A 576,716-nucleotide genomic window follows, 5' to 3' on the forward strand; every position below is an offset into this window, starting at 1 on the left:
CGTTAGATGGACAATTTTTATGGTACTCCCAAAAAACAGTCTCCGAAAAGTGTCACGAATAATAATCACGAATAACTCAAAAAGTATTGAGTTTTCAAAAAAATTTATAAAACAGTTTTTGCTTAGAATTAGGTTCTCTGGTCACTTCCGGGGTTCCCTCAATACATCAATCAACGCTTAAAGGATCATTTGGATACCACAATAAAATCTAACAATGAAACACTGAAAACGTTTGTTTCCTATACTTCCACAAAATTTATTACAACTATGTGACTACAGCTGTTTCGGCAGAGTGCCTTTCTCAAGTGATATAGTTTACAATGTGTTTGCCTTTTTAAGTCTTCAACTGAAGAGGTTGAGGAGTGGGGAGCTGTTTGTCTCGAGTTGGTCATTCAGAATTATATCTGTATTTTTCACTTTATTAATTTCCATAGATTCTAAAAAAGATAGCTTAAGGCCTTTATTTTGAATATGCAGAATTTGAAACTTCTTCATTGAAAGAATGATTATAATCTAGAAGGTGAAGTGCGTATGTAGAAGTGTCTGTTTTTCTATTGTTGAATGCCCTTTTGTGTTCTGCTATCCGTTTGTCAAAAGTTCTGCAAGTTTGACCGATGTACGTTTTCGGACAGTCACCACAAGTTAGTTTGTACACACCACTCTGTAGTTGCTTTCTCTTAAGGCTTTTATTGTTCTTAATATATTTGCTTAAGTTGTTTTAGTTCTGAAAGCTGGTGTTATTCCATTCTTTTTTATGTATCTGGCTATTTTTGTTGTTATCTTGACAGTATATGTGAGAGAGCAGAAGGTACTGGGTTCTTTCTGTGGTGGTGGATACACTAATTTCAGGGCTTTCTTATGGAGTTTTTGGTTTAAAATTTTGTTAACTGTTTGTTCGTTATAGCCGTTGTTTACTGCTATTTGTTTAATGATGTTTAGTTCTATCTCGAAGTTATTTTTTGTCATGGGATTTTTTGTCATGGGAAAATACCGAAAACAAATTAAACAAAGACCCCACAGAAAAATACCGAAAACAAATTAAACTAGTCATTGAAAATTCAAAATCAATACTAAATCCAACAGAACAGAAATACCTTAACATTATGAACCCACAACCTCCTAAATTATACTATTTTATTAAACTACACAAACCTGACCACCCAATAAGACCTGTAGTTTCTTTTTATACTGCTCCGTCATATAAACTTTCAAAAAAACTGTCAAATATTATTACAGAATACACTAAATTTTCACCTAAATTCACCGTAAAAAATACACTAGAACTAGTTAATAAAATACAACATTTTCAATTGCCCAACAACTCCAGACTAATTTCATTTGAGGTAAAAAATCTTTTTCCTAGTGTTCCTCCTACAGAAACTTTTGTTTTAGTTAAGAATCTTTTAGACCATAATAGTACTTTTGAATTCAATAATCAAATATACACAAACAACAGTGCAGAACTTATTATGGGTAATCCTCTAAGCCCATTGCTATCAGATATATTTATGAACCAACTTGAAACAACAATTTCTAAACATCCCGTATTTAAACAGTTCTTATATTGGTGGAGATACGTGGATGATATACTAGTATGCTTTACAGGAACTAACAGACAACTTGACCAATTTCTATCATATATTAATTCACTTCATAATAATATTGAGTTTACAATAGAAACAGAACAGAATAACTCCATAAACTTTCTAGATGTAACGATTTCCAGAATACACAACAAACATGAGTTCTCCGTATATCATAAACCTACCCATACTGACACAACTATACACAATTCATCATCCCATCCTACACAACACAAATTAGCAGCCTACCATAGCATGATACATAGACTGACAGAAATTCCCATGACAAAAAATAACTTCGAGATAGAACTAAACATCATTAAACAAATAGCAGTAAACAACGACTATAACGAACAAACAGTTAAAAAAATTTTAAACCAAAAACTCCATAAGAAAGCCCTGAAATTAGTGTATCCACCACCACAGAAAGAACCCAGTACCTTCTGCTCTCTCACATATACTGGCAAGATAACAAAAAAATAGCCAGATACATAAAAAAGAATGGAATAACACCAGCTTTCAGAACTAACAACAACTTAAGCAAATATATTAAGAACAATAAAAGCCGAAAGAGAAAGCAACTACAGAGTGGTGTGTACAAACTAACTTGTGGTGACTGTCCGAAAACGTACATCGGTCAAACTGGCAGAACTTTTGACAAACGGATAGCAGAACACAAAAGGGCATTCAACAATAGAAAAACAGACACTTCTACATACGCACTTCACCTTCTAGATCATAATCATTCTTTCAATGAAGAGTTTCAAATTCTGCATATTCAAAATAAAGGCCTTAAGCTATCTTTTTTAGAATCTATGGAAATTAATAAAGTGAAAAATACAGATATAATTCTGAATGACCAACTCGAGACAAACAGCTCCCCACTCCCCAACATCTTCAGTTGAAGACTTAAAAAGGCAAACACTTTGTAAACTATATCACTTGAGAAATGCACTCTGCCGAAACAGCTGTAGTCACTTAGTCATAATAAATTTTGTGGAAGTATAGAAAACAAACGTTTTCAGTGTTTTATTGTTAGATAAAATGAACTTCCATCAAGTAACGGTCGAATCCATCAATTATTCACAATAAAATCACCAATCACCAATAATTGATATATCTAAATATTTAAAGAAGAGTAAATCGAAAGATATTTTCCCTAATTTTGATATTGATTTGCGCATTTATTTGTGCTTCCCAGTTATCAACCAACGTGTCCGCTGAAAGGTCATTTTCGAAAATGTCAAGAATTGAAAATAGTCATGAAAAGAAATTCCGATCAAGTACGACACAAGAACTTCTAAACAATTTGTCGATTTTGTCCATAGAAAGTGACGTAACAAAGGCTATAAATTATGATGGCATTATAGATGATTTTTCCAAAGAAAAATTAAGAAAGAAATCTGATGTGATCGAACTGGAATGACAATTTTGATGTATTCTTATTTAAATGAAGAAATCTGTTTGCAATTTTTTTTCGCAAAAATGGTACATGCTTGAAGGGTGGCTACTAGAGAATTGCCTAGGGCGTCAATTGACCTAAACGCGGCCCTGGTATAGCTGTACCCCTAATTATGTTCCATAGTGTCTTACCGTTAATTTTCTAACCCTCCAACTTCTCCCCCAACATTTCTTTGCTCTGTTCCACTAACACGATATCATACGCAAAGAGAATTGAACAAGGTGTCCCTCTCTTGGGTACTTTAATGACTTCTCCCTTTCTTTAGCAATGCTATATAACAGGGGTGGCCAAACTCCTTGATAGTCTGAGCCATTATTAAAAATTTGAAATTTTTCACGAGCTGCAATTAACATTTATTTAAAAAGTGTAAAAAACATATTAGATGTTTCTCTGTGTTTGTATTTACGAATTTTAAAGTGAAATAAAATGGTTCACATCGTTGTTTCAAATATGCAAATAATTCTACAAGCAGCGAAGCAGCCTTTACTAATTCAGGATACTTAGATTCTTCGTCATCCTTCCATCTTTTTCTGGGACGGCCTACTGATTTTCTACCGTCTCTCAAAAAACACTGTCTCTAACACTATGTCCTCCTCTGATCTTATCATATGACCTGCCCATCTTATCATAGCTTTTATACATCTGATGATGTTTTCAGTACCATACACAGTCACCAATTCAGCTTTGCGACGCCTTCTCCAGTCTCCTGTCAATTCCAAATATCATTCTGAGAACTTTTCTTTCAAGTACCAGAACCAGCAGCTTATTTATTTCCCGCAGATGTAGAGTCCATGTTTCAATTCCATATGTAACAATTGGGCGAATAATTGGCATGCACATACAGTCTTAATTTAGATTGTCCTTCTAGCAGCTTAGATCTTAATAATGATGATATGGAGTATAATGCTCTATTACACGCAGCTATCTTTGCTGAGACCTCTTTTTATAAATATGTGGCTGTCATCTATGATTACCACTCCTAGATATTTAAACTCTTTTACTACTTCAAAGTTATGGTCATTAGTAGTTATGTTCTGACTAACTCTTGGTCTTGGATTTTTGGTAACTAGCATGTATTTCGTCTTCTCTTTATTTATTCAAAGGCCCAGACTACCTGTTTCTTCCTAGAGTTGTGAAAACACCTCTATCACATCTCTTATAGAATGAGCGACTGCAACTAGATCATCAGCAAAGGCCGACAATAGTTTTGATCCTCGATTCGCAAATCCCCTTGTCAGGTCAGACGATATTTTACTTATTACATATTCTAAAGCCAAATGAATTAGCAAGGGTAATAAGGGGTCTCCTTAGTCCAGAGGTTATGGTCCCAACAGTGATAAGGGGTCCATCAGGACCTAAGTTCTGATGTTATACACTCAGTCTTTTATATTTGCTGTCAATAATTTAAGACATTTTTAAACACAGAATTAAAAGCAATTGAGGTACATTTATTGAGAGCCACAAATAATCCTTCAAAGAGCCACATGTGGCTCGCGAGCCACAGTTTGGCCAACCCTGTTATATAACCTTTTCATCTCCTCGGGTGTTGCTAACTCTTCATACAGCTTTGCAGATGATATTTCCTTAGCGGTAGCTACAGCACGCTTTGATTCCTTCTTTGCTACCTTATATGTATCCTTATCTTTCTCTCTATGAAAACTATCAGACTTCTTTCTAGCTTATTTCTTCTGTTGCACTTTATTGTTCCACCACCAAGTTCTTATTCCTAGGTGGCCTCTTCCTCTTCCACTCCTACACCACAACTTCACTGTTGGCTTACCACATCATTTACCGTACTCCTTTCCACAAAACACTTCCAGCACTCTACTATGTAGATTTTTGCCAAATCGTTATCCTTGGACTTCATCCGCTTTACCTTCTGATGTCTTACTTGCTTTCCTTTTCGGTTCACCTTTATTTTCTTATCCACTATTACCGGTCGTTGTTGTTTATTATTTATTATTTTCATTTATTACTAATCTAAAGAAAGCCACCAGAAAGCCAGAAAGTGTTATTTAGAAAGTCACCAGAAAAAAACGGAATAACCAACGAGCTTCTAAAATACGGAGGAGGAAATATAACCCTAGAGATGACAAAACTTATACAAAAATTAATATTGCAATGCAAGATACCAGACGCATGGAGAAACAGCATAATGATACACCAATATTCAAAAAAGGAGACAAAGAAGACCATAACAATTATAGAGGTATAAATCTACTGGACACCGCACTTAAGCTAACCACAAAATCCTACCAACAAAATCAATAAACTAACAACTTTATCAGATGAACAACAAGGATTCAGATCCGGAAGATCCTGCCTAGACGCCGTATTTGTACGTAGACAAATCACAGAAAATTCCATCGAGTACAATAAACCAGCATATCTATGTTTTATAGACCTGATAAAGGCTTTCGATCGCATCCAAGTCAAAGACGTCTTACACTTACTGTATAGAAGAAACATACCAATCAATATTACACAAACCATCGAAAACATCTACTTCCATAATCGAATACACGCAAAGATAAATGAAAAACTAATATAGTTTATATCAGTACAAAGCGGAGTCAGACAAGGTAACTCATTAAGCCCACTTCTCTTTAATATAATAATGGACGAAATAATAGAAGCAGTACGTAAAGGTCATGGTTACAGAATGGGGAACAAAGAAATCCAAATATTATATTAAACAGACGACGTCGCAATAATCGCCGAGACAGAAGACGAACTCCAACAATTAACACACATATTCAATACAACAGCTAAGAAATCCAATATGATAATATTAGCAGAAAAAACCAAATGTATGACAACATCTAAATACCCACTACGATTTAAAATCGAAATGGATGGGAAAATAATAAAGCAGGAAGCAAGGTTTAGATATCTGGGAATAGATATAACCAGTTACGGAGGTGTTGAAGAGGAAGTACGACAACAAAGCTTAAAAGCAAGTAAAGCGGCAGGATCTCTTAATGACACAATCTGGAAGAACAAACACCTAAAACAAGACACAAGAGCAAGAATCTATAAAACAACAATTAGACCTATATTGACATATACGGCGGAGACAAGACCTGACACATCTAAAACGAGACGACTACTAGAAACAACAGAGATGAAAATATTTCGACGAATATCAGGGAAAAGTCTTTTGGATAGGGAGAGAAGCGAAAACATAAGAAGATCATGCAATGTAGAAGACATAAATGGATGGGTGACAAAACGGAAACAGGAGCGAAATGAACACATTAGTAGAATGGCAGAGGATAGGATAGTACGAATGGCACGAGATAAGTCACCAAATGGACAAAGAAGTATTGGCAGACCAAGAAAAAGATATATATAATGGATTTCTATGGCTGTCGCCGCCTCTCCATACCCAGCTTCCAACTTTTTCTATCGTAACACATATCTTCATCTAATTGCCTCGAATCCATTGCCTCCTGAATATCGTCGCTCCGGCTTCTCCGTGGTCGTCCTCTTTTTCTTCTTTCCGGTGGGACCCACTTTAATATTTTTCTCGGCCAGCGAGTCTCATTTATTCTTTTAACGTGACCGAACCATGTCAGCTGTCTCCTTTCAATATCGTCTATTATAGTTTTTTTCCACCTTCATATGTTCTCTAATTGTTTCATTTCTTACATGTTCTAATTTTGAGACCTGACAACTTCTCCTCAAAAAGTCCATTTCTGTACTAAGTAGATTCTTTTTATTTCTTGCACTTATGTCCCAAACTTTTGCACCGTAGATTGTAGCGCTCTTCATTATACTTTAACATATTCTTCTCTTTGTTTCCTTCCTGATGTCTTTGTCCCATAAAATTGAATTGAGGGATTTAGTGATGCTTCTACCTTTATTGATTCTGTGTTGTATTTCATCTTCACTATTTTCTCGTTTTGTTAAATATAGCTCCCAAATATTTGCATTGTTTCATACCAACAATATGTCCGTGTTCCAATGGTAGGTTTTCAATGTCTTCGTTTCCCACTATGAAGTATTCTGACTTGTCCATATTTATTACTAATCCTGCCTGTTGGTAATGTTCATTTAGCTTCCGTATCATATAACTTAAGTCATCTTGATATTGGGCTATAACAACTTGGTCGTCCGCAAAGTATAATGTAAAGAGGTCTGTCTCCCACTTTCATTCCCATCGGTTTTACTGCTTTTGTCCACCTCTGTAAGGATTGGTCCAGATATATTTTAAAGATAGTGGGAGATAGACAACATCCTTGTCGGAGGCCTTTTGAAGTATTAAATGCCTCAGTAAATGCCCAAGAAAAACATGGTGCGATATTTTGAACAATTTAGGAGACGAATATTGAAGAAGAAACAAGCTTTAAAGCCTACATACAATGAGGAAGAAGAAGAAAGAATTTATTACTAATGGATTGCAAAGCTCGAATCCAAAATTTCTTCTGAAAACACCTAAAAACGTAAAAAATCAATTAACAGGGACATATTTCGGGAGTAGCAACTGTTGTGTTTTATATTGAATTACAGACCTCCCAAGATTATCAAAGTATTTAAAGCATCTACTTTTTATAATGAGGTTTAAAGTGTAGAATCCCACGAGAGAGATTTAGTGCATTTTCTAACATAAAACCAACTTTTATATACAACTTTCTTTCACCGACGGTCTCACAGTAAAGCTGTTTAGAACAAACCTACAGATATCATCACCAGAAGGCAAAAGTGCACTCAAGGGGCCAGTATATGCTTCCACACTTTAGGAATTTCAAGAAAATTTTAATATTTTCCATTTGGCGATAAAACTTTTTATTACCGAAGTTCTAATTTTATTTAAGCGACGTGAAGGGCGCCATTGTTACGACGATTCAAGAACGAAGAAGTTAAATTGTTATATAACTAGTCTTATTTCTGAAATGTCTTTATATCTCTTGTATAATCCATTACTCTTGGGACCGGAAGTGGATTTATGGTTGAAAGTAAGAAAGAGAAATGGAAAATTATTGTGTCCGTATGAAGTAATGTTGTCATTAACTATGAAATTACTTTAATTTTTATTATTAAACGCTTTTCTTTACTTCAATAGCTTGCATCAAATCTTTAGACGTTAATTTGACTGACTTTTCTTCAATGCAAATGAATGAAAATTTGCAGACATATGAATTTGCAGTCAATAAAAGCAAATTTTTTATGTTTATTAATTGTTTAAATAAAAAATACTATTTTAATGGAAAATGCTGCAATTCTCTTGTTTTTTTACAATGTAGAAACTTGAAACTTTTAAGGATTGTAGCTAATGATATTAACTATACATAATTTCACTTTTTACGTTAATTGTTGACGTTATGCTTCATAAATAAACAATAAAGTTTCAAATTTTGAACGCTCATATATTTGTTTATACAGGGTGTTTCATTGGGAAAGTAACATACGTTAACTGCAGAAAGAGGACACTTGGGCGGTGTCAAAAATACCTACTTAATGGGTCTTACTCCATTAATAACAAAGATACTGGGTGTTTTATCTATTTTGCCATTTTTTTAATTGGTTCATAACTTTTTAACTACACTGTATATTTATTTTATATTTGGCACGCAAATATCATTTAAGGCGTACAATAAACTAATTTATTTAAAATTGTAAAAAATCCAGGTCCGGATTAAAAAATATTGGAAAAATATTCCGACCCCAAAAAAACACCCTGTACATTAAATTTTTTTAAATGGATTTCTCAGTTGAAAAGATGATAAAAAACTAAATTCAGTGGTATACTTTGAATTTTCGGCAAAATGATTTTTCTGGTGAAATTTTGAATTTGAATTCTGAAATTAAGTGAAATGCGAGAGCTCTAGGTAGAAAAAAATTGAAATACAGCTTACAACTTTTCAACCACACTGTATATTGATTTTATTTTTAAAACACGAATATTCTTTTGGGTGACCAGTCAATTAATTTATTTACAATTATACAAAATCCAGGTCCGGATTAAAAAATATTGTGTAAATGTTCCGACCCAAAAAAAACCTTGTATATTAAATTCTTTATAGTGGATTTTGCATTTGAAAAGAGGATGAAAAACAAAATTAGTGGTATACTTTGAATTTTCGGCAAAATAATTTTTCTGGTAAAATTTTTAATTTGAATTCTGAAATTATGTTAATTGCGAAGCTCAAAGTAAAATAAATTAAAATATGACTTAATTTTAATTAATACCATTATTTAATCTAAATTGGTAAAATATTAACATTTGCACACATAACAATAATTTTTGATGACCCCTCTGTGGCTCAGTGATAAGAGCGCCTACCTTTGGATCGAAAGGTCCGAATGGTCGTGAGTTCGAATCTCACCAGGGTCAGAAATTTTTCGTTTATTATAAATTAATAAATGAAAATAGTTTCTGTCCTTGTGAGATCGGTACTCACCGGAGGGACCGCAGACGTTCGGATACAATTAGCGTCTCTTTGCAAAGACAATGACGTTGCCTTTGCAAAGTAACAAGACACTTATTCACCACACAGTACACATGACACTAGGTATCTAACTACAAAAATTTACCGTACCTACGTATAAAAAAAATAATTTTTGATGGTGGTAATTTTGAATAAGTAGTTTAGTTTTGAATAGTTATTATGCTGCAAATTTTCGCTCTTTTGTTATAATTTTTAGCTATTTTGTTGATTAAAGTGATGTATTATTCTTTATTATGACCCTTTATTATTTATTCATTATTTAAAGATGCATATTCGCCAAAAACTATTTTTCGCACATAATAAAAAGCACTAAAATATTAACATTTTACCCATTTAGATTAAATAATGGTATTAATTAAAATTAAGTCGCATTTTAATTTTTTCTACTTAGAGCTCTCGCAATTGACATAATTTCAGAATTCAAATTCAAAATTTTACCAGAAAAATAATTTTGCCGAAAATTCAAAGTATACCACTAATTTTGTTTTTCATCCTCTTTTCAAATGCAAAATCCATTTTAAAAAAAATTAATATACAAGGTGTTTTTTGGGTCGGAACATTTACACAATATTTTTTAATCCGGACCTGCATTTTTTATAATTGTAAATAAATTAATTTATTGGACACCTAAAAGAATATTCGAGTGTTAAATATAAAATCAATATACAGAGTGTGTGACAAGTTGTAAGTTGTATTTCAATTTTTTTCTACTTAGAGCTCTCGCAATTCACTTGATTTCAGAATTCAAATTCAAAATTTCACCAGAAAAATCATTTTGCCGAAAATTCAAAGTACACCACTGAATTTAGTTTTTTATCATCTTTTCAACTGAAAAATTCATTTTAAAAAAATTTAATGTACAGGGTGTTGTTTTGGGGTCGAAATATTTTTCCAATATTTTTTAATCCGGGCCTAGATTTTTTACAATTGTAAATAAATTATTTTATTGTACACCTTAAATGATATTTTCATGCCAAATATAAACTGCATATACAGTCTGGTTAAAAAGTTATGAACCAATTAAGAAAATGGCAAAATAGATAAAACACCCAGTATCTATGTTATTAATGAAGTAAGACCCATTAAGTATGGTATTTTTGAGACCGCCTAAGTGTCCTCTTTCTACAGTTAACGTATGTTACTTTCCCAATGAAACACCCTGTATATAATTCGACGTTTATTCGTGTCAAATTTCAATAAAATACGAAACAAAACTTCAACCAAAACTTGAATTCAAAAAATTCGTGTTTTTATCGTAGTCTTAGAAAAACCACCGGTAGAGACGTTTTGTGCTACAATTAACATTAGAATTCGTTTTGTCATATTAATTAATTAAACTCTATTCTTTAGTTAAATCGTTTGAGCCAAATCTTTGGACGTTAATTTGACTGCATTTTCTTCAAGCAAGCAAGCAAGCAATTTGATTTAACCCGACCTGTGGGAATGTCCACCCTCTCGAAAGAGTACATTCGGGTGTAACAATTCATTGGGGCGAGGTGTTTTGACCCGAGTGTAAACAGGGATCACCCCACCTCGCCCCAATGCCCCAGGCCATCCCTTTCCCCCCCATAGCACGCTGATGCGCGATGAGGGCACAACTATCGTAGCCAAATGCTCTTCACAATGGAATCCTGGGTAATAAGATTCCATGTGGTACCCTAATCGAATGCAAAAAATCTTAGGCTCAGCGTGATGCGCTCTATGCCTTTATCGTCTTACTTACTTAACCGCGGTACTAAAAATTGCTTGCTTGGGCCCCAAGTCATCGTGCTGAGCCCTATTGGGCTCCGCCCAATGACTTTTTGCTCGAGTTTTTATGTGTTTTTTATGGTTTTTTATATTTTTTTGGGGGCTTACGCCTTTTTATTTTTTTTATATATATTTTTTTGGGGGCCTGCGCCCTTCTATAATTTTCTAAAATTGTCTTACCTTGGAGGTGATCGTGGTGTTGGACCTCCGTATGTAACGCTATCTTCGGCACTTGTTTTGAGCTACGAACAGACTACTATCACTTTTCACTTTTGATCACTTTATTCCACTATTTGCTGTTTCGGTCTTCTATGCTTCCATCGGTGGAACTCGTCATACCTTAGCATCTCTCGCAGTATATGACTTGGGTGGTGCTCCAGTTCCGCGAATTTGACCCTTGCTTTGTCTGTCATGATTTCGGTGACTCTCACCTGTTGGAGTTCTCTGAACAGGAATCTTTCTGCGACGTATCTTGGGACTCTAGCGGCTTCTCTCAAGCTGCTGTTGTGGACCGCTTGGATCTTCTTTTTGTGGGTGTTACATGCTTGTCCCCATGCGAGAGATGCGTATGTTAATACCGGTAGTATAATACTGTTTATCAATCTTAACCTTGTTTTTAGTCTTAATTTGCTTTTTCTGCCTGTAAGTCCTCTTAGTGTTGCTTTTGCTATGTTGGCCTTGTGGACTGTGGCTTCTACATGTTTTTGGAAGGTTAATCCTTTGTCCATGATGACTCCTAGGTATTTAGCTTCGTTTTTCCACTCGATGGGGGTGTTCTGTACCGTCAGCTGTTCCTCTGGTTGTTGTCTTCCTTTCTTGTATAGAACCGCTTGTGTCTTTTCCGAGTTGATGGCTATCTTCCATTTTATACTCCATTCCTCTACTTCTTGTAGTGCTGTTTGCAGGTTGTTCACTGCTATATCTACATTTCTGTGTTTGGCCGCTATCGCTGTATCGTCGGCGTATAGGCTCATAAGGGTACCTGGTGTTCTAGGTACGTCAGCGGTGTATATCGTGTACAGCATGGGTGACAGGACCGCTCCCTGGGGTACTCCAGCCTCCGGGTTCCCGAGTTCGGACAGGACTTGTCCTATCCGAACCCTGAAACTCCGGCCGCCCAAGTACGATAAGATTAGCCTTGTCATAGCCCCGCTGTACCCGTAGCCCCTCATTTTGTATAGAAGCCCCTTATGCCATACTCTGTCGAAAGCTTTGCTTACGTCCAGGAACGCTGCTCCAGTGTACTGCCTGTCGTTGAATCCAGCTGCTATGTACTCGTTTAGTCTGAGTACTTGTAGCTCACTGGAGTGCTCTACTCTGAATCCGAATTGAGCTTCTGGGATAATGTTTAGTCTATTTGTTTCCGCTTGCAGTCTGCTTAGAATGATTCTTTCCACTATCTTGCTGATCGCTGGAAGTAAGCTGATTGGCCTGTAGTTCTGCGGGAATGTGTGGTTCTTTACAGGTTTTGGGATCATAATGACGTGGGCCATTTTCCACCTGTTCGGGAATATCTTAAATCTTAGTATCGCGTTCACTATGTTTGTGAAGTACACTATTGCTTTTCTGGGCAAATACTTTAGGGCTCTGTTTGTTATTTCGTCTGGGCCAGGTGCTTTCCTCGGTGAACTGTTTCGGATGTGTTCGTTGATTTCTTCCGGTGATGTTGGGGGAATGATGTCCTCTGGGTCTTCTGGTCCTTCTTCTTGTTCTTCGACTTCTTCCAGGAAGTCGTCGTCTTCGTCTTGGTGGTAGTTTAGGTCGCATTCTCTTTCGAGTGTAGCCCTCATCGCCTCTACTTTATCCTATTGACTCTTTGAATTGACGCATTTTCTTCAATGTAAATGACTAAAAATTTGCAGATATATGCATTCGCGAGAACAATACACAAATAGTCAATAGACAATTTTTTGTTTATTAATTGTTTAAATAAAAAACTATTTTAACGGAAAATGCTTAAATTCTCTTGTCAATGAAGAAACTTGAAACTTTTACAGAATGTAGCTAATTATATAACTATACATAATTTCACTTTTTACGTTAATTGTTTACGTTATGCTTCATAAATAAATAATAAAATTTCAAATTTTTTGCCGATTCCGACTACTTTTCATGTTTGTACATCATATGTTTTATTCTTCTTCTTCTTATGCAATCCACTAACGGATGTTCGCGATCACGTTTGACCATTTTTCTCTATCCCTTATATGTTTTATACATATTTTAATAAACATGACGATATACTTTAATGTTTGAAAAGTGTAAGAATAAAAAGTAAAAAAAAAATAAAAAATTATGAAAAATAGTTATTTATGATATAAGTGTTAAAAGTACACGTTTAAGGCACGCATGTGAAAGTTTGCAGAATAAGCGAAGCGAGTTCTGCAATTCACATAAGTGCCTTAAAAATGTACTTTTTAACACGCATATCATACAATATTTTTTCTACAATGTGTAATTACAGGACAATATCTACAATAACTTTTATTTGAACTTGACTGACATTCCATTTTTATATTTTTTTGTCATTACATCAAAATTGCCTATACGGTAAAATTTTTAAAGCACTAGTGCCTTAAAGTAGCATTTTTAACGCTCGTATGGAGTGCTAAAAATGGCATTTTTAACACGGTTGTAGAAAAAATATTTTTAAGAAACGCTTTTCTTTAGTTACGAGTGACTAAAATTAAACCTATAAAAAAAATCAACTAAAAAGCAAAAAATAAAAAATTGAAAATATCTAACACATTCGTTAAACAAAAGTGTGGTGCGAAAACCGTTTATTAGATGAAGAAGCGCCACGCTTTTCTTTGATGAATGTGTTAGATTTTTAAAAAATTTTTTATTTGGTGCTTTTTAGTTGATTTTTTTATATGTTTAATTTTAGTCACTCGTAACTAAAGAAAAGCGTTTCTTAAAAATATTTTTTTCATATTTTTTTATTTGTTCTGTCAAAATTACGGTTATTGTTAATCTGAATATGATTATAAATATGAGAATTATTTTACACAATTATCCTTGCAATGTCTTTAAACCGTAAATAAAAAACAACAATCATTATCCTCACGATCATTCAGTTTGAAAATTTGTCCTGTTGAACTGGAGCCTCCCAGAATGCTTCCTTAGCTATTTATCTCGTACATTCGTAAACATAGCTTTAAAAGTTATACATCACCTAAAATGGTGCTCATTTTCATAGTTGATTTTTTCATGAACAGATTGAAAGATTCCGCTATTTTTTATTATTAAAGCTCTATTAAGCGTCTAAAGCTATATAAAGGATTATTTTCTTTCTTTCTAATAATATTAGGTACAGTTTCGATCACTGAATAGTTTACATCTTAATTTTTATATTGTAATACTGTAAAATTGCAGTGTCGTACGGATTTCATAAATGTCAAAGTCAAAAATTCAATGCTTGTCAAAAATTTCGCGAGTGTTAAAAAGATAAAATAACGATATCAAACTCCTCCAAAATGGTTATAATGAATTTGAATGATGCACAAAAGCAGGAGCAATTGCCAAACTCGAAGAAGGTTGGTTTTTAATATAAGTTGCTGCAGATTTGGACGTGAGTCATATATGTGCATATGGAAAATCAAAGAAAGATTGGATAATTTTTAATAGATATAAAATAAAATCGGTATTTTCAAACCAGACTTCTTTGTTTTCATTATTAAGACCATAATCCATTCCATTCAAAAAAAACTTCTTTTTATACTTTCCATTTTGTTAGACTTTGTAAAATATATTTTTATATTATTTTTATTTTTTAATTTTAAATGTCCTGGTGCGGGAGCACGCCAAATAGAATTCTATTTTAGTGACGTCACGTTGCCTAGCAACCGTCGATTCTCCCATTATGAAATTCTATTTTGTGACGTCAGCAAAATAGAATTTTATTTGGCGTGCTCTGGGCCCCTGTTCTAGATACACCACTGTTAACGTCACTTTGACGTAAAAGGTGAGTTTAAACGAGGTAATAATTTAAAAAATCGGCTCCTAGATACGTAAGCCTGTAAACTATTCAATGACCGTAACTGTACATTCAAAAAACAAAATGTTCACAATACATACGTACATGTTCACAAGACTACAGTACGATTTTGATGTATAGCCACACTTATACCTTGTCTTCCCTACAGGGTGTCTCAAACTTACCATCAGAAAAACATATCTTTTCTTCCCCCCGGTATAAATTCAAAAAGAAGTTTGAGTAAACCTTTTCCCAATTCTCGAAATACCCAAAAAAATCTAAAACCTAAAAAAAAATTAGCGGAATCCGTTAATCTTTTCACGAAAAAATCAACTATGAAAATGAACATAATAGGGAACTTGCACATTCTTTTTTATTACATAATAATGTTCAGTTTTGTATAAAAATGAGATTTCCAAAATTTCACGCTTCAAAAACTCATAATAACTTAGAAGTACAAATTTAAAATCTTCTGTATCTTAAAATAGTTCAAACGACCCGTGACGTCACAGAGTTTAACTATATGGTTCCGTTTATGGTTATATTTAGGTATATTCTTCTTCTTTAATCTATTGGCCTCCACTTACTTGGGTATTTGGCCAGCTCGTCGTCGCGTAATAAAGGAAAATTATTTATACTCGAATGACATTTATCGTATATTATTGTAATAATGTATACCAGTTTGTTGAGATTGTAGTTTGATACAGTTTTTGAAGGAAAGGAAAGAAGGTTTACTATAAAAAATAAAACCATTTTGTAAAAGTACAAGTTTTCTATGAATAGTTCAAACGATCAAAAACACTTGTAACGTCACATAACTGTATTTTCTACTGACGATTATAATGTCTAATTTAAAATTATATACAATTTTGTTTACGAATGTAAACATATAACCCCGTGACGTCACGATGCGTTTTGGGCTGGCTGGTATAAGTTGAATTTTTAATCGTCTTTAGGGGCCAAGCGAAAGACAAACAAAACTTTTTTATCTTTGATACATGTTTTAAATTATGTTCTGTTGTGATTTATAACATTTTTTTTCGAATTTAAAATGTTATGAAAGTTCAATATTTTAGGTGATGCATAACTTTTGAAACTATGTGTATTTAGTTTGTGTGTATACATCACTAATCGTCAGTTCATCTTATTATATTATAGTCCCACTGGATTCTATATTCATTCATTCCTTCGTCATTTTCTGAACAGTTCCACTTTCCCTGATCTGATGTAAAAGATTCACGCGTTTTTTTATAACAGGAACAGGAATAGTTTTTAAACAAGTTCCTAAAAAATAATCTAAAATCCACAAGAAAAGAATGTTGTTGTAGCTGGCTGTATACCATCAATCACAAAAAAGAATGTGTGTGTACTTTGTACGCACGTAAGATGTTATACTTCTATTATAATATAATCTAACTTCATATTATGATTTCAACGAAATCAGTATACCTATTTACTTTAAACAGTTTTTTGTATTGTATTTAAATATTCAACTAATTTTAGAAAAAACAAAAGAATACCAAAAATTAAAAAAAAAAAGATATTACTTTGTCCGGATTTGAACAGGGGACCTCTCGATCCCTAGGCGAATGCTCTACCGATCAGCTACCACCACTTTTGTATTCAGTCGATCATTTCTCGGACATAATTACAATCACGGTGACAGATGCATTAACTGAAAATAAACATTTTCAATACTTATTAGGGGGAAGACAAATCCACAGACATAAAAATTATAATAAATATATTTACTAAAAACACTAATAATATATTCTTTTCAGGCACACCTTATTTGCGCTACATAACTTAAAAGATGTAGCGACTAATACCATACTGTTGATGTGCGCATGCGCCAGGGAATGTAAAAATTCACCCTCGTTGCCTAAAGAAGTATAACTTCAAAAATTTTAATTGAGATAATCCTTTATAAAAGGTATAAAATTTATTAAAATCCCCTTAAGGGCTACATTAGTCACAGAACGTTTTCAACTTAGAAGAAAAACTGGAGCAGTGGAGGCAAGCTCTGGAGGAAAAAAGTTTAAAACTTAGTAGCACAAAAACAGAGTATTTGGAATGTTCATTTAAAGATGGAGTTACTACAAATAAAATGGTATCTTTGGATGGTGAACTGATTGTAAAAAGCAATAGTTTTAAGTACCCGGGATCGGTATTACAGAGTAATGGAGAAATAGATGGAGATGCATGCAGTAGAATTAGGGCTGGATGGATGAAGTGGAAAGAAGCGAGTGGTGTGTTGTGTGACAGAAAAGTTCCAATGAAGCTGAAGGGAAAATTCTATAATACAGCCATAAGACCGGCTATGATGTACGGAACTGAATGTTGGGCAGTGAAGAAGAAAGAGGAACAACGAATGCATGTGGCGGAAATGAGAATGCTTAGGTGGATGAGTGGGGTGACAAAGAAGGATAAAATTAGAAATGAGTATATTAGGGGAAATCTAGGTGTGGCACCAATTGATGCCAAAATGAGAGAGCACAGGTTAAGATGGTTTGGTCATGTTCAACGTCGAGACGTTAATCACCCAATACGAAGAATAGTTGAAGTGCAGATTCCTGGGAGGAGTAGGAGAGGGAGACCAAAGAAGACGTGGGTGGAGACGATAAGGCAGGACATGTTGGTAAGGGGGATTGACATTGATATGACCCAAGATAGAATTGTGTGGAGAAATGCAATTAGGGAAGCCGACCCCGCATGGGGATAAAGCAAAGAGAATGATGATGAATTGTGTTTGATTCATATTAAACTAAAACCGGTTTTTTTACTTCGCAATAACTGTTTTACCCGTTGTTTTTTTGTCCCGGTTATAACCGTTTTTTTCTTTTTTAAAGTAAAAACCGGTTATTAGGTTTTTACGGTGATTAGGATTAGGTTAGGTATTATTTTGGATAATTCAAATTTTATTTTATAAATACAGAAGCAAACTGAAAGTGCAAACTCACATCAGCCAGAAACAATTAAGTTTTATTATAATATTTCGTTAAAACGGTATTTGTAATCATAATATTTACATAAAAAGTGATCTGGTTGAAGTAGACGCAAACATCATCTATTTTTCACACTTGACTCTTGACATTGAAAGTGGGTGAATTACTTTTTCTGATTACCAAAAATAATGTTCTGACTATGAATATCGAATTACCGATTACGAATACGAATCTCCAAGGATTTCCCTACGTTTTCAAAACTATACACCCATACAGGAAGTATTAAATGAGTTAAAATGTACCTATTATACAAAAATACAAACGTGTTAAAAGAAATACATGATAATTTTTTTTTTGATGGTAGTAAAAATAAAAGATAAATTATATTATCCAATTTATTTTTAAGTAAAATATTTATGTTGATATTATTTTTTTTAAATCCCATTTGAAACAGTCTGGGAAATTTTTTATAAGTTGAAATGGTTGGGTTAAATTGTATATTATTGCAATATGTATATATTAATATTACGCTATATTATATTTAATAATAATCAATAAATATATATTAATAATAAAATAATAAATAAATATAAGCTGGGTATAGCATAAAAAAGCTGGGTCTGAATGAACATCTTTATAAGACCATGCAGAAAGCTGTACTACTTGCGACGGCCAGAAGTGTACGAAAATTTTTGGGAGATACACCTGCATTCCAAGTCACCTAGGGCTTGATAACACGGAAAGAGTCCCACCAGAGCTCAATCCTTTTGATACCGTAGGTATCTGGGATGAGTCAATTTTTCCCTTAGAGGGAGTGTGAGCCGTGTGGCTAAATCTGAATATAATAATTAATAGAATAAAATGGTTTTATTAAAAATTGTGTTTTATTTATATTGATATTGATGTTCTTTCGATAGTACTAATCTTGATCATATTGATATCGAGTATAGAGTCTAGTGGAGTATCGCAAACTAAAGTGCATTGTAAATCTAACATTGTAACCTATTGGATAAAAAAAACCGAAAACCGGTGTTTTGTCAAAAACCGCCATATCTATATTAAACTATTATTTAATTTTGAATTATGCTGTGTAAGTTTCGTGCTTTATTAACAGTTATACGTAATAATTGAAACGTTTATACATATGTTTTTCAATTTGAATGAACAGTGTAAATGAATCATCCACATTATTTAATCGAATTGAATGGTGTATTCTCTCCTTTAGATAGTTTTAGGTTGTAGGTTACACAATTCATCATCCCATCCTACACAGCATAAATAAGCAACATACCATTGCATGTTACATAGATTGGCAGAAATTCCCATGTCAAAAAATAACATAGAATTGAACATCATTAAGCAAATAGCAGTAAACAATGGGTACAACGAACAACAATTACCAAAATTTCAAACCAAAAACTGAATAAGAATGCCCTAGGACTAGTCTTTCCATCACCACAGAAAAACCCAGTACCTTCTGCTCTATCACATATACAGCAAAAATCAACAAAAATAACCAAACACATAAAACCAGAACAATAAGAACCAAAATAAATAACAATTACAGAGTGGTGTATACAAACTGAAATGTGGCTGTCCAAAAAATTACATCGGTCAAACTGGTAGAATCTTTGACAAACGCATAGGAGACCACAAAAGGGCTTTCACTTATAGAAAAACAGATTCTACATACACACTAAAAAAACTAGACAGCGTTACCTCGATAAACACATAAGCTAATAAAATATTTTTGAATTTTTTGTTTCATATGATTCAATGACGAGTTCTGATGTCTACTGCAAAATCCATTTTTTTGAGGTGTCTGTAAAAATTTGCTACCAATTATTATTTTTCAATATTTGGTAGAAATTTTTTTGAACATTTTTTGAATTGTACCGAATATGTTTATTTAATTTAAAAATAAAATAATTCTACTACAGTTTCAAACAAAATTCACAAAAATGTTCTTGAAATGTTGGTTTCAAAACATACCCTCCCTCACCCCTTTAAAGAAGATTAGTCAAGAGTTAAAAATTCTAACATGTAGTTAAGGTAACAAATATTGCGGCCCTCGGTAATAGTTAGATCAAAAACATTTTGTGGCCCTTACTAAAAAAAGTTTGCCCACCCCTGTTCTAGATCATAATAATTCTTTTAAATAATTGATGAATAAGCAATGGCTATAAGGAACAAACAATTAACAAAATTTTAAAACAAAAACTCCATAAGAAAGCCCTGAAATTAGTCTATCCACCACCACAGAAAGAACCCAGTACCTTCTGCTCTATCACATATAATGGCAAGATAACAACAAAAATAGCCAGATACATAAAAAAGAAAGGAATAACACCAGCTTTCAGAACTAACAACAACTTAAGCAAATATATTAAGAACAATAAGAGCCGAAAGAGAAAACAACTACAGAGTGGTGTTTACAAACTAACTTGTGGTGACTGTCCGAAAACGTACATCGCTCAAACTGGCAGAACCTTTGACAAACGGATAGCAGAACACAAAAGGGCTTTCAACAATAGAAAAACAGACACTTCTACATACGCACTTCACCTTCTAGATCATAATCATTCTTTTGATGAACAGTTTCAAATTCTGCGTATTCAAAATAAAGGCTTTAAGCTATCTTTATTAGAATCTATGGAAATTAATAAATTGAAAAATACAGATATAATTCTGAATGACCAACTCGAGATAAACAGCTCCCCACTCCTCAACCTCTTCAGTTAAAGACTTTAAAAATGCAAACCCATAGTAATCTAAATCACTTGAGAAAGGCACTCTGCCGAAACAACTGTAGTCACATAGTTGTAATAAATTTTGTGAAAGTATAGAAAACAAACGTTTTCAGTGTTTTACTGTTAGATAATTCTTTTAATGACCAATTTCAAATTCTCTATATTCCAAATAAAGGCCTTAAGCTTTATTAGAATCTATGGAAATTAACAAATTAAAAAAGACAGATATAATTCTGAATGACCAGCTTGAGACACATAGCTCTCCACTCCTCAACCTATCCAGTTAGAGACTTTAAAGTGTCGACGCATATTAAAAACACATTACTTGTGAAAGGCACTCGGTCGAAACAGCTGTAGTGGCATTAATTGATAATAAATTTTATGGAATAGTCCAATCGGGTTAGACGAATAACAGGCCTAACCTTGCATTAGGAGCTGCCCCAAATTTTATTTTTCTAATCTTTAGGGAGGGTCAATAGTAAAGTAAATTTAAAATCTCGACTGAATTGCGCTGTTGCGTTAGCCGCCATCTTGATTTTAAACGAGAACGGTTTTTGCTCAATAGCTCCGCCATTTTCAACTTTTCGACAAAAAGTATAACAACCAAAAGTGTTTAAAATGTAATTTTCTATCATTTTTATTACAAATTTTTCATGCCGTCGATATTTTGTGAGTTATGGCAGAAAATAGTGACAGCTAGAGCATAATTATTGAAGTATCTCGTTTATTATTAGTTTTACGACAAAAATGTACCTATACAAAAATAGAGAGAATTAAATTCTACACAATTTTGATCTTATTCATTTTTTTGCTAAAATTAATATTTAAGGTAGTACTTATGCGGTAATTGCGTGTGCGTAAGACCAGATTGATTTTATAGCAATTGTTTTTGTTAAATATCTACGTCATTTTTAACTAAAATTGTTCCAAATATGATTTCCTACAATTTCTTTTTAACAAGTTTTTTCATGGGGTTGATATTTTCCGAGATAAGTGGGAAAATAGTAAAAAGTGGTGGGGGGAGCATAATTATTGAATTGAATCTTGTTCCCGAACTATCCCAAATTTTATAATTATATCCTTTAGGGGAGCGTAAATTTAAAATCGCGACTGAATTCCGCGATTGCAGTAGGCGCCATATTGATTTTAAAGGAGAACCGGTATTGCTTAATATCTCCGCCATTTTCAACTTTTCGACAAAAACGGTAGGAAATAAAATTGTTGGAAATGCAATTTCCTACAATTTATATTGCAACACTTTTTTATCTGATCAATATTTTTCGAATTAAGGGGGAAAATAGTGGAAGCAGAGGGGAAGCATAATTATTGAATTGTCTCATGTATTATTAACTTCACGGCATAATTGTACCGGGTGTCCCAATAAGAATGGCTCTCGGCCATATCTCAGGAACGGTTTATAGTAGAGCTTTGAAATAAAAAATTTTATAACAAAAGTTGCCTCAGGAAAAGCCTGGAAAATATTTTCATAATTGTGGGTCCACCGCTAGAGGGCGTAATTGAATATCAAAAATAAAAAAAATCTAAATTTTACAAAATTTTCCTAATGAAGGGGCACTGGAAATCCGATTATTGTATTCTTCATCAAATTCTGCGCAAATTTGATTTAACAAGTTTAACTCTACCTTTGCAAATAAGAGGTGGGGGTGAGTGGGAACCTTGTTATGAAAAAATGGCTGTAAGTCCGGTTCTGCTAAACAAATTTTGAAAACTGGGTCTTGTTGAAGACAGATCTTTTTCTTCAATGTAAGAGTGATAATTATGAACCATCCTAATAAGTAATAAGCCAGCTGGGAGGCGTTATTTAATTTTTTTTAGCAATCTAGTTTTCTTTGGAAAATATTAAATACAAGTATGCATTTTTACTCATACTTTATAAAATTAGATTAAATTAGCAATAGAATAGCGAAAACCGCATGTCGATACCTTTTGTCTATCTCAAGATATCTCGAGAAACGTGTAAATTTTATACATAACTGTTACTATCACCGGTAAACTAAGTTAATGAAAAGTAGTGTGCTGTGGAAAAAAACAAAATAACATTTTCCAGATGTCAACGTATAAAAATATAATTAATTAAAACAACAATATAAAGAGAAACAATACTATTAAAATTAAATATAACACAGAACAAAAAGAACTACTTAGTGACGACCTAAATATTCAAATTGTTGCCCATCATACACTACTCTAGAATACATTATCCAGAGAATACTAAACGCCATTCAAAGCATATCGAGAGCAGAAATTGAGACTGCTGTTCAATCTAACTCTTGAAAGAGTAAATGTTTGCAACGAAAATGATGGGCAAAAATTTGAACGTTTATGTCATCACTAAATAGTTGTTTTTATTTCTTTGTAATAGGGCTTTTCAACGCTTCTTATTTGTTTTGAGCCTCTGTCATATGCCGTATAATCCGTGTATAATATTAATATACGAGATATGAACGAGGCTCGAAACAAATGAGAAGCGTTGAAAAGACCTAATATACGTTGACAGCTGGAAAATGTTTCTTTGTTGTTTCCATAGCACACTACTTTTAATGAATTATTTCGTTTACCGTTGACAGTAACAGTTATGTTTTTAAATTTACACGTTTTGTAAGATATCTCGAGATAGAAAAAAGGTATTAACATGCGGTTTTCGCTATTCTGTTGCTAATTTTGTCTAATTTTGTAATATGGTATTAAAAATGCATGTTTGTATTTAATATTTTCCGAGGAACACTAGATTTATGAAAAAAATTAAATAACGCCTTCTAGCTGGCATATTACTCAGTAAGTTGGTTCGAAATCATAACTTTTACATTGACAAAAAAGATCTGTCTTCAACAAGACCAAGTTTGCAAAATTTGATTAAGCAGAACCATACTCACAGCCAGTTTTTCATAACAAGGTTCCCACTCACCCCCACCTCTTATTTCCAAAGGTAGACCTAAACTTGTCAAATCAAATATGCGTAGAATTTTATGAAGAATACGACGATCGGATTTCCAGTGCCCATTCATTAGGAAAATTTTGTAAAATTTAGATTTTTTAATTTTTGATATTCAATTACGCCCTCTAGCGGTGGTCCCACGATTATGAAAATAATTTCCAGGCTTTTCCTGAGGCAACTTTTGTTATAAAAGTTTTTATTTCAAAGCTCTACTATAAACGGTTCCTGAGATATGGCCGAGAGCCATTCTTATTGGGACACCCGGTACATAAACAAAAATAAAGAGAATAATTTTTTATACAATTTTTGAAACTTCCGATGAAACACCAACCAAACTAAGTACATAAAAGATATAAATGATAACTTATAATATGCATATGCATTAAGTTCACTTCATTTTAATAAATAGCGGGTTTTATTGGTTGAATTTGTCTGTCGACATTTTAAGTTTCATGTCAGCTAATATATTTTTATATTTCAACAATTTTTTTAAATTTTGGACCCTGTTGGGGGAAATTTCGCCATCCCCCCTCGTAGACCCGCCACTGGTTTTCTCGAAAAATTGTAGTAAATCGTAATTGCAACTATTTCAGTCCTTACATTTTTGTCGAAAATTTAAAAATGGCGGAGATTTTGAACAAAAACAATTGCTATAAAATCAATCAGGTCTTACCCTCGCACCTTTACCGCATACGTACTACCTTAATTACAGACTTTATCAAAAAAATTAATAAGATCAAAATTATACAAAATTTAATTCTCTTCATTTTTGTATATGTACATGTATGTTGTAAAATTATATAAACGAGATAATTCAATAATTGAATAATTATGCTCTGACTGTCACTATTTTCCCCCCATAACTTGGAAAATATCGACCGCACGAAAAAAATTATAATAAACGAAATTATAGAAAATTGTATTTTCAACAATTTCGGTGTCTACACTTTTTATCGAAAAGTCGAAAATGGCGGAGATATTGAGCAAAAACGATTCTCGTTTAAAATGAAGATGGCGGCTAACGCAACAGTGTAATTCAGTCGAGATTTTAAATTTACAATACTATTGACCCCCTATATAGATTAGAAAAATAAAATTTGGGGCAGCTCCTAATGCAAGGTCAAATGCTATCCCGACTGGGCTAGAAGTATTGAAAAGCGTTTTATTATTACATAAAATGAATTTCCATCAAATAACAATTAAATTCATCAATTAGAAAAATATTTAAAAAACCGTTTAAAATTTTTTGTGCTATACTTGTGCCCATTGAGCTGTAACTATGTATTATATTCCCAAGAAAAGAAATTAACTGTAGGTCTGAAATGTAACACTCTTAAATTTTTCATATAAGGGAAGTTTGTATCCAACTAGTCGCTAACCTCACAATGACGGAGACTTTTTATTAAGTTTTTCAGTCAACCTAATCCCTAAAGTCTAAGTAAATAACTCCGAGGGGCATTGTGACGGACTTAGTTCCAACTTTGGACTTGATAATGCACCGATGGCCGGCAAACTAAGCCACTTCTCCAACTTTTTAAGTCTTTACTTCGTGTTAGTTCATTTTGTTGGAGCCAATACAAAAGTGAAGGGACATATCCTTGGATAAGGCACGAAAGCCTTGCTGGAAATAAAATAAGGTGTACCTGGACGAGAAAAGAACATATTCTTAGTAGTGCAAAGAAAAATATTTAGTTTTATACCGAATCATAAATTTTAACTTTTTTAATAAATATACAAGATGCTTCACATATAGCGTATATTAGACCTATCTTTGAAATTAATCGATTTCCAAATTTGAAAATTTGCAATTTCGCTATTGATCTGTTGATCTCCACGTCTAAATTATTTTTAATTTCATCATCATCCAGTCTCAAATTTAAACTACTGAACATAGATCTCGTCCTCGTGTTTCCAGCCCCGTCTATCTTACGCCACTCTCATCCAGTTTTTATTTCATCATCATCATCATCAACCCGTACTCGTCCACTGCTGGACATCGTTCTCTGTTTTGTGCGGCTTGCATCCAGTTGCCGACAATACGCTTCAAATCGTCAGCCCATCTGGTTGGTGGTCGTCCTCTGCTCCGTAGTGCTTCTTCTCGTGGCCTCCACTCGACAATACGTTTTGTCCATCGGTTCAATCGGTTGTCTGACAATCTGGCGACGTGTCCTGCCCAATTCCACTTGAGCGACGCGATTCTTTTGACGACGTCCGTTGTTTTTGTTCTACGAGGTATTTCTTCGTTTGGGATTCAGTCCCTCAGGGAGACACCCAACATCTGGCGCTCCATAGCCCTCTGAGTTATGCGAATCTTGTTCACTACCTTTTTTGTAAGTGTTAATGTTTCCGCCCCATAAGTGAGTACAGGCAACACACACTGGTCAAAGATTTTCCTTTTCAGGCATATGGGTAATTCCGATTTAAATACATAGCTCAGTTTACCAAACGCTGCCCAGGCTAATCCTATGCGACGTGTGAGTTCACACGTCTGGTTATCTCTTCCCAACCGAATTTCATGTCCTAAGTACTTATAAGATGCAGTCTGCTCAATATCCATTCCATCAACAACAATATTACTATTTAGCACCAGATTAGTCATTATTTGCGTCTTGTTGATATTAATCTTTAGTCCGACCTCTAAGGAAGCTTGATATAAATGATTCAACATTATTATTGCATCATCCATACGATCGGCTATAAGGACGATGTCATCTGCGAATCTTAAATGACTGAGCTTCTCTCCATTTATATTGATACCATATTCGTTCAGATCTGCCTTCTTAAAAGTGTGTTCTCAAAGGGTTGTGAACAGCTTTGGTGAGATGGTGTCTCCTTGTCGTACTCCTCGCTGCATACAGAATTTATTAGTTTGTTGATCAGAGAGTCTTACGCTAGCCGTTGCATTGTGGTAGATATATTTTATCATGTTTGTATAGCGATGGTCTATTCGGAATTCTGTCAATGTTTCCAAAATTTTCTGCTGGTTTATGGTATCGAACGCTTTCTCGTAGTCCACCAATATCAGTGCCAATGGTTTGTTGTATTCCACCGACTTCTCTATCAAGTTTTTTATTACCAGTGCTACAGTGCTTATCCTTTAGTGCTATATCCGGATCTAAACCCAGCTTGTTCTGTAGGCTGATAGAAGTCTAACGTAGCCTCCAGTCTTTTTTTGATAATTTTTGTGAAAATTTATATATGTGTGATAGTAGACTGATAGGACGGTAGTTTTTTAGATCTGTTATGTCACCTTTCTTGTGCAATAAAACAATGATTGCATTGTCCCATTGAGAAGGGGTTTTTCCTTCTCGAAATGCATTCTATGAAAAGTTTGGCCAAAGCCTGGATAATTTTATTTCCACCTTATTTGATTGCCTCGATCACTACTCCGTCATCGCCAGGGAATTTATTATTTTTCATTTCTGAAAGTGTCTTTTTAACTTCGTATGGTGTTACTTCTGGCATTAATTCTGATCCCTGGTTTGTGATTTTGGGCAGTAGCTGATCTTGCCTTGCGTTGGTGCTCTCATACATTTCGCGATAAAACGATTCGACAACCTTAAGGATTTCGGCTCTAGACGTAGCAATGTTGTTGTCTTTGTTTCTTATTGTGCATATTTTTGTTGCCAATGTTATTCGTATTTCGCCGCAAAACTTTTAAACTTTTGGTTTCTTGAATTATTTGAATTATTTCTCTTGAATTGTTTTCTCTTATGTCTTTTCGGATTGATCGGTGAATATCTTTATTTAATTTCTTCAGTGTTGTGTAGTTAGAGTCGTATTTTTCCGTCAGTTGTCTTCTTTTACTTATTAACTCTTTGGTGTTTTGGCTTAATTTTTCTTTATGGGTCACGACCGTCGGGCAGCACTCCCTTTCGGTTTCTTTTAGAGCCTTAATTATGAGATTATTTTCTAGTTCGATGTCTTCTATTTCGTTTTCTAAGTCTTGTTTACTCTGGTTAGTATATATCTTCATACAGGTCGTTGTTTTCTGGGGGAATCCATTTCTTCTTTCGTGTTTTGAAGATCATCTTTGTTCTTTCCAAGTTGACATTTAGTTGTATCTTTGCTCGGATTAATCTGTGGTCGCTTCCTATCGAAAATTTGTTAAGTACTTCAACATCTTTAATTATTTCTTTTCTATTCGTTATGATAAAATGATAAAATTACATTTTGTGTGCCATTTGGGCTTATCCATGTCCATTTACGCTGAGGTTTTTTATCGAAAAAAGAGTTCCAAGTGGATAAATTTTCCTGGTGTAAGAAGTTGAGCAGTCTTTGCCCTCGTTCATTTCTTTCGCCAGTTTTTATTTAGTCATCTTAAATTGTCAGTCCATCTTGTAGGTAGACGCTTCTCTTGTTTTCCCTAGGTCTCTATTATAATAACCTCTTTGTCCATCGCCTATCTGTCATTCTGGCTATATGTCATACCATATCTGCTGGTCTGTCTATCAACAATACTGGGAAGACACACTTACCAAATACCTTTCTTTTCAGGCATGTGCATGTGGGCAGCCCACTTTTTTTATTTTCAATTTAACTTCCAGTAAATCTGGAAATTGCATTAACTTGACTGCTTTCAATAAAATATTTTGCATATTATTTTATTATTAGATTTTACATAAAACTTTAGAAAGATATAATAAAGAGGACAGACAAAGAATGGACAAGATTCAGTTTATTATAGAGTGTATGCCGAAGAGCAGTGTGATACAATGTGTTAAAACCTAAAACACTCAAAGCTCGAATGTCGTGTCTTATTCCTTTTTTGGCAATTTTTAAACAGCACATATCTTAGAAGGTTTACACTTAGAATAACATCGGGAAAATAACGAACGGATAACCTTACAAGATTCTCGTCTTTCTGCTTCCTCAAAATAACATTTATTTTTAAATTTACTATATTTAACTTGGTTAGAAGTAACCTCCAGATCTCCAGATCTCCCACTTTGAATGCTATTCTTATGGTAGTTTTCTACAAGCTATCTAATGAGTTCCAGTTGGAAATCTGCAAGCTGAACTGTTTGTTGTGTGGCCTCTTTATATAAAACTTCATTCAGAATACACATATTATATCAAGAGCAGAAAAAAACACTTTCGGTACTATTTTGATATTTTTCGTACTATTTCCAGAGAACTTTTGTACACTGACCCCATTTCTTTTTTTAACCTAGCTACATGTGCTGACACTGTATCACCAGCAAGGTCGCATATATTATACGGTTCTTCAGCATGCAGTCTATCCATCTGCAGCTTGTTTCGTCTATTCCTCTAAGAGTAATCACCCTTGTAATTGCTTTGTAAGTATTGGCAAATGCTCCCCCTGTATCAGGAACCCTCTGTAGAGGTGATTCAGTGCCATTTCCGTGGAGACTCCTGCTCGATACGTTTATTGTACCTGATGTAACGGACATTTAACCAATACCTCATCCCTATAATATGCCCATCGAACAGTGTTTTTAGTCTTCAGTACGAATGACATGATCTTTCATTTTTGTTCAACAATCAGTCTTTCATCTTAAGGTCTTTATTTTGTCCTCTAGACATGCCCTGATTGTTGCTTCTTTAGACTATTTTTTGGAGACGCAGGTGAGGATATTGGGGTATTTGGACATGTTGTTGGAATCGACTAAATTGAAGTCTGCTCCCTCCCACAGGCCTTCCATAATCTTCGTTGCATCAGTAGTTATTTGTTTTGTGTATAGCAGAGTTTACCCACGACCCACAGGGTCCCAGCGCTAAACTATGTTATATTGAACTGTAGTTGATTTTAATTCCAATAGAAGCCTCATCCACTTGTTGTTCCAGTATGTTGGTGATCAGTCCTTCTTGATCTAGTTGCGTATTAGGATGGTATCTATATGTCACCGCCATCCTGAATACTTTTGTGGTATTGCTGTATGACCTAGTTCCTTAGTCTTTTAGCAACACTCTGTTGCGGAGGGTGTAATGGAAATCTTTTGAGGTCTATTCTTAACTTCAGCTTTAGTTTTATGAGAATTTGCTGTGGTCCATATCCCAGCAGCCTTGTTTTGCCTCTCTCGTCATCTTTTGAGCTCCAGAAGGCGTTTTTGCTATTTGTGCAGTGTGTGTTCCTCTTGGAACACTATCTGGCAGAGTATATGGGCAGGTACAAAATTTACGACTGGATTTGTCTGCTTACCTGTTCCCGTTGTTTAGTTGGGTTAAGTCTATAATATAACCAGAGTTCACCAGCTCTCTGAGGCAACGCTAAAGGTAACACTTTACCCCCTGTGCCATGCATCTCCTGGGCATGATGGTGTTACACCTCGGGATTAGAGAGCGCCATAGTTGCCTAACAACCATTCTTACCTTATAACGAGTCAGTTGTGATACAGCTATCTGTGATTTACCAATTCATGGTAGATTGACAAAAAGTTTACAGTATTTTTCTCCAAGCCATTTTCTCTTTTGAGTCATGGATGTTTATTTGGTTGTACTTTATTCACGCCTGTGGGGCCGTCCATTAATTACGTGATATTTTATTTTGGCAATTTTAACCCCCCCCCCCCCCTTGATGATACACTGAGGTTCAAGACCCCCTATATCTCGTGTATTATGTCATTTCGTGATTTTTTATAGAACCCTCCCCCCCTTTCGAACCTCACGTGATTAATGGACGGCCCCTGTCTTATTTTGTACATAAGACGTCTCCTCTCAATCAGTAGGGTATCAGTGTTGAGAACATTTCCATGTATCCGTACATATGCAAATGCATAAAACATACATACTTACATGGTAACCCTTGCTAGAAGATTTTTAACTGTGAGGGCTAAAAATACTTACAAAAATAATAAAAACAAAATTGACTACTCTTTCCAATTTTTCATATTCTTACGTCTCAAACAATTAATATGTATATATTGTATAATTGAATAAAAGTGATTTCACGGCCTACCTACCGTTTTCCATGCAGTTATTAAAAGCTTTAAGATTTTTAAACATTTCGAAGCGAAAATCTATTCTTAGACCCATCCTAGAAACTTGGCTCTAATACTTACACACGTTTAGACGTTTTTACAAAATATGCTGGCAGTTCGGTGAGGTCTGGGTTAGAATAAATAAGTAGTATTTATATACTTTTTATAACTACTTACTTATTTGGTAGAAATGGGTTTGATTGAGTAATTAATCGGAAAAATGGTGAGGAAACCGAGGAAATCGTTCTGGCGCGTGACCAGGAAAACTTTAAAGCATTTGGGGATATTGGGATTCAGGTTAGTAGGTGTTAGTGATTGTTTTATTTTTGGCGTGTGACACTAAGCTCAATATTTATAGAAAAAAATTGCTTCTTGATTATCTGCCTTTAATAGAAACGCTGGGAGTACATATATTTAAAATGACTAACACATTACTGTAAAAATATAGAATGGTATTAATACACCATGTAAAGTATGTTGAAACAACAAATAATGACAATGGCAGTTTTAAACAAGTGTATTAAAAATGTTTATTGTGCCATTCTACTGAATAAAACACATATAATCGTTAATTAAAGTGACACTTTACCGCCTACAAATGTCACCATATTATATATTGTCAATAAAACGCTGATTATATTGTTAACAAAATATTCTATTTATCTATAGCCTATTTCGCCCATTCTTGAACGTAGGCCTTCCCTTTTTCTCTCCAGGATTCTCTGTCTTGGGCTATACTCATCCATTTAGAACTAGCGTGTTTTTATGTCGTCGATCCATCTCATTTGAGGTCTTCCTCTTCATCTTCAGTATTCCCAGGGTCCTCAGTGTAGTATTTGGTTATTCTATCTGTCGTTCTTTTGCCTTGCATTGTGCGCAGCGAATTTACATTACAGTTCTGCTATTTTTTCATTTACATCTTTGACCTTATTGATTTTTCTTATCCATTCGTTTCTTTTCTTCTCCTTCACATTTAGTTGTAGCATTTTTCTTTCCATGGCCCTTTATATTTTTAATACCTTATCCATTTATCCATGTTATTTCTTGTCAGTGTCTATGTTAAGGCTCCATATGTCAATAAAGGCAGTACACATTGGTTTTAGACTTTCGTTTTTAGGTATTGCGGGTATCTCTTATTTTTGAGAATGTGTGAATATTTGATCCAGATTTGTTTACTGTTGCACTTGTTAGATTTCTTCATTTTGAATAGTTTTTGTACAGTTTTCATTAGTATTAGTCATTGTTTTTGTTTTTTAAAATCATTTTTAACCCTATATTTCTCGCTTCTATCCCTATCTTTCAGCATTTTTTGAGTTCATTTTTGTCTTCAGGTATTAGGACAATGTCATCTGCGTAGTGAAGGTGATTCACGAATTGACCATTGACGTTAGTTCCTGTTTTTTGCCAATTTCAACTTCTTAAACACGTATTCAAGCGTTTGATTGAACAGTTTTGGCAAGATGGTATCGTCCTGTTTGATTCCTCTCTCAATTGGTATTTTTTCTGTGTTCTGTTGTAATTTTATTATAGTTTGAGCTTTCCCGCATATGTTTCTTATCAAATCAATATATCTTTGGTCAATCCTACTTTTCTACAATGAGGTTTTTATCGCCCACTGCTCAACGCTATCAAACGCCTTCTCAAAGTCAATAAGGCCACAAAAAGGGCTATAATATATTCGTTTGATTTCTCTATTAACGGTCTGAAAATAAAAACAGTTGAGACTATTAACAAAATATTAGTCCATAGAAATAGGGTCAAAAAGTACCCTCTTGATCCGGCCAAGTATCTGGCAAGCTTTTTGAGTTTTATGGACCTCAATAACAAAAAGCATTTTTAACGAAATTGGAGCTAATTATTTGATAAAACACGTTTAAATCTTTAAAATGGCGATTTCTGAATGTTAGTTTACTAATTTTTTGCTTAGATAACTTCTAAAGACCATATATTAAAATCACAATAAAGATGCACTAGAAATAAACAAACCAAGACACGTGAATGCTACGAGGAGCATTCCAGAATCATGATTTACAATGTATAAACTTTGTAAATCATGATTTGGGTTTTACAATGTATATGTTACAGTTCAAGTTGATTATCCAGTTGGAGTTGACTTTTCCTAGTTCGAGTCGACTCAAACGGCTGGTTTTAGAAAAAGTTGATTACAAATATAAAATGAAGATTTTTATTCAACATTTACTAGTAAAAGTAGACTCCAACTAGTTAAAGTATACTCTTCCCAATGCAATTTAGTAAAAGTTGATTCACACAAACAACCGATTCTAGAAATTAAATGTTACTGTATATTATATTCAAATCTTGATATTTATAGTCCAGGCTGTATCGTCGCCCCCGTTAGGTAAATTATTCCAGTTCGATTTTTTTCCACAAACTTACTCAAAAAGCGGTCCTTATAACGAATCCACAGGGTGTCAGGTGGTACCGTAATCGAAAAATTGTTTAAACAATTTTTTTTAACAAATTCACGAAAAAAAAATTCACTTCGGACATTTTTTTACATCATTAATTTGGGTCATTCGGAGCAAAAGAGGTCTTTTGTGATTTTTCTGTAAAATTTATTGTTCTCGAATTATACGCGATTTAAAATTTGAAAGTTATTAAATTATTATGAAAGTCAGAAAGTCACCAAATCAAATTTTAGCGACCCCCTTACAAGGTACTGAAGAAATATTTGTCATTATTGTATTACTAAGCTGTTATTTTTAATTATTAACAATGAGCGCTAGGAGCGTATTGAGGCGGCTGTCAATGAGAGTGCGACTGAGATGAACCATTGGACGGTCGGAATGGAGGATCTTACTCGCACTCACATTGACGGCCGCTCAATACGCTTTTAGCGCTCATTGTTGATAATTAAAATAACAGCTTAGTAATAAAATAATGACAAAAATTTCTTCAGGATCTTTCGCACTCACATTGACGGCCGCTCAATACGCTTTTAGCGCTCATTGTTGATAATTAAAATAAAAGCTTAGTAATAAAATAATGACAAAAATTTCTTCAGGATCTTGTAGGGGGGGCTTTAAGCTTTGATTAGGTGACTTTCCGACTTTCATAATAATAGTTTTTAATCGAGTTATTAAGCCTTCGAAATGGACATTTTGCATTTTTCAAATTTTAAATCGCGTATAACTCGAAAACTATCAATTTTAGAGAAAAATCACAAGAGACCTTTTTTGCTCCGAATGACCAAAATAATGTAAAAAAATTTGTCCGGAGTAAAATACTTAGTTATTTATAAAACAGTTCGTGAAGTATGCTTTTTGCGCACGCACGCGATGTTTAGAGCACGAGCGGGCCGAATGCTATACATCGCCTAAGTGCGCAAAAAGTACTTCACGCACAGTTTCATACAATATTTATCTACCAAAAAACAAATAAAAAAACTGCAACTCTTCGTTACTGGAATATATTCCTATTTTACAATTTCTTAGAACTTTGACATTTAAAAATTCAAACTTCTGTCAAACCACAAAAACTGTCAAAACTTTTTTTATAATTTATTGCTCACATGCCATCACCATGACAAGGCGAAAGTTAAGGATATTTTATTATATGAAAGTGTGCTAAAAAACAGTGCTAAAAAGTAAATCCCATTTAAAATATATTATTACTTCAGGCACACTTTAAGCCCTTCATGTACTGCTATCTATATTTACAATTTTCACACAATAGAAACTTATACATAGGTAGAGTAGATAAGAATTATTTTTGTGAATTTGGTTAACAAAAATTGGTTAAACAATTTTTCTACCGTGGTACCGCCTGACACTGTGTATTTGTTATAAGGATATATTTGTTTGAGTAAGTTTGTGCAAAAAAATCGAATCAGAATAATTTACCTAACGGGGGCGACGTTACAGCCTGGACTAATAAGTAGTTAAAACGGTCAAAACAAAGAGACGCACACTCATCAAAAATGCACATGAGATTATACTCGTATAAATTGTATAATCTACTTTTACTAACAAGAGTTAGGAAGAGTCAACTTCAACTAGTAAAAGTTGAATTAAATTTTTCAAATCAACTTTTACTGCTCGTTTCAGTTGAAGTTGACTCGAACTAGGAAAAGTCAACTTGAACTGTAACATATATATATTAAAGTTCAAGTTGAATCTCAGTTAGAGTTGACTATTCCTAGTTCGAGTCAACTCCAACTAAAACGAGCAGTAAAAGTTGATTTGAAAAATTTAATTCAACTTTTACGTCTCTTACTCGCAATTTTTCCGTCCAGCATCGATTTGTACAAAAAATTTGGGATTAGGCTCATTTTACTATCTAATACATTTTCTATATTGAGACGTTGTACGCTTTTGGTTTTTTAAGGGTGATAACTACTCCTAATTATTGTAAAAAATTATAAAATAACATTTTACATAAACTTCAATATGGTCTACATTTAGTTTTTATTAGTTAAATCATCATTGTTTTATGCTTTAGGATATAATATTATAATATTTCAACTCTTAAAACCACCCTTGTTGGAGATATATATGTGGATTCCTTTAAAGACAATCGTAATAAAAGTCCGTTTGATGTTTAACAGTTTTAATTAATAAAATAGATGACTAAATTTTTGATACCATTAAATTGACAAAATGTAAAAGTATAAGAGTGTGTAATTGCGACCAAAATCTTACGTGTTCTTATTCCTACAAAAAAGAAATGTATTTATAGATAATTTGCGTCTAATCAATATAATACCCGTCTTAATTCGTCTTTTTCTAAGTATTATCCCTAAGACCGCGTCTGTCGTCGCTGTGATGTTATAATCGACTGCCCGTATTCGTTCTAGTTCCCTACGCTAAAACCAACCCTCTTAGGCTAATCTCTTTTTTCCTGTGAAAGAACCCAATTAAAATTGGTTCAAAGTATGTACCGACCCGCCGCCGTCTTTTTTCCAATAAACTAAAACTATAAAGTTAAAAGTAGTTCGTTACCGTCGCCGTAATCCCCAATTCGTTCTGCACATCTGTGCCAACGTCCATATGTGAGACCCTTATCCCGTTCTCGTACTAATAATTAAGAAAAAATGATATACAGGGAAATTTAAAATATAAGGGAAACTATTTACAATCCTACATTTGGCCATCCTGTTCGAATTCGACCCGAATTCCGTTTAGTTACCTATCCGCGACTTCATGTACTCTGCACACGTTGAAGTGCTTTGAAGTCCACCATAGTATCCAGATTTCTTTACCTCGTAACTGTCATTTGGATTCACTTGTACTACCACGTACGGTCCTAAATATTTCTTCTGCAGTTTGAGTCGTCCACCAAACTGTGTTCCCTTGATTGCCACTAAGTTCTCCTTTTTGTACATTCTCGGCCTTTTTTTTCGTAGATCATATCTGCGTCTATTTTCCTCTTGAATTTTGACTAACTGACGTCGACTCTCGTTTCTCAGCATCTCTCTATCTTCATCAAATTGTTTAATTATCTCCTGTTCTATGATCTCCTTCATCCTCAGATCTTCTTTATTCTTCATCTTCGTTCCGAACAGTACTTCAAACGGCGTCGACTTTATGCTTCTTTGGTCGCAATAGTCTTCGAATTCCTTCGCCGTAAACACGGTACCTCTGTCAGATATTATACGGAGCGGATTTCCGAAATCCTTTTGATGTCTCTTCACGCATTCTATAACTTCTTTTTTTAGCAAAATGTCTTACCTCGTGTAAGTTTCTAATTACTTCTGTTTGCATTCTTTTCGGAATGACTAACACTTCCTTGACGTCTTCGTATTTAAACAGAATATTGTTTTTTATAAAGAAGTCCTCGTAAAGTTTAATCTTCTCTCTAAAGTCATTGAAATTTTTGGCACCATAAAGTATTACTTTATTAGCCGGGTCTTCCATAATTCCCTGAATTATATAATGCATTATGGCTTCATTTTCGATGTTTCCTCCGCTACAGATTTCTCTCATTTTTAGTACATACTCCTGTACGCTTTCACCTTGTTTCTTCTTTCTATTCATCAGCATTTTGTGTATTTCGGCACTACTTATTTTGTTCTCAAACTCTGTTGTCAGTCTCTTCTTCAAGAGCTTCCAGCTATTAACTCCTTTCTCTGACTGTATATACAGTTTAGCTATTCCTTTTAGAGATCGTTTAGCAAAAATTAGCATTTGCAAATCATTCCATCCCATCAGATTGGAAATTTCTTCAAAATCAGTGATCCATTTTCCTATGGGATAATCGTCTTTTCCGTCGAAATTTCTTATACTGTCCTCTACGTCTCTAAAAGTTAAGGCAAATGAATCATTCAGTCTACCTCTCGTCATTTTGTTTGATTTTGATCTATTCCTCGTAAATAAATCCGTCGTCCTTTCATAATCCATATCGTCATTATTATTATCGTCGTCGGTAACGTCTTTACCTTCTTCCTCGTGATAAGCGTCTTTATCACTATTTGCGTCGTTATCTTCATTATAGCGATCGTCTTCGATAACGTCTTTACCGTTTTCCTTGTGATAAACGTCTTTATCACCCTCATCATCGCTAGCGTCTTCGTCTTCATCGTCATTCTCGTCTTCAAGATTGAAGTCGTTCAAAAATGAACAAATACGTTCAATCACGTCGTCTTCTGAACCAGTGTAGTTCAGATCTAAAACACTGCAAACTGCTACTAAGTCCGGCATACTTAGTTTGTTTTTAATGTCGTCTATTTTTGTGGAATATTCCTGGGATTCTTTATCCCACGCAAAATTTGTAAAATTCCGCAAATTCTTCCTAGTTTGTCGGGGCAACACTTTATCCCCGTACGCGATAACATGCAACGCCTTAACAGCACTTAATGCCGAATTTTTAAGGTTTAAACTAATTTTTGGAAAATCGTTAAGAGTTTGTTTAGACTGCATTTTAAAAAGGTATATAATAATAATACATAAAAAAAAACAAAAATAAAAAGATAAATTATCTTTTAACTAAAAAGTTAGATTATTTTTTCCCGTGTGCAAATTGTACTTGTGAACTGTAGAATTGTAGTCGCTTTTACTTCAAAATTATCAATATTTACTACAAATACTAACAAAGTTATGATTTATTAAAATAAATGAACAAAAAAAAAATGAAAAACAAAAAAAGTTAATCGTTAAATGATTTATGATAGTTCTTTCGCAACATTCACTGTTTATCGTCAAAGTTCCAGTTCACAGCTCCTCGAAAAAAAATAATCTTTGGTCAGATTTCTAATTTCCACACACAAGACCAAAGTGTCTTGACTACTTCTAAAATATTGAAACAAACACACCTGATTTCTCCTTGGTAATACTGCTTGCTATGATTGCGTCTCGTCGTCGTCGTCGTCACTGTCCAAACAGCCGTCGTATTTGCCTAACAGCGTCGTCTACACTGTACTAGGCTGCTACTCCACCAACACAACCATTCACCAACAGTTCACAAAGTCCGGAAGTCACCAATAGTTTAAAAAAGTTCGAAAATCACCAACAGTTTCCACGTTTCCCGAACAGTCATAAACAGTTTCCAAAAATTACGTCACGTCACCTGAGCCGATTTTTTAATTACACGTCACTTTACGGTATTTCGCGAACTTTACGACGAAATTGTCTTTCTTAGATCCCGGACGAGCCCCCAAGATGTAGGATTCCTTTAAAGACAATCGTAATAAAAGTCCGTTTGATGTTTAACAGTTTTAATTAATAAAATACATGACTAAATTATTGATACCATTAAATTGACAAAATGTAAAAGTATAAGAGTGTGTAATTGCGACCAAAATCTTACGTGTTCTTATTCCTACAAAAAAGAAATGTATTTATAGATAATTTGCGTCTAATCAATATAATACCCGTCTTAATTCGTCTTTTTCTAAGTATTATCCCTAAGACCGCGTCTGTCGTCGCTGTGATGTTATAATCGACTGCCCGTATTCGTTCTAGTTCCCTACGCTAAAACCAACCCTCTTAGGCTAATCTCTTTTTTCCTGTGAAAGAACCCAATTAAAATTGGTTCAAAGTATGTACCGACCCGCCGCCGTCTTTTTTCCAATAAACTAAAACTATAAAGTTAAAAGTAGTTCGTTACCGTCGCCGTAATCCCCAATTCGTTCTGCACATCTGTGCCAACGTCCATATGTGAGACCCTTATCCCGTTCTCGTACTAATAATTAAGAAAAAATGATATACAGGGAAATTTAAAATATAAGGGAAACTATTTACAATCCTACATTTGGCCATCCTGTTCGAATTCGACCCGAATTCCGTTTAGTTACCTATCCGCGACTTCATGTACTCTGCACACGTTGAAGTGCTTTGAAGTCCACCATAGTATCCAGATTTCTTTACCTCGTAACTGTCATTTGGATTCACTTGTACTACCACGTACGGTCCTAAATATTTCTTCTGCAGTTTGAGTCGTCCACCAAACTGTGTTCCCTTGATTGCCACTAAGTTCTCCTTTTTGTACATTCTCGGCCTTTTTTTTCGTAGATCATATCTGCGTCTATTTTCCTCTTGAATTTTGACTAACTGACGTCGACTCTCGTTTCTCAGCATCTCTCTATCTTCATCAAATTGTTTAATTATCTCCTGTTCTATGATCTCCTTCATCCTCAGATCTTCTTTATTCTTCATCTTCGTTCCGAACAGTACTTCAAACGGCGTCGACTTTATGCTTCTTTGGTCGCAATAGTCTTCGAATTCCTTCGCCGTAAACACGGTACCTCTGTCAGATATTATACGGAGCGGATTTCCGAAATCCTTTTGATGTCTCTTCACGCATTCTATAACTTCTTTTTTTAGCAAAATGTCTTACCTCGTGTAAGTTTCTAATTACTTCTGTTTGCATTCTTTTCGGAATGACTAACACTTCCTTGACGTCTTCGTATTTAAACAGAATATTGTTTTTTATAAAGAAGTCCTCGTAAAGTTTAATCTTCTCTCTAAAGTCATTGAAATTTTTGGCACCATAAAGTATTACTTTATTAGCCGGGTCTTCCATAATTCCCTGAATTATATAATGCATTATGGCTTCATTTTCGATGTTTCCTCCGCTACAGATTTCTCTCATTTTTAGTACATACTCCTGTACGCTTTCACCTTGTTTCTTCTTTCTATTCATCAGCATTTTGTGTATTTCGGCACTACTTATTTTGTTCTCAAACTCTGTTGTCAGTCTCTTCTTCAAGAGCTTCCAGCTATTAACTCCTTTCTCTGACTGTATATACAGTTTAGCTATTCCTTTTAGAGATCGTTTAGCAAAAATTAGCATTTGCAAATCATTCCATCCCATCAGATTGGAAATTTCTTCAAAATCAGTGATCCATTTTCCTATGGGATAATCGTCTTTTCCGTCGAAATTTCTTATACTGTCCTCTACGTCTCTAAAAGTTAAGGCAAATGAATCATTCAGTCTACCTCTCGTCATTTTGTTTGATTTTGATCTATTCCTCGTAAATAAATCCGTCGTCCTTTCATAATCCATATCGTCATTATTATTATCGTCGTCGGTAACGTCTTTACCTTCTTCCTCGTGATAAGCGTCTTTATCACTATTTGCGTCGTTATCTTCATTATAGCGATCGTCTTCGATAACGTCTTTACCGTTTTCCTTGTGATAAACGTCTTTATCACCCTCATCATCGCTAGCGTCTTCGTCTTCATCGTCATTCTCGTCTTCAAGATTGAAGTCGTTCAAAAATGAACAAATACGTTCAATCACGTCGTCTTCTGAACCAGTGTAGTTCAGATCTAAAACACTGCAAACTGCTACTAAGTCCGGCATACTTAGTTTGTTTTTAATGTCGTCTATTTTTGTGGAATATTCCTGGGATTCTTTATCCCACGCAAAATTTGTAAAATTCCGCAAATTCTTCCTAGTTTGTCGGGGCAACACTTTATCCCCGTACGCGATAACATGCAACGCCTTAACAGCACTTAATGCCGAATTTTTAAGGTTTAAACTAATTTTTGGAAAATCGTTAAGAGTTTGTTTAGACTGCATTTTAAAAAGGTATATAATAATAATACATAAAAAAAAACAAAAATAAAAAGATAAATTATCTTTTAACTAAAAAGTTAGATTATTTTTTCCCGTGTGCAAATTGTACTTGTGAACTGTAGAATTGTAGTCGCTTTTACTTCAAAATTATCAATATTTACTACAAATACTAACAAAGTTATGATTTATTAAAATAAATGAACAAAAAAAAAATGAAAAACAAAAAAAGTTAATCGTTAAATGATTTATGATAGTTCTTTCGCAACATTCACTGTTTATCGTCAAAGTTCCAGTTCACAGCTCCTCGAAAAAAAATAATCTTTGGTCAGATTTCTAATTTCCACACACAAGACCAAAGTGTCTTGACTACTTCTAAAATATTGAAACAAACACACCTGATTTCTCCTTGGTAATACTGCTTGCTATGATTGCGTCTCGTCGTCGTCGTCGTCACTGTCCAAACAGCCGTCGTATTTGCCTAACAGCGTCGTCTACACTGTACTAGGCTGCTACTCCACCAACACAACCATTCACCAACAGTTCACAAAGTCCGGAAGTCACCAATAGTTTAAAAAAGTTCGAAAATCACCAACAGTTTCCACGTTTCCCGAACAGTCATAAACAGTTTCCAAAAATTACGTCACGTCACCTGAGCCGATTTTTTAATTACACGTCACTTTACGGTATTTCGCGAACTTTACGACGAAATTGTCTTTCTTAGATCCCGGACGAGCCCCCAAGATGTAGGATTCCTTTAAAGACAATCGTAATAAAAGTCCGTTTGATGTTTAACAGTTTTAATTAATAAAATACATGACTAAATTATTGATACCATTAAATTGACGAAATGTAAAAGTGTAAAAGTGTGTAATTGCGACCAAAATCTTACGTGTTCTTATTCTTACAAAAAAGAGATGTATTTATAGATAATTTGCGTCTAATCAATATAATACCAATGTGTAGTTTCCATTGGATATTGAATGAATAAACTAGCTTGATGTACGTGATTTCCTTTTGATACAAAAACTTAGTAATTAATTATACGGAGTCTAAAGTTGGGTAGATTTTCTACCTGCTTCTGGATTAAAAATGGTGGATTGTAGGGCTCGAAAGGTTTAAAAGTGTTTTGTTTTCATCAGTAAACACGATTACTGTACGTGATTTTATTTTAATATTATGCAATAAGCAAGAATTCGTCACTCAAGAAATCAAGGGATAAGAGGACAGACCTCTTCAAGCAACTACACACATTCTCAGAAAATTAACGTGCGAACAACGTGAAACAATATTTTTTCCCATAATCATCACTACGATGATGATTATTACAATTACAATCTGTTCATACTTGACCAATGAGCAATTTTAATCTAACCTAAATTATTACTGTTCCTTAAAATTAAGAGCTTACCCCATAGCGTCTCTTATCTAACCTAACAAGATAGTGCACTATTCTAGCACACACACTAACGCGCACAAGCACTATGCTTTGCTTTTCACTATCACCTATCAATTAAACTAGTTCATAAGATTTTGTCCTCTTCAGTCTTCTAACTTGCCCAGTGGTATCGAGGAGCTGGATTGCCTCAATATTCTCGTGCATGTGAAGTCGTTGCTCGTGACTTCCTGCCATCTTCTTGATGATTATATCCACAGTTTCCATTCCTAGGTCCTTATGAAGATCACTGTTTGTAACATACCAAGGAGCATCTACAATATTTCTTAGTATTTTGTTCTGGAATCTTTGTAATACTGTTATATTACTTGGTCAGTACACCCCCATAGTGGGCATCCATAAGTCCATACAGGTCTCAATATTTGTTTGTAAATTAGTAACTTATTATGCATCGAGAATGTGGAGTTTCTTCCAATTAGCCAATACATTTTTTTATATCTTATATTTAGTTCTTCCCTTTTTTTCTTAACGTGCACCTTCCAGCGTAGTTTTGCATCAATGTTATACCCAAATACTTAGCAGTATCTGCATATGGTACTTGGATATTGTTGATTATAACTGGTATATATTGTATTTTTTTGTTGGTGAAATTAACATGGACAGATTTAGCTTCATTTAGCCTGATTCTCCATTTTTGTGTCCACTTATAGATTTGGTTAACTGCTATTTGGACCTTGTTGGTCGCCTCTTCACTTGTCGTCCCTACTGCTTGAATAGCTGTATCATCAGCAAAGGTGGCAACTGTGTTGTCTTCCAGTACAGGTATATCACACGTGTATATTTTGGACGTGAAACAATATGGAGAATATTTTATATGTGTGATATTAGTTACATCCTGTTGTAGATTTGTATTATTATGTATTAAAAATAAAGCACTTTCAGCTTATTTTGATGAAAACCTGGTTAAAAGTAATGTGCAACTTCCAGTAAACATAACTCACGTAAAATGTCACTCAATGAGAAATCAATATAGATACATACTCGTTTCTAATCACTTACATACAACTGAATATATAATACAAACTTACAATCAAGTTTCGTTTCATAAAGATATCATAAATCATTCAAAAATCAGTTGCAAATGGACTAGTTTCCATGCCAAACATACCTACTATCATCATCATCATCATCATCATCATCAATAAACAATTCAAAGCATTAGATAAGTGACTGGAAAAATTATGGTTCTGAGTGTAATAGACTATAAAAAGCTAAACTTATTCTGATTTTAAATTGTATATTCTCTAGTCAGATTTATAAGACGTATTGCTTACTGTTCATTTGAAAAGACTTTAAATATGAAATTTCGATATTTTTTAATATCTAGCTTATTGTGTCTAAACTACAAGGTTATTGACAATAGGCCAATTTTGTTACTAAAGATCTTACATTATATTATAATGTACAATAATGAAAACGTAAAGTTTATAATAGAAATTCGTTTTTCGAAAGAAATCTAGTACGCTAGAAATCTAGAAAACGTTAAGTTTATAATAGAAATTCGTTTTTCGAAAGAAATCTAGTACACTCTGAAGACGTTCTATTTATAATAAATAATCATTTCAATAATCATTAGTTCAGAGAGCCCCAAAACCACTCTAACTAGTTTCTACCCTTATTGGGGTTTCCTCAGAGAGCGCATATTTAATTCTGTCTGAACAACTAAAATTCAAGCCGCCACCCTCGATCCACAAACGAAAGATCATAATGACATGGATGCCGTGGCGGCATCTGCTAAATACGAACGAAAGTTTTACTTTTAACATTAACAATATTGAAAATAAAACTTTATTAGAACTAATCTATTGGTTACATCATTTGTGGCTTCTAAAATTTGCAAGCCAACGAATCGCCGGAGCAAAGAAGGCCGAGGGAGATCTATCAACAGGGCCGCGTTTAGGTAAATTGACGCCCTAGGCAATTCTCTAGTAGCCGCCCTTCAGGCATGTACCATTTTTGCGAAAAAAAACTGCAGAAATTTTTATTTAAAGAAGAATATGTACATTAAAAATGGATTTAAACTACGATGTTTATATATCTATAACAGAAAAAATTGTCATTCCAGTTCGATCACATCAGAGACCTATTTTCAAAAAAACACTTTTCAAAAAAAAAATTTTTTCTTGACAAAATCGACAAATTGTTAACACGTTCTTGCGTCATACTTAATGGGAAATTATTTTTAATTACAAAAATTGAAGAAAAATCTTCTGCGTAAAAGGTATATTTATAAAAAAAATAAATATACCTTTTACGCAGAAGATTTTTCTTCAATTTTTGTAATTAATGGTATACAGCCGGCTACAGTAAATTTTTCCTTGTGGATTTTATTTTTAATTCTTGATACTTTCGAAAATGGCCTTTCAGCAGACACGCTGGCAACTGAGGTGCACAAATAAATGCGCAAATAAATGTCAAAATTAGGTAAAATATCTTTCAATCTACTTAGTGCAGTCACTGAAGATTTTCACCTCCGATTTCGTTGAACCTCCATCAATTTTCATGAAAATTGGTGAGTAGTTAGAGGATACCTCAAGGAACAAAGGTGACATAATACCAACTTGCGCTTTTACCGTGGTGGTGGATGCCACCCCTTCTCGAGGGTGAAAATTATTTTTTTTAATAATACCGTAAATCGATATAGAGACAAATTCTAAGCAAAATTTGTTATATGTATAAAGTTATTAATATAAATCAATACTTTTTGAGTTATTAAAGGTCAAAGATTTTATTTTTTCGTAAAAAATGCATGTTTTAAAGATCTTTTCCACGTATAAATCAAAAACTATAAGCTTTTACCAAAAAGTTATTATTACCAAAATTGAAGATAATAAAAAGCTGAATACACTCCTCACTTAAAGAACTGAACTAATGTTAATTCAAAGTGAGTTTAGTAAGTTATGAGTAATTGAATGTATATTTTATTCAACGAGTACTCAAATCGTAAGTTTTCAAGCTTAATTAACGGGAAAACGATGCATTTTATAAAATATACCTACTAAGTACTTGTCAAATTACTTCGAAGTACCTATCAAACGAGTTCCAGTAGAAGTTAATAGCATCACATTTAAGCAACCCTTTAGAACTTTTTAGGAAAAAATGAAAAATAAAACATACCTACGCCATTTCCACAAAAATTAAAATTTATAGTACTTAATCCTTAGAAGAATTTCTTTATATTAGCATAAGTAATGATTTTAACAATTTTGACAGGTTTAGAATGCATATTTTTAAAAAAAGATATGATTTAAAAAAATCAGAGGTTTTAAAATTATCGTAATTTTCATTTTCTTTTGATAATAACTTCAAAAATACTCAATATACGTCAAAAGTGATATATGCATAACCAAATTTTAGTTTTTTCTGTATCAAATTTTTTACCTTTTTACTACTTCTGTAGGGTAAAAAATAACCGAAAACGTTTAAATCTTAAATTTTGCTGCGAGAAGCATGTAACCGGGGGCATTTAACCTTTTATTTTTAAAAAAGTAACACGTTTAAGAGATTAAATTTAACGTGTTTTACAAGCCATTAAAATTAACTTTTAAATGGTTTTTAGATAAACCTGATATTGTAAAAATTAACGGAGTTATTTAAAAAAAAACAATAACTTTTTTGGAAAAATTTTTAAAAGATAAATTTTGAAAAATATTTGGTGCATAAATTTTAATGCTATCAACTTGTTCCGGGGCTCATTTGATAAATATTTCGAAGTACTTTAAGAAATGTTTAATATTATGTTACAAAATGTTACTTAAGCTTGATATTTAAGATGTTATTTAAGCTTAAATACTTAGATTTGGGTACTCGCCGAAAAAATATATAATCAATTACCTATAATACACTTTTAGTTAACATTAAAAGGTTTTTCCAATAAGTGAGTTTATTTCATTTTTTATTAGCTTTAATTTTGGTAATAATAACTTTTTTGTAAAAGCTTATAATTTTTGAGTTATTTATGAAAAACCGGTTAAAAACATGCATTTTTCTCACGAAACATTAAAATCTTTGATCTTTAATAACTCAAAATTTTTTATTTATTTTAATAATTTTATGTAACAAATTTTGCTTAGAATTTGTCCCTCTATCGAATTCTGGGGATATATTTAATAAAATAATTTTCACCCCTGAGAGCTAGCTGAAAAGTTTAGTTCTTCATCGACCCCCTCGTCAAATTGAATTTTTCTTTTTGTCTTTCTTATTTCTTTATATGTTTTATTTGGGCACAATTTTTTGGCTTCCTTGCGGTAAAGTAATTTGAAAGAGCTTCATACTCTTTAATGACAGAAGCCAGATCCATAATTTTTATATACAAATATTTTTGTACAGTATTTTTGCCGCCCTCTCATAATGTGCCGCCCTAGGCAACTGCCTATATTGCCTAATGGATAAAGTGGCCCTGTCTATCAAGTTGCATCTCACTGCCCGCCTGTCTAGCGCAGCAAAATTCCAACAAAGATTAGTTCCCAATAGTACTCAGAATAGGAGTAGAACTAATAAGAATAATAAATAATCGCGATCTTTCGTTTGTGGACGGAGGCTGGCAGCCTGCATTTTGTTCAGAGAGAATCAAACTTATCAACTAGTTAGAGGGCTTTTGGTGCTTTCTGAACTAACTAAAGTTACGGTTCACAACGAGCTCTTGTTTCGGTTCACAACGAAATGATTATTTATTATTTTTATTAGTTCTACTCCTATTCTGAGTATTGGGAACTAATCTTTGTTGGAATTTTGCTGCGCTGGACAGGCGGGCAGTGAGATGCAACCTGATAGATCAGCGGTTCCCAACCTGAAGTACGCGTACCCCATGGGGTACGCAACGACCTGGTTGGGGGTACGCCGAAAATATTTGGTAATGGCGGACTTTATGTGTTTGTCGTACGTTACGTACGTGGTGGTTGAAAAGTACAGTACAGTACTGGTGCGCCGAATGGTCCGATGGTCTGACTCACGCTCGCTCGTCAAGGTCAGTTCGCCCTCTGCCGCTCCCCCTCCCCCACTCACTTGCCACTATCACAATGCAGCTACCGTACCGTCGTCAGTCAGTGCTCGAATAGTTCGCTTGCATAGTATTTGATTGTCGTCTGTCGCTCTTCATTACGTGATTTTATGTTCAGTTTACTTTTTACTTGCTTATTGTGCGTGTTAGTTTTTGACTGATTTGTAAACGATTTAACTGTAATCAAGAAGATGGAAAAGTGGTTAAAAACTGGATCGGTTAAAACAAATCAGACTGATACGGCAAGTCAGGTGCTTAGCAAGCCTAGTACGTCCCGGGACTTAGCAGCAGAACATTCTTCTTGTGTGAGTACCAGTGATAGTAAACCTCAGAAATCTAGTACTAGTACTGGAACTTCCTCAAAGAAACAAAAATATTCAAATGAGTATTTGAAATATGGCTTTTCGTTTACTGGAGAGGAGGAAAGTCCAAACCCACTATGTGTTGTTTGTGGAGAGGTTTTAAGTAATGGTAGCATGAAACCTTCCTTACTTTTGCGCCACCTTGAATCCAAACACGCCCAGCACAAAAATAAAGAAATTACCTATTTTGAACGACTTTCAAAAAATTATGGGAAAGATGGCGTGGTTTCTTCTTATTTCGCATCAGTTAATAGAGATAATGAAAATTCTGTGGAAGCCTCTTTCAAAATTAGCGACCATATTGTAAAAAGTGGTAAAAACCATACAATAGGTGAGGATTTGATAGCCTCTTGTATAAAAGATGCTGTTCAGTGTATGTTTGGTCAGAACTTTGTTCGTAAGGTGAACTCCATCCCGCTGTCAAACAACACAGTTTCACGGCGAATTCAAGACATTTCTAAGTACATTGAAGAAAAAGTGGTTCAGTAATTAAAAGACAGTGATTTTTTTCCATCGAAGTTAAAGAAAGTACGGACATTGCTGCCCTAGCAATCTTACTTGTTACTGCAAGATATGTAAATCCCAACAAGGAGTTTGAAGAAAATCTGTTGCTGTGCCATGCATTAACTGAGCGTACTACAGGGGAAGATGTGGTCAATGTGATTTATAGCTACTTATAGATTTATAGACTGGGGTAAATTGTGTGGTATATGCGCTGACGGAGCAAAATGAATGTCTGGCAAATATATCGGTTTTCGGGGGCGCGTAAAAGAAGTGGCCTCCCACGTAGCATGGGGCCATTGTTGCATCCACAGACAGAGTCTTGCAGCCAAAAAGTTGCCGTCTTCTTTGAATGATGTTCTCAATGAAGCAGTTAAAATAGTCATCTTTGTTAAAGCCAATGCAACAAACTCCAGACTGTTCAAAGTGCTTTGTGAAGGTATGGGTGGCATTCAATCCACGTTGCTTTTGCACACGGAAGTAAGGTGGCTATCTCGCGGGAAGTTTCTTACAAGACTTTTTGAGCTCAGACATGAACTGCAAGTATTTTTTGAAGAGCATGCTTTTTATTTAGCCTCCAAGTTTCATGATAGTGACTGGCTTCAAAAGCTTGCTTATTTAGCTGATATTTTTTCTCAGATCAATAAACTCAGTTTAGAGTTACAGAACAGCTCAATTACAGTATTAAAAGTTGCTGACAAAATTGAATCCATGCTGAAGAAAATTAATTTTTGGAAAACCTGTATTCAAAACAATCAAGCTGAAGTTTTTGGCACGCTTCATGATTTCTTGAGTGACAATAATCTGCCCATATCTGACAAAGTAAAACATCAAATAGTGACACATTTGACAAACCTGAAGGACTCTTTTAGAAAGTATTTTCCTAAACGAGGTGACGGAGAGAACTGGATTGCAGATCCTTTCAATGAAGAAAACGTCAAGACTGCTACATTGACCGTTCATGAGATGGAAAAGCTCCTAAAACTTTCAAGTGACTCCTCCTTGAAGTCCGAGTTCAAGAAGAAACCCCTTGGACAATTCTGGGTGAGCATTAGGGATGATTATGGACCTTAACAACAAAAGCCCTTCTGGTTTTACTTCCTTTTACAAACACAGAACTAGTTGGGAGATCGTTCTCTTCCTATGCTTTCATTAAGAATAAGTATAGGAATAAGCTAAATGCAAGTCCTGATTTAAGAGTGTATTTATTAACCTTTGATATTGATTGCAAAATATTATGTGCAACAAAACAGGCCCAAAGGTCACACTAAAACAGTTTTGACTTGTTTTAAGGATAATTTTGATTTCTTTTTTTTTTCAATAAACTTATTTGCTAATTCTAGTATGTGTTTGTGATAAGAAACATTGTATTTACTTTGTTATTATTTTTTACAGTTGGTATTTAGAATTTACTAAGTTTATTAGAAACATATATAGTCCTCATTTTGGAACAATAACTTATTTTCAAATAAAAGATAAAAAAAAACTCTTGCGTTAATATTTACTTTCCATGATTAATGTCCTTGCAACTTTTTTTTCTTGGGGGTACAATTTGAAATAAATTTATCTCAAGGGGTACGGCAGTGAAAAAAGGTTGGGAACCGCTGTGATAGATCTCCGTCGGCCTTCTTAGTCCCTTCAATTCGTTGGCTTGCAAATTTTAGAAGCCACAAATGATGTAACCAATAGATTAGTTCTAATAAAGTTTTATTTTCAATATTGTTAATATTGAAAGTAAATCTTTCGTACGTTCTAATTAGTTGAGGATCATATTCGTAAAACCTTGTATAAAGTATTTTTTAATTTCGATATTTATATATTCAAAAAACAACTAATATTTGTATATAAACTTATCCTGTTTTTATTATTAAAAAAACTCTTATATTAGAGCTGCTGACTTAAATTCATCTTTTTGTTTCAGCAAAAATGAAAACATCCTCGGTATCAACCCCATTATCGTTTCCACTACCTACATACTTCTCACTTTGTTCCTCGCATCTGTATTAAGAAAAATAGTAAAATTAATTTACGGAGACAGCGAAAAGTTCAGCAAACAGTTACTATTAGAATTTATTGCCACTTTGGAATTGTGTGCCTGTTGTTATGAACTCATTATAAGTAAGTACAAACAAATCGCAAATTGGTAAATTCAAATAGATTGCGTTGTCATAACTTTACTATCTTTCAGAGTTCAGGCTTTGAGATTACAATAATATAATAAGATAACACTAATAGGATAACAACTTTGAAATCTTTAAAGGAAACCCCAATTTTTTATTGCAGATTCTCAGATATATCTCAGATTATCGCAGAGTCGACAAAACATTCCTAAACAACTGTATTGAGTAGGTACCATAAAAAATTATTTTGCAGACTTGGGATCTGTATATGTTTTTCTGTGATTACAGCGCCATCTACCACGATTAAAAAAAGTTCAGATTAAACTTGTTTACTTTTTCACGTAGAAAAGTAATCTGCAATGAAAAATGTGGATTTCCATATACAATTTCAAAGTTGTCCCCCGCTCCACCCCCAGCTAGTATTTGGTACCATACGATAAAAAAAATATGAAACACGTGTTTTTTCGTTTGTTATTTCAAAATGTATTTCTCGAGATATTAGACCGTTTCTATAATAATTTACCGTTGATAAACCAGGCTATAAAAGCCTGGAAATTATTTTCATAATTGTAGGTCCACCGCTAGAGGGCGTAATTGAATATCAAAATTTAAAAAATGAAAGTTTTACAAAATTTGTCTAATGAAAGGGCACTGGAAATCCAATTATCGTATTCTTCATAAAATTCTGCGCATATTTGATTTCACAAGTTTAAGTCTACCTTTGCAAATAAGAGGTGGGGGTGAGTGGGAACCTTCTTATGAAAAAATGGCTGTAAGTCCGGTTCTGCTATGTCGAATTTTGCATACTTGGTCTTGTTGAAAACTTGGTATTTTTCGTCAATGTAAGTGTCTTATTTTCGAAATAACGTAATAAGTAATATGCAAGCTAGGAGGCGTTATTTAATCATTTTCAGAAATCTAGTTTTCTTTGGAAAATATTAAATACAAGTATGCATTTTTAATCCTGTATTACAAAATTAGACCATATTAGCAACATAATACCGAAAACCGTATGTCGATACTTTTTTCTATCTCGAGATATCTTAAGAAATATGTAAATTTTAAACATGACTGTTACTGTTAGCGGTAAACGAGGTTAAGAAAAAGTAGTGTGCTATGGAAAAAACAAAGAAACGTTTTCCAGATGGTATAAACGGTTCCTGATATATGGCCGAGAGCCATTCTTATTGGGACACCCGGTACATTAGAGACCACCCGAACACAGTCGAAGTATAGGAAGACCACAAAAACGATGACTAGATGACATCAAAACCTAGACTAGACAAAGTGGGGAGAAACTGGCACCATATAGCACAAAACAGAGAAGAGTGGAGAGGTCATGGGGACTATGGGGAGGCCTTTGTCCAGGAGTGGATGCAAACAGTCTGAAGAAGATGATAAATAAATCATTTTTTCCGATTATAGCGCCATCTATCAACAATGAGAAAGAATGTTCCTGATAAAAGTTACTTATTTTTGAAGTTATACTTCTTTACGATCGAGAGTGAAATTTTATAATCCTCGGCGCATGCGCACACAGACAGTATGTTGTTAGTTGCTAAATCATCCAAGTTATGTATATATCAGACCGACTAAGGTTTAAAAAGAATATATTAGTGTTTTTAGTACATATATTTATTATAATTTTTGTGTCTTTGGATTTATCTTCCTTGGAATAAGATAATAGGTATTAAACATTTTTATATAACTATACTTCACTTGATTTATTTGTCACCGTCTTTTGTAATTACGTCCGAGCAGCCGTCAAAACAAAACACTGATGGGTTTTTGGTAGAGCATTCGACTACGAATCCGGACACGGACGGACGATTATTATTCCTTTTTTTATTAATACAAATAAACTGTTGTAAGTACCTATATGTATTTCGTTGAAATCATATAATAGAAGTATAACTTCTTACGTGCGTACAAAGTACACCCACATTCTTTTTTTATGATGAATCCAAATCTGCAATAAAAAAAGAGTTAGATTTCAAAGTTGCCCACACACCCCTCTCTAGGAGATGTGGTAGGGGGGGGGCGTGCTGGGATAGATTTTTGAAAAGTATTGAATACGTCTTTTTCATTTTTTCGATCCGAATTTCATTTCGCGAAATATTCCACCGCCCCACTTATTTCATACACCCTGCATAATATCATTTATTTAGATGGAAATATTTGGACTCTGATAAGGTTCGCTAGACGGAGTTTTGCAGCTGTCTAAAGTACACTCAAGATGTGAAACTTTCTTAGATAAATAACTATGCTAATAATTCCAATTACTGCAGTTTGTTGTTTCTATCAATATCAGATTAATTTGTGTTTGTGTTTGTGTCTTGAAAGTATATTTGTAATTAAGATTCTCGTGAATGGATCTTATTATTCTTGTTTATGGACCAGTAAAAAACATAAGAGTTCTTAAGGTTCAATAAATAATAACAAATTATTATTATTATTTATTATTTTAAAAAATGAACCTACAACATTGATAATGCTGGCAAAGTTGGATCTTGTAATGCTAAAAATATTCTTAGAACTTCATAGTGATTAATACATTCAGCGGCACAAAATTCCGCCACTAAAAATTTTTGATTAAGTTTGACAATTTATAACTTTATTATTTTGTACTCCGATTTTATAGATACTTTGAAAAATTTAAGGGCTGATTTTGTTTCATACTCCTTTTGCATTATCTCGGAGGTATGCATAAGCTTTTGTTTTTTGAATTATCCGAATATCTCTTTTTTATAAAAGCTCTGACTTGAAGGTTTATTTAATTAAAATTATCGAACGCAGTAAAATTAACAATACAAAACAAAATTAACAACAAAACAATTATAGCGGGTATGTCGTCCACCTCTCACAGCAACGACTGCTTGTAATCTGTTTGACATCGAATAAATAAGATGTGTTATCGTTGCCTGGGGAATAGCCCGATATTCCTCTGCCAATAACTGTATTTACCAAATTTGCTGGAGGCCTAGTATGATGGCGAATAGCTATTTTTAATTCATCCCATAAATAATGCTCGATACGATTGAGATCTGGGCTGCATGCGGGCCATTCTAATATTATTAATCCAACCTCTATTGAAGATATTTATGTTTATGCGTCAATATGTGTCTTTATTTACATAAAATTGCACAGCTCTTACAAGAGAAGAGATATTTGGATAATTCCAAAAACAAAATCTTGGTGACGCCTCCGGGATAATACGAGAAAGGACTACAAAAGAAAATCAGTTCTTCAACTTTTCCACAGAATTTTTAAAGTTAGGAGAAAATACAACACTTCCATTCAGCCCCGTATAATGCCATATAAGCATTTTTTGTTAGCGGAATAATAGCAAACGATGTCAATACATGTACCTACAAACTGATGTAAGAATCTTGAAAATCGTAGTACAAAAAATATTCTTCTTTCTTCTTCTTCTTGTAATAGGACTATGTCCTGTTTCTTCTGTTACAGTCTTTGCTGCGATCCGGAGCTCCAACTCTCGTACCATCGTTTTTTGGGTCTTCCTATGGGTCGCTTGGTGTTGGGCTTCTGTGTTTTCGCCCAATGCGCCATACGTTCAGGGTCCATCCGATCTACGTGGTCTCTCCACATGCGTCGTCGCGCTCTTGTCCATCTCACTACGTCTTGAACGCCTAGCTCTCTCAATGTGTCTTCGTTTCGTATTCTATCTCTGAGTGTGATACCTCTTATGGATCTTAGGGTTTTCATCTCTGTTGTTCTCATTATTTGTTTGGTCTTTGTTGTTTCGGCCCTTGTCTCAGCTGCGTATGTCAGTACGGGTCTAACACATGTCTTATAAATGCGGACTTTGCTTTCGGTGCTCATATATTTATTCCGCCAGATTATATCCCTCAGGAAACCAGATATTCTCGCTGCTTTCGTTGCCTGCTGTTTTGATTCTTGCCACAGATGCCTGTCACTAGATATTTCCACACCTAAGTATCTGCAATCCATTACCTGTTCGATTATATGGTCGTCCACTACTAATTTACATCTAATTGGTTTCCTGGATATTACCATCGATTGGGTTTTCTCTTTGGATAGTGTCAGGTTATATTTCGGCGGTTATTTTGAATTTTTGTAGTAGGCGTTGTAAGTCATCTTCGTTTTCGTCTATTAAGATTGCATCATCTGCGTAGCAAAGTATTCTCATGGTTCGGTTACCCATTTTGTATCCCTGATTCATTATGTTAACACTACCTATAACTTCATTCATTATTAAATTAAATAGGCATGGACTGAGGCTGTCCCCTTGTCTAATGCCTACATTGATTTTGATTTCTTCCGTGAGCCCGTGTGTGGTTTTAATTCGTGTTTTGTTGGATCTATTGAGCTCTTTGATTATGTTTCTATACCTCTGACCTATTTTTTTTCTTTTCAAAGATAGTGAGCACGTCCTTTAATCGTACTCTGTCGAATGCTTGTTTCAGATCTACAAAGCATGTGAACATGGGCTTGTCGAATTCTATTGATTTCTCAACTAATTGTCGCATTATGGAAATAGCGTCTATTGTAGATCTGTTTGGGCGAAAACCCTGTTGTTCTTCCGATATACCGGCTTTCTTATATATTTTTTGGGATAGAATTTTTGTCAATAGTTTTGATGTAGAATTGAGTGTAATTCCTCGGTAGTTGGTAGGATCTGTCTTTACGCCTTTGTTGTAGATTGGTATTGTTATACTCTCTCTCCATTCCTCTGGTACTGTCATGTTGTTTACAATTTTTTGGAATAATGTTGTTATCTCTTCTATTATTTTTAAAATTATTACATTACAAGAAATAATGAAGTTATAATTTGTCTAAACAACTTTTTTTTAAAATAATATAAAAGAGAAAAAATGAACTTACAATTAAATGATTCTACGAGTATAATAAGTAAGAGGAAAAATTAATATATAAACTAAATTTAAAAAAAAAAGTGAAAAAAAATTCAACAATGCAAAATTTGATTGCAATTTTTTGCTTATGAACAGTTTTGATAACTTTTCACCAATTGCCCGGGAAAAAATTATGTTTTCATATTTAAAAAGTACATTTTTTGCAAATTAAAAAAGTTTTCCTACAATGACCAGAGACGAATTCAGTTACTTTTTTTTAATTCATGGCTCGTTTGTTTATAACAATGGAGAAATCAAACATTTAAAAGATCAAGACTGATGTTTTAATGTAGCAAGTTTAAAAATGATTGTGTTTTAACGGATTAGTTTACAAAGCTTCACAATGTGGACCTCCAATAGGGAACAATAGCATAAAATTTTAAATTCGAAAAAAATTTTATGAATCACAACAGAACATAATAGAGAGATATCGCAATCGCAAATGCATTTTTATCGCACGCTAATAGCGCAATACGCTATTTTGACATGTAAGCAAGCGCAGAGTGAATATTACGCTAATACCGGATAACGTGTCCCGCTATTTAGGTTAAAATAAGGGACGGTAATAACGTTAACGCTAATTTGACATTTGGGATGAAACATAAAAATAATTTATAGAATACAAATTTTATAAACTAAAAACTGTCAATCATCTTGTTTCTTGTGTTAAGAAACACGTTGCGTTCTTATTTTGTCTACAACAGACTACTTTTTGTGGTTAGGATATTAGTTATTCAGATCTTTTATATTATTTTGATACTGATTATTTATATTTATTGTTGGCTAAATCATTAAAATTGAAATGCATGTCAACCTGCTCAATATCCAAATTCATTTTTCACTAAAAAAATAACAGTATTCCTCAACATTAATATCTAGGTTGGTTACATTTTAATCCCAAAAGTCGGTTGTCATAATAACGTTAAGCCCCGACCCCAGAACATTTGCGATAACTCTCTTGATACCTGTGTTGGAATAGACAGTTATCCCTTATTTACGTCTTGGCACGCTAATAACGTTTGCCTTTGCGATATCTCTCTAATGTAAAACATGTATCAAAGATAAAAAAGTTTTGTTTGTCTTTCGTTTGGCCCCTAAAGACGATTAAACATTCAAATTATAGCAGCGAGCCCAAAACGCGTCGTGACGTCATCGGGTTATATGTTTACATTTTGCACCAACAAAGTAAACAAAATTGTATATAATTTTAAATTAGACATTATAAACGTCAGTAGAAAATGAAGTTATATGACGTCACAAGTGTTTTTGATCCTTTGAACTATTCATAGAAAACTTGTACTTTTACAAAATGGTTCCATTTTCCATAGTAAACCTTCTTTCTTTCCTTCAAAAACTGTATCAAACTCCAATCTCAACAAACTGGTATATTATATTATTACAATGACATACGATAAATGTCATTAGAATATAAATATTTTTCACTTATACGGTGACGATGAGCTGGCCAAATACCCAAGTAGGTGAAGGCCAATAAACTAAAGAAGGAGAAGAGGAATATACCTAAATATAACGCTGTGTCTAGGTACACGCTAATGTGTACGCAAATAAAAAAGTTAGAGTGTCAGAGTGTTGGAATTTGTTTAATCGCGTTGTGTTTACACTTTAATTTTAATATTGATGAGTAAAAAGATTTCTCATTTTTTATTTGTTTAGTGTTTGTTTTTAAATTAACTATGAAGTGTGGACAATTATTTAGTTGTTTTAATGAGTTTAACAACATTTTAAAACAGTATGAAAAAGTTAAGAGACTATAAATTAATACATATTTTTTTAGTTGTAAGTGAAATAGTATTACCGTCCAAAATTAAAATAAAAGGAAGACCTAAAGCTTTCACAATAATAATATAATTAACTTGTTCTGAAGCTATTTCCTTGTGGCATTTTTGTAATCAACTATTCTAAATGGGAACTAAGCCACAATTTAACTAAACAAATGATTTTATTAACGTTTCGACGTCTAAATCGAAAGTCGTTGTCAAAATACAAAATATTATTAAATTAAACAAAAATGTTGTTGCTTAGTAAAAAATTTTTCTAATAATTTATTTAATCTGACTAATTTTTGTATTTTGACAATGACATCCGATTTGGACGTCGAAACGATAATAAAATCATTTTTTTAGTTAAATTGTGGCTTATTTCCCATTTAGAAGAGTTGATTATAATAATTAACTTACGTATAAAAATTATTTTAACAAGAAAAACTGTAACGCACTGAAAGATCCTCATGAGAAAAAGCATATATACATTGATTTATTACAATTAAGTTTGAAACATCTGAATAGTTCTGCTTCACTTACCTTAACAATAATTTTTCTATCAAACAAACAATAAACATATCAAAATAGCATGTACCAAAATATACAGTCACTGCGCACGCTAAATAATGACGTCACTTTCTTGATGAAGTTTAATTCGCGTGTACCTAACTTTTTTTATTTACGTACACGTTAGCGTGTACCTAGACACAGCGAAATATAACCATAATAATAACTATTGTAAAGCTATGTGACGTCACGAGTCGTTTTAACTATTTTATACCGCAGAAGGCTTTAAATATGTATTTCTAAGTTATTACGAGTTGTTGAAGCGTGAAATTTTGGAAATTTCAATTTTAAACAAAACTGAACACTATTATGTAATAAAAAACATGTGCAAGTTCCCTATTCGGTCAGCCTGGAATAGTGGAGGGGAAATTTAAAATCCGCGCTATAAAAAAATCAAATATCAACGTCTAACTCTCTAGGGCTTCTCATCGTTTGTCATTTGTTTCGAGCTTCTGTCATGTGTCACATAATTTTAATATATCTACGTCATACGTCTTTAGTTTGTATCATTGGTTATACCAATAACGTATGACGCAGATATATTAATAATATGTGACACATGACAGAAGCTCGAAACAATTGGGTGCGTTCGGACGACCACAGCGGCTGGACAGCTGAGCCAGCAGTAGCTGTTAGACGTCACCGCTGGAAGTCAGCCGCTGAGAGATTTACTAAGCTTTCCCTATCACGGCTGGATACAACCACTCAGCCGATTTCTGCTGACAGTCAGCCGCTATGGTCATCCGAACGCACCCAATGACTGTGAATAAAAAGCCTATACGATCTATATGCGACCTATATGCGACCTATACGATCGTGCGCGAATAGCGGAGAAAAATTGCAACTTTCTTAAATAATTCATATTGTCAATTGAAATTGTCAAATTGACGTACATTTCATACCTATTATCATTTAAGAAGAAAAATTATATATTGCTCCACAATATTGCACTGCACAGTATTGCATTTTAATAACTAATTTTATTTACTACATACAATTACTTAGGTTTTAATAAACATAACCTCAATCTTATTTTTTCTTCTTATTATTTTTTTTATTATGGCCTTGACAATTATCCAGTAACCAGGACCATATGATTGGCCAATATAATTAAAAGTGCGAATAAAAGTGCAGAGCGTAGAAACCAGGTGTCGCTTTTCCGAACTTGCACGGTCCCATAATGTCAGTTTCTAGCAACAGTATTGTTTTAAGTGAATTAATCCTTACGGTCCCTATAACTGTCCACCCCGTTTCGACGAATTAACTTTCAAAAAGGGAGATAATCGCGACTTATTTTCAAATAGAGAGATATAAAAACATAATGCTCCAGTTCCCACAACAAAAAAACATGACAAAATCTTCTACAAGCTGCTTTTCAGCTTTAAGCGCAAAGGACATCATTCAGGTGTATCTTGATCGGCAAATCTTTGGGAAAATGGTAGGGTGGTTTGGAATATGTTTTTGTTGCACTAGTTATAAGTAAATAATATTTTATCTAAATTCATGTGATTGGAATAAAATCGAGTATTAGCCGACCAAATAAAATGATATTTTTAAAATATCCCCTAGGCGACTGAACTTGAAAAATATGAGTATTTTGGCTAAAACAAGAGGAAATGATAGGCTGCTGAAACGTGGTACTAGCCCTGATATTTCCCAGAGAACAATAGTTCTCGCCAGTGGCGCACACCCCTCTAAAGGCGACACTATATACAGTGAGGACGTTTGAGTTTGCATAAATTCATTATCTCGAGAATGGGCAAATTTGAACAGAAATTCGATTTTTATTTTTAAATTAGAACTTTTTGGCATATTATATAATACTAGTGACGTTATCCATCTGTGCGTGATTACGTAATCGATTATTTTTTTAAATGAGAGTAGGGGTTGTGTGATAGCTCATTTGAAAGGTAATTTAGCAATATAACATACATACATAATCGGTTGCCTCTTTTACCATTAGGTGTCGAGGAGATTAGCAATATAAACAAAAACCTAATTATTTATACAGGGGGGCAAAAAAAATTTTTGAATTAAATTAATTGAATTAATTGAGAATTAATTGTGAAATAAATAGAGATGAAATTAGTATAGGTGAAAATTATCAGTAGTAATTGCACAAGAGCTTTAAAATTATCGAATTTTTCCCGAGTGACACTTTGACAGTTTTAATTTCACGACCCGAAGGGGAATGAAATTATGTCAAAGTGTCACGAGGGCAAAAATTCGATAATAATTTTAGAGCTCGAGTGCAATTTGTTGCGATTATTTCATGAATAAAACTGTTCAAAACTAAAATTTTATTGTAAATTATTTATGTAAGTACAAATTAGTACAATTAAACACACAGTTATAAATATTTGACGGTTGAAAGTAACTTTTATAATTTTTAAAACATTAATTATCATTAATGTCACCGAATGTATTTTTTAGTAGGGGCCGTCCATTAATCACGTGATGTTTTTTTGGCATTTTTTAACCACCCACCCCCTTGGTAATACATGGTGAGGTTTAAGGCGAACCACACCTTATATCACGTGTATTTTTTAGTATCTACAAAAAATCTATTTTTAGGTATTTATAAAATACACGTATCTATAAGTATCATCTAATTTTATTATACAAAATTAAAACTACCGAAGAATTAAAACTGACCTAAGAATAACTGACAAGACTACCAAATTCATGTACAGACTAAAACCTCCTAAATAAAATAGGAGACGACGACAGGATCAGTATTCCTAGTGGAAACACATGGTAAGAAACAAAACACTTCGCAAGTGTCCCTTCTTATCTTTAAGATAATTTACCGTGAAGAGTAGGTGGTATCCTATGTCGCTTTTAACATTAACATCCAATATTTATAAAACTTTTTATAGAAATTTGGGTGAAAGGAAAGAAAATTAATGTGTTGTTGTATTGTAGAATATTATGAATGAAAAATTATTTTTTTATCAGTCTCACAAATGCCGCTTTCGATTTTTGAACAGGGGTGACGAAAAAATAAATACACGTGATGTATTACTACACTCCCCTCCCCCTTGTGATGTTTCGTGATTTTTTATGGACCCCACCCTCCCCCTTTGGAGACTCATGTGATTAATGGACAGTCCCTGTTGCTAAGCAACGAAGGGCATCTGACGTAATATACTTGACGACGGGATATTATCAAAAATTATCAGTTTAACTTTTATTTCTGTAGCTTTCTATTGGTCAGAATCTCCAATGAATGAAATAATCGATATAAACGTATAAATTAACATTACATTGTCCACTTATACCTTTAGACGTCGGTACAAGAGTATTTTATAAAATTCTCCTGACACAGTGACAGTTGTCATACTCCTACGATAGGTTTAAAGGTAAGGTAAACTATTAGTCTAAGATCCGAATATAGGTCGATCTGTGCCCATCTGCTTGCCGGATGAAACATCGTTTTTATTAAATTTCATACATAGACAATTGTCTATCAAAATCGTGTCATAGCTATCCTTAGGGTAGGAGTTGAAATCAACATTTCAAGCACATTTTTTTAAAGTATGGTAGAATTATTTTATTTTTAAATTAAATAGGCATATTCAGTACAATTCATAGATTATCCAAGAAAAATTCAAGGAAAATTTTGGAAAATAAGCCAACGGTGGCAAATTTTTGAGGTGACACCTCAAAATATAATGAATTTTGCGGTGAACATCATTGATCATAGCAAACAAAAAAATCAAAAAGATTTTATTAACTTATAAGTTTTTACAGGTAACGCTGTCCAGTATTATTAGTTTTATGGACTTTTGACTTTTTGATATCACTCGGAAGTCAAAACAACGATTTTTTTTGCAAAAAGGGTGAAAATCAACATATTTATTATTGGTTAACAAGAAATAAGCATAACACAAAAAATATCTCGACAACGTTACCTCAAGGAATGTCTAAAGAAAATATGTACAAAATTCCAGGTGGGCCGGTCAAGTAGTTTTTGAGTTACAATGTCTACAGCCTTTGAAAAAAGCAGTTTTGAGAAAAACGCGTTTAAAGTATTGCCAACTTTTATTTTCAATTTATTTTTTGTCTGTCAAATCGTGGAGTGATGCACACCGGAATATGTTTTTGAATCGCGGAGCAATTTATAAAAGCATATGAGAACAGCGGTTGACCGTTTCTCACTACGCACAAGCACGTTGGCGCTAACTTGCTGCAGGGATATAGTGTTGAATATAGTGTTGAATGATAAACATTGTTGAAGACATTGTGACTCAAAATCTACTTGACCGACCTACCTGGAATTTTGTATATATTTTTTTAGACATTCCTTGAAGTAACGCTGTCGAGATAGTTTTGTTTTATGCTTATTTTTTGTTTAACAATAATAAATATGTTGATTTTCACCCATTTCGCGAAAAAATTCGTTGTTTTGACTTCTGAGTGATATCAAAAAGTCAAAAGTCGATAAAACTAAAAAACTGGACAGCGTTACCTGGAAAAACTCATAAGTTAATAAAATCTTTTAGAATTTTTTGTTTACTATGATCCAATGATGAGTTGTGTTGTCCACCGCAAAATTCATTATATTTTGATGTGTCACCTCGGAATCGTACTTTTAATTTATACGTTAATATTGATAATTTCCACCTCTACTCGGTCCATCTCTTTTTCTGATAGTGTGACGTCAAAACGTCAAAAAGGTTTCCAAACAAAGAGAAAGTTTGACGTCTGTCAATTGATTATACACGTGATTTGTGTAATCATTTTTAATTTTATTTTGTTTTAACAATTATCTGCACATTTTTTCTAAAGACACAATCCTTGTTAGTCATATCAATCATATTGCTTTTAATTCTATAAATGTCCTTACACAAAATCAAGAATTTATAAATAAATAAATAGTTTATTTACGGTTATACCAATTACAATAATTACAATCATTAAATAATTCATATCATATTAACAGTTTTAGAACTCAATAATAATTACATACAATTTACACAAGACAAATGAATAAAATAAATACCTAAATGACAGTTTACAGTGACAGCCTACATTGTATTTTAAAATGATTTTTTCAGCTTTTTTCGAAAACTATTCAGAGAGCTAGAAAAAAAGTATACATCTAAACCATTTCCAGATTGACACATTCGTGTTATAGATCTATTTAGACAACAGTTTGTTTGTTGGAATTCTAAGTGAAAAACGTCCTTAGATCATGTGCACCTTTGGGGAACCCTAAGACCCATTATCTGCAAAATTTTAGGCGAAAGGATCATTCCGTTTACAATCTTGAAAAGAAAAACCAAATCTAGCATTAAACGACGATTTTCTAATTTTGGTATATTAAGCAATTTTAAAATGTTACAATACACTAGGGGAGACCGGGGTTAGTAGGCCCACTTTTTGGATTTTGATTTTTTACAATTACATGAAACCAGATTACTTTTTCTGAACTATTATAAAATATAATACAAGGTGTGAACACTATATTACAGTAGAAATAAATACTCAAAACAAATTTTTAAAGGGATTATACATATTTTTGTTCGGCTGGTCCAGTGGGCGAACTAACCCCTGAAGCGGGGCAAGTGAGCCACATCATTGGGGTAAGTATGCCCATGCTTTTAAATGAATATACAAAACGATAATATCAATTAAAATATATTTGTAAAAATATACAATCACTAATCCGCATCGGACAAACAGTTATCGCACACAAAAAAAGGATATCTCCAGCTGTGCAAGCTTCATGAGCCCATTCTTTACATTTAGTGCACTGTACCCATTTCTCCTTACTAACACTATTAGAGAATAATTCGAGACATATTAGACAGAAGCATTCGTCCTCTTCTGAAGATGAATCTATCTCTTTAGCTTTTGTTTTTTTAGAACATATGTCTCTTTTTACATTCTTTAACCCTTAAACGCCCAACCATTTTTAGGTTCCATGTACGCCCAAGGGTGGGTAAAAAATGTCCACCTCGAAAATAGCTAATATATTTATCGAGAGTTGTTGAAAATGGATTAAACTTAAGAATCTTATGCTTAAAAAACACAGCATCTTCTAAAATATTAATATAAACAATTTACAAACCTTACAACAAAATTACAATGTACATCAAAATTAACATACCAGTAAAAGCCAGTAATTCAGATTTGTCGATTTTCTCCATATTCTTTCTTTCAGCCTCCTCATTGGGGGATAATTATGTAGATTATGTAATTATACATCGATAATTATATGGATTATCTTCCTACCAACGAGAAATTATATAGAAACCTTTAGTAACAAGTTTTGCCAAGGGTGTACTTTTTATGCCCATCCATATTTAACTCAAGATGCTGCTTTTATTTTCAAAAATATTGGTAGAACCAAATTAACATTCGATAATGGGCTGTCTTTTTAAAAATAAATAATTTTTAAAAAAAATTTAAACACGTAATAAATATGTTACAAGGGAATACGCATTAGGTGGACATTTTTTACCCACCCTTGGGCGTTTAAGGGTTAAACCTGCTTTACTTTGCTTTGTCTTCTTCTTTTTTCTCTGCTGCTTCTCTAACTCAAGCTCATCTTTTATTGGTGTATAAATTCTTCTTATCTTCAAGATGATTGTTTATTTTTTTTTGAGTAGTTAATTTGGCTATTTGGTAGTTAATTTCTAATGTGCTATTATTCATCTAATTTGGTGCAATCACTGTATTTGGAGGCCCATCGGTTGTATACCTACGCAGGTAAGAAATCTTGCTCCCCAAAAATATTTCTATTAAAGGGACATCCAGTACAAACAAATCTCGATTTTATATTTTGGGGGGTTTCTTGGAAGTTCTTCCTGTTCAGTAGAAAACACCTACAAATTTTAATCGGCTGAAGAAAAAGAAAATAAAATTAAGTTAAAGATTACCTGTCGGCTTTTAGCGTAACCTATTTGAATATTTATCAAATTTCCATTTTGTTCCTGAACTGCCATACATTTTTTGCAATATTTTTCTAAGGTTTTTCTTGGTATCTCAAAATTTGTTGCAGCTTTTCTGACCGAAAAATTTTCTTCAAGGACAACCTTCACTGCTCGCTTCATAATATCGTACGGGGTTTTACCCTTCTCACTTTTCCTTTTGTATGTTCTCATTTTTTTTTCTAAAAAGTAAAAGATTTCGTTTTGTATGTAAGTACAATAAAAGACCAGGGTTTAGTTCGCCATATGGCTAACTAACCCCAGCTAATATGGGCCAACTAGCCCCGACTAGAATATTTTACAAAAATGGTAGCCAGTTAACAAAATAAGCGATATTTTAAAACTACAATTCTACCAATATATTACAATAGTAGCATGTATTTGCAGATTTAAAAATAAAAACTTGTAGATTATCTATATACCTACACAAACATTAAAAATGTAACAGAGGTAAAATTTACTCACCAATTCGAAAAACACTTAAACAGCGGTATGCACGCAACGAAGTCTTATAGATAACTAAAACGGAACTCGCAGTTGCCGGGCGAGGTAACAAAGGAGTGGTCAGGCCATTGGCGCACTATCGTGATTTACATAGGAAATACGGCATGTGGGCGAACTTGCCCCTATGGCACACTAACCCCGGTCTCCCCTATATCTTCTGAAGAAATCCCTAATTTATAGCCTACAAAGCGTAGAAATTTTTTCTGAACTTTCTCAATGCTTTCAATATGACATTTATATAAATACGTGCATTTATCTACATACTACATAGTACTTACTGCGTTTCTTCAGGTTCTTAACCAGTCCTATTTGGAAATATGGTGGGAAATATGTATTTGGAAATGTACTATGAACATTGAATACAATCACGGGTACCCAACACATTACCATTTTGTAAAAATTAAACATCCTACAAGCAATATATTCCAATTATAAAAACGAAAACAAACACCACGTGGGAATTTTTGCTTTGTTTGGAAACCTTTCCAGAGTAGCCATAGAAATTTCTTTTGAAATATTTTAAGTATTTAAATTTATAAGGCGACGCCTAGGGAGTCTTAAAAAATTCATCTCTTTCGCACATATAACTGTAAATATTATGTCCTGATATTCGGTCACTTTCCAGTTAGATCTGAGCTAGGTCGACTCTCACAGTTCCCATTTTTGTTTGTAGAATTATAACCCCTTCAATTGGGGTTGTTTACGACGGGCTTGCAAATCCTTTGCTGACCGCTTGAGTAACTATAATAGCCAAAATCCCTATAGAGACCACTGCAGTGCCAAATTACTTATCAAGCCGTAATTTGATTCCCCAGCAATAAATCAGTCGCAAATACCTTCCATTCATTCATCTAAGAAAATCAGGTCATAATTTTTTTCTTGTTTTTTGGTTTGTTTATGTCTTGCGCATGTTTTCAATCTCTTTTGCAAACTCCAACGATTAATTTTGCTGGAAAACCATAGAAAGCAGTAGAAATGAATGGAACATTGATTTGCAACATCGTTTTTGAACTATCGGTAAGGAGCACTGATTGAATGTTGCTGCCATGTGGTCACAAGTCGCTGTGACATCAATATTTTTTTGTAGCTTAATATGCCGCCATCTAAAGAATTAATTTCAAAAAAGTGTTACTTATAACGTATACTACATACTACTCTTAACTTATAACGAAAACTTTTTCCATGATTGATAATATAGTCCAGGAGGTATCTGTTCTAAAACACCCTCATTTGGGTAAATTTTATATGACACTATTTTTTTGCTGTAATGGCTTCTAAATATTATTAGAAATCATAAATTTTACTATGAGGATACTTCAAAAGGTGGGCTAAATTTTGTATTAAACAATTTGTGAAAAAATTGGAAAAATTCAATTTTTTGTCCAGTTCGTTGCTATATCTCGTTAACTATGCATTTTAGAAAAATTTTGAGCAGACAAAAATGTTTTGTAATTAAATTTTCACTAGTAATACCACTAGAGGTCAAATTATTTCCGGAAATTTTTTTGAGATCATGAATATTTTGAAAATTTTATAAAAATATTCATGATCAAAAAAAAATTTCCGGATATTAATTTGACTTCGCGTGGTATTCGGTAAGAAAATTCCACTTTGCATTTGAAAATCCAAAGCTGCATGAACAGATTAATAGCGCGCCATAGCTTTGTCAGCAATTATTTAGGCTTTCAAATTCGTAATTTCTACTCATTGTAGTTGCATGGGAATACCATTTCAAGATAGAAAATAGTATATTCTTCAATTTTACATAAGTCTTGAGTAACTACAAGTGATAGAAAATGAATCAAAACTAAATTATGTAAACAAATAAAAACCAGTCTGTCAAAAATGTTCTGTTATTGTAAACGTCAAAAAATTTCCACTATAATTCGCTGTTGGGTACCCCACGAGCAAAAAATTTCCGATAAAATACCTCCGTTGCCATGGTGACCAGTCAAAATAACGTATTTTGATTGGTTCAAAATTACAGGTGTGGAATTTTCACTAGTAATACCACTAGAGGTCAAATTATTTCCGGAAATTTTTTTGAGATCATGAATATTTTGAAAATTTCCCGAGTCGCAGACGAGGGAAATTTTCTAAAAATATTCATGATCAAAAAAAAATTTCCGGATATTAATTTGACTTCGCGTGGTATTCGGTAAGAAAATTCCACACCAAATTTGCATTTGAAAATCCAAAGCTGCATGAACAGATTAATAAATAGCGCACCATAGCTTTGTCAGCAATTATTTAGGCTTTCAAATTCGTAATTTCTACTCATTGTAGTTGCATGGGAATACCATTTCAAGATATAAAATAGTATATTCTTCAATTTTACATAAGTTTTGAGTAACTACAAGTGATAGAAAATTATTTTTTGGCGTTTTATTTTAAATTATGTAAACAAATAAAAATCAGTCTGTCAAAAATGTTCTGTTATTGTAAACGTCAAAAAATTTCCACTATAATTCGCTGTTGGGTACCCCACGAGCAAAAAATTTCCGATAAAATACCTCCGTTGCCATGGTGATCTGTCAAAATAACGTATTTTGATTGATTCAAAATTACAGGTGTGGAATTTTCTATAAAATAGAGTGATTACAAATTCATAAAATAGTTATTATATTGCAAAATTAGCAAAACCATTAAAAAAGGCTCAAAATTCAATGTTCATCCAATAATACCTTTCAGGTATTTAAAAGAAGGTATTTACCACATAGAAGCTCTAAAAGTTACTCAGAAAATATTTGAGATATAGAAAAACACTACACAGAATTTCAGAAGAATCCGTTTAGTAGTTTTTGCAAAACTTCTAATCTAGGAAGTAGTTGAATGCTCGAATATGAATTTTACGGAAATAAAAGGCAAATGTCGAGCACTGAATTTTATTAAATCTTGCCAAGTAAACTTTCGCTCCTAGAGCATCTTCAGGGGTATTTCGTAAAAAAAGGAAGATATCCTCAAATGTCATTAACATTTCTCTAAATAGTTTTATGAATTACAACAATATTATTAAGACATATTCTTCATTTGTTTATTTTAATACTTTTTTTAGTTGCTGATAACTGGGGTATATCAGCTTACGCATTCTACCTATTTTTGCTGACCGTTTGGTGGGGGTCGAACTGGGGAAGTGCAAGTGCATGCCCATACTCTCCTATAGAAGAAGTTATTGAAGGTAACCAAGATATCAAAACGGCCTTTTGGTTGATTGGTGCACAATTAGCAGGGGCCCTTCTAACATTCAGGTCAGTATTTTGATAATTTGTCTTGAATATATTAAATTAAAATTGGATGGCATAAAAAGGAGGCCCGGAATTTAAGTACTATATTGGGTAACGTAAGAATTAACCAATGACTATGGGAATCCGACTAATCCGATACTATGGGAAGTACTGCAAAACTCCAACATTAACTTTACTCTCATAAAAGCTTTGCAAAATTTATACAGTGATATGAAATCTGCAGTAAAATTAGGAAACTAAATAACATAATTTTTTACAGTCAACAAAGATCTACGACAAGGATGTTGCATATCACTGAGTCTGTTTAAGATTTATGTCACCAAAGCCCTTACAATATGGAAAAGAAAATGCAGTGGAATGGGCATCCAAATCTACGACAACACCTGTCTGTACACCCTTCAATTTGCAGACGATCAGATATGTGCAAACGATAAAGAAGATTTGGAATATATGACTCGCAAATTGAAGGAAGAATACGAAAAATGGGGACTGCAGATGATTGTAGAAAAAAACACAATATTTATGCCTAGCTGAGGATTCAACTGATATGATATTGGACAATAATCAGAAAATAACTAGCTGTGATAAATATAAGTATTTGAGAATTAGTTTCAACAAGAAAGGTACGGACGATGCAGATATTAAGAGCAGAGTAAATAAAACAAGAACGATAATTAAATCATTGAACGGAGTTTTGTGGAGTACCGAGATAGGGAAATAAAGAAAAATGAGAATATACAACACCATGATTAAGATCACATTGGTATACGGATCCGAAACATGGAGAATAAAGGAACACCAAAAAGAAAATAGAAGCTACCGAGATGGACGCCCTAAGAAGAGCAAGTAGAACATCGAGATTGGACCGGGTTGGAAATGAGGAAGTAAAGCGAAGAATGAATTTACAGGAAACGGTCGTAGAATGCATTGAGAAGGAACAATTAACGTGGTACGGACATATTCAGAGAATGGGGAAGGAGAGACTGACAGAGAAAATTATGAAATGGATACCTACAGACAACAGAAAACAGTAAGGCCAAGAACGACGTGAATACAAGCAGCAAGACGATTAATGAGTGTACAAGGAATAGAAGATGAAAACTGCAATGATAGAAGATATTGGCAAAAAGGCATCGGACAACGTCGGAGGACGTTTTGAACCCTAATTTATTTATAGAAAAATTAATGAAAAAAAACTCTTGTCTGGGAATATAAGTTATGTACAGAATTCCAGCTCTAGTGACGTTAACAATGCAAGTTGGTAAGAAAAAGAAAGAGAAGAAAAAAGAGAGTAAAGAATGAATCATACTAACGAAAGGAAAGTAGATGAAAACTGAAACTAAACAAAAAAAGGAAAAAGGCGCCACCTTATCTTTTCGGTGAGTGACAAGAAAAACTCGAAATTCTATATGCTCAAGGATTCATACACAAATAAAAAATATATAAATTTAATAGAACAAATATTTTCCTGAGATAACAATACACGATACAATAACTGGAAGAATTAACAAGTTGATGAATTACGGACATGGTCCTCAAGGATTCAGATCCGGGGTGTTACTTATAACGTGCGTATAACCTGCGATTCAGAAAAGGCCATCGAGTACAATAAATCAGCATATCAATGTTTTATAGACCTGACTAAGGCTTTCGATCGTATCCAAGGCGAAGACATCTTACTCCTAGTGTAGAGAAGGAACATACCAATCAATATTATACAAACCATCGAAAAAATCTACTTCCATAATCGAATACACGCAAAGATTAATGGAAAAGTAACACAGTTTATACCAGTACAAAGTGGAGTCAGACAAGGTGACTTGTTAAGCCCATTGCTCTTTAACATAATGGACGAAATAATACAAGCAGTAGGTACGTAAAGGTTTGTAAACTAACTAAAAGTTACGAACTAATCAGGGTGTTTTGATGACACTTTTCAACTACTACTAGAAAAAAAAAACAGCCAAAATCGAATACCTCGGACACATCATGAGGAACAGTGAAAGATATAGACTGCTGCAACTTATCTTGCAAGGAAAAGTAAAAGAAAAGCGAGGACCAGGAAGGCGAAGGATTTCCTGGCTGAAAAATCATCGTACGTGGTGCAACGCAACAACCACAAATCTTTTTAGAGCGGCAGTGTGCAAAGTACAGATTGCCGTGATGGTCGCCAACACCCGAAACGGATAGACACTACAAGAAAAAGAAGAAGAAAAAGAAGTACGTAAAGGTCATAATTGCAGCATGGGGAACAAAGAAGTCCAAATATTATGTTATGCAGACGGCGCTGGTGACGTTGCATTAATCGCCGAGACAGAAGACGATCTCAAAAGATTAACACACATCTTCAATACAACAGCCAAGAAATACAATATGATAATATCATCAGAAAAACTAAATGTATGACAACATCTAAATACCCACTACGATGTAAAATCTAAATTGATGGGAAAATAATAAAGCAGGAAGCAAGGTTTAGATATCTGATTAGATAAGTACGACAACAAATCTTAAAAGCACGTAAAGCGGGGGGATCTCTTAATGACAATCTGGAAGAACAAACACCTAAGACAAGACACAAAAGCAACAATCTATAAAGCAGCAATTAGACCTATATTGACATACACGGCGGAGACACGACCTGACACATCTAAAACGAGACGACTACTAGAAACAACAGAGATGAAAATACTCCGACGAATATCAGGGAAAAGTCTGTTGGATAGGGAGACAAGAGAAAACATAAGAAGACCATGCAATGTAGAAGACATGACTGGATGGGTGACAAAACGGAAACAGGAGTGGAACGAGAACATTAGTAGAATGGCAGAGGATAGGATAGTACGAATAGCAGGAGATAAGTCACCAAATGGACGAAAAAGTATTGACAGATCAAGAAAAAGATGGTGCGATAATTTAGGAGGCTAATATTGAAGAAGAAGCCGGTTTTAAAGCCTACACACAAGAAAGAAGAAGAAGAAGAAGTCCACTTAGCGACTTTTGAGTATGTAAATACACAATTGGATTATGTTTATTACACTCGGCGATTTTTAGATGCAAATTAAAAGTATTTGATAGGAATTTATGAGATTTACCGAGAAATACGAACTAAAAAGAAAGATAGTGTTATGTAAATAAACATTTAGAGTATGCTTTCTCGTTGGAAATTCTCTTTTTCTTTCGAAGAAAACTGTTTCGAAGATTTGTAAAACGCAAATTAAAACATAAACAAATTTTTCATGGTAGGTATACAGAGTAGGTAGAAGACAAAAAATGATACAATGCATATAAGTAAACTTTTAAAGTACAGGTATTTGAGATACATACCAGGACTTACTTTTTGTTGTGCAAAATATCAAAAAAAAATTGTTAGTATAGTGTATAGTATAGTTGTTCCAAAAGATGGCATAACCCAGACATCCAAAGTGAAAGTTATCCTTCAACACCAAATTGTTCTATATGGTCCACACAATGTCCAGAAAAAAGTCACACCATTTTGAGCGTCGGGTTTGGGGGGGAGAGGGGGAGAAATCGGTAAATTCGTAGTTTTTTAAGTTTTTCGCCAATATTCTAAAACTATGCGGTTTAGCATGAACAACCCTCTATACAAAATTGTTCTACATTAAATTTGAAATAAAAAGGCCCTATGCATAATCTTTCTAAAACGAATGGTTCCAAAGTTACGGAGGTAGTATAGTATAACTGGTCCAAAAAAAGGCCTAACCCAAACATCCAAAGTAAAAGTTTTCCTCCAACACCAAAATGTTCTATATGGTCCACATATTGTTCAATAAAAAGTTACACCATTTTGAGCGTCCGGTTTGGGAGGGAGATGGGAGAGAAGCCGGTAAATTAGTAGTTTTTTTAAGTTTTTGTCAATATTTCTAAAACTATGCTTTAGCGTAAACAATATTATATATAAAAATGTTCTACATGAAATTTAAAACAAAAAATGATGTATACATAATTGTTATAAAATCAACGGTTCCAGAGTTACGGAGGGTGAAATGTCGAGGTTTTCGAAACATTTTATATTTTTTGGGCAATATTTATGATATAACTATACCAACAACCCAGACATCCAAAGTGAAAGTTATCCTCCAACACCAAATTGTTCTATATGGTCCACATAATGTTCAGAAAAAAGTCACACTATTTTGAGCGTCGGGTTTGGGGAAGAGAGGAGGAGAAATCGGTAAATATAAAAAGTACCGAAAACCTCCACTTTTCACCCTCCGTAACTCTGGAACCGTTGATTTTATAACAATTATGTATACAACCTTTTTTGTTTTAAATTTCATGTAAAACATTTTTCTATAATGCATTCCTTACGCTAAAGCATAGTTTTAGAAATATTGACGAAAAACCTAAAAAAAACTACTAATTTACCGACTTCTCCCCTATCTCCCCCCCCCCCCCAAACCGGACGCTCAAAATGGTGTAACTTTTTACTGAACAATATGTGGACCATATAGAACAATTTATTGTTGAAGGACAACTTTTACTTTGGATGTCTGAGTTAGGCCCTTTTTGGACCAATTATACTATACTACCTCCGTATCTTTGGAACCGTTCATTTTAGAAGGGTTAAGCATAGGGCCTTTTTTATTTCAAATTTGATGTAGAACAATTTTGTGTAGAAGGTTGTTCATGCTAAACCGCTTAGTTTTAGAAATATTGACGAAAAACGTAAAAAACTACGAATTTGCAGATTTCTCCCCCCTCTTCCCCCCAAACCCGACGCTCAAAATGGTGTGACTTTTTTCTGAACATTATGTGGACCATATAGAACAATTTGGTGTTGGAGGATAACTTTCACTTTGGATGTCTGGGTTTGGGTCTAACTATACCATACTATAAGAAAAATTGAAAGCTTTTTTGCTTTTACTAAGTGTAACATGTGTGTATTTATTTTATTAATATATACTTTGTTCTTAATATTCTTTAGATACGTTCAAGTCCTTTGGTCACTAGAGTTAGTAGAAACCCACTTAGACAAAGCCTATGAAGACTGCACCACAGATCTGCAAGTAGACACGGGTCTTGGAACGATAATCGAAGCTGGAGCTACATGTCTGTGTAGAATCGTTTCGAGAATTTTAAGCGAATCCGACGCCAAACTGGGCAATTATTTCGACGCGTTTTTTGGGACCATGATGGTGGTTGCAGGTATACATTATTTTTATCTAAAGAGTAATTTATGTATATTTAAACAAGCACGTAGATTTGATTTGTTTTCTTTTATTATATTTAAACTTTTGCTTTCTCCCTTTGTATTTCATTCGATTTAGGCTACTGAGATTTTATAATATGCTGCTTCAGCTTAGACTTTGCTGTTTCAGTGGCGGATCCAAGGGGACGAGAGGGGCAATCACCCCCCTCTCAAACCAAGTGATATTTTTTTAATTATATATACAGACTATAATCTGCAAACAAACGAGGAAACTGGAATATCTAGGCCACATCATGAGAGGGGAAAAGTACTCCCTGCTAAGACTCATAATCCAAAGAAAAATCTCGGAAAAGAGAAATGTGGAACGTTGGAGGATTTCCTGGTTGCGAAATTTAAGGGAGTGGTACGGGTGCAGTTCATTACAATAATTGTTCAGAGCTGCAGCCAACAAAGTTAAGATTGCTGTGATGGTAGCCAACCTTCGATAGGAAACGGTATTGCAAGAAGAAGAAAAAAGATTATAAAAACATTCACTTGTTTTTATGGAAATTTAGACAATCGGGCCTCCCTCCTAACTATGCTGGATCCGCCGCTGTGCTGTTTACTATGATTTGACTATTTTCCTTCTGTAAGTATTAGTGTTTGTGTGTCATTTACTTTTATTTCTGGTCGGATTTCTGTAGCCTCTCTATTAAGTCATGTATTAGATTCATGGTCAAAATAATCAATTAAAATGGGCCTCAGGTATATTTCTTGTCATATTGTATATAACAAATCAACACAACAGTTTTTTTTTGTTTTATAAAGTTTACTCTAGTCTCTACTAAAATTTCTTTGAAATACTGTTCCCATTTTTTATTTTCTAAAACTTTCTATCAATTTCCAGCTTTCTGTAATTCAGGCTTCTCCTAGATAATTATTTATTGGCAGTTTCTTAACCCGACTCGTTCTTTTTCTTAAAATTTTGTCTTTGTACGTCTGCTTGGTTTTTTTTTTATTTTAATTTATCTTCTATTAATTATTTGCAACTTAAATATAGGGCTTTTCAACAACAGTCATTTGTTTCGAGCTTCTGTCATATGTTGTATAAGCTGTATACAATATTCGTATACCTACACAGATTATACAACATATGACAGAAGCTCGAAACAAATGACAATCGATGAAAAGCCCTATTGTTGGTATAACAGTGATCGCGACCGCATGTTGCGCTTCTCTGAACTCATACTTTCAGTCGGGTTTTCTGTTTTATTATCATGTAGGTACTCTGTAGTCGATCATTTATTTAATGGTAGGGGAGCAAAGTATGCTAAATTTGCAGTCACTCGAGCGTTATGGGGACCTATTGGGTTGTGATTATTAGGTCCTAAAACCAAATACAGTTAAGAAAAATTTTCCATTTTAGTGGGAACTTTCCACTTTTTAATTAAATTTTCCATTTCCAACAATCGTTTTTTCCGATTATAGCGCCATCTATCCATAATTCGAAAAAGTGTCTCGAATAAAAGTTGCTTATTTTTACGTAAAGAATCCAAATCTGCAATAAAAATTGGGGGGTCCCATTTAAGATTTTAAAGTAACCCCAACCCCACTTCAGTAGGGTGTCGTGTTTGGTACCATTCGATATATTCTTCAAAAACATTTTGAAAGTGTATTTTGCAATTTTTCGATCTGATGTTCATTTTGCGAAATATCGCAGGGTTTGTATTTAAAATTTTAAATTTACCCCTCCCCCTCTCCGTGGGGGTCATGTTTAGTACCATTCGATAGACTTTTGAAAAGTATTGAAGACGTATTTTTTAGTTTTTCGATCTGACGTTCATTTCGCGAAACATTCTCTTTTTTTGTGAAACTTTTTGACTCACCCATTTCCTTACGCTCCGCTCAAATCATCAAATTTTTGAAATATACACTCTTTCGCACGTACTTAACTTACCTTATCTTATTCTGACAATTTCGAGTATTTTTAAGGATAGATTTTTTTCGTTCCCTCCTGAACGAACTCCCCTGTGTTAACAGCCAATATATGGTAGAGGTACATCTGCAGGGTACCAGGTTTCTCCCTATATGATAATCTGACGCGCTCGAGTAGCTGCAAAAATCCCCGTTTGGGCTCCCCTACCATAATGTTCCTTGTTTTATGAATCCACTTATAGCTGTATATCAATTAATAGGGGAAATATTCATTTAAGGTTCCGAGTTGATTCTGGTTGCATAAATCTATGACTCTTTCACCATTTGTTTCAACATTGTTGTTCGCGATAACTTCTCCATATTTTCCTAATATTTAATCCCCATTTTTTCTTCCTACTCTACCGCCAATATCTTCTATTAATATTATTTCCCGAGATTGACTTATTTTTGATCATTCTTCGTGTAGCTGTTCAAAAAAATATGTCTTTTACGTTGACTAAATACCTTGACTTAAATTATTACGTATATGCACATACCTGTTAGTTTATATCCATGAAGGAAAACATTTCTTTTAAATAATCTTTCACTTATAGCTTCCCACGCTATTATGAACTTTCTTAGCCTTCCCCAGCATCCGCCTCCAAGTATCTCTGTCCCTGGTTGCTCTCCTCCAGTTATTCAATCTCAATATCTCTTTAGTGTCGGTTCTCATGCAGCACGTCTATCCACCTCTTCCTTGAGCCCACGTCCCATAACAGTTCCGTTAAGCTTTCTACTAGATGTTCTATCATTATCTACTAGGTATTTGTATAGAGGGTTCTTTGTAATATTGGTATAACTCATGGTGAACCTTATTCTGCATATAACATTATTCCAAATGGGTCCCAATATCCTCCTTAATATCTTTGTTTAATGTTTAAGGTTTATTTTCTTCTCTCTCATTATCCATATTTCTACGCCGTATGTTGCTATAGGGATTTTCATCGATTGTCATTTGTTTCAAGCTTCTGTCATGTGTAATTAATACAAGAATAAAAAACCGCTAAACGCCGTAAAAATGAGTGGAGCATACAATATTCCAGCTACAAAAGTGCAGCATATGAGTATTACGTGGCGCGAAAATGTATTTTCATTTTGATGGAAAATAAAATTCTAGTTTCATTTTGAAAGATTTTTTCCATAATATTTGCCCAATTTGAAGTAAAACGCGCTACAAAAGAGAACTTTGATAAAGTTTGAATTTTGAAAACCTTTTGTGGCGGGTTTACTTCAAATTTAGCAAATATTATGAAAAAATATTTTAAAATAAAACTAGAATTCTGCTTTGCATCAAATTAAAATAATAATTGCGTAATATTCATATCAGACCTTTTGTAGCTGGAATATTGTATGCGCCACTCATTTTTACGGCGTTTAGCGGTTTTTTATTCTTGTATCAGGAGTTTTTCAAAGTTATTTATAAATTAAATGTATAAAGTTGAATGCAATGTTTCTCGATTACACGTTTAAGCTTTATAAATGGTCGCCTTTGTGACCTTTGTCGCATTATCTCCCAAATGATCTAGTGTCCATCGAATGTACACTAGATTGCTTTTCTATTCGAAATAGATTCAAAAAAATATTGGGATGGCCGGTAAATGAACTCGGATTGCCCGTTGCCAGATCAAATTAGCGTCGCAACCACTACAACTACATAAACCATCTAGGGAATAATCGTTAATTGGATTATACTTTTGTAGCTTAATAACTTCTAAACGGCTTAACGATTTTGTTCACTAAACATGAGTTTGAAACGTATTGACAAGTAGTATCTTATGCATCTAAGGCCAAGTATGATAACTGAAGCTACTACAGGAATTATTGAGCTTGAAAAACCGTTTTTTCCATAAGAAATAGATTTGATCATACTTTTAAAGCCAATAACTTAAAAATTCGAATTTTCCCGAATATAAGGTATACACCGTTAGATTCGTATGATGGGTTTATATATTTTAAACTTTGCTTCCCTATGGATATCTTTGCATACAAACACCTGCAACAAAGAGAAGTATGCTTTGTTAGCAAGTATTATCCGTTTCCGTAGTTCCTTCTCCTCGCTGACGTCATCAGTTATCTGTACACCTAGGTATCTGAACTGTTTTACTATTTCAAGATAAGCGTCGATTATTGTCAAATTCTTCAAGTTTCGTTGTTTCCTTGCTTGTATTAGGGTTTTAGTTTTATCTACGTTAAGGGCTAGCCCTATTTCTTTCGTATTTTTTCGAGCTCCACATTAAGTTATGTGATGTCTCTTGTGGAACTTCCCATTCAAGTTTACATCATCTGCGTACATTAAAAGCTGCTTAGACTTATTAAACAATAATTTGTTGAGGTTTACGGACAGTTTTCTTATAATATATTATATAAATATATTTATTAAACAGAGTCGGAACCAGCCCATCTCTCTGTTTTAGTCCTTTATTTATCTGGAAGGGATCTGTTAATTGATTTTGAACTCGTACTTGCGCTACTAATTTCCTTGGTATACCAAATTCTTGCATATAATTTGTTTACAAAATGCAGCACAACAAAACCATCACCAAGTGACTTTGTTTTAAAAAGATCAAATGCCGCATTTGTGAGTTTACCCTCAGATTGTTTCTTATTGTGCAGTTATACTAGTGTTCTTGATATAATGATTTATTTTTTTAGCATTCAATTTCTCCGGAGGATACTTCAACCCAGCGTTGGCGACATCTTTGAAGCTTGGTTGTGATGGAAATACCTTTGTGGAACATGTGATAGTCTACTGGTTTGGTGCCATCGCCGGCGCCATCCTATCTATTTTCCTATATAAATCAGTGTTCATCCAAAACATAATAGCTTCAGTGAAGCCAAAAACCGAATAAGTATAATATGATGCATTTATCTCGAATGTTGTTAAGTTAATAAATTGAATGGTAATGGATGTGTGTTCAAGATGTTTTATACCACTGGAAGTGTTGAATTCGATAGTAAACAGTTAATTTACATAGAATCTTATAAACAAGAAATCCTGACTGTTCACACACCTATTACCCACTAAAATGTGTTCATAACCATAACGCTCGAAACACACACTAAGAATTTTGACCGTGCGATGGTTAAAAGGCGCTAAAAAGCGGCTAGAGCCGCTTTTAGAAGTATGTCCAAGGTGTTATGTAACAGAGACCTAAAATTGGCATTGAGGATCCGCCTACTTCGCTGCTACGTGTTCTCGGTCTTACTTTACGGTGTCGAGTCCTGGACTGTGAAAAAAATTGATCAAAATCGCCTTGAGACTTTCGAAATGTGGTGCTATAGACGAATTTTAAAAGTTTCCTGGGTGGAGAAGATTCGAAACTCCACAATACTAGAACGTCTCAGCAAAACTACTGAGATCATAAAAAGCATCAAGCAGAGAAAGTTGGTATTTCGGACATGTAATGAGAGGTCCCAAACATAGGTTGCTACAAAATATCATGCAAGGAAAAATAGCAGGCAAACGCAGTCCAGGACGAAGAAGAACCTCATGGTTGAAGAACTTGCGAGATTGGTATGGTGTTGATACAAACATGCTATTTAGGGTGGCAGTGAATAAAATTAAGATAGCTATGATGGTAACCAACGTTCTGAAAGGACATGGTACATGAAGAAGAAGAAGAATATAGTTAAAATGTACATAGTGGCTCGAGCAATCATAAGGAATCGTTCTCCCTTCACCAAAGCGGTGAAGGGAGAAAGATTCCATATGATTGCCCGAGCCACTATGTAGATTTCAAACGGTCAAAATTCTTGTTGTGTGAAACAAGCGTAACCTTTGATGTTATCGAAATAAATGCAATGCAAAACGAAATCTGTAACCATCTTGTTATTTAATACAAAATAAAAATCTGTTTTCAAGTAGTCTTTATTATAGTGATCCACCCAATCAATCATCCACCAATACTCTCCATCAACATTGTGACCGGCTGTTCAATAAGTTTTGCGACTCAATAGGAGCGGGCCTAAGAGAGGACTTCGGCTACTAGCCTAATTTTTTTTGGAACGTTCGTAATGTTAGAATGTGAATAGCAGAAATTGTCGTAGAAAAAATAAAAGATATTGTATTGGGCATCTCATTGGGCAGTGTAAGCAATATTTTGACTGAAGTATTGGGTTTCAAAGAGCTGTATTCACAATGAGTGCTGCATCCTGAAGAGGATAAAGAGTGGTGTGCACATGGTTCTTCGGCTCCGAAATGAGTTCGTTTCCAGAAATCCGCGAAGAAGGAGTTAGCATCAGTTTTTTGGAATGCGAAAGGAATTTTGTTTGTGGATTACTTGTAACCTGGTAAAAGAATAAATTCTGACTAATCGCCAGGTTTCTTTATTCTCAAACTTCTTTTCTGTGGTTTTTCCAGCTATGTTCTGTGACACTCACCGGCACAAAATTCCGCCACTAAAAATTTTTTATTAAATGTGACAACTTATAACCAGTGGCGGCTCGCGACCTCAGTATGCGGGTAGGCTACACATATACTTTGGGTAGGCGACAAAAATATCCTACAATTTGTAATACATTTTGAGCCGTCTTGCAATACTAAATGTAATCTATGAACGCAACAATGTGTAAAAATTGCTTTTGGAGCATCTACTTTAATTTTTTGATTGTAATCCGTTTAAAGAGCCAGCCATTACACTTGTTCCATCGTAAAATTGAGCTATTTATTTATTTTTGTAATCATATGGCTCAAGCACGTTTGAAATTAAACTATATAGAGCGTCTGCAGATCTATTCTCGCTAACATAAAAAAACCCTAAAAATCTTTCTGTTACCTGACCAACTTTTTTAACAAAACGGATTGTTAAAGTACACTGTGATTTTTCGGTTATATCAGTAGTATCGTCCGCTAGTATAGAAAAAAATTGACTTTCATTAATTTCTGTTGAAATTTCATTTTTTACGTAATCGGCAAGGCAATCTATTAAATCATTTTGTATTGTTTTTGACAAACCCGTGAACACCCCTTCTATTTTTTAACATGATCCTGGATTTCCTGATCGCGTTTAACTACTAAATTAAAAATTTCTTTAAAATTACCCATGTTTGAAGAATTATGGCTCTCATCACGACCGCGAAATGCAGGTTCTTGTTTTACTAACAGAATTGTAACATCAATTTCTTCAACTTCTTCAATCTTTTTCAACTTCTTCATTATATATCTTATTAGATAGAGAAATTTGTCCAGCTAAAGCACTGTCAATAGTTTGTTTATTTTTTTCTAACCGTTTTAAACCTAAGCAATTGTTTAAATGTTCTTTCGAAGAATTATGTTTTTTTACACTAGCTGATAAATTTTTCAAATCTGAATATCCCTGACTCACCCAAACATTTTGCTTCAAATTTGAGAGCAACATTCCGCTTAGCCATTTATGATTTTCATACCATATTGTTTTAAACGATCTCGAAAATGGTCGATTGTCTTTTGTCTTATCTGTGGATAAAATCGTTAAATTTGGTAAAGGCCGGCCCATTGAAATAATTTCTGACCTTTCTTGATTTTGGCACCTTGAATAAGGCGTCTCGATCAAACTGCATATTACATCGTTTAAAATATTCATATTCGATGACTAAAGTTTTTCCACCAATAAAACTAACACACCTACGTTTCAACAACGTCAAATATTACTTATTTTATTTTTGTATCAAATAATAATTTACTCTTCGAATAAATTGATAAGTTAACAATTAACCTCGCTTTAAATTTTTAATTATCTATAAATTCTAATAACACTTCTATCTATATCTATAAAATATAATGGACGACTGACAAATAACTATTCACAGATTTATTTGTCGTTAGTGAATTATTACTAAATTAATATAAAATTAAAATGCCCTTCAATAGACCGATCTCAAATTTACCTGTTTATTATTCAGTTTTCATAAACAAATTTAATTTGTCCTACCTAGTTTTATTCAATACTTAACCTACTAATAACAGCCAAAATCAAAAAACAAAATTATTTAAAACAGTTTCACAAGACACAAGAGAAGCAACTGATAAAATTTTGGAGGTGCGGCTATAAGACTCTGTGCCTATGCGCCCTTTCAAAATCGTAGAATACGCGAGACCTGCAGCAGGCCTGCTCGCGTAAACAGAGAGAGATCGCAGGTCAATTCGGTGTTGGCGTCGTTCTCTATTTCAGGCTACGTTTTCAAGTGCCTGACCCAGGAAGAATATAGAATCTTATACAGTACTACTGATACTACAAGGAGCGTACAATAATTATAACTACGGAGAAAATTTTTTGGATATTTTTACAAATAATTTGGATAATTTTTGCTATTTTATTGTAGGTATTGTGTCAAAATTTATAAATTACAATTTTGAAATAAGTAATTTATATTAATAATTTATATTATTGTACTACATTTGAAGAGGGTAGGCGGCGCCTACCTTGCCTACCCCGACGGGCCGCCCCTGCTTATAACTTTATTATTTATACTTCGATTTTCAAAATGCTTGCATCAGTTTGTAGGTACATGTATTGATATCGTTTGTTATTATTCCTGGAACAAAAAATTTTGCTTAGATAGTATTATACGGGGCTGAATGAAAGCGTTGTATTTTGTCCTAACTTTAAAAAATTCTGTGGAAAAATTGAAGAACCGATTTTGTTTCATAATTATTTCATATTGTCCCGGAGGGATCACTAATATTTTATTTCTGGAATTATCCAAATATCTCTTTTCTTGTAAAAGCTGAGCAATTTTTTGTAAATAAAAACAATGATTGACTCATAAAAATATATATCTTAAATAGAGGTTGGATTGATAAGATTAGAATGACCCGCATGTAGCCCAGATCTCAATCCTATCGAGCGTTTATGGGATTAATTGAAAATAGCTATTCGCCATCATCCTAGGGTTCCAGAACATTTGGTACAGTTATGACTCTGGTAAAGGAATATCGGGCTATTCCCCAGGCAAGGATAACACATCTTTATTCGATGCTAAACAGATCGCCCGCAGTCGTTGCTGTAAGAGGTGGGCATACCCGCTATTTAATTGTTTTGTTGTTAATTTTGTTTCGTTTTGCTAATTTTAGGGCGTTTGATATTTTTAATTAAATAAACCTTCAAAGCAGTGTTTTTACTTACAACTTTTACAAGAAGAGATATTCGGATAATTCAAAAAAAATCTTAGGGATGCCTCCGAGATAATACGAAACAAAATCGGCCCTTCAATTTTTCCAAGAATTTTTTAAATTTTGGAGAAAAACAACGCTTCCATTCGCCCCCGTATAATGCCACATAAGCAAAAAATTTTTGTTACCGGGATAATAACAAACGGTATCAATACATGTACCTACAAAACTGATGCAAGAATCTTGAAAATCGGAGTACCAATAATAAAGTTATAAATTGTCAATCTTTATTAAAAATTTTTAGTGGCGGAATGTTTTGCCGGCGATTGTATAAATTACGAGCGTTTCTCTATGTGCAGCTCTTTATAAATAGTCTTCCCATCTTCTTTCCTTGATAGTGCTTTTTAAAAATATTATAATTTTCCAGGATTTACATTTTCTTATTTGTTCTATTTATAGTTCAGTGCTGTTTACAATTGTCTGTTATTGTATTTTGCTCTCCTTCGTTTTACTTCTCTCTTTTTCCTTTGTACATTTTATATCATATCTTCTGGGGCTTCCGATACTCATCCTACTTCTGTAGCAGATTTTCTTCTCAAAAATAAAAACAAAGTTTCAAATAAGTCTTTATTATAAAGGTTACTTAGTAACTTAAGAAATGTATAAAACAATACTTTCCAAATATCCGATACACATATAAAATAAAAGAACTTCATAAATAATACCGATTTGTAAATAAACACAGAGATAAATCCTTAACACAAAATATATATTCTTCTAATCTAGGGTCATTAATATCTCTGCTAGTATGTAAAACATAATTTTTTAGACACAACGGTTATTGTAGAATGATTGATCTGAAGACACAAGAAGTAATAAGAAAGTACCTACTTAACATGAATGTCCGAGTTATAAAATATGCAAGCAATAATGCACACCATAATTGAATACTACTGATTAATATCATATGAAATTTAAACAAAAATTACAGCATGCTCAATAGCACAGTAAGAGTAATAAAGGACTGCTCTCTTTAGCTCTATAACCTCTTGATTTTGTGCTGCCCAATCCAATGAAAGGGTAGTATCATTGACATCGCAGGGAGAATATCGAGTGACAACAGAAACAATAAAGAATGGAGACAAGGAATTAATAAATAACATACAGATCCTATGTAATCTATGAGTAGTGTAAATAAACAAGAAATACCTGAAAATTAACTGACATTGATAACTACCAGACTACAGACCCATTAACAGAATGCAAAGAAAACTAGATTTCTATCAACCTTGAGAAGAGGCTGAATTTCACTCAGGGTTTAGTACAATTGACCACCGGCAATGTCTCAAGATCTTAATTGAAAAAATGATTGAATATAACAGACCCTTGGTGTCCAGACCCTTGGTGTCGGTCATTAGCACATGGGTTCTCTTCGGCACTCTCATCTCTGCCGTTTCCAGTAGTCTTTGTGTTGTATCTGTGTCGGATCTAGTTTCTGATGCATAGTTATGTCATTATTGGTCTTACACTGGCTTTATAAATTCTTGTCTTCATCTCAGTGTTAATACGTCAGTTTTGCCATATAGTGATATTAAGGAATCCTACCAGTCTATTTGCTTTTTGGACTTGATCTCTTACTTCTTTGTCAACATCTCCATAGCTGGACAGTTTAAAGGTATTTTATTTTCATTACTTGTTCAATACTGATGCAATCAAATTCTATTTTACATCTGATTGGTTCTTAGCTGAATACTAATATTTTAGTTTTCTGAGTGATGAGATTGTCATATTAAATTCTTTTGCGCTTATGTTAGATCTGTGGACTAATCTTTGCATACTATCTTCATCTTGTTCTCTCAACATTGCATCGTCTGAAAATTTTTACTTCCTTGTTTCCTATTCTGTATCCTCCCCATTTGTTGACACTTTTTGTGATTCCATCCATGCTTAAATTAAAGAGCATAGTCCCCTGTCTCATTCCGCTGTCTATGTCTATAGGTTGTGTAACTAGTATTTTGAATATTTCAGTACTCCACCTGCAGTTTTGTCAATTGGATCGAGTAGCTTGACATAAATGTTACCAGTCCCAAGCCCGAATAAAGGAGGAGGGATCTACTGCCAGGTTAGCACCATATTGATATATTTAAAACCACACAGTTCATAGAAACAGAATTAGGCCTCGGAACAGGAATGATTTCTTACATTAGGAGTAGAAAAACTCGTTAATGCATTACGCATACCACAAATATAACTGACGATATCATAATACATACCTATATTATTAAAAATGAAACAAATTTAAGTACATTTTCGAACATTCTTAGAATCGTTACGCCTTTTCTACATGTTTATGTACACTTCAAACAATTCTACAATAGCCGTTCGGACTAATACCTCAATAATTGATTAAATAGATTGTTTTCAACAATTGTTACAACTTTTTTTAGTTTATGTGCAGATATATTCTAATTTTTTTTACAAGTTTTTGCCTGAAGAACTAGAAATTATCGATTATTGTAGGACGTTTATATAGCAACGTCTTAACAAGATAGCTCATACTTTATTTGTAAGTTCAGTATTTGGATTACCATCGAAATATTTATATCTGGTGTATCAGTAGTAAATAATTGATTTCAATAAATTAATTTTAAGTAAAAGAAGTATGTGGTACAAAAAATTGATTGGTGACGATTTTCGGGTTATGATGGCTATCAGCAAAGACAATTTTTCAATTTAATATCGCTGTATGGCCAAATTTCAGAAAAAAACATAAATGCGCACAAATATATAGCAAAATATTCCAAATATAAAGAAGGATTCTACACAAATTCTGAAACATAATAAGTTTATTTCTTGTTGTTGTTATATACATCCAATTACTAGAAGAAAAATACATCGATCCTACACAAAACCTGCCAGACACTGTTTACCAGATACGAGACTTTCCACACTGTTACCTTTATATCTACATCATTACTGAAGCATCTCCTGAACAATGCCCCATAAGTTGATGAATTTCAGTTGGAATATAGAAATAGTTATGAAAATATACAAGTACTATTCAGTATTCCATTGTAAATTTAGAGAACTAAGAATGTAAATATGGAATATTTATCTGCTTTCCAGATGACCAAAATGCCTTCGACAAAAAAACACCACAAACTGATTGATATTCTCACAAAAGTGATTTAAAAATGGTCATGGAATTCTTGAAACTCTATTCAGTGTCCAAATGTTAATAATTCAGGGAGCTTTGCCGTCTTTGTCTGCTTTCTAGATTACGAAAATGCCTTCAACAAACAAACCACGCAAATACAATACATAAGCAAATACCTACATTAAGAACAATAAGAGTCAAAAGAAAAAGCAAGTACAGAGTGGTGTATACAAATGGACATGTGGTAACTGTCCAAAAACTAACATCGGTCAAACTGGCAGAACCTTTACAAACGTATAGCAGAACACAGAAGGGCTTTCAACGATAGAAAAACAGATTCTATGTACGCATTTCACCTTCTAGATTATAATCATTATTTTAATAAATAGTTTCAAATTTTTCAAAGGCACTCTACCGAAACAGCTGTATTGAAAACAAAAGTTTTTCAATGTTTTGTTATTAGAAATAATATTTTCATTACAATTTCTCTTAATTTCTAAACAAGATATACCATTATCTTTTTACTCAGCTAAATACTTGTATGGTATTCCAAATATGAGATGTTATTCCATTATTTAAACGCTGGATTAATTCCAGTAACTCTTTGTAACTAGGCCAGTGCATTTACAAAAATCAAACAAAAAAAAAGTTTAAAAAATAATGAAATATTTGACAAATGGTTAGAATTTGGTATATAACGTACTTTCCTACCTTATTCTTATGGGATCCTATTATTTTTTGTCTGTTTATTTATCTCAAGTTAAAGTTGTAATGTAATCAAATGAACTTGCAATAAAGTCGTCCCAGGAACGCAACTCAAAACTATCGACAATATGATTTTAAAGTCTAGTACATACCTTTAAAATGTGTATTATGGGTCTGAATGTCATTATCGATGAGACAGATAAATAAACAAACGTATTTTCAACTGAAAGTGAGGCAAATTTCCATTAAAAATAGTAAATAAGACAAAAACGCTACAAGAAAATAACATCGGAACCATATCAATGTTTCATGCTCAAATGTTTCCAAAAAAATGTAAAAAATGCTTAAAAGCGAGCTAAGGTGCTTAAATGAAGCTGAGACTGACTTAGGGATATCAAAATCAGAAGACGGCAACAGGTCGCCAAAACCCGAACAAAATGGCGACGAATCTTAAGAGCACGAGGATCAACAAAATATTGTTAAGCCAAAGATGATGATGAAAAAGAGCTACTGAAATAAAGAGGTTCTAAGAAAATATAAGAAACTTAATGATTAGAGAAGAAGTTGAAGAAGTAACGTATGCCATCAAAAGTACCAAAGATGGTAAAACAGTAGGCCCTGATCATTTTCATTCCGAATTCTTAAAACTTATGGACTATGACGGCATAAAATGGTTGACAAATGTATTTAACAGTATATATGACACAGGCATAATTCCCCAAAAATGGCTAGAATCAACTTTTATAAATCTTCCAAAAAAACCCAATGCGAGAGTGCGAAGACTATAGAATTATAGCCATTTATTTATAACATTTCTAAAGGTCATTCACAAACGAATATATACGAAGTGCAAGGAACAACTAACAAGAAAACAATTCGGATTTCGTGATGCTCTGGGAACACGGGAGGCCCTTTTTGATGTGCAAGTGCTATTTCAGCGATGCAGGTATGTAAATTGTGATATATACGTATGCTTTATAGATTACCAGAAAGCATTTAACAGAGCAAAACATGACAAATTAATAACTCTAATGCAAGAAATATGAAATGACAACAAAGATCTAAGAATTATCAGAAACATTTATTACAATAAAACGGCCAAAATCAAAATAGGAGACCAGTTAACTGATAAAATTGCAATATAACGAGGAGTACGACAGGGCTGTATTTTACCTCCATTACTAGTCAATATTTACTCTGAATGGGTATTTAAGGAAGGTTTAGACGGTTGTGCGAAAGGAGTATTAATAAACGGTAAATGGTTGAATAACATTAAATATCCAGATGACACCATAGTTTTTGCCGATAACCTGAATGATTTACAGATATTAACAAATCGTATAACAGAAGTCAGCAACAGATACGGACTAGCTCTTAACATAAAAAAGACCAAATTTATGACAATTAGTAAAAAACCAATACTAAACGCTCAACTTACAATCAACCAACAGAATATCGAAAGAGTTGAGCAATATACATATCTGGGTACGAATTTAAATAGCCAATGGGACCAACCAACAGAAATTAAACAGCGAATAATAAAAGCGAAAGCAGCATACGTTAGAATAAGACCCATTTTCAACAGTCGAGACATATCACTAAAAACAAAATACCGTCTGTTGAAATGCTACATATTCACAGTTCTGCTCTACGGAATGGAAGCGTGAACACTAACGGTTGCATCTATGAGTCGACTCGAAGCTTTCGAAATGTGGTGTTATAGGCGCTTACGTATATCCTGGGTTGACCGAATTACTAATGTGAAAGTCCTGCGTAGAATGGGGAAAGAGTGTGAAATTCTCATAACCATCAAAACAAAAAAATTTGAATATCTAGGACATGTAATGAGACATCAAGAACGTTACGGCCTTCTCAAACTGATTCTCCAAGGGAAGGTAAATGGTAAAAGAGGACCGGGAAGACGACGCATTTCCTGGCTTCAAAATTTACGAAAGTGGTATAACACGACTACCACTGAACTGTTCCGCGCTTCGGTAAACAAAGTCAAGATAGCCATGATGATCGCCAACATCCGGAACGGATAGGCACTTTAAGAAGAAGAAGAATGATTAGAGAGACGTATCTAGATCAATCTGGCCCAAAACCAAGGTGCGAAATTCTTTATGTAACGAAAATAGCTGAAAGATCTATTCAGGTGGCATGCAAGAACATTAGTACTAACTTTCAGAGTTCCAGTCTCACATACATCGACAGTAAATTAGTTGGCAACCTTTGTAGAACAGACGTAAAAAGAAGAAAGGAGATAAAAGTAGTAATGTCAATATACCTACACTTTTGACTCCTTAATCACTCCTACTGATGACGATGGTCATGCTTAGAAAACACTTTCTTTGGTGCTTCTCACCGCTTTTTCGACTATTTCTTGTTATTGTATAGATCCTTTGGAGGCTTTGGTGATGCTTTCCAAACGCTTTTGTCGTTTTTTCAACGCAGATGTGCCTCCAATAAGTTAGTCACAAGTCAAGTAACGAAAAAGTCTCAAAAGCGTAGTAAAAATATTTAAAAGGCATCAAAACGTGAAGCTATGAATCTTCACAGTCCTGAAAATTGCGTCAAGAGTGTCAAAAATGTTCAAATGCGTCATTTTGAGGCTTTTTGAGGATTTTGCAAAGCTTTTATCGTTTTTTCAACCGCAGATGTATCTTCACCAAGTTAGTGGCATGTCAAGTATCTCAAACGCTTTAAAAGGGTTGTAAAATGTTTACAAAGCGTAAAAACATTTAAGAAGCTTTAAAAGCGTCAAAAGCACCAAGAAAGTATCTGTTGTAGCTGCCATTTCGTGGGATTAGTCATCAAGGTTAGTAGGAATGGTCTACTGATTAAAGTGTGCTGAAGTCTATCTACTAACAAATCAAATACAACTCAGTCAAAGATTTGTTGCCAATAACAGTAGTAGAAAGTATTAAACTCTTCATAATATTTCCTAAACTTTTTTCAGTTTTGATATCACATTGCACTGATAAATTTCGCTATTTGAACGGTATGTGCCTAAGCAATTTATAAAAATTATCTAATAAATCTCTTCTATCTTCTTTTTTACAAAATAAACATGCTAGTCGTAACTTTCCACATTCAAATTTACTCAACGAAATTAACTTTATGTTTTTTACGAAAATCGTTCCGGGCGAATATATTATATTAAGCTAAATAGAAATACTCAACATCATCAGATACATCAACCATATACACAGGAATATAAAATATTATATCAAAAACATTTATATTCGGCAAAAAATGTTTAATGGCAAACAATATCCTTAACTGAGTGCTACTATGTTTAACCAAGGAGTATAAGACACACTTACACCGTTCACTACGCATGACGCCATTTAGCGTCTGTTACAAGGTGCGCAGACCGCCATTTTGCGTAAGAGCTCCGTTTTAATTTACTTAACCAGTATTCAGTACGTATTGAGTGTGAATTTAGGTGGTGTTATACGCAGAAAATAGGTTATTCCTTAATAAAAAAGTGTCCCTCGATTCAGATGATGTCGAAATATAAACAAGAAAAAAAGACAATTTATGTTTTATTTCGATTCAGAGGCAAGGCATAATCTGCAGACAGCGCTGTTTCTTGTATCACCGTCGTCAGTACAGATGCCTACCCGCCTCTGAATCAACACAAAACAGAATTACCTATTTAAGGGGAATTTCAAAGATAAATCGAAACCTCCTTTGAAGACACTCCAACGACATCTATTAAAGAAAATAGAAAGTGGGAAGGTCTCAGATACAGAATACAGTATTATTAAAAATAATATACTGGGTGTCCCCGAAAATAGTGAGTTCCTTAAAGGTATAGGTAGAAGGCGCAATGTAGAGCAAAAAAGTCTTATAACATTTTTTTCTAAATTGATCCGTTTGACCAAAAAACGAAAATACATTTTGATATGCAAATTGAAGTCTGGCAACAACGCGCAACTCAAAAATTTAAAGATTAAAAAAGTAGGTTTGTAGGTCAGTTGCATCTGGTAGGTAAAATAATGTAAATATCAACCAAACCCATATCCATTATTTTGCAGGTAGGTACCTACGGTGTCAACAACCCCAAAAATCACACCTCAAAGTAAATAAACAAGGGGTTATTAGGTTAAATTTCCACAGTCACAGCAATTTCTTCTAGGCTACGTTGCTATGTCATTCAAATTTATGAAAATAAAAATTCACTTATATGGAGAACAATGTAATTTTTTTCTCGGAAACGGTTAACTTAGAAAAAAAATGTTATAGGACTTTTTTGTTCTAAATTGTGTATTATATCCATACCTTAAAGGAACGCACTATTTTCGGGGACACCCTGTATACTAATTTAAATCTAGAATCCTTCCTTAATTAGAACCATTCTTTGTTAACATCCTGCATCTCTGCCTTCTACAATTTACCAGGCAAAGAGTCGACGAAATAAAAAACGAAAAGGAATAAACAAAAAAGGTTTGCAACCCGGACGGGCGACAGAGGCGCCGATAATCAAATTGTCTGGGCAAATCAAGCATTTTTTTTTTATTTCTTTAGTAAGTAGTTTTTGGAATCACTTGAAATCTGTACAGAATGGATCCAGATAAATTATGAACAAATAAACATAACATTCGTTATGCTGACGATACAGTCATTATCGCTGAAAGTGAAAAAGACCTGCAGACGCTTCTAAACACAATTTGTGATACTGGGGAACAGTTTGGTTTAACAATAAACATAAAGTAAACAAAAACCATGATTATCAGTAAGAGGGGTAAAGTCATAACAAGGATCGAAATAAAAAACGAAGATCTTGAACGAGTGGACAAAATAAAATACTCAGGAGTCTGGATTACGGAGGGGTCCGGACAAAAATTCCCCAGAAACTATCCCTGGACAAATAATCCCCGGACAAAAAATCCCCACAAAATATACCGGACGAATAATCCCCGCAAATTTTTTTGGACAAAATATCCCCACAAAAAATCCCCAAGAAATATTTGTGACGAATAGTTCTGTAAGTTTTCCCGTGAATGCATTGACTCAAATGTTTTTCAAGCTCAGTGCATGACAGTTATAAACTGAGGGATATTAGACAGAAGTTCAGCCACAATTTTCTGAGTTCTTCCCTTTGCAATACTGGAAGGTTAGAGGAGGTACTTACAATTTGTGAAAAAATCCACGGGTTTCCTGTGAAATTTTCCTCTGAAAATTAGATTTGAAATAGTGAAAACGTTGAATTATCCACGTCCGTCTGTCTGTCCGTCTGTCCGCACATTTGCGTCGATTGCATTCACGGGAAAACTTAGATAACTATTCGGCACAAATATTTCTTGGAGATTTTTTGTGGGGATATTTTGTCCAAAAAAACTTGTGGGGATTATTTGTCCGGGATTTTGGTCCTAGGATTATTTGTGGGGATTTGTCTGTGGATTTTTTGTCCAGGGATAATTTGTGGGGATTTTTGTCCGGGGATTATTTGTCCTAGCTTCGGGGTAAAGTCGTAATAAGGATTAAAATAAAAAATGAAGATATTGAACGAGAGGACAAAATAAAATACTCAGGAGTCTGGATTAGGGAAGATCTAAAACCGAAATCAGAAATTCGATCAAGAATAGAGCAATCAAGAGCAGCGTTTTTGAAAATGAGGATAAAATCTGAGTAACCAAAGACTTAATCTGCAAATCCAATATGGGATGGTAAAATGTTATATCCGCTCTATTTTTCTTTATGGTGCCGAAGATTGAACTATTAATGTTGACTTAATGAGAAAGCTGGAAGCTTTTAAGATGTGGCATTTTGGGAGAATTTTGAAAATACCATGGACCGAAATTACGAACGAAATGTTGTTGCACAGAATGGGAAGAGACAGAGAACGGTTGGCCACCCTTAAAAGGAGAAAAACAGAGTTGTTCCAGCTGTTCATGAAGGGTAAAATAGAAGGAAAGGGGGGTCATTGTAGACGACAAATATCCTGAGTGAAAAACATTCGCGACTGGACCGGGTTAAACACACAGACGATTTTAAGAAAAACAGAAGATAAAGACGAATTTGCAAAGATTATAGCCAACCTTCATTAGTGGAGTCTTAGGTCTCTTCAGTATGTACTGATATTTCATATGTAATTAATTGGCTTAAATATACAATAAAAATACTAAACTTGTAACGGTCCGAAAGTCATTATTATTTTTGCTTCACCCTGTATACTTAAGATCATGTTTGTGTTTCAGTGTATTACGTAATTCGTTTCTCACAATATTGGATTGATCTTGTGTTCTCATGGATATTCATATCTCTTTTATCTGAGGGACCTCGATATGTTTCGTACCGCCAAAAGAATCGGGACTCGTAAATCTTTTACTAATGTATTTTTGGCGACTGTGAAACTGGAAAATGTTTATCTTATAGAGATTAAGTGGCTCTGAGTTGTTTATATAATATATTTGTTGGTATCTAGTGGGCCAACTGTGCGAAAAGCTAAATCAGCGAAAAACGTGAGAAGGTATTTAGCTGAGATATAGTTATCAGGATTTCGTTTGGTTTAATCCTATTTGCGAGAGAAAGAGTTACTGCCTTTGAAGGCGTGGTTGAAATTTGCTTATATCTTTTCTATTCGTTTACCGAATGACATTAGTTTTCTTTTGTCGAAAAGTTCTTCGTTTTTTTTAATAAGTTTAATCAATAATAATAGTATACAAGTATTGCATACAATACACAAAAAATGGAATTTCATCTCTAATATTATGAATAGCTGTACTTTATCTGTCAAAATAAGTGTCGTTATGTGCCGTGACAACAAATGTGCCGTAACATCAGGACAATGTTTAACACCTTAACTGCCGCATGGATGGACTATGGATCACCCACAGATAAAGAACACAACAAGGTACTTGCGCTATTTTTAATTGTTGAACTCTTACGTTTTCTCGCCAATTAGTAAAATGATTAAAGACTTTTTTTAACAACTTTGCTAAATATTTGTTTCAATAAAGTAAGAATTGTGTTTAATTATTAGATTTTCTTTACCAATCTATATCCTTCTTATAAAGTAACCACGCATGAAAGTAGCCTACGGTAAGTACAGATATTTCAAGTAACCGGCATTCTTAGTTTTATATTTTTTTTACAAGTAAGCATATATTATATCTTTTTTTTTAATTGTGGCGGCCCTCGAGCATTTGATTTTCAATTTTATTTAACATCTATTAAGAATCCACACCCCTTGGTCTCTGGAGACTTATGAGCTATCGAGGTACATCAAAAAGTTAAGTAGCACCAAGTATATTTTTATATTTTGTTTAATTTGGCATTTAACGTGTTAATAATATGGTGTTATACAAATAGAGCTCATTCTTGTGACTGCTACAAAATGGCGCCCTGGTGCCCATTCGCTAGTACTACAAACTCCACTATAGGATTGAATAAAATGCAATAACGACTTAAAACTCATAAAATGTTTATGTCTGTGTCATATAGCCAATTTTTAAGGATATTGTTTGTGATAAAGTACATATTTAAAAATGCTGCCGACTAAAGCGTAATACATAAATCCAACAATACTAAACAATTTAGCTTTTTTTAAACAATACAATTAACAATCAGTAATTTTCTAATCCACCATTTCCCTAGTAAATAGAAAAAGTTATCCATACGCATATACATATCAAAACACATATACAGATATAAATTCAAACGAGACAAAAAATTATTTTCATTCCAATCCAAAGCATTTTTTTTACTTCTCAGTCTTTATTAAGTTAAATCTATTTTCTATTTATAAAGTGTTACGAATCAGTATCTCTAAGGCCTTTCAATTTCCCAGATATTGTTAATTGTATATTTTTAAACTCAGTGTATTTGACAGTACATTTAGAATAGTTCCATAAAATCACATTTAGTAAATCGTTATATGATTTAACTCTTGATATAATCCGCATATTAACCATGTGATAAAGGAAATCTATGGTACCTACTTACAATTTGGGTAACGATGAACAATATCAACTGGATCAGACTCATTACCCAATTAACAAAGGAAATAATAATTTTCACATATCAGTAAAAAGAAGGCGCCAAAATGTGTCTTTAAAATACATCTTATGGAAAATAAATACAAAATTTACATGAACAGATTTGTCTCCAAATTACAATCATTTCATATCGTTGGGCCAACTTTGAATTTTCATTAATAACGGCGTAAATTGTGATTAACGTTTATGGAAATCACATTTTTAAAGTCTATAAAAGTGTCATTCATAAATGAAGGGTTAGGGGGAAGAATGATGAATGTCTATCTGCAAATATCTGTAAAATGAGAAACAAAGTTACATATTAATTGTTTTTACCCCTTGCGTCCAATCTTGTGACGTGATTTTAAGACGATCATCATCTTTATTTCCCCTTGTCCATTCACAGGTTGATAGTACTGTTTCTAAGCTAACATATTGCACAAAAATCTCAAAATAACCAAAAATTTACATTCATCGTTTTTCCCTCTGAACTCTGACCCATCAAATACTATTTGTTTATAGTCGTTACTGAAAACAACTTAACCCAGCGTGAGCTAAGCTGATTAGAGGAACTATATAATTTGGTGCGACTGACCAAATTATACCTACTTTATTATCTATAAGATAAGAGTAAGGCTCTGCCTTAATAACAACAGAAAGATTTAGGAACTGTTGATTCACAAAATCTCTTTTCTCTCTAACTCACGTACATACCCTTTTGGCGCAATTATATGAAATGATTGTAATTTCTAGACGAATCTACTCGTATAAATTTTATTGCATTTGAGTGACATTATATTTTCCATAAGATGTGTGCGGTGTCCGACAAACATGAAAGGGAATAATAAACGCGGCAAAGACTCACGAAGAGTTGCAGCGCTATTGATGATGTGTGCGGTCTCCTTTGAATAGAGCTCCGCGCAAGACAGGTTGGTTGGAGTTCTTATCTTTGACACGAAATGTCCCAATGGCTTGTACGAAAGGTTTTATGAATACAGGATGTAACAAAAATACAGGTCATAAATTAAATCTCATATTCTGGGACCAAAAATAGTTCGATTGAACCTAATTTACCTTAGTACAAATGTGCACACAAAAAAAGTTACAGCCCTTTGAAGTTACAAAAGGAAAATCGATTTTTTCCAATATATCGAAAACTATTAGAGATTTTGTATTGAAAATGAACATGTGGCATTCTTATGGCAGTACTATCTTAAGAAAACATAGTGAAATCTGGACACCCCTTAAAAATTTTATGGTGGGTTTTGTTCCTTTAAGCCCCCCCAAACTTTTGTGTACGTTCCAATGTAATTATTATTGTAGTACCATTAGTTAAACATAATGTTTTAAAAACTTTTTTGCCTCTTAGTATTTTTTCGAAAAGTCAGTTTTTATCGAGATATTTTGAATATTTGTCAAATCCACCACATATTTGTATATGGTTAAGTACGATTATGGAGACTATGATTTACATTTTTAGGTATATTTTGAACCATATTAAAAAAAAACACATCTCGATAAAAGGTGCCTTATCGAAAAAATACAAACAGGCAAAATTTTTGAAGATATTCTTCTTTAGGCGCGATTCGATTGAGGGTAAAATTGTACATAAATCTGCGCGCCTGTGCACACAGACAGTATGTAGTTCCTTGCTAATCTTTCAATATAGGTATTTATGTATCTGTATCCGTGCAAATAAGTCATTAAAACAATATTTTAGTGTTTTTAGTAAATGTATTATTTATTATAATTCTTGTGTTTTTGGATTCGTGTTTCTCTGTAGTAAAATAATAAAATATTATGTATTTGTCGCCGTGTTGTGTAATTATATCCGAAGCTTACATGTCAACTAGAAGGACCTCGCTGGTGTAGTTGGTAGGGCGTTAGCTCCGAGATTGGAATGACGCGGGTTCAAATCCTGGGCGATTCATATTTTTTTTTATTTTTGGTTGTTTTAATAAAAAATTTTTGAAAGTGGTAGATAAGAAAGTTAGTTTAATTTTTAAATAAAATACAAATAACCTGTTAAGTATATTTACTTCGTTGAAATTACCTATATAATAGAAGAATATCTTCTTACGTGCGTACAAAGTACACACACACATTCTTTTTTTTTTTTTAAACACTGTGGTTAACTAATGGTACCGCAGTAATAGTTTAATTGGAACGTACACAAACATTTGGGGGTTTAAAGGCACAAAACCCCCATAAATTTTTTATGTAAACATTAAAAAAGAAGCCGCATCTGGATAAAAACTGACATACCGAAGAAATACTAAGAGGCAAAAAAGTTTTGAAAATATTGACTAATGGTACCACAATAATAATTTAATTGGCACGTACACAAAAGTTTGAGGAGGTTTAAGTGAACAAAGCCCCATAACATTTTTAGGGGGTGCACAAATTTCACTATGATTTTTCTTTATGATGCTCCTGCCATAAGAATGCCACATGTTTATTTTCAGTAAAAAATCTCTAATAGTTTTCGATATATTCGAGAAAATCAATTTTCATTTTTTAACTTCAAAGGGCAGTGACTTTTTTTATGTGCTTGTACTAAGGTAAGTTAGGTTCATTCGAACTATTTTTGGTCCCAAAATAGGTAGTTTAATTTATGACCTGTATTATTGTTACGCCCTGTATATCGCACAATAGAGTATTTATTTGGCACCATTCATAGGAGAATAACTGTATATATGAACAGTGAATACCATGTTAAAAGATATCCTAAGTATTCAAATCTTACGACGTATCAATACCCATAGAAATACCCATATCATACTGTTGTATGGTGTTAAGTCGTGGACTCTTACAGACACTACCAGACTCTTACACGTTACTATTCAGGACGTCTTATTAAAAACACAAAAAGAAAAAGAGCTGTTAAAAATCGAATACCTCGGTCACATCATGAGAAACAGCGAAAAATATGGATTGCTGCAACTAATTTCATAGGGAAAAGTAGAACGAAAACGAGTACGACGGCGAAGGATTTCGTGGTTGAATAATCTATGTACATGGTTCAACACAACAACCACAAACTTTTTGAGAGCAGAAGTGTGCAAAGGACATATTGCCATGAATATCGCTAACATCCGAAACAGAAAGGGACTACAAGAAAAATACCAATAGTTTGTAGAATCCCTTAACATAGTACAACGCATATACAGGGTGTTTCATTATTAATTGTCCATATAGTAACTGGAGAAACCTTAGCACGAAATACGAAGATTTAACCTAAAACACTTTAATAAAATGTGGTTCCTTACTGAGTTACAGGGTGTTTTATCTAAAAATTTAAAAATTATTTTTGCTCAGCATTTTAAAACTATTTAACGTATACTTTTCATACTTGGCAGAAAGTGCGACTACTATACATCCTACTAAATTATGATAAACGAACGTTTCTAGCTACTACCAGAGGCGTACGACAGGGGATAGTGAATGGTTGACCCTTCTCAAATTCTACGCCACTGGAAGAATTACTATTTTAGTGCCATTTTTAGATTCTACAATACTTTCTACGTAAATAATATACTCTTCATTGGTAATGATTAAGTCATTAGTTTTTGAGATATTTAAAGTTAAATATGAAACGGCACAGTTATTTTGATTAATTTATGATATGATTCATATGATTAAAATTTAAAAATTATTTGTACCCAGTACTTTAAAACTACTTGGCGTATTCTTATCATACTTGAAAGAAAGTGTAGGTACGGTACACCCTACGAAATTAAGATAAATAAACGTTTCTAGCTACCACCAGAGGCGTACGATAGGGAATAGTAATTAGTTTACCCTTCCCAAATTCTACGCCACTGACTAAATTGCTATTTTAGTGTAATTTTTTGATTTTCCAATACTTTTTACGTAAATAATGTACTGTTCATTCGTAACGATAAAATGATTAGTTCTCAAGATATTTGAAATTGAAAATGAAGCGACACAATACATTATTCAAAATAACCGTGCCGTTTCATTTTTAACTTCAAATATCTCGAAAACTAATTACTTTATCGTTACGAATGAACAGTATATTATTTTCATAGAAGATATTGGAGAATTCAAAAATTGAACTAAAATAGCAATTTCACCAGACGCGTAGAATTTGGAAAGGGTCAACCATTCACTTTCCCCCGTCGTACGCCTCTGGTAACAGCCAGAAACGTTTGTTTAACATAATTTAGTAGTTTGTATAGTACCTATAGTTTCTGCCAAGTATGAAAAGGATATGCCGAATAGTTTTAAAATGCTGAGCAAAAATAGTTTTTAAATTTTTAGATAAAACACCCTGTATCTCAGTAAGGAACCACATTTTATTTAAGTGTTTTAAGTTAAATCTTCGTATTTTGTGCTAAGGTTTCTCCAGTTAGTATATGGACAATTATTAATGAAACACCCTGTATAAGTCAATGATGATTCAAAGAAACAAAATTAAACTTTGTTTATTGTATTCAAGAGATTTGAAAAATTCTGACTGAAATATGAAAAATTAGCAGAAACAAACAATATGAAGACGCTGCAAATGAGGCTTAATCCACTTTGAAAGACTACAATTCGTGCATAACACTTAATAATTAGTGAAAAAAATACATTATGTATGATACATTATCATTGTAGGTATCAACACAATAATAATAATTAATAACAAAATTTAGAAAAATTCTGAAACTATTCTAAACGTAAGCTTTTGTAATTTTTTATCAAAATTGCTAAATAGCTTGTGTTAAATCGTAAATTCATCAAAAACGGTATTGCTGAAGTTTCATTAATCGATAGGACTTAGTTTCGTCAATTCCTTTCCCTTTCGAGTTTTCTGGTATACAATGAATAGGCCAAATGTAGCAAAATATCAAACAGGGTGGATGAAAAATGTGTATCTTGTAAACATTTAAAAGTTGTATAATTTAGAAATTATGCAATTTTGATGATCTTAAAACATTTAGATGCAACTGTAGTATATATCTTCAAACACTAGCTCCAGTTATATACAGTCGGAAAAATGAAAGAATACCCATGAACGATCACATCAATGACTTATTTTGTATTTGCTATCTTTGTCTATAACAAAAGTTTGTTATTGATAGAAAAAGACAGCAAATACAAAATAAGTGATTGATGTGATCGTAATGAGGTACTTACCAATAGTTATTAGGTTAGGTTAATCAAATCTGTAGTGATATTAAAAAAATTACCGTTGCACGTTACATACAGTGAATGAAGATATGAATGTAGACCTTATGACGTCTTTCAAAGCCCTAATAGTTTGCATGCAAATATTGTTGACAATTATTTATATGGGAAATAGGCCACAATTAAAATGAAAAATATAATTTTATTAACGTTTCGACGCCCAAATCGGGTGCCGTTGTCAAAATACAAAATATTACTAAAATAAACAAAAGTGTTGTTGCTAAGCAAAAAAATTCTTCTAATAATTTATTTAATCTCACTCATTTATATTGGCAATTCAGACATATATTATACATTTTAAAGTAGAAGACTTTAAAATGATATTGCCAATATTTATGAGTTGCGTCCCTGGGACGACTTACTGAAAGATAGTTCATTCGATTACATGAAATCAATCCCAACTCAAGAATATCCGTCACAAAAAAATTATAGTCTTGACTTGGGGTTGATTTCATGTAATCGAATGAACTATCTTTCAGTAAGTCGTCCCAGGAACGCAACTCATAAATATTGGCAATATCATTTTAAAGTTTTCTACTTTAAAATGTATAATATATGTCTGAATTGCCAATATAAATGAGTGAGATTAAATAAATTATTAGAAGAATTTTTTGTTTAGCAACAACACTTTTGTTTATTTTAGTAATATTTTGTATTTTGACAACGGCACCCGATTTGGGCGTCGAAACGTTAATAAAATTATTTTTTTCATTTTAATTGTGGCTTATTTCCCATATAAATAATTAATCATAAAAATGCCACAAGGAAATAGCTTCAAAACAACATTGTTGACAAACTAAAAATTTTTACGTTTTTGAAAAAAGAATTATTTTTAACTACAAAAAGGTAGGTAGTTGCAGAATGGTATCAATGGATTGGTAATTTATCTTTGGGTACGTCGAATCATCAGATTCTTAAGTGTTTCTGGGTCAATTCACTGGAAAATTGTTTTGCCTTCATATAAACTGAGTTAAAAACCTCGACCAACAGAAAGAAAGAAGAATAGTTAATGATTCTGACATAGTTCACACACTACCTTTTAATTCAATATTTCGCAGGAAAAATAAATAGTATCACCAAGTATCTCAATAACTAATAACTCCTAGAGAGAAAATGAAACATATTTTTTAATAAACATGCCGAATACTGTTTCGTAAATCCTGTAAAATGAGATAACACATTTCTTGCCCACCCTGTATGTGCGCCTGATTTTAACGATATTTAGGACAATACATATAAATCTGACAATTTTATCTATTTCTTGAAGTGCCCTCTCAATGAACGTTGGCTACTATTTTATCAGCTGGATTACTAATAATTAAAACAGACTTGAACAAAAGTTCGATTTTTCAAAACGCTTAGGAAAAACCCATTTTTTCTTTACGGGGAAACTTTTTTAACTTTCTTTGGTTAAATTTGTTGTGTTAGTTTTCTTTTGAGTGGTGTTTAGAAGCCATAATTAATATAATTAAGTCTCTAAAAACTAAAGCACCGTCAAAATTGAAATCAAAAGCTATTAAATTGACTTCTGAAATCGGCATTCTAGAACCAAAGAAAAAACCACTGAGAATGTAAGTCTGCCAATATCTGCCTACGAATATGTTGGAAAAGAAGGACTTTTAGCTGATAAACTATCTTTTTTTTGAAAAATGTTGAAGGATATACTGACAAGGGCCAAAATAAAACTCAAAAACACAAATCTGGAAGTCAGTTATTTATTTTTAAGAAATAACTATATACTTATACTTTTCATGTTGTTGTCAGTTTTATATGTAAATCCCCGATTGCTTTTCTAAATAGGAGAAATATTTAATTTTTATAACTCTCCCGGAACTGAATCTATGAGTAACGTGTTGTAAAGTTTGCATTTAAAGTGCTCAATATAGAATCATTCATTGTTTAATTAAACCATACACTCTAAGTCCATTCAATACTGAGTATTCTCTTATTTTATGGATTTTAAACAAGTTTTTCACAAAATTCAAATAACAAATATATATAAAACATATTTAACAGGTTGACTGCCGGCATCTTTGCATTGCCAAAGAGTTATTTGAGTACCATCGATGGTACTCAGTCCAGAAGATAAATTTAAATATTGAAGGCTAAATTTGGTACTCGGTATAAATTACAAAACTTCATTCCTTGTACCCCAGCAGTCACTCGGCTTGTATATTTGGGCATACCATACCAACATAGGTACTCAGGTTAAAAATGGTGTGAAATACATACTTAAAAAGAGATTAACTAACCCCCAAAAGTTTCTTACAAAAGCCAACATTAAAATAATAAATAAAAATAGTCATAGCCTCAGGGGTCAACACGCTCTGGAGGAGCTAGAGTATAAATTGCACGTAACTGTGTAAAGTTTGTTTAGCAGTAAATGGTTGACTTCAATGGTCAATTCTTGTACGGGTACTTCAATAGTATAAAAGGCCCGGTTTCAGGTAAAATTTAAATATGTTTGAATGTTTGTTTTTCTATAAACTTGGCATTTAAAATAGATTTAATTTATTTTAAAACTCATTTGAAAACATTAAGTTCGGGTATATAAGGCAAAGCAATATATTTTACATCCGTTTTCTTTTGTTTTTGTCGTCGTAATTATTGTAAATTTTGTGGATCCTTTGCTTTATTATAGGAGTACCGTCTAGTCAGTGTTAATTGTCAGGAGACCAACTCTGTCTAGCTCGTTTGCTAAGCGCTCCGGACCGGTCTTAACAATGGGCCAAGTCAGATAAATTTAATATTTACGACCGCACTAATTGAAGTCAACCATTTACTGCTAAACAAACTATACCATATTTGGTACTCATGGCAGTCAATATGTTTTAAGGTAAACTGACTTCAAGCTTAAATAAACGGGTAACTTGTTGTGGAAGAGGCCAATATCAGTGGGAGATACAGAACATCCAACAGGGCGAAGCAATCAATCAGTTTAATTTTTTTCTGTCACAATGGATGAGTAACTAAAAACTTTCGGAAACCCAAGAAATATAAAATTAGCGGTAAAAATATAACCATTTTTTATTATGTAACAAGGGATAATAAACTAAAAGGGCTAGTATGGAATATTGTATCTTGTTTAATAACCCTTCATTGCGTTTTTGTCTACAAAGTTTTTAGTTGCCGCTCTCCCAATCGAAGATTGGATATCATCATCACTATCTTTACTCTATCTACCGCTGCTCTAAAGAGTCTATGAAACTGCATTTAAACTAGTCCCTTATATTTTTCAACCATGACAGTCTCCTCCTTCCTATACTCTGTTCTTCTCTATCTTTCCCTGTAGTATCAGTCTCAGGATTTCATATCGCTGTCCCCTCATTACGTGTCCCTAATATTGTAACTTTCTTATTTTTACTGCGTTTATTATTTCGTATTCTTTGCCCATTTCTCGCAATACTTCCGTGTTCATTTTCTTCAATGTCCATGCTATTCTAAGCATCCTTCTGTAACATCATATTTCAAATGACTAGATTATTTATGTGTTCTTGCTTCAATGTCCAGCTTTAAAGTCCATATTGCAGTGTAACGTTACAAACGTCACATCTTTGCTATTTTATTTTGAAATAATTATTTTATTCTATCTTCTTTATTAATTATTTAATAATAATATTCTTCTATTTGTTTTACCTGTTTTCCCCGTTAAAAATTGGTTGACGCCCTGCTTCTTTATTTATAGGCATAACTCAACATTCTTGTTCTATCTCAGCATAGAACATTCTTATTCAATCGTTCTGTGGTTCATGACAGTGATGTCGCACTGTCGTTTCTCGTTTCAAATTTTAAGCCCCCACTTACGAAGTCTGTCATTGTCAAGTGAAACCCTTCCTCTTTGTCAAAATGAAGAATATTTTTTCTTTTAATTTTAAAATCTACCTAAGGCAATTGTCTGGCCTCATAGCGACATTTTCAAACAGACGTTCTTATTTGGGTTTTCTGGACAAATTACAAACCAACTGATCAACACTTCACCTCGTGGGAAGACTCCCTGAAACTGGAGCCCCCAATGTCGTCGGCGATGCTGCAGTAACAAGACACCGAACAACCAACCAACACCTTTGGGCCTGGTGGCCACAACATCCACGTCGCCAGAGCCCGTTGCAGAACCAACAGCAAGACACCAAGAACCCGCAGACAGATACCAAGTGCCATCGATAAGTATAATCTGTGATCTGTTAACTTTCAGCAAGGTCTTGTACATATATTTTTTTAATACATTACTTAATTATGTCTTTATAAAAAATAAACATGATTAGTAAAATATTATTGTTTTATTTGCTCCATTCTGGATTTTCATTGTTCATGTTTTTGATTAGGACAAGGTTGACTCACAACTTGGGAGATTGAGCTAGTCTAGGGTAGACGATAACTATCTATTAGTTGATTGAAATATTATTCTTGAATAGTATTTCAATTATCTGGGATAGTTTATTGCATCACTTTGGCGCCCAACGTGGTCGCGTGGGTATCGAGAAATCGTAGCATCCCAGAACCTCGGTTTTTGACACTTCGCTTCGTTATCGAACGTATTCGCTTCGTATCTGTTTAGTTTACAGATAGCGAATGATCGATAACGAAGCGAAGGGTCAAAAATCGGGGTCCAGAGCTCTTACTCTCAGTTCTAATCTAAGGTCTTTCGTAGTATGAGAGTTAAAACAAACGTCAAAAATACAATCAGCATAGCAATATCTGTCAAAGTATGTGAAGTTTGCGTACAATAAAGTGATTTTTTTTTATATGCAAAACACAAAGTCACACGACAATTCATAAAAGACATGGAAAATCATAAATTTGTTCTATAAAATAGGAATCAATCTAGTAATGGTTCGTATACGAGGAATGACTAGAAAGTAAAAATATAATAGCTGCCTGAGACATTGGAATGTTTTTCAAAGTTAACGACTATTTTAGACATATGCCTAAAAGGCCTGGGCCTCGATTTTTGACCATTCGCTTCGTTATCCAACGTATTCGTTTCGTATCTGTTTAGTATACGAAGCGAATACGTTCGATAACGAAGCAAAGGGTCAAAAATCGAGGCCCTGTTGAACATATTAAATAAATAAACGCCTGTCGTATATAGGAGGTGCCTAAATGTCAAAATTTGCATTCTCTTGTCATAATTCGTTACAAAATGTCTTCATGGCAGCCTGAAATTCAAACTATAACACACTCTATCTGCTCTAATTACCGCTCAGATGTCAGATTCCTTTAGCCAATTGTATTTAGACTGAAAAAAAGGTGACTTATTACATGTCTGAGTAAAACAGACGGCGTACACCTTCCGCTACTAAAAAAATATATATGATATTGATCCCTAGGGGTTAGAAACTTTTGACAAAAAACAAAAAATATTCATTTTGTGCACTTTATTTTATAATTTTATATTTTTTAATACCATGAAATTACGTTCATTGATTAACCTTATAACAATGACTAAAAAAACGTATCTAAAAAATAAAACATAAATACCAACGTTAATACTTATAAAGTTCTCAATAAACAAAATTTGGAAGTGGTACCAAAGTTAATTATATATATTTTAACGGTTTTATTGGGCTAATCCGTATTCATACCCCCTCCATATTGCTAACGTGTCATGTCAACAGTCGACTCCTACTCTGTTGCAATTTACCGACTCCTACTCTGTTGCAGTTTACCTTGTATTATGTAGAAAAGTTCAGTTTTCTGTCAAGAATGTCGTTTTCTAATGAAATACTACATAATATCATTGAAAAAATCAACTTGCTAAAAAATTTAAATATTTTAAATGTGCTGTAATTCGATGCAACAGTAAGAGTCGTATAAAAAAAGTGTGTGTGCTTTGTACGCACGTAAGAAGTTATACTTCTATTATAATGACTTCAACGAAATAAATATATTTTAAACAGTTTAATTGTATTTTTATTTAAATATTAAACTAATTTTAATACTTAAAAATAATACCAAAAATAAAAAAAGTAAGGCATGTGGTTTTCCCAAGCGGTCGGTCACCCTTTTTTAACACTGTATCATAATTCCCAAAAACGTAAATATTCTGCATCGGTACATATAGAGAAACCTAGAACAAAAATTGGCAACCTCGCACTACCCACACAGCCGCTGTCATATGTCGATCTTTTCGTAAGCAAAGGACAACAGAAAATTTAGAATTTTGCTGAATTTTAGGAATATTTCATTATAATCCAGTATTCTAATATAAATTATGAAATATTTCGACCTAATATAAAATAAATAAAAGGTTATTAGTAATATATACTTCTATTTCAAAAACATATGTCTCAAATTAGCATGACAGTTAGTTCGTCTGGTACCATGAATTATTTTGACAGATTGTACAAATTAATATTATTAACATTGTTTTCTAATCTAATTTTCATCATACTTTAATATTTATGATCCTATTCCCGACGAAGACAAATCCAAAGACCCACAAATTATAATAAAATATATTTACTAGAAACACCAATATACTTTTTTCACACTTTACTTTTGTACTGATACATATGGCTTAGTGTGAAAACCTCGTATCTCATTTTTTTTTTCGAAAATGACATTTTCGTGGTTTTAGTTTGAAAACCTTGTATCTCACGATTTACAACTGTTAGAAAAATTCCAAATACACTAGACTATTTTCTATAGCCGAAAAAAGAAACCACGTATATCAATTGCTCTCTTGATTTAGTGTGAATACCACGTATATTTATAACCAAGAATTTGGTACTTAATTTGGAGTGTTTGTTTGAGAGATACGACTTGCAGAAATGTTTTTTGTGAACAACAAAAGGTAGTCCGGCATATAGGAACATTTTATGAACCTTAAATCAAAAGATTTGTATTGTATCTACCTACTATTTGGAGGTGTGCAATAAGCTATGAAAAATGAAAACCTCGTAAATAATAATAAACACAACCTCATTTGAGATGAAAAACACGTATATCAAGATATACGAGGTTATCATAGTTACTTGGGCAAAGGCTTTATATACTGCAAGGATATTTACGTGTTTTTCATAGTTAATATTTGTATTTCCAATTTAATAGCCACATTTAACACTTTTAGCTCTGTGCCAATATCAGATATTTGTCTCAATGTGCTCGAATTAAAAATACGTAACGTAATTTTTGTTTTTAGGTTATATTATGCAGAAAATCATTTTTTGCCTCTCCTGTAAAATTGTAATTTTATGAGATACGAGGTTTTCACACTAAGCCATCGATATGTAACTTGAAATATTTAGCAACTAACTTCATACTGTCTGTATGTGCGCGTAGTTCATACTGTCGTTTTTATAAAAATTCACCCTCAACAATTTTCCCAAGCGCGCCTAACGAAGTAGCACTTCAAAAAAAAAATTGGGAAGTTAATTTTTTTCATTGACATTACGTACTATTTTATTAGAAAACGGCATTCTTGGCAAAAAACCGAATTTCTCTATACAATACAATAAAAACTGCAGCAGACTAAGACTAGACGGCAGACATGACAATTTGGCAATATGGAGGGTACAAGTACGGGTTAGCCCAATACTGAACTCGGATAGATAATACATTCTATATTTGAGCACCCTAATAAACTAAAGAAGAAATAATAAACGATTAAGTACTAAATAAATACATAAATACTTTTCGATTTGAAATAGACACTAAAGCACTAGTTGAGAGGAAGGCAAAAGATATTTTGAAGTAAAGATTTGGCGGGCTGCGGTCTCACGTCCACCTGCAGGTAGTGTCCCCCGTTGCCGATGTCCACGGCGGAGTCCCCCAGGTCCGGAGGCGGCGGTGGCGGGAACAACGGAGGAGGATAACGGTGCGCCGCCGCCGGTGGTGGCGGTGGAGGCAGGTTGGAGGGATGCAATGCACAGAGGACGTTATGTCACACGCAATCTTCTAACGACATGAGTAGCGGGTTCACGTACTCGAACCCTTCGAATTCTGATTGATCGATCTTCTCGATTACCCGTCTAAAACATAGAAAAGAATATTAGTAAAACTATTTTATTGGTTATTCTTCAAATAATCTATAACTTATTAGCAATGGTTCTCGATAAAAGAGTGTAGCCATCATAAGATCAAATTCCCATCGATACATGAATTTCGCCCAATCAATATAGTATTCAGCCCTATTCTGTAACTTTTAACAAATCGAATAGAAATGACCAATTCGAATCGTAATTACCCGAAATCGGAATGTTTGATATCTATCGCGTCATTTTCGTGTTTGGATTGGCATTATGTAATTCACATCGTAAGCAAGTTAAATCGAAATCGGCAATTTCTATTTCACGCGGTCAACAGGGGGTGGCAACCCCGCATTGTCAAGCGATTAGTGTTCTGTGACCTGTTTGTTACTGGTTCTAAATTTGAAATACGACACCGTTGCCCTATCTTCAATTTTTCATACTATCACATTACATACAGTTACATTTTAAAAAATAGTTTTGAAATAACAAAAAGAAACGTTTTAAAAAGTCAACAATAAAATATTCGTGTAAATATTGGACACAAAAACCTCAAAAGATGATAAATGGTTTTAAATCAAAGTCAATTAAAATTGTTATAAAAAAGAAGATAAACTGATAAATAAAAAAGATAAATGAGGATAAGATGTATGATGTAAGATATTACCAATAATTATACAAGATTTTATTCCAGCTAAAATAACTTATAAACAACTATTCCCAAAACAGCGTTTTTTCTATAAGCGTTGATTGATACAAATACAAGTAAACTGGTATAATCTATTTATCAATCAACGCTATAAGTCTCTCTTGATGTTTTAAACGTTCTTGTACAATCTATTCTTGTACATTATGCCATTGATTGAAAATGTACAAGATATAAACAAAAAAAGTTTGGCAACACTGTGACTGGCAAACATTCAGCATTCAGAAGCTGAATTTCGGATGCCAAATCAATTTTAAGGTTAGGTTTGATGCATACTTGTACATGTCTAAATTAAATATACAATTCCCTAAGTAAACACCACCACAGACTAAAAATTAAGCAGATACAAAAGGTAAAAATACTATAAATAATGATAAATAAGTAGTAATAAATTATTTTTAGTAGAAGACTAAGTCTTCAATCTAATAGCACATAAAACAACACCAATAAATGTTGTTCCACATCCTACCAGACTGAAAACAATGTGCCTGCTGCACTCTCTGGTTGAACTGGAATAATGATGCGGCTGTAGTTTCGTGTTGCAACGAAATTGAAAATGGTCATTCATTTTTTTTTTATTTTTAGAAGATATAAAATATAAACGTCAAAACAAAATACAATGTCAATGAGTTATGGAATGCCGATTTTGACTATTTCTATTCGACTTGACCACTTCTATTCGATTTTCCTGACTTCTATCATCGAAATGAATTACAGAATAGGCATGATTAAGTACCATTCCTGTAGATTTCTTCTCTTCATTGCTTCGTCCACTTCATCTCTGAAGGATCTTCAGGGTCAACATTTTATTTAATAGCGGTATACAACCATTATGTCAATATGGCCCAACGAAAAGTTGTAAAAAAAATGGAGGAAAAGAAGAGTGGTGTTTGACAACTACCTTTAAGACAGGCTTGTTCGAGATAAAATCAAATGAGTTTAGATACATCAAACTTTGCAATTCGATAAACATATTTTTCACTCATCGCTGTGCACTTACATACACTTTTTTCCAAAAAAAATATGGAGAATCTGCTTGCTGAATTATTGGTTAAACCTTCTTGAGAATTCGAAAACTTTATACGTATGTCACCGAGCGATTCCAATTAGGTATTTGGTACGAAAAATATCCCCATTAGTTGAAAAAAGTGTATCTAAGTGCACAGCAATAAGTGAAAAATATGTTTATCGAATTGTGAAGTTTGATGTATCTAAACCTCATTTGATTTTATCTCGAACAAGCCTGTCTTAAAGGTAGTTGTCAAACACCACTCTTCTTTTCCTCCATTTTTTTTATAACTTTTCGTTGGGCCATATTGACATAATGGTTGTATACCGCTATTAAATAAATTGTTGCAGCAGCTACACACTGCACGTCCATCTTGATGGTTGTCGTTCAACATGCTACGGACGATTATGTGGACACTTGCACGATGATTGTGCCGATCATAGACAATCACATGATCGGCCATCATCGGCGATAATGGACATCCTAAGTCTTGACGTCACAGAATTGGGAGGAGCTTATATTTGACTCCAAACAATTTTGTTTATAATGTTAAACACTCATTAGGAATTTTTAATTTATTGTTTACGTGGTTTGTGTGACAAAATAAGACTTTTCATTTAGGTATTTAATTAAAGAAACGTGTCAGTTAAGAGATTTTTATTCGTTTTTGCCCAGGTGAGCTAATTTAATGCAATGATTAGAAAGTAATGTTGTTCTGAAGCTATTTCCTTGTGGCATTTTTATAATTACGTATTTTTTATGGGAAATAAGCCACAATTTTACTAAAAAATGAATTTATTAACGTTTCGAAGCCCAAATCGGGTTTCGTTGTCAAAATACAAAATACTATTAAAATAAAACAAACATGTTGTTGCTAAGTAAAAAAATTCTTCTAATAATTTATTTAATCTGACTCATTTATATTGGCAATTCAGACGTATATTATACATTTTAAAGTAGAAGACTTTAAAATGATATCGCCAATATTTATGAGTTGCGTTCCTGGGACGACTTTACTAAAAGATAGTTCATTCGATTACATGAAATCAATCCCAACTCAAGAATATCCGTCGCAAAAAAATCATAGTATGTGATCTGTCTTTAAAAAGACAACCAAATGCAACGATGACAGTAAAATTCTCGCGTTAGAGATTCTATAGTAAATCACGAGGGAAAACCATGAAAAAACCTCGTGATACTATCCCGACATCGTAAGTATTTGGTCTTACATTTAATCTACCTTCAAAAAACTAATACCAAATTCTGACTTTAATATGTTTAAATTATAAATAATATTAATATTACATAGATATACAATAAGTAATACTAAAATATAAAATTTGTACTAACTCGATATGTTATTGACTTACTAATCGTGGTATTTTCTTTCTATTGACTTCCTCTTTCAGTATGGGTAACCACATCCTACTGCATTCTACCGAGGAATTTGCGACACAATTGGTTTCATTTAGCATAATTAGAGCCGCTTCTTTGATTTTTTTTTTACTATCTGATTCTTTCAGGACTATACTTGAATCTCTCCACTGAACTCTATGTTCATTATCCCATGCGTGTTGACATATCTGAGATCTATCAAATTCTCTGTTTTTAATATAAGACTGATGTTCACTTATTCTAACGTTTAATGGTCTTGATGTTTCACCTAAATAAAATTGTTCGCATTCACAAGGTATTCTATAAATGCAATTCTTTGTTCTTTCTTGTTCATTGTTAGGTTTAGTTTTAGATAGAATAGATCTCAATGTGTTTGTTGTTTTGAATGTTGTTGAAATGTTGAATTTATTTCCTATCGTTTTAAGTTTCTCGGATAGTCCTTTTATATATGGTATTGTTATTTTCCTCGTATTATTTCTTGTGAATGTTGTAGGATCCCGTTCTAAGTTGTTCTGTTCCATTCGATCTAATCTTGTCAATTCCTTATTTATAAACGATAAAGGATAATCATTTTTTAATAAAACAGATGTTAACAATTGTTTTTCTTCTAAAAATGAATTTTCAAGTATAGTCCTGAAAGAATCAGATAGTAAAAAGAGAAAAATCAAAGAAGCGGCTCTAATTATGCTAAATGAAACCAATTGTGTCGCAAATTCCTCGGTAGAATGCAGTAGGATGTGGTTACCCATACTGAAAGAGGAAGTCAATAGAAAGAAAATACCACGATTAGTAAGTAAATAACATATCGAGTTAGTACAAATTTTATATTTTAGTATTACTTATTGTATATCTATGTAATATTAATATTATTTATAATTTAAACATATTTAAGTCAGAATTTGGTATTAGTTTTTTGAAGGTAGATTAAATGTAAGACCAAATACTTACGATGTCGGGATAGTATCACGAGGTTTTTTCCTGGTTTTCCCTCGTGATTTACTATGGAATCTCTAACGCGAGAATTTTACTGTCATCGTTGCATTTGGTTGTCTTTTTAAGGACAGATCACATGCTATGATTTTTTTGCGACGGATATTCTTGAGTTGGGATTGATTTCATGTAATCGAATGAACTATCTTTTAGTAAAGTCGTCCCAGGAACGCAACTCATAAATATTGGCGATATCATTTTAAAGTCTTCTACTTTAAAATGTATAATATACGTCTGAATTGCCAATATAAATGAGTCAGATTAAATAAATTATTAGAAGAATTTTTTTACTTAGCAACAACATGTTTGTTTTATTTTAATAGTATTTTGTATTTTGACAACGAAACCCGATTTGGGCTTCGAAACGTTAATAAATTCATTTTTTAGTAAAATTGTGGCTTATTTCCCATAAAAAATACGTGATTAGAAAGTAAACAGTTTTGAGGTTATGTTTATTTTCAACTATTAAGAAATAAAAACCATCTGAGCAAAAACGAATAAAAATCTCTTAATTAACACGTTTCTTTAACGAAATACCTAAATGAAGTCTTATTTTGCCACACAAAGGACATAAATGAAAAATTCCTTATGACCATTTAACGTTACAAAAAAAAAATGTTTGGAGTCAATATAAGCTCCTCCCACTTTTGTGACATTTGTGACGTCAGACTTAGGGCGTCCATGAAGAGCAGGCATTACAATATCACATGCCTGCTCTTCATTATCGCCGATGATGGCCGATCATGTGATTGTCTATGATCGACACAATCATCGTGCAAGTGTCCACATAATCGTCCGTAGCATGTTGAACGACAACCATCAAGATGGACGTGCAGTGTGTAGCTGCTGCAACAATTTATTTAATAGCGGTATACAACCATTATGTCAATATGGCCCAACGAAAAGTTGTAAAAAAATGGAGGAAAAGAAGAGTGGTCTTTGACAACTACCTTTAGGACAGGCTTTGTCGAGATAAAATCAAATGAGTTTAGATACATCAAACTTCGCAATTCGATAAACATATTTTTCACTCATCGCTGTGCACTTAGATATACTTTTTTCTTTTTCAAAAAAATTATGGAGAATCTGCTTGCTGAATTATTGGTTAAACCTTCTGCAGAATTCGAAAACTTTATAAGTATGTCACCGAGCGATTTCAATTAGGTATTTGGTACGAAAAATATCCCCATTAGTAGCAAAACAAGACATTCCTTTCAGAGAGTCCATACCAGGAGTTCGGTACAGGGGATAGGTAAGCTTGCATCAACTTTTTAGTATAAAAAATTACACCTTTTTAACCTAAGCATAATATATTCCAACGGGACATGAATGATCGGCGATCGCGTGGGCATGTCAATGCAACTATTACTTATTACTCATTAACTTATTATTTATTACTCGACGATTCCCTTTGAAGCGTCTCCAAAAAAACGCAAAATCACGGATCGTCTACAGCCTACAGCCATGGGCGATCAGAGACGATCATGGGCAACTATAGCCGAGTATGCCCTCTACACAATCGTGCTCGTGCTTGGTCATCTGTAATCGCCGATTATGTAGAGGAGCCATCACCTTTCATTCAATCACCTCGTCGTTTCTCCTAACTCTCCATGTGCCATCTTCCTCTTGCAGCTGGCCTTATACTTTCCTCAGTATCTTCCTCTCGAATACCCTGAGTTGGGCTTAATCTTTTTTTCGTCATTACCCAGGTTTCACAACCATAGGTTACCTACTACAGGTCTAATAAATGTTTTGTAGATATTCATTTTGGCTCTTTTTGTATATTACATTTAGCAATTAAATAGGCCTATAATTCTGGCATTTCCTCTTATCTTCTTTTTTGTATATTGGCTGTATAAGGCCAAATGCCCATTCCTCCGGCACTTGCTCCTTGATCCATATTAATCTAATAATTAGTTAATGTATTCTTCCCCACAGTTCGGATCCTCCATGTTTTAATAATTCTTCAATAACTAATTCTTCATATAATCTTAGTTTAACTTTAAATGTCTTAGATTTTACAATGATATAAAATTATTTCAATTTGATAAAGAAATGCAACTTACGGATCATCTGGTGTAAGGTGTACAGGTTCATCGGTAAATTCTGGTGGGAAATTGGCTAAATCTCTTTCTGAGTCCAATCGTGGTTTATAGGGAGGGGGTACTTGCTTCTGTTCCAACTACAAAAAAATATTTTATTAATTTAACTTGAGCAGAAACTATGAGATAAAAATAATAGTGACCATAATATAGGCTAGTATTAGCAATACTAAGTGTATTTAAGCATATTTACAAATAGTATCCTAACGTTTACTGGTAGCGGGTAGATACTCTTTTATATTCCCAGTAGAAGATAGGAAGATATATCTACATCAGGGATGCGACTTACTCACGTGAGAAATAATTATCTCCCCATATTTTGGTACCCACAATGCTGACTCAATAGAGTCACACGCAGAGAAGATAGGATTAAAAATGAACATGAGTAAAACAAAAATCATGACAAATAAAAATGACAGAATAAATATAAATATAAATATAAATATAAATATAAATATAAATATAAATATAAATATAAATATAAATATAAATATAAATATAAATATAAATATAAATATAAATATAAATATAAATATAAATATAAATATAAATATAAATATAAATATAAATATAAATATAAATATAAATATAAATATAAATATAAATATAAATATAAATATAAATATAAATATAAATATAAATATAAATATAAATATAAATATAAATATAAATATAAATATAAATATAAATATAAATATAAATATAAATATAAATATAAATATAAATATAAATATAAATATAAATATAAATATAAATATAAATATAAATATAAATATAAATATAAATATAAATATAAATATAAATATAAATATAAATATAAATATAAATATAAATATATTTAATGTCAATATTGAGGTTGTTGACGAATATAATATATACTTGGGTTAAATAATCAAAGCTAATAAAGAGAACCAAACAATTGAAGTACAGAGAAGAATCCGATTGGCGTGGCAGAGTTTGGAAAGTTAAGATGGATACTAAAAAGCACAAAGATACAACAGTACCTAAAAACCCGTGTATTTGACCAGTGCATCCTTCCTGTTCTGACTTATGGCTCAGAAACATGGACATTAACAAAGGCGAACATAAACAAAAAATAGAAATAACTCAGAGAAAAATGGAAAGATCCACGTTGGGAATAAAACTACAAGACAGAAAATCAAACAAAAGGATAAGAGAGAAAACAGAAGTAAAAAATGTAACTGAACATATAACAGGGTTAAAATGGAGATTTGCAAAGATTTGGGGAAGGCCTATGTCCAAAGTTGGATAGAAATGGGCTAAAGAAGATCCTGGTACCCGGGAGAAATTATGTCTTACACCCATTTTGGACCGATCCTGGATCGATCTATTATTGGATACTAATGAATATTAATGACTTTTAAACTGCGATGGAGAAAGCAACGGGAAACTACTCTTTCCTAGTATAATCACCATGACAACTGAACTACAAGATAAGACCCTGAGTCTCTGATAGACTTTTGATAGAAGAATGCCCAGGAGGAATTTAAAAATTGGAACGTGGAACGTAAGAAGTCTTTTAAAAAACGCATACATTACATAATTTGAAAAAAGAAACAGACAGACTGAAAATCGATTTTTTTAGATCTTACACATATTTAGTATTCTCCTATATGGTATAGAGGTACCCATTCTGACTAAACGGATGAGAAAAGCGGAAGTTTTCGAAATTTGGTTTTACTGAAGAATCCTGAGACTATCTCACGTAGACAGAGTCACGAATGAAGAAGTTTTGCGAAGGCTCAAATAAAGGACTGTGTTCAATTTTCACATGCAAAATTATTCTTATATTTTTACTGCATTAAATCTGCAATTACAACCCGTAACTTTAAATAATTACAGAGCCAACCCCGTTCAATAGTACCATTTCATCCCCTCCTAATTTTACCCTAACCCCTACAGACAGACAATTATACTTAGATTCGCGACAAAAGAAATCTTTCTCTTTTTTATCAGTCGGTCGAACGGTCAACATGTACCACTCGCCACGAGGGTGCAACCTCTTTTCTCTACTACCTCTCGAAGGGTCAACTTGGGTACCGCTCATCTCTTAACGGTACAGCCTTTCTTTTGGGATGAAACGAACAATCAAAAGTCGTTCACGAACAGTTAATTCGGGAGTGACACCATACACGATTTCGAAGCAGTAAAAATGCGAGAAAAAACTGCACAAAAAAGGAGAAAAAACTGATCTGGAAAATTACCGACCAATCAGTCTGTTAAACAATCTTTATAAACTTTTCACGAGAGTAATCACCACAAGATTAGACAAGAAATTAGACCTGTATCAAAGTAGAGCACAAGCTGGATTCAGAGCAAACTTTGGAACCAACGATCACCTCCAAACAATAAAACAACTCATCGAAAAATCCATAGAATATAACAAGCCCTTAGTTTTAGCATTCGTAGATTTCCACAAAGGATTCGACTCAGTAGAACTCGACAGTGTTATAGAAGCACTAAACGAGAGCCGCATTGATAGCCGATATTCGAGGCTAATATGTAATATATATAAAAATGCGACAAGCTCGATACAACTACACGCTAACAGCAAACAAATAAAAATCCAAAGAGGTATCCGTCAAGGGGATACGTTGTGACCTAAACTTTTCATATCGGCTCTAGAAAAAGCGATCAAAACCCTCGAATGAGGTGATAAAGGAATAAATGTGGACGGAGAGATGCTACTCCACCTAAGCTACGCAGACGATATAGTCCTGATTGCAGACGATTTGGGACAAATAAAGAAAATGTTGGAAGAACTTGGTACGGCATGTCATAAAATAGGCTTAAAAATGAATATAACAAAAACAAAATATATGACGAACTTAGTACCAAGTAAACACCTTGAAATACAAAATGAACAAATAGAACTGGTAGACAAATATATATATATATATATATATATATATATATATATATATATATATATATATATATATAAAAACATAAGATGTAGATCTTTGAAACACACTCAGTGAACCAAAGATCCAAGGTTATTGGTTTAACGACCACTCGTACGAAATCAAATAGATGAAATAGAGAATGTGGATTTTTCCACATTCTCTATTTCATCTATTTTATTTATATATATATATATATATATATATATATATATATATATATATATATATATATATATATATATTTACTCCCAGCGTATGAAGTGAGCCACATATTAAAAGAAACTGCGGTTGAAGTGAGGTCCTGTACAAAGTGAGGTCCAGTATACGGACCTCACTTAGTCAATCAATGTAAGACTTTTTCGTAGACATGTACTGATAGCAAACACTGTTTTTTTACAAAAAAAAGTGGGACCTCACTTTGTATGGTCCACATCAATTTTTAGTTCAGAGATTTTCCGCATAGAGGCGCTGACTTTGGCGTATATTTTCTAACCATGTATATTCTATGCCCTGTTGAATAACTTACGATACACATAGTGAGGACCATACAACTGGCAACATCTGTCAACCAATCTTTAAAACAGTGGATCGTCAATCGTCGCATAAATTCAAACAGTACAAAAATGTTTAATACTTTAATCCTTTTTGAGAGCGTAGGCGCAAAATTTCGGTCGAGTTCTTTTTAAACGCATTTATTTTTTTCGAATCCTGAGATAACTAATAGGTATTTTTAAAATATTTAAACGCAAAATAGAAGACTACATTATTCCCGAGGGCAGAAAGTCCCTTATAATGAACAAAAAGTTTCTTTTGTAATATATATTTAAAATTAAAAATCAGACTATTTTTTTTCACCCCTGTGACTTATTAAAATAAATATTATAGAAGTTCTCAAGGACTTTCGACCATGGATTATACAGTAATATTTCTTTCTGCGTTTAAAAAAATGAACGCATTTAAAAATAATTCGAGCGAAATTTTTGCGCATATGCTCTCAGAAAGGCTTAAAATACTATAAATTTTTGTAATCAGTATTTCAATAGTTATTTATGATATAAGTGTTAAAAGTACACGTTTAAGGCACGCATGTGAAAGTTTGCAGAATGAGCGACAGCGAGTTCTGCAATTCACATGAGTGCCTTAAAAATGCACTTTTTCACACGCATATCATGCAATATTTTTTCTACAAACGTAATTACAGGACAATATCTACAAAAACTTTTACTTGAACTTGACTGACATTCCATTTTTATATTTTTTTGACATTACATCAAAATTGCCTATACGATCAATACGAATTGCAGTGCCATAAAAATTTTAAAGCACTAGTGCCTTAAAGCAGCGCCGGATAAAGGGGCGGGCGAGCCGGGCGACCGCCCGGGGCGCCAGAATTTGGGGGCGCCAAATTTTGAGAGACGCTGATATATAAATATAATATTTACCCCCCTCCGTGGCTCAGTGGTAAGAGCGCCTGCCTTTGGATCGAAAAAATCCGAAAGGTTGTGGGTTCGAATCTCACCAGGGTCGGAAATTTTTCATTTATTATAAATTAATAAATGAATATAGTTTCTGTCCTCGTGGGATCGGTTCTCACCGGAGGGACCGCAGACGTTCGGATACAATTAGCGTCTCTTTGCAAAGACAATGACGTCGACATTGCAAAGTAACAAGCCACTTACTCAACACCCACACTACTTACACATGACACTAGGTACCTAACTGTTCAAAATTACCGTACCTACCATGCCAATGGCCATTAGTTGTCGAGGCATTAGCTAAACAAAAAAAAAATATAATATTTTTTACATTCACTATTTTTTTGGACTTTATAGATTATCTTTGGGCTAAGATTACTCCTAAGACAATTAATATTAAATAATTGTAACAATAAGAAAACTATTTCTAGCTCACAAAAATTCTCTAATAAAAATAATGCAACCTAAAAACTGTTATGGCTTTTAAAGGTCATTTTTGTCAGGTAATACCTATCACTTTTATGGTATTACAATGTTATACATACATACTTAAAATACACGAAGATCAGATTTACGAAGTATCAACAAATTTATGAATAGTCAGTCAGTGATATTATTATACTGCTACTTGTCATTATAGCCTCAATGGTTAGATAGTTTTGTCTTCCTGTTCTGTAAACTTTGCTTTATCAACATTGTCGTGTGTCCGTGGGTGTGTAATTTGAAATAAAAAAAAAACAAACCAGGTATATCTATATGAATTAGAATTGACAAGTTCTTTTTCATAATATGAATATATAGAAATTTATTTCGAATACTTTGTACGCGTTAAGATGTTTCACTTTTTGCATAAAAACGGCACGAACGACGTATGAAAAAAAGGAATAATAGATTTTTGTATATATCATAAATTGAACGAGTAATTCCAAAATGATTTGTTATTTGAAATATCTCAGTGGCGTACTATGTTTTTCTTTAAAAAAATTCACATCATTTCAACAGTAGATATAAAATTATTAATTTTATGTCAAAAAATGCGCAATAATTACCTCTTAAAACACATCAAATTTCATTTGCATATCTGAACCGGTTTTAGAACAATAAAGAAATCGTCAGTTTGTAAGAAAAATGTCAACACCCCATATCTCGGAAACGAAGTATTTGCTGACATACGCTTATAGAGCAAACTGTCATTATTTTTTCATATAGAATTACCCTTTAAAGTTTGTTGCATTTATTTAGAAACATCCTGTTTTTTCTTGACCACCCTGGATTTCCATAGTTTTTCCTGTATTATTTCACTTGACCGTTATTTTCAGTTCTTTCTGTTTTTCCAGTCCTGCAGGTTTCTTTTCTAATATTGCTTCGTCCATTTTATCTCTAAAAGATTTTCGGGGTCTGTCTCTCTTCCTTCTTCCTATCGGGCTCCAATCTGTTATTCTGTTTATCAACGATTTTGGTCTGCTCTTCTGCCATGTCCGTACCAGGTTAATCTCTTTTGTTCTATGTTGTCTATTATCCCTTGAATTCATTACCATTATTTTCTTAATCTCTATGTTATTTATTCTATCCCTTCTACAGCTTCTACTTAGGTATTCGATCTCTGTTGCTCTTATTTTGCATTTGGTTTTCGTATTTTTTATTCAATTTTCACACCCATTATTCAGAATACTTTTTGTCATGGTGTTATATTATATTCTTCTTTTTGTTTTTATACTGATGTTCTTATCCCACAGTACCGGGTTTAATTTTAGTATGCAGCATATTGTTTGTCCTAGTAACTCGATACCTAAAACCATAGCTTGGTTCTATAGGTATCGAGTCATAGAGATAATAAAAAGCTCATGAGATAATAAAAAAAAATAATGAATGATTTTATTTGAATTTGCATAGATGATTGTAAGGCCAAGGATATCACAACGGCTCTAAAAGGAAGAGAAAAATAAAGATGTACAAGCTCGCGTTTGCAAAGAATATCCGCATGTTATTTTATGCTAAGTGGATGCCACTCCCTCAATTTAGTTATTGGGGATGCAGCTATATCTTGCGCACAATCAACATGTTTTTTGGTCTTGTAGAAGATTTATACACACTAAATGATATAAATGAGTCAGATTAAATAAATTATTAGACGAATTTTTTACTAAGCAACAACATTTTTGTTTAATTTAGTAGTATTTTGACAACGACACCCGATTTGGGCGTCGAAACGATAATAAAATTATTTTTTTCAATTTAATTGTGGCTTATTTTCCATCTAAATAGTTATTTATACACATTTTTTACTGGTTGTTGATAATGTGCATTTATCTTTTACCTCGCTTCTTCGTCGCTTGAACTTAAAATGTGCTCGCTATGCTATGCCCTATGTTGGATAAGTTGTAAGTAATAACTATCCTACTATTTTTTAAATAAATATATTTTTACATAGTTCTTTATGGTAAAATTTTGATTTTTTCCTATTTTTTTTATATTTGCAGTAAATTTGTATATTCTTATATGAAGGGGCGCCAAATTTTATTTTGCCAGGGGCGCTCAGAACGCTAAAACCGGCCCTGCCTTAAAGTAGCATTTTTAACGCACGTATGGAGTTCTAAAAATTGCATTTTTAACACGGTTGTAGAAAAAAGCCTTTAAATGAGGTGTCACATGATGTACTTACTTTCCTATTTAAAAAAATCAACGTTGTGCCTGTCACCTGAAGAAGAGGGATCGCGTAAAGTTCGAAACATTTACGCTATAATATACTATGATTATTTTAAAAATCGACCTATCCGAGCGTTTTTCTTATGTGCTAAAAATAAATAAGTTAATAAGGGGTGTAAAACTTATTCCAGCGAACTGTATTTGTAACAACCAAGGTAGGGATGGCGGTTGTTGAACAAAAAACCGGTTTTCGGTTATACCGGTTTTTTACTTACGGTTTAACCTGGCGGTTATAACTGGTCAAAAAAAGCGGTTGTTCCAAAAACCATTTTTCGGTTTTTTTAATCAGAAGCAAATACTCGATAGGTTATAATGTTAATATAATGTTATGTGTTACATAATATTGTGTTTTAAATTTTATCAATCAAAGGCAAAATAAAAATTAAATTAATTTTTTTTTTAATAACGCGGGCACATAAATTTGATACATCCTGTATATTGATCTGTAAATATTTATTAGAATTTAGTTTGGATGTAAGTGGATTTCTTTTTTTAATGAGCTTTCCGATGAACCATTAAAGACTTTTGTGAATAATTAAAGTGAAAATAACGATGTATTTTGATTTAAAATGGGAAAAGATTGTTTAGGGTAGAGGTAATTATCAATTTCTAGAAAAGTGGTTTTAGGAGAAAGTTTGGAATTTTAGTATCTTTGTTTCAACACGAGTAAATGTTGTATAGTTCTCAGAAGGTAATTAGGATGGTCGGAATGGTTTTGAGGGTGACTGTTTTGTTTGTCGAATGGAAAAGTCGATGTTTCAGATTCTTGGCAACGTGGAAGGGGAAAAGTAGTTTGAATGATTAAGAGAGTTTGAAGGGGAAGTCATTATGTTTTTGGCATCGCTGAGGACCGGTTCGACGTTTTAGTGGATAGATAGTTAGCAGATACCAGTGGCTGTTTGATAGTGGAGAATAGTGTTGAAAAGTGGAACGAGAGACAGATCAAATTGAGACGAAATACCTCTTTGATTCTGTATTATTGTGAGAAGGAGAGCAGAGAATTTTTGGAGTTTTGTTTGAATCGAGTACGTGTCAAAAGAGGCCCGGCTTGTTGGAGAATTGGTGCTGGTATGCTGATAGTTTTGAAGCTGGAGAACGGAGAGGGCTTCGATGAGTAGCCTTTAACATAGTCAACGAGGGAGAGCTGTTTTGGGTCACGAGAAGACATCAGAGTGAGTGAAGCAAAAGGTCAGTCAACTTATGTGAAAGATATTTTTATGTTCGGAAACTAAAATTTTGAGTAAAAGGCATATGAATTAAAATTCCAATATTTCTAAAAGTAAATAGGAAGTATAGCTAATCTTGCGAATACATAAATTTGTTTTGTTTAGTTTGTTTTACCAAAGTCATCGGGAACAAACCGATAAATTGTTTTTTTTTAACTATAATAAATTTAAGTGGTAAAGATTTCATTCAGACATCTGTGTCCACAGGTTTTAGATTTGATAGAGTTTAGAGTATTGATTTTGACAAATAAAAGACAATTCTGTATGTTTATTTTAATATTTTGCTTTATTTCTTTTCCCTATTTTATCCCGATTAGGATCAATTAAGAGATACTGAACCCACGAGAGAAGATAAGTATAACGTGAGATAATTTAGATTTTTTTTATAGTATAAAAAGGCACCCTGAGATTTTTTATTCATTTTTATGTATGATTTGCGACAATTAAATAATTAATCAGATAAATAATAATTAATATATAATTAATAAAAAGCAGATCATAACAATACATTTATATTGCAATTCAGTTTGCTCAATTTTCCTCCCGAAAAATTCCCCAACCAATTCAACCTATAAAAATTTTCCCATGTGCTTTCAAATTACCCTAAAAATGGGCGAAAGTACCCCAATCTGGCATCTCTGATTCGTCGCTCGTTGTAGACGGCGTCGGTGTATATTGCGTTGTCAATTGGGATATTCCCAAAACTCCCAAAAGTGATGATCCTACCGATCTACCGACATGTCCCTAGGATCTATCGAGTTTAAAAAAATATCCAAATGACATATTTTACTTAAGAGGAAACAGTAGCGATCAACAGGTAGCGAAAACGCGTTCCAAGATTGCGGCTGTAATTTTGAATATTTTTTCGAGATATGTGGCACACGTATTCGTAATATAATAAAGAATGGCGGTACAGAGCCCAATTTAAAAAATATATTAATATGTGGAAATTACTCTGTAATTAAATACAATATTAAAAAAACGAGCCTGTACCGCCACTAAGAAGAACAAAAAAATACATTTTCTTCAAATAAACTTTTTTATCCGATGCCTAGATTTTGTGTCATTTTGGAACTACTAAAATTTTTTATTTCATTAGTAGTTCCAAAATGACACAAAATCTAGGCATCTGATAAAAAAGTTTATTTGAAGAAAGTGTATTTTTTTGTTCTTCTTAATGGCGGTACAGACTCGTTTTTTTAATATTGTATTTATTTACAGAGTAATTTCCACATATTAATATATTTTTCAAATTGGGCTCTGTACCGCCATTCTTTATTATATTACAAATACGTGTGCCAAATATCTCGAAAAAATATTCAAAATTACAGCCTCAATCTTGGAACGCGTTTTGGCTACCTGTTGATCGCTACTGTATCACCTTAAAAATAAATTCGATAAACCAATTCATCATTTATTGCCATCAAAAAATTTCAGTAGGTAGTATTTTTTAACACATTTGTATAATACCTTTCATTTCTTAAGAATTATGTATTATTTAAAAATTACATAATGGAGATTCCTAATCGTATTTCGGTATTCACATTTCATACAAGAGTCTCAAAGTACTCAAGTATAAACAATTTTTAGATGATTTTGGGAATATCGATTTCAAGCAGATCACTTACCTTTTTATGTAAATATTCATGTGTTTCATAAAAGCTGATGTGACACTTTCGTCCAGTTCTTTATTAGTAAATAAAAGTTGAATTATGGTTGTTTGAGTTAATAATTACTTCGCATATTATTTATAATACATATATAGTAGGGGAGCAAAGTATGCTAAATGTGCAGTCACTCGAGCGCTTTGGGGACCTATTGGGTTGTGATTATTAGGTTCTAAAACCAAAAAAGTTAAGTAAAATTTTCCATTTTAGTGGGGACTTTCCATATTTTAATTTAATTTTCCATTTCCAACACCCGTTTTCTCCGATTATAGCGCCACCTATCCGTAATTAGAAAAAACGTTTCGAATAAAAGTTGCTTATTTTTACGCAAAGAATCCAAATCTGAAATAAAAAAAAAGTTTAAGATTTTAAAGTAACCCCACCTCCGTGGGGTCGTGTTTGGTACCATTCGATAGATTTCAGAAAAAATATTCAGAAATTGTAGTGTATTACCTATAAGAAGTTACCGTTAAGCCGGGTCCAGACTATGTAACAAAACATGTTAAATAACAAAGTTTTGTAACTTGTTACAAAATTTTAAATAAACAAGTTTTAAAACACAGTGTTGTATAACATTTTTCTGGTTATATAGCATGTTTTATGTTATCCAACAGATGTCGGTAAACATCAAAGAAAGTTATAAAACCGCACCGCGACTGATCTACACCTAAAAACATGTTATTGAAACATTTCTCTGGCATAGTACCTACGCGAGCAGCAACCGTTGGAGTCATATCGCCTTGTTCATTCTGGAGTGATTGTGCTAGATTTTTCTTTGCTCTGTTCACGTAGGGTTATTTACGCGATGAAATTGTCGAAAGAACTGACTACTCATTTAATTGAGCTATTTCGTAAGTAACGAGTATTATGGGATTGCTATGGGATGAGCTACATTTATTGATTTAAAAAACAAATAAAAAACACGATGAATAGACTGAAATAGAAGTGAAAATAGATACAGAAACTGTAGTTAAAACTAATGCAATGCACGTACGCCTATAACTCAAGCCAACAAAAGAAAAGCAGTACGCGGAACCTTAACAGCAAATCGGTGCAAATCAACTCTAAATTTGACATAAATACTATTCTCTACAGAGCAGAGTGTTCAGACATAAAACCTGTAACATTCACTTCATTCGCTACACAGATGCAGACTGCTTCATCAGCTACTCAAACAGGCACTCAATCATACAATATATCTGAGCCTTTCTATTCCGTCCACTACACCTACATCCGCTACTTCTCCAGCTACACCAATTCAAACAGACAGTGACACTCAATCATGAACATGTGAAGACGATAATACTGAGGAATTAAATTCTACAGAAATGTTATACTTCCTCTCTGAAACAATGAGTAAAAAGTTTAAAAAATATGAGGCGTTCTTCGCAAAAACCCCATATGTCACTTTTTACAACATCGGAGATATTTAAAAAAAAGTTATTTAATTGAACCCTATTAAGTTTACGGAAATTCTCAAATTAGTGATTTATTATTTTGATGATTACACACAGTCTACAATATAAATAACATTATTTTTTTCTTTTGTTTATTTATGAAGGACATTTATTCATTTGACATATGGGGTTTTTGCAGGAATTTTTCATTAATTTATAGGAAAAACGATATTTATAGTAAGAAACCAAAATAAAAAATGAACGAAAAATGGTGTTTACTTATAATATCACGCAACACAACTATTCGAAGGATATTTAACCTATAAAAACCTACTGACAGCCCACGGTTCTGACAGCCAAGCGATAAAGTTTCCCGCAAAAACACCAATAACAACTATGGTTTTGAAGGGAATTGCGCTTGACATATGGGGTTTAGGCGGAATCGCCTATATTTTTGTCGCTTATATTTTGAACTACTGTAATTTTAATGCAAGTTTCTTACGCAAGGAACGTAGGTAATTAGTCCTTCAATCCATAGAAGCCATAAGTCCATTTCCGAAAAAAAAGGACAACTGGGGTTTTTGCAAAGAACGCCTCATATACTTTGCTAATAATATAACTGTTAATCTTTCTCTTACTGGAATTGCATCTCGAAATGTCTTTCCTGCCTATTTTATGGCCGATTTCATTTATAAGAAATTCAAAATCAGAACTTTCTATTCTTAAGAAGTTTTTAAAACTGCCATCACATTTAATGTCTCCTGTCGATGGGTCTATGTTATCTCTTTCCAGATCAGCTAAAAGAGCTGTACCACTACCTATATTTTGCTCGAGCTGCTAATGAAGGACACATCCAAAATATTAATTTAACACGCCGGTGTCGCCTCCACAATATTACACAAGCTGCTGTTGCTATGAAGAGATCCTCCATACTTATATGACGCAATTTTATATACTACGTAACCCACCAGCTATCCATCTAAAATGCTGCAAACTTTATGCTCATGTTGTTGTTTTGTTTTTTGTTATATAGTCTGGATACTCATGCTATTAACAAGTTACATAACAAAGTTGTACAACAAATTTGTTGTACAACTTTGTTATTACCCTAATAGCACAAGGACGTCCAATGGACGTCCATTGGACGTCCTTCACGGACTTTAGGGACGTAAGATAACCTAAAAATTTAGTAAAAATTTTGATTGGAAAAAAATGCATGGATAAGGGGGTGAAAAATGGAAATTAGTGGCTTTTTTTGCTGTACTCAACTGTACTGTTTAGTATGGTAGTTTTGGCTCTGGCTGGATCTCTTAAACAATTATGTAAGTATTATAAAATCCGTTTTCAATTTTCTTTATGAAACGAATCATTTATGCATGTATTACCTGTAAATAGTACCTATATCTTTTGATTTTTAATTGTAAAGAATAGAAAAATTACCGTTCATTTTAATTTTTTTTAGAATCGGCTGAAAGTGGTCTACAAAAAAACAAGATATAACCAAAATAAAGATATAAAAAGTGTATTGGCTAATTGGAAGAAACTCCACATTGTCCATGCATAATAAGTTATTACTTTATAAACAAATATTAAGACCTAGGAATGGAACCTGGATATAATCATCAAGAAGATAGCAGGAATCCCGACAAACAACTTAAATAAGTACAAGAATATTGAGGAAATCCAGCTCCTCGATACTACTGGGCAAACTAGAAGATTGAAGAGGACAAAGCCTTTTGAACTAGTTTGAGTGATAGGTGATAGTGAAAAGCAGAGCATAGTGCGTGATGTGGCTGTGTATGTTAGAATAGTGCACGATCTTGTTAGATTAGAGACGCTATGGGGTAAGCTCTTCATTTTAAGAAACAGTAGTAATTTAGGTTAAATTAAAATTGCTCATTGGTCAGTTATGACCAGATTGTTTTTTTTATGTTTGGCAAAAAGGGCTTAAGTCAGAATTGCACATTGCTAATGTTTTGATGATTTCTGGACCAGCAAAAAACTGTTGTAGACGTAAACTGTATGTACCAATAAAAAGAGCCGATTTTTCTGGTCCAGCAATCATCAAAACATTATCGATGTGCATTTCTGACTCAAGCCCTTTTTCCCAAACATCAGAGAATTGTAATGTACAAATTCTCCTATCTGATTTTTCATGAATTTTGTAGGAGACGAAAAACCATTTTTAGGATCATCTCCTGCTTTCACATGTAAATTTTGACATGTCTTGTAGTAAATAGATAGTTGAATTTACTACAAAACATGTCAAAAAATATATGAAAACAGGAGGTGACCATAAAAAAAGTTTTTAGTCTCTCTTACACAACTCATGAAAAAACAAATCGGAGGTATGTCACATCAGTGACTATATCCAGGGAATCTCTAAAAAATATACTTGGATGTCCCAAGAACCAAATATAACCTTTATATATATATACAGGGTGTAACAAAAATACAGGTCATAAATTTAATCACATATCCTGGGACCAAAAATAGTTTGATTGGACCTAACTTACCTTAGTACAAATGTGCACAAAAGAAAAGTTACAGCCCTTTGAAGTTATATATTAATAGCACCAAGGGCCTTAGAGGCCCATGGCTTGAAAAGTTTGTTTTTTTCTTCATTTTCACGTTTCTTTATGTACTGAGATCTTCTCTGGCTTGATATGTGATTTTTCTCCATTCCTTCCTCTTATTCATTTTTCTTTTCTGACCCTGTAGCACCATTCTTTCCAAATCTTTTTCGACCTCTTGCTTCCATCTATTTTCCGGTCTTCCTCTTCTCTTTCTTGAAGCTATAGTGTAGTTTAGTACCCTTTTCGGAGTCTTCGTTTTTGGCATCCTTTCAATGTGACCTCATGATCTAAGTCTGTGCCTTTATCACTCATTTGAAGTTACAAAATGAAAAGTGATTTTTTCCAATATATCGAAAACAATGTGTTTTTGTGCACGTTTCAATTTAATTATTATTGTAGTACCTACCATTTAAACAACGTTTTAAAAACTTTTTTGCCTCTTATTGCTTTTTCAAAAAGTCAATTTTTATCGAAATATTTTGAATATTTGTCAAATCCACCACATATTTGTATATGGTTAAGTACGATTATTGAGACTTGGTAATAATATGCAAACTTATTTATGCTTTACATTTTTAGGTATATTTTGAACCATATTAACCCGGCACCTGCCACGTGGCTTTGCAAGGCGCCAACTGCCACGTGGGGTGCTCACAGCACCCCTTAAAAATTTTCTGTGATCTACTTGTTTAAAAAAACAAAATAATGTGTTGAGTAACACAAGAATATAAAAAGCATGTTTTATTAACTTATTAGCCACTAATATGTTATAAAAGTTAAAAAATAAAATGAAAAAGGTGTTATAAGTAAATTAGCAAGTACCAAGCCACAATAAATGAAGTTAAGTAAAATATCTAAAAAATTAAGATTTAGTGAGTATAGGGTCTATATTAATAATTTAAATCAGTTATTTCAATAAAAAATGTAAATTTGACCTGTTTATCAAAAATACAAAAAAAATTTAAAACTTAAAGTGCCAGATGATGATACCCCAATTTGATTTTAGTGCTATAAGTTCAGAATAACACTAAACAACCACTTTAAACACTAACACATCTATGCTATATAATATTATAGAAAGCTACTATGACGCACAGCTCCGTTACCAAACTTGAAATACCAAATATTTGATAAAAATGTGTTATGGGGTGCTGGTAGCACCCCACGTGTCAGGTGCCGGGTTAAAAAAGAAGCCAGACTCGATAAAACGTGCCTTATCGAAAAAATATAAAGAGGCAAAAAAGTTTTGAAAACACTCTGTTTAACTAATGGTACCTCAGTAATAGTTTAATTGGAACATACACAAACATTGGGGGGGTTTAAAGGAACAAAACCCCCATAAAATTTTTATGTGGACATATTAAAAAAGAAGTCGCAACTCGATAAAAACTGCCTTATCTGAAAAATACTAAGAAACAAAAATATTGAATTTAACTAATGGTACCACAATAATAAAATTGAATTGGAACATACACAAAAGTTTGGGAGGATTTAAGGGATCAAAACCCCCATAAAATTTTTATGGGGTGCACAAATTTCACCATAATTTTTCTTTAAGATATTCCTGCCATAATAACGCCACATGTCACATGTCCATTTTCAATAAAAAATCGCTAATAGTTTTTGATATAATCGAAAAAATCGATTTTCATTTTGTAATTTCAAAGGGCTGTAACTTTTTTTTATGTGCATATTTGTACAAGGTAAGTTAGGTTCATTTGAACTATTTTTGGTCCCAGAATACGTGATTTAATTTATGACCTGTATTTTTGTTACACCCTGTATATACAGCCCATTACGCACCACCTTAAAAATTGGGCATTTTTGATGTCTCGAATTTCCTAAACCTGTTGTTGCATCTAAGTGATTTTTTTTATAATATTCTAGCCTAGGCCCTAGAATATGTTACCTCCTTATGCTTGTCATGCACAGCGAGCTATACTGTAATATATATTATATCACATTACTATAGAGAGCGATATGATATAATATACATATATTACAGCATAGCTCCCTGTGCATGACATTAAGGAGGTAACCTATAGCCTAGGCTATAATATTATAAAAACATCACTTAGATGGGACAACAGGTTTAGGAAATACGAGACATCAAATATACCCCATATTTAAGGTGGTGCGTTAATTTCTTGGAGAAGTGTATTGTAATTTAATGTAAATAATGTAATATCCAATAATTGTAATTTGATATAAGATGAAATATAAGTTCCTTAAAAAATATATTTTTTATTTCCCACAATACATTCTCCACAGGTCTAAATATCGTCGCTAGACGTCCACCGAATGTCCTTCCAGGACGTTAGATGGATGTTCAGCAGCAAGACATTGGACCAAACTGGGACATCCTATGAAGGCCCAAATGACGTCCATCGAACGTCCCCTCCGACGTTAGGTGGACCTCCATTGGACGTTTGGCAACTTGGCCTTTGGACCAAAATTGGACGTCCTGTTAAGGTCCAATTCACGTCCCCTAGGACGTCCGATTAAGGTCCAATTTACGTCCGATTAAGGTACAATTTACGTCCGCTTAAGGTCCCATTTACGTCCGATTAAGGTCCAATTTACGTCCGATTAAGGTCCAATTTACGTCCGATTAAGGTCCAATTTACGTCCGATTAAGGTCCAATTTACGTCCGATTAAGGTCCAATTTACGTCCTATTAAGGTCCAATTTATGTCCGATTAAGGTCCAATTTACGTCCGATTAAGGTCCAATTTACGTCCGATTAAGGTCCAATTTACGTCCGATTAAGGTCCAATTTACGTCCCCTAGGACGTCCGATTAAGGTCCAATTTACGTCCGATTAAGGTCCAATTTATGTCCGATTAAGGTCCAATTTACGTCCGATTAAGGTCCAATTTACGTCCGATTAAGGTCCAATTTACGTCCCCTAGGACGTCCGATTAAGGTCCAATTTACGTCCGATTAAGTTCCAATATACGTCCCCTCGGACCTTAGATGGACGTCCAATGGACGTTCGGTAGCGCGACATTTGGACCAAAATAGGACGTATAAAGAACGTTCCTCGGACGAAAACGGACGTCCATTGGACGTCCTTCACGGACTTTAGGGACGTCCCTTGGACGTCCGTTTTCGTCCGAGGAACGTTCTTTATACGTCCTATTTTGGTCCAAATGTCGCGCTACCGAACGTCCATTGGACGTCCATCTAAGGTCCGAGGGGACGTATATTGGAACTTAATCGGACGTAAATTGGACCTTAATCGGACGTCCTAGGGGACGTAAATTGGACCTTAATCGGACGTAAATTGGACCTTAATCGGACGTAAATTGGACCTTAATCGGACATAAATTGGACCTTAATCGGACGTAAATTGGACCTTAATCGGACGTCCTAGGGGACGTAAATTGGACCTTAATCGGACGTAAATTGGACCTTAATCGGACGTAAATTGGACCTTAATCGGACGTAAATTGGACCTTAATCGGACATAAATTGGACCTTAATAGGACGTAAATTGGACCTTAATCGGACGTAAATTGGACCTTAATCGGACGTAAATTGGACCTTAATCGGACGTAAATTGGACCTTAATCGGACGTAAATTGGACCTTAATCGGACGTAAATGGGACCTTAAGCGGACGTAAATTGTACCTTAATCGGACGTAAATTGGACCTTAATCGGACGTCCTAGGGGACGTGAATTGGACCTTAACAGGACGTCCAATTTTGGTCCAAAGGCCAAGTTGCCAAACGTCCAATGGAGGTCCACCTAACGTCGGAGGGGACGTTCGATGGACGTCATTTGGGCCTTCATAGGATGTCCCAGTTTGGTCCAATGTCTTGCTGCTGAACATCCATCTAACGTCCTGGAAGGACATTCGGTGGACGTCTAGCGACGATATTTAGACCTGTGGAGAATGTATTGTGGGAAATAAAAAATATATTTTTTAAGGAACTTATATTTCATCTTATATCAAATTACAATTATTGGATATTACATTATTTACATTAAATTACAATACACTTCTCCAAGAAATTAACGCACCACCTTAAATATGGGGTATATTTGATGTCTCGTATTTCCTAAACCTGTTGTCCCATCTAAGTGATGTTTTTATAATATTATAGCCTAGGCTATAGGTTACCTCCTTAATGTCATGCACAGGGAGCTATGCTGTAATATATGTATATTATATCATATCGCTCTCTATAGTAATGTGATATAATATATATTACAGTATAGCTCGCTGTGCATGACAAGCATAAGGAGGTAACATATTCTAGGGCCTAGGCTAGAATATTATAAAAAAAATCACTTAGATGCAACAACAGGTTTAGGAAATTCGAGACATCAAAAATGCCCAATTTTTAAGGTGGTGCGTAATGGGCTGTATATACAGGGTGTAACAAAAATACAGGTCATAAATTAAATCACGTATTCTGGGACCAAAAATAGTTCAAATGAACCTAACTTACCTTGTACAAATATGCACATAAAAAAAAGTTACAGCCCTTTGAAATTACAAAATGAAAATCGATTTTTTCGATTATATCAAAAACTATTAGCGATTTTTTATTGAAAATGGACATGTGACATGTGGCGTTATTATGGCAGGAATATCTTAAAGAAAAATTATGGTGAAATTTGTGCACCCCATAAAAATTTTATGGGGGTTTTGATCCCTTAAATCCTCCCAAACTTTTGTGTATGTTCCAATTCAATTTTATTATTGTGGTACCATTAGTTAAATTCAATATTTTTGTTTCTTAGTATTTTTCAGATAAGGCAGTTTTTATCGAGTTGCGACTTCTTTTTTAATATGTCCACATAAAAATTTTATGGGGGTTTTGTTCCTTTAAACCCCCCCAATGTTTGTGTATGTTCCAATTAAACTATTACTGAGGTACCATTAGTTAAACAGAGTGTTTTCAAAACTTTTTTGCCTCTTTATATTTTTTCGATAAGGCACGTTTTATCGAGTCTGGCTTCTTTTTTAACCCGGCACCTGACACGTGGGGTGCTACCAGCACCCCATAACACATTTTTATCAAATATTTGGTATTTCAAGTTTGGTAACGGAGCTGTGCGTCATAGTAGCTTTCTATAATATTATATAGCATAGATGTGTTAGTGTTTAAAGTGGTTGTTTAGTGTTATTCTGAACTTATAGCACTAAAATCAAATTGGGGTATCATCATCTGGCACTTTAAGTTTTAAATTTTTTTTGTATTTTTGATAAACAGGTCAAATTTACATTTTTTATTGAAATAACTGATTTAAATTATTAATATAGACCCTATACTCACTAAATCTTAATTTTTTAGATATTTTACTTAACTTCATTTATTGTGGCTTGGTACTTGCTAATTTACTTATAACACCTTTTTCATTTTATTTTTTAACTTTTATAACATATTAGTGGCTAATAAGTTAATAAAACATGCTTTTTATATTCTTGTGTTACTCAACACATTATTTTGTTTTTTTAAACAAGTAGATCACAGAAAATTTTTAAGGGGTGCTGTGAGCACCCCACGTGGCAGTTGGCGCCTTGCAAAGCCACGTGGCAGGTGCCGGGTTAATATGGTTCAAAATATACCTAAAAATGTAAAGCATAAATAAGTTTGCATATTATTACCAAGTCTCAATAATCGTACTTAACCATATACAAATATGTGGTGGATTTGACAAATATTCAAAATATTTCGATAAAAATTGACTTTTCGAAAAAGCAATAAGAGGCAAAAAAGTTTTTAAAACGTTGTTTAAATGGTAGGTACTACAATAATAATTAAATTGAAACGTGCACAAAAACACATTGTTTTCGATATATTGGAAAAAATCACTTTTCATTTTGTAACTTCAAATGAGTGATAAAGGCACAGACTTAGATCATGAGGTCACATTGAAAGGATGCCAAAAACGAAGACTCCGAAAAGGGTACTAAACTACACTATAGCTTCAAGAAAGAGAAGAGGAAGACCGGAAAATAGATGGAAGCAAGAGGTCGAAAAAGATTTGGAAAGAATGGTGCTACAGGGTCAGAAAAGAAAAATGAATAAGAGGAAGGAATGGAGAAAAATCACATATCAAGCCAGAGAAGATCTCAGTACATAAAGAAACGTGAAAATGAAGAAAAAAACAAACTTTCAAGCCATGGGCCTCTAAGGCCCTTGGTGCTATTAATATATAACTTCAAAGGGCTGTAACTTTTCTTTTGTGCACATTTGTACTAAGGTAAGTTAGGTCCAATCAAACTATTTTTGGTCCCAGGATATGTGATTAAATTTATGACCTGTATTTTTGTTACACCCTGTATATATATATAAAGGTTATATTTGGTTCTTGGGACATCCAAGTATATTTTTTAGAGATTCCCTGGATATAGTCACTGATGTGACATACCTCCGATTTGTTTTTTCATGAGTTGTGTAAGAGAGACTAAAAACTTTTTTTATGGTCACCTCCTGTTTTCATATATTTTTTGACATGTTTTGTAGTAAATTCAACTATCTATTTACTACAAGACATGTCAAAATTTACATGTGAAAGCAGGAGATGATCCTAAAAATGGTTTTTCGTCTCCTACAAAATTCATGAAAAATCAGATAGGAGAATTTGTACATTACAATTCTCTGATGTTTGGGAAAAAGGGCTTGAGTCAGAAATGCACATCGATAATGTTTTGATGATTGCTGGACCAGAAAAATCGGCTCTTTTTATTGGTACATACAGTTTACGTCTACAACAGTTTTTTGCTGGTCCAGAAATCATCAAAACATTAGCAATGTGCAATTCTGACTTAAGCCCTTTTTGCCAAACATAAAAAAAAACAATCTGGTCATAACTGACCAATGAGCAATTTTAATTTAACCTAAATTACTACTGTTTCTTAAAATGAAGAGCTTACCCCATAGCGTCTCTAATCTAACAAGATCGTGCACTATTCTAACATACACAGCCACATCACGCACTATGCTCTGCTTTTCACTATCACCTATCACTCAAACTAGTTCAAAAGGCTTTGTCCTCTTCAATCTTCTAGTTTGCCCAGTAGTATCGAGGAGCTGGATTTCCTCAATATTCTTGTACTTATTTAAGTTGTTTGTCGGGATTCCTGCTATCTTCTTGATGATTATATCCAGGTTCCATTCCTAGGTCTTAATATTTGTTTATAAAGTAATAACTTATTATGCATGGACAATGTGGAGTTTCTTCCAATTAGCCAATACACTTTTTATATCTTTATTTTGGTTATATCTTGTTTTTTTGTAGACCACTTTCAGCCGATTCTGAAAAAAATTAAAATGAACGGTAATTTTTCTATTCTTTACAATTAAAAATCAAAAGATATAGGTACTATTTACAGGTAATACATGCATAAATGATTCGTTTCATAAAGAAAATTGAAAACGGATTTTATAATACTTACATAATTGTTTAAGAGATCCAGCCAGAGCCAAAACTACCATACTAAACAGTACAGTTGAGTACAGCAAAAAAAGCCACTAATTTCCATTTTTCACCCCCTTATCCATGCATTTTTTTCCAATCAAAATTTTTACTAAATTTTTAGGTTATCTTATGATGAAAATGAAATGATTGATGACTTGAATGAAGACCAATGACCACGCGACGCTACATAGATACTCGCGCGGCAAATTTGAAAATGAACGCAAACGGCCTCTCTTTAGAGTATGGAAAATTTTACCCCTCCAGGAGGACATTGTACTCTTTTCATAGAATATCTTGTGGTTACTTTCCAGCCAGTGCCGGTTTAACCTAACTTCGGGCCCTGGGCGCTGACTATTTAGGGGCCCCCTTAATTGCTATTCGTTGACAGTTTTTTAACAAGAAAACACATGTATTTATTATAAAATTCATCCTTTTTTTTAACCAAACAAGAAGAATAGCAAGCTTAAAAAATATTCAAAAAAATACATTTAAAAATATAAAAAAAAACAGAAATTTACACAAAACAACACATGACGAACAAAAAAATATATTCTAAAAATACATACTTATGACAAAAATTAGATCACCTTTTTTCTTGACTAGGCATTAGCAATCTGTCCTATAATACTATCACAATTCAGTTGCTCCAGGTCTTCATTTTCTATAATACAATGGTGATATGCATCTAGATTTTCTTGACCCTAATCTGGCGTTAAATATATTATTATTCTTTTTAAAGCCGAAAAAGACCGCTTGCCTGACGCATTAGAAGCTGGTATCGTGAAATAAACTTTCAGTAAAGGTAAAATATTGGGAATTGTTGCCTTTACAATCTTTACATCCTGGATGACACCAAATTTTATAAATGTTTATTTAACTTTCTCCAAGGTATCCGTTTTATTCTGTAATGTCTTGGCTTCATTTTAATTGCTAATTTTTCGTCTCTGTTATTGCTTAACTGGAAAACATAGGTTTGATGGATCCCTTGTTTTTAACTAAAGCATTTACAGCGTCAAAAGTTTCTAAGTTTTGATTTTAATACTTCCAAGAACTCATTTCAAATTTGGTGAGACACATAGCTAACTGAACCCTTTCATTTATTCGCATTCTGTTGTAAATGTTCATCTAACAAGTAGTCAAATTTAGCCTAATATACAATTTCCTTTATGACGAATCGTTAAATCGTCATTGGATCAACGGAACGCTAGTCCTTCTACTCTTCTTAGGATGTTTATCCAATACTCAGCTTCGCGTTCTACTTGCTCTTTCAAAGCAGAACTCCAATTATTGATGATCTTGTTATTAATGTAACCATAGAGTTCAGATGAAATTTACTTTCTTCGTGATATTTGAGAAAATTATTCAAATGTTTCCAGTGGGTCCATTCAAAATCAGTTAAACTATTTTTTCAATTGAAAATAATTTGCACGGGTAACAATAAACAGCTTTAGCACTTGCGTCGTATATTAGCCAATCTCTCTTTTCTTTGCCTCCATTGAGTTTTCCTCTATAAAAGTTGCTTCCATTTAATCTTCTACAATAAGCTTTGTCTCCATCTTGATACATTCTTTTACAATTTTCTAAGGAATCAATGTTTAAAAGTTCATAGTTTTTATAAAGTCGTCAGTCTTAAAATCAGACCATTTCGAAATCGCAGGTATTTCGTCGTCATTTTTTCTATTTTGTTAAATATGTAGATTTTAGCGGACTTTACTTTTTTATTAATAAAAGGAACGGGCACTACGGGCCCCTCCGGGGCCCGGGCCCCTGGGCGCCCGCCCCAAGCGCCCAGTGCATAAACCGGCACTGTTTCCAGCAATAATTTAATCAGATCTTCACGGAATAGAACTTTGATAGTAATACCTACATTCCTGGAATGTTTTGTGTTGTTAGGGTAAACTTTTATTTTATTTATTCTTGAATATTTCCTATTGTTAAACATTGTAACCAATAATTTACAAATAAGATTTTCATTACATTACATAAAAGCAAAAACATGTTTTGGATATTAAACTATATATGTAGTTTATAATTGTAATAATTTAATATACAATTTTGAATTAAGATTTAATCTTTTCGATTTAAACTACAGTAAAACTTGTGTTACCGGCCCCCTGCCAACACCGGCCACCTGTACTAACGGCCAGTTTAAAAATTCCCCACACTAATTACAGTAAAACCTGTCATTAACGGCCGCTAAAAATGAAAAAGCTATTGGCCGATATAGAAAGGTGACCGGTATTGCCAGTTTTTGTAGTCTAGATATAATTGGTTTGGGGAATTTTTAAACTGGCCGTTAGTACAGGTGGCCAGTAACACAGGTTTTACTGTATATCTAGGCTACAAAAACTGGCAATAACGACCACTTTTCTATATCGGCCAATAGTTCTTTCATTTTAGTGGCCGTTAGTGACAGGTTTGACTGTATTTCATTAACGTAAAGTTAACGCAAGTTAATATTTTATTGAATTATTTTGCTATTTGATCCCGTAATTGGTATAATGTGTCCAATATAAGCGTTCATAAAACGTCCGTATTTCGTCCAGTATGGACGTCCAAAGGACGTTCAATGTCGGACGTCCAAAGGACGTCCATATTTATTCCGTCCGAAGGACGTCCAACGTCGGACGTCCAAAGGACGTCCATATTTATTTCTTCCGAAGGACGTCCAACATGGGACGTCCAAAGGACGTCCGTTTATAGTCCATGGACGTTAGGACCAAAAATGGACCTATTTTGGACGTCCAAAGGACGTCGTGTGCTATTAGGGCAGCATGTTTTGTTACATAGTCTAGACCCGGCTTTAAAAGTTCCCCGTTTCAGGAAAAAATATTGTCTAAGAGCGATAGCCTAGTGACCTAGTGGGTAGACCTCGGATCTCGGATTCGTAAAGCAGAGGTTTCGATTTCAAATCCGGGGTGTGGATCTCCGATTTTTTTATTTATTGTTACTGCATTCATGTCTGTAGACAATGTTGCAATCTATTATGAGCACAATAAAAAAATATAGTAATAAAATAATAAATAAATATTTCAAAAAAAAAACAAGAAAAAAATACAATCACTGGAAGCGAAACTAAACAATACGGAAGAAATATAACCACTGGATTCGGAACTGGATATGGAACTGGATAATATTAGAAAACTGATATTATAATATGTAAGCACTACGAGCCTAGTAGGCCCATGGCTTGATGTACTATTCTTTTCCACTCCCTTTTGTCAGTCGCTTTTGTTTCCCAGTTCCTTAAGTTAATTCTTCTCATATCTTCTCTAACTCCATTAGTCCATCGTGACCTCGGTCTTCCTCTTCGTCTTTTCTCTGCCAATGCACTAGATAGTACCATTCTGGGAATTCTAGATGGAATCATCCTCTGCACATGGCCCAACCATCTAAGTCTTTGCGCCTTAATTACTGCTAGTATGTTAGGATCTTGATAGAGCTCAGTTAGTTCCTTATTTGTTCTTCTTACCCATTGTCCATTTAAGTTTTTCCCACCGAAGATTTTGCGCAGCATTTTCCTCTCCCAAACTAATAACAACTCTTGATGTTTTTTGTTGTGACCCATGTTTCAGAAGCATACGTTACTATCGGCCTTATTACGGTCTTGTAAGTTCTTAGTTTTGCTCTTCGTGATATATGTTTACTTCTTAACAACCCATTAAAAGCAAATATAGCGCGGTTGTCCGACATAATTCTCTTTTGTATTTTTTCTTCACAGTTAGGATCTCTTGTGAAGACAGTTCTTAAGTACTCAAATCTCTCAACTTCTTCGAATTTATACTGTGTTCCCTTCGCTGTTGTCATTGTTATGTATTACCCCCGAACGAATTGCTTATTTGTCCATTCCATATACTTTGTTTTTGCTTCATTTATATACAATCCTTTGGTTGCTGCCCTCTCCTCGAGTTTCATGAGTGTTTCTATAAGTTCTATTTTGCTCCTAGCCAAGATTACCAAATCGTCTGCGAATGCCAAGCACTGATGTTTTTTGTGGTAGATCAGACCTGTTCTATTAATGTTTGATTCCTGTATAACCTTTTCTAGTAATATGCTAAAGATTATAGGCGATAATGGATCACCCTGTCGCAGTCCTTGTTTGACCTCAAAGCTTTCTGTTATAGTATTGTTTATCTTGACTTTATCATACTGATATATCATACTGATATTGTTTAAAAACACTAATAATATTGATATAAAATGTTAATCAATTTTATTTATTGTTATAAGAATCAAAGGTAAATATGATTAGGCGAATGAAGCCTTAGGTTTCGCAGTCAATATCCCAACCACGCACACATGTTGCAATCTATTTCAATACGGTTTATAGTACAAAATATACATTTAATATCAAAATAGTGGGATATATTTTTTTAGTTGAGGACACTTGGTCACATTGCATTGTTTCAGGATAAGGTGAAATATCTTCAATAAATGGAAAAAAGCATGTATGTCATATATTATAATACTTTCTATACTCTTAATATGTAGTCTCGTATAAATTTGTAGTGACATGATTTTAAGTATAAGAACAAGAAGCTTGCAACAATTTTCAGAGAAAATAGAAAACTAAAACTATTTTAAAATGATTATTCGAAATAAAACATATGCAAATATTCACTGTATTTGTCATCTAGTGGAATAACTGTAAAATTAAGTCAGTAAAAAAGGTACATTAAGTTTAATTAAATTAAGTAAATCATCTTGTATACTAAAATTAAGGTTCTAAAATTTTCATTTCAAAATGAAAATCGACAGGGGCAACAGTACCTATACTAAAATACACTCTGTATAGATAATTATGTCAATGTTAATAATACTGGATAGAGAATTGAATATCCTTTCAAATGAGCTAGCACACGCCCCTCTTCCCTATTTAAAAATAAGGGGTGGGGGAAATGGAAGGGAGGGGGTTGACAAATGACAGATATGTATGTACCGTAAAAACTGTGTTTCCCTTAGATCAAAAGTCGGGCTTTTATATTTATATGTTAAGTTCAATATAAATTTCACATAACTGAACTATCACTGTGTCCTCCATTTTGATTATTATTGTTCTCAACTAACGCTATTTTCAAAATTCTTGCTTTCCTATCCATCTTTAACGTAAATTATTAAAAAATATAAAACTATTTCTTTATTAACGCTAGTCTCCGATAAGGCTACCGTGATTTAATGCTGAGGTACTAAAATGTTATAAAATTAACAAACAGTACGAGCAAGAACAAAGAGTCCACATCTTCTTATAACTACAAGTGACTGAAACATCGAAACAATAATAATTCTTACTGTGTTATACAGAAAAAGCAGTAGAAACGATTAATCTCATATTTATCGACAACACTGTATGGTCCTCACTTGATGAGCTGTAAGGAAATATACACGTAAAGTTGTCCTCACTTTGTGCGCATAACGAAAAAGTATATACAGTATCACTTTAATAGCTGCGTATAATGGCCTCACTTGGGTGGCAATATACTTGAACAATACGGGGCACATATACGTAATTTTTTTTGTGTATACTCGTCATTTTTTAATTGCTATTTACTTGTCAAGGTCACTATGAAGAGTTGAAACGATTATGTCTACGTTTTCTACCGGTCCTCACTAAGTGCGCGTAATGTCAGGACCTCACTTTGATATCTGTGCATAAATATATATATATATATATATATATATATATATATATATATATATATATATATATATATATAATCTTGTTAATTTTGAGGTTGCAGTCATAAATTTCAGGGGGCAGGATAAGTAAAACTTATATAAAAATAATATAAGTGTCAGTCAATATTACCTAACTGCTTATATATATATATATATATATATATATATATATATATCTGGGTCACGAAATTAAGATAGGTAAGGACAATCAAACAACAGAAGTATCCAGAAGAATAATACAAGGATGGGCAGCATACGGAGCTCTTAGGGACATTTTTTAGAGTGACATTCCAACTAACATGAAGAAAAAAGTTTTCGACCAATGCGTGCTACCGGTGATAACCTATGGTGCAGAAACATTATCGCTCACAAAGAAAAACGCACAAAAACTAAGAGTAGCGCAGAGAAGAATGGAGCGATCAATGATAGGGGCCACTCTGCGAGACAGGATTAGAAACGAAGATCTACGAGCTAAGACCAAAGTCATAGACGTCGTTGAAAGAAGCTGTAATTTAAAATGGAAATGGGCTGGACACGTTGCCAGAATGAAGGACGGAAGATGGACTCGCAAACTAGTTGAATGGAGAACAAGAGCCGATAAACGTAGCAGAGGAAGACCACCAACATGATGGCAAGACGACTTACGAAAGACAACAAAAAACTGGATACAGAAAGCACAAGATAGAACACTTTGGAGACAAACAGGGGAGGCCTATGTCCAGCAGTGGATTTAGAGAGGCTGATGATGATGAAAAACGCGAGGTACGTGGAACGAGAACAGTCAACTCGTGTGTAACCGGCTCTAGTGTTCAAGAAGGCTTCACAACTTGGTAAGACTCTTTATCTACATATCAGTATTGTCTGTATAAAACATTTATACTCCCACTTGAACCAGTAAACTAGCAATCCTAACTACAGTCCACAATCATATCTTCTGGGAGTATATTCATACTCTGACATATGTATAAGTTATCGTACAGACTGAATAATGAAGTGAAGATGCGAAAACTACCATACTTTGGCCACATGATGACAGGAACAAAATATCAGCTTCTGCAGAATACCGTGCAGGTATATGTATAATATATGCATGACTCATCTCAGAGAGGGGTTTAATTGCTCGTTAACCAGCTTCTAGAGCCGTAGTGAAAACAGTTCAAAACTCTGATGATTGCCAACTTTTGAAAGAAATATTCTTCCGAATCGCATCTTAAGAAGAAAGAAGAACATCCTAAGGTTTATAAAGAAATATGTTATTATAGCTGATAATAACAGTTGAAGCTTGATCAAATGTATTATTATAAAGGTGTATTTGTTAGTTTATCAAAATATATTTTATCAAAATAATAGTTTTAAATTGAGTCTATATTTGAGTTAATAAACAATTCAATATGAGACAAAATGTCTTCCACTTTCCAAACAAAATCATTTTTATATCAAGGACCAAACTGCACAAAAGATTTACTTATATGAACTTACCATATCCCAGTCAATACTTTTGAAAAACTGATGACCCGTAATCTCAACGAAAGCTTCAGGGCTGTGACATCCTAGCCTGTCAGCCGGGTTTTTGTTCAAGAATCCTTTCAAAACGTTCGCAGCTTTCACACTAAGCGATCGAGGTATACGAATAGTTTTCTCGAGAATCACTTGGAATAGATAGTCTTCAGTGTTCTGGTCTGGATTTTCAGACGCTCCCGCTATATCGAATGGCGAGCGGCCGGCCAACATCTCGTACAACAAGACACCTGCAACATACAAAGGAATGTCAAATGGACTGTATAGAGAAGTAAATTCTTATGTATGAAAAATATTTTAACAATGGAATGTATTATTCAGCTTCAACGCTTTTCAATAAACACTTTTCCATACAATTTACTATTTTAAAACTTTAGCCATGTCGTACACTGTTGTCAGTTAAAACTAAAATGTATACAAGACAAGGGAAATATTTCTTAAACATATGCAATTGAACTTCGTAAGTCCTATCACTCAACGCGATCGAAGTGGAACGGAAAGTCGATAGGAGGGTACTTTTAACTAGCACTGTATATCATTTAAAAAACAAGTTTAAGAAATGGCCCATAAGGCTTATCATTCGATAGCCTTCACATTTTTTAGCATTAGGTTTTTTAGGAATTGTGATAAAAGTTGAAAAAGCTAGCTGGGGTATGTATTTGTAATATATTATATTTGGTATTAGACCTGGATCCCGCGTACCAAAAAAAAGTTGATTAATAGCAAGCTGAAAATTTGTTAATAGCTTAACGGTGTCTAGTCGGACAAACTTTGATATATGGGAACACTGGAACAGGGGAAGTTTTAATTGTGGAACAGTTTTAAAAATTTGGAACGTCAGACTACGAAAACGTTCCATGTATTTTGTCGGACAGAACTTCCAATTGCTTTGTTACCATTTCATTAAACTCTCATGCAAAAATCAGATTGTTGTTTATCACCAACTGGGCATTTTAATGAGTGGAACACGAATAACATGTCAAATGACAGGAATAATGTTGGTTAGTAATAGCAGTCAAATTTGTGCACGAGAAATTTAATGAAAGGGTATCAAATCAATTAGATGTTCTGTCCGACAAAATACATGGGACGTTTTCGTAATCTGGAGTTCCAAATTTTTAAATTGTTCCACAATTAAAACTTCTTCTGTTCCAGTGTAACCGTACACCAAAGTTTGTCCGACTAGACACCGTTAAGCTATTAAACAATTTTCAGCTTGCTATTAATAAACTTTTTTTGATACGCGGGATCCAGGCCTAAGTACAGGGTGTCCCAGACCAGTTTATCCAGACTATATCTATTAAACGAATAGAGATTTTCGAATAGGACAAAAACTGGTCTATTCCATTTGTAGTATACTTTAATATGGCGTAGAAAAAATCATCCCCTAAACATTCATCCCTTAGTTATAACCCCTAACTTTAATTTTTTTAATAGCATCCTGTATATTTTTTTATAGTTTTGGATGTGGTCTTCTATCGTCTATTCAACAGATTTTTTTAAAATAAAATCGGTTTGTAAATAATCAAGAAAATATCAGTTTATTTTTTATTTTTTTTTATGTGTCCCAGATTAATTTATCCAGGCTATATCTCTTAAACGAATAGAGATTTTCGAATGGGACAAAATTCCAATTGTAATACACTTTAATATGGCGTAGAAAAAATCATCCCCTAAATATTCATCCCTTAGTTACAATCCCTAACTTTAATTTTTAATAACTATACCATAATTAACAGAAATTAAAAATAAACTGATATTTTCTTAATTATTTACAAACCGATTTTATTTTTAAAAAATCTGTTGAATAGACGATAGAAGACGTGGATGCGCCTTTATATTATACTATGGTCTGCTTTTAAACCAAGAGGAGTTATTTAAATTTACCGCGGTATAATGCTTGTTTGTAATTGGTCCAACTGCAACAAGTTTACTCCACTGTTGTGAAATTTGACACTAATGACATTTATGAAATTTTGACACTGACATTTCATAGGTTAATTAAGTTACATCGGCGTTTTTGTGTTTTCTGCGTTATTCCTTTAATTTTTAGATTTTTAGTCTACTTTTATATAAAAAAATCAGTTGTTTTTAGAACTCTTTAGCGACATATTAGTATAATATAATATGTCGTATGGATTACCGTAGAAGACTGATATGATCAACAAAAAAAATGTATTTAGTGATATTTCTAGTTAGTCCAGAAAGCCACTGCGCATCCGCTAGGGAAAATATTCCGATTCGGATTTTTTGCACAATCTTACTCAGAAAGGACCCCTTTTAACAAATTTGCATGTTGCCAGGACCAAAAGTTGGTCAAAATTTTTTTAAACGTTTTTTTTTGTTTTTTTACTAAAATATTTTTTTTTGCATGGAACAAAATTTTTTTAGGTTTTTTGGATCATTCCAAACAGAAAAGGTCTTTAGTAACTTTTCTCTAAAGTTTTTGACATATAAGCGAATAAAAATTGAAAAATTGCCAAATCGGCCATTTTTAACGCTCAAAAACTATGTGAAAAACTGAAAATTTGAATGTTGCCAAGGTAGATAGATATTCTTTGAACATCAATTGATGAAATTCCGAAGAGTTTTTTGCAATGCAATATTCAAAACTCCTTTGTTTTTTAATTGCTAATCAAGCGTGCGCGACACTATTTTCCACCGTTGCATGTGTATACAGTATGGTACAAATGAAAGGAATAAATTAGTTATTTCGTAAACCGACACCTTTAAGGAAAAATCCCGAAACAGGTCGATTTTTATTTTTAAGTTATGATATTTTGGCATCTATGGGATTTTTGGGATCGGTATTACAGAGTAATGGAGAAATAGATGGAGATGCATGCAGTAGAATTAGGACTGGATGGATGAAGTGGAAAGAAGCGAGTGGTGTGTTGTGTGACAGAAAAACTCCAATGAAGCTGAAGGGAAAATTCTATAAAACAGCCATAAGACCGGCTATGATGTACGGAACTGAATGTTGGGCAGTGAAAAAGAAAGAGGAACAACGAATGCATGTGGCGGAAATGAGAATGCTTAGATGGATGAGTGGAGTGACAAAGAAAGATAAAATTAGAAATGAATATATTAGGGGAAGTCTAGGTGTGGCACCAATTGATGCCAAAATGAGAGAGCATAGGTTAAGATGGTTTCGTCATGTTCAACGTCGAGACGTTAATCACCCAATACGAAGAATAGCTGAGGTGCAGATTCCTGGGAGGAGTAGGAGAGGAAGACCAAAGAAGACCTGGGGGAGACGATAAGGCAGGACATGTTGGTAAAGGGGATTAACATTGATATGACCCAAGATAGAATTGTGTGGAGAAATGCAATTAGGGAAGCCGACCCCGCATAGGGATAAGGCAAAGAGAATGATAAATGATATTTTGGCATCTATGGTATACTAGTGACGTCATCCATCTGGGCGTGATAACGTAATCGATGATTTTTTAAATGAGAATAGGGGTCGTATGCTAGCTTATTTGAAAGGTTTTTCAATTCTCTATTCAGTATTATAAATATTTACATAATTATTTGTACAAGGTGTCCAATAATTTAATTTTTGGTCAATTTGTCAAATAATTTAATTTAATAAAAATTTTTTGGACACCCTGTATAAATAATTATGTAAATGTTTATATTACTTAATAGAGAATTGAAGAACCTTTCAAATGAGCTAGCACACGACCCGTATTCTCATTTAAAAAAATCATCGATTACGTCATCACGCCCAGATGGATGACGTCACTAGTATACCATATAGGCCACAATATCATAACTTAAAAATAAAAATCGATCTGTTTCGGGATTTTTCCTTAAAGTCGCCGGTTTACGAAGTAACGAATTTATTCCTTTCATTTGCACCATACTGTATACACATGCAACGCAACGGTGGAAAATAGTGTCGCGCACGCTTGATTAGCAATTAAAAAACAAAGGAGTTTTGAATATTGTATTGCAAAAAACTCTTCAGCATTTCATCAATCGATGTTTAAAGAATATCTACCTACTTTGGCAACATTCAAATTTTCAGTTTTCACATAGTTTTTGAGGGTTAAAAATGGCCGATTTGGCAATTTTTCAATTTTTAATCGGTTATATGTCAAAAACTATCAACTTTAGAGAAAAGTCACTAAAGACCTTTTCTGTTTGGAAAGATCCAAAAAACCTAAAAAACTTTGTTCTATGGAAAAAAAATAATTTTAGGAAAAAACAAAAAAAAAACGTTTTTTTTTACCCACTTTTGGTCCTGGCAACATGCAAATTTGTTAAAAGGAGTCCTTTTTGAGTAAGATTGGGCAAAAAATCCGGATCGGAATATTTTTCCTAGCGGATGCGCAGTGGCTTTCTGGACTAAGTGACTTTCTTGGGTGTGAATCTGTATTTTTAGTTTACTCCTCTTGGTTTAAAAATAAACCATAATACGTCACTAAAGAGTTCTAAAAACAATTGTTTTTTATATAAAAACAGACTAAAAATCTAAAAATTAAAGGAATAACGCAGAAAATACAAAAAAATCGCTGATATAATATAATTAACCTATGAAATTCCAATAGTGTCCAAATTTTATAAATGTTATTAGTGTCAAAATTTGATAACAGTGGAGTAAACTTGCCTGAGGTTGGACCAATAATTACAAACAAGCTTTACTTTAATTATCGATATTTATTTTAGCACCTACGTAACTTTTCGTTGTATTTTGATTCGACCACTAATAAAAATACTGGGTACATGTTAATCATACTACATTCTTCTAAAGTATTCTCAAAACAAATTTAAATTTAAACACCTCAGCGTGTATTTTCAGTCAGTCAAGATCAAGAATTCTCAGACGATCGACGATAGTGCATGTAGAAATAAACCAAAATGAAAACTATTTTGAGTTTGTTTTTGTGCGTCATTTTGGTTAGTGTAAACGCGTGGGTGGCTATTATACCAGCTGATCCGGCAACCGGTGAGTAATTATTAATTACATAGGTCTTAACTCTAAATAAATATAGTTAAATTAATTATTATCTGCCGTGAGTCCCTGTTCGGACTTGGCCATATATGGAAAATCAAGTTGCCCGCGAGAATTGGTACTATCCGTTTACAGAAGCGGATGAAGGTTACTGTGTTGTGTTGAAACAAATACGAGTTGAATACAGATATTGTGTATGTAAATACACACGTCAAAATAATCTAGGGGACACCATATTATTATGACTACCTGTGAATTTTTATAAAAAGCAACTATTCCACTAGGCACATTTTGTTTAAAAATTACTTTTAAATTTAATATTGTTATGTAATGTTACTGTTATACGTTAACTATAATATATTTAATAATAAACAGCAATAAAATATTGGAACATATTACATAATATTTATATGTTTTTTAATATTTTGTTGAATTCCTGACCTTAATCACATAAAAAATAGTTGGGAGCTTTTAAAACCAGAAATTTCCAGTGAAAAGGTCACAAACAAAACTGTTTTGATTAAAGTACTAATATATCATTAGAACCACAATGACAAATTAAAGCAAAGTGAATTTAGCTGCATTCAAAGTATGCCAGACTGGTACTAGCGGTAATGAAAGTTAAAGGGGGCTCAACAAAATATTAGAAAACATAAATATGGGATATTTTCAAATATTTTATTGTTATATATAATATATTTAATAATAAACAGCAATAAAACATTTGAAAATATCACATATTTATAGTTTTTTAATATTTTGTTGAGCCCCCTTTAACTTTGATTACCGCTAGTACCAGTCTGGCATACTTTGAATGCACTTAAATTCACTTCTTCTTTCCTCAATTTGTTATTGTGGTTTGAATGATTATTAGTTCTATAATCAAAACAAATTTGCTGGTAACCTTTTCACTGAAAATTTCTCATTTTAAAAGCTCCCAAATATTTTTTATGGGATTAAGGTCAGGAGTTCAATTAAATATTAAAAAATATATAAATATGTAATATTTTCAAATATTTTATTGCTATTTATTATTAAATATATTATAGTTAATGTATAACATTAACATTACATAACAATTTTACTAAAAAATGAATTTATTAACGTTTCGAAGCCCAAATCGGGTTTCGTTGTCAAAATACAAAATACTACTAATATTGTAGTATTTTGTATTTTGACTACGAAACCCGATTTGGGCTTCGAAACGTTAATAAATTCATTTTTTAGTAAAATTGTGGCTTATTTCCCATAGAAAATACTTAATTATAAAAATGCCACAAGGTAATAGCTTCAGAACAACATTACATAACAAATTTAAAAATAATTTTTAATCAAAATCTACTTAGTGGAATTGTTGATTTTTATACAAATTCATAGGTGGTCGTAATAATATGGCCAGGGACTGGCGTAACAGCTTTACATTAATGTTAGCTGCAAATACAAAAATAAATCCATGATTTTAATATTTTTTGTTGTTTTTTTCGATAATTGTACTAACTTGGACGGTAATGGTATAAGATAAGATAACAAGTTATATTTCTTTATCGGTAATTAATTTTGGATTTCTGTGTGGATTTTTATTAAGTTTTGCAATTGCCAATCATGGAGAGACATCATTTAAATCGCGAAATACAGTGGCGTGCTATCGGGATGCTTAGACCTGGCAGAAGTCAAAGAGACGTTGCTGAGGTCCTCCATCCGAACAGAAATGTCATTATTTGTGGTTAAGATTTCATGAAACTACTGACGTTGCTAAACGTCATACAGGTCGTACAAGAATAACCAACCAGATTAAAGACCGTTTTCTTAGGTTGCAGGCTTTGCGAGATCTCACTACAACTGCATCACGATTACAAATGAGGCTGCAAGAGACCTATCAGGTGTTTGAAAGTTGCCAAACCGTTAGAAATAAACTGCATGAAGTAGCTTTAAATGCTCGTAGTCCTGTTAAAGTGCCTGTGTTTTCCAGAGGAAATCGCGCTCATTGACTTCAGTGAGCACAAAAACACGCAAATTGGGTTAGACGTGAGTGAGCCTCTACTTTGTTCACAGATTAGTCCCGATTTGGATTTTCACCAGAAACGAGACAGACAAGAATTTGGAGACGATCTGGCAACGCTGAACGACTGACCACCGTGCAGAAGGTTCATAGACAGCAAGACGTCACTTTAATGGTATTGGGTGACATCCAAGGTTAATAGATTGGGCGTAGGTTGTCTCGTAACTATAGACCAATCAAGTGCTCGCTTTTTAAAGGCGGGAATACGTCACCCGTACGACACTTTTGAAATTGTCATAATTTTCAATGCTAATAAAAGGTTCAAAAACTTTGGTTTTGCAATATATTTTGGGATTTTTTTGGGTATAGATATATTAAGTGGTTCTTATATTGATAATTATATCAATTTTTCCCTTAAAAATCAATAGTCTTCTGACAAAAAAATAGAATTGATTTGAAGAGGATTTAACATTTATTGTGTGTTTTAAATGGAGATAACAGTTCAATTCGCACAAAAACCCAAAACAAAAAGTAGAAAAAGTTTAGCAAAATTAAATACTTATTATGGTTTTTCTGGAATGTGCAGCATTTTTATCATGTAGTCATAGGAAAAAAAACTAATAATATAAATAATTTATTTTTAGATAAAAATACAAAAAATTATTTGTCCTTCAAGCACTAATCCATTAAAAATGTACCATGTATACGTATTAATTAAAAATTAAACAATATTAAAGAAAATTATATAGAAATATGTATTCGGAAACGCAACCACAACATAAAAAAGAGGGTTAGGTTTGAACCACAAACAAAAACTGTCAAGTGTCAACCTTGACTTTGTCGTACGAGTGACGTAGTCCTTTTCTTCCCCCTCACTTCCGCCCACATAGTTACGAGACAACCTACCTCCTATCTATGAACCTTGGGTGACATCCCTCTTGGTGGAAGAACCAATCTCGTTTGCCTGGAACGGTTTCTAATTGCAACAGACTACCGCGATATTATTCTAGAATCTATTGTTGTATCCGCCTTTATATAAAAAGCTGGTTCCCAATTTCAATTAATAATGCGCGTCCACATACTGCCAGGGTTCTTCAAACATTCCTCGAAAATAATGAAATTGAGGTTTTATCATGGCCTGCACAATCGCCAGATTTAAACCCAAATAAGCATGTATGGGACATATTGGACAGACGCAGTACAAGTGAACAAGTGTTTGACGGCCTTTCAATGGAGTGGAGCAGAATACCGCAGCAATAAGATACTGACCATCTGATCATGAGTTAGCCTAACTAACAGATGTAGGGCAGTAATCAACAACCTTGGAGGTAGAGTTTGTTCAACAGTAAATGGTTGAATTCAATTAGTGCGGTCGTAAATATTATTAAATTTATCTGACCTGGCCCATTGTTAAGACCCACCCGGAGCGATAAGCCACCGAGGTAGACAGAGTTGGTCTTTTGCAATTAACACTGACTAGACGGTACTCCCATAATAAAGCCTGAAATAGATTTTACCTGAAACCGGGCCTTTTATACTATTATCGGTTAATCCAGGATGTTTATAGTGGTAACTAATTGAACTCAACCATTTACTGTAAAACATACCATAATACACTAGACTAATTTAACCTAAAGACAACTTTGTTGGGATTTGAGGGACAACAATTACAACCAATAACCAAAGTTCTTTATTGTAAAAACAAAAGTTTTTTTGGCAATTCAAGATGAAGTCCCACTTTCTTTTAGTGGTACTTTAAACTTTTACAATGGGAACCTTCTCTGGTTACACCTCCGAGGCTTCTACAATTTGCAAGCCATACGGATGCTGAGACTAAGGAAGATGAGGGAATTCTACAATTTACAATTCACGTCCCATCTGCTCAGCGCGGTAAAGTTCCAACGAGAATGGTTCCCTTCATACTCCACACAGAGTAAATGTAAATAAAAAATGAATAACCATTTTCAATTTCCTTGCAAAACGAAAACACAGCCGAACCATATTCTAGTCCAATCAGAGAGTGCTGGAAGCACCCCTACCGGTTTCGAAACTTATAAGTCTCTCATCAGGAGGCACATATGCTGCTCTCACTGATCCAACCAAAACAAAACCCCAGCGTGCAGTCCCGGATTGCAACGAACGAAATGGCATAGATGCCCTAGCGGCAACTGCTAGCAAAAAAACCAAGCTTTCACTCTAATGGCATATAAAACAACATAATGCTATTCTACATCCCACCAGAATGAAAACAATGGGAACCTTCTCTGGTTACACCTCCGAGGCTTCTACAATTTGCAAGCCATACGGATGCTGAGACTAAGGAAGATGAGGGAATTCTACAATTTACAATTCAGGTCCCATCTGCTCAGCGCGGTAAAGTTCCAACGAGAATGGTTCCCTTCATACTCCAGACAGAGTAAATGTAAATAAAAAATGAATAACCATTTTCAATTTCGTTGCAAAACGAAAACACAGCCGAACCATATTCTAGTCCAATCAGAGAGTACTGCAAGCACCCCTACCGGTTTCGAAACTTATTAGTCTCTCATCAGGAGGCACATATGCTGCTCTCACTGATCCAACCAAAACAAAACCCCAGCGTGCAGTCCCGGATTGCAACGAACGAAATGGCATAGATGCCCTAGCGGCAACTGCTAGCAAAAAGACCAAGCTTTCACTCTAATGGCATATAAAGCAACATAATGCTATTCTACATCCCACCAGAATGAAAACAATGGGAACCTTCTCTGGTTACACCTCCGAGGCTTCTACAATTTGCAAGCCATACGGATGCTGAGACTAAGGAAGATGAGGGAATTCTACAATTTACAATTCACGTCCCATCTGCTCAGCTGTACAAAACTTATCAGTCTTTTCAAATACGAATTAGTTGCTATTCTTTCAATATATTTACTGTCGATATTAAAATTTTTATAATTTTTTTCAAACGAATAACAGCAATAGATGCTCTTTATCTCTGCAATTGATTCACTTGGACAATGACTACATCGAAAAAGTTAAAAAGAGCTGTCAACAAAAAACTGGTTTTGACATAGCAGACAATGATCTCCAACTTTTTTTTATTTTACATAAAAAATACTTTCAATATGACAAAACAGTCAAATATTTATTTTATCTTTATCTGTTTGTTCCCGTTATTGTTCAAAGTTGCGCTGGATTATTTTTGGATGTATGGATCCCTTGTTGATATTTATGCCGTAACTTACTTATTCGTTTTAGCTTACATGAAAACACTTTCAATGGGTAAAAACCGTAAAATAACTTTCCGCACATCTTATATACGTTTTTGTTGTGCGTTGTTGTCCCTGTGAATTGTCTGTTTTCTTTTTGTTTTTGACCTTGTTCTCCAGCAGAAATAATGATTTTTTACTACTGTATCATGTTATTTAGGGGAAATCTTTAGGCTTCCGCTATTTTTGTACTTTTCAATTGTTGCTATTACTACAAACTAGTCATTTTACAATTTTACAATTTACAATAGTCATTACAAATACATACAATTTTTGGAATCTAATTACTTTTATTTCCTCACCTACCTTGTATACAACAATTGTACATATAATTTGGTATGGATCTACATCCACTAGTTGTCTATGTATATTTGTGAATATCTCGTTTTCTGAAAAACCTGGTTGTGATATTGATGTTATTAGAAGATATAGAATTCTTTAGTTACCTATTTTCATTGCAGACTTCAACCAATGAAGTTTGAAATGAAGATATAGCCAATTTTGGCGTTAAAGTTTTCTATTACATCTTGTGGTGGATAAATGTCTAGACAACTATATTATTTTTGAAAGTGTTGAATAAAATAGGTTGGCTAATAACGATTTCATTGAGAACATTAGGGATGGGAAAAACCTACCGGTTTAAACCTAAAACCGGTTTTTTTACTTCGCAATAACCGGCTTTACCGGTTGTTTTTTTGTCCCGGTTATAACCGGTTTTTTCTTTTTAAAGTAAAAACCGGTTATTAGGTTTTTACGGTGATTAGGATTAGGTTAGGTATTATTTTGGATCCCAATCATAATTATTATTCTCAAATAATTATTCCAAACAAAACCGTAATTCAAATTTTATTTTATTTTATAAAATACAGAAGCAAACTGAAAGTGCAATCTCACATCAGCCAGAAACAATTATTAAGTTTTATTATAATATTTTCTTAAAAAGGTATTTGTAATCATAATATTTACATAAGAAATGATCTGGTTGAATTAGACGCAAACATCATCTATTTTTCACACTTAACTCTTGACATTGAAAGTCAGTGAATGACTTTTTCTGATTACCAAAAATAATGCTCTGACTGTGAATATCGAATTACTGATTACGAATACGAATCTCCAAGAATTTCGCTACGTTTTCAAAACGATACTCTCATACAGGAGGTATTAAATGAGTTAAAATGTACCTATTCTACAAATATACAAACGTGTTAAAAGTAATACATGTTCTTTCGATAGTACTAATCTTGATCATATTGATATCGAGTCGAATGGAGTATCGCAAACTAAAGTGTATTGCAAATGTAACTTTGTAACCTATTGGATTAAAAAAACCGAAAACCGGTTTTTCCAAAAACCGTTTTTTTTTGGCCGGTTATATCCACCAGGTTAAACCTTAAGCAAAAAAACCGGTATAACCGAAAACCGTTTTTTTTTGGCCGGTTATATCCGCCAGGTTAAACCTTAAGCAAAAAAAACCGGTATAACCGAAAACCGGTGTTTTGTCAAAAACCGCCATCCCTAGAACACATCGAAAATATGTCTTAAAATTGTTCATAATAGAATCTATAATAAATCAGAGTCTTCACTACATTTATGCAGTCGTCGATTTCACTACGTATTTTTTATATCTAATTTTCGCCTGAAAGTTGTAAATACAAACTATAAGTTTGTAACTCTAAGTTAGTTCTGTCATTAAAAACTTCTTCTTTCTCATAATCCTTAGTGCCCTTCAGGGCGTCGTATGTCGGGTTCCGCCTTTTATCCATTTCTTCCAAGCGCTTCTATTGGTAGCCAGATGCGACTGGAAGAAATGGATAAAAGGCGGAACCCGTCATTAAAAACTTAAAAAGTATTTAAAGTAAAAAGATGAAGTTTTCGATCCTAATAGCATTATTAATAATATTTAAAAAATATTAAAATATTACTAAAAGATTTTTAAATTGAAAACTTATTGGTCCATTTCCTTGGTAACACCTCCAAGGCTTCTAAAATTTGCAAGCCAAATGGATGCTGAATCGAAGAAGACAAGAGGGAATTCAAAAAACTTACAATTCACGACCCCGTCTGTTCAGCTGGTAAATTCCAACAGAAAATGGACCTAGTTACTCGAGGGAGTAAAGACCAATATAAAAATAAAATAAAAATTTTATTTTTAATTTAGTTGCAATGCGAAGGCAAAACAATCTTATTTTTCAATTAGAATACAGAGCACAGTCCAGTCCTCTGAATCGCGATTTTCGGCTCTCATTGGAGCCTCATCGGAGAGAACGTAGGCTTGTTCTCCATACTCCAATTGATCAGCACCGAGAGCTTTTCCCACCCATTGCAACTGAAGTGAAAATATTAGGTGACTAGCGTCATCTGGCAATTAAAAGATGAAGATGAAGGTGCAATGGGTGGGAAAAGCACTCGGTGCTGATCAATTGGAGTATGGAGAACAAGCCTACGTTCTCTCCGATGAGGCTCCAATGAGAGCCGAAAATCGCGATTCAGAGGACTGGACTGTGCTCTGTATTCTAATTGAAAAATAAGATTGTTTTGCCTTCGCATTGCAACTGAATTAAAAATAAAATTTTTATTTTATTTTTATATTGGTCTTTACTCCCTCGAGTAACTAGGTCCATTTTCTGTTGGAATTTACCAGCTGAACAGACGGGGTCGTGAATTGTAAGTTTTTTGAATTCCCTCTTGTCTTCTTCGATTCAGCATCCATTTGGCTTGCAAATTTTAGAAGCCTTGGAGGTGTTACCAAGGAAATGGACCAATAAGTTTTCAATTTAAAAATCTTTTAGTAATATTTTAATATTTTTTAAATATTATTAATAATGCTATTAGGATCGAAAACTTCATCTTTTAATTGCCAGATGACGCTAGTCACCTAATATTTTCACTTCAGTTGCAATGGGTGGGAAAAGCTCTCGGTGCTGATCAATTGGAGTATGGAGAACAAGCCTACGTTCTCTCCGATGAGGCCCCAATAAGAGCCGAAAATCGCGATTCAGAGGACTGGACTGTGCTCCGTATTCTAATTGAAAAGTACGATTGTTTTGCCTTCGCATTGCAACTGAATTAAAAATAAAATTTTTATTTTATTTTTGTATTTAAAGTGTTTCATTTACCAGCACATCTTGGAGATTGCTACACAAACGAAAATAATCTCGGGGCCTTCACAGCAGGAGAGGAAAAAAGAATTGAAGGACAGTGTGCCATAGCAACTTGTTATGACGGAGGTGAAATTGGATTGACTGGGTAAGATTATTTGTTATTATTATTTAATTTACCTCTACATAATCTGTAGGACTGTAAGACTGGCATTTGAAGTCTTACCGTCGTTCTAAAGAAAACAGTAAAGAGACAAATTGCACTATTAATTAAACAATAAAGCAAAAGAGGTTCAAAGAAAAGAGAAAAGCACTCAAAATAAAATAGGACAACAAATGTAATTTATTTAACTTTCACTCATATCCCTAATTTGATTCATCTACATCTTTCCTTCTCATTGCTAGACATGTATGGTAGAAACAATGTATGGTAACCCTACACCAGAGTATGGTAGAAGGGATATGATTATATAATGCTAGACATGTGCAACTTTTTAAAATAGTGGAACCGACCAAATTTATCATATTCAGACCTATTCTGTAACTTTTAACAAATCGAAAAGAAATGGCAAAGTCGAATCGTGACTACCCGAAATCGTAATGTTGGATATCTATCGCGTCGTTTTCGTGTTTGGATTGACATTCCGTAACTCACATCGTAATCAGTGTAAATCGAAAACGTCAACTTCTATTTGATGCAGGAGGAGGTGGCAACACCACACTGCAAAATGAAATAAGTGTTCTGTGCGAAGAATTCATTAAAAAGAAATAGAAAGTTTGGTTAAGTTTGACAAATTTAACACAAGAATAAAAAATGGCAAGTGGAACACTGATTGGGAACACGAACACCGAAGAAAAAAACATCTGGTGAGCATTTATATTACATAGTCGACTTTACCTCTGAACCAGAATAACAAACGAGGAAGTGGCTCAAGCGTTCCAAAAAATAAAGAAAGGAAACGCAGTCGGATGATATTCCTGGGGAAGTATGGAGAGCATTGGGAGAGACAGGAATAAGTTGGTTAGCAGGTATATTTAATATAATTATGGAAGTTGGACAAATGCCAGGCGAATGGAGAAGCAGTATATTAGTACCTGTCTACAAAACAAGGGAGACATACAACAATATACAAACTACAGGGCTATAAAACTACTTAGCCACACCATGAAAATATGGGAGAGAGTAATTGATAGACGGATACGTGAAGAAACCGAAATATCCGATAATCAATTTGGCCCTGCGCAGGGCAGATCAACAACAGATGCAATTTTCATTGTAAGGCAACTGATGGAAAAATACAGGAATAAAGAGACCAACGCTCATATGGTATTCATTGATCTTGAGAAAGCATATGATAGAGTTCCTCGAGAGATTCTGTGGTGGGTACTCAATAAGAAAGGAGTCCCTGGCGAATATGTAAAGATTGTGAAATATATGTATGAGGGAGTAACGACTAGTGTTAGGACAGGTGTGGGAAAGACTGATAAATTTCAGGTGAAAGTAGGATTGCACCAAGGCTCGGTGCTTAGTCCTTATTTATTCTCATTAGTTTTGGACCAGATAACAGCGAAACTACAGGGTAGCATTCCATGCTGATGATGGAGTGTTAATAGGAAATAGTGAAAGACTTAGAACAAAAACTGGAACAGTGGAGACAAGCTCTGGAGGAAAAAGGTTTAAAATTTAGTAGGACAAAAACAGAGTATTTGGAATGTTCATTTAAAGATGGAGTTACTACAAATAAAATGGTATCTTTGGATGGTGAAATGATTGTGAAAAGCAATAGTTTTAAGTACCTAGGATCGGTATTACAGAGTAATGGAGAAATAGATGGAGATGCATGCAGTAGAATTAGGGCTGGATGGATGAAGTGGAAAGAAGCGAGTGGTGTGTTGTGTGACAGAAAAATTCCAATGAAGTTGAAGGGAAAATTCTATAAAACAGCCATAAGACCGGCTATGATGTACGGAACTGAGTGTTAAAAAAGGATAAAATTAGAAATGAGTATATTAGGGGAAGTCTAGGTGTGGCACCAATTGATGCCAAAATGAGAGAGCATAGGTAAGATGGTACGAAGAATAGCTGAAGTGCAGATTCCTGGAAGGAGTAGGAGACGAAGACCAAAGAAGACCTGGGGGGAGACGATAAGACACGACATGTTGGTAAAGGGGATTAACATTGATATGACCCCAGATAGAATTGTGTAGAGAAATGAAATTAGGGAAGCCGACCCCGCATAGGGATAAGGCAAAGAGAATGATGATCATGACTTTACCTCTGAACATAAAATATTACCGCACGGTAAAAACCTTTTTCCCTGCAAAAAATTTTGCTTTTTCATTTGAAACACACTAGATACGTTCAAATCTACACATTCAACTAGTAAATTAATTAGAGTAGCAATTCTTACAATGTTTAATGATTTCTATTAACTGATGCTGTATAATAATTATTGATATATAAAATTAAATATACAATTACCTAAATAAATGACAACACAGACTAAAATCGCTAATTAATTTAACAAATAAACGTCAAAACAACAATAATAATGCCAATGCGCAAGCGTCAAGACCGATTACGATGTCGAAATGTGATCTCGACAGAGCTTGTCTAGTCGAAATCAATTTCTACTCAAGTAGAGGTCGAGATGAGTTACAAAATACCAATTTCTACAAATTCCGATCCGACTTGCTGACCTCTATCCGATTTGTAGTTACAGAATTGGCCTGATTATTTGTATTACTAACTTTGCTTCAAGGCTATATGATATTATACAAGTACATCATATTTTTTTTTCAGATGTGGAACTGTACATGTAGAACCTCCGTTGAGAGTAATCCCTGGAGACTTGTCAAAACCATTTCCAGATTGTTGTTATGAAATAGTTGGCCCTGCTAATCACACCGAAGTAAATCCAGAAGACTGCGATCCTGACATTCGCAATTCCATTTTTGCAACTATAGACCTGCCAAGTACACAATCGATTGCAAAATGAACTACTTATAACGGAATATGCATTAAATAATCATGCGCTGAATGAAATTAACTGCTAAAATTAAAACTGTTACCAAAAGAGTCGAAGCACAAGAATGAAAAAAATATGGAAGATCCTGCTTATGATAACAAAATTTTTCTAATTCAATGTAAGCAAGTTTGAAAAAAGAAAATTTGTTAAACAATTGGTTTGTGTTTCATTTTAGATTTTTGACAGTCCCAATTAGATAATAGATATAGTTCTTCCATTCTATCTTTTCCCATGCATGCAATTATTCACCAATTACTTTTTATACTAGGTCTCTTTTTTACTCACAGAAACTAGTATTGCAAAAATTAAGCCGCTTGCCCATAGAAACCACAATAAGTTAATAATCAATGTCATTGATACCTTGTTTACTATGAATTTTGACGTTTATCATTTTCAGTGACAGAGACATTAGCACATTTGTTGTGTTTATTGGAATTTATAACTTATATTGTGTTTATTTTATAAAGCTATATTGTGTTACATATACATAGGAACATTGAGCTATTACAGTCCTGGAACCTTCACTTGTTGCAATGTTTATTATGTCAAGTGACGTTTAGAACGTCAGAAAATGTATAGAAACTGAACATTACCATAGAAAGTTGACAAATAATAGATCAGCTGTATTAAATCCAGCTCATCTAATTTTGATGTTTATAGTTGTCATTTTGTTAGTTGTAAAAGTTTTAATGTAATGTTTTAACTATTCTTGGTCTTTAAATAAAGTTATTTTAAAACAGAGTAATAATACTATTAACTAATGTATTTTTTGTACCTATCGAAATACAATTATTTTGAATAGTTTCTTGACAGTAACAACATGACAGGGATGAAAGTCACATCTGAGAACGGACCGAATTAGCCCAGAAGCATAGCAATTAGGTACCTACCCATGTGTCTAGTACGGTGGCTCTTACTGTATATTATACAGGGTGTTTCATTGGGAAACGGAAATACTTCAATGGTAAATAGAGGTCACCGAGCCGGTTCTAGATATACTGCATTTTTTGCCCTACCGACTTTTATAACCGAGTTACAGGGTATTTTATCGATTTTGCCCATTTCTTTCCTAAGCCATAACTTTAGAACCACTCTGTATATTTTTTTGATATTTGGTACACATATGTCTCATTCAAAACCCAAACGGCCGACATACCAACCATAAGAAATATCCAGGTCCGGATTAACAAAAAATGATAAAGTAATTGTGACCTTAAAACAACACCCTGTATATTGAAATTTTGAAAATCTGTTTGCATATTTGAAAAGAGCACAAAAAAGTAAGCTTAATGGTTCGCTTCAATTTTTCGGCAAGATAATTTTATGACTTTATATTTGAAATTATATTGAATTTTTTAAGAACTCTAAAGCTGGTATTATTAACTTTTAGTTATAAATTATTAAAATTAATGAATAAATACTCATTTTAAAAATAATCAATACTTATTTACCACATTGGAACGACCCAATCACTAATCACAAGAAAAATCCAGGTCCGGATTAGCAAAAAAATATAAAGTAATTGTGACCTTGAAACAACGCCCTGTATATTGAAATTTTGAAAATTTGTTTGCGTATTTTAAAAGAGCATAAAAAACTGCGTTAAAAGGTGCATGTCAAATTTTTGCGCAGATAATTTAATTAAGACAATTTTGAAATCATATTGATTAATTCTGTCAAGGTGACAAGAAGCTGCCAGAAAAATTAAGAACAATCCCAATAAAATTAGAAAATCTATTCAAAATCATTTAAAAAGAGCAAGGAAATGGATCGAACAAAATGGCGGACATTTTGAGCAACTGTTATAGTTCAAATATTTTTAATTTATGTTAAACTGTTGAATTGTTTCAACGATTTTTTTTATTAGATATAGCTGTTTTTTTTTAATTATTTACTAAATAATAAAAATATCCCAATTCTCGCAATTCTAATTTTTAATGATGTGCGTACAGCTACAAATCCAGAGAATCCATGAAGCCAGCGTAGTAAATAAGTATTAAGTATTTTTAAAATAAGTATTGATTCATTAACATTAAATTATTAAAAGTTAATAACACCTGGTTTTTAATTTCAGACTTGTTTAAAATTTCAATGTAATTTCAAAATTGATGTAATTAAAGTACTAGTACACTTTACAGGACCAAAAATAATCATTTTTTTCAAGAATTTTTTTCTCGGAAACAGTATTACAAATGAACATAAAACTTTTTACATATTAATCTCTAACTCTTAGAGAGTACAAAAAATATATCTTTTTTTTATTTATGCACGTACACTAATATTGTAGAGGGCGCAAAAGTCGAGGCCTAGAAAAATGATGGCGGACAGTTAATCTCAGGATTGGGATATCTGAACCAAAAAAATCGTACGGCATTTGAAAAAGGAAGGTTTCTTACGTGAAAATTTACCACAATTTAACCAAAAAATAAAAGATAAATATTTTTTAACCATGAAAAACTGAAGAAAAACGGGCGATTTTTTCACAAAATTTTTTCAAATTTCCGTAAAATATTTCTTTTGTGGAATTTTTCACTAACGGTGGTAAATTGTCACGTAAGAAACCTTCCCTTTTCAAATGCCGTACGATTTTTTTTGTTTCGGAGATCCCAATCCTGAGATTAACTGTCCGCCATCGGAGCTACTTTTTTTCGAGGCCTCAACTTTGGGGCCCTCTACAATATTAGTGTAAGTACACAAATAAAAAAGATATATTTTTTGTATTCTTTAAGAAATAGATATTAACATGTAAAAAGTTTTATGTTCATTTTTAATAAAGGTTCTGAGAAAAAAAATCTTGAAAAAATGCTAATTTTTGGTCTTCTAAAGTGTACTAGTACCTTAAATCAACGGCGCAAAAAATTAAAATAAACCTGTAATCACAGTTTTTTATGCTCTTTTAAAATGCGCAGACAAAATTTCAATATACAGGGTCTTGGGTGAAGGTCACAATTACTTTATATTTTTTTGTTAATCCGGACCTGGATTTTTCTTGTTATTAGTAATTGGGTCGTTCCAATGTGGTATTGATTATTTTTAAAATGAGTATTTATTCATTATGGTAGGGGGGCCCAAACGGGGATTTTGCAGTTACTCGAGCGAGTCAGATTATTACATGGGCAGAAACCTTGTAACCTGAAAATGTACCTCTACCATATATGGTCTCTTAATGCATTGGAGTTCGTTAAGGGGGGCCGAAAAAAAATTTATCCTTAGAAAAACTCCAGATCGTCAGATTAAGATATGGTAAGTTAAGTACATGCAAAACAGTGTATATTTCAAAAATCTGACGATTTGTGCGGTGCGTAAGGAAATGGGTGAGTCCCAAAATTTCACAAGAAAAAAGTGAATATTTCGCGAAATGAATGACAGATCGAAAAACTAGAAAATACGTACTCAATATTTTTCAAAATCTATCGAATGATACCAAACACGACTTCCCACGGAAAGGGGTGGGTGGTAAATTTAATATGTATTATAAATACGAATCCCGGGATATTTCGCGAAATGAACATCAGATCGGAAAACTGAAAAATACACTTATTCAATATTTTTAAAAAATCTATCGAATGGCACTAAACATGACCCCCACGTGGGTGGGGGGTTACTTTAAAATCTTAAATAGGAGCCTCCATTTTTTATTCCAGATTTGGATTCCTTACGTAAAAATAAGTAACTTTTATTCGAGACATTTTTTAGAATTATGGATAGATGGCGCTATAATCTAAAGAAACGATTGTTGAAAATGGAAAATTAAATTAAAAATGGACAAGTCCCCACTAAAATCAAAAACTTGAACTTTTTTTGGTTTTAGGACCTACTCTTCACAACCCAATAATAGGTCCCCAAAGCGCTCGAGTGACTGCACGTTTAGAATACTTTGCTCCCCTACCATTAACTTTCATAATTATTTATAACTAAAAGTTAATAATACCTGCTTTTTAATGTCATAGTTCTTAAAAAATTCAATATAATCTCAAAATTAAGTCATAAAACTGTCTGGCCGAAAAATTGAAGCGAACCATTAAACTTATTTTTTTGTGCTCTTTTCAAATATGCAAACATATTTTCAAAATTTGAATATACAGGGTGTTGTTTTAAGGTCACAATTACTTTATAATTTTTTGTTAATCCGGGCCTGGATTTGCTTATGGTTAGTATGTCGGTCGTTTGGGTTTTGAATGAGACATATGGATACCAAATATCAAAAAAATATACAGGGTGGTTCTAAAGTTATGGCTTAGGAAAGAAATGGGCACAATCGATAAAACACCCTGTAACTCGGTTATAAAAGTCGGTAGGGCAAAACATGTAGTATATCTAGAACCGGTTCGGTGACCTCTATTCACCGTTAAAGTATTTCCGTCTCCCAATGAAACACCCTGTATATATAGTAATATTAGGTATTATGTATGTATTCTACATGTTAAATATAAATGTACAATATAACTTTATGACATACGTCCACCGATAATAGCCATTTCCTAATTGACAGTACATATCAATGATTGTACATATCGACGTACGTTTCACTTAATGTTTTGATTTAACTTGTTTGAAAACGAATCATGACGTTTGTGCAAGCATATAATGGGACAACTATAGAAATATAGATTTCATATTGTAGTACCAAAGTTGCGGTGAAAAGAAATATTCTCTATAGATTCAACTGACTACTCATGAAAAAATATTTTAAATATTGTCCTTATAAATCAATAATCTAAGCATATATTTTCTTGTAAGACCAAACAGAACAGCACAAATAAAAGATAACCAAACAAAAAGAACAAAAAATATCCAATTGTCCAAAAATTAATATGAGACAGACAAGTAGACATTTAAAACGGGTAAATGAGAGCATAAAATACCTTTCCACAAAAATATCGACTACTTAAATGCGTTCTAAATTCCAGAAAACAAGCATTCACTCAAGGATAAGACAAGCAATAATATTTTTCCCTTTCACTCCTTATTCATAAATCAAAATGATCAATTATTGTTTTGATTCTGATTTTACAACTTAAGAACGCCAGAATTTAAAAATAAACGACGATGTAAAATTGTGTGGAGTTCAGTTATTTTAAAAGCAAAACAGCATACCAAAATACAAAATTGAAATTTTTAATATGCCTTCTATTTTGGTACAAGTTCATAGTTGCAGAAAAATAATCTCGGCGAGACTTTCAAAGAAATAAATATAATGTATGAAGATTATAAATGTCAAAATAAACGTATTTCAAACTGAAAATTTATGTTAATTCCCAATAAAAAATAGTAAATCGTATTAAAATGCTACAAGAAAATTGTTTCTAACCAATATTAAGAATATTTTTGAAGATATTAGAAGAAATATCAGCTATATATAAACTATTTGTTCCAAAACAAGACAAAAAATATTTTCCAAAGAATGGAATAAAATGAATAAAAGATGAATAAAAATCTATTTACTGTTTTTTACTGCCATTTGTATTGAAAATAACCAACCTTTTTTATGGCACGTATTTTATTTGAATACTGGCCTTATTTTTTTAAATCGTTAATTTAAGTATGTTCGCTATCAATTAAGATACAAATAATTTGCATACATTATTAGTATGTCTTAAAATAGAATTGCAGTGTTCATTCATATTTACATAGTGGTTTGAACGATCGTCCACAATTATTTCCTTTTATCTGCGAATCCGCGACACCTACTTACATAAAATAAATCTAGCATACACTGACGCATGCCATCACAAGCATTAAATTTAAAAATCAGTTCCTAATAATAAATGATTAGCAGAAATACTGATTCTACGAAAAATGTGTCAACTTCTAAAGACAGCAAATTCTTATATTTGCTTCGAAATTTCTTGTAGTCTCCGGTAGTATTTCATCGAATGAAGTTATAAAAAATTTGAATGAATATTTATATTTTGTTATTGTGTACTGTTTGCGTACGAGTGAAGGCATGGGTGGCAATTATTAAGGCTGATCCAAAAACAAGTATGTAAATATGTTTTTTTATTTGATTTCTATAAATTTATTATTTTATTTAAAGATCGCATTAAAATAGAGCCATAGGATGAAATCTATGATAACACATTGCAAAATGGTTAGGCATCAGGATCTCTACGAGTATCGTATGTTCGACATCAGAAACATGTAAAACTACTACTAAAAGAAAATAATGTGGACAGTCGAGATATGCGTATTATAATCAATCCGTACTAAAATAAATCAGAAAGCAACTGTTAGGATTAAAAACGAAAATATAGATATCAAAAAAGAGGAGTTAGACAAGAGTCCATATTGGCTGGATTGTTATTCAACCTTTACAGTGAAGTTATCTTCAAAGAAGCATTATCGGATGAAGGATCAACAAGCGGGAAAATCTTTAACAATAGGGCTTTTCATCGATTGTCATTTGTTTCGAGCTTCTGTCATGTGTCACATAATATTAATATATCTACGTCATACGTCTTTGGTTTGTATCATTGGTATATACCAATAACGTATGTCGTAGATATATTAATATTATGTGACACATGACAGAAGCTCGAAACAAATGACTGTGAATGAAAAGCCCTATATAAGATTGCCAGTTCATGACGGTATTTTAGCTGTCAGTCAGCTGTCAAATAGAGCAAATTCGATATGGGAAGCAATGGCAAGAATAAGTTTCCTTGTTGTAATATGAGATATTTGACAAGTTTGTCAACATTTGTTTCTCTTCTTTTTCTAAGGCACTACAGACCAAATTGAGCCTTGGCCTCCTTTATTTGATGCCTACATCCTTCTTTGTCTGTGGCTGCTCTTCTCCATACACGGACTCCTAAAAATGCTTGTGCATCGCTGCTTACTGTGCCTTCCCAGCGCTTTCTAGGCTTTTCAAATGGTCTCTTTCCCTGCATTCTAGCGCTCAGTGCTCTTTTTGGTAGCCTATCCTCTACCATTCTTATCACATGTCCGGCCCATTGCAATCTTTGTATTCTAATGAAGTCTGACAGGTGTGTTTCCTTATAAAGTTGATAAAGCTCGTTGTTGTATCGACTTCTGAAGATTCCGTTTTCCCTCATAGGTCCTAGTATTCTTCTCAGTACTTTCCTTTCGAATGTGTCGAGTTTGTTTTTGGATGATTCTTTCAGGACCCGTGCTTCTTGTTTCTTTTCTGGACATAATGATTTTGAAAGAGTGGCAAAACAGGGAGAACTATTTGTAGCTGTTAGGTTCCTTTGGATCCTTCTCTGGTTTTAGCAAGACGTTTCCCATGATCTTGGAATTTTGAAGGCTCCACATAATGCGGTGTAGGCTTTCAAGATCCATTCTTTCCCCATGTACGTAGTGAATATCTGATGCAATCTCGTCGCATGTTTGGCGCTCATTGTCAAAAAATTTTAATGGTTAAACAACCGGACATATTAAAAACATCTTCGTTCATCTGTGGCAGTAACAGATTATATGTTTTGTGTGATGGTTTCACAGACAGAAATAATGTTCTTATTTAACTCTATATTTCCGGATGTTTATCCGTTCAAAAGTTGTTCAAGAACCGTAGACATTTTAGATGATACATAATAATATATCATTACTGATCTATAAGTTGTGTTTGAGCTTTATGTAAATATTCTTATTTTATTTTTCAGCTCATCTTGGAGACTGTTATACAACGAGTCATAATCTTGGAGCTTTCACAGCAGGCGAGGAGAAAAGAATTGAAGGAAGATGTGCTGTGGCAGTATGTAGTGCTAGTGGGGATATTAGCCTAAGAGGGTAAGTGTACAACGGCAAATAATAATGGTTGTATAATCTACAGTATTCTGTTTTAAAATATTTTATGCATTGGTTAAATAACAAATAGATTCTACTTTCCGTTTATCTACTAGTTCTTCTTACTTCTAGTTCTTCGTTCTTAGTTCTCTGTTTTCCCCATTCTTCTTCTTTTGGTGCCTATTCGTTTCGAATATTGGCGATCATTCTGGCTATAATTATTTTATTAACATGCTTTAAATATACTAGTTGTTGTTGGAGAACCATTTCCTCAGGTTCTTTAACCATGATATTCTTCTTTTCCCAATTCCTCGCTTTCCGAATACTTTTCTTTGAAGGATTACCTTCAAGGTTTACTTTAAGATGAATGCATTTAGATTAATCTGTATTTAGTGCCGTTTCTCATTATATGTCCGAGATATTTTAACTTTCTCCTTTTAATGGTATACGTATACATCACCTCTCTTTCTTTGCCCACTCTTCGTAATACGGTCTCGTTGGTTATCTTGTCCGTCCATGATATCCTTAGGATTCGGCTGTATAGCCACATCTCGCCACTAATCCCCAGCATTACCGATTTAATTCCTTTTATCGAGATTTTTCTTGGTCTATCCATTTTTTATATCTTATATTAGTATTGCAGAATTTGTAGTATTTAAGTGTTCTTTCTTCCGCCATTTTCTGCCATTCTATCACCATCTTATCAAGATGTATCGCCTTAATGTCTTCTATTATTGTATTTGACTAACATCTTAACACTAACTTATCCCCTAATTTCTTAACCTCTCACTTCGAGCTTCAAGAAAATCTTTCCAAAATCCATTTATAGAATACATTTTAGGGATGCTTTTAGAACCCATGTCTCACTGTTCTTTGTTACGATCTTCTTCTTCTTCTTAGCCTTCTATCGTCCACGTTTGGACATAGGCCTCTCCCAACTCCTTCCATCGGTCTCTATCCTGAGCAACATATTTCCAATTCGTTCCGGCTACTCTTTTAATATCATCAACCCATCTCATCTGTGGTCTTCCTCTCGGTCGTTTACTTTGGTAAGGTCTCCAATGTTGTATCGTGGCATTCCAACGTTGGTCTTTTTGTCTAACAGTGTGGCCTGCAAAGCTCCATTTAAGTTTGGCAACTTTTGTTGTTATGTCCTCGACTTTTGTTTTTGATCTTACCCAGTCGCTCCTCTTTTTATCTGACAGTCGTATACCTAACATTGCTCTTTCCATAGCTCTTTCTGTTGTAGCTAGTTTATTCATATTTGCCTTGGTTAGGGTCCAGGTTTGACACCCATTTGGGTGTCAAACCTGGGTGTCAAACCTTTGTTACGATACTCTTAATCATTGTGTTTGTTTTCTTTTGAATTTGGGTTTGTTCTGATAATCCGATTTTTTCTTTTCCTGGTGATATTTCCGTCTTATGAAATGTTTTTGTCTTTTATGTCTTCTATTACTGCATGCTATACTCGCACTAGTTTATCCTCTTCCTCGTCTTTCTTAATCTCTTTCTCGTCTCCAGCTTTAAGCAAATTTTTTCAAAGTCGTTTTTAGACTATCTTTTAGGGATGTTAAAAATCACAGACTGCCATGGCTGGGACATGTTCACAAGAAGATACAAAATCAACAAAGAAAATATTGCAATGGAAACCGATAGACAGACGAATAAAGGGAGACTCAGAACGATATGGTTAGATAACGTAGAAGACGACCTGAAAACTATCAATGTAAGACAATGGATAAGAAGGACATAAAGGAGGTCTAAATGGAAGGACATAGCCAGGCGGGTTATGACGCCAAAAGAAGATGGCATTCCTTGCTTAATAACATTATGAACCCCCAAATTATCCATCTGAAACCAGATGAAGTTGCACAGTCTGAGCCATTAGAAACTTTTAGCTGTTTTTGGAGTCGATCTTCTTCTTTCAATTATTTCGTCTTGCAAACATTTTTTCACCTTGAAGGCTTTTGTTAATCTGTAATAGGTTGTTGCTCGTCTGATGAATAAAACCCTTCAATATCTTCCAGCTTTGAAAGGATGAGCACCTTGAAAGGCAAATCTAATACATATACCGAAAAATAGGTATACAAGAATTTTATGAACCACGATACCTTTTATTTTATCGAGTTACTAATTTCGCAATATTTTTATTGTAGTTGTGGAGTTAGAAGAGCAGCCTATCCTATAAGAGTACTACCTGGAGATTTATCCAAACCGTATCCAAGATGTTGTCACAGGATAGTGGGACCTAACAATGACACCGACAGTGACAACGAACGACCTCGGAATACCGGAAATGTAGTCCTGGCGGGTGCTTTTTTGAATCCTATGCTCTCAAGATAACATTTCCGAAGTTGATGTAAAAAACAAATCTGGTTCTAGAGATACTAAGCGTTTTATAGAAGCTGTTGTTAACGACTAAGTCCTATTTTTATGGCTGTGCTTTATAACTAGTAATTGTAAGTAATTTAACTCTAAAATGTACTATTTATTTATAAAAGTTGTACTTAAAAAAGTCAAATAAGTATTGAAGAAATAAAATTAAAAAAAAAATAAAAATGTAGTTCATTCTGTCTATTCACATTGAAACCCATCACCTAATTGTGGACTCCAAGGCCACAGTGGCATACGGCATACGAGAGTGTTAAGAGAACAGTACATACTATACCCATCAATGTGTGAGTTTGGTTTATCAGAATTTATCAGAAAAACTTATCCAATTAACGAGAATGACAATGTCTAATTTAAACGTCAGTGTTAGGATGCACGGAGAGAATTCTAGAACTTTTCGCATAAAGTATTGACTCACACAAGGGGATGGCCTGACTTACCTCCTATTTAGCACATTCACAGACACGACTGCATATGAAGTCACTTACTTCATACGAAGACGTATCTACATCTGAAGCGTGTCCGCGAATGTGTTAATAATGGGTGCGTTCGGACGACCACAGCGGCTGACTGTCAGCACAAATCGCCTGAGTTGTTGTGTCCAGCACTGATAGGGAAAGCTTAGTAAATCTCTCAGCGGCTGACCTCCAGCGGTGTCGTCTGAACGCTACCGCTTACTCAGCTGTCCAGCCGCTCCGAACACACCCGTTGCCTTGGAGAAGAATGTCCGAGATCCACGAATTAGAGGCGGCAGTACTATTTACAATAGATCAATAAAAATCTTAGCATATGCTGATGGCATTGACAAAATAGGGCGTAGCGTCATCAACGAAGACAAAACCAAGAACATGTTGGTTACTAAAGATCCTGCAGCAAATGGGGAACGGGAAATAGTCTTTGGAATCATATCTTTAAAGGTTTTGATAGCTTCACATTCCTTCGCTCGCTAGTGACTACTAACAACAAAACAAGCGAGGAATTTAAAACAAGAATGAACCTTACAAATAGGACATACTATGGACTCCAAATTCCAAAAACAATTCCACTCAAGAAACATCCAAAGAAAAACTAAAATTATTATATACAAAAATCTGCTGACAGGTCCTCAGATAGGGGGCAGAAACATGGACCCTTAACACAGAAATATGAAAGACTTTTGGGAATATTCGAGCGTAAAATACGCTCCAAACTATTTGGAGCTATAAACGGCCAAAGGCAGTGGCGCAAAAGATATAATTTCAGAGATATAACAACTCTTTAATGAATCAGACGTCGTAACGTTCGTTAAATCTCAGCGACTTAGATGAACTCACTGGCGAAGCGTCCATGTAACCATGTAACCCCCATTGGGATCTACTTTGAGCTCTATACCCTTAACACCATAATGTGTTGTTGAAAAATCAAGCCATTTTAAAGTTGTAACCCCCTCCTTAGGATCATTCTGGTTACGCCGTTGCATGTAACCACTGATACCATTGGTAACAGTTAAAAATCTTGCAAATAAATATTTTATGACTAATGTGAAATAATTCCATTCACCTATATTTTACCAATAGAAATATATTATTATATTATGTGTTAATAGTACCTAATTCAGTAAATAGTTAACTACTCGTAGACACACGAAAATATTGGCGAGTTTATGTGACTCAGTTGCACTTTATTATACTTTGTTACCAGTTTCATTTGTGGTTACAATGGTTACATCCTCGCTGTCGCTCGGGACCGGCTAGTGTCTGAAAATTTTGAAGGAGCGCGCTATGTATATCAGTAGCCATGTTGCCCGATTTGGATTTGGTTACAGTACCTACCTATAAAAAGTGTTCGTGCAATTAACCATGGATGAGTGTCGCTGCATAATCGATCAACTACTTGAAAAGTAATTCTCCTTGTATAATTTTGAAGAAAAAATGAGATTATTGAAAACAGAAGATATATTTTAAACAATTTAAAAAATGAATAAAAATTGTAGTTTGATATTTTAAATTTAGCTGGTATAGTGAAAATCCATGGTTATGTGGTTACACGAAAAATAGACTGTATTGTTGGCCATGTCTTCTGGTTTCTACAGAAATAATGGGTGGACCAGGTTCACGATTAAATAGTTTTAGAGTTTTAAAAAGGAGACATGAAATTTCTCCGTTACCTACATGTAAGATGTATACCCAATGTGATTCAGTTTGGCAAAACAAGAATCGAAAGTTCTCTTAACCAAGCTTTTAAAGCAAATATTGCTAAGCATAATGAGTTTATTAAAAAATAGATAGGTATATCCTTAGACACTTACCTATAAAGATACCGTATGTTTTTTTGCCAAACAAGAATTAGCGTTTCGTGGTCATTTTGAGGGCGACGACTCTGATAATCAAGGCAATTACACGGAATTGTTAACATTAATTGCCAAAAAAATCAAAAATTTTGCCAACATCTAGAAACATAACTGTTTTTTCGAGAGTTTCAAGTGATATACAAAATGATATTATTGAAGCTATATATACATTTAGCCATATTTTTTTAAATAAGATTTTTTGCATCTGGTTTTGTTAACACTTTAGAAAAAGTCACGCGTCGCCACTGGATGGACTGGACACATAATACGAATGTCACACAGTATGATTGCTCAAAAGCTAATCACAGAAACCCCTGTAGGAAGAAGCCGAGGCCGATTGCGAATTAGGTGGTTCGCTGCAGTTGAGACCAACGTAGGGATCAAAAATCACAAGCTGGCAACAGGTCGCCAGAAACCGAACAAAATGGCGACGAATCATATAGCTAGCCAGGATCTACAAAATATTGTCGAACCTAAACATGATTATGATGATTTGATTTTACCTGGAAGAGTTACGACTAATTCTGTTTCTTCTTAAAGTAATTTCTCCTAGACTGTCTAGAGGTTAGCTACTACAAATTGCAAACTATTTTCTGTCTTCAGCTGTTCTTATTAGCTGTTCAAAATTTAGCCCTGTCAATTGTCAGATGTTTCTTAGTCACGATAGTCTTTTCTTCCTAGGCCTCTCTTTTCCTCGATCTTTCATTTCGCTATGAGTTGAGCCCGGGCCTCTATTTTTGACCCTTCGCTTCGTTATCGAACGTATTCGCTTCGTATCTGTTTAGTATACGTAGCGAATACGTTCGATAACGAAGCGAAGGGTCAAAAATCGAGGTCCAGGCGCGGATACATAGGGGGGGTCAACGGGTCCATGGACCCCCCTATTCTATTGGACACCCACCCATGACCCCACGGACTATTTCCGTGTTTCATCCGTAACACGGAAAGAGTCCCACCAGAGCTCAATCCTTTTGATACCGTAGATATCTGGGATGAGTGAATTTTATCCTTAGAGTAAGTGTGAGTCGTATGGCTAAATCTGGATAATATATTTGCGGTAAGTCTGCCCCCCCCCCCTATTATGGATTTCTAGATCCGCGCCTGAGTTGAGCATATTGGTACTTATTATTTCCCAGTATGTGGCCCAGGTATGATGTTTTTTTAACTTTCACTGTGTTGGAAAGTTCTCTTTGCTTGCCTATTCTATGCAGCACTTCTTCGTTTGAGGTATGCGATGTCCATGAAATTTTGAGAATTCTCCGATAGATCCACATTTCAAAGGCATTTGAAATGTGGATCAGCAGTGGATCAGCGTTTAACGTAGATAAAACAGTAGCATTGTCTTATAAAGGAGTCCTTCAACCCTTACCTCTTAATAACAGCCAGATCAGTACCGTTGATTCTGTAAAATTTCTTGGTATTTTTTTAGACAGCAACCTTAAATGGTACCACCATATCGATTTGTTAAGGAAGATACTATCCTCAGCTTGCCATGCTATAAGATCTGTTTCGAATGAACTCAATTTAGCATCTTCCAAAATAACATATTTTTCTTTGTTCGAGTCACATCTTCGTTATGGTCTTCCTTTTTGGGGTTCTGATACAGCTGCCCAATTCGATGTTATTTTCAAATTACAAAAAAGAGCAATTACATCTGTTTGGCCTCAGAAGAACAACACATTGCAGAAGTTACTTCAAAGATCACAGAATTTTAACCCTTCCATCTTTGTATATTTTAGAAACTGTTTGCTTAATTCGTAAACATCTACATGTCTTTCCACCAAGACCTAATCATGACTACTTCACGAGAAATTCTACGTTTGACGTCTATATGCCGACCCCGTCCTCTGAGTTAGTAAAGAAATCTATATTATATTCCGCAATAAAAACTTTACAACCATCTCCCTCTACAACTTAAATCTGCAGCATCTTTCCCCAAATTCCGTAAACTGACAAAAGCCTACCTATCTGAAAGACCATATTATTCAGTAGAAGATTTTCTTAATCAATAACTAAGAAATTACAGTACCCTTTGCACAAGTAGTATTTTTATTATCATTTTTTTGTCTATATTTGGGTGTTATATGCAGCAGCTTAACTTTTAAACTTATTAATTACTAGGTAGACTATGCATTTGCAATTTACTTAAATTTTGCACTTGATTACTTCTGTTTAACTTCATTATTATTGTTATTATTGTAAATATATTGACGATTTATCTAATTTTAGTGAATTGGATTGTTATTGTTTTGTTTTCTTGACTTTTTATAAGCTTTGTCGATAAAATTGTACAATTTTTCATGACAATAAAGCATATTTCTATTCTATTCTATTCTATTGATCTATGCAGTCTCAGCTGTATAGATAAAAGTCGACCAGACAGCATTTTGATAAACATAGTCGAAATTTCACAGTTTTACTCGAGAATCACAAAGGGATAAGGCAGAGAGAATGATGACTCGAGAATCACAAAGCTTTTTTAATTTTTTAGTTTTTGAAGTTATACTTCTTTAGGCGCGATTTCATTGAGGGTGAAATTTTCTTAATCTGGCGCATGCGCACACAGGCAGTATGGAGTTAGTTACTAAATGTTTTAAATTATGTATATATCAGTCCAGAAAAGGTGTGGAAAGAATATATTAGTGTTTTTAAATATATTTTTCTACAAACGTGTTAAAAATCCAATTTTTAGCACTCCATAAGAGCGTTAAAAATGCTACTTTAAGGCACTAGTGCTTTAAAATTTTTAAGACACAGCAGTTAAATGTGAATTGTCAAATTGTGAAACATCAAAATATTTATATTTCATTTATTAACATTAATATTAATAACACAACTTGCGCAATTTGAAAAAGGTCGTTTAAAAGGTTTTTTATTATAATTCTGTGTCTTTGGATTTGTCTTCCTTGGGCGTAAAATAATAAAACATCTATTGTTATATTTCACTTGTCACCGTGATGTGTAATTAATTTGAAAAAGGTCGTTTAAAAGGTTTTTTATTATAATTCTGTGTCTTTGGATTTGTCTTCCTTGGGCGTAAAATAATAAAACATCTATTTTTATATTTCACTTGTCACCGTGATGTGTAATTATGTATATCTGAAACGTCAGTAGCATACGTCTTGATGGCCTTGTTGGTAGAGCATTGGACCAGAGATCGAGAAATAGCGAGATTGCGGGTTCAAATCCCGGACGATTCATACATTTTTCTTTTTTTTTAATATTTGGCATTGTTAAGTTTTGGTTAATTTTTGGTAATTATTGTTAATTTTTTGTATTGTAACTGTTAAGTAGGTATATTTATTTCGTTGAAATTATATTATAATAGAAGTATAACTTCTTACGTGCGTACAAAGTACACACACATTCTTTTTTATTTTTTTCGGAAGATTTGCTGGCCTGTTCTATTCTCGATCTTATTTCTAGATCAGGATTTAGGTTGCCATCGATCCAACATCCCAGGTATTTAAATCTATTGACCACCTGTTCTAAAATGTGCCAGTTTATTGTGCGAGGTTGAGGTACATTTTGGTTTTTTCGGATTGGCATCACTTTGGTTTTCTTAATGTTCTTCGGATATTGGCACCTTATTTTAAATTCTATTATCTATGACGTTGGTTAAAAAGTTTAAGAACTGAAGTCAATTGCTACTAACTTCGTTTATTACAAACGAATAAATAAAAAAAAGGAAAACTCACCTAAAGCCCACCAATCAACGGAAAATCCATAGTCTTCGCCCCTTAAAATTTCGGGAGCTATGTAATTGGGCGTACCGCAGAACGTGGATGTAGTATCGCCTGGCCTAATACCTTCTTTACACATACCATAATCAGTCAACTTGATATGACCCTCGTGATCCAATAGTACGTTATCTAGTTTCAGATCCCTATAGATGATTCCCTTGCAGTGGAGGAAGTTTAAGGCGAGGGAGATTTCCGCAGCATAGAATCTAAAAATATAACAATATTGTCATTTAAGGTATAAAACAAGATAACCTAATTATTATTGATTAACCAAGGATTCACTGGTTAAATTATTTACATAAACTCACAGGTACAATTCCACCAACCTGTTATGTCTTTCAATTTGCAGAAATTGTCAATCTTGGACCACATTTGATGAAAGATACTGTGAAAACTACATTGGAGGAAAAGAAAACAATAAAATTCTTGAAAAAAAAAGTCGTTTATAAAGGGATGCTTAGCAAAAATCCAATTTGTAAAAATCTTAAAAGAAAATTCAAACAAAGATAATTTTGAAAATCATAGACTAATTTAAATAAAAAAATATAAAAAAAATTTTTAGGAAACGCTTTTCTTTAGTTACGAGTGACTAAAATTAAAAATATTATAAAAAAATCAACTAAAAAGCAAAAAATAACAAAAATTCAAACACATTCGTTAAAGACAAGCGTGGGGCGTAAACCGTTTATTCGATGAAGATGCGCCCCACGCTTTTCTTTAACGAATGTGTTTGAATTTTTGTTATTTTTTGCTTTTTAGTTGATTTTTTTAAAATATTTTTAATTTTAGTCACTCGTAACTAAAGAAAAGCGTTTCCTAAAAATGTTTTTTTATATTTTTTTATTTTTTACTTTTTAGTCTAACAGTTTTCAAACATTAAAATATATCATGTTTATTAAAATAATATGTATAAAACATAACATGATTAACAAACATGAAAATTAGTCGGAATCGGCAAAAAAATTTAATCTCTATTGTTTATTTATGAAGCATAATGTAAACAATTAACGTAAAAAGTGAAATTATGTATAGTTCATATAACTAGCTACAATCTCTAAAACTTTCAAGTTTCTTCATTGTAAAAAACAAGGGAATTTAAGCATTTTCCATTAAAATCGTGTTTTTTTATTTAAACAATTAATAAACATAAAAAATTATTATTGACTATTCTTGTATTGTTCCTGTGAATGCATATATCTGCAAATTTTCATTCATTTTCATTGAAGAAAAGGCAGTCAAATTAACGTCTAAATATTTGACACAAACGATTGAACTAAAGAAAATGGTTTAATAATAAATTACATACATTCTTCTTTTTTGTCAAATAATTGAATTAAAAAATTATTTTTGGACATCCTGTACAAATAATTATATAAATTTTTATATTACTGAATAAAGAATTGAATGACCTTTCAAATGAGCTATCGCATGTCCCCTATTCTCATTTAAAAAAAAAATCATCGATTACGTCATCGCGCCCAGATGGATGATCACTAGTATGACATATATGCCAAAATATCGTAATTTAAAAATAAAAATCGACCTCTTTCGGGATTTTTCCTTAAAGTCGCCTTTTTACGAAATAACGAATTTATTCCTTTCATTTGCATCGTACTGTATAAACAAATATATAAGTGTTCAAAATTTAAAACTTTATTGTTTATTTATGACGCATAACGTAAACAATTAACGTAAAAAGTGAAATTATGTATAGGTTATATCAGTAGCTACAATCCGTAGAAGTTTCAAGTTTCTGCATTGTAAAAAACAAGTGAATTTAGGCCTTTTTCCATTAAAATCGTTTTTTTTTTATTTAAACAATTAATAAACATAAACAAAAATTTTTTGTTGTCTATTCGTGTATTGTCCCCGCGAATGCATATGTCTGCAAATTTTCATTCATTTGCATGGAAGAAAAGGTAGTCAAATTAACATCCAAAAATTTGACGAAATCTATTGAACTAAATAAAAGCGTTTAAAAATATATGAGGATTAATAATAGGTTTTAAGCATCTGTCCCTTAGGACTTCTTGGATATCCGATTAGGGATATTGTGCCACTCCTCTACCGAAACCGTCTTGAGCTCTTCGAAGGATGTAGGAGCTAGTACTCTTGCTCTTACCCATTTTTTAAGGTTGGCCCAAATGTGTTCAATTATGATAAAATCGGGATTGTATGCTGGCTATGGTAAAACTTGAATCCCGACCTCATTAAGGTAGGGTGAATCTTGCGGTATTGCAACGTGCATTGTCATGCATTAATCTAAAGTTTTCATCAGTGAACGGTGCGAAAGGCATGACATGGTCTTGGATAACTTCTTCCACGTATCTTTGAGCGTTCACGCTGCCTCTATCGAATACAACAAGATCACTATGAGCTTCGTAAGAGATACCTCCCCAAATCATTATTAACCTTCCTCGGTAAACCACTGTTCCGGTTATAGTGCGTGGAGCAAACCTCTCATTTTGATGCCTGTAGACACGCTCTCGTCCATCTGGACCTCTTAGGGCTATTCTGCTCTCATCTGAGAACAGTATGTTCTTCCATTCTGCCACAGTCCAGTCAGCATATTCTTGCAAAAAGCAGCTCCAGCTCTACCGTGTTGTGGAACACCTGTTAGGAGCGAGCTTGACGGAAAGCCCTCAAATATTTTTCTGCCAGTCTTCTTCAATGGTACGTTTACTAACACTACTGACTGCCTGACATTTCTCACCTGAAAAAGACGTGTAAAAGTTTCAGGAGCAGTGCAAAAGCGATTTCTCAACACGTTGCTGACAATGAAGCGGTCATCTCGAATTGTAGTGCATCGATGTCGGCTTTGACCTGGCCTGCGGATGTATGAACCTGTCTCCCGTCTGAATAGCATCCCGTACCATAGTTCAGCTCATAGATCCTTCGGAGAGCTCAAGACGGCTACAGTAGAGGAGTGGTACAATATCATGAATGAATTGCCGAACCGGCTCCAAGAAGTCTTAAATCCAAGAGGAGGCAATACCCATTATGATTACTTATTTTTTAAATTAGACTATAATTTTTAAAAAATATGTTTGTTTCAATTTTTTTCGAAGATTGGATTTTGGCTAAGCATCCCTTGCCAAACGACTTTTTTTTTCAATAATTTTATTATTTTATTTTCCTCAAAAGGTAGTTTTTACCGCATCTTTTATAAAATGTGGTCCAAGATTGACAATTTCTGCAAATTGAAAGAAATACAAGGTGGGCGGTTAATTGTGCCGCTAAGTGTATAAAGTGGAATGTGATAATAGTCTAAGAGCTAGAGCCGAAAAATCATCGTCATAAGTAATATGTAGTTTGGCATGTGAAATGTGTCTATTGTATATTGATAATTATGCCCCTTTCAGGCTGACACCTCAGTGGATACAGGAAGTAGCAATAAGGAATGAAAGGGGAAAGTTAGTGTAGTCTTTAAAGGTTTTCACCTCCTATTTTGTTAAACCTCCATCGATTTGCATGAAAATTGGTGACTAGTTAGAGCATACCCCAAGAAATAAAAATGGTTTGGTGCAAACTTGCAGTTTTACCCTGGGGATGGATACCACCCCTTCTCGGGGGTGAAAACTATTTCATTAAAAATAATCCCACAAATCGATAGAGGGGCAAATTATAAATAAAATTTGTTATATCATGTTATTAAAATAAATCAATACTTTTGGAGTTATTAAAGATCAAAGATTTGTCTGTTTAAGAGCACATGCGTGAAGTTACGGATGATAAAAAGAACATATTAATTAATTGTATGTTACTAAAATATTATTTTTATATTATTTCGATATTATAAATTTAGCAAAAGTGTATTCGAATATGTCAAATGTATTGTACCCTCGGAGATCCGTGGAAAAAATTTACACCCAAAATAACAAAATTCAGTTTGGCAACACTGTGAATGTTGATAGTAACATATCCTTTTTAAGATAAACACAACTGTAATTTAGTCCAAACAAATTAATATATTTTTTTGCCAACCAAAATGAGATTGTTCAACCAAATAATGTTTCAAATATGATGTGCAAAATAATTTTTAATTGGATTCTGCTAGTGGGCTTGCTTTTTTTGTTATTAAAGTAAAAAAAAATTAAATTTCACTCATTAAATAATTATTGTCCGGTTATCGTCTTCATTATTTTAACTGTACTAATATCCGTCGAGTAATTATGAATGATTAATAGGTTTTTAAAACATTTTATCTATAGCGGCTTCTGGAATACCTTAAAAATATCGAATTTCATTGATAAAATGCACATATCCCACCGATCTTCGCTTCGACCATACCCACTATTGGACACCCCCATTTTCTGGACATATTCAGTTTATATTGATAGAAAAAATTCAATTAAATATCGAAATAATATAAAAATTATATTTTACTAACATACAATTAATTAATATGTTCTTTTTATCATCCGTAACTTCACGCATATGCTCTTAAATAGACAAATCTTTGTTACATGATATAACAAATTTTATTTAAGGCTATGGGTACATAATTCGCAAATATTTTACGTGTATCCCTACTTTTTCTGTCTTTACACGGCAAATTGCGTGTAGTAAAATGCACACTGGTATGGATATGTAAACATTACTAGAATGTCATTCTACTTGAAAATGTCATCATTAATTTAAAGAGATGGCTTTTGAATGTTCTTGGATAACTGTTATTTTTATAATTGCAAATTATTAATTCAGTTAATAAATGTGATAATTTTTTCACTAACTATGTATTCAGTGATTGTAATAATTTATTTGTACAACAAAAACTAATACTCAATCGAGAAAAGAGGAAAAGTGTTAAAGTGATTTTTTAATAATATATTGTTATGGAACGCTTACAATTTTGAACATCTTTAACAACAAAATACTTGGATCACAGAATATATTATCCTGATGTATTCTCTGCTTGGATCTTCCACAAATAATACACAATAAATAACTTTTTATTAAGTTCACGTCTTAAATCAATTATTTATTAAATACACATATATCAATAATATTTACAGTTGAGTCCGCGAGTCTTTACCCGTGCGTCATCATTTAAAGCATACGAAATAAGTCGGAAATTTACTAAACGCAACGGCACGTGGATATTATTCCGATCACGGGTTATAGTATAAAATTTGACGTTATCAAATAAATAGAATGTCAAATTTAAATTTTGCTTTAAAATTTTTGTGCAGAATTACAGCTACATTTGAAGTAGCTTAATAAATTATTTTATTATCATTGATTAAAAAATAAATAAACAATTTATAAAAAATTCGATAACATATTTTCTTTTTGTTATTTTATTCACTTTGGCGGAACCTTAAACACAAGCATTCAACTCTGTCAACAATGAGGTTAGCTTTGTACGTTGTCAAAATGTATCGTAAAATAAAATAAACTTATTACAAAATTTCTAACTCCAATATAAAATTAGTTGTGAAAGCAACTGTTTGTATACTATAAAAAACTTCAAAATGCAAAAATTCGACAAAATAACAGCAAAAAATTCAACAAACTGACAGCCACAAAAGTAAACAAACCAAAAAGTCAGAAATTGTACTTAAAATATGTGAAGACATCCCCAATCGTCTTTCTTTGTACCTATCTCTTTTCATTGCACTGAGTCTAAATCGTTCATAAAAATAACATGTGTCTTTACTTAATAACAGGCGGCGGCTGGTTTGTCATTAATTTCATGCGTGGAAGAGAATGATGCTAAATAAAAAGTATGTGTTTTATCTCGCCAGGTATTAATGACGCACGGGTAAAGACTCGCGGACTCAACTGTAATCAATACCTCAAAATATTCCCTATGCAATGTCAAATATTTAAAATTGTCACTGATTGTCAGTTTCTGACTGACAATATATGCTGACAATATTATATTCGGCTGAGTGCGTTGTAAGACAAAGATAGATTTGGAAAATATTACCACTGCATTGTGTTCATTTTTTTCGAATCCTGAAAAAACCAATAAATATTTTTGAAAAATTTAAACGCAGAATGAAAGATTAAATTATTACCGAGGGCCGAAAGTCCCTTAGAATAAATAAAAAGTTTATTTTGAATGAGATATTTGAAATTAAAAATCACACTAAATTTTCTCTTACTTTTTCACCCCTGTAACTTATTTAAATAAACATTATAGAAGTTCTCAGGGACTTTCGGCCCTCGCTAATAACGTAATCTTTCATTCTGCGTCTAAACTTTTCCAAAATACTTATTAGTTTTCTCAGGATTCGAAAAAAATGAATCCCCTTTTGAATAGCATTGCAGCCGAAAATACGTACCGATCCTCTTAAAATTTGTCCCTCTATCGATTTGTGGGGTTATTTTTAATAAAATTGTTTTCACCCGTAGGAAGGGGTGGTATTCAGCACCAGGGTAAAAGTGCAAGTTGGCACCAAATCAGTTTTATTTCTTGAGGTATGCTCTAACTAGTCACCAATTTTCATGTAAATCGATGGAGGTTTAACAAAATAGGAGGTGAAAACCTTTAATAACTGCACTAGTTTTCTCCTTTCATCCCTTATTGCTACTTCCTGTATCCACTGAGGTGTCAGCCTGAAAGGGGTCATAATTGTCAATATACAATGGACACATTTCACAGGAAAAACTCCATATTACTTATGACGATGATTTTTCGGCTCTAGCTCTCCGTCTATAATGCGAATGTTTGTAAAGCTAATTCGTCGATATGTTGAAATATCATTTATAATTCGATATTGTTTTAAATAATTCGAAACTAAGTTAATTTCCGCGCATCTGTTTTGAAATGTAGAACAATTGAAAATGCTCGAACCATTCCCCACCGAGCAAGAAATAAGAGACGCTATTTCAAAACTATAAAATACCAGAGCTCTGGAACAAATAATCCCTGTCCCGAAGTCTTTAAAAACTGAGGCGACACACTGTTATAGTTATTTATTGAGTTTGATTTATATAAGTCCCGGACGAAAGACTCAGTGGCATTTTGTGTGTTTAATTTTCGAGAATGTAGTGTTTGATTTTCGAGAATGTAGTCTTTGTGTAAGTCCAAATAGATTCTTTAGCATCACTGCATTGTAAATTTCGATAATTATTTGGTAAATCGTGGATGAAAGACTCAATGGCACCATTGTATATAGTTGATTTGATCAGAGTTTGAGTTACTTTGTTAATGGTGGAAACACTTTTGGAAAACACCAAAAAGACAAATTTTTTTGCATAAAATTTGCTTTTGTTGAATTTGCTTCGGTTTGCTTTGAGTTGATAGTTAAGTCGATATTATAGTAGTTGTTTATAACATCCGTCTTGCTACCCTATAATAGTACTGTCTTGCTACCCTATAATAGTACTGGCGTTTGTTACAAAAGCTAAAAAAATGCTACTGTTGTAACCTGAAGTTTTGCTTTATCCTTTTCGTTTATTGGACCACGTTTATCTGTTAGCTTCGTGTTATAAGACTGCAACGAACCAGCCCTCTTCCTCTTCTTTTTTGCATAGTTTTTTTTTCGATTTCAAACTGTGGTTTAGACCAAGTTAAAATCGTGGAGGGAGGCTGTGTAACGATTCAAAAATCTTTTATTTTGAAAGTAAAGATGATTCAGATTTGATTACAAAATAGGGCATCTACTATGTGCTTAAACGTATTTCGGGTTTACCCTACCCTCATCTGAGCACCTCTTTAGTTCCTGACTCTTTGAGCTAACTATCTTTTATTTTGTTTTAAATTCCATCCAATTAAGAAAGCAGTAGCTTTTAGTCAACTCTGTATACATGTTCCTAATGTTTGATATTGTTGTTGCTTGTTTTAAATTTATATTTTAGAACGGTAGTTTGTTATTAATATTCCAATTATATCTAGAAATGCGGCGCAAAACAGTTATTGGGCAAATCACAGAGTTGTTTTGAATTATTTTTTTAAAATATCAGCATAAATTTCCAATTGGTGATGTAGGGTATCAGATACATTCTTTTTCTGTTTGATGATGTTGATGATAGTTTTTTTATATCTTTGGCAGTTAGTAGGTAGTTTGGCGATGTATGAAGTCAATGGCCCCTGTTCATTTTGTTTACAGATTACTATCTTTAATAAGCGTCCTTATCGTCGAATCCTGAAGGTATCTTATACCGACCACGTTACTAATGAGGGTGTTTTGCTGAGAATGCAAAAAGAAAAAGAGCTGTTAACCATAATAAAAGCAGCCAAAATCGAATACCTCGGTCACATCATGAGAAACAGTGAAAGATATGGACTACTGCAACTAATCTTGCAAGAAAAAGTGGAGGGAAAACGAGGACCAGGAAGGCGAAGGATTTCCTGGCTGAAGAATCTACGCACATGGTTCAACACAACAACCACAAGTTTTTTTAGAGCAGCAGTGTGCAAAGTACAGATTGCCATGATGGTCGCCAACATCCGAAACGGATAGGCACTACAAGAAGAAGAATAAGCGCCCTAGTTATGCTACATAGGACCTTTCTACGCTGTACAAATACTGTGTAGAAGGTCCTCTAGACTTTTTGATATTTACTTTAAGTATCTTTAATTTGTTTGTTTTGCTTATTTGTCCCTCCAAACTCTAATTATCTACATTCCACTGTACAACTGAAATACCCTGTATGAGCTAGACCGTGTATTTCTACCGAATCGGCTACATATATACTAAAATCACGTGTACGAACATATAAAATAAACGATACTAACCTCGCATGTTCTTCGGGCAACCTCCTCTGCCTCTGCATATGAAACATCAAATCACCACCCCTAACGAACTCAATAACGAAGAACAATCTCGAAGGCGTTTGAAAGCACGAATGCAATCCGACCAGAAACGGATGATTGGAAGCAGTTTCGAAAACGTGTTTCTCGGTTTGCACCCAATCGATATCCTCGTCGTCGGTAACAAGAGCCTTCTTAATCACCTTCATGGCGTATATGCGTTTTGTCTTTTTCAATTCTACCATCAGGACTTTGGCGTAGGAGCCGCGGCCGATTACGCGGATCAGTTCGAAATCGTTCAGGGAATATTGGCGTTGAGAGCCGGGTTCTAAATCGTCGACAGGCTTGTTGGGGTCTTCTACGGGAACAGATTCGCCTAAAAAACATACAGTCGATTAAAATACATCAATTAACAACATTTATCATTATTTTATTTAATACATTTCAATTTTAAGATCTACTCAGAATGGTTGTAAGTAAATATTTGACAGTAGCATACAGAAGAAGAGAGAAGTTATTAAACAATCTTTTACGTTACAAGAATTTATAGTTTTTTTAATTTAACATATCGTTTAGAGGAAGCTCCTTCGATATTTTCTCAAATGTGGTGTAACTGTATTTACGTAGTTTCTTGTAGCTCTACATGTCCTTCAACAGAGACTGCCGAACGTTGACAGTTGGTGCGGCCTTTTCATTAAAACGTTGGCCTTTTTGTGGTCTGCAAAGCTACATTTCAGTTTGGCAATTTTTGTTGTGATATTATCGACTTGTTGTTTTTGATCTTACCCAGCCGTTCCCCTTTCTATCTAATAATTGCTCCTAACTAGTACCTTAAATTGCTCCTTCCATTACACTTTCTATTGTGGAAATTGATCTGACCTGATTAATACGATGATTGCAACATATAATGAATATGGACTGAAGCTGAACATCATAAAGATAAAGATGCTAGTTGTCAGTAAAATACCAATAGAACTAGAAGTGATAACAGATTATGGGGAATAACTGGAGACAACCAACAGTATCAATTTCTTTGGTTGTAATCTATATGAGAACTGGGACATTAAAATAAGTATGGGCAGAGAAATTAGAACACTAGAAGTATATATAGAGAAGGCCAGAGCTGCATTTGTTAAGATGAAAAAAACCTTATGTAGAAGCAGTATAAGTTTGATGATAAGTTAGAAGATGGTATGTGTTCTATAATTATTTTATATGCTGTAGGTAGAAGGTTGGACTTTAACGGATACCCTTCATAGAAAGCTGGAATCCTTTGAAATGTGGGTGTATCGGAGAATCTTACGAGTAAGTTGGGTAGATAGAGAGAGTTCTTAATGAGGTTGTTTTGCTGGGGATGGGAAAAGTTGCGGAAGTGGTCAGAACAGTTAAAATTCGCAAACTGGAATATTTTGGCTGTTATGCATCGCCCAGAATGATATAATATATTTCATTTAATAATACAAGGCAACATAAACGGAAGAATAATGCCAGATCGAAGAGAACATGGCTTAGAAACCTAAGGGAATGGTTTATCAGATCAACAGAATGGATGAACGTTACAAATCATGAGCATAGTTGAAGTGAGAATACTAAGAAGTATACAAGGCAAAACTACGTGACAGAATAAGAAGTGAAGACATTAAACAAAACTGTGGAATACAGGACATGGGAAGGTGGGTCAGACAGAAATGAAGATATTGGAACAAACATATAAAGAGAATGGAGGACAGAAGAGAAGAAGAAGGAAGACTTGATGGCAATGAACACGCAGTAGCCTACTAACATGCCCGATCATGCTAGAAAGAAGAAGAATTTGATAGTCAACACACGAAGTCAACATGGCACACGAAGGAGAACAAAGAAACTTTTGCAACAAATTTATTTTATATAGCAAAACACCAGTACCATGAAGAATAGTGGTTGACACAGGCAACTTCGAGTTTTATCAATGCCAAAATGGCAGCTCTAATTAATATTCTAGTATCTAATTAATTGACGAAATCCTAATTCTCACATCGAGAACTTACACGTTTTGATTTAATTAATTTAATGAATGACGGCTCCTCTGCAAAAACCTGCTGGCGCAAATATATACGACACCATGTACACCAATTATAACAGAGAACACGCTTACCAGTGACATCTGGCGGAGGTTCCGGAAAATCTTTTTCTCGTATCTCCCACTTGGACTCGGTTATCGGCGTATTATTCGCTTGCGCTTCCCCATTGTGGTCTTCTCGAATTACTGGTTCTTGATGCTCACTCGTGCAAGGTTTATTTACAGCCTTGTGGCATTTCTTATGAACGAGAAGTTTACACTGGATACACTTGAAACCTTGTCTGCCTAATCCCCAGATTCTATCGTTACAATACGCGCAAAATGCTCTCTGAAAAATCAAAATACAAATGTTAAAACTTTTACAAATTTGGTGAAATATTTTTTAATGGAATAGTCCATTCTTTCACGGTTTTTGCTCTAAATTTTAAAGAACCGGTTGGATTGACATGAAATTTGGCATACGTATAGCTTACATGTCAAGGAAAAAAAGTGATATTGTGCCGATATGTGCTTTTGCCCTGGGGGTGACTTTCACCCCCTCTTGGGGGTGAAAAAATATATGTCCAAAATAAGTCCGGAAATGGATAAACTGACTAATTTTAAGTAACTTTTGTTCTATAGAGCTTTTTCGCCAAGTCAACACTTTTCGAGTTATTTGCGAGTGAATATGTTCATTTTTCAACAAAATAACCACATTTTTAGATTGTTTTTCGCAAATAACTCAAAAAGTAAGTATTTTGACGAAAAACGTTCTTAGCAAAAATATAGCCTATAAAAAAGTAAAAAAAATGGTGTACGCATTAGGTCTCTGGATCTCGTAGAACCAGAGTTATAGCCAATGAAAAGTAGATTCATATTCACCAAATTTCAAATAGAATATTTCGACATGAAATATCCAAAATATTAAGCACTTTTTGGGGAAAACCCATTTTAACTTTTTTAAAGTGTTTAAAAAAAGCTTTATTTCTGTTTTTACAAAAAGTTTCTAGCGTTAAAGGGCCTAGCCGGGTAAGATGGTGAAAAGTGCCCCCAACCCAATCTAAATTCCATATAGGCCACTTTTTAGCACATATAGAGGAACTCACTTTCTGAAATTTTTAGCCCCCTAGGTGGTCACGTGACCCCCCTAGAGCCTAATTAGGCTTTTTAGGTTTTTATTTTTTATCTCAGCCGCATTAGGAGCTAGCCAAAAACTTTATTTAAAAAAGTTGTAAGTTTTAAAAAGATCTATATGAAAAATTATTTTTTTATTTTTTTGGCGGGAAATTCGAATTTTTAGAACAATTTTAAACTTTTAAATAAATCTGAAAAAAAACTAAGACACTCGTTTTTACGAAAATTAATTATAATGTGTATTTTTGCACAATCTTTCACCCTGAATTTTTTCAGATTTTTAAAATTGGTGAAACGTACCTTTAAAAATAAAAAACCGCATTTTTTCGGTTTTTTTTCGTTTTTTTGATACAATTTTATACATATTTTTCAAAAAATTTAACACCGTCACTAGAATAGGTAAAAAACTGAAAAATAATTGGGATTTGCTTCATAAAAATTTTTTGTAACGCCATCCATTTTCAAGATACAGGGCGTTGAAGAAAACAAAATTTTACATATTTTTTACGATTTTGCCGAAACTACTGGCAACATTGTAATAAAACTTGGCGGGTTTTAAGAGGTAGTTATTGTGCATGTTTTGATATACAACTAAGGATTTAATATTCATCATTGGCGCGCATAGGGGTAATGGTCTGAACTTTTCAAAGAAAAAAAGATAGTACGCCACTGACATATTTCAAATTAACAATCATTTTTGAATTCCTCGTTCAATTTGCAATAAAAAATCTATCTTCTCATTTTTTCATACGACGCGCTGTTTTGCTGCAAAAAATAAAATATCTTAACGCTTCCAAAGTATTCGAATTAATTTTGATAATGGATGTATGAGTTTATTATGTATGTAGATGTAGAAACTACTAGAAGTTCGAATACTTTGTAAGGGTTAAGATCTTTTAGTTTTTGAATAAAAATGGCGCGTCGTATGAAAAAATAAGAAGATACATTTTTTGTCACAAATTGAACGAGAAATTAAAAAACGATTGTTAATTTGAAATATGTCAGTGGCGTACTATCTTTATTCTTTAAAAAGTTTAGACCATTACCCCTATGCGAGCCAATGATGAATATCAAATCATTAATTGTATGTCAAAATATGCACAATAACCAGCTCTTAAATTCCGCCAAGTTTTATTACAATGTTGCCAGTAGTTTCAGCAAAATCGTAAAAAATGTGTAAAATTTTGTTTTCTTCAACGCCCTGTATTTTGAAAATGGATGGCTTTACAAAAAATTTTTATTAAGCAAACCCCAATTATTTTTCAGTTTTTTACCTATTCTAGTAACAGTGTTACCTTTTTTGAAAAATATGTACAAAATTGTTTCAAAATACGAAAAAAAAACTGAAAAAATGCGGTTTTTTATTTTTAAAGGTACGTTTCACCAATTTTAAAAGTCTGAAAAAATTCAGGGTGAAATATTGTGCAAAAATACACATTATAATTAATTTTCGTAAAAACGAGTGTCTTAGTTTTTTTTTCAGAGTCATTTAAAAGTTTAAAATTGTTCTAAAAATTCGAATTTCCCGCCAAAAATTTTAAAAAAAATTTTTTCTTATAGATCTTTTTGGAACTTACAACTTTTTTTAATAAAGTTTTTGGCTAGCTCTTGATGCGCCTGAGATAAAAAATAAAAACATAAAAAGCCTAATCAGGCTCTAGGGGGGTCACGTGACCACCTAGGGGGCTAAAAATTTCAGAAAGTGAGTTCCTCTATATGTGCTAAAAATTGGCCTATATGGAATTTAAATCGAGCTGGGGGCACTTTTCACCATCTTACCCGGCTAGGCCCTTTAGGCAAGTTACGCTCAAAATAAAGTTGGTCCCTTTTGTTTTTGCAAAAAAAATCGGGAAAACCACCCCCTAATTAGCAACTTAAATGAAATTAATCGTTACCGCTCCACAAATTATTTTACTTATGTTGTGTTTAGTATATATGATCTGTAAGTTTCATCGGTTCAAAGTGCTTATTTCTGAAAAAATTTGGTTTCAAAGTAAAATTTTTAAAAATTTAAATTTTGAAAAATATGTTTTTTTTTAATAACAAAAATTGTTAGAGATAGCAAAAATCTCGAAAAACAGAAAAAAGTCAGATTTGCTTTTCTGAATATCATGTATTTTTTGTTTTTCTGTTAGACAAAAATTGATTAAGATTTGGTGTTTCTAAATTTGCATACATTCGTGATCAGTGACTCGTTCAACCCCTTTTAACTACAGCCCTTTCAATAATAAGGACTTTGAACCGATGAAACTAACAGATCATATAAACAATATATACACGAGTCAAGAAACTTGTGAAGTCGTAACGATTAAGTTCATTTAATATACTAATTAGGGGGTGATTTTCTCGATTTTTTTACCAAAACCAAAAGGGACTAACTTTATTTTGAGAGTAACTTGTTTAATTTTGATGCTAGAAATTTTTTTTATAAAACAAAAATGAAGCTTTTTTAAACACTTTAAATAAGTTGTAATAAGTTTTCCCCAAAATGTGCTTCATTTTTGGTTATTTCACGTTAAAATAATCCATTTGAAATTTGACGAATATGAACCTATTTTTCATTAGCTATAACTCTGCTTCTACTAGGTGTAGAGACGTGATATATACACCATTTTTTAAATTTTTTACAGGCTATATTTTTGCTAAGAATGTTTTTTCGACAAAATACTTACTTTTTGAGTTATTTGCGAAAAACCGTCTAAAAGCGTGTTTTTTTTATTGAAAAAATGAACATATTCACTGGCAAATAACTCGAAAAGTAATGACTTAGTGAAAAACCTCTATAGAACAAAAGTTACTTAAAATTAGCCAGTTTATCCATTTCCTGACTTTCTTTGGACGAATATTTTTTCACCCCCCAAGAGGGGGTGAAAACCACCCCCAGGGCAAAAGCACATATCGGCACAATATCACTTTTTTTCTTTGACTTGTTAGCTATGTGTATGCCAAATTTCATGTCAATCCAAGCGGTTCTTTAAAATTTAGAGGTTTTGCAATATTTTACCGATAAATAACGGACTAGAAGTGTGTCAAGGTATTTTTAATCTCATGATAGTTGGATACACATCTGCAAATGTTGACAGTAAAATTTAAACGCATAAAGTATAAACGATATTAAATATCCAATAATTGCATGGGGACCGGCACGCACCCCAAAATGACCAGGAACTGACCACGGTGTGGTGAATGGCTAATTTTGGTCATACTTTATGTTTTTGATGGTGCTGAAAACGAAAATGAAGTTTACTTTGAATTTTAAGTGGGAAATATGGTCAAAATCGCAATTTACCCTAAAAATAAAAAAAAAGAAATCACGATTTTCTGCGTTTACCTCGCTATAATTCTATTCGGTTTTAATATTTTTTTCTGAAATTTTTACAGCATATATTTTTCACCTTTCTGAAGACTATGGGGCCTCTTGCAAGCCTCCAGTTTTATTAAAATAAAAGTTATAAATTTTTTAAAGTAAAAGAGTGACAAAATTCGAAATTTAGCTTTTTAATCATGTTTATGTTAAAATATAGAGTACAAAGAAGTTTTCTGGTAGTTTTAGATCAAAATGTTTTATAAAAAAAACGTAACTTTTAATTTTAAGAAAAACGTGATGTACCTAATTGTTTTTATTTTTAGTGTAAAATTGCGATTATGACAATGTTCCGCCACTTAAAATTCAAAATAAACTTCATTTTCGTTGTCAGCATCATGAAAAACATAAAGTAAGACCAAAATAACCATTCACCACACGTGGTCAGTATCTCGAAAAATAAGCGTTATATTGGGGATTTGTGACGTCGATATTAAAAGTTGTACCATTTTTTTTTCTATAAACCATTTTGATCTAAAACTTTCCAGAAAACTTTTTGTACTCTATGTTTTAAGGGGATGGGTACGTATTTTCGTCTGCAATGCTATTCAAATGGGGATTAATTTTTTTCGAATTCTGAGAAAACTAATCAGTATTTTTGAAAAATTTAAACGCAAAATGAAAGATTACGTTATTAGTGAGGGCCGAAAGTCCCTGAGAACTTCTATAATGTTTATTTTAATAAGTTACAGAAGTGAAACACTAAGAGAAAATTTAGTGTGATTTTTAATTTTAAATATCTCGTTCAAAATAAACTTTTTATTTATTCTAAGGGACTTTCGGCCCTCGGTAATAATTTAGGTTTTCATTCTGCGTTTAAATTTTTTAAAAGTACCTATTTATTTGTTTTTTCAGGATTCGAAATAAAGGGACACCATGTCCGTAGTAATATTTTGCAAATCTATCTTTGTTTTATAACGCACTCAGTCGAATAGAATATTGTCAGCATATTGTCAGTCAGACAGTGACAATTTTAAATATTTGACATGGCATCGGGAATATTTTGAGTTGTTGATTAAATAATATTGATATATAGTGTATTTGATAAATAATTGATTTAAGACGTGAACTTAATAAAAAGTTATTTATTGTGTATTATTTGTGGAAGATCCAAGCAGAGAATACATCAGGATAATATATTCTGTGATCCAAGTATTTTGTTGTTACAGATGTTCAAAATTGTAAGCGTTACATAGTAACAATATATTATTAAAAAATCACTTTAACACTTTTTCCCTTTTCTCGATTGAGTATTAATTTTTGTTGTACATATAAATTATTACAATCACTGAATACATAGTTAGTGAAAAAATTATCACATTTATTAACTGAATTAACAATTTGCAATTATACAAATAACAGTTATCCAAGAACATTCGAAAGCCATCTCGAAAAAGTAGGGATAGCCGTAAAATATTTGCGAATTATGTACCTATGGCCTTAACATAAACGTGATTAAAAAGCTAAATTTCAAATTTCGTCACTCAACTTTTACGATAAAACTTTGCAATTTAGAAATCAGCATCTTTTACTTAAAAAATTCATAACTTTTATTAGGATAAGGCTGAAAGCTTGACAAAGATCTCATTGTCTTCAGAAAGGTGAGAAATATTAACTATGAAAATTTCAGAAAAATATGTTAAAATGAAACAGAGTTGTAGCGAGTTAAACGCAAAAAACGTCTTTTTTTATTTTTTAAGCTAAAATTGCGATTTTGACAATGTTCTCCCACATAAAACTCAAAATAAACCTAATTTTCGTTTTCAGCACCATCAAAAACATAAAGTATGACAAAAAATTAGCCATTCACCACACCGTGGTCAGTATCTCGAGAAATAAGCGTTTTATTGGGGTGTGCCGCTCGTCTAATGAGAGTATATGTTTATTTGTATCAACAACTTAAGGTACGCAGATGCTACAACGCTTTTCGCCGAATCCTTGAAAGAATTGACGGAGTTGTTAGAACGAATAGAACGAGTGACTTTGGAAGCGGGCTGCCCATAAATAAATCAAAAACAAAAATTATCATCAAGAAATAACAACCAGCCACACATTGACAGAATCAATGACATCGACGTGGAAAATCAATTTGTGTATCTGGACACCCATATAACCAATTCCGGAGGATGTAAGAAATAAATAAAAAGAAGGTCAGCCATGGCCAAGGGGGAATGACAAAGCTCATCAAAGTATGGAAAAGCCCCAACATCACCATGGACACAAAGATTAGGCTTGTAAAAACAATGGTTCTCTCCATTTTTCTATATGGAACTGAATGCTGGTCTTTGAAGAAAGTTGATAAACGCACTATAGACACGTTTGAAATGTTGTGCTGGCGGAGAATGTTGCGAATATCCTAGACCACCAGAAGAAACGAGCCTATTCTAAAGCAGAAATCCCACGACGAGGTTGAAGCGCGTGTTGATGCGAGCTTCAAATGTTAAAAATTTAGACGTCGGCAAAGAGAGATCTTCTTCTTTATGTGCCGTCTTCTACCGAAGGTTGGCGACCATCAAACGATAGGTTTCTCTGTTTTGTGCCGCATGTATTATGTTCGCAGCTTCTGGTATTTGAAACCATTCTCTCAAGTTTCTCAGCCAGGATTTCTTCTTCCTGCCCAAACCTCTTCTACCTTCAATCTTGCCTTCGACAATAAGCTGTAGCAGACTGTACTTATCATTACGGAACACATGGCCCAGGTATGACGCTTTCCTCCTTTTAACAGTTGTTAACAATTCCAACTCTTTACCCATTCGTCTCAATACCTCTGTGTTGGTCACTCTGTCTGTCCAAGGAATTCTCAGTATGCGTCGATACAGCCACATTTCTAGAGCCGCTAACTTCTTTATAGTTGCTGCTGTTAACGTCCACCCTTCTACTCCGTAAAGTAGCGTAGAGAGTACATAGCATTTTGTGGCGCGCCATCGGAGGTTAACGCTTAGGTTGCGGTTGCTTAAGAGCTTTCTCATTTTTATGAATTTGGATCTTGCTATTTCAATTCGGATCCTAATCTCTACGTCTGGGTCCCACTTATCATTTACTGTATATCCCAGATATTTAAATCGGTGTACTCTTTCAATACGTTCGGCTTCAATATTCAGGTCGATATGTTGAATGTTCTTTTTACTGATCACCATAAATTTAGTTTTCTTTCTATTGATCTTCAGTCCAAATTGGTTGCCAGTTGTATTTACTCTATTTAGCATCATCTGTAAATCTTCGATGTTATCGGCTAGTATAACAGTATCATCTGCATATCGAAAATTACTTATTGGTACGCCATTAATCTTGATGCCCTCATTGTACTCTTCTAGTGCCTCTAGAAATATTTGTTCCGTGTACACGTTGAAAAGCAGTGGCGAAAGAATACAGCCCTGTCTAACCCCTCTAGAAATGGTTATGTTTTCACTCACCATATGTCCATTCTTTATGTGGGCTGTTTGATTCCAATATAGATTTTTTATAATCTGGATGTCCTTAGTGTCAAGTCCTGAAAGATGTAATAGTTCTATGAGTTTGTCATGTTTGATAGTATCAAATGCTTTCTCATAGTCGATAAAACAGGCGTAAACATCTTTCTGTTGATCCAGGCATTTTTGAATCAAGACTTGTATTGCAAATAGGGGCTCTCGAGTTCCAAAACCGCATCTAAAACCGAACTGTCTTTTACTTACGCTGTGTTCTAATTTTGCTCGTATTCTGGAATGGATAATACGCAAGAATACTTTAAGGGCATGACTCATTAAACTTATAAGGCGATATTCGCTACACGTCTTAGAATTGGATTTCTTGGGAAGGGGCACAAATGTAGATTTCAGCCAGTCCGATGGAATTTGACCAGTATCGTATATCTTATTGAACAGTTTCAATACTACATTCATGTTGTTCTCGTTAAAAACTTTTAAAAATTCGACTGGTATTTCATCGCATCCTGTTGCTTTCCCATCTTTCGTTTGATCTATAGCTTTTATCACCTCACTTTTCAATATTTTTGGTCCATTCAGATCAAGAGAGTTCGTAGAAATATGACGATAATCCGTAAACAAATATTTTATGTAAATTGCCCAAGTCTGTAACTGTTCTTCTTTATCTACAATAAGTTTGTTGTTCTCGTCTATTAACTTACCAAACTGTTTTTTCTTGTAAGTATAAGAAAACTCCTTAATTTTTTTATGCATGTTAAAACTATCGTGTCTTCGTTCTAGCTCTTCTATCTCTTGACATTTTTCTTGTAACCATTTCTCTTTGGATTCTTTTATCTTTCTGCTGACAGTTCTATCCAGTTCTTTATATTGTTCGGGATTATTCTTATTTTCCCTCCTTCTGTCCATGAGGTGTAATATTTCATCTGTCATCCATTCGTTCTTCTTCTTCCGCTCGTAGTCACCAATTACTTCTTTCGCACCGTTGCATATAGCGTCCCTTAAGTTGATCCAGTCTCTTTCAATATCATCCGTATTTGTTGTTAAAGCAACATTACTATTAATGCTATTTGTAAGCTTGACTTTTATCTCGGGATTTCTAAGTTGATTGATATCTAATCTTTTGTTATTCAAAGAGAGATAATAATATATATAATAGTGAGAACGACAGAGAGCACAGTACAACCCCACATTACTGTAAAATTAGTAATATTTATATATAAGTAGTGGAGTTCCTACGGTCTCCTCCGCATCCCACATTTCGCCCGCCATCGTTTTCTATCCACCCATTCGTTTTCGTCAATAGCTCTATCTGCCATAGACTGTTCTATGCCTTTCTTCCATGTTTCTGTAGGCCTTCCTCTTCTTCTTCTATTTATGGGTGTGTAATTTAATGCTCTTTTTGGCCATCTTTCCTCTGACATCCTCATAACATGACCATACCATAGCAATTTCTTTGTTTCTATATGGTCAACCGTGGAATATAAACTATTTGTCCGTCGTCTTATTTCCTCATTTGGTACATGTTCTAATCTAGATACTCTGCATGCTCTACGTAAGTAATCCATTTCCGCTACTTCTATATTTTTTCTCTCCTTTCCTGCGAGTTGCCAACACTCTGCTCCATAAGTTATAATAGGTTTTACAATTGTTCTGTAGATTGTTAACTTTGTGTTCAGCTTCACCTTGTTAGACCATAGTAGACCATTTAAAATACGAGTTGCTTTCCTTCCTTGCTGTATCCTATGCTGTATGTCTCTTTTTGTAGTTCCTTCTTCTGATATTATGCTTCCTAAATATCTATATTCCTTACATTTCCTTATATTTCTTAACTCTAATTCCGGATCTTCGGTTTCCTCTCCTATTCTCAAATATTCCGTTTTCTCCATGTTCATACATAGGCCCCATTTTTCATATTCGATCTGTAACTTTCTTAGCATATAATCCATATCATGTTCATCGTTGGCAAGAATTACTTGGTCATCAGCAAAAAACAAAGTTGTTAAGCAGTTTTCTTCAATCATTATTCCCATCCCAGCAACTGTTTTCCTCCATTGCTCCAGAGCTTTCTGGATGTATATTTTAAATAGTGTTGGCGATAAGCAGCACCCTTGCCTTAAACCTTTTGTAACAGGGAATGGTTTCGACATAGATTTTCCCTGCTTAATACAGCTTTTCGGATTTTGACACATATTTTGAATTGCTCGCACATATGCTTCGCTTATGCCTATCGTGGTCAAAATGTCAAAGAGTTTCTTTAAGGGTACCGTGTCGTAGGCTTTTTCCAGATCAATAAATGTTAGGTGGGTAGACAGATTCCTTGCTCTTCTTTTCTCTATTATTTGTTGCATCACGAATATGTTATCTGCGCACGATCTACCGGCGCGAAAACCACTCTGTTCTTCCATGTCCTGAATTTCTAATTCCACCCTTTTCTTTAATACTCGGCCATACAACCTCCCCATTGCACTGGTTATACTTATACCTCTGTAGTTTTTGCACAACGTTTTGTCTCCTTTTTTGTAAATCGAGCTAATGTATGCACAATTCCAGTCTTCTGGTATTTTTTCTCCCTGCAACATGCATTTGTTGAAGAGTTCCGTCATTATTTCGTGCAGTATGTCTGGTCCATATTTTATCAGTTCGATGGGGATATTTCCAGGTCCTGATGCTTTCCCATTTTTTGATTCTAATAAGGCTTCTTTTATTTCTTCTGTAGTTATTCTTCTAACTTGTTTATTTACATTCGTCTGCATATCCATTTGATTTACCTCAAATTCGGGTCTAGTTTCCCTCAGTAGTATCTTATAGTAATCTTCCCATTCTTTGGTACTTATTAAATTTAAATTACTCTGCCCTTTATTTTCTTTTCTGATATTTTTTATCGTTTTCCACGCTTCAGCTACTTTGGATCCGCCTATGTATCTTTCCACCTCTTCGCACTTTCTTTCCCATGTGTCATTTTTACTCCTTATTACTTCTCTTTTCACTTCTCTGTTTAGTTGTGCGTATACTCTTTGATCTTGTAAGTCCTGTGTCTGTAGCCATTTTTGGTACGCTGTCTTCTTGTTATCTACTAAACCTTTTAGTTTCTCTGACCACCATTCTGGATTTTGTTTATCATCTTTTTCCAAATATCCTAACGCTTCCTTTGCTGCTGCGTGTATGCTTTCTTTTATTTCCTGATACATCCTATCCTCAAGAATATTTATTACACCGCGCCAGTGGGGCCGGTAAAAATATTAGTAAGTTGGTTAATTCACACAATGATAAAAATTAAAACACAACGTGGTTAGACCACACAATTACGACTACACTGATGGTTTCCCTCGGTTGCCCAGTTGAAGGGTCTTTGAAGTGTGTCACTGTACCGCCAACCCATGTCACTCCACACTCACCATAAATAACTATAAATAAGGTATTTGTATTTGTTCAAGGATCGTAAATCACAAAATTTTGAGAGAAACTTCTCTATTTCAAGTTGCGTTTAATCTATTTCAAGTTGCGTTTAATCTATTTCACGTTGGGTTGAATCCCGTCTTCAGTTTTTATCTTTTTTTGTTACATTTTTCTGTTTCCCTCAGAATGTAGCACCACGTTCGGTCGGTTTTCTGCATTAGACAGCTGCATGTTACAATCAGCGATTTCTTTGGTCATGTGGTGAGTAGAGATGGTCTGGAGAAGCTGAAATTGCAGAGGATGGGGACGCCATTGCTGGTGGCATTTAAATGATACTCAAAACCAAGAGCAATTGGCAAACTCAATAATTTTAACCCAATTTTATTCAAAAAACTTATTTCTATAATTTACATTTTGTTACACATGGCGGACATATGGGGCGGAAACATAGATTGTGAAAAAGAAACATGAATCAATGATAAACGCGACCGAGATGAAATACATGAGAAGAATAGCTGAACTTCCGAAGTTTGAAACATCCAGAAATGATTATATAAGGAGAGAGCTGGAGCAAAACCCGATAATGAGGAAGATCGAAAACAAACAATTAAACTGGTTTGGCCACATAGAACGAATGAAGCAAAAGAGACTAACAAAGAGAAAACAAAAGAAAAAAGTGAAGGCCAAGGAAGACATGGATGGACCAGATCCATGATCGACGCGCTGAAGGGCACTAAAAATTATGAGAAAGAAGAAGATTTTATAATGTTAATCAACCTACTCCGGGTCTGCCATTGGTAACATCACTTTGACGTAAAAGGCGCTGTACATCACTATTCTATGATAAGTTATAGCATTATTAGAGACATTTTTTCAACTTACCCTATTGAATCTTTTAGCTTGGAATATGTGTCCATTAACCCTATAAAGCTTCCTCCACCGACGTGCTCCTCTTCTATAAATACTTCCTAAAAAATACATTTATATGTAGTTTACCAGATACATCACTCATACAACTCATAAATTGTTTACTTATAGTCAACAGACACACCACTCAATAAGTCTCTATCTGATACGTTCTGTCTAAAATCTGACTTTATTCAATAACAAATAGTCCGATACCTTTGATAAAATTATTTGCCTTTGGCCTTAGAATGCGCGTTAAGTTTTTCATTTGATTCAAATCATTTTCCGTGGAGTATTCTTGTGGGAGTTGGGACCAGATCTGAAAACTAAGATGGGCGCAGAGGCAATTTGGAGTGCACTTCAGGGTATACTTTTATCATCTTTACGATCGATTGTAATACTTTGTAGTGTCTCTTTTAATACTTTTTTTTTATACATGTGTAATAATTTTTTCGCAGTTTCTTCCATCGAACTATCACTAACGCTGTTATATTTGATGGTTCTTATTTTCTTAAAGTAATCTTTGAACAAAATACTGTCCGCATTTCAAAACACAAAAGTATTGGACGACTTTCAGCTCGTGGTATCTACTTAGTTCATTGTAATAAGTACTTCGGAGTGAAGGGGTGGATCAAAGTTTCATTTAGTGTGAAATATTGAGACAAAAGCTTCTGTTTCCTGCCTTGAAATAGTTGCAAAGTCGGCAATCCCCTTAAAACAGTTTCTCTTTCAGAAATAATCCCACTGTTATATCTCGTAATTTCAACTTACTATCCCACTTACTAGCCCAAAATGATTTCTCGATTTTATTTTCCAGGAAAACTGCTGAATTTTTCATCACCAGATCACAAAAGAGATCAATTTTGGATCACAAGAGGATAGTGCATTGTTTGTCTCTATTTTCGATAAAGTAAACCCCTAATAACACTTACCAAGCCACTGTTGTGCTTGAACAGTATTTCTTCCCATAGGGAAGCAACGATTTAGCAACACAAAATTCAACTTTTTGAAAATTGCTAAAGGAGTGTCCCTTCAATCATTCTTCGTCACTTGCAAATTAATCCCCTCTTTGTGAACACACACACTTGCAAATTATTGATTCGATTAGGTTCAAATTTTGACAGTTCATTTGAAGGTTGGTGTATTTTAAAATTATATCTACGGTGTCATTCATTTCCCGGCCCGAGATTTATTGAATTATGTGGTATCTACTATCAACTTTAGTCACATAAAAAATATTAAAATCTAATTAAGGATCATTAATGTAAATACCTCCTACAGTTAGTACAAATTTCTAAAAATAAGTAAACTTATAAAATCATAAAAATGACTTCCTGACCGAAGAATATCATATTTCTCACACACTAGGAGTGCCGACATTTTTTCCAACCTCTACAGAAGGAAACCTCACTTAAAAAGAAGAATGTAGGTTTATGACTGATCTACACTATCGCATCAAAACTACAATAAATATCATCATCATCATCACACAGGCAAATTTGTCCACTGTCGGACATAGGCCTCCTCAAGATGTCTCCACCCTTCTCTGCCCTAGTGCGGCAGATTCGTGCAAATATTATAAGAATTGTGGATTTAATGATAGAAGCATATAATTTGGACCACATATACTACACATATAAAGGTTCGAATTTAGATGGGAGGCCATCTCAGATTTTGCCTTTTACAAAAATGGCGAGGATTCAAAATGGCGACTATACATATGTGACTAATAGCACGATAACTTTTGAACCAGACTTTAGATTTCAACCAAATTTGGTATATAGGTTCTTTTTTGATGTATAAGATCGAGGTCTTGAACCGGAAGAATAGGTTTACCAGAGGTTGTGTTTTTCCTGGTTTTTATGTAAAAATATGTTGTTTTCTTTTCAATTCTTTCACCCTGTATGTATTAATTTTTCAAAAAGTTAATACGGCCATTAAAAAGAGCGTAAAAATATTTTTTAGGAAATATTTTTAACTTTTTAGTTATGTTAATTACAATTTAATAAATGCAAAACGTATCTTCACATGTACCTATATGCGGCAGATTCGTGCAAATATATTATAAGAATTATTGTGCATTTAATGATAGAAGCATATAATTTGGACCACATATACTATACATATAAAGGTTCAAATTTAGATTAGATTAGATTTAGATTTAGAGAGGTGGCTTTCTGGCCTATTCCACTGCGACCTTTTCAGATCTATTGTGGCCCTCTAGTCCTAGATAACGTTCTCTAGCCTGACCCTTTTTCAAAAGTCTAATAGCTTCGAGACTGAACCTTCCATGTAGCTATTCGCCGTTGGATTTTGTTCTCCTAATGCAAATAACCGCACATTTGCCAGATTGTCACAATGACATAAAATGTGCTCTGCTGTTTCTTCTTCGAGGTGACAGAATCTGCACAGGTCATCATCTGCCAATCCCATCAGCTTTAAGTGCCTATTCAGCTTACAGTGCCCTGTTAGCAGACCTACTATGGCTTTGACTGTTTTCCTGTCTTTGCTTATTAGGTCTGCCGTAAATTTTGGTGAATGTTCTGTAATGAACTGTTTCGCCTGTCTTTGACCTGGTGAATTCCTCCACCATTCCAAAGATTTGTGAGCTACCCACTTTCTTGTAGCCGTTCTTGTAACTGCCTTTGCAACGCCGCAGAAGGGTTCCGGTCCAACGAATGGCATTGATGAGCCTTGTTTGGCCATTTCATCTGCTTTTTCATTGCTCTTATGACCCTCGTGCCCCGGTACCCAGGCCACCGTAACCTTGCTACGAAATCCTAGTTTATTTAGGGCACTCACACAATCCCATACTAGCTTAGATTTGACCTCTACAGAATTGAGTGCCTTAAGCGCTGCCTGACTATCTGTGAAGATGGCAACTGAATGGAACGTTCTTTGCTGCCTTTCTATTTCTTCCACGCAGTGATGGATTGCCGTTATTTCCGCCTGGAAAACTGTGACATCCTTTGATAGACTAACCGGGAACTGAATTCCTTGATTTGTCCCTACTATGCCAGCTCCCACACCTTCCGATGTTTTTGAGCCATCAGTGTACCAGGCAGCAACCGCCTGTATGGGTACACCTTCCTTCCAGTCTTCCCTGCCTGGTATATTAATTTTAAACTTATTTCAAATTTAGATACGAGGCCATCTCAGTTTTTCATTCCTTTTACAAAAATGGCGGGCATTCAAAATGGCCACTATACATATGTGACTAATAGGACGATAACTTTTGAACGAGACGTCAGATTTCAACCAAATTTGGTGTATAAGTTGTTTTTTTTTTTGATGAATAATATCGAGGTCTTGAACCGGAAGAATCGGTTTAAAAGAATTTGTGTTTTTACTATTTTTTTATGTAAAAATATGTTGTTTCTCTTTCAATTCTTTCACCCTGTATAAGCTAATTTTTCAAAAAGGTAATAGCGGCGTTGAAAAGAACGTAAAATATTTTTTAGGAAATGTTTGGAACTCTTTAGTTATATTAATTACCATTTAATAAATGCATAACGTATCTTCACATGTAGGTAGGTATGTACCTATGTGCGGCAGATTCGTGCAAATAATAATATAAGAATTATTGTGCATTTAATGATAGAAGCATATAATTGGGACCACACAAACTACACAAACAAAGATTCAAATTTAGATATGAGGCCACCTCAGATTTAGTCTTTTACAAAAATGGCGGGCATTCAAAATGAATCTGCCGCCCATAGGTACATGTGAACATACGTTATGCATTTATTAAATGATAATTAAAACAACGGAATGGTTAAAAATATTTCATAAAAAATATATTTACACTCTTTTCAATGACGGTGTTACCTTTTTGAAAAATTTATATATAAAGGGTGAAAGAATTGAAAAAGAAACAACATACTTTTACATAAAAAAATAGTAATAACACAAATTCTTTTAAACCGATTCTTCCGGTTCAAGACCCCGATATTATTCATCAAAAAAACAACCTATATACCAAATTTGGTTGAAATCTGAAGTCTCGTTCAAAAGTTATCGTGCTATTAGTCGCATATGTATAGTCGCCATTTTGAATCCCAGCCATTTTTGTAAAAGGCAAAAACTGAGATTGCCTCCCATCTAAATTTGAACCTTTATATGTGCAGTATATGTGGTCCAAATTATATACTTCTATCATTAAATGCACAATTCTTTCACATATCGGCTGCATTACCCTGCACAGCTGCAATCCAGTTTGTCGCTATTCTTTTAAGGTTTGTTCCAACCCGTCACATTACCGTTTTTGAATGGTTACGCGCATGCGCAATAACGTAAAATATGCGCAGAAACTCATTTTTTCGTTACTGCGCATACTCGTAACCATTCAAGAACGGTAATGTGACGGTTTGGAACAAACCTTTGATCTCGTCGGTCCATTTGGTAGGTGGTCTTCCATGACTTCGCTTGTCTGCCCTTCGGCGCCACTTCTTTGTCCATCTGTTGTCTCTCTGTCTTCTAACGTGTCCTGACCATTTCCACTTCAACTTCGTAAGGCGTTTTATGATGTCTTCCACTCCAGTTCTTCGCCGTAACTCATCATGTCTTATTCTGACTCTCAAAGTTAGGCCGAGCATGGATCTTTCCATTTTTCGTTGTGCTACTTGTAATTTTCTTATTGATGCTTTAGTCAATGTCAGTGTTTCAGCTCCAGAAGTGAGCACCGTAAGTACGCACTGGTTAAATACTTTCCTTTTTAGCTATATTGGGATGTTTTCCTTGAACACTTCTATTAGTTTGCCATACGCTGCCCGTTAAAGTTATGTTTTTCATTAAATATAACTCCCAATACAACTTTATAATTATTATAGTTCAGAGAAATAAGGAAAAAAAATATCGTGTTGGTGACACATCCCCCTCCAGGCTGAAACCAAATTTTTCGAGTAATATGGTCATCTATAATAATAACCTATATGTTTCCTGCAGCCGATTTTGATGATATACATAGCTATAAACAAATGAAGATCAAAAAACGGTAAATTTTCGCTTTTTTCGTCTCTTACTAAAAATTGGGCATTTTAAACAAATTTGAGAGTAATAAACTCATAAACCGTATAAAAAACTTCAATATGGCGTTCGCTGAATATGTCTATCCTTATTGGTTACTTAGAAAATTGCCAAATAAATCATAAATTTTGAGTTTTTATATATATTCATAACTTATGTAAAAATTAACTTAGAACCTTCTTATTACATGGAATGCTGAGACTTATGGTGCTTAAATTACACCCTAAATTCCAAAACAATTGGTCAAATAGTTTAAAAGTTATTTAATTTGTTTATCCAAAATTAATTTCTTTTGCAACACTGTAAGTCAGAAAATGATGAAGTTACAGTAATATTTTGGATAGTTTATGAAAGAAGAAAATTTACAGTATTAATTTAATTTAAAAAAAAAATGACAAAAAATAATTATAGATATTGCAAAATAATTTTGCAAAAACATGTGAATTAAAAAAATGGGGGGTCTAACTTTGTCCCTAAATGTCCTGGAACAGTTGTTTTTCTTTCTAAATGTGTATAAAAATTCAGTCGTTCTAAATATGAAAAAATAATTTTTCTACGGGTAACGGTTAAAAAGTTATTCTAATTGTTTATAAGTAAGCAAAAATGGACATGTTTTTGCAAAATAATTTTACACTGTTTAAAATTATTTTTTGTCATTTATTTTTAATTAAGGTAATAGTATAAATGTTCTTCTTTCATAAACTGTCCGAAGTATTATTGTAACCTCATAATTTTCTGACTTATAGTGTTGCAAAAAAAAATGAATTTGGGAAAAATAAATTAAATAACTTTTAAACTATTTGACCAATTGCTTTGAAATTTAAAATATAATTTAAGTACAAGAAGTCTCGGCATTCCGCGTAATAAGAAGATTCTAAGTTAATTTTTACCTAAGTTACGAATATTTATAAAAACTCAATATTTATGATTTATTTTGCAATTTTCTAAGCAACCAATAAGGTTGGACATATTCAGCGAATGCCATATTGAAGTTTTTTATACGATTTATGAGTTTCTTACTCTCAAATTTGTTTAAAGTGCTTAACTTTTTGGTAATAGACGAAAAAAGCGATAATTTACCGTTTTTCGATCTTCATTTGTTTATAACTATGTATATCATCAAAATCGGCTGCAGGAAACATATAGGTTAATAATATAGATGTCCATACTACTCAAAAAATTTGGTTTCGGCCTGGAGGGGGATGTGTCACGAGAAAAACCTTATTTCTCTGGACTATTATATTTTTAACAATTTCTCGCAAAAATTCAAAAGCCTAGTTGTTTTTCCACCTCTGTACTGGCAGTAACTAAAATTGATTCATTTAAACTTGGAATTTAAGCCAATGGTAAATATTAGATTATAGAACGAGACACTGAAGAGGCAACGAATTCATTCATGTATTAGATTTTATTTTATTAGATTACTCGTTGCCGTGTACCTTTCGTATTGCATTAGTTCTAGTTTCATTAACTCTCTATTTAGAGAGAATAATTTGATCAAGAATAATTTACATTAACAGGAGCTCATTGTACTCCTGTTGAACTAAAGGGAAACGAAATGCTGATTAGGGTTACTCTGCTGGGAGAACTTTTTAGTTGTTTTTCGAAACAAAAATTTGTGAGAAGGAGACAGCAATACACGTGGTATAATATAATATTAAATGCAGGACAATTATTCCATATTGCAGAAGATCGAGAAGCCTTCGCAATGGTGATCGCCAACGTCGGATAATTCTGATATGGCACGTGAAGAACAAGAATAATATTACGAGTATGCTTCTTTTTCTTCTTTAAGTACCGTGCCCAAATTTTTAGGCGTGGGTAGCTTCCATAACAATTTGCCGATATCGTTCTCGATCTTGTGCGGCATGTAACAACTGATCTGCTGATAAGCCAGTCCATTGACGAAGGTTTCGGAGCCATGAATATTTCTTTCGACCAATTCCTCTTTTTCCGTCGATCTTTCCATTGAGTATTAACTGCAGCATCCTGTATCTGCTACCTCTCATTATATGCCCCAGATATTCAAGTTTTTTCTTTTTTATCATCTTCATTAAGTCACCTTCGCCTTGACCTACTCTGTTTAAGACTTCTCTGTTCGAAATGCGTTGAACCCAAGATATTCTGAGCATTCTACGATACGACCACATCTAAAAGGCTTTTAATTTGTTCATCATGTTAACCTTCATGATCCAGGTTTCACATCCATATAGTAATACAGGATACACATAACATTTTAGGAACTTGATTCTTAGTTGTAAATTCAGCTGAGAGTTGCTCAGAATAGATCTAAGGTTCATAAGTGCTCCTCTTGCAATTTCTATACGAGTTTTAATTTCTTCATCCGGATTTAGTGTCTCGTTTATCCAACATCCTAGGTATTTAAAATGGTTAACTTTTGTTATTGATTCATCACTGACAATTAGTTGCATAGGGCCGACGTCTTGTTTACTAACCACAAGTAACTTTATCTTTGTTGCATTTATGTTAAATCCGTTATTGGAGCATTCTCTAGTGACTCGATCAATAAGGAATTGAAGATCTTCGATATTTTCAGCCATGATCGCGGTGTCGTCTGCATATCTGATGTTGTTAATAGTTTCTCCCCCGATTCGAACTCCACATTGTCCTTCCAAGGCTTCATTAAAAATTATTTCTGAGTATACGTTAAACAAAGTTGGGGATAACACACAACCCTGTCTGACACCTCTTTGAATGCAAATTTTGTCTGTTTCTTTGCCGTCTACCAGAATAGAAGCTTCTTGATTCCAATATAGATGTTGTAAAAGTCTCAGATCTTTATCATCTATTCCAATCATTTCTAGATATTCAAACAACCTATCATGTTGAACTCTATCAAACGCCTTCTCAAAATCTATAAAGCAGACGTAAATTGGTTTCTGTACTTCCCATGATCGTTGAAGTAATGTTAACATTGAGAACAAAGCTTCCCTTGTTCCCAATCCTTCTCTGAAACCGAATTGTTTGTTTCCCATTGTCTCTTCACATTTCTGCTTGATTCTATTAAGAATTATCTTAAGAAGTAGCTTGAGAGAGTGGCTCATGAGACTAATTAGTCTAAAGTCTTTACATGATGATGTATTAGGTTTTTTTGGGAGTGCAATAAATGTAGACTCCAACCATATCTGTGGCATCATTCCAGTCTCGTATGTATGGTTATAAATGTTTGTTAATTGTGAGACATTATCGTCATCCAGAAGTTTGAGCCAGTCTGATAGTATTTGGTCAGGGCCTGGAGATTTCCCGTTTTTGCTCTGTTTGATGGCTTTCTCTACTTCCGCTTTTAAAATACTAGGACCAGTATTCGTATACTTTGTGGTGTTAAGTGGTGGCCTCGTATCCAGGTATCCTGGATACGAGGCCTGGATACGAGTATGCTATACCTATTTAATTAGTTGATTCACGGATAGAAGAATATACACTGAGCAGCAAAATTACCGCACCATCTTAAAAATGGGACATGTTTGATCCCTCGAATTGTCTAAACCTGTTGTCCGATTTGAGTGATCTTTTTAGTATGTTATAGTCGTATTCTTTAAAAATATCGATGTAGTAATAGTGTTGCTGGACAAGTAAATGTCATTGTATACCGGGTGTAAAAATCCTACTGTATTTGTTCCTTAAAGTTCGGAGGAATATTCTCGCTTGTATAAAATATTAAAATTAAACCTTAATTGTAGCCTTTGGCTTTCTTGACATTATGTTTTTTGATTCATTTGCTTATATTGGATGATACAAAAGTTAGGTACGTTAACAACTAGCCATGTTTTTCATCAATAAATCCACATTTTCTGCTTACTTTAATAAACAAGCCTAAAGTTGGCTATGAGAAATTAACAATCTGATAGATGTCAAATTATTGTTAACAGTCAAAAAGTGTCTGGTTTGTTGTGAAAATTAGTAGATTTATTATTTAAAGGTTCAATTAAGTCCCTAATTTCTTTTCTTGTTTGGTGGAAATGGCACGTGCTACAAAGAATTTCACCCGTGATAAGTGAGTTCAAGCAAAATAGATATGTATTTTTATAATGCAAAAAACCTCCTATCCATAGCATGGTAGGCAAGTCCTTCGCTGTGTAAGGTCACTGCTTGAACCCAGTCATCACGGGTGAAATTCCTTGTAGTACGTTCCATTACCACCAAACAAAAAAAAATACGGACATAATTGAAACTTTACATAATAAATCAACTAATTTTCACAACAAACCAGACAGTTTTTGACTATTAAAGTATTAAATAGAGTATTAAATTAACAATTTGATAGCTGCCAAATTGTTAACTTCTCATAGCCTATTTTGAGCTGATTTATTGATAAAAACTTATCTGGTTGTTAACGTACCGAACTTTTTTATTATCCAACAGTCCTGTCGCCAGTGGGGGTACGATGACCTCCTTTATTCAGATCGTATTCCTTTATTCAGGACCAATCGTAACGACCACGTTACATTGGTCCCTGCTGGGCGCCAATGTAACGTGGTCGTTTGCGTTTGTTGCTCCAGGTAACAAAAATTCAGCCGAAGACAGAAGGTTCGCTTTTTAGGACATTAAATTGATTTTTAATTTAATTTAATTAATTAATTTAGGGCTTAATTACTGCTCGTTAATTTCGTTAATAAAATATATTTATAACCTACGTATCGAAAATTAGGTTCGGGCCGATGCACAGTGGTTCCAAATGCCGAAAACGTGGTCATGAACATTTAAAAACGTATATTGTTTATACACTTTGGAATTAATTTCGTTCTTAAGGGTTTTTGGCATCGCTGATTACGAATCTGACATTACTCGTTCTGAAAAAAAAATGGCGGATCCAACATGGCGGAAAGAAATTGAAAATATCAATCAAAACGCAAATTTTTTGTCAAATTTTGTAGTTGAAGGTCGCTGATTACAAATCTAACATTACTTTTTGTTAAAACAAGAAATGACAGAAATCAGTATGACAGAATCAGAATCCAATATGACAGAAAGGAATTCGAATATTTTATTTTAAACGCATATTTGTGTAAAATTTTATATTATAAGGGACTTTTGAATTTGCTGATTACAAATAATTTTCTTTAGGAAATACAATATTCAGAACCTATTACTTATGTACAACCGCACATACATACTCAACAATGGCCAGAATCAGGTAATATGCGTCATTTCCCACTTTTTCATTCAAACAACAGCTATAAACGGATAGGCACTTATAGGCAGCTAAACCAAAGTGATTCTGTATCTTAATACTATACATTTTAAGATTAATAAATATTAGTCGCAGAATTATGCAGAATTTTTTACTTTTTGGATGTATTTTTACAGAATTTTGATTATTTCAAGTATATTTTCACTATTTATGTATTAACAAATTTAAGGCGTTTATGATTACTAAATCTTAAGTTAAATTACACCTTACATTACTACATACTTAAAATAGAAGAATCTGCTTTACAGCAATAAAATTGATAAAATACAAAACGTTTTATAGCGTTTTAAATATACGAGTTCTTTTTCACTTTCTCTGCCTGTCAAAATAACCTTGGACAGGGCTCACTTGTTCCAGAGTTACGAACCAGAATACATCCAGTTCGATCCTTATACCTGCGTATCGTCGACTCTACGATAATATGAGAAAACAACTGTAACTATGAAAATCCCTAGATAGAGACTTTTTTTTCGCCTTATGACCACGTTTTCAGCATTTGGAACCACTGTGCGATGTGACGATATCTGGTACATGAATGAATACTACCGACGATCGCGTGGATTAGGAATTACATTTATTAATATGAAACGGACATAAGGAGAGGAAATCTCGCTCAGCTCGCCAGCGGAAAAGACATGTTGGGAAATACGATCACCGCTCGTATAAGGATAGGTAACAGGAAAACCGTCGGATTCGTTCAGCTCACCAAAACGATGGCGGAAAATATTCCCGACAACTCACCTCTTATACCTCGTTGTTATTTATTATTCTTCGATCAGCGCTCCAAGAATAATAATCAACTAGGCTTTTCGTTCCGACTTTTATATCGTACGCGGCGGTAAAAAAACACGTTTTGCTTAATTCATTGGCGTACTCTAGACTAGACGATAAAGTTATATTATCGTCACAACCCAAACCATACAAGAAGGATCAAGCGGTGGAAGCCTTTTGAGTTGGTGATGTTTTATTTATTTTATATTTATTTTATTTTGATCAGTTTTAAAAGCAGAGTATGGTGCGGCTCAATGTATTTATAAGTTCGTTAGTGCCTAAGAAACACTAGTGAGTGAGTGATTAGTTTATACACCACTGTAGTAATGTAAGTTAGAATAGAACTATAGATTGATAAGATGTTGTGATCAGATTGTATTAATAATAACCGCTCCCTACGGGTGTGTTAGATAAAAAAAAATTAACATAAATAATTATTATACAAATAAATAGAAATTATTTTGGCGCATACTCTATTTTTGAAACTTTGAATTTAATCTGCATTACACAAACAGAATCTGTTATTTACTAAAATTTGTGTATAATACGTGATCCCTGTGTTAGGACACCATTTACGTAAAAATAAAAACAAGTTATTCGCTATAATCTGTATATAATACGTGATATCTATGTTAAGGCGTGTTTATGAACTTTGCATTTGCGGCAAAATCATAAACACAACTGCACAAGCGGAAGCAGACGTTTCGACCTGTTTTGCCCATTAACTAAAAAAAGCGTCGCGACACCCAAAAATAGTCAAGGAGCCAGGAGGCGGTTGAGTATTCACTTCTATGTCTCTCGGTACTTTGACGTTTTTTATGTTTTTTGTTGTCTGCTATCAGTTGTCTGCTAATAACTCAAAAAGTTTTCGTTTTATCAAAACAACTTTGCTTAACAAAAATGTACCTTTTGAAAAAATAAACAAAACCGTTTTTGCTAATTTTCTTTAAGACCAATAGTAATCGATCTATACTTTATTATATGGTAGCTCTTCTTCGTCAAATGCTAAATATTGTAGTTTCAAAGTCAAAAGACGGGAAAACTATGCATTTTTCGAGGATAACTTGTTTAAACGAATTTAAAGTATTTAAAAATATCTAACTTCAGAAATAAAAAAGTCTCTAGCTCAAAAATTAAGTGACTTACAATGGAAACAATCTTAGTTCCTAATTTTTTTTCAGCGAAAAAGTGATCCGACACAACCCTGTAATCTCCACCCTAATTTAAATTAGTCATTGGCCTTATTTTTTAGTCTTCTTTATTTATGTTTTATTAATAGGCTCTAGAAGTTTGACCGGCTGAGACTGATTAGTTTTAAAAAAATGGAGTTAAAAGCGAATAACGAATTTTTGTAGTTTGTTAAAAAATGCCAGTTTATTCAGAATAAAAAGATTAGCATCAGAGATACGAAAAAATGTTTAAATATAAAATTGTAGCTTATTTAATTCTCAAGAAGCTGGTTTGACATTTTTTCTGCAGCAAAAATTGATGGAGCTATTGACAATTAAAACTTGTAATAACATGCAAAAACCACCTTTGCCAACCCTTTCAAAGTCATCTCTTTTTGCGACTGAGGATTTTAAAAGGATTTAATATTAATAGCCTTTTAGATCTTGTAAAAACCTACAAAATTCTTTATTACCAAACATTCTAAGATAAAAAATAAAAAAGTTACGTTTAAAAAATCAATATATTTTTTTGAAAAAAAAAATGACAAATCCAATTGGAAGCATAACAATGTAAGTTCGCGGTGTTTTTAGTCATTAGCTTACTAATTCTTCTTTATTTATGTATTATTAATAGATTCTAGAAGTTTGACTGGATTAGAATGATCACTTTTTAAAAAACTGGAGTTAAAAGCGAATGAGAATTTTTATAGTTTGGTAAAAAATGCCATTTTCTTCAGAATAGAAAGATTAGCATCATAGATACGAAAAAATGTTTAAAGATGGAATTGTAGGTTATGTAATTCCCAAAGACTTGGTTTGTAAAATTTTTTTCTACGACAAGAATTGAGTGAATTATAGATGTGTATAATATCGAAAAACATTGATTTTTAAACAAATAATATAACAGAGGTGGCCAAACTGTGGCTCGCGAGCTACATGTGGCTCTTTGAAGGATTATTTGTGGCTCTCAATAAACGTACCTGAATTACTATTCATTTTTGTGTTGCAAAATATCTTAAGTTACTGACAATAAATATAACAAACTAAGTGTAACATCAGGACTTGGAGACGGAGACCCTTTATCACTGTTGCTATTCAATTTGGCCTTAGAATATGTAATAGGTAAAATATCATCTAAACTGACAGGAAGATTTTCGAATAGAGGATCAAAACTATTGTTGGCCTTTGCTGATGATACAGGTGCAGTCTCTCATTCTAAAAGAGACGTAAGAGAGGTGTTTTCACAACTCGAAGAAACAGGTAGTCTAGGCTTTCGAATAAATGAAGAGAAGACGAAATACACGGTAGTAACCAAAAATCCAAGACCAAGAGTTAGGCAGAACATAACTATTTTAATGACCACAACTTCGAAGTAGTAAAAGAGTTTAAATAGCTAGGGCGGTAATGAAAGATAACAATGACATATAAAAAGATAGCTGAGTGGAATAGAGAATTATACTCCCCATCATCATTTATTAAGATCTAAGCTGCTAAAAAGACCATCTAAATTAAGACTGTACGGCCAAATATTTGAAAGCAAATTTCTCAGAATGATATTTGGCCCTCAAAGAGATGGATGATTTGACAGGAGAGTGTAGAAGGCGCCGCAAAGCTGAATTGGTGACTGTGTATAGTACTGAAAACATCGTCAGACATATAACAGCTAAGGTAAGATCGGCACGTCATGTGGCAGATTAGAGGAAGACAGAGTGTTAAAGACGGTGTTTTTTGAGATACGATAGAAGATCAGTAGGCCGTCCCAGAAAAAGATGGAAGGATGATGAAGAATCGAAGTATCCCAAATTTTGAAAAATGGCTCGGATTATCAAGGAGTTAGGCCACCCCTGTAATATAACATATAAAACTAACACTTTCGATAGCGAATAAATCTAAAACTGTTAATTTTATCAAAAAAATGGATTGAATGTTTTTACCAACTTTTTCAGTTAAAATATAATAAAAAATTCCCACCCCCGAGATGGGGTGGCAACCACACCCACGGCAAAAGCGCCTTTCGACATCATATAGATTTTGATCCATGGACTATCCACTGCATATTCTCAAATTTCCATGCAAATCGATCCATTCTGTAAAAATTGCGAGGTGAAAGAAAAGCTTCGGTTCCTGTACTAGATGATTGACGGCGATGGACGATGATGGATGACGTTGGACAAGACGAGTCATGGAATGGAGGCCGACGACAAACCTGTATAGGCCAATAGGCCTCTATAAAAGAAGCCGAGGACTACAACCGACTAGATGGGTCGACGACATAAAAAGAGTATCGGGAAACTGGCTACAAGCGACCCAGTGTAGAGAACGCTGGAAAATACTGAGTGGACACGATTGGCTGATTGATGATGATGAAGGATGAAAATGTTGATCGTGACCAGTACTCAGATCTGTTCAAAATATTTATCTATTATATTTTTAAAGTGTTGCTTGATTTTATTGTAAACAAAAATTAAAAATATTATGTAGTTTAAAATATCGTAAATATATTTTTTTATATCCTTGTAACAATTCCCCAACATTTATTTAAAGAAAACATTATTTACAAAAAGATATAAAATTTACGACACGCGCCTGCTCAAGTGAAATTAAAGGACGCGCCCGCTGGAAGGTTAAATTGTTAATAACAAATTATCTGGCGGGTTTTTAGCCTGGTACTCTCGAAAAATCTAATCAACGAATCTAATCAACGAATAAAAAAACATCAAGGTACCGAGGAAAGTTTAGCGTGTATAAAAGTGTATACAGTAAGGTCTCGTTTTATGCGGTGGATACGTTTTACAGAAAAGCGCATATAAAAAAATCGCATTAAAAAAACTTTACTTGCATTGAAAAAGTACGGATACGCTCCGTAGTTTTCTAAAATCATATAAAATGATGGACGTTTGTCCACCAAAAATTGATTGTCTTTGATGTTTTTTTTTTCTCCATTCGGACAAATAAAATCTTAACAGATTGACGGCCAGTTCGGCAAATTTATAAGCAAGTATTGTGACACTATTTTGTATTTTGCAAAGTAGATTAGTAGGGGAGAGCAATTAGAACGAAAACATGCATTGTTTCGGAAAAAATCAAACACGCTTATATTTTTCTAAAACTTTTTTTGTTAGTTTATATACATGTTAAAGTAAAAAGTTCTACTCGCAGATTTGGCCGCTAATTGTTTATTAATTGTTTAAACAATAACAATTGTTTTGTATAAATAATTTCAAAAATATCGTTAAATTCATCATTTTACTTTGATAAAATATGTTTCTATTTTGTTTTTGATTATGCTGAATCCGAATATGGCATTGCAATTTGAAAATTCTTATACGGAAGCTCTTATACAGTATGTTTGCGTAGCTAGGAACCACATGCAAAACTTTTTTATTATCAATTTTACGAAAAAAAGTTATTCTTCATAAAATGCTCTGGATAGTCAAAAATTTAAAACTCAACGGTCATATATCAAATTTTATCAATTTTATACGTGTTATGTCAAAAATATAAATTTCGTTAAAGAGTAAAGTACCTTTATATTCCAGAATATCAAAAAATGCTATTATGAAAAGTTGTTTGAAATTAGAAACTATGTCTAAATATACAATTACATCATTCTAATTGAAAAACAAAATTTTAAATTTTTTCTCAAATTACGGATAGGTACTCATCTACATTTTATTACAATTATGATAACTATTTTATTGTCACTTTTACGAAAAAAAGTTATTCTTCATAAAATGCTCTCCCCGGTCTAAAATCTAAGATACAACCATCAGATATCAAATTTTTAATTTTATACAAGGTATGTAAAAAATATAAATTTTTCAGAGTTAAGTGCCTTTATTATTCACAATATTTTAATTAGAAGGATGTAATTGAACACTAAAACAAATTTTTTAATTCCAAACAACTTTTCTTAATAACAATTTTCGATATTGTGAAATGTAAAGGTACTTTACTCTTGAGTGAAATTCATATTTTTTGACATACCTCGTATAACATTAATTAAATTTGATATTTGATGATTGCATCTTAGATTATATACAATGCAGATTATTTTATAAAGAATAACTTTTTTTTATAAAGAATAAAAAAGTTATCAATAGGTTCCAAGTTACGCAGACATACTGTATAAGAGCTAAAAAAAATTTTTTTGCTGAACATTTATTATTGTTGAAGTTTATTATTAAATGTATTTTAGGTAAGTTTTACAGAAAAAAAGTTTTGATCACTTTGTATAAACATTTTTTTAGCTGGTAATTTTCGGTTTTTGTATTACATTTTTGTTATCTTTCTTAATTTTCTTAAAAAGAAATAGTTTATTTCATTTCTAAAGTAAAATAATTTAGTGAATTTTAAAGATTACATCCTAAGTTTTAAAATAGCACTTATAAAACTGTAATAGATCTGTTCAAACTTAAGTAATACCGTCTTAAAATGGTGGCAATTCTATAAAACTACGAAGATTTCAAAAATTACATTTTTTGAGACGTCGTATCATTTGAATTAAATTTTTGAGATTTTTTTTGATTGAAACATAATTTAGTAAGATGCTTGAAAGGTAGATTGTGCAAAATTGAGAGTTTTATAAGAAAAATTGTATTAGTTGCACATTTTTAAATCATTTTTAAACAAAATTCATGTAAAGCTCACTTTCCGCCCACACCGTACTTATGCCCATACATTTTATTTCTTTCTATTATAACCATAAGATATCTTAATAATTCTTCTTTCATGTTCAATTTGTAAAATTTCATTTGATTCATTAGTTAAAGAATTACATTAAAATAACTCAACCGTGCACTTCGCCGTACGTTAGTTTACAGTGCGCCAATGTTTGTGAGAAGGGTGACTTTAGCATTATAAATAAAAAATTATACAGATTTAATTTTAGAAAAATTTTTATATAAGGTTTTTTTGTAAAGTTTTATGAATTTTTCAATGGTCAAGTCAGTTTGTTTCTAAAATTTATATTTTTGGAGTTATTTAAAAAAACATCTAATTTCGTAGTTCATTTGTTTAATAAAAAAATGAAGCACCCACTTCTCGAGTAAAACTTTTTGATATGTTGTTTATTAAACCTTTCTTAGTGAAATTACAAAAAATTCTATCTTGTTTGATTTTTTTCGAAGTGAAAATCTATATGCACTCCCCTATAGGGAAATTGCTGAATTTCCTTTAGCGCTTATAATTTATGGAAACAGTGAGTTTTTTAAAAAATTCTGTAAACATGTGGACGACGACCATGGACATCATATGTCACATTTAATATGCATCTGTAGATGTAATGTGGCATTTTTTGTCACAACTCATTATTTTAAAAATGTCGACATTTAAACTCTTAAACACATTTAAATTTAATCTCAAAACAATTACAGGTTATACCTTTCAATGCAAAACTCAGATTGATGTAATACCTACATACTACATCATGTAACAAGGGGAATCTCCGAATTGCAAACCCTCATATTACTGACCTCTTAGGCTATTGATTATATTCAAAATAAGATAGCTAAAACGAACTAAAACGTTAACGGGGTTTTATTATTTCATATGGTCAATGGACATCTATATATGAAAAAACCGCGGAGTGCTACCATTTAAAGGGGTGCGTTTTTGAGAAATGGGTGAATTAGTCCCTGGGCACAGGTTACATTAGGGTGAGTTCTATGTACTTTTGGTACAAACATACCTACATAAAAATTGTTCCTGGTTAAATTTCCTATCTACATATCACTTTTTAAAGTCAATGATACTTTTTTTTACAAAAATATATTCAAAAGAAAAGGCACAAAGAAACCCAAAAGAAAGAAATTTTGTTGTTTGTCCCATAACTTTTGTCCACGAGGATATAGGTATAGACATTGCTTTACAGAAAAAAAAAAGCTACATATTTCTTCTTTAAAATGTTGTTTAGTAGAGGTAATTAGGATTTATAGTTTTCGAAATATGATTTTTTAAATTTCGCCACTCACAGCAATTTTGGGCAATTTTCCTTGTTATTTCGCAAATATTGTTCTGTAACTTTTTTCTACGTAACTTTAGGTAAATGCAATGGTACACGTAATAGGAACAGAAATCGATTACCTTTAAAATGGTCTACTGTGTAACATTGTATGTCTTTTTCTTTTCGAAAGAGATTATGGTTTTTCAAGGGTTTATACTTTTAACGATTTTTTATAATATAATAAAAAAATAAAATAATATTATTATATAATATATTATATATTATATAATATTATATATAGTATTATATAATATAATATATTATATATTATATAATACCTAATATAAAAAAATATTATTTTTTACGATTATTTTTGAAATTTCTCATTATAACTTTTTTCTTCTACATTTAGGTATATATTGCATTATATAATAAAAAAAGCTTATTTTGTTTACTTTAAAATGGTGTATTACAAAAAATTCTAGAATTATTTTTGAATAAGATATTATTTTCCAAAATTTAATAAGTACTTGCAACGATTTTTGATTTTAGGATTATTTTTTAAATTTCTCATTATAACTTTTTTTTCTTGTACATGAATATACTATAAATATATTGCTCAATAAAGAGAGCTTATTTTCTGTTCTTTAAAATGGTGTATCATCTATATTTAAATAATGGAAACCGAGTGATTATTTGATATTTTTTTACCTGTATTATTTAAATTGTTTCTTTTACAAAAATTACATAAACAATAGTCTTAAAAAACATCACTTTTGTTAGAATTATTTAAACGTTGACATTTAAAAAATTTTCAAAACCAAAGTCCATCTCTTCGTTAGCATTAGCTTTAATATCTTCCTCTGACACCTCAGTTATCTTAGAGTTCCCACAATTAGTACCCATGCACATGCACCCTTTGCAGAATATTGAAGAACTAATTCCTATCTTCCTACAACCGCAGTTTTTTGTACATCCTTTGGTACATTTACATGCTATTTTTTCAATCAAAGCTTGTGGTGCAGGAGCTTTGACAGTAAATATTGGAATTAATCCATATTTTGAAGTTTGCCCGGCCGAGTCAAGTGGATCCTAAGTATTACCTATAAAAAATAAGATTCAATCATAACACACAATCACATAAAAAAGTTGTAATGAGAAATTTAAAAAATAATCCTAAAATCAAAAATCGATGCAAGTACTTATTACATTTTGAAAAACCATATCTTATTCAAAAATAATCCTAGAATTTTTATATTACACCATTTTAAAGTAAACAGAATAAGCTTTCTTTTTTATTATAATATAATATGTACCTAAATGTGGAAAAAAGAATTATAATTGGAAATTTAAAAAATAATCGTAAAAAATACAAAAACTCGTTAAAAGTATAAAATCTTGAAAAAGATAACCTCTTTAAAAGAAGTCCTACAACATTATACAGTAGAACATTTTAAAGGTAATTGATTTCTATTCCTCTTACATGTAGCATTGCATATGCCTAAAGTTGCGTAGAAAAAAGTTACAGAACAATATTTGCGAAATAACAAGGAACATTGCCCAAAATTGCTGTGAGTGGCAAACTTTGAAAAACCATATTTCGAAAACTGTAAATCCTAATGATCTCTACCAAACATCATTTTAAAGAGAAAATATGCAAGTTTTTTTTTCTGTGAAGCAATGTCTATACCTATATCTCCGTGGACAAAAGTTATGGGACAAAAAACAAAATTTCTTTCTTTTGGGTTTCTTTGTGCTTTTTCTTTTCAATATATTTTTGTAAAAAAAAGTATCATTGACTTTAAAAAGTTATATTTAGATAGGAAATTTAGCCAGGAACAATTATGTAGACGTGTTTGTACCAAAAGTTCATAGAACTCACCCTAATGTAACCTGTGCCCAGGGACTAATTCACACATTTCTCAAAAACGCACCCCTTTAAATGGTAGCACTCCGCGGTTTTTTCATATATAGAGATTCATTGACCATATGAAATAATAAAACCCCGTTAACGTTGTAGTTCCTTTCTATAGTACATAATCAATAGCCTATCTGGAGGGAAATAGTTAATATTAATTGTAATACTTAGTTGTTAATAATAGAAATTTTTGAATGAAATACAAACCGCACAACTTCAAAATCGCATTAAAATAATCCGCATAAAAAGAGACCTTACTGTACTCAACTCCTTCCCGGCTCCTACACTAAAAGCGAAACGGACGAAAACATATAGAAAAAAAAAATATCACTTACTGTCCTCGCCCTGGCAGGGCATTCCTGGCTGCGACGGCACATTGGGGAAAACTGTGGACAAAACAATATAAATTAGGCCATTTTTTTCACTGGACAGACTATCTCTGATAACTTTTAACATTTTTTAGACCAACATGCACCGAATACACGTTCCTTTTATTTATTTGTGTTGGAAAATGTTATTGTGTTGTGCTGCAAGTTCGAGTAATAAGTTTACAGAATGAAATAATTATTTCTCATCATAACAATTATCAGAGAGATAAGATAACGATAAATGTGACATGAAAAGAAAAAAATGAAATATCTACATTTGCTATAAAGCATTGAATTTATTGATTTAATTGTTTCAAGATATTATTAATATATGTCATAGAATAAAAAACCATCTAGAAGACGATATGGGGATTAACACCCTCAGCGCCACGGCTAGTTCACAAAAATTTCGTTCTGGGCCAAAATGTTTTTTTGAATGAATAGAGTTTTTTATGTTATTTTAGGGCGACTGAAGTAATTTTTTTATTTATTTGCAGTTTATTTTTGTATTTTTCAAGTGTGTATCATTTTCGATACACTGGCCTAGCATAAAGTTTTTCGAAGACTTTCGCGTAAGGGCCATATGTATCAAAAAAGATACACAACTTGTTTTTAATATATTTTTATTTCTTTTCGGGTTCTGACTGACCAACTTCTTTGCTTAGAACATTAACCATTCTACAAACACGAGTGTTCGCCTATAAAGATGAACAATTCGATAAAAACAATAGTGCTGGAAAGTAAAAAACAATTCTACGAACAAAATAGTGTTATTGTGTACGTGTAAAGTACTTTAGTTGTGCTTTTACTGATTTAGTAAACATTGATTAAGATGTATTATTTCTCAAGTGACGACTCTGACAATGATGGAGACTTTGAAACCGGATTTAGATTCAAGCAATGATAGCAACACCGATGACAGTGACCAATGTAATCAGTTGTCAACTTCCTGAAAGCAACACCATTCTTCTCCAGAACCTAATCTGGATGGCCAAAATTCTCAACGGCAGGATGAAGATAATCAGATATATACAGAAACTGAATGGGTAAAACAAAAGATACAACATATGTCTTGGCACATGCCCACTCACGATGATCCCCCGGCTATTGAAGTTACAGTACCGTTGTCCGGTATGAAAGAAATTTATGCAGGAATTCTAGCAGATGCCGACCCCCTAGATTACTTTGAATTATTTGTGACTCCTGACATTATAACGAAGATACAGGAACAGACCAACTTGTATGCAACGCAATATCTTTTGTCCACAGATATTTCTGATCAATCAGGACTACATGGGTGGAAACCAGTAACTGTCGAGGAAATACGTTCCTTCTTAGCACTTATTGGTTGGATGGGTTTGGTGAAGCTGCCTTCTATACGAGATTATTGGAAAAGCCATATATTATACAATATACCTTTAGCACGCACAGTGATGGCCAGAAATCGCTTTCAAATTATTCTCAAATTTATACACTTTGCTGATAATGAAACTTCAAACAAAGAAGATAGATTGTATAAATTTCGCGAAGTTATCGATATGTTTATCAGTAACTATCAGAAGGTTTTTACCCCGGGAGAGAAAATTTGTGTTGATGAGTCTCTAGTTGCTTGGAGAGGTAGGTTGCTCTTTCGGCAGTATATCCCAAACAAGGCCGCAAAATATGGCATCAAAATTTTTAAACTTTGTACTGAAAAAGGTTATACATGGAACCTTCTGGTTTATTGCGGCAAATCGAAAAACACTGAATCCGAAGTGTCAGAAAATACAGTTATGATTTTAGACAAAGATCTCTTGGGCGGTGGTAGAAAATTATATACTGACAGTTATTATACCATTATACCTCTGGCTTATCGACTGAGGAAGAACAACACCCATTTGGTGGGGACAATTAGAGCAAATAGGAAATACATGCCAAAAGACGTGATGTGTGCCAAACTAAGACGAGGAGATTTCTCAGCCAAACAAACAGATGACGGGATTGTTGTTTTGAAATGGCGTGATAAGAGAGATGTTCGAATGTTGTCAACAAAGTCCTCGGCATTGAAAACGCTCCCTAATGAAAGTCGAACGGGACGAACTATTCAGAAACCAATATGTATTTTTGACTATAACAATGGTAAGTCGTCCATTGATGTTAGTGATCAAATGGCTACGTATTCCTCTGCATTACGGCGGTGCACGAAATGGTACAGAAAACTTATGTTCGAAATTATTTGGGGACGAGTTTGGTCAATGTTCATTTCCTGTATAACCAGAACACTATCCGTAAGAAGCTTACTATAACGGAATTTCGTGAACATGTTCTAACTTCAATGGTTGTAAAATGTTCTACACAAAACGTCACTATTGCTGGCCCATCTGGAACCATAAAACAAGATGTGCATCATCTAGTGACAAATGTCCAAGATGGCAAGAAAATCAGAGGGCGTTGTTCGGAGTGTTACAAGAAATACGGAAGGAAAGGAGTAAAAAATGCCGAAGGAAAAATTGTGAGAGCATCTCAAGTAATTGTAAGAGCATCACAGAACATCTCAAGATGTTCTGTGTGTGACATCATTATTTGTAAAAAATGTTATAATGCAACGCACTAAATATAAAATCAATTTTTTCTAGTTTCATACATATTATATCTTTATTTTTATTTTAAGAATTCGTATATTTTTGTTCTTTCTTTCAGAATAAATATAATTTTTATAACACACTTGAGTATATAAATAAAAACAATAATAATATCTAAATATTAACTGATTATTGCAAAAATTGGTTCAAATAGTTATGTACTGCAATAACATTTTTCATATGAATTTCTAGTTACATACAACCTATCTTTCATGTCTAAGGCCAAACCCAGTTATACCAGGAAATTGGCTTAGGCCATAACATTATTCTCTACATACAAAAACTGAAGAAACTGTGTTCTTTTAGGAGACACAACAGATCGAACACAACGAACCATGTGTATCTTTTTCGGTACACAGCGTTGAGGACAGTGTGTATCTAAAAGGATACACTGGCGCTGAGGGTGTTAAGCCATACTTTTCGCAGTTATATTACGTTTGAAAATTATCGATAGCGCAATTCGTATGACCCTGCTAACAATCGCGCACATGGCGAGATCATAAACCACTTTGACAGCATGTTACGTTCTAACATGCTGTAACAGCTTCCTTATTTTACAAATTCCTAAATTATTCCAATTTATTTTTGTTTATTGTTTAACCCGCGAGCAGTCGCGCCGTTAGAGAAAATCTAACATTTTCTCCTTTTTCGCAATAACTTGATGAAAAATTTTGCAATTTTGAAAAAAATGCGTAGGTATTTTTTTCTTCTTCTTCTTTTTGTGGAATTTATGGCTTTAGGAAAATACTATAAAATAAAAATTTGTTGCAAATTCGTATTGTGAGATAAAATCTAACACGCGACTGTTCACGTTACAGAAGTGAGCGCGACTGCTCCCGGGTTAAAATAATTGGCGCTCAACTTCCAGTTTTTGTCTGCTAACGTTTCGATACCCCTGGTATCTCGATATACGACAGTCAATGAGAGCAAAAACAGAATACAGTAGACTCTCTCTATAACGAACACGGGTATTACAAGGTTTCGCTTATAACGAGGTACACTAGGTGTCCCACGAAATTCCTATTGAACTATAACACCTCTATAACGAGGTATATTTGGGTATAACGAGGAAAAATTAAATCGAAGAATATGTTTTTTTACCTGTTTTTGGCGTGGTGATGCCTATAAATAAATACCCCAACTGCATGTATACAGGAATGCCCAACATCTGTGTGCTCACCGAGGCCAGTGCTGTAATAAATTCCACCGCCTGTAATAAACTTATTTCTGTCTATTTATCTATCGACCGATATTGAATTTTACAATTTACGATGGCCAAGTTTCATTGTTGAAGTCGACCATCGACACCTAATAAGTTATGTAAGAATAATCAAAACATTTCAGTAGTGGTGGTGTGCACAATATTATTGTGGTCTGATATAACGAGATCCGCTTATAACTCGTTACAGTTCTCGTTATAGAGGGAGTCTACTGTATTACCTCCGAATTATATCCTACTGCAAGGATTTTAATGAAATTTTGGGAATAGCCTCTATTTATCTCCTAATTCAAAGTGTACCCTGTACCGATGTGCGCAATTATCTTAGGGTGGAAATTTTTTTTGTTAAAATAACCAGGGAAGTGGCTAGAGTACCTAATTCTTAGCAAAAATTATTCTATAATTTCTTTTTGAAAACTCAATATTTTTTGAGTTATTCTTGATTGAAAATTTGCCATTGAAAAATGTCACCGTTTCGGACGGTTTTTTGCGAATACCTTAAAAATCATGCATCTAATGAACAAGACTAGATAAAACATTTTCGTAGCTTATGAAAAATCAAAAAGATTTGTTTCTGCATAAATCTTCTAGTGATAATATGGACAAAAAGAGATATGGTAGGTGAAATGAGATTTTTTTTGGTGCATGCTCTAATCGGTGTGTTCAACTCAAAATAAAAGATTAATGGTTGAGTTTAAGGGAATATTGCTATCTACCAATATCTTTTGTAGTGATTGAAAAAAAACCTTTAAAATGAGCACTGTTCAATGTCGATTACATTCAAACTAAGCTAGATATGGTCTATGGAAAAAATTGATGACTAATTTATTTTAAGATAAAATGCAAAGTATATTTAACCCCTCATCCACCAGATTTTAATGCATCGTTTTACATCTACAATTCCTTTTATTATAGTGTTATTTCTGTGTTCAAAAAGTAGTCGAAAAAAAATAGAAAATGACTACTTATAGAGATTACGAAGCGGAGGAGCAAGCTGGCTTGAGTAGACCACCTCTACTCTATTACGCAAGTTATTGAAAAAAAAAGCCGACAATAAACAAGTTCATCTGGTGTACGTAGAATTACAAAAAGCATGTGACAGTGTGCCCCTCAGCAAACTATGGTCAACCTTACAGCAAACCAACATTAAACATGGTCTTATCAAAGCAGCCCAAAGTCTGTATAATGGAACGACTGCAAAAATTAAAACTGGATCAAGGATGTCTGAGGGATTTAAGGTCACGAAAGGATTGAAGCAGGGTTGCTCTATTTCGCCTACCCTTTTTAAAATTTATCTGGAGCAAGCACTCAAGTTGTGGAAAAGAAAATGTAATGGCATGGGGATCCCTCTCAATGACGAGACACCAATACCTATACACTTTTTGTTTCGCTGATGACCAAATTCTGATTGCTCAGGATCATGACGACTTGAATTATACATGTCGCGGAAGCTAATAGAAGAATATACCAAATGGGGTCTCGAAGTCAGCATTAATAAAACTGAAGTCATGTGTATTGGAGGGACAAAGCAGTCCAATACATTAAACGATGAATACAACATTGTGATGCATACAAGTACCTGGGAATGAAGACAACTCAAGATGGAACACTCGATTCTGCTATAAAAGACATACAGGGTGGAAAATAGGGGTAGAAAAACATACAGGGTAGAAAGGCCATATCCACGACGAACGACATTCTGTGGGACCAAACAATATCTAAAGCGAACAAACTTACACAATACCTTACTTAAAAGTAATGCATATGGCAGTGAAGTTTGGTCACTGAAACAAAGAACAGAAAAAATGTTAGTAGTAACAGCAATGGACTTCTGGAGAAGAGCATCAGGCAAATTAAGAAGAGATCGGACACCAAATGAGAATACGAGAAATGATGGGAATCACACATACAATAATTGATGACATAAAAACAAAACAACTAATATGGTACTGTCATGTATAGATAATGCCAGATGACAGGATCCCTAAACAGATTTTGGCGTGGATACCACAAAGGAGAAGGAAAAGAGGAAGACTGAGAAAAAGCTGGAGGGAGGAAATTGAAAAAGAACTAGAGGAAAGAGAAATACCTACAGGTCTATGGTTAAATAAAGAAGAATGGCGGTTAGGAGTCAAAAGGCGTTGTAGAATGCTGCTAACCGATATAAGTAGTAGAAAATTGAGCTAATTTACCTTACATGCTATTTAAAAGGTAACATATTGCAGACAATAATTAAATTTTAAACTTTTTAATTAAATTAAAAATAGGTGTTTTTTTATCAAAATTACTCATTGTGTGATATTTGAGACACTCCGTATATCACACGGAAAATTTTGCGGTCTGACTTACGATTAGTTAATTATTTTTGGTTTGTCAAAACAAAATTTGTCAAAACAAAACGCTGTAACTTCAAGAGTAGTTTACCTTTTTCACCCATTAGCAAATAAATAAACGGAAAACACATCACTATGTACTTTATTTTCAAAATTTCAAACAGTGCATCACGAACACATTCACGTTTTGTCAGTAACTTTGTTTAGAACGGTATCGAAGTATGTATTGCACTTGATATAACGCGAACGATAGAACGATAGATATTCATAAAACTGAATGCTTGTATGTAGTAATATGTTTGCAACAGCTGCACTATTCATCTTATTTTTTACATAACTATCGATATTTCAGTAAAAAATGTTTGTATTTCACAAAATGATATAATGTTATACACCGCTCAAAAATAAACATGTAAATGTAAAGTTATATAATATGCTGCTAGATGTCATGTGGGATCACGGTCTAGAGAAAGTGAAGAGATGATATTTTGCCTTTTATTTCTATTTTTTTATATGTTAGGTTAGTAGACCAGGGCGCATCTGTAAAAATATTAGTACATTTGGACGTTGAGAGGTGACTCAAATTTTTTTGCAGAAATTGCTTGAAAATAACTCAAATAATAATATATGAGTTATCCTCCCTCTCAAAAAGGTCCGGAACATTGTTTAAATAATCAAAATGTCAAAAAATGAAGGAAAAATTCGATTTTTTTCTTGGTTTTTTTATTATAACTTTAAAAGTATTCATTTTCGAGAAAAGTTGTACTAACTTAAAAGTTGCGTAATTAAATTTCCTACAATATAGAATTGGTTAACAATTTAAAAAATAGTCACCCTTGTTGCAAAATAGCAATAATTGCGAAAAAACCATACAAAAACAAGTATTCGCATTTTACGTTTTTCAACCATTTATGCTACGTTTAGGACCTTCATATTTCACCCAGAAAAACTTTATGATACAATAAAACAATACTGCAAATTTCATTAAGATAGGTTCAATAGATTTTGCAAAATAAATTTTGCAATCCAGCTTTTGCAAAAAAATTTATTTTTTCAAAATGTTACAGGACTGAAAATAAAGCAGATAGCAAGTTGAAATTTTTTTTGCGTATATAAGTGTACTGTACCTTTCATTTTCAATTTGCAAAATTAAAATCGATTAACTACCACGGCGTCAGGAATTTTTTTAAATAAACATTAATTATTGGTGCTACGCGCAGGACAGCGGATAGTTTGCTCTGATTGGACATTCCAATGACCTTTGATAATGATTGATACATTTTAATTTTTATTACATTTCGGTGTAAATAAATACATTTGTTTATTGCAAAATAACAACAAATACTCTATCCTTTGAAATAACACTTTTTTTAGCAAAAACTTACTTTGTTCATATATTTTAACTTAGAGAATAAAAGTTTATTATTTTTAAACATATGCAATTGTTTAAACAATATTTCACAAACAATAATAAAATTAGTTTGATTTTTGTGGAATTAAAATATTAAAATACAACAAAATATAGAGTAAGAAAATAATATATTATATAAAGATTAGAAGAAATTTTGGTGGAAATCAACTTGTGTGAATCGAACACCGCTGTCCTGCGCGTAGCACCAAAAATTAATGTTTATTTAAAAAAATTCCTCATGCCGTGGTAGATAATCGATTTTAATTTTGCAAATTGCGAATGAAAAGTACGGTACACTTCCATATGCAAAAAAAATTTCAACTTGCTATCTGCTTTATTTTCAGTCCGGTGACATTTTGAAAAAATGAATTTTTTTTGCGAGAGCTGGATTTCAAAATTTATTTTGCAAAATCTGTTGAACTGATCTTAATGAAATTTACAGTATTGTTTTACTGTATCCACAAAGTTTTTCCGTGGGAGATATGAAGGTCCTAAGTGTAGCATAAATGGTTGAAAAACGTAAAATGCGAATACTTGTTTTTGTATGGTTTTTTTCGCAATTATTGCTATTTTGCAACAAGGGTGACTATTTTTTAAATTTTTAACCAATTCTATATTGTAGTAAATTTAATTATGCAACTTTCATGTTAGTACAACTTTTCTCTGAAGTGAATACTTTTAAAGTTATAATCAAAAAATGAAGAAAAAAATCGAATTTTTCCTTCATTTTTTGACATTTTGATTATTTAAACAATGTTCCGGACCTTTTTGAGTGGGAGGATAACTCAATTATCATTACATGAGTTAATTTTAAGCAATTTCTGCAAAAAAATATGAGTCACCTCTCAACGTCCATCTCAAAACAGATCCGCCCTGGACTATAGGGTATAAAGAGTCTAATACTCATAATCCTATTGAAGGTGTTTATTTAAAGCAGTTTGTGGGCGACCGGTTTCGGCATTCAAAATTTATATGCCATCGTCAGGCGCTTAAGAAACTGAACAAGATGTCAGTACAAAAACTGTACTAGAACGAGAACTATATTTTTATAACTATAATCCCTCTTCAATAATAGCTGTCAAAAGTTTCGACACGTACCGATTAATGCCGTAAGGTATGCGTCTGGAAAAGCCTATATTAAACGATTATCGACCGTACGTAGCTACTTGACGGGCGGTGCTTAAGAGAAAATTACACTCACCCATTTGTCTACTCGGCAATTATCGCTTGATTACAGCGATTATTTCATTCATAGGAGATTCTGACCAATAGAAAGCTACATAAATCTAAATTAAATCGATAATTTTTGATAACTTCCCGTCGTCAAGTATATTACGTCAGATGCCCTTCGTTGCTACGTACGAAAAAATACATTCAGTGGCATTAATAAAGTACAATAAAATTTTGGTGTTGAACAGTTTTATTCATGAAATAATCGCAACAAATTGCACTCGATCTCTAAAATTAATATAGAATTTTAGAGCTCTTGTGCAATTACTACTGATAATTGCATAGTAGAAATCAAAAATTGCACTGTCATGTTTTAAATTGTTGAAGTTGACAACCACATACTAACAACAGCATGAGATGATCATTCAACAGATGATAACCAATACAACGGAGCCCCAACCTAGTTGTTCCAAAAATTTAAATCCACATCCAAAGGAATCGGGAAATAATGTAAACAATTATTATAACTGTGTCTTTAATAATTATTAGTTTTTTAAGATTGGATTTTGTTGTATTGTTAAATAAATTGTTTAGAAAATTATTATTTCTACATTTGATAGTTTCACTTTCTTCGAGTAATTTTCTCCCTAAATTACACTGTGCATCAAAATAACCAGATAATTTAGCTTTCAAGTGTATTGTAAAAACTACTCTCGTTCATTTTTACATTTTGGCGAAAGTATTGCCTCCTCCTCCGGAGTCGGGTTCTTTCACCAAAATATGAAGATGAACTCTAGCAGTTTTTAGGCGATACGCTTTCAAGCAAAATTATCGAAAATTTTGATGCACTTGTGTAATTACCCCCGATAATTAGTTGTATAAGATTTAAAAGTCAAACAACAGCAACAGCATTGGATATGGCGATTGTTAACACATTCTTTAAAAAGAGAAAAACACAACTTATTACATACAAAAGTGGACACCATCAATCCCAAAGAGAATATTTCATGATAAGGAAAGAAGACTTACGTGAATGCAAGGACTGTAAGGTAATAGTTAGTGAGACAGTAAGCCAACAACATAAGCTGCCTGTTCTGGACATCGAAGTAAAAAAGCGAAACTAAACAAAAATATTGGAGAGGACCACAAAAAATCAAGTGGTGGATGCTAAAAGATGAGAAAGAAGGTCGGTCTACTCAGGGAAAGAATAGTACAAGAAATATGTTGGAACATGAAAGGAAGCCCTAACACAATTTGGAGAAAAATGGCCAACATTATTAGAGAGACGGCTATTGAAATACTTGGGAAAACGTCAGGAAAGAAGTTTGAGGATAAAGAGACTTGGTGGTGGTCAAATAAAGTACAAGGAAAAATAAAAGAGAAGGGAAAATTATATAAAAAGTGGCAAGAAACCAGATCGGACAGAGATCTTCAAAACTATATGGTCGCCAAAAAGGAATCGAAAGTAGCAGTAGCAAAAGCTAAAGCAGGGGCGTATTCAAACCTATACGATCAACTTGATACCAGGGAAGGCGAAGCAAAGATATATAAAATAGCCAAACAGAGAGCAAAGAAAGCAAGAGATTTTAATCAGATTAGATGTATCCGAGATGAAAATAATAAAATACTAATTCACGAAAAGGATGTCAAAAAGAGATGGAGAAAGTATTTTGATAGTTTATTAAATGAAGAATTTGACAAACAGCCTGTGGAGTTAACGGAGACAGTAACAGCAATGGTTACCAGAATAACTAACGAGGAAGTGGTTCAAGCGCTGCAAAAAATAAAGAAAGGAAAAGCAGTCGGACCAGATGATATTTCCGGGGAAGTATGGAGAGCATTGGGAGAGACAGGAATAAGTTGGCTAGCAGGTCTATTTAATAGAATTATGGAAGTTGGACAAATGCCAGACGAATGGAGAAGCAGTATATTAGTACCTACAATTATTGTCTACAAAAACAAGGGAGACATACAACAATGTACAAACTACAGGGCTATAAAACTACTTAGCCACACCATGAAAATATGGGAGAAAGTAATTGATAGATGGATACGTGAAGAAACCGAAATATCCGATAATCAATTTGGCTTTATGCAGGGCAGATCAACAACAGATGCAATTTCCATTGTAAGGCAACTGATGGAAAAATACAGGAATAAAGAGACCAACGCTCATATGGTATTCATTGATCTTGAGAAAGCATATGATAGAGTTCCTCGAGAGATTCTGTGGTGGGCACTCAATAAGAAAGGAGTCTGAGGGACTAACGACTAGTGTTAGGACAGGTGTGGGAGAGACTGATAAATTTCAGGTGAAAGTAGGATTGCATCAAGGCTCGGTGCTTAGTCCTTATTTATTCTCATTAGTTTTGGACCAGATAACAGCGAAACTACAGGGTAGCATTCCATGGTAAATAATGTATGCTGATGATGTAGTGTTAATAGGAAATAGTGAAAGAGACTTAGAACAAAAACTGGAACAGTGGAGACAAGCTCTGGAGAAAAAAGGTTTAAAACTTAATAGGACAAAAATAGAGTATTTGGAAGTTTCATTTAAAGATCGAGTTACTACAAATAAAATGGTATCTTTGGATGGTGAAATGATTGTGAAAAGCAATAGTTTTAAGTACCTAGGATCGGTATTACAGAGTAATGGAGAAATAGAAGGAGATGCATGCAGTAGAATTAGGGCTGGATGGATGAAGTGGAAAGAAGCGAGTCGTGTGTTGTGTGGCAGAAAAATTCCAATGAAGCTGAAGGGAAAATTCTTTCTATAAAACAGCCATAAGACCGGCTATGATGTACGGAACTGAATGTTGGACAGTAAAAAAGAAAGAGGAACAACGAATGCATGTGGCGAAAATGAGAATCTTAGATGGATGAGTGGAGTGACAAAGAAGGATAAAATTAGAAATGAGTATCTTAGGGGAAGTCTAGGTGTGGCATCAATTGATGCCAACATGAGAGAGCATAGGTTAAGATGGTTTGGTCATGTTCAACGTCTAGACGTTAATCACCCAATACGAAGAATAGCTGAAGTGCAGATTCCTGGAAGGAGTAGGAGAGGAAGACCAAAGAAGACCTGGGGGGAGACGATCAGGCAGGTCATGTTGGTAAAGGGGATTAACATTGATATGACCCAAAATAGAGTTGTGTGGAGAAATGCAATTAGGGAAGCCGACCCCGCATAGGGATAAGGCAAAGAGAATGATGATGAAGATTTAAAAGTCAAAGCCATAAAATCAACAAAAATGTTGACTTTAAAATATTTGCTGTCCGATTTGCACTACGGAAATCGTTCTCAAAATACAAAACGTTAATTAAAAAATGTTGACTTGCATTATAACGGCATAAAACAGCAACAAAATCAATTAAATATTCTTCTTCTTCAAGTGCCGCCCCCATCGGGAGGTTGGCGGCAATTTCGGCGAACTGTGTGGTTCTGTGCTCAGAAGTATATGTGAATTGAATAATTTCCAATCATATATGTTCTTCAGCCAGAAGTACTGCCTAAACCCAGATCCTCCGAGGAAAGGCAGTAGGTTTGGTTTGTAGGTTCCAACGTTTGTAGTTTATTTATCTTTGTTCTCAACAGTTCCATTGTTTTAAGTCTAAACCAATCAATCTGATCCATCAAGTTGCATTGACAGCACTGGCGTGTCAGGAAGTGACGTCTAGCTAAAACGTCACAAATGGAGAGACGTGTACAAAAGAACAGAGGAAATTCTCCATTTGGTCAGGAATAAACAGAACAGTAATAGGAATATTGACCGGGCATGCAACAATGAGACAATTCCTGAATAAAATAGGCATTTACAATGGAGACATTAACTGTAGAAACTGCGATAAGCAACCAACTGTAAAATATAAACCAATTATGTGATTTCGTGGCGCTCGACCGCAACAGAAAAAAACTACATGGGCAACCAAGAGGAGACCCTAGTACACACCTATATTTAGAACATAGCAAAAGACCTGTACAAACTTCTAGTGAGTAAAAAGAGACTGGGTGTAGGATAACGGGCAGCAAATACAATAAGCTTCAGTATCAATATAACGGAGATCTTTTGGAACAGGCAGGCCAAGAGAGAAAAAAGTCTAAACCAATCTTACAAGTTCTTAAGTCTCTCTAGGCCGGATGTTCTCCGGCCTTGCCTCCGTTTGTCTTGCAAACGTTTTTTCCCGCATTAGGTATGTTTTACAGCTAACGTACTGTCGGTCCTTTAATCACGTCTAAAGTATTTAATATTTCTATAAGTTCTACATTCGTTACTTTATCAGTGTAAGATATTTTTAACATGCAGCAGTAACACCACCTTTCACACCCTTCAAGTTTATCCATTTAAGTTTTGCTGCATCTCAGCCCTCAGCATTATTATTCGGAGCCTTAGGTTGAGGTTGACCTTAAAAATACCTGTTTGACCTTAAAAATACTAATATTGCTACTTCTATTCGGTCTTTTAGTTCATGTAAAGGATCTAGTGTTTCGGCTAACCAGCTATTTTACCAGTCTTTTCAAAACTTCGTCAAATATGACGTTCATTGTATACTGACTTACATGGTTCAAGCTTCTACGCCATACAGCAAGAAAGAAAATACCGGGTTATTATTCTGGCGCTTATGTGGCTTATCAAGGCCTTCATCTTGAGGAAATTTGATCTGCCCGTATTTAACCTTGTTCTTATTTTGAGTTCTGGGTCTAAAATTTCTGTTGTCTCCAGTTATATTGGGCATCGATATTCCAAAAATTAGTTATATTTAGGAAAATTTGGTAGAACGTATATGGATTCCACAATTTTCTTGCTCACGTTAATTTTCTTATCCATCTTCAACGTCAACAAATATGATTCCAACGGGATAGTGCCCCATGGCACAGTAGGTTAGATGTAAGACAATACCTTAAATAGCGTTTTAATGGAAGAGTTGTACATAAAATTTCTGAAATTGTTTAACCTCCTGGGTATCCAGATTTGACACCACTTAGAGAACCCTGTAATATAGGGCAATATAGATATATTATATCGGTAACTAATTTTAAAATGTGAAGTATATAGCTAGGTAGCTCCTTTGGAAAATAAATTTGTTTAGTATCTACTAGACTTTGTCCCAAAAATTGATTAATTTATAAATATACATATATAGAAGTTAATAGAAAGTCAAAGAGAAGGTCCACTGAAACGTGATATCATTTTTCTTCTTCATTTGCATTCGAGTTCTGTCTAATAGTTTTGAACGGCAAAGCTACAAGTTCTAACCTGGATAAATTAATTTAGTAGTAGACTGAATTAGCAATCAGAGAGCTCTTCTGTTTAACGGGTTAACGAAACACGGGAGCAAGACATGTCGAATATAGTTTAGGACTAGAAACTTAGCTGTGCTTTGACCCAAATAACTAACATAATTTGATGTCTGGGAGAATATGAAAATTAGTGTCTAACAAGGCGACACCATTTCATAATAATTATTCAAAGGATAAGTTGGTTATGAATATATCATTTAAATATTCATTTATATGCGGCTATTTTCGTATACCTTGTTATTATACAACATAATATCAAAGTAAAACTTATTAAATTCTGTAATGTAAATAATAATTGTCACCCGTTTTATACCTCTAACGCAGCTTTGGGATTATAGCAGGATGGTCTGCTATATCTAGGGCCAACGGTATAAAAGGTAGATAACTGGGCCAGTGCTACGCTTTCACCGTCTATTATTACCCCTGGTTTTTACCCAAGGTACTCGTTTTATTCAGACTGAGTCGACATGGGGCCTATTAGTCCAAGCTGTGGGTGAAAAATAGGTCGATGGCAAGAATAACATCTACTAAAATGTAACCAAAAATTTTGTGCGGTTTTTTATTTATGACGTTTTTTATTTGGCAAATTTGCAATTTTTAAAGACTTTTAATTTTGCAGCTTAGGATATTCATTTTAGAGAAAAACTTTTAAATAGAAAGTTTTAGTAAATTAAAAAACCTATAATTTGAGCCATGGCAAGTTTAATTTCGTTAATACGTTATTGCAAAACAGCCTGCGAAAGGTCCAAAATGGCCGTTTTTTGCAATTACATTATTTATTGTAAAAATAAGTTTTATGTATTTTTTAAGGCTTTAAAATGAAAATATTTCAATACGAAACATAAAAAAAATTGTAGAGCCCGATTTATCCCAAGGGGTCAAATGTCCAAGGCTATATCTTTTTGAAAAAAAAAATCGTAGGGAATTAATCCAAGATCCACTCTCCTTCTAAAGACTTATGTTTTCATATTCTGATGTAAATAAATGCGTATAGCATTTTTCAACCCCCTATATCCCTATATATCCTATGAGTTTCTAACTTGCAGGTTTTTGTTGCTGAAGACAAAATAAAGATTAAAAACGAAATAAAAGTTTTCTACGACCAACTGAAGTCGAGATAATTGTTTTTGTGTTCTTAAATTGTAGTGACTTTATTTATAACAATTAAGAAATTATTTCACAGTTATTGACTAAAGAAAGACTTATATTATCTTAAAATAAAAATTATTATAACCGAAAATTACATTTAATTATTTAAAATTATTTTTAAAGTGTAGTGGAGATTTATTTTTCGTTACGAATGTGATTAATTGTGTCGGTTGCCCTTAGCAACAGTTAGCAACCTATAATACATTGAATCACGGTATTTGCTTTAAATTTTATAGCACCGCTTGGATTGACATGAAATTTGGCAAACACATAGATACCATGTCAAAGATGCCTCTGTGTGCTTTTGTCCTGGGGGTGAGTTTCACCCCTTATAAGGGGTGAAAAAATATATGTTCAAAATAAGTTCGGAAATGGATAAAACGTCTAATTCTAAGCACCTTCTGTTCTATAGCATTTTTTCACCAAGTTAATTCGAGTTATTTTCGAATAAATACCTTCATTTTTCAACAAAAAAAAAAACACGCTTTTAGGCGGTTTTTTACAAATAACTCAAAAAGTAAGTATTTTATTGAAAAAAACATTTTTAACAAAAATACATCAAATTAAAAATTGAAAAAAATTATGTATACATGAACTCCCTAGACCCAGTAGAAACAAAGTTCTAGCTAATTAAAAATAGGTTCATATCCGTCAAATTTCAAAGTGAATTATTTCAACGTGAAATAACCAAAAAATCATGCACTTTTTGCAAAAAAATCATTACACCTTTTTTAAACTGTTAAAAAAATATGTATATCTATTTTTTTTAAGTTTATAGCATCAAAAGTAAGCAAGTTACGCTGAAAATAATGTTGATCTCTTTTTTTTTTGTCAAAAAAACCCGGGAAAGTCACCATACCGTGATTTAATGTATTATAAGTTGCTAACTGTTGCTAAGGACAACCGACACAATAAATCACATTCGTAACGAAAAATAAATCTTCACTACACTTTAAAAATCATTTTAAATAATTAAATGTAATTTTCGGTTAAAATAATTTTTATTTTAAGATAATATAAGTCTTTCTTTAGTCAATGACTGTGAAATAATTTCTTTATAAATAAAGTCACTACAATTTAAGAACACAAAAACAATTATCTCGGCTTCAGTTGGTCGTAGAAAACTTTTATTTCGTTTTCAATCTTTATTTTGTCTTCAGCAACAACAACCTGCAAGTTAGAAACTCATAGGATGTACAGGGGCGGCTTCAGTTCTAAATGTTTATAACGAAATTTGCCCCCGTATTTTCAAACCCGAAATAAGAGATTGAAAAATGGTGTACGCATGTATTTACATCAGAATATGAAACCATAAGTCTTTAGAAGGAGAGTGGATCTTGGATTAATTCCCTACGATTTTTTTTTTCAAAAAGTTATAGCCTTGGACATCTGACCCCTTGGGATAAACAAATTATAATATCTAAGCAACAAGTTCACCAATCGGACTCTACAATTTTTTTATGTTTAGTTTTGAAATATCTTCATTTTAAAGCCTTAAAAAATACATAAAAGTTATTTTACAATAAATAATGCAATTGCAAAAACGGCCATTTTGGACCTTTCGCAGGCTGTTGTGCAATAACGTATTAACTAAATTAAACTTGCCATAACTCAAATTGTAGGTTTTTGAATTAACTATCATTTTCTATTTAAAAGTTTCTCTCTAAAATGAATATCCTAAGCTGCAAAATTAAAAATCTTTAAAAATTGCAAATTTAACAAATGAAAAACGTCATAAATAAAAACCGCACAAAATTTTTGGTTACATTTTACTAGAAGTTATTCAAGCCATCCTCCTTTACAACACCTGGTAGGTTTCAAAAATTCCTAAATGATATCACGTTTCTTCACCCACAGCCTGGGGTATATAGCCAAGCCGCAATCTTGGAACGCGTTTTCCGCGCGCTAATGTTGCCTACCTGCATGGAAGTCAGACATACTTCCGCCTGAGCTACTGTGGCCCTTAATGTAATTTTCTTTAAAAACATACTCTCTATAGTATATGCTAAGTATATGCAGAATTGGAAAAAAATTCAGCTAATATACACATACACAGCGCTTAATGAAATAACTTTCAAGTTTTGTTATAAAGTGTTAACTTTTCGACGAAACTTCCAAGATCTTAGTTCTCGACGTTATCATATTCAGTACTAATGAGAGAGCATTAAAGGAAACTTTCGAAGATCTTAAAAAATCAACGTCAGATGTAGGATAGAGGATAAATCAGAATAAAGATTACATCGAGGGCAGGCAAAACAGAAAAAACTTCTTCCAAACAGATCTTCACAGCATTGAGAAGGTGTCAGAGTTCACAAACTTGGGATCTCTAGTACCGAAAGTAACAATGTAAGTGCAGAAATAAAGTACAGAATAAGCAAAAGAAAAAGGGCATATTTACCTCCAATATAAAAAATTTACCTACAATCTCTGAACAATGTAGCCTCGTTCAAATATTTTAAACTATTTGTCCTTTGTCCAGTGTATGAATTGTTAATTTTAAGTAAATGTCTATGACATTCTGGGATATCTTCTTCCTTTTTTGACGAAATGTCCCTGATGATGCTCTGAGCGTGAAAGTACTTGGGTAAGATTTGACTGTCTTTGCTCATAAAGATAAGGTTATGGATGATGATAGATGATGACAGAACAGGATGATTTCAACGAGGACAACCAATGCAATAAAAAGGAAAACGATAAATATTCTTGGAATCGGGACTTACGTGGAACGTAAGATCACTAACCACAAAAAAACAAGAATACATCAAAAAACTTAGAAAGAGCCAAGAGAAGAATATTGATATCTATGCACTTCAAGAGACAAAGAAAAATAGATCCAAAGAAGGAGTAACCCAAGGAGTAAACCAAGTAGAATACCGTCTGAGAAAGAATATTTCGCATAAAGATTAAAATAGGAATCAAATGTGGTAGCAATTGATGCACCCGAGAACAACAGAGATGTAAACACAAGAGAAACAAGCTGATATGAACACCTTGTAATATAAGTAGGACAATCTGTATAGACTAATATGTTTTAGTTAATTTTAAATAATCTTATAAGATGTGTTCTAGTGGAATGACAACGTGTTGTTTTGAGTTAAGAATAAAATATAACATAGACAACAAAACACGGGAGGAATCAATTATATTATTGTACGTAGAACTGCGACATGCCTCGGCTGATTTAATATTACTGTTTATAATAAACTTCGAAGACATAAATAAAGTATGTAGTTAACAGATGGAGTAGTAATTATTTAAATAAGGACTGTAAGGGTTAATTGTATACCAACCCTTTAACATTTCCTTACATGGCTGATCCTACAGACTAGGAAGGTCTTCTGTAAGGAGCAAAGATGGCGGCACCAGCTTGGAAGTGGAGACGGCGAAAATGGAAGTTGGACCAGGACTCAGGAACAGGAACCCAGTGGAAAAGACACAAGTGTTAAAATGTAAGTAAGAAATTTAGTCTATCTTTTTTTTTTAAATGTTGAATGGGTTGCACGTGAGAGTTCATTTTAAATGAAGTAAAAGACAGACGTACTCTCAATCATTTATTGTAACTTCCGACGACCGGTTTCGCTCTCTCAAGTATGCAGAGCATCTTCAGGTCAACGGTTACAAGTCACTAAATGCTACAAATAAAAAACCAGAGTTAGAACAATGTCTGGTTGTAAAAGATGCTAAAGATCCATAAGATCAAGCCAATGTTGAACAACATACATAAAAGTAGTGAAAATAGCAGACAAATACATATGCATGTAAAATCGGGGGCGGTAACAAACGTCCCCAAGCTTACAAATACATGCAGATGTATACCGTCTATAAACATGCAACTATAACGTGTCGTACTTACATTCGGATACAAGGAACTACTACCTCGGTATTCATTAACATGATGTTTTTGCTTAAGTTATGCTAACGGGATATGGTGGAATAAACGGAGAATGTTGCAAAGGTAAACAAGTTTATGTGATTTGGGAATTCTTGAGGATAAAGAGATAGTTGTTGAAAGACAACCAATAAATCTGTGCCTGTTATTATGTTTGTGAAGTAAACTATAATGAATGTCATATATACAATTTTTTAAAATGTGATGGTTTTAATTGTTTTAAAGATTTTTATTTCTAAAAAAACTAAGTTTTCAATCTAATAGCACATAAAACAACATCCAAAAATGTCAGTCTAAATCCTACCAGACTGAAAACAATGGGATTTTTTGAATGTTGTTTTATGTGATATTAGATTGAAAACTTAGTTTTTTGATAGCAGTTGCCGCTAGGGCCATTTCGTTCATTGTAATCCGTGACTGCACGTCGGGGTTTGTCCTAGTTGGGTCGGAGAGAGCAGCATGTGTGCCTCCTGATGAGAGACTAATAAGTTTCGAAACCGGTAGAGGTGCTTGCTGCACTCTCTGATTGAACTGGAATGATGATGCGGTTGTAGTTTCGTGTTGCAACGAAATTGAAAATGGTTATTCATTTTTGATTTTTATTTCTATTTATTAAAATTAATTTTTAATCCCGCCAATGACTAAGCAAAATCGGTTACATAACAACAGTTTATGTTATTAATCTCCTCGAGCAAGCAATTCTTTAGAAGAAAATGATGTATAAAGTAATTTTCTGACTGATATACCCACCATTTTCTTCAGATATCAACTGTATGGTAAATATTTGGTAATTTTTTAAACAAAAATCGTTACAAAGAAATCACAAACGAAGTAAATATTTATTAAAGATTAAGAATTTCACATATAAAAATCCTTTTATTTGGAGGATGATATTTCAAAGCCGGATCTGTAAATACAAAAGCCACCGCCTGATAACATTCCAATAATTAGTAATATAAATTATAATCTAAAGCGCCACTTTCCACCTATAAAAAAACAAATAGCCCAGGTAATTAAAAACCAACAAGCTATAACAAAAATACTTTACACTAATTATTAAAAGGTCAGAAAATGTCAATTTGTACCATTAATTGGTCAGTATTAGGTAATTTTTTAAGTCAACTGAACAATATTCTATAGAAAATAGAAAGTTGGTAATAGTCAGATAACATATTGTTGTAGAATGGTTTTTTGGAAAAATTCAGAAATTAAATTTATATCAGGACCACGAGATCGTAGATTTTCTTCACCCTGTATATGACCAAAAATTGTATAGAGTCTAATTTAGTTAATAAACAGTGCTTCTTCGGGGAAGGTGAAATCGTTAATGTGGTTTTCGTTAATGGGTTTTTTGAAAGGATTTACAGACAATGGTTCGAAAATATTGGAAAGTGCATGTTATTTCGTTTTGTGAACATCAATAGGATTTTGTAAATAATTCGTAGAAGGTTTAAACGATAAACAAATTTTATTGAGTTTAGAATGTAAGGCCTTTTGTTTAGTTTTTTGAAAAAAACGATAGTAATTTGATGTCTCTTAGAATTTTAACAAAATGGAAAGTTGGATACAAATCAAGTTGGTTTTCTTAGGAAAGGAAAGTATGGATGTTTTGGGAAGAGAGGTTGTTTTTGATTGGTAGAGAAAGATGGATGGAAGGGATGAGAATGTGGAGTCGGAATTTGAGAGAGAAAAGATAGGACACTGTGTGATTAATATCGGGAGAGAGCAGTCCAGTTTTTGAAAAGAGAGAAGTGAGTGTAAAGTGGTGAAATCGGCCTTTGCGAGCAGAATCAAGTTGAAACGAAATTGTTGACCGGTTGAGAAGTAAAATTTTCCTGTGTCCGAGGAAGATTCCTTTGTTCTGTCTAGAACGAGTAGCTGATTGGTATCTATTTGCACAAGATATCGAGCAAGGAGAAAACTGAGTGGAGAATTCGAGCGAGTCCTGATTTTGTTTGTTTCGCAACGTCAAAAGAGTACGTGTAGGAGATTCAAGGACAACGCAATCTGGGAAAAGAAGGAGTGAAGAAACAAAAAGGTTAGTCAAATCATTTGTCGAAACGGAGAGAGCTTGTTTATATCCACACCATATATGCTCATTTTTTTTGTACTGAACAGTTCTATAACTCAGTTAGTCATTCCAACTTTAAGTAATCAATTCAAAAGGAGAAAAGTAAATTTTATTAAATTTAGTATGAATAAACAATAATTTATTCAAATAATTTTTTTTTTGTTAAAACAAGGAGACATCAGAATTAAAGCTTGATTTATTAAGTAAGAAATTGTTGCAACAAATTTAGATTTTAGATTTTTTTTATCTTATTTATACAGCATATTGGATAAATAAATAATAGATTACATTTATATGATATTGAATGTGTTTAATTTTTCTGTTTTATCCTGGAAGGAGTAAGCAACTAGAGATACTAGAAGCCACAAATCAAATTAGCTCTGAGAATAAAGTTTATTAGAAAATTTAATTTGAATATGGTTTTGTTTTACATAGGCAGAAATTAAAATAATTGAGTAATTAATTAAATTAAGAATTTGCTAATCAATCTAATAAAAGAGATAAAGTAGAGCATAACTATATATACAGTGTGTATTAGCTAAATGGAATAAGTTCTATAATAAATAAATAGGGGCAAATTCAAAACAACGCTTGCATTGTAAACACAAACATTTGTGTTTTTTATTTTGAAATATTTCTAATCTATTTATACCCGGTATATCAAAATAGTTGTGAACAATACCAACTTATTCACGTTGAGAACTCTAATAATCAATTACATAAACTTCATTTTGTCTAATACTGCTCGAATGAGTGCCTTGGTGCCAATTTCGTACCATTGACGCAGATTCTTGAGCCATGCGGTCCTTCTTCTACTTCGTCCATGTTTGCCTTGGTCCAAAAAATTCTAGTTTTATTTTATTGATAGTGTTGTATAATTTCGGTTATGTTATGTATTTGCCTAAACACATACCCGTTCGTTTTTTTAGCAGTCTAAAGCATTTTTAGCAGTCATCTATATGGGTCTACCCCAAAATCCCGACAGCTAAAATCCCGACACGCCAGAATCCCGACAGGTTTGATAAGTTCCTTTTTAACATATACAGGGTGTCCAGAAACTCTACCGACAAACGAAGACAGGAGATTCCTCAGATAATTTTAAGACAATTTAACCCAACTCATCTAGTCCGAAAATGCTTCTTAAGGTAGCTAGAGCTCTTTGAAGATGGCGTCATAAAATTAGTTTTTCTTAAATACCTCCAGAACGCTTCTATTTAGAAAAACGAAAATTGGTATGCATATTTACTTTTCAGAGATAAATCGATTCCATCCATTGCAAATTTCTAGTACCGGTCATAGGCGTGCGTTTTGTGTAGAGCAACGGGTATTTTATCGAATAACTTTTTTGTCCTTAACTTTTATGCATTTTTGACACCGGATTATTAAATTGTGAGGTATTCTAGTACTAAAAGGTACTCTTAATTTAAGTCGGTAGGACACACCGTTTTCTAGAAAAATCGATTTGAAAGTTTTTCGTTTTTCAATTTGAAAAAAAAATTGAAAGAACTTTTCAACAAAAAATGAACTATTTTACCAACATAAAGTAAGAGTAACGTTTAGTACTCGAATACCTCATAATTTAATAATCTAGTGTCAAAAATGCTCAAAAATTCAAGACAAAAAAGTTATGCTATAAAATAACTGTTGACCTACCCAAAACGGACGCCTATGACCAGTATTAGAAATTCGCAATTAATGAAATCGATTTATCTCTAGAATATAAATAAATGTACCAGTTTTCGTCTTTCTAAACAGTTTTTTTTTATTTTTTTTTTCTTCAAAAAGCGAAAAGTTTTCAAATCGATTTTTCTAGAAAATGGTGTGTCCTACCGATTTAAAACAAGAGTACCTTTTAGTACTAAAATACTTCCCAATTTAACAATCCAGTATCAGAAATGCATAAAAGTTAAAGATAAAAAAGTTATGCGATAAAATAACCGTTGCCCTACCCAAAACGGACGCCTATGATCGGTACTAGAAATTTGCAATGGATGGATTAGATTTATATCTTGAAGATAAATGCGCGTACCAATTTTTGTTTTTCTAAATAGAAGCGTTCTGGAGGTATTTAAGAAAAACTAATTACAAGACGCCATCTTCAAAGAGCTCTAGCTCCCTTAGGAAGCATTTTAGGACTAAGTGAATTGGGTTAAATTATCTGAAAAATCTCCTATCTTCGTTTGTCGTTAGAGTTTCTGGACACCCTGTATAATTACATTTATTTCTGGGTTTTTGTTTATGGCCATAAGTATTTACTATTTAATATGAACTAATTTTCTAAATAAAACCTCTAACATGGGTATATGAATTAAATTATTTTTTTGCCAATATATAGTTCAATAATATAATGTACAATCAAATCCTGAAATCAAGTTTACTTTCATATAACAGATACTATTATGTCACTTACAACCTTCCATTTCAGCAAGTATAAAATGAAGTGTTTAATGATCTTTTCTTTTAAAATACATAATAATTAGTACCCGTACTTATTAGTAAGTAATTAATTTTTCAATTTCAATACTCTATAATATGATTTGGTATTGCATTTGAAAAGGAAACAATAAATATTCAAAATGTAGTTGTCGGAATTTTTGCTTATGCGAGGATTGTTGCATGTCGGGATTTTGGCCTGTCAGGATTCTGGCGTGTCGGTGTTTTGGCCGTCGGGATTTTGGCTGTCGGGATTTTGGCTGTCGGGATTTTGGCTGTCGGGATTTTGGCTGTCGGGATTTTGGGCGCCACCGATCTATATGCCCACATTCAAACGATCCCATCTTTTAGACATGACATCTGTCAAGATCTACACTTCAATATCATCAGACAAGATACTGAAATTTTTTAAATTATTAACAATTTAGGCCCAAAAATGCACTAGTTTAAGAATTTCGTCTACCAGTAAAAAGTAAATAATTTTGTACGGATTCGGAGGTAATTATTTCGTAAAGCACGTTTAAAGCTGTTTAAAATGGCGACTGTCGAATGTTTATCTACTAATTTGTTGCTCCGAAAACTCTAAAAAACCAAAGAACTCTTAATTTTCAATAAATATCAAATTACAAAAAACTCGAAGATGTACTACAAGGTTATTTATTATTGTTAAAAAACATATAAAAGGACGCGTTTCGGCTTAACACAAGCCATCATCAGCTTAAATACAGGACAAAAAACAACTGACTGACCAGAAAAAAAACAGGAAGGAGGAGGAATCAGCTAGTTTACATTATGAAATATATAGATGTACACATTTCTTCATTAATAATTAGCTATTAATAGCATTTTGTAATTATTGTATTGTAAAAACCTCAAGAACTTTCACTTGTAGAGGAACCATCATGTGAGCCGGTCAGGTGTCAGTCGCAGGTCAGTCAGTTGTTTTTTGTCCTGTATTTAAGCTGATGATGGCTTGTGTTAAGCCGAAACGCGTCCTTTTATATGTTTTTTAACAATAATAAATAACCTTGTGGTACATCTTCGAGTTTTTTGTAATTTGGTTTACCTCGAGACCACATTTGAGTAAGTATGGATACTTCTCTTTATGTTCAATAAATATTAAATAATAACTATTATAAACAATGAACCTACAGCCTTGACATTGCGTGGAAAGTTGAGTATTAGTGTTAAAAATGTAGTTAAAATTTCAGAGTGATTCATCAATTAGTTTAAAAGTTATTCAATTTGTTTATCGCAACTTTTTTGCAATACGTAAGTCAGAAAAATGAACTTACAATGATTCATTCATTTCATTTACAAATGAAATTGTAAATAATTGATAAAATTAAAATTTCTCATAATATTTAAATATTTACTATATTATCTACTTAAAACTATAAATATTTATTCTATTTTTGTTAACAAAAATCTATTTTCTGTTAACAAAAATCGTCCCAAAAATACCGTAAAATGCAAAAAATGTAAAAATCGTCTAAAAAAATGTTTAAACAATCTACAAGGTTAATTTGACATTAAATTTATTAACAAACGGCGTATTGTTAGGCTCCTCCACCAATTTTAGATAAAATGATTTCATCTAAAATTGGTGGAGGAGGTAGTCAAACCAATGGGCGCCGTAAATTATCGCGCCGTAAAAAATCGCCCGTGTGGCCAAAGCCTTAATGTACGCAAGGAGTATATACAAATTATAAAAAGAACCGTCAAAACCCATCAACAAAAACCGGAGATATTTTAACAAATGGGCTGACTTCGTCCAGAATAATCGTACGTCAACTTTTTTTAATTGCTGTACACGTAGGACAACTTTTTGTCGTACGAGGACAACTAATTTTGTAAAATTATTATAGAACTTTAGAGCTCTTGTGCAATTACTACTGATAATTTCCCACCTTTAGACGTATCGGAGTCAAACTGTTACATTAAAATTTCATAAAATTCTCCTGTCACAAGGCAGATGCCAAACTCCTCCGATGCGTCTAAAGGTGGCAAGCCATCAATATAATGTAAATGAAAGTTTTTTTATTGATAATTTCCCACCTCTACTAGTTTCATCTCTTTTTATTCACAGAGTATTATGTTTTCCATCATTTGCGTTATTTTGTCGGTTATTAGATGTATTAATACTACAATATAGAAAATACAGAAAAAAGCGCTTTTAAAGCTGTAGTAATTCCAATATCACATGGCACAGCTGCGAATTAACTAATCAACAAAACACGGATATCAAAAACTCATCTAAACATCAAATAAAAACGAGTTCAGAATGCTGTAACGTATAGGAAACAGAAATAAAAATGGAGGGGTTACGTCGCTTATACATAGCCTCTTGTTAGTAAACACAGGAAAACTGGTTCAGAGTTATAATTAGAACATAAATGTAACAAAAATCTGAGTCACTGACATCCAACATATTCAACAATTAAAAAAATAATTGGGTGAAGAAAAACAAGAACAATACGGGCTAAATTTTTTTAGGTATGTAGTAACACAGTATGCGGCAAAATAAACAGTAATCAAATGAATATTGAACTATTTATGATTATTTATATATTTAGTATACATGATAATAATATAGCCTTGCGAACATTATTCACGACGACGTTTCCGGTAAAACAATGCTAAAGATGACCTCTGGCACGAAAAAATCTTAAATTCTTAACTTAAATCTTTAATTTAATTAAGAGACTCCCTGGCCGTGTGACAGGTTGCCAGGTCCTGCTGAAACCATTGCTGATTTAAGCTTTGACCGTTTTTGCGACCTTTTCCGTATGACCGAAAATAGCACTCTCCGATAAAAAATTTTATGCAAAATAGTCTAGTCGCAACATAGGGGGTTCCGTGGACACTTTTAGGTCGCCGCGATTTGATGGTGGTATTATAGGTTTTTTGGGTCGCTGAATCCAATGGAAGTGGTCTGGAAGCAAAAATGTGGTGCATTTAATTGTTATTAACAAATTATGATAAAATTAGGTGTTTTTCAGGAATTATTAGAAGCCCTGTAAATAAATTGATAGTGTTAAGGTATTCTCTGGTGTATTTCTGGTTGCTTAGTCTCGATTACTCAAAATATGTTCTTATTTTGTTAATAACAAAATAATTGTTTATTCGCCTAAAAGCTCGAAATGCGCTATCTACAGCAAGTTTGTAGTCTTTTTCATAGTATTTTTATACGCTAAATCGATTGCCGCTAGTCGTGATAGCTTAAACAACGTTCTGACTTTGTTATTAATAAATTATTGCAAAAATAACGGTTTATAGTACGTTCACTCACGGTTTTTGCTCTAAATTAAAAAAAAAACCACTTGGAATGACATGAAATTCGGCATACACGTAGCTAACATGTCAAACAAAACAAGTGATATTGTGCCGATGTCTGCATTTACTCTGGGGGTGAGTTTCACCCCTTTTCGGGGGTGAAAAAAGAAACCTTTAAAATAAGTCTGGAAGTGGATAAACTGATTAATTCTAAGCAACTTTTGTTCTATACAGTTTTTTCACTAAGAGCCGTTTTACATGACCGAGATTTACTTCGAAATTTATTTCAAGAATAATAACGAAAATTTATGTAGTAAAATTATACAATTTTTCCATTGTTCCTTGTTTTACACCTAAAGTTAAATCTTAACATAATTGTTGTGAAACGCATGCGTAGTGTGGAATGTGACTGACATTAAAAATAATTTTGTTATAAATAAAAGGCCAATGATGAAAGAAAACCTTAGGATATAAAATAAACTATTTTATTTTTCTTTTTATTTTATATTCTAAGAAGAAAACTAAGTTAGAGGTAACATAAGAAAAGAAAAAATGTGAAATGACATTTTAAGGTTATAAGTTAGAACTTTTATTATTTGTTTATTTTTAATTAATATATTTGGACAGAGAAGTAAATTCTTGTGCAAACATAATTAATTTGAACAAAGATACTTCACTGAATAAACAAATAAGCACATGTTGTAATTATAAAGGTGTTATCATAAACACCACCGCGTTATTTTACGTTCTGCGCAGAAACTCGCGCAGTTTACTCTGAAAACTTTCTAAAATATAGAACAGGTTCTAAATTTTTATATTGAAAATTATCATGGGAAATTTCAGAGTAAATATTGTGTTTTACATCTAATATTTTTATTAGATAATTTTTCATGGTAGTTATCAGCGTCAATTTCGAAGTAAATCTCGGTCATGTAAAACAGCTCTAAGTCAATACTTTTCGAGGTATGTATTTGGTTTTTTTGTTGAAAAATGAACATATCTCACTCGCAAATGACTCTAAAAGTATTGACTTAGTGAAAAAACAGTATAGAACAAAAGTTGCTTAGAATTAATCAGTTTATCCAATTCCGGACTTATTTTAAAGGTTTCATTTTTCACCCCCGAAACGGGGTGAAACTCACCCCCAGGGTAAAAGCACACATCGGCACACTATCACTTGTTTTGTTTGACATGTTAGCTACGTGTATGCCAAATTTCATGTCAATCCAAGTGGCTTTTTAAAATTTAGAGCAAAAACCATGAGTAAACGTACTATAAACCGTTATTTTTGCAATAATTTATTAATAACAAAGTCGGAACGTGGTTTAAGCTATCACCACTAGTGACAATCGATTTAGCGTATAAAAATACTATGAAAAATACTACAAACTTGCTGTAGATAACGCATTTCGAGATTTTCAGCGAATAAACAATTATTTTGTTATTAACAAAAAAAAAATATGAAAAAAAAGTTTTTAGGAAACGCTTTTCTTTAGTTCCGGGTGACTAAAATTATAAGTATAAAAAATCAACTAAAAAGCAAAAAATAAAAAAAATTGAAAAAATCCAACACATTCGTCAAAGAAAAGCGTGGGGCGTCTTCATCGAATAAACGGTTTTCGCCCCACGCTTTTCTTTAACGAATGTGTTGGATTTTTTCAATTTTTTTTATTTTTTGCTTTTTAGTTGATTTTTTAATATTTATAATTTTAGTCACCCGGAACTAAAGAAAAGCGTTTCCTAAAAACTTTTTTTTCATATTTTTTTATTTTTTACTTTTTAGTCTTACACTTTTCAAACATTAAAATATATCGTCATGTTTATTAAAATATGTATATAAAACATATGATATACAAACATAAAAAGTAGTCGGAATCGGCAAAAAATTTGAAACTTCATTGTTTATTTGTGAAGCATAACGTAAACAATTAACGTAAAAAGTGAAATTATGTATAGTTCATATTATTAGCCACAATCCGTAAAAATTTCAAATTTCTAGATTGTAAAAAACAAGAGAATTTAAGCATTTTCCATTAAAATCGTTTTTTTAACAATTATTAAACATAAACAAATTTTTTTTATTGACTATTCGTGTATTGTTCCCGCGAATGCATATGTCTGCAAATTTTCATTCATTTGCATTGATGAAAAGGCAGGCAAATTGACCTCTAAAGATTTGACGCAAACTATTGAACTAAAGAAAAGCGTTTAAAAAAAAGAAGAATGTGTGTAACTTATTAAATTTAAATTAAAATACATTTTACTGCTGTCATAAACCAGACAAAAATATTTATATCACAAATAATTATTGCCTTTCGCTTAAATTGAATGTTAAAACTTCCAAGAGGCAGGTGGCTGGCGGGAGCTGGCTTGAATATTTAATTTAATCGAAAAGCAATGTTTATTTCTGTAATACACATTGTTTCTGTTTACGGGCAACTGTAAAATGTATTCTGAGTTAAATAAATTACATACATTCTTCTTTTTGTCAAATAATTTAATTAAAAAATTATTTTTGGACACACTGTACAAATAATTATATAAATTTTTACATTACTGAATAAAGAATTGAATTGCATTTCAAATGAGCTATCGCATGTCCCCTATTCTCATTTAAAAAAATCATCGATTACGTCATCGCGCCCAGATGGATGACGTCACTAATATGACATATATGCCAAAATATCGTAATTTCAAAATAAAAATCGACCTCTTTCGAGATTTTTCCTTAAAGTCGCCTTTTTACGAAATAACGAATTTATTCCTTTCATTTGCATCATACTGTATAAACAAACATATGAGTGTTCAAAATTTAAAACTTTATTGTTTATTTATGACGCATAACGTAAAAAATTAACGTAAAAAGTGAAATTATGTATAGGTTATATCATTAGCTACAATCCGTAAAAGTTTCAACATTGTAAAAAACAAGAGAATTTAGGCATTTTTCCATTAAAATCGTTTTTTTTTATTTAAACAATTAATAAACATAAACAAAAATTTTTTGTTGTCTATTCGTGTATTGTTCCCGCGAGTGCATATGTCTGCAAATTTTCATTCATTTGCATGGAAGAAAAGGTAGTCAAATTAACATCCAAAGATTTGACGCAATCTATTGAACTAAATAAAAGCGTTTAAAAATCATCGATTACGTCATCTCGCCCAGAAGGATGACGTCGCTAATATGACATATATGCCAAAATATCGTAATTTAAAAATAAAATCGACCTCTTTCGGGATTTTTCCTTAACCCTGGATTGCTACACTTATTTTCTAAACTCAATCTGCTACATCGAGGTACAGTGGTACCCCAAATAAAATCGACCTAAAATATTTATATATGTATGTTTTAAGAACTTATGACAAAAACAATCTTAAGATAACATGCTAAGAATTTATTTTGTATACAAAAATATTTTATTATATTATTATTCACAAGTTTATTTTCATATTTTCTACACCCACTACTGCAAATTGGTGTAACTTACAAACAAGGTTGGGGTACAAGTGTACCCCAGGTAGCATTCCAGGGTTCAAGTCGCCTTTTTACGAAATAACGAATTTATTCCTTTCACTTGCATCGTACTGTATAAACAAATATATGAGTGTTCAAAATTTAAAACTTTATAGTTTATTTATGACGCATAACGTAAGCAATTAACGTAAAAAGTGAAATTATGTATAGGTTATATCATTAGCTACCATCCGTAAAAGTTTCACGTTTCTACATTGTAAAAAACAAGAGAATTTAGGCCTTTTTCCATTAAAATCGTTTGTTTTTATTTAAACAATTAATAAACATAAACAAAAAATTTTTGTTGTCTATTCGTGTATTGTCACCGCGAATGCATATGTCTGCAAATTTTCATTCATTTGCATGGAAGAAAAGGTAGTCAAATTAATATCAAAAGATTTGACGCAATCTATTGAACTAAATAAAAGCGTTTAATAAGAACACATTTTAAGTAATCGCGACTAGTCGCATTCGATTCAGCGACCAAAAATACACCAGAGAAGACCTCAACACTATCAATTTATTTACAGGGCTTCTAATAATTCCTGAAAAATACCTAATTTTACCATAATTTGTTAATAACAATTAAACGCACCACATTTGGGCTTCCAGACCACTTCCATTGGATTCAGCGACCCAAAAAACCTATAATACCACCATCAAATCGCGGCGACCTAAAAGTGCCCACGGGACCCCCTATGTTGTGACTAGACTAAAACTAAGAACCATCCTGAAGCCTGAAGCACCTAACATTAACATGACATTCACATACGTTATAACGACGTTCGGAAACCACTCAGTACGTTTCGGCGCATGACACATACAAATTTGAGGTATACGCATTTCAGTACTGTTTATTTTGGCGCATACCTAGTGTGACCAACTCCAATTTAGTCGAATTCGGGACATGGCTGAAAAAAATACCTGAAATCCGGGGCTTTTCAATGAAAATTGGGCCATTTTCTTTTAAATATAGAACTTTAATATTATATCATCCTTTTATTCATTACATATTTAACATTTTTATGTTGACAATATATTTTATGTTTTACATTTTTGTCCGTTTTTAACGTTTCGACTTCCAATCTGGAAATCTCCCACCAATTTTCGTCCCACCAATTCAATTTAATGTGAATTCTTAGAAGAATAACGTAGGTACTCAAAATTTCAAAATAGAAATTTTCCAAAACATTGAGAATTCGGATGGCCCGGAAGCCTTGTCGGGGACGCCGGGACATGACTTCGTAATTCGGGCCATGTCCCGGATTTTCCGGACTAGTTGGTCACACTACGCATACTGTATATAAGGACCAATTTCCCTAATGGTAGGGGAGCAAAGTATGCTAAATGTGCAGTCACTCGAGCGTTATGGGGACCTATTGGGTTGTGAAGGGTAGGTCCTAAAACCAAAAAAAGTTAAGTAAAGTTTTCCATTTTAGTGGGCGCTTGCCATTTTTTAATTTAATTTTCCATTTCCAACAATCGTTTTTTCCGATTATATCGCCATCTATCCATAATTCGAAAAAATGTTTCGAATAAAAGTTACCTATTTTTACGTAAGAAATCCAAATCTGTAATAAAAAATGGGGGCTCCTATTTAAGATTTTAAAGTAACCCCCACCCCACCTCCATGGGGGGTCGCGTTTGGTGCCATTCGATAGATTTTTTAAAAATATTCAATAAGTGTAATTTACAGTTTTTCGATCTTATGTTCATTTCGCGAAATATCGCGGAATTCGTATTTAAAATATTAAATTTACCCCCCACCCCTCTCTGTGGGAAGTCGTTTTTGGTATCATTCGAAAGATTTTTAAAACATATTGAGCACATATTTTTTAGTTTTTTTATCTGTCATTTATTTCGCGAAATATTCGCTTTTTTGTTGTGAAATTTTAGGACTTCCCCATTTCCTTACGCCGGGCTCAAATCGTCAGATTTTTGAAATATATACTCTTTTGCACGTACTTAACTTACCTTATCTTAATCTGACAATTTCGACTTTTTTTAACGATAGATTTTTATTTTCGGGCCCCCCTTAACGAACTCCCCTGTGTTAAGAGCCAATATATGGTAGAGGTTCATCTGCAGCGTATAGTTTAAGTAACCAATACAGTGAAACGGGTCAGATTTGTAAGTCCTGCTAGTTCCCCTTTAATATAGTTCGGAGGCTGGTTGTTTTTTCTGGTGATTAAATATGTAATTAAAAATATTTATTTTTACTTAGATATACCGTTAAAGCAGGACATATCGTATGTGCTAAAATTAATTATTAATTAATTAATTTATCTTAAATTAAACAACATTTTACACTCCATTATCGAGCTTTAAATCACACACCTATACTCCAGTAAGACATACTACTGAACTAAAAGTTTTGTAAAACTTGTAAATGTCTGAGGGGACCGATTATGTGGGTGTGAAAAACAGATGTCATCAAACGAACCGCCTCTTAAAACATCTTTGACAAAGAATACCAAATTTTGCCGACCTTAAAGCTGTTTCACAATATAAATTTCTCGAACTATACCAGGTTTCTCCCCATATGATAATCTGACGCGCTCGAGTAACTGCAAAAATCCCCGCTTGGGCTCCCCTACCATAATAATTAGACTCATAAGCACATTGAATACTTAAGCACTAAATACGTTAAATAGTTTATCACTAACCACCAGTGGTGTTTCCGATAAGGGAAGAGGGTTCGTACGTGTATATGGGATGATATGCCCACAAAACGGTAGCTTCTGCGAAATCAGCGAAAAGTTTCCTCAACCAAGTTCTATCTACCATCTTCTGTGCATCACATGGCACAACAATAACAAAAAAGCACTAAAAAACACTGCACTTACAACTAATTGATTCACGATTACACTTCCAACAATACATTAAGTTATAAGCGACGGAAAATTAATTGTTAATTAGACACCAACAAATTAAACAGTTTTTCCCGTTTTAGGTGAACTGATTTATCTCGATTCTGAACGTGTATACTGAGAAAACAATAAAATCGCGAATCGTTGAGAGATAAACTTGATATCTCTGTGATAAGAATGTTAATTCAATTTGAAATCGAAAACCGACAATCAACTTATGCAGGACCGGCGTAGAACGCGCCGCCGAATGTGCTAATTGTTACATTTAAATTTAGAGAACGCGGCGCTAACGAGTAGACCAAACATTGTGGAAAAGTCGCACAGTGTTTTATTGCAATGTATCGTTAAGATGGCCAGTGGCGTGCTGGCCATATAAATGAAACGGTGCAATCACCGAGAGGCTGCGGCCTCTCAAGGCCGGTTAAATAAGTTTCTTTCACAAAAAATTTTAGATGTAATTTTAGATGTTTGTTGGATTAACTTTAAGTTTAGAAGAGATTAACAATAACAGTGCTAATGACAACTCGTTATTTATCTGATGCTCACTTGAAAAATATCGCAACGTTCGAAACAATCCTGATTGCTACAACATTTTTGAGGATATTTACTATCACAACTCCTCTTTCTGAAGATCTGTAAACAGATGGTTTGAATATTTTGGCTACGTACGGAATGGTTAAAAAAAGTCTTGAAAAATTAAAATGTCTTAGGAATGATTTTCAAACTAAAAAAAGCTTCCATTTCATTTATTATATGGGCGAATTCAGAATTAGAAAAGAATAACTCTACCACACTAATAAATAATATGTTAAAAGAAAATCGACCAAGAAAGAAGAAAAGACTAGGTGGTGACTTTAGTGATGACCAACCTATATTAAATTTAGAAAAAAAATTTGAAGTTGAAGTCTATTTCAAAATTTTTGTCCGAATTATTGGAAGTATCGAAAAACGATTTGATCAAGACAAATCCCTCTACATTCTAGAAATTTTTATACAATAAAAAATGGTATGCCCTTAGCGAATCATTTGCTGAAAAATTCAGAAACTTTTATTCTACCATATCTGTGACTGGACTGCAATTTAGAGAAGAATTCGTCAACTTTGCTGATAAATGGATTGTATTAAAAAATAGGATTTTTCAAAATATGTACTGAAATTATAGAAGAGAGCGTTAATGGTGAATATGTTCAGTTCATAGAAAATATGAAGGATGACATTATTAATCTAAGTGATAATGAATATGAAGTAACAAATGACAATATTGTTGATACAGTGAAAACTTTACCAACGTGTTGTACTAAAGTGTAAAGATTGTATAGCTTGCTGTTAAGCTGTTTTACAAGTACAACTTATATCAGTGCGCTCATCCAAATTTAAATATAGTATACCTTGCGAAAGAACCTTTTCAACGATGAAATACATAAATCGGTTAAGAATTACTTTAACACAACATCACTTGGAAACATTTATGTCAATAGCTACTGTATGAGCTTAAAAATGATGAAATTATCAGTAGTAATTGCACAAGAGCTCTAAAATTATTGAGTTTTTCCCGAGTGTCACTTTGGCAGTTTTAATTTCACGAGCCGAAGGCGAGTGAAATTATGTCAAAATGTCACGAGGGCAAAAATTCTATATTAATTTTAGAGTTCGAGTGCAATTTGTTGCGATTATTTCATGAATAAACCTGTTAAAACCAAAATTTTATTGTAATTTATATATGTAAGTACTAATTAGTGAAATTAAACACACAGTTGTTATAAATATGTATTTGACGGTTGAAAGTCATCACTTTTATAATTTTTAAAACATTTGTCATTAATGTCACTGAATGTATTTTTTCGTAGCAACGAAGGGCATCTGACGTAATATGCTTAACGACGGGAGATTATCAAAAATTATCACCTTAATTTGCATGTCTGTAGCTTTCTATTGGTCAGAATCTCCTATGAATGAAATAATCGACGAATTTGCTCAAAAATCTACTCTAATGCGAAAATTATTAACCCAGAGTTAATTATTTTATAAAATAATTGCAAAATAATCTGTAAATTATTGCGCTGTATTAACATTTAAATATTGTTAAATTAAAGTATTTGTACTATACTTGTATTTGTACTCTCTTGTATAATTGATTTAATAAAATTAAATTTTGGCTTACTTCCCATCAAAACTAGTTAATTACAAAAATGTCACAAGAAAATAGCTTCAGAATAACTAAAATTCAACTTAATACATAATTAAAAAATTTTCAAATATTTTATTTAACTTTTATCTTAATTACATTAAATTCATATATAACATTTATTCAAAAAATTATGGTTTCTGCCTTTTTTTTCTTCTTTTATGGCCTTTGGGAACTGCCCATTTAGCCAGCAACACTTCTTAAAATCAACGCCTGATCATACACCAAGACCATTACGAATCAAATCGATCAAGGGTAGGGAACGAAAAAAAAAACTTTTCGTACTCGGGTCGTTCAGGGTGACTAACCACAGACTAAGTAGGGATAATACGGGGTATTATTAATTTACACGACTAATTTTATAATCTAAAGTTTCAATTTACACGACTTAACATAATCTAGAACAATCCTAAAGATTGACGGTTTGTTCAAAGCTAGTAAGGTCATCAGATTATATGGGGGATAAACGTTTTTCTGTCTTGCTGCAAACAATATTGTCATACATTTATTATTTGTAAGATTGCTTATTCTTAAATAAAAAAAACAGCAAATTAAAAAAAAGTCATTAAATTCAAAGTTTTATGTTTAATTAAAAAATAATTTATATTTTTGTTTTATTAATAACGAATAAAAATCCTGATAATAGAAGATAAAATGAGGATGGAAGGCCGCTTTTCTATAAAATCACCGGGCCGCTTGAAAAGTTCCAGCACGCCACTGAAGATGGCTATGTAGATGTTGAATAAGTCAATAATAGTGAACATCTAATACGTTTTGTGCTATATTTGGTGGCAGTTTCATGCCAATGCAAAAGTGGGGAAATAAGCTATGTATATTGCAGTAATTGGAATATAATAGCAATCATGAAGTGACAAAATGATAATGGCCAAAGACTATCAGTTTTGCGATGGAAAAAAATATGATGGTGAGGAGCACCCAGTTAGAACGAAAAGAAATGCATAAGCTAACCTGGATTTCTCCTGATTGTAGAACGATTACCCATATTGATCACGTATTGGTGGAAAGAAACCACATGAAATTTATAAGACATAATATAAGAAGTGTAAGAGGAGCCGAAATGGAGTCGGATCATTTTTTGGTAAGAGCTATTATGTAGAAATGGCACAAAAAGATAAAGTAATGGTAAAAACAAATTCACAGAGAAAAAATCAATATGGTATAGAAAAACTGAACGAAGTGGAAATAGTAAGAAAGTATATCAATGGATGTTACTAGGAGCACTCCCAAATCATGATTTGCAATGTATTCTTCTTCTTAACGTGCCCTATCAAGTCCCCTTGACGTTGGCGATTAACATGACGAAACTGTCTCTGTCTCGAGCTATTCTAAATAGTTGTTCTGCTTTCTTCGTTCCTGTCCACTCCCGGATATTCTTCAACCAAGAGACCTGCTTTCTACCAATTCCTCTGCGTCCTTCGATTTTACCCATCATAATAAGTTGAAGAATATTATACCGGTCTCCCCTTACTACGTGTCCAAAATAAGCCATCTTTCTATATTTGATGTTATCAAGCAGGTCGCAGGTAGCATTTGCTCTCTTAAGGACTGCCACATTTGTCAGCATAGCCGTCCATGGTATTTTCAGTATACGTCTGTGCAGCCACATTTCAAAGGCCTCCAAACGGTTAATGGTGGATATTTTTAATGTCCATGTTTCGACACCATACAAGAGGACTGACCAAATGTAGCATTTAGTCATGCGCTTTCGAAGTCATGCGGTTAAGGGTCATGCGCTTTCGAAGTCATGCGGTTAAGGGTTAAATATGGTTCAATCTAATATTAACGGCTTCGCTCTAAATATATAGCGGCTACCCTGTAAATAGACACTTTTCTAGCACTGGACGGCTTCGTATATTCAAGTTGAACTGTTAACTGAATTATACAACAAATTGTTAAATGTGCAAGGTTATTGTTAGTCAGCAAACATGACGATTTCATAAAACAAAAAAGAATTTAAACACATTTAGCAAATGTTCTTATTGTCCTAATAATTAGGTTCAATTTAATAAATGAGTCACCTCTAAAATCACTAGATGATTTTTTTTTGTTTGATAACTAATCTGTACGATTAAATTATTATTTTATTTTTGTAATAAACACGTTATCTGTTATTTTTTTAATGGGTTAGTATTGTAATTGAATCTAAAATTTATTAAAATTAAGAAAAAAAATTAAAAATATATTTATCAAAAAATAATCTAATCTAAAGATTAGCCGACATGATATACCCAGAACCAAAATAACGAGAACCCTAGGGAAACAACTATGGGGTGTCCCAAAAGTAGTGGGACGGTTAAATATTTCGCGAAATGAACATTTGATAAAGAAACTGAAAAATGCGTGTTCAATGTTATTCAAAAATCTCTCGAATGATACCAAACACGACCCCACTCGGAGGTGGGTTTCTTTAAAATCTTAAATAGGAACCCCCATTTTTTATTGCCGATTTGGATTAAGTAAAAATAAGTGACTTTTAATTCAATAAATCAAATTGTTGATAGATGACGCTAAAATCGCCAAAACAAGTTATCGTAATCGTAAATCAAATTGATTTCAAGGTTACCCCGCCTTACACCCAAGAGGTGCGAGTGGAGGGTAGTGTTTAATGTTATTTAACAAATATACCTTTTATGTTTATGTTATTCGATATGTTTTTGAAAAATATTAAACACATGTTTTTTAATTTTTCATTTTAAAGTACAATTCTCTAATATCTCGAGATATTAGATCGTTTCTATAATAATTTACCTAGGGTAAACAATAAATTGTTTTTTCCGAATATAACGCCATCCACAATTTGAAAAAATGTCTGGAAAAAGTTGCTTATTTTTACGTAAAAAATCCAAATCTGCAATATAAAAAATGGGGGTTCCTATTTAAGATTTTAAAGTTATCCCCCACCCCACCTCTAGAGTGTGAAGTAGGGGTCATGTTTGATGACATTCGACAGATTTTTGAAAAATATGGAACACATATTTTACAGTTTTTCGATCCGATGTTCAATTGGCAAAATATTCTACCGTCCTGCTACTTTTGTTACACCCTGTATATTCAAAAACTGTTATATGATACGAAAGATGCCTAATAATGAAAAATTTAGAAATTTTAAATATTTCAAAAATGGAAAGAGACAGGTATAGGAAACCCCAATATACACTCGGGTGCAAAATTAACCGGACACCTTAAAAATGGGTAATTTTTGATGTCTCGCAATTCCTAAACCTGTTGTCCGATTTAAGTGATTTTTTAATATGTTATAGCCTTGTTCTTTAACAATACCGTTTTAATAATATTGTTGCTAAACAGGTAAATTTTCATTGTATACCGGGTGTACCAATGAAACTGTGTTTTTTTCTCAAATTTCGCATCGCCCTGTGGAGTATTCTAACATTTACAAAATACTCAAATTTAAACCCAACTATAGCCTCATGTTTTCTCAACATTCTGTTTTTTGAGTCATTCGCTTATGTTGGACCGTTAAAAAGTTAGGTACTTTAACAGTTAGCCATGTTTTTTTATCAAAACAGTATGTTTTTAAATAAGCATGGCAAACTTTATGGAGTTATTCTACATGAAAAAAGAATGACGGTTTGCTTTATAAACCTATGTCCGCAAATGCTTAATTTCTAAGATAGAGGGTGTTGAAATTTTTCTTATAAACTGACGATTTATTTATTGCTTTAAAACCGGTTGAGATATGCAAATGAAATTTGGTGGGTTTTAAGACGTAGTTATTATACAACTTTTGACATACAAGCTAGAATTTAATATTCACCATTGGCGCGCATACGGGTAATATGAGCTGTCATATTACCCGTATGCGCGCCAATGGTGAATATTAAATTCTTAGTTGTATGTCAAAAAATGTGCAATAACTACGTCTTAAAACCCACCAAATTTCATTTGCATATCTCAACCGGTTTTAAAGCAATAAATAAATCATCAGTTTGTAAGAAAAATTTCAACACCCCCTATCTCAGAAACGAAGCATTTGCGGACATACCGTTTATAAAGCAAACTGTCATTATTTTTTCATGCAGAATTACCCTTGAAAGGTTGCCATACTTATTAAAAAAAAAACCTTATATTGATGAAAAACATGGCTAGTTGTTAAATTACATAACTTTTTTATGGTCCAATGTACGCGAATGAACCAAAAACCAAAATGTTTAGAAAACATGAGGCTGTAGTTAGATTTCAATTTCAGTATTTTGTAAATGCTAGAATATTCCACAGGGTGATGCGAAGTTTAAGAAAAAAACACAGTTTCATTGGTACACCTCGTATACAATGAAAATTTACCTGTTTAGCAACAATATTATTAAAACGGTATTGTTAAAGAATAAGGCTATAACATATTAAAAAATAACTTAAAGCGGACAACAGTTTTAGGAATTGCGAGACATCAAAAATTACCCATTTTTAAGGTGTCCGGTTAATTTTGCACCCGAGTGTAGTTTAAAAACGAAGTAAATTTGTCATTCGACAGAATAATAGTACAATAATAAAATACACAAGACACAGACAGAATAATAATAAAATACAGTGTGTTCTATTTAAAATAGTTATTACAGCGCTAATATAACAATTCAATATTTTGACCACCCTGTTAAAAATTTTGTTATATAAATAATTGTTTAAATAGGACAAATAGAACAAGGTCCAAAATAAAGTTGTCAACTAAGTATTCTTAGATTCGTAAATATTTAATTTTTTCTAAAATCTTACATTTTTAGAAAAATCGAAATAAATCAAACCCACTACTTGAGTATAAGGAACCCTTATGAAAGTATTGCTTATTTTTAGTGACAATTCAAAAATGTTATCCAAATATATCAAATATAGGTAAGCCGTTTTCCGTATGGAGACCAACAGTGAGAGCCAATAATCTTTTCCTCCTTTGCCTTCTTTCGTTGGGAGGAAAAATATCACAGGACGGAACAATGGATGTAAGATGTACAATAGAAAAAGGTGTAATAAGTATTAAGGAAGTAAAAAAATAATATGTCAAAGTCGGTAAAAAGTATTTATTTCCTTAGCTAAGCGCTTTCGACAAAATTGTCATCATCGGAGCTAATGCTACAATCAAAAAGTAAACTTATAAGAAAAGAATGTCTAAGTAGAAAAAATTGAGGTAAAGTACCTACCTTGGTAAAGCCTGAGGTAAAGTGGTACTGTGCGATCTTCTATTGACGTAAAGTAAAAACATTTTTTGTACTTAGACAAACTTTTCATATAGGATTCAAGTTTAAAAAAAATGGTACTTAGACATCTGATGATGACAATTTTGTCGAAAGCGCTTAGCTAAAGAAATAATTATTTTTTACACACTTTGACTTCTTTTTTTTCACTTCCTTGATTAATTTAAGTGTGTACAAAAGTTATCAGTCTTTCAACTAATAAGAAGTATTAGTCACCTAAATAGTAGTATGAAACCTATAAGCATACAGTTAAAAGAAATGTCGTTTAAAGTAGGAAGATGTGATCACTTAAATCAAACCTGAATATGCTCTGAGCCAAAGAAATAAACTTTCCGAAAAAAATCGGCAGGATTCTAAAATAATAGCGAAAAAAAGATATAATACAATTAAATAATCACAAAGAACATAAAAATCAATCAGCTGATATAGTATGGACAAGTCCAGCGCATGGATCAACTGAAACCCAAAACAAGTCGTGTAATGGTATCCAGGAGGAAACAGAAGACAAGAACTACCCAGAACCAGCTGGAGAAAAGGACTTTATAAAGTTACAAGAAAAAGTGCTACAGCCCTTTGAAATGTGGTGTACAGGAGAATGCTTAGAATAGCATGGACACAAAAGAAAACTAACACGGAAGTATTGTGAGAAATGGGCAAAGAATACGAAATAATAAAAAAAAATTAAAATAAGAAAGTTTCAATATCTGGGACATGTAATGAGGGGACAGCGATATAAACTGCTAAGACTGATAATACAGGAAAAGATAAGAGGAGGAAGGAGTAGGTATAGGAAGAAGGAGAGAGTCTTGGTTGAAGAATTATTTGGTTTAAATGCAGTTCCACAGAACTCTTCAAGAGCAGCGGTAGATAGAGTAAAGATAGTGATGATGATATACAATCTCCAATTGGGAGACGGCACTGAAAAAAGAAGAAGAAAAAGGGAAATGGAGGAACATTTATATGATGACCATTCGATGAGGAAAACAGAAAATGAAACATTTTGAAGGATATTCTAAACTAAACCAACATACCTAATAATAATTTTTAAAATTCTTGGTACTATTAAAAATAGAAAAATGCATGTATTAACGTTAAAACTAGATACGTTAAACTAAAAATATCTTTTCACAAATAAACCTTAACCTACTTCCTAGTTTTTGTCTTACTGATAACGTCTCAGCATAAATCACACAAATGTAAACAAAAATTTTTCATACGTACATTTTTTTCTGTTGATAAGTCTCGACGTCAGTAAAAACAATTTCCGTACTGTCTTTGACATCACTAAACAATAGCACGGGCATTCTATTACACAAATCTACCAACAACATAGGTAGATTTCGACTCGATTTCTCTGTTAGACTGCTGGACGGATCCAGTAGACTTAATAAGTTCGTAGGTCGTTAATGGTTTTTATTCTGTTATCAACTAGTCAAAAACTTATAGGCCAGTTGCAAAATGTTTGCTTTTAATGAATACCTACTTTACTCTGAAATATGTGATAGAGTATTGGAACGGTATAATGATAGGTACCCATAAATATTTTGCTTTGAGGTAAACGGGACCATTACATTTATGTAAGCATTGTGCGATTACCTCCTATTTAAAAAGGTTTTCTAAATACGAGGAGTAATCAAAAATATTAAACGAAAGTAAATTGCAGCTTAGGATATTGATTCTAGAGAAAAACTTTTTAATAGAAAGTTGTAGTAAATTAAAAAACCTACAATTTGAGCTATGGTAAGTTTAATTTCGTTTATTGGTTATTGCAAAACAGCCTGCGAAAGGTCCAAAATGGCCGTTTTTTACAATTGCGTTATTTATTGTACAAATATTTTTTTTTTATTTTTTAAAGCTTTAAAATGAAGATCTTTTAATTCCAAACATAAAAAAATTGTAAGGCCGGATTAACGAATTTGTTGCTTAGATATTACAAATTGTTTATCCCAAGAGGTCAAATGTCGAAGGCTATAACTTGTTAAAAAAAAAAATCGTAGAGAGTTGGTGAAACATCCAATCTCCTTCTAATGAGTTATATTTTCATATTCTGATGTAAATAAATGCGTAAAACATTTTAAACCTCTAATTTTTGGGTTTGAAAATAGGGGGCAAATTTCGTTATAAACATTTAGAGCTGAAGCGACCCTGTACGTCCTATGAGTTTCTAACTTACAGATTATTTTTGCTGAAGACGAAACGAAGATTTATGAAAAAATAAAAATTTTCTGCAACCAAGTGAAGCCGAGATAATTGTTTCTTTTTTCTTAAATCGTAGTGCCTTTATTTATAACAATTAAGAAATTATTTTACAGTCATTGACTAAAGAAAGACTTATATTATCTTAAAATAAAAATTATTATAAAATATAGTTAAATTTAACCATTAGAAATTATTTTTAAAATCGGTGCTTTTGCGACCGGCCGAATTTTGCAAATCGCCCGGCTCGCTTCAAATCCGCGCGCTCGGAAAATTTTAACTTGTATTAAATTTTGACCAAAAATAATTTAATAATATTACCATTATAATATACAGTCTATTTACCACTGTATTTGTTTTTCTTGATAAAATTTTATCATGTGAAATCTCATTTCTGAAGTAATATTATTACAAAAATGATACATATATATGAAATATATAACTATATTTTTAATTTTTTCATTGTTATATACATATAATAATAATAATGTTACTTCTTATTATACAATATAAAACTGTTTCTTCTTGTAGTGACTATCCGTTTTGGATGTTGGCGACCATCATGGCAATTTGGCAAACCCCATTTGGAAGCTGAGAACCAGGAAGGCGAAGGATTACCTTGCTAGAAAATTTACGTACGTCGTTCAACAGAACAACTACAAATCTTTTTAGAGCAGCAGTACCGATTTAGTGTGCAAGTACAGATTGCCATGATGGTCGCCAACATCCAAAACGGATAGTCACTACAAGAAGAAAAAGTTTTATATTGTATAATAAGAAGTAACATTATTATTATTATATTTATATAACAATGAAAAAATTAAAAATATAGTTATATATTTCATATATAATGTATCATTTTTGTAATACTATTTCTTCAGAAATGAGATTTCACATATAAAAGTTTGTCAAGAAAAACAAATACAGTGGTAAATAGACTGTATATTATAATAATAATATTATTAAATTGTTTTCGGTCAAAATTTAATACAAGTTGTGTAAAAATTTTCCGAGCGCGCGGATTTGAAGCGAGCCGGGCGATTTGCAAAATTCGGCAACTCGCAAAAGCACCGATTTTAAAAATAATTTTTAATAATTAAATGTAACTATATTTTATAATAATTTTTATTTTAAGATAATATAAGTCTTTCTTTAGTCAATGACTGTAAAATAATTTCTTAATTGTTATAAATAAAGGCACTACGATTTAAGAAAAAAGAAACAATTCGCTCGGCTTCAGTTGGTTGTAAAATTTTTTTATTTGTTTATAAATCTTTGTTTCGTCTTCAGCAACAATAATCTGTAAGTTAGAAACCCATAGGATGTACAGGCCGCTTCAGCTCTAAATGTTTATAACGAAATATGCCCCCTTATTTTCAAACCCAACATTTAGCTCGGCTTCAGTTGGTCGTAGAAATTTTTTATTTTTTTATAATGTTCGTTTCGTCTTCAGCAACAATAATCTGTAAGTTAAAAACTCATAGGATGTACAGGGCCCCTTATTTTCAAACCCAAAAATTATAGGTTTAAAAATGTTTTACGCATTTATTTACATCGGAATATGAAAATCTAACTCTTTAGAAGGAGATTGGATGTTTCACCAACTCTCTACGATTTTTTTTTTCAAAAAGTTATAGCCTTCGACATTTGACCTCTTGGGATAAACAATTTATAATATCTAAGCAACAAATTCGTTAATCCGGCCTTACAATTTTTTTTTATGTTTGGAATTGAAAGATCTTCATTTTAAAGCTTTAAAAATAAAAAAAATTATTTGTACAATAATTAACGCAATTGTAAAAAACGGCCATTTTGGACCTTTCGCAGGCTGTTTTGCAATAACCAATAAACGAAATTAAACTTACCATAGCTCAAATTGAAGGTTTTTTAATTTACTACAACTTTCTATTAAAAAGTTTTTCTCTAAAATCAATATCCTAAGCTGCAAAGTTAAAAATCTTTAAAAATTGCAAATTCAACAAATGAAAATCGCAATAAAAAAAAGCTCACAATATTTTTGGTCACGTTTTGGCATCGTCCTTTACAACACCTGAGGTTTTAAAAATTCCTGAATTATATCACGTTTTTTCACCCACAGCCTGGGGTATGTAGAGTAAATCTACTTTGGGATTTGAAAAGCTGGTATTTTTACACGAATTTTCAAAACAAAACTTTTCTCCTAGTTCAATTGTGGTCAAACTTAGCCACTTTTATTATTTAATTCAGTTACTTCTATATACAAAAAATTCTCCTGGAACAGTGTTACAGTTGAGTCCGTGATTCTTTACCCGTGCGTCATCATTTAAAGCATACGAAATAAGTCGATGATAAGTCGGAAATTGAAATTTACTAAACGCAACAGCCAGTGACAGGTGACTTGCTGATGCGTCATTGATTATAAACTACCCAGTGGGTAGTTCATAATCAATGGTTGCGTTTAGTAAATTTCAATTTCCGACTTATTATTGACTAAAAGGCGTAGTTCCCTGGGTTGGCTGTATACCTTATAGTTAAACAAACTGGAACATGAAGTAAAACCACTTCTATGTAAAATTTACTAATTTTTTTTAAATCCCAATGGATTGAATAAAATGGGTTCATCAGAACGTTTTCGAACCTATCGGTCCATCATCAGTGAATCTAAAATCAAATAAGTAATCACACTATTAAAATTGAAAAGATGGTTGAAATTTTGAAAGTTACAAAAGTGTGGTTATGATTACTTACTTGAATACTTGCAAAATAGCCCCAGAACCAAACAATGGTTGTGATTATAAATCAATCTACATTGTCTTATAATAATATTGTAAAGGCTAAACGCCATGAACATCGGCGTGTAGAAATAAAAATGTAGTAATAAATTTATTTTTTAGTAAACCACAAATTTGTTATTTGAGTTACTGGACTTTTTAATTGAAATATTAATAATCGGTTGATGAAAATTACATTTACAAATTACACCAATAGGGAATTCTAATAAAATGAAATTTAATAACGTTTGGTAGTGGCATTTTACATTGTTATCTGACGGTACATATTTCAATATTTACAACGCGTTAATAAACATAATAATTATTATAATATCTGCTATCAATAACCCACCTATACTTTTGATTCGGCATGCGTGAAAATTATGTCTGTTATGATAGTACAGTTAACTTAAATAAAGAGGCGAAGAGTGATATAAACAGGATGTATAGTGCAGTGAAAAGGGTAACTCTAACCACAAGAATAACAGTAGCATTGGAAAAACACAATATTCAGCACACTGGGAAAAAACCTTCCAAAGTTTGGAGGGAAATTAAAATTTACAACTACGATATTTCGACGGAATACAGAAAGTCTGAAGATAGCTTGCAGGATCAAGCAGAACCTAATGCCTGGCATTGTACACCACTTACCTGGAACGCAGAAACACGAATAGCAAATACGCCTATCCGTCCAGTTGCCGGTTTTTGACACACTTCAAAGGACAAATATTTGAGCGCATACAGCGTAGCCTCATAACAAATAGCACAATTGCCGCCATTAAACTCTCAAGTAGGCTCGTGGTACCTCATCCAGTTAGATAAAGGATCATGCAAGTTTTTAGTACTTCTTGTGAGGTGGGACGTTGATTTGTCGCTTTCACTAGACGGGTTTAAGAAGATTTATTTTGTCCATTGGTACAATGCGACCTCAAGAACAGAATATGTGCAACCTGTAGGATATATTTGACATTCCACAACAGTGTACATATGCGCAGTCTTTACTTGCATTGCAAGACTGCACAAGATTTTCGTAAAAGTAAAGTACTACGCGTGTCAGGATGCCGATTGACTTGAAGAAGTTGTGAGAAGTGATTTAACAATTCCGGAACTCTCTTCGTCGGCTCTCCGGATGCCAGTAATGTCCCGAGTTTGTCATTTTGTTAACAATACGATTTTATTTCAGTTAAGTTTCCATTTCTAATTGTACATACTGCTAAATACTGAAATAAATATGTCATTTTATTTTAAGAATTTATTATGAAAAACAGAAGAACAAGGACAATTAAGAATTTTATATTCACCATTGGCGTGCATATGGGATGTATCTAAAATATTTATGCACGCCAATGGTGAATATTAAATTCTTATTGGTATGTCAAAAAATGCGCAATAACTACCTCTTAAATCCTACCAAATTTCATTTGCATATCTCAACCGGTTTTAAAGCAACAAATAAACTGTCAGTTTGTAAGAAAAAATTCAACATCCCGTATCTCGGAAATGAAGCATTTGTGGACATATTATGTTTATAAAGTAAACAGGCATTATTGTTTCATGCAGAATTACCCCTTAAAGTTTGTCGCACTTATTTAGAAACACACTGTATTGATAAAGAACATGGCTAGTTGTTAAAGTACCTAACTTTTTTATTATCCAACATAAGCAAATAAATAAAAAAAGAAAATGTTAAAAAGTCTAAGGCTACAACCGAGTTTTAATTTCAATATTTTATCTATGTTATAATATTCCACAGAGTGTTCCAAACTTTAAGGGAAAACAAAGTATGATTGTTACATCCGGTATAAGATGACATTTACCTGTCTAGCAACAATATTAATAGATCTGGATCCCGCGTACCAAAAAAAAATTGATTAATAGCAAGCTGAAAATTTGTTAATAGCTTAAGGGTGTCTAGTCGGACAAACTTTGTTATATTGGAACACTGGAACAGGGGAAGTTTTAATTGTGGAACAGGTTAAAAATTTGGAACGTCATACTACGAAAACGTCAGAATTATTTTGTCCGACAGAACTTCCAACTGATGTGTTACCCTTTCATTAAACTCTCATGCAAAAATCAGACTGCTATTACTAACCAACATGATTCCTGTCATTTGACATTTTCTTCGTGTTCCACTCATTAAAATGCCCAGTTGGTCATAAACACCAGTCTGATTTTTGCATGAGAGTTTAATGAAAGGGCAACGAATCAATTGGAAGTTCTGTCCGGCAAAATACATCTGACGTTTTCGTAGTCTGACGTTCCAAATTTTTAATCTGTTCCACCATTAAAACTTCCCCTGTTCCAGTGTTCCCATATATCAAAGTTTGTCCAACTAGACACCGTTAAGCTATTAAAAAATTTTCAGCTTGCTATTAATCAACTTTTTTGAAGTTATACTTCTTTACGGGCGTAATGACGGTGAAATTTTATATGGTAAAACCTAGCGACCGGGCGCATGCGCATTATAACTTTGTTCTGATTGGATGTTCAAATGACATGACAAAAATTATCCAATATGGCAGCTGTGGGACTGTGGTTTGGTTATAATGTATGCTTGTTGCGTTTTAAAATTTGTAGGAAGAGAAACAACAAACAAAAAGTTAGTTAATTCCTTTTTAAATAGTTTTCATATTATATTTTTGGACTTATTTACATAGAAGAGATGATTGTTGGATGCTAATGTGAAAGCTCATCAAACTGTGACTAATGAGTGCCGCAGATCTCGCTTATTCAAAGCTAAAGAATCTTTCACTGGTAAGTGTTTTATAAATAGTTGATCAAATTTTGTTATGATATTTGAACATAGCCACTTTGCACGACGTAAGTGATTGCGAAATTTATTAGTCGTTATACGGGCTCCGATACCTACCTTGAACCTACCAAAATACATAAGTAGTATGTAATACTTTTATTTACATAATTTGATTACCATCAAAATTTCTATCAATATTCACCTAATATATTGTTTTCTTACTCTATGTTTTGTTGTATTTTTTCAATTCTAAATCATTTCAATTCAAAATCAAAATAATTTGATTTACATAAGTTAAAAATGTCAAAAGGTTAATCTGTTTAGTTAGACGATCTTCGCACATAATGACAAGCTGTCTCTGTGGCGAAGTTTTAATGCGAGTGAATCTCAATACAACGCAAATACCAGCCGCGTGGTAAGTTGGTTCGAATCCCAATAGAAACTTTTATTGTTTTATTTTTTTTATACATTTTATGATTGTAAGTATATTTATTATATAATTTTATTTTCAGAAAATACGTATTTAGTTAAAAATTTTTCCGACAATTAATGTTCAGAAATCATTTTTGGCATTTTTAATGTGTTTGTGTGTGTTTTATTTTTTTATTATTTTAATTTTTGGCACTGTTTTAATAAAAATGTTTGAGAAGTAGTAAGTATAAATTAATTTAATATTTAAATAAAATATAAATAAAAAGTATATTAATTTCGTTTATAATCATATAATCATATAATAGAAGTATAACTTCTTACGTGCGTACAAAGTACACACACATTCTTTTTTTTCCTATGCGGGATCAAAACCTATAATACATTGAGATCAATAAATAATAAAGCTATAAGATACTAAAAAATCACTCAAATCGGACAACAGGTTTAGGAAATTCGAGGCATCAAACGTGTATAATTCATCAAGTGACCTAAATTTTTTGACCGCCAGTGTATAATGTTTATATGCGACTTATAGGTCTTACATAAATGTACGTTCTACAAAAATATATTTTTATATTACTTTTTATTTAATTATTTACCTTAAGGGAAACAGTAGCGATCAACAGGTAGCAAAAAACGCGTTCCAAGATTGCGGCTGTAATTTGGAATATTTTTTCTAGATATTTGGCACACGTATTCGTAATATAATAAAGAATGGCGGTACAGAGCCCAATTTGAAAAATATATTAATATGTAAAAATTACTCTGTAGTTAAATACAATATTAAAAAAACGAGCCTGTACCGCCATTAAGAATAACAAAAAATACACTTTCTTCAAATAAACTTTTTATCCGATGCCTAGATTTTGTGTCATTTTGGAACTACTAAAATTTTTTATTTCATTAGTAGTTCCAAAATGACACAAAATCTAGGCATCTGATAAAAAAGTTTATTTGAGGAAAGTGTATTTTTTTGTTCTTCTTAATGGCGGTACAGGCTCGTTTTTTTAATATTGTATTTAATTACAGAGTAGTTTCCACATATTAATATATTTTTCAAATTGGGCTCTGTACCGCCATTCTTTATTATATTACGAATACGTGTGCCAAATATCTCGAAAAAATATTCAAAATTACAGCCGCAATCTTGGAACGCGTTTTCGCTACCTGGTGATCGCTACTGTTTCCTCTTAATATTTTCCAAAAACATGTTCATAGGCGTAACCAGGGGGGGGTTTTGGGGGTTGTAACCACCCCCATTGGGATGTACTTTCAGCTCTATACGCTTAACATCATATCCCTCAGATATTTCCAGTAGTTGTAACCCCCCCCTTTCAGGTAGATGTAACCCCCCCCCCTTAGGATCATCCTGGTTACGCCTATGAACATGTTTAGGCATAAATAAGTTTCCGTTGCCACGCAAAAGTTTATAGAAATAACCTCGTCATAATTAAATTGACGCGTCTGCCACCGATAAAGGTTAACGTTCGGTTGATATTTTAATAACGAGAGGAGAGAACATCAACCACTTTTCAATATAAAGCTTTTCCAGCTTTTCTTTTATTTCCGCCAACCGGAAAACGGCCTTTTAGTATAAATAGTCCAGAGAAATAAGGTTTTTCTCGTGACACATCCCCCTCCAGGCCAAAACCAAATTTTTTGAGTAGTATGGACATCTATATTATTAACCTATATGTTTCCTGCAGCCGATTTTGATGATATACATAGTTATAAACAAATGAAGATCGAAAAACGTTAAATTATCGCTTTTTTCGTCTATTACCAAAAAGTTAAGCACTTTAAACAAATTTGAGAGTAAGAAACTCATAAATCGTATAAAAAACTTCAATATGGCATTCGCTGAATATGTCCAACCTTATTGGTTGCTTAGAAAATTGCAAAATAAATCATAAATATTGAGTTTTTATAAATATTCGTAACTTAGGTAAAAATTAACTTAGAATCTTCTTATTACGCGGAAAGCCGAGACTTCTTGTAATTAAATTATATTTTAAATTTCAACGCAATTGGTCAAATAGTTTAAAAGTTATTTAATTTATTTTTCCCAAATTCATTTTTTTTGCAACACTATAAGTCAGAAAATTATGAGGTTACAATAATACTTCGGACAGTTTATGAAAGAAGAACATTTATACTATTACCTTAATTAAAAATAAATGACAAAAAATAATTTTAAACAGTGTAAAATTATTTTGCAAAATCATGTCTATTTTTTGCTTACTTATAAACAATTAGAATAACTTTTTAACCGTTACCCGTAGAAAAATTATTTTTTCATATTTAGAAAGACTGAATTTTTATACACATTTAGAAAGAAAAACAACTGTTCTAGGACATTTAGGGACAAAGTTAGCCCCCCCATTTTTTTAATTCACATGTTTTTGCAAAATTATTTTGCAATATCTATAATTATTTTTTGTAATTTTTTTTAAATTAAATTAATACTGTAAATTTTCTTCTTTCATAAACTATCCAAAATATTACTGTAACTTCATCATTTTCTGACTTACAGTGTTGCAAAAAAAATTAATTTTGGATAAACAAATTAAATAACTTTTAAACTATTTGACCAATTGCTTTGGAATTTAGGGTGTAATTTAAGCACCATAAGTCTCAGCATTCCATGTAATAAGAAGGTTCTAAGTTAATTTTTACATAAGTTATGAATATTTATAAAAACTCAAAATTTATGATTTATTTGGCAATTTTCTAAGTAACCAATAAGGATAGACATATTCAGCGAACGCCATATTGAAGTTTTTTATACGGTTTATGAGATTATTACTCTCAAATTTGTTTAAAATGCCCAATTTTTTAGTAAGAGACGAAAAAAGCGAAAATTTACCGTTTTTTGATCTTCATTTGTTTATAACTATGTATATCATCAAAATCGGCTGCAGGAAACATATAGGTTATTATTATAGATGACCATATTACTCGAAAAATTTGTTTTCTGCCTGGAGGGGGATGTGTCACCAACACGATATTTTTTTTCCTTATTTCTCTGAACTAAAAATTAATTTTGCGGAATTACCGCGTAAATATTTTATTTATGAGGCTCGTTGCAAGCCTCTACATCAGCGTTTCCCAACCGGTGGGTCGCGACCCACTAATGGGTCGCGAGCGGATTTCAGGTGGGTCGCGGCGTGGCTCTTACAGTAGCTGAATACCGTAAATATATAACTTCATAGGTGAGGGATGGGTCGCGAATATGAAAAAACATCAGAAGGTGGGTCGCCAGACATAAAAGGTTGGGAACCACTGCTCTACATGACTCTAAACATTGCGAAATTTAATCATAGTTGTTTTTAATTTTGAACGGCCTTTTTATGGCTGTGAATAAATCATCCGGCTAAAAATTATTATAAATAGTCCAGGCGGAATCTGCTTTGAATTTTCCATCAGTCTATATTTTTGCCATAATAGTATGATACAATTGATGCAAAAGATGGCATAACCCAGAGATCCAAAGTGAAAGTTATCCTCCAATTCTATTTGGTCCACATAATGTTCAGAAAACACCATTTTGAGCGTCGACTTTGGGGGGGGGGGGGGAGAGGGGATAAATCGGTAAATTCGTAGTTTTTTACGTTTTTCGTCAATATTTCTAAAACTATGCGGTTTAGCATGAACAACCTTCTATACAAAAATGTTCTACATTAAATTTGAAATAAAATACATGTATGTATACACCGTTCTTAGGCGTCAACGCCCTTCGGTAGGGATCTATGGAGGAGTATCACCAAGCCGCAAGCCCTTATCCCTTGCCGTACCGCTCCTCCATAGGCCGATCCGACGCCAGTTTATCCAGACCAAGCCGTAGACTCTATTGAGTTTTATACTACGGCGTTGGCCTTTTATAAATTTCATGACCTAGCTGAGGCTCGAACCAGCGACCGCAAATCGCACATCCACTAAACTTGTCGATAGACTGAGCCCCAGCCAACTGGACCGTCAAGACCGACAAATAAAATACATAATCCTTCTAAAATGAACGGTACCAAAGTTACGGAGATAGTATAGTATGATTGGTCCAAAAAAAGGCCTAACCCAAACATCCAAAGTAAAAGTTTTCCTCCAACACCAAATTGTTCTATATGGTCCACATGTTGTTCAGTAAAAGATGGGGGAGAAGTCGGAAAATGAGTAGTTTTTTTACGTTTTTCGTCAATATTTCTAAAACTATACTTTAGCGTAAACAATGTTCTATACGAAATTGTATATACTATACATAATTGTTACAAAATCAACGGTTACAGAGTTACGGAGGGTGAAAAGTGGAGGTTTTCGATACTTTTTATATTTTTTGGGCAATTGATGATGATTTTGGGTGGTGAGGTTGACGTTTCTTCAAGGGCTTAACACTAACATACCATCGGCCACTGGAATAGCAAATTTTATTTACAAAACACAATCATGTTAAAGAAAATTTCTTTCATCAGTAATAATATTATAAATTGCCCAAAAAATATAAAAAGTGTCGAAAACATCCACTTTTCACCCTTCGTAACTCTGGAAACGTTGATTTTATAACAATTAAGTATGGACGTTTTTTGTTTTAAATTTTATGCAGAACATTTTTGTATAGAACATTGTTTACGCTAAAGCATAGTTTTAGAAATATTGACGTAAAAAACTACTAATTTTCCGACTTCTCCCCCATCTCCCCCCCCCCCCCAAACCGGACGCTCAAAATGGTGTAACTTTTTCCTGAACAACGTGTTGGAGGAAAACTTTTACTTCGGATGTTTGGGTTAGGCCTTTTTTTGGACCAATTATATTATACTACCCCCGTAACTTTGGAACCGTTCATTTTAGAAGGATTATGCGTAGGGCCTTTTTTATTTCAAATTTAATGTAGAACATTTTTGTATACAAGGTCGTTCATGCTAAACCGCATAGTTTTAGAAACATTGACGAAAAACGTAAAAAACTACGAATTTACCGATTTCTCCCCCCAAACCCGACGCTCAAAATGGTGTGACTTTTTTCTGAACATTATGTGGATCATATAGAACAATTTGGTGTTGGAGGATAACTTTTACTTTGGATGTCTGGGTTTGGGTCTAGTTATACCATACTATAAATAAAATTTTCACGGCCATCATACTTACTGAAAAAATTAACAAACAAAATTGAATTTCGAACTAGTCAAGCAGGTTTTAGTCCAGAATCCTCCTGCATAGACCACATTAATAGTGTGTGGGTAATAATGGAACAATAATGGAACTTTATAATCGTATATCCGCAAATGCTTCGTTTCCGAGATTCGGGATGTTGAATTTTTTCTCACAACCTGACGATTTATTTATACGCCAGGGCAGATAAATAAAAATGAGCGATTTCAGGGTAAAAATCAATACAGGTATTTGAAGGTGCTAAATCGTAGGGAGGACATAGTTAATTAAAAATACATACAGAGGTACTCGCAAATCAACCTCAGTTTTTTATAAACAAAGGCTAAAGTCAGAAAATATTGTTTTTTGCCTGTAGCATTTTTTGTATCATGTTTACAGCAAAAGTTGTATTATGAAAGTTGTGTATCACAAAAAAACGATTAATTTTAATTTTTATTAGTTAAAATTGATAAATAATTAACCGAGATAATTGCAAAAAACCACATTTTTTGCACTATTTTGTAAATGTTAATAACTTTTACTAAATATGCCCTAAGAAACATATTGCACCTTAATTATGAGGATATTATGTGCCTTTATTAGAGTGCAAAGTATCAAGAAGATCATTTTGTTAGTTTACGAGTTACGTTAATTGTTTATCCAAAACATTGAATGTTCAAACATCTATTGTTGCCCAAGGAGTATTTTCAGAGCTTTTTAGCAAAGTGAAATGAGTTTTTAAAGACTCAAACTACTAAGAAATTAAAAAAAAATGATACATTTTTTATTTAAATGTTCTTAAACAAGTCGTTTAATAAATAGTGAGTTTTTTCCTTATAAACAATTAGAATAACTTTGTTATTTTTCAAGACAAATAATTACAATTAGTTGTATCAGAAAAGTGGTAAAAAACACACATTAAAAACTAAAAATAAATTTTCTATGACCAATAATACCCAAGTTATACTTTTTTTTTTTTGAAAAATCATATCTGTATTGTTTATAAATATTAAGAGTCGAAATTTGCAAAAAATCATAATAGACATCTATATTTTACACTGCAATTAATAACTACAGTATATCTTCTATTTAAAATGAGTAATAACCCTTTAAAATGAAGGTACTCGAGCTGACTTAACTGGGACCGTGTGATGGGGGAAGGATCTCCGAGTCCGCTTTCGCGCGTCGAGATTTTGCTATTGAAAGTTCAAATTGGAGCGCTTGAAAAATTTTACAATAACTCCGCTTCCAGAGAACGTAGAGCCTTCATTTTTTTAAATTGGGGTAACTCGACGAAATAATAACGACTAGCTAATTTTCATTCACCGGAAAAATCGGGAAATTCTGGAAAATGGACTTTTTTATTCAACATTCATTTACAGCGTTAACACTAATATATTTCAATAAATATTTTCATAGCATATTATAAATTTGTATATCTTTATATATATATATATATATATACAGGGTGGTTCATCGTATTTGCCTCGGTCTCTGTACGGAAACGACTTGATATTTAAAAAAAATTCTTCACAGCAATTTACAGGGTAATTAACACTACAATCTAAAACTAATGATAATTATACAGGGTGCTTCAAAAAAGAGGGGTATATTAAAGTTATATTTTCTCTTATGGAACACCCTCCACGTGAGCCATTTTTGAATTTTCCTTAAAAAATAAGCTATATTTTTATAAGGGTTTCCTACACCTAAATACAGGGTGTTTTGATTTATTTCGATTTTTGTAAGAATGGTAATTAATATCTACGAATCTAAGAAACGGTGACAAATTTTTTCTTGGATCTTTATAATAGACTATTCAGCATATTGGAACAGATATTTATTGTAATAATATTTATAATTATTTAATCGTACATTTTTAGATTTCAAAATTAATTAAAAACAAAAACATTCACCAAAACTGAAAACATAAACAAAAACATACCTCATTATAGGGCCAAAACTAGTTTTAATGTGTATCTACAAAAACAACAAGTTATATGTGTTTTTGTGTTTTGTGTTTCTCCACAATACACCAGGGTAGAAAAATAAATATGAGCGATTTCAGCGTAAAAATCAATACAGGTATTTGAAGGTGCTAAATCGTAGGGGGATATAGTTTATTAATAATACATACAGAGTACTCGTAAATCGACCTCATTTTTTTTATAAACAAAGACCAAAGTCAGAAAATATTAGTTTAGTATAGTTTCCAAAATCTCAAGAAGATCTGTTTGTTAGTTTACAAGTTATGTTAAATGTTGATCCCAGACATCGAATGTTTAAACAAACATTGTTGCCCAAGGAGTGTTTTCAGAGCTTTTTGGCAAAGTGCAATGACTACTTAAAGACTCAAAGTACTAAGAAAGTTAAAAAAAATAATATATTTGTTTTTTAAATGTTGTTAAACAAGTCGATAAAAAATGGTAAGTTTTTTCCTTATAAAGAATTATAATATCTTTGTCATTTTTTCTGATAAATAATTATAATTGGTTGTGTCAAGAAGCTGGTAAAAAAATGCACATTAAAATGAAAAAAAAACTTTCTAGGACCAGTAATAGCAACGTTATACTTTTTTTTTTTTGAAAAATCACATCTCTATTGTTTATAAATATTAAGAGTTGAAATTTTTACAGTATGGTAATAAATATCTATATTTTATATGACATTTGATATGTACGAAATATCTTCTATTTAAAACGAGTAATAACCCTTTAAAGTCAAGTTACTCAAGCTGACTGAGCTGGGACCGTGTGATATGGAAGAATGTCGGAGTCCAGTTTCTCGCGTTGAGATTTTGCTATAAAAAGTTCAATTTGTAGCGCTTGAAAAATTTTACAATATCTCAGCTTCCAGAGAACGCAGAGCCTTTAATTTTTTTTTGGGTAACTCGACGAAAAAATAACAACTAGCTAATTTTAATTGGCCGAAAAAATCGGAAAATTCTGGAAAATGGATTTTTTATTCAACATTCATTTACAACGTTAACACTAATATATTTTGATAAATATTTTCATAAAATATTATAAATTTGTGAATAAATATTAAAATATAATTATAGTATGTATACAGGGTTGTTCATTTTATTCGCCTCGGTGTCTGTACGGAAAACGAATTGATTTAAAAAAAATCTTCATCGAAATATGCAGGGCCATTAACACTACAATTTAAAAATAATATGAATTATACAGGGTGCTTCAAAAAAGAGTGGTATATCAAAGATATTTTTTTATGGAACTCCCTACACCTGATGAAATTTTTGAATTTGCCCTTAAACAATAAGCTAGACTGTACCTAAGTACAGGATGTTTTGATTTATTTCAATTTAAAAAAAAAATGTAATGTTTTAGAAAAAAAAATAAACAGGTATTTACGAATCTAAGAATCGGTGACAATTTTTTTTTGGATCTTCATAATAGACTATTTAGCATATTTAAGCAGATGTTTATTGTAACAAAATTTATAACTACATGATCGTACAATTTCAGATTTAAAAATTAATTGAAAACAAAAACGTTCTCAAATTGAAAAAAAAAATATGTATAGATTATAATTATTGATCTTCATTAATTCTACACAATTTTTGTACAGGTTCATCAATTTCTTCCACATTATCCATAATTTCTTAAAATAAATCAATTGTACCGAGCTTTGCATAAATTGCAAAGATGATACTGACGAAAAAAGATGCTACAACCTTTTGACAGTTATTATAGATGACAAAAGTGAAGTTGAAGAAGATTTGTTTAAAAAGATTAGGGATAATGTTGAAGAAATTAATAAATCTGTACATAATAGACTAAGAGCCGTTGTAGGTGAAATTTCTTAATCATTTTAGGCACGATGGGACCCTATAACTTAAATTGTAGAACCTAAAAGAAAAGGTTTGAACACTGTGCCGTCACTTTTCAGTGGCACATACGTCGACAGTGGCGCATCAAACTTTCCACTTATGGACGGGATAAATAAATTAAAAGTTACCCTCCCTTACTAACAGAATGCAATTTTTTTTATTTTTTTTTAAGTTCTATGTGATTAACACGTAAGATTCAGTGTAATTTTAACCCACCACCCCCTTCCCCCTGCCCCCACTATCGAAAACTTCATTTTTCGTTTTTATTTTTTTTGCTGGAATGCAATAAATTTTAAGATTTCAAAAAATTCACACGCATAGCTGAGGCTTTCATAAAACATGTCTATTTTTATAGACCCGTAGGTAGAGTGTACATAACCTCAAAAAATTAAAAAAAAAATTTTTGAAAAAAGCATATAACTTTTTTTGGGGAAGAGTTGCAGGTTTAATTTTTTCTTAAGCTTGTGTGTTTTATCAAACACTATATTTCTAATGCATGAGAGATATGGACAGTCAAAGAATGAGATAGACGACGTATAGACGCCTTTGAAATGTGGACATGGAGACGCCTGCTTCGAATTCCATGGACGGCTCGCCGTACAAATGTCTCGGTTCTGGATGAAATTAAACCGGATCAGCGTCTCTCCAGTACCGTTTACTCTAGAATTTTAAAGTTCTTTGGTCATATCCATCGGATTGATCACAAAATGGAGCGGTTGGTGGTCCAAGGAAGGCCTCAGACTGGAACGCCAACGCGGAAGATCTCCACAGCGATGGGCGGACATTACTAAAAAGCTTCTCAACAAACAGTATACTGAGGCAATACATGTAACTGATGACCGCGACCAGTGGAGAAATATTATCAATCAAACTGTCCGAGCTGCTGAAGCCCAGTTATGAACCACAACACATCTACTAAGATGTTAATGACTATGATGATGATGATATTTCTAATTTTTTTCAGATTTTTCCGTATGGCTCGCCACCTTCAAGAATCCGAAAAACTGCTTTTTGGGGGGTTTTGGGGGATTTTCCCTATTTTATAGACTTCAAAATATATCAAATCAATTTCTATTTTATAGGTTATATGTAACTTGAAGTAACTGAGTCCTTTAGAATATTTAAAAATGGGAGAAACACGTTCAAACCCCCCAAAACCCCCTTAAAAAACAGTTTTTTGGATTTTTGAAGGTGACCAGCGTTACAGAAAAATCTGAAAAAAAATGGAAATTATAGTGTTTGATAAATTACACAAGATTAAGAAAAAATTAGATTGCAGCTATCCCCAAAAAAAGTTATATACTTTTTTCCAAAAAAAAAAATTTTTAAAATTTTTTGAGGTTATGTACACTCAACCTACAGGTCTATAAAAAATAGACAAGCCTTAACTATGCGTGTGAATTTTTTGAAATATTAAAATTAATTGCATCCCACCAAAAAAAAATAAAATCGAAAAATAAAGTTTTTGATGGTTGGGAGCAGGGGGAATAAGGGGGTGGTGGGTTAAAATTACTATGAATCTTATGTCTCAAGCACATAGAACTTAAATAAATGAAAAAAATTTAATTCTGGTAGTGAGTATTGGTATTGGTAGTGAAGGTATTTTCTAATTTATGTATCCCGTCCATAAGTGGAAAGTTTGATGCGCCACTGTCGACGCATGTGCCACAGAAAAGTGACGGCACAGTGTTCAAACCTTTTCTTTTAGGTTCTACTATTTAAGTTATAGGGTCCCATCGTGCCTAAAATGATTACGAAATTTCACCTCTAGCGGCTCTTAGTCTATAAACTGTGTAAAATTAACGAAGATCAATAATTATAATCTATACATATACATTTTTTTTTAATTTGAGAATGTTTTTGTTTCCAATTAGTTTTTAAATCTAAAAATGTACGATTAAGTAATTATAAATTTTGTTACAATAAACATCTGTTTAAATATGCTAAATAGTCTATTATGAAGATCCAAGAAAAAATTTGTCACCTATTCTTAGATTCGTAAATATTTATTTTTTTCTAAAATTTTACATTTTTTTAAAAATTTAAATAAATTAAAACACCCTGTACTTAGGTATAGTCTAGCTAGCAGCTAGCATATTGTTTAAGAGCAATTCAAAAATTTCATCAGGTGTAGGGTGTTCCATAAAAAATATATCTTTGACATACCACTCTTTTTTTAAGCACCCTGTATAATTCATATTATTTTTAGATTGTAGTGTTAATGGCTTTGTATATTTCTATGAAATTTTTTTTTAAATCAAGTCGTTTTCCGTACAGATACTGAGACGAATAAAATGAACGACCCTGTATATAAATGAATATATACATACTATAATTATATTTTAATATTTATTCACAAATTTATAATATTTTATGAAAATATTTATCAAAATATATTAGTGTTATGCCCGATTTCACCAACGATACCTAATTATTTAAGAATTACCTAAGTGGGTTTAGGTACTTCCTAACTCTAAAACGGATTTCACCATACGATAAGAATTGCCTAAACCGCTTAAGCATTACCTTACGTTAGGATACGGATTTCGATCTCCCTAAACTTTAGGTATTACTTATCGTTGACAGTCAGGTTATATTTTTACAATTTTGACTAATGTACTTGTGACATTTGTCAATAATTTGCTTTTTACCTTAATTTTTCTGTTATTCTGTAATATTAGGTATATTAGTTGTGTAATTTTGTATTTTCTTTTATATTATTAATATATTATGTGTTGGAAAATATAGAAAATCCTTTGGAGTTTTTACAGGTCTGTTGACAAAATTATGTATTCTACCTACTACCTAACAAACTAGTGTTGTGTTTCAAAAACCCATTCATGATATAACTAAAAGTGTGTCATTAAAAAATTAATAATAAAAAGCAATTTTCAACATACTATTTATTTTAAAATTATTTCTTTAATGACAATTCAACTAACTTCAATTTTTCGTCATATGTGAAATTTAAACTCTTTTCTTTTCCTCCATTTCACTGTACATATACAAATAACATACAAGAATATAATTTATTATATACAATCTTAATGCATAAATAACTAATTACTAAATAAAATAACTATAGCAGTACAAAACTGAATAAAACCATATTGTCAAACAAACAATAATGACAAATAATCGAAAAAGTAAGGAAATGTCATCTTATTCTTCTTTTTATTTATCAAAAATAGTTCAAACGTATCCTAGGTAATACCTAGGAAAGCATTTCCTAGATAAGCAGTTCTTTTAGTTGTGAAATGCGATTGTTCCTAAGTATTGACTTAGAAGTTCCTATCGATAAGAATTACTTAATAAGGCAACTGTTTAGGTATCGTTGGTGAAATCGGGCATTAACGTTGTAAATGAATGTTGAATAAAAAATCCATTTTCCAGAATTTTCCGATTTTTCCGGTCAATGAAAATTAGCTAGTTGTTATTCTTTCGTCGAGTTACCCCAATTTAAAAAAAAATTGAAGGCTCTACGTTCTCTGGAAGATGAGATATTATAAAATTTTTCAAGCGCTCCAAATTGAACTTTCTATAGCAAAATCTCGACTAGAGAAACTGAACTCCGACATTCTTCCATATCACACGGTCCCAACTCAGTCAGCGTGGGTAACTTGAATTTAAAGGGTTATTACTCGTTTTAAATAGAAGATATGTCGTACTTATCAATTGTCATATAAAATATAGATATTTATTACCATGCTGTAAAAATTTCAACTCTTAATATTTATAAACAATAGAGATGAGATGTGATTTTTCAAAAAAAAAAAGTATAACTTGGCTATTATTGATCCTAGAAAGTTTTTTTTTTCATTTTAATGTGCATTTTTTTACCAGCTTTTTGACACAATCAATTATAATTATTTATCAGAAAAAATGACAAAGATATTCTAATTGTTTATAAGGAAAAAACTTACCATTTTTTTATCGGCTTGTTTAACAACATTTAAAAAACAAATATATTATTTTTCTTAACTTTCTTAGTACTTTGAGTCTTTAAGTAGTCACTGCACTTTGCCAAAAAGCTCTGAAAACACTCCTTAGGCAACAATGATTGTTTAAACATTCGATGTCTGGGATAAACATTTAACGTACCTTGTAAACTAACAAACAGATCTTCTTGAGATTTTGTAAACTAATAAAGGCACTTAATTACCTTATGATCAAGGTACAATAAGTTCCTTACGACCTATTTGGTAAAAGTTATTAACATTTCCAAAATAGTGCAAAAAAGGTGGTTTTTTGCAATTATCTCGGTTAATTCTTGATGGATTTTAACTTGTAAAAATTCAAATTAATCGTTTTTTTGTGATACACAACTTTCATAAAACAACTTTTGCTATAAATATGATACTAAAACTGCTATAGGCAAAAAACAATATTTTCTGACTTTGGCATTTTTTTATAAAAAAATGAGGTCGATTTACGAGTACCTCTGTATGTATTTTTAATTAACTATATCCTCCCTACGATTTAGCACCTTCAAATACCTGTATTGATTTTTTTCCCGTTTTTATTTATCTGCCCTGGCGTATTATTGCATTAAAACCGGTTGAGATATGCAAATGAAATTTGGTAGGTTTTAGGATGTAGGTAGTTATTGCGAATTTTTTGACATACAATTAAGAATTTTATATTCACCATTGGCGTGCATACGGGTAATATGATCGGTTATAAAAAACCATAATAAATAAAAGTAAACTCAGTTTTAAATTTTAGTATACCTACACTCGGAAAAATGAAAGAATGCCCATGCGTCATCGATGATATGCATACAAATCAAATCAAAAGATTCTAGTCAAACCAAAGTCTAAACTAAGTTAATACTGAAAATAAACGGATGTGATTACTACCCCACCGTACGATTTTTCGCTACGTAAGAATGTGTCAAAAAAATTTTGTGATATTCATTTTCTGATAATATACAGTGATGAGCGCGCTAATAACCGGCAAAATAACGCAAAATATGGAAAACACATTAAGTTGTGAGATAAAAATAAATTAAACTAGTGGAGGTGGGAGATTTAGCGATAAAAACCGTTAAACTTACATTATCTTGATTTGTTGTTCTGAAGCTATTTTCTTGTGGCATTTTTATAATCAAGTATATTCAAATGGGAAATAAGCCACAATTTTACCTAAAAATGATTTTATTAACGTTTCGACGCCCAAGTCGGGTGTCGTTGTCAAAATATAAAATAATACTAAATAAACAAAAATGTTGTTGCTTAGTAAAAAATTCTTCTAATAATTTATTTAATCTGACTCATTTATATCGTTATAGTTAGACGTTAGAGTAAATGAACATCAGTCTTATATAAAAAATAGAGAATTTGATAGATCTCAAATATGTCAACACGCATGGGATAATGAACATAGAGTTCAGTGGAGAGATTCAAGTATAGTCCTAAAAGAAGCAGATAGTAAAAAGAGAAAAATCAAAGAAGCGGCTCTAATTATGCTAAATGAAACCAATTGTGTCGCAAATTCCTCGGTAGAATGCAGTAGGATGTGGTTACCCATATTAAAGGAGGAAATCGATAGAAAGAAAATACCACAATTAGTAAATCAGTAACATATCGAGTTAGTACATATTTAGTATTTTAGTATTATTTAAAATTTAAAATATCAAGTCAGAATTTGGTATTAGTTTTGAGAGTAAACTAAATATAAACCCAAATACTTACGATGTCGGGATAGTATCACGAGGTTTTTCCTGGTTTTCCCTCGTGATTTACTATGGAATCTCTAACGCGAGAATTTCAGTGCCACCGTTGCATTTGGTTGTCTTTTTAAAGACAGATCACATGCTATGATTTTTTGTGGCGGATATTCTTGAGTTGGGATTGATTTCATGTAATCGAATGAACTATCTTTTAGTAAAGTCGTCCCAGGAACGGAACTCATCAATATTGGCAATATCATTTTAAAGTCGTCTACTTTGAAATGTATAATATGTGTCTGAATTGCCGATATAAATGAGTCAGATTAAATAAATTATTAGAAGAATTTTTTACTAAGCAACAACATTTTTGTTTATTTAGTATTATTTTATATTTTGACAACGACACCCGACTTGGGCGTCGAAACGTTAATAAAATCATTTTTAGGTAAAATTGTGGCTTATTTCCCATTTGAATATACTTGATTATCTTGATTGTTTTCCACCTTTAGACCTATCAGAGGAGTATGTCAACTATAAATTTCACTGTGACCGTGGCAGTTGCCAAACTCGTCCGATACGTCTAAAGGTGGGAAACAATCAATATAATGTAAGTTTAACGGTTTTTATCGCTAAATCTTCCACCTCCACTAGTTTCCTTTCTTTTTATCTGCTAACTTAATGTGTTTTCCATCTCTTGCGATATTCTGCCGGTTATTAGCGCGCTCATCACTGTATATTTATTGGTGATAAATGTTACTATTACTACCGTAATTAATTATTTGATATAGATTAATAATACAAAAATAATGAGTAAGCAAATATAGTTTTATGAATTTCTCTATGTTAAAGTTAAATAAGTAAAGAACTTCAAATGTGCCGACTGCTAAAAGAAAATAATGTGAATAATGCGTTTCCAAACGTTGAGGTGACACTTCGTTTATATTAGAGATCTGATGCTAACTAACTGCATCAAAATCTCAAAACTTAATTAAAAATCTACTTCGGTCTACGATGGGTCAAGAGCGTTTGAATCATCCCTGTATAATGAGCATTGAACACGATGTCTTAAAGCAATAAGACATGTCCGACATAATCAAGGAATTTTCAATTGAAAAACCTCGAAAAGTACCCGGACTTTAACCATATATTTTACTATGTTTATTTTTAATATTTTATTGTAACTTTATTTTTTTACTGTATTTTACTCTTGTATTTTTTATTATTTAAAAATATATTTTTTATAAAAGTAAATCCACATTTTTTTTTAATTTTTAAACGGAAAAACCCTTTAAAAGTTTTAGTTGGCTGTATACCACAGTTATAAAAACAATTTTTTTAATGGTAGGAAGTATAGACCAGGGCGCATCTGTAAAAATATTAGTACATTTGGACGTTGAGAGGTGACTCAAATTTTTTTGCAGAAATTGCTTGAAAATAAATCAAATAATAATATTTGAGTTATCCTCCCTCTCAAAAAGGTCCGGAACATTGTTTAAATAATCATAATGTCAAAAAATGAAGGAAAAATTCGATTCATTTCTTGGTTTTTTTATTATAACTTTAAAAGTATTCATTTCCGAGAAAAGTTGTACTAACATAAAAGTTGTGTAATTAAATTTCCTACAATATAGAATTGACTGTAAATTTAAAAAATAGTCACCCTTGTTGCAAAATAGCAATAATTGCGAAAAAAACATACAAAAACAAGTATTTGCATTTTACGTTTTTCAACCATTTATGCTACACTTAGGACCTTCGTATTTCACCCAGAAAAACTTTATGATACAGTAAAACAATACTGTAAATTTCATTAAGATCGGTTCAACAGATTTTGCAAAATAAATTTTGTAATCCAGCTTTCAAAAAAAAATCATTTTTTCAAAATGTTACAGGACTGAAAATAAAGCAGATAGCAAGTTGAAATTTTTTTTACTTATAGAAGTGTACTGTACTTTTCATTTGAAATTTGCAAACCTAAAATCGATTAACTACCACGGCGTCAGGATTTTTTTATATAAACATTAATTGTTGGTGCTGCGCGCAGGACAGCGGATAGTTTGCTCTGATTGGGCATTCCAATGACCTTTGATAATGATTGATACATTTTAATTTTTATTAGATTTCGATATAAATAAATAAATTTGTTTATTGCAAAATAAAAACACATACTCGATCCTTTGAAATAACACTTTTTTAGCAAAAACTTTCTTTGTTCATATATTTTAACTTAGAGAATAAAAGTTTATTATTTTTAAACATATGCAACTGTTTAAATAATATTTCACAAACAATAATAAAAGTAGTTTGATTTTTGTGGAATTAAAATATTAAAATACAACAAAATATAGAGTAAAAAAATAATATATTAGATAAAGAGTGGAAGAAATTTTGGTGGAAATCAACTTGTGTGAATCGAACACCGCTGTCCTGCGCGTAGCGCCAAAAATTAATGTGTATTTAAAAAATTTCCTGACGCCGTGGTAATTGATCGATTTTAATTTTGCCAATTGCAAATGAAAGGTACAGTACACTTCTATAAGCAAAAAAAAAATTCAACTTGCTATCTGCTTTATTTTCAGTCCTGCAACATTTTAAAAAAATGAATTTTTTTTGAGAAAGCTGGATTTCAAAATTTATTTTGCAAAAATCTGTTTAACCGATCTTAATGAAATTTACAGTGTTGTTTAACTATATCATAAAGTTTTTTTGAGTAAAATATGGAGGTCCTAAGTGTAGCATAAATGGTTGAAAAACGTGAAATGCGAATACTTGTTTTTGTATGTTTTTTTTTTTCGCAATTATTGCTGTTTTGCAACAAGGGTGAATATTTTTTAAATTTTTAACCAATTCTATATTGTAGGAAATTTTATTACGCAACTTTTATGTCAGTACAACTTTTCTCAGAAATGAATAGTTTTAAAGTTTTAATCAAAAAACCAATAAAAAAATCGAATTTTTCCTTCATATTTTGACATTTTCATTATTTAAACAATGTTCCGGGCCATTTTGAGTGGGAGGATAACTCAAATATTATTATTTAAGTTATTTTCAAGCAATTTCTGCAAAAAAATTTGAGTCACCTCTCAACGTCCCTCTCAAAACAGATGCGCCCTGGACTAGTAGGGCCCCACACCAATTCTGCCCAGGGGCCCCACTGCCTTAAATCCGGCTCTGCATACGATTATAAAGCAAACTGTCATTATTTTTTTGTGCAGAATAACCCGTTAAAGTTTGCCATACTTATTTAAAAACACCCGACATTGATGAAAAACATGGCTAGTTGTTAAAGTACCTAACTTCTTTATGGTCCAACATTAGCGAATGATTAAAAAAACAGAATGTTGAAAAAACATGATGCTATAGTTGGGTTTTCATTTCAGTATTTTATAAATACTAGAATATTCCACAGGGTGATGAGAACTTTAAGAAAAAACACAGTTTGATTCGTACACCCGGTGTAGAATGAAAATTTACCTGTTTAGCAACAATATTATTACAGCGATATTGACATTGAAATTAAAAAAACCCAAAAAAAATTTTTTTTACAAGGGTGTAACTTTTTTGGTATTGTAATATAATTCAAATCCTTCTCACCACTTAAAGTCCTATGTTTTGTCTATCTGTGGGCAAATTTTCAGCCAAATCGATTATGATGTATTTTGGGAATGGAGAAAAATGTAAAAAACGGTATTTTAACGTTTTCTACACTATAATATTTGATCAAAAGCTTGTTTTGAATCAAAGTAACTTGTTATAATGCCATATAATGACATTTTTGAGTCCTTTCTATTAAAATATTATGTTTTTCATTGATACTTTACGATAGAAAATGCAAATTTGTATAAATAAACACCAAATCACTGTAAAATCGCATAAAATAACATTTTGAGAAAAAAAAAAGAAGAAGATTTTTTGACATTAAATATCTTATTTGTACGTCCCGCAGAAGCTATATACCAATTTTCAGACAAATCGTATGGTCCAAAATTTTTTTTGCTCCAAAATTGAGTGATTTGAAATGGAATGACCCTGGTACATCATATGTTTTATACATATTTTAATAAACATGACGATATATTTTAATGTTTGAATAGTGTAAGACTAAAAAGTAAAAAATAAAAATATATGAAAAAAAATTTTAAGAAACGCTTTTCTTTAGTTACGAGTGACTAAAATTAAAACATAATATTATAAAAAAATCAACTAAAAAGCAAAAATTCAAAAAAAATTTAAAAAATCTAACAAATTCGTTAAAGAAAAGCGTGGTGCGAAAACCGTTTATTCGATGAAGACCGCTTTTTTTGACGAATGTGTTAGATTTTTTCAATATGTTTAATTTTAGTCACTCGTAACTAAAGAAAAGCGTTTCTTAAAAATTTTTTTTCATATATTTTTATTGACAGATCCCTCCTGGACTAAAACGTTAATAAAGCATCCCTTGACTCGTTAAATTTTCGATGGTAGCACGGAGGAGTTGAGTAAATGAAATTTAATGGAGTTTTTCATCAATACTTGTTATTCCTAGTGGGTTTCTTTCGCTAATTTATTGCTTTGTTCTACCTAAAGATGTTCACCAAACGGACGAGAAAAAGAATACAATTTACAGGAGATCGATACTTTATTTTTTCGCGTAGGTCGTAATTCATTCTGGGAATTTTATTGGAATGCTGAGAAGTTAAGCGTCCGATTGCATACCAAGTAGTATTGTATCTACAACTTAAAAACTAATTGCAGAATAGAGCAAATTGTGTCTTATAGGTCAATCTTGATTATCCCTAGTCTGTAGAAGCATTTTTTAATGTGAATGAAAACGTATTTTATGGACTACATAGATCTAATGTGATATTTTTATTATTACAAGTACAATACTTCACAACAGAATTAGACGTAAATGCGAAGAAGATCTCGAAGATACCCAACTTAGGGTCGATTTCTCATACCTGCGTTAATCTATGGTTCAGTTGAACATAAGCGTAACCAGGATGATCCTAAGGGGGGGGGTTACAACTACCTGAAGGGGGGGGTTACAACTACTGGAAGGTCTCTGAGGGCTATGGTGTTAAGCGTATAGAGCTCAAAGTACATCCCAATGGGGGGGGTTACAACCCCCAAAACCCCCCCCTGGTTACGCCTATGCAGTTGAACCAGGTTCACCCGTGATCTGTGGTTTTGTTTGAAATGCATTTCTCATTGCCCGTTCATGTCAGCGCTCGTTCTACAGTTTTCGAGAAATGCCAATAGATGGCAAAAGGTAAAAAACTATCGCCATTTTGAACTACCATTTTTATGCTGTTTTTGAATAAAGTTAAATTTAAGTATTTATGGTCAAATAGTCATTTTAATAATTATAAATAAATATTATAAAAACAAAAATAATGTTATCGTTTATCGTTGGGCTTAATATAATAAAATAGGATATATTTATATTATGACAGCGGTTCGTGTTAATACAACGCATGCGTAGTCCATGGAATCATCTGAACTTAGTTCTGAAATCTTTAAACGGCCGAATTCCACCGTTCAAGGATCGTTCAAGTTTAAACTGCCATCGGTTGATCGTGAATTGAGAAAGACGATTTTGACTTTAAACTGACGTTTACTAGAAGTTCAGGTTAAACTGGAGTTGAACTCGATATGAGAAATTGGCCCTTAGGGTCGATTTCTCATACCTGCGTTAATCTATGGTTCAGTTGAACCATGTTCACCCGTGATCTGTGGTTTTGTTTGAAATGCATTTCTCATTGCGCGTTCATGTCAGCGCTCGTTCTACAGCTTTCGAGAAATGCCAATAGATGGCAAAAGGTAAAAAACTGTCGCCATTTTGAACTACCATTTTTATGCTGTTTTTGAATAAAGTTAAATTTAAGTATTTATAGTCAAATAGTCATTTTAATAATTATAAATAAATGTTATAAAAACAAAAATAATGTTATCGTTTATCGTTAGGCTTAATATAATAAAATAGGATATATTGAGTTGAACTCGATATGAGAAATTGGCCCTTAGTGTTACAAAATGCTGTGGGATCCAGGGAGGCAATTTTTGCGCTAAAAATCCAGTTATAAAAATGCCATGATCACAGAAAACATGCATTTGCATGCTTCTTGTACTTCGAAAAGGCATTAGATATACTGTAGCATGTAAAATTAATGTAGATACTAAAAAATGTAGGAATAGATGACGAAGATATTTGTACTGGAATCAAATTTCCATACAACGATGAGTCAGACAAGGTTCCCTTTTATTCCCAACATTGTTCATGATTTACTAGCAGTAACAGTAGCAGTAGCAAAAGCTACAGCAGAAGCGTATTCAAACCTATACGATCAACTTGAGACCAGGGAAGGCGAAACGAAGATATATAAAATAGCCAAACAGAGAGCAAAGAAAGCAAAAGATTTTAATCAGATTAGATGTATCCGAGATGAAAATAATAAAATACTAGTTCACGAAAAGGATGTCAAAAAGAGATGGAGAAAGTACTTTGACAGCTTATTAAATGAAGAATTTGACAGACAGCCTGTAGAGTCAACGGAGACAGTAGCAGCAATGGTCACCAAAATATCAAACGAGGAAGTAGCTCAAGCGCTTCAAAAAATAAAGAAAGGAAAAGCTATAGGACCAGATGATATTCCTGGGGAAGTATGGAGAGCTTTGGGAGAGACAGGAATAAGTTGGCTAGCAGGTCTATTTAATAGAATTATGGAAGTTGGACAAATGCCAGACGAATGTAGAAGCAGTATATTAGTACCTGTCTACAAAAACAAGGGAGACATACAACAATGTACAAACTACAGGGCTATAAAACTACTTAGCCACACCATGAAAATATGGGAAAGAGTAATTGATAGACGGATACGTGAAGAAACCGAAATATCCGATAATCAATTTGGCCTTATGCAGGGCAGATCAACAACAGATGCAATTTTCATTGTAAGGCAACTGATGGAAAAATACAGGAATAAAGAGACCAACGCTCATATGGTATTCATTGATCTTAAGAAAGCATATGATAGAGTTCCTCGAGAGATTCTGTGGTGGGCACTTAATAAGAAAGGAGTCCCTGGCGATTATGTAAAGATTGTGAGAGATATGTATGAGGGAGTAATGACTAGTGTTAGGACAGGTGTGGGAGAGACTGATTTTCAGGTGAAAGTAGGATTGCACCAAGGCTCGGTGCTTAGTCCTTATTTATTCTCATCAGTTTTCGACCAGATAACAGCGAAACTACAGCGTAGCATTCCATGGTGCCTAATGTATGCTTATGATGTAGTGTTAGTAGGAAATAGTGAAAGAGACTTAGAACAAAAACTGGAACAGTGGAGACAAGCTCTGGAGGAAAAAGGTTTAAAACTTAGTAGGACAAAAACAGAGTATCTGGAATGTTTATTTAAAGATGGAGTTACTACAAATAAAATGGTATCTTTGGATGGTGAAATGATTGTGAAAAGCAATAGTTTTAAGTACCTAGGATCGGTATTACAGAGTAATGGAGAAATAGATGGAGATGCATGCAGTAGAATTAGGACTGGATGGATGAAGTGGAAAGAAGCGAGTGGTGTGTTGTGTGACAGAAAAATTCCAATGAAGCTGAAGGGAAAATTCTATAAAACAGCCATAAGACCGGCTATGATGTACGGAACTGAATGCTGGGCAGTGAAAAAGAAAGAGGAACAACGAATGCATGTGGCGGAAATGAGAATGCTTAGATGGATGAGTGGAGTGACAAAGAAGGATAAAATTAGAAATTAGTATATTAGAGGAAGTCTAGGTGTGGCACCAATTGATGCCAAAATGAGAGAGCATAGGTTAAGATGGTTTGGTCATGTTCAACGTCGAGACGTTAATCACCCAATACCAAGAATAGCTGAAGTGCAGATTCCTGGAAGGAGTAGGAGAGGAAGACCAAAGAAGACCTGGGGGGAGACGATAAGGCAGGACATGTTGGTAAAGGGGATTAACATTGATATGACCCAAGATAGAATTGTGTGGAGAAATGCAATTAGGGAAGCCGACCCCGCATAGGGATAAGGCAAAGAGAATGATGATGATGATGTTGCAGAAGATCGAGAAGCCTTCGCAAAGGTGATCGCCAATGTCGGATAATTCTGATATCGCACGTGAATAAAACGAAAAAATATAATATTGTGTTGTTATTATATCGAGGCGAAACACGTCCCAGACACAAAGCGTACAGAAGTAGAAGCAGTCCACCCAGCAAGACAGAGGGAGTAACAAAAACTTTATGCTGAAATTAGGAAGGCCTACTTTCAGCAGTGGACGATTTAGGTTTTTTTTAGATGGAGGAGATATGTATGTAAAAATATCCAAAAGGATTGTTTAAATTTCTGAAAAGCAAGTAAGTCCACTTAAGTTACTACAAAAGGAGTAAACTTTTGACAGTTAAAGAAAAACATGTAATTATTTACTTGACAAAAATCATGCGTGCAGCCTCATAATGTATAGGTGTAAAAACCCAATGTACATTTTAATTCTTAAATAAAATTTAAACTTGTTAAAATTTTGAACTGAAAAATATACTAAATGGAAATATGCTATTATTACTCACTCAGCTTAGGATATACGATTTTGTGGTAAAATGTAGGTCATCGCAGAATATGAAGCACTTACCTATAACAAATAAAAACAAAATTAAAATGAATTGTCGGTTAAAAGCATATGATCATTTATCATCTTTTTCATGAATGTATTGTTTGCCATATTAATTAAATATTAAATGCAAACATAAACAATAGACTAGAAAAAATAAAAAAAACAAAAAAACATAAATGAGGTATAAAAGGCATGCAAAACATGCAGAAAAGGGTCAATAAGACGCGTCACATATTTCATAGTAGCAATTAACAATAATAATACATTGAATATTATTATAATTTATTACTATTTTGTGAATGTAAAAAGTCAACCTTTTAATATGAATTGATCATGGGGATAATATCTGTTTGTCATCGCACACATCGTTGGACATCGCACACATCTTATGGAAAATATAATGTCACTCAAATTCAATAAAATTTATACGATTAGATTCGTTTTAATATAACGATCAATCCTTATCATTGCGCCAACTCTTAATTATGATTAATTACGGCGCAAATTGCAATTAAAGTTTATCGAAATCACATTTTTGGAGTCCATAAAATGTTAGTTTACAATCATTATTGCTCTGAGTGCTATTCATAACAGCTTAAATCCCGCTGGGCCTAAGCGGATTAGTGAAACTAATCCGCTGATTTATGGAGTACCGAAAATCTGGGTATTTTAAAATATTTTTTCTCTCTCTAACTTATGTACGTACCCATTTGATTTCAGATTTATTTATATCAATTTCTGCTCTTATTTTTGAAAATAGAGAGTTAGCGCAATGATAAGATTTGATCGTTAATTTAAAACGAATCTATTGGTATAAATTTTATTGAGTTTGAGTGACATTATATTTTCCATAAGATGTGTGCGATGCCCTTTGCTAAATTTCACGTCTGGCTAAGAAAAATTATAGTTTTCATAATTTAGTTTTAGTTTTGGCATGCTGTCGAGGCATGGACATTAAAAATATCCACCATTAATCGCTTGGAGGCCTTTGAAATGTGACTGCACAGACTTATACTGAAAATATCATAGACGGCTATGCTGAAAAATGTGACAGTCCTTAAGAGAGCAAATGCTGCCCGCGAGCTGCTTAATAACATCAAATATAGAAAGATGGTCTATTTTGGACACGTAGTAAGGGGAGACCGGTATAATATTCTTCAACTTATTATGATGGGTAAAATCGAAGGACGCAGAGGAATTGGTAGAAAGCAGGCCTCTTGGTTGAAGAATATCCGGGAATGGACAGGAATAAAGAAAGCAGAACACCTATTTAGAATAGCTCGTGACAGAGACAGTTTCGCCATGTTAATCGCCAACGTCAAGGGGACTTGATAGGGCACGTTAAGAAAATTTTAGTTTTACTTTTATTTATATTTCAGTTTTTATTAGTTATCAAAAAAAATGACTAAAATCCTTTATAAAAGGTATATTTTGTTCAAGTCTAAAAAGGGTTACATCAGAGAACGTTTTCGGAATAACATTTCCATCATCAGTGCTTTTTACAGGTTAAATCACATGGTTGAGCCACTAAGATATGTTTAAAATATTCCTGGATTTAACATCAGGCATCACAGGACTCTCCCTCCGCGGGCGGGTTGCTTTCTCCCGAGGATGGATTCTCACATCACGGACATTGACTAGCACCTGATGTGCTGCTAGTCAATGTTGATTTCCATTAGTTCGGCCATAGACAAAAGGAATGTCTGACAATTTCGCATTGTAAAATTTTCCATTCTTTTCAGAGCAATAAATAAAGTCAGTTTGTAAAAAAACTCTATACCGAAAAAGAGAAACGCCAGACAGATACTCAGTAATAATTGCACAAGAGCTCTAAAATTCTATATTAATTTTAGAGATCGAGTGCAATTTGTTGCGATTATTTCATGAATAAAACTGTTCCAAACCAAAATTTTATTGTAATTTATTTATGTAAGTACAAATTAGTAAAATTAAACAAACAGTTGTTATAAATATTAATTTGACGGTTGAAAGTCATCACTTTTATAATTTTTAAAACATTAATTGTCATTAATGTCACTGAATGTATTTTTTCGTAGCAACGAAGAGCATCTGACGTAATATACTTGACGACGGGAAATTATCAAAAATTATCGATTTAATTTAGATTTCTGTAGCTTTCTATTGGTCAGAATCTCCTATGAATGAAATAATCAAAGTATTTCTAAAGATTATTCATCGCAGAATATACAAAAAGTTAGAACAAGACATTGGACAAACTCAGTTCGGATTTAGAAATGCTCAAGGAACCAGAGAAGCATTATTTGCAATAGATGTGCTAATACATAGATGTTTAGATGTAAACCAGGACATCTATGTCTGCTTCCTAGATTATAACAAGGCATTCGATACGGTGAAACATAATCCGTTAATAAAACTACTGAGAACAAAGAATATAGACACACGAGATATAAGAATAATAAATAATCTGTATTATGAACAAGAAGCTGTCATAAGAATAAATAATTTAAACATCAATAAAATAAAAATCAAAAGAGGCGTTAGACAGGGCTGTGTCTTGTCGTCATCACTGTTTAATGCATACTCAAAAGAAATATTAAAAAAAGCATTAGAAGATGAAGTAGCAGGCATAAAAATAAATGGCCTACCTATATGTGAAATTAGATACGCCGATGACACAATACTAATAGCAGAAACTATTACAGATCTACAAAGAATTTTAGATAAGGTTGTTGCAACGAGTGAAGAACTTGGTTCACTAAACATAAAGAAAACGAAATTCATGGTTATATCGAAGAAAAATATTAGAAACATAAATCTACACGTAAATAATAAGACGATAGAACGAGTTCAGAATTATAACCATTTAGGGACAAACATTAGTGAAACAAACGATTATACCAAAGAAATTCGAATTAGAATAGAAAGGGCTAGAAGTGCATTCACTAATATGAAACAAATATTATGTAGTAGAGACCTCAGCCTAAATCTTAGAAAGCGAGTACTAAAATGTTATGTATTTTCTGTTCTTTTGTACGGTGTGGAGACATGGACTCTCAATAAACAATGCCTTAATAGATTGGAAGCATTTGAGATGTGGACGTACCGAAGAATGCTGAGAATCTCCTGGACAGACAGAATAACCAATGAGGAAGTACTAAGGAGAATACAGAACAGCAGGGAGATACTGGATTCCATAAAAATAAGAAAACTTCAATACTTGGGTCATATAACACGTGGTGACAGATATGAACTCCTAAAATTAATTATGCAGGGAAAGATTCAAGGAAGGCGCAGCCAAAATGTCCTAGATGAGAAATCTCAGAGAATGGTTTGGATGCAGCTCAACTGAACTCTTTCGGGCTGTAGTGTCAAAAGTGAGAATAGCAATGATGATTGCCAACCTTCGTCGCGGAGATGGCACGTAAAGAAGAAGAAGAAAAAAACTCTCAAAACTCCGTATCTCGGAAACGAATCATTTGCAGACATGCATTTATAGCGCAAAGTGTCAGTATTTTTTCATGCAGAATCACCCCTAAAAGGTTGTCGCACTTATTTACTAACGCCCTGTATATTATATAATATAAAAATTTATGAAACAGACACTGATATACCTTTCCAAGTAATACACGAACTTCTGAACAACACACAGTACATAAAAATCATCGAGGCAAACGTTTTAAGTAATAGAATATCGCGAGCGAACTGCTGCAAGTTCTAAAGATCTATACACACAATTAAAACCAATTAGGGTTAACAAACCGTCACGGTGATACTCTACGGTAGTGAGAAAAATCGTTGACAATTGCCACCCACACATCATCCTTACGGGAATATGAGCATTTACTGAAATTGTGTGATCTAATAGACGACGCGACGCTAATTCAAATATTTCAAGAAATTGAAATTACGACAAATTAAAGACGCTGCTGGAATGAAAAGAACAGAGAATATAGGTAAACTTGTAGATGAACAATAACATCATCACAACGGATAAGGACAGAAAACTAGACAGGTGTAGAAAGTACATGGAAGAGTTTTCCCGATGAACAAGAAATAAAAAAGTAATTTAATACACAGCAGTTTTTAATTTATTACACCGTCTAGAGAACTACAATTAGGTCATTCAAAAAATAATAGAACACCAGGATTAGGCCAAATTAATGCTGAAATTGATCAAATACTTCAAACATGAACAAGTGAAATTATAAACGTGAAATATAAACATAAAGAGGACAAAGCTCATGATAATTAGCAAGAAAAACATAACGGAAGGTCGACTCGACGTTAATCAAAGTCCAATAAACAGACTTGATGCCCTACAGCTACCTCAGCACCACAATAAATAAAAAAGAAACCAATAACCAGGACTTAAGTGAGCGCATATGGAAAAGCTGGATCCACTTTCAATCGGATGAAGGTCTTCTTCAAGAGTCACAATCTCTCTCTTAGTATAAAAGTAAGAATGTGTGGTTGTATCGGAGAATACTTGATCTCGTGGACTGACCGAGTAACAAATGACCATATTTTGAAAGGGAAGTCTAGGAAGAACAAAAACATCCTGGTTTTAAAGAAAGTCAGAACCTGGTTCAACACAACATCTCTGCAGCTTTATCGCACTACTGCAGACAAGATAAATATTGCCATGATCACGGAACAAGACCCGTTAAACTGTCGATGTTGTAACAAGTGTAAATTTTATGGAAAAAAAAACTTGGACTTTAAATATTGCACGAGCAGAGATATACATATTGTTTCACTGATTATGCAGGAAAAAACCAAGGAAAGAGAAGCATAAGCAGACGTCGAATATCATGGCTGCGCAACCTCAGAGAATGGTACGGTTGTACATCAAATGAACTGGTCCGAGAAACCGTCCTCTAAAGTCCAACTAACTAATGTGATTGCCAACCTCCCTCTTGGAGATGGCACTTGAAGAAGACAATGAATTAAAAGTAGGATAGGTGCTGGCAAAAAGTAGAATTTCTTTCTAGAACCGATACAAACCATATTTAACTATAATGGTGCCTAAAGTGATCTATTTTTTTTTTAAATATCCTTAAAAAATTGATGTATTCGACCGTTACTTGATGGAAGTTCATTTTATCTAACAATAAAACACTGAAAACGTGTGTTTTCTATACTTCCACCAAATGTATTATAACTATGTGACTACAGCTGTTTGGGCAGAGTGCCTTTCTCAAGTGAGTTAGTTTACTATGTGTTTGCCTTTTTAAAGTCTTTAACTGAAGAGGTTGAGGAGTGGGGAACTGTTTGTCTCGAGTTGGTCATTCAGAATTATATCTGTATTTTTTAATTTATTAATTTCCATAGATTCTAATAAAGAGAGCTTAAGGCCTTTATTTTGAAAATGCAGAATTTGAAACACTTCATTAAAAGAATGATTATGATCTAGAAGGTGAAGTGCGTATGTAGAAGTGTCTGTTTTTCTATTGTTGAAAGCCCTTTTGTGTTCTGCTATCCGTTTGTCAAAGGTTCTGCCAGTTTGACCGATGTAAGTTTTCGGACAGTCACCACAAGTTAGTTTGTAGACACCACTCTGTAGCTGTTTTCTCTTTCGGCCCTTATTGTTCTTAATATATTTGCTCAAGTTGCTTTTAGTTCAGAAAGCTGGTGTTTTCTTTTTTATGTATGTTACATGTAAGCTATCTTTATTAGAATCGATGAAAATTAATAAATTAAAAAATACAGATATAATTCTGAATGACCAACTCGAGACAAACAGCTCCCTACTCCTCAACCTCTTCAGTTAAAGACTTTAAATAGGCAAACACATAGTAAACTAAATCACTTGAGAAAGGCACTCTGCCGAAACAGCTGTAATCACATAGTTATAATAATTTTTTGGAAGTATAGAAAACAAACGTTTTCAGTGTTTTATTGTTAAATATCCTTAAATCCTTTGGTAGGACATGGGGACAATATTGGGACCAATGTGTACACAAGAATAAATTTTAAAAAAGAAAAACAGAGCCACGCTGTACAAGAACATCTATTTCTAGAAAATTTGAGGTTAAATAATCGAATTGTTGATTGCACAATATTAGTCCTGTCGCCAGGGGGGGTACAACGGCCTCGTTAATTCAGATGGACTTACTCAAGTTTTTTTTATGTATTTTGACCCGTAGAACACGAATTTTTTGGGTAACAGTTGATCCGGATGTCGATAAGATTGTTATAGACCAAGAACTTGAGGAATCAAATAACAGCGATTTTTGGCAAAACAAAACAATATTTTGTATTTTTTGGGCCATTTTAAGTAAAAAATATTTCTACAAGTTTTTTCGTAGGATGCACAGTTTTCGAGATAAACGCGGTTGAACTTTAAAAAAATCGAAAAATTGCAATTTTTGAACCCGAATAACTTTTGATTAAAAAATAAAATAGCAAGTCTGCTTACCGCATTTGAAAGTTTAAGTCAAATTTTATCGGTTTTGATTATTTGCATTGGTAAAAATTTATTTTTTTATTGTTTAACAAAGCTATAAACACGTAGGGTTTCCCGTGCTTTTACATGCGTTTTAACGCATGTAACGTAGAAATAGTCTTGATTGCACTAGTACCTATTCTACCTACTCGTTCGATTTTAAATGAGAAATCATAGAAACATCACTCACGCACTAGTTGTTTGTAGCTTTGTTTAACAATAACACAATAAATTTTTAGCAATGCAAATAATCAAAACCGACATAATTTGACTTGAACTTTCAAAGGCGCTAAGCAGAATTGCTATTTTATTTTTTAATCAAAAGTTATTCGGGTTTAAAAATTGCAGTTTTTCGATTTTTTGAAAGTTCAACCGCGTTTATCTCGAAAACTGTGCATCCTACTAAAAAACTTGTAGAAATATTTTTTGCTTAAAATGACCCAAAAAATACAAAATATTGTTTTGTTTTGCCAAAAATCGCTGTTATTTGATTCCTCAAGTTCTTGGTCTATAACAATCTTATCGACATCCGGATCAACTGTTACCCAAAAAATTCGTGTTCTACGGGTCAAAATACATAAAAAAAACTTGGGTAAGTCCATCTGAATTAACGAGGCCGTTGTACCCCCCCTGGCGACAGGACTATATAACGAAATGTTTAGTAGCAGGGTTATATTTGATTAAAGTGAATTTATGGGGCAAATATTCACCACTAAAGCTTTTTTAAATTCCGTGGGACACATTATAGGTACCCATAGTAGCGAAATAGCCCAGTAAATGAACGGGAAATTCGGCGATACCGTGTAATTTTCAGGGGCAACTCCGAATTGCATGAAAATTTGGATTTAGGTTCTACTTACCCTCCACTTCAAAGTTGAAATTGTGCCGTTGGTTGCTTTTACTTGGGGGGTGACTGTCACCCCTTCTCGGGGGTGAAAAAACATACGTTGAAGGTAAGACCGGAAATGGATAAATTAACTGATTTTAAGCAACTTTTGATCTATAGAGTTTTTTACTTAAGACAATACTTTTCGAGGTAATTGCCATTGAAAATGTTGATTTTTCGACAAAAAACTACGTTTTCACACGGTTTTCGCAAATAACTCAAAAAGTAAATATTTTATCGAAAAAAATATCCTTAGCAAAAGTGTAGCTTATAAAAAACCCCAAAAAATGGTGTATTAGTAAAGTCTATCAATCAAGTAAAAGCAAAGTTGTAGCTCATGAGAAATACGTTCTTATTCGTCTAATTCCAAATCGAATATTTCAAGGTGAAATCACCGAAAAATTAAGCACTTTTCGGGAAAAACCCATTTAAACTTTTTTAAAGTGTTTATAAAAAGCTTTGTTTTATTTGTTAACAAAAGTTTTAGCATTAAAAATAAGCGAGTTGCGCTCAAAATAAAGTTGGTCCTCTTTTTTTTTGTAAAAAATCATGAAAATCTCGCCGTGTTTAGCTCCCCAAATGAAATTAATCGCTACCGCTTTACAAACAATTTACTTACCTATCTATTTTTATATGATCTGTCAGTCTCACCGGTTTAATGTGTTTATTTTTGAAAGGGTTATAATTGAGAAAGCTTGAATGGGTCACTAATCACGAGTGTATGCAATTTTGAACAGCCATATCTTAACCAATTTTTGTCTTACGGAGAAACAAAATGAAACTAGCATATTTATAATAGCAAAACCTACATTTTTTTACTATGTAAGATTTTTCTTATCACTAATACTTTTTAAGTTATTTTGAAAAAATGAAATTTTTCAAAAATTTTTAGAACATTTTTTTTACTATAAAACCAAATGTTTTCAAAAATAAGCACTCAAACCAATCAAACTTACAGATCATATAAACAATACACATACAGTTAAAATATATGGTAAAGCCAAACGATTAATTTCATTTGGGGTGCCAAATAGAGGGAGGTTTTCACGATTTTTTTTTTACCAAAAAAAGGGGCCAACTTTTTTTTTCAGTGTAACTCGTTTATTATTGATGCTGTAAACTTTTGTAAAAAACAAATAATAAGCTTATTTTCGATACTTTAAAAATGTTAATAAGGTTTTCCCGAAAAACGCTTCTTTCTTCGGTGATTTCGCGTTGAATTATTTGATTTGGAATTAGACGAATAATAACGTATTTTAGCTACAACTTTGCTTCTACTCAATTGGTAGACTTTACTGGTACACCATTTTTTTCGTTTTTTTATAGGCTACAATTTTGCTAAAAATATTTTTTTCGAGAAAATATTTACTTTTTAAGTTATTTGGGAAAAACGGTCTGAAAACGTAGTTTTCAAAAACGTAGTACAACAAAAGGTGCTTAAAATAAGTAAATTTATCCATTTCCGGACTTATTTTAAACACGCGTTTTTCACCCCCCGAGAAGGGGTAAATGTCACCCCCCAAGTAAAAGCAACCAACGGCACAAACTCAACTTTGAAGTGGAGGGTAAGTAGAACCTAAATCCAAATTTTCATGCAATTCGGAGTTGCCCATGGAAATTACACTCCAAAACGGTCATTTATTGGGCTAAAAGGGTTAAGTCAGTATTTACTTGCAGCACAGTGTAGTTGAATAAATTAAGTGAAAATTCCTTTTTTTTTTCACTTGACGCTGCATTTAGAACGCCACGCAGTATACATATTTTCCCCTTCCATGATATTTAAACCTAAAGTATTCATTACTCCCTACTCTGAAATTGGATTTAAACTTATGATATCTCGGCATATCGAGTTAACGATCTCGAACTAATAAAAAGGGAGAAGCTACAATAATTTATCGGGGGATTAAACTATATGCAGAGATTATATTTAATGTAACGCGATATCGAGAAGGTATAAACGATAAAAATAAAATAAAAATCATATTAACCTGTCAAGTTTTTAACCTTAAGTAGGGTTTATGCTTTTATATTTTCTGAAAAAGAAACCATTTAACTATACTATCCTTTAATATTTTGCAGGATTTTCAAAACATTTAAAAATTCAAAGTAATTGATAACATTTTGTAGATGATCACTGTATTAGCAAATTCTCGCATAGATACATATATAAAATAAAGAATAGAGGGGTTGTTCAATCAGAAAACATCACCTTGGGAGAACAGGTGGCAAAACAAAAAGAGGATTGGTTCAAATGATTAACTGAATGAGTAATTAAAAATAGGCCAGGAAAAAGAATATTACAACTAAAAGAATCAACGAGAAAAAAAGTAAGTAAGAATGAACCAAAAGAAAAAAGATAAAAATCAAAGAAATATACCAGTCAAAACTATCAGACTAAAATTTTTCTTCTTATAGTGTCCTCTTCATTTCTGAACGTCGGCAACAATAATTCTAACACATCTTTCTCTGTACTGTGCGGCTCCCGATAAGGATTGAGTATCAAGACTCGTCCACTCTAATATTTCTCAATCATAAACATCTTGTCCTACCTGGACCTCTACTTCCCTCAATTTTACTCCCACCAACATCTTGCAGAGCTCATAATGTCTTCCCCACTACCCATGACTTAGACTCTTAGACAGCTGGTTTTGCCATAAGTTAATTAGTTTGGCTTGTGACATGGTAAATCCATGGTATTTTCAGGAATCTTCTAAAAACCCACATCTCGAAAACCTCCAACATTCTCATAATACTTAGGTTCATTGTCCATGCCTCTTTCCCATATAATATAAGAGGTATCGTATATAAATGTCATATCGTTATATTAATTTAAGATCTTTAAATGGATCTACCAATTAGGTCTGGATCGTTGATAAGGTTTCCAGGAACTATACATCAGTATGAGTTCTATTATAGAGGTGATAATGTACATTCTCGGACCACCCAAACGGACATACGTTAGCCATTATCTTAGAATAATTACGACAACACCCCCATTTCTATTGTCTCCAGCCTGCTTAAATACACTCACCGGCACAAAATTCCGCCACCTAAAATTTTTGATTAAGTTTGACAATTTATAACTTTATTATTTGTGCTCCGATTTTCAAGATTCTTGCACCAGTTTGTAGGTACATGTATTAACATCCTTTGGTACTATTCCCGTAATACAAAATTTTTGCTTGCATGGCATTATTCAGGGGTGAAGGGAAGCGTTGTATTTTCTCCTAACTTTAAAAAATTCTGTGGAAAAATGGAACAGCTGATTTTGTTTCATAGTTCTGTCATATTCAGAACAAATAATTCCAGTACTAACATCATTATATAATGAATGTCTTAGACAAAGAAGGTTTCCCAATAATTTTAAACAAGCAGAAGTTATAATAATACATAAAGGGGAAGATAAAGATCCTGCCTTACCGAAATCATATAGACCGGTATGTTTATTGAATACAATGGGAAAATTACAAGAAAAATTACTATGTAAAAAATTAAATCAAATAAGAACAGAAATTGGATTACATCCTGGTCAGTATGTTTTAGGGAAAGGTAGATCAACAGAAGATGCAATAAATAAAGTATTTGAAATAGTAAACGAAAGCATAAAAAAGTATGTTTTAATGATCTTTATAGACGTGTCTGGGGCTTTTGACAATCTTTGGTGGCCGTCATTCTTTGAAAGACTTCGAAGAATGAGATGTCCAAAGAATCTGTACGGAAGTCTCAGAAACTACTGTCAAGACCGATATGCAATCCTAAGCTGTCCAACAGGAAAAAAGACAAAACATATCACAAAAGGATGTCCACAAGGATCAGTTTGTGGACCTATGTTCTGGGATGTAATGCTAGAGGAACTGTTGGAACAATTGACTATAGATCCTGAAGTGCTTGGAAGCATAGCATATGCAGATGATTTGTTGTTGATCATAGATGCAAACTCAAGAAGAGAATTAGAAAATAAATCAAATGAAGTATTAATAAGAGTAAATGATTGGATGAATAAAGTAAAATTAACAATATCAGATTCAAAAACAACATATACAGTAGAACCCCGCAAATCCGAACTAATTGGGGGGACAACCTGTTCGGATTCCGAAAAGTTCGGATTATCCCAAAGTTAGCCTTAACTAGTAGTTCAAAGCTTTCATTGTGATTTTGAGTAGCCAAACGTTCTCGCAAGAGTGTGGACAATATTTTTGGACTCAAGTTGACTACGAGACAACCAAAATAAGTTTGTGTTTAACCTCTATAAACACTTTATAAACCTATATATTAAAGTATAATATTTATTTTTAAGAAATTTTAAATGTCAAAGTTCTAGTAATCCTACATTGTCCAATTTTCTGGCTTTACTCTGTATAATAAACATGTTTTTAAGTTTTTGTCTTGAATTTTTAAATTTTTTTCACTTTCCGTTGGTTCGGATTTGCCGAAAGTGCGGATTCGCGGGGTTCGGATTTACGGGGTTCTACTGTAGTTTAATAAAAGGAAATTTAGAAAGACATCCAATTATAAAAATTAGAGGGAAAACAATAAAAAGAAAAATGGAAACAAGATATTTAGGTATTATAATAGACGAACAAAAATTATTTACAAAACACATGAATTGTGTCTGTGAAAAGGCAACAAAGATCATGCATAGCATTGCTAGTCTAGCACAGAAGGAATATAGAATTTCGTTCCGACAGATGAGAATATACCTAAGTACAATACTTGCATCAATTGTAGGGTACGGTTCAAGTGTATGGGCACATAGATTAATAAATAAATAAAATGCAGAAAAATTAAATAGAGCTCAGAGAGGATTTCTTGTAAGAATGACGGAAGCATTTGGAACAACTGCAACACAGGCACTCACAGTTTTAACTGGAGTAATGCCAATGCATTTAGAAACACAAAAAAGAGCATGTAATTATTGGCTAAAAAAAGAAAAATATGAAAAAATAATACAAATAATAGGATTAGATATAAGAAATAAAAGAGAATTAAAAGAAATAATAAATAGAAAAAGACAAAATGAATGGGAAAATTCAACAAAATCTAGACGTTTATACAATTTTATACCAATATTAGAAAACATTCCAAATTATTTTAATCCAAAACAAGGTTTAATACACTTTTTAACAGGACATGGACCGTACCCAACATATTTGGAAAGATTTAACTTAAAAGATGATGCATATTGTGAATGTGGAGAACTAGGTACACCAGAACATATAGTGTTACATTGTGAAAATACTATAGAAAATGAAGAAAGAGAAATGAGAAGAAGATTAGAAAGAATTGAAATAAGAGATATTACAAAATGAAGAATATTTTGAAATATTAAACAATCTCACACAAATAATATCTAAAAAAAACAACAAGAAATCTATAATAATAGAAGATGACAACCAATAATCCAACCCTGATGAAGTTGAGTAAGATAAAGTTAAAATAAATAAAATAAAATATAAATTCAAAAATAGATATTTACAATTATAATAATAATAATTCAATATAAAATAAATAAATAAAGTCCTGTCATATTATCCCGGGGGCATCACTAAAATTTTGTTTTTTCAATTATTTGAATATCTTTTTTCTTGTAAGAGCTGTACCATTTTTTGTAAATAAAAACACTGATGGACTCATAAAATAGAGGTTGGATTGATAAGATTAGAATGGCCCGCATGCAGCCCAGATCTCAATCGTATTGAGCATTTAAGGGATGAATTAAAAAAAGGCTATTCGCCGTCATCCTATGCCTCCAGAAAATTTGGTACAGTTATGGCCCTGGTAGAGGAATATCGGGCTATTCCCCAGGCAAGGATAACACTTAGTCGCTAGGCAGTAGTAGATAGGCATGACGCACTCGTGCGTAATAAGTTTCTCGTACGACAAATATTTCTAAACTTTAAAAATATTTTTAATTTGCCGGAATTGTATTTAATATTCAAGATACCTTACACGAATAAATTATTTTCTAATTTAGTCCAATTATCTCAAACTCGAATAAATGTAGTCCAAAAAGATATTCTCCAGCAGAAAAGTTATTCGAGTAATTGTCTTTTTATCTCGAGACGGTGTCCTTGGTGGGAAATGTAAGGTTAAGAAGGGAAATATGAGGAAGGTGACGATTTCCAACTGTTGATCATGGTGTTACTACTGAATACAAACAATATCTACTCGGCCTGTCCCATACCATTCCGGCCAGAATTAAAAACGCTCAAGGGTTGGCATCCGTCTTTCGAAGGAAGTTTGGTCGAGTTGCAGAACTTAAATGCCAACTATCAGTTCCCTTTTCTATCTGGTGAAAAAATACACTGCCCATGAGCAACCTACCTACCAAGATGTATGGAGGCATTACTTCAATTGAGAGAGCACGTGTTGGAATCCAAAGTGTAAAAGTTAGTCAGGCCAAAGCTAGAGTGCCGCCAACTAGATTGGAGGGTAGCCCTAAATATGGTGGAAGAAATCTTAAAAGACACTGAAGTGCAGGTGTAAAAAAATACACTGCCCATGAGCAACCTACCTACCAAGATGTATGGAGGCATTACTTCAATTGGGAGAGCACGTGTTGGAATCCAAAGTGTAAAAGTTAGTCATGCCAAAGCTAGACTGCCGCCAACTAACTAGATTGGAGGGTAGCCCTAAATATGGTAGAAGAAATCTTTGAAGATACTGAAGTGCAGTTACTGGTCTGTTGCAATCCGCATCGTTATTGGTGCGGAGCGAAAGCCTTCCCTTGCCACTTTTATACAACTGGGAGTTGTAAAAGAGGGTCCAGTTGCCGATACCAGCATGCAGTTCCAGTTCCGACAATGTCTCAGGAGAAACCATCTCTTAAGAAGGGGGCAATGTTTTGTTACTTTCGAAGAGAGGCTATATAACTTTTCGGAGGCTATATTTTGGGCAATTTCAGCAGGCAGATACTGTCGCACTTGTACGACAAGCTTATGAATTATAAGCTTTATGAAAATATTTTAACTTCTAAAAATTTTCAAACTTCTAAAAATATTTTTTTGAAGTTTTATCTGCCGGAATTGTATTTAATATTCAGGATACCTTACACGAATAAATTATTCCCTACTTTAGTCCAATTATCTCAAACTCGAATAAATGTAGTCTAAAAAGATATTCTCCAGAAAAGTTATTCGAGTAATTTTCTTTTTATCTCGAGACGGTTTCCTTGGTGGGAAATGTGCGGTTGAAGTTGGGAAATATGCGGAAAGTGACGATTTCCAACTGTTGGCTGAGAAGACCCGGCTTGGTCTGACGTATGATAATGATTTCCGCTGCAGCCGAACGCTGTAACCGAAGGCGGCAAACTTTAATATTGATAAACTTTTTATGTGCTCCTTTTTTTCTCCCATAGATACACAGTTGTATAGTGTTTAGCGAATAATTTACGGAGGGTTGATAAAAGTTTATTTTGCGAGTTTCGTAAGCTTTGTGTATAGACATTTTAACGCATATTTGAGTATCTCAGGAAATTAAATGAGTGAACTTGAACTTATGTACTTTTTCGTTAACTATACAAAGATTATAAAAAATTGAGAGAATAATGTAAAAATATAATAATACTACGGTATTGTCTATTTCCTGTGTAATGTAGGACCCGTAGCACTGCAAAACAACAAAAGGTGGACATTGTACATTGAAGGTGAACTTTGGTGAATTTTAGCCACCTAAAGCCATGGTATTACTTCACGTTCTTCGTTCTTTTTCCTGTGAATAAGCTTGTTAGTCAATAGCTTGCCAAAATTTAGAAAATCAGTTTGATTCATTTCGAGGACATTTAAAGCGGGTTTTCCCTGTACACTCCTAATGAAACTGCACCAGTCATGTGGTACCTCTATGTTCATTGTGGTTTTCTTTTTTGCCTCTCAATTAAGGCATGAACTTCATCTGCTTCCATGTGTGTGTGCCCAGGCTCCATAAACTTATGATTAATTTCAGTTACGGAACCTTTTTCTTGCATAAGAGTACAAAACATTGTTATTAAGTAGATGTTCTTATTTTGTCCTGCGTACGAGTCGCTGTAAAAATTTACCTTGTTATAGATTCTGGTAAAGACAACACAAATCTTCTAACACAGGAGGCTATTTCTGCACCACCCCGACCGGCTATGGTTTCATTTCACAGGAAGCAGGTACCGGTGCTTGCGTTGATATCTGTGGAATAAAAAGTCAAATTGAAGACCCATAGCTGTCTCTGGTAAAACGACAGACCGTTTCTTAAATAGGGAGTGGGGAGGCACTTTTCCAAATCAAAAGAAGCTGTAACTGTTGCTCCATCCATTTTGGAACTTTCTTTATCTGCTGCTTTCATTGAGTAAGCTTTTCCTGCGAGAAGCAAATGGTCATCTTTTTGTTTTTTCAGCATCGCTCTTTCTTCCTGTTGTTGCTCATTAACCTCCTTTAGACTAGCTAAGGATTTGAGAGCTAAGTTAATCCTGTCACACTTAGAACATGTGTCGTTAGCAGGATGACGAAAGGACATGTTATATTCTTCGATAAATAATATGTCTGTACTGGCATTCCAGTTGTGGAGCAATGCCATTCTCTCTGCAATAATCACAATGGTGTTTGTACATTAATGCTATCGAAAGATCTGAACCAAGATACTTTTTGGCAGTTCTTTCCCGTGAATAATGACTGGTATATGCCGGGATACTTTCAATGTGTTGTCGTATCACACCTTTGCTTCTATCATCGATCTTTGCATGAGATGTGTGCTTACCACGGCCATCAGAAGAACATATATCACCATTTCCCCTTTTTTCTCTACGATTATTCTGACTTTTTTCAAAGTTAAGTCAAGTGTAGCTAAATACATTTATTGGCATACTTCTGTTTTATTACTTTCTATTTTCAAGAAATATCTTCTAGAATATACTCGTCTACTGCTATCTTGCTTTTCTAAATCAAATGGGCCAAAGTGACACATTGGCCTTTATAAAATTCAGCTACTGGGCACATTGGCCGTTAAAACATATGTTTATTTTTTAAATGATCTATTTTAGGAGATTGGCCATTTACTAGTGAAAGTATGAAAAAAGACATGAATATTGGTACCATAAGCTAAAAACCGCAATTTTTGGAGATTGGTCCTTATTCTTCCAAGGTACAGATATAAGAAAGCAACAATGACAATACAATTGGAAGAAACCACAAAACCCATACCAGGGACCAGACAAGGAAATGTTATTTCTCCTAAACTATTTACATTAGCACTGGAAGATGTTTTCAAAACAATGGAATGGACAAACATGGGAATAAACATAAATGGAAAGAAACTAAACCACCTAAGATATGCAGACGATGTAGTAGTAATAGCATCAAGTTTTGAAGAACTACAAACCATGCTAACCGAACGAGCAAATGAATCCGAACAAATAGGTCTAAAAAGGAATTTTGCCAAAACAAAAACAATGACAAACACACAAGATAATAGAAACGTAATACTAAACGACACCACAATAGAAGCGGTTAATGATTATATATATTTGGGACAGATAATAAAAATAAATAAGGAAAACCAAACAGCGGAGGTAAAAAGAAGGGTCAGATTAGCTTGTGCAGCATTTGGGAAATTAAAACGGGTCCTAAAGAATAAAAAAATACAACAATACTTAAAAACAAGAGTGTTTGACCAATTGTCACATACGCATGCCAAACATGGACCTTGACCAAGGCAAACATGGATAAAATAATGAAGACACAAAGAACCATGGAGAGAGCAATGTTGGGAGTAAAATTAACAGACAAAAAGCAAAACAACTGGGTAAGAAATAAAACAAAAGTCAAAGACGCAGGACAACATATAGCCAGGCTAAAATGGAGCTTCGCAGGTCATAACGCTAGGCTAACGGACAATAGGTGGAATACCACGGTACAACAATGGAGGCCATGGACAGGAAAGAGAGCAAGAGGACGACCCCAGATGAGATGGGGAGACGCCATTAAAAAGATAGGAGGAACGCACTGGAAACAGAAAGCACTAAACAGAAGCGAATGGAGGAAACTGGGGGAAGCCTATGTTCAAAATTGGACGAATTAAAGGGCAAAAGAAAAAGAATGTTTTTCCAGAAATGTGAAGTTTTCACTTGCATAGAGCACAGTCGGCTATATTTTTATCCTTGTCTCTCGTGTAAGTTTTCTTTTCCCAGTATTGATGCTAACGCATAGCATAACTTGTTTGATTATTTCCCGGTCTAATTTTCTGTCGTTAGTAATTATACTTCCCAGGTATTGGCAAGTTGTAACTATTTCCAATTCTGAGATTTATCTCCGAGATTCTTATCTTCTTGACGCTGATTATTATCTTACCTTTTTCCTCGTTTATTTTCATTTTTAGTTCTTCTATTTGTTCTACCCATATATCCATTAGTTTCTACATTTTATTCTCGGAATCTGCTATAAGTAGAGCTCTTGTTACAGGTTGTAATCTCTGGTATCCCATTATTGACTGTAAGTGGTTGGTTCTTACTTTAGTATTTCTTATCAATTCGTTCATTACTATTATGAATAGCATAGACTATCTCCTTGTTTAATACCTCTCTTCCAATTAAATTCTTCCGATCTTTCCCCTGTTATTTGTACTCTTCCTTTTACCTCTTTGTAAGTAAATACTTTCTATAATTTTTATTAATGTATTTGGTACATTTATTTTCCTCGCGCATTTCCCTATAATTTGTCTTTCTATCGTATGAAATGCTTCTCTTAGACCTATGAATGGTAATATTTGTTTCCCCCGAGTCTATGCTTTTTTCCATTAGGTTCCTAGTGATATACAGGGTGAGTTTTTAGTGCGGGATCGGTCGATAATTCCATTACGGTATAGAAAATCGAAAAAAGTTATTTAGAAAAAATGTAGGCAATGATATTCTCCACGCTTGGAAAATATGTCCATTTCTACAGGGTGGTCAATAACAGCGTGGTATATCAAACATATAATTTTTTAAATGGGACACCCTATATATCTTTTCATATTTATATTCCCCTCATAATTCTTGTTCATATAATATAGGGTTTTGGATTACTATACAGAGTATTTAACAAGTTATGACCATTTTTATTTCGAAATCCCTATGAGATTAACACCCTGTATATAAAGAAGTAATTCATAGACAATAATTTGTTTTATGTAGTAAGATAGACAATATACTGTAGTTTTTAAATTAAGTCCAATTGAAATCATTGACGAATGTTTGTATACAGGGTGAACTACAAAACCAAATTACGATTTTCTCGATTTTTTTAAATGGGTCACCCTATATTTTATTTTTTTTAAATATTGTATTTATTATACTCTTTCATTTTTATATAGCATTCCCTATATCTAAACTTATTACTTTCGAAGATATTTTTAGTTTTCTTGAACTTTCGGGAATACATTCAATTTTTCTAGTAGAAATAAGTTGGTATTGAATCACAATTAAATATTAAACAAAATTATTTTTATTCAATAAATATCTAACACAAAATATAAACCATAGCAATATGCAATGAATGTATCAATAAATGTGGTATTAAGGAATTATCATATTTCCCTAATATACAAGAATCCTACAATTCCTCCAAAAAGATATAGGTATATTGTGTATAATAAAATTACAAGATTATAAGATATAGATTTAATAAACAACTCACACAAAACAATATACAACTAATTTAATAGTTTTTAGATTATTACATCAACAGCATTCTAAGCCAAGAAGTTTTTAGTAACACATTCCTAATTGCAGATTGTGACCCGCAGTTATTAATAATATAATTTTCATAATAAATTTCATTAATATGCATCAAGAAATCCCTACTTTGTTACCACTCAAACTAGGTGATCTATAAATGTTTAAGGTGATATTGTTAGAGATTATGTGATTGGTCCACATTTTTTGACGGTTGACGGAAGGTTTTTCAAGTGGGGCTATATAAAAAACCTTGTATACCACAAGCATCCAACAAAGCTTGATGATATGAACAATAGAATAAAAGAAGCTTTTAATAATATTGACTTACAAAAATGTTAGAAATGTGGCTCTGTCATTTGAATATCGGTTACAAAATTGCATAGACGTTGAAAGTGGTCATTTTCAACATTTACTTTAGACTTATATCCTTAACATCACCTTAATTGGTACATTCATTAAATTTTGTTATGGTTTATTATTTTTTTGTTAGTTATTTATTGAATGAAAATATTTGTTATATTATTATATAATACTTGTTTGTTAAGTTATTTATATAAGAATTGAATGTATTCCCGGCAAATGAAGAAAACTAAAAATATCTCAGAAACTAATAAGTTTAGGTATAGGAGATGCTATATAAAAATTAAAGAGTATCATAAATACAATATTTAAAAAAATATATATAGGGTGATATATTAAAAACAATTGAGAAAATCGTAATTTTGTTTTGTAGTTTAAAAGTGCTTATAAAAATGAATGTTCTACTAAAAAATTCTTGGCTTAGAATGCTGTTGATATACCAATCTAAAAACTGTTATATCAGTTGTATATTGTTTTGATTTATGTTTCATGTAAGTTATTTATTGAATAAAAATAACCTTGTTATATTATTATATACAATACAAAGTTTTTTTTGTAGGAATTTTACGATTCTTGTATATTAGGGAAATACGATAATTTCTTAATATCACATTTATTGGTATATTCACTACATATTGCTATGGTTTATATTTTGTGTTAGTTATTTATCTAATAAAAATAATTTTGTTTAATTATCACCCAATACTAACTTATTTCTACTAGCAAAATTGAATGTATTCCCGAAATTTGAAGAAAACTAAAAATATCTCGGAAAGTAATCAGTTTGGATATAGGGAATGCTATATAAAAATGAAAGAGTATATTAAATACAATAATGTTTAAAAATAAAATATAGGGTGATTCATTTAAAAAAATAGAGAAAATCGTAATTTGGTTTTGTAGTTCACCCTGTATACAAATATTCGTCAATGATGTGAATTGGACTTAATTTAAAAACTACAGTGTATTGTTTATCTTAATACATAAACCAAATTATTGTCTACGAATTACTTCTTTATATACAGGGTGTTAATCTCAAAGTGATTTCGAAATAAAAATGGTCATAACTTGTTAAATACTCTGTATAGTAATGCAAAACCATATATTATATGAACAAGAACTATGAGGAGAATATAAATATGAAAAAATATACAGGGTGTCCCATTTAAAAAATTATATGTTTGTTATACCACGCATTTACTGATCACCCTGTAGAAATGGACATATTTTCCAAACGTGGAGAATATCATTGCCTACATTTTTTTTAAATAACTTTTCTCGATATTTTATATCATAATGGAGTTATCGACCGATCCCGCACTAAAAACTCACCCTGTATATGTTGTGATTTGTCTGTCTTCCTGGTCTAAATACCGCTTTTTCTATAAAGAATTAAAACAATTTGAACCTTATCTTTTTATTTTGTACGGAACATACTAACAAAAATAACGACCGCTTACAATAAATCCTCAAACATATTCTTGGTTAGGTTAGAGCTTTTATCGGCCCGTCTTCCGAGACGCAAAGAATATTTTCGGTGCTGAGCTCTTGGATATATTGCCCGTAAAGATAAAACTCGAAAAATTTTCCCTTTAGTTTTCGACATATTAGATAAAATTTATGTTCTGTCGATTTCAAAAAAAATCTGGCACATTCTACCTAGATTTTCCGTGCGAAAGCTCAGCTTTAAAGCTCCGCGATGTGTCTTCGTTTAGTTTTATCGGTCCATATTTAAATCAAAACTTCCAAAAGGGATTGGATTAATTAAAAATGCGATAGAAATAAACTTAAATAAACGAAATCCACAAGAACAATTTTCTGCAGTCGGCTGTATACCATTAATCACAAAAATTAATTAAAACCCTTTAGAAAATGCATATTTTTAATAAAAAGACCCTTTTGGGATACATCACAGAACGTTTTCGAAATAATAATTCCATCATCAGTGCTGCTTACAGCTTTACATGCTTGAACCACCAAAATGTATGGGTGAAAATCCTTTACATTTTATAAAGATGTAAGAAATTGACATGTTTATATAAAATAATGTCTGATGTTTCAAATATTGGATTGCCAGTCCTGAGGGTCAGAACCTCATATTATAGACTATTGCTATTTAGAGTCGGTAATCTGAGGTTCTGGCACTCAGGACTAAAGTATTTTTCACCTAAGAAGACCGCTTTGCAATTAAATGCTGATAACTTTATTACTAGCGGACCAAATAAGCGGCGATATATTTTACACTATCTGTATAAATAACATTTTACTGGTCTGTTGTGTCAATCAGCACTACTCAACAAGTTTTCGTTTATTCGTTTAAAGAGCACACAGTAGCGATCAACAGGTAGCAACAAACGCGGTCCAAGATTGCGAAAGTTCTGCGAACTTTCAAAAGTGAGGCAACAGTGCGTCGGTAATTCGACACTGACAGTGACGTTTATACTATCAAAAACAATAATTTTTATACACATAGGCGCGAAATGTTGCCACGTATTTTTAATAGTTCCAATGAAATTTACAGTATTGTTTTATTGTATTATAAAGTTTTTTAGGGTGAAATATGAAGGTCCTAAGTGTAGCATAAATGGTTGAAAAACGTAAAATGCGAATACTTGTTTTTGTATGGTTTTCTTCGCAATTATTGCTATTTTGCAACAAGGGTGACTATTTTTTAAATTTTTAACCAATTCTATATTGTAGGAAATTTAATTACGCAACTCTTATGTTACTCCAACTTTTCTCGGAAATGAATACTTTTAAAGTTATAATTAAAAAAACCAAGAAAAAAATCGAATTTTTCCTTAATTTTTTGACATTTTGATTATTTAAACAATGTTCCGGACCTTTTTGAGAGGGAGGATAACTCAAGTATTATTATTTGATTTATTTTCAAGCAATTTCTGCAAAAAAATTTGAGTCACCTCTCAACGTCCAAATGTACTAATATTTTTACAGATGCGCCCTGGTCTATATAATTTATGAAAATATTTCAATTCAAAAATAATGATAGATAATAAATCTTGACATGACTTTAAATTATTATGTTTAATGTCAAATCGAGAGGTGTGATTGATTTCTCGTAAACTGTAGGACAAAACTGCATTAAGTTGTGTAGAATAAATAAAACACACTGGAAAAATTAAAAATTAAATTTGAAATTAAACAAAATGAATAACTTTTACAGTGAACAAGTGTGGAATTTAAATATATGTATTACAATTCGAAATATACATTTTAAACGTTATTTTTTTTTATTTAGATTTAGTGCAATTCCGTTATCTGTGATGGCAACAACGAAGTGATTCACGAACAATAATTGTCAGTCTGAACACAGGTTTACGTTGGGAAAAAAAAGTGTACCAGTTTTATATGCCGCGAAGTGTACATCATGTGACACCTCATTTAAAAGCTTTTGAAAGACTGATTACAAAAATCTATAATACATATAATAATATAATTATTATTTTTTAAATAAACGGTTATTTTTCTTAAAATCCACACTTCGTTTTGAACACCGAATTATAGAAAAAACAACCCCAAGTGACGAAAAAAAGTGCTCTTCCACCATGACAGCATACCGGCTCACACCTCCGCCGTCTCTTTGGCCAAATTGGTCGAATTGGGTTACAAACTGCTGTCCCATCCACCTTACGCTCCAGATTTGACACTGTACGATTCCTTTTTGTTTCCAAACTTGAAAAGTCACTAGCCGGGCAGAAATTTAGGTCGAATGAGGAGTTCATTGCCGCTATGGCAGCCTACTTTGAAAACGACGAGAAACCGTTTTTTTTTCAGACGGGATAAAATAGATCATAGCTGGGTCAAGTGTATCGAGCTCAACGGACTATGTTCAGAAATAAATCACCACTTTTCCAAACTGCTCGTTTTTCTTTTGTGGGCTAAGTACTTATCAAACCTCCCTATTATGTCAATTTTTAAAAATAAAAATGAATTGATGGTAGAACAGTAAATATTTAGGGACCGTTCAAGTATTACGTAACGCAGGTTAGGGGGGGGTCAAAAATCTTTAAAAATTGCATTACGTAATAGTTAAACGCCCGTTACAGTGCGTTACGTAGGGGGCAGGGGGAGGGGGGTCAAAAGTCTTCAAAAATCGCGTTACGTAATACTTGAACGCTCCCTTAGCCCCGTTTTTTATAGGCTATTGATTATGTATTTTAGAAAGGAACTACAACGTTAACGGGGTTTTAATGTTTCATATAATCAATGGACCTCTGGACCAATGGACCAATGGAAATATGAAAAACCCGCAGAGTGCTACCATTTAAAGGGGTGCGCTTTTGAGAAAGGGGTGAATTAGTCCCTAGGCACAGGGCGAATTAGGGTGAGTTCTATGCACTTTTGGTACAAACACGTCTAAGGAAAATTGTTCCAGGTTAAATTTACCATCGAAACATTACGTCTTAAAGTCAAAAATATTTTTTTACAAAAATATATTCAAAAGAAAAGCAAGAAAAAAACACGAAAGATAGCAATTTTGTTTTTTGCCCCATAACTTTTTTCTAAGGGGATATATGTATAGGCATTGCTTCACAGAAAAAAAACTTCCACCCTTCCTCCTTCCACTGGTGTAACCAGAGAAGGTTCCCATTGTTTTCATTCTGGTGGGATGTAGAATAGCATTATGTTGTTTTATATGCCATTAGAGTGAAAACTTAGTCTTTTTTCTAGCAGTTGCCGCTAGGGCATCTATACCATTTCGTTCGTTGCAATCCGGACTGCACGCTGGGGTTTGTTTTGGTTGGATCAGAGAGAGCAGCATATGTGCCTCCTGATGAGAGACTAATAAGTTTCGAAACCGGTAGAGATGCTTGCTGCACTCTCTGATTGGACTAGAATATGGTTCGGCTGTATTTTCGTTTTGCAACGAAATTGAAAATGGTTATTCATTTTTGCATAGAAAACAGTTACAGAGCAATGTTTTGCGAAATAATGGGGAAAATGACCCAAAGGGTCATTCCATTTCAAATCACTCAATTTTGGAGCAAAAAAAATTTTGGACCTCCGATTTGTCTGAAAGTTGGTATATAGCTTCTGCGGGACGTAAAAATAAGATATTTAAGGTCAAAAAATCTTCTTCTTCTTTTTTCTCAAAATGTTATTTTATGCGATTTTACAGTGATTTGGTGTTTATTTATACAAATTTGCATTTTCTATCGTAAAGTGTCAATGGAAAACATAATATTTCAATAGAAGGGACTCAAAAATGTCATTATATGGCCTTATAACAAGTTACTTTGATTCAAAACAAGCTTTTGATCAAATTTTATAGTGTAGAAAACGTTAAAATACCGTCTCTTACATTTTTCTCCATTTACAAAATACATCATAATCGATTTGGCGGAAAATTTGCCCACAGATAGACAATACATAGTACTTTAAGTGGTGAGAAGGATTTGAATTATATTACAATACCAAAAAAGTTACATGCAATATTATAGTCAAAAATATAGGCGTCTACTGTAAGTACAATTAACTCGAAAATATCGACCTCACGACAAAAATTGTTAAAAAGAAATTGTAATAATTGTAAATACGATATATTTGGAACAATTTCAGTTGCTACCATTTTTGTCGAAAAGTTAAAAATGGCGGAGATATTGAGCAAAACAGGTTCTCCTTTAAAATCAAGATGGCGGCTAACGTAACGGAGGAATTCATTCGTGATTTTAAATTTAGGCTACTATTGACTCCCCTAAAGACCAAAAAAATAAAATTTTGGGCAGCTCGGCATTCAAGGTCAAATGCTATCCCGACTGGACTAATATATACTTTTGAGTCTGATATTACTGCATGTAACTTTTTTGGTATTGTAATATAATCCAAATCCTTCTAACCACTTAAAGTCCTATCTTTTGGCTATCTGTGGGCAAATTTTCAGCCAAATCGATGATGATGTATTTTGGGAATGGAGGAAAATGTAAAAAACGGTATTTTATCGTTTTTATACTATAAAATTTGATCAAAAACTTGTTTTGATTCAAAATAACTTGTTATAATGCCATATAATGACATTTTTGAGTCCTTTCTATTAAAATATTATGTTTTTCATTGATACTTTACGACAGAAAATGCAAATTTGTTTAAATAAACACCAAATCACTGTAAAATCGCATAAAATAACATTTTGAGAAAAAAAGAAGAAGAAGATTTTTTGACCTTAAAAATCTTATTTTTACGTCCCGCAGAAGCTATATACCAATTTTCAGACAAATCGGAGATCCAAAATTTTTTGCCTGAGTGATTTGACATGGAATGTACCCAAAAATGCTGTGAGCGGCGAACTTTGAAAAATCCTGTTTCGGAAACTATAAATCGTAGAGACTTTTGCCAAACTTCGTTTTAAAGAGGAACGGTGGAACTTACTTTTTGTTAAAGCAATACCTATACCTATATCCCTGTGGAAAAAAGTTATGGGACACAAAACAAAATTGCTTTATTTCGTGTTTTTTTCTTGCTTATCTTTTGAATATATTTTTTTTAAATATTTTTGACTTTAAAATTTGATATTTCGATAGTAAATTTAACCTGGAACAATTTTCGTATAAACGTGTTTGTATTAAAAGTGTATAGAACTCACCCTAATTCACCCTGTGCCTAATTAGGGACTAATTCATCCCTTTCTCAAATACGCACCCATTTAAATGGTAGCACTCCGCGGTTTTTTCAAATTTAGAGGTTTATCGACCATATGAGACAATGAAATTCCTTTAACGTTGTAGTTCCTTTTAGTTCTTTTAATTTGAACATAATCAATAATAGCCTGTTTACTGATTTGAAATTTTTCACGATTAGAATTCATTCATTTATTTCATTAAGGTATTTACGTGGCCGCCTCTGTTTTATTCCATTAATTACTATTCTTCTTTTTAGTTCGTCCTCTGTTGTAGTTAGTTTGACAACTTTTCTCACAATTAAGGGCTTACATCGGCGGCTAGTGTGGTTTCACGATGAGTTTGATGAGTATCGAACTAGCTGAGAATAGAAAATAAACGAGCTTTTGTTTTCGGTAACCGTAACTTATCGCCTTAAATTTCGAGTGCCTGCCGTTGCGAAGGACTCTACATATTCTTGGCAAGAACTCAGAAAACATTTCAGGCCGATTAATCATTAAATACCGACCTAGCATAGCTGCACTAACCTTAAAAGTTAATAAGAAATAGCTGCAGTGCAGCGGTTCAGAAGGGCTGGTGAGAGGACATGATACTTTTTATTTGTTGTCACTAAAATAGTCTTTTGGAGTATTTTTTTATTAGAAACTTAATTTATATTGTGCAACGAGCGTTTAAGATGGTCATTATGAAGCGAATATGAGGGATACAACATGAGCCGTGAAGCGACGAATGTCGCATGTCGTATAGAATACGAGCAGTTGGACTGCCTCTGCTTCTCTTGTCCAGAATACGAGCATCATAATGGTAAATAAATGCAAGTTGTATGCAGGATCATTTACATTTATTCTATGCTTATTCACAACAAAAACAATATATTCAAATTTATTTATTTTTTAACATAAACAACTTAAGTAGTAATATGATTAAATTAATTACTTTTTGCACGATTGATCATTTTTGACTGTTTACCATGACAGATTTTACGTCAATAGGTGACATTTACTAGCAACTCGACGGTAAGTAATCCAACTCGACGGTAAGTACTCCAACTCAACGGTAAGTAATTCACTTACCGTCGAGTTAAAAAATCTCTTAATTTTAATTTATTTTTTGAAAGAATAAAGAAAACTAACGAATTATTTATTAATATTGAAACTTATGGTACAATTTGTTAAATTGTTTAATGAAATCGCACTTGTTTGGGCTGTGGTTTCACTTCTAACAGAAACTCCTGCAGAATCGCATACATTAGTAGTATTACTAGTATTAGAATAATTGCGGAACACCCTTCTTCCCAAGCCCGTTCAATTTCTTCAAATTCACTTCCGGATTTAAGAATGCAACCAGAAATACTGTTTTCAAATCTCCGGAATAGTACAAGCGATATATTATTCGACGCGCCTTAGCAAGACGAGAACAAATATATACTTCCGGTTTCATGACTGTCCGTCTGTCAGCGAATATACCTCCTTCGTTATTAATACAGATAGAATGATAAACGAGGTGTCGAATGAAAGTTTATAATCCAAGGATGGTATTAAAGACGAGAAATTTTACCTCTGACTTCCAGTTTTAGAGTAACAACCAGAAGTACCGGAAGTAAGTCACCAAAATAGTATAAGCGATATATTATTCGACGTGCCTTAACAAGATGAGAACAAATGCATGATTTTGGTTTTATGTCATTTCCGGTTAAAAAGTTCTAACCGGACCTTCCATACTATAGTCGCAGAAATAGTACATATCAATCGAAGCGTATTCAAAAGTCGAGCTTGAAGCTTTGGTTCAGGATTTGAAGTTATTTCCGTTTAAACAATTGTGACCGAAAGTTTAGTAAAAATTATTCAAAATTAGCGAACTCATATACCAGTCGACGCAAAGTTAGACGAAGAGTTCAAATATCGACTTCCGGTCCTACTTTCGATCACATTGGATGAAAACCTAAGACTAACGAAGTCCAATTTACTTGTATTAAAGTATGAGAGTAGAAAAAAGTTACTATGGTTATTTAAATGATCATATGCTTAGCATACCGAATTTAGGTAATACTATTAAAGAGTAGAAATACATGCTATGGTGTATATTTTCACCTGCAAATAGCTAAATTTGTACTATCAAATATTTGCTTAGTATAATGTAAAAAAAATCTTCAAACTTTTTTGAAGTAAACTAAAATTAACTAGAAAATTACAATCCATGCTCCATAAAAATAAAACAAAAAAAACCATGCCAAAAGAATAAACAAGGTGAATTCGTTTCGCTTTCAGGAAAGATAATTGTTAAGAATTTTCATAAATTCCTGAATATATTCGGAGAAACAAAAATTTATTAAAATCATTTAACTGTTTAAAATTAAAAAAACTGTTGACAGCACTGTATCTTTCTAAGAATTGGAATGGTTCGGTGTTATGTGTTTTCATATACGGTGTGGAAAGCTGGACACTAAATAATGGACTCCTGAAAAAGATAGAGGCTTTTGAAATGCGGTTCTACAGACGCGTTCTTAGAATCTCCTGGACTGATAGAGTCACAAATCAGGCAGTACTTGGAAGAATGAATATTGAATTTGAATCTTTGTTTAAAAAAAGCAATAATTAGGAAAAAGTAGAAAAACTGGAGTTTTTTATTAAAAACGTTTTTGACCCCCCAAACATAACGCGGAGGGTACCCTCACCATCATAACTTTCCACCGAAAAAATTCCCTAGTCTCTCCTAGTTGACAAATTTCAATTTGTCAAAGTGCATTCGAAAGCTTAAGCCTTTTTTTAAATGTAAAAAAGTTTTCTACTATTTGAAATCCTTATTTTGGGCATAGCATAATTTTGCAAATTTGCAATTTTTTGCGGGCCCTGCATTGCAAAATTATTGTGCAAAAACTGTAAACCGATCCTAATGAAATTTAGCACACGTTTCAGTCGTATTATAGGGGTTTTCTAGGCGAAATATGAAGGCTAAGTTATGTATAATAGACCATTCATCATCGGTAAAAAACTGTAAGCTGTAAAACCGTGGAATTTTGAGAATCAACACCGATTTTAATAAAAATTCGGATTTAAGCTCTGTTGCCCTCTTCTTCAAAATCTACCCTATGCCGAACTGCGCTTTTGCCCTGGGGATGAAAACAACCCCATCTAGGGGATGAAAATTGTTTAATCAAAATAACTATGGAAATCGATAGTAACCAATTCTGAATAAATTTTGTTCTATAAAATTTTTGTGCAAAACTGACACTTTCCAAGTTATTAGCGATTGAAACTAATTTTAATTTTATAGAAAAAATCATTAAAAACAAAATTGTGGCTAATAAAAAAAAAACAAAGAGATTCGCATCGTAAAGACCTATGTAAACTCAATAAGAATTGAGTTATTCCTCTTTAAAGGATTGTTATTTTCGAAGAACCTTCAATCTCAAATAACTCGAATGTGGTGCAATTTATTGGGAAAAATCTTTCAAATAAGCTCTGACAAAAGTTTTTTGATTAATAACTGACTGACTTATGACGAAAATAAAGTCGTTCTCTGCTTTCTTCTTTTTGAAATGTAACAATTAGACCATCGTCAATGCACTCTTAATAGAAATGAATAGCTTCCCAATTGAAATTACCTTTACTTAGATATAATTGATACGATGCATGTGATTCGACCGGTTTGGAATGCTTAGTGTAGAAAAACATAGGTGATAAAATCGGAAATGACATTATAATTTAAAAAAACTGCATTATTCTTAAATAAACCTAAAAGTATTCATGATACAAAAACAAAAAAAAAACTTTCAGTAAAAAAAATTCTACAATTATTATTTGAAACATTTTTTCATATTACGAATACTTTTAGATTTATTTAAGAAAAATGCAATTTAAAAAAAAATGTCATTTTCGATTTAATCAGCTATTTTTTCTAAACAAGCATTCCAAACCGGTCAAATCACATGGATCGTATCAATTATACCAAAATGAAGTCAATTTCAAATGAGAAGCTATTCATTTCTATTAGGATTGTAACGACGAGGGTTTAATTTTAACATTTCAATAAGAAAAAAAGCAGAGAGCTACTTTATTTTCGTCATGTCAGTTTTTATGCAAAAAACTTTTATCAGAGCTTATTTGAAAGATTCTTTAATTTACTTTAAAAGATGTCTCTTAATTTTTCCCAAAAAATTGCACCACATTTGAGTTATTTGAGATTAAAGGTTCTCCACTTCGATGTTTTTCGAAAATAACCATCCTTTAAGGAGCTATTATAGCTCAGTCGTTATTGGGTTTACATAGATCTTTCAGACGAGAGTCTCTTTGTTTTTTATTAGCTACAATTTTTTTCTTAATGATTTTTTTCTATAAAATTAAATTTTTTTAAGTTATTCATGAAAAAGGTTATAAAACGTGAATTTTTTCAATGAAAAATAGATAGTTTCAATCGCTAATAACTTCCATGGTTATTTTATCTATCGACTTCCATGGTTATTTTAATTGAAAAAATTTTCATTCAAAGGTTATAATTACTACTTAAATCCAAATTTTCAAGAAAATCGACCTTGGTTCTCAAAATTCCTCGAGAAAATGGCTGTTGATTGGACTATAAGTGGTAGACAAAATTTATAGGAGAAACTCTACATTTTTGGACTTTTTTCCTAATTATTGCTTTTTTTAGACAATAAAAATTAAATTTTCATTTTTTATCTAGAATTTCTAACTATAATATGAAAAATTAAGAAACGGAACTTTTACCTTGTATATCTTTTGAGTTGTAGGCGAAAATATGGGCGAAAAAGCAAAAATTTTCCATTCTTTTCAGATTTTGTAACATAAAACATTAAGCACAATTCTCAAAAAATCTCTCTTATAGAAATTGGCCAACTTAAAACAGATCTGACATAGAAAATGTTGGAAAACCATTAAATATGCATGGACTGTTAATGACTAATTTGGAGTTAATTAAGACTTCTTAATTACTAATAAAATCATAAACTGACCTCAGGGTTCCTAATAAAGCTAACCAAATATTATTTTTATAATATAAAAAATGTTTTGCAAAATAAATTATTATTTCCTGTAAGCAATAGAATGTGAAAACGGCACGCTAACAAGTATCCATTGATCTACCTGTAGCGTATCCAGGTTCAGAACTGGAGTCATCGTCTGAAAAGCTCAGCTGTGGTTGGTGGTACTCGACGCAAGCGTGATGGTGATAAAAATGGTGCGGTACCGCATATTCCACAGCCGTGTGCCGACTTCCTACCCTATAGATTAGTACATTAATATCCAATTGAAATTTTTACCACAACTAAACACATACGACACAGATGTGATGGTGTGTGGAAGATAATTATAGTAAAGTTATATATATTTTAATTTTTTCGCAACGGACAAAGCACATAACTTATGGAAAATATAATGTCACTCAAATGTAATAAAATTTACATGAATAGATTCGTATTAACGTTACAATCATTTCTTATCATTGCACCAGCTCTGAATTTTGATTAATTACGGCGTAAATTGTAATTAAAGTTTAAACTGTCCTATTTACTAATTAAACTGTCCCATTCATAAATACTATTAGTGTAGTGGCTATTGAAAACAGCTTAACCCAGCGTGAGCTAAGCCGATTACAGATACTATATACTTTGGTACGACTGACCAAATTATACCTATTTTATTATTTATAAAATAAGTGTAAGCTTCTATCACAATACCTTCAGAAAGATTTACGAACTGGCGAATCAAAAAATCAAAAAAATTTATATCAGTTTACGCCGTTATTAATTAAAATTCAGAGTTGGCACAATGATATGAACTGATTGTAATTTCGAGATTAATCCATCCATGTAAATTTTATTTCATTTGAGTGACATTATATTTTCCATAAGATGTGTGCGGTTTCCTATTTAAATATTTCTTCGGAATCAACTACAAATTCACAAAAAAAAATCTCTTATAAAATTAATATTACCAACCTTGGTTATACTGAAAACTAGACATTATAATTTTCCAGTGATGTCTATATTTTTGAGAAGACTTTTTAGGTATCTTTGTTGACTGCGTTTAACTGGTGCTTGGTTTAACTGGTACTTTCAATACAATGTGGATTATTGTTTACATACTGCAAAAGAAATCTGAAGTAATTTAGATGAAGAAATGTGTACGAAATTTTTTCGAATACCCCCAAAAGGTCGAGTTTTTAATTCGTAGATATTTTTTTTTATTTAAAATTATTTTGCAATCTGTTGAGTGTCAACAATAAACAAAAGTAATTACATTGACTAAGGACAAGAAAGATTTTACCCACTGGCAAAATCAAAGTACAATTTTTATAAAGTTGTGTACAAAATAATTACATTTCATAACTACTAACTCATTAGTTTAAAAGTTTACTCTAAATGGCAAGTCCAATGGTTTGAACCTCTTTAACCTACGCTGTTCTTGGGAATTGTCTAGGAGGTTAAGTGCAAACTGGTTTTTATGATCCTCCAACTTGGCAATGTAAGCAGCGCTACGTTTTGTGATGACTTCTTGTACCATATCAGTTTTAAGGTCTCGATGAATAATTCTGTTGTTGATGTACCAAGGTGCATTAGTGATGGTTCTGAGGGTTTTTGATTGGAAGCGTTGGATGATTTCGATGTTGGAGTGACTGGCTGTTCCCCATAGTTCCAACCCATATGTCCAGATTGGCATAAGTATTGCCTTATAGAGCAGCAATTTATTATCCAGAGATAGTCTTGATGAACGGCCATTAACCAATACATATTTCTGAATTGGAGACCTAGTTGCTTTCTCTTGGTCCAGATATGTTTCCTCCATGTGAGACTTCTGTCCAAATGAATACCAAGATATTTTACCTCGTTGGCTGATGGTAATTGGTGATTGTTTAAAGTTACAGGAGGACAAGTTCCTCTTCGTGTTGGAAATGTAACTTGAATAGATTTTCCTTCATTCACTTTAATTTTCCATTCCAAAAACCAAATTTGTACTCTGTCTAGATACGCTTGAAGGATATGCGAGGCATAACTAGGGTCTGTGTGTGAGGCTAGGATTGCAGTATCGTATAGGAGGCCTTCATGCCATACCTTGTCAAATGCCTGCCTAACGTCAAGAAATGCCGCTGAACAGTACCTTTTGGCCTCAAAATCAGCATTTATATGTTTTACCACTCTGTGAACTTGTTGGATTGTTGAGTGATGGGATCGAAATCCAAACTGGTGGTCTGGAATTAGATTTATATATTTGGGTCACATCATGCGAAACGAAAAATACCAGTTCCTTCAACTTATAATCCAGGGTAAAATTGAAGGCAAGAGAGGAATAGGACGCAAGAAAATGTCCTGGCTCCGAAACATAAGGCAATGGACAGGGATTAGTGACATACAATCACTGATCCACATTGCAAGAAACAGAGAGTTAATGGAAAAAGTGATCGCCAACATCCATTAGTGGATTTGCATTTGAAGAAGAAGGAATTAGATTTTTGATCCAGAGTTCGAGTTTTTTTACTAATAGTTTTTCGAAAACTTTAGACGTGATTGGCAAGAGGCTGATTGGCCTGTACGATGTAGTTTCTTCTTGAGGTTTCCCCGGTTTTAGAATGGTTATTATCTGAGACACTTTCCATTGATCAGGAAAGTAACCTAAGTTTAAATTGGCATTGAATATAAACGTTATAAGTTTTATGCATTTGATAGGTAATTCTTTCAATACTTTTCCACTGATCAAATCGTACCCTGGAGATTTTTTATCGTTTAAATTATTAATATCCAAGATGACTTCGGACGATTTAAATTTCGGAATAGGCAAACTCATTTGATATGGACTTTGAAGAAATGAGAATACGTCTACTTCCACAGGTGAATTCACTTGATTGGGAGTAAATACTTCGGAAAAATACTCTGCAAAACAACTTGCTTTCTCTTGTGCACTACGAGCCCATTCTCTGTCCGATTTTCTAATTGGAGGTGACAGTTTCTGGGGTTGTTTCAGTTTTCTCGTTGCTTTCCCTAGCGAATAATCGGTATCTTTAGTGGAATCTAAATTTTCCAAGTAGTACTGAAGTGATTGGTTTTTGAGATCTTCGAAGAGCTTTTTTAATTCCCTTGATGCACTATTGAATCTACGCTTATCAGCAGGATCTCTGGTCTGTTGCCATCTTTTCCTCAGTCTTCTCTTTAGCAAAATTTCTTCTTTGACAACTTGTGGGCAGTCATTTATTATGCATTTATTTTGTATTGTTGGTGTTGCTTGCCAGGCAGCTGATTGGATATTTGTAGTTAGTTGTTCCACAGCAAGAAAAATGTCCTCTTTGGTTTTTAGTGGAATGTCTAGAGACACCTTGTTCTCCAGGATAGATCTGAATTTTGGCCAGTGTGTGCGTCTGTTATAAAGTGAGGGGGATATTTCTTTAATAAGTACCTGGGTTCCAACTGTGAATAGTATAGGCGAGTGATCAGAAGATAATTCGTAGCATGATGTAGCTTTTATATTAGACCTAGGGATGTTCTTAACTACAGCAAAATCGACCAAATCGGGGATTTTATTTCTGTCCGAGGGCCAGTATGTTGGTTCGCCGGAATGATGAATAATCCATATTATTTGACTCTATGATATTTAAGAGAACTCTACCTCTCGGAGTGATTAGTCTTGATCCCCACCTGGTATGTTTGGCATTATAGTCCCCTGCTGCTATGAAGCGGCTCCCAAGTGAATTGTAATAATCTTTAAATTGTACGTTTGTGATAGAGATTCGTAGATATACATTTTCAAACTAAGTTTGATTAGTTGATTTCAAATCCTAATACAGTAGTAATTAGTTTGCTTAATTTTCCAAATCTTGCCCAGGACTAGCCCGATCAGGGAACACAAAATTTTACGAAAACCTCCAAAAAAATAAAGGAAGGATGAAAATTTGTGAATAGGTAGTTAAAATTGTCTATTATTAAATAAAAAAAAGTTTACAATTCTATATCCCCTCCATTTTACGAAAATTGAGAAATACGGAATGAAAAATATTTTCTCTGGGGTGAAAAAATATACGTTCAAAATAAGTCCAAAATTGGATAAAGTGAGTAATTCTAAGTAACTTTTGTTCTGTAGAGTTTTTTCACTAAGTTAATACTTTTCGAGTTATTTGTGAGTGAATACGTTCATTATAAAAAAAACATGTTTTTAGACGGTTTTTCGCAGATAACTCAAAAAGTAAGTATTTTAGCGAAAAAAATATTCTTTACAAAAATATAGCTTATAAAAAATTGAAAAAAAAATGATTTATGCATGAGGTCTGTAGACCCAGTAGAAGCAGAGTTGTAGCTAATGAAAAGTAGGTTCTTTTTCGTCAAATTCCAAATCGAATATTTCAATTTGAAATAACCCAAAAACGGAGCAATTCATTAAAACTTTTTTAAAGTGTTTAAAAAAGGTTTATTTTTGTTGTTTAAGAAAACTTTTAACATTAAAAGTAAGTGAGTTACGCTCAAAATATTGTTGGTCCTTTTTATTTTTTGGCAAAAAAATCGCGAAAATCGCCCTCTAATTAGCTTCTCAAATAAAATTAATCGTTACCGCTTCATAAGTTACTTTACTTATGTATTCTTTATATTATCTATAGGTTTCATTGGTTCTAAGTGCTCATTTTTGAAAAAAAGAATGTGTGTGTACTTTGTACGCACGTAAGAAGTTATACTTCTATTATAATATAATTTCAACGAAATAAATATACCTACTTAACAGTTACAATACAAAAAATTAACAATAATTACCAAAAATGAACCAAAACCAAAATGAAACCAATGCCAAATATTAAAAAAAAAAAGAAAAAAATATGAATCGTCCGGGATTTGAACCCGCAATCTCGCGATTTTTTGATCTCTGGTCCAATGCTCTACCAACAAGGCCATCAAGCCGCATGCATGCTACTTACCTTTCAGATATACATAATTATATATCACGGTGACAAGTGAAATATAAAAATAGATGTTTTATTATTTTACGCCCAAGGAAGACAAATCCAAAGACACAAAATTATAATAAAAAACCTTTTAAACCACCTTTTTCAAATTGCGCAAGTTGTATTATTAATATTAATGTTAATAAATGAAATATAAATATTTTGACGTTTCACAATTTGACAATTCACTTTTAACTGCAGTGCCTTAAAAATTTTAAAGCACTAGTGCCTTAAAGTAGCATTTTTAACGCTCCCATGGAGTCCTAAAAATTGCATTTTTAACACGTTTTTAGAAAAATATATTTTAAAACACTAATATATTCTTTCCACACCTTTTCTGGACTGATACATACATAAATTAATAAAACATTTTAAAGTATAACTTCAAAAATATAATATGAAAACTATTTAAAAAGGCAGTATAACTATTAACTAACCTTTGTTGTTTCTCTTCCCACAAATTTTAAAACGCAACAACCATACATAACCAAACCGTCAACCGTCCAAACCACAGCTGCGCTACAGCTGCCATATTGGATAATTTTTGACATGTCATTTGAACATCCAATCAGAACAAAGTTATAATGCGCATGCGCCGGGATCATAGGTTTTAACATATAAAAATTCACCCTCATATCGCGCGTAAAGAAGTATAACTTAAAAAAAATTGGGTTTAAAAAAAATTTTTTTTATTTAAAAAAAATGGAATTTTTTATGGAAATAACTTGGAAATATGGAAAAATTATTAGTAATACCAAAAATCTCAAAGAGTAATTAAATGTACGTTTTGCTTTTCTGAATATTTTTGATTTTTTGTTTTCTTGTTAGACAAAAATTGGTTATGCTGTGGCTGTTCAAAATTTGCCTAAATTCGTGATTAGTTACTCGTTCAAGCTATTGTAACTACAGCTTTTTAAAAAATAAGCACTTTGAACCGATAAAACTTACAGATCATATAAGTAATATATAAGCAAAGTAACTTGTCAAGTGGTACCGATAAAATTTATTTGTGATGCTAATTAGGGGGTGATTTTCGCGATTTTTTTACCAAAATATAAAAGGGACCAACAATATTTTGAGCGTAACTCACTTACTTTTAATGTTAGAAGTTTCTTTAAAAAACAAAATAAACCTCTTTTAATCACTTTTAAAAAGCTGACATGAATTTTCCCCGAGAAGTGCTCCGTTTTTGAGTTATTTCACATTGAAATATTCGATTTAGAATTTGACGAAGAAGAACCTACTTTTCATTAGCTACAACTCTGCTTCTACTGAGTCTACAGACCTCATGCATAACCATTTTTTTCAGTTTTTTATAAGCTATATTTTTGCTGGGAATATTTTTTTCGATAAAATACTTACTTTTTGAATTATCTCCGAAAAACCGTCCAAAAACATGTTTTTTTTTTGTTAAAAATTAACATATTCACTCGCAAATAACTTGAAAAGTATTGACTTAGTGATAAAACTCTAATTAAAAGTTGTTTAGAATTAATCATTTTATCCAATTCCGGTCTTATTTTGAATGTATATTTTCCACCTTCGAGAGGGGGGTATTCCCCTACATTTTTGTAAAATGGAGGGATGTAGAATTGTAAACTTTTTCTTAAATAATAATAGACAATTTAAACTACCTATTCCCAAATTTTCATCCTTCCTTTATTTTTTTGGGGTAAGATTGTTCTTTGATCGGGCTACACAGTCTTGCTCTTCTAATGATTTCCGGACTTTGGTTATCTTTGTCAAGTTTCAAAATTTGGCCTAGGTAGACAAATTCTTGGACTTTGGTTCTTCGTCGTCTGCTTTTGTCATTGACAGTTTTCTGAATTAATTATCACTAGATGTCTTCACTTTAAAATTTTTATTTTTCAAAACAAAGCGAAGATACACAGACAATTAAAAATATTGAAATCTTTTGGTTTTTACTAAATGTCTGTAACTTTTTAAGTGAAAACAATTTAAAAATTAATCTCGCAAGATATTATCAACAAAGTAAAAATTTACAACAATACAATGTGACTATAGACACGATTGTAGAAGAATATTAGCACTAATAAAGTCATGACTCTTCTTGTCATGTCTCGTATGATTCTTCGAAGATATTCTTGTGGAAAGTTTAGAATTCATTTGAACGCTTCGGAATATCTTTGTCCAACAAATCCTAAACGTGTCCTACTATTGTTCGTCCGCTATAACTTTTCCCATGCGTCACGATTCATTTTCAAACAAATTAAGTTAAAACATAAAGTGAAACGAACGTCGATGTGTATATACATTCTGTATACTGTGTATACAGTACATCGGCGTACGTTTCACTTTATGTTTTGACTTAATTTGTTTGAAAATGGATCGTGACGCATGGGAAAAGTTATAGTGGACGACCAATAGCAGGACAATCTATTAATTGGTATATGTTAATAATTGGTCTCATCTTTATATAAGATTTATGGAAATATTTGCAGTGTGTGGTGTAGAACTAACTTGCTTCAATATAAACGTACGTGCATAGAAATCGGCCCACTTAAAAATTTGGTAATTTTTTATGTCTAATATTTCCTAAACCTGTTGGCCGATTTAAGTGATTTTTTAAACATGTTATAGCCTGATTCTTTAACAATACCACTGTAATAATATTGTTGCTAAACAGGTAAATTTTCATTGTATACCGGGTGTATCAATCAAACTGTGCTTTTTTCTCAAGGTTCGCATCACCCTGTGCAATATTCTAGCATTTATAAAATACTGAAATTAAAACTCAACATTCTGTTTTTTGATTCATTCCTTTATGTTGGATAATAAAAAAGTTAGGTACTATAACAACTAGACATGTTCTGCATCAAAACACGGTGTTTCTAAATAAGTACGACAAACTTTAAGGGGTAATTCTGCATGAAAAAATAATGACAGTTGGCTATAAAAGTATGTCCGCAAATGTTTCGTTTCCGAGATAAGGATGTTGAAATTTTTCTTACAAACTGACGATTTATTTATTACTTTGAAACCAGTTGAGATATGCGAATGAAATTTGGTGGGTTTTAAGAGATACTTATTGCGAATTTTTTGATATAAAATTAAGAATTTTATATTCACCATTAGCGTGCATACGGGTAATATGATCGGTCATATTACACGTATGCGTGCTAATGGTGAATATTAAATTCTTAATTGTATGTCAAAAAATGTGCAATAACTACGTCTTAAAACCCAGCAAATTTCATTTGCATATCTCAACTGGTTTTAGAGCAATAAATAAATCGTCAGTTTGTAAGAAAAAATTCAACATCCCGTATCTCGTAAACGAAACATTTGCATACGTTTATGATGCCAAATGTCATTATTTTTTCATGCAGAATTACCCCTTAAAGTGTCGCACTTATTTAGAAACACCGTGTATTGATGAAGAACATGTCTAGTTGTTAAAGTACCTAACTTTTTTATTATCCAACATAAACGAATGAGTCAAAAAACAGAATGTTAAGAAGACCTGAGGCTATAGTTGGGTGTTAATTTCAATATTTTATAACTGCTAGAATATTCCACAGGATGATGCGAACTTTGAGAAAAAAACAGAGTTTGATTGGTACACCCGGTATACCATAAAAATTTACCTCTTTAGCAACAGTATTATTACAGTGGTATTGCTAAAGAATCAGGCTATAACATGTTCAAAAAATCACTTAAATCGGCCAACAGGTTTAGGAAATATTAGACATCAAAAATGACCAAATTTTTAAGTGGGCCGATTTCTATGCACGTAAGTTTATATCACGCTGCAAGTAAAAAAGGTTTAGCCGTAATAAGAGAGAGAAATTGTAAAAAGACCCAATGAAAACAATACAACAGTTGTCAATGTATGAAAACGGCAGTTGGACGCAAAAACAAGTAGAACTTATTGATAGAAACATACACCTTACACACGAAATTAGAATAGGTAGAGAGCATGTAGCTCTTAAAAACGTATATAGGGTGACAATTTAAAAAGTTGCCACCCCTATAATTTGGTCCCTATAGAAAATCTAAAAATATACAAAGACACCTCAAATTTATTTCTGAGGGGAACATTTTATAGACCAGTTTTCAACTAAGTTACACTAACCCTCTAGTGGGGGCGGACACAACCCCCAAAATCTTTAATGGAAAGGGGGGTTGAGTGATACCTCATTTTAAAGGTCGTTTCGATTACCTTTTCAAAAATACCACATACATTATATTTTTTTTCAGTAATTTTCATTTTTTTATAATTAATTTTAATAAAATTAAATATCGAGTTCAAAACTCCAAAAATTTTTTTGGAGTATTGAACTCCAAATTGAATTTTTTTTGGGGTGTTGAAGTAGTTAGAGTTTTTTTTTGAAGTATTTTTGTAAAAATCAAATAAAACCGTAAAGATATTATTAAGTATAGAGTTCAGAACTCCAAAATTTTTAGAGTATTGAGTCCAAGATTTTTTAAAAAGTACTGAAAAGAAATATAAGGCATGTGGTATTTTTGAAAAGGTAATTTAATGACCTTCAAAATGAGCTATCACTCAACCCCCCTTTCCATTAAAGATTTTAAGGGGTTGTGTCCGCCCCCGCTATAGGGTTGATGTAATTTAGTTGAAAACAGGTCTAAAAAATGTTCCCCTCACAAATAAATTTGACGTGTTCTTGCATATTTTTAGATTTTCTATAGGGACCAAATTATAGGGGATGGCAACTTTTCAAATTGACACATAAAGACGGCTACATACCGCTCATCTGGAGCGGAAAGTCTTTGATCAGTGTGTTCCGCCAGTAAAGACCTGCGGTATGTAAACACTGTCCTTAACAAAAAAAAAAAGATTCAAAACTAAGAATAGTACAAAGAAGGATGGAGTGTTCAATGATAGATTCAACAATAACGGATAAGATTACAAACGAAGACCTATGAAACCGAACCAGAGTTACATATGTTGTGGCGAGAGCTTGCAGATTGAAATGGAAATGGGCTGGCGACGTGACAAGGATAAAGGATGGACGCGCAAGTTAACCAAATTAAGACCAAGAATAGATAAGTGAAACATATGAAGCACATACAAAAATACAGGTCATAAATTAAATCACATATTCTGGGATCAAAAATAGTTCGATTGAATCTAACTTACCTTAGTACAAATGTGCACCTAAAAAAAGTTACAGCCCTTTGAAGTTACAAAATAAAAATCAATTTTTTTCAATAGATCGAACATTGTTTGAGGTTTCTTATTGAAAACGAACATGTGACATTCTTATGATAGGAACATCTCAAAAAAAAAAATTATAGTGAAATTTGTGTACCCCATAAAAATTTTGTGGGGGTTTTGTTCCCTTAAACCCCCCCAAACTTTTGTGTACGTTTCAATTAAATTATTATTGTGGCACAAATAGTTAAACACAATGTTTTTAAACCTTTTTTGTTTCTTAGTACTTTTTCGAAAAGTTAGTTTTTTTTTGAGATATTTTGAATATTTTGTCAAATCCACCACATATTTGTGTACTGTTAAGTACGATTTTAGAGACTTGGTAATAATATGAAAATTTATTTATAAATTATAGTTTGAGGTATACTTTGAACCATATTAAAAAAGAAGCCACATCTCGATAAAAGGTGCCTTATCTGAAAAATACTAAGAGGCAAAAAAGTTTTAAAAACACTGTGATTAACTAATGGTACAGCAATAATAGTTTAATTGGAACGTACACAAACATTTGGAGGGTTTAAAGGCACAAAACCCCCATAAAATTTTTATGTAAACATATTAAAAAAGATGCCGCATCTCGATTAAAGCTGGTTTATCAAAAAAGTACTAAGAGGCAAAAAAGTTTTAAAAATATTGTGTTTAACTAATGGTACTACAAAATTAATTTAATTGGAACGCACATAAAAGTTTGGGGGGGTTTAGGGGAACAAAACCCCCATAAATTTTTTATGGGCTGCACAAATTTCAATATAATTTCTTTTTAGGATGTTCATGCCATAAGAATGCCACATGTCCATTTTCATTAAAAAATCTTTAATAGTTTTCTATATATCGGAAAAAATCTATTTTCATTTTGTAACTTCAAAGGGCTGTAACTTTTTTTGTGTGCATATTTGTACTAAGGTAGGTTAGCTTCAATCGACCTATTTTTGGTCCCAGAATATGTGATTTAATTTATGACCTGTATTTTTGTTACACCCTGTATATTGTTACATATATTAACAGACTGACTTACGCCCAATTTGGAGAATGCTTTATTTATGCATCACTTTCACGAAAAAATATACAAAGACAGACCCACTTTTGTTGAGCAGTGTACATGGATGGACCACTTGAATTTGGTTTGCTTGAAGGAGTTTGAAGATGTGCGCTTCTTTTTAATATTCATCGCGGCACCAACTATTTTGAGACAGAAGCAGAATAACGGCGGTAGACAGGGTAGATAGAAATAACATTTTTGTTTCAAGAGAGTATTGATTTTTACTAAAAACAGAGAAAATTTAATTTAACTGTACGGGAAATTATACTTTTGAATTATTCCAATTCAGATGTTTCCTGCGCTTTAAATGCAATATTAAAATTGCCATAATAAAAGCTCACGTTCTATTTGTTAAGAGAATTTATTTGAAATATTACAGTTTATAGAAATATATAATATTTATTTATAGAAATATATAAATTTAGGTATATTATAAAACATAAATAAATACTATTCATATAGTCCAAGAGGCAGCGCTGAAAAATTTCTCTGAATTTACTAAAGCCAGTTATTGTGTAGAGAAACATACTGCGGTCGGTCAAGCGAAACGTAGAACAGGGGTTACTGAGAGGGTATCAAAGTTGCTTTCCTACGAAGGTAATTAAATCCATTTACTAAGGCTGAAAATCAGTACACACATTCTAAATCGATTATAAATAAAAGTTATTATAGTCGTTCAGCTGTATGACGGGAAAGAGCCGGTCGGTCGGCCCCAATGAATGTACAGGGCTATTCACTATATTTTTACCCCCCTCTAAACTGCTTTATTTACAGAATTAGAAAAAAAAATGTAAAATCCAAAAGTGATTCAATTATTAAATTGATTTTTTGACATATATATCGTACTAGTGACGTCATGCATCTGGGCGTGATGACGTAATCGACTATTTTTTTAAATGAGAATAGGGGTCGTGTGCTAGCTCATTTGAAAGGTTATTCAATTCCCTATTCAGTAATATAAACATTAACATGATTGATGAAGTTAGTTTTCAATCCTAATAGCAAAATTAATAATATTGAAAATATTAAAAATATTACTAAAACATTTTTAAATTGAAAACTTATTGGTACATTTCCCTGGTGACACCTCCAAGGCTTCTACAATTTGCAAGCCAAATGGATGCTGCAGTGAAGACAAAGGGAAGGAATTCTACACTATGCAATTCACATCCCCCGTCTGCAGCTGGTAAAGTTCCAACGGAAAATGCACCTGGTTACTCTACGGAGTAATACGACTATAAAATAAAAATGTATACCACTTTTATTCAGTTGCAATGCGAAGGCAAAACAATCTTACTTTTCAACTAGAATACGGAGCGCAGTCCAGTCCTCTGAATCGGAATTTTCGGCTCTTATTGGAGCCTCATCGGAAAGAACGTAGGCACTGTTCTCCATACCCTAACTGACTAGCGTCGAGAGTTTTTCCCACCCATTGCAACCGAAGTGAAGGTATTAGGTGACTAGCGTCATCTGGCAATTGAAAGATGAAGTTAGTTTTCAATCCTAACAGCAAAATTAATAATACTGAAAATATTAAAAATATTACTAAAAGATTTTTAAATTGAAAACTTATTGGTACATTTCCCTGGTGACACCTCCAAGGCTTCTACAATTTGCAAGCCAAATCGATGCTGCAGTGAAGACAAAGGGAAGGAATTCTACACTATGCAATTCACATCCCCTATCTGCAGCTGGTAAAGTTCCAACGGAAAATGCACCTGGTTACTCTACGGAGTAATACGACTATAAAATAAAAATGTATACCATTTTTATTCAGTTGCAATGCTAAGACAAAACAATCTTACTTTTCAACTAGAATACGGAGCGCAGTCCAGTCCTCTGAATCGCGATTTTCGGCTCTTATTGGAGCCTCATCGGAAAGAACGTAGGCACTGTTCTCCATACCCCAACTGACTAGCGTCGAGAGTTTTTCCCACCCATTGCAACCGAAGTGAAGGTATTAGGTGACTAGCGTCATCTGGCAATTGAAGGATGAAGTTAGTTTTCAATCCTAATAGCAAAATTAATAATATTGAAAAAAAAACCAATACAGAAGTAAAAACTTCGAGATGTATTCTGGTATTATACCAGAATACATCTCGAAGTTTTTACTTCTGTATTGGTTTTTTTAAACTATGGTATACAGCCAACTATTGGGATTTTCCCATTGATTTTTTTTTTAATAATATTGAAAATATTAAAAATATTACTAAAAGATTATTAAATTGAAAACTTATTGGTACATTTCCCTGGTGACAACTCCAAGGCTTCTACAATTTGCAAGCCAAATGGATGCTGCAGTGAAGACAAAGGGAAGGAATTCTACACTATGCAATTCACATCCCCCGTCTGCAGCTGGTAAAGTTCCAACGGAAAATGCACCTGGTTACTCTACGGAGTAATACGACTATAAAATAAAAATGTATACCATTTTTATTCAGTATTTTTATTCATAATATTTTTAATATTTTCAATATTTTTAATTTTGCTATTAGGATTGAAAACTAACTTCATCTTTCAATTTCCAGATGAGGCTAGTCACCTAATACCTTCACTTCGGTTGCAATGGGTGGGAAAAACTCTCGACGCTAGTCAGTTGGGGTATGGAGAACAGTGCCTACGTTCTTTCCGATGAGGCTCCAATAAGAGCCGAAAATCGCGATTCAGAGAACTGGACTGCGCTCCGTATTCTAGTTGAAAAGTAAGATTGCTTTGCCTTCGCATTGCAACTGAATAAAAATGGTATACATTTTTATTTTATAGTCGTATTACTCCGTAGAGTAACCAGGTGCATTTTCCGTTGGAACTTTACCAGCTGCAGACGGGGGATGTGAATTGCATAGTGTAGAATTCCTTCCCTTTGTCTTCACTGCAGCATCCATTTGGCTTGCAAATTGTAGAAGCCTTGGAGGTGTCACCAGGGAAATGTACCAATAAGTTTTCAATTTAAAAATCTTTTAGTAATATTTTTAATATTTTCAATATTATTAATTTTGCTATTAGGATTGAAAACTAACTTCATCTTTCAATTGCCAGATGACGCTAGTCACCTAATACCTTCACTTCGGTTGCAATGGGTAAGAAAAACTCTCGCCGCTAATCAGTTGGGGTATTGAGAACAGTGCCTACGTTCTTTCCGATGAGGCTCCAATAAGAGCCGAAAATCGCGATTCAGAGGACTGGACTGCGCTCCGTATTCTAGTTGAAAAGTAAGATTGTTTTGCCTTCGCATTGCAATTGAATAAAAATGGTATACATTTTTATTTTATAGTCGTATTACTCCGTAGAGTAACCAGGTCCATTTCCGTTGGAACTTTACCAGCTGCAGACGGGGGATGTGAATTGCATAGTGTAGAATTCCTTCCCTTTGTCTTCACTGCAGCATCCATTTGGCTTGCAAATTGTAGAAGCCTTGGAGGTGTCACCAGAGAAATGTACCAATAAGTTTTCAATGTAAAAATGTTTTAGTAATATTTTTAATATTTTTAATATTATTAATTTTGCTATTAGGATTGAAAACTAACTTCATCTTTCAATTGCCAGATGACGCTAGTCACCTAATATAATACCTTCACTTCGGTTGCAATGGGTGAGAAGAACTCTCGACGCTAGTCAGTTGTGGTATGGAGAACAGTGCCTACTTTCTTTCCGATGAGGCTCCAATAAGAGCCGAAAATCGCGATTCAGAGGACTGGACTGCGCTCCGTATTCTAGTTGAAAAGTAAGATTGTCTTGCCTTCGCATTGCAACTGAATAAAAATGGTATACATTTTTATTTTATTAACATGATTTATTATACAGGGTGTCTAAAAATTTTTTTAATTAAATTAATTGTTTAAATAATAATTCAAAAAAAAAATTTGTACACCCTGTAAAAATAATGATATGAATATTACATTACTGCGTAGAGAATTGAATAACCTTTCAAATGAGCTAGCACACGACCCCTATTCTCATTTAAAAAAATAGTCGATTATGTCATCACGCCCAGATGGATGACGTCACTAGTACGATATATATGTCAAAAAATCATAATTAAAAAATCGAATAACTTTTGTATTTTACATTTTTTTCTAATTCTGTAAATAAAGCAGTTTAGAGGGGGGTCAAAATATAGTTAATAACCCTGTACATTCATTGGGGCCCACCGACCGGCTCTGTCCCGTCATACAGCTGACCGACTATAATAACTTTTATTTATAATCGATTTAGAATGTGTGTACTGATTTTCAGCCTTAGTAAATGGATTTAATTACATCCACAGGTAAGCAACTTTGACAAGCTGTCAGTACCACCTGTTGTACGTCTCGCTTGACCGACCGCAGTATGTTTCTCTACACAATCACGGTAATCAACTGTGAAAAAACTAGCTTTAGTAAATTCAGATAGATTTTTCGGCGCTGCCTCTCCGTCTAAAAGATTTAACGAAAGCGTAACCAAACTATGGAAAACTATGAACAAAACATATACAAGCAATTTATTAATTAAATCTATCAGGGAGGCACATAAGAATACAACAATCAAAACAGGAAGTGGAAACAAGACAACAACAAGCAATTAAAAGAGAACGACGACTAGGTTTAAAAGCAATGGTAATGAAATTAATCTTAATGGAAACCCATTGCACCAGCAGCAATGGGCGTATCAATTAGGAAAATCAGGTGAAGCAGACTTGCACAATCTTGTACCGGAACTGCAAAACCTGCGGAATCAGGAAGGAGTTTACACCAGAAAGAAGTCGCACGTGTTGTATTTTTGGACATAGAAGATACATTTGATAGTACCTTCATCGAGTCGATACAAGCTGCACTCGTGAGGAAGAAAGTCAATAACACAACATGCAAAAGGATTATTCAAATGCTTCAGAGTAGAATAATATCCACAGATGCGTATGAAATTATTATAAACCTGAGGGGAGAGTAACTAAAAGGTGCCCTCGAGGGGGTGTATTGTCACCAAAATTTTGGAATATTGTCGTCGATGACCTGATTCATGGGTTTAGCAGCCAAAGACTGTGGGTCCACGGTTTTGCAGGCGAAATTGTGATAGTGACTAGGGCAAAATTTCCCAGTACTATTGCCCCTTCACTATATAGAGAATTTGTGACAAATGAGAACCTCATCGAAGCATGGACGCTAAAGGCCAGTTCCATTAACAAACTTGAAGTGTTTGAAGTGTGGCGCATGCGTCGAATGCTTAGAATAACATGGACAGGCAGAGTCAGAAAGGAGGAAGTACCATGAAGAGCCAGCTTACAGGATAGGGGACTTTTTAATTATATTAAAATTAAGAGGACTGCATACTTGGGGTACATATTACGAGGAGAACGATACACTTTTCAGCAACTGATACTCGAAGGAAAGATAGAGGGTAAGAGGGGTCTGGGTCATTAAAAGATATCATGGCGGCGTAATATTCGCCAATGGACAGGAATCCAGAGCTATGAGATACTTCGCAATGCTGCTAAAAACAGAATTATTTAATCCTGATTATGTAACATCTCACCTGACAAGATAATGTACGGTGGACGCCTACGCAGAAATAGACGGCACTTTAAGAAGAAGAAGAAGAAGAAGAAGAAGACGAAGAAGAAGAAGAAGAAAAAGAAGAAAAAGAAAAAGAAGAAGAAGAAGAAAAAGAAGAAAAAGAAGAAAAAGAAGAAAAAGAAGAAGAAGAAGAAGAAGGAGAAGAAGAAGAAGAAGAAGAAGAAGAAGAAGAGGTAGAAGAGAACGTCTCTATAAACAGCTCCAAAATTAAATTAGTAGCTTTCACTAATAAGAGAAAGCTTAATGGACAGAGTGAGCTAAAATTATCTGGGTAGGAACTAGAAAGGACCAGTGAGGTCAAGTATCTAGGGGTAAGACTGTATTCCAAACTCAAATGGAGCACTCATGTTAACACTATAACTAGCAGAGCTACTACACAACTCTTCTGGAACTGATCTCTTGGTTATGCACATCAGTGATACGACTGACAATTACTTATGGTTCAGTCGTTCAGTATATACTTTGCTGGAAAAAGAGGGCTTTGCAATCTTATGCAATCTCTCTCACCACCCTTTAAAGACAAGCCCTTCTGAATATAACAGGAGCCTTGAATAGTACGCAAACGGCATCTTTAGAGGCTATCATAGGTCCGTTTATACTTGAGAATATGCTTGAGGAATCCATATTTATGATGACACCCGGACTGATCTTTAATGAGAAGATTAACACAATTATACCATCTAGAAAACAAAAAAACCCCAAATATTAATGAAATCATGGAGGGAGACATCAAGCTAAAGAGAAACAACCTTTATACAGATATAGGTCTGGATCCCGCGTATGAAAAACAATTTGATTAATAGCAAGCTGAAAATTTGTTAATAGCTTAAGGGTGTCTAGTCGGACAAACTTTGATATATAGGAACACTGTAACAGGGGAAGTTTTAATTGTGGAACAGATTAAAAATTTGGAACGGTCAGACCACGAAAACGTCACATGTATTTTGTGCGACAAAACTTCCAATTGATTTGTTACCCTTTCATTAAACTCTCATGCAAAAATCAGGCTGCTATTTATCACCAAATGGGAATTATAATGAGTGGAACACGTAGAATAGGTCAAATAACAGGAATTATGACAGGTGATAAACAGCAGTCTGATTTTTGCATGAGAGTTTAATGAAAGGGCAACAAATCAATTGAAAGTTCTGTCGGACAAAATACATGTGACGTTTTCGTGGTCTGACCGTTCCAAATTTTTAACCTGTTCCACAATTAAAACTTCCCCTGTTCCAGTGTTCCCATATATCAAAGTTTGTCCGACAAGACACTCTTGCTATTAACAAATTTTCAGCTTGCTATTAATCAACTTTTTTTCATACGCGGGATTCAGACCTAATAGCCAAGCGACTATTCGAGCAGTAAAGAACCCATTCACTAAATCAAAATTTGATATTATAAACTGCAAAGATCTCCTCAACAATCTGGCAAATGATAACAAAGTGTAATATGGGGGCCGGGTTATGAAGGAGTGCATGGGAATCAACGAGCATATTGGTTGGCGAAACAAGGCTAGAGAAACATTTGTAGACCCAGAATCATTATGTTACATCCATAAAGATGCTACCAAAAACGAGGTTCAGAAGTGGCTGATAAGAAATCATCAAACAAAATGGAGAGCCGCTAAAGGGCAACTCCAGATTAAAAAATCAAGATTATTGATAAAAACCCTCGGAAAATTTGATGAAACACAATAAACGAAGAATTAAAACGGTCACTGAAATAATGTCTGGACATTGTCGTTTAAGAAAACACCTATACAAACTAGGTAAAGTGAATGAACCATGCTGCAGAAAGTGCAAAATGGAAAAAAAAAGGTATAGTACAAAGGACTTACTAACAAGTGCCAGAGATTAACGAGTTTCGCCTGAAATAAAAAGAAGAAGAAGACGAATAATAAACCAAGTGGAGAATATATCAACGAAAGGGAGAAAATTTGGAACCTGGAATTTGGAGACGCATCAAAAAAATACTGGGCACTACGGTGAAAAACGTATAGTGAAAACGGTATATTATACAAACGAGACCGTATAATAATCACCGTTAATAAGTTTCCAGTTTTTTATTTACTAAATTGTTAACATCCTGTGCCAGATTTTCTAGAATTAAATTTAAGTTCTTCCACACACCATACAAAATAAGTTCTATCAATGTACCTAGTCAAAGTATTCCCCGCTGACAACGTTCCACCTCCCGGACGACTACCGTGCGCCGCACAAATGATCCCCGCCAGTGTTCCTTGGGGCCCCAAATCCAACGACGGCCTCCTGGACAACTGGTGATGGACGGGAGTGATTTCTTCAAACTCCACATTAGTAGTTTGGGGAGCGGGCGCGTTATTGTTGGAATTCACCGGTATGTACGATTGCGACACCGACGGCCTGTCTTCTATGGTGATCGGCATGCTTTGCGCATGATTGGAGGTGTTGTTCTGGTTTCTGCGAGGGCTGCGCCCTCTGTCGGACACCGTGGTGGCGCTCCAGTAACCCCAAGCCATGGTGCGTTTGGGTTGTGAGAATGTGGTAGGGGGGAGTAAGGGTACGTCGTGTTTATATTAAAATTTCCATATACATATTAACTCTTACTTTTTAGTTTTTTATATCTGCAAGAAAAACAACAAATGAGCAGCTTGGACGAATTCGGGGTTGAATCTGTTTTTTTTAAATAAAGTGTACTATACTTCTATATACGCAAGTGATACTACGTATTAATACTTCTAGTAGGTTGTATCCACAACATTAGAAAAGTTCAAGCAAGTGTGTCTCACATAAATTTGGTCACCAGTCGAAAAAGTCGAAAAATGTAAGCATATTTGCGTTATTCCGCAATAAACAATGATTTTTGCACAAATATATGTAGAATTGTAAATACTTTACCTTAATTTTTAAGACCCCTGTACATGTTTTTTCTTTAATTATTAGTACAAACACGAAACGGCGGGCGTCTGCGAAGCTCTTAGGGACAGATGTGGGGGCGTATCTAATCGACGGGTAGTTTAGTGAGAAGATTGTGTTTATTTTCAATCGGTTGAAATCCGACTTTAAGATAAACAGTAGTCGCCTTGACTAATTTTATAGTTTTTGTTTATTGGAAAAAGTCGGTACATACTTTGATCCAATCTTAATACGTTAAAACGGAAAAAGGAGGTTAGATGTTAAGAGAATTTGTTTTAGCGTAGGGATGCGAGAGGTAGTCGATTTTAAGATCAGAACGACGACAGACGTGTTTTTGGGGACAAGACGTAAAAAGACGCTTTAAGACGAATATTATGAAAAGCCGGTTATAATATTGATTGGACGCAATTATCTCTAAATACCTACATTTCTTTTTGTAAGAACACGTAAAATTTTTTTTTACACTTTTACATTTCGTCAATTTTACAATTTTACAATTAACTTAGAACCTTCTTATTACACGAATTGCTGAGACTTGTGGTGCTTAAATTATATTTTAAATTTCAAAGCAATTGGTCAAATAGTTTAAAAGTTATTTAATTTGTTTATCCCAAATTCATTTTTTTTGCAACACTATAAGTCTGAAAATTATGAGGTTACAGTAAGACTTCTGACAGTTTATGGAAGAAGAAAATTTATACTATTGACTTAATTAAAAAAAATGACAAAAAAAATGTAATTTTAAACAGTGTAAAATTATTTTGCAAAAACACGTCGATTTTTTGCTTACTTATAAACAAATAGAATATCTTTTAACCGTTACCCGTAGAAAAATTATTTTTTCACTTTGGAAAGACTGAATTTTTATACACATTTAGAAAGAAAAACAATTGTCCTAGGACAATTAGGGACGAAGTTAGCCTCCCCTTTTTTTAATTCACATGTTTTTGCAAAATAATTTTGCAGTATTTAGAATTATTTTTTGTTATTTTTATTTAATTAAATTAATATTATAAATCTTCTTCTTTGATAATCTATCCAAAGTATTAGTGTAACCTCACCATTTTCTGACTATAGCGTTGCAAAAAAATGAATTTGGGATAAACAAATTAAATAACTTTTAAACTATTTGACCAATTGCTTTGAAATTTAAAATATAATTTAAGCACCACAAGTCTCAGCAATTCGTGTAATAAGAAGGTTCTACGTTAATTTTTACATAAGTTATGAATATTTATAAAAACTCAAAATTTATTATTTATTTTGCAATTTTCTAAGCAACCAATAAGGATAGACATATTCAACGAACGCCATATTGAAGTTTTTTATACGATATATGAGTTTCTCACTCTCAAATTTGTTTAAAATACTTAACTTTTTGGTTATAGACGAAAAAAGCGAAAATTTACGGTTTTTTTATCTTCATTTGTTTATAACTATGTATATCATCAAAATCGGCTGCAGGAAACATATAGGATATTATTATAGATGTCCATACTACTCAAAAAATTTGGTTTCGGCCTGGAGGGGGTTGTGTCACCAACAGGATATTTTTTTCCTTATTTCTCTGAACTATCATCGATTGATATTGAGCATATTGCCAAAAAGTTGAAACATACTTCAATCATCAAAAGCCATATCGATTGCCTAATGGCCTAATTTATTCAGAGGGATTATAAAACCGTGTTGAAATTAATTACTCTGTAATTAAATCAAACTCGCTTGAACCGATAGATCAATATTTACCTATCATTAACCTTCGCAAGTAAATAAACACACACGTCGCTAGTCTATATAGCATTGCAAAAGACACAGTTACTATGATAAATAATCGTGTCCTATTAAAGAGTATATTAGAATTTATACTAAACAGTAAGCATTTTATAGTACTAATATTTTCCACAGAAATACCCCTAATAGAAACTATATATGTTTCCTCAGATCCACTAATATTAGACATTGTATAGCTATTTTATATCTGAAGCTCATCTCACGAGCATTATTATCCATTACAAATAATCTCACACCTATTTTATCGCTTTAAGGGCTCTCGCTTGGTAATGGAAGCAGGTGTTGTGTACGCCTATGACTCCGGAGATTTACCACTCTACAAACACTTCACGGGGCGGGACGTGTTTGAATAAACTCCGAACTCAACCTTGCCGGCACAACATCCAATTTTCCCGGGTTATTCTGCATTTTACGACCTACTCAGTGAAACACATTTGTTTCCTTTCCCAAAGGGCCCTCTATTTCTTAATGTTTAACTAGAGCAAATACGAAAACTTTGCGCGAATAACTCGGTTAGTCTTTAGCCGAGAACTTCTAAGATTTCGAAACAATTTACACCTTTAATTAAATCGCCATTTGGCGACAATGTTTGGCCATAAATATTTATACATTGGTATTGTCGTGAACCGGCCTTAGACTTTGGAGTAGAGTTTTCAACTACGCGGAATATTTTGTTATACAAATATACATATGAATAAGAAATTTTCCTGGCAACAGTTGCTTTACAAGTAATAAAAGACGAGACTTGATGGCATGAAAGTACAATAAAAAAAAGTATTTGAATGGTATAACTAAACCCAAACCCAGACATCCAAAGTGAAAGTTATCCTCCAACACCAAATTGTTCTATATGGTCCACATAATGATCAGAAAAAAGTCACACCATTTTGAACATCGGGTTTGGGGTGGAGAGGGGGAGAAATCGGTAAATTCGTAGTTTTTTACGTTTTTTGTCAATATTTCTAAAACTATGCGGTTTAACATGAAGAACCTTCTATACAAAAATGTTCTACATTAAATTTGAAATAAAAAAGACCCTATGCATAGTGCGACCAACTAGTCCGAAAAAACCGGGACACGGCCCGAAATAAAAAGTCGTGTCCCTGCATCCCGGACAAGTCTTCCGGGCCATCCGAATTTTCAACGTTTTGGTAAAATTCTATTTTGAAATTTTAAATACGGCATTCTTCAAATAATTCACACCAAATTGAATTGCTGGGACGAAAAAAAGTCGACAATTTCTAGAGTGTAATATTAACACTACATCCAAAACGCATGCATTTTATATCGTGGTATTATAGTTCTACGAAAACTAAAACGGTGGACTTTTTTCGCTTCTGTATTTTAATTTAATTTTAATAATATTAAATTAAATGAAACAGCTTAAAAAAATAGCTGGAAAGATGGAGCTGGACAGGGAAAAAACGAATACATCAAAACGTGCTAAGACAGGAAGCAATAGAGAAAAAAAGATAAGAAAACAGGGGAAAAGAAGAAGGGGCAGACCTAGAAAGGGGTGGATGGAACAGATCCAGGAAATCGGGACCAAGAGAATGAAAATAGTGCAATAGATGAAGGAAATGCTAGGAGACCGGAAGGCGTGGAAGAAATGGGTAAAAGATGGATAAGTGTAATAGGTGATAGCAAAGTCTGACGCTCTTCTTGGGCATAAGGACAACGAGAAGAAGAAGTATTATAATTATCGTCTTCTGAAAAAACAATGGCCCGATTTTTATTGAAAAGTCCCTTATTTCAGGTATTTTTTTCAGCCTTGTCCCGGATTCGACTGAATTGGAGTTGGGCACACTACCTAGGCATAATCCTTCTAAAATGAACGGTTCCAAAGTTACGGAGGTAGTATATTATAATTGGTCCAAAAAAAGGTCTAACCCAGACATCCAAAGTAAAAGTTTTCCTCCAACACCAAATTGTTCTATATGGTACACATATTGTTCAGTAAAAAGTTACACCATTTTGAGCGTCCGGTTTGGGGGGGATATGGGGGAGAAGTCGGTAAATTAGTAGTTTTTTTTTTAAGTTTTTAAAATTATTATTTTTGGTCTTCTAAAGTGTACTAGTACCTTAATTCATAATATTTGATAATTAATAGGTAACAACCCCGTTGTATCTCCAGAGACGCCCATTCTCGAGAAAATGAATTTATTCCAACTCAAACGTTCTCACTGTATTTGTTTATAAGCAAAAAAATTGTTTATAACTTTAAAAGAGTCCCGAGGCCGCTTAGATAATCCGATTTTAATTCTGAAATGTGTATTAGATAGGTAGAGAGCCTCTTTATATGTGAAAAAAATAGCAAACTTCTAAATGGTCTACTTTTTGTTCAGAAAGATTTTAAAAAATTTGAACTTTTTTAAAAAAATTTAGATTGCAAAATTATTATGCAAAATCTATCAGGTCGATTTTATTGAAATTTGGAGGACGATTTAAGTATATTATAAGGATTTTCTATGCGAATTACGAAGGTTCTACGTTCAACCAAATTTGTTGAAAAACCCTGAATAAGAAGAGGCTATTTTGCCCCCTTATTTTGTATTTATTGCTATTTTGCAGAAAGGGTAATAATTTAAGACATTTTTAACTAGTCGTATATCATACAAAATTCTATTATCTTTATTTTATTTCCCTACGACTTTGCTCCAAAATGAATCGTTTTAAAGTTATAAGCAAAGAAAGTAGAAAACAATCAATGTTTTTCGAAATATTTAAATATTTTAATTTTTTTATTAATGCTCCGGGCATATTTGAGAAGGAGCATAAGTCAATTATTATTATTGAAGTTGTCACCTAACTTTATCTGCAAAAATCCGAATGCCACCTCTCACATCCACAAATAGACGTTTTTTTACAGAACCGCCTTGGTCTATACATATAATATTGTTTAAATTATTTTATTAAGGGATTTCAATTTTTGTTATTTTTTTTTAGGTACATATATAATACACAACATGTTTTTAAGCAAACCAAGAACCATTCGCTTACATAATATGCTATATGCGACGTGTTGGCTTAATCCGTTACTGTTCAAATTTATTTCTTACCTTTTAACCTAACTACCTGGGGTATTAGAATTAAACAATGGTTTCGAACTCACCTGTATAAAGTTGCGAGTTTGCAGGGTCAGGTAGCAGGTAGTAGAAAAGTTACGAATTGGGCGGTGTACATTTTGATTTGAAAAAGTTTGTCATTAAGAGTTACGAGTTGGCGCGTGTCCGACAGAGTATGTGTTTTTATTTTGCAATAAACAAATTTACTAATTTATATTGAAATGTAATAAAAATTAAATGTATCAATCATTATCAAAGGTCATTGCAATGCCCAATCAGAGCAAATTATCCGCTGTCCTGCGCGTAGCACCAATAATTAATGTTTATTTAAAAAAATTCCTGACGCCATGGTAGTCAATCGATTTTAATTTTGCAAATTGCAAATGAAAGTTACAGTACAGTTCAATAGGCAAAAAAAATTCAACTTGCTATCTGCTTTATTTTCAGTACTGTAACATTTTGAAAAAATGAATTTTTTTTGCGAAAGCTGGATTGCAAAGTTTATTTTGCAAAATCTATTAACCCGATCTTAATGAAATTTACAGTATTGTTTTACAGTATCATAAAGTTTTTCTGGGTGAAATATGAAGGTCCTAAGTGTAGCATAAATGGTTGAAAAACGTAAAATGCGAATACTTGTTTTTGTATGGTTTTTTCGCAATTATTGCTATTTTGCAATAAGGGTGACTATTTTTTAAATTTTTAACCAATTCTATATTGTAGGAAATTTAATTACGCAACTTTTATGTCAGTACAACTTTTCTCGGAAATGAATACTTTTAAAGTTATAATCAAAAAACTAAGAAAAAATCGAATTTTTGCTTCATTTTTTGACATTTTGATTATTTAAACAATGTTCCGGACCTTTTTGAGAGGGAGGATAACTCATAATATTATTTGAGTTATTTTCAAGCAATTTCTGCAAAAAATTTTAAGTCACTTCTCAACGTCCAAATGTACTAATATTTTTACAGATGCGCCCTGGTCTAGTATGATCTTTATGCTTCTTTTACGCGAGTAATATGAATTCCAATTTTAGTAATTTGACAAAAAAATTTAATGATTCTTCTAATTAAACAAGCCATTGTGTTATTCATTCTATAAATATTCATATTACTGCTTACATTCTTTATCGACTTTAACACCTTGTTTCATTCCTCTTATGGAGGCTGAATGGGTAGTGAATACTGAATAAGGTTATTTATATCTGGCGCGCCATGATAAAATAGGTATTATGGGAGACAAAAAATTCCGTCTTTAATTTTTTTATGCAGTCCCGATGTATAAATCTCGTCTTCGATTTCGAAACTGCCATACTTCTTATTTCCTTCATTACTCACTATTGACTTGTTTGTTGAAGTACGGCGCCAAGATAATGGTATTTACTATTGAACTAAGACATTCTGCACACTATTTCGTTGCCCTCTTTTAATTAATGTAAACAGGAATCTTCTACCAGATCAAAAAATGATTCTGCGAATTTGTTAAGTTTGTACATACAGGGTGCGGCATTAATGAGAGGAAGTCCAATTACTTTTGTGTCGTAAGAGATACGAAAAAAATATATTTAGGTAAAAGTTGGGATATACATAGAACCACAATCTAAGAATATTTTCAAATATACAGGGCAACCCGGATTGATAAGGTGAAACGGGCGGAGGTAAATTCCTCACCAACCATTAAAAACATATAATCCGACAGGTATTTTCCTCACCAAATTTAAAGGTTCATATTAATCCGGCAGGTATTTTCCTCACCAACTCACTCAGGAAATAAAATAAAAAAGGTAGATGTAATTTAAGAATATTTATTATGAAAGAATCCGAAATCCGAATATAAAGTCGTTAATTTCCTTACAATATAATAATAGTTTATAATATAATAGGCAAAACGTATAATAGAGGAGTCAATGGAGTTTTTGCTTATGGAAAAAATCAAATAAGATAGAACTTTTTATAATTTCATTAAGAAATGTTAAATAAACAACATATCAAAAAGTAGTAGGTACTCCCAAAGTGGGTGCTTCACTTTTTATTAAACAAATGAACTGCGAAATTAATTGTTTTTTTTAAATGCCGACGAAAATTATAAATTTTAGAAAAAAACTGACTTAAAAATTCTACGTAAAGAACCGAATACAAAGATTTGTCTAATATTAAATCTACAGCTTCTATAATTTTTTTATTTAGAACGCTCAAGTCACTCTTCTCACAAACATTGGCGCACTTTATAGAAGCGTTCAACGCTGCGCGCGTTTGAATTAATTTATTGTAAAAATCCACAAGGAAAAAGTTTTCCTGTAGACCATATAATACAAAAAACGAATAAAATCCTTTATAAAAGGTATATATTTAAAAATCCCTAAAAAGGGCTACATCACAGAACTAGTTTTCGATTGGTTGACCAATCATTTTAGATAAGCACTGATGATGTGTGCTTACAAAATACCTTTTATAAAGGATTCTATTGGTTTTTTTTAATTTATTATAATTTCTTAAGTAATTGATCAAACAAAATTTTACAAATTGGAAACGAAAGAAGAATATTAAAGCTATCTTAAGTTGAAATAAACAGAAAAAAATATGGGCAAACGTACGGTGTGGGCGGAAAGTGAGACGTACATGAATTATAATCAAAAATGGTTTAAAAATGTGTAACTAATACAATTTTACCTATAGGACTCTAAAATCTTACTAAACAACTTACTTATTAAATATCTTACTAAACGATGTTTTACTCAAAAAAAAATCAAATTAACGTTTTTAAGTAAATTAGAAGCAATTATTTAGGTTGATGGAACTTTTAAATACTGCACAAAATTTTTTACTTAACTATTTACAATTCATGGACTCAATAATGGACACTTTATGCCATTATTCTTTTGCTTTCAAATAAGTTAGCAAATTCATATGTGATTGCCTTAAATTGTGTCAAAAATTAAACCTTTTTAATCCCAGGAGTGTGTATTCCGATTTCGAAAAAGAGATCCATGCAGCCGTAAGTGAAGTGTTTCTCTCTGCGAAAATAAAATGATGTACATTTCGTCTCGGACAATCATGGTGTAGAAAAATTCAAAAAGTTGGATTTTCCTAGATCCATTAGACGTACGTGAATGTTTTGCTATAGACTTTAGTTAGATTTGCTGATTACTTAGTGAACAAGGAAAACAGTTCATTACTTGAGCGTACAACCATTGCCTGTGAAAGCCTGCTTAACCATTGAAGCGAACCAGTTTGTATACAGTTTTCGGATCGAAAACTATTATTTTTAAACTGTATTATATTAAAAGGGATTTTTGAACTCGCGAGCTAACTAGTATGCTCCGTACTTACGTTTAAACGGATATATTACAATTTTATAGGTATTTTTTAAAGCTTAAGATATAGTCTTTAAAGTGCACTAAATTATTTTACTTCAAAAATGCAATAAACAACTTCTTTTTGAGAAAATTAAGAAAGGTAAAAAATGTAATACAAAATCCGAAAATTATCAGTTAAAAAAATGTTTACACAAAGTCATCAAAATTTTTTCTGTACAACTTGCTTACCTAAAATACATTTAATAACAAGCTTAAACAATATTAAATGTTCAAAAAAATTTTTTTGCGCTCTTATACAGATGTCTGCGCAACTTGGAACCTATGGAAAACTTCTTTATTATAAATTTTACGAAAAAAAGTTATTCTTCATAAAATGCTCTGCGTCGTATAGAATACAGAATCTAAAATGCATCAAATATCAAATATTTGTACCTTTGTATTTGAAAATATGAATTTCGCTCAAGGGTAAAGTACCTTAGCATTTGAAAATATCGAAAATTGTTATTAAGAAAATATCTGATGGTTGAATCTTAGGTTTTAGACCATGCAGAACTTTTTATGAAAAATAACTTTTTTTCGTAAAATTAATAATAAAAAAGTTTTATATGATTCCAACCTACAGGGACATATTGTATAGTGACTCCCCTATAAATTATTATTTAATATTTACTATAATAAGACACACTTTACAAAATCCAGTCTAGTCTTTAGATTTGACTGATATCTTATTAATAAATTTTCTACATTTTTCAATTTTAGTTTAACTTTTTTATCTTTGATTGGTTTTGCAATATGTAAACTTTGAATTTTAACATACGTATCTACCTGAAATTCTTTAATTTTTTCTAAGAAAATGTATATGGATGGATGCGTATTATAAAAAGATGAAATAAAATGCGAATGAAAAGATTCGCAAGCATTCGTGGTACGAATAACAGAAGAATTTGCCTCTGCCCATAAATATGTGGAGAATATGGCATTTTCGTCTATATATGTTTCAACTAAATAATCAACATATCTATCTAAAATTTCATTTTCTGGTTTGCATGACATTAAATCAAACACAAGACAATCTGATACGTCTTCTGGTTTTATATATGTAAGGCCAAAAGTATGTTTGAGCCACTTGCCTACTTCACAATCATTCGTATATTCTGATTCTGATGTTAAATCAAGAGACAGAATTTTTCTATACCACATACTAGAAGCTTGCAGTAGGTAAAATCTACAACCATGTATTTCAGTGTTCGGACATATTTGAATGATTTCATTATGTATAGATTTTTCAAAATCTATAAAAATTTTACTAGGATTAAACTTAATTTTGAGAGCTTTAAGAATTTCTGATTTTAACAGATAAAAAAGATTTTTGTAAGTTTATGTTTTTTTTTTGTTTGGCAGTAAACAGTATAATAAAGAAATACAATGCCCGTTAATTAGCCCGTGAATAGTGAATGATTGCAAATAATATCTGGTACAGAAGAAAATGTGCCATCTATATAATATATACAATTCAATGTCGCTAAAAGTCTTAAATTCGTTTCACTATTATCTTACTTTTGACACAGTTTATAGAGAGAATATTTTCCCCCTTATTGAACCTTATCAATATTGGAAGGAAGTCGACCAGGCATCATTTTTTGTCGATAATTATATATTTTGTCTTATGTAACTTATAACGCATATTTAACGTATATTTATTATTAACGTATATTTTTTCTTATATCAATCGTAGAATTGTTTCAGGCAAATTAGCTGCAAGCTCTTGGCGTATAATTTTTGCTGGTTTTTCAGTAATATTCTCTTCGGCTTAACGTTTACAAGAGTTAGAAACAATTTTCCGATCTATCTACTGACGATCTGGTACATGATTATGTTGTAGGCTACTTCTAGAAATTGTAAAATTTGCACCAATAGTAAACAATTTCGTACTACAAATTGTTTTATTACAACTCCAGTACACTTCTTCACTTTTTAAATTTTCACTTTATAAAACTTTCACTTAATAAAAAATAAAATTTTCAAATAGCAGTAAAGGTTTATCGCGATTACTTTCTATTAAATATTCCATTGCATATTAAATATGCCAAAATTGCAATTGTGACTAAAAATAAAATACCATAATTATTAACTCATTAATTATTATAGGTACCTACTGTAATCTTAGAGCAGGTAGATAAATAATTCCCTTGAATGCCTTTTTGTAAAATCTACCTGAAATAATCACTTCGATTTTGGTGAGGAAAATACCTGTGGGATTATGGCATACCCTTCCAAACGCAGGTAAAAGATTATTTTGGTGAGGAAATTACACCCGCCGGGTGAAACAAACTTATTTTATTTTAATGGAACATTTTTAGATTCTCCTCGATGTTTTCATTCTTGAAATATAAGGTTTAGCATTGTTATACGAGGTAGTTTCAAAGATAATTAGGTTTTTTTATTAATTATGTAGCAATATTCACACCCGACAGAATTGTACTAATTTGACATCAAAAAATCTATTTGTGTTCAAATGATTTTTAATGTAGTCGACGTAACCAACGAACCTCGTACACTAACTATTCGACCAACACAAGCTAATTGTATTAAATTTAACTCGATTTCTCTAAGAGCAGTATAAAATAGACTAGATCGACATTGTACAGAGAAAAGAACTTACTCTCCATTACCTGCAAATTCTATTTAGACACACTCGATACGCTATTCAGCCTCGAGGCAATATCACTGGAGTTCCGTGTTATAGCTAAGTCCCACGTTATCCTTTGAGGATTATGCTATTGACGACATCAATAATACACAGATCAAATCAACCCACGTATAGAACAATATAACACATCTAAATGTAGATGAAGTATGAATTTTCGATTGTGACTTTTATAGAATAACATAAAAATCAGATATACAGGAAAAATTTAATGACGTTTCAGAAATGAAAATGAAAAATTTCTAATATATTTCTGCGCATAAAACAAACAAAATAAGCAACGCGTACTATCACAAAAAATATTAAAAAATAAATTATGTAAAAAGTATTTCTTCTCTTTTCTAAAATGATATACGTTCTTCCATACCCAGACGTTGGCGATCACTACAGTAAGACTAGCTAAAACCTCAAGCAGAAGCATATACAAATCAACAAATTGAAGGTGAAACAAAGATATATAAAATAGAAAAACATAGAGCAAAAACTGATACCTTTCTCGTAATCTTGAAATAATTGTTTTCAGTAGCTACAATCTCAGTATTATAAAGTCTGACTGATGTCGCTACGATGGGAAATGAGGCGCCCTTTTATAGAACGACTAGTTTGTCCGATATAGAATTATTCAGAATCACGACAAGGGACTTTGTAGACAAAATTAGTCTTTTCATGTTAAAGTGATGATAAAAATCCATACGGAGTGACTACTGTTATTACGGTTGAAAATTTGGTAGTAACGTCTGTTGAATTTTGGTTATTTAGTTACCGATTATTTTGTCCTTGGATGTATAGTTTGTATGTTTGAATGTATGTATATGCTTTTTTTGTGATTTAGTGAGAGAAGATTTTTTGTTGTAGAGTTTTTTTTTTGTTTTTGAACGCCTTGGTAGCAAAACAACAACGTTCATTCTTTTTCAATAAGGATTTTTGAAAAAGCACTTTAAGCCTGGTCGGCGATTTGAATTCTCAGTTTTTAATTGAAAATGGTAATTTTTCGATCCTTTGATGGGATGTGTTGGGAATTCTTTTATTGAGGTCTCCGTTGGTGTGCTGGAAATTTGGGGCACGTGAAGATTTTTTTTTTTTTGGAAAACTTCAAAATATTAATTTGATGTTTGTTAATGGCCAAGCTGAAGTCATTTTGGTCAGTTTATTAGTTTTGAGTTTTAAGAGGTTAGTTGAGTTATTTTTATTGTTTTTTTCATTTGCTAGGGTGTTCCGGTAGTACAATAATTGTATGTGTTTATCGATCCTGGGGCTATGAAGAAGTTGTAATAGAAGTACATTTATTTAGCAGTTTTATATTTGACGTTTAACCATTTGTCATTTTGAAAAATTTAAGGAAGATTTCAGTGTGTTTATCCGGGCAAATGGTTTGTTATTGAAGGAAACAAGGACGGTAACAGATTTTATTTTATTTTATGGGAGAAAACAAGAAGAAACAATGTACAATTAGACTGGGTTAAATGGGTCTAAAAAGGGGACTAAAATAACAAGTTTTTATATTTATGTGAAGGAAACAGCTGGTTCTGGTTTATTTTTTTTTTAATTAATTACTTACTTATGTTCTTATAAACTGTTGAAATTAAAATTAATATTTGTATGTAAAAAGGGACTTAAATTTATGTTGAATTACATTCTCTATAGTCATTTAGTGTTTTATTTGAACTGTCATGGCTCATGCTCTAAATGAAACCAACTAATAATAAAAAAATAATTCTAAGTGAGAAATAGCTGTGGTACTCTCAAACTCAATAAGTAGTAAAAGTAGACAGTGGAATTGGGTGAAATACTTTCATACTGTGACAATGAGGATTTCAATAAAAAATGTTACAAGAATCAAGAGAAAGTGACCAGAAGACTTAGGTCAAGAAGGAGAACAGACAAATTCATCACTTTTACTTAATACTTCTGTGTAAACAGTAGATTTATTGTATTAAAGAAATTCTAACTGGAGCATTAACAGGAATCAGGCACCCCCCGTCTGATTCTTGCCGACACGTTTGTTTCTATGGTCACTACATGTTCCGTTGGTATTCGTGTTTTATTGCGACTGTTAAGTTCCCTGATTAGTAATTATTGCTGTTTTTTATTACGGTTTTTCTAGCGAAAAATATTTATGAAATACTTTAATATATACAAAAATGTATGAATGAAAATCTCATCTTCATACTTTTATTTTAAAATAAATTTCGGTTTGATTGGAAACTACTCGGTCCATGCAGCGATCGAAACTTTGAGCCGTTGGAAATTACATTCAATTTCCTACGCGATTTAAACTAAGTGCAGAACAAAATACGTAGATAGAAACATTTAGGATGTAGAAGGAAACCTTCCATTTCCTTATATAAAAGCAATAGATACTCGCAGCCGTAAAGGAAATCGAAATATGTAATCAGTCTGGATCTGGAAATCTTTTAAAATAAATCTTTAAAAGAAACTTACGATGTAAGGTTGATAGTTCAGAGAAATAAGGAAAAAAATATCGTGTTGGTGACACATCCCCCTCCAGGCTGAAACCAAATTTTTCGAGTAATATGGTCATCTATCTTCTTCTTTAAGTACCGTGCCCAAATTTTTAGGCGTGGGTAGCTTCCATAACAATTTGCCGATATCGTTCTCGATCTTGTGCGGCATGTAACAATTGATCTGCTGATAAGCCAGTCCATTGACGAAGGTTTCGGAGCCATGAATATTTCTTTCGACCAATTCCCCTTTTTCCGTCGATCTTTCCATTGAGTATTAACTGCAGCATCCTGTATCTGCTACCTCTCATTAATGCCCCAGATATTCAAGTTTTTTCTTTTTTATCATCTTCATTAAGTCACCTTCTCCTTGACCTACTCTGTTTAAGACTTCTCTGTTTGAAATGCGTTGAACCCAAGATATTCTGAGCATTCTACGATACGACCACATCTCAAAGGCTTCTAATTTGTTTATCATGTTAACCTTCATGATGCAGGTTTCACATCCATATAGTAATACAGGATACACATAACATTTTAGGAACTTGATTCTTAGTTGTAAGTTCAACTGAGAGATGCTCAGAATAGATCTAAGTTTCATAAATGCTCCTCTTGCAATTTCTATACGAGTTTTAATTTCTTCATCCGGATTTAGTGTCTCGTTTATCCAACATCCTAGGTATTTAAAATGGTTAACTTTTGTTATTGATTCATCACTGACAATTAGTTGCATAGGGCCGACGTCTTGTTTACTAACCACAAGTAACTTTGTCTTTGTTGCATTTATGTTAAGTCCGTTATTGGAGCATTCCCTAGTGACTCGATCTATAAGGAATTGAAGATCTTCGATATTTTCAGCCATGATCGCGGTGTCGTCTGCATATCTGATGTTATTAATAGTTTCTCCCCCGATTCGAACTCCACATTGTCCTTCCAAGGCTTCATTAAAAATTATTTCTGAGTATACGTTAAACAAAGTTGGGGATAACACACAACCCTGTCTGACACCTCTTTGAATGCAAATTTTGTCTGTTTCTTTGCCGTCTACCAGAATAGAAGCTTCTTGATACCAATATAGATATTGTAAAAGTCTCAGATCTTTATCGTCTATTCCAATCATTTCTAGATATTCATCTATAATAATAATCTATATGTTTCCTGCAGCCGATTTTGATGATATACATAGTTATAAACAAATGAAGATCAAATAACGGTAAATTTTCGCTTTTTTCGTCTATTATTAAAAAATTGGGCATTTTAAACAAATTTGAGAGTAATAAACTCATAAACCGTATAAAAAACTTCAATATGGCGTTCGCTGAATATGTCTATCCTTATTGGTTACTTAGAAAATTGCCAAATAAGTCATAAATTTTGAGTTTTTATAAATATTCATAACTTATGTAAAAATTAACTTAGAACCTTCTTATTACATGGAATGCTGAGACTTATGGTGCTTAAATTATATCCTAAATTCCAAAGCAATTGGTCAAATAGTTTAAAAGTTATTTAATTTGTTTATCCAAAATTAATTTTTTTTTGCAACACTGTAAGTCAGAAAATGATGAAGTTACAGTAATATTTTGGATAGTTTATGAAAGAAAAAAATTTACAGTATTAATTTAATTTAAAAAAAATGACAAAAAATAATTATAGATATTGCAAAATAATTTTGCAAAAACATGTGAATTAAAAAAATGGGGGGGCTAACTTTGCCCCTAAATGTCCTAGAACAGTTGTTTTTCTTTCTACATGTGTATAAAAATTCAGTCTTTCTAAATATGAAAAAATAATTTTTCTACGGGTAACGGTTAAAAAGTTATTCTAATTGTTTATAAGTAAGCAAAAAATGGACATGTTTTTGCAAAATAATTTTACACTGTTTAAAATTATTTTTTGTCATTTATTTTTAATTAAGGTAATAGTATAAATGTTCTTCTTTCATAAACTGTGCGAAGTATTATTGTAACCTCATAATTTTCTGACTTAGTGTTGCAAAAAAAATGAATTTGGGAAAAATAAATTAAATAACTTTTAAACTATTTGACCAATTGCTTTGAAATTTAAAATATAATTTAAGTACAAGAAGTCTCGGCATTCCATGTAATAAGAAGATTCTAAGTTAATTTTTACCTAAGTTACGAATATTTATAAAAACTCAATATTTATGATTTATTTTGCAATTTTCTAAGCAACCAATAAGGTTGTACATATTCAACGAATGCCATATTGAAGTTTTTTATACGATTTATGAGTTTCTTACTCTCAAATTTGTTTAAAGTGCTTAACTTTTTGGTAATAGACGAAAAAGCGATAATTTACCGTTTTTCGATCTTCATTTGTTTATAACTATGTATATCATCAAAATCGGCTGCAGGAAACATATAGGTTAATAATATAGATGTCCATACTACTCAAAAAATTTGGTTTCGGCCTGGAGGGGATGTGTCACGAGAAAAACCTTATTTCTCTGGACTATGAATATAAAAATAAAAATCGATCTGTTTCGTCATTTCCTTAAAATCTAATAACTACTGCCAAATATCGAGGTGGACTCTTTTCTTTGGCCTACCCTGTATAGTAGGGAGCAACGAAAAAATAAAAGTTGGAAATGTTACATCTAATAGCGTGAAAAAGTTGCTAGTGTTATTTTTCAGCATATTAATATTTTTAATTTTTTTTTCTAAGCGAATTTTCTACTCTCCCAACGACCTTGAATTTTATTAAATATCTGATTTTTATGGAAATTTCAATTTATATTATTTGGAATAAAATATGTGCTAACTCGATCTAAGATCAATTAAAGAAAACTTATAATGTTCTCAATTACAAATTTAAACGATATTTAAAGTTTTATTTGTTTTTTCAGTCTCCCCCACCCCTTTGAAATGTTCTGCTTCGTGAGTCCATGCGTGTAATTTTCACTTATGTTTGGTGGGATACCCTACTTTGTTATTATTGTTGTTTGTAAATTAAAGATTTTTAAAATAGATAAACCGGGTTATTGGTAATAAAATCAAGATGTGCTGTGGACCTCCCCATTTTTGGGCAACCACCAAATATACCTAAAAATGTTTTACCGAAATACAAACAAGCGATGAAGTTTTGTTGTTGCAAGAGAATACAAAAACTCAGCAAGAAAGAGCCAGGATTTTCTGGTATTGCCGAACAGGTTGCAATTAAATTGGAGAAAATATGGAAAAAGGCTTTAATTCCAATAATTTAACATACAAGAATTATTCAGCTTTCAGCCTTCATGACAAATATATGAAACTTATGAAACCATTTAAGAAGAGGCAAAACAGTGAATTTTACAAAAATAAAATTCAATGCTTTAAGAACAAAAGTAGAACTATACGTTTCGATCTTGCAGCATGCAAATGTGACACTCTGATTAATTGTCTTTGTAGCAACTCTCAAAAAGTGCCTCTGGATGAGCGCGAATTTCTATTAAATCAAAGGGGTCCCAGAAAAATGGTAATAAGCTCGATTGATAGGGAAAACAAAAAAATATATAATCAGAGAGAACAACGGTAAAAGAAGAAAGTTACCGACGCAAAGACAAAACTTTAGCTCAAGTAAAAAACAGTACCAAGTTTTATGGTCAATCGATCGTGGAAGAACACATAACACTTGTGCATGAGCCAGGGTGCAAATATTTCGGATATGGGTATCCGCTGTCTGGTATATCAGAAAGTATCAAATCCAGCTATTGCATGTGACGAAACAGTCGTAAATACTAACGTTAAGGGTGATGTAATACGGCTGTTAGAAGAATATCTTAAAAAACCGCGTCAGTGGTTTGTATGTCTGTGACATTCAAAATTTGAATCATTTAATGATCTACCCCTTGGACATCAAAAGAAGTGGGCCAGTGACCAAATCAAAAAACGTGAGGGTCTTCAAACTTTCTCCTATAAAAATTTTGATTCAAACGACTACTTTGAGTTAATTAACTAACAAGAATATCACCTTACAGAATCACCTATATTCTCTAGATTTTCGAGTGACAATCTGCGAGATTTTATTAAGAATCCTAACTTAGACCCTTTTAACATTGAGATTGAGAAATATCACTGCCACAAACAATGTGTAGAATGTAGAACGATGTGTCAAGCTTGTGACACAAGCTTCTCTAGCAGTTTGTGGAGCGTATTCGAGGATTCGAGCGTATGGATTTATAAAAAATCGAATTGATTCCAGAAAAACTATGCCTCACTTTAATGCTAAATCGGAAGACATCTCCGAATAGAATGCTTTTGCCATATTTTTTTTTGTAATATTTATATACCTAATTTTGTACTTTGCTTTATATTTATTTTAGTACTAAAAAAATTGGGTGACTCTAGACGGATAAGTTAGGCTATTTTGTTATAAAAAGAATGTTTTAGTATACTTTTCTTAAGTAAAATTTTTAATTGCCTTGTGAGACCAGAAAATATTTTCCAATTTAAACCGAATTTATTTATTCAAGTTCTATAAGGTATTAAATTTCCCTTACAAAAGAAATTCGCATATTAATGTATTTTTTCTAACTTTTAGTTGCCGTGAGGGGCAGAAAATATTTTTTTATTTCAACGCAATTTTACTAAAATACTAAATAGTGTGTTAGGCAACTTTTGTAAGTTATTACATTTTCGTTTCGAAATAAAATTTTTTTTCGTCCGTTAACATTTTTTCAAAATTTTTAATTGTCTTGGGGGGGGGGGCAGAAGATATTTTCCAATTTCGAAAAAATTTTACCAAAATACTTAGCAGTTGATTGGACAACTTTTGTGAGGTATTACTTTTCCATCGCAAAAAAAATTTTTTTTTCGCCTTTTTCGATGCACCCTAGTATAGCCTTGACGAACGACTGAACTTAATAAATATGTTGCAATGGAAAATTTCCGATAACTATTATACAGAGAGAGTCTGTAAAGTGGAATAAATTCAATATCTCAAATACTAATTGTTTTTTTGGAAAATGCTCAGACCCGTCGATTAGTATTTCAAATTGTCCTTTTTGACATTCAATAAAAATGTATACAGGGTGTCCCAATTTAGAGATATGACGTCATCGTCGATTTTCTTAAATGGCAACACTGTCATTTTGATAGCTAATTTGATAGGGTTTGTAAAGTTATACATAACTGCAAAATATCAAATTTTTATTCTCTACCATTTACAAGATAATAGAAAATAACAAAGTTATATCTGTAATTTGGAATATATTCAATAATTAAAATACTAACTGTTTTTTTGAAAAATGCTCAGACCCGTCGATTAGTATATCAAATTGTCATTTTTGACATATAATAATAATGTATACAGGGTGTCCCAATTTAGAGATATGACGTCATCGTTGATTTTCTTAAATGGCAACACTGTCATTTTGATAGCTATTTTGATAGGGTGTGTAAAGTTATACACAACTGCAAAATTTCAAATTTGTATTCTCTACCATTTAGATGATAATAAAAAATAACAAAGTTATGAAGAACAAGAAGTAATCAAATAATAATTGAATTTATTTATTTCAATTAAGCAAATGCTCATAACGTTGCCCATTGACAATTTGACAATAATTGAGGGCAACATTATGAGTTTTTGCTTAATTTATTGAAATAATTAAATTCAATTATTAGTTGATTACTTCTTTTTCATAACTTTGTTATTTTTTATTATCATCTAAATGGTAGAGAATACAAATTTGAAATTTTGCAGTTGTGTATAACTTTACACACCCTATCAAAATAGCTATCAAAATGACAGTGTTGCCATTTAAGAAAATCAACGATGACGTCATATCTCTAAATTGGGACACCCTGTATACATTATTATTATATGTCAAAAAGGACAATTTGATATACTAATCGACGGGTCTGAGCATTTTTCAAAAAAACAGTTAGTATTTTAATTATTGAATATATTCCAAATTACAGATATAATTTTGTTATTTTCTATTACATATCTTGTAAATGGTAGAGAATAAAAATTTGATATTTTGCAGTTATGTATAACTTTACAAACCCTATCAAATTAGCTATCAAAATGACAGTGTTGCCATTTAAGAAAATCGACGATGACGTCATATCTCTAAATTGGGACACCCTGTATACATTTTTATTGAATGTCAAAAAGGACAATTTGAAATACTAATCGACGGGTCTGAGCATTTTCCAAAAAAACAATTAGTATTTGAGATATTGAATTTATTCCACTTTACAGACTCTCTCTGTAGTAAGCTAACATAGCATATTGGCATCACAATCTACCGATTAAAACCACATTTGGGTATGATATCGACCTTTTTCGATAAAAGCCACCGGCCTATTGTAACAAGCAAAAAGTGTTAGAAAATGCTTAGTTGGCGATTCCTTTCCTACTCTAATATAATAATTTGATCCTAACTATAACAGATAACGCCCTTCCTTTGTCTAAATGTTAGCTCAAACTCATTATTTATTTTCCATCTGCTTTCTTTGAGTTTAAAAGAATAAAAGTTTTCCAGTTTGTTAACATCTTGGCAGAACAATCCGAGCAAAAATCATAAATTACACGTTTTGACAGGAGTAGAAATGAAAAAATTATGCTCCAATACGAATAGTCCATACATTTTTATTTGCGTTGTGTTGTGTGGTTGTGTATGTGTATGTGGGTTGATTCGACACATTTTGTGTATTATTTATTTGGTCGAGGGCATAATCGGCAAAGGATAAATGTGGGAGTAAGGTACAACACGAAATTCTAGTGTTATTACCTCGATGTTCAAAAGCCTATTGGTTTTCATTTCATATTACTCTGGGCTAATTAGCAAAATTCATGGAAAAGTTATTTACCAGCAATTTTATTGCTGGAATCGAATTATAAGATCCTATATATTAATAATGTAGGTATGCAAAGTCCGCAGATAGTGTGCTACTTTTTTTATAAACAAAATGGCGCCGACAAATCGTATTTTTTTCAATTATTGCTCTATAACTCCGAAGATTTTAACTTTACAACAAAAACACCCAAATAAAAATTCACCGCAATTAAATTCTGCATAGAGATATGTTTTTTACGATTTGCTCCGACGAAAATTTTCCTTGGAAAATGCGGGTTTTCCTAACAAAAACTATAATTTTCAAATAAGGTTTTAGGTAAGTAATTATTAAGCAATAATTAAATAACTTAGTGACATCAAAGATTTCTTGGTATAGATTGTAATTCCAGAAGCCAATGAAAGTTAAACGAATATTTTAGCAACAATTCAATTGTTAATTAACAATTTACGATCGCAATAATAACCAAAATAATCATGATACATTGATCAAACTTATAAAGATTATAAAGATGAGATGCTTGTTTAATATTTTATCGACAAAATATAACTTTTTCTTTTTTTTGCATAATCTTTAAATTTTGAAAAAAAAATAGTTATAATACGTTGGTCTAATTAGTAAAGTACAAAGAAAGGTTATTTACCAGCAATTTTATTGCTTTAATCGAATTATAAGATCCTATATATTATTAATATAGGTATGCAAAGTCCACAGATAGTGTGCTACTTTTTTTATAAACAAAATGGCGCCGACAAATCGTATTTTTTTCAATTATTGCTCTATAACTCCGAAGATTTTAACTTTACACCAAAAATACTCAAATAAAAATTCACCCCAATTTAATTCTACATAGAGGCATGTTTTTCCCGATTTGCTCCGACGAAAATTTTCCTCGGAAAATGTGGGTTTTCCCAACAAAATCTCGAATTTTCAAATAAATTTTTTGGGCCAGCAATTATTTATCAATAATTATATAGCTTGGTGAAATAAAAGCTTTCTTGGTATAGATTATAAATTCAGAAGCCGGTTAAAATGAAATGAATATTTTAGCAACAATTCAGTTGTTAATTAACAATTTACAGTCGCAATAACAACCAAAATAATCATGAGACATTGATCAAACTTAGAAAGATTATAAAGGTGTGATGCCTATTTAATATTTTGTCGACAAAATATAAATTTTTCATTTTTTTGCATAATCTTTAAATGTTTAAAAAAATTGTTATAAACAAATTAACATTTCTTAGAAATTGTTTATTATATTCTAATTTTAAAAAATACTTAAAATGCGTATTTCATAGGTCTTGAAAATGAATGCTTTAAAAAAATTTTCCAACCATTTGCAAAAAAGTTAGGAAACAGCAAAATAAATATACGATATCTCCATTGTTTATAATTTGTTTTAATTGTTTCAAAGCTTAAAAGTGAGTCTATGGTACAATCTAATTACTCACAAAGAATGTCAAAAATTAGTGGAATGGTTATATTTTAGTCAAAGATTAAAAATACTTTTTTTTTGTAATTTTTAGCGCGAAAGTAGGCTTGATACAGAGCCGGAGATAAAATGTTCACTCGAAGCGACTGACACGCTTAAACGCGCGCGAGTTGTGTATGTGGGCGGGTAGCTACGGTACTGTATTATTCTACTCTCGCGCGTGTAAATTACAAACAAATATATTTATAATCTTTAATTAAAATATAACCATTAAGCTGATAATCGATATTGTTTTATAAATAATTAGCTTGTACTTTAAACTCACTTCTACGCTTTGAAAGAATTAAAAAAAAATATGAACACCGTAGTAATCGTATGTTTACTTTGCTGTTTCATAACTTTAATTGCAAATGGTTGCAAAAAAGTTTTAAAGCATTCATTTTCAAGATATTTGAAATGCGCATTTTAGCTATTTTTTAAAATTATAATATAATAAAAACTTTCTGAGAAACGTTAATTTGTTTATAACTATTTTTTTTAAACATTTAAAGATTATGCAAAAAATAAAAAAATTTATATTTTGTCGACAAAATGTTAAATAGGCATCTCATCTTTATAAGATTTCAAAGTTTGATCAGTGTATCATAATTATTTTGGTTATTATTGCGACCGTAAATTATTAATTAACAATTGAATTGTTGCTAAAATATTCGTTTAATTTTCACCAGCTTCTGGAACTATAATCTAAACCAAAAAGGCTTTTAAGTCACCAAATTATTTAATTATTGGTAAATAATTACTTATCTAAAACTTTATTTGAAAATTAAAGATTTTGTAGGGAAAACCCGCATTTTCCGAGGAAAATTTTCGTCGGAGCAGATCGGGAAAAACACGTCTCTATGCAGAATTTAATCACGGTGAATTTTTATTTGAGTGTTTTTGTTGTAAAGTTAAAATCTTCGGAGTTCTAGAGCAATAATTGAAAAAAAAACACGATTTTCGGGCGCCATTTTGTTTATAAAAAAAGTAGCACACTATCTGAGGACTTTGCATACCTATATTATTAATACATAGGATCTTATAATTCGATTCCAGCAATAAAATTGCTGGTAAATAACTTTTCCCAAAAATGGCCTATTCTCCGATAATCAGCCCAGACTATATAGAGAGAATGTAGGTAATGCCGAATGAGTCCTTTTATTTGCAGGATTCTGCTGCTGGTAGTATATTTGTAAATAAATCGAATAAAATGGAATAAACCTACTTTTTACAAACATGTACATACAAAAACTAAACCTGAGAGAGGTTTTATTTATCTGGACGTTATACCTACTTTACAAATCACTAAAACCCGGATTATAAAGATTTTGCGTTTTTTGCTAGAAATTTAGGATTTTTAGTAAAAGTGCTTTATATACCAGGGCAGAAGCCTTTAAAAATGGTAAAAAGTAAAAAAAAAGTAAAAGAATACCTGGGTTCTTACGTTGAATGCAAAGAGAGCTTCAACATACAAAAACTAAACCTGGGAGAGGTTTTATTTATCTGGACGTTATACCTACTTTACAAATCACTAAAACCCGGATTATAAAGATTTTGCGTTTTTTGCTAGAAATTTAGGATTTTTAGTAAAAGTGCTTTATATACCAGGGCAGAAGCCTTTAAAAATGGTAAAAAGTAAAAAAAAGTTAAAGAATACCTGGGTTCGTACGTTGAATGCAAAGAGAGCTTCATGGGTACCTACGCCTCTACGGAATCCGAATTGGGTATCTTCAATATCCATACCAAGTGTTTGGTAAATGCGAAATAAGCCACAATTAAAATGAAAAAAATAATTTTATTATTTTTAATAAAATTATTATTTTTTTTTTTTCATTTTAATTGTGGCTTATTTCCCATATAAATAATTAATCATAAAAATCCCACAAGGAAATAGCTTCAGAACAACATTTGGTAAATGCGTTTATGAATGATCTTTAAAAACATTTTAAGTGTGTGAGACATTGCGGTGGTCGGTGCATTCTGTAGCATTTTTCTTTTTTGTCAACCATTAATTCATTGGGTATGTCACCCGACTGATAAATTTCATTAAAGAGCTTAAGAGATGGACGGATGGAACTAATATATGACGAAAAATCCCAAAATGTATTAATATATTTGTTTATAAATAAAAAAATACCGCTAGATTTCAAGCAGGAAAAAGTTGGGACTCTTTCCAACATATACAAACTACTAAAAAAACTTGTTGGAGTGCTGGCTGATTGGATGTCCCTGGAAAAATCTTATTACCCCGAGCTAACGTCCCCTTTCGTTTAATGTTCGTCATTTGGATAGGTTGACTGGATCTAAATGGGCTGTTTGTAAATATATACAAGGTGTCCCAAAAGTAGCGGAACGGTCGAATATTTCGCGAACTAAAAATCGGATCGAAAAGCTAAAAAACACGTTTTCAAGAATTTTTAAAAATCTATCCAATGACATCAAATACGATCCTCCACGCCACCCCTTGGAGGTGGGATGGGAGACAACTTTAAAATCCTAAATAGAAACCCCCAGGTTTTATTGCAGATTTGGATTTCTTTTGTAAAAGTAAGCAACTTTTATTCGAGACAATTTTTCGAATTGTGTATAGATGGCGCTATAATCTGAAAAAAACATTTATCGTGATGCCATAGGTAAATTATAGAAACAATCTAATATCTAGAGAAATACGCTTCCAAATAAAAAACCAAAAAATGCGTGTTTAATATTTTTCAAAAACCTATCGAATAACACTAAATATGACCCTCCACCCCATCCCCTAGGGGTGGGATGGGGGGTAACTTTAAAATCTTAAATAGGAGCCTCCATTTTTTATTGCAGATTTGGATTCGTCATAAAAAACTAAGGAACATCTATTTGAAACATTTTTTAGAATTGTTAATAGATGGCGCTATAATTGAAAAAAAAACGATTTATTAGCGCCATCTATAACAATTCTAAAAAATGTTTCGAATAAATGTTGCTTAATTTTTCATGACGAATACAAATCTGTAATAAAGGGTTGCTATTTAGGGTTTTAAAGTTACCCCCACCCCACCTCCAGGGGGTGAGGTGGATTAAGTGTTTAGCGTTATTCGATAGGTTTTTAAAAAATATTAAATATAAATTTTTTGGTTTTTCATTTGGAAGTGTATTTCTCGAGATATTAGACCGTTTCTATAATTTACCTATGGTATCATGATAAATTGTTTTTTCCGATTATATCGCCATCCATCCACAATCCGAAAAAATATTTCGAATAAAAGTTACTTACTTTTACATAATGAATCCAAATCTGAAATAAAAACTGGGGGTTTCCATTTAAGATGTCAAAGTTACCCCCCACCCCACCTCTAGGGGTGGAGTGGGGGTCGGGTTTGGTGTAATTCGATAGATTTTTGAAAATTATTGAACACGTATTTTTCAGTTTTTCGATACGATGTTTATTTCGAGAAATATTCGACCGTTCCGCTACTTTTGTGACACCCTATATAAAAAAAACGCAAGAAAAAAAGCCAAACAGTAAAGACGACCTACACAACAAGATTAACACCTTAACGTGCACGCTCGAGTTAACTCGAGCGCTCTAAACTGGCTACACTGTACAAACTCAAGATAATTCGAGCGGCTTTGTACTTTATGGTGCAATAATTTTTGCAGCTTTTAGTAAGCTTTGGAGGGATTTGCAGTTCATCTAACTCTCTATCGAAGAGAAATCTCCTGACTTCTTGTTACTTTGTATAGAGGTCGCTGCCAGCGTACTCAGACCTGTTATGTTGCTATTAGTCCAGGAACCGAAACTTTTCACCTCGCAATTTTTACAGAATGAATCGATTTGCTTGAAAATTTGAGAATAAGTAGTGGATAGTCCAAGGATCAAAATCTATATGATGCTGAAAGGCGCTTTTACCATGGGTGTGATTGTCACCCCATCTCGGGGGGTGGAAATTTTTTATTATATTTTGGCCGCAAAACTTGATAAGAACGTTGATTCTAAGGAAAAAATGTATACATTTTTTGATAAAATTAATAGTTTTCGATTTATTCGCTATCGAAAGTGTTAGTTTTATGCTTTTATATCAAAAAATCAATGTTTTACCAATTTTCCTCATTTACGATTCACTCCATTTTTGCCGTAAAAAAATTTTTTTCACACCAAGTTCTTGGGAATTAAATAACCTACAATTTCATATTTAAACATTTTTCCGTATCTCTGATCTTTCTATTCTGAAGAAAATGGCATTTTTTACCATCATTCTCTTTGCCTTTTACCAAATGGCATTTTTTACCAAACTACAAAAATTCGTTATTCGCTTTTAACTCTAGTTTTTTAAACACTAATCATTTTAAACCACTCAAACTTCTAGAATTTATTAACGCACCTAAATAAAGAAGAATGAATAAGGCCAATGACTAAAAACACCCCTAACTTAGATTATTATGCTACCAATTGGATTTCTCCTGTTTTTTTTTTTCAAAAAAAATATATTGATTTTTTAACCGTAACTTTTTTATTTTTTATCTTACAAAGTATGGTAAAAAAGAATTTTGTAGGTTTTTACAAGATCTATACGCATATTATTATTAAATCTTTTAAAAATCCTCAGTCGCAAAAACAGGTGACTTTGAAAGAGTTGGTAAAGATGGTATTTGCATGTTATTACAAGTTTTAATTGTCAATAGTTCACTGAATTTTTGCCGTAGAAAAAATTTTTGTAAACCAGGCTCTTGGGAATTAAATAAGCTACAATTTCATTATTAAACATTTTTTCGTATCTCTGATGCTAATCTTTCTATTCTGAAGAAAAACCATTTTTTTTTCCAAACTACAAAAATTCGTTATTCGCTTTTAACTGCATTTTTTTTTAAAATCAATCATTCTAGGCCGGTAAAACTTCTAGAACCTATTAATACTACATAAATAAAGAAGACCAAATAAGGTCAATGACTAATTTTAATTAGGGTGGTGATTAGGACGGTTGCTTCCGATCACTTTTTCGCTGAAAAAATAGGGACTGATATTCTTTTCATTAAGTCACTTATTTTTTTAGCTAGGGACTTTTTTTCTATTTCTGGAGATAGATGTTTTTAAATACTTTAAATTCGTTTCAACAAGTTATCCTCGAAAAATGCTTAGTTTTCCCGTCTTTTGACTTTGAAACTACAATATTTAGCATTTGACGAAGAAGAGCTAACATATAATAGAGTATAGCTCGATTACTATTGGTCTTATAGAAAATTTAAAAAAAGGTTTTGTTTATTTTTTCAAAAGCTACATTTTTGTTAAGTAAAGTTGTTTTGATAAAACGAAAACTTTTGGAGTTATTAGCAGAAAACTTATTAAAAACATTGATTTTTTCGATATAAAACTAACACTTTCTATAGCGAATAAATCGAAAACTATTAGTTTTATCACAAAAATATATAGAACGTTTTTTGCTTAGAATGAATGTTTTTACCAACTTTTGTGGTCAAAATATAATAAAAAATTTCCACCCCCCAGATGGGCTGGCAACCACCCCCATGGTAAAAGCGCCTTTTTCCATCATATAGGTTTTGATCCTTGGACTATCCACTACTTATTCTCAAATTTTCAAGCAAATCTATTAATTCTGTAAAAATAGCGAGGTTTTGTTCAATTTTAAGCTTCATTGCTTGGACTATATACAAATAGTCAAAATAGAATGCATTTCACTTGAATTTGAACTAGCACAAGAGTTTTCCTGATGAGAGTTGAATAACTTGAAACAAGTGTAGAAATGATGATGTTTGAATTGAAAGGAAATGCAGTTTTCTTTCATGGACACCAAAAACAATACACAACAGAAAATCGCAAAATTTATTGATTTATTTATTTGAAAATAAAAAATATCGCTAGATCTCACGCAGGAAAAGTTGGGACTCTTTCCAACAAATAAAAACTACTAAAAAAACTTGTTAGAATGCTGGCTGATTGGATGTCCCTGGAAAAATCTTATTACCCCAGCTAACGTCCCCTTTCGTTTAATGTTCGTCATTTGGAAAGGTTGATTGGATCTAAATGGGTTGTTTGTAAATATATATAAAAAAACGCAAGAAAAAAAAAGCCAAACAGTAAAGACGACCTACACAACAAGATTAAATGAGATCAAGAAACACTTCTGTAGATCGGCTGGATCTTTTTTATTTTCCCGGAAAGATGTTGGGACAAGCTTTCGTGCGGCCTTTTTATAAAAAATAAATTGAATTTTATTTATTCACGGATACAAAACGAAAACATTTCCGAGAAAATTGTTCCTTTTGCTTTTTACTGTTCTAATATAAGATAAATGGTTTTCGATGGAATCTAAACTTGGAGTATTTGGTTTATGTTGTTAATAGTTTCAGAATGTGTAGAGGTTTCTTTTTTTCCTTCTCTTAGAATGGCAAATACGCCAGGCAAATGAAAAGATTAATATTAACAAAAAAGGAAGAATAAATAAATAATAAAAGTATTAATTAAATATCTTAACCACAAAAAACACGGCTCAAGATACAGTGAATTTTATATTGGATTATCTGGAAGTTCTCTAAATATGAAAAAACCGAGGAGTGCTACCATTTAAAGGGGTGCATTTTGGAGAAAGGAGTGAATTAACACCTATGCACTAGAAAGCATAGGGGTTAATGCACTTTTCGTACGTAAACATCTACAGAAAAACTGTTACAAATTTAATTTACTATCGAAATATCACCTAAACTCAAAAATATTTTTGTTACAAAAATATATTCAAAAAACGAAGCAAAAAAAACGCGAAAGAAAGCGAATGTGTTTTTTGCCCTATACCTTTTTTCCACGGAGATATAGGTATAGGCATTGCTACACTTCACAGAAAAAAAAACTTCGATCCTTCCTCTTTAAGGGCCTATCCTAGTGTACAAGTACGAAATTCATATACTTTTTTGGGAATTTCTAAAATAAAAAATACTGTACCAATTGTTTTGAAAATTTGCATGAGGATTTATTATTAAAAAATATTGAAAATTAAACGATTTAAGCGCCATCTACTGGCACCGTGAAAATAAAAACATAGCTTCACTGCTGCAGTGATTGGGACTAATAGAGATATAAAACATAAAATTTCAAGTAAAATTTAATAAAAAATTTTGGTCTTGGTAAAAGGTATATTATTTTAAAAAGCCCTATAGGGCTACAAACATCGAACAGAACGTTTTCGCTCTAAAAAGAGCATCATCAGTGTTGCAAGAACATGGTGAGCCAACCAAAAAATACGAAGGTCAAAGCCTTTCAAAAATGGACTAAAAGTCACATCAAAATGCTAACATAGCAAATTCCAAAGGATGGATATAATCCCTAAGGATATGGCCCTAGGATAACATATGACTCCCACACGTTGTAAGTGGGTCAAAGGTAACAAATTAGGTCATTATGTTACAAGAGCTGACAGGCAACTAAGATGTGAGATATCAAAAGCGAATCTGTCTCGCGAATTAATGGTATACAGCCAGCTACAGGAAATTCTTCCTAGTGGATAAAATTTCAGTTATTGGTAAAATATAAGTTATATTCTATACCATCAACTAGGGGATTTTTGATCGGATAAAAAATGTCAATTTGGCGGTTTTTGAAACTGAAAATGTTTTAGCTAATTTAAAAAAAAAATTCAACACTTCGTCATTTTTCCAAATTTTAATATTTTTCAAAAATCCTAGTTGATGGTATAAGAAATAACTCATATTTCAATAATCACTTTGAAATTTTATGTTTCAGGATCTCTATTAGTAGGGATCTCTATTTCGCAGGGACTGTGATGCGCAATATATAGCCTCTCCAATCAAAATGTCAACCTCACCTGCCCGTGCGATGATCATGATTCTGATCATCCAGTGCATCCTGCTTGACAACAAACGAGGCTCTGGCGTCCGACGAGTCGAGTGATTGCCGGTATAAGCAAGTATAAGCAACCCCCCACTTACTGACCAACGGCTTCGGACGGACGAGTTGGTAAGTGGTAGGGCACTCTTTTGTCCTGGAATTGAGAAATTGATTCCGAAGGCGGAAGAACTATGGATTAGTCAACGGCATAAGGATGCAGAAAACAAAAGAGAACTACTGCATTAAAGGCCTTTTAGCACTCCTAGTTTTAACTATCATGGCTGTAAGTCAAAATATTAATGATCATGGATCTCGGAACCCAAGATTCGGCAAGAGAGGACAATCTCAAGACTGCAGGGCCTCTCAGGTCGTTAATATGCGAAACCCTTGCAAAATAGCCATATGAAACGTCAGAAGCATGTTTAGAGTCAGGTAAAATATATAATGCCATAAAAGAAATGAAAATAATGCAAATCAGCATCCTCGGAATAAGTGAAATGCGGTGGCCGGGATCAGGAGTATGTGACGTAGATGGATATCAAGTGTACCATGCCGGAAATACCGATGTGCAGTTGTTGTAGGAGCGTATACCTGGAAAAGGTGTAGGGTATTGGTGGATATTCTCATTTTAACGGATATTATCCTGTCATCAATAGTACTCTATCCAATTACGCAGTCGTTAAGTTTAGAGGGTACAATTATTGCGACTCCATTTGTACTTTTGTTATCTGGGCCTGAAAAATAGACGACGTTACCAGCAGTTGTTTTAAAATGCCCTTTTCCTCTCCAGTGAGTTTCTGAAAGTCCCAGTACCGAAAGATTGTGGTCTGTCATTTCTTTTTCAATTATGTGTAACTTTCCAGGGTTTTGGATCAGTCCCTGGACGTTCCATGTACCAATTCGCTGACATTTTCTTAAATTAAATGAAAATTTGGATTCAGTCGCACAATTTCTGCCAGGAGCCTGGTCTCTCACACCTTGGCAGCCGGTAGCAAATTTCACACCATCCGACCCGGAACCGAGATGGCGCCGAGCGTGAGTTGGGTCGCTACACATTCCATCTTCACTTACTGAAATTGTCATCGTTATGGGAAGAAATTCTCTTGGGAAAATAGTGCAGTGGTTTCCCTTTGCCTTCTGCACCGCTGTATATGTGCAGTTTCTGTGGGTATCATTCTCGCCGCATGGTCAGTTTTGTAACAACTAGCTGCCACTGTCCAACCTATCACCATGTCTGGCTACCCTCACTTAGTTTAGCCTGCAGACCAATGCAGTTGCCCGGGATGTGACACGTGGAGCCACACGGGTAGTTATCTTAGAAGCCAATAAAATTAATCAGTGGAGAATGGAGCCCAAGAGGAACGAGAAGAAGAGGACGACCGAGAAGATCTTGGAAAAATGAAGTCGACGAAGCCATGTCTAAGAAAGGATTGGAAGACGGAGACTGGGAGATCGAAAAAAATGGAAGTCCTGGCTGACGGAAGGGAAACGGCATTATCTGTAGACAACCCTTTATATATATATAATTAATCAGTGAGTGTGAGTGACGTTATACTGATTACAGTAAAACCTGTGTTACCGGCCACCTGCCAAAATCGGCCACATGTACTTACGGACGGTTTCAAAATTCCCCAAACCAATTATATGTAAGTATATTCCCTTATATATGACCTGCTATTTACGGCCACCTTTATAATACGGACGAGGCCAAAAATACTCACATATTTTTAAAGCCCATTTTGTAAAAATTGAATGTGAATGTTGGCCAAAATAATTTTGTCTATTTGTTGATGGAAATTCCCAGTACTATTTATTAGGACCAAATGTATCTACCTAAACAGGAGATTAAATAACCGGCATCGGGTCGGTGGTCACAATAGGTTCTTAAAATCCTTTAATAAAATGTCGTAAAAGTGTTGTAAAAGAGAAACGTTTGTCACTATTTATAAGTATGATTACAATTCACAAAAGTTGGCCAAAAAAATATGGTGTAAAAACTCAAATTATCAAAGGATATATAAAAAAATAAAAGTGGGTTGAAAAATTCTTTAAAAAAGCTGAACATCAATCTGTTTTTTCCGTAGTATAGTTTTGTTATATATTAGGATATTAAAGTAATGTTAGTAGTTTCCGTTTATATACCTATAGAATTATATTTGCTGTTTTTTTTAACAAAATAAACAAAGTTCCAATTATCTTTTATGTATTTGTGGACTACAAAAACTGAAAATAACGGCCACTTTTCTATAACGGCCAATAGTTCCTTCATTTTTAGTGGCCGTTACTGACAGGTTTTACTGTATTAATCAATGATCAATTTTTAAAATTATTTTTGTTTAAGTTGGAGTTGTACGTCATTTTATGTTTTCATGACTCATAAATAAATATGTTTAGAGAGGCAGAGATAATTATTAACTTCTTACCTTTTTTCGGGTTCTTTATTCAAATGTACTCGAAATAAAAACCAGAGAAATTCGGGTAATTGTACTTTGAGTATTGTACTCTAAGTACTTTTTTTTAGCAATGTACTTGGTACTCTGTACTCGTTCCTCAAGTATGAAAAGTACCCGGTACTCTTAGAGTTGCACAAGTTTGACTTGAATGTTTGAACTTGACTTGAGTTTGACTTAATTTCAAGTCAAACTCAAGTCAATCCTTCTGACAAATATTTCAAGTCAAGTCAAACTTGTCAATCGTACAGGTTTGAAAATTCAAACTGTTTGTCAAACTAGTTTGAAAGAGTTTCAAATATAATTTATTTAGTAGATATACTTTTTTGTCGAGATAGACATGTTAGTTGCCAATTAAGATAAGAAAATTAATAATACAATGAGTACTGCATAACGTGTTTTAATTTAACCTTTTAAATGTAGATATTTATTTTTTTCGAATCCTGAGAAAACTAATAAGTATTTTTGAAAAATTTAAACGCAGAATGAATGATTGCGTTATTACCGAGGGCCGAAAGTCTCTTAGAATAAATAAAAAGTTTGTTTTGAATGAAATATTTGCAATTAATAACAACATTAAATTTTCCTTTTTATGTTCACCCCTGTAACTTATTAAAATAAACATTACATACATAAATTTTCAGGGACGTTCGTCCCTCAGAAATAATGTAATCTTTCATGCTGCGTTTAAATTTTTTTTAATTCTTATTAAATTTCTCAGGATTTGAAAAAAATCAATACATTTAAAACACATTGAACATTTTGCTAAGCGACATGTTACGCTTATGACCTTAAGGGTTACAATAAAATAAGACTATTTGGTATTTCAATGGACAGCTCAAAATAAAATGATTTGGAATTTTTATGACTTTCTTTTATTAAAAAAGGCATTGGACCAGTTCGAAAAAACATGTGGTACCAATCTGCTAGTTCACTCGAAAATATGTACCACAATACAAAAGTTAGTATTGCTGTATATTCGTTGGTATTTCTTTAAAATTAAAAACTAACCATATGGTTATTAGACCTGGATCCCGAGTACCAAAAAAATTGATTAATAGCAAGCTGAAAATTTGTTAATAGCTTAACGGTGTCTAGTCGGACAAACTTTGATGTACGGGAACACTGGAACAGGGGAAGTTTTAATTGTGGAACAGTTTAAAAATTTGGAACGTCAGATTATGAAAACGTCCCATGTATTTTGTCGGTCAGAACATCCAATTGATTTGTTACCCTTTCATTAAACTCTCACGCAAAAATCAGACTGCTATTACTAACCAACATGACTCCTGCCATTTGAAATGTTCTTCGTGTTCCACTCATTAAAATGCCCAGTTGGTGATAAACACCAGTCTAATTTTTGCATGAGAGTTTAATGAAATGGTAACAAATCAATTGGAAGTTCTGTCCGACAAAATACATGGAACGTTTACGTAGTCTGACGTTCCAAATTTTTAACCTTTTCCACAATTAAAACTTCTTCTGTTCCAGTGTTCCCATACATCAAAGTTTGTCTGACTAGACACCGTTAAGCTATTAACGAATTTTCAGCTTGCTATTAATCAACGTTTTTTTGGTACGCGGGATCCAGGTCTATATGGTTTTATATCTACAATTTAATTTTTTTTCGGATACAGGCTACAAATGTTGGGTTTAAATTTAAAAAAAATTAATGTATAAATATGCATTAAGCTTTCTTAATAATTATCCTAACTGGCGCGTTTATTGGGTTTTATTTGTCTGTCTGCGGTTTAAATATCGTATCAGCCAATACATTTCATGTTTATTGAAAATTGTCAAAAAAATTTTTTTGGACCTTGTTGGGAGGGGGGGGAATTTCCCCTACCCTTTCCCCTTCCCCCACCCCCGTTTATCCGCCACTGAACAAATAAAGGAGTAGGCGGTCTCGTTTAAAATTGAAAATAAACACGTTGTGTAATATTCAAACTTTTCAAACTGTTTGAAGATGTTTGAATTCAAGTCAAACCTAAAGATATCGAAATCAAGTCAAGTCAAACTTTTTTATACAAAAAGTTTGATTTTCAAGTCAAGTCAAGTTTGTTGAGTAAAATCCAACTAGTTTGACTTGATGCATCTCTAGGTACTCTGTACCCGAGTACAATTTATCAGTACCCGGCCCAGCTCTGGCAACTGTCAAATAAATGTTACCAATTTATGCCAAAATGTCACCTTTGTCGATCGCAGTTAGAGTGTAATCCGAACAAGTGTGCTTTATATTCCACTTATACAAATTAAATGAAACAAGTTAGGGTATGTTTCTTTAAATTTACATTAATATAAATCTTCCAATATTATTTCTACGCGTGTATAATAAAATATGTCTAATAGTGGCTGTAATTCCAGTGTACTCAGCTAAACGATTCTAAAGAGTAAGGGTAAGAACACAGCAAGTAAGTCGAGGTGGATGTGTAGGTCGCGGTAGATGCCACTAGTTAAGTCGCGGTCGATGTCGACAGCACATAGCAAGGTCACTTGCGCTGTCAGTCGAGCTAGAACCACTATCAAGTAAAGTAGTTTAATGAAATTTGAATGACAAAAAGACTGTGCTTTTGCGATGTTGTGTCAGTCAAGTTATGATAGTGATGAAATGCCAGCTTTAAATAATCAGATCCTCCTTCATATTTCAAAAATTTACTGAATTTAATTACTTTAGAAATTCAAAAATAAACTAAATACAAAAAAGGGATTATATAAAAAGTATCAACTCAGATAGCGCAGGTAATAACAACTTGGCTTCTAACAACGAATCAATCACAGTAAAGCATCCTTGTAGGCCGCGCAGTAGACATCCATGTAAAACAAACTCATTTAATTTTTAAAAGCATCGATGTAAACCTCCTGGATGGCATCGCGCTAAACCTCCACCGCGACTTACCTGCTCTGTTCGCTTTCATTCATTACAATGTGTTTGTTTCACATGGATGTCGACATCGACCGCGACCGCGACCGACAGCTACAGCTCCACCGCGACTTACTTGTTCTGTGCTTACCCTAACACACCTACGACTTAAATATCGTCGCTAAGATGTCAAAACCCCGTATCTCAATTTTCGATGGTTTTGCGTTATTTGGCTGGCCTATTTTAGGAAATCGAGCTGCATCTATTGAGAAACCTTTTATCACAAAGCATGTGAAATTACACCTCCTTCACTCGAATTCAGAAACCTTGTATCTCACATGTTGTACACAAAACCACGTAAGTCAACACGTGTCTGAAAAATTGTTAAATACTGAACATTTTTGTGCAGTTATATAGGTTTATAAGAATTATAACTGTTTATTAGAAGCTATGGTAAGTGAAAACATCTTAATACTTTGTTTTAATAATACGTAGACGCATTGTTTTACGTTAAACAGAAACATAACTATTATTATTCCAAAAAATTTGAGGTTATATTGACTCAATTATTATATTTCAGTTTATCAACGGAAACAAATTATATAAATCAATTAAGGAAAAGCAAAAACTTGTCAGTTGGTAAAAGAATTTCCAAAATAATGTATTTCAGTAAATTTTTAACTGAAAAATATTGTGATACGAGGTTTTGTTACCTACCAAAATATAACCAAGTATTCACAATAATGATTTATGAGGTTTCTTTGGAAAAAGAATAAGTGTCTTTTTGTTTTATTTTTAGGCAAGCCGGGCTTCGAGAATGGTCAAATCAGCACTAGAAAGTCTAAAAGCTAATCCTGATATTGACCAGAATGAAAGTACTACCAATCAAGATTCACATTCTAAAGAGGAAGTCACCTTTCAAGAAGAATCCTCCATTTTTCAGCACATTGCTTCTTCATCAGTCTGTTCACAAAACATTCAGGTACATTCCTGTATTATTTTGAACCCAAAGAGTATTGCTATTCAAACAGGATCTCATTTAAAGAATGACACCCAAAGTAGATGCCTGGCTATTATTAATATAGAAGATAATGGTATGAATGATGATGTGAAGGAAAGTACTCAGGTGGAGACTGTCAGTAGGGATCTAACTTTGAATACAGAAAATCTCAGTGAAGCTGAGGAAAATCGATTCTATAACACCGACATTGACTTTGAAGAACCTTTCGAAGGATCAGAGTCAAGTTATCATCCAAATATTTCATCGGATTCTGAAGATGAAGCTTTAAGTATCGCCAGACGCAAAAAATTTAAAGCCCCGCCTATAGAAGTAAACGCTGTCCAAGAAGAAAAAAATGAGAAGAAAAGGCGTAGCAAAAAAGGCAAAGCAGATTCTTCTACTTGGGAAAGAAATGAACAAAAATGTTTAAGAATGCGTGGTAAAGAATATAGAGCAAAAAAGAAGGAGAAAGATGGATCTATAGTTACCATAAAGAGAAACTCCCGGGAAATGAAACCAAGATGTACTTCAGTAAAGTGTTTAGCAGCAAAAGAAAAAAGGAAATGTTCAATGATAACTGATGAGCAACGAAGAAAGATTTTTGATGGGTTTTGGTCTGAGATGGATTGGCATCAACGAAAGATATTTGTGTGTACGTTAGTTAATAAACATCCAACAACGCAGAAAAGAACACAAAATAAATCACGGCGTAATTTAAGTTTATTTTATCATTTGAAAATAGATAATACCGTAATTCCGGTTTGCAAGAAAATGTTCTTCTCCACATTAGGATTGGGTGAATTCAAAACTGGATGAAAACTAGTGGTGACTCGGGTATCACAAAAGTAACTACTACTACTTTTCCTACCAAGATTAAACCTGTCAATATTGAACGCAGAAATAAAGTTAAAGCATTCCTTCAAAAACTGCCAAAGATGCCCTCCCATTATTGCCGTTCATCGACGAGTAAACTTTATTTGGAAACAACTTTTCAATCATATAAGGAAGTGTATAACGTATACAAAACTTATGAACCACAATCTGCTGTCAGATATGATGTTTTCTTAAGAGAAATGAAAAACGCAAACATTGATGTGTATCATCCAAGGAAGGACCAGTGTGATTTATGTTTTTCGCATAAACTGGGCAATGTAGAGCAAGAAGATTACGAATCGCACATTAGCCAAAAAGATCGCGCTAGAAAGGAAAAAATCAAGGATAAAGAAGATGCGTTTGAAGGGAAAGTGTGCGTATTTACGATGGATGTACAAGCGGTCCAACTTGTCCCTGTCGTCCCAGCAGGCATGGTATATTTTAAACAGAAACTAGCATGCCATAACTTCACCATCTATAACTTAACAAATAATAAGGTAGTTTGTTATGTATGGCATGAGGGAGAGGGCAAAATGGATGCCAACTCCTTTACATCTTGTATAATTGATTTTTTAAATGAAGAGTTAGATGCCCAAGAAAAGGACAAAACAAAAAATTTTTATAGCGATGGATGTTCTGCACAAAATCGCAACGTGACATTGGCTAATGCACTTCAGCATTTCTGCAACGAAAATGATACGGTAATTATACAGAAATATTTAGTTAAGGGTCACTCGCAAATGGAGTGCGATAGTGTGCACTCCACCATTGAAAGAATGAAAAAAAATAAATGCATTTATTCACCATTAAATTATGTGGAAATAATTAGAGAGGCCCGTAAAAATTCCAAAAACCCATACAAAGTTTAATATATTGATCACCAATTTTTTAATGATTATTCCGAAATTAAGTATTATTCATCCATTCGTGCAGGAAAAAAAGTGGGAGATGCATGCGTGAATAATCTGAGGGCTCTAAGGTATTCCAGAGATTTGCCTGTCCAATTCAAATTAAACTTCGACGAGGAGTGGCAGTTTTTACCAGTTCGCAAAAATACGAATAATGCAGGAATCGCAAGAAAAATGTATAATGACCATTTGCCCATTACAGAAGACAAATTTAATCACCTGCAGTCTCTTAAGACCGTTTTTCACCCAGATTATCATGGTTTTTATGACTCGCTGAAGCACTAATTTTTTTTGTTTTCAAAATATGGAAAATAGTTGTGTTTATTTTATGTTATATTAGAAAGCTTATGTTGCATGTTTGTTTCATTTCTTTGAAGAATAAACATTTTATTTTTCTTCTGTAATATTGTTCTTTGTGTGTAAAAAAGAAGTAAGAGAGCTGAAAATATGCTACCAAAACCGCGTAAGACCTGAAATTAAATACTATTTAAATTTCAAAAACTCGTATCTCACGTTTTTTTTTTTTTTCGAAAAAAATCTAACTTTATTTTTTTCCAGTTTAACCACTGTCACAAATAATTCATTTCGTGGAACTACCCACATTTCAGAAAAAAAAACAGCTTTAAAAGTTATATTTTCTACTAGGTGATTTCCTAAAATACACTAATTTTGAGATACAAGGTTTTCACATCTGAACGACGATATTTCGTGTTGGTATCATGTGACGTCACGTGCTATGACGCGGATGACGTGCAACGGTATCTATATTGTACGGACTGTATTTTATTATGACTGGGTAGATTAGATCTCGTGGCGAATTCATAAATAACGAAACCTACCATACAATAAATATTCAATGAAACTATGAGTAATGTATTTAGTACTACAGTAATGTTTTTAGTATTTGTCGGTAAAAGTATGCGTGATTGTTCAGATTGTTTGGTATGAGTAAAAGGGCCAAGGTCATCTGATTTCTGTCATAAAATCAGGGAAAACAAAATTTTTGGCACAATTTAACCTGATCCCGAACTTTGTCTTTCAACAATGAGTTTAGGTCATTAGCTCCCTATTTATTATTGATTTATTCCTACATACTAATCTTCTACAAACTAATGATGTCGAGCTACTACTAAACTTTGTTATCCTTTGAATATCCCTATAGCAGGTAATTGTTACAAATATAATTTAGAATCGATAGTCTAGAAGAAAACTGAGAGAACTTTACCAACATTTCTGATAAATATTTAATGTGAAAAGTTGCGTAGTGAGCTACAAAATCGATCCAAAGGGGACAGAAATCTAGAATTTCTTACCGATTAACTCAATTACAAGTATAAATCATCAAATGGTGTTTTATTTAACTCATTAATATTTAACTATTGGATATTTCACTATACACTACTAAATAGTCCATGTGGTGAGACCGCTCCCGTCTGAAAAATTTCTGATTCGGTTTCTTTGTGGATTCCTATTCAAAAATGTCCCCTTTAAATAAATCTGAAGGGTGCCGGGCGGAATTTTTGGGCAGAAATTGTTTAAACAATTTTTTTATACAAATACAAAAGATCACTTTTTTTTGCCCTGGAACATATATTTTTAGGTTTTTTGGGTCATTCTAAACAAGAAAGGTATTTAGTAGTTTTTCTTAAAAATTGTAGTTTTCGAGTTATAGGCGATTTAAAATCTGAAAAATGCGAAAATACGCAGTTTCGAGCCTTAAAAACTCATATTTAAATTAGCATTTTTGAGGTTGTCAGATACTTCAATTGAAGACTAAACATCCAGCTTCAAGATTCTGAAGAGTGATAGCGTCTAACCTTAATTTATACCGTTGTTTTTTAATTGTGAAATATGCGTGTTTATCCGATTTTTTTACCGGTGCGGGGCACTTTATTTCAAAAATCTCCTATTTTCTTTCAAAAAATACTTTCTCTGGATTCTTTGGGATATTCTAAATAAAATAAGTTTCTTGACATTTTTCTCAAAAGTTAATAGTTTTAAAGTTATAAGAGATTTAAAATCCGAAAACGCCAAAAAATGCATTTTTGGATTTTAAAAATCTAGAAAAAAATATTTTTCGGAGGAAAATTGGAGATTTTTGAAATAGATTTTTGCACCGGCAAAAAATCGGATGGACATGCATATTTAACAATTAAAAAACAAGCGGTTTAAATTAAGGTTAGACGCACTTACTCTTCAGAATCTTGAAGATGAATGTTTAAACTTCAATTTAAGTATCTGGCAACCTGAAAAATACTAATTTAAATATGAGTTTTTAGCCCTCGAAAATGCGTATTTTCGCATTTTTCAGATTTTAAACGCCTATAACTCGAAAACTATCAATTTTTGAGAAGACTTACAAGATATCTTTCTTGTTTATAATGACCAACAAAACTTAAAAATATATGTTCCGGAGCAAAAAAAACCCGATCTTTTGTATTTGTTTAAAAAAATTGTTTAAACAATTTCTGACCAAAAATTCCACCCGGCACCCTTCAGATTTGTTTAAAGAGGACATTTTTGAATATAAATCCACAAAGAAACTGAATCAGAAATTTTTCCAGACGGGAGCGGTCTCATCACATAGACTAAAAGCATACTTGAGGATTTTTCGATAAATACGTGGCCTAAAGAAACAGGTCATTGACGAATATTCGTATACACGGTGAACTACAGAAGAAAATTAAGATGTTCTCATAATTTGGAATGTACATCTCTATATTTTATTTTGTCAAAATAATTGTAATCTTTGTACCCTAACTAGAAAGGAGGATCCAATTTAAAATATATTCCAAAAGTTTTAAGGGCTCTATAACAGAGAACATTAAACATAAGATGGTCTAACAACACGCGATTTAATACACAGGAGAAGATAATAATGCCTCACCAAAATTCTTTACAGACTCCCTTAAGCTGGCATAAACATTTACGATCAGATAGCACCATTTAGGCTGTGTTGATGACTTCTGTTCTAATATTTGATAATCTACAAAATAGGACAGGGTTGAAGAGAATGTATATTTGTACATACAACCGAGCTCATGAAAAGTCGTAACATAAGGTGGTACATAACACAAAAAGAGAATCAGAGAGAAATCAAACTATGAAATCTTTGAAAATAAAACTCGTAATATTCAGTACATTAAATAAAAAATAATCACATTTTACTTTATGAAGATTGAATTGACAGTCCAGAAATCATGAAATTAAAGATACAGCATGCGATATAAAATGAAAAAACTGGAAAAACTGCTGGCCAAGATGCCACACCGACTGAACTGTTAAAACTGGCACACTAAAAAAATATATAGAAGTGATAGTAATAATCCACAAGGAAAAAGTTTTCCTGTAGTTGGCTGTATACCATGTGATATAAAAAACAATAAATCTTGTATAAAAGGTATATTTAAAACATCAAATCTAAGGCCACATCAAATTTGATGTGACCAATTTGATGTGGCCCTTTTGAGGGTTTTTTAAATATACCTTTTGTACAAGATTTATTGTTTTTGGATAGTAATAGTTATTAAGGTACCAAGGGTATATAATAACGCTTGAGGTCAATGGTGTATAGACCGAGGGCCTTCGGCCCGAGGTATATACGTTGACCGAAAGCGTTATTATTATATTACCCGTGCTGCCTTCAACGTTTAATGTCCGACTAAATTATTCTTTATATGCAAAAATTTGAATGAATTTTGAATTAATTAGTTTTCAAATAAGTGCATTTACCAGAAATAGTCGTAACGTAATTGTGGTAACCATAGTTTTACTTAGAGTTTTATTTGTCAAGTTGACAGCATTTAACTCGTTATTTAAATTTAATAGGCCCTAGGGCGTTACTTTTCAATAACACGCCCTTGGGCGTACTTAATAGACTTCGAAATAATGTCATTATTTGTCAAATATTAGACATTATAGTTATTTATGATATAAGTGTTAAAGTACAATTTTAAGGCACGCATGTGAAAGTTTAAAATGTTAAAAATGTACTTTTTAACACGTATATCATACAATATTTTTTCTACAAACGTTATAAATTTATAAAATACAATATTTTTGTTAATTGCTAAAACCATGAAACCTATGACTCGTAAAAGGTAGAACTGGTTGTCTACACTCGAGGGGAATGTCTAAAAATTCTCAGCGAAAATATTATACCGTTACATAAACTTGTTTTTTTCTACAAACGTGTTAAAAAGTGCAATAATACAGTTTAAATTAAATTTTAAAAAACCATTTAAACCACCCTTTTCAAATTGCGCAAGTTGTACTATTAATAATAATAATAATAATAATAATAATAACCTGTGGGAGTTTTTTGTCAGTTCTTCTATCAGGCGCGGCCCCCTGCGAATGGGGGATGCTTTCTGGGTATTCGTAGCGCCAATACCCAGAGAGTAGCAGAGATACTTGCCGTGGAACAAAAACTGACACCTGGCAGTAGGTATAAAATGCACACCCATGAGAATGGAGAATAATAATTTATGTTTAGGATCGCTGCCTGGGGATCGCCAGGGCACGTCTGGAGCCGGCGCTGGACGTGACAGCATGCGGGACGTCGGTGGCAGGGTGTTGAGGAGGCGGGCCCCTGTCATACAATCAGCTACAGCCCAACCACAACCACAACCACAAGCGAGCCAAACAACAACAAGAGCTCCACCCGCCGAAGGTGCTGCGCTGGATCATCAGCCGGCGCTCACTCAAGCGGGACGACCGAGGCAGCGCATGAAATGGACTGTGTCCATTAATGAAAATATTTTGCGCTTCTACTACAAGGTGACAAACCTCGGTCAAGAAACAATCGGCTACCGACAACAGCTGTATGCCGAATTTTGCAGGACGTACCCAGATATTCAAGTATCGGAGCAACGAGTATCAGACCAATACCGGGTAATTATAAGAAACAACCTTATCCCAGAGACTAGACGCAATACCATCAGAAGCGAAGTCGAACGGGAGATTCATAACAATATTGTAATTGAAGATCAAGTCCCCAATGAAGTTCATGAGCAGATTCCTGAGCTTGCCATACAAGAAACTCAACCTGACAATACAGAGCAGGAAAACAACGAGCTACATGATAACCTAGTAAGCGAAATGGCACGTGCTGTACAAGAGTTTAATGGAACAAACCCACTTAGCAGACCACCGCTACCACGAATAAACTCTTGTAAGAGACTAGGTGTGCTATTACAAATTGTGAACACTGAAGTCCTACCCAATTATGTCGTAGAAGCCCACACATTAGAGTATCTGCACATGCTAATCTACTGTGCAGCAACAGCAATTGCTAATGTAATGGGCATTAAGATCAGAACACGACGGGGTACTAATAACGGAAGGACTGGTAGCAGAATTGCACCCTGGGAAAAAAGACTGCTCGGAAAGATTGAATTACTGCGTAGGGATATTGGTCAAGTCACAGAATATATACGAGGTGTAAGAAGTACAAGAGTCATCAGAAGAGCTGAAGAAATAATACGGAATACTCCCAGACACTCAAGATTCGATCCAGAAAACAACACAGCCCAACAGTGCCTAGATACATTAAAACAAAGACTCTCAGTTTATTCAGGACGACTAAGAAGGTACAAAGTGAGTAACAACCGAAAATCCGACAATGCCCTTTTTGAGACTGCTGAGAAGGCGTTCTATCGAAAACTCAATTCCACCGTAGACAATCTCGATAAGTCTTACCCAAGCCAAGAAGAAATTCATGAGTTTTGGGGAAATCAACTTTCCACACCAGCTTCTCTTAACAACAATGCTGGATGGATAGAAGATACGGCACAGAACTGCCAACACTACATTACTACTCTCTACGAACCCTTCACCACTGAAGAAGTCTCAAATATCATCAAAGAGCTTCATAACTGGAAATCACCTGGACCAGACGGAGTTCAAAACTTTTGGCTCAAGAAGTTTTGGAGTACTCATGAATGCTTATCAACACTAATTAATCATGTTATTTCTAATCCGCAGGATATACCATCATTCCTAACTCAGGGAACCACTTATTTAATACCGAAGGATCAAAATAACACCCAAGATCCAGCAAAATATCGCCCAATTACTTGTCTTCCAACTTTGTATAAATTGGTCACATCCTGTGTAGCCCGGCGTATCTACCAACACTGTGCTCTGAACAATATCATAGAGCCTCAACAGAAAGGATGCGCTAAGGGTTCCATGGGTTGCAAAGAACAACTTATCATCGACTCAGTCATTTCTAATCAAGCATATTCCAAAAAGAGGAACCTATTTACTGCTTTTATTGATTACAAGAAGGCCTTTGATTCAGTGCCGCAAGAATGGCCTATAGATATATTGAGAATATATAAAGTCGATGATAATATAGTGACCTTTTTACAACATATAATGACAGAGTGGAAAACTAGAATTCACCTTCAAATACCTGGTGAAAGTAACATCGAAACTGAAAATATCGCAATCAGCCGGGGCCTGTTTCAAGGAGATTCGTTGAGTCCTCTGTGGTTCTGTCTAGCTATGAACCCACTATCTCAGCTATTGAACTCCACAGATGCAGGTTTTAGCATCAAAAATAACAACAATGTGGTGGCGAAGCTTAATCATTTATTGTACATGGATGATTTGAAATTAATGGCTTCCACTCGAGACCAACTCGACGAGATGCTAAAAACTGTAGAAACTTTTTCTAATGATATTAGTATGCACTTTGGACTAGACAAGTGCCGTATTTTAAATATAGTCAGAGGAAAAGTACAGCCCGGAGGATTCGATATGCAAAATGGCCAGAACATCGAGGCCATGGGTGAAAACGATATGTATAAATATCTTGGAGTAAAGCAGGCGCGGAAAATTGACCATAAACAAATGAAAACAGAGATAACTACTGAGTTTATACGAAGGGTAAAACAGCTGCTTCGCTCACACCTTAACAGTAGAAATTTGTTTAAGGCACTAAACACCTACGCATGTTCCGCGCTTAGCTACTCATTTGGTATTGTTAAGTGGACAAAAACAGATATAGATGCTCTTCAGCGAAAAGTGCGAACACACCTCACAAAGGCACAAAAACACCATCCTAAAAGTGCAGTAGAAAGAACAACATTACCACGGAATCTAGGAGGAAGAGGACTTATGGATATAGGTGAGCAATTAGATAAACAAATTGCTAATTTAAGAACTTATTTTCAGATGCAGGCTGAGACATCTACTCTTCATCGCGCTATCTGCGCAGTAGATGACACAACACCGATCAAACTGAGGGAACCAGAAATGCGCATAAACCACCTTACCAAGGACGAAAAAGTGCGCGCCTGGATGGGTAAACCTCTGCACGGGCGGCATCCCAATGAGGTCAGCCAAGATTACGTCGACAATATAGCGTCGAACTACTGGTTGACATCAGGAAAGATGTTCCCTGAAACGGAAGGTTCATTACTGGCCATTCAGGATCAGGTTATACCAACGAGAAATTACCTGAAATATATCATCAAAGACCCTCAGGTTCAAAACGACAGATGCCGATATGGATGTCAAGCCCAAGAAACCATCCAACATCTTACAGGGGGCTGCCAGGCATTTGCTGCAACTGAATACAAGGAACGGCATGACGCAGTGGGAAAAATCCTTCATCAAGAGATAGCTATCAAGCTGGGACTTCTCCAAACGGACCATCTCCCGTATTATCAATACGTCCCTGAGAGTATGCTTGAGGATGGCAACTACAAGCTATACTGGGACCGCACTGTGCTCACAGACCAAACAGTGGCACACAATAGACCAGATCTCGTACTAGTTAATAAATTAACAAGACAAACAACACTAATTGATGTGGCGATACCTAACAACAATAATCTACGTAGTAAATTCACTGAAAAGATCGCCAAGTACAGAGATCTAGAAATTCAAATACGAAGGCAATGGAGAATGCAAAGTACCCAGACGATACCGATTATCATGTCTACTACTGGAGTCATTCCGAAGACCCTCCTCGAAAGCATAAAAAAGCTGGGTCTGAATGAACATCTTTATAAGACCATGCAGAAAGCAGTACTACTCGCAACAGCCAGATGTGTACGGAAATTTTTGGGAGATACACCTGCATACCAAGTCACCTAGGGCTCGATAACACGGAAAGAGTCCCACCAGAGCTCAATCCTTTTGATACCGTAGGTATCTGGGATGAGTCAATTTTCCCCTTAGAGGGAGTGTGAGCCGTATGGCTAAATCTGGATAATAATAATGTTTATTTACTTCTCATTATGCTCTCATATATAACAATATTATAATAGAATAATTCAATACTAACATAATTACAAATTAATTTTAAGTTAAATATTTTCACATATAAATAAATAGTAAATAAACCAAAAGAAGAAATTCCCTGAAGAACCAGAGGTTGTGCTCAGGGATTACATTATTCAAATATTAAACATTAACAATACAAAAATGCATAACAATTATTAAAAATTAACAATACATAACTCATAACAACTCATAATGCATAACAAATATATTATATATTAGTAGTTATATTATAAATTTAATTAAAGATCGCATTCAAAAATTCAGTTCCAGTGTTCTTAATAAATTTTTTAAAAATAGATTTAATCATGTTGAATGAGTTTATTTTTCTCAAATATATTTTATAAATTTCGGGTAAATAATTAAATATTTTAGGAATATAGTATGTGAAATTATGTTTACCAATTGATTTAAAATTACTAATAATTTTTACATAGTCATGAAGTTTTCTTCTAGTGTCGTAATTATGATCTATTGATTTCAATATTTGTTTATTTTTGTATGTATGCAAAATTATGTTTAATAAATATAATTGTCTAATTTTAAAAACACCAGCTTGCTGATAAAGAAGTTCTGATGAATATAAGCGAGTTTTTTTTAACATTATTTTTAAAAATCTCCTTTGAAGTATTTCGAGTTTAATCAAATGTGAGGAATATGTTCCACCCCATGCTATAATGGCATATCTAAGACGTGATTCTATTAAGGAATAGTATACCATCTTTAAGAAAGATAAATCAAGAATGTTGCTGAGATATCTAAATCTGTATAGTATCATTCTTAGAGTTTTACATACCATATCAATATGTATATCCCATTTCAAGTGACAATCTATATAAACGCCTAAATATTTTATGTATTCTTTCCTATTTATTTTAATGTACGCCTTATTATAGTTTAGATTTAATTCCATGAATTCGGGTAAATTATTTTTATATATTGAAAATGGTATAAAGTAAGTTTTATCTGTATTAACTGTCAGTAGTTTCCTACTTAGCCAATCTAGAACCTTTACAGTTTCTGTTTCTGCCAAAGTTTTAAGTTCATTCCAAGAATTACTAGTGTAAAGTATAACTGTGTCGTCAGCAAAACAAATAATCTTTCCATTTATTTTCATTGCCGCTAGATCATTTATATATATTGAAAACAATAAAGGGCCTAAAACAGTACCTTGAGGCACACCATACTCAATGGTTCTTTCAGTACTAAGTTTGTTATTAATTTTGACAATTTGTAATCTATTTTTTAAATAACTTTGAAATAGTAAATATGGTATTCCTCTTATTCCAAGATCGCTCAAAGCACTTAATAACTGTTGATGACTAACAGTATCAAATGCTTTCGCTAAATCTAAAAATATTGCTAAAGTAGGAGAACCACTGTCCAGCATCTTATATAAATAATCAGTAGCAGATGTTATAGCATCTGAAGTGGAATATCCTTTTTTAAAACCAAATTGGTTTGTAGAAAGCAGGTTAAACTTTTTAAGATATTGATTAACTCGTTCGGCTAATGCCTTTTCAAAGATTTTTGCAAGGCTGGTAATAAGTGATATTGGACGATAATTTTGCACTAATTTTTTATCACCCTTTTTAAATATAGGTATAATTACAGCTTTTTTAAAATTGTCAGGACATGTACCTTGTTCAAATATTATATTTATTAAATTAGTTATTGGATCAACAACATAATGGGAAATTATCTTTAACAGATCAGCAGAAATGTTATCTATGCCAGGAGATTTTTTTGGTTTTAAAGAATGAATAATACACTGAACTTCTGATTTTGTTACGGGTTTTAGAAAAAACGTACTATTACATGTAGTTTTTGGAGGATTAGGTGAAGATGGTATTTTAATATTTTTAGCAAGCTCAGACCCTATATTAGAAAAATAATCATTAAAAATATTGCAAATATTCTGACTATCAGTGATTACCTCATTATTTTGATTTAAAATGGAATTAATTTCATTTTTTGTTTGATTATTATCTAATTTTTTAATAGTGTTCCACAGACCTTTAGAACTGTTTTTATATTTTGTGATTTCTGAATGAAAGTAATTCTTTTTTGCCTCAATAATCAGTTTATTTAATTTATTTTTGTAAATTGTATATTCTTTTTTTAATCTTAGGTCATCTGGCTTGTTCATAAATTTTCTGTATAGTTCATTTTTTTTATTAACTGATTTTATTAAACCATCAGTCATCCAGATATTCCTCTTAATCTCACATTAATATATATAGATATTTTCAAAAATCCTTTTTACCACATAGTGGTGTAAGGCGGCAATACATTACATTATGTTACATTATAATACAATACAAAAACATCTTAATCTTAAATTTAACTAATAACTGCTATACATTTATATTATGTACAAATTTGACCCATTGCTTCTATCCACGTTGTTCCCCTTTTCTCAATTATTTTGCCTAGTGTTCTATCCCATGTTAGTCGTGGTATACCTTTCTTCTTTCTTCTTTGCGTTTTTGCCTGCCAAATTTCTTTCACCGGTTTTGTCTGATCCATTCTCTGAAGATGACCCCACCAACTGAGTTGCCTTCTCTCTATAAATTCTAACGTTGACTCGATTTCCAAATCTTCTCCTATTTGATTGTTCCGCAGTCTATCTCTTTTGGTAACTGCTCGAACTCGTCTAAGGTATTTCATTTCTACTGCCTGTATTTTACTCTTTTGTCGTTCTGTTAGTACCCATGACTCGCAACCAAAGGTTAATACAGATCTATATATTGACTATTAATATTAATTTTAATAAATGAAATATAAATATATTGACGTTTCATAATTTGACAATTCACTTTTAACTGCAGTGCCTTAAGAGGAAACAGTAGCGATCAACAGGTAGCGAAAACGCGTTCCAAGATTGCGGCTGTAATTTTGAATATTTTTTTGAGATATTTGGCACACGTATTCGTATATAATAAAGAATGGCGGTACAGAGCCCAATTTGAAAAATATATTAATATGTGGAAATTACTCTGTAATTAAATACAATATTAAAAAAACGAGCCTGTACCGCCATTAAGAAGAACAAAAAAATACACTTTCTTCAAATAAACTTTTTTATCCGATGCCTAGATTTTGTGTCATTTTGGAACTACTAATGAAATAAAAAATTTTAGTAGTTCCAAAATGACACAAAATCTAGGCATCGGATAAAAAAGTTTATTTGAAGAAAGTGTATTTTTTTGTTCTTCTTAATGGCGGTACAGGCTCGTTTTTTTAATATTGTATTTAATGACATAGTAATTTCCACATATTATTATATTTTTCAAATTGGGCTCTGTACAGCCATTCTTTATTATATTATGAATACGTGTGCCAAACATCTCGAAAAAATATTCAAAATTACAGCCGCAATCTGGAAACGCGTTTTTGCTACCTGTTGATCGCTACTGCTTCCTCTTAAAAATTTTAAAGCACTAGTAGACCAGTAAGGATCTGCGAAAAAACGTCTATTTTTGGATGTGAGAGGTGGCATTCGGATTTTTGCAGATAAAGTTAGGTGACACCTTCAGTAATAATGATTGACTTATGCTCCTTCTCAAATAAGCCCGGAACATTAATAAAAAAATTAAAATATTTAAAAATTTCGAAAAACATCGATTTTTTTCTGCTTTCTTTGCTTATAACTTTAAAACGATTCGTTTTGGAACAAAGTCGTATAGAAATAAAATAAAGATAATTGAATTTTGTATGATATACGACTGGTAAAAAATGTCTTAAGGTATTACCTTTTCTGCAATATAGCAATAAATACAAAATAAGGGGGCAAAATAAGTCTGTTGTTATTCAATATTTTTTAACCACTTTGGTGGCACTTAGAACCTTAGTAATTCGCTTAGGAAATTCTTTGTAACATATTTAAATCGTGTACGAAATTTCATTAAAATCGACCTAATAAATTTTGCATAATTTTGCAATCTAAATGTTTTTAAAAAAGTTCAAATTTTTTAAAATCTTTCTGAACAAAAAGTAGACCATTTAGAAGTTGGCTAAATTTTGTACATATAAAGAGGTGCTCTACCTATCTAATACACTTTACAGAATTAAAATCGGATTATTTAAGGGGCCCCAGCAATATTTTAAATTTTTTAAACAATTTTTTGGCTTATAAACAAATAAGTTTGTTTAATAATAAAAAAATTAATTTTTAGCAATGAAAATAATTAAAACCGGTATAATTTGACTTAAACTTTCAAATTCTGTCAGCAGAATTGCTATTTTATTTTTTAACCAAACGTTATTCGCGTTCAAAAATTGCAATTTCTCGATTTTTTTAAAGTTTCCACCGCGTTTATCTCGAAAACTATGCATCCTACGAAAAAACTTGTAAGAACATTTTTTGCTTAGAATTAGAATTTAAGACATATAAAAAATGTTTTATTTTGCGAAAAATCGATTTTATGTAATTTCTCAAGTTCTTTGTTTATAACAATCTTATCGACATCCGGATCAACTTTTACCCAAAAAATTCATGTTCTACGGGTCACAATACATAAAAAAAACTTGGGTAAGTCCATCTAAATAAAGGAGCCCGTAGCACCCCCTCCTGGCCACAGAACTAATTTGTTTATAAGCCAAAAAATTGTTTATAACTTTAAAACATTGCTGAGGCTGCTTAAATAATCCTATTTCAATTCTGTAAAGTGCATTAAATAGGTGGAGTACTTTATATGTAAAAAAATTGACAAATCTTTGTATGTTCTAGTTTTTGTTGTGCAAAATTTTAAAAAATTTTAATTTTTTAAAAAGTTTAGATTGCAAAATTCTTATGCAAAATCTAGTAAGTCAATTTTAATTAAATTTGGTGTACGATTTTAGCACATTACAAAAATTTTCTAAGCGAATTAGGAAGGTTCCAAGTGTAACCTAAGTGATGGAAAATCACTGAATAAGGACAGGCTTGTTTTGCCCCCTTATTTCATATTTATTGCTATTTTGAAGCAAGGGTGATAAATTAAGACATTTTTAACCAATCGCATCTGATATAAAATTTAATTATCTTTGTTTTATTCTTATAGGACTTTGTTCTAAAATGAATAGTTTTTAAGTTATAAGCAAAAAAAGTAGAAAAAAACGAAATTTTTTGAAATTTTTAAATATTTTAATTTTTTTATTAATGTTCCGGCCATATTTGAGAAGGAGCATAAATCAATTATTATTAACGAAGTTACCACCTAACTTTATCCGCAAAAATCTGAATGCCACCTCTCATATCCACCTAAAAACAGATTCTTACTGGTCTATAGTGCCTTAAAGTAGTATTTTTAACGCTCCTATGGAGTGTTAAAAATTGCATTTTTAACACGGTTGTAGAAAAAACTTTTTAATACACGAGACAACACCACGGTGATTTCTCCAGACTGGATTCGATCTACATTTACCGCAATCTCTAAAGATACAAAGAAGCAAGAACATGCCCAGAATATGGATAAATTAGCCTAATGAGTCACTCTCTTAAAATTGTCTTTATTATACTTTACAGCCGAATTGGACACAAATGAATGCAAAGAAAATGGACTCTGTCATGATCAGAGTAAGGTGTTTTTATGTACTTTGTGAATTTCGAAAAAGCATTTAACGAACCGCTTAAATTCCTTCAAATTCCACGCAATTGTATCCAAGAAGAAGAAGTAAAGGCTTAAATCAGCATCAAAATCAACAAAAATAAAACCAACTTCTAGGATTGAGCCAGAACTTATATCCAAAATCACAATGTGAAATTAACAAATTCCAAGTAGGAAGAGTTAAAAAATTAACATATTTTTCTGCCAGATTTTCAACTTAATCTCATCTTTCTTTGTTTGAATCCACATTTCATTGCCATGTAAGATCGATGCTCATACTGCTGTACTACAAATTGTTAACCATGTCTTTCTGGATATGTTCGTTATGTATTTTTCCAGTTTTCGGTGGTTGTTTTTTGGGTTTTTGCTTGACAAAATTACTCCTCGCAGTTCTAAACACTTTATTGTATGTGCATAGACTGCTAATCCATATTCTATCTTCCTTAATTGTGACAGCGGATTCCCTTAGCAATCAGTGTTAACTGTGAAGGTTTTTGATATCATCCCCTTAATGGTAGCGTTAGTTTCTGCTGGATTTAGTGTCATTTTTACAAGGTTCATAACTTTCCTTGGTATTTGGCAATAACACCTAAAGAAAAGGAAGTTTTCCGTGGTAAGCCATTTTTGGTGTAGTGTTTGTTCCTCATGGTTCATATTCTCTAGTATCTCTCTCCACCAAAAGTTATTATCAGTTTTTAAAGATATTTCTCCTCCAACACTACACGAATTTATTTTTTCAAGTGCGCATAAAATTCAGGAAGTGAAAACGATTGTGTTGTTGTAGTTGTCCAATCAGGTAGTAGAATGCTTTAGCAATGTGATACAAAAATGGTTGTAGGAGAACTTCTTGAATAGTTGTGAGTTGTGACGATTATGCAGAAAATCAAAAAGGAACATTCAATTTTTTATAAAAAATTAAAGCTTTATCACACATTAAAATGAACGAAATGAATGGAAATACCAAAGACTTCAATTTCTTTTCGAATAAAATGATTCAAAAAGAACTTATGTCTATACAAAGTCGAATCAAAGTTCTTCCACAATTTTTAAATTGTATTTACTTGATTTTCTGACATTATCCGCCCCAATAAGGCGGCATTTCTTTCTAAAACACCGCATATAGGTAACCCAAGGTGATTCTCAACAATATAAAAAATAACCCTATTAACATTTCATTTTTGGCAGTAAACATGTAAACTATATTATATAGAAAACATATCACGCTACAACGCTACTAGCTAGAACGTGCTAAGATAATCGGTTCTGAAATCATATTACAGAAAAGCCCAATAAAAATTGCTTGGTTTTTACTTAACAAGTTAAAAATAATTTTGTCCACCGTTTCGGCAAACATCACACGCAGTTTTAGATCCGAACTATTCGCAATATAAATTTATATATAAATTATTTAAATATAAATGGTTAATGTGCTATGAATGTTTGTTCTCTGTTTGTCGAAATAAATTTTCATAAATGTATACTCATATTAAAGCACTTAAAATTATCTTTCAAACATATCCCTTTTTTATCCAAGTAATAGTTTCTAAAAAAATATATAGTTGAAGTCAAAGGTTTAAAGTGGGTCGATTTCTATGCACTTTAGTTTATTTCCGAAAACTGTGAATATACAGGGTGTCACCACTAACGGGACGGAAGATTACAGCGAAATGGTAAAAGATTTGAAAAAAATTTTAAATTAGTAGTTTGTAATTTGATAAAATCTACATTTTCAAATTATTTTGAAATATACAGGGTGTCAAAATAAATGGCGGCGTATCAAAGTTATATTTTTTCTTATGGAACACCCTATATTTTACTATATTTTTTAATTGTCCGCAAAAAATAAGGTATAGTTTCATAAGGCTTCCCTATACCTATGTACGGAGTGTTCTGAGTTATGTTGACTTTTCTTAAAATGTAAAGTTTTAAAAGAAAGCTTATTCTCAAGTTATTTAAGAAATTATAAAAAAAATACTTTTATCTACGACTGATACATAATATATGTATTATACTTGTGGTGTTTGCAATATAATACCATATAATAATCCCTTAGGGATTAATAATGCGGGATTAATAGCTATTAATCCCTCTGGCACAACAATCACAAAATTCACCACGGAAACAAAATAATCAACCTCAAAAAGTGTCACTGTCAAACGAATAGTATATTTGACAGTTTGTGTTGAGATGGACGAAAATGAAGAATCTTTTAATTGTACACCACCAGAAATTGTAGAACTGCAACAGCATCTACCTTAATACCTGAAACATCGAAATCCATTTATAATAAAACGTATAATATAATATAATTAAAAACTCTACTAAAGTTAATGATGATTCTCAACCAATTCAGTTTATTAATTGTACTATTACTAATTTTAATGTTTTTAACAAATAAAGTTGTTCATTAAAAATCTTAAATTAATTAATTTGTCGTAGATAAAGTAGAGTATACTACTCGCAATAATGGCTCTCATTCCCTCGGAATGTTACTCCCTCGCCGCTAACGCGGCTCGGTTCGTAAATATTCCTCGGGAATAATAGCCATCATTATTGACTCGTGGTATAATCTACTATTATATTTAAGTATTTGGATATTGGTTGAATGTATTTCATGATTAATTATTACACATTTATTTACAGGGTGTTCAAAATTTACAGTTTCATTATTAGATTATTCAATGTGTCATATGATTGTTATTTTAAATGGAACACCATGTATATTAATAAATAAATATACTAAACAATTTTTCCTCTTTCGAATGGTATATGGATGTCCTATATCTAGGTCTAATAGTTTTTGCGTAATTTACAATGATTTAAATTCTTAATCTGTAAATCAATTTTAAAACAAAAGATGTAGTTAATTAATGGCATTGTATGACATTGTCACCTTATGACAGTATGGTCTGGTTTTTATTTTATAATTAATGTATTCCGTGATTGATTATTACACATTTATTTACAGGGTGTTCAAAATTTACAGTTTCATTATTGGATTATTTAATGTGTCATATGATGCTTATTTTAAATAAAACACCATGTATATTAATAAATTATTGTACTAAGCACAGGTTCCTCTTTCGAATGGTATAGGGATGTTCTATAACTAGGAGTCATAGTTTTTGCGTAATTTGCAATTTTCTTAAACGGTAAATTGATTTTAAAAATAATATTTATAGTCACTCTCGATTTTTAAACAGTACGAAATAAATTTGTTTACTGTATCATAATGAAATGAAAATTATGTCTATTTACTAGACCATTATTATGAGTATATTGAGTATATAAAGTAGGTATATTGGTCTGTATACAATACATTAAAAAAATCAGGATCTTCTATAAAGTCTAAAGTCCATAAACGATAAGTTTAGATGAGTAATATTTATCATAATCCTGTTTGGTCTAATACTGGTGTAGTTGAGTTTTATACGGATAATAATGGTTTCTCTTAAGTATTCTAACAGTCGTTTGACTGATTTACAATTCACCCGAAATTTTTTCTTTACTAGTATTTGGGTTTTCCGTAACAAAAAGCAGGACATCACAAATAACTGGTTTATTTTTATGTAACTTTCCGTATGCAACATTACCAGTAGCACGGAATCCATTGAAATCTCTCAAAAACGTCCTTTTTTGGGTGTCTTCTATCAGGATACTTTTGAGCGTAAACTTAAGAAGGTAAGATACAATTTTGCAAACACTCCCCAATGCAAAGTAAGTACCATGTCTACTTTTTCGTAGATTATTCATTTTTAGGAACAATTAAATTTGAATTTCATACACGAATGTTTATATTTTTGATAATTACCAGACCGTACTGTCATAAAATGACGATGTCATACAATGAGATACATCTTTTGTTTTAAACTCGATTTACAGACTAAGAATTTAAATAATTGTAAATTATGCAAAAACTATTAGACCTAGGTATAGGACATCCATATACCATTCGAAAGAGGTGACTCCGTTTAGTATAATGATGTATTAATATACATGATGTTCCATTTAAAATAAGCATCATATGACACATTGAATAATCCAATAATGAAAGTGTAAATTTTCAACACCCTGTGAATAATTGTGTAATAATTAATTATGGAATACATTCAATCAATATCCAACTATTTAGATGTAAAAGTATGTTTTTCATAATTTCTTAAATAACTTGAGAATAAGCCTTCTTTTCAAACTTTACATTTTAAGAAAAGTCACCATAACTCAGAACACTCTGTACATAGGTATAGGGATGCCTTATGAAACTGTACCTTATTTTTTGCGGACAATTAAAAAATACAATAAAATATAGGGTGTTCCATAAGAAAAAATATAACTTTCTTACGCCGTCATTTATTGGGACGTATATTTCAAAATAATTTTAAAATGTAGATTTTATCAACTTACACACTACTAATTTAAAAAAATTTTCAAATCTTTTACCATTTCGCTGTAATCTTCCGTCCCGTTAGAGGTGGCTCACTCTGTATATTATAATTATTTTGACTCTTAGACGTATAAACTCATCGTACAATATTCGACATAAAAACTACCAAAAACCAAACGGTCCATTTACTTTGACAAATACTGGCAGTTCCTCGTTTTTCGTTGTTTGATGGAAATGAACCGCGTAGGACGAATTCGATTCGTGATGAATACGTTCACGCAGTGACTATATATGGCCGTGGCCGCCGACAAATAAGTGACAATGCCATAATGCCAACGGTTTCCAGTTTGTCATAGAACAATATCCCAGGTTCGTGTCAGCGCTTCGGCAAGAACAATGACTACGACGATCTCCTGGATGACGTCGTAATTTGAATTACTGGGATCATTCCAGGACTTTTAACCCTATTCTTCCTCGAACATTTTCCAATATACAGGGTGCGCCAAACCTCTGGTTGTCTTTGATTATGGCTAAACTATGAGATATACAAAAAAATGTTTATAACAAAACTAATGTGTATCAAAGAGGTCTATAATCTAAAATTATTTTTGATTATACGGGGTGAGTCAGAACGACGGTATGAACTAAAGTTATATTTTTTTAAATGGAACACCCTGTATATTAAATCATTTTTGAATACATTATTTAAAAATATGAAAAATTTGTATAAGGTCTTATAGGCCTAAAGTTAATAATTTTCGAAATATTTACATTTTTATTGAGAAAAATGGTAATATTTATAGGGTTGTGGATTATGTTTCCAAGGAAATAAAAATTTAAGTGATAGGTCAAAGTTTTTAAAATATAGTGTTATTTTTAAATAATTTAATATTTTTTACTTTTAGACATAAAATATACAGTGTGATCACTATTTGCAAATACAAAATTTTCTCAATTGTTTTAAATGGGACACCCTGTATATTAATTCTGCATTTTGTAGTAAATGTTACAACCTTTCTTTTGGTATAAGGTTGTATGTACCTAGCATGTTTCGTTTTGTAGATATTTTAAAAAAACTATAGATTTTACGTTTTTGCGGATTTTTTATTTAAAAATTTTTTTGCAAAAAAAATAATTATAATCTGGTTTTAGAAACATACACTAAAATATAAAATATGAAAAGAAAAACGTAATTAAAGATTAAAATAAATCGTATGCTAGTACAATTCAATTGAATTTAATAACTTTAAAATATTTTGCAAAAAATATTTTACCATATTAATGAATGCATAAATTAGTTACTAAATTAAATAAACAACCAAATTTTAAATCAACCGTAGTAATTTTTCTACCACAGCAACTTTCCTGTACCAAATTAATTGTTAGTTAAATTGTATTTAGTTAAACTTTTAATTTACCTTTTAAATTTACTTACATACATCTTGAGAATATAAAAATTATTATAAAGTATGCTTTGAAAGAAATGAATGTTAAATCATTGTATCAGTGTATCAGCCAAATTATTTATTAATATAAATAGTATTTACTGGTGTCACAAAAGCTTGTAATACTTTTGTAGTTGAAATTTTTGTAACAATTTTTTATATTTTAAATTTAAATTTTTTAACCGCAAAATTTTTGGATATGACATTTGTTTTGGGCGAAACCATTAGAAATTATTACCAGCTTTTGTGACACGAGTAGGTACATAGATACTATTTACTTCTTAATATACTTCCATAACGTTCATTTGTTTCAAAGCATACTTTATACGTTCTCAAGATGTAGGTAAATTAAAAAGTTATTAACTGACCTTACTCGTAAATACAGCATAACTAACAATTAATTTGGTACAGGAAAGTTGCTGCGGTAGAAAAATTACTACGGTTGATTTAAAATTTGGTTGTTTATTTAATTTATTAACTAATTTAAGCATTCATTAATATGGTAAAATATTTTTTGTAAAATAATTTAAAGTTATTAAATTCAATTGAACTGTACTAGCATACGATTTATTTTAATCTTTAATTACGTTTTTATTTTTATATTTTATATTTTAGTGTATGTTTCTAAAACCAGATTATAATTATTGTTTTTGCAAAAAAATTTTTAAATAAAAAATCCGCAAAAACGTAAAATCTATAGTTTTTTTAAAATATCTACAAAACGAAACATGCTAGGTACATACAACCTTACCAAAAGAAATGTTGTAATATTTACTACAACACGCAAAACTAATATACAGGGTGTCCCATTTAAAAAAAAAATGAGAAAATTTTGTATTTGCAAATAGTGATCACACTGTATATTTTATGGCTAAAAGTAAAAAATATTAAATTATTTAAAGATAACACTATATTTTAAAAACTTTGACCTATCACTTAAATTTTTATTTCCTTGGAAACATAATCCACAACCCTATAAATATTACCATTTTTCTCAATAAAAATGTAAATATTTCGAAAATTATTAACTTTAGGCCTATAAGACCTTATACAAATTTTTCATATTTTTAAATAATATATTCAAAAATGATTTAATATACAGGGTGTTCCATTTAAAAAAATACAACTTTAGTTCATACCGTCGTTCTGACTCACCCTGTATAATTGAAAATAATTTTAAATTATAGATCTCTTTGATACACATTAGTTTTGTTATAAACATTTTTTTGTATATCTCATAGTTTAGCCGTAATCAAAGAAAACCAGAGGTTTGGCGCACCCTGTATACAGTGCGATGGAATAAATGTTCCCCCTCCCTCACCCTCTTCACCCATTATTAACTTATTTATTTTTAGCACATAAGCAAAACGTTCGGACAGGTCGATTTTTAAAATAATCATAGTATAGTACAGCATCAATATTTCGAACTGTACGCGATCCCTCTTCGGGTGACAGTCATAACTTTCGATATTTTTTAAATGGGAAAGTACATCATGTAACACCTCATTAAAAAGCTTTTGAAATATTGATTTCAAAAATGTATAATACTTTGGTTCGAAAATTTACAAAAATTAAATTATATGAGAAAGAATTTTAATACGTACCTTGCAACAATTTAATGATTTTTTGTTCGTTTGAGTTAATTTTTGTATAATAATGTTTACCAATGACAGTTTTTCACAATGATAATTTAGCTACTATGCAACCAAAGAAGATTAAAAATTATTATACAAAATATTAGGACATAATTATTATAGAAAGGACATAAAAAATTACAGACCCATCTCACTGCTGTCGCAAACGTATAAACTATTCATGAGTATTATCAACAACAGGCTAACACACAAATTGGACTCGTATCAACCAGTAGAGTAGGCAGGATTCCGAAAGGGATATAGCACCACTGACCATCTTCTAACAATTAGGACACTAATAGAAAAAGCTAACGAATACCATATAGATCTGCACTTAGCGTTCGTTGACTACGAAAAAGCATTTGACAGCGTGGAAATGTGGGCAATAGAAAAAGCTATAAACAACTGTAGAATAGATTCCAGATACAGAATGCTAATACATAATATATATAAGAAAGCAACAACGACAGTACAATTGGAAGAAACCACAAAACCCATACCAATTAACAGAGGAGTGCGACAGGGAGATGTTATTTCTCCTAAACTATTTACATTAGCACTGGAACATGTTTTCAAAACAATGGAATGGACAAACATGGGAATAAACATAAATGGAAAGAAACTAAACCAGCTAAGATATACAGACGATGTAGTAGTAATAGCATCAAGTTTTGAAGAACTACAAACCATGCTAACCGAACTAGCAAATGAATCCGAACAAATAGGTCTAAAAATGAATTTTTCCAAAACAAAAACAATGACAAACACACAAGATAATAGAAACGTAATACTAAACGACACCACAATAGAAGTGGTTAATGATGATATATATTTGGGACAGATGATAAAAATAAATAAGGAAAACCAAACAGCGGAGGTAAAAAGAAGGGTCAGATTAGCCTGGGCAGGATTTGGAAAATTAAAATGGGTCCTAAAGAATAAAAAAATACAATACTTAAAAACAAGAGTGTTTGACCAGTGCATACTCCCAATTCTCACATACGCATGCCAAACATGGACCTTGACCAAGGCAAACATGGATAAAATAATGAAGACACAAAGAGCCATGGAGAGAGCAATGTTAGGAGTAAAATTGACAGACAAAAAGCAAAACAACTGGGTAAGAAATAAAACAAAAGTCAAAGACGCAGGACAACATATAGCTAAGCTAAAATGGAGCTTCGCAGGTCATAACGCTAGACAAACGGACAATAGGTGGAATACCGCGATACAACAATGGAGACCATGGACAGGAAAGAGAGCAAGAGGACGACCCCAGATGAGATGGGGAGACTTAAAAAGATAGGAGGAACGCACTGGAAACAGAAAGCACTAAACAGAAGCGAATGGAGGAAACTGGGAGAAGCTTATGTTCAAAATTGGACGAATTAAAGGGCAAAAGAAGAAGAAGAAGATACAAAATATTAGTATCCAACATACGTAACTACGGTGCCATTACTAAGCACTAATGAGCCTGTTAGAAATGAAGATATAAAACGAAGGAATTCACTGAAACAGGACAAGCTGAGGTTTATACAAAAAAAATTTGTATTTTGCTATTAACACGTAAGAAGACCAAATCTATCAAAGAGACAGACCACGAAGATAATGGAGGAATTAAGAGAATGAGTACATAGCAAGACGAGATCTCAGGAAAATACAAACGGCTAAGAGATCGGTTGATAGAAGGAATAAAATACACATAGAAATTCTTTACACTGTGATAAAAACTGATAAAATTAAACTGATCTGCTAATTTCTAGAAGGAAAAGAAACTGAAAATCAAACAAGACCTGGTGAGAGACAAGGCATACAAGGCATGTATGTGAACGGTAGTATTATGCCAATACAGTAATAGTCCTGGATCCCGCGTACCAAAAAAAGTTGATTAATAGCAAGCTGAAAATTTGTTAATAGCTTAACGGTGTCTCGTTGGACAAACTTTGATGTATGGGAACACTGGAACAGGGGAAGTTTTAATTGTGGAACAGTTTAAAAATTTGGAACGTCAGATTACGAAAACGTCCCATGTATTTTGTCGGACAAAACATCCAATTGATTTGTTACCCTTTCATTAAACTCTCATGCAAAAATCAGACTGCTATTACCAACCAATATGATTCCTGTAATTTGACATGTTATTCGTGTTCCACTCATTAAAATGCCCAGTTGGTGATAAAAATGAAATCAATTGGAAGTTCTGTCCGACAAAATACATGGAACGTTTTCGTAGTCTGACGTTCCAAATTTTTAACCTGTTCCACAATTAAAACTTTCCCTGTTTCAGGGTTCCCATACATTAAAGTTTGTCCGACTAGACACCGTTAAGCTATTAACAAATTTTCAGCTTGCTATTAATCAACTTTTTTTTGGTAGGTACGCGGGATTTTTGGATAAGATATAGAACAATAATTTAAATAGGTAAGCCTACATATCATAGGAACAGCGGTAAAGAAAATGATGTTAATGAGATATGAATCATACTACATATTAGATAAAATGATAGGAGATAGAATAAACAGATGATATATCGGCATCATGGGAATACAAGAGAAGCAAGAGAAAGAACTCAGACGGTATAAGGTGACGATGCTGGTAAACATGCTGGTAAATAGATCAATGGCAAATTGATGGCAACTACTAGAAAGTAGTTATGGAAACAAAAGAGAGCATAAGCTCAACACTGGATGGTATGAATCATCAAATTTGGCTCCAGTTGAAAAAACAATATTTCCCAAATTAAAAATATGCTATTCTACATTATTTAGTTATATTCTTAAACTATATTAGTCGACTAAAAAAACAGATACACAGCTTACACTACAAAACAATTTTATTATGAAATTATCAACAAAAAACTGTTGTATGCCGTAATATACCATAGTTAGACCAACTATTAAATATGTAGGATAAAGTTATAAAATATTCGTGTATTTCAAGTCATTTCTTATAAATATTTCGTCATTATAATATACATCAAAAACACTTTATAATTCAAAACAGATTCAACCCCTTGATATTTATATTAATAAATACGACATAAATACGACAAAAAACCATATTGCGGTAGTAATAATTACTACAACAAAACACTTACTTATTAAATCTCTTATCTTTTATCGAAAATTACAATAATGAACGAGAATGTGCATAAAAAAGACAGGTTAAAACATGCGAGATTTACCACAACTCTTTAGAATTGATCGTCAGCGATACAGCACTCAGGGCACTATCCATACATCTATGTAAAAAAGACACTATTCGCGATAGTCGTTCTCGAATAAATTTTTTTCGAAGGGTTTTTAACGAAAAAGGAACGGTAATCAGGCTGGTTGCGAACTTACAGGTTGTGAAAATGAATAAGAACTGACAGAAGGAAAGGCGGCGTTGCCGATTGTTGGCCGACACTCGGGGGTGGCGAAATTTATTGGTGATACGAGGGTGGCACGGATAACACGCAAATTTCGCTCGGTGAATTAATATAATCAGAATGTGAAAGGGTATCTCCGTTAAGACAAGCAAAATGTCCTCACTCCCAGAATTCAATTTTTAAATTTTTTACTTTCTATGGTATTGTTACAAAACTGACTTTTCTATGATCTTTTAGGCACTAATGTTTAGTTTAAGTTGACTTTATTTATTTTTAATAACTTAATTCTAAACAAATAAAAAACACTGAATTTATATTACAAACTCCAATATCTAATTTATTTATTACACCAAATCTACTAATTTATCTAATTACAAAAAGTATAACACGCCCGTTACATATCAAAGTACACCGACGGTTTCAAATTCACAACTAAACTTCTAATTCAAAAAATGTCTATGTATATAGGTATGTACAATTAGTCTACTGATTTCCAGAAAAATCGAAAGGTAAATATTATTTAAAGAACAACAAAAAAAGGTTTATCGATAGCCTTCTAGAAGCGCCAATTGTAACAAGTTTCTATTTGTCTCGCCGGCAGAGAGGGTCAGATAGTTTGACGACAGAAGATTCCGGAACGAAATAGGCCAGTTTGTGAGTGGCCTATAAATAATGTCACATTATTAAAAAATAAGACTCAGTGCAATTTTAACCCAACTTCCCCTTCCCCTACCATCAAAAACATCATTATTGCGTTTTTTTAGGTCAGATGTAATCAGTTTAAACTAAAAAATCATATTATTATGCATAGTTGAGATTTTTACAAAACATATCAAAATTGTGCCAATGCCAAATTAAAATGGAGCTTCGCAGTTCAAAATTCCCGACTGAAGGATAAAAGATGGAACCACGAAATACAACAATGGAGACCATGGTTAGGAAGGAGAAGTAGAGGAAGGACACAAATGAGAGGGGCTGATGACATTAAGAAGATATGAGGACACTCGGAAGAAAGTGGCGCAAAATAGACAACACTGGATTGAATTGGGGAAGACCTATGTCCAAAGTTGGATGACTAAAGGCTAAAGAAGAAGAAGTCTACTTTTTATAGACCCGTTATTTTGTGGTTTTTATCAAGAACTATATTTCTAACTTTTTTGAGATGTTTCCGTCAGTTGCCAAGGGTTAGTTTGTGTATTTTATCAAAAACTACGAGGGTCGTTTTTTTTTTAAACTTCGTTTGTCCATAAAAAATTCCCGTGAAGCGTTTCGCCATTGCGGTGCGCAGTAGGCGACAGCGCATCTCCCCCGCTACACTCTACATTAATCCCGACTTCCAGGCAGCAGTCTGTGCTGTGCTACACACGAAACAACATGGCCGCGACAATTAGTTCTCCCGCCAAGTGTGAATTACGCGCTGTCATTCGCTTTTTGCAGGCAGAAGGCAATAGTGCAGCTGCAATTCATCGAAGGATGTGTCAAGTGTACGGAAAAGGGTTTATGAGTGATGGAGTTGTGCGTGAATGGTGTCGAAAATTCAAAGAAGGACGAAATGATGTGCATGACGAAGGGGGTCAAGGTCGCCATTCTGCCGTTACAGATGAGCTTGTTCAACGTGTTGATGAAGCGGTGAGAAACAACCGTCGCTTCACTTTAACATCGTTGGCAATGGAATTTCCACAAGTTTCATTTGGCACATCCTTGATGTGTCAAGTGTGTGTGTCAAATGAAAGCGAATGACAGCGCGTAATTCACACTTGGCGGGAGAACTAACTGTCGCGGCCATGTTGTTTCGTGTGTAGCACAGTACAGACTGATGCCTGGAAGTCGGGATTAATGTAGAGTGTAGCGGGGGAGATGCGCTGTCGCCCACTGCGCACCGCAATGGCGAAACGCTTCACGGCACGGCGAAAAAAAAACGACCCTCGTATATTTCTAACTTTTTGACATGTTTCCGTAAAGTGCGCCAACTGTTCTGTTGTGTATTTGATCAAAAACTATATTTCTACTTTTTTGAGATGTTTCCGTAAGGTGTGCCACCTTCAAAATTCCGAAAAACTGGTTTATAGACATCAAAATAGATCAAATCAAGGTTTTCCTTATAGGTTATAATACAGGGTTGCGAAAAAGTCTGGCAACACGGTAATTTCTCGGAAACAGCTAGAACGATTTTTATGGATTTTGGTGGGTGATGGTCTTTGGCGGGTTAATGCGGCCGATATTATAGTGGTAATTACATTGTTGTCAAATCTTCCGTTTTTCTGGAAATCTAATGAGCTTTCTTACTTCAAATGAAACACCCTGTATATGTTTTGCGTTTTGAAATTATTAAGAGATACTGATTATTTTTCATATGATATTCCCTATACCTAAATGCCACATTTTCGGAGTTATTGCTACATTTATTAAAAAAAAATTTAAACAATTTATAAAAATATTTTATATCTACTCTATGTCCTAATTATGTATAAGTTTTTAGTTTGTGAAAACTGTCATTATAGATAGCAGTGCGTGAAGGGTTTTAAAGTGTGCGTGAAGTAACAATGTATTTTAAATGGGATTTACTTTTTCGCACACTTTCAATGGGTTTTTTGGCACACTTTCTTATAATCAAATATCCTAAACTTTCGCGTTGTCATAGTGATGACAATATGAGCAATGACTTACAACAAAATTTTTGACAGTTTTGTGGTTTGAAAGTAGTTAGGATTTTTAAATGTCAAAGTTCTAAAAATTGTACAATAGAAATTGACGAAGAGTTACAGTTTTTTTATTTGTTTATCGTAGATAAAATATTGTATGAAACTGTGCGTGAAGTACTTTTTGCGAACTTGCGCGATGTATAGCACTCGCTCCGTAGTCGCTCGTGCTCTCTAAAAATCGCGTGCGTTCGCAAAAATCATACTTCACGAACTGTTTCATAAATAACTATTTTGGCCAGGGTTGGCATTATTTTAGGTTCCTTGGATCATTGTGAACAAAAAAGGTCTTTTGTAATTTTCCTGTAAAGTTAATCGTTTCCGTGTTATAAACAATTTAAAGCTGAAAAAAATCGAAAAATGACGATTTTCTAGGTTCAAAAACACAAGTAATAAATATTATTTTTAAAACTACGAAGTGCCTAAATTCAAGTTGAAGCCTTATTTTATCAGTTACCGATAAGCAATTTGGACTTGTTTCATTTTAAAATATTATTTTTTAGTTGTTAATGCCGATCGCCCGTTCTCTCATATGCGCTTCATTAACAATTAAAAAAACAATATTTTAGAATAAAACGTGCCTTAGAGGTATCTGATAGAAGTTTTGATCTTGAATTTAGGTCCTTTGTAATTTAAAAAAATTATTTTTTTTACATATGTGTTTCTGAACCTTGAAAATCGTCATTTTTCGTTGTTTTTAGTTTTAAATTGTTTATAATTCGAAAGAGATTAACTTTGGAGGAAAATTACAAAAGGCCTTTTTTGTTCTCAATGACCCGAAAAATCTAAAATAATGTCTACCCGGGCCGAAAAAAATTATTTTTTTAAATTATTTAAAAAAATTTTTTTTAATAAATTATGGCATTTAGGTATCGGGAATATCATATGAAAAATAATCAGTATCCCTTAAGGATTCCAAAACTTAAAAAATATATAGGGTGTTTCGTTTGAAATAAGAAAGTTCGTTAGATTTTCACAAAAACGGAAGATTTGACAACAATGTAATTACCACTATAATATCGGCCGCATTAAAAGACCCTTACCCACCAAAATCTATAAAAATCGTATTAGAGGTTTCCAAGAAAATAACGTGTTGCCAGACTTTCTCGCAACCCTGTATAAGTCGAAGTAAATGAGTCCTTTAGGACATTCAAAAATTGGGAAAACACCTTGAAACCGCCAAAAAAACCATCGGTTTTCAAAAATCGCAAAAACCCTTAAAAACCAGAAAAAACATTGTTTTTTGAAGGTATAAAGGTGTTTCGCCCAATTTTTAAATCTCCTAAAGAGCTCTTTTACTACAAATGAAGAAAATCCCCTCCCTAAAACACCGAGAAAACAGTTTCTCTGTTTTTCTTCATCTACACATCAGAAAAAGAAGAGAGAAGAATTGTCGAAACACGGTAGAATCAATTGGGAAGAATTTCAGAATTCACGGACAAATGGAAGATGGCAGTTTGTCATATTTACGCACACAATCTATCAGTAGTAGAACTCACGATGAGAGGAAACGTTATCCAATCGGAACCATCAGTCAAGTACCTAGGAGTTCACTTCAACAGAAAACTAAACTTCAGGAAGCACACGAAGCAAACCGGTAACTACATTAGTCAAAAGACTAATACATACACCTTAATATTTTTAGGACCAGTCCCCTAGTAGTCCAGAGAAATAAGATTTTTCTCGTGACACATCCCCCTCCAGGCCGAAACCAAATTTTTTGAGTAGTATGGACATCTATAATAATAACCTATATGTTTCCTGCAGCCGATTTTGATGCTATAGATAGTTATAAGCAAATGAAGATCAAAAAACTGTAAATTTTCGCTTTTTTCGTCTATTACCAAAAAGTTAAGCATTTTAAACAAATTTGGGAGTAAGAAACTCATAAATCGTATAAAAAACTTCAATGTGGCGTTCGCTGAATATGTCTATCCTTATTGGTTGTTTAGAAAATTGCAAAATAAATCATAAATTTTGAGTTTTTATAAATATTCATAACTTATGTAAAAATTAACTTAGAACCTCCTTATTGCAGGGAATGCTGAGACTTCTGGTGCTTAAAAATTATACCATAAATTTCAAAGTAATTGGTAAAATAGTTTAAAAGTTATTTAATTTGTTTATCCCAAATTCATTTTTTTGCAACACTATAAGTCAGAAAATTATGAGGTTACAGTAATTAATACTTCGGACAGTTTATGAATGAAGAACATTTATACTATTAACTTAATTAAAAAAAATGACAAAAAGTGACTTTTGCAATATTTAGAATTATTTTTGTCGTTTTTTTTAATTAAGTTAATAGTATAAATCTTCTTCTTTCATAAACTATCCAAATTATTAGTGTAACTTCATCATTTTCTGACTTACGAGTGTTGAAAAAAAAAATAATTTGGGATAAACAAATTAAATAACTTTTAAATTTGACCAATTGCTTCGAAATTTAGGGTATGCTTTAAGCACCAGAAGTCTCAGCATTCCGTGTATTCCCCATTCCACGAATATACGATTATCGCGACAACGAATATTTTACTGTGCAAAATATGAAGAACGAAAGTAAATTGCAAATTATATTGTTGTTTATTGGAGTAATTATTAGAGCAAAATACTTTCGTACTTCTTATGTTGCACACTAAAATATTCGTTGTAGCGATAATCCAAAACAGACGTATATTCGTGGAATACACCATAATAAGAAGGTTTTAAATTAATTTTTGCAAAAGTTATGAATATTTATAAAAACTCAAAATGTATGATTTATTTTGCAATTTTCTAAGCAACCAATAAGGATAGACATATTCAGCGAACGCCATATTGAAGTTTTTTATACGATTTATGAGTTTCTTATTCTAAAATATGTTTAAAATGCCTTACTTTTTGGTAATAGATGAAAAAAGCGAAAATTTACCGTTTTTTGATCTTCATTTGTTTATAACTATGTATATCATAAAAATCGGCTGCAGGAAACATACAGGTTATTACTATAGATGTCCATACTAGTCAAAAAATTTGGTTCCGGCCTGGAGTGGGTTGTGTCACCAACAGGATTTTTTGTCCTTATTTCTCTGAACTATAGCGAAGGCCAAAAAAATCTACTGTACCAGGGCTACGTTAGGTCGGTGATTTTGTATGCAATCCCAGTATGGAGTTCAACCAACTGGAAGAACCAGGAAAGAACAGGAACGGTGTGTTACGGGTGAATTGACGGATCAACATGGGAAGATAGAATAACAAATGCAACCATCAAAGGTCCAGTACACACCACTGAGGGAGGTGGCTCAGAACAAGGTCAAATACTTCTTCTACCAAGCCACAAGAAGATTCCTAAAGACCAGAGACATTCTCGCCAGAAATCAGATACAGGGGGATTTACCGAGAAAGTACAAACTGATCGATTATCTGATCAGGTCTAGCCAGATGGTTGCTGAAGACAACCGTTAAGGAAAGTAGGTACGAAGCCAGAAAAAGTAACTACAAATAAAAAATATGAAAAAAAAATTTTTTAAGAAACGCTTTTTTTTAGTTACGTTACGAGTGACTAAAATTAAAAATATTATAAAAAAATCAACTTAAAAGAAAAAAATAAAAAAATTTTTAAAAATCTAACACATTCGTCAAAGAAAAGCGTCTTCATCGAATAAACGATTTTCGCCCCACGCTTTTCTTTAACGAATGTGTTAGATTTTTAATTTTTTTTTTATTTTTAGTTGATTTTTTTATATTTTTAATTTTAGTCACTCGTAACTAAAGACTAGCGTTTCTTAAAAAAAATTTTTTTCATATTTTTTTATTTTTTAATTTTTAGTCTTACACTTTTCAAACATTAAAATATATCGTCATGTTTATTAAAATATGAAATGTATAAAACATATGATGTACTAACATGAAAAGTAGTCGGAATCGGCAAAAAATTTGTAACTTTATTGTTTATTTATGAAGCCTGACGTAAACAATTAACGTAAAAAGTGAAATTATGTATAGTTCATATCATTAGCTACAATCCGTAAAAGTTTCAAGTTGTTACATTGTAAAAAACAAGAGAATTTAAGCATTTTCCATTAAAATCGTTTTTTTTTATTTAAACAACTAATAAACATAAAAAAATGTATTGTCTATTCGTGTATTGTTCCCGCGAATGCATGTCTACAAATTTTCATTCATTTGCATTGGAGAAAAGGCAGTCAAATTAACGTCTAAAGATTTGACGCAAACTATTGACCTAAATAAAAGCGTTTAAAAAAGATGCCCGGGAGTACATGATCAGAAGAATCAGGTAAATCCTAATGCAGTCCATCAAGGAATCTTGAAGGGATGCAGTCCAAAAGGGGATGGTGCAGCAGCGGAACATCAAAGTAGGCTATAATATCCAAAGTTAATGAATCATATGTACCGGGTGTCCCAGTAAGAATGGCTCTCGGCCATATCTCAGGAACCGTTTATAGTACAACTTTGAGAAAAAAATATTTATAACAAAAGTTGCCTCGGGAAAAGCCTGAAAATTATTTTCATAATTGTAAGTCCACCGCTAGAGGGCGTAACTAAATATAAAAAATTTAAAAATCAAAATTTTACAAAATTTGTCTAATGAAAGGGCACTGGGAATCCGATCATCATATTCTTCATAAAATTCTGCGCATATTTGATTTCACAAGTTTAAGTCTACCTTTGCAAATAAGAGGTGGGGGTGAGTGGGAACCTTGTTATGAAAAAATGGCTGTAAGTCCGGTTCTGCTAAATTGAATTTTGCAAACTTGGTCTTGTTGAAAACAGCTCCTTTTCGTCAATGTAAGAGTTATAATTTCGAAACAGCTTATTAAGTAATATGCCAGCTAGGAGGCGTTATTTAATTATTTTCAGAAATCTAGGTTTCTTTGGAAAATATTAAATACAAGTATGCATTTTTCATCATGTATTACAAAATTAGATCAAATTAGCAACAGAATAGCGAAAATCGCATGTCGATACCTTTTTTCAATCTCGAGATATCTTAACAAACGTGGAAATTTTAAAAGTAACTGTTACTGTCACCGGTAAACGAAGTTAAGGAAAGGTAGTGTGCTGTGGAGAAAACAAAGAAACATTTTTTAGATGTCAACATGTATTAATTAAAACAACGATAGGACAAACAACACTGTAAAATATAAAAAAGAAATAAAAACAACTACTTAGTGACGACTTAAATGTTCAAATTTTGGCCCATAATTTTCGATGCAAGTATTTACTCTTTAAGAGTATATTGAACAGCAGTCTCAATTTCTGCTCTCGCAGTGCTTTGCATGGCGTTTCCTACTCTCTGGATCATGTTTTCTCGAGTAGTGGGCCTAGCGGCAAAAACAAGGTCTTTAATCCGCCCCCATAAATAAAAGTTTAAAACAATTGAATCTGGTGATTTCGCTAGCCAAAAAATAGGCTTCCACGTCCTATCCATCTATCAGCGAATGACTCATCTAAAAAATATCTTACTACTCTGGAAAAATGCGCGGGACAACCATCGCGCTGAAACAACATGGACCTACGAACTGCTAGCGGTACATCTTCCAGAAGAAGAGGCAATTCATTTCTTAAAAAAATTAGATACCGTTCACCAATAAGAGCATTATCGAAAAGAAAGGGTCCAATTATCTGACTATCACCAGATTTAACTGTTTGGTGTGGGGACGGTTTGGTATTTCACTTTTATTTAGGCATGAGAACGGATTAAAGACCTTGTTTTTGCAGCTAGGGCTACTCGAGAAAAAATGATCTAGAGAATACGAAACCCCATTCAAAGCATTTCGAGAGCAGAAATTAAGATTGCTGTTCAATCTACTCTTGAAAGAGTAAATGCTTGAATCAAAAATGATGGGCAATAATTTGAACATTTAAGTCGTCATTAAGTAGTTGTTTTATTTCTTTGGTATATTTTATAGTGTTGTTTGTCTTATTGTTGTTTTAATTAATTATAGACGTTGAGATCTGGAAAATGTTTCTTTGTTTTTTCCACAGCACACTACCTTTCCTTAACTTCGTTTACCGGTTATGTTTAAAATTTACACGTTTGTTAAGATATCTCGAGATAGAAAAAAGGTATCGACATGCGGTTTTCGCTATTCTGTTGCTAATTTGATCTAATTTTGTAACACAGGATTAAAAATGCATACTTGTATTAAGTATTTTCCAAAGAAAACTAGATTTCTGAAAATAATTAAATAACGCCTCCTAGCTGGCATACTACGTAATAGGCTGTTTTGAAATTATAACCCTTACATTGATTAAAAAGAGGTGTTTTCAACAAGACTAAGTTAGCAAAATTTGATGTAGCAGACCCGGACTTACAGCTATTTTTTCATAACAAGGTTCCCACTTACCCCCACATCTTATTTGCAAAGGTAGACTTAAACTTGTGAAATCAAATATGCGCAGAATTTTATGAAGAATACGATGATAAGATTTTCAGTGCCCTTTCATTAGGCAAATTTTGTAAAATTTTGATTTTTTAATTTTTGATATTCAATTACGCCCTCTAGCGGTGAACCTACAATGATGAAAATAATTTCCAGGCTTTACCCAAGGCAACTTTTGTTATAAATATATTTTTCTCAAAGCTGTATTATAAAAGGTTCCTGAGATATGGCCGATAGCCATTCTTATTGGGACACCCGGTACATATTATTAGGGCAACATACGTTTTTATTTTTATTAATGTAATTATTTAAGTTTGATTACTATTTTATCTCGACAATATTGACTTTAATTGGAGTGATTTAGATCCTGTATTTGTTTGTCAACCGATTCTTATGAATAAAGATATTTCTATTCTATTCATCTTACCATCAAGTTCCACCGGGCAGGGATAATCTCAGAATAGAATACTCCTATCGAGAAGCGGCAACGTCCCCTCCAAAGGCCGGGTTACCGTTTGTGGCGCCCTCAATCGATAAAGTGTCCCGAAAATCCAAAGGAATGGCAATGGCAAAAAGGCTATACGAGGTGCAGAAGCCAGCCAGACACAATCCGCGGCTAAAAATCATGTCACGGTCGTACAAGTCTTGGCAAAAACAATCTATCCGATGGGAAATATATTTCTTGCTATTAGATTAGGTTACTAGTGTTCCGAAGATGTTAAAAAATTTATAAAACGACGCCGGTTAAGGTCTATTGGAAATAGTACTTGGAGTTATTGAAGTTGTTTTATTGAGTGCTTGACGTTTTGATATTATTGCACTACGTCTATTACAATCATATTACATAAAAAATTTATAGAAAAGAATGAGAACAAATTTTATAAATATACAATGATGGTCAAGAAAAATTAAATATTTAGTTATGGATACAAGTATATCTACATTATATTATTTTTGCAACGTCATTTTTGTCAAAAAATTAATAATGAGTGACTCCTCCTTGATTTTCTATACACTCGGTTACTCTATGGGGCATTGATAGAATAAGTGGTCTTATCACATTGCAAACTACCCATCCAGATTGTTCTTATGGCATGCCACAGGTCTTCTAAGTTTGTTGGACGACGTGGCAATCGATTTTGATTTCTCTCTTCTTCTTCTTTTTATGTACACATGACTCTATCTGTTTTTCAATGTGCCTCCAGTAAGTTGTCATTCCATATTTTTCGTGGTCTTCCCACTGATCGTCTTCCTATTGGGGAACCGTCTCTCGCTGTCCTTACTACTCTATTTGTTGTCATTCGGCTTATGTAGTCGTTCCATTCTACTCTTCTGTTTTTCATCCAGTTATTAATTGTTGTCCATCTTGCATCTCCGTCATATATCTGCATTTCCAGCTTTATCCCACAGTGTCTAACCATCGATTTTTCGCAGCGTTTTCATCTCTGCTGTTTCTAGCATTCTTTTTGTCCTTTCTGTATGAGGTCGTGTTTCTGCCTTGCACGTCTTTTCCAATGTTTTTATTTCTCCATATTGTTTCATTCAGGCAACTTGCAGCTCTGTTTGCTTTATTCACCTGATCTTCCACTTCCGTTTCGAGCTTTCCGTAGATAGATAGTGTGATGCCTAGATATTTAAACTCCATGACTTGTTCTATTATTTGACCCTCCAGCTCTAATTTACACCTTATTAGATCTGCTGTTATAACCATGCATTTAGTCTTTTTTGGGGAAATTAACATGTTAATTTTTCTAGCGGTTATATTAAATTCGTGCAGCATACGTTGTAAATCATCTTCACTTTGAGAGATTAGTATTGCGTCGTCTGCATAGCAGATTATTTTAAGTTGTTTTTCTCCCATTTGGTATCCTTTTTTGTTCTCACTTTTTTTATTATTTCGTCCATGATCAGGTTGAACAACAGAGGACTCAGGGAATCTCCCTGTCTTATCCCATTGCCAGCTTCAATTGGGTCAGTTAGTTCTTCATCTACTTTTACTTTTATTGTGTTGTTCTGGTAGATATTTTAGATCGATTTTGATGTCGACCTTCCATATCCCACACATGTTCGATGTGTGGGAGTCTCTATACCAGATTCTTGTATGAACTCCATGGTTTCACCGGCAATATAAGGCCTTGCGTTATCCTGTTAAAAGATCGCAAGTGGAATGGTTTGTAGGTAGGGATGTAAAACCGGTTGCAGTAGGAACTTAACCAATATGCTGTTACGGTCAAAATTACTAATTAACTTTAAATCATCTCAGGTACACGATTAAAGTATTTATAAGCAAGAACATTCTTTGTAATAAAACAATTTCATCCATTTGATTAAATACAGTGAGCACGTAAAGGTTGGAATAAATTCATTTTCTCAAGAATGGACGATTTTGGGAAAAAATCCCGAAACAGGTCGATTTTTATTTTTAAATTACAACTTTTTGGCATATATATCATACTAGTGACGTCATCCATCTGGGCGTGATGACGTCATCGATGGTTTTTTTTAATACGAATAGGGGTCGTGTGATAACTCATTTGAAAGGTAATTCAATTCTATATTCAGTAATATAACCATTAACATAATTATCTATACAGGGTGTCCAAAAAAATTTTTTTTGGATTAAATTTACTGACATAAAAAGAAGAATGCAAGTAATTTATTTAATTTAAAATACATTTTACTACTCTCAGAAAACATAAAAAAATGTTGGTTTGAAAAATAATCATTGCTTTTCGCTTAAATTAAATGTTAAAACTGGCAAGAGGAAGGTGGGTGGCTGCTTTAATACTGAATTTAAGAAAAAAACAATATTTATTTGTCAAATAAACAATATTTCATGTTTTCTGATAGGAGTAAAATGTATTTTGAGTTAAATAAATTACACACATTCTTCTTTTTATGTCAATAAATTTAATTAAAAATATTTTGTTTGGTCACCCTGTATAAATAAATATGTTAATGTTTATATTACTGAATAGAGAATTGAATTACCTTTCAAATGGGCTATCACACGACCCCTTTTCTCATTTAAAAAATCGTAGATGACGTCATCACGCGCAGATGGGTGAAGTCACTAGTTCGATATATATGCCAAAATGTCGCAATTTAAAAGTAAAAACTGACCTGTTTCGTGATTTTTTTCCAAAATCGTCCATTCTCGAGAAAATGAATTTATTCCAACCTTTACGTGCTCACTGTATAAATAGCGTGAATTCATTAATTCGATTTGTATTATATGTTTTTTTATATTATCATTGAAATTGGTCATTTACTCTATAGCTGACGTCTGTTTGAGTCTAGTTGAATAAATAGCGTTGACAATTCTTCCTTTTCGGATCCAATATGGTACCGCTTCTGGTTATCGTATTTTTGTTCGTTTTATGTTTTGACAGACTTTTAAATCTGTCAAATCAAAGTTCTATTTTTAAAAGAAGAATGTGACGTAGTTGGTCACTTAGCAATCTTGTAAAATCGAAATTGTTGATTGGAATGTCACTGCCGAAATTTTTAAACGTCTGATTTTTTTGAAAATAAGGATTTATCTGATCCATCCATTAATTTGGGATCTATAAATTAGGCTTTTGCATAAACTAGTAATTATTGGAGTTAGTAAAATTGATTTTGAGGATATACTGCTAGTTTAGTCCAATTTTTGGGATAAAATACGGCTGTGGTGTCATTTCTTCGATTTGGTGATATTTGCATATTGGGTGATCGATTATGTGTGACAACGAGTAAATTGTTCTAGATACGATTGAATGTTTGGTTTGAGGCCAGGAAACGGGTTTCTTTATCGAAATTGTACTGAAGACACGTGATCCTCTGAATGCTGAAAGACCCCATCGATTTTGGGTAAGTTATGTTATATTACATCCCACCTCGGGGGGTTTAAGGGGTACTTGTGAATTTTAATAGTCGGATTAATGCTTGTTTTGTTTTAGGGTTGTTCCACGTGGTTTTTATTTTGGGGTTTGGATCTCAATAACTGGATTTCAGATGAGTTACTTTAATAATTTTGATTTGTAACCATTTAATTTGCTGATCTTCATTTTTTTTTAATCTGTAGAATTTGATAATTTAGGTTGCGGTAATTTATTTGTATATTTTATTTGTTGAATTCAGGTTCTACATTAGGTTGGTTTTTTTTTTAATTTATTAATATTTCCTTTTATAATTTCTTATGTACACGGCTCTTGATCGGATAGTCAATTGTTTATTTTCCGCTACGCGTACTCGACCTTACCATTCGCAGAGCTCTACGATTGCGTCTCGAGATTTATAAATTGCATTTTTTTTATATACGTTTATATATTTTTTTTTTGTTGCTACCCATATTTATGTAATTTACCCAGTGATCAGGGGTCGTTGTTTGGTTCAGTTTGGTTAGTTTTAGTAGTTCATCATCATCCAGCCTCAAAAGTCCACTGCTGAACATAGGCCTCCTCCCCTCGTTTCCAACCCCATCTATCCTGCGCCGCCCTCATCCAGTTTTTATTTACCTTTCTTAAGTCGTCAGTCCATCTTGTAGGCGGTCGACCGACGCTTCTCTTGTCTTCTCTTGGCCTCCATTCCAATAACCTCTTCGTCCACCGCCCATCTGTAATTCTGGCTACGTGTCCTGTCCATCTCCACTTCAACCTGGCTATCCTCTCGATGACGTCAGTCACCTTTGTTCTTCTCCTGATTTCTTCGTATCTGATTTTGTCTCGCAGAGTTATTCCTAACATTGACCGCTCCATTCTTCTCTGCGTGACTCTTAGTTTGGTAGCCGAGGCTTTAGTTAAGGTAAGTGTTTCTGATCCGTACGTCAAGACTGGGAGGACGCACTGATCGAATACCTTTCTCTTTAGACATGTGGGTAACTCACTTTTAAAAGTTTCTCTCAGTTTTCCAAACGCTGCCCACCCAAGACCGATTCTTCTCTTCAGCTCATGAGTCTGGTAATCCCTGCCAATCGTAATTTCATGTCCCAGGTATTTATATCTATCTACGAGTTCTATTTCCTTCCCACCAATACTGATGTTCTGGTTGGGTACCAAATTTGTCATTATTTTTGTTTTTGAGATGTTTACATTTAAACCTACATTTTTTTAGTAGTTAGTTTAGTGTAATTTTTAAAAAAGTGTTCAATATATTATGTGTTCAATTAAAGTGTCAAAGGTGTAGTATTATTCCGATTCTTTTGGCAAATTCGGGAATTTAGGTACACTGGATTGGTGTTTGGGGCATGAATTTGTCTGGCGCCCCCTTTAACAACAAAATATCTGACCTGTGCTCTCACTGTGCTAATAAAAATAACACCTGTGCTCTCACCTCCAACGAATTTTGTGTTGCGTTGTGAGGTGGTGGCAATGCGTGCCGTTAATAAGAACAAGAGGTGATCTGCTTCCCAAAAATATAGCACCCCATACCATAATGCTTGGTTGTCTTGCTGCATGACGTTTAACATCCAAGTCTATATTTCGTCTCTCAGCTCGAAAACATCTTACCCTTATGTGCCCATAAGAGCCACCCAAACAAAACCTACATTCATCACTGAAGCATATAAAATTCCATTGGCCGTTCCAGTTTTGCCGAGCTTTGGAGCCTTAAGCCTTAATCTGTGGAGTCAAAGGTAACACCAAAAGTGGATGGTAAACTCCAGTCCCATTCCAAGTACAGGCCGACCGGATTAGGAATAGACGTGAGCATACTTTCTTTTGCAGTTACTCGAGCGCGCCAGATTACTACATGGGGAGAAACCTGGTGCCTTGCAGATGTACCTCTACCATATATTAGTTCTTAACACAGGGGAGTTCGTTAAGGGGGCCCGAAAAAAAATCTATCCTTAAAAATACTCGAAATTGTCAGATTAAGATAAGGTAAGTTAAGGACATGCAAACAGTGTATATTTCATAAATCTGACAATTTGAGCGGGGCATAAGGAAATCGGCGAGTTAAAAAGTTTCACAAAAAAAAACGAATAATTCGCGAAATGATCGTTAGATCGATTTTTTCATTTATTATAAATTAATAAATGAAAAATAGTTTCTGTCCTTGTGAGATCGGTACTCACCGGAGGGATCGCAGACGTTCGGATACAATTTAGCGTCTCTTTGCAAAGACAATGACGTCGACTTTGCTAAGTAACAAGACACTTACTCAACACACACACTACACACGACACTAGATACCCCATGTTTTTTTTATTGGCTTTAGGATTAGACCATGCGGCCAGAAACAAAGTAAATAGTACATACATAAACATAATATATATCTTATCTAAACTATCTAATTACTAATCTAAGTTAAGGTTATCTAAGTCTGACCGACCTTCTTGTTAAGAATAGATATAATAAACATTTTATTTTCAAAGTGAATTTTGGCTAAATTAATCTTAATAAAAATTTTGGGATAAGGACAAGGGTCACACTTTTCTCATTCAAGGATTTTTCTTTTTTCTTAATAATTATTGATTACCTATATACCCACCCCACACGGTAAGGCAGGCATGTAGGCAATCAAAAGGAAAGACATCATTTAAGGTTACAAGCCTAATCTAGTCATTCTATAACTTAATTTTACAGTCATATAGGAAAAACAAAATAAAATCAAAAATACGTTTATCACTCAGTGCCAAAAGATACATAACATTATAGGGACCGTAAACGTTTAAACTTCTTAAATTTTTTGTAAGAATGTCCGACTGATGTCTGTACTTCTTACAATTAAAAAATATATGATCCAAGTCCGCCGTTTCATTGCAAATATCACAAAGATTGTTATCAGTTATTTTTATTTTGTATAAATGTGCCGGATAGCAAGCATGTCCAAATTTCATCCGAGATATGGTTGTTATGGAACTTCTCGGATAATCGTAATTTTTAAACCAGTAATTTTTTCGAATGATACTCCATGTTGTGACTGGCTAAATGACATAAAGCCCATGCTATTAAAAAAAACGTTAGATCGAAAAACTAAAATTTTAAATCCCGCGATATTTCGCAAAATAAACATTAGATCGAAAAACTGCAAAATACACTTAATCAATATTTTTTAAAAATCTATCGAATGGTACCAAACACGACCCCCACGGTAATGGGGGGTGGGGGGTTACTTTAAAATCTTAAATAGGAGATCCAAATTTTTATTCCAGATTTGGACTCTACGTAAAAATAATCAACTTTTATTCGAAACATTTTTTCAAATTATGGATAGATGGCGCTATAATTGGAAAAAACGACTGTTGGAAATGGAAAATTAAATTAAAAAATGGAAAATCCCCACTAAAATGGAAAACTTTACTTAACTTTTTTTGGTTTTAGGACTTTACTCTTCACAACCCAATAGGTCCCCAAAGCGCTCAAGTGACTGCACATTTAGCATACTTCGCTCCCTTACTATAGTAATTTTTTTCAACAAATCTCTTACGAATTGTATGTATAGTGGGCACGTATTTTTCAGGTATAATATACTTAAGTATAATTTTTCATTTATAATATACAATAAAATTCGTAAAATATTTGTTGAAAATTTTGGATAAAAATCGATGGGCTAAACACACTATCGTCTTCTCTAGGTGTCGTCTCCGCTTCGAAGGTTGGCAATCTTCAGAGCTATTTTTACTTTTGAGACCGCGGCTCTAAATAATGCTTTGTTATTACATCCACACCATTCCCCAAGATTCTTCAGCCATTCTTCACCCACATCTTCCTATGGATATTTTTGCCTTGATTTTTCCTTGCATAATGACCTGGAGTAGTAGTAGTAGATATTTATATCTCAGTTTTCTTCTCTTAATTGTTAGAAGTACCTACTTCTCTTTCCTCATGCATACGTCTCATTACCTCTACGTTGGTTATTCTATCTATCCATGAGATCTTCAGTCAATTTTCAATGTTCTTGAAGTGTCCACGCTCCCATCGCGTATCATAATACGTATAGCGCATAGCACCACAGCAGGCATTTTTTTTTAGTAAACACACTACATTATAAACTAAAAAAAAGAAGAAGTGTAGGACACCCGCGCCGCTTCAAAACATGTAGCGAAGTTTAATATAGTGAAGAAATAAAATGGATTATACCAAATATGGCAAAATCCTTGAACATATTATTCTGTGTAAACTGTCGTTTTTGGAATACTTTCTATAAAATTTCGGACCTAATATATATTCATCAATATATTATACAAAATGGTGACCTTCCCAGATTATTTTTAAATTTATACAGCTACTTAATTGTCTTCATTTAACTAAATGGAGAAAGTTTTATTTTTACTAAAAAGCAGATAAAATGACGGGTGTTTATGAGAACTGAAGTAAACTACAAATGGATATTTTGTATGTTAAGTATAGTAAATTTTTTATCCACAATTGTTAAAAACATTTATAAATATGTTAAGTATGTATATAAAAATGTTAATAACCTTTTCGTTCTTCATTATTTAAGTATTTTGTGCAAAATCTACGAACCTACCTATAACATAACTGTCTTGAAAAATATTTTCCCAGGTAATTAATTTTATAAAACAACTTTGTTTTAGATGAAATCATTTTGTATCTTAAATATTAGGTCAACAAAACAAAGAAACTGTATGTACAGGAAATAATCTTTATAAGTCTGATCTGCGTTCTTTAGCCTAATTCATAAATTTTTCGGTGTTTTTTACACTTCTTTATTTTTAATCGGTCTTGCGTCTATCTGGAGAAAAATATGCGTAAAGTCTATTAATTTCATGAACCAGAAAATGAGAAATGGGATTTTTTTGTAAAATGTACAAATACTATGAAAGAAATATTTAAGCAGGATATAGTTATTTTAATACTAACACCAGTAAACAATGGCTACAATGAACAAATAACAAACAAAAATTTAAACCAAAAACTGCATAAGAAAGCCCTGAAATTAGTCTTTGCACCAGCAGAGCAAAAACCATAGTGCCTACCTTATTGTTATGTTGGTGGTGTTACGTTGTTAGATTGCCATGATAATCTTGCGGGGTTGAAATGTAGAGTTGAAACACTGACTCTAACTTTATAACTTTATTTACGATTTACAACATCAATCAACATAAGGTTACTAAGATGTTGTTTCGCGGGGTGGTCCTTTAGGACACCCTTCTCGCAGGACGGCTCACTAGCACAGTAACGATCTGAATAATAACAATACTATAATAATAATCTATCAATCCCTCTGTGGGCTATTTATATCTCCTTATAATTTGGACTTTAAAAAGTAAAATTATACGTGAGTCTCTACGACGTTACACAAACAAAATTACATTAGTCAACCTTCGATTTGTTTGCATATTTAGAAACAATATCTTTTGTAACAACTGAAACTATTTAAAATTATATACATCTTTTGATACATATTATATTATACAGTAAGGAGTTTTTTTCCCTTACTGTACATTATGCTCGATTGCATATACAGGCAAGATATCAACAAAAATAGCCAAACTCATAAAAAAGAAAGGAATAGCGCCATCTTTCAGGACAAACAACAAATTAAACAAATACATTGTTTATACATCAAACAGACCATCAGACAAAGAACATCAAGACCCAAAAAAATCAATTACACAGTGGTGTATACATACTTATAGGCCTGGATCCCGCGTACCAAAAAAAAGTTTTTCCGCAAATCGCCAGGAAAGGAAGAAAAAGTCAGGACTTCCTTACTGTAAGGAAATGTCATTTCCTTACTGTAAGGAAATGATATTTCCGTACAGTTGTTAGTGTTCTACATAAATGATAGAAAAAACTACAAAAAACCTCAATACGTTTCCATAGTAACCCAAGTAATTTTATTAGGAATTTCAAAGCACCATTTATTTGGGAATAAAATTATCGCGTTTTTTTTAAATCAATCAATATCTGTCGAATTTTAAACGATTTGCGGAAAAATAGTATGTTTACCTCGTAGGAAAAGCCACATTCCTGGACTCTGTGTTGCTAAGTCTCGGCTTGCGCCTCGACTTAGCAATCTTCACAGTCGTCCAGGAATGTTAAGCTTTTCCTACCCGGTAAACAATGTACTATTTATCAATAGCAAGCTGAAAATTTGTTGATAGCTTAACGGTGTCTAGTCGGACAAACTTTGATGTGTGGGAACACTGGAAGTTTTAATTGTGGAACAGGTAATAGGTTTCGAACGTCAGACTGCTATTTATCACCAACATATGGGCTACCACAGGGAAATGTCCTCGCGCCGATTCTATACACCAACGACCAACCCATACACCAACAAACAAGGCAATTTTTTTACGCTGATGATACAGCTGTGGCAGCTCAGGGAAGAACCTTCAATGAAGTCGAAGTGAAACTGACAGATGCCCTGGGAGACTTAGCTCTATACTACGATAAAAACCAGCTGAAACCCAATCCCACAAAAACCCAGGTATGTGCTTTCCACCTTAGAAACAAGCATTCCCGAAGGCCGCTGGAGGTGGAATGTGTTCCAGATGCTGGAACACAACGAGACGCCAAAATACCTTGGCGTCTGGCTGGATAGAACTCTGTCTTACCGATACCACTGTCAAGATGTCAAGAAGAAAGTAAGTGTCAGAAATAATATCATCCTCAACCTAACTAATACAAAATGGGGAGCACAACCACACACACTCCGCACTTCTGCCTTAGCATTATGTTTTTCGGCCGCGGAGTTTGCAGCACCAGTATGGGCAAACTCTGCTCACGCAAAGAACGTCGACGTGGCTCTAAATGAAACGGTTCGTATAATATCGGGTTGCCTGAAACCGACACCTATCGAAGAGGTATACCCCATAGCTGGGATTGCTCCACCACGTATCAGGAGGAAGGTCACGTCACAGGTAGAACGAAAAAAGCAGGAGACGGACCAAAGACACCCCTTGTATGACCACCAAACTCAGCCAAGCAGACTAAGATCTCGGAAAAGCTTCCTGAAAACATCAAGATCCATCCCCGAAGCGCCAGAGACGCGCCGAATACACCTATGGCAAGCGTCAGCTACCGCGACACATTTTCCTCCCTCAGAGGAAATGGCTGCTGGACACAATTTACCGTATCCGACTTGGAAAGCGCTAAATAGACTAAGAACCGGCATTTCACGTTGTGCTAGTAACCTGAAAAAGTGGGGATACCAGGAGGACGATACCTGCGACTGTGGCGCGGTTCAGACCAGCTGGCATCTACTATCATGCACAGAGATGAGAGAGACCTGCACAGAAGAAGACTTAATTATAGCAAATGACAGGGCTATCTATGTGGCCAACCATTGGAAATACAGAATTTAAAGTTGTTGGTGTCCCAGACACGGAAAGTAAATAAAGTATCACCAACATAATTCCTATCATTAGACATGTTCTACTTGTCAGACTCATTAAATTGCGCAACATATTTGTCGGCCAAACATTTTTTAATATGCTTATTAAGTATATAGAGTTTGTTATTGAATAAACTTAAAAACACCCTGCTAGTTTTCACAATCATAAACTTGTCAGGATGTTGCGTTCCAAAATTAAAATCACGTTCCACAATTAAAACTTCCCCTGTTTTAGTGTTCCCGTACATCAAAGTTTGTCCGACAAAACACCATTAAGCTAAGTACGTATTAACAAATTTTCAGCTTGCTATTAATACACTTTTTTGGTACGTGGTACACACTTCATCTTCTAGATTCTAGATTGTAATCATTATTTTAATGACCCATTTCAAATTATTGTATTGAAAATAAATAGGTACCTCATTGAATCTATGGAAACTAATAGATTAAAAAATATTGATGACTATGAATGGAGGAAAGCAGATTAGTGGAAGGGATAGAACATGCAACAACAAAAGTATAGTAGATTTTCTAATCCCAGTCCGGTCTGTCTAGTAACTTTAATAATTATTTTTTTGCGAAGTTAGTTACGTTTTGACAGACTAGACTATAACCAAGCACACAAGCTAATATCAAATATTAAGTGTAAACAACCATTTATTCACATGCAGTTTTTGAACAAAATAAATGTGCGTAAATTAAAACAATAAATGAAATGTAAAGTAAATTAAATTTATTTAAAAAAATAAATAAAATCAAATTTATTACCGCCAATAAATTATTATTTACTTACACTATATAATGGATTGATAAGAAATAATACAATTATTATTTAAGTATTTTACAAAATAAAAATATTTCGGGAAATTAGGCAGTCAATCAGAAAAGTTTAAGACAACCCCACAACTTCAATGTTGTTGACGTTTTCAGATAGAACTAAAATAAACGGTGGGTTTATTTTCTTAAAAAATGAGTATAATTCCCTATGGACAGAAGATTTAGCAAAGCAAATAGTAATAATTTTCCAGCAATTGAAGCTGTTATGCTAGGTAGATTCTTATCCAATGGAAATGTTCACTCATTAAAATTTGGCAATGTTGAAAACTTCCATAATATGTAAGTAAAAACAAGTATAAAGCTAATTTAAATTATTTGCATTTTAATAGAACTGTATTAAATAAAATAAACAGTGTGAATAAGACAAATATTTACTACAATATGTTAAATTGTAACAACTGAAATATATTTTTTATGGATTTGGTATACACTCCCACTATTTCTGATAATATTCCCTTCTCAGTGAAAGGAGTTTATTTGAGTTGTTGATATTATGTAAGGTATCTTGACTTTGAATCGGTAAAAATAAACTCAAGCTGAGCAAATTAACTATAGAAACAATCATACCTTGACTGAAAGCAAAAGAAATGGAAAATTTCCATTATCTTATATTTTAAATATTTGACACCTATAGTAAAAAGATTACTCTTAAAAAGACTCCGTTTGCCTTGCATAAAAACAAAGAAAATTGTACACTGTGTTGTTAAAGATTTGTTTGTCTAAAATTTGTCAATTTTCCCATAATCTTCACATTTTATAACCACAAACTTGGCAATATTAGAAAAATAATTGATATGATAATATTGAAGGATATTATTACCACAAAAGGCACTTGTTTTAGAAATAAACTGTACCTGTGAGAAAAGGATAACTATATTGTCGGCTTACTACCAAGACCAGCTATGTCTACTGCACTGGCGAAGCATCCATGTAACCACTGTTACCATTGGTAACAGTTAAAAATCTTGCAAATAAATATTTTATGACGATGAATAATTCCATTTATCTATATTTTCACCAATAGAAATATATTATTATATTATGTGTTAATAGTACCTAATTCAGTAAATAGCCAACTACTCGTAGACACACGAAAATATTGGCGAGTTTATGTGACTCAGTTGCACTTTATTATATTCTGTTACCAGTCTCATTTGTGGTTACAATGAATGTTTATCTCGCTGTCGCTCGGGCGGCTCGGGACCGGCTAGTGTCTGAAAATTTTGAAGGAGTGACGGGCGTAAGCGCGCTGTGTATATCAGTAGGGCTGTTACCAGATTTAAATTTGGTTACAGTACCTATAAAAAGTGTGTGTGCAGTTCACCATGGATGAGTGTCACTGCGTAATCGATCAACTACTTGAAAAGTAATTCTGATTGAAAATAAAAATGAGATTATTGAAAATGAAAGACCTATTTTAAACAATTTAAAAAAGGAATCAAAAAAAGTAGTTCGATATTTTAAATTTGGTTGGTACAGTGAAAATCCTTGGTTATGTGGTTGCAAGAAAAATAGACTGTATTGTTGGCCATGTCTTCTGGTTTCTACACAAAAATGGGTGGACCAGGTTCACCATTTAAATAGTTTTAGAGTTTTAAAAAAGAGACATGAAATTTCTCCGTTACCTACATGTAAGATGTATACCCAATTTGATTCAGTTTGGCAAAACAAGAATCGAAAGTTCTCTTAACCAAGCTTTTAAAGCAAATATTGCTAAACATAACGAGTTTGTTAAAAAAATAGATAGGTATATCCTTAGCTCACTTATAATAGATACTGTATGTTTTTTGGCCAAACAAGAATTAGTGTTTCGTGGTCATTTTGAGGGCGACGGCTCTAACATTCGAGGCAATTACAGCGAATTGTTAACATTAATTGCCAAAAAAGATCAAAAATTTTGCCAACATCTAGAAACATCAACTGTTTTTTGGAGAGTTTCAAGTGATATACAAAATAATATTATTGAAGCTATATACAGTGAGGACGTTTGAGTTGGAATAAATTCATTATCTCGAGAATGGGTGAATCTAGAGAGAAATCCTGAGACAGGTCGATTTTTATTTTTAAATTATGACTTTTTGGCATATGTAATCGATGATATAATTGATGATTTTTTTTAAATGAGAGTAGGGGTTGTGTGATAGCTTTGAAAGGTTATTTAATCTCTATTCAGTAATATAAACGTTAACATAATTCTTTATACAGGGTGTCAAGAAAAATTAATTTTTAATTAAATTAATTGAGACAAAAAGAAGAAGGTATGTAATTAATACCTTCCCTTAAAAAAATATTTTTGGCCCCCCATATAAATAATTAGGTTGTTGTTTATATTAGTTAATAGGAAATTGAACAGCCTTTCAAATGAGCTATCACACGACCCCTACTCTCATTTAAAAAAATCATCGATTACGTCATCACGCCCAGATTGATGACGTCACTTGTATGATATATATGCCAAAAAGTCCTAATTTAAAAATAAAAATCGACCTGTCTCAGGATTTGTCTCAATTTATTCCAACTCAAACGTCCTCACTGTATACATTTAGCCATATCTTCATTTTTTAAATAAGATTTTTTGCACCTGGTTTTGGTAACACTTTAGAAAAAGTCACGCTTCGCCACTGGTCCACTGTTTGTCGATTTTGAGTTAAGTAGTCCTTTGGACAGATTGTAAATGTGGGAAACAGAAGGTTAAAAAAAACTGACTACAAAATGATACTTTTATGAAGCCAAAAACAGATATATGCTCATACAATAAAATAATATTTAATTATTTACAATATTCTAAGTAATACGGAATAAGTAGGACAAAACACGCAAATAATGGAGAAAAAGTTATCTGGCTAAAAATAAAACGCATCAAATATTTAAACAAATATTTTTGGTAAAGGTGGCCCTGTTAATATGAACGAAATAGACTTAAAAAAAGATGTACTCAAATGTTGATAGATGATTTTTCATTTCTAATTAACCTTCAGTGACTATTATTGGGTCTGTCAAACGGACCACTTAAGAGTTTTTACGATTATATCCAAATTGTTCGTTAAGTATCTTCGCCGCCATCAGTAGCTGCCTGATTCAGGTGCCTGTTTTTAGTGTTGAAGTTTGAGTCTTTAGTGTCAAGTGATTATGCAATTATCAGCAATTTTATATAAAAATTTTTCTCAGAGACCGATGTTGGATGAAAAAAATATTTACATTAATGAAACAACATGCGAACAAGTGCTGATAATTTAGTAACCCAACTGCCAGAAGTAAAAGGTGAAGCTATGCCAGAAGTGAAGCAAGCTATGTACAGAAAAAAAACGGAGTAGAAAAATTGAGCTTGTTTTTCACAAATGAGATGTTGTATAATTGTTTTTATTTTCTTTGGTATTTTGCTAATAGGTCTGGATCCCGCGTATGAAAAAAAAGTTGATTAATAGCAAGCTGGAAATTTGTTAATAGCTTAAGGGTGTCTAGTCGGACAAACTTTGATATATGGGAACAATGGAACAGAGGAAATTTTAATTGTGGAACAGGTTAAAAATTTGGAACGGTCAGACCACGAAAACGGCACATGTATTTTGTCCGACAGAACAGACTGAAATTCTCCGAACAGAGATTAAACTCTCATGCAAAAATCAGACTGCTGTTTATCACCAAATGGGCGTTTTAATGAGTGGAACATGTAGAATATATCAAATGACAGGAATTATGACAGGTGATAAATAGCAGTCTGATTTTTGCATGAGAGTTTAATCTCTGTTCGGAGAGTTTAAGTCTATTCTGTCGGACAAAATAAATGTGCCATTTTCGTGGTCAGACCGTTACAAATTTTTAACCTGTTCCACAATTAAAACTGCCCCTGTTCCAGTGTTCCCATATATCAAAGTTTATCCGACTAGACACCCTTAATCTATTAACAAATTTTTAGCTTGCTATTAATCAACTTTTTTTTCATACGCGGGATCCAGACCTATAATGTTTAAGAGGCTTAATAAATTAAAAATAGGTATCAATCTTGTTTAACTTCACTCCTTCAAGGAGTAAACACAATCCTACACTTGAAAGTGTGTCAATGGAAACATTTTTTTATGTAAGTCTCTGAGACGGATGTTAGCTTTAATGTTCAGAAAACCTATGTTAGTTGCGGAAGGTTAAGTAAAGTTTAAAACCTAGATTTTTTAACAGTTTGAAAAGTGGATTTAGCTGGTTCTGGCAGTAAGCTGGCGCTATATGGATTATAATTTATCATTAAAAAATAGTAAATTGTAACATTCTCAAAAATTCTACCATATGGTTTTATTTCACACACATCTAAACTTTGTTTTTAAACCAGGAAGAGTAAAATAATAAAGACAGATTCACACCCAAGAAAGTCACAAGAAAAATTTACAAATACACCCTTTTTTTGGAGAGAACAACTGCTTTTTATATAAAAGCAGACTGAAAATCTAAAAATTAAAGGAATAATGCAGAAAACACAAAAAATTGCTGATATAACTTAATTAACCTATGAAATGCCATTAGTGTTAAAATTTCATAAATGTCAACATGGTCAAAATTTCAACAGTGGAGTAAACTTGCCTGAGGTTGGACCAATTACAAACAAGCATTATGGGGCGGTAAATTTGAATTACTTTTCCTAGTTTAAAAACAGGGTATAGCACATATATCTGGAAGACTACAGATGAGACTGGTACATGATATAAAAACAATAGCCGGAACAAATTGAAAGTATTTTGCTCAGTATAGAGATTGATGAAAGTAGTTAACACAAGCCTATGTCCCAAAATGGACTATAGAAGGCTAAGAAGAAGTAGAAGCACACAGATTATACACTACTATAATAGTACACAGCAGATATTTGTTTAATCCTAAAAAATTTTGTACAATAGGTAGGTATATTTATTTACTACTTTGTTAACCATAATGTAAGGGATTCATAAATTGATTACTAAAATAGGAACTTGAAGAGCTTCTTGAAAATGATATAACTTACAGATGAATGTAAATCCAATCTTTTCAGTGAAGTAGATTATTAGCATGCAGAAAAAATCACTTACCATGTATAGTTAGTTCAGAATCTCTATTGACTTCATACAGCCTAACAGCTTCATCCAGTTCCATCTGTGATGATATCGTACAAGGGTCTCCCTCCTCATCAACCCATTTCATGGTAAAAACCTGATCGAAGGGAAATCTGCAAATTTCTCTCATTTCTTGGCATAGCTGCTCAAGGGTGATTGTCTGGTCAATATAGGTTACAAGAACCTCACCATTGTAGGCTATTTTAGCTCTAATTTCGTTTGAATTAGCGTCAACAAATTGTGTAGGCATGTTTGCTAAGATTCAGATCACTTTTAGGCACTTTGTTTCTCGGGAGCTAAGGTACTACAAGAGAAATGTTATGATTAGTCATAAGGTGGTACCTAGGTTTAGAGTAGTACTATTACTGTATTATTTTGCCAAAAATGTAAATATTTGTATGACAAAATAATACTAGGAATGTCTTATCAATGTAATTTAAATATACTTACCATCAAGTTATCAAAAATATAAAGTAAACTTAGCAAAACATGCAAACAAACAAGGAACTGTTGATCCTTTCTAGTCAACTGTCAAAGCTGTCACCATGTTTAGTTTATTGCTGGCTTTCCAGTGACATCTGGCGGTGGTGTGTCGAACATATTAAAACGTCCTTTGGAAAAGATTTCTACTTACCCGTCTATTTTAAAATTTTCTGTTTTATATGGAATTAAAATGTATCACGTAATTTTGAAAAAGATAGTGATCTAGTTTTTATCTGCAAGTTTTTTACTAGAAACTGATGAGTTCAGTATCAGATAAAAAGTAAAACATAGTAAAACCATGGAATAAGGATCATTCAATATTTTTATTGGTAACACTACAGGTTCTGCCATCTATGCGTTATCTTCAGCATTACCGAAGATAGTCACCCTAAAAGACTGTAGTTCTGCTGGATAAAGTAGGTTTAGTTCTTTAAAGGTTTCGTGTTACTAAAAATAGTTTCTAGATGGTAATAGTAGTTATGATTATGTCGTTATTGAAAAACTATGTTTTACATAAAAGTAGAAGTTTAAGAAAATATCAGTAACAGGGGCGTAACAGAGGGCCCCGCAGCGTGAAGCTTGCGGGGGGGGGGCCCCAATCGCTTAAGGGCCCCATCTTGTCATCTGATATTATGTAAAAATCTGTTATTGTTATATTATTTTTACGTTGTCTGTTTAAATTTAAAAACGTAAAAGTTTCTAACTAGACGTAGGTATTTGCCAAGTGAATCATCTCATAATATCTAGAAACTGAATCCCTTCCGGCCTACCGAAATTTTATGGCAGCGACAATAAACTACCTATATAATGCTTTGTACGTGACTATTGAAAGATATTAGAATTGCAATTTGCCGAATTTAAGAACAATATTTTTAAATCTAAAAATGGGTTTTCTTTCTCTCTGTTCTTTACCTACTTTTAGTATTTCGATACAATATTATCGCCAGTAATTTCATATTGGTTGTTTGCATTGAATGTTATTTATGTTTGTGTTGTTTTACGGTTATAGTTGCATCAGTTTGGTCCGCATTTATTTAACAATTATTGACGACTTTTCTTGTGTAGGTAATCATTGGACAATCTCTCAACAGATAAACGGTAAGATAAGGAAATTATAACACTTACGCTTTAGGGGAGTCAATGTAAAAAAGCTTGCATTGTTTCGGTTTCGGAAAAAATCAAAGAAGCTTATATTTTTCTAATACATTTTTTGTTAGTTTATATATCTTATCTTAAAGTGAAAAGTTCTACTCACAGATGCCTCTAATTGTTTATTAATTCTTAAAACAATAAAACTGTTTTATATTAAATAATTTTAAAAGATATCGGCGAATTCATCATTTTACTTTGTTCAAAAATGTTTCTATTTGCTTTTTGATTATACTGAATTCGAAAATGTCATTCAATCAGGGCCATAAGTACGATGTTAAGGGGCCCCGGGGAAAACGTGATCTGGGGGCCCCCTACCGGGAGGTCTGGGGTTAATCACCCTGTGCAGAAGGAGTCCGGGAAAATTGATATTTAACCACTTGAAAACGCATTTTAATGTACTCCATGACTGAAGTTTCCTGTACCTGCCTACATATTGCTATTTTAGTTGACCAACACAAAAAAATTTGAAATCACATTATTTTAAGCTAAATATTTACCATCAATATAACATCTTTTCTGTTTTCATAAAAAATATACTACATATAATGTTACTTACATTCTTCGGCTATAATGTAGGTTTTTATTGCCTATAGGCAGTATAACGCGATTACAATCGCGGGGCCCCCTTCGCCGGGGGCCCCGAGGCACTGCCCCGGTTGCCCCAATGGTAGTTACGGCCCTGTCAGACATTACAATTTGAAAATTCAAAATAAATTTTTTCGAGCACTTATATACAGTATGTCTGCGTGGCTTCGAACCATATGGGAAACATTTTTATTATCAATTTTACGAAACAAGTTATTCTTCATGAAATGCTCTGAATGGTCTCTTAAATCTGAGATACAAAATAACCAGATAAACCATCAGATATCAAAGCTTATTAATTTTATACGAGGTAAGTCAAAAAATCGGAATTTAACTCAAGGATAAAGTACCTACTTTTATATTTAACAATATACGATTTTAATTTTAATATGTAATTACATCCTTGTAAATAAAAAATTAATTTTTCCAAATATTTCTCAATTTACCGATAACCAACATCATTTTATTACAATAATTATAATAACTATTTTATTATAAATTTTTTAATTTTACGAAAAAATTCTTTATAAAATTCTCATCAGATTCTTTATAAAAAGCTCTGCATTATCTCAAAACGAAGATTCAATCGTAATATATCAGATTTTACCAACTTTATACGAGGTATGTCGAAAAATATGAATTTCTCTCTAAGAGTTAAGTACCTTTATAGTTCACAATATTTCAACTGGAATGATATAATTGCATATTTAAACATAGTTTTTAATTGCGAACAACTTCTTATAATAAAATTTTTCAATATTGTAAAATATAAAGGCGGTCTAGGTACCTACTACTGTGCGAAATTAATATTTTTTATATTGTACCTCGTATAAAATCAATAACATTTAATATCTGATTATTGCAACTTAGGTTTTATACCATGCAGAGCATTTTATGAAGAATAACTTTTTTTCGTAATATAGATATGTAATAAAAAAGTTTCCCATAAGTTCCAAGCTACGCAAACACACTTTTTTGGAATGGGTCTGTATACCGATAAAGATGAGAAATGTAAGTTGTTATAAACAGTGAATGATAACGCTAACATAAAAAAGTTTTTGTTAAATAAGTCGTATTTAGTAATTGTTTAACGCGGGAGCAGTCGCGCGTAGAACAAAATCTAACAATACAAATTTAAAACAAATTTCAATTTTATAATATTTTTGTTTGCTTGTTATGTTAAAAATATCTATTTCTAACAATTGTAAAACTAATTGGTTCCCACCAAAGCCATAAATTCCACAAAAAAAAATAAAAATGAAATTAAAAAAAATTAAAAAAAATCCTAAGCATTACTACAATCTTCTTCGAGGCACTTACAAGTGGAAAGTTATGTTGCAAAATTGTTCATTAAGTTATCACGGAAAATGATAAAAAGTTGGATTTTTTCTAACGGCGCGACTGCTCCCGGATTAAAAGGGGCCCCATTTCAAATTCTGCGGGGGGGCCCCGACGGCGTTTGTTACGCCACTGATCAGTAATATTAACTATTTATAATGGGAAATAAGCCACAATATTATTAAAAAATCATTTTTATTAACGTTTCGACGCCCAAATCGGGTGCCGTTGTGTTAACAATTTAACCAAATTAAAAAATCATTTTTTAATAATATTGTGGCTTATTTCCCATTATAAATAGTTAAAATTGTAAAAATGCCACAAGAAAATAGCTTCAGAACAACATTAAAATATCAGTAAAATACGGGGTGAACTTAATTAAACAAGTTTTAAGGCATTTCTGGTGTGTTTTCGTATAGAAACTACGTGTTTGCTGCTTAGCTTCAGATGCTTGAAGAAAAGAGGCAAAAAACGTCGCCAATGATCATCTTCCTAAGTTTTTACTTTCCGTTATGATACGATTTTTCCCAAAATATTTAACAGTTTACTTGAAAATAAGGTCGTAAGTAAGCAATCTTAGTATTGTTACACAATCATAAAGTCCTTTAAAAAATATTTGCACTCTAAGTATAGTGTATAGCACAGTATAGTTTCTATACTGTGGTCTATAGTTTCTTTTTTCTTTGTCAAATAATGATATTTTTGATATCTTTGCTATCCTGTTATAATAATCTATGATATATGATATGATAAATTATATTATGATATCCTGCTATAAAATTTGGATTTAGGTTCTACTGTTCTACTAACCTCCACTTCAAAGTTGGACTTTTTCAAAGGCCATTGGTTGCTGTTACTTAGGGGGAGAAAGTCACCCCCTTAGATGGGGAAGAGACGCTTAAGTAAGGCAGAACATGTCGCTAAAAGGGAAGTGTCGGTTTGTTAAGTAATAGTTTGGGTTTTGGGGCTATCTTATATAGGGCTTTTCATCGATTGTCACTTGTTTCGAGCTTCTGTCATGTGTCACATAATATTAATATATCTACGTCATACGTCTTTGGTTTGTGTCAAGGTATATAAAAATAACGTATGACGTAGATATATTAATATTATGTGACACATGACAGAAGCTCGAAACAAATGACTGTGAATGAAAAGCCCTATTATTGACATGGTTATGATTGATCTCATTGATACTGATGGATCATGCAGAGATTTTTTCATCCAGGAGCACAATTTTCTTTCTTAGTTAGCTGGTATTGATTATCTCCTATGTAGGTTAAAGCAGTATCATGTCATATATTGTACAGGTTGTGCAACGTAAAGTAGATGTTTCACATTGCCTTTGAAAATAAGATCTTAAATAACCAACTTGTTTTACCATTTGCTCTTTGCTCACCTGGCCTCCCTACCCCAAATGCGATCTTGTTTCTTACTAGAGTCATTCGTAAATAATGCACCGTCATTCGGTGCTGGGAGAAATGTGGCAACACTGCCTTACACGTCAATTCTCCCTCTCTCTTACCCCACCACTTTCGCCTCGCTGCATTGCTTAGTGTCGGCCTAGCAGCCTTTGAAGATGGAGGTCCCGGTCGCTGTTATCGTCAATGTGATATTAATACTGTGACACGTTTTTTAAATACAAAATGGATTTCACCTTTCATCTATTGACGTTCATCAGTTAATCGAAGTTTATGGGTAAAAGTGCATATCTGTTCAACTTTTTTCGCAAATAGTGTAAGCAGTGTTTTTAACCCCGGGTGGTCGCGAAGTCTTTCTCGGGGGGTCACCGACTGAAAGAAAAAGTTGAGGTTCTTAAAACACAATTTTGGTGGGAAGGATGTTTGTGCTTATTTGTTTTCCAAAAGTTTATCAAATTGTGGTGCTATTTTTGAATGGTTAATAATCAAATCATTTTCTAAATGCAGTCTATTTCTCTTTATAGTTATAATGTCTACTATTGAAGAAAATGTCAGTTCACCAGTGGTGTTATGGCAAAATTAGCAGTGCCGTTCACACAAGTATGAAGTGGCGAATTGCACTAATAATTTAAGATATTTCCTCGCCAGCGCGGGATATTGGTGTTTTATTTTCACCAAAAGTACGTCGACACATTGTAAATAAAATTTCATTTTAAGCATGCCATCAGCAGCTAAATCTAAAATACATTCTTTCATTTTTTTGGTGATATTAGCAAGATCTATTGATTTGTCAAAAAAAAAATGGTTTAAAATCCATATACCCCCATTGACAGCTTCAGCGTGCAAGTCTGGAAAGTAAGTCAAAAGTTGCTCTTGTAGCTTATGCAAGCTCTGAATGATTCAAGGAATGTGAGCCAATACTGCAAAACTTTGGTCTGTTGCATTATCTATTATCTTCATTAATCTTCTGAACACATGGAAAAGACAAACATTTTATTTTGCAGAGAGGTTGACCACAAACTAAGTTTTGCGTGAGATACTTTTACTACATCTTTAGCTGTTAATAATATTCTCTTCTCTTCCTTGAAGGTTCTTGTTCAAATTGTTAAGGTGGCTAAAAAGATCTGTCAAAATGATAATTTCAAGAGTAAATAGGGTCGGAAAAACCATAATTATATTTAGATTTTGCATCTTGTAAGAACATTAACAATTCAGCTAACAATACCTTTTTTGGATAGCCACCTGACCTCTATGTGATAAAGGAGATTTTAATGAAGCGAGCCCATATCTTCACAAACGATTCTGAATAGCCCGGTTTGTAAAGCTTTACCTTTGATAGATTTTGCAATTTGTATTACCTCCTTGAGCACGTCGTTTAAATCAAAAGGTACTACCTTAGCAGCTTGAGCCCGTCGATAAAGAAAATAGTGTGTCCAGGATATGTTTCGCATCAATATTGTAGTCGCAAGTGCTTTCTAAAAACATATCGTACAAACACTGGACAGTAGTGTTTGCAGAAAGTGCTTTACAAAATAAGATTTCTTCCATAATACCATTGATACTGTCATCTGCTTCAAAGCGCACAAATACTACAAACTGTGCACAGTCGGAAACATGTGTAGATTCGTCAAACAGCAAAGCAAAATGTTGGCCGTTCATTAATTGTTGACCCCCGTGAATAAAGGTTAAATGTACTCAAATAGGAAAATAATTATTACCTAACGTATGTATATATAATATAATAAGCGAGTCTTCTACAGCTGTCGCCGCTTCTGACATCCTAATCTCCAGCGATTTCTGTCGAAGTAATCTTCAGTTTTTAAGTCTCTGGCGGTCATTGCATCTTCGACATCTTCTCTCCAGGATCGTCTTGGTCTACCTCGTTTTCTTCTTGTGGGTGGAGTCCATTTTTCTATTTTTTTCGGCCATCTATTTTCAGGCATTCTCTGAAGGTGTCCATACCAGTTAAGTCTTTTGGCTTCGATTGTGTCTATTATATCTAGATCGATTTCCATTTGTCTCCTAATATCTTCGTTTCTCACCCTATCAAGTCTAGTGAGTCGGCAACATCGTCTCCAATAGTTCATTTCCATCGCCTTGATTTTTGACTTGTTTCTTTGGTTGATTTCCCAGAGTTCAGCGCCGTACAACCCAATACTTTCTATTATTGTTTTATACATTCTTCTTTTATTTTCTTTTGTTATTTTATTACTCCACAATAGTCCGTGTATCTGTCTGGTGGCTGATCTTGCTTGGCCAATCCTGGAATGTATTTCGTCGTTACTCCCTGCTTTTGAAGATATTTGGACTCCTAAGTATTTGAAGACTTCTGTTGGATTTATAGTTCCCATTTCAATTTGTAGGCGTTCTGGTGTTTCTCCTACAACTAAGTACTCGGTTTTTTGTATATTAATTGTAAGGCCCCACTTAGTGTACTCCTCTTCCAGTTTTCTGAGCATATAGTCTATATCACTCTCGTCTTCAGCTAGAATGGCTTGGTCGTCAGCGAAGTGTATTGTGTACAATCTATCGTCATCGATTGGGATGCCCATATTGCAGCACTTTCTTCTCCACAGTGAGAGTGCCTCATTTAAATATATTTTAAAGAGTGTAGGTGCTATGCAGCAGCCTTGCTTTAGGCCCTTACTAATAGGAATTTCTCTCGTTAATTTGTTTCCAGTTTTAATGTTTACCGTCATATTTTTGTAAAGCTGTTGTACTGCTTGTATATTTTTTTTGCTTATTCCTTGTTTTTCCATTGCTATCCAGAGCATTGAAAGTGGTACACTATCGTATGCCTTTGTCAGATCAATAAAAACTATATGGGTGGAAAGGTTGTGGGCTAATCTTTTCTCAATAACTTGCTTTAGAGAAAATATGCTGTCCATACAGGATCTGCCTGCACGAAAGCCATTTTGTTCTTCTACATCTGTCATCTCTTTTTCAATTTTATTTTTTATTATTTTTCCATAGAGTCTTGAGAGTGAGTTTATGACACTAAGCCCCCTGTAATTTGAACAATTTTTTCTATCTCCTTTTTTGTATATAGTGTTAATATGTGCTTTTGTCCACTCATGTGGTAAATCATGACCTTTATAGAATAAGGTAAAAACATACGCAAGTAATTCTCGTAATACTTGTGGGCTGTGTTTTAGTAATTCGTTCGGTATTCCTTGTGGTCCGCATGACTTTCGATTTTTTAGAGTTCGTATTGCATTCTCGACTTCCTGTACTGTTATTTCATCGTATTCTACTTCATATGTTGTTGTACTGATGTTCGTGAATTGCGGTCTTGTTTCAGTCAAAAGTTGCGAGTAATGTTCGATCCAAGATCTTTCTTCTATTAAATCTATTCTACTAGTCTCTTTTCTATTTGTTCTCAGATTTTTTATCGTTTTCCATGCCTAACGTATGTAGTTTTTAATTAATCTATTTCTTTGGCTTTCTATGACACCAAGGGGTCGCCAAAATATTTCAACCTCTAAAGGGGTCGCGAGATCAAAATGATTGAAAAACACTGGTGTAGAGAATTCAGTTAAGCCAAACGTCAATTAACGATGAATGAAGACACGTTGTTTTATCCCCTTTTATGCCTAGTCCTCTTAACAGGCAGAGGACAAAACTGCTAGTGGAGCGGGGGCTTTGGAAGGTGGTTAAGTTGTATAGCACAGAAGTTGAGGAGTGTTAGAAGTAGATAGAATCATTGCGAAACCACCCTTTAATCATTTATCAAGCGAAGGCACCACTATGCTACCAGTTTACTTAGAAACGGCTCTTGGATCAGCGTTTGGGGATGCACTTTAAGTTATCTGAGATATATTGAGGGCAATTGTTCTAATATGTCGTAATACTCATCAGGAAGTTCGTTCTGGTCAATTATAGAAGATGGGCTGTAGGAAATGGAACTTTATTTCTGGATTTCGTGGTATGTTGCCGTACTGTAAGGCAAGCCGCACACCAAAGAAACATGAAATGAAAAACATGAAACATGAAACGTGAAACATGTTTCATGAAAATAAAACACATTGCTAAACAAATCTCAAAATCCGCCTACCAATGAAACGAGTGTGATTCATGCTCATGACACATTTTTATTTTCGGAGAGTTTCATAAATGGCCGGACGTATATTTGTTTAGCAGTGATTTATTTCCATGAAACGTAATTTAAGTTTCATGTTTCTTTGATGTGCGGCCTGGCCTGCCTAACGGTTCGACACGTTACGAAATTATTTTCGAACTTTTAATTATTTTTATAATTTATTTTCTGTTCATCTCTTTTAAATTCTCTAATTTTCTCGTAAATGACTATTTACGTGACGTCACACTTCGGCGTCTACGGAACATACTTGTTGAATCGTTCCTTGACGTTTAATTCGTGTTCCGTGGTAGTTTGACATTCTCCTCTTTTAACGAGAGAGGAATGATCGACACTTGGCTCGTGGCTGTGAGGTTGGTACTATAAAATGGCGGGTGATTTCCATCTAAATTATTTCATTCAACATCAAGTTTAATATCAAAGTGAAAAGTTAAAAATATTAAAGTTGTGATCAGTCATAAATTTACGTCAGAAGTTTCAAAAAAGCATTTCTGGATTATTCTTTTCTGGATTTATATATTTGTTCGCTGGTCCCAGTCCCAACTGTTTAGTATATTTATTAATTATTTTTTTCCACGTTGGTTAATTTTTTTCTGACTGAGAGTGCCTGGAAATGACTGCATTATTATTGTCTGATCCGTACGAATTATTAGGTTTGTTCTAGCATCAGTTTCAAACGGTTTGAAACCATCAGCGAATAGTCGATCAGCGCGAGTAGAGGGGATAGCACTGGTGACTGTATTATGTTCTCTCACTGACCAACTGTTTGCTGACGGTTTCTGACTAGTTTGACTGTTTGCTAGAACAAACCTATTATTTCGTTACTGTTTTGACAGCTGTTTTTCATACTATTGTTCTAAGTATATTTACTGATTCGCTATGTTTATTTATGCAAAACTAAACAGTATCTTTTTTAATTAGTATTGACATATTAGTATACAATGACAATTAGTTTACTTAGTATAAAACTGTAGTATTCGATTTTAAGGAAATGACGAAACATGTCGATTTTTATTTCTATATTGCAATTTTTGGCATATATTTCATACTAGTTACGTCATTCATCTGAGCGTGATGACGTAATCGATGATTTTTTTAAGTAATTAAAAAGTCTCGACTAATTAAAAATTCCTAAGATTGATTGAAGCTCTTTTTTAATTTTAGGCTCATTTAAGTTTGCAATTGATTTTGCATATTTTATTGAAGGTACTACACCTTTTTTACTAAAGTTATGATCTAAAAACTCTATATTAGCCTGTTTGCAATGTAGTTTATTCCTACTAAAAAATATTACATATATTCAATTTTTTAGCTAAATAATAATTTTTTCTGATAATAATCTATTATGAAATTCTTCATCTTTAGTGGCAATAAGTAAATCATCAACAAAGATAGTATTATCAATTTCCCCAAAATATTTTTTAACCATACCAATGAATGCTTCCGGAGAACAAAATTTAATAATCCAAAAGGTAGTCTATGAAATTTGTAAAACCCGAAAGGTTTTCGCCTTCTATTTGGTTTAAATTTCCAAGTTCTCAGCGGTATTCTTGTCTCGACCATTCTTTGCATCTGTTCATTTCCAGAGCAATTTTCGTTTTTCTATTTTGTAACGAGTTAGCGATGAACTACCCAGCTAATTGAAATAATATTCGAAAATATTACCCCAACTAACCAAGATAGCCATAGATAATCTTAGAATGAACTCTGAAAATTTAGAATGGAAGCAAACAAAACAATAATTTTAACTAATCATGTATATTGTTCAAAAAGATATAATAAATAAAATGACTTAGTAAATTGCATTAACAAATATATTCAAATTCTTGCCAAAAACTAACAATTCTGGATTATACTTATGGCTTTTGGTAGCTGATGGTATCTTCTTGATGTCGTATGGTACTGCTGTTGTAGACTTCTCGTAGGCCTGGGCGGATCTTCGGCCCTAGGCCCCTGCAGCTAGAGATGGTGGTCGTTGCAGTCTGGATGTCATTGTCTTCGCCTTCAAGTGTGCATCACCGGTGATGTGAGGCTTAGGTTCCCGAAGAGGGAAAGGTTGATCTCTTTCCAAAAACCCAAGAGATGATTTGTTGAAATGAAAATCATTTCATACGTCATACGTAATTTATATTTTAAAATTTTGATTACTAAACGTGCGTATTAATAGATGAAAAGAAATATAGAAATCAAACACATGGTTGAACATTTGAAGGTTAGATAAAAAACATTAGAAAAACTGTTAGACGGAGAAATATAATTACAATATAATATTATTCTTACCCCAAGAGGAATGATTTGATGGATCAAAATGATTTAATTTTGGAATTACATGGGGGCGTACAACGTTATAGGGGCGTTCCGTATAGTGTAACGAAAAAGGCGATGGACTACCCAGCTAATTGAAATAATATTCGAAAATATTACCTCAACTAACCAAGATAGCCATCGTCACATCCTTAGCTTAGCTCAGTCACTCAGGTGTGTGTTCGTCTTGTCCTAACCTTAGATATGAACTATGAAAATTGGAATGGAAGCAAACAAAACATAGTTTTTAACTAATCATGTTTATTGTTCATAAAGATATAATAAATAAAATGACTTAGTAAATTGCATTAACAAATGTATTCTAATTCTTGCCAAAAACTAACAATTCTGGATTATACTTATGGCTTTTGGTAGCTGATGGTATCTTCTTGATGTCGAATGGTACTGCTGTTGTAGACTTCTCGTAGGCCTGGACGGATCTTCGGCCCAAGGCCTCTGCAGCTAGAGATGGTGGTTGTGCAGTCTACGTGTCATGGTCTCACATTGTCAGCCATCTGGTGCATCGCCGGCGATGGGCTTCATACTCCCGAAAGGAGAAAGTAGATTTTATTCCCAAAAACTGTAACAGTAAAACACATATCAACAATCAAGAAGAAAACCAAATTGTACCTTTGCCAAATAGTATTCAGAAATAGTAAATGACAAGGTTAAATTACATAGAATTAAGATGGGGAGAATAGTTAAAATTTTGATTACTAAACGTGCATATTAATAGATGAAAAGAAATATAGAAATCAAACACATGGTTGAACATTTGAAGGTTAGATAAAAAACATTAGAAAAACTGTTAGACGGAGAAATATAATTACAATATAATATTATTCTTACCCCAAGAGGAATGATTTGATGGATCAAAATGATTTAATTTTGGAATTACATGCCTTTTTAAGGATTAATTTGTCCCTTCCAGTTTGTGTCTTCTGGTAGGGATGAAGTATGAAGTGACACTTTCATGACAGTGCGACATAGGTGGCGGGCATGTTCCGAATTGAGACAGATACTTACGGAGTAAGAATGTATACAGGGTACGTTCAGTATGTTGATTTAAATGAAAAGAGATATAGTAAATAGAAGATAATAAAAAAGGATAATAAAATGATAATCAAAGAGGATAATAAAAGAGGGCGCCAACCGATTTTTATTAAAGGGGAAAATGGGTAAACCAAATAGAAGAAGATAATTATTAATTAAATATTAAAGGAAATAAGGTAAAATAATTATTTAAAAATAAAATATCAAAGATGTGACGTTTGTAACGTTACAATTTCATCATTTAGTGTCTCCTTCACATTCATAAGTTCCCTAATTCGTTAATTTCTCAGTTTGTCCATTAGTGTTAATTGGCAGCTTCTTCTACTAAACCTCATTTCCATTGCATTTATTCTATTTTCCATTCTTTTGGCACCCACGTCTCTGAAACATACAGTGGCAGCTTTCCACTATCGTTTTAAATATTTTGTTGTTTAAGACAAGGCGAAGACGGCGGGTTCGTTTGAAAAAAATATTCCCATGATATTTTTTTGCACAATCACATTCGTGAGACATCCCAGAAAAGTTTCAAGAAGTCGCTCACGTGAAAAATGGTCCAATTTTTTTTAAACAATTTTTTTTAATCAAATTGCAAAAATCAATATTTTTGGCCCGTACAAATTTTTGTTAGGTTTTTTGGACCATTCTGGACAAAAAAGGTCTCTTGTAATTTTTCTCTAAAGTTGATCGTTTTCGAGGTATAAACAACTTAAAATTGAAAAAACGGAAAATTGCGATTTTCAAGGTTAATAAATTGGTTAAAAGTTATTATTATGAAAGTCATAAAGTGACTAAATCAAAGTTTAAAGCCCCCCTACAAGCTCCTGAAGAAATTTTTGTCATAATTTTATTACTAAGCTGTTATTTTTAAGTAATAATAATGAGCGCTAGCACGTATTAGGCGGCCGTCTATGGTGAGTGCGAGAGAGATGCCATTCCGGCGGCAGTTCAATGGGGCATCTTACTCGTACTCACATTTACAGCCGCGTCAATACGCTCTTACGGCTTATTGTTAATAATTAAAAATAACCGCTTAGTAATAAAATAATGACACAAATTTCTTTAGATCATGTAGGGGGGGCTTTAAACTTTGATTTAGTCACTTTCTGACTTTCATAATAATAATTTTTAACCGAGTTATTAAGCCTTAAAAATGGCCATTTTTGCGTTTTTCAAATTTTAAATTGCTTATAACTCGAAAACCATCAACTTTAGGGAAAAATTACAAGAGACCTTTTTTGTCCAGAATGGTCTAAAAAATATAAAAAAAAATTGTCCAGACCAAAAATAATAATTTTTGCAATTTAAATAAAAAAAATTGTTAAAAAAAATTTGGACCACTTTTCTAGTGGGCGACTTCTTAAACCTTATTCTGGGGTGTATTACAAATGTGATTATACAAAAAAATCTCATGGGAATATTTTTTCCAACGAACCCGCCGTTTTCGCCTTGTCTATTTAGTTTTGCTTGTAATATCGTCGCTCCCTATACTTAATTGGGTGTAATTGTTGGGTTATTGTTTTTTCTTATTTTTTTTTTAATATGTATCTACTTATACGTCAGTCAATGGGAGCAAGAATAGGATATATTATTACCTCCGAATTCTATCCTACTGCATGGATTTTAATGAAATTTTGGGTCTTGTCTCTACTTATGTCCTAATTCAAAGTCTACCCTATGCCGATGTGTGGTTTTATCTTGGGGGTGGTTCCCACACCTTCTTAGGGGTGGACAATTTTTTGGTTAAAATTACCACGGAATTCGCTAGAGAACCTAATTCTAAGCAAAAACTGTTCTATAATTTTTTTTGAAAACTCAAAATTTTTCGAGATATTCGTGGTTGAAAATTGGCCATTTTCATTGAAACATAATACCTTTTCGAATGGTTTTTTGCGAATACCTTAAAAACTATGCATCTAACTAAAAAACTATATTTATTAAACATTTTTGTAGGTTATAAAAAAACAAAGAGACACTTGCTTTCATAAATCTTGTAGTTATAACACAAAACGAGATATGGTAGGTGAAAATAGTTTGTTTTTTTGGTACATTCTCAAATTGGTGTATTCATCTTGAAATAACAGAGAAATGGTCGATTTTAGGTGTATGATGCTACTTGCACCTTTTGTAGTGATTGAAAATACCTTTAAAATGAGCAATATTAAAGATCCATTACATTAAAACTCAGCGAGATATGCTGCAAACAAAATTGATAACTATTGTATTTTAATGTTGTTCTGAAGCTATTTCCTTGTGGCATTTTTATAATTACGTATTTTTTATGGGCTTCGAAACGTTAATAAATTCATTTTTTAGTAAAATTGTGGCTTATTTCCCATAAAAAATATTGTATTTTAAGAAAAAATGAGAAATAATTTTATCCAAAATGTAAATGAATGGTTTTCCTTCTATAATACCTTTTATTATAGTGTTATTTATATGTTCAAAAAGTTGGACGGGTTTAAAATGAATGGTTTTTGAAAAAAAATAACAAATTATAGAGCGCATTTTTAAATTTTCTTAAAAATCTTCCTTTTTCTTGATGTGACTTGAAAATGATAAGAGGTACAGTAATGAAAAATAAAAAGAAAATTTTTATCTGAAAAACCCTACATTTTTGTGTGGTATCTTTTTTCGTATCTCTTATCTTTTTCGAGTTACATGGAGGAAAAGAAGATTTTTAAGAAAATTTAAAAATGCGCTCTATAATTTGATCTTATTTTTTCAAAATCCAGCCCAACTTTTTGATCATAGAAATAACACTATAATAAAAAGTATTGTAGAAGGAAAACGATCTATTTAAATTCTGATGGATGGAGTTAAATATAATTCTCATTTTTTCTTAAAGTACATTAGTCATTAACTTTTTTGCAGAATATCTCGCTTATTTTGCATGTAATCGATAATTAGAATTGCTCATTTTAAAGGTCTTTTCAAGCACTACAAAAGTTATTAGTATCATTATACACCTAAAATCGACAGTTTCTCTGTTATTTCAAGTTGAGTACACCGATTTGAGCATGCAGCAAAAAAAAACAAACTCTTTTTACCTACCATATCCCTCTTTGTATTTTAACTAGAAGATTTATGAAGGAACGAATCTCTTTGTTTTTTTTTTATAAAGTACAGAACTATTTTATATTGTTGTTTTGTTAGATGCATAGTTTTTAAGGAATTCACAAAAATCCGTCCGAAAAGGTATCATTTTTCAATGAAAATGGCCAATTTTCAACCACGAATAACTCAAAAAGTATCGAGTTTTCAAAAAATAATCATAGATCAGTTTTTGCTTAAAATTAGGTTCTCTAGCCTTTTCTGCGGCTATTTTAACCAAAACATTTTTCACCCTCGAGAAGGGGTGGGAACCACCCCCAAGATAAAAGCGCACATCGGCATATGGTAGACTTTGTTTCTTGAGCTATTTCCTACTTACTGTGAAAATATCAAGTAAATCGATGAAGTAGGATGGAATTCGGAGCCAAATACCCTCATTGACTGCCCTATTATTACATCCGTTTCATCTGATTCTGTATTTGTTAAAGTTACTCCCAAGTATTTATATTCATTTGTTTGTTTTATGGAGTTGTTATTTATTTCTAGGTCTTCTGCTTTGTTTCCAATGACCATGTATTACGTTTTATCATAATTGATTTTCAAACCCCAACTACATATCAAATTCTTCTTCTAGGGTTTTCATCATGTAGACGACGCCGTGTTTGTCTTCTGCTAAAATTACTTGACCATCGGCAAACAAAAGGCTATGACGACTACTATTTATTTTAATTATTGTACATTCATCAAACTGCCTGTAGGCCACCACAATACATATTTACAGTAATTCTTTGAAGAATCAAGAATGTGACGATTCACTTAAAAGTCTCTATAAAAAAGTGGTAATCTTCCTTGAGTAGTACTTTTCGACAATGACTATAAATCCTTTAAGTGGAGGCCTGAAATATGATCCACATTATCTACGTCTAGTAAATTGATCCTACCCTAATCGGAGGCATTAGGCATTAGTGCCCGCCATTACTACGTAAAAACCGATCTAATAATTTTAAAAATCGAGAACGATTCACGTGAAATATTTCCATCTAGACCGTACTGAAATCAAAATAGTTGAATCATCCGAAGAAATCTAATGACTGTAATCAAAGATCGTAGTGAGCTGTGAGCGTTACCCGCCCTAACTAAACTCTTCGTCGCAGAGGCGGACTTAACAAAAAAGTACTTTTCATATTCCTCTACAGTACCCCGCACCCGCACAAACCTTATGGAAATTAAGTCCCAGTGGATTTCGTTCATGGGAAAATACTCTTTGAAGCATCCTGATAAAAAGATCTCATGGGCACAACTCAATCGTATGAAGGATTTTCAAGATATAGAGGCACAGACTCGGAAAATTATAAGACTTACTGGGTATTCCAATTCCCTGAGTTACTGGTTACTGGTTATCTGTCAACATGTAGAAGTTTGGATCAAGGAAAAGTACTAGTAGTCTAGGATTTTTTCCTGGCTATCCAATGGCGACCTTTACTTTGACTTTGACCTTCAACGGACGTCATTTTCTAGAGTTTCGAGGGTTTTCGGCATTAAATTTATATAAACAGACTACTCATGGGTTTTTGGGATCGCTAAATATGCCATCAGAATTGACCTCCGGAGGACGTGGTAGCTAGGGCCACGGCAAGGGGAGTCATCTTCTAGGGTTTCGATGGTTTTCGGCATATAATTGATGCAAATGAATTAATGGAGGGTTTTTTGAGGTCTCTAAACACGAATATGTCACCAGAACTGACTCCCATAGCACCTGGTTTCCAAGGTCAATGAAAGGCGCTCCTGGAGTTTCGAGTGTGTTTGGTACTACATTAATGCAAACGGATTAGTTATCGGTTTTTGGGGTTGATGAACACGAATGCGTGATCAGCACAGACACAGGAGCACCTGGTGCCTAAGACAGGTTATCTTCTGGAATTAAAAACCTAAGAGTGATCCATTTGATTTCTCCATTTGATTTTTCTGAAACTCCAGAAAATGACCTGCCTTAGGCACCAGGTGCTCCTGTGTCTGTGCTGATCACGTATTCGTGTTCAGCAACCCCAAAAACCTATAACTAATCCGTTTGCAATAATGTAGTGCCAAAGACCCTCGAAACTCCAGGAGCCCCTTTCATTGACCTTGGAAACCAGGTGCTTCGTGAGTCGGTTCTGGTGGCGCACACGAATATGTTTAGCGACCTCAAAAAACCCTCCAGTAATTCATTTGCATCAATTGAATGCCGAAAACCATCGAAACTCTAGAAGATGACGTCCCTTGCAGTGGCCCTGGCCACCACGTCCTCAGAAGGTCAATTCTGATGGCATGTTCGTGTTTAGCGATCCCAAAAACCCATGAGTAATCTCTTTATATCAATTTAATGCCGAAAACCCTCGAAACTCTAGAAGATGACGTCCGTTGAAGGTCAAGGTCAAAGTAAAGGTTGCCATTGGATAACCAGGAAAAAATCCGACACTACTAGTACTTTTCCTTGATTCAAACTTCTACAAGTTGCCAGATAACTAGTAACTCAGGGAATTGAATTACCCAGTAAATCTTATAATTTTCCGAGTTTGTGCCTCTATATCTTGAAAATCCTTCATACGATTGAGTTGTGCACATGAGAACTTTTTATCAGGTTGCTTCAAAGAGTATTTTCCCAAAGTATGAACTAAATTCACTGGGATCTAATTTCCATAAGGTTTGTGCGGGGTACCTTGTGTGTATGCTTGACTTATTTTTGCTTGGATGCAATTTCATTTGCCGCAGATGTTTTTCTTCTTCGACTTTTTCCGATTATAAGTTCTCCGTTTTCGTCCTCCACAGTACTCGATTCTCAGTCACCTTCTCTGAGGTCTCTACCTATCATCCACCTAGCATTTGCTATGTAAGTTTTCCATCTCATAGCAGGTCTTCCTCTTCATCGTCTTCCCAGCGAGTCCCAGTCCAATTCTCTTTTCAGCCACCTGTGTTCTGGCGTTGTTTGCACCTGGCAGGAGCGGATCTAGAAATTCATAATAGGGGGGCCAGACTTACCGCAAATATTATATTATCCAGATTTAGCCATACGAATCACGATTGAGCTCTGGTGAGACAATTTTCGTGTAATCAAGCCGTAGGTGACTTCTACATCGGAGTATCTTCCAAAAAATGTCTTACATATCTGAATATTAAGAGTAGCACAGCTTTATTATTTAAGATTTAGCGATACGGCCCACACTCCCTCAAAGGGGAAAGTTCATTCATCCCAAATATACAATGCTGATTCACAGTGCATATACAATTCTACAGGCTGTTGTTTTAAAATTCGACTTTGCACACCACATAACTTTCTTGGAATATTAGCTTCGCCACCGTAACATTGCCCACAAAGATTTGAAATATCTAGCTTTAAGTCTCCGAGTTTACATGTTATAACGCTTGACAATGTCTCTCCAGTTAAATCGTGCACCACTACTAATCTCAAAAAATCTTCTTTTAAACAGTACTTTTCTTTGTCTACATATCGCACACATAATGTTAATTGTTCATTGGAGCTGATATCAGTTGTTTCATCTACCAAAATAGAAAAATATTTGCTTCGCTTAACCGCTTCAACAATTTTTTTCCCAATAACAGTGCCACAACAGTCTATGAGCTCATTATTTTTGAGATGGTGTTCCAGAGGGGTATTTCCATCTCGGCTCACTATAACCCTTTAGCCCTTTATGATACCCAGGTACATTTTAAAAACCCCCCAGGTCGGCTCAAAGATTAACAGGTAAGTATTATTAAATGTAGAGAAATTTTGGGTTCTTTGAGAATTTAAGAAACAGTTTCCCTTGGTTGGAAATGTTGGCCGTGGAATCGATTTCCCTACTGATACATAGGATAAAGCTTGGTTAGATGCTTGAGACATATTGACTGTTTGGATTCAACAGCTTCAGATGCTTCAGATGAAACAAAGTGGAGATTTGTAAAGGATAATTGCAAAACTTTCATAAAAACAGTTGGAGAAAATAAGGATCGAATTACAACTAGTATAAACAATAATCATAATCATGATCCAGAATCAGAAAACCTATTAGAAAGACAAGTCTTAAGTCACGGGATAAAACGAAAGGCTGAAGATGACTTACTGAAATATCTTCCAAATTAATTAGAAAAAAACTAAATAATAAAGACAATAATGTAACGAATTTGACAACAAATGATTTACATTGTGCAAAAAAATCTGTATTATGCTCGTCGGAAGTTACAACCAGCTTTAGCAAAATCAATTTTTGAAGCTCATAAAGTTTTATGAAAATTAGAACCAAAAAAAATTGAGGGGAAAACTTTTTATTAGTGAATGACTCATCGAAAATTTAGTGATATTTTCATGTGACAGTAATTTAAAATTTTTAATATCCAATGACTCGATTTGGTATAATTTATATCGGGCAGTTTTAATCTTTGCGCCGACTTGGGACATTTTTAAAAGGCCTACCTGTTTCTCGGGCCGAGATAGGCACTGCCCGTTCCAGAATATGATCACCTGCATCAACTCTATATTTAAGAAGTTGCCTGAAGTTCCCTTCGTTTGAATTATTGATTGGTTCAGACAGTTCCATTTCCAAATCAATAGAACCATCATTTATGTGCCCTCTTAAAGGAATATTTTGTCGACCGCACAAAAATATTGCTTTTACAATCACAACAAGTTTCACTCGACTTTCCTTAACTGTTTTTGCAATTTCATTATTCAATTGAAAGATAACGTTTTCTGTTTACCTACAGACACTTTTTTAAAGTTGCTACATTTTAATTGAGCCGTCTTGTGATAGTTATTATCAGAATGGCTCCTTATTATTTTACGCGCTTTCTGGAGTTTCCGAAGTGACTTAGTAACTACGTTTTGTAACGCGATTTTGCTTTGACCCGAATAAAACACACACACGGCATTAAGGACCTTCATCTTTCTTGCTGTAAGATAGCCACGGGAATTTATTTTACCACATAAGCTGGAACTGCCCTGAGTATGCCGATTCTAATGTCGTTGGAAAGCTGTATTCACTGGAATCTAAGGATAAGTAAGGTCACGATATTTTAACTCGTCACTGCACTTTTCGTTATCCACAAACCAACCGATATCGTTATAATTAGGGGCTGCCGAATTTGTATCACACGTAACTGATTCTGGTGAAAATATATTTACACCAATACTGCAGTATCTGATTGCTCTGATTTATTTGGTAACAAACAAATGTAACGTTTCAATCAGCCGAATGAACGCTACACCAAGCTCCGCTTGGTATTTGTCCCTCGGACTATATATTTCTAGAAGCGACCCTACTACCGTCAAGTCAATTAGTACATCTCTTCGAAGCTATTTAATGCGATAAAAATTTGTACTAGCTCCCTTTTGCCATTGCCACGTAAATCAGGCACAATATTGGCATACATTATCGTGTTTGTGTGTAGGCCGTTAAACAATGGCCCCTACCTCGGGAAGAAGATTTTAATCAAGCACCTGGAAAAGAAAACCTTCTACCGCTACCTTGGAGAGCGAATTAGCTTACAACCGTATCCTGATGCAGTAGAATAAATTAAACAAGACAGCCCTACAGAGACAAGACAGCCCAACAACGTAGCCCTAGACTTCCCTTAACTACCGGCGACGACAAATTCTACAGGGATTGGGGACCTCCTTTAGGAACTGTAACGGAAGGACTTAAAGCTGAGTAAATTTTTACCTTTATAACTTTTGTACCGATTACCAGCGGGGTCTCGGTCACGGGCTTAGAAAATTAACTTGTTATCAGTATACAATAAAAATGATTTTTGTTAAGTTTTTTTTTATATTTCAATAAATAGCGTATTTAAAAATGATTAGGTAGACTTTTTATTTCCTGTACCTTTTCTGGGATGGGTGTGAAGGAAGAATGAACAGGGAACGAACCCAGGGCTGAGCAGTCGGGCAGGGCACCATTCTGATGGATGGAACGGTGGACGTTTTTCTTTTGAATATCCTAAGGGATGTTCGAGGAATTCCTCCCATCGTTTCTCCCAACAGTGTGGTGTTGCTTAATGCCCTGGTCTTGTTATGATCAGGATGTTACACAAAATACTACAGGAACATAAAAACCATTTTTGTAGCCATGTGTAGTAAACATCTGACAAAAATATTTAGAAAAGTATTGAAAAGTTCCATCTACATAAAAAGAATCTACATTACACAAAAAGTAAGGATTTCTGAAACAACTAAAAATTGCGGAATTATTTTTCGTAGATAATAAAAAGTTTTCACCCGTATTTGTTTTTAAATTTAAGTTCACTAACACTTGAAGAACTTCTTCCTGTGACTTGGACAATTATGGTGTGGATTTTCGTCTTGCAGCATAGATATTTCTTCGAACGCAAGGAATGTCTTTCGTCGTCAGCGGTAAATTGCTGAAATTTTCTTTTCTCAATTCCTTGTGGACAATCTTTAAAGGTCTTTCACATATATCTTCTACAGCTTTCCTCTTTGCAGAATTACTAAAAATTTGCCAATCAACGTGGATATCTGGAGCATAATTATGCTCCACCGATGCTTTTTTAAGAATAACGTAATTTTCATCACCTTCCTTTGTGTACACCTTTTGTTGACACTCTTTTTTGATGCATCGCCATCTAACTTTTCCATCTTTGGAGACATGGGCCTTTGAATATTTATATTCATTAATTATTAATAACAGTTCTCCCCTTTGACTAAACATAGTCGTTGAATTCGCCATTTAAAAGTTAAACACTAGCGGACAAAACCGGACACTATACCGTAATACTTGCAACTAAAACGAATAACTGAAAATATTTATATTCTTACTTTCAACTATAATCAAATTTGGAATTTCCGGTCATCAAGACTTAATCCCCAACTTTCTCGGCGATGGGGTAGCAGGTACTTGGGATTAATGGGCCCAGGTAGTTCGTGAGGCAGTTAGATAACGCCGAGTAAACGGGCCAAAGAATCACATATAGGTAGTTGTAACACCATTAATAACGCCGTAGAGGCGTAGGTACCCATGAAGCTCTCTTTGCATTCAACGTACTAATCCAGAGATGCTTGGACGTGAACCAGGATATGTACGTCTGTTTCATAGATTACCACAAGGCTTTCGATAAAGTCCGCCACAAACAGCTAATGGACGTCCTCAAAGCAAAACAAATACAATACAATGACCTTCGAATTATAACAAATCTATATTATAAACAGCAAGCACACATACGCATTAACGAACACACATCAGAAGAGTTCGAAATTAAAAGAGGAGTGCGACAGGGGTGTGTATTGTCACCACTACTATTCAATGCATACTCTGAAGAAATTATGAAAAGAGCTCTTGAGGGAGAAACAGCAGGACTAAAGGTAAATGGAACGCCAATTAACAACATTAGATATGCGGACGATACTGTCATAATAGCAGACAAGCTTAAAGACCTCCAAAAGCTAATGAACAAGATAGTTGAGTATGGAGAAGAATATGCATTATCAATAAACATCAAGAAAACTAAATTTATGAGGATATCAAAAACCCAAAATAATGATGAAAGCCTGACAATTAAAGGTAAAACTTTAGAACAAGTAGAAAACTATAACTATCTTGGCACAATAATTAATCACACAAACGATTACTCCAAAGAAATCAAAGTTCGAATAGAGAAAGCAAGAACAAACTTCAATAAAATGAGAAAGGTACTTTGTGCAAGAGAACTGAAATTAGGGACTCTTAACGCATCGACTACTAAAAAGTTGGAAGCATTTGAACTGTGGGTGTATAGAAGAATCCTGAAGATATCATGGACCGAGCATATAACAAACAACGAAGTCATGAGAAGAGTCAACAAAAGACTGGAAATATTGGGAATCATCAAGACACGAAAGCTGCAGTACCTGGGGCATGTTATGCGTAATGAGAGATACAACATACTTCAGTTGATGATACAGGGGAAAATCCAGGGCAAGAGAAGTGTAGGAAGGAGACGAATTTCGTGGTTGCGTAACTTGAGGGAATGGTACGGATGCACATCAACCGAATTGTTTAAAGCAGCAGCATCTAAGATTAGAATAGCCATGATGATTGCCAACCTCCGTCGCGGAGATGGCACGTGAAGAAGAAGAAGAACGCCATTAATGATGATGATAAATATTATTTACCGCTTCTTTTACGTTGGCTAATACGTCGTCGTTATTTATTGCATATAAGTAAGTTATTAACATAACAGAAAAACTTATTTAAAATACATAAATGTCAAATTTCAATCAGAGCTGAAGAGTAATAAAACACTAATTCACAACCAAAAATATTTTAAATATTTATTAATAACAAATTGAAAGATATACAATTATAGGTGCAGTCATGTTTCCATGATGATTTACGATGTCTGGACTCCTTCAGGTCCGACCCTGACTTCGAAACAAAGGAATGTTGACAGCGAAATTGTATCATTATGCTGTCTAGATGCTGCAAGATAGATGTGAATTTCTGGTAAAGCCGATAATAAATATGGTAGAAAATGTCGAAAACAAATGCCAAAACATGATGTAGATCATAATGTGTAATTTTATGTTACTCAGAAATGTTATGCCCAAAAAGCGGTTATTAACTTTGTTAGGGGTAATTAAACCAAACCTTCGTTATTGTTAATTCCCACTGTATCGGTAGTAGATAATTGTCCAGAAATATACAAAAAAGTTGAACTTAGCTTTGTTTAAATATCAGTTGTCTAAATTTTGGTAATCAATCTTCGGATTTTATTCAGCTGCTTGTATCATTATTAACAAAGGGTTGGATGATTTTAATTATAACGCATTTAAACTAATTTAATAGGTGAAAAATTATACTTCAGTGAAAGTTAAAATTATCCTTTTGAGTCACTGAAGGTGAATACGAGCTGTTACCTCCGATTTCGTTCAACCTCCATCGATTTGCATAAAAATTGGTGAGTGGTTAGAGGATATCTCAAGAAACAAAGGTAACATGGTGCCAACTTGCGATTTTACCCTGGGGGTGGATGCCACCCCTTCTCGGGGTGGAAATTATTTTATTAAAAATAACCCCATAATTACATAGAAGGACAAATTCTAAGCAAAATTTGTTATATAAAGTTATTAAATTAATCAAAACTTTTTGAGTTATTAAAGATCAAAAATTTAAATTTTTCGTAAGAAAAATGCATATTTTTAACCGATTTTTCATAGATAATAACTCAAAAATTTTTCATAACTCAAAAACTATAAGTTTTTACAAACAAGTTATTATAACCAAAATTGAAGCTAATAAAAAATAAACTCTTTACTAAGAAACCTATTAATATTAACTAAAAGTGAGTTCTAGGTAATTGAATGCATATTTTTTTCGGTGAGTACCCAAATCTAAGTATTCAAGCTTAAATTACGGGAAAATGACGCATTTTATATCTAAACTTATGAAATATTTGTGAAAGTACTTAGAAATATCTATCAAATGAGATACCGAACAAGTTAATAGCATTAAAATTTATGCTCCAAAAATTTTTCAAACATTATCTTTTAAAAATTTTTCCAAAAAATGTTATCGTTTTTTTATTAACTCCGTTAATTTTTAAGATATCAGGTTCGCCTAAAAACGATTTGAAAGGTAATTCCAAAGGCTGTTAAAACGCGTTGAACTTAATCGTATAAATCTTTTGTCTTGTGCTCTGATAGTTAACTTTATATGCTAGTGACCGGTCTAGTATCACTCCAAGATATTTGGGTCTATCAGTATGTTCCACGCGTTGTACGTCCCAAGAAACATTCAGTTTTTTATGCGCCAGATGGTTGTTGAGATGGAATTCACATACTTGGGTTTTAGTAGGGTTTGGCTTTAATGAGCTTTGTTTTCTAATAAGTTGACATCAGGTTTAAAGCCTCTTCCATTGTCGACTCTACTTGTGTGAGTGTTTTCCCCTTTACGGCGATACCAAGGTCGTCAGCGTAAAGAAAACTCTCAGTCTGGGGTACATTGGTTGGTCGTTGGTGTAGATGTTAAATAGGGACGGCGCCAAAACCCTTCCTTGAGGTAGACCACTTTTTTGGGTTCTCCATCTGCTCTTCTTTCCATTTAGCACAACGTAGAAGCTTCTATTGCACAACAGTGATCTAATGATATTTACCAGGTCATACGACTGCTGAGGTGCTATGTGCTATCCGTATGGATGGAAGGGATGGAAGCGTGGACACTGGAAAAAATTGACGTGAAGAGGCTGGATGCATTCGAGATGTAGATGTACCGAAGAATACTGAAGATCTCATGAGTAGGTAGAATAACCAACGTAGTAGTAATGAGACGTATGCATAAGGAAAGAGAGGTACTTCTAACAATTAACAGAAGAAAACGGAGATATATGAGACATGTGATGAGAGGAGATAAATATCTAATACTCCAGGTCAATATGCAAGGAAAATCCAGGGAAAAATATCCATAGGAGGGAGATGTAACTCATGGCTGAAGAACCTTAGGGAATGGTTTAGAATTATTTAGAGCCGCGGCCCTAAAAAATCGCCCTGATGATTGCCAACCTTCGAAGCGGAGACAGCACCTAGGGAAGAATTATAAGGTTTGTTCCAACTCGATACAACACCGTTCTTGAATCGTTACGCGCATGCGCAATAACGAATAATTATGCGCAGTAACACATTTTTCGTTACTGCGCATACTCGTAACCGTTTAAGAACGGTTTTGTATCGAGTTGGAACAAACCTATAATAAACAACCAGTTTTTCACAATCTTTAGTGCGATACTATTTTGTTTTTTGCTTAAACTAAAAAAAGTGAATAAGTATTCGTATATTTATAACGTTGGTCATATATTTTTTAAATGTCCATCCATTCCTCACGTTTTAAAAACTCATCATATTTAAAAATGCAGTACAATATTGATTTAACCATATGTATATGTATGTATTCGATAAGATAGTCCCGACATTTTTGTACATTATCGCTTTAAGTACCTGACATTTCCTGCCTGGCGACGTTTCCTGCATTTTGATATTTCTCATTGTTAAAAAAGCAACAGTCATCCACGAACGTTATAAAATACCAAATATGAACATATTGCAAGAGCATAGTATAATATCGAAGAGAAATATTATTTATGACTGTTCAACATTGAGTTTACAGGTACATATATTGAAAATTTTCTGCCGTCTATTTCGGTTGGAATGCTCTAGATTTATTTTCTATAGTCTTGGTAAGCTTATAAATGAAGAATTTGACAGACAGCCTGTAGAGTCAACGGAGACAGTAGCAGCAATGGTTACCAAAATAACCAACGAGGAAGTGGCTCAAGCGCTTCAAAAAATAAAGAAAGGAAAAGCGGTAGGACCAGATGATATTCCTGGGGAAGTATGGAGAGCATTGGGAGAGACAGGAACAAGGTGGCTAGCAGGTCTATTTAATAGAATTATGGTAGTTGGACAAATGCCAGACGAATGGAGAAGCAGTATACTGGTACCTGTTTACAAAAACAAGGGAGATATACAACAATGTACAAACTACAGGGCTATAAAACTGCTTAGCCACACCATGAAAATATGGGAAAGAGTAATTGATAGACGGATACGTGAAGAGACCGAAATATCCGAGAATCAATTTGGCTTTATGCAGGGTAGATCAACAACAGATGCAATTTTCATTATAAGGCAGTTGATGGAAAAATACAGGAGTAAAGAAACAAACGCTCATATGGTATTCATTGATCTTGAGAAAGCATATGATAGAGTTCCTTGAGAGATTCTGTGGTGGGCACTCAATAAGGAAGGAGTCCCTGGTGAATATGTAACGATTGTGAGGGATATGTATGAGGGAGTAACGACTAGTGTTAGGACAGGTGTGGGAGAGACTGATAAATTTCATGTGAAAGTAGGATTGCATCAAGGTTCTGTGCTTAGTCCGTATTTATTCTCATTAGTTTTGGACCAGATAACAGCGAAAATACAGGGTAACATTCCATGGTGCTTAATGTATGCTGATGATGTCGTGTTAGTAGGAAATAGTGAAAGAGACTTAGAACAAAAACTGGAACAGTGGAGACAAGCTCTGGAGGAAAAAGGTTTAAAACTTAGTAGGACAAAAACAGAGTATTTGGAATGTTCATTTAAAGATGGAGCTACTACAAATAAAGTGGTATCTTTGGATGGTGAAATGATTGTAAAAAGCAATAGTTTTAAGTACCTAGGATCGGTATTACAGAGTAATGGAGAAATAGATGGAGATGCATGCAGTAGAATTAGGGCTGGATGGATGAAGTGGAAAGAAGCGAGTGGTGTGTTGTGTGACAGAAAAATTCCAATGAAGCTGAAGGGAAAATTCTATAAAACAGCCATAAGACCAGCTATGATGTACGGAACTGAATGTTGCGCAGTGAAAAAGAAAGAGGAACAGCGAATGCATGTGGCGGAAATGAGAATGCTTAGATGAATGAGTGGAGTGACAAAGAAGGATAAAATTAGAAATGAGTATATTAGGGGAAGTCTAGGTGTGGCACCAATTGATGCCAAAATGAGAGAGCATAGGTTAAGATGGTTTGGTCATGTTCAACGTCGAGACGTTAACCACCCAATACGAAGAATAGCTGAAGTGCAGATTCCTGGAAGGAGTAGGACAGGAAGACCAAAGAAGACCTGGGGGGAGACGATAAGGCAGGATATGTTGGTAAAGGGGATTAACATTGATATGTCCCAAGATAGAATTGTGTGGAGAAATGCAATTAGGGAAGCCGACCCCGCATAGGGATAAGGCAAAGAGAATGATGATGAGTCTTGGTAAGCTTATACGGTATTTACCTAGCATAGAAAACATAGTACGTAATACATTTGCAATAGTTTTGCAACATTGCAACGATGGACAGAAATGAGTGAAGAACAGTAAGTGACTTCTGAAAAAGAACGAGCTGAGGAGGAAGAAGTAGTAGAAAGAAGAGAACTTAACAATTCGAAAAAAGGTCTGCAAAATGTAAATATGGTATACACCGGAATCACCAATTAGTTTCCCTGAGGGTCCGTTTCGAAAACCTATGACACTTCCGGGGTCCGGATTTATACTGCCTGTATCTGACTGTTCTGATTTGGTTTCTTTGTGGATTCTTGTTAAAAAATATCCCCTATAAACAAATCAGAAGGGTGCCGGGCGAAATTTTTGGGCAGAAATTGTTTAATATTTTTTTTAACAAATTCAAAACATCACCTTTTTTGCACGCGAAAATATGTTTTTAGCATTTTTGGGTCATCTTAAATAAAAAAAGATCTGTCATTTTATTAAAACTTAGGAGTTTTCAAGCATCGCAAATGCATATTTTCGCATTTTTCAGATTTTAATTCGCTTATAACTCGAAAACTACCAACTTTTCAGAAATATGACAAGAGACCTTTATTGTTTATAATTACCCAAGAAACCTAAAAATACATTTTTTGAGGTAAAAAAGTAATTCTGAATTTGCTTAAAAAATTGTTTGACTCGGCACCCTTCTGATTTGTTTAAAGGAGACCTTTTTGAACAGGAATCCGCAAAGAAATCGAGCCAGAAACATTTTTCTGATTATTTCATTAATAGGAGATTCTGACCAATAGAAAGCTACAGAAATCTAAATTAAACTGATAACTTTTTTGATAATTGCCCGTCGTCAAGCATATTACGTCAGATGCCCTTCGTTGCTACGAAAAAATACATTCAGTGACATTAATGACAAATGTTTTAAAAATTATAAAAGTGATGACTTTCAACCGTCAAATACATATTTATAACAACTGTGTGTTTAATTATTGTACTAATTTGTACTTACATAAATAAATTACAATAAAATTTTGGTTTTGAACAGTTTTATTCATGAAATAATCGCAACAAATTGCACTCGATCTCTAAAATTAATATAGAATTTCAGAGCTCTTGTGCAATTACTACTGATAACTTTTCTGTATACTTTTCTGTAAGTTTTCATGGTACAATAAATAAAATATAAATTCATTGTGTATTGTTTTGATGTTATTATTAGTATATTTTGAAAACAGCAGTATTGTCAATTGTTACTGAGAATATTTTAAAAATTAGGAATTTACATTTTGAATGCTAATGAAGTTTTTAGACATCTTCAATTTTGTAGAAAGGAAACTCAGGAATTTAAAATAAATAATCATAGTAGAAAATGCTCATTAACGTGTTATCTTTTCTACATTTTTTCAATTTTCAATGCAAGGTGTTTGTTGCAAACTTATTAAATCTGAAAATTATTTTAATTAAATGCACATCTGAAAAGTACTCCTACTTAACATACAGTAGAGAGGAAATGAATATAAAAAAATGCACATGACAATTTTGTATTACAGCTTACTTAATTTCAAAATTAATGATTAGTAAGTATAACAATAAGGGGGAAAACTCTTTACAAAATTAAATTATCAGAGAGAAAAATAACATTTTTTTATGTACAACCTGTCTGAAGTTTGGAGTGAGTTTAGTGCAACTGAGTCTCATTAGGGAGTTGAGATATTCATGGGCAGGGGAGGAGACTGGATTGCACCAGGTAAAACCGGCGCATCCATCCCATACCCAGAAATTCCAGTAAGTAAATAATTATCGTGCTTTCGCCCCACACCAGGGGATTAAAACTGCCTCCGGCGCACTCCTGCCTACAGCTTAAAGGACCATTTATCGAGACTGGATTACACCAGGTAAAATCGGCGCATCCATCCCATACCCATATTCATCTGTTAAGTGAGATCTCCACCGATTTTTAATAAAGTTCATTCTTCATAAAGCGGCTTCGCACACATAACTTGAGCCACATACATTGTTGAACATAGTACACAATTTCATGGCCAAACACTAGGTATATTCTGAATTTATTGATGGTCCGCACAAAACTAGCTCACAATCCGGATGCGGATCGCGGTCCGCTAATTGGTGACCCCTGGTATACAATATGCTAGAAAACAACTCAAAAACAAGAATGCACCGGGTCCAGATGGGATCAAACCATCGATTTTAAATTTGATCGGTGGTGCCTACATTAACAAACTAGATACCTTATAATACATTATACTTATAGTCTAGTAAAATAAAATTACACTACATGTAAATCAAAATGTAAATTCGTACAGGTTGAAACAAATTTTATATTAAAGTTTAGGTGGGTACAAAAGATATTTTCAAGAAAGTATCCAAATCATACAAGGGGATCATTGTTTAAATAATTAAAAAGGGGTCATTTTTGCAAAAAAAATACTTTTTTAACTGCTGAGGTCATTCAATTACTAATGAACGTATATAGGATTGTCTTCTGCAAAGCTGAAGGGTAAATCTTTCACATAAGACTTACTAAATTAAATTTGACCCCCTATTTATTTAAATAATTATGTATAAAACTTTAAAAACAAATTTGCAAAAAATTATTTTTAGCGTTTTAAGTTAGCACTATAAAATATCTTATTTTACAGGATAAGTTGCGCTATGTTATCAGTATCAACCAAAAAAAATTGGTCGAAAGACATTGAATATTTTTTGAGATATTGAATTTGTTTAATAAATGTTACTATATTTTCAATTGCAAAAACGCGGTTGTTGCCAAAGAAATATTCACCTGTAATAAATTTTATTATTTTTATTTTTATGTTTATTTTGGATAAATGTATTAATAAATTCAAATTTCAATTAAACTTCCCTCTAAAATGGCATTTTAAAATTATTCAAATTTGTTTATAATTTTTTTTTTAATAACGTCGCGGGGATTAAATATTTTGAAATGCCGTTTAGATAATTGGGTTCCTGGGAATTTTTCACTAATTAACAAATTTTTTTGTCTTTTTTTCCTCTTCTTTTTTTTTCTTGGATTTATATTACTACGGGCTCTTTTAGGGTTAAGTTTCATTAAGAATGTCGAATCTCTAAGTTGTAGATTCTAGACCTAAAAATATTAAGATTGTTCAAAAATCACTTAAATAAAATGTAGCTACTTACTGAGTTACAGGGTGTTTTATTTAAAAATTTAAAAATTATTTGTACCAAGTACTTTAAAACTATTTGACGTATCCTTATCGTACTTGGCAGATAGTGTGGCTATTATACACCCTACTAAATTGTGATTAGTAAACGTTTCTAGCTAGTGCCAGAGGCGTACGACGGGGGATAGTTAATGGTTGACCCTTCCCAAATTCTACGTCACTGAGGGAATTACTATTTTAGCGAAATTTTTCGATTCTCCAATACTTCCTATGTAAATAATATACTCTTTACTGGTAACGAGTAAGTCAATAGTTTTCGAGATATTGGACGTTAAAAATGAAACGGCATAGTTAATTTGATTCATTCATTCATTCATTTTAAACTTCCAATATCTCTCAAACTGATGACTTTATCGATACCAATAAAGTTATCTACATACAAACTATTGGAGAATCGAAAAATTTCGCTAAAATAGTAATTCACTCAGTGGCGTAGAATTTGGGAAGGGCTAATCATTCACCATCCCCTGTCGTACGCCTCTGGCACTAGCTAGAATCGTTTACTTATCACAATTTAGTAGGGTGTATAATAGCCACACTATCTGCCAAGTATGATAAGGATACGTCTAATAGTTTTAAAGTACTTGGTAAAAATAATTTTTAAATTTTTAAATAAAACACCCTGTAACTCAGTAAGTAGCCACATTTTATTTAAGTAATTTTTGACCAATCTTAATATTTTGAGGTCTAGAATCTACAACTCAGAGATTCGACATTCTTAATAAAATTTAACCCTAAAAGGGCCCGTAGTAATATAACTCCAAGAAAAAAAAAGAAGAAGAAAAAACGACAAAAAAATTTTGTTAATTAGTAAAAAATTCCCAGGAACCCAATTATTGAAACGGTATTTCAAAATACTTAATCGCCGCGACGTTATAAAAAAAACAAATTAAAGACAAATTTGAATAATTTTCAAATGCCATTTTAGGGGGGGAGTTTAATTTAAATTTGAATGTATCAATACATTTATCGAAAATATACATAAAAATAAAAATAATGAGACCTTAAGCAGGTGAATATTTCTTTGACAACAACCGCGTTTTTGCAATTGAAAATATAGTAACATTTGATAAACAAATTCAATATCTCAAAAAATATTAAATATTTTTCGACCAATTTTTTTTGCTTAATACTGGTAACATAGCGCAACTTAGTCTGTAATATAAGATATTTTATAGTGCTTATTTAAGACGCTTAAAATAATTTTTTGCAAATTTGTTTTTAAAGTTTTATATACAATTATTTAAATAAATAGGGGGTCAAATTTAATTTAGTAAGTCTTATGTGAAATATTTACCCTTTAACTTTGTAGAAAAAATCCCATAGACCTTCATTAATAAGTGAATGACCTCAGCAGTTAAAAAAGTATTTTGTTTGCAAAAATGACCCCTTTTTAATTATTTAAACAATGATCCCCTTGTATGATTTTGATACTGTCTTGAAAATATCTTTTTTACCCACCTAAACTTTGATATAAAATTTGTTTTAACCTGTACGAATTTACATTTTGACTTTTTTTTATTTTATTAGGCTATTATACATAGCAAAATAATATGCAAATAATTGACTGGAAATATACCTAGTAAAGTCCAATTACTTAACAATAGAACAAGGACCTATAAGAAACTTGAGAATGGGCGAAGATGAGGAAATTAACGACACTGAAAAATTCAAATCATTAGGATTCCTTATCTCAAACAACAGAACCACTGAGCCAGAAATAACCAACAGATTAGTACATACAAGAACATGTATTAAATAAATGAAGGGGTAACTATGGGATAGGCAGATTACCAGAAATATAAAGAAAAGAATGTTTTTAACCTTGGTGCGTAGTGTAATGATCTAGATAACAGAGAATTGGGTAATAAACAAACGAGACAAGTCCAAAATACAGCAACCGAAATGTAGTTCATGAGAAGAACCTCTAAAGTAGCAAGGCTGGATTGTATCAGAAATGAGGAGATAATAGGAAAAAGCAGAACAAGATAACCTACGCTACAACGAAAAAGATTTAGCTTGGTATGTACAGTGAAACGAAATAAGCGCCGCCAAAAGTGAAGCTATAAACTACCCCAGATAATTAAAATAATATTCGAGAATAATATTTCAATCAGCCATGATAGCTATCGTCTACCCTAGACTAGCTCAATCTCCCAAGTTGTGAGTCCACCTTTAGTGATGAGCGAGACCGGTCTTGGTCTTGGTCTTGGTCTTGCAGCAAGACCAAGACCGTCTTTTGGTTTGCAAGACCAAGACCAAGCCACGTATTCAAGACCAAGACCGAACCTTGCAAGACTACGCAAGACCAAGACCAACCTGCAAGACTCTTGCAATTTTTTGCGAAATTGGTTTTTTATTATTTAACTTTATTTTTTTAGTTCAATAATACATACTGACATTGTAATAAACCTTAAAGAATATCGAATTTTTAAAATACATAATATTTTAAGCTAAAAATCAACAGTTTTGATATATACGTTGATTGGTAGTAAAACAGATTAAGGGGAATTGGTTTTAACACTCCTCTTCTAACTTTTCTAGCGTTATCTTATAATTTTACAACAGTAAGTACAGGGTATTTAACGTAAGCAGGCCACTCAAATAACAAAAAAAGCAATCGAACGTCAAAAAAAAGGGGAACACAATCGAATCTAAAATGCTCCGTATTAGACTATCGTATAAGAACACATTTTATGAAAAGAATACTAAAGACGTCGTTTCTGTAGTACCCAAAAATGACATTTAAGAAACCGTATATGTAGAAACAGAAATAAAATTATTCCTATGACAGTTCAACAGTTTCCAGTGTGATAGATTTTCCGCCATATTTGATTCTAAGTGGAACTTAAAAGCTAAAAATAATGAAATTTTTTTGAGTGATACTGGATTCTTCGGAAAATTATTTTCTTTTATTTTTCTATTTTCAGTTATTCTCTATTATGAATAGTTTCCGAGATATCGAGCTTTGTCACACTATACAGCCACCCTATGTATATGCAGAATGTTTGCTAAGTATGTGTACAAACTGTATAGGTTAAACGTTCATATGAACTGAAAATAATTTTTTTTTAATAAGAAATTAGTGTTCACGTTCGATACATCATTTGAATAAGAATTTTACATCTGGTTAAAATTGAAGGTTTTTAAAATTTTTTCTCCACATAAAAAACATAGTTTTGCTTTTGCCTTGTATACACATAGTTTCAAAATTTATGCATCACCCCTCGTATTCACGATGTTTACGCTTTTATAAATCCGTATCTTTATCACATATTCAATGGGCCTTTTTTAATAAAAAATATACCATTTTTGATTTTTTATTTTATTTGATTACCCATTTAATTGACCTGGTTTTGCCAAGGTGTAAACATTTGAAAAATTTATTCTGCTGAAATTTTTGAAAACGTGAATAAAAATGAATCGTACTTTAATTTCTGAGTTGGACCGTATAAGAATTATCGATTTAGTTGAAGAAGGCCATTCACAGCGGTTCGTGGAGGAAAGAGTGGGTGTTTCTCAGAGTGATGTCTCACGGATATGAAATAGGTTTCTGGAGACAAACTCGATAGGTTGGTTGGCTACCATCGGAGGTTGGCTACCATCACAGCAATTGGTAACTCGGGGTAGACCCCGAGTTACCAATGATCGACAGAATAGATATATCAGAATTTCCATCCGTAGAAATTCTTCTATGTCTGCACCAGCGCTCCAAAGAGAATTCAGGCATGCTACAGGAGTCAGAGTATCGTTGGCTACAATAATAAGAAGAATTTTAGACTTCGGTTTGAGGAGTCGTCGACCAATAAGAGTTCCTCAGCTTCAACCTAGACATGTTTTGGACCGCCTCCAGTGGGCTCAAGAACACATAGAGCTCCCCAACTGTTTTGGAATTGTGTGCTTTTTTCAAACGAGACCAGAATCTGTTTAAATAGTGATAACCAGCGAATTCGTTTGTGGCTAGTTGTGCAGCTCTTGTTGGCTCTCGCCACACACAAATTCGCCGGTTATCACTATTTAAACAGATTCTGGTCTCGTCTGAAAAAAGTACAAAAATTCCAAAACAGTTGGGGGAGCTCTATGTGTTCTTGAGCCCACTGGAGATGGTCCAAAATATATTTAGGTTGTAGCTGAGGAACTCTTATTGGTCGACGACTCCTCAAACCTGAGTCTAAAATTCTTCTTCTTATTGTAGCCAACGATACTCTGACTTCTGTAGCATGCCTGAATTCTCTTTGGAGGGCTGGTACAGACATAGAAGAATTTCTATGGATAAAAATTCTGATATATCTATGCTGTCGATCATTGGTAACTCGGGGTCTACCAGACCGAGCTCTATTCCGTATCGAGTTTGTCTCCAGAAACCTATTTCATATCCGTGAGATATCACTTTGAGAAACACCCACGCTTTCCTCCACGAACCGCTGTAAATGGCCTTCTTCAACTAAATCGATAATTCTTATACGGTCCAACTCAGAAATTAAAGTACGTTTCATTTTTAATCGCGTTTTCAAAAATTTCACCAAAATAAATTTTTCAAATGTTTACACCTTGGCAAAACCAGGTCAATTAAATGGGTAATCAAATAAAATAAAAAACCAAAAATGGTATATTTTTTATAAAAAAAGACCCATTAAATATGTGATAAAGATACGGATTTATAAAAGCGCAAACATCGTGAATAAGAGGGGTGATGCATAACTTTTGAAACTATGTGTATAAGTATGTATAATTAAATAAAGCGCGTATTTCCTCCCAATAAAATAAAATGTAGGTAACTAATAACTTTTTCTTTTTTCTTATTTTTTTTCACTTTTTTTTTCTTTTATATCATATGCTATTGAATGTATAAAAAGCAGGTTGTGTCTCAATTCAACTTAAAATTAAAATTTGAAAATAAACCTTTATATTTGAAACATACTTTTTAATGAAATATTTAGGTAAATGTATAATGTTAAAATTGGTATCCGTTTGAAACTACATTCTATATTCTTTTAAAATTTTAAAGCAAAAAATATAGTTTCATTCTTCACATCTTTATTTATTTCAATGTACATTTTATTCGAAATTGTTTGGTTCAAATTATTACTACCAAAAAAGCAAGACCAAGAACAAGATCGGCTAGTGCAAGACCAAGACCAAAACCAAGACTGCCATTTAGCTGCATGACCAAGACCAAGACCAAGCTTGCAAGAAGAAGACCAAGACCAAGACTAGCCTGGTCTTGGTCTTGTTCTTGTTTTGCTCATCACTATCCACCTTGTCCTAATCAAAAACATGAACAGTGAAAATCCAGAATGGAAGCAAACAAAACAATAGTTTTAACTAATCATGTTTATTGTTTATAAAGATATAATAAAAATATGACTTAGTGAATTGCATTAACAAATATAATATTCAAATTTTTGCCAAAAACTAACAATTCTGGATTATACTTATGACTTTTGGTAGCTGATGGTAACTTCTTGATGGCGTATGGTACTGCTGTAGACTTCTTGTAGGCCTGGGCGGATCTTCGGCCCTAGGCCCCTGCAGCTGAAGGTGGTAGTTGTTGCAGCCTAGATTTCATGGTCCCATTGTTGTCAGCCTTTGTTTCATCGCCGGCGATAAGCTTTCTTGAAGCTCCCAGAGGGAGGACGGTGATCTTATCCAAAAACTGTAACAGTAAAACACATATCAACAATCAAGAAGCTAATAACCAAATTGTACCTTCGCCAAATAGTATCCAAAAATAGGAAATAGCAAGGGTAAATTAAATGGAATTTAGATGAGGAGAATAGTTAAAATTTGATTACTAAACGTGCATATATGTAAATTAAAAAGATAATATATTTAAAACTAAAATATCAGAACACATGCTTTGATATTAGAGGTTAGATTAGATATAAAAGAAACTTTAGAAATACTGTTAGATGGAGAAATGTAATTAAAATATGATACGTAATATTCTTACCCCAAGAGAGTGAAAGTCTGGAAATAGATAGGTCCTTATAGGCCCATCTCTTTAAATAGATTTATTTTTACCTTCCATTTGGATTTTGTGTCAGCGAGTAGGGATGAAGTGACACTTTCATGACAGTGCGACATAGGCAGTGGCGGGCATGTTCCGTATTGAGACAGATACTTACATAGTAAGAATGTATGGGGTACGTTCAGTATGTTCAATCGATGATATAAATGAAAAGAGATATAGTAAATAGAAGATAATAAAAGAAGATAATAAAAGAGGATAATAAAAGAGGATAATAAAAGAGGATAATAAAAGAGGGCGCCAACGAGTTTTTAACGAAGAAAACTGGTAAAACAAATAGAAGAAAATACTAACTAATGAAATAATAAAGAAAAAAAAGTAAAGTAATTACTTTAAAAGAAAATATCAAAGATGTAACGTTTGTAACGTTACAACAGGACATGGCTCCACATTTAGGAGCAGATCGCACAATGAAGATATCAAAGATTTTGGATTGTAGTTCACTGGGAAAGAGAAAAAAGGCCGAGCCCGACTGGAGGGATGAAGTGGACGAGGCCATGGAAGGACGAGATCAGTTGTGACCAGAGGTGTACCAGAGGTATGACTAAGATCAATATTTATTCATATTTAAAAGAAACCTCATGCAAATGGCAGACGGACAAGAATCATTAGCATTAACGCCATGATACTTAGGGAGTTTCCCATAAAATGCACATACCTAGAACATCTTAAGTTAAAACAGGGCACGGATACTAGAGAAGTTTAATAGTTGTTCTCTCACCACATTTTGGCAGTAAAATACAGATACATATCAACAGAAAAATATATAAAAATGTTTCATTGACTTCGATGGAAACTGTAATTTGGACTTGCACCCTTACAAAAACAATTGACTCAGGAACAAGGTAAACAACAAATAGACAACAACAGGTGTTCGCTGAAGGTGCTTTTGAGCAATTGAAAACTGACCACAATTTTCATAAATTGGATGATATGGTTAACAACAACATGTGGTTTCAATAGGACATACATTGGACATTTTACATGAGCTTTTTGAAGGCATCGTCATCTGACGTAGAAGTGATGTGAACTGACCACCGAGATGATGCATTTTTTCATGTTAGACTTTACCTTGTAGGTTTGTTAAGTCACATGGCATAGCGACTTTCAAAGCCAACCCATATCAGCGGTCAAATTCCTTATTTATGATCCAGAATCATGGAAAATTGGACACTTCGAACGCGCTCCACCCTACGATGCCGATGCAGATATTTGGACGATGTCATGCTCCATAATTATATAAAATGGCATCTACAGCTCTTTCAAACCAATAAAAAAATTCGATGATACTTTACACCTTTTATTTTACTTAAATATAAAGATAGAGTTACAGAATAGCGTTGCAAATTCAGAATATAAAGAAATGACACCGTAAAACACTCTTAAAAAAGTTATGAACGTTTTGGATATGTTTAACGAAATTTAACTTTAAAGTTTAAAGAAAAACTTAGACAAAATCTTAATGAACTTTTAGATTACAACTGTTTAGAACAGCAAAAATATAAAAAACAAGATTACTATTTTGATCACCAACCTCAAACGAAAAGATGTAAAGTGAAGACAAAGGATTATATCTGACAGTAAGAATTAAATGTTTATATTCTCAAACTCACTAAGTTTTGTGGAATATAAGCAAGTAATTATTAGTACTTACTAAAAATTTAAAGCAATTTTAATGAAAGAATAAATAATAATAGCCGGAGACAAGACATGACGTACACTCCGGAATTTTTGAAAAAGAAAGAAAATCTTGGAGGTATTTCACGTAGATATATATATTTTTAAAACGGTTTCTTCACGATTTAATCAATTAGGCTACATTACTAGCATTACTACAATGATACCATTATAAGTAGGTATATAATGGATAAGAAGAAAGACAACACAATGAATATTATAGTCATGGAAGTTCTTGAATTGAGTTTCTAAATAAAATTTATTATAACTGGAGCTCCGATTATAGGCAAAATACCCTTTTTTTTGCATAATATCTTGCTTATTCTAGAAGATTTTTTGCTAAATTTCAAAGCTATATTAAAATTCTAATTATAGTTTTTATTGTTAAAACATCTTAGTTTTCAAATAGTAAAAAGTACTTTATTGACCAGCATTGTAGAACCCCACTTCATAAACGTCTTCTTCTTCTTCTTTTACCTCTTGGAGATCCTTCGATCTGTTTAATTTTGAAGCTGCCTCTGGTTAATTTCCTGGGAGATATATTGCCAACTATCCCTCCATCTTTTAGTTGGTCTTCCGGGTGGTCTTGAATCGGGCGGGTTATTTTCTAGGGCAATTTTTGTAAGTCTATTCTCATCCATTCTTCTTACATCGTTGCACCACATACTTTTGCGCTGCCTTCCCCATCTTACAATATCTTGAATTTTGCATTGCTCTCTAATGTTTGTATTTATCACCCTGTCCCTCCTTGTTTTCCCCACGATTGTTCTTAGGGTTTTCATTTCGGCCACCCTGAGCATCTGTTTCGTTTTGTTATTAATTTTACTATCTGTGCGCATATACGGATTTAACCAGACTATGTCCCGCAGACATTCTGGCAATGCAGATGCTTTGTTGATATGACTCCTCGGGTCCTTTACTGGGTTGTGGGTGCTTGATATATCTATGTCCAGATATCTGAATTGCATCACCTGTTCTATGGGGTTGTTCTCAAGTTCTCAGCCACTAACTTACATCTAAGTGGATCTTTTGCTATTGTCATACATTTAGTTTTGTTGGTAGTAACTTCATAAACGGAATTTGGAATAATTAAATTCCTCTAAGTTAGTCCGAATATCTCTGGGAGCAAGTTTAAGCAGTTCAAAAAGGGAGGAAGATACATTTAAATTTTATTTATGTCAGATGATGATTGCATTATTTAACATTCCAACATTCCTCTGTATAAAATTAAACATCCTAAAACTAGTTATTTTTTGAAAAAAAAATCGTTACCAGGACAGTACATTGAGAAAACAAACTATAGAAAAATACTGTGAAGAGTGTATTTCAAAAATTAAGAGGGAGTTAGAGGGCACTTTCTCGTGCATTATCGTGGATGAAACGACAGATGTATACGACAGGTATATATCTCATTTGATGATTGAAATTTTGAACAAAAACTTTGCAGGAAAACCTTAGTTAGTTGCCATTAAAGAATTGGAAAAGACAAACAATATGGAAACAACTACTGTAAGTAGACTTGTAAAAGATAGTTTAACAAACCTATCAATTAAAAAAGCCAGACCAATTTTTGAAAACGTCTTACAAATTACTGAAAAAATACATTAAGTGCTTAATGTTAGTTTATACTTATTTATTCTTTAGAACTTAGTTTAGGTACGTAAAAAATATTAAAAGTTTACAGCATTCTGACCTTATTTAACTTTAAACAGTTTTAAATTGCAAATGCGGTAAGTAATCAACTCGAAGTGGTTGAGAACTTTAGAAGTTTAAATTTTAAATCAGCCAAAGTTTCCCGAGGAACTATTCGTTTATAAAATTTAATGAGCTTCTTGTAAATCTTTGTTTCTTATTTGGTAAGTACAGTGGCGTAACAAACTCCGTCGGGGCCCCCCCGCATAATTGGAACTGGGGCCCCCTTTAAAAAATTACTAAATGCGACATGTGTAACAAATTCCTTTATATGTTACAGCCCAGTAAATCAACGTAAAGTATGGCGATACCGTCTAATTTTCAATGTCACCACCGAATTGGTCAACTCAAGACTTTTCGAGTTATTTATGAGTATAAATGTTTATTGTTCAACAAAAAAACCACGTTTTTAGGCGATTTTTCGCAAATAGTTCAAAGAGTAAGTATTCGATCGAAAAGAATATTGTTAGCAAAAATGTATCTAGCTTATAAAAAAATGAAAAAAAATGAAGTCTATCGACTCAGTAAAAAAAGTTGTAGCTCATGAAAAGTTTTTCTTATTTGTCAAATTCCAAATCAAATATTTCAACGTGAAATAACCAAAAAATGAAATACTTTTCGGGCAAACTCATTAGAACTTTTTTATAGTGTTTAAAAGAAGCTTTACTTTTTACAAAAGTTTGTAGCATCAAAACTAAGTCAGTTACGCTCAAAATACAGTTAATTCCATTTTTAGGTAAAAAAATTCTGAAAATCTCCCACTATTTAGCACCCCAAATGAAACTAATCATTATCGCAAGTTTCACCGGTTCAAAGTGCTTATTTTTAAAAGGGTTTCAGTTAGTATGGCTTGAACGAGTCACTAATCACGAATATATGCAAATTTTAAACAGCCATATCTTAACCAATTTTTGTCTTACAGAAAATCAAAATAAATCCAAAATATTTATAAAAGCAAGACCTACATTTCTTAACTCTTAGAGATTTTTCGTATATATCACTAATACTTTTTAAGTTATTTTGAAAAAAAGGCATTTTTCCAAAATAAAAAACTTTTTTTACTATGAAACCAAATTTTTTCAAAAATAAGAATTTCCAACCTGCCAAAGTTACAGATCATCTAAACAATAATATTTAAAGTAAATGGTAAAGCGCTAATGATAAATTTTATTTGGGGTGCGAAATAGGGGAAAATTTTCACGACTGTTTTTTTAACTTTATTTTGAGCGTAACTCGTATAGTTTTGGTAATAGAAACTTTTATAAAAAAATAAAATTAAAGCTTTTTTTTGAAATATTTAAAAAAAGTTTTCATGAGTTTTTCCCAAAAATTGCTTCATTTTTTGGTTATTTCAAGTTGAAATGTTCGATTTGGAATTGGACGAATAATAATAATTTTTCATGAGCTCAACTGTGCTTTTACTGTGTCGATAGACTTCATGAATAAGTATCTACACCATTTTTTTGTATCTTATAAGCTACATTTTTGCTACAAATATTTTTTCGATATCTAATATTTAATTTGATAAATACTTATTTTTGAGTTATTTGCGAAAAACTCGTCTGAAAACGTTGTTTTTTTTGTTGACAAATAAACATTTTCACTTCCCAATGGCTTGAAAAATATTAACATAAATAAAGAAACTCTATAGAACAAAAGTTGCTTATAATTGATCAATTTATACATTTCTGGACTTATTTTAAACGTATGTTTTACACCCCAAGGAGGGGTGTCACCCCTCCAACTTTGCATAAATTCAACTTTGAAGTGGAGTTTAACTAGAACCTAAATTCAAATTGTCAAGCAAATAGGTACGTCCGTCGTGACGCTGATAATTTCACTCCAAAACTGTCCTTTACTGAGGTATTGGTGTATTCACGCTTTGTTTATGACCACTTACATTTTTCATCTTTATTGGTATAGAATAAAATAGAACAAAAATTACTAAATGATTACATTAGTATTATTCTATGAGATGAACAACTTTTTTCGTGCACACAACTTCATTTTCAATACTGCACTGCTTAAAAAACGTATGTATGCAAATAATATAACAACACATTTTTACATATATTAGACAACAAGATGAGGCTCTTGACATATTGGGGCCCCTTAAGCCTCTTGCTGAGGGGGCCTCTGTTACGCCTGTGGATAATTGTATCGAAACTAAACATAGGTAAAGATTAAAGAGAAAACCCATTTCTAGATTTACAAATATTGTTCTAAATTTCAGCAAATTGCAATTCTCAAATCTTTCAATAGTCCCGTACAAAACATTATAGTTTATTGTAGTCACCCATAAAAGTTCGTGAGACCGGAAAGGATTAAGTTTCTAGATATGAGGTGATTCACTTGCCGAATACGCCTATTTAGAGATTTACGTTTTTAAAGTTAAACACATAAAGTAAAATCATATACCTATAACAGATTTTTACATAATATCAGACGACAAAATGGGGCTCCTGTTCGACTGCCCCCCCCCCGCAAGCTTCACGCTGCGGGGGCCTCTGTTACGCCCCTGGGTAAGTATAAACGTTATATAGAGCTATAATTTTATTAGGTTATGGTGTCATTTCACAAAATTAACATAAGTACTTGGCCTAGATCTTGTAGTCCACAACAAACGTATGATTCTGTTTAACGTAAAATTGTTTGAGGGTGATGTTATTCTTTGGAAATTATATTCTTTGTTATTACCCTAGAGATATAAAATTCTGCCTATGTTTTGTTATTTTGTGTATATATGTTATTTTGTGTTAATTTGTAATTCGTACTATGTATAATATATGTAATTGTGTAAATTAAGTTTTTTTAAATTTTGTATATGTATAGATGTGTGTTCGTGTATTTTGTGTTACATATGTATTGTGTATGAGATTGTTGATGATTTGTTCTTTGACTTACTTTACTCGGATATTGTTGGTACGAGCTTGTTGTTGACTTCTTCTGGTAGTATTGGTAACCAAAGTCTGCTGGATTCTGCTGATGGGTTTGCTACGCATTTTTCTTCGTTGAGCAGGATGAGGGTTGCTTTTTTGACTTTTCTTTTTTTTATATCTGTTTTTCTTTCATGATTATTGACGCATCTTTCCATTGTACTCTGTGCTCCTTGTCCCAGGCATGTTTACATATCTGGGATTTCTCGAAGTCTCTGTTCTTGATAAAAGTCCTTTCTTAGTGTTACCTTGTTAGGAATGTTGAACTTAAAAAGTTTGTCAAAAATCGATTGCTAACTGGTCTTAATGCAAGCTGTTTCAGCTTCAACTTATGAGGCGCAGTTTTTAAAAGTTGGTCGACTTGAAACTTCTGACAAAAAAATTGTAGAAGAAAAAATGTACCAAAGCACCAAAATAACAAGTATCAAAAAGAAATCAGTTTTTATACTAGGAACTAAAGAACAAAATCGGAATTGTCGACAATATGATGAATAATATTACATATATTTTCACTGTCACGTGTTCTTTTGACGGTCATGTCCTTCGTTTTTGTTTCGTTTATTTTAAGCCCTCTGTTTCGTGCTTCAGCATCAATTTCCTTGAACGCTTCCATTAGTCGTTGCTTGCTCCTACTAATGATAGCTACATCATCTGCATTTGCAGTAATTTGTACTGTTTTGTTATTTATGTGGTCGGTTACATTGGTTTTTCGGATGACTGCCACAATAGCTAGGTTGAACAGCATGGTTGCTCTCAATGCGTCTCCCTGTCTCACTCCCACATTGATGTCAAATAGGCGAGTCAGTTCTCCATTTACTCTAACTGCATCCCAACGTCATTTTTTAATTAACAATTTAAGAAGATTTTTACATGCAAAGGAGTGCCTTACACACACAATACTCATTTACATCATTGCATTATTTTAGGCTATTTGACATGCTAAAAATATCTACATTTAACGAAACTCTAAAGATCTCGGTTTATTGTAGAACATTTATATCCCCCAAACGAAGATGTAGCATAAAAGTTAATGTTGTAATAAAGTGCTTTATACCAATCGTACCCTAGTCTATAATAAGTAACAACTCACAATGCTCTAGCTCACGTCCATCGGTGCAGGTGTAAGCATTACATCTCAAGAACATTAAGATTCCCGCGCCGGGCAAAAGAAATGGTGATATTTCACGATGACGGTTATGTGAGCCACAACCCGTAACAAATATTTGAAAGATGTCGTTCGTCGATTAGACGAGAGTCTTAGCTGAGCATATAAATTAGATCATTGCGGCGTTGATGCTCTTTTTTATTGTTCGTGATTTCTTAAGGATTTCTTTCTTTTGCGAAATAGATAAGTGTTTCAGGAAACACCGAGTATTGCGATGAATAAAACATTCCTGTTTCCGGAGAAAACACTACTATTCACCCTACGGGTTATTCATGTTAGCTGGTTTACACATATTTATAAAGTACTTTTGTAACAAGTAATTGGACTTCATAAGTCCTAGGTTTTCACCCAAAGTAATCAAATGTAGAACTGGAAGTCGATATTTGACGCTTCGTGTAACTTTGCGTCGATCGATATACGATTTTACTAATTTTGAGTCATTTTGACTAAACTTTGGGTCATCATTGTTAAAACAGAAATGACTTCAAAACAGGAACTAAAGATTAAAATTCAACTTTTCAATACGCTTCGATTGATGTATTATATGTACTATTTCTGCGACTATAACGGCAATTCTGGTTAGAACTTTTTAAGCGGAAATGATATAAAAACCATAACCCAAATTTTTTCTCATCTTGCTAATGCACGTCGAATGATATATCGCTTATACTATTTCGGTGACTTTAGAACAGTTCATACGGTTGCCTGGTCGCATTACTAAAACCGGAAGTCCTACGTCAAATTTCGCACATTTAGTACCATCCTTGGATTATAAGCTTTCATTCGACACCTCAATTGTTATTCTACCTGGAATAGTGACGGAGGAGTTATATTCGCAGTCGGACGGACAGACGGACAGACAGCCTAGGTCAAATTTCCCACATTTAGTACCATCCTTGTATTATAAGCTTTCATTTGACACCTCATTTGTCATTCTACCTGGTATAATGACGGAGGAGTTATATTCGCAGTCGGACGGACAGACAGTCTAGGTCAAATTTCTCACATTTAGTACCATCCTTGCATTATAAGCTGTCATTTGACACCTCATTTGTCATTCTACCTAGTATAATGACGTAGGAGTTGTATTCGCAGTCGGACAGACCGACGGATATACAGCCTAGATCAAATATCTCACCTTTAGTACCATCCTTAGATTATAAGCTTTCATTTGACACCTCATTTGCCATTCTACCTGGTATAATGACGGAGAAGTTATATTCGCGGTCGAATGGACCGACGGACAGACAGCCTAGGCCAAATATCTCACCTTTAGTACCATCCTTGGATTATAAGCTTTTATTTGACACCTCATTTGTCATTCTACCTGGTATAATGATGGAGGAATTATACTCGCGGTCGGATAGACCGACGGACATACAGTCTAGATCAAATTTATCACCTTTGGTACCATCCTTGCATTATAAGCTTTCATTTGACACCTCATTTGTCATTCTATCTGGTATAATGACGGAGGAGTTATACTCGCGGTCGGACGGACCGATGGAGAGACAGCCTAGGTCAAATATCTCACCTTTAGTACCATCCTTGGATTATATGCTTTTATTTGACACCTCATTTGTCATTCTACCTGGTATAATGACGGAGAAGTTATATTCGCGGTCGGGCAGACCGACGGACAGACAGCCTAAGTCAAATTTCTCACCTTTAGTACCATCCTTGGATTATAAGCTTTCATTTGACACCTCATTTGTCATTCTAGCTGGTATATTGACGGAGGAGTTGTGATCACAGACAGACAGACAGACAGACAGACAGACAGACAGACAGACAGACAGGCAGACAGACAGACGGACAGACGGACGTAGATAATTCAAAGTTTTCACATTTTTTCAAAATTGGGTGAAAACAATAAAACAAGAATTTTTGAATAATAGACGGTTCGATAATAAAACCACAATGTTAAAAGTATGCTTTGAAATACACTTTATTATTCAGTATTAGTCCTTCGTCAAGGGGGTACAACGACCTCCTTTATTTAGATGGACTTACTTAAGTTTTTTTTATGTATTTTGACCCGTAGAAAACGAATTTTTTCACAACAGTTGATCCGGATGTCGATGAGATTGTTATAGACAAGAACTTGAGGAATTACTTACCAGCGATTTCTCGCAAAACAAAACATTTTTTTTGTATTGTTTGGGTCATTCTAAGAAAAAAATGTTCTTACAAGTTTTTTCGTACGATGCATAGTTTTCGAGATAAACGCGGTTGAACTTTCAAAAAATTGAAAAATTGCTATTTTTGAACCAGAATAACTTTTGATTAAAAAATAAAATAGCAATTCTGCTTACCGCATTTGAAAGCTCGAGTCAAATTATATCGGTTTTGATTATTTGCAGCATTAGGTTTTCACCCAAAGTAATCGAAAGTAGAACTAGAAGTCGATATTTGAACTCTTCGTGTAACTTTGCGTCGATTGATATACGATTTTACTAATTTTGAGTCATTTTTACTAAACTTTGGGTCATCATTGTTTAAACAGAAATGACTTCAAAACCGGAACTAAAGATCCAATCTCAACTTTTCAATAGTCTTCGATTGATGTGTTACATGTACTAGTTCTGCGACTAGAATGGCACTTCTGGTTAGAACATTTTAACTGGAAATGATATAAAAACCAAAATTTTACATTTTGTTCTTATCTTGCTAAGGCACGTCGAATGATAATGATAATATATCTCTTATACTATTTCGGTGACTTTAAAACAGTACTTACGACTGCAACTCTATAACCGGAAGTCCAATGTCAAATTTCTCACATTTAATACCATCCTTTGATTATAAGCTTTCGTTTGACACCTCATTTGTCATTCTACCTGGTATAATAACGAAGGAGTTATATTCGCGGTCGGACGGACAGACGGGAAGACAGCCTAGATCAAATTTCTCACCTTTAGTACCATCCTTGGATTATAAGCTTTCATTTGATACCTCATTTGTCATTCTATCTGGTATAATGACGGAGGACTTATATTCGCCGTCGGACGGACAGACGGACAGACAGCCTAAGTCAATCTTATCACCTTTAGTACCATCGTTGGATTCAGTGGCGTGCTGGAACTTTTCAAGCGGCCCGGTGATTTTATAGGAAAGCGGCCTCCCATCCCTATTTTCCCTGCTATTATCAGTATCTTTTAATCGTTATTTTTTATAAAATCAACAAAACAAAAATATAAATTATTTTTAAATAAAACATAAAACTTTGAATTCAATGAATTTTTTTTAAATTTGCTATATTTTTTATTTAAGAATAAGCAATCTTACAAATAATAAATGACATGTATGACAAATATTGTATGCAGTAAGGCAGAAACGATAATTTCCAGAATAAATATATATGAATTTAATGTAATTAAGATAAAAGTAAAATAAAATTTTGAGAATTCTTCAAGTATGTCGAATTTTACTAAATCAATTATACAAGAGGGTACAAATACAAGTACAGTGCAAATAATTTAATTTAACAATCTAAACATTCTTTTGCAATTATTTTATAAAATAATTACTTAACTCTCGATCAATAATTTCCGCATTAAAGTAGATTTTTGAGCAAATTCGTCGATTATTTCACCATTTTTAAGCTCATACAAACCAAATATTTCTTTTTCTACAACATAAAATGTTTCCAAGTGATCTTGTGTTAAAGTACTTCTTAACCGATTTTTTATGTATTTCAACGTTGAAATGCTTCTTTCGCAAGATACTTGTGTCACTGAAAGAGTTAATAAATGCTTATACCTACTATATTTAAATTTGGATAAGCACACTGATATAAGTTGTACTTATGTAAAACAGCGAAACAGCAAGCTATACAATCTTTACACTTTTTAGTACCACACGGAGGTGAACTTTTCACGATATCAACAACATTGTCATTTGTTATTGTACTTCATGTTCATTATCACTTAGATTAATAATATCATCCTTCATATATTCTGTAGACTGAACACATTCATCATTAACTCGATCTTCTACATATAATTTCTATAATTTCAGTATTTTGCAAAATCATATTTTTTAATACAATCTATTTATTTATCAGCAAAATCTACGAGTTCTCTAATTGCAGTCACAGATATGGTAGGATAAAAATTTCTTAATTTTTCAGTAAATGATTTGAATGCCATTAAATGTATACCATTTTTTATTGTATCAAAGTGCTTATATTATCCTAAAAATTTGTCTTGATCAAATCGTTTTTCAATACTCACAATAATTCGGTCAAAAATGTGTAAACGTTTTCCCATTCTTTATTCTGCAGAGTACATACGTATTAGGCGTTTGAAGGAAATTGGAAAACCATAAATATACTTGTATGTATGAAAATAAATATTATCTGTAGCAATAATTTATGTATATATAAGAGTTTTATTTATTTACTTAAACTGTATTTTAAAATTAAATTTTTTTTAAACGTCTTGTTAATATTATTCAATTAGAAATTAAAACAATATTTTTTTAACATCTAAAATTTTTTGACCGGCCTTAAGAGGCCGTGGCCTCTCGGTAATTGCACCGATTCATTTATATGGCCAGCACGCCACTGGTTGGATTATTTGACACCTCATTTGTCATTCTACCTGGTATAATGACGGAGGAGTTGTATTCACAGACAGACGGACGTGGATAATTCAGAGTTTTCACATTTTTACAAAATTGGGTGAAAACAATAACCAGTTATAATAACGAAATCTAATCTTTGCAAAAATCAAGCCATATCTTTTTGTACAAAAGTATCCCACACCACCTTGCCACGATCGTACGTAAGGTGAGCCCGTCAGATCTTAAATAAAAATATTAGCTTCTATTTTAGAATCTCAAACTTATCAGATGGTGGATGAACATGTTCACACTCAACTGAGTTTTTCCTTGATCGTGACCTGGCCGCTAACACCCGCTTTAAAACATCTTTTATGTTCTTTCTGGGCCTCGACGGATTCGTTACTATCTTTTTATATCTCTTCTCTTATTATGGGCTTTAAATTCTTCAAAGGATTTTGTGCCTTTACCCCTTCGCTGGCTTTTTATGTGAGTTTTTAAAAGAGTTTCATAAGCCGTTACCATCCATCTGCGTGAAATGTGCTGCTGCACTTAAACTGTCGAATATGGTTCAAAAATGTTTACTACATGTTTATAACTTTCTATCTCACTTAAAGTACTTTATACTAAAGATAATGTAAATCTTATAATTTTATAGTACATTTAGTTTGAATAGGGTTTTTATATTCCAGGAGATTGTTTCAAGTTTTTTTATAGTATTACCTGCCAAATTACTTGCTCTAGTTAAAGAATAGGTAAATTTGTTTATTAAGACCAAGAAGAATACAAATTTAAAAAAAAATACTTTAAATGTTCAAAATTCTCACACAATGGATTTTGACAAGAGCTATGACTTTGTAAATAACACGTAAATTTGTGTACTGTATCGGTATTATGACTCAGAGCTTTTGTCAAAATCCATTACCTTCTAAGCATTTTAGTTCATTAATAGCCTCATAAGAGTACCAAGGCAATGACAGCTGCGGGGAAGAGAGCATTATACTCCCTATTATTATCATTAATGTTTTATATATAATTTATAATCCCTATTATCAAAAATGATTTATTTCAAATGTATATATAAATTCGGGTTCAAAACGTCCTCCGACGTTGTCCGATGCGTTGTTGCCAATATCTTCTATCAATGCAGTTTTCATCTTCTAATCCTCGTACACTCATTGATCGTCTTACTCCTTGTATCCATGTCGTTCTTGGCCTTCCTCTTTTTCTGTTTTCTGTGGGTATCCATTTCATAATTTTCTTTGGCAGTCTTTCATCCCCCATTCTCTGAACATGTCCGTACCACGTTAATTGTTTCTTCTCAATGCATTCTACAACCGTTTCCTGTAAATTCATTCTTCGCTTTACTTCCTCATTTCTAATCCGGTCCAATCTCGATGTTCTACTTGCTCTTCTTAGGGCGTCCATCTCAGTAGCTTCTATTTTTCGTTTTAGGTGTTCCTTTATTCTCCATGTTCGGATCCGTATACCAATGTGCTCTTAATCATGGTGTTGTATATTCGCATTTTTCTTTGTTTCCCTATCTCGGTACTCCACAAAACTCCGTTCAATGATTTAATTGTCGTTCTTGCTATATTTATTCTGCTCTTAATTTCTGCATCGTCAGTACCTTCCTTGTTGAAATTAATGCCCAAATACTTATATTTATCACAGCTAGTTATTTTCTGATTATTGTCAAATATCATATCAGTTATCAGTTGAATCCTCACCTAGGCATAAATATTGTGTTTTTTCTACATTCATCTGCAATCCCCATTTTTCGTATTCTTCCTTCAATTTGCGAGTCATATATTCCAAATCTTCTTTATCGTTTGCACATATTATCTGATCGTCTGCAAACTGAAGGGTGTACAGGCAGGTGTTGTCGTCGATTTGGATGCCCATTCCACTGCATTTTCTTTTCCATATTGCAAGGGCTTTGGCGATATAAATCTTAAACAGACTCGGTAATATGCAACATCCTTGTCGTAGACCTTTGTTGACTATAAACAAATCTGTTATTTTGTTTCCTAATTTTACTGCAGATTTCATGTCACTGTATAAATTCTGGACAGCTTTTAATGTTGGAGTTTTGCAGTACTTCCCATAGTTTCGGTATCGGTATATTGTCATATGCTTTTTGTAAATCTATAAAAACTAGGTGTATTGGCCTATTCCGTTCTAATTTTTTTTCGATGATTTGTTTTAACGAAAATACATTATCCGTACAGGACCTGCCAGCTCTAAACCCGCATTGTTCTTCTTCTTCGTATCCTGAGTATTCTTGTTCGATCAGTTCTCTTAAAATTTTTGTATATACTCTGCTTATTGTATTTGTTACCGATATTCCGCGATAATTGCTACATTTTAGTTTATTGCCCTTTTTATGAATCGATGATATATAAGCTATTTTCCAGTCACTGGGTACATTTTCGCCATTGATATACTTTGTAAATACATATGCCAGAGATTCGAAAAGTTTTTTAGTTCCATTTTTCAGTAGTTCGGCATTGATACCACCTGGACCAGGAGATCTTCCATTTTTTAATTGTTTAATTGCATTTTTAACTTCTACACTGTTTATGTTTATTTCTTCCCCTACAATTAGTATTTCCGTCTCTGTTGGTTGTGAGTATTCGGGCCTTTGTTCAGTTAATAAGTCCTTATAATGTTGAACCCATTTATCTGTTGGTATTAATTGTAGTTTGTCGTTGCGTGTTTCGTTATTCTTAATCTTGTTCAGAAATGTTCAAATATCACTTCTAAATATTTAAATTGTAAAAATTATGGTGAAAATGGATAAAACACCTTCAAAATATCATGAAGATTCTCATAGAAAACGAAGTCCCGCCAGAAGAATCCCATCGGAAGTTTTCACAATCCTTTGTTGAATTGTGTCGTTGATTGAGGTATTGTTTGTACCTCCCCCCAATACCTCAATCAACGATTGTATTAGAGATTTTTGTAGGTCCGATAAACATAATTTAACGTTAACAGAATTAGTGAGAAGAGGAGCCCAAATTTAAAGACAGATGAGCGAACAAGAATGAACAAGACTATATTCGATTCCTTTTTGTAAACTTTAAGATAAATTCATGTTGTTTTTATAATCTAAATTTAACCCTCACGCACAAGTTGTAGTCCACGTGACTAACAACTTCAGTGAGAAACTGGGTTTATTTATTATGTACTAAGTTACTACAAATAAACTCTATCCAGATCCAGATCCAGATCCAGATCATCATTATTAAGATCTAAGCTGCTGAAAATAAAATCTTATTTTTTTTCCTTTGGAGTTGTATGACTACACTACAGGCCCTTCAAGGCTCATTCGCTGATTCACCAATTTTGCTCATTTATTTTACAATATATTTTCCTATACCTATCTACTTAATATTTTCTATCCTACATAATTTATAAGGATTGACCACTGGTCAGTGGGAATACCACATCAGGCAAAAACACAGGTTTACTTATATACACTGTGGGCCGAAATAAAGGGGTACATTTTTTAGTTAAAAATAACTTTTTCCTGTTTTGTGCGATTTAATTTATTTTTGCAGGGCTAATAGCCTAACATGTCATAAACTTGACTTCAAATTTGGAAGCAAAAATAACGTACAGGGTCGGACTTATAAAAAAAATTATATAACGGTGCATTTGAGCTCGTTGCAAAATTTAAAAAATTTCCTGACGCCGTGCTAATTAATCGATTTTAATTTTGCAGATTAAAAATGAAAGGTACGGTACACTTCTATAAGCAAAAAAAGAATCAACTTCCTATCTGCTTTATTTTCAGTCCTGCAACATTTAAAAAAAATGATTTTTTTTTGCGAAAGCTAGATTACAAAATTTATTTTGCAAAATCTACTAAACCGATCTTAATGAAATTTACAGTGTTGTTTTACTATATCATAAAGTTTTTCTGGGTAAAATATGAAGGTCCTAAGTGTAGCATAAATGGTTGAAAAACGTAAAATACGAATACTTGTTTTTGTATCGTTTTTTCGCAATTATTGCTATTTTACAACAAGGGTGACTATTTTTTTAAATTTTTAACCAATTTTATATTGTAGGAAATTTAATGTCGCAACTTTTATGTTGGTACAACTTTTCTCAGAAATGAACAGTTTTAAAGTTATAATCAAAAAACCAATAAAAAAATAGAATTTTTCCTTCAGATTTTGACATTTTGATTATTTAAACAATGTTCCGGACCATTTTGAGTGGGAGGATAACTCAAATATTATTATTTGAGTTATTTTCAAGCAATTTCTGCAAAAAAAAATTGAGTCACCTCTCAACGTCCATCTCAAAACAGATGCGGCCTGGACTATTACTCTCAGTTCTAAGCTAAGGTCTTTGTTGCAGAGAACTGTTTTCATTTTTACAAACGCATTTCTTGCTATTTCTATCCTGGTCCTTATTTCTGTTGTTTGATAATTTTTCTCTGAAATCCAGGTTCCTAGGTATTTGTATTTATCAACCCTTTCTATCGGTACATTTCCCAAATGTATGCTTGTTTGCATGTTTGTTTTCTTAGTTATTATCATGTATTTGGTCGTTTTTATATTCATTTTTAGTCCATATTCTTCACAGAAATTGTTTGTTTTGTTTAGTATTTAGTAGTAGTTGGAGTTGTTCAGCAGAGCTTGCCATAATCACGGTGTCATCTGCATATCTTATGTTGTTAATAGATCTTCCGTTAATTATTATACCTTCACTTTGAGATAGCAATGCTTCTTCAAAAATGGATTCACTATATGCATTAAAAAGTAATGGAGACATAATACATCCCTGCCTAACTCCTCTCCTGATTTCAATTTCTGGACTGGGTTCGTTATCTATTACAATTTGTGCTCTTTAATTCCAGTAAAGGTTTGTTATTATTCGTAAGTCCCTTTTGTCTATGTTTTTGTCTTTAGAATTTGGACTAATTTTTCATGTCTTACTTTGTCAAAAGCTTTCTCAAAATCAACGTAGCAAACAGGCACATTCACGTTCATGTCCATGCATCTTTGAGCTAACACATTAAAAGCAAATAACGCATCTCTGGTTCCTAGTCCGTTTCTGAACGCATCTATTCCTTCTTCTAGTTTTTTATTTATAAGACCATGTATTATTTTCAACAATAATTTGAGATTGTGACTTATTAATGATATCGTTCTGTATTTACTGCAATATTTAGCGTTTGTATTTTTAGGGATAGCACAAAAGGTTGAGAGTAACCAGTGTTTTGGTATGTTTCCTGTTTTGTACACTGTGTTAAACTTGGTATGTATGAATTATGAACAAGTTGTTTTAAAATCTGGATAAATATACAGGGTGTCCGATTTTAATTAATTAAGTTGAAGGTATTTCCGGGGAAACCGGAAGTAGAGTAGCAACAAAAATTATGGCTTCAGATGTAAGGCTTTTTTGTTTCAAAGATAGTTAGTTGGTTCCAGTCTTTATCCCAACCCTGTAGATTTATTTTGTAAACAGTATCAAATAAATGTCTTTCTGTGTATATGTATTTGTCAATTCTTATTGGAGATATTTTTGGGTATATTATGTATTTCTATATTCTATTTTTAACCAGCATCTGCAAAAATGATTCCCATAACCTGGTTACAAATTATCGCCAAGATACAATCATCATCCATTGTCAACTATATTATTAGAATGAGCTAACGGGATATAGCAAATCTCAAAATCTATGTACTTCCATCGACAATAGCTTTAAAATCCATTTTGTCTCGTAAAGGTTAAACCTCTACGGTCTTTTTAGTTTCGAACACGCCTGCTCTCCTTTTCGACTCGACTTGAATCTCGGGACAGCAATTTAGGGTCACAGGCGTTTATAACGGATGCCAGCAAAGAGCGTTATTAGGACATAATAATATTATAAACACAGATGACATATTATTGTTCTGGAGCAATGGCGGATCAGTGGCGTTCTACGGGGAGGGATAAAGGGGAAATTTCCCCCCCTAACAAGGTGCAAAATTAAAGAAAAGATTGTTGGAACATAAAAATATATTAGCTGACATGAAACTTAAACCACAGACAAATTCAACCCAATAAACAGGTTTAGAACTGGATCCGCTTACCAAAAAAAGTTGATTAATAGCAAACTGAAAATTTGTTAATAGCTTAACGGTGTCTCATCGGACAAACTTTGAAGTATGGGAACACTGGATCAGGGGAAGTTTAAATTGTGGAACAGCTTAAAGATTTGGAACGTCAGACTACGAATAGAAAAGGTTTCATGTATTTTGTCGAACAGAACTTCCAATTGATTTGTTACCGTTTCATTAAACTCTCATGAAAAAATCAGACGGCTATTTGTCACCAACTGGGCATTTTAATGAGTGGAACACGAAGAACATGTCAAATGACAGAAATCATGTTGGTAATAGCAGTCTGATTTTTGCATGAGAGTTTAATGAAAGGGTAACAAATCAATTGGATGTTCTGTCCGACAAAATACATAGGACGTTTTCGTAATCTGACGTTCCGAATTTTTAAACTGTTCCACAATTAAAACTTCCCCTGTTCCAGTGTTCCCGTACATCAAAGTTTGTCTGACTAGACACCGTTAAGCTATTAACAAATTTTCAGCTTCCTACTAATCAACTTTTTTTTGGTACGCGGGATGCAGGTCTAGCTAGTTAGGAAATACAGGGAACTTAATTCATATAAGTTATTATTTGTGTCTTTTATGTAGTTTGGATATGTCTTTTTATGTCATTTGGTTGGTGTTTCATTAAAAGTTCCCCCTCCCCCTAAGGCAAATTTCCCCTCCCAAGGCAAATTTCTAGATCCACCACTGTTCTGGAGCGAAAACGGAGCCGCTAAAACCATTCAGTCCGCCTTCCGTTAAAAAAAATGTTAATAGTTTTATTTTGTTATAAATAAATTAATTTGTTATAACAAAACTAAAGCATCTTAGGTATTTGGCAATGCGTTAGTTAGGCGGCTCTACTCGAGCTACTTCGGATTTAAAAATAAAACTAAGAAAATTGCTTTATGAGTAGGCTTACCGTACGTCCCGATTTGACCGGGACGGTCCCGGTTTGAGCTCCCTGTCCCGGCGTTCCGGCCGGTTGCATTAGCGTCCCGGTCAAACTTGAACAACACCAATACCCCGCCCATTAATCAAGGACCATCTGAAGTGCTCGAAACACAAGACCAGTGCAAGTTCCATTCTCTCTTCCCAAGCTATTCTATTATTGTTTTTCAAAAAAATAGTTCGTAATATTGATTAACAGTGATTATTGAATAGTATTTCGTTCTAACAACAATTTAATTTTTTGTTTCATCGAACTTTTATACATTGATGAATGTATTTGGTTATTGTCACAATGATTGAATAATAATTGTGAAAATAACTAGAGTACATTAATCAATAACACTCAATTTATTCAGCCAATAAGTTAGTTTCGTATATTTAATAAATAATGGTAATTCTGGCAGCAAACCACTTTCTTAATTTCGTAGATGATAAGCAATTACTTTGATTTATCGTGACAACGTACAGATTTCATTAAAACAATGTACAAATGTTGTTAATATACAGTAATATATGATTATTCCATAGATGTAAGCTGATCGTTATGACAACGAAAGCCTTAATCAATCTACTACTGCGTTTAATTACCACAATCAATGCGTTTATGGTAACAATAAACGCAGTTGTTGAAACAATAAATGTTTTTTTAAAATCGCGAATGAATTCCTCCGTTACGTTAGCCACTATCTTGATTTTAAGGAAGAACCGTTTTTGCTCAATATCCCCGCCATTATTTTTCGACAAAAATGGTAGGAACTGAAAATGTTCCAAATAAATCGTATTTACAATTATTATTACAATTCCTTTTTAACATTTTTGTCGTGAGATCAATATTTTCCAAGTTAATTGTACTTACAGTAGACGCCTATATTTTTGACTATGATATTGCATGTAACTTTTTTAGTATTGTAAAATAATTCAAATCGCTTTAACCACTTAAAGTCCTATGTTTTGGCTATCTGTGGGCAAATCTTCAGCCAAATCGAAGATGATGTATTTTGGGAATGGAGGACAATGTAAAAAACGGTATTTTAACGTTTTCTACACTATAAAATTTGATCAACAACCTATTTTGTATCAAAATAACTATTATAGTTACAATAGTTGCCATATTTTGACATTTTTAAGAATTTTAAGTAAATTCTATTAAAATATTATTTCTTCCATTGATACTTTACCATAGAAAATGTACCGAAATTTGTTTAAATAAATACCAAATCCCTGTAAAATCGCTTAAAATAACATTTTGAGAGAAAAAAAAAAAAAAAAGAATAAGAAGACAATTCGACCTTAAATGTCTTATTTTACATTCCGCAGATGCTATATACCAATTTTCAGACAAATCGGACATCCAAAACTTTTTTTGATCCAAAATTGAGTGATTTGAAATGGAATCACCCTAATACATAAAACATAATGGTAGGGGAGGCCAAGCGGGGATTTTTGCAGTTACTCGAGCGCGTCAGATTATCATATGGGGAGAAACGTGGTACCCTGCAGATGTACCTCTGGCATATATTGGCTCTTAACACAGGGGAGTTCGTTTAGGGGGGCCCGAAAAAAAAATCTATCCTTAAAAATACTCGAAATTGTCAGATTAAGATAAGGTAAGTTAAGTACATGCAAAACAGAGTATATTTCATAAATCTGACGATTTGAGCGGGGCGTAAGGAAATTGGTGAGTCACAAAGTTTTACAAGAAAAAAGCGAATATTTCGCGAAATGAACGTCAGATCGAAAAACTAAAAACTACACGTTCAATATTTTTCAAAAATCTATCGAAAGATACAAAACATGACCCCTCACAGAGAGGGGTGGGGGGTAAATTTAAAGTTTAAAATACAAATCCCGCGATATTTCGCAAAATAAACATCAGATCGAAAAACTGCAAAATACACTTATTTAATATTTTTGAAAAATATATCGAATGGTACCAAACGCGACCCCCCACGGTGGTGGGGTGGGGGGTTACTTTAAAATCTTAAATAGGAGCCCCCATTTTTTATTGCAGATTTGGATTCGCTGCATAAAAATAAGCAACTTTTATTCGAAACATTTTTTCGAATTATGGATAGATGGCGCTATAATCAGAAAAAACGATTAATGGAAATGGAAAATTAAATTAAAAAATGGCAAGCGCCCGCTAAAATGGAAAATTTTACTTAAGTTTTTTTGGTCTTCGGACCTAATAATCACAACCCAATAGGTCGCCAAAGCGCTCGAGTGACTGCACATTTAGCATACTTTGCTCCCCTACCATAATACATATTTCAAATAAACGTAAAATATACTTAATCGTAATATACGTTTCAATATACGTAAAATAATATATATGTATTTCAAACTAGCGTGGGGTGACCAAATCATAAACTTGAAAAAACGGAACACATCAAAGGAGCAGTGGCGCACCTAGAATTTTTCTCTGGGGGAGAGGGTTGGTTGGGCGTCGAATTTTTTTTAATTGTTTGTGAAAGGCATGTTATATTTTCCTACGATTTTTTGTATATTTTTCATATGTCCTGGGGGTTTAACCCCCAAAACCCCCCTGGGTGCGCCACTGCCAAGGAGGGTTTGGAGCGATACCCAAACAGGTAGGGGAAATTAAAACATGGCCTTTTAGCTAATTTGGGACCTGTAAATCCTTTTCAATTTACTTTTGAATGTGTAATTTACGTACAATCAAGACTGCGAAACAGAAAACTATAAAACTCCGCCAGAATGGCATGGATCAACAACCCGTCAGAACAAAACAGGGAAGAATACAAAATATCGAGAAGCAAAGCCAACTCAACAAATAAAAGAAGAAAATGACTGGTTTCGCTGGAGGATGTTGAAAAAGACAGAAAAAATTATCAAATACAACAATAATTTTACAAAAAGTCAAAGCAGCAAAAAATAAGTCCAGCATTAAAACAAGAGGACTAAAAAAGCAAAAAAAGAAAAACCTTGTTTGAGGACAAACAGATCAGCAAAATATGGGAAGAATATTACGAAAAAATGGTATTCACTGTGAAGGAAATACACTGCGATGAAGAAGTAAGGCCGTACAAGATAACGACGAAGGAAAAATTTTCACAGAAGATGAAATAACTGTGGATTAAAATACGGAGGAAGAGAATTACGTAAAGGAATAAACTAGCTAATACAACAAATATGAACAAAACAGACTACCAGCCGATTGGAACGCAGGTATTATAGTAGGTACCTATATATAAAAAAGGAGATCTAGAGGAGTGCGAGAATTACAGAGCAATAACTTTATTTAACAACACATATTACAACATTCTAGAAAATATACTAAACATAAGACTTAAATCACGCACTGAACGAATATTAGGAAAATACCAGAACAGGTTTAGACCGGGGAAGGTCGACGATTAATTACATACATACAGTGGAGCAAATAATTCAAAAATCGAGAGAATACAACTGAGAAATGCACCTAATATTCATGGATTTCAAAATCGCTTTTGATACAACCAATCGGACAAAAATGATGGAGCAGCTAGAGAATGTTGGAATCCCAGAAAAATTCAGACATATGCTAACAGTGAGCCTAAAGAACACCAGAGCAAGGATCAGTTACAATGGAACAACTTCTAAGGAGATTAATGTACACAAAGGCGTGAAACAAGGTGACTCTATCTCTCCGACAGTGTTTAATCTGATGTTACAATATCAGATATTGATATAATCTGTAATCATGAGGATGACAAACTTGCAAACAAAAACATTATTACAGATCAACTTCAAATAGTTATGCAGATGATTCAGTCATCACAGCGAACACGAAGATAACACTTGCAGTTGTAAAATTACATAAGGAAGCGAAGAGAATAATAGGACTAGAGATAAACCAGCTCACAGCAAAATATATGGCGATAGGGAAAGATGACCCAACTCAGAAATATCTAATAACACAGAACCATAAATTTGAAACTGTATCCATCTTTAGCTACTTAGGAGTAAAAATAGGGAAAACCGGAAAAAGAGAGAACGGAGGAAAGAATTCTGAAGGACAGAACAACATCTACACGGTAGAAATCTGCTGAGAAGCAAGACTCTAAGTATAATATGAACCTATATAAGACCTTAATAAGACTTGGTGTTACATATGGGATGGAAACAACGACGATTAACAAGAAAGAGGAAGATAGCCTTCTGAAATTTGAAAGAAAAATAATGAGAACAATACTGGGCCACAATGTAACAAAAGAGGGAGAAATAAGAATGAAAATAAATGCAGAAATTGAAGAAAAATTAAAGAGAGAAAATATAGTCAGATACAAAAACTCAACCCAACGCAAATACGGGACATTTAGGCGTCCCGAGATACTTTTTCGAGACTCCGGGACAAATCGTTAAAAAACGGGACAATCCCGTTTTACGGGACGTTTGGTCACCCTAAACTAGCGCGTATTTGACTTCGGATGGCATCGGCTATAAAGGCTTGTGACCAGGACCCCAAATTGCTGTCCCGAGATATAAGTTCCATTTCGTGGCGATGATTATAAGATTTTTTAATTCGTGTTTTTCCGACGAGCAATGCCCCGAGTGATTAGACCCAACAATGGTTAACAATGACCAAGAGCTTGGCTCCGACTGTGCGAGCACGACTCCAATAATTGTGGTCTAAACGAACTGAAAGAATTCAAATTTCAATCAAGTTCAATCGATAAACGGCCTCTTTTAATGCTTGTAGTACATTCTTATAATGCTTTGACGATGATGTTTTTGTTAAATCAATTAATGGTTTTACGAGATACAAAATTATTTTTGTCTTTTTTTCTCTTCTCCATCTCTTTCTTTTTAAATGAGTACATCTTTTGACTATTATATTTGGAAAATTAACTAAAAACACAATATTATTCTTAAAATATAAATTTTCTTATCTAAAATGTTGCAGTTTGAGAAACAAATTGGAGCATTATTTTCTTATTTATTCTTACTATCATGTGATATTCGTAAGATTTATTTTTTAATTCTTACATACATACAAAATTCAAGTCAAATTGTCAAAGTGAACAGCACAGTTTAGCAAATATTCGAAGATATGAATAAATATTAGTTAAAATTATTTATTAATATAATTTTATTCATGAAATAATCTTACCGAATTACACTCGAGCGTTGAGCGTTTAAAACTGTCTATTTGTATTGCCCTTGTGACAATTTGGCATTAGATGCAGAACTAAGAATTTATTTTGGTTAATTTTCTTAAATGTGGCTGTTATCAAAACTATAAAACTCGTTGTATTTAAACAGAAATAAAATACTTAAAAATTATTCTCAGTATAGTAATTTAAGTAGATTATTCCCAGTATAATAATAACCTTATTGGCCAGAATTAAACACGTTATGAAAAATCTTACTTCATGATTGGAAATTAAAATCATTAAAAAATAATCATTATAATCAATTGTGGTTTAGTTCTACAGAACATAATATTTTTGTTTATTATTTGCGGATTCCTCCCAAAAACAAATTTACAATATTTGTTTTACAATTTGACTTCCCAGCTGGTAAGTATATTTTTTTCCTTTCTTTGAGGCAAATTTGATAGTTTTAAAGTATAGCTGTCGGCAGTCTTTTGAAAATACATAATAATTGTTTGTGTGTAAAAATATTTTCTGAAATATCAAAAATGGAACTGTCCAAACTAATATTACACAATCTACTACAAAAAGTCTGATGCTTTCAAGACATCTGTGGTCTATTCATATTCACAGCATGCTCATCATCTTGTGGCCACCGTTTATAATTAGTATTGTATGAACCGGATAATCCGATTGTACGTACACCCTGCAAGATAAAAAGGTTACGCAAATGGAAGATGACAATGGAGCTCTTAAATACTTTTTGAAGGACCTACTAGCCGGTTTGCTGTTTGGTTCATTACAGTGTCACTTTAAATGTTAGTATTTGAAATAAAGAATAATATAAGACTTTTTTAAGGAGACTAATTTTTTGAAATTGGAATAAAGGACAATTTTTAATTATCTTTAAAGAAAAAACTGTTATGTTTATGGTTATAAAATTTTTATTATATCGCTTAGGTTTCAATGTACACAAAAAATTTTTTTAGTATTTTAGTACTTTTAGTTGTGGTTCACTACTGGAGAGGGCGTCTTCCAAAAGATGTATTTTAATTTGGGAGGCACTTTTCAGCCTACCTGTAAGAAGTTTTTTTAATTACAACGGGATTCAATTCGTGAGATTTAAAACTAATAAATAAACTTTTAAGAATTTTCGACAAATTTCAATAATATAAAACATGTGCTAGCTTTATAAGTTTTAAAGTTTTAAAACCCTACTGTTGAGATGCAGCTGCCCAGGTCATGCATCGCCTGCGTTGTTGTATACAAACGAGTTTTAGTTCACGTAGGTATTTTTATAAATGACAACGTCGTTTCTATTTTTTCATAAAATTTTAGGAGAATATTTATATCATACTAAATTCAGAAAGTAAAGTCTTCTTTATATAACTAATAAATAAATCTTTAAAAAGTAAATTTTTTATGGCCTTTATACGCCATTTTATAGAGAGCTCGAAAGAACGTCTGTTTTGGAGTGAATTTACCCTTATACTAAAAAGTGGGGTGATTTTTAAAACTTTTTAGAGGTTTATTTAGTAACTATAAAAAGTAATAAAGTATGAAAAAAATTTATTCCATACGCATTATTCACAATTTTTTCACCACAACTTGTTTGTTTTTTGTTGACCTTTTTTAAAAAGATATGAATCAAATACAAATTTTTCGCGGTTTTAACAAACAAACTTTCAAGCAATTTATGACAGATTGTGTTGTCTTATATTTAAAGGAAGCTACAGAAAAATTAATAACATTAGCGAATATATGTCTACAGAAAAATACAGAGAGAGTCTGTAAAGTGGAATAAATTCAATATCTCAAATACTAATTGTTTTTTTGGAAAATGCTCAGACCCGTCGATTAGTATTTCAAATTGTCCTTTTTGACATTCAATAATAATGTATACAGGGTGTCCCAATTTAGAGATATGACGTCATCGTCGATTTTCTTAAATGGCAACACTGTCATTTTGATAGCTAATTTGATAGGGTTTGTAAAGTTATACATAACTGCAAAATATCAAATTTTTATTCTCTACCATTTACAAGATAATAGAAAATAACAAAGTTATATCTGTAATTTGGAATATATTCAATAATTAAAATACTAACTTTTTTTTGAAAAATTCTCAGACCCGTCGATTAGTATATCAAATTGTCCTTTTTGACATATAATAATAATGTATACAGGGTGTCCCAATTTAGAGATATGACGTCATCGTTGATTTTCTTAAATGGCAACACTGTCATTTTGACAGCTATTTTGATAGGGTGTGTAAAGTTATACACAACTGCAAAATTTCAAATTTGTATTCTCTACCATTTAGATGATAATAAAAAATAACAAAGTTATGAAAAAGAAGTAATCAACTAATAATTGAATTTAATTATTTCAATAAATTAAGCAAAAACTCATGTTTCCCTCAATTATTGTCAAATTGTCAATGGGCAACGTTATGAGCATTTTCTTAATTGAAATAAATAAATTCAATTATTATTTGATTACTTTTTGTTCTTCATAACTTTGTTATTTTTTATTATCTTGTAAATGGTAGGGAATAAAAATTTGAAATTTTTCAGATGTGTATAACTTTACACACGCTATCAAAATAGCTATCAAAATGATAGTGTTGCCATTTAATCAAAAACCAACGATGACGTCATATCTCTAAATTGGGACACCCTGTATACATTATTATTATATATCAAAAATGACAATTTGATATACTAATCGACGGGTTTGAGCATTTTTCAAAAAAACAGTTAGTATTTTAATTATTGAATATATTCCAAATTACAGATATAACTTTGTTATTTTCTCTTATCTTGTAAATGGTAGAGAATAAACATTTGATATTTTGCAGTTATGTATAACTTTACAAACCCTATCAAATTAGCTATCAAAATGACAGTATTGCCATTTAAGAAAATCGACGATGACATCATATCTCTAAATTGGGACACCCTGTATACATTTTTATTGAATGTCAAAAAGGACAATTTGAAATACTAATCGACGGGTCTGAGCATTTTCCAAAAAAACAATTAGTATTTGAGATATTGAATTTATTCCACTTTACAGACTCTCTCTGTATATACAATATACAGAACTCTTGGATATAAGCGAATCTTCTTCTAACGCCGACTCCACTAAAGAAGATTGTCTATAATAACCATTGTAAATTCGTTTCTATTTTCTGCTTTTCTTAAACTCGTCTATGTGTTTAACCCGGTCCAGTCGCGAATATTTTTGAGTCAATATATTTGTCGTCTACCAGGACTCATTTTTCGTTTTATTTGTACCTTCATAATCAGCTGCAACAACTCGTGCTTATCATTTTTAAGTATTTACCCCAAATATGCTGCCTCTCTTCTTTTAATTGAAGGGCTCGGGGCAATAAGGGACCTAAGCCACATTTTTTAAAATTTGAAGATTTTAGTAAAACTGGCTCTGTAACAATGATCTCAAGCCACCAGCGAAGTTTTACGGCTATTGGGCAATAGATGTGGCCACCAGGCTATAACGACCTTAATGTTGTTCTGAAGCTATTTCCTTGTGGCATTTTTATGATTAACTATTTAGTGGGAAATAAGCCACAATTAAATTGAAAAAATAATTTTATTAACGTTTCGAAGCCCAAATCGTATAGTATTTTGTATTTTGACAACGAAACCCGATTTGGGCTTCGAAACGTTAATAAAATTATTTTTTCAATTTAATTGTGGCTTATTTCCCACTAAATAGTTAATTATAACGACCTTGTTGCCGACTTGCAAAATCATGGAAAAATTTTAAGCAAGAACGTCATAAGCCACAGTAAAATCAACATGGCGATACGTGATCAAAGAGTGTTGAAAGAAAAACAATTATTTTATAAGGAAAATACAGTAGTTCATGTTCGGATTTTGACTCTGACGATTCTGTAAAGGATAGAGAATATTCTCCGCACACGAGTTCCAGTGAAAGTGATGAATCTTCTCCGAAAAAGGTAAGTAAACATTTTAGTGGCTTGAGACCTTCTTGCTGTAGGATATGTGGCTTGTGTCTTAATAAGTTATCTCTCTCTCTCTCGTTCCATCCCTCCTTGTGGAGTATTGGGCGCTTATGCGTTTCTTGGCCAAAAGTGTAAGATTGCTGTCTGGCCGGGACAACGCATCTTCTTTTGTTTTTATTCTCTGGATAAATTGTGAACTAATTCCCTCCACTCTCTTCTATCTTTTGCTCTCTTTTTGACTTCGCCCCATCTTAGTCCAATTTTTTCGTGTTCTCTCGTTGTTGTTCTTTTCCAGCTGTTGTCTGGTCTGCCCCTCTTTCTTTTCCCCTCTGGTTGGTATTCAAGTGCTTGTCTTGCTATGCTGCTTTGGTCTTTCCTTAAAGTGTGGCCGATCCATTTCCATTTTTTTCCTTGACTGTAGTAGATACGTTAGTTTGCTTTGTCCTTTCCCATAGTTCTGTATTAGTTATTTTATTTGGCCAGTATATTTTCAGGATTTTTCTTAGAGATTTGTTTACAAATGTTTGTAGTTTTTTAGTTGTATTTTCGTCCTGTTTCCATGTTTCTGCTCCATAGAGTAGTATACTTTTAATGCAACTGTTAAAGATTTTAATTTTTGTTGTTTCCGATATTTCGTTTGTTTGCCAAATTTTATTTAAAGCGTTGAATGCGTGTTGCGCCTTTGTTATTCTCGTCTGTATATCCTTTTTACACACCCCGCTCCTTTCCATGACAGATCCCAGATATGTGAACTTGTCTACCTCTTCTACTTCTTTAGCGTTTATCATTATTTTATTATTTGGATGGTTATTATTTTTTAGAAGTTTAGTTTTTTCTGTGTTTATTCGAAGTCCGATCGTGTCGGAGTACTGTGCCAATTTGTCAATTTTTGCTTGCATATGATTTCGGTGTTCAGTTATAAGGCAGATGTCATCTGCAAATTCGAGATCTTCTAGCTGTTTGAAAAGGTTCCACCTGATGCCTGTTCGATCGTCGATTACTTTCCTCATTACCCAATCTATCATAATAAGAAATAGGGTAGGGGATAGTACACAACCCTGTTTGACTCCACTTTCTATGGATATTGCTTCTGTTACTTCACCTGAATGTTCTAGTTTGGCTTTGTATCCTTCGTAGAAGAGTTTAATAAAGTTTATGATTTTTTGTGGTATCCCATATAATCTAAGGATTTTCCACATCTGTGCCCTATTTACACGGTCAAAGGCCTTTTCGAAGTCGATAAAACTCACATCTATATCTTTATTCCATTCATTTGTTTGTTCCAAGATAATTCTAAGGGTGCAAATGTGATCAATAGTGGAATGGTTGGAACGGAAGCCTGCTTGGTTGTTTCTCAGTTTTTTATCTAGTTCCGGCTTCAATCTTTCCAAAATGATTTTGGTCAGCACTTTGGATGTGGCACTTAGTAGTGTTATTGCACGCCAATTGTTGCATTTGCTCAGGTCTCCTTTTTTGGGTATTTTTATAATCAATCCCTCTTTCCACTCCTTTGGCAATTCTTCGTCCGTCCATATTTTATTCAAAAGTGTATGTAGCATCTCTACTGACTGCTCGGTGTCTGCTTTTATTATGTCAATGGGTATATTGTCGATTCCTGCGGCTTTGCCATTTTTTAGTAGTTTTAGGGTGTTTCCAATTTCTTCCATTGTAATTTCTCCAATATTCACTTCTAGCTCTGGTGATTCTACTTCATCTTCTATGATTTGAGTTATTTCATGCTTAGCATATATCTCTTCGAAGTATTCCTTCCATCTTTGTATTATTTCTTTCTCATTTTTTATCCTATTTCCTTGTTTATCCTTTACTTCTCGTATATTTCGTTGTGCTTTTCCTGTTAAGTTTCGTATGATTGTATATTGTGTTCGTAAGTCGTTTTCTTTCGCTGCTTCTTCTGATATATTTAGCATCTCATTTATATAGTTTCTTTTATCTTTTCTGGCTTGTTTTTTTACTTCTGCGTTTTTTGCCTTGTATTTCCTTTCAAGTGCCCTCTCTTCTTTCGATCCTTCCTTTTGTAGAATTTCTTCTTTGATCTTTTTTCTTTCTTCTATCAGTAGTAGAGTGTCTTTGGTAATCCATTTTTTATTTTGTCTTCTTTTTAATCCGATTGTTTCTTTTGCTGTATTCGTCATCACTTCTTTAAAATATTTCCATGTTTCTTCGACTGACTCTCCAGTTTGTTGTGATACTGTTCGGTTAATTGCCAGTTTCTCACTGAATTTATTTCTTATACATTCTTGTTTTAGGGCATCAACGTTGTACTTGTTCCTTCTGCTGATTTTTTGGTTTTTATCTCTGGCTAATTTCATTTTTAGTCTCGCTTTGATTAGCATGTGGTCTGATCCCACATCAGCACCTCTTAAGCTCCTGACATCTTGCAGCCAGCTTCTCCATTTATATTCAATTATTATGTGGTCTATTTGATTCTTGTATCTCCCTCCCGGTGATTTCCATGTTTCCTTATGTATCCGCTTATGTTTAAAGATGCTTCCGCCTATTAAAAGTTCATTTTGCTCACAAAATTCGATTAATCGATTTCCATTGTCGTTTCTCTCTCCGATTCCCTCCTTTCCCATCACATGTTCATGTCCTTTATTATCATTTCCTATTTTTGCATTAAAGTCTCCGATTACTATTTTTATATCTCTTCTATATTTATTATTAATCTTATTAAACGTTGTTTGTAGTTGCTCGTAAAATTCTTCCTTCTCATTTTCGTCGTTTTTATTTGTGGGAGCATATACATTTATTACTATTATGTTATAATATCTTGCCTTCAGTCTCGCCCAAATAATCCTTTCTGACACTGGTTCCCACTCTACTAGAGCCTTTCTCCCCTTTTGGGTTAGCAGTATTGCCACTCCCTTTTCGTGTTTGTCATTTACATCCGTATTCCCAGAATATATCATTAGCTGTTGGTCACCTACTCGGGTTGATCCACTACCATTCCATCTTGTTTCGCTTAGTCCGACAATGTCTAATTTGTACTTATCAATCTCTTGGCTTACCTGCTCCAATTTGCCGGTTTCGTGTAGGGTTCTTACATTCCATGCACCTATAAATATGTTCTCTCTTATGTCTATTTCATGTTTATCTTTCGTTTTTGCTCTATTTCTATTTTCGTCCTTGCTCAATTCCTTTTTCTGTGCCTTGTCTGTCGTGATTTGTGCTTTTGTTTGTGTATTTTCGTCTTCTGTTAGTTTTTTGGATTTCCCTGGTCTTCTTCTAGCTGATTGCTGTATTGATTCCATTTGTGTGTTTTTCCATCTATTATTAATTTATTATATTTTATTGTAACACTTTTACCCTTATTAATTTCTTCATTTGCGACTTGTCTTATTTTTTTCTGTGTTTGTAGTTCTTCTTTTGTTATGTCATTATTTATATATATATACTTTATTGCCTTTTATGTGTTTTAGTTTAGCTTTATTTTGCATGATCTTTTCTTTTTCAAACTTGTTCTGTAGTTTGACCAAACATGTTTTTTCTCCCAGTTTGATAACTTCTTCGATTTGAACATTGATATTCATTTCTTTTTCCATGAAGTTTCCTACTGTTTGTTTCAGTGCATTTCTATCGATTGTATCTATTGGCAAGCCTTGTATTACAACATTATTTACTTTCCTTTCCTTTTCTAGTCTTTGTACACGTATTTTCATATCGTTTAGTTCTTTTTTCATTTCTTCCTTCTCCTTGTGTTTAGTTTGGTTTTCTTGTTTAACTTTCTCCAATTCTGTTTTCAGGTCGTTTAATTCCTCCCAGTACTTTCTCTGTTCATTCTTTATCTCTTTTACTTCCGTTGTTAAATTTTTTGTTTCTGTGGTTAAGTCATGCATCATTTTAATAATTTGATCGAGCTTATTATCTTCGTTACGGGTTTTGTTAGGCGATCTAGACACTTTTTTACTTTTTTGGAACAATTCTTCCTCTTCTTCTCTGTTCCTCTTTCTATGGTCTTCTGATGTGTCGTCGTCCGAATCCACTTTGTATCTATCCATTATTTTTACCGGTGTTAACAAATTCGAAGCCATTTTTTGTGGCGCAGCGTGCATGTATTACTCACTCCCGTTACTTAATAGTCCAATCGGTGTTTTGTCACTGTTCGGTTTGCGAAAAAGTGCCGGGCCCGCCTCAAAAGCGCGGAGGCTCTTCACCTTATCAAACCTAAATAGTTACTGTTATTTATAGTTCGTTAATTTGCATACGATATTTTTGTTCTTTCCCAATAAATATAAGAAATTGTACACATACAGATTATTTTCACTTACTTATATTCACTCCCGTTACTTAATAGTCCAATCGTTATTTTGTAACAGTTTGGTTTGCGAAAAAGTGGCGAGCCCGCCTCGATGGCTCAAAATCAAGTCAGAACTAATTAGTTTCTGGTTTTTATAGTTCTTTAATTTGCAAGCGATATTTTTGTTCTATTCAATAAATGTAGATATAAGAAATTGTACTTACAAATTATTCTGCTTGTTTTCTTGGCTCACTTTCTGCACAATTTCACTTTGTCACTTTATGGTTTCTTTGGCGCTTTAAAAGCTTTTTAATTATAGCCGTAATAATCACAAAACTTGATAAAAGTTACGAGCACTCATAAACACGTCTTACCAATTCAATTAGAGATGGGACAATTCCTTAATAAGTTATAATAACATTAAATTTACTTTTTTAGTAAAACGTAACCATAAATAACCTGTTTTAATTTTTTTTATTGATAAAGAGCCATTAAGACTAATAATTCTATTTAAATTCGTTTGTCAATAACACGGTTTAAGACCAAAAAAGTATTTTATTTAGTAGGTGGCTTGGTCCCTTCTTGGTTTGATAGCGAACACCCAAATTCCATATTCATTAAACACACCCTAAATGGACCGTTTGATGAAGTAAATGTTGGTAAGAGTATTGTAAAGTTTGGTGACAACAAAAAGCTTAAAAAATATATATGGAGGACCAATAGTACTGAGCATAAAAAAATCAGGATATAAAGAAACTTTTTCAATATATTCCTCTCATAAACCAGCAGTTTTATCTCAGTATTATTGGAATCAGTACACGTAACATTGAACAAGACTATAACCAAGTTGATAAAGCATAGGAAGTAGACAGGGATGATGAAACAGATGTTTTTTTTAATAAAAAATAATATTGTAGGTATATTCTTGATTTTAGAATGATTCATTTTGTTATTTTCAAAAAGGTCATAAGCCACATTTATTTGTTTAATAAATTTTTTCTTAACAAATGCAGTTTCATTTTGTATCTTTCTTTAAAAAAATATATTTAATAATTTATTATGCATGTAAGGAATTAAGGTAAACATTATAAGATATAAAAATATGATTTCAGGATTTAGTCAAAACCTTTAAACGTGATTTACTCAAAACTTTTCAAATGAGGCTTAGGTCCCTTATTGCCCCGAGCCCTTCAATTGTGGTTGTGGTTAAAAGTTTTCTGTCTGTACCCATTCTTTGCAACACCATTTCGTTCGTAATATGATCGGTCCACTGTATTTTCAAAATTCTTCTAAAAAGCCTCATCTCAAAAGCTTTCAGCATTCTCATTAAGTTTACATTAACAGTCCAACAACAATAACAGTCCTTCGACAGCATAAAGAAGAATAGAGTGTACAAAACATTTTACCATCCGATATTGGATTTGCAGATTGAGTCTTTGGTAACACAGAAATACCCTCATCTTAAAAAAAATCTGTAATCGAGTAGAACCAGGGATACAAATGATATTTTACATTTGAAGTAAATCTCTTGTTTATCTTACAACCAATGTACCAAACGGCGAATTCGTTCAAATAAAATATAAAATATTCCTCACAAAAAATCTTTGCTTACTATGAAAAAGAACATATAATAAGATTATCGTTAAAAGCTCTTCAGCAGATTTTGGAGAAATAAAGGAAAAGTGCACTCAAGTTAGTTTTTGTTAAGAAACTATTAGAGCTACTCCAAGCTAAGGATATTATTTAGTTTAAGGCCATTGTGAAGATCTTTCAGTGGCCACTAGAGTCTATTATAAGAACCCCATACTTTAGTTTTGTAATGCCTTGTAATCATATGATAAAAGAAAAAGAACTGCAGCTTTAGGATAAGAGTTTCTTACAAAATATAAATAGTCTATAGCTATATTAGACCAGTAAGGATCTGTGAAAAAACGTCTATTTTTGGATGTGAGAGGTGGCATTCGGATTTTTGCAGATAAAGTTAGGTGACACCTTCAGTAATAATAATTGACTTATGCTCCTTCTCAAATATGCCCGGAACATTAATAAAAAAATTAATATATTTAAAAATTTCGAAAAACGTCGATTTTTTTCTGCTTTCTTTCTTGCTTATAACTTTAAAACGATTCGTTTTGGAACAAAGTCGTAGAAAAATAAAATAAAGATAATTGAATTTTGTATGATATATGACTGGTCAAAAATGTCTTAACGTATTACCTTTTCTGCAATATAGCAATAAATACAAAATAAGGGGGCAAAATACGCCTGTTGTTATTCAATGTTTTTAACCACTTTGGTGGCACTTAGAACCTTAGTAATTCGCTTAGGAAATTCTTTGTAACATACTTAAACCATGTACCAAATTTCATTAAAAACGACCTAATAGATTTTGCATAATAAATTTGCAATCTAAATGTTTTTAAAAAAGTTCAAATTTTTTAAAATCTTTCTGAACAAAAAGTAGACCATTTAGAAGTTGTCTAATTTTTTTTTACATATAAAGAGGTGCTCTACCTATCTAATACACTTTACAGAATTAAAATCGGATTATTTAAGGGCTGGCAATGTTTTAAACTTATAAACAATTTTTTGGCTTATAAACAAATAGCTTTGTTTAATAATAAAAAAATTAATTTTTAGCAATGCAAATAATTAAAACCGGTATAATTTAACTTAAACTTTCAAATGCTGTCAGCAGAATTGCTATTTTATTTTTTAATCAAAAGTTGTTCGCGTTCAAAAATTGTAATTTTTCGAATTTTTGAAAGTTCCACTGCGTTTATCTCAAAAACTATGCATCCTACGAAAAAACTTGTAAGAACATTTTTTGCTTAGAATTATCCAAGAAATACAAAAAAATGTTTTATTTTGCGAAAAATCGATGTTATGTAATTCCTCAAGTTCTTTGTTTATAACAATCTTATCGACATCCGGATCAACTGTTACTCAAAAAAATCGTGTTCTACGGGTCAAAAAATACATAAAAATCTTGGGTAAGTCCATCTAAATAAAGGAGCCCGTAGCACCCCCTCCTGGCCACAGGACTAATTTGTTTATAAGCCAAAAAATTGTTTATAACTTTAATACATTGCTGAGGCTGCTTAAACAATCCGATTTCAATTATATAAAGTGTATTAGATAGGTGGAGTGCTTCTTTATATGTAAAAAAATTGACAAATCTTTGTATGTTCTAGTTTTTGTTGTGCAAGATTTTAAAAAATTTTAATTTTTTAAAAAAAGTTTAGATTGCAAAATTATTATTCAAAATCTAGTAAGTCAATTTTAATGAAATTTGGTGTACGGTTTTAGCACATTACAAAAATTTTCTAAGCGAATTAGGAAGGTTCCAAGTGTAACCTAAGTAATGGAAAATCATTGAATAGGGACAGGCTTGTTTTGCCCCTTATTTTATATTTATTGCTATTTTGCAGCAAGGGTGATAAATTAAGACATTTTTAACCAATCGCATCTGATAGAAAATTTAATTATCTTTGTTTTATTCCTATACGACTTTGTTCCAAAATGAATCGTTTTAAAGTTATAAGCAAAAAAAGTAGAAAAATAACGAAGTTTTTTGAAATTTTTAAATATTTTATTTTTTTTATTAATGTTCCGGGCATATTTGAGAAGGAGCATAAATCAATTATTATTAAAGAAATTATCACCTAACTTTATCCGCAAAAATCTGAATGCCACCTCTCACATCCACCTAAAAACAGATCCTTACTAGTCTATATATAATTATTTATATATTTATATCTCCAATATACATATTTTATTGTAGGTCTGTTTCTGAAATTTGTAGGTCTATTTTCTGAAATCTGTACATTTTCAAAGTTAAAAGCATTGTTATTTTCTACAGAATGCTTACCTAAGACAGTAGTGTTTAATTGGTTGGTTTTTACACTATGTTTATGCGCAAAAATCCTTCTATGCAAATATTGGTGTGTTTGCCCAATATATGTTTAATTACAGTCTTTACATTTTACTTTATAAACAACATCCGACTGCTGATCTTTAGTAACATTGGGTTTAAATTGTGAAAAATATTTTCCGAATGTTTTTGACGATTTATGTTCAACATTGATGTCATATTATGCCAACATTTGTTCTGATTGACATAAAAAGGAAATAATAATATTTAACTTTCTGACATCCAGTATTTCTGCTCACCATGTTAACCCGTTATCGTCAACAACAGAGTTGTGTTGTTATTCTTAACATTTTTACAAATGGACTTTAAATCCCAAACATATTTGAAGTTGAAGACCTCAAAAGAGTCTTTATTTAGTTTCTAAATAATAAATAAGCTGTTCTGTAAAATACAGTTGCATTACTAAGTCAAGTACCTAACTAAGTACCTAGAGCCATAGACGTCGTATATAATATTTATCTATATTATGAATAACTATTACTATAGTGTGGCATACTTCTAGAATCTTATCTATTAAACTATGTTTAATAGGCATTTAAATATTTCCAAAAATGATATTTTTGGGTTTTTGAAATTAAAAATTTTGATAGACCAAAAATGTTGTCGGACCATCTTTTCGTCGGACGTTCTATTGCCCTTCTTCCGATTGGCGATGTGTCTTGTTCTATTCTCATTGTTCTGTTTTCTATGATTCTTTCTATGTGTTGATTTTATTCTTCTTTTTGCCTACAAGTTTATTTTCTCTATTTTACATCTTGCTCTTATTTCCTCACTTCTTACTCTAGCTCTTAGCGTTTGGCTGGTTATTTTTCGTAAAACATTCATTTCTGCTGCTATGTTAAGCTATCCGTCTTTGTTAGGGGTAGTACCAATTAATACCAAAATAAAAGAGCATATTATGTTAAGATAGTTTGGTCATGTTCAATATGCCAAGAGGAAGACCAAAGAAGAACTGGGGGAGACGCATAGATATGCAGGCCATGTCGGTGAAAGGAATGGATATTAATATAAACCAAAACCAAAGTAAGAAAGTTGTGAAGAAATGTAATTAGGGAAGTCGATCCGTCATAGTGATAAAGGCAAAGAGAATGACGATAATGATATAATCATTTTTGTGGCCTTTATTCTTGTTGTTAATTTTAGTGTTTCATTTAAAATATTTATTGGATTTCTTATCGCCTTTCTTAGTGGTTATTATTTTGTACAATGAGTAGAAGTTACTTTACAATCACTTCCATAAGAGCTCATTTGTTATTTGGTTTGCACCTGGTAATTTATCGATTTCTTGTTTTACATATTTTTGAGATATGTCGGATTTTCTCTTTATATTGGGCGTTTTTGTAAGATGATGAGCTCAAAACACTAGTGAAAAACGAAGTAAAATAAAATAAATTATTGGGGATTTCAATACCAGTATGGGAGACGAAGTCATTCATTCTCTCTTTGCCTTATCCCTATGCGGGGTCGGCTTCCCTAATTGCATTTCTCCACACAATTCTATCTTGGGTCATATCAACGTTAATCCCCTTTATCAACATGTCTTGCCTTATCGCCTCCCTCCAGGTCTTCTTTGGTCTTCCTCTCCTACTCCTTCCAGGAATCTGCACTTCAGGTATTCTTCGTATTGGGTGATTAACGTCTCGACGTTGAACATGACCAAACCATCTTAACCTATGCTCTCTCATTGTGGCATCAATTGGTGCCACACCTAGACTTCCCCTAATATACTCATTTCTAATTTTATCCTTCTTTGTCACTCCACTCATTCATCTAAGCATTCTCATTTCCGCCACATGCATTCGTTGTTCCTCTTTCTTCTTCACTGCCCAACATTCAGTTCCGTACATCATAGCCGGTCTTATGGCTGTTTTATAGAATTTTCCCTTCAGCTTCATTGGAATTTTTCTGTCACACAACACACCACTCGCTTCTTTCCACTTCATCTATCCAGCCCTAATTCTGCTGCATGCATCTCCATCTATTTCTCCATTACTCTGTAATACCGATCTCAGGTACTTAAAACTATTGCTTTTTACAATCAGTTCACCATCCAAAGATACCATTTTATTTGTAGTAACTCCATCTTTAAAAGAACATTCCAAATACTCTGTTTTGGTCCTACTAAGTTTTAAACTTTTTTCCTCCAGAGCTGTTTCACTGTTCCAGTTTTTGTTCTAAGTCTCTTTCACTATTTCCTACTAACACGACATCATCAGCATACATTAAGCACCATGGAATGTTACCCTGTAGTTTCGCTGTTATCTGGTCCAAAACTAATGAGAATAAATACGGACTAAGTACAGAGCCTTGATGCAATACTTTCACATGAAATTTATCAGTCTCTTCCACACCTGTCCTAACACTAGTCGTTACTCCCTCATACATATCCCTCACAATCTTTACATATTTACCAGGGACTCCTTTCTTATTGAGTGCCCACCACAGAATCTCTCGAGGAACTCTATCATATGCTTTGTCAAGATCAATGAATACCATATGAGCGTTTGTTTCTTTACTCCTGTATTTTTCCATCAACTGCCTTATAATGAAAATTGCATCTGTTGTTGATCTGCCCTGCATAAAGCCAAATTGATTCTCGGATATTTCGGTCTCTTCACGTATCCGTCTATCAATTACTCTTTCCCATATTTTTATGGTGTGGCTAAGCAGCTTTATAGCCCTGTAGTTTGTACACTGTTGTATATCTCCCTTGTTTTTGTATACTGCTAAAACAGGTACCAGTATACTGCTTCTCCATTCGTCTGGCATTTGTCCAACTTCCATAATTCTATTAAATAGACCTGCTAGCCACCTTGTTCCTGTCTCTCCCAATGCTCTCCATAGGTCCCCAGGAATATCATCTGGTTCTACCGCTTTCCCTTTCTTTATTTTTTGAAGCGCTTGAGCCACTTCCCCGTTTGTTATTTTGGTGACCATTGCTGCTGCTGTCTTCGTTGGCTCTACAGGCTGTCTGTCAAATTCTTCATTTAATAAGCTGTCACTTTCTCCATCTCTCTTTGACATCCCTTTCGTGAACTAGTATTTTATTATTTTCATCTCGGATACATCTAATCTGATTAAAATCTTTTGCTTTCTTTGCTCTCTGTTTGGCTCTGTCTGTATGGGAGACGAAGTAATATCTGGAATAAAACAAAGGTTTAACAAAAGAATCAGAAATAAAAACGGAAAAACAACAACACGTTTTTTGACCATAAAAATCAACATAAATTTAAATACAAGTAATTGGACTTCGTAAGTCCTAGGTTTTCACCCTACATGACCAGAAGTAGAACTGGAAGTTGATATTTGAATTCTCCGTGTAACTTTACATCGATTGATATACGATTTCACTAATTTTGAGTCATTTTTGCAAACTTTCGATCATAAACTTTTAACCGGAAATGACATCAAAATACTAGTCATTCTATCAGTTCTAATAATAACGTATGAGTTATATTCACGGTCAGACAGATGGAGAGACAAACAAGCATAAAACTGAAAGTATATACTTGTGCTCGTCTTGCGAAGGCGCGTCGAATAATATATCGCTTGGACTATTTCGACGACTTTAAAACAGTACTTCCGCTTGCAACTCTAAAACCAGAAGCCCTAGGTCAAATTTATCTTTAATATAATCTCACCTTTAATACCATCCTTGGGTTATAAGCTTCCATTCAATACCTGATTTGTCGTTCTATCTGGTCTAATCACGGAGGAGTTATGTTTACAAAGTCTCTGGGACAGACGCACATGGATAATTCAAAGTTTTCATATTTTTTCACAATGGGTGAAAACAATATTATTAGCTTCAGCAACAATTCATAATGTATTTTAAAATAACTTTTAATATTTACTTTGATCGATACCTTAGTTAGCCTCACTATATCTACGACCATGTCTAAATATCGGCAAACAACAACTCTCTTATACTTTCTTCAAGTCTTCAAGTGATTAGTTAGTTGCCTTTTGAAGTGAACGACCCGCTTCTTCTCTAAATTAACCAAAGTACGTTAAAATATCTGTTATAGATATAAATTTTGAAATATAATAACTCTCTTTGTTTGGCAATTTACTTCTTGTAAAGTTTGTGGGAACAAATTGATGACTGTAATTGAAGTTGACGTTGTCAAGATTGTGTAGCATGCTTGTTTGGTGGTCGTTATTAATTTTTAAGAGCATATATCGGCTTCTTTCAGAACTGTGGTTAACAACTTACGCACTGTTAATGGATATGTCTAAATTTTATGAAGCATACATTTAGAAAAAACTTCCAAGATAAGGGCAGCAGTTGATTGAATATTTAGAAAATAGAGGAGTTTATTAAAAATTCAATTGGCATAAGTCATAAGTGAATAAGGCAACGAGGATGATTCCACATGCATTTAAAACGAGAATTTAAGATATTCAATTGGCCAGGGAACCATAATAATTACTATACATAGGACACTATTTTTAACAAGATGGGTATTTCTTATTAACATAAGTTGCTTATGCTGGACATTGAAGTAAACTAAACCAAAATAACGGAGAGGACCTTAAGAAATCATGTGGTGGATATTAAAAGATGTAATAAAAGGTCTAACCAGGAAAAAAATAGTGTAAAATCACGGTTCTTAGACATTACTACGGTTGCCTAAATCGACTAACCAATGAACATTAAGGGTGCGATTACGTCACGAGAGTGTACTGTCATTTGAATAGTAATATGATTTTTTTCGAATCCTGAGAAAATCAAGTATTTTAGAAAAATTTAAACGCAGGATGAAATATTACATTATTACCGAGGGCGGAAAGCCTCTTAGAATAAACAAGCAGTTTCTATTGAATGAAATATTTGAAATTAAATATCACGCTTCTCTTTTATTTTCAGCCCTGTAACTTATTAAAATAAATATTATAGAAGTTTTCAGGGACTTTCGGCCCTCGGTAATAATGTAGTCTTTCATTCTGAGTTTAAAATTTTCAAAAATATTTATTAGTTTTCTCAGGATTCGAAAAAAATGAATACAATTAAAACACATTGAGAATTTTGACATGCGTCAAAATTTTGCATTAACTCAATGTAAAATTCTTAACTGTTGAATTCCAGCTTCCCTAATTATTTTACATCAAAAGACATTAGAAACTATTTGTAGAGGATTGAAATCTGTATTGAAAACAACTGTTAAAATTGGTCTACGTAATTAAACATATTCCAAAATTTTGTAAAAATGCAATACATTTTAGTTTTCAGCCTAAACTTAGGCCACACACAATGCAATAATGTTCACATGTTTGAACTGTCAATATTTTTATTTTATCATCTATTGCTTAAAAACAATACAGTTGATAAGATACCCTCAGTTGCGGAGAAAGTATTAATAATAAAAGATTATTTATTCAGTCAATGGTGTGAGCACTGTCAGTTAAATAGTAACGTGTGGCCTAACTTTTACACGCATACCTATTGTGGCAAATGTATCATATTTTTCAAAATTTTGGAATGCATTTAAATCGTAGAACAATTTTAACTTTTGATTTTAATACAGATTTTAATTCTCCACAAGTATTCTCTCATGACTTTTGATGTAAAATAATTAGGGAAGCAGGAATTCAACAATTTAGAATTTTACATTGAGTTTCCTATGGCCCTTTTTACGATTCACCACCCGGTATAAGATAAAATGTGTATCATTTGTCTTATTATTTCATAATAACACAAATAATACACATATATACACAATAACACACATTCAATGATCGAAAATCATTTAAAAATATGGGAATGTGAACTCTTGTGACGTAAAGTCAAAAATATAAGTCTCCCCACCACCGTCGGTCAAGGCAACCGTAATAAAGTCTAATAACCGTGATGTAAAATGACCTGAAACGTGAAAAGTCCTAATATAATTTGGTGAAAGATGGCCAATATTATTAAAGATACTGCTATTGAAATACCTAGAAAGCCGTTAGGACAAAAGTTAAAGAATAAATAGGTAGGCCACATATGTTCATAACTATAGGTACAGAGTGGCTAAACACCCCTTTAGGGGTTATGCCGCTTAAGATCTCTAGAATCTAGAACTTTGTTTTGAGATAGATCAGTTCTCATTTTCTTTATTTAAAAGTAAAAGTAAAAGATGGTTTTGTTTGCTTTCGATTCAGAGGGATGCACAATCGCTGGACAGCTGTTTCCACCATTTCAGGCTTTATCAACACAGCGCTAGCGTGCACTCCTCTGGATCAAAAAACAGCTCAACCATCAATTATTTAAGGGGAATTTGAAAGATCGTTCAAATTCCCATTGGGACGTGATCCAGCGACATCTTATAAATTGTAAAAGTCGCAGATTAAGGATGTACCAGAAAGAACTTTCAACACGAAAAGTCTCAGATTTAAATAACTATTTGCCATTTTAATTTTATTAAAGTGGTGGATTCTGCATCTGAGACTCTTCAATTTGTTTCTTTATTTAATTTTCTCGGTTATACTACGAGGTGTGCCACTGATATAAACATATATTTGGTGGTAAAGACGTAGTATCTCTTATAAGAATAGGACTGACTAAGATGGGCAGGACATCTAGCAAGATCACAGCAGAACAACCCTTTTAGAAGAATCCTTATGTCACAACCTGTGGGAAGTAGAAATAGGGGTAGGCCAAAACTCAGATGGAAGGATGGTGAAGATGAGGATGGGAGAAAAATAGCCGCAGCAAACTGGCAACGGTTGGCAATGGATAGGACTGACTGGCGTAATAGACTTCGGAAGATCGAGGCTCTTTCTTAGGGCTGTAGCACCATTGATGATGATGATGATGATGAATTTTTTCGGTTATTTTTCTCCACTGTTTCCTATTTCTGGTTTTTTCTTTCTATTGTCGTATACCCGCTTTGTCATTTATTACTTTTTGTAACCATGTATATCTTGGTCTTCCACGTCTTCTTTTGCCAGTTGATGTCCATTTCAATATTGAGAATATCGACGTAGTTGATCCTGATCTTCATATTTGTCCTAACCATTTTACTTTTTGCTGTTTTATTTTACACACTATATCTTCCTTAATATCTTCCAGTAGCTCAAGTTTCGTTCTTTGTCTAAATTAATTTTTATTTATTTTTATTGGTCCTAATCTCCTAATATTACTAATATTACTCTTAGTATTTTTTTAACCTACCTGAATTAAGACACGAAATAGAAATCAGTTTTCAGGAAGTAGAGATAGCCATAAATTTACTCAAAAATAGAAAGTCACCAGGACCAGACGGAATAACCAACGAGCTTCTAAAATACGGAGGAGAAAGTATATAGGCTATTGATTATGTACTATAGAAAGGAACTACAACGTTAACGGGGTTTTATTACTTCATATGGTCAATGAATCTCTATATATGAAAAAACCGCGGAGTGCTACCATTTAAAGGGGTGCGTTTTTGAGAAATGGGTGAATTAGTCCCTGGGCACAGGTTACATTAGGGTGAGTTCTATGCACTTTTGGTACAAACACGTCTACATAAAAATTGTACCTGGTTAAATTTCCTATCTAAATATAACTTTTTAAAGTCAAAGATACTTTTTTTTACAAAAATATATTCAAAAGAAAAAGCCCAAAGAAACCCAAAAGAAAGAAATTTTGTTTTTTGTCCCATAACTTTTGTCCACGGGGATATAGGTATAGACATTGCTTCACAGAAAAAAAACTTACATATTTTATCTTTAAAATGATGCTTAGTAGAGGTCGTTAGAATTTACAGTTTTCGCAATATGATTTTTCAAAGTTCGCCACTCACAGCAATTTTGGGCAATTTTCCTTGTTATTTCGCAAATATTTTTCTGTAACTTTTTTCTACGCAACTTTAGGCATATGCAATGGTACATGTAAGAGGAATAGAAATCAATTACCTTTAAAATGTTCTACTGTATAATGTTGTACGACTTCTTTTAAAGAGGTTATCTTTTTCAAGATTTTATACTTTTAACAAGTTTTTATATTTTTTACGATTATTTTTTAAATTTCCCATTATAACTTTTTTTCTTCTACATTTAGGTATATAATATATAATAAAAAAGAAAGCTTATTCTGTTTACTTTAAAATGGTGTATTATAAAAAATTCTAGGATTATTTTTGAATAAGATATGCTTTTTCAAAATGTAATAAGTACTTGCAACGATTTTTGATTTTAGGATTATTTTTTAAATTTCTCCTTATAACTTTTTTATGTGATTGTGTGTTATGATTGAATCTTATTTTTTATAGGTAATACTTTGGATCCACTTGACTCGGCCGGGCAAACTTCAAAATATGGATTAATTCCAATATTTACTGTCAAAGCTCCTGCACCACAAGCTTTGCTTGAAAAAATAGCATGTAAATGTACCAAAGGATGTACAAAAAACTGCGGTTGTAGGAAGATAGGAATTATTTTTTCAATATTCTGCAAAGGGTGCATGTGCATGGGTACTAATTGTGGGACTCTAAGATAACTGAGGTGTCAGAGGAAGATATTGAAGCTAATGCTAACGAAGAAATGGACTTTGATTTTGAAATTTTTTAAATGTCAACGTTTAAATAATTTTAACTAAAGTGATGTTTTCTAAGACTAATGTTTATGTAATTTTTGTAAAAGAAATAATTTTAAATAATACAGGTAAAAAAATATCAAAGAATCACTCGGTTTCCATTATTTAAATATAGATGATACACCATTTTAAAAAACAGAAAGTAAGCCCTCTTTATTCAGCAATATATAGTATATTCATGTACAAGAAAAAAAAGTTATAATGAGAAATTTAAAAAATAATCCTAAAATCAAAAATCGTTGCAAGTCTTATTACATTTTGAAAAATAATATCTTATTCAAAAATAATCCTCGAATTTTTTGTAATACAAAATTTTAAAGTAAACAAAATAACCTTTTTTTATTATATAATATAATATATACCTAAATGTAGAAGAAAAAAAGTTATAATGAGAAATTTCAAGAATAATCGTAAAAAATGTAAATAATAATATTTTTTTTATATTATGTATTATATATTATATAATATAATATTATATTATATATACTATATATAATATAATATTATATAATATACAATATATCATATAATAATATAATTTTATTTTTATATTATATTATAAAAAATCGTTAAAAGTATAAAACTTTGAAAAACCATAATCTCTTTAAAAAAAAGTCGTACAACGTTAGACAGTAGACCATTTTAAAGCTAATTGATTTATATTTTTATTATGTGTACCATTTCATATACCTAAAGTTACGTGGAAAAAAGTTACAGAACAATATTTGCGAAATTACAAGGAAAATTGCCCAAAATTGCTGTGAGTGGCGAAATTTGAAAAATCATATTTCGAAAACTATAAATCCTAATTACCTCTACTACACAATATTTTAAAGAAGAGATATGTAGATTTTTTTTCTGTAAAGCAATGTTTATACCTATATCCTAGTGGACAAAAGTTATGGGACAAAAAACAAAATTTCTTTCTTTTGGGTTTCTTTGTGCTTTTTATTTTGAATATATTTTTGTAAAAAAAAGTACCATTGACTTCAAAAAGCGATATTTAGATAGGAAATTTAACCAGGAACAATTTTTATGTAGGTATGTTTATACCAAAAGTGCATAGAACTCACCCTAATGTAACCTGTGCCCAGGGACTAATTCACCCATTTCTCAAAAACGCACCCCTTTAAATGGTAGCACTCCACGGTTTTTTCATATATAGATGTCCATTGACCATATGAAATAATAAAACCCCGTTAACGTTGTAGTTCCTTTTAGCTATCTTATTTTGAATATAATCAATAGCCTAATAACCCTAGAGATGACAAAACTTATACAAAAACTAATATTGCACTGCAAAATACCAGGCACATGGAGAAACAGCATGATGATACCAATGTTCAAGAAAGGAGACAAAGAAGACCCCAATAATTATAGGATATAAATCTACTGAACACCGCACTTAAGCTAACCACAAAAGTCCTAACCAACAAAATCAATAAACTAACAACTTTATCAGATGAACAAGGATTCAGAAGATCCTGCGTAGACGCCGTATTTGTACTGAGACAAATCACAGAAAATGCCATTGAGTACAATAAACCAGCATATATATGTTTTATAGACCTGACAAAGGCTTTCGATCGCATATAAGTCGAAGACGTCTTACATTTACTGTATAGAAGAAACATACCAATCAATATTATACAAACCATCGAAAACATCTATTTCATAATCGAATACAGGCAAAGATAAATGGAAAACTAACGCAGTTTATACCAGTACAAAGCGGAGTCAGACAAGGTGACTCATTAAGTCCACTGCTCTTTAATATAATAATGGACGAAATAATAGAAGCATTACGTAAACATCATGGTTACAGAATGGGGAACCAAGAAATACAAATATTATGTTACGCAGACGATGCCGCAATAATCGCCGAGACAGAAGATGATCTCCAAAGATTAACACACATCTTCAATACAACAGCCAAGAAATACAATATGATAATATCAGCAGAAAAAACCAAATGTATGACAACATCTAAATACCCACTACGATGTAACATCGAAATTGATGGGAAAATAATAAAACAGGAAGTAAGGTTTAGATATCTGGGAATATATATAACCAGTTACGGAGATGTTGAAGAGGAAGTACGACAACAAAGCTTAAAAGCAAGTAAAGCGGCGGGATCCCTTAACGACACAATCTGGAAGAACAAACACCTAAGACAAGACACAAAAGCAAGAATCTATAAAGCAACAATTAGACCTATATTGACATACACGGCGGAGACAAGACCTGACACATCTAAAACGAGACGACCACTAGAAACAACAGAGATGAAAATACTCCGACGAATATCAGGGAAAAGTCTGTTGGATAGGGAGAGAAGCGAAAACATAAGAAGATCATGCAATGTAGAAGACATAAATGGATGGGTGACAAAACGGAAACAGGAGTGAAATGAACACATTAGTAGAATGGCAGAGGATAGGATAGTACGAATGACACGAGATGTCACCAAATGGACGAAGAAGTATTGGCAGACCAAGAAAAAGATGGTGCGATAACTTAAATCATTTAGGAGGCTAATATTGAAGAAGAAACAGGCTTTAAAGCCTACATACAAGAAGGAAGAAGCAGAAGAAGTATTTTTTTTCTTGTATTATAAGGTCTTCTTTTTTCGTCATGCTAAGGGTTTCGGCTGCATACATCATCGTCGGTCGAATTATTGTTGTGTATCTTCATTTTCGATTTCTTGCTCAATAATTTGTTTTTTAGTAATTTTTATTTTGCATGAAAGGTCTTATTTGCTGTAATTATCCTTTTTTATTTATGTTTCTCTTTGTCCATTGGTTGTTATTAATATTCCCAAATAATTAAATTTTTCGACGTCTTCAAAAATGTGTTCTCCTAGTCTAACCTTTTTGTTTTCAAAGCTTTTATCAAACTCATTATATTTGTTTTTTCTTGGTTTATTTTTAATTCATTACAATTATTGTATTGTTATTCTGGACTTCCGGTAATCCAGTCATCGAAATTTTTTATATGCTTATCTGACCAAAATCGGTTTAAATAAAATCATACACAACTTCTTATTATGATTCTTCACGTAAATTTTAATCTTGTTCTTTTATTATCTAATTGGAAAAACTCCACTCTATTTTGTACCCAATAAAAAAGCCGATCTTTAAATGAAATATTTAACGTCGTCGTTTCTCGTTGAACGATCATGAATCGAAATAAAAAAAATGTGTGAGAACCAATGAATTGTGGTTAAAACAATTGAGAACTCCGACCACAAATCTACACTTCCCTTCAATCAATCTTTTAAATTATCGAAGAGTAGTCCATATCGACGGACACAACAAAACGATGCGCTAATGCTGAGAAAACGTTATTGTTACACCTTCTTCTTCTTGTATAATAGAATTAAGACGATGATGTCATAAATACCATCTATTTTTTTCTATGTAATTCAAGGTTATTCGATATGTTGCGTGAGTTTGTCGACTAGTGGTTTATTGATTTTTTCAGATACACTTTTAGTTTTGAATTTAAAATAGTAATTGGTTTTCTTATGAAAAAAATTCATAATTTCATTGTATTTTGCATGTATCGTTGGTTTGATTTTTTCAGCTTGTTAAAAAAGGGTTAATGTTCTTTCAATGCCTTTGAAAAACAGGAGATTTATTGATTGATCTTGATCTTGAGAAAAATCCTGTTTTTGATTTAAACATTGCTGCATTCTGAATTAGTAACAATTACACTTGAAGATGACAACTTGTAAACAATTACACTTTAGATTGAGATGAATTGCAATTTACTGAAAAACTTTCACCCAATTTAAGCTGTCCTCGTCGGAAAGGCCTTCTCTTCTAAACCGGGAATCCACAAAATATGCAGCTTTGTGGATGTCTTTGCAGCAAAAACTTATTCTCTTTTTAAGTATTTTATTACAGCTAGGACTGGGGAATGAAGTTTTAGAGTGTTTTATTTAGTTGTTGTTTTATATCCATTAAAACTCTTGGAACCAGTGAAAGGTTCCTCCTTCTAAGATTACTATTTTGTACTGAATGATATCATTGTAGGTACCTAGGTATATAACATTAAGGGGAAAGGAGCAAAATGTCGTCTGTCAAAATTTTCAATGTGTTTTAAATGTATGTATTCATTTTTTTCAAATCCTTACATAACTAATAAGTAGAGAGCGGAATATATGCAACACAACATTACCAAAATATGCGCATATATTTATATGCATTACTTTTACTACAAATATGCAGGTATTTTTTTCTAAATTTGTCTAAATATGCAAATGCATATTAAAAATACTCAAAAATAAAACAATATATTAAGTCGTAAGATCTTCAGAAAAGTTGCCTTCAAAAATACGTACAACTTTCCTCAAACAATCGAAGCGCTCATTTTTTTCTAAAACATTTTTTAATTTATTTCTAATTGTAATCCCTGTATTTCCGGGAATTTTTTGACAATGAGCAGAAAAAGTGTTAACAAGATTAACCGAATCACTTAATTGTAAATTCCTTTGTTCTAATGAATTTATTAGCTCTGGTAAAAAACTAAAATTAACTTTTATGAACATAAGTTCTTTAGCAATTTGTACGTTACTTAAAGAACAAAGTACGTTACTTAAGCTGAAGAACAAAAGCGGAATTGTCTACAATTTGATGGATTTTTGTATTTTGATGCTTCTCTCTATGTCCGTCTCTATAGAAGTAAAAGCGAATTTGTCGAATAAAAACACTCTTTCTAGAAAAATTTCTTTTGTGGGACATGATGCTTTTGTTTGTCAGTTCCTCATTTAAAAAATGAAATGTAAAAATGAATGTAACTTACGATTTTGGAACAAGCCTTGCAAAATACTTTGTCTCCACTTTGCTTTAACTCGGGAAAAAACTTTATCCAAGCACTTTTTTGAATGGTAGACATATTTAAATTTAATATATACCAATCACTTCAAAAACACTAAATACGATACAACGTTTACTTTAAACAAATGTTGGCCGGAAACTGACAAAATAATTATTAGACCCTTAAAAGCAGGTAGGTACCTACGACTTGCTACGCTAATAAAATAATATTTTTCTGGGAACACCCATAATTGTTAAATTCAGGTAGTAATGGGAAAATCCAGATGAGCGATAGATAGATAAATAACGAGCTCGTTCATATCGAAGTTATAAAATTCCAACTAAGAGAGGAAAATTTTAAACTTTTATATAATTTATTTTTAAAATATGCAAAATAAATCGTGTTCAGCTTAAATATGCAATGTTGTGTTTGTTGTCTCAAAATATGCAATATATGCATCTATATGCACTTTGTATATTCCGCTCTCTACTAATAAGCATTTTTGAAAAATTTAAGCGTATAATGAAAGATTACGTTATTACAGAGGGCCGAAATACATATTTGCAATTAAAAATCACACTAAATTTTCTCTTTTATTTTCACCCTGGTATCTTATTAAAATAAACATTATAGAAGTTTTCAGGGACTTCCGGCTCTCAGTAATAATGCAATCTTTCATTGTGCGTTTAAATTTTTCAAAAATATGTATTCTCAGGATTCGAAAAAAATGAACACATTTAAAACACATTGAGCATTTTGACAGGCAAACAAAAATAAAAAGCAAACATGAATTTTTCCGACTCGAACCGGTTTTTTTAAACCGGGGGCTTTTCCGGGTTTTTTTTATAAGAAATGGAATCTATATAAAAAGTAAATATTACAATCGTATTCTTTTCTCAAAAAAAAAATTGCAATCCATTGATTTCTGTATGATATTTTATGCACGAATTCAGTTGACCGCAATGTGAAACGCTTTGTAACACAATCAACCCCTTTTATGAATAAACAGAATATACCCCTTTCGTAGGTCTGCAAACATGCCATTTGATTCCCATGGCCGAATCTTCGTGTGAAAGTTTGAACTGAGAGTTGGCAGGTGATTGCTTTATTGATAGGTAGTGATCTACTTACCTACCCTTATAGTAATATTTCGTTTTAACACTGGGGATAATATGTTTATGAATTTGTTTAAACTAAAATATAAATCTATTAAAATGGCTTGAATATATTTATATACATAGTACGTTTTTTTATAGCTAAAATTGTCTATAGCTTCCCAAATAAATGTGTCGCTAATTTGGTGGAGTCATCACAAATTTTGATATTGACGTCATTTTGCTATACCATGCTAACATCAATTTTTATTTCGTTGCGTCCTAACATTCTTCTTCTTCTTACGGTGTCTATCTGTTCCGGATGTTGGCGACCAGCATGGCTATCCTAACTTTACTTGCAGCTATTTGGGATAGTCCGCTTGTAGAGGTATTGAATCATATTCTTCTTCTCCCTGGTGCTCTCTTTCCTAATACCCTGCCCTGTCCTAAGGTACAAGCCATATCTCTGTTTACTTCTCATAACATGGTCAAGATATTCTAACCTGCATTTGATTATGTTCATATCGCATTCCTTGCCTACTCTACTACACCAGGGACCAGGGAAATAAGGCAAAAATATACCATGTTCGGGACACTTGAGCAGCCAGGTTGCAAATGGGTTTTTTGGGGTACTATATACCTAATACATTATAAATACAAAAATGGCCGTCACAGTTTGGACGAGAAATTTAGTTATTAACAAATAAGGGTCAAAAATGAGAGTTTTTTCCTTTAAATCGCTACAGGTAAAAATACGCTAATTAAATGTTTTATTTATAATATTTTTCTTTTAGTAGATGAGACAAGGTTTAAAATAGCGTTTTTTGAATTTTGGTCCGATTATTTGTTGCTTCGGATATTGCAAAATAAAACTAAAATTTTGAAAATAAAAAATTTGCTATAACTTTTGCGAAAATGAATTTAGGACTTTCATATTGCATGAAAAGTTGAGTCAAACAGTCCATACAATGCGTAAAAAATTTTAAGACGATGCGTCAATTAGTTTAAATTATATTCAATTTGTTTATCCCAAAGAGCTTTTTTTCGCAATGTTATTGTTTAGAAAATAATAATGATACAGCAATTCTGTGAAAACAGCATGAAAGAAGAACAGTCATATTTTCAAAGCATTTAAAAAAATCATTAAAAAGTCATTTTTATCACTCAGAAAACATTTGACTAAAATAGAGTCATTTTTGGCTTATAAATAATTTGAATGACTTTGTTAATATTGACTGTAGGCTAAACCTACATTGCAATTTGAAAAACTGGTATTTTTATACGAATTTTCAAAGAAAAACTTTTCGTCTAGGTTAATTACTGTCAAAGTTAGCCACTTTTTTTATTTAATTGACGGCTACTTTGTTTATAACAATTAAGCAACCTAACTAGAGCCATTTTGAAGTTGTATGTGTAAAAGTTTGATTAAACTTTGAACCTCAACAGAGTGGTTAATAAAGCTTTAAAAATGGCTTCCGAACGGAATTAATTCGTGGTAGGTGGAGGGGAATTACTAAAATACGTGCACTCAAAAAATGAAAATGATTCTGCAAACATATGCTGCGATTAATATCGCTGGAACTTGTTAATGGATTTTGATCATAATTTTTTTAATTTGTATGTACTTGTAGTCTTATAGAGTACGTTATGTATACACAACCCCACCTAACATTACAAAATGTTAGGGGCCCTTATCACTCAGGGATATGAAAGATAGATTACGACCGATTCTAAGACCTACCGAATATACATATATAATTTCATAAAAATCTGTCAAGCGGTCTCGGAGGAGTATGGAAACTAACACTGTGACAGGAGAATTTTATTGATGTAAATATATATAGATGGCTATTAACAAATAGGGGTTGGTGATAGAAGAGTGAAAATTAAGGGTTGTATGTATTTTTTAATTCTACATCATATAAAATTAAGGTAGATAATTTTGTCCAAAAAAAAAAAAAATAAAAAAAAAGTCAGGGGGGCAACCCCCCTTATAACTTATGGGTATAAAAATAGATTAAAACCTCTTCAACGTCCTACAAGATAAACGTGTAAAATTTTATAAAAATCGGCCAAGCCGTTTCGGAGTAGTATGGTAACTAACACTGTTACAGGAGAATTTGATGTATGTATATAGAAGTAACTGCGAATTAAATAATAAAAGTGGCTAACTTTGAACCTAATTAACCTAGGCAAATTTTTTTTCTGAAAATTTGTATAAAAATACCAGCTTTTGAAATACTAAAGTAGATTTACTCTATAGTCAATAGTAACAAAGTTATTCAAATTGTTTAGAAGCCAAAAATGACTCTATTTTATTAAACTTTTTTCGGAGTGATAAAAACGACTTTTTAATGATTTTTTTCTTCATTACCTTAAAAATATAACTATTATTCTTGCATGTGGTTTCCACAGAATTGCTATGTCATTATTATTTTCTGAACAATAACATTGCGAAAAAAAGCTCTTTGCGATAAACAAATGGAATAAAATTTAAACTAATTGACGAATCGTCTTAAAATTTTTTGTGCATTATGTGGAATGTTTGACTCAACTTTTCGTGCAATATGAAAGTCTTAAGGCCATTTTCGCAAAAGTTATAGCACATTTTTTATTTTTGAAATTTTAGATTTTTTTAAACCTTGGCTCATCTATAAAATGATGAATAGTATGAATAAAATATTTAATTACACTATTTTTACCTGTAGCGATTTAAAAGAAAAAACTGCCATTTTTGACCCTTATTTGTTAATAACTAAGTTTCTCGTCTGAACTGTGACAGGCATTTTTGTGTTTATAATGTATTAGGTATAAAAATTCAAAAATTCACAAGGAAAAAGTTTTCCTGTGGTTGGCTGTATACCATGTAATACAAAAAACAGTAAAATCCTGTATAAAAGGTATATTTAAAAACCTTCAAAACGGCCACATCAAAATCACATAACTAGTTTTCGACTGGTTTACCATTCATCATCAGTGCTTACGTGCAATGTACATGCTAACCACCAAGATAGTATTATACAATAATATGTGGTCAAAGCCCAGTAAAAGAAATCCGTCAAGGAAACATTGGTTTAAAAAGCTACATTAAGTATGGATGTTTAAAATATTTAGCTAATCTGCCCCAGGTAACATCTGAGCTGTGGATTTGACTTGTTTACATGTTGAAAGTATGACGGCAAGTGACGGCAAGTGACGGCAAGTCAATTGTCCATCTCATTTTGCCGTTTCCATCTCATTTCATAGGTTGGCACACGAGAAGGCCCCAGGGCTATCCGCCGGGTCAGCTCAAATCCCGTTTTTTTGTTATTGCAGTGTTACTCCTCTATCCCTCCTCTTTTTTCCGGGATTGGGATAGGCTGCATTGGTTATAAAGCTACTCAGTTCACTAACACAGGAAAAGCTAACATTCTTAAATTATCAATTTATGCTCTCTACAAATTATACCAATATACACACACAGGCAAAATTAAAGGAACACCTTAAAAATAGGGCATGTTTGAGGTCTCGAATCTCCTAAACCAGTTGTCCGATTTGAGTGATTTTTTTAGTATGTTGTAGCCTTATTATTTAAGAATATCGGTGTAATAATATTGTTGCTAGACACCTAAATTTCGTTTTATACCGGGTGTAACAATCATGCTGTGTTTTTTCTTAAAGTTTGGAACAACCTGTGGAAAATTCTAGCCTATATAAAATATTTAAATTAAAACTCAATTATTGTAGCCTTAGGCTTTCTTAACATTTTCTTTTTTGATTCATTTGCTTATATTGGATAATAAAAAAAGTTAGGTACTTTATCAACTAGCCATGTTCTTCATCAATACAGGGTGTTTCTAAATAAGTGCGACAAAGTTTAAGGAGTAATTCTGCATGAAAAAATTTTGACAGTTTACTTGATAAACACATGTCCGCAAATGCTTCTTTTCCGAGATACGGGATGTTGAATTTTTTCTTGCAAACTGACAATTTATTTATTGCTCTAAAACCGGTTGAGATATGCAAATGAAATTTGGTCGGTTTTAAGAAGTAGTTATTGCGCCTTTTTTGACACAATTAAAAATTTTGTATTCACCATTGGCGTGCATACGGGATATATCTAAAATGTTTATACCCGTATACACGCCAATGATGGTGAATACAAAATTCTTAATTGTATGTTAAGAAATGCGCAATAACTACCTCTTAAAACCTACCAAATGTCATTTGCATATCTCAACCGGTTTTAGAGCAATAAATAAATCGTCAGTTTGCAAGAAAAAAATCAACATCCCGTACCTCGGAAAAGAAGCATTTGCCGACATAATATGTTTATAAAGTAAACTGTCATTATTTTTTCTTGTAGAATTACCCCTTAAAGTTTGTCGCACTTATTTAGATACAATTTTAACTATTTATAATGGGAAATAAGCCACAATATTATTAAAAAATGATTTTTATTAACGTTTCGACGCCCAAATCGGGTGCCGTTGTCAAAATACAAAATACTACTAACATAAACAAAAATGTTGTTGCTTAGTAAAAAAATTCTTCTAATAATTTATTAGAATGTAAAAATATAAAAATAGTAAAAATGCCACAAGAAAATAGCTTCAGAACAACATTATTTAGATACACCCTGTATTGATGAAGAACGTGGCTGGTTGTTAAAGTACCTAACATTTTTATTATATAACATAAGCAAATGAATCAAAAAAGAAAATGTTAAGAAAGGCTAAGGCTACAATCGAGTTTTAATTTCAATATTTTATATAGGCTAGAATATTCCACAGGGTGTTCCGAACATTAAGGAAAAAAACAGAGTTTGATTGTTAAACCCGGTATAAAATTACAATTACTTGTCTAACAACAATATTACTACACCGATATTCTTAAATAATAACGCTACAACATACTAAAAAAATCACTCAAATCAGACAACTGGTTTAGGAGATTCGAGATATCACACATGTCCAATTTTTAAGGTGTTCCTTTAATTTTGTCGGTGTGTGTATTACCCAACCGTCTTTTGGTTTGATTAACAAACCTACTCGAGTGGTGGCAATTATTTTTTGTTAAAATTGCAAAATACGACCATGGCAATGAAATGTCTTATACCGGATTTACACTCCTGTCCTCCAGTCCTGTTGGACAGGGAATTGGGCAGGGAAGTTGGCAGCGTGAATGTGTAAATAGCTCACTCGCGCTGCTGCTGCTAATGCTACTGCTATTGCACGACGCCCCCCAAAAAGTCGGTTTTCGTGATGGAAGTCAAAGGACTGGCAGTGCGAGCGCGAGTGAGTATTCACATTCAACTACTCTCTCTTTCTCACTTGCCGCCGACAAAGCGGCAAGTGAGTAAGTGAGCAAGACGATGCTGTCGTTACATTCCATTCTTGAGAGTCGTTCGGTAAATGAGTTGTGAGGACATTAGCGAGAAACTGATGTGAACACCTCACTCACGTCGATATCGTATTTTGGGCAATATTTCCGACAGCGGCAGCAGCAGTGGCAATGGCTGAGTATAACCAGCATTAATAACTAACGAAAGTTTTATTTCACATCCAATCCTTATTATGATTTGGTCGATGGTGATGTATTAGAAAATTTTAAAATGTCAACATTATTATTTGTTTTTATGTAGGACATTAAATTGTTTTTATTATATAATTATGTATTGAAATATTTTAGACATTTATTTGTTTGGTTTAGCATCATAATTATATCAATTAAAACATAAGAGCGTAAAATGAGTGCAACATAAAAAGCGCTTATTTTCTGCACCACCACATTCGTCAGAAAAATAATTAATAAGTTTCCTTCGTTGAAGAACCAGTAAAAAATAAATTACAGTCAGTGTTCTAGGAAAACAAAGAATTTATGTTGCTACAAGTATGATATATACTCGGGTAAGTACGTAGTTAGCGAGAATGCTAAGCATATCTTCCATTTTCTCGGACAGAGGCACACCTGATGTCTTTCAAATTGCAAAACGAGCCGCCATCTAGACTTTTTCTAATAAATATAATTAGAAACAGTTACAGTGCTGTATAGTCCATGTTGTGAGGCTGCTCTCGGATGAAACAGTTTCTGATTCGGTTTCTTTGGGGTTTCCTGTTGAAAATCGTCCCCTTTAAACAAATCAGAACTGTGATGGGCATAATTTATGGGCAGAAATTGAAAAAGATGTCTGTTTTCATTTTTCTCAATATACGATAGTTTTCGAATTATAAGCGATTTAAAATCTGAAAAATGCGCATCTGAAAAATACGCATTTTTGAGGCTTAAAAACTCATATTATATAAGTTAGTATTTTTGAGATTGCCATTCGCACTATATAGAGCATCGCTGTAGCCTATATGATTGACGTATTTAATTAGCACATTGACAATAATAAATTCAATAAATAAATAAATTGTTAAAAAAACTGTACACTATGTTTATAATCAATTATAAAGTTTTGCTCGTGGATCACGTCGATCCAAGTGGATTACATAAATTGCCCCGCACAAACCTTATGGAAATTAGGTCCCAGTGGATTTAGTTCATACTTTGGAAGAATACTCTTTGAAGCTTTGTAATGAAAAGTTCTCATGGGCTCAACTCGATCGTATGGAGGATTTTCAAGATATAGAGGCACACACTTGGAAAATTATAAGATTTACTGGGTATTCCAATTCCCTGAGTGACTTGTTATCTGGCAACATGTAGAAGTTTGGATCAAAGAAAAGTACCAGTAGTCTAGGTTTTTTCCTGGCTATCCATTGGCGAACTTTACTTTGACCTTGACCTTCAACGGACGTCATCCTTCTGGAGTTTCGAGGATTTCCGGCATTAAATTGATATAAACAGATTACTCATGGGTTTTTGCTAAACACGAATATGCCATCAGAATTGACCTCCGGAGCACGTAGTGGCCAGGGCCACTGCAAGGTACGTCATCTTCTAGAGTTTTGATGGTTTTCGGCATTTAATTGCTGCAAATGGGGGTTTTTTAAGGTCGCTAAACACGAATATACCACCAGTACCGACTCCCGGAGCACCTGGTTTCCAAGGGCAATGAAAGGGGCTCCTGGACGGAATAATTATAGGTTTTTGGGGTTGCTGAATATAAACTCAATTTATATTTGACAATGTCTTTCCTTTATTTATTTTAAGATCGACTTACTATGCTTATTCTATTTTGATAGTGTTATTCATCGTGGTCACTAGATAATCCAGACTCTTTTATCTAAGTCATATTAATGTTTAGCAACCCCAACAACACAAAAGTAATCCGCTTGCATCAATTTAGTACCGAAAACTCTCGAAACCCCACAAGATGACGTGCCTTAGGCACCAGGTACCCCGGTGTCTGTTCTGATGACATATTTGTGTTCAGCAGCCCCAAAAACCCATGAGTAATACCCATCTGCATCAATTTAATGCCGAGATCTGTCGAAACTCCAGAAGACGACCTGCTTTAGCCACCAGGTGCTCCGTGGGTCGGATCTGATGGCGTATTCACGTTCAACAGCCCCAAAAACCTGTAAGTAATCAATCAGTTTACATTAATTTACTACCGAAATCTCTCGAATCTCCAAAGCATGACGTGTCTTAGGCACCAGGTACTCCGATGTCTGTTCTAATAGGGTATTCGTGTTCAGAAACTCCCAGAACCTATGAGTAATCGTTGCATCAATGTAGTACCGAAGACCCTCTAAACTCCAGGAGCCCCTTTCATTGACCTTGGAAACCAGGTACTCTGGGAGTCGGTTCTGGTGGCATATTTGTGTTTAGAAACCTCAATAAACCCTCCAGTAATTCATTTGCATCAATTAAATGCCGATATCAATCTAAACTTTAGAAGATGACCTCCCTTGCAGTGGCTCTGGCCACCAAATCCTCCATATTCGTGTTTAGCGATCCCAAAAACCCATGAGTAATCTGTTTATATCAATTTAATGCTGAAAACCCTCGAAACTCTAGAAGATGACGTCCGTTGAAGGTCAAGGTCAAAGTAAAGGACAGCCATTGAATAGCCAGGAAAAAATCCTAGACTACTAGTACTTTTATTTAATCCAAACTTCTACATGTTGCCAGATAACCAATAACTCAGGGAATTGGAATACCCGGTCAATCTTATAATTTTCCGAGTTTGTGCCTCTATATCTTGAAAATCCTCCATACGATCGAGATGTGCCCATGAGAACTTTTTATCAGGATGCTTCAAAGAGTATTTTCCCAAAGTATGAACTAAATCCACTGGGACCTAAATTTCCATAAGGTTTGTGCGGGATACTTTATTCAAAACGAACGTTTTCGGACTTAGTAGTCCATCTTCATGCAAAATAGCCCCAAAACCGAAAAGTGGTTATATTATTATGTAGAATTGAATTTACATTCTTAAATCGTAAAATTATAAAGGCTTGTGGCCGATGTTAAAAGATACTTTCCGGGAACATTACGAAACCCTACCCGAAATGTTAGACAACCATCTTGGTCAACTGAAGTCTGACAAGACAAAAAATATTTTCTGGAGCGAAGAAGATGATCTTTCGAATTTGTTTAAAAAAATTATAAACAATTTCTGTCCAAAAATTTTGCCCGGCACCCTTCTATTTGTTTAAAGGGGTCTTTTTGGAACGGAAATCCGCTAAGAAACTGAATCAGAAATTTTTTCATAAGGAAGTGGCCTCACAACACGGACTAACAGCGCTTGCTGTACGTTACGCGGATTTATCCATAAAAACGATTCCATTTATCCTAATAAATTAAAGAATAAAGTCGTGACCAAAAGTGTACAATTTTTTATAACTTCAACAATATTTTTGTTGTTGGTAACTGTAAACGAATGTGGAGCGGTGTTTCTGCGTGACCTATTTTACCAAAATTTAATTAGTACAGTATTTCTCATGATCATCTTTCAGTGCGTCACAGTTTTTCGATTTCTTTCTAACGTATTAAATTGTATGTGACAGAAGAAAAGGCACGTCGGTGATTACATTTCGTCGGTGACATTTTTATAACATTTATTCTAGTTATTCTAGTTGTCGATAGATGGCGCCATAATAAAAAAATAATTTTTTTTTAATTAGATAATAATATTACAAATATAATCTGTATAATTTATAAGACTATACAAATCAAAGAAAAAAACCATTTTATAAATGCAAGAATCACATTTGATTTGTTTTTATTCCAAATTGAAAATAAAATGTGTCAACTGTCAGATTTAACTAAAATGTCATGTTAGAATAAATTTCATAAATGTGTATTATCACGGACTTACCCTTTTTCCTATCATTTGTTACGCACTGAAAAATGATTATGAAAAGGACAATACCACAAAATAACTATTTGCTATGTAATAAATTATACAATTAAAGCACAAGTGTGAGTACGAAAAACATTAAAAGGAAGTAAAAAGACTTCGTTTCTATAATTTTTATAGGTATTTATACTTTTAAAATGCACCAATAATCTAGGGATGACGGTTTTTGACAAAACACCGGTTTTCGGTTATACCGTTTTTTTTGCTTACGGTTTAACCTGGCGGTTATAACCGGCCAAAAAACCGGTTTTTGCAAAAACCGGTTTTCGGTTTTTTTAATCCAATAGGTTACAATGTTATATTTACAATGCACTTTAGTTTGCGATACTCCACTCGATTCGATACTCGATATCAATATGATCAAAATTAGTACTATAGAAAGAACATCAATATCAATATAAATAAAACACAATTTTTAAAACCATTTTTTTTATTAATTATTATATTTATTTATTATTTTATTATTATTATATATTTATTGATTATTATTAAATATAATATAGCGTAAGATTAATATATACATATTGCAATAATATACAATTTAACCTAACCATTTCAACTTATAAAAAATTTCCCAGACTCTTTCAAATGGGATTTAAAAAAATAATATCAACATAAATATTTTACTTAAAAATAAATTGGATAATGCAATTTATCTTTTATTTTTACTACCATAAAAAAATGTATCATGCATTTCTTTTAACACGTTTGTATATTTCTATAATAGGTAGGTACATTTTAACTCATTTAATACTTCCTGTATGGGTGTATCGTTTTGAAAACGTAGGGAAATCCTTGGAGATTTGTATTTGTAATCGGTAATTCGATATTCATAATCAGAACATTATTTTTGGTAATCAGAAAAAGTCATTCACCCACTTTCAATATCAAGAGTCAAGTGTGAAAAATAGATGATGTTTGCGTCTACTTCAACCAGATCACTTCTTATGTAAATATTATGATTACAAATACCTTTTCAACGAAATATTATAATAAAACTTAATTGTTTCTGGCTGATGTGAGTTTGCACTTTCAGTTTGCTTCTGTATTTATAAAATAAAATTTGAATTATGGTTTTGTTTGGAATAATTACTTGAGAATAATAATTATGATTGGGATCCAAAATAATACCTAACCTAATTCTAATCACCGTAAAAACCTAATAACCGGTTTTTACTTTAAAAAGAAAAAACCGGTTATGGGAGCGTTCAACTATTACGTAACGCAATTTTTGAAGATTTTTGACCCCTCCCCCCCCCATGTAACGCACCGTAACGTTTTTCTGTACCCCCTCCCCCTACCTAAACGTTACGTAACACCCAAGTAACCATTTGAACCTAAATGGAAAACTAGGTTGCGAAAAGTACCGGAAACTCGGTAAAAGAATTTTGTTATTATTTTAATCTCATTTGAGCTAGTAATAAAAACTTACAATCATCTTCCAGCCTCACATGTCCACTGCTGAACATAGGCCTCCTCCCCTCGTTTCCAACCACGTCTATCCTGCGCCGCTCTCATCCAGTTTTTATTTAGCTTTCTTACGTCGTCAATCCATCTTGTAGGCGGTCGACCAGCTTGTCTTCTCTTAACCTCAATTCCAATAACCTTTTTGTCCATCGCCCATCTGTCATTCTGGCTATGTGTCTTGCCCATCTCCACTTCAACCTGGCTATCCTTTCGATGACGTCAGTCACCTTTGTTCTTCTGCTGATTTCTCCGTTTTTGATTTTGTCTTGCAGAGTTATTCCTAACATTGACCGCTCCATTCTTCTCTGCGTTACTCTTAGTTTGGTAGCCGAGGTTTCAGTTAAGGTAAGTGTTTCTGATCCGTACGTCAAGACTGGGAGGACGCACAAATCAAATACCTTTCTCTTTAGGCATGTGGACAACTCACTTTTAAAAGTTTCTCTCAGTTTTCCAAATACTGCCACCCAAGAACGATTCTTCTATTCAGTTCATGTGTCTGGTTATCCCTGCTAATCGTAATTTCATGTCCCATGACATGAAATATGTCCAAAACTTACAATAATAATCTTTTATTACTAATTTTACATTTATATTTTAGAAAATTATAAAAACGCTAGGATACGTCAACTTTTAAATTCAACTATGGACTATTTAAACATAAATTTGAATATACAGGGTGATTCGCTCAAGTCTAGCATAGTCCATTATCTTTAATTTTAATTAAACACCCTGTATATTTTTGTTTTTAGAAGATGCTTAACAACCTCATCTCAAAAATGTGTATTATGTAGGGTCTATTATGAATAATGCAAGTGAAATTTTGAAATTATGTATAGTTTTCGTCAAGATATTTCACATAAAACTTTTTTTTATTGGCATGGACTTTATGTCAATCAGCCAGTCACAACATGACTACATAACAGCACATAAAACTTTGAAATTAATAATTCAGGAATCACACCTTAAAATACGGGTATTATTTTTTAAATATCTATCAATTTTCTAAACTAAGTATCAATATAGTGGGTTTTGTATTTAATGCTTTTTATTTAAAGACATTTTTAAATCATTTAACCGCATTTGCGGTAATAATAAAAACTTTTTAGACTTTTTGAGGTAATGATAAAAACGACATTTAATTAATTAAAGTATTAATTGATTCACTTTAACAACACTGACAAGAGCAATACATATGTTTCTCTGTATTACGTGTGTACAGAACACTAAGAAAACTAGACTGCATAATAAGTATGGACTTCATAAAAAGAATAGACAAACGATTTATGACTTTCTCTTAAAATTTCTTTGGTCTGAATCCATCTCTGTAACTGTATCTTTTCAGCTTTTGTTCTCCAAAAATGTCAATTATTGCAAACATGTTACTGTTCTTGATCTGGTGACAAATTTGAAGATTTTTCACTTGAATAGATAAAGATTGTCCTATTATAGTTGTAGAAGGGCCGGAACATAAGCGGATCATAAGGGGCAGTATAATACAATCGGGGGGTTCTCTGTAAAATATAAACGAAAGTTACAAAGTTGGGAGATTTTGATTCCGTAGTCTTTTTTATTTACATAAATTAAAAAACAATGTTACGTAACGCGCTGTTCGAACCCCCCTCCCCCCCATGTAACGCACCGTAACGTTTTACAAGACCCCCTCCCCCCAAACTGCGTTACGTAATACTTGAACGCTCCCTATAATCGGGACAAAAAACAACCGGTAAAACCGGTTATTGCGAAGTAAAAAAACGGAACCGGTAAGTTTTTCCCATCCCTACAATAAACTGGAAGAAAAAAGTTATGGAATGCGTATGTCAACAAATAATACAAAATATACCGATGACCACATTTATGCTGGTATATGGTACAGAAAAAGTACAACTTGAAATATGTGAAGATGAAACTAAGACAGCCATCAAACACCAAAAAGCAGAACTGATACAGTCGAACCCGCTTATTAGAATCCCTGTTATAGGAATATCCCGGTTTATGGAATATAAATTCGAGTTCCCGAAACGTTTCCATTTACTCCTTAATAAATTTATCCTTTTATTGGAATAGGTTCTAATTAGATAATACCGCTTATTAGCATATTTTGCAGGTCAACGACTATTTTTTTTTACAATTTTACTAAAAATTTAAATTATGTTTGGTTATTATGGTCAGTCGTCAAGGATTATGGATTAGATATTATTAGGGTAATAAATATTTATTACTTTGTTACGAGTACCAATTCGATTTTTAGCCGACAAATGCATGGGTCATAAAGTAATTTTTATTTGTCTACACAAAGGCACTGTTGCCTGCTATAAAATTGTTAGAAGCAGTTTATTTAGAATTCACCCAGAGAGTATTTACCTACTTGTTTGAAAGATGTGAATTATGGCTTTGTTAAATTCAATTCATCCATTTCTTGCCGCCAATAAAAGCTCCATTCAACCAATGGATTAACGATGACCACACGGATTAACAACAAAAAGCTATAATTACCGATAATTTCTCAAGAGAAAATAAGTAATTTTGTTATATGCATTTTAATAAGAAAATATTTACATATCTACATATTGCATACATTTTATATTAATTACCTACTGCTACTGTATTCATTCACATACATAATATAATGTAATTTGGTATTTAACACATACATAGATAAGTAGTAGTTACACTACTGTATTATTGACGTAAAAAGACCTCAAACCATTTACATATACTGATTATGTAGGTGTACATATATGATATACATATTGGCATATTATGTAAAACTACATATTGGCATAGTATGTAAAGCTACACATTGACATAGTATGTAAATAATATTATTACGTATATTCGGTACACTTATTTCGACTAGCCACCAATGATCGGTTATTAGAATATCCCGGTTATAAGAATATTTTTGCCTGGTACAAAGGCTATTCCAATAAGCGGGTTCGACTGTAATAAAATTAAATAAACTAAGGTATTCGTGATTATTAGCAGAAACGAATCTGATTTTCTTCTTCTGCTTCTTGTGCCGCTCCTATCGAAGATTAGAAACGATCAAGACTATTCTGACCTTGTTTGCAGCTGACCTAAAGAGTTCATTATTGGTGCAGCCAAACCACTCTATCAAATTCCGCAACCATGACATTTTTCTACGGCCTGGATTTCGTTTTCCTTCTATTTTTCCTTGCATTATATTTTGAAGTAATGCGTATTTATGACCTCTCATCAGGTGACCCAAATACTCGAGTTTTATTCGTTTTATCGTTAACAAAATTTCTGGGTCTCTTCCTATCCTTTGTATTACTTCAATATTTGTGATTCTTTCAACCCAACTTATCTTCAGCATTCGACTGTAGCACCACATCTCGAAAATTTCAATATTTGTATGTTGTTTTGTTTGAGAGTCCAGGCCTCTACACCGTATGTATAATACCATGTTAAATACGTAGCCTCTTAGCATTCTTAATCGTAGAGGGACGCCTGTATCTTTGTTGCAGAAGAATTTTCTCATCTTTATGAAGGTGGCCCTGGCAATTTCGATACGTCTTTTTATTTCATTGTTTTGTTCTCCAATTTCAGGGGCGTCATTTGATAGGGTCAGGGGGCATTTGCCCCCCCCCCCTGACCCTGAGAATGACTGAAATTTACAAAAATAGATTTTGTATTATGATTGTATATATAATGTGTTGTATATATAATGTTTCCCCCCCCCCTAGCAAAATTTCAAATGACGCTCCTGTCCAGTTTCGTTTATTAAAGTTCTCAAGTATTTGTAACTTGATACTCATTCAATTTAAATGCCGTTTATACTAATATACGCTAGTTGTGTCATGTTTTTACTGAAGACCATATATGTACTTGGTTTTTTTTGGTATTGATGTTTATGCCATAATTGTTTATGCAGATGCTTTCACTATATACATTAAATAGCAAGGGTGACAAAATGCATCCCTGTCGTACTCCTCTACGTATTTCTATTGCTTGTGGTGTCTCATTTTCTATTCTGTTTTTAGGAAACGTCAAAAATACACTCGGGTGCAAAATTAACCGGACACCTTAAAAATGGGTAATATTTAATGTCTCTCAATTCCTAAACCTGTTGTCCAATTTAAGTGATTTTTTAATATGTTATAGCCTTATTATTCTTTAACAATACCGTTTTAATAATATTGTTGCTAAACAAGTAAATTTTCATTGTATACGAGGTGTACCAATGAAACTGTGTTTTTTTCTTAAACTTCGCATCACCCTGTGGAATATTCTAGCATTTATAAAATACTGAAATTGAAATCTAACTACAGCCTCATGTTTTCTAAATATTTTGCTTTTCGGTTCATTCGCGTACATTGGACCATAAAAAAGTTAAGTAATTTAACAACTAGCCATGCTTTTCATCAATACATGGTCTTTTTAAATAAATATGGCAACCTTTAAAGGGTAATTCTGCATGAAAAAATAATGACAGTTTGCTTTATAAACGGTATGTCCGCAAATGCTTCGTTTCTGAGATAGGGGGGTGTTGAAATTTTTCTTACAAACTGACGATTTATTTATTGCTTTAAAACCGCTTGAGATATGCAAATGAAATTTGGTGGGTTTTAAGACGTAGTTATTGCACATTTTTTGACATACAGCTAAGAATTTAATATTCACCATTGGCGCGCATACGGGTAATATGACAGCTCATATTACCCGTATGCGCGCTAATGGTGAATATTAAATTCTAGCTTGTATGTCAAAAGTTGTATAATAACTACGCCTTAAAACTCACTAAATTTCATTTGCATATCTCAACCGGTTTTAAAGCAATAAATAAATCGTCAGTTTATAAGAAAAATTTCAACACCGTCTATCTTAGAAATTAAGCATTTGCGGACATAGGTTTATAAAGCAAACTGTCATTATTTTTTCATGTAGAATAACTCCATAAAGTTTGCCATGCTTATTTAAAAACATACTGTTTTGATAAAAAACATGGCTAACTGTTAAAGTACCTAACTTTTTAACGGTCCAACATAAGCGAATGACTGAAAAAAACAGAATGTTGAGAAAATATGAGGCTATATTTGGGTTTAAATTTGAGTATTTTGTAAATGTTAGAATACTCCACAGGGCGATGCGAAGTTTGAGAAAAAAACACAGTTTCATTTGTACACCCGGTATACAATGAAAATTTACCTATTTAGCAACAATATTATTGGAACGATATTGTTGAAGAATAAGGCTATAACATATTAAAAAAATCACTCAAATCGGACAACAGGTTTAGGAATTGAGAGACATCAAAAATTACCCATTTTTAAGGTGTCCGGTTAATTTTGCACCCGAGTGTAGCTAAAAGAGCAATAAGCAAATTTTTCAGTGTAGTAAAACAGTATTTTTTTTAAGTTATAAGTCTTTCGGCGCGATTTCATTGAGGGTGAAATTTTATTAATCTGCGCGCATGCGCACACCGACAGTATGATTACTCGTTATACGGGCTCTGATTTGGTGTTGAAATGCATTGTTCAATATGGAGGTTATCGGTAAACAAAAATATTGTATATATTAGTTTTTATTGTTGTGAGGACAGAAATAAAATCAAATTTATAACTATAGTGACTTTTTAAATAGTTTTGAAAAGCCGCAGGTACGTAATTCTAAATGTTTCAGTTGTATTCCAATAAAAAATTATCTTCATACCTATCTATTTGGATAATGTAAAAAAAATAATGTAGTTACCTATTAGTAGGCAATGCTTTAATTTACATAATCTGATTACGAACAAACTTTCTACAAATCTTCATCTAATATATCGTTTTCTTACTCTATATTTTGTTGTATTTTAATTCGACAAAAATCAAACTAATAATTTGATTAAATTCATATAAATAAACAAAATGTCAAAAAGTTTATGGTGTAAACGTTTAGTTTGTGTATATTCCCACATGACGTATACGCGAATGTGGTGCAGTGGGAAATCGCTTCGACTTTCGTACGGCGCGATAGATGTGAAGTGGGTTCAAGCCCCAAGCAAGTTGTTATTTTTTTTATTTTTTTTATAGATTTTATGATTGTAAGTATATTATTATATAATTTTTTTCAGAAAATACGTATTTAATTAAAATTTTTGGCAACAATAATTATTGTTCAGAAATCATTTGTGGCATTTTTCAATGTGTTTGTGTGTGTTTTATTCTTTTATTTTTTTAATTTTTGGTATTGTTTTAATAAAAATTTTTGGAAAGTAGTAAAGAAACTGTTTAAAGTATATTGATTTCGTTGAAATCATATAATAGAAGTATAACTTCTTACGTGCGTACAAAGTATCTACACACATTCTTTTTTTAACTGCTGCATCAATTTTATGCGGCATTTTATTTTCAATGATACTTCTAAGACTTAAAGACGAATCAGCTTTTGTTGCAGTAATATGTTAAAAGGTCATTACACGAAATTCTGGGTAAACTCCAGACGTTCGTCTTGACAGTGTGAATTGATGGTCATTTGAAACCTGAAAACGACTCAAAGCGAATAGTCTTTGAAGTCGCCTTTCTCGAAGCGTGCCAACAATGGCCATTGATCAGTCAATCACTATCAAGAACAAGGTAAATGATTGTTGCGTGTTCATTCCTCATTGATCCCATCTCTATAAATCGAAGGTTCGTATTGTATTCTTCAATTCAGTGAGATTCCTACTTCGGATTTGCATTTCCCCTTGTGAGAAAAAACTGCTATAATGTCGACTCTTGTTTTTTCGTCGTTGTTGGAATGATTCGGCGGTTTCTTCTCGTTGACGTATTTATAGCGTTGTGCGCTTGAAATGTAGAAGTTGTCTGTAAACACCGAAAAATTTGCAACTGCTGTCATTCACAAAAAAATACAATTTGAAATAGTTTTTAATGCATATTAGGGGAAGGCCGTGTAATTGGCACCCCTTGAGAAGAAATTACGATACATTGGACGGACGACGGACGTTCTCCATAACAAGATATTTATTTTTTTGCATCTTGTATTTCTCTGTTCTAATTAATATTACATCCCAGAACGGAGAAAATAATTAGAATTACTTAAAAATAATTTTCAATGAAAACTTTTTGTGTAATTTGGACTTTCGCCGCCGTGTAAATTGGTTTTCTTTGTCGTGTAATTTGGTTTTACTGATTTTTATTATAAAATTTGATCAATTTTAGTAATTTTTCATTTACATTCAAAACACTTAGTCTTGACAGTTATCAGTAATAATGGCTTTGTTCGTGGAGACAGTCCATGACTGGTTGCGCAGAACTGCGCATGCGAATCAGTCAGAAATCAGTCCGAAACCAGTCATGGACTGTCTCCACGAACAAGGCTATACCCAAGTAGCACCGAACGGGTTTATTAAGTCTTTTGAGGATGCTTTAAAACTGTAGAATAAAACTAGAATTAAAACCATTTGATTTTTAAGTAAACCTTAAGATTGCAATAAAACCGCTTTCAGGATGTCGATGTATTAAACCACTTTCTTAGGTTTTGAAGCCAAATAATCTTCTCCTTGTTTCTCTCTTTCCAAATACCTTGCCCTAAAGAATGTAATTAGATAAAAATATACGTTTTACGATACTTCTTCTTCAGGTGCCGTCTCCGCTACGGAGGTTGGCAATCATCATAGCTATTTTAATTTTTGAGGCAGTAGCTCTAAATAGTTGTTTGAGCTGCATCCAAACCATTCTCTCAGGTTCTTCAGCCATGAAATTCGTCTTCTTCCGATGCTTCTTCTGCCATCTATCGTCCCTTGCATTATGAGTCGCAGGATGCCATACTTCTCACCCCGCATCACATGTCCGAGATACTGTAGTTTTCTTTCTTTAATTGTAAGTTCAACTTTCTTCTCTTTACCTATTCTTCTCAGTACTTCGTTGTTCGTAACTCTATCTATCCAGGAAACCCTCATAATTCTTCTATAGGTCCACATTTCAAAGGCGTTAAGTCGTCTCATTGTCTCTACATTTAACGTACATGATTCCACTCCATAGTATAGTACACTGTATACGTAACATGTTGTTAGGCGTACTTTAAGAGTTAATGTTAAATCTTCTGACTTTGATTTCTGCAGTGTAGTCATTATTTTCTGTTATAAGCGTTCCTAGGTAAGTATACTTTTTACTCTTTCGATCTGCTGGCCCTCTACTATCAAGATTTCGTTATTATCATGGTTATTTTTACTAATTTTCATAAGCTTCGTCTTTTTGATATTGAGAGAGAGTCCGTACTCCCTGCTACACCTTACTATTTTACTCATGAGTCTTTGCAGGTCTTGTAAACTATCGGCTATTATTACTGTATCATCTGCATATCTGATGTTGTTAACTAAGACTCCATTTACTCTTATGCCGAATGTTTCATCTTCCAGAGTTTCTCGCATTACCTCTTCAGAATAAGCGTTAAATAATAGTATGCAGCCTTGCCTGACTCCTCTCTTTATTTCCATGTCTTCAGATGTTTCTTTTTCAATTCTTACTATTGCTCGCTTATTGTAATAGAGGTGTGTTATTAGTCTTAAATCTCTTTCATCTATGTTTTTAGTTTTTAGAATTTCCATGAGTCGATCATGTTTTACTTTATCAAACGCTTTATTGTAGTCTATAAAACAGACGTAAAGAGGACGGTTAACATACAAACATCTCTGTGTCAGCACGTTGAAGGAGAATAATGCCTCTCTGGTACCCATACCATTGCGGAACCCATATTGAGTGTCACTAATATCCAGTTTCAGTTTAGAGTGTATTCTGCATTTTCAGCAGAATTTTCAAGGTATGTGACATTAAGCTTATGGTTCGGTAGTCACCTCATTCTTTGGAGTAAAAGAGCTAGGAGAGTTCTGGCTATTTGGTGGAGGCGCCCCATGTTATTTCTTATGGGAAAACGAATAAAATCGCTAAGGTTCATTCTGCTCGTTTTTGTCTCGTTTTGTAGTGGAGGCGAGACGGCTCGTAGGATCGTGAAGTGTGAGGTATGGTTGAAATAAGAGAAATAGAATGCATGGAGATACGCCAATAGAAAAAAACAAACATGACAACAGTACCAAAACAGCACTATATCGTATCTTCATTGCTATTGGACCTATTTTAATGTGTCAAAAAAATGTGAGATTAGATTTCGTCTATTAGAGTTCTTTCGTTTTATCAAACAAACCGACTTCTCATGCCCGCCGGCTACAACTTGTAAGTATGTCCAAGCCATCTAGCACCTATATGTCAGCGTAAAAGACACTCCTTCAGCCTATTTCTCTCTCTCTCTCTCTCTCTCTCTCTCTCTCTCTGTCGCTCAAAACAATTCATAAAAGATACAGACCAGGTGTCGCTGAAAACGATATACCGTGCAGCAGCCTATGAGGTATTACTAGAAATAGTATATGTCGAAGAACGTATACCATTCTTACAGTATGTCCAAACCAACAAATATCCTCAATATTATCTTCTCTGCTTGAGTACTACTATACATGGATCTCCCTCCAATCATACACCTGCTCTTTACAAAGAACCTATACCATTCTTACGGTGTGGTCAATCTAACAAACATCCACTATACAAGTCTTTTCTGTAAATGGGTATTATTTTATAAAAATTACTGAATACAGATGTATTGTGAGTTGCATACAATATTTTATCTACAGAAAGTCAGGTAATATTATGAAAATCACCAAATATAAATGGTATTGTGAGTTGCATACTTTATTTTATCTACGGTAAGTCGGGTAATATTGTATTTTGTAGGTTGGTAGTGTACTTCCAGTCTCGGGTTAATAATGGAAACATACTGGTATGATGTATATGTTGACATAGAAAAGGCATTTAACATAGTGTAATAAGCAGTATTATTGAAATAAAAAATACATGTACTATATTTACCTATGACCATAAATTAATTTAGAGTGCATAGCTACAAAGACTGTTTGAAAAAATGGTAGCAACGACAGTCAAGCAGTAACTAATGGTTAAAATAAGTATCTAAAAACGTTAATAAAATAATGTTACTAACTAAGCGACGGAATGTGTGTAAAGCGATGTATAAAAATGATGTAAGCATGCAATGAATGAAAGGTAGTCAATTCGGTCGAACATAAATTTGTTGAAAAAACAAAAATATGTTCTTAACAGCAGTCACCAACGTGAAGGTACGACTACATCGACCGCCATGTTAGTAAGGATGATGGTTAGTAGGAATGAATTATTTTACATTATATGATAATATGTTTAATAATAGCAATATACGTAACTTACGTACTAAGATAAGCTCATTATTATGTAACTTGGTTTAGTAGACATCTTTTTATTGATCTGTTTGACATCTTTTACGTATTCTAATTAATGTTAAAACATCGATACTTTGGTGTTAATTCATTCGGTACTATGTTCTGTAGTATTCAAAATGAATTATTGAGGGTAAATTTGTTCGATAACTCTAGGTTATCTAATCTTAAAACTAGATATTTTTCCGACTCCTGTTTTATGACAGGCTATCGAAGACTTAAAACTAAATCGGGGGAAAGAAGACCATTAAGTTATCGATTGTCTTAACTTGCAGGCTACATGAGCAACGGCTCCAGAGTTAACTAGAACAGCTCATTAATTTGCCTGTTATATATAGTTATGTGGTCTATAACAGATATCTTTTTAGTGGTCATAACTAAACATCTTTTTTATATGGGCTAATCTTAATAATTATACTTAATTTAGAGATAGTATATACAAAACTAAGATCTATTAGAATTATCATATTATATAAAAACGATGAGTAAGGAAAGGTTGAGAAAGAGGATGTAGTAAAAAGGGTCTGTTCCAAATATTATGTAATAAATAAATAAAGTTTTAAAGAATGGCATGATTCAATCACCTAAATATGCTAGTCATATTGATATAAAATTATGAGTGATTTTAAAAGGTGAAAAGAGCAATATAATAAAAAGTGACTGATTCAGATGTAGGTATCAATATTGTAGTTGTAATAAATAAAGCTTTAAAAATGACTATTCAATTAACATCCATCTTAAAGTCAATCAAATTATCAAGGATAAATGTTAAAATAGGATTGGCTTATTGAAATCTTACTTTGTGTTAAATCTAATCAACGTCCAGCTCAAGATTATCAACTAAATAATGCCCCCAGGGAAGCGTGTCATAAGACTCCGGAAGGTGATTTCTTTTATCATCATTAGGGCTGAGCGCAATCTTGCTTTGTGTTATGGTATAAACATGGTGCTTCTCTGAGCGTATTAGATTCTGTGAGGCGGTCTTTGTTGTAAAGTTATCTAAACACTCGACGTAGTCTTCGAAGCTAATTTTAGTGTTTACAACAGATTTCTTAACCCCCTTCGCCTTCTTTGTCACACCATAATTTTTAATAAGTATTTCAATCTCATCGTCCTCATACTCCTGATCTATCAACTTCCTCCTCAGTTTTTTGATGTCATTATCTGTGATAGCTACCTTGGTCGTGTATAATTTAGATCGGAGCCCTATGTAATCAGTCATAATGCAGCCATTATTCTCATCTTTCATCATACCCAACACCTTCTTGTTAACCTGGGGAATGCCATAAATATTATCTTTAGGATAGTCAGACGTGTCAAAGTGCCGATGACAGTCTGTTTTCATAGCCTCATAGGGATCTTTTTCCCGTATCTCCACGATCACACTATCGGTATCTGTATAGCAGGTCGTAAAGTTCTCACCAAACCTTCTATTTAAATACCCATAGTGAAAATCATATATCGTAGTTTTAGCCAAATCCAGTATACTCATGCCCACATATATTGGTTTATCTAACCATATTTCCGCTCTATTCATCTCGACAGCTACCAAATTTTCATTAAAAATAGTAACATTCTTAAACAATGGACTGCTTATTCGAGCTTCAGCTCCGTAACGACCATCCCATTCAGTAAGCAATTTAATATCAACGCGCTTGCGTACATTTTCCATGGTCTTGCCGAACACAGCATTGTTCATAAGTTTGAAAAGGTTTTTCTCAAATTCATTTTTCGCTACCTTCCGGAGATTTGTATTCAAGTCAATGTATGACTTTAACCAAGGAGACTGCTTAAATTTCAGGACTCGGTGAATCTTTTTGAGCACCAATCCGTGAGCTAGCGCTTGCTTCAAGGCCCTGTAATGAATTACGTATCTTTCTTTATCATGAAGGGTAGCCATTAATTTGGTTTGCTCTCGCGGTCGTTTAGGAGGAAGCATAGTTTTAGGGTTCAATGATTGGGGGCAAAACGGAAGATCTTTATGACTATCGTGGATATGTTGGGGGTACGCCAGATCAACCTCAAGAAAGTACCCTTCAGAAGCATCGTCAGCTATGGATAGGACATCAATGTTGGCATCGACCCATTCGAAGCCTCCATATGGAAGGAATTGAGACATTGCCCAGCCATATTGATTATTGACATCGAAATACATCAGATATGAGTCGGGCTTCGATGGATCGTAAGATGTCATATACTTGTTATTAGCGTGGACGCGGCGTTTCGAGCAAACTTGACTCAAACCACCACGAATACCACGCTCCACAAACAAAAACATATCTGGATCTGTTAAAAGCTCCAGTTCCTGTTTTGTGTGCTTAAGCATTGCATCCCACGTGAAGCCGGGAAGAGTAAAGTAATGAACTGGGTCAAGATTATATGTTTTGAGACAACTGGTTCGAAATTGCTCAAAGACGTCTGCAAGAAGAAGAATGTCCGTTTTCATGTATAAATCGACATAATCCCCGAGAGTGGAACAGGAGAATGAAGACCAGACATCTTGGGCTCTACGATAATGCCGACGGGGACATGGTTTATCTTCAAGTTTATTATAAAAAGACTGAATAGGAGGAAGAGACGTTTCAGTAAATTTTATAAAAGAATCAATATAATCATATGGCATGATTCCTTTCTTAGTTAGGAGATGGAAATTCTCCTCGGGAAGCGAAGTATATTGGGAGCGGAGATTAGGATATTCGGTCAAATATGAAGAGAGCTTATCGAGAGAAGACGCCAAAAATCGAAAACTATCGATAAAACGGAATTTAATTCGAGCATCATTGAGGTGTTTCGTAAAAGAGATATATTTCTCCTTAGTAATAGGAAGAAGATCTACGGGGCCTTTGATGTGAGTAGCAATATCATTAACAATGAAGTGGGCGTCATATCCGCTAAGGTTATGAAATATCACTGGGATAGTGTGAGCATCTTTATAATTAATGTTACACCCTTCATGGGCAGCCCCTCTGTAGTTATGTTCTGGAGTGAGGTGGTTGTGGTCCCGCACTTTCTTATCATCGAGGGAGAAGCGCTGCTCGCAGATATGGCAATGAGTGGCTGTATGAAAATCACTTTCTTGCTGAGATGTCATATCTATATCATATGGGCACATAAACACTGTAGAAACATTCTCAGCAAGCTGATTAAGTTCATCTGCGAACCATTTCATACAATCCTTTCCTCGATATGAGCTATAAAACGAAAGGGTATCATCATATGAACATTTGAAGAAATACCCAACTGCTACAGGAATGTGTTCCTGATGTTTCTTAGGATCTCCTGTACGTTTTAGAGCACTTTCGAGATCTGCGTAAACGGTAAAGGGGGCTTTAATCTTATTCCTGAAATTCTTAAATCTAAGCATTTTACGACTTTGTTCTGGCATTTTGATGGCTGTTTCATTAATTCTTACACAATCGTTGGTGTGGGCTTCTAGCTGTGTAGACGATGAAAATGGTTGTAAACATCTATCACAGTTAACATCTGATCGCCCTTTGCAGCATGGCTTATGAACATTTAACTGTTCCTGTGATCGAAAGTAATGGAGGCAGGTATCGCAGAAATATTTTGTTCCATTACGTTTGCTAAGCTGCTTGGAAAGGAGGCGGGATAGATTTTTTATCCAAACGTAATGATATCTAATCGGACCTTGCTCATCATATGTATCTTGAACAAGAAGAAGATTCACATGTTTATCTTTCTTGTTCTTTGTTAGGAAAGTTGGGAGGGTCGTATAGTTCTTCTTCTCCTTTTTCAAAATGTATACGTTGATCGATATATTATTCTGCTTTTCAAAATTCGGAATCTGTTTGATGGTCATAGGCCACTGAATACCTTTAAGTTTAAATACACTCGAGTAGTGCGGGTAAGATGTCATTAAATCGACATTTTTAGATGTAGGGTATAATGCCGATATGATAGCCCATGCAAAGCATGACTCGTCATCGTTTTTAACATTAATGCACGCCTTCTTTCGTTTTATCTGAGGGAGAAGTTCAATGTATGAGGAGCCAAGCTGTGGTGTAAATTTGTTAATGTTAACCCCCAGGTTAACAACTGCCTTTAGAGCCCATCCAGAATCGCGTTCTTGAAATTCTTCCAAGTCTCTGGAGATGGGCTCCACTACTTTTTTCTCGAACCATTCTTCAATATTAGTATCTCTATAGATGGGGGAATTTGAAGTAGTGAAATACTTGGTTTCATTAAGGATCTTATCTCCGCTGGCTACTTGAAATTCCCCACCAAATACCATATTTACCTTTACTGCCTCATTTTGCTTAAGAGCGTTATGAATTCTACGTTTGAATAGGGCTTTGCAATCTCCCAGGAAACTACCCGGGTCCTTGTGTTTAAGGTTTGATATGACTCCAGTCCGAATTCTCGAATTAAATGCAGATAAAGAGTCATCCCATTGTACCCTTTTGTAAGCAGTCTCCGGTCGACTGTTAAGTCCCGCCCCCTTCTTCTGTTCGGCTTTTAGTTGGTTTCTTAATGTTTTCACCTGTCGCATCTGGGCTTCGAGGTGCTGCTTTTCACCAATCGTCTTTGCAAACCTCATCCTATTATGTATCATTTTAATAGCTTTCCTACACTCTACCAGCCCTTTCTTAACATTATCTTCCTGATAATCATTTCTGATTAAGCCTAAGATGGATGCAATTAACTGAATAAGTTTAGTCAACATGTTTAAAAAAAGCAAATATTCATAGATATATTGCGAATAAAAAGTTTTCAAAAATTTTATGAAAAACCAAAAAATTATCAAAAAATCTGAATCAGAAATTCAACAATTATCAAAAATTAAAAATATTCAAAAAATCAAAAAGGTATCTCTCACCAGAGCACGTCTTAACGATTTCAAACTCACCAGACCACACGTCTGAACGTTAGGAATATCTGAAACAGAATGAAAAAATACCATAATGTAGGGTATTAAATATTCTTTTAGTTGGACGGAAAACTGAATGGTATTATGTTATGCTCAAAAGGCCCCTCAAATGTGTAAATTTGTGCTTGTTCTTCCATAAGAATCAATGTAAAAGTGCTGCATTTAAGACATTTGTTGAACTTGGTTGCATTTTTCCCTACTCATGCCGTGTGTTATACTAGTGAGCTATGACTATGATTCAACGCGGAAAGAACATAAAACTAGATACAGAACAAACGATGAATACAGAACGTTATCGAAAAAATCCGAAAACAGTGCGGAATAACAGTAGCTGGTAACAAAATCTTTATTTTAAGATTTGCTGATAACACTACACTTATAACAGTAAATGAGCAAGAAATGCTGGATCTCCTGCGAAGAGTTAAGTACGGAAGCAATAAAGTTGGTCTGAAAATCAATAAAGCTATGACAAAAATAATGGTAGTCGACAGATTCGACACTATTCAACTGACTAACATGTTACAGGAATACCAGATAGTAAACACATTTGTCTATCTCGGGTCTAGTATAACTAACGATGGTAACTGTGAAGCAGAAGTTCAGAGACATATTGGTATGGCATTTGAATTGATATCTTTGAGATGTGGTGCGGGAGAACAATGATGCGCATACCTTGGACAGCTCATAGGGTAAACGTTTCCATTCTTAACCAACTCGACATTAAAAAGAGACTGTACACAATATGTCTGCAACGAATTCTGCAATTATTCAGTCACGTGGTTCGAAGAGGTGACGATAGTTTGGAAATATTAATCAAGAGGACGATTACCAACTAGATAGTCCGACCAAATTAAGAATTCAGCTGAAAACTCATTCCGCGAAGTTCTTAGAGTAGCTGAAGATAGAGACCAATGAAACAGAATTGTTAGTAATAGTGGAAGAAATCATGATCCTCAGTAATGGGGAAACGATAAGAGAGAGAGAGATGATACATGAAAGTATCAGTACGTTTTAGTTGTCTCAAGTTACTTTGGATGTTTTTTCGTTTAGTTATAAGTTTTCTCTTTAAATCCTTATTCATTGTAGGGCTCGCAACCTCTGAACAGCTTTGAATCAGGTCTCGAACAGGTCTTGAACAGGTCTCGATCAGCTTTGATCAGGTTTGATCAGGTCTCGAACAGCTTTGATCAGGTCTCGAACAGCTTTGATCAGGTCTCGATCAGCTTTGATCAGGTCTCGAACAGGTCTCGATCAGCTTTGATCAGGTTTGATCAGGTCTCGATCAGCTTTGATCAGGTCTCGAACAGGTCTCGATCAGCTTTGATCAGGTTTGATCAGGTCTCGAACAGCTTTGATCAGGTCTCGAACAGCTTTGATCAGGTCTCGATCAGCTTTGATCAGGTCTCGAACAGGTCTTGAACAGGTCTCGAACAGGTTTGATCAGGTCTCGATCAGCTTTGATCAGGTCTCGAACAGGTCTGATCAGGTCTCGAACAGGTCTTGAACAGATCTCGAACAGGTCTTGAACAGGTGTTGAACAGGTGGTGAACAGGTCTGAACAGGTTTCAAACTGGTCTAAATATATCTGTTCGATATCAGAACAGTTATGAAATTATTTAGTGTGTACATGTGTCAAGGAGCTTACTGAAGAGACCAGCGGATACCAACACAATTACTTAAAAAATATGTAACGGAAGGGTGAAGAGAGCATAGACGAAGAAGATGAACACCTTCAAACATATTGGCATCATTCACCAGATATTGATAGAGCTTACGATCCACAGTATGTTTGGCAAACTGATAAATGGATGATGGGCGATAAGGAAATCAAATTTACTCCCAAAAATGATTGGATTAACGATAACAAGTATACAGCTACTTGTGGGCTATATAATTTACTATTTTATAAAAATCCACAAGACTACGACAAAGGACAGCCTTAATTATAAAAAAATATTAGAAGTCACATATATGCATAGAGATTCCAGAGAATATTTAAGACATCAAGCATTCCCGGATAAATTTAATAAACTCATCAAGCCTTTGTTTAAAAATGAGCAACCACATCGTCGAGGCTGCTTTGAAAATGCCAAGAAAAATTAAAAAAAAAAACATCGCAATAGTGATGAACAATCTAATTGACAATTTAAACAGCGCACAGACATAGAATGCGAGACACCATCGTTTAACCGTTATGCCGTTAGGTCCACATGTGAAAATGTTAAAATAAATCGGCTAGGGCATCTAGTTTTTTAATTTCCAACTTTAACAGTGTACTAGTACGAATTTAAATAAAAATAATAAAATAACGCATAGTATTTGTATTACTTACCCAATGCAGCACTAAGATTGACAATTCATTTTTATAAAATAAAATGCAACACGATTACTCTCATACTGTTAAAAATTCATTACTGTCATACTGTTAAATCAGCTATACTTGGTAGTATATTGCTAAAAAGAAGGAATACGGTAGTAGCATAAAAAAGCTACTATTTTTTTAAATAAATCGTAAAATTATTTAAAAATATAAGGACAGATTTATCATACAATTTATAAAAACAAGAAATAAGAAATAAACCATAAAATACTACTATCCTAATGTAGATAGCAATCAAATCCCGTCTCGTTTCTCTCTTATAACAATTAAATGACAAAACAAGACGAAGTACTTGCTACATGTGTCATCAAAAGGCATTATTTTTGAAAATAAAACATAAATCAACAAAAAAATATGAGGACAGGTACATCATACAATTTGTAAAAAACAAGAAATAAAAAATACTTGTAAATCAAATTAGAAATTAGAAATAAACCGTATAATCAAATACCTTTAAAAGAAATAAAATTATATTAATTTGTTATTATGTGCTAAAATAATTGCAGAAAACAAGAAATCTCTACATTTACTAAATACACCTACCTTATAAAAGTATACACACATACACACACACTTCACTGAATTCACTATTTCCTTCGCTCATCTACAATGTTCTTGTTAGATTCTGTCATTTTATACCCTCTCTTATCTCAGCTTAAAATTCTAGAACAAAATAATATATTTATCGTTTTTATTAGTAGAAACCGCATCATAAAACTGATCTTTTTGACCTGTAAAAATGTAGTTTAATAACAACTTATTTACGTCAGAGTTGACCTTTTTGACCTGTAAAAATGTAGTTTGATAACAACTTATTTATGTCAGAGTTGACCTTCTTGATCTGTAAAAATGCAGTTTAAAATATTTCTATAAAAATAATTCTAAGTCTTTGATTATTCATTTCATACAAATTATATAATATTTTCATAAAATATACTAGGATTTGATATTGATTTTACATTTCTTCTTTAAGTCCATTGTGAACGTTGGCTATTAATTTGGAAATTCTGATGTTGCTTACATACGGCACTTCTGAATAGTTCGACCAAACGTAAACATTCGCATTGCGCAATGCGCCTCCATGTGCATCCAAACCACTTCCACAGATTTTGGACCCACGAATGTCTTCTTCTGACCAACCCTTGCGTACTGTCTATTTTGCCTCTGATAATAAATTGTGTTCACGATTTCTTTCCCTTTTCCAATTATATGGATTAGCTCCACGTTGGCTACATGTTCGGTCTAGTATATACGAAGAATGCGTCGGTACACCCACATTTCAAATGCAACTTCTTTTTCTTCTTCTTCGTGAGCTTCTAGACCTTTCTAATGGTATATTGTACGGAGCACTTGGTGCAAAATTGAGCGAATTAGGATTTGCTAGAGATCAAACTGCGATAAGCGATCTTTCTATGCCAATGGTTTTGTTTTAGTGTCAATAACAATAAATAAGCGTTTGCAGTTCGACCAAGCTACCGCAACGGCCTTTATGGTACTGTATCATATATCTTTTGAACGGATAAGCGGAAATCGATGTATGACCCATCAAATTAAAGGATTTTGAATGATGAATTACGCTGTGATGTCTGTTTTAACAAAATGCCACGTATAATGCCTTTTTGGTATCCTATAAATAAGTTTTATATCGATATAATATGTATTAGTACAAGAGTATTGAGAATTTGACGTTGGTTCGTTTTATGATGTTTTTGGTCATAAGTAATGATCGTATCGCACTTGGTCAGTGATTTTCGTAATATGCATGAAAATACCTTTCTAATGGTATATTGTATGGAGCACTTGGTGCAAAATTGAGCGAATTAGGATTTGCTAGAGATCAAACTGCGATAAGCGATCTTTCTATGCCAATGGTTTTGTTTTAGTGTCAATAACAATAAATAAGCGTTTGCAGTTCGACCAAGCTACCGCAACGGCCTTTATGGTACTGTACCATATATCTTTTGAACGGATAAGCGGAAATCGATGTATGACCCATCAAATTAAAGGATTTTGAATGATGAATTACGCTGTGATGTCTGTTTTAACAAAATGTTCTGTATAAGGCTTCTGTGAGTTTATTATTAGTATTAATTGTCGAATCTTGTCATGTGACACCACAGATTAAATTATTTTGAATGATAAAGTACGTTGTGGTGTCTGTTTTACCAAAATGTTACGTATAAGGCCTCTTTGAAATCCTACCACTTAATATTAGCATTAATTGTCGAATCTTATCATATGACACCTTAAATTAAAGGATTTTGAATGATGAATTATGATGTGATGTTTGGTTTAAGAAAATACCACGTAAGGCCTCTTTGGCATTCTATCATACGTGTTATTTGATTATATAAATTGATGCTTATACAATTATGGATCAGTCTATTTTTGAATATAAACAAGGATGGAGGTGTTTTTAATATGTGTTCTACTTCTGCGTTTCATAGCAGCAACAGACGCCTTTTCCGAAGACGATGCTATGACGTTTCTTCAACGATATGGATATATAGATAACAATTCTATAGCAGATTTCAATACAACGCTCCTACATTTCCAAGAACAATATAATTTATATGTGGATGGTACACTAAACGATGAAACCATAGCATTAATGCAAAAACCTCGATGTCAAACTGGCGAAAATGATTACTCTCTTAAGGGAAAATGGTATAAACATAATCTAAGATGGTATTTTCCTCAGGCGAATCATGTGAAAGATATAATTCAATTAGTTGAACGAGCCTTTAAAATGTGGGAAGATGCTTCAAATTTGCATTTTACTAGAGTGACTGTTCCTGTTCCGAAACCAGATATCACTATAACAGCAGTTAAAAGAAAACATTATTTTCGCTCCAACTGTATGGGGAACCAAAAGTGTGGAATTCAGTTTGATGGTCCTGGTGGAAAATTAGCACATTCTTATTTTCCCATCGATAATGATACTTGCGTAGAAATACATTTAGACTTGGATGAAAAATGGAGTTATAATTTGAATGATACAGATTATGATTTCACCAATCTCTTTATGGTTATTCTTCATGAAATCGGTCACAGTTTAGGATTATTACACAGTAACGATGAGTCAGCTATAATGTATCCATGGTACCCTAATAAAGTACGAAATATAAGTCAAGATGATATTAGTGGCTTAGAGGCTTTATACGGACGCAAAAGTACAGATGCATATATCCCTACACAAACTAGTGCACCAACACGGTCAACGTCGCATATATCGAGGGTGCATACTACAAGATCCCGTCCTAGACCAAACGAGATTATTCCTCAACAATCAACGAAAGCTACACCACATTTTTGTGCTATTGAATATCCCAATATTCTCTTTCTAGCATATGATCCTCAGTTTAAAAACCATCATATGTATATAATACATGAAGGATTTGTGTGGAAGAATGATCTAAATGGACACATGGTACCAAATAATCCAGAGCATTTGAGTACTTATTTGCCTAAACAAATAAGAAATATCTCGCATGTGTTTCAGAATATAGCTGGGAACTTAATTGTCGCATCAAATAACACTATATACTCTGTATCATTTCCCAGCATAACTATTTCAAGAGATATACCTCTGTTTGTATTACCACCCCATGCTGAGATAAATGTGGTATTTCAGACTCACACCGGAAAAACATATATATGGTATGACAATACATCATTCATCGAATATGACGATCTAATAGACCTAGTCATTAGCAGAGGCCTTATAAAGGACATATTTCCTGGAGTACCGACCACCGTTAAATCAGTGTTTAAATACACAGACGGTCATTTATACTTTCTAGATGGCAGCACTTATTACAAATATAATGAGTTTACAAAGAAAATTATCGAAATTGGCAGATTTAATTGGAATTTATTCGGGATTCCTTGTCCAGATGATGGCTTAGTTACACAGTTGAAATATTTACTGAATAAAGTTGGCTCTTCTTATAAATAACTTCGTAATATATTATATGAAATAATAAACTTGTTATCCTCATTTTATTATATCCCTTATTTCTATTGTACGATATCTAATATGGGATTAATAACTGTGACAGTTTCATATGTACGATCTTGAAATCGCATTTGATTTAGAAATTCAATATGTTCTTTGTAAAGAGCAGGTGTATAATTGAAGGGAAATCCATGAATTGTCATTGTACGCTACACCATCCATTATTTTAAAGTACATTAAGGTTCATTTAGCGTGAAAGAAATAAAACATGGTATATATTTTATATAAATTTATTATGGATATCTAAACATTACATTATAATTCATTAATCCATGATTAATACATTTACATTTTAAAAAAAGCCGTTCAGATTCATCGTTGGAGCAAAATATTGTGAATTCATTATTTTTCTTTATGTGATGTATAAGTTTGCATGCATATCCTCTTCTCCGATGGTTAGGTAAAGTGTATACGTAATCTAATACTCTTGGTACATCGTGTTTTCCGAGTGGATCAAAGTCACGTTTTGATAATAGTACAAATGATGCTGGTACTCCGCTGACATAAAGGATATAGCAAGTAACTTTTGTGTTTGTCATCCATTGATCAATAAGTATGTCATTTACATTTAACTGCTTAATTTTTCTGAATGCGCTTGGACCTCTGAACAACTCAATTTTTTCCATCTTACTTCATCGAATGATTGATTGATACTGATTTTTGCTTTATTAGAATTAGCTATAATCAAACAATTAAAAACCAATGTATAAATATCTATAACTTGATCTTTTTGACCTGTAGTTTGATAACAACTTATTTACGAGTTGACCTTTTGACCTTTACAGTTTTCACTTATTGACGTCAATTTCCCCGATTTAGTTTTAAGTCTTCGATAGCCTGTCATAAAACAGGAGTCGGAAAAATATCTAGTTTTAAGATTAGATAACCTAGAGTTATCGAACAAATTTACCCTCAATAATTCATTTTGAATACTACAGAACATAGTACCGAATGAATTAACACCAAAGTATCGATGTTTTAACATTAATTAGAATACGTAAAAGATGTCAAACAGATCAATAAAAAGATGTCTACTAAACCAAGTTACATAATAATGAGCTTATCTTAGTACGTAAGTTACGTATATTGCTATTATTAAACATATTATCATATAATGTAAAATAATTCATTCCTACTAACCATCATCCTTACTAACATGGCGGTCGATGTAGTCGTACCTTCACGTTGGTGACTGCTGTTAAGAACATATTTTTGTTTTTTCAACAAATTTATGTTCGACCGAATTGACTACCTTTCATTCATTGCATGCTTACATCATTTTTATACATCGCTTTACACACATTCCGTCGCTTAGTTAGTAACATTATTTTATTAACGTTTTTAGATACTTATTTTAACCATTAGTTACTGCTTGACTGTCGTTGCTACCATTTTTTCAAACAGTCTTTGTAGCTATGCACTCTAAATTAATTTATGGTCATAGGTAAATATAGTACATGTATTTTTTATTTCAATAATACTGCTTATTACACTATGTTAAATGCCTTTTCTATGTCAACATATACATCATACCAGTATGTTTCCATTATTAACCCGAGACTGGAAGTACACTACCAACCTACAAAATACAATATTACCCGACTTACCGTAGATAAAATAAAGTATGCAACTCACAATACCATTTATATTTGGTGATTTTCATAATATTACCTGACTTTCTGTAGATAAAATATTGTATGCAACTCACAATACATCTGTATTCAGTAATTTTTATAAAATAATACCCATTTACAGAAAAGACTTGTATAGTGGATGTTTGTTAGATTGACCACACCGTAAGAATGGTATAGGTTCTTTGTAAAGAGCAGGTGTATGATTGGAGGGAGATCCATGTATAGTAGTACTCAAGCAGAGAAGATAATATTGAGGATATTTGTTGGTTTGGACATACTGTAAGAATGGTATACGTTCTTCGACATATACTATTTCTAGTAATACCTCATAGGCTGCTGCACGGTATATCGTTTTCAGCGACACCTGGTCTGTATCTTTTATGAATTGTTTTGAGCGACAGAGAGAGAGAGAGAGAGAGAGAGAGAGAGAGAGAAATAGGCTGAAGGAGTGTCTTTTACGCTGACATATAGGTGCTAGATGGCTTGGACATACTTACAAGTTGTAGCCGGCGGGCATGAGAAGTCGGTTTGTTTGATAAAACGAAAGAACTCTAATAGACGAAATCTAATCTCACATTTTTTTGACACATTAAAATAGGTCCAATAGCAATGAAGATACGATATAGTGCTGTTTTGGTACTGTTGTCATGTTTGTTTTTTTCTATTGGCGTATCTCCATGCATTCTATTTCTCTTATACTAAAATCAGATCAATAGCAACGGAGATACTAAATAGTGCCGTTTTGGTGATGACTATGTGTGTTTTTTTTGTCTCAACATATTCATTACCCCTCTTGTTTCGTTTAACGTTCTAATCATTAAAATCAGATCAATAACAACGGAGATATGTAGTAATGCCATTTTGGCAACATCTTTGCGTTTGTTTTTTATTTTATTGTATTCGCTACCCCCTCCACTTTTCAACCATACCTCACACTTCACGATCCTACGAGCCGTCTCGCCTCCACTACAAAACGAGACAAAAACGAGCAGAATGAACCTTAGCGATTTTATTCGTTTTCCCATAAGAAATAACATGGGGCGCCTCCACCAAATAGCCAGAACTCTCCTAGCTCTTTTACTCTTTGGCATTCACTTTCTTTGGCAAACACACAAATGCTGATGTCAACATTTCTCTAGGGATGACTCCCGTAGTATAGATAGCGTTGAACAGCTCTACTATTATGTCCAGGTTTTTCTCGTTGACCAACTTTATCAGCTCGCTAGGTAATTCATCTGGACCAGCAGATTTATTGGTTGTCATAGAGTCTCTTGCCTGACTAACCTCTGATTTGGTTATCTCTGGGCCCACATCTCCGGTTTGGCTATCTACAGATGTACTAGCTTCTCTCTGGTCATGAAATAATTCCTCGATGTACTCTTTCCATCGTCGTAGTTTTCGTTCTGTCTCCATTATAATATTTCCATTCTTGTCGAGCAATATATTTGAGGTTCTTCTATTTCCTATTCCGGCTATTTCTTTGACTTTGACTTTTACGATACTACCCTCACCTTAACCCCCGTCTCTGTCAGAGCTTTTTGAAATCCATAATAACCTGACGCGAAAAAGAGCTAAAAGTATCGCAGCACTGCAATAAACAAAAAAGATTTATCTACCTACTAAAAACATCTGTGTCTTGATGGTTTCAACTCTTATAAATGTAATATAGTCATATTAGTGGTGTAGTTTAGCATTTCGCCCTATATTATTAAATTGAATTATATGTAATTAGTTGCACGAAACTGTTTACAACTGAAACAGAGCGAGAAATGCACCGAGCGAATGACATATTGTAACTTACTCTTTTCTACTACTGTTATCTCGCTAACTACAGGTATTTACCTGTCTTCATAAATATACACCTAATTGTATAAAGAAACGCTATAATACACTGGTTGTAGTTTTTTCCTTTTCGTTACGTCTAAAATTTATCGCTGAAAATGCGGTTGGATATTGTTATTACTTTGAATATTATTGCGGAGACCAGCGACGAATAATTTATATGGACATTATTGAAAGTTGTAGACGTATGACCTATTAAAAAATTTTCATTATACTGCGTTTGAAAATTATCGAGAAAGAAAGGAAATAGAGAAAACTGCGAAAACAATCGAAGAATCAGCATTATATCGTCTATAGGCAGACTGTGTGGAAAGACCATAAAGGAAAAATTAGAAATAAATAAAGAAGAAAAGCGGAAACCAGGCAGGTTTCACAGCAGGGAAAACATTCTTAGATAATATTTACACTGTCGAATAACTAATACAAAAAGAAGAGCTAAAAATACATAGATCCGACAATCTGTATTTTGTAGATTTTAAGAAGGTATATGACCTAGAACCAAGCTATGGGAAACAATGGAAGACATCAGTTTCACGAATATTAATAAAAGCATTAAAAGCACTACAAGAATAACAAAGTACATAGCTATCAAAAGGGCAATAGAGCATGCAGTCCATCCTGGGAAAAACCCTGAAATCATGGAATCGAAAGTGCGAAGGAATGGGTATACCAGTAAGGAATGAACATCTATATACCCTAAGTTTTGCTGACGACCAAATAGTAATCGCACAAGACGAAGATGACGTTAGCTTTATGATGAGAAAACTGGAACAGGAATATACAAAGAATGGGATGGAAATAAACCTAAAGAAAACTGAATACCTAACAACGGAGAATACAGAAATAAAACAACTGAAAATAGACGAAGGTAAACAAATCAGAGGAACAGATAAGTACAAGTATTTAGGTTTTATAATATCAAACAAAGGAACAACTGAGGAAGATATAAAAAATAGACTAGGACAAACAAGAGACTGCCTACGAAAATTGAATCCGATACTGTGGGATAAAAACATCAACATACAAAGAAATTGGAAAATAAATCTAGAAAACCAAATACAAAATAAGAGCAACAGAGATGAAATCCTAATAAGAAGTAACCAGAAGAGATAGAATAAATAACATAGAAATTAATAAAAGAATAGGAAAGAACTCAGATATAATAAACTACATTGAAGAGAAGAGATTAACCTGGTACGTACATGTAAATATATATGAAAATTATCGATATTACAGCTTTTGCAAAATTGACAATTTTGCAACATTTTTGAAATTTTTTTAACAATGTTTATGACATTATACGATGAGAACTATAAACTGTTTATAGTTCTCATCGTATAATGTCATAAACATTGTTAAAAAAATTTCAAAAATGTTGCAAAATTGTCAATTTTGCACCTATTGCGACAACTAGCAATATTAATTCAACTCAGCCAAAAATGAAATTGGCACAAACAAAAAAAAATGAATCCACTACCAATGCAACTTTAATGCTGGAAAGTCAACAATATAGATAAAATATTTACGCTCAAAAAAATATTAGAAAAAAACTGGGAATCCAACAGAGATTACAACAAGTTTTCATGTAGATTTTCAGCAAGCATGAATATGATTCGATAAAAAGACGCAGACTATGGCCAGCAATACTAGAAATAGTCCGTTCTTTAACGGTAAAATATTGCAAAACCTCTAAATTTTAAAGAACCGCCTGGATTGACATGAAATTTGGCATACACATAGCTAACAAGTCAAAGAAAAAAAGTGATATTGTGCCAATATGTGCTTTTGCCGTGGGGGTGCTTTTCACCCCCTCTTGGGGGTGAAAAAATATTCGTCCAAAGAAAGTCAGGAAATGGATAAACTGGATAATTTTAAGTAACTTTTGTTCTATAGAGTTTTTTCTGAAAGTCTGTTCTATAGAGTCAATACTTTTCGAGTTATTTGGCAGTGAATATGTTCATTTTTTCAACAAAATAACCACGCTTTTAGACGGTTTTTCGCAAATAACTCAAATAGTAAGTATTTTGTGGAAAAAATATTCTAAAAAAAATATAGCCTGTAAAAAATTTAAAAAAATGGTGTATACATCACGTCTTTACACCTAGTAAAAGCAGAGTTATAGATAATGAAAAATAGATTCATATTCGTCAAATTCCAAATGGAATACTTTAACGTGAAATAACCAAAAATGAAGCACATTTCGGGGAAAACTCATTACAACTTATTTAAAGTGTTTAAAAAAAGCTTCATTTTTGTTTTATAAACAAAATTTCTAGCATCAAAATTAAACAAGTTACGCTCAAAATAAAGTTAGTCCCTTTTGGTTTTGGTAAAAAAATCGAGAAAATCACCCCCTAATTAGTATCTTAAATCAACTTAATCGTTACGACTTCTCAAGTTTCTTGACTCGTGTATATATTGTTTATATGATCTGTAAGTTTCATCGGTTCAAAGTACTTATTATTGAAACGGCTGTAGTTAAAAGGGGTTGAACGAGACACTGATCACGAATGTATGCAAATTTAGAAACACCAAATCTTAATCAATTTTTGTCTAACAGAAAAACAAAAAAATACATGATATTCAGAAAAGTAAATCTGACTTTTTTTGTTTTTCAAGATTTTTGGTATCTCTAACAATTTTTAAGTTATTTTGAAAAAAAGCATATTTTTAAAAATTTAAATTTTTAAAAATTTTATTTTGAAACCAATTTTTTTTTTAAAATAAGCACTTTGAATCGATGAAACTTACAGATCATATAAACACAGCATAAGTAAAATAATTTGTGGAGCGGTAACGATTAATTTCATTTAAGTTGCTAATTAGGGGTTGGTCTTCCCGATTTTTTTTTGCAAAAACAAAAGGGACCAACTTTATTTTGAGCGTAACTTGCTTAAATTTAATGCTAGAAACTTTTTGTAAAAACAGAAATAAAGATTTTTTAAAACACTTTAAAAAAGTGATAATTGGTTTTCCCGAAAAAGTGCTTAATTTTCTGGATATTCCACGTCGAAATATTCTATTTGAAATTTGGTGAATATGAATATATTTTTCATTGACTATAACTCTGGTTCTACGAGATCCAGAGACCTAACGCGTAAACCATTTTTTTTACTTTTTTATGAGCTATATTTTTGCTAAGAACGTTTTTTTCGACAAAATACTTACTTTTTGAGTTATTTGCGAAAAACCGTCTAAAAATGTGGTTATTTTATTGAAAAATGAACATATTCACTCGCAAATAACTCGAAAAGTGTTGACTTGGCGAAAAAGCTCTATAGAACAAAAGTTACTTAAAATTAGTCAGTTTACCCATTTCCGGACTTATTTTTGACATATATTTTTTCACCCCCAAGAGGGGTGAAAGGGCAAAAGCACACATCGGCACAATATCACTTTTTTTCTTTGACATGTAAGCTATACGCATTCCAAATTTCATGTCAATCCAAGCGGTTCTTTAAAATTTAGAGCAAAAGCCGTGAAAGAATGGACTAAAATGGGAATATCAGGAAAATTAGTGGAGCTAACGCAAATGTGCGTGACAGATACATTATACACAGCACAAGTAAAGATAGGAAACAGATCATTTATGTTATTTAGTTTAATATAAGAACTTAGACAAGGAGGCCCTTTATCACCGTCGCCATTCAATTTGGCCTTAGAATATGCAATAAGTAAAAATAAATATCTTCTGAGCTGGCAGGGGGATTTGCGGTTCGAGGATCAATTGTTGGTCTTTGCTGATGATTTAGATTGAGGTTTCTAGAAGAAACAGGTAGTTTGGGCCGAATAAATGAAGAGAAGACGAAATATACGTTAGTAACCAAAAATTCAAGACCAAGAGTTAGGCAGAACATAACAACTATTAATGACCATAACTTCGAAGTAGAAAAAGAGTATAAATATCTGAGGGCGGTGACAGATGACGACCATAGAAAAAGAGGTCTCATCAAGGATAGCTGCGGAGAATAGAGCATTATAGTTCCTATCATCAGTATTAAGATCTAAGCTGCTAAAAAGACAATCTAAATTGAGACTGTTCATGTCAATTATTCGCCCAGTTGTTATATAGTGAAATATGGACTCTACATGATCGGGAAATAAATAAGCTGCTGGTATTTGGAAGGAAGGTTCTCAGAATGATATTTGGACCCCAATGAGATGAATTGATAGCAGAGTGAAAAAGGCGTCGCAATGCTAAATTGGTATCTGTGTGGTACTGAAAACATCGTCAGACATATAAAAGCTAACCGGATAATATGGGAACTTATCGTATGATAAGATCAAAGGAAGACAGTGTGTTAGAGACAGTGAATTTTGAGAGATCAAACGGTAGAAGATCAGTAGTACGTCCCAGAACAAGATGGAAGAATGATCATCATTCAGTCTTCGTTTGCCACTGCTGGACATAGATCTCCCTCATAATTTTTCATCTGTTTCGATCTTGTACCTCTTGCATCCAATTCCTATGGCAACGTTTTAGATCATTAGTCCAACGTGTTGTTGAACGACAACTTGCTTCGGTAGGCATCATCTCTTGATCTCCATTCCAGTATCCGTTTTGTCCATCTGTTATCTGTCATTCGAGCCACGTGACCTACCCAGTTCTTGCCCAGTTCAGTTTTTTGATGATATGAAGGATGATATTGAAGCCGATTTATCTAGGATTGGGGTACAACAATTTGAAATGAAGATCGTAGAAGATGGAGGACTATAGTGGATGCTTTAGTGTGGGGAGTTTCTGAGTAGTATGATATGTTTCCACGTGTTTGAGACGATGAGATCCATTAATGTCTTCTCCTTCTTGACTGGATTTACAACTCGGGGTGTGTCTTCGCCTTATCCACTATAGCCAGGCGCGGATCTAGAAATTCATAATAGGGGGGCCAGACTTACCTCAAATACAGTGATGCCACAGCTACCGAGTTTTCGGTAGATCTACCGAATACCTGTCAAATCTACCGATCTACCTAATTCTCCTTTTTTTTCTACCGAAAAATCAAAATTTTTAATTTTCAAATTAATCTGCCGATTTTTTTTCTATCGAAAATTCAAAATTATTAGAAAAATTTTTTTAGCGGATAGATTTAGCAACAGAGTTTAGTCAATTTTCAAGAATTCTTGAATTGCTCTTACTAGCTTGTGACACAATGTGCGAACCAGCAGATACGAATTTACCGATATCAATTTTATGACCAGTCCTTTGTCCTTTTATATTATGATTTTGGGAGTAAAATGTATCTACCTGAATCTGAATAGTGAATACTGAAGGATTGTGGCTTATATTGATATACAAGATAATTCCAAACTAAAAATAGTATTTATATTAAAATCTTAAAACAGGAGAAATTTATTTTGCACCTTTTTAACTTAAGTATTTCGACATAACTAAAGAACATCAAAAAATTTTCTCGTTCTTAATTGCTTCAATATCCGACGTTGTTTTGTTTTTAAACGATTATAAAGTGTTAAAAATCATGTTTTTGCCTATAAAACATTCCTTGTAGATTTTAGAGAAAAATGTTTCAAATAAATATTCTAGATCTTAATAGTTTCTAATTTGAAATATATAAACAATTGGAGATAATTGCAAAAACCCTTATTTTTCCAGTAATTTATAAATGTTAATAACTTATAACTATTATTTATTATAACAAATTTTTTTAACTTCTTTAAACAGGTATACAGCTTTCAAATAAGAATATTTGTATTTTGAAAGTTAATAGGTACACGCGTGGTAAGTTTTTTTTAAAAAAGTCTACCACAGGAAAAAATATGCAGTTTTATTTTATTATAAATAAATTAATTCCTTATAACAAAACTAAAGCACCCTTGATAAGTATTTAGTATTGCGTTAGTTAGACGGCTCTACTCGAGTTACTTTGGATTAAAAAAATGAAGAAAATTGCTCTATAATACCTAGAATGCCGAGAAAATACTTTTTTTAAGGTCTACCGATTTTGAACTTTTCGATTTTTATGATGAATGGTGATTATTGATCATTATATGATGATGAATGTAGTTTATTTTTGAATACTCGTACCTAAAGTATCATTTTTTTGCAATGTGATAGCAAAAGAAGCAAAAAATGAAATCTACAGAAATTTGACGATTTCTACCGAAAAAATAGGAGAAGTCTCCCGAAATTTTGTCCAAGACCTGTGGCGACACTGCTCAAATATTATATTTTCCAGATTTAGCCATACGACTCACACTTACTCTAAGGATAAAATACACTATATTTATAATCCCAGATACCTACGGTATCAAAAGAATTGATAGACAATTCACGATTATTAATCTCACTGGTCGTTTTTTACCATAAAGATTAACCGATTTTGTTATTCTTTGAATTGAGAAAAATATATCCGCTGTTTATGGTTCCACCGGTACCCAAACAAATGCGCCTGCAGATTATTTTTCAGAGAAGGGTGTTTTATTAGATTTTATGGCTTCTTTCAATTCTTTGGAAGCGGTTGTCGTGTAATTTAGTGTTGTACTGATGGCTTAACGTTTAGAGTTAACAGAAAAAAATAATAAATAATAAAAAAATACTTATAGACTAAATACAATAGGGGGTCCATGGACCCGTTGACCCCCCCTGTATCCGCGCCTGACTATAGCCCTCATATTTTTGGTTAACAATGCTTACACATTTCATTGTAATAAAATCGCAAACAAGAAAATTCTGCGTACTCGATAGAATTACAATATTTTGCAAAACAATAAACTTTAACAGACCTTTTGATAACCCAGTATAATCTTTCAAGTTGACTAACCAGATCCGCTCTAAAAATCACATGCTACCGTTTTTAAAACATAAACAATCCAGAGCACTTAATGAAACACTAAATTGCTTATAAACAAAACTGCAGGCTTTCTCCATCTCCATCTTCTTTTATTTTATTAAAACCAAGCAATTAGTTTTAATTACAAAGCTGTCATAAAACTAGTTAGGAATGTCTTCCGAGATTGGCTTGTAAATCGTTCCTCACGACAAATATAATTTTATTTCAAGATCACTCAACAAGGTGATGTGTAGCAACGAGAGATTTAAAAATTGTGCAATTGCTGTAAACAAGAAGATGGGTTTTAATTTTCTAAGGAGAGAAAGAGGTCACATAGTCACATGTGATTTTAGAGTATATTCCATCAATTTACGACTGTTCTATATATTAAATTAAAACATCTACTGAAATTGTTAACTGTGCTGAAAGAGATAATTTTAATTTTTCTGCAATATAATATGAGGTATTGCCAACAAGCGAAATTATACAGTGAGCTGGAATAAGTATTACCCCCACTTATTAACTTGTATATTTTTAGCACATAAGCAAAACGCTCGGATATGTCGGTTTTTAAAATAATCATAGTATGTTATAGGGTCAATGTTTCGAACTTTACGCGATCCCTCTTCAGGTGACAGTCATAAATTTGATTTTTTTTTTAATGGGAAAGTACATCATGTGACACCTCATTTAAAAACTTTTGAAAGACTGATTACAAAAATGTAGAATACTTGCGCAAAATTCCGGTCCAGTCCTCTTTAAATGCATTCATTTTTTTTAACCTGAGAAAACTAAAAAGAATTTTTGAAAAATTTAAGAGCAGAATGAAAGATTACATTACTACCGAGTGCCGAAAGTCCCTAAAAACTTCTATAATGTTTATTTTAATAAGTTACAGGGGTGAAAACGAAGAGAAAATTAAGTATGATTTTTAATTTCAAATATATCATTCAAAATAAACTTTTTGTTTACTCTACCAAGGGACTTTCGGCCATTGGTAATCATGTAATCTTTCATTCTGCGTTTAAATTTTTCAAAAATACTCATCAGTTTTCTCAGGAATCATAAAGAAATGAAATGCATTTAAAAAGCATTTGAACGAAGTTTTTTTTTTCCTCTGATTCTGGCTTTGGTTTAGAACTAGAACCTTTAGCCAGGTAATTGTATAACTTATCACTAAGTTAGGGGAGTAATGTGTAGTGTGTGTGTTGAGTAAGTGTCTTGTTACTTTGCAAAGTCGACGTCATTGTCTTTGCAAAGAGACGCTAATTGTTTCCGAACGTCTGCGGCCCCTCCGGTGAGTACCGATCCCACAAGGACAGAAACTATTTTTCATTTATTAATTTATAATAAATGAAAAATTTCTGACCCTGGTAGGATTCGAACTCCCGACCTTTCGTTTCAAAGGTAGGCGCTCTTACCACTGCGCCACAGAGGGGATTTGAACGAAGTTATCCCCAAGTATTATACATTTTTGTAATCAGTATTTCAAAAGCTTTTAAATGAGGTGTCACATGACGTACTTTCCCATTTAAAAAAATTATTATGACTTGACAGACTGAAGAGGAAACATTGATGCTATAATATACATACTATGATTATTTTAAAAACCGACATATCCAAGCGTTTTGCTTATGTGCTAAAAATAAATGAGTTAATATGGGGGGTGGGGGGGGGGGGGGTAACACTTATTCCAGCGCACTGTATGAATAAAAAACTATAGAATATGGCAAAGCTAAATGGAATAAATTCATTATTTCATAATCCGGCGACTTTAAAGAAATATCCCGCATCAGGTCGATTTTAATTTTTAAATAATTATGATTTTTTGCATATACAGGGTGAGTTATGAGGAACTGTACATACTCCTACCTCGTATAGAGGCCCCTATGGGGAATAACAAATGACCATTAAAAAGTGTCTGCTCCCATTGTTTAATAATATACAGGGCATGGTTCGCATTTTGACAGAAATTTTTATTCGTCATAATTTTTGAACGGTCAGATCGATGTGTCTCTTATTTTGGTCAATCGTTACACTATTGCCACCTAATCAACTGATTTATTCAAACTAGAAAAAAATCAGGTCCGGCTTTAAAAAAATTAGTTCGTTTTGGTCTTAGAAAAAATTTCACCCTGTATAAGCTTTTTGAAAACTCTAATACGAATTTTACAAATTAGACAAATAGGCAATTAAAATAACATATTTATTTTTTTCCGCACACGATTGCTTAATTTTTTATAAAAAAATCAAATTTGATTATGAATTAAAAGTTTGGTAAAGTGAACCATAACCATAGATTTAACAAAATTAACTTTTATTACCAAAATTAATTTTTTTTGAACAAATATTTAATTTATGTTACCACCAATCAACTGATTTATTCAAACAAAAAAAAAGAAGGCCCGGATTTAAAAAATAAGTTCGTTTTGGTCTTAGAAAAAAATTTCATCCTGTATACGCTTTTTGAAAACTCTAATATGATTTTTACAAATTAGACAAATAGGCAATTAAAATGGCATATTTATTTGTTTTCCCTACACGATTACTTTGGTAAAGTGAGCCATAGATTAAAATAAAAATAACTTTTATTACAAAAATGAATTTTTTTTGAACAAATATTTAATTTATGTTATCACCCAGTCAACTGATTTATTCAAACTAGAAAAAAATCAGGCTCGGATTTAAAAAATTAGTTTGTTTGGGACTTAGGAAAAATTTCACCTTGTATGCGTTATTTGAAAACTCTAATATGAATTTTACAAATAAGACAAATAGGCAATTAAAATAGCGTATTTATTTTTCCCCACACGATTACTTATTTTTTTATTAAAAAAATCAAATTTGACTATGCATAAAAAGTTTGGCAAAGTTTTTGCATAGATTTAAAAAAATTAACTTTTTTTACAAAAATTAATTTACAAAAACAACGTTTTTCTTAAAATTAAAAGTTTTACCATTTTTTTTTTCTATAACACGTCTACATCTAAAACTTCCCATAACACTTCTTTTGGACTCTATAGTTTAACATAGACGTGATCAAATTGATAAATTTTAAATTTTTCCACCTAATTTTTGCGATTTACAAGTTTGCAACTTTTACAAGAAGAAGACTGAAAGTCTACAACAATTTTCAGTCTTCACAATGGTAAGAGGTATGTGCTGTAAAAATTTTAGAAAAAAAAATATTAAAATGGAACAGAGTTGTAGCGAGTTAAACCGTGAGTTCATTTTTTTTTTCATTTTTAGGTTAAAATTCCGATTTTGACAAATTTGATTTTTTAATAAAAAATTAAGTAATCGTGTGGGGAAAAAACAAATCTGCCATTTTAATTGCCTATTTGTGTTATTTGTAAAATTCATATTAGAGTTTTCAAAAAGCGTATACAGGGTGAAATTTTTTCTAAGACCAAAACGAACTAATTTTTTAAATCCGGACCTGATTTTTCTCTAGTTTGAATAAATCAGTTGATTGGATGGTAACATAAATTACTTATTTGTGCAAAAAAAATTAATTTTTGTAATAAAAGTTATTTTTTTTTAAATACGAGTACATGGTTCACTTTACCAAACTTTTAATTCATAGTGAAATTTGATTTTTTTAAAAAAAATTAAGTAATCGTGTGCGGAAAAAAATAAATATGCCATTTTAATTGCCTATTTGTCTAATTTGTAAAATTCATATTAGAGTTTTCAAAAAGCGTATATAGGGTGAAATTTTTTCTAAGACCCAAACTAACTAATTTTTTTAAAGCCGGACCTGATTATTTTCTAGTTTGAATAAATTAGTTGATTAGGTGGTAATAATGTAACGATTGGCCAAAATAAGAGACACATCGATCTGACCGTTCAAAAATTATGACGAATACAAATTTCTGTCAAAATGCGAAACTCGCCCTGTATATTATTAAACAATGGGAGCAGACACTTTTTAATGGTCATTTCTTATTCTCCATAGGAGCCTCTATACGAGGTAGGAGTAAGTACAGTTCCTCATGACTCACCCTGTATATCAGTGTGGCGTATTTGGTATATTCGTGACGTCGTCCATCTAGGCGTGGTGACGTAATCGATGATTCTTTTTAATAAGAATAATAGGGGTCGTGTGCTAGCTCATTTGTAAGGTTATTTAATTCTCTATTCAGTAATATAAACATTAACGTAATTATTTATACAGGGTTCCAAATTTTTTTTGAATTAAATTAATTTACACAAAAAGAAGAATGTATGTAATTAATTTAATTCAAAATACATTTTACAGCTCTCAGAAATCAAAATAAAATTTTTATTTTTTCACAAATAAACATTGCTTTTCGCATAAATTTAATGTTTAAATTGCCAAAAGAGGCAGGTGGGTGGCAGCTTGAACATTTAATTTATGCGAAAAGCAATGTTTATTATTTGTGAAATATACACTTTTATTTTAATTTCTGAAAGTAGTAAAATGTATTTTAAATTAAATAAATTACACAATTTCTATTTTTTGTGTCAATTAATTTAATTCAAATTTTTTTGGACAATCTGTGTCGAAATGAATAATTACGTTAATGTTTATATTACTAAATATAGAATGGAATATCCTTTCATATGAGCTAGCATACGACACCTATTATTCTCATTAAAAAAATCATCTATTACTTCATCACGCCCAGATGGATGACGTCACTAGTATGATATATGTGCCAAAAAATCATAATTTAAAAATAAAAATCGAACTGTTTCGGGATTTTTCTTCAAAGTCGCCGTTTACAAAATAATGAATTTATTTCTTTCATTTGCACCATATTTATACTGTATAATGCTCACTGACAATAAATTCACTACGAATATTGATTTAAATGTGCCGGCCAAAATGTACCTACCTTTTAATTGACTCAACTTCTCTCACGGTCTGCTTTTTGACTTGACGCCGTTTCTGTTTCGCTGACTAAATATAATTTGATTCGTTTTTATATTCACTAACTAGCCAGTTCTTCCAAAGAGGTCCAATTGTTAACTTGACAACAATAGGTGTCCTATATCAATGGATGAATGAATCAAACTTACGGAATGCCTGCATGAATGAAGATGACATTATTTCGCATTTCACCTTATCATTTGAAGATCATTAAACTGGGTATCATTGGGTTTTGTAGTTATTGTTACATTTTTTTCGTTATTTTGTTAAAGATCTATAATATACAAAAGGACAGAAAAGATAATTGCAAAGCTGAATTGGAAATATGCACAAAACGTATAGAAATCTAAATAACTAAAGATGACTAAAGTATGCATTTGAAAAAATATTAATAAAAAATAGTTGTAATAATAAGTAGTAATATTTGTATTTGGTCACAGTTTGTCATAATTTTATTACCAGAGAACGGCAGTTCTCGCCAGTCCCGCACACCGACACCCCCTACACGCGACACTCTATATACACAAAATTTTCGAATTTCTAAATCTGACTGAATTGAAAATTGGGCGAACTCCCATTAGTGATGTTGAAAAAGTAACTATTCGTTATAAAGTACTCGTTACTTACGAATACCGAAAGTAACGATTACTATACAGAGAGGCAAATCGTTATTTTGATTACTTTGATTACTCTGATTACTTCGTTACTTCATACCAATCGTATCAGAGCGAGTAACGACTATATCTACTTTGATTACTTTGATTAATCTGATTTCTTCGTACCAATCGTAACAGAACGAGTAACGACTGCTGTATCTACTTTGATTACTTTTGAACGGATTGGAGGGTTGAATTGTCCCCTCTACCTCGTACAAGTCGCCTGTTTGGGGCGACTACCTTCGATGTGGTGGTTCGGGTAAAATTAAAACTCTGCAGGGATTAAGCTAATATAAACGAATTTACCTTCTTTATTTGGAGAATCATTTTCACAAAAACAAACTAGAACTCACTACTTACTAACTTTTACAAAACTACTTCGCGTCTAGCGATCTAAATTTACGATGCATGTTGCTTCGTTGAGTGTAGGCACACGAATCTTACCAAAAACAGTCGCGAAAGAAGCACACACCCTGCATTTTACACAAAAGACTGGTTTTCAGACCCAACGCATTTTCAAGTATGCAGAAAAAACCTGCCCTGAACCTAGCCAAACCATTTTGCTGGTAGGAAAAAAAAAGGCGAGCATCAATTGCACCATAAAATTACAAGTTGCAATCGCAACAACTTTGATTACTCTGATTACTTCGTACTTCCTGAAGGTCGTTATTGTATCGGAATACCTATACAAAATACCTACCTACTGAGAAATACTCTCGATATGGTTACCGTTACTCAAATACAAAAGTAATCATAGTAATCAAATCATTTTTATCCCTTAAACAGATCGGTGAAGGTCGTTGTTATATCGAAATACCTATATAGTCCGTTCTTTAACGGTAAAATATTGCAAAACCTCTAAATTTTAAAGAACCGCTTGGATTGACATGAAATTTGGCATACACATAGCTAACAAGTCAAAGAAAAAAAGTGATATTGTGCCGATATGTGCTTTTGCCCTGGGGGTGGTTTTCACCCCCTCTTGTGGGTGAAAAAATATTCGTCCAAAGAAAGTCAGGAAATGGATAAACTGGCTAATTTTAAGTAACTTTTGTTCTATAGAGTTTTTTCACCAAGTCAATACTCTTCGAGATATTTGGCAGTGGATATGTTCATTTTTTCAACAAAATAACCACGCTATTAGACGGTTTTTCACAAATAACTCAAATAGTAAGTATTTTGTCGAAAAAACATTCTTAGCAAAAATATAGTCTGTAAAAAATTTAAAAAAATGGTGTATACATCACGTCTCTACACCTAGTAAAAGCAGAATTATAGACAATGAAAAATAGGTTCATATTCGTCAAATTACAAATTAATGGAATACTTTAACGTGCAATAACCAAAAATGAAGCACATTTCGGGGAAAACTCATTATGGGCTATTCCACGCCTGTCTTGGATTATCGTGACAACGAATATTTTAGTGTGCAACATAAGAAGTGCGAAAATAAATGGCTCTAATAATTGTTCCAATAAACAACAATGTATTTTGCAATTTACTTTCGTTCTTCATAATTTGCACAGTAAAATATTCGTTGTCGCGATAATCCAAGACAGGCGTATGTTCGTGGAACAGGGTATACAACTTATTTAAAGTGTTTAAAAAAGCTTCATTTTTGTTTTATAAAAAAAAATTCTAGCATCAGAATTAAACAAGTTGCTAAAAATAAAGTTAGCCCCTTTTGGTTTTGGTAAAAAAATCGAGAAAATCACCCCCTAATTAGTATCTTAAATTAACTTAATCGTTACGACTTCACAATATTCTTGACTCGTGTATATATTGTTTATATGATCTGTAAATTTCATCGGTTCAAAGTCCTTACTATTGAAAGGGCTGTAGTTAAAAGGGGTTGAACGAGTCACTGATCACGAATGTATGCAAATTTAGAAACACCAAATCTTAATGAATTTTTGTCTAACAGAAAAACAAAAAAATACGTGATATTCAGAAAAGCAAATCTGACTTTTTTTGTTTTTCGAGATTTTTGGTATCTCTAACAATTTTTAAGTTATTTTGAAAAAAAAAGCATATTTTTCAAAATTTAAATTTTTAAAAATTTTATTTTGAAACCACATTTTTTCAAAAATAAGCAATTTAAATCGATGAAACTTACAGATCATATAAACACAACATAAGTAAAATAATTTGTGGAGCGGTAACGATTAATTTCATTTAAGTTGCTAATTAGGGGTTGGTCCTCCCGATTTTTTTCGCAAAAACAAAAGGGACCAACTTTATTTTGAGCGTAACTTGCTTAAATTTAATGCTAGAAACTTTTTGTAAAAACAGAAATAAAGCTTTTTTTAAACACTTTAAAAAAGTAAATGGGTTTTCCCCAAAAAGTGCTTAATATTTTCGATATTTCACGTCGAAATATTCTATTTGAAATTTGGTGAATATGAATCTATTTTTCATTGGCTATAACTTTAGTTCTACGAGATCCAGAGAACTAACGGGTACACCATTTTTTTTAACTTTTTTATAGGCTATATTTTTGCTAAGAACGTTTTTTTCGACAAAATACTTACTTTTTGAGTTATTTGCGAAAAACCGTCTAAAAATGTGGTTATTTTGTTGAAAAATGAACATATTCACTCACAAATAACTCGAAAAGTGTTGACTTGGCGAAAAAGCTCTATAGAACAAAAGTTACCGAAAATTAGTTTACCCATTTCCGGACTTATTTTGGACATATATTTTTTCTCCCCCAAGAGGGGGTGAAAGTCACCCCCAGAGCAAAAGCACACATCGGCACAATATCACTTTTTTCCTTTGACATGTAAGCTATACGCATTCCAAATTTCATGTCAATCCAAGCGGTTCTTTAAAATTTAGAGCAAAAACCGTGAAAGAATGGACTAATACAACATAACCACCTACTGAGAAATATGATATACGATTCTAGATATGATTACCGCTACTCAAATACAAAAGTAACAAAAGTAATCATAGTAATCAAAGTAACGAATACTGTAAATTATTACTTTATACAAAAGTAACGATTTGTAACGAATACTCGAAAGTAACTATAATCAACATCACTAACTCCCATCTTAAAGTTCAGTAAAAGACTCACCCATTCATATGTCAACCATCCATTTTGTCCAAGGGTGTGGATTTTACGGCCCATCCTATTTAGGGTCTGTTTTTCGTTCTCGTCCCCAAAACCAGGGCCGCCGCTACCATGTGTGCAAAGTGTGCATCGCACACGGGCGGCCGATTATAGGGGCGGCCAAAAGCAGGCCACTGATGATAATACTTTTTTTAAAACGAAAATAAATTCAAAAAAATGAAATAGTAAAGATTCAGATAATTCTATATACTCTAATATTCAAGACAATCTAAACAAAATTTCCAGAAGATCTTATTTATTATATGAACTGCCCTTTTCCAGCTGTAGTCATAAAATAGTTCCGGGAATGCTTTTTAATCCAAAGTGGCTGGCGGCCTTCGGACTTTAAGATATTTTTATCTACGTGGTCCATATGCGATTTTACTCATAATTAACAATTAAAAAACAACGGCCTACATTGAAGTTAGACCCGATCTCTCTTCAGAATATTGAAAATGAATGTTTAAACTTCAATTTACCTATTTGGCAACCTCAAAAATACTAATTTAAATATGCGTTTTTGCTTTTTTACTGATACTTTACTATAACTCGAAAACTATAAATTTTTACAAGATACCTTTCTTATTTAGAATGACACAAAAAACCTAAAACAATTGTTTGGGAGCAAAACATACGATCTTCTGTATTTGTTTAAAAAACTTGTTTGAACAATTTCTGCCCAAAAATTCCGCCCGGCACCCTTCAGATTTGTTTAAAAGGGACATTTTTGAATATGAATCCGCAAAGACACCGAATCAGAAATTTTTTCGGACGGAAGCGGTCTCACCACATGGACTAAGGGCTTGTCCACCTAAGGGCAGTTTGCCAACGTCGACGTCTCGGTTTACCTGAAAAACCCAACCGCCACGATTCAAGTTAACATAGAAACAAATGCAACCGCTCAACATTGTACACATGCAACCGCGAGTTTAACGCGATTTACCAGCAAACTGGTAAATCGCGGCGTAACCTCCTGCATTTGTACGAGGCCTTAGATAATATCTGTTAAATAGAATATGTAAATTTTACAAATTATTATTGTTATGTATCTCCTGCACATTTCTTTAAATACTAGTACCTGTGTTGAAACGACTAAAGTGTTGGAAGGGGGCGGCAAATATTAAGTTGCACACGGGCGGCCAACATTTTAGCGGCGGCCCTGCCCAAAACTCCCAAAAACTTAAAAAATTTAGCTCCGACCTTTGCGGCTTCTAATAGAAGCGATCATTACCTTTCCAACGCATGTCTAATTTTGAAAATCGGTTATACCGTTCAAAAGTTACCGAGCTCAGAAATATGAGTCAATTTTTATTTAAAAAAGGGAAAATGTTTGTATGTATATATATGTATGTATGTATGTATGTATGTGTGTGGAAAAGTTAAACCGATCTGAATTTTTTTTTCTGTGTTTGAAGAGGGGGTGAGGCCGATTCAGAACCGGTGTAGTTTGTGAGTTTTGACTACCCATAAGCCAGCTATAGGACTTGGTAGGTACAAAACGACATATTTTTTGGCGGTATATCTTCGGTTCAAGAAGAGACAGGAGAACAGTAAATACACCAACTCAATAGCGTTGAGTTAAGCTTTCAAATGCTGTCTAAGCTGTCAGGATCAGACATACACACGGCTCAGTATAGCCGAAAAACTGAAAAACTAAACTTTTAAAATTTTACCGCACGCGACTGCCGTTGACCCGAACGACACGATAGCAAAGTTCGGGCAAGCAGTAGAGTGCGGGAAAGACACTTTCCGCATGAGTTAGCAACAATATTTTTCCTAAGCCCGTACGGAGGGAAAAAAGCCACAACAGAGTTATATCAATTTTTATTTACGAGTAAATACAACATACAACAATACGTAATACAAAAATCTACGCGAATTTAATCATTTGGAAAAACAAGAATGTGTTTACTTAATGATGACGGGAAATTATCGACAAAAATTATCAGTAGTTATTGCACAAGAGCTCTAAAATTCTAAAATAATTTTAGAGATCGAGTGCAATTCTCGAGTGCAATTTGTTGAGATTATTTCATGAATAAAACTGTTCAACACCAAAATTTTATTGTAATTTATTTATGTAAGTACAAATTAGTACAATTAAACACACAGTTGTTATAAATATTAATTTGACGGTTGAAAGTCATCACTTTTATAATTATTAAAACATTAATTGCCATTAATGTCACTGAATGTATTTTTTCGTAGCAACGAAGGGCATCTGACGTAATATACTTGACGACGGGAAATTATCAAAAATTATCGATTTAATTTAGATTTATGTAGCTTTGTATTGGTCAGAATCTCCTATGAATGAAATAATCGCTGTAATTTCTATTTCTACAGCTTTCTATTGGTTAGAATCTCTATGAATGAAATAATCGCTGAAATTTTTATTCTTGTAGGTTTCTATTGGTCAGCATCTCTATGAATGAAATAATCGCGTTAATTTCATTAAAACATAAACACAATAAGATACATTTGAAATAAATTAGTAAATAATATTTACATATTAGTTTATTGCATGTATTATAATTAGAGACTGGAAAATATGCACTAAAAAATGTCTAAAATATGCATGCAATATGCATTTTAAAACAAGCTGAATATGCACAATTAACATGCAAATATGCATTTATATATGCACTTATTTTTATATGAATAATTTTATGGTTTACGTTAAATACATAAATAAATAAAAAATAATAAAAATAAATAAATAGGTTTGAATTTAAACCAAATTGTATTATTATATCTTAATATATTTTTTTAACTTCAGGTTTTGTGACAAATAAAACGGCAAAATATTTTATTTTGACCACAAGATAAATAAGAGTACAATAAAATAAATGTACATATTTTTATTGTTACAATATTGATTCATATTTTCTAAACTAATATTATAAAAAGAGTACAATAAAACAAATTTACATATTTTTATTGTTACAATAAATAATCATATATTGATTCATATTTTCTAAACTAATATTATGTCTTCTATCTGTTAATATTTGTTTATAGGCAGAAAAAGATCTCTCAACGTCACAAGATGTAATTGGGGCATATTTAAACTTTGCTATTAGAGACGGATCCATATTAATATTTTCATCGAAGTTTCCAAAATTGATTATATTATTTATTGAACGCAATAAAGTGAAACCCTCATTTTTGTTTAAAACGTCATCAAGTTTATCTTTAATTTTTACTCCAATTTCCCCATTCAGATTTGTTATTTTCTGTTTAACCGAATCAACAATAGACATACTATTGTGAAGACATAAATTTTGAGCCTCTAATTTTGTAATTGAACTTTCAATGATATCGAAATTCGATTTTATATACAACAATTGATTTTTAATAGACTTTTCTTTAAAAATATTTTGACAGTTATCAATAGCGGTACAAGTCGGATCAAAACTTGAAATAACGCTTTTGATGTCGTCGTAGTGTTCAGATAAAAATATAGCACTTTTAAGCCAAGTTCCCCATCTGGTTAATACTGGTTCTGGTGGTAAAGGAATATCGGGAAGCATCTCCCTATATACCTGTACACGTAGTGGTGCTTTCAGAAATACTTTTTTTACATTATTTATTAAGGTGTTTACATTGGGAAATTCAATTCTAACTTTCTCTGCAACTCTGTTTAGGCCGTGCGCCAAACATGTACAGTGAATTAAATTAGGGAAAAAGATTTTAAGATTGGATGCAGCTTTCATCATATATGAGGCGGCATCACTAAGCATTAATAATATTTTTTCAAATGGTACTTGATCAGGTAAAAAAAAATTTGTTAGGGATTCGTTAACAAATCTAGCTATTGTAGCATAGTTTGTTTTTTCCAAACATTTTACACTAATTAAGTATGAGTTTTTAAAATCGCCAGAGTCGTTAAGAACTCCAACAATTAGATTCGCAATTTGTCGACCCTTTGTATCCGTTGTTTCGTCGACGGAAATCCAAAGATAATCGGCTTTTAACTGATTTTTAATACTCGTCATCACATCTTTGTAACATGCACTGACATATTTTTTCCGAAGAGTTGAAGAACTTGGTATTTGAGCTGGTTTATCTTTAATCTTGCAATAAGTTTTTAAAAAGTTTTGACACGATTTATGTTCTAACTTGTGCAGAGGGATATTGCAGTTCAAAAAAAAATGGCATAAATCCTTTGCAAAGGTTTCTTGCCCAACTGACGTATTCTGAATCTGCAAACTGTTCTGTAGAATCTGCTGGCGAGGTTTATTATCATTTTTTGATAGCTTAGTTTGGTGAAGTGAAGTTTTTATGTGTTGAACTACTTGGAATTTCTTTTGACATGGAATCTGGAATATAATGATAATGATGTTTTAGATGTTTTCGTAAATAGATACCTACATTAAAATGATCAAACTTTTTAAACCTCCCCCAATTTTTTTTTATTTCTCAAAGTGAAATTGAAATCGTCAAACAATAAAGTACAGTCAGTGTACCGTAGTATACAGGGTGGGCCACTCTCAACACCTCGCTCTGTATAAGCCAAACCGTTGCGAACTTTAAAAAACAGTTTTTGAAGAAATGGGACGGTTTGTCATTTTAGAATAGACAGACACATAGATGTGCAAAGAAGTTTGATAAGTTTAAAAATCTATTGAAGTGGAGAACTTACCTTTTTATCACAAATGGTGCAAAACATACTTTCACTGTCGATAACTTTTAGATGATTGTTACTTCCAATCCAACTTCTGAGAAGACTTGATTTTTCCCTTGCTACTTTAGGCATTTTCACAATAATAATAAAATGATTTTTTTACACAGTATAGTCAATAACTTGCAATCACAAAAGTTGAATAATCGGCGATTGATTTAAGACTAACCATTCATAAAATAAAATAATCTATCCTACCCTTAAAACAGTGTTGCCAACTCGACCAATATAGTATTTGCCAAACCTCACAAGAATGATGGAATGATCAGTTCAACAGTAGGTATTCCATTATCAACTAATAAAAAATCCCTATAGCAAGCATAACCCAGTACAGATAAATTATTTGTTTTAAAAAATGCTGAAACATGATCCTGTAGTTAATAGTAATCTCATGGTCCACAGACATAAGTACTAATATAAACATTATTGAAGGCGAAGGGATTTGCTGATGTAGGTGTGTATGTGTGAATGGTTAAACATTTTTTGTTAGGAATCAGATTTGACTCACTGATATCAGTTTCAAGTTCCTGTGAGAGAGTTCCTAAGTTGTTTTAGTAATTGTAAGGCCAACATAAAAATTTGTTCTGAATTAGAAGATTTTCGATTTTTACTAAATAATTTTTATATTATTTAATATGCTAGAAAATATGCTATATGCTAAACAAGAAATAAATAAGCTAAACAACACAAAAATATGCCAAATCTAGCATAAAATAAGCTAAATTGGCAACGCTGCCTTAAAATTTCGTTTTGGTTGGTTTTCCCAGAATAATTCATAGTTGGCCGACACCAGCAGAAAGTACAGGTAATATTTGTAATGTTATTCAAAATATAATCGGTATTTACTTAGGTAATTTGTAAATTCTGAGAAGTCTATAAATCTTAAATATCCGGATAATGATACCTGCAGCTATAAATAACGCCCATTATGTTTATGGGTACAACAACAAAGGAGCTTAACAGCAAAATATTTACTTTCACATTTTATTTTAATGGATGTTGATGTTACTAATATATACCTTATTTTTAAATGGGGTAGAGTAAATTCCCATCAAAATATGCATTTATATGCTCTTAAATCTCCAAATATGCAAGGCATATGCATTTATGAAAAACATGAGAAATATGCAGCATATATATGCATATGCATTTTGCATATAATCCAGTCTTTAATTATAATATACTTAAAGTCATAGTACAAGATGTTCTACTTTCCCGCACCGAAAGTAAATTTTCCCGCACTAGTACGGTTAGTTTCTTATTTAAATACAAGGTGGTATTGTAGATGTTACGTTACTCGTCACATTGATTGTTACGAAAATATCCAAACAAAATGAATTTTTTATAATATAAATAATATAAATCCTTCTACCTGCTACTGCTTATACGTTGCTATCTAAAATCAAGAAAGCTTAGAAAGTAAACAAAAGGCGGTGAAAAGCGTTAAAACCCACTAACGACATTATCATAATCAGTAAAAATAGTAGACGTAGAGTCGAAAGAAAAGAGCCCGAGTTGTTTTTCTAAATACTCATACATCAGCATTTCTGAGGATGAAATCTTCTTTTCTTAATCGGATTATCAGACAAACAGACGACGCGACGTGTATTACCTACCTGATTTTCGAATGGTTAAACCAGGATCGGACTGACCTTCAAAAATTAATGTTATTGGGAAACAATTTAAAATTTGATTGTGTAAATCACATTTTGATAAAAAAACTAATTTTCTACGCAATTTCAGGCATTTCTTAGAATTGGTTTCAATCTTACTTGAAGCATAGAAAAACAAGATAGAGTAAATAATGCTACTTACTGCCTCTAGTCACAAAAACATTGTATGTGGCGTACCACCAGGTTCAGTATTGGGTCCTCTACTTTTCTATTTTTTATAAATGATATCACTAATTTAAAAATCGATGGATAAATAAAGGACATCGCATACATCTTATGGAAAATATAATGTCACTCAAATTCAATAAAATTTATACGATTAGATTCGTTTTAATATAACGATCAATTCTTGTCATTGCGCCAACTCTTAATTATGATTAATTACGGCACAAATTGCAATTATTTATCGAAATCACATTTTTGGAGTCCATAAAATGTTAGTTTACAATCATTATTGCTCTGAGTGCTATTCATAACAGCTTAAATCCCGCTGGGCCTAAGCGGATTAGTGAAACTAATCCGCTGATTTATGGAGTACCGAAAATCTGGGTATTTTAAAATATTTTTTCTCTCTCTAACTTATGTACCTACCCATTTGATTTCAGATTTATTTATATCAATTTCTGCTCTTACTTTTGAAAATAGAGAGTTGGCGCAATGATAAAATTTGATCGTTAATTTAAAACGAATCTATTGGTATAAATTTTATTGAATTTGAGTGACATTATATTTTCCATAAGATGTGTGCGATGTCCTTTACAATTTACAACTTAAATCTGCAACATCTTTCCCAAGTTCCGTAAAATGACAAAAGCCTATTTATTTGAAAGATTACCTTATTCAGTAGAAGAGTTTCTTAATGAATAACTAAGAAATTACAGTACCTTTATTAGCCCAGTAAATGAACGGGAAATACGGTGGGACCGTGTAATTTTGAGGGGCAACTCCGAATTGTATGAAAATTTGGATTTAGGTTCTACTTATCCTCCACTTCAAAGTTGAAATTGTGCTGTTGGTTGCTTTTACTTGGAGGGGTGACAGTCACCCCTTCTCGGGGGTAAAAAACCATAGGTTCAAGATAAGACCGGCAATGAATAAATTGACTGATTTTAAGCATTTTTTGTTCTATAGAGTTTTCTATGTCAGTCAATACTTTTCGAGTTATTTGCGATTGAAAATGTTTATTTTTCGACAAAAAAACTACGTTTTCAGACGTTTTTTCGCAACTAACTCAAAAAGTAAATATCCGATCGAAAACAATATTCTTTGCAAAAGTGTAGCTTATAAAAGACCGAAAAAAATGGTGTATTAGTAAAGTCTATCAATCGAGTAAAAACAAAGTTGTAGCTCATGAAAAATACGTTCTTATTCGTCTAACTCCAAATCGAATATTTCAAGGTGAAATCACCGAAAAATTAAGCACTTTTGGG

General features: G+C 33.0%; 6 protein-coding genes across 12 annotated transcripts; 3 read left to right on the plus strand and 3 right to left on the minus strand.

Moving 5' to 3' along the window:
• Positions 1-30,889: 30,889 nt before the first annotated feature.
• On the plus strand, positions 30,890-79,144 carry LOC114331453 (aquaporin-11). The gene is made up of 5 exons (XM_028281038.2): positions 30,890-31,111; positions 50,029-50,225; positions 67,968-68,160; positions 73,106-73,326; positions 77,936-79,144. The coding sequence occupies exons 1-5, from the start codon at positions 31,035-31,037 to the stop codon at positions 78,130-78,132; spliced, it is 885 nt and encodes a 294-aa protein (XP_028136839.2). The 5' UTR covers positions 30,890-31,034; the 3' UTR covers positions 78,133-79,144.
• A 25,632-nt stretch (positions 79,145-104,776) lies between these two features.
• On the minus strand, positions 104,777-340,403 carry LOC114331454 (atypical protein kinase C). Of its 2 annotated transcripts, XM_050646196.1 has the most exons (10): positions 340,048-340,403; positions 321,273-321,409; positions 218,086-218,136; positions 197,685-197,770; positions 185,580-185,832; positions 183,431-183,821; positions 174,697-174,947; positions 142,154-142,422; positions 113,550-113,665; positions 104,777-107,386 (listed from the first exon to the last, which is right to left on the minus strand). In XM_050646196.1, exons 1-10 carry the CDS (start codon positions 340,386-340,388, stop codon positions 107,299-107,301), a joined length of 1,983 nt encoding a protein of 660 aa, XP_050502153.1. In that variant the 5' UTR covers positions 340,389-340,403; the 3' UTR covers positions 104,777-107,298. The 2 variants fall into 2 exon arrangements, with proteins under 2 accessions (XP_050502153.1, XP_050502154.1); XM_050646197.1 differs by lacking the exons at positions 321,273-321,409; positions 340,048-340,403 and adding an exon at positions 251,170-251,489.
• Positions 146,890-168,825, plus strand: LOC114331456 (uncharacterized). 5 transcript variants are annotated; one of them, XM_028281042.2, is made up of 3 exons: positions 146,890-147,146; positions 155,525-155,651; positions 158,307-158,683. In XM_028281042.2, exons 1-3 carry the CDS (start codon positions 147,059-147,061, stop codon positions 158,500-158,502), a joined length of 411 nt encoding a protein of 136 aa, XP_028136843.2. In that variant the 5' UTR covers positions 146,890-147,058; the 3' UTR covers positions 158,503-158,683. The 5 variants fall into 5 exon arrangements, with proteins under 5 accessions (XP_028136843.2, XP_050502156.1, XP_050502155.1 ...); XM_050646199.1 differs by lacking the exons at positions 155,525-155,651; positions 158,307-158,683 and adding exons at positions 166,155-166,281; positions 168,435-168,825 and having other exon boundaries at positions 146,964-147,146; XM_050646198.1 differs by having other exon boundaries at positions 146,977-147,146; positions 155,510-155,651.
• Positions 340,404-451,130: 110,727 nt separating the features above from the next.
• Positions 451,131-498,881, minus strand: LOC126882760 (uncharacterized). The gene is made up of 2 exons (XM_050647753.1): positions 498,438-498,881; positions 451,131-451,460 (listed from the first exon to the last, which is right to left on the minus strand). The coding sequence occupies exons 1-2, from the start codon at positions 498,879-498,881 to the stop codon at positions 451,131-451,133; spliced, it is 774 nt and encodes a 257-aa protein (XP_050503710.1).
• A 40,366-nt stretch (positions 498,882-539,247) lies between these two features.
• Positions 539,248-546,706, minus strand: LOC126881734 (uncharacterized). 2 transcript variants are annotated; one of them, XM_050646202.1, is made up of 3 exons: positions 546,523-546,706; positions 545,932-546,053; positions 539,248-543,607 (listed from the first exon to the last, which is right to left on the minus strand). In XM_050646202.1, the coding sequence occupies exon 3, from the start codon at positions 543,393-543,395 to the stop codon at positions 539,523-539,525; it is 3,873 nt and encodes a 1,290-aa protein (XP_050502159.1). In that variant the 5' UTR covers positions 543,396-543,607; positions 545,932-546,053; positions 546,523-546,706; the 3' UTR covers positions 539,248-539,522. The 2 variants fall into 2 exon arrangements, with proteins under 2 accessions (XP_050502159.1, XP_050502160.1); XM_050646203.1 differs by lacking the exon at positions 545,932-546,053.
• Positions 546,707-548,383: 1,677 nt separating this feature from the next.
• Positions 548,384-549,937, plus strand: LOC126882761 (matrix metalloproteinase-18-like). The gene has a single exon (XM_050647754.1). It carries the CDS (start codon positions 548,384-548,386, stop codon positions 549,935-549,937), a length of 1,554 nt encoding a protein of 517 aa, XP_050503711.1.
• Positions 549,938-576,716: the final 26,779 nt, after the last annotated feature.

The sequence above is a fragment of the Diabrotica virgifera genome, chromosome 3, assembly GCF_917563875.1.
Source record: "Diabrotica virgifera virgifera chromosome 3, PGI_DIABVI_V3a".
Taxonomy (NCBI): domain Eukaryota; kingdom Metazoa; phylum Arthropoda; class Insecta; order Coleoptera; family Chrysomelidae; genus Diabrotica; species Diabrotica virgifera.

What these genes read in the sequence shown, in the direction of transcription:
- LOC126882760 (XM_050647753.1), bottom strand. Translation starts at nt 498,881, where the DNA reads ATGATGCATGACTTAACCACAGAAACAAAAAATTTAACAACGGAAGTA. An exon ending in AACACATAAAAGGCAATAAA is followed by an intron (nt 451,461 to 498,437) that starts GTATATATATAT and finishes AAATATTCAAAG; the next exon opens with GCCCATGTCTCCAAAGATGG.
- LOC114331456 (XM_050646198.1), top strand. Translation starts at nt 147,059, where the DNA reads ATGAAAACTATTTTGAGTTTGTTTTTGTGCGTCATTTTGGTTAGTGTA. An exon ending in ACCAGCTGATCCGGCAACCG is followed by an intron (nt 147,147 to 155,509) that starts GTGAGTAATTAT and finishes TTGTATTTAAAG; the next exon opens with TGTTTCATTTACCAGCACAT. An exon ending in GGTGAAATTGGATTGACTGG is followed by an intron (nt 155,652 to 158,306) that starts GTAAGATTATTT and finishes TTTTTTTTTCAG; the next exon opens with ATGTGGAACTGTACATGTAG.
- LOC114331453 (XM_028281038.2), top strand. Translation starts at nt 31,035, where the DNA reads ATGGTGAGGAAACCGAGGAAATCGTTCTGGCGCGTGACCAGGAAAACT. An exon ending in TTGGGGATATTGGGATTCAG is followed by an intron (nt 31,112 to 50,028) that starts GTTAGTAGGTGT and finishes TTTTTGTTTCAG; the next exon opens with CAAAAATGAAAACATCCTCG. An exon ending in GACCATGATGGTGGTTGCAG is followed by an intron (nt 73,327 to 77,935) that starts GTATACATTATT and finishes TTATTTTTTTAG; the next exon opens with CATTCAATTTCTCCGGAGGA.
- LOC114331454 (XM_050646196.1), bottom strand. Translation starts at nt 340,388, where the DNA reads ATGGCTTGGGGTTACTGGAGCGCCACCACGGTGTCCGACAGAGGGCGC. An exon ending in AAGCTAAAAGATTCAATAGG is followed by an intron (nt 185,833 to 197,684) that starts GTAAGTTGAAAA and finishes TTGATTTTTCAG; the next exon opens with AGAGCATTTTGCGCGTATTG. An exon ending in CGTTGATTGGTGGGCTTTAG is followed by an intron (nt 142,423 to 174,696) that starts GTGAGTTTTCCT and finishes TGTATGTTGCAG; the next exon opens with GTGTCTTGTTGTACGAGATG.
- LOC126882761 (XM_050647754.1), top strand. Translation starts at nt 548,384, where the DNA reads ATGGAGGTGTTTTTAATATGTGTTCTACTTCTGCGTTTCATAGCAGCA.
- LOC126881734 (XM_050646203.1), bottom strand. Translation starts at nt 543,395, where the DNA reads ATGTTGACTAAACTTATTCAGTTAATTGCATCCATCTTAGGCTTAATC.